We start from the raw sequence: 576,716 nt of genomic DNA on the forward strand, positions 1-576,716 counted from the left end.
ATTGCTGGTAGCGTGCCAGGTGTACTGCTCCTGCAGCAGCACTATACGTTCTCCTCCTCCTAAGGCTCCAGCATGGAGCTGGTTGGAAAATCTCTAGCATCTGGTGGGTCCCAGACAGCACTTCAGCTGCCTGTAGCCACTACAGTCTAAGCCAGACACCCTGCCACTGTGATCCGCTCCCCAAAACCAACCTCCCAGCTGCCCCAGACCCCCCCTTCTCTGGACTTCCTGAGCAGGAGGAAAATCAGCAGCAGCTTCATCAGCCTGCCCTCTGCTAGTCCATCTGAGCTGAGCTATGTTGCATGCAAAGGGCCTGTGCCCTTTGCATGAGTCTCCCCAACACACGTGTAGTGAAAAGGGACTGATTCTGCTTTATTGCAGGGTTTTCCACAGCTGTGGAGGATGAGAGAGATTTTCCCAGTAGTAACTATCTACCTGGCTCATACTTGTCAGTGACCTAGAGGTAAATTGGCATTTTCCTCCTGAGCTGTTCAGTAACCGGTGTTATCCCTGCACCCTGCTGTGTTACATGGGTCTTCTCAGAACAGATACAATTACTACACGACTTCAGACCACTCCTTCCTTTTTTTTTTTTATCCATTAACTATATATCATTTTGAAGGCTAGACCATAGGTATCAAAATATAATTAGCCCAAGGCTGCCCAGCAGAAATCAATGTGCATTTTGCTTTTGTGACTTGCTAGCCTACTGGACTGCCACACATCTAGTCTTTCATCATGATTATTACTGAGTGCCTCAGCTGTGGCCAGGACAAAAGCAGTGGGAGGAAAAGGATGCTGCTGCTCTGGAAGAAATAGAAATGCAGAGGATGCTGTTCTGTTCTTTGAAAGTGGAGTTGTGTGATAGGCAAGTGTTGATGTGAATAAGGAGGTAGGGCCCCATCCTCAAAGTTATTTAGGTAACTAACTCCCATTGATTGTAATGGGAGCTAGGAGATTAAACAGCTCTGTGGATCTGGGCTTAGGTCCATACACTGACCTCTGTTTGTTTTGTTGTGCTTTTATTAATGCAAAACTCCCCGTTGAATTCCATGGGAGGTTCTAAATATAGCTTATTAGCATGCTGCGGCATTTAACGGGTGTAACGGATAAAGGAATGCTTCCAGTTCCAAGGAAATCAGTCAACGTCTTTCCGTTGGCTTCAGTGGGAGTTGGATCAGGCCCTAAATGCAAATGAGACACATGATTGATGGTAATGTAGGAACAATTCCACGCTGGTGATGAGATGTATTTGGTGACCTAAGTGGTTTTTTCCATCTCTAGCTTGTAGGATGAATGGCTGGAGTAAGGCACTCAGACTCTCCTCCTAGGTTAAGAGTGTGATTAACTTCATCGTACTTGCTATATTGATTGACTTTTTCCCTGGCATATCATGAGGTTCTATTACTGAATATTAACACGCTTTTAGAATTACCCATCACGATTTCTTTCTTCATCAGACCATAATGTCAGGTCGGAACAGTAGCTTCATGGCTGCCCCTTAGCAACCCACGAAAGGGAGCCCTTTAGCAGGGATATAAGATCATGAAAAACAGCTAGATACGAGTCCTCGTCCCTGCAAGAATAGGATATAGTTATTGGCTAGAGAAGGGCTTAGATATTAAACTGATACAATTGATCTTAGCCAAGAGGCAGAGAGGAAATGTAAAAGGCTATTGCTCTTCACTATCAATCATCCTACCGCTGCTTTTGTCCTGGCACAGCAGGCTCATGCATCAGAAACCCGCCCGTTCCTTCCAGCCTGGCTCATTTTAAGCTCTATATTTCATCTGAATTCTGCAAATATTACCCCAGTGCACTCTCTCCAACTAGCACAGAGCCAGCCAAGAGGCAGTGTGCTGCTGTTATTCTGTCAGGCATTTACACCCCTATAAAAACTGGATGTAGCAATCTGATCCACCCAGCCAAAGAATTCATCTGCCTGCCCTTGGTGATGTATGGTTATATCGGGGCAATACAGAAGCACTTTAGATGACAGTTCTTCTGCATGTATTGGCTCAGCAGCATTATCTTGGAGGGCAGGAGGAGACCCCAGCAACTTAATAAAGCATCCCCTGGGATATCCCAGGCAGCACACTGCATCAGTGATGATTCTATCATGTGGACTGCTTGATTTCTTTTATACTGTAGGAATATTTGGGGAGGTTGGAATCTTCCCTGCAGAATAGGAGGAAGGGCTTTCCATGCAATAGATTTTTTCACCCACAAGTTTTAAAAGGAGACTCAGGACTTAAATTGTAAGCTCTTTGTGGCAGGGACTGTCTTTTTGTTCTGCGTACAGCGCCTAGTGCAGTGAGTCCTGGTCCGTGACTGGGGCTCCTAGGCGCTACCGCAATACAAATAATAAATGTCATAACAATAAGACTAAAGCATATGTAGATCAGCCCACTCAAACAACCCCTTAACATCTTATTAATAACATCTTAACCTAGCAAAATGAAGATGGAAAGTTGACATCACATTTCCTTTACCATTCCCCACCCTACCTCCAAAGCAAGTGTTTTAGTTTTCACCAACTGAGTTAAGCCCCATTTCAGTAACTGGCGGTAAAGGGAGAAATTTTCAAAGGCACAAAGGAGAATTAGGCCACCGACAGCCAGTAACTTTCCATGTCATTTGGGCACCTAGCCGCTGCGAATTACTACAGTTATACCATGTGTTACGCGTCCAGTGCCCCACTGCAGCACACAGCTACTTAGCACAATGCTAACCTAATGTAAAAAACTTGTTGGCTGTATGGGTTTTTCTTTTAAAACTCTCATTTGTATAGAGCTAATTCTTGACCCTGGCTAGGAACTTAAATGGTTAATTTTCCTTTTAGTAGCTAATTTGCAACGTCACTGTCATCGTCTCTCTGAGACACTTCTTTAATATGTTTATCCTCACAACACCTTTGTGAGGCAGGGCAATCCCCATTTTACACATGAGGAACTGAGACACAAAGAGATTAAGTGAATTCTCAGGATCACAGAGTGGCTGTGATGGAGGAGGGAATTAAGCTCTCCCAAGTCACAGGCTAGTGATCTAACCACTGGACCATCCTTCCTCTCTCATCTTCTTCCTTCTCACTATCTTTGCCAGCTTTCTTCTTACTGGCCTGGGGTCTGATGAGGATTCTGCTCTTGCTTTCTGTTGATCTTTCCTTTTCCTTTGGGAAGGTCCTGCGTGGCAGGTTCAAACCATTCTCAGGCACTTGGCCATCTACAGCTCACTGTGTTCTTATCTGGAGAAAACCATAGCGGTGATTCCTGGGGACTCAAAAGATGTGACTGTAGCTTTTGGTTCTCACTTGGACTTTTTTGTCTGTTGTTGGTAAACCACAGATGTCTAGTAGGAATGGTAGCTGCCCCACTAAAGTTCTCAAGTCTTTTCCATTAATTGTTTTTCAGCTAAGAGATTGAAACCAAGATAGTAGGTTTCCCTTCTTGCTTCTCATTGCACTAGCTGCTGTTTTAGAATTTCCAGCGGCTGGGAAATATATAAAAAGATTCAAACTGGCAGCCGAAATCTGAAAGTCTATGAATCCGATAAACAATCCCTGACCCAGTCAATTCCCCCTGTTTTCATTGATATTAACAGCAGAAGTGTTGTCTAGATCTTTCCCTGGGGGTACTTTTCTCCTAGAAACCAAGTTAGTGAATTTCACCTACTGAGTTAATGAAATTATAAACCTTACTAATAAAGCTTTTAGCTGTCTTGACTCAGTGTAAATGTCCCTCTAGAGAATCAGAGGTTAGAAGGGATAAGGGCAGAGTCGACTGCCATACTTATAAGATTGTTATGGTGCAAGAATCCAGAAAACCGATGCTTATCAGGAACAAATGTGTAGTGCAGATAAGAGAAGGGGGGGGGGCGGGAAACATGTCATTATTTGGAAACCATGGCTAGAATCTGATCACTTAGGCCATTCCCATGAATTAACAAAAGCCCCTTTTTGGAAACAAATTTGGGGAAGTCTTTATAACAACCCTCTCAGTTTGGGATGTAGTCAAGGTTTGAACCCAGTCCCTTCCAAGATAGAATCATGAGACTTTACCCCTGAAGTTAAAATAGTAATTCCCTTGGCTAGAGGTGACTCTTAATTTCTTTCATGGATCAGCCATTGGATGAAGACAAAGACTCATACTCTCCATTTGTGGGCTGGGTCGATTAAAACTACAGTAACTGGCTTATTCTGCATTTCAGCCCAAATGGTTAAAGCTTTGCAAAGGTGTAAGCAACTGAATACAGGGTCTTATAATGGAAAGTGTTGGGCAACCTATAGGCAGCATTAACGGCCTGCCTGAAATAATTATAATTTGGCTTATATAGGCTTTGGCTGAATTATACAGGATTTGGCTTAGTTATGTAGAGCTTTTCTTCAACCATATCATAGTATTTCACAAATGCTGTGGCCAAGATGTTGGCCCCAGCTGCCTGCAGTAGGCTCGTAAATCAATATTAGGTTCTAGATTTTAAAAATAGCTTGATTTTCACCTAATTTGAGAGAGGAGGAGTAATTTAGTCAAGTTTTGTCTTGATACGTGTGTCTCCATTTCCCTCTTGTGAAGGGTGTGGATATTCTAAGCTGGGGTGAATTCCACCCTCCCCTGTTTTAGTAGTTTCTGAGCTCATTCAGCATTATGGGCCTGATCCATCACCCACTGGAGTCACTGGAAAGACTGCCATTTAGTTCAATGGTTGTTAGATCATGCCTCGTCAGAATTGGCCTTTACCATGTTCCATATAGTGGTTCTTATAGTGGACAAAGTTATCTGACCATCCACTGTCCATGGAGGTGAGATGAGAAGGCCTGTTTTGTTTGTTAAAGGACTTTACTGTTTGAGGTTGTTTTGTTTGGCTGTTGGGGGGGAAGTGCCAAGGACCTTTTGAGTGAATTTAGCACTGGTAAAATGGTAACGGATGCATAGTTCTTTCTTTGCTGAGGGAACTTCCTATCCTTCCACCCAAGTGGGTCTTAAAATCCATCCCGTACTATGAAGGGGCCAACATGGCAGAGTTTATGTGAAGGAACATCTGGATTTCATTGGCAATGAACAGTGTGCATTTATTGCTTTGAGGTAAGGAACTCTCCCACTCCATCCTTTTCTTACATCCTTAAAGGCATTTGTGCGCTTTGAGGAATGCTTAACTGCATTCTAGCCATGAAGTGGTAAAATAAAAGGCATCCGCCGTTATTACTGCATAGCCTACAACTGAGTCTACAGAGGCTTACGGATAAAACTGATAAAGCAATTGAAGAAACAATCTCTTATGTGGTTGGCAGGTGAGAAGCAGAGTAAAAGGTGCACTCTGGATAGGCCGGTGAAGTGAAACAAGATTCCTTTCCCTGAGCCGTCAGAGGCCAAAATCTCTGGAGTGCTAGGAGGGAGACGGAATTTTTAGGGTCCACCTACACTGCATGAAAAGACCCGAGTCATGGCTGCAGCCAGCCCGGCTCAGTTGACTCGGGTCACGGGGCTCAAAATTGCAGTGTAGACGCTCAGGCTTGGGCTGGAGCCTGAACCCTGAAACCTAGCAAGGGGGATGGTTCTCAGAGCCCAGGCTCCAGCCTGAGCCCAGAGAGCTACAGTGCTATTTTTAGCCCTCAAGCCTGAACCCCACAAGCCCAAGTCAGCTGACCCATGGCTCTCAGACCCGGAGTTGCAGATTTTTTATTGCAGTGTAGACGCCTCCTTAGTGGTCACACACACACCCAACCCCCCACTCTCCCAAAAGTGAGGGGCCAGCATTGTGCAAACCAGGAGAGTAATCCACCACAGGGACATCTGGGCAATGGAAGTGGTGGATTCATCATCGCTAAGGGGCTTTAGATTAGTTCTCTCTCTCTTAGAGGGGTGGCTAGTTCAGTCCCAAGTTACCGGCAGAGATATCTGTCATAGTCAATAAGCTGGTTGGTGACACAGACATGTGTTGTTTAACCACTGACTATTTCACTCGTGATCTGGGAAGAGAAAGGCTAAGTAAATACAAGTTTGAGTCAACAATGTGATGCAGTTGCAGAAAAGGCCAATATCATTCTGAGGTATATTATCAGGAGTGCCGTATGCAAGACATGGGAGCTAATTGTTTTGCTCTACTTGGCACTTAGCTGGAGTAATATGTCCAATTCTGGGTGTCATGCTTTAGGAAAGATGTGGGCACATTGGAAAGAATCCAGAGGAGAGCAATGAAAATGATAAAAGGTTTAGAAAACCTGACCTATGAGGGAAACTTAAAAAAACTGGGCATGTTTGGTCTTGAGAAAAGAAGACTAAGAGGGGGCCTGATATTCAAATATATTAAGGCTGTTATAAAGAAGAAGGTGATCAGTTGTTTTCCATGTCCACTGAAGGCAGGACAAGAAGTAATGGGCTTAATCTGCAGCAAGGGAGATTTAGATTAGATATTAGAAAAACTTTCTAGTTAACTATAAGGATAGTTAAGCACTGGAATAGACTTCCAAGGGAGATAGGTTGTGGAATCCCCATCGTTGGTGATTTTTAAGTACGGGTTGGACAAACACTTGTCAGGGATGGTCTAGGTTTACTTGGTCTTGCCTCTGTGCAGAGGGTTGGACTTGATGAATTTTCAAGATTCCTTCCATCCTTACACTTCTGTGTTTCTATGAATCTATTACTAGCAGAGTACTATAGCATAGGATGTTAGGATACTATTGCTAATAGGGTCTAGGATTTTTAACGTTCTATTCTAATCTAGGACCGGACTTTAAAGGGCAGATGGCATCTTCCAAAAACATTTTCAATGAGAAACAGTTCTCCTTTTGGACCACATTCTTCCACCCTTCTTCCTGTCAAATAGCACCTTAGTCTGTGAGGGGTTTCGTTGAAATCAGACTATTTACACAGTAAGCCACGGCACTGAGGGTGGCAAGATGTGGCCCTTTGTACATGAGCAATGGGACATTTCTAGATTTGTTTTCTCTTTCTGTGTGGTAAGTGCATTTCTTTCCTAGGAAACTTTTTTAAAGTTTAAGTTGCGTCAGCCGGCTGCTCCCTACCCGAAGGCGTCTTCTGTCCATGCTATCCCATTTTAGATGAGACCGGAAAAAAGGATTATGATATTACAGAGGATTATACCTCGGCGTGAGAATTTCAGTGTTAGTGCTTTCACCGGCCTGTTTTTCCTAGATCACTTGTATCAACATGTCCTCATAAACTTCTAATCTTGGAGGACAGAGAAACAACTTCCTCCATGTTTGTATGCCTTTGCTTTGGTTGGTGCGACATCAGAAAATGAGATCTTTGCTGAGGTTGGAATTTTCCCTGGAGCCTAAAAGAGTTGTCTGCCTAATTCTCATTGACATTAATAAGAGTTGGGCCTGGTCTACACAAACTTGCCCTAGTAGAAGTGAACAGTTGCGGTCAATAAAACTGATGTAGTTTGTACAACTTGTACAACAACTTGTAGAACTTGTACAAGAAGTCCTGTATGGAAGTTTCTTTCAGTTTAGGATTAGTTGATTTTGGTTGAGTTTAAACCTGTTCCTAGTTGACTAAGGGTTCGTCTGCAGGGTACTAGCCAGCCATGCACTAAGTGTCTGTATAGCCAAGCCTTTAGGCAGTCTCTATACTACACAGCCTATGTTAGCACAGCTACGTCAACCTGGCGCCCCAGTGTAGATGCTGCATGTGCCAATAGAAGAAGGAGCACTGCCAGCATAGTAACACCACCTCCACAAGAGACGTTAGCTAGCTAAAGTTCTCCTACTCGCGGCTAGAACCCTGCTCCATCATGGTACATTGCTGAGTGCCCATGCGTGTATACTGTACATTGCTCAGTTCCTCTGCTGTCTAGTCACACAGGGCACACGGCAAGCAGCAGCCTGCAGCGGCAAGTCTCTGAGCCTAGCTCAACGGGCTGTAGCTCGTGGGGGTTGACACAACCATGCTAAAAATAGCGGTGTGGATGTTGAGGATCATGCTGCCAGTCAGGCTCTGAAGCCCACCCCCGTCCCTAGGCATCAGCGCCGGAGCTCCAGTTTGGGCCGCAATGTCTACTCGGTTATTTTTAGTGCAGTAGCATGAGCCTTAGTCTGTTGAGCCGGGCTCTGTACGGACTCCTCACGCAAAGAGACCCCCGCTGTAATTACTGAAGAAAACTCTGTAAGCGTTGAGAAAATGGCTCATTCTTTTCGACACCCTTCATCTGTCTTTGATGCCAGAGGAAGAAATCTTGATTTACATCTCCAGTTCCCTCGGGAGCTATTACCAATCTGGTAATATCTAGAAAAGGGATGGACAGGGATAGTGGAGGCTACTCAATGTTCTCAATGTACTGAGTACATCAGAAAATCTATCTACGACTCCTTAAGCCACGGTAGCCGGATATCCAAAGTGAAGTACATCAGGTTTCGGGTCTTTGGTTTTTTCGATGAAAACTAACCATTTTCAACAGAAAGTAGATACTTTTCATGGGGAAAAAAATGTTTTGTTGAAAACTTAGTTTTCCACCCAAACAAAACAAAGTTTCAGTGGAAAAAAATTGACCAGCCCTAGTCATCTTTGCTGCCAAAGTGGGGGTAATTGGTATCCTGAAGTGACGCATCCATTAGGCTAAGATTTCAGAGAGGCTAGCAAACAGCTTTCAAATGGTAACAGCTTTTACCCACCATAGCCCTGGGCCTGGATTCGAACCAGCATCCATGAAGCACTAGGGTCCATGTCCCTGGGCCTGCCAGCTTCTGGCGGTTGCTCTGTGTTGAATTTTGAGGAAACATCTTGTGCTGGGATGCAGGAAACCCAAAGAGCGGAAATGATTCCTTCAGGTGAAGTGAGCTTGTTCGAATGCTGGTGTCAGTGGAACATGCCACAGGAACCAGAACTATTTGCATAGCAGAGTAGGGACCATGTGCCAAAGTTTCCACCCTTTGGTAAGGTACAGATTTGACCAACCACTTATGCTGTATTTTATGGGTCACTTAGCTTTTATGTAAGCAATTAGCAACCTATTTCCAAAAGTGCCAAATCTTTCAGCATGGCACAAATCTAGCCCTGCAGGCTGCTAATCCTTCTCCCTACCCACCCCCCTGCACTCACATGCCAAGATTCCCTGGCTTGAAATCCAATGTAATAATCATTTCCCACAGGTCTTGGATTTTACTATTCATAGAGCTACGGGAGAGCCATTTCTGATTTCAGGGGAAGGTAAAGCAAACTCCCAGGAGGAGCTGATTGGGGAATTAAGATATGCAAAACTTGTGATGGACTCTGGCAGGGAAACAGAGACGAGTCCTAAATGAGAATGACAGACAGAACTGGAACAGGTCCTTGTCAGTTGCTATCTGGCCCTGCCAGCAGGGAACATGTAGGAAGTGCCTTGGAAGGATACTTTGGTGGTAGCTGGATTTGCCTGAAATCTCAATCTCTCTCTCTCTCTCTCTCTCTCTCTCTCTCTCTCAACACAAGGGCTGAAATCTTGCCCCCATTGAAGTCAAAGGGGGTATTACCATAGATTTCCGTGGAACCAGGGTATCATCCAAAGTCGTCATTTTTTTGGTGACTACGTTCACGTTTAGACACCTTTGGCCATGATCCCCGCTCCTGAGGCGGTGGTGGTAAAGTGGGCCTTTACAGAGAGGGGAGCCTTATTTTTTAGGACGAAAATTAGTGAATGAGAAAATTCATCTGCCACTGACCTGCTATACGGCTGTGGACAAGTCACTTCAGCCCAGCTCAGTGGGAAATCAATGGGAGTTAGGCACCTAAATACCTCTGAGATCTGACCTTTCTGTGTTTCTGTTTCTACTCCCCCAACCTTTGTCTGTCTTGTCTGTTTAGATTGCAAACTCATTGGGGCAGGGGACTGTCTCTCCTCTGTGTCACGACAGCCCCTAGCACAATGGGACAGCAGCTTTGATTGGGGTCTTTAGTCACTACTGTAATATAAATAATAATAATACAGTTTAAAAGTGGAACCTGCCATAAACCTTTTTTCCCATAGGCATAAATGTTACCAATCAGCCACTTGGGTAGCTGCAGTTTTGTTTACATTCCCATCAGAACTGTCAGACCTCAGCAGTTATGTCTACACTGTGATAAAAGACCCACAGCACAGCCATGGCTGGCTCAGGTTAGCTGACTCAGTCTGGGGCTGCAGATCTATAAAACTGCAGTGTAGTTATTCAGGTTTGAGCTAGAAACCCCCCATTGTGGGGTCTCAAAGCCCACGCTCCAGCCTGAGCTTAAATGTCTACACTGCAATTTTGCAGCCCGAGTCAGCTGATCCAGGCTCTGAGACTTGGTGCCATGGATCTTTTGGATCACAGTGTAGACGTACCCAGAGAGTTTGGTTTTTAGGGAACTGAGATGCTTTGGTCAACACAATTCTGACAATCAGCCACTGTCCTTGAGAATGTGTTTGAAGGGCAGGTGAATTTTATTTTGCTGGGAGCGTTATCTTGCATAGGATTGCGATGACCTAGCCACATAAAATAACACCTGAAACCTGCCTGCCTCTTGTTTAGTTTGTCCCTATATATTGTGTTTTACAAGAGTATTCTATCCTCCTGAGAAACTCACTGGCAGATTCCTCTTCTGTTAGCATATTTCTTTGCAAGGTTTTCTATAGAATCCCTCCAACAGCTGCAGTATAACTGTAATACTTGTGTAAGAAGTCTCCCACCACGTTATATTGAATCTCATGTTTCCTGCTGTTTTTGACCTGCAGTACAATCAGAGTTTGCCAGTTTTGCTGCTTAAAACCACTGCAAAGCCATAGATACTTTTGTGGCTGCCCATCTGACATTTTATCTAGTTTTATTGCTGCTGTGGGACCAATAAGGCATCTGCATGTGGTTTTTTGTAATCTGCAGTGTGACTCTAGACAGAGAAGTCTTTAATTTACAAAATAAATGTCCTGAAGGAGATAACTAAGAGTTCAAGAAGCCTAATGTATTCTAATGCAGCCTAACAATCTTGGTGTTCATGGCATTTTTACAAGCCGCAAAATATTCCTTCCCCTCCTGTCTCCGACCTTCAATAAAGTGGCATGGCAGGGAGTGGATTCAGTGCGCTGCCGCAGTTTTGTTATGAAACACTGAGGATGGATTTTTACACTCCGCAAGACACACAGACGTTTCCTGCTCCGAGGAGCTTGCAGTCGGAAATCACAATCCTGCCACTGTTCTCATGGTGTGTAGTACCGTACTCCTCAAGCAGTCCCAGATGTGGCGTGAGGCTTTCCTATTGATCACATTGTTCTTTGCAATCTTTAGATGGACGGCACCATGGAAGTGAGAATATTAACATTCTTGTTAGTGGTTCAACTCTTTGAAGTCACGTGCTGGGAATTATTTATTCGTTATTATAGCTGAAATTACCCAAGTGCCTTAGCCATCTACGTATATCTGGCAGAATCACAAGATACAGCCATACCCTCTGATCATAGAAGCCTGAGCATAGAGGTCCCAGTTATGCAACCTACTCCCATCTCTCACTGTGGCATATGCTTGGCTTTGGTAGGTGACTATGGTGTCGAGGCTTGTTGCATACTGGCTTGAGCAGCTGGGAGCATTCCCTTGCTCCATATTCACCTCTCCATAACAAACCGTACCTAAGTACATTTTGTGACTCCAGCTGCTTACGTGGGTCCCTGGCCGCTCTGAATGGGGCCTTGCTCAGAATGTGTAAGGGTTTTTGATTGGAGAAAATAATTCTTTCCAAGTAAATATTTGAATAGTGATTTCCATCCATCGCCCTTCTCTTTTTTTTATTTGACTGGCTCCAAGGGCAAGCCAGTGCTATCTTTGCTGGGAACTTGGAGACATGGTTATAAAGCAACTATTAAGCCATGGCACTATCTGCAAGAACACAGACTGTTTTTTCCCCTGGCCTTATTCGTGTGTCAACAGTTTGGAAGTTTTGTGCATGTAGAGCCGTGATTTGTTTTTTCTTCCCACTCTGATCTGAGGTTGATCAAAGTTGTCCAGTTACTGAACCAACCCACAACAGCTCCCCCGGGTCCCAAGTTGCCTGATGACTTAGACCCCTCTAACTTCCATTCACTTTGGATCCAGAGGGAATGGAATAAGATTACTGTAAAATTTGTAAGGCCTGCAAGGAAAGGCCCCATCAGTGGCAGCAGCAGCTAGCAGGAACGCCAAGGTATTGCAGCTTAAACATTTAGCCCCGTTGAGTTCGGAAGAATGCTTTGCTTGGCCATCGCTCTGAGCATTTTTGGTCACAGCCAGGGTCTTGCCGTCTGCGGGGCCTCAAGCTGCTGGAAGTGAAGGAGGGCAATGGAGATATCCGACCAGGAGTTGCCTTCCCATCTGGCCACGCTGCTGCAGGGGCTCATGGTGGCTGGTGTGTTCTTCTCGTCTTGCTCCACTGCCAAGTTTGGACCTTCCTTCGGGCTTACCTCCCCCTTACAAAACAGCGGTGTCCCCCAATGTCTGTTTGGCTCCCTTGGGCTGAAGGCTGCCTCAGGTCACAGCTGTTCTTGGGCAGGTGGGTGCAAAGTGCTTCTTGACGTCTGAGAAATTTTATTCCCCGAGAATGCCTGGAGGGCAGCAGTCTGGCCTCCCATTCAGCGCAAAGCCTGCTTAGTCCAGACCCCAGCACTCCCAGAGCCCATACCACTTGTCAGCGGAGTGCATGGTGGGGGCAAGTAGACTGGCCTTTCCTTATACAAAGCCAATTTGTTAAGAGCAAATTGTTATGCCATAGCAGCAGAGGACTGGGCTAAATAACCTCTCGAGGTCCCTTCCCGGTTCTGCGATTCTATGATTCTCCAGCGGGGAGAGCGTCTCCAGATTTAGTGCTGCGTTACTCTGGTACGTACATTACAATCCATCTCAGAGGGCGCTTATGCATTATCACATGTCTCCCTGGCCTTCTCTGCTTTTTTCTTCACCTCTGCATAAGCAGATCCAGGGCTTGGCTTTGAAGCCTGGCAGAACCTCAACAGCCAAGGCCACCCACTTTGTCCCCAAACATTTTGCTTGTTTTTATTTAATTGAAATAAAAGCACTTTGGGATGGCCACTGCTCATAAGGAATCCTGCAGAACAGAGGCACAATCTCTTTCGCATAATTGTGTGGATGAAGCCACAGTCCCACCATACAATTCACTGTGCTTCGGAAACCCTGGTGAAGTCACTGCCCCCTCTGTGGCTGTTAACTAGCTGTAAAGCAGGGGTGGCAAGGGAGCGCACAGTTTTAATGTGAAGCTTTCAGTATTGCACTATAATGAAGCTAGGGTCTTGTGAGCAATTCCTATTTGCTGGCCTAGCAGTAGAACAACTCCCTATGAAAGTCGGCTAGAACGCCCCAAAGATGAAGCTTGCACCAAAACTCTGAGCCTGAAATCACCCAACCATCGGGAAAAGTCAAATTTGCATCCACATTTTTTTCCGCTTGGGAAAAACGGCTGTTTCAGTTCTGACATGCAGCCTGCGATAGAAATAATACACATAAAAGTGGCAGTGTGTGCGTGTGTTTGGAAATGTATTTTGCCCTTCATGAGGGGGCCAGTTTCCAGGCAGACTTTTGTGCTTTTCAGTCTCTTAGATAAGCGAACAGATACTAAAAGCGTCATCCTCCACCCTTCTGCTATTGTAAGTGGAAGTTATTGCTGCATGAGGCATATAGGCCTAGTGGTGTTGTGTTTCTAAAAGACAACGGATAAGCCAAACAAAACAGGAACCAGTTCTTGAGCAGATATAGCATATTTATTTAAGCACGTAAACACCAGGGACTATTCATTTCCCCCCAGCTTTAGATAAGTCTCTTCTATTCAGCACAGCAGGGATGCTGTACCTGGAGGAGAAAAGATACTATATAAAATCTGTTGTGTGCTCTGTGAAGGATGCATTAGCTATTCCCAGTGCAGATTGTCTGTGAAGTTATGTAAAGTATGAGGTGGGTAAATTCCAGTTTGCATCCCTCCAGCACTAGAAGCTGGAGTATTGATAATGGAGCCTGGATGCCTCCTCCCACTTTACAGATGCAGAGATAGAGATGAAAAAGGCAGAGAAACCAGACCAAGAGTTGTTCTGCTGTGAGTTAGGCAGAGCAATGAGAAAGGAAAAGTGTGTGTATATAGAGATGAAGGCAAGGGATCAATGCTACATTCAAAATGTGTTCCTTCTCCGCTCATGAGAGAAGAAATAAGCCTGGAATATTTCAGAGAAGGATATCTCCTCTTTGTCCCAGCACACACAGAGAGGCAGCTCGCTATTCTCAAGGAAGAAAAAGGTAAGGCAGGATAAGCCCCTTAATGCAGTTAGACGGAGGTGAGAATTGTTACCCTTGGCTACCAGAGAATCCTGATTTGTTCGGTAATATTGAGGTGCTTGATCCAATACCTACTAAAGTTAGTGGAAAGACTTATTAGATAGGCCCTACACCTCTTGAGATCTCTCTGTTAGTACAGTATGGGAATTTCCCCCCTTTCCCTTAGTTATTTTTAGTGCTGAGGCTTTTACTTTATTATTACTACTACTATTTGGAAGGGCATATTTTTACATCCCTTATTATCCTTACCACTTTGCGTCAGAAAGATAAATTTATCCTCATCATGCTTCCTATTGTTATGAAATGGCAAAGTTAAAGACAACTCATTCACAGATTGCTCATTCAGTGATTAGCACGTCACATAGAATGAAGTATTAACATCGTGGGATTAGTTTGCTCTTGCTATTTATATAATTCTTTACAGGATCCTTCAATTTTCTTTTGTTTAAAGAAAAAAAAAGTTGCATTACTTTTTTTTCCCATGAAAGAAAAAAAAATCCTCTAAAAATTTCCTTGTTTTTAAAAATATTTCTGAAGATACCTTTATTCTGAAAGTGGCGTGGAGGCTTCTTCACTTGAGTTTCTGAAAACCAGATCAAAGAGAGCCCAGGAGAATATATTGTAGGGAAGAATGTTGCACTAGGTCCCGATGAAATTAGACAAGTGTGATCTAATAGACTCTGAATGAGGAGAAAAACCTATGGTTCTTCCTGGATAGTTTTTCAAATGATTCCAGTGCCTTTGCTAATCAAGTAGATATCTCACAGTGTAAGTGCTTTGTTAATGTTGTAGGAAGTTTTTAGCCTCATTGTTTGGTTTCTTTCCTTAAGTACAGGGTGAATTAAGTCTCATTGGGGCCCCATCTTATTGTCCTTATAAACGCCTATCGCCTTCAAAGTACATCTTTTCTGAGAGAGGCATGCAGGGTCAGACCCATTGGTCTACATTTTCAAAAGTGCCTAGTGAGTTTGGAGACCTTCTTTTCTGGGTGCCCAACTATTTTTTCTGAAGGCCGGTGCTTAGCACTTTGTGAACAGTAAGCCTATTTAAAGTCTCTTGGGCTGGGTACCCAAAAATGAAGACATTCATAATCACTAGCCTCTCTTGCAAATTTAAGCCATAGTTTCTTTCTCTAGATACTCCTATAGCTTCTATTACTATAGCATCTGAGCATTCAGATGTAGAAAGTCCTAAATTAAAACAAACAATTCACTTTGCTTATAAATTAATCCCCAAAATAATTTTCTACTCGAGTCATGCTGAACCACTAGAATCATTCCAGGAAGCGCTGCGGTATCTTAGAAGATTAAACTCGGTTGCACAGGTGTTTGACAGTACAATACCATCCAGCTACATTTCCTGGCACCCGTCCTGTTCTTTGAAGTAAACAACTGATACTTCCAGGACCAGCACCCAATCCAGCAAAGTGCTCTGCACCCTCAACTCTGACTTCAGAGAAGGATGAGCACACTCCTCATTTCACAGAATGGAGAACTTGCCTGCTTACTCCAGACATAGATAAAAGAGTAGGTGGAGCAGTATTTGCCATGCTCTTATAACTCCCCATATCTCTATAATTAGAAGTTAGCCAGATGGCCCCATCTAGTTCCAAACAGACATAAAGCAAACAGGGCCAAAAGGAGCTGGATAACACAGATGGGACAGCAGCAGAAAGCTAGCAACCAACAAGAGATAGATACCTACAACCTGCCAGGGACTAACTGAATCCAAAATCTGAGAGCGTCAGCAGCTCTGCAAAAAATATTGCCTGTGTGGCAAGTTGGCTAAGGCAGCTGTAAACAGAGGTGGACACTAATCAAATGTGTCCCATGTTATGCCACAAACATCAGCTAGGATCCCCCAATATGTGCACAAAAACCCCCTCCATCAGATGCATCTAGGAATCAAAACAATGCATTACTTGTAATTCTGCTTGACTGGTATGTTTTTAAAATATATTCAGTGCATTGTCTTGCATGCAAACTTGTATCCCAAAATACTTTAAAGATCTAAATTCACATACTAAGTGATAGATGAAGGAGAAAAAATTAGAGATGCTAGCAGGAAAAAAAAAAGCCCTGTGTTTTCAGATAAGATTTGAAAACAGACTGGAAAGTCAGTGGAGCGGAGAGAATCCAGAAGGCTATTCTAGATGGCAGCAGCTGCAGAGGAAAAGGCTCTTGCACCAACAGAACTGTGAAGAAACATAGAGAAATTGGAGAGGGGCAAGAGATAACTGTGCGCAGACTTTTACATCTGTACTCACGGAGGGCTAGATCTCAGCTGGTGTAAATCAGCAAAGCTCCGCTGAGGTCACTGGAGCAGTTTTTACTGAGATAAGTGGAGCTATGCTGAGCCACACTATCTTAGAATCTGGTTCAGTATATACAGCTGAAGTGTCAAATTCAGATGTATGGCAAACAGCACAAATGGATCCTATAAATGGAACCGAAATGAACAGCCCGGGAGTCTGTCATTTCCAGTAGGGAAATTGAAGACACTTGCAATTAATTTTGTTCCTTTCGCCTGTCGCACTCTCATTAATAACCCCACCGTTGCCTCAGATTTCCTGGCATGTGAAGCGGGAGCCATTATCAATGTCTGCGGCTGGTTCCTCATTTAGAATACGCCACTCAGGCTAATTACAAGCTAAAATCCTCACACCAAAGTACCAGCCAATGCATTAGCATTTTCAGAAACGGGGGCTCTTTACTTAGCATCTTTATAAACAGTATCAGGACCATACATTAAATTCTCCCCTCCTCACCCACCCGCCCCCTGCAAAAAAAAAAAATAATTCTGAAGCAGTGTGTTCTGGTTTAGAAACAAAGACAATCAGATAAAATTTGAGTCAAAGATGTTGCTCTGTGTTTGGCCTAGCAATGAAACCTAAAAGCAATTTATGATAGTAGCTTCTCTATATACTGCATTAGTGGTGGTTTAATGAAATGGCTTAAGGACACAGTAGCAACCTTATTGTTATTAGCATCCAGCGGCCCCAGTCAGGATCTGATGGTCTTATTGTGCCAGGAGCCATATAAACAGGTTGGAAGAATGGTCTCTACCCCAAGGGGCTTACTATCTAAATAATAATGCTCTCTGCATTTCTTTAGCACCTTTCACCCAGGGTCCTCAGGGCACCATGCAAACTATAATTAATGAAGCTTTACAACCTTCAGCTGTATTTAAGTAGTCCATTTCCCAATTTTACCAGAGGGGAGAGTGAAGTTGTTACTCAGGGCCACAGAGTGAGTGATTGGAAAAGCCAGGAATAGATACCAGGGGTTTGGATTCTTAGACCCGGATTTAACAACTAGAACCCAGCACGTTGGCTTCTTAATGGTGTCATAATTTCTACATCAATTTTTAGTAGTAGCATTAAGGTAACGCCTAGAATCTGAGATGGAGGCTCCCTTGCGCTAGCCACAGAGCAAGAGCCCCTTGCTGCTCTGAAGAGATTACAGTCTAAACCAAGAAAACAGAGGGTGTGAGAAAGGAAGGGTTATTATTATCTCCATTTTACAGTTGAGCAAAGAGGCCCAAGGTAGGTTCAATGACTTGCAGAGTCGGGAATTGAACCTTGATCTCTCCAGGCCCAGTTTCGTGCCTGAGCTGCAAGAGTACAGCTATTCAATGTCATGAAAAGGGGCAGAATAATAATAGCTGTCACTGGAGATCGTTCTGAGCTAGTAATGATTATAGATGGGCCTGGATCCCTTTTTCCAAGCGTCAAGTGGGTTCAGCTTTGATGTGCTCCAATAAAAGCTCCTGTTACAATGTCACTTACCTTTGGCTTTCCAAGTTCAGGTCAACTCAGTCTGTGCCCTTGGCACCAGTGTTCCTCCCACTCATCATCCCACGCATTGGGACTGACTCCGAATCACAGACTCGTAGACTTTAAGGCCAGAAGGGCCCATCATGATCATCTAGTGTGACCTACTGCATGCTGCAGAACTTCTCCCCCACACTCCTGCAATGGACCCACCTAACCTCTAGCTGAGTTACTGAAGTGCTGAAATCTTGATTTAAAGACTACAAGTTACAGAGAATCCACCATTGGCGCTAGGATCAGAGGCTGCTTCTGCTTGCAAAGGGAAGCGGTACCTTCATATGCTACAGCTGCTGTTGTAACTTGCTGCCACTACAATCCCATTGGGGTTGGATACCCACCCGCCTTTTGCATTATTCTGACATTTGCCCCTGCTTGGTTAGGTAATGATGGCACCAGCCTCTTCCTCGCTGTTTGCGCTTCGGGCATGTTTCAGGGCAGATCTGTGGGCGAGCTGGGGGGTTGTTGCTGGTGGAAGAGCCATTCTGTCCCCTTTTCCGTAGGCGCTCGTGCAGTCAGAGCTGTTGCTGCTTGCTGGGCTAGAGAAGACAGTCCACTGTAGCTGAGATTTCCAAAGGGATCTGCATGGAGTGCTTGGCCCTCACTCTTTCCAACTGTTGTAGATTAGCTCAAGTGGAGATGCCAGAGAGCCCTTCCTGCAGTAACTGGGTGTGTGCTTTCCTCTGAGGGCCTTTTTTTTTTTGTACTTGTTCAGGAATATGAAATCATGTAAAGATACTGACTTTTCTATATAGTTAAGTATCCTTTGGACCCTCCCAGCTACCAAATAACACTGAAAGTTTCTTCCACTCTTCCAGTGAAGGGCTCTTCAAATTGGAAGCGGTGTTGAGAACTGCAAATACTAAAGGCCAACCCAGTACCATTAGACCATTTGTCCAAACGGTTTGTGTCTGAATAAGATCAAGGCAAATGGTTTTTCCACTTGTAAATGTTTTTCTACTTTTCAATGTGGATTCCTCCTCCTGATTCCTTGATGGGAGTTATGCAGGTCACCTGGTGTTTCGTAGCCTGTTCTTCTTTCCAAGGGAAGTGTTGCAGCAAATGTAAAAGAGCAAGGTTATGTCCATGTGTGAATGCCCACTAGTCCACCTGCCTGTGGGAATTATGAATGATTGCTGGGTCCAATTTGCAGCAACCCAGTTTCAAGGCGTGAAAACATTTCTGTTGTGAGCCTAAAAAAATGTAAAGTCACTCTGAATTAGCTGTTCCAATCAGCAGTGCTGTTCACTCCCAAAACTCCTTTGTTATACGCGGTGCATTTTCTTAAAGTTGACGTCTGTTTTGCAAATGTCACTGCAACGTATTTTAGGCGCTTCTGTTGTGCGAAAACTGCAGTGGCTTGCCTGGATGGGTCTTTTTGGAAATTGGGTGATATTTACCCAGTGGTCCTCCATTGCACTCTGTGAATTCCTGGGTGTTAAAAATCTAGCCTACAAATACAGTTCTTATGAATCAAGTCAGTAATTCGCCTGAACACAGGAATTTATGCAGCACCAGGGCCCCATCAGGGTAGTTGTCTAGCACATCTCACAGACCTGATGATCTTTGTAAAAGTTGCACGTAAGGCAGCCACTCTTCTGGACGTGATTCACTTCCTTGGTATTGCCATTTTTAATCTCTCCAGATGCCCAAAGGCACTAGAGCACAGGATACACTAAATAGCTATAAAATATCAGTGTGAAGAAATGAGCTGGTGTTGAGTTATTAAAGCATCACAGTGCCTCAGACAGCAAACCGCTCTGTTTACATCCCTGGAACTTGGAATGAAATGGAGGGTTGGCTGGCTCAGGGGGCTGGTAATGCAACACGGAGCCTTCCACACTTGAGCTCCGCTCCCTGATGGCAGCAAGTTTGCCACCCGCTGACCGCTTTTCAGTGGCCTATGTGAAATGGTTACTTGCTCTTAGTCCTGTTCCTGGCAGAAAGGTGTCACAAAACCCATCGCGCAGCTGGGACGGGCTGGCCCTTTGCTAGCGGCCTTGGAAGGAACTGAGGACTTAATGAGCCCGGGAAACATTCTCCGCCTTTCCCAGTGGATCTCTCAGGTCAAGGTTGATTCAACGTGGAGGGAGCTTGAACCACCCCTGCTTATTCCACACCTGGTATGTAGAGGCCTTGAAGCCCCAGGTCTGCCACTTCTTGCATGAGGATGGACTGCTCAATTCAGGATCCAGGATCAGAACAGTCTTTCGGTAAAAGACAACCCCACCCCACCCTGTTTAGAAACTGAATCATTTTATTTTTAGCCGAATTGTGGACCCTTTTCAAAGCGGGGCAGAGAGCACAACGGGAAACCAGACTCTTCTTCAGGAGTGAGAGAGTGCTCTACTAACCAGCGGCCGAAGCCAGCATACTTAAAGGCATAGATCCTGACTCTCAATGGTGCTGAGCGCCCATAATTCCTAACGCAGTCAGCTTTGCAAACAAATCAGGCCCAAGCCACGCAGCCGCTTCAGGACATGCTGCTGAAACTCTCCTGAGTGCAAAGACAAGAATGATTTTTTTTTTTTTTTTTTGCAGTTCTCTTAGCGAGCTGGTTCTGAGGCTCTCCAGATACTTCAGACATGAGGCAAATATTATCTCCCTTTTACAGGTGGATAAGCCAAGGCACTGGGTATTATTATTATTTATTTGTATGACAGTAGCTCCTAGGAACCTTGGTCATGGACAGGATCCATTGGCCTTTACCCCCTTGTGGGACTAGAGCGAGTGATTGTGGCCTGTGGGTAAAGGGAGGCACGTTTCCCCCTATTCCATGGAAACTCTGCTTTTGGATGATAGTATCAAGACCCTCGCCAGGGGAGCACAGGTTAAGACTGGGGCTTGGGTTGCAGGGGGCTTGAGAATGTGGCCCAAATTCAGTCCAGAGATGCAAGGCCAGAAGAAGCTATTTGTACCGGTGTCACACTGTGGGGTCAGCTGGGGCTGAGGTTAATGAGCTGCGCTGGACTTGTGCTAAGTGAGCCAGCCGAAGTAGAGCCAAGTGGAACCGAGGCATCATGAATGGGGCAGAGGACCAGGAACTGAGGCTTGGTGAGGTGTCAGGAGCAGGGCAGGGAACAAGCAACCAAGACCAGAAGTGAGGCCATCCAGCAGGAGCAGGGCTGGGGCCAGGAGCAGGCAAGGTATCGGGAATGCACAGCAGGGTCTGTTTGCAGTGGCGAGCCAGGGAGGGATCTGTCTAGCTGCATAGAAAGCCTCTAGGTGTTTTCCCTAGCCTTAAATAGCATGCCTGGACCAGTCAGGAAACATGGTAGGTTCTACCACTCAGGACCTCTGTGGGTGGGACATCCAGTGGTGCTTGAACCCACAGGACTCCCAGGCTGCTGTTCCCACTTCACCAGAGCTGCTGGGTACAGTGTGGTTGTGGCAGCCTCCCAGGAGCCAGCAGATCTAGATTCCAGACTCCTGGAGCCTTACAAACAGCCCCATATATTATTGTATGTTGTTTGTGTTGTGGGAGTGCCAAGGCCTAGTTATGGATCAGAACCCCATTGTGCTAGGTGCTGTACAAACAAAGAACGATAAGACAGACTTTGCTGGAAAGCGCTTGCAACCTATATATGAAACCAGTGACAACAGATGGGTACAGAGAGAGAGAGAGCTGGGCAGACACAAGGGAACAATGGCAGAACATTGGGTCACCGCAATAGACAGCGGTCTCAGCACGGGTCTTGATGTGACTTGCCCAACATCACACGCACTGTCAATGTGGGGAGTAGAATCGAGGAGTCCTGTTTCTCTGTCCTTTGCTCATGCATCTGCTTAAGTTACAGAGGCCTGGTCTACACTGACCTGGCGATTCAGTGGCCGTCGACGGGAATTACGCAAGCTACACGGAGTAGCTTGCATAACTCCCGTCGACTGCTGTACTTCCCTTCTGCGCGGCATCTTCGCTGCACTGTGCTGATGGGAACTGTGTTCCTGTCGACGCAGCGCTACGCCACTCGAGGGGATGGTTTTACAGCATCGACTTCTGGATCGATTGAGCTGGTCTTCACTGACAGCTCAGTGGATCCAGAAAGGTCGATCTGACGGCGGCGACTTTGCCGCCATCAGTGTAGACATAGTCATACCCTGAGGAGCACAGTAACCTCCTAAAACATCTGTTGTGGATAAGTCCCTGCCTTGAATTTGAATAACACATTCTTAGGTTGAAACAGATTCTGTCATGGACCCATTAGAATTATTCTGTTCAGAAGCCTTCATGCATTTCCAATGTTTCACCCATGAATACCACATATGCATTTCTCAGTCTATAATAGTCTCTGCTAAGGGCATCCTAGAGGAGAATAAGGTATCATATGATTTATTGGTTGCCCTGTGGGGGGCCATTCATTCATTGTGGAGTATGAGATGTGTTTTATAAACAGCTGTGGTATGTTGCCAAAGAATAAGTGTCTAATTTCCACCATGATTGTTGCAGATATGTCCTGTGGTGAAAATCACAACTAGGCAGTAAATTATGCCTTTTACTGGCGTCATTTTCTGGAGGCAAGGTTTTTACAACCTGTTCTATAAAAGCTGTTTCATACACTAAAGTTCAAACACACCAATTTGCTGAGGTTTGTCTTTATTAACCAAGAAATTAGCAATAAGGTAACAAAGTTTAGTTCAAATGTTTTCCCCAGGCTTTGCTGTTCCTAGAGTTCCTCCTTCAGGGCTGCTCAGCCCACACCCTGAATCCTCAATGTCTAGAGAGCCGCTCCCACCTCTCTTATATCAGAAAGAAGTTGCCTCTCTCAGTGAGTCAGCAGGACCCTCTAACCCTTTGGTACTTAGTATCTGATCACCTCACAAAGTTTAATGTATTTATCTGCAAAACATCCCTGTGGGGTAGGGACGTGCTATAAGCCTCATTTTACAGATGGAAAACTGTGATAGAGAGGCTAAGTGACTTGCCTAAGATCACGCAGGGGTCTGTGGCAAAGCAATGAATTGAACCCAGATCTCCTGAGTCTTAAGCTTGTGTTCTAACTACTGAACCATGCTTTCTCTCATCCATCCCCTTTCTCAGCAGGATCAAACTAGCTAGCAGGGTGGAGTGTTTCAAGCACATGCTGCCAGCCCTTTACCCAAGGGTATGTTATTCTGTTTATGGGTAATCAGCTTAATAAATCAGTGTCCTGGAGGGATCTGACTTCTTTACTTGTGCATTAACATCTTGTTGTCTGAGTAAAGGTCTAACTAACAAGCTTGAGTTTACGAGGAGAACTCTGTACCACTTCTTGTCCATCCTGTGAAACTGTTGTTTAAAAGAGGTCAAATATTTTCAGTGTCTGGATTTCCCCTTCATAAGATGCAAAACTCTCTTAATAATTAAACAGGTTTTCCACATGCTTAGCAACACGGACGTGTACAGAGCCAGCCACAAATAACAAACAGTAACATTATACTGCAGGGGACTCCCCCAAGCCATTCAAATTACCGAATCAGTGCAGTCTATCAGCCCACAAACACGCTTTCTGGAGCCTGCCCATAGGCACTGCGGTGTAAATCTTGTGTTGTATTCTTTGGATTGCTGGCTTCATGATGCTGACTTTGCAGGGAATAAAAAGAACAACATGTGGGACCCTGAGAGAGTCTGACAGTGTGATGGGCTAGGGGATGTTTACCCATGTTGTTATGGGGAGGGATTTCAACAGTTTTTTGGAGGGGCTGGTTGAGCAGGGCTTTCTTCTTGTTAGGGTGGGGAGCATGGGTCCAATAGAATGAAGTACTGGTGGAGCTGTACCTTCAAACTCTGGGGCCCTGTGGACCCACACTTCTGGGCATGTATTCAGGACTAGCCCCGGCAGTGGTGCACAGTATGTGACTCTAAAGGTTCAGAAACAAGAAGGCAAATAAAACAGCCCTAATTGACTGAAAAATCATAGGGTTTTTTTTTTAATACACTCATAATTTTGGGGAACTTGGGGTTGGCAATCCTGTATATCACTTACGCCAGGTAAGATATCGAAATGCTCACACCTCAGCCTCAGCATTTTGCAGCCACCACCAATAGTTACCAGGCCCCAAAAGAAAGTCAGCTGGATTCCCTTCACATAACGGGAGCTGGTTGGAAATGGGAATTTGAATTTGGCAGGAAATTCCAGCCTTTTGCAATTTGTTTTCCTTCCCATTCAGAATGAAAAGCCAAAATTTCAGAATTGATCATGGAACCAGAAATTGAGGGGAAAAAAAGGTTGATATGGAAACATTTCAATGTCTCCATTTGAGAACCTTGAGTTGTTTCACTTGGATAATGTTGAAACCTTTTGATTCAATAAGGTCCAAATGTTTCATTTAGATAATGCCGAAACATTGTAATGTAAAATTTAAAAACACAGAAACATATTAAAATTCATATTTTCCTATAAAATGTGAGTCTAAACGAAAAGAAACAAAATGACAAAGTCAAAAATAAATGTTTTATCTTGTTGAAATGAAACCTTTGAACACTGATGTAATGAGAAAGTGGAAACAATTGGCAAGTTCCCGTGAAATGTTTTGATTTTTGACAAAACTGCGTTTTCCCAGCCGAAAATTGTTCCGTTGAAAATTTTTCAGCCAGTGCTACTCAGAATCAAGACACCCAGCTTCCTTAATGTTACTCTGTCTTTGAATCTTCAATGCAATGAAGCAGTATGGGCTGTGCAGGCTCCAGTCTCTTTATACATTTGAAAATCCACCTCAACCTGCCAATTTGGCATCAGTTGTGTGTCAGTTAAAAGGACATGCATCTCAGTGCCCAAATGATTGTGTGACATCCAGGTCCTAGGTCAAAGATGAGACTTTATTACAGGAAAACTTCTTTTCCTTCAATATTTAATGATCTGTGGGGGTGGGGGTCAGTCTTACTATGTATGTATGAAAGGGTGCAATACTAGAGTGGAGGGCAGGGAGAGAAGGATATATTCCCCTCCCAACCTTGCCCTCTCCCTTTCAATATAGCTGAATGACTCACGCATTCGCCTCCCCCACCCTTTTTCAATTTATTACTTATTTGTGTAGTTGTATTTCTGCTGCCGTCGCCAGTCCCAGCAGCAAACGTTTCTGGCTCTCACTCCAATCCCAAAATCCTTTGCAGCTGTAGAGGAAGTGTCTCTTGGAGAAGCACATGTCCAACTTCCCAGGCACAGTAAGCGTGGCATTTTGGAACCATGCTGATTTTTCTTTTCCATCAGTAAGATGTGGATAATACTTCCCCAACAACCACGGGGTGTTGCAAGGCTAAATGAATGTGTCTGATGGATTTTGAGATGCTCAGGTCAAAGGCTATTTTATGCCATATTATTGGAGCTGGTCAGGAAATGAGCTGGGATGCCTGTGTATGAAAATTTCAACTTTCTGTCAAAAATCCAGAAATCTGAAAACTTTTTGATTTTCAGCCAAAAAACTTTCAGTGTTTTGGTTTTCCAATGAAAAATCAAAAAATGTTGAGGTGAGCAGTTGCTTTTCTGCAAACTGTTTTACTCTGTCTAAGACCCAATTTTCTGATGAAAAAGTTTAGATGGAAAATTTCCAAACAGCTCTGTGTATTGTCAGCATAATAGGAGAGCCAAGGACAGCATGTTCCAGTCAGTCAGCTGCTAGACTGGGACCCTGGAGGCCTGGGTTTTAGTCCAGGTTCGGCTGCTGGGTGATGTTGGGCAAGCCATTTTCGCCTCTCTGTGCCTCGGTTTCCCCATCTGGGGTAATGATTCAGACTTTCTTGGTAAAGCACTTGAGATATACTGAGGAAAAGGGCTCTGTTAGTTCCAAGCATTATTATTTATTATAAATTGAGAAGATCTGGCTACCCTATGTGCCCCCATTGATCCATCAAACCAGATGTCCTTCCTTTGGCAGTTGTTAACATATAATCCATAATGTATCTTGCCATCTGTGTAAATATGACTGTGAAAAAATTCCTTTTTGATTCCTGCAGTGGTAAGTTTGTACCCTGAATCAGATTTGATCACCCTTGTCGTCACCTTCATAAATTCCAACAAATTCAACTCCTGACACAAAAGGAGAAAGAGGGCGAGAGAGATGGGTGCTTAAGTATTTGTCACCTGCTTTATTTTTTTAAAGGCAATCACTTCTTTAATTCCATTACCGGTAACCACCAAAATAGCTCTATAGTAGTTCAGCTCCTGAATATAGGAGACTGTCACATAAGGGTATATCTGTGGCTGGATTAATATCCTCACAGCATCCAGGAATATGTGGTCAGTCTCGAATACTCTCTCGCATATTCCTGAGGGGACTTTCAATGAGGGAACCTAATGTTTCTGAGCAGTCTCTTGCTGTACTCAGTTGCCATCAACAGCCTCGATAATTATGTCTCAAGTATCTAGTACTGAATGCAAACTATATTTAAAAAGTGTGTGAGAGGGGGAGATATTGGCTAATAAAGGCTTAGTAAGGCATAAAAAAATACAGAAGAGGAATGAAAGTTCAGGAGAGTTGGAATATGAAATTCTGTTTCATCCAGAGCCATTGTGTCCCTGCTAATTAGGACATGTTAAAAAAAAATTCAGTGAAACATGATATGATACTGATACCAAAAGGTAATTGCATTCAGCCATCCTACTGTTACTTCTGTTGACCTGAGCAGCTAGTCAAATGCAGAGTGTCCCAGAATGCAGTAAGAATCAAAGCGCAGCAGACAATCTCTTTGCTCGCTGTCCATGCCTGCCTTTCCAGCCACCACTCTGTGCCCAAAGAGCTTTCTCTCAGAACTGCATTGCCACTTACCACTGCTACTCTCGCTGTCTCTCTGGCTTTCTGGCTGCTTTTGAGCCTGTGTTGCTCGCTCTTGCTCTCTCTCACACACACACATGCCCAGTCTAGTCCAGCGCATATCCACATAGTTACAATTCCTCAGTGGCCTTGGATGTGCCTTCATTTTGGCTGGCAGCTGTCACACGTGACCATAACAGCAAAGTTTAACCCAAGCCTAGCAGTATCGTAAATCCTTATCAACGTAAAGTGCATCAGGATTGTCACTGGATCTGCATAGGAACTCCCTCAATTTTAGATTCTCAGATGGGGAGATAATGAAATCTGGATCAAGGAAACGGGAAGCTCAGAGCTTGGGAAATGGACATTGATCCTTTATGCACAAGGGTAATCCAATTCGGATCAGTAGCGACCATTGTCAGAGCTATTTGATGATCTACACGAATTAACTTAGTGGTCCCAGCATACCTCCTAGGGGACAGCTGTCCAGATCATAAACCCACCACTCTACCATTGGCGCTCACTGGCCCCGTGGTTGACATTCTCAGGCCTTGGCCCTGTTAGGAATGCACTCTGATTCCAGCACTCAGGGACTGGCCATTTTTTACTGGAATTAGGCCTCAAACATGAAGACTAAACTCCTAGAAGTGGGTTCTCAAGGTTGGAGAACACTTACCCACTACTGCCCCTGGCCATTTTCTATCTATGGATTAGTAGAGGAGTTTATTGTCAGTTTGGCACTAAATTCAGTAAATACGTATCTATTTGTAAAAACGGCTCGATCAAATTTGTTAGACTTAAAATGCTACAGTGGCACAGCTGCAGGGTGCTTCACTGGGGACACTACCTTTACTGATGCGGGGCATTCTCCTGTCAGCATAGGGAATCCACCTCCCTGAGCTGGTAGCTAGGTTGATGAAAGAATTCTTCCGTTGACCTGGCGCTGTCTACGCGGGGATTTAGGTTGGCACAACTATGTTGTTCAGGGGTGTTGATTTTTCACACTTCTGAGTGATGGAGCTGGGTTGATCTAATTTTCTAATCTAGACCGGACCTTTTCGTGCTTCAGGCTTGAGAGGGAATGAACTAAGCCTGTTGGTATCCCCAAATCTGGAATCTGAACAGCTGGGGTGGGCTGTTATGCTGCAGCATATGCGGCCTCCACAAGGTAGTAGCTCTGGGGATGACCCTGCAGTTTGAATTCTCATGGACGAAATGCATTGTTATCAGTCCGTGTCCTTCCGCCATCACGTTTGCTCCAAGCGGTTCTTAGTGATTGTTGCCGAGTTTGCTAGAGGGCGTCGCTTGCTGACAGCCTGCGACACATAATGAGGCCTGTTTGAATTTATGGCTTGCTCTGAGAATTTGTAAGAACTACTCTGCCTTGTCCAGAGCTTCACGTTTTCATAATGCCCTTCATCCCTATAGGTCCTAATACACTGCAGAAACAATGTACAGCATGACAGAAACGCAGCCACCCCCAGAATATGGCCACCGGGTGGGCGACAACAGCAAGACAGGCTGCAAAAAGAGGGGAGCAGGGAAAGAGAAATTTTTGCCAAAGGCCCCTGTGCAAACCACCGCTCTTAGAAAATGTGCCCTGGGCATTGCATCTCCAGGCACAGCAGAGACAGTATTTGCCGTTTTTAAAGTCTCAAGCCCACATGATGAATGCATGTGAGTCGCTGACCCTCTTGCTAACACCAGTGTGCTGTTCTGAACACCAGTGTCATCCTTCTGCTGAGTGGTGGGAGATGTTTGGAGCCTTGCAGGTTGGCTTCCTAGTGGAGGAGAAATCAGTGACATGGGGACTGGGTATATTCTAAGTGTAACCTGCCTTATTTACCCATAAATGCCACTCCTGGAACAGAGGTGGTCAAAGAGCATGCAGGGCCATCCCTTCTTCCCAGAATCTCAGCCCACTGCCAGTGAGCAACTTTGCCCTAAAAATCAACTCTAACCAGCGCACAAAGCAGCGGGCAAATTCTCACACAGCTCCCTCTCCCCAAGCTGCTTCTATGCAAAACCTGGCATAACACAAAATCCTATAAACCACACATCATGTCTTCCCAAGAGCCAAAATTTGCTCACATGCTATAAGAAATTATAAAAGACTGTGTAACAGCACCCCCTGCTGACACCTCCTATAACAGTACGTACCTCCAAAAGGATGGGAGGTGACGTTGGCCCTGACCGTAGGTAGTATTTATCATCCTGAACAGGTTGCCCTATCTGTGCACCACTCCCCTGCAGTGGATAAAAGCAGAATTGTTGAACTCTGTCATAAGCCCTGTACTGCTCACTAGACCTAGAGTGGAAAAAGCATTCACGACATTTGCTGCCTTTATTGACATTTCAAATAAAAAATGGTAATTTTGACCAGCTCTGTTGTTAGCGGAAATTTTGTTTTTTGCTCAAGCCATAGGATCTTGTGTGTCTGGATCATGGGATATGAGTTCTATCTCTGTTGCTATTATGAAATTCCAAGGAGCAGGAAAGTCATGACTGTGAAAGGCCAGAGTCACCCGAGATTAGTTACACAATATTCTTGTGTTGTGTTGGCTTTTTCGGATGTTACCTCCTGTTAAACTGAGATGAGGGCATATCCTGGCATGTGATACCTGGAATAGGCTTAGTTTTTAATCAAGAGCACCATTGTGGAAGTATCAGAAGTGGCTTTGAATAACTTCAGTGCTGAATCAAATGTCACAGCATATTCCTCTCATCTTTTCTTAGCACATTTTGTAATCTCTATTCACTTCTGTGGAGTGAAGCTGGCATGGTAACAGCCAGGCAATCGTGTGTGAGAGAGAATTTAACTTGCCATTTCTAAACTGAATGAATCAAATAGCCATGGATAATCAAGCCTGCTAAAGTTCTTGAATGTTGTCCTAACTTTCTAAGGAATTATGTCGCAGGAGCTTGTTGTTGATTGTTGTTTGTTAGGAGTTCTCAAGGAATTGGCCAAGTCATGCTGTGTACTTGATGTCTGGTGGAGTAAGAATGTTTCAACCTAATGAAGTTGCTCTAGCATCAAATCCTTTGTGAGAACACCCACACCACAAAGGCTTATATCTGATCTCATGGCAGTCAGAAGTGTGAAAGGCAGCCATCTGGCAGCGTAGGAGGAAAGGGTTTTAAAATATTCCTCCCCACTCTATTCCAGAGCTGGATTTGGTCTACCTGACTCTCACTGGGAGGAGGAGGAGGGAAACAAAAAATGTGATGTTAGGTGCTTGATGCTCAAATTAATTAACCTGACAAGTTACTGAAGAGCTCTGTCCTTCAACCCGTGCTCTTGTTAGTCATCCTCATTCATGCGAGCAGCCCAGGCGACTTCAAACGGACTGCCTGCATGAGTCAGGATTACTCAGGTCTGCCAGGGTTGGAAGATCTGCCCTTAAACCTGTACCTAATATAGAATCACAGAATATTTAGTACCACAGCTATAGCACGATGGAGGAGAGAGAGAGTCTAAGAGGAGAAGATTGCTGCTTAATTGTTTTTTACTCTCTCCTTAATTCACCTCTCAATCTATGTGTGAGTGTTTTACTGGCCTTCACGTCCAAGGATTCCCCTTTGCTTTTCTCTGCTGATGTTTTTAGCCTTGAGACCCTATTATTGGGCAGGTATTTTTATTGATTTAGGGTGGGATTTTCAGAGAGCGTTAAGGGAAATAAGTATCCGGCTTCCAAATCCAGTTGCAATGTTTGCCAACACTCCTTTGGCCTGCCTGGCTGCAACGTGGCAAGGAGCAAATGCAGAAATCCCAGCAAAGGAGCTTCTCCGGCCAGTCTTTGTCCGACCTGACTGGTGCCAACAGCTATTAGAAACCTTGCAAGTGAATCTCTTCTTGCCAAATCCTTGTCAGGACCTATTTGCTGACATTACTCTTTTATTTCCTTCTTTGCATTTTTGGAGATGATTCCTCTAGACAGGCCCTATCATTATAAATCACTGATCTGTAGCCAACAGCGTGTCAGTTACACCTGACCCACTGGTATATGGGTGCCTAGATATTGACCTCTGAACTATTATGCTCAACACTAAACCAATTCACTCACACAATCAATGTATCCCATGCCTTGTTCATACCTCAGGTTGGCAACACAAGTCTCAACTGCCAAACGTTCCCGTCACACAGCTTTATGAAAAACAAACCTACAAACCTAGCCCTGAAATTTCCATTTATAGATTGGTAAATTTTAAAGCCAGAATTAATAGCACTTGATATTGGATTAGAGCTGGGTGAAAATTTTTGCATGAAACCTTTTTTTCTGTTTAAAAAAAAAATGCAGCTTCAATGAGGCAAACGTTTCATGAATTGTTTGGAACAACAACAAAAAACCCTATAAAAGTCAGAAAAAATTGAGTTTTTCTCTTTAACATTTTCAAAATGAAACCTTTTGAATTTTTTTGGTTAGAAACAATGTTTGGTTTCAAAATTTCCTTTAATTTTATTTTTTTTAATAAAAAATGTTTTAAAAGAGTCAAACTTGAAACATTTAGCTCGACTCGAAGTCATTTTTTTTAACTGTTTGATTTGCTGAAAATTAAAAAAAAAAAAGATTTTGGTCCTAACTGACATGATTTTTTTTCCCTTTCAGTTTTTTAAAATTATCAGTGAACCAAAAAATCCTTTCTTCTCCCAGGTTAGTTAGGATTCTTAATTCGTCTTTCACTTTTGTTTTTATTCCCTGGTTCACTGTCTTTTTGCATCTGTGATTTATTTGCATTCAAGCCTCGAGCAAGGAGTAATGTGCATTGTAATGAACTGAAATAAATCCTCACAGCATCACTATATAAACTAGCTCAGTCGTCATTGGGGTGGCCTGGTTTAATCTCATCAACCCCACGTTCACCTCTGCTGCAAGCCCAGAGCTACACACAGACAGGGCCTGGGAGCAGGAGAAGTTGCTACATGGTAATGGCCTATGCTCTAGCTACCAGCCATCCAGCTGTGAGACTTCCTAGGAAAAAAGAATGGTTCAGCTAAGCTCCCTGCAGGGAGATGAAGTCCAGGAAACAGCTGCTGCACACACAGCGCGTCCTGTCTCCATTGTGGTACTAAGAGCACTTTAAACGCAGGCTGCTCAATCTGTTCTCAAGCATTTTCCCTGCTGGGGGACTGTCCCCAATGGTGCTGGCCATGCTGCATAGGCTAGGCCCTGGTCTACATTTAGTTGGCGATTCGGCGGCAGTGGCCGGGAGTTACGCAAGCTACTCTGCGTGACTCCTGTCGACTGCTGTGCTTCCCTTCTGCCCGGCGTCTTCACTGCACTGCGCCGACGGGAACCGCGTTCCCATTGACACAGCGCTACGCCACTCAAGGGGGTGGTTTTACATCGTCGACTTCGGGACCGATTGAGCGGGTCTACACTGACTGCTCAATCAATCCAGAAAGGTCGATCGGATGGCAGCGACTTCGCCGCCGTCAGTGTAGATGTACCCTATGACAGGTTCTAGGAGGAGAGCTCAGCTTGAGATTCCTCCTGGGTCTCCACTGTCTCTTTTGCTGTAGATCTGTGGCCAGGCAGCTGTTTCGCACCCCCATCGCCCAGCCATTTGGAAAGAGCTTCCCCCAGTCAGCTCAGGGATGATGTGGTGGGAGGTCAGACTAGATGTTCAGTGAGCTTCTGGCCTTAAAACCTATGAATCCAATTAATGTTCTAGGTCCTGGCATTTAAAGGGTGTGTTTTCCTTCTCCACATTGTAACATGCTAGGGGAAAATATGTTGATGGATGGGAGGAAAGGTGGTCTTATGGCAATGGTGTCAATTGGTGGCTTGGGGCGGACGACACCCCCACATCCAAGGTTTTTACACTTGTTCAAAGCTCCATAGGTCATAGATCCAGGGGGGCTGTGGCCTGACCATTTTTAAGCGATGGTCCCATACTTAATCAAAATAGCTGCTGCCAGAGTGACCCAGAGCACCCCTCCTGCTGCAGTCCCAACGCCATTGAAATTTGACCCAGCTGCCCCTCTGTTCAGATGGACAGGGCCGTGCCAAATGGTGCTGCGACCTGGCCCGTGGGGAGTCAGTTCCTGTATGGCAGAACGCAAGGGAGCCTGCCGAGAACTGGATTCCTGGCAGCTCTGGCTCATGCAGTGTGAAAAAAAGAGGGAGAGGACAGTCCCTAGCTGAGGGAGACCAGGGATCCTGGTGGGGGCTAGAGGAAATTGGACAAGCGGGGACCAGAACGGGGTCCTTGCAGAGAGCGGGGAGTGGACACCAGAATTTGCCCTCCCCCAAGAAATATCTGGGGCCTTGGGTAAATCCTGCAATCTCTGTGGGCCTCACTCAGATCCTCATCTGTACAGCAGATATGAAGGCCAAATTCAGTCATTGACTTCAGTGGAGTTGCACCAGATCTGAAGTTAACCCATAAACCTTCTCATTTTATTGTAATTTACCCACCAAATCTGTTTTTCTGCAGTTCCTTTAGCTGGTGTTCTATTTGTCAGAGCTGGCTATGGAATAATACAGAATAAGGGGCATTTAAGTACCTAAATGGATAGAGAAGAGGGGGCCTCGTGTTATCACAAAGGTCAGAAAAAAAGGCTTATCGGCTGTTAGTATTTTGTGCTCTTGGAATATGATATTCCAGCCCTCCCAACATCCCCATGGAACTCTCCGATCACTGAGATCTTAAGGGGTTGCCCCAGCCTATCTGCTCTCAGTCCTTGCAGAATAGAAAGAGGCTTTTTCTGTATTCTGATCTTCTAGTCCACAATGGGAGATGGTGCTGGGGAAGTATTAACGGCACGACAAAGCAGGGCTGCTACATCAAAGCCCTGCCCTCTGGACACTGTCTGCACATTGTGTCTCGTGCTGTTTCCCAGCTGGATGGAAAGGTCAGCCAGACAATTACACTTCAGAGGGAATGTAGGATGAGTTGGTGATATTTCATCGTTTCCTCCTGTGTCCTGGAAGTTTCTCTCTGGCCAGAAAAACATATCTTCCTTTTATCTATTGGTGTAGTGTTCTGTTCTCAGATCCAGCCAGGACTATGTTTCTTTGGGCATTAATTAGTTATTTTAAAATGTACTCAAAAGATATTTAATAGGAAATGTTAATTAAAAATACATACTATTTATACTGCGTGTGTATAACTATATCTATAGATAATAGCTTTGAGGCAGGGACCATCTTTTGTCAAATATATGTAGAGCACCTAACACAAAGGTCCCAGGAGCTCCTATAATAAGAATATTTGCACATACATTGGTATGTGTGTGATGAGTGTGGAGGGGGGAGGATTGTAGATAAATACAGATCCACATTTCTTAAGTGTGTTCAATCCAAGTCGCTCAAAGTTCTTTATAACTATTAACAAATTTAGCCTCACAACCCCCTGTGAGGCAAGTATCTTTACTTCATTTTTATAGATGAGACCCAGAGAGGTGAAGTGATTTGCCCAAGGACACAGACTAAGTCAGTGGATGAGTACAGACTAGAACTCTAGACCTCCTTGTCTCTATTGAGACTTCCAGGAAGGAGGCTGATTAGTGTTTTAAAATAAGTCTTTAAAAAATATCCCTAGAAGATCACCATGTATAGCGCATCATTAACTTAGAGGAGGATTTTGCTCTTAAGCCAACTTGTAGCAGCACTGACAATTCAGATGGAAAATGGGAATTTTAATAGAGCGTGTGTGAGTAGTTTGAGTCATCTGCGTTTGATAGATAGTAGTTTGAATCATTCTGTCTTTTTTAAGAAAGGTGAATTAGCTCTGATGTCTTTCTTGACAGGTGATCACAGAAATACTGATTAGCCCGCTCTGATTAAACAGGAGGTGAATGGCATGTGATAAATACATGTGATAATCTGCTCTGATTCATAATTTCTGGTCTTGCTTAGAAGCCAGTTCATGCTTGGTTTTAAACCAGATGGGACAATTGGTTTAACAATTTGCAAAGGGTTGCTGGGTTGCTTACCTTTTAGTCTCACTGTCTTTCATCTCTGGCTGTCACCTATAAAGACAAGAAGGCCAAAATCAGACCTAGTCATTGACTTCACTGGAGTTGCACCAGATCTGAAGTTAATCCATAAACTTTCTCATTTTATTGTCATTTACCCACCAAATTTGATGGTCTGCAGTTCCTTTAACTGTTGTTCTATTTGTCAGAGCTGGCTATGGAATAATACAGAGCAAAGAGAGTGGATCCCTGGTAAACCTTTAAGGCCCTGCACAACTCCATCTCCATGGCCTGTGATATACAGTTGGGCAGATGGGGTAATCGGGTAGCCCCTCCTGACCTTAAATTCTATGATTCTGTCTCTGCTTCCATCTTCTCCCTGTGCACCTCCCATTCCTCTCTCCCCATTACTTCCCTGGTCTCCTATCTGGCTTACAATTTTCCATGATAGCTTTCATGTCTGGAACTGCACCCCTCTTGTGTATTTCCATCTATCTATTTTAGGTGCTTGCATGCCCTCCCCGACCACGCTATCTGAGCACATCACAAGTTTCAACGTGCGCGTCCTCACAACACCTCTGTGAAGCAGGGCAGGGCTTTAACCCCATTGTACAGACCAGGGACCAAGGCACACAGAGGTTACGAAGTCATGGGGAATCCATGGCAAAGCAGAGAATGGAGTCCAGGTCTCCCATTGCCTAGCTGTGCCCTAACCACTCAGCCATCCTCCTCTCCTGCGAATCCCTCACGTAAAACCTTTCTTTGCATAATTTTCAAAGATCCATCATACTTCCAGGGCTTCCGAGTGTCAGGCATCCATCGTGACAGCCCCGTCACACCAGCCTGAATCTCCCGCGCGTTTGGCTGAGCAGCAGGCAGGAGTTTCTCTGGGAGAGTTAATGTATTATAAATAAATAAATAAAAGTACGTGATCCCATATAGGAAGCTCATCTGTTTTCGGTGGGCCTCTGAGTGGTTCTAGATGCATGTCCATGGGGACGAGATTCCAGGATCCAGGGTCAAACTTTGCAAATATTTGCCTGAATTTTTCTGTGAGTTTGCTCTGGTCCTTTTGAAGGTCATCTTCCCCAAGTATTCATGCAGTGGCGTTCTACTAGCTCAAAAATTCATGGAAAAGGATTCTTTTGCTTTTACATGCAAATTACTCACAGAAGGTAAATTATTATGTATTATTTAGATGGCGGTAGCACTAGACGTCCCAGTCATAGATCAGGATCCCATTGTGCTAGGACCACCAAGCATTCAAAAATCATGAGTCGGGTCCCAAAAATCATGAAGTTGGTTTGAAAATCATGAGATTTTTTTTTTAAATAAAAAATGCGTAGGGTTCTTTTTATTTTCCTGTTGGTGTCCGAGCCTTTAGGGTTTTCCAGATCATCTGCAATAATAAAAGTCAGTAATTATTTGTTGTATTATATATCTGAGGGAATAACTGATAAATCATGAATCAGATTTCAGCTCTTTTTCTGTTGGAGGAATTTCTGCAATAGGCTGGAGGTTTGTACACATTTTTTGGTGTTTGCAATTATTCAATGAAATTTCACAAACTGTATTAATCCAATGGTTTGCTGAGCCATTGATCCAGTGGTTCAAAATCCATCATTCAAACTGTGCTGCTGAACTATGATCAGTCACATGGTATTGTCCCTGTTCCTTGGTTGGATGAGTGTGACAAATGCTCACAGGAGGCAAATGTAACATTTCCGTAGATTGTGAGCAATTCCAGGGTCTCTTTGTTTGTTGTACAGGGAATTACGCAGCCTCAGGCTGCCTGGAGAAGTGTTGTGTTTTCAGCTGCATGATCTTACAGTAATAAATACACACACAACGCATGATCCATGGGAATGCTTATAGATACTTGGAAGCTGCAAATTACGATAAGTGATAATTATGGCAGAGTGTAGGAAGCAACATCATCATCTAATGGGGAAACTACCTCAACGTTCAGACACACCATTGACTTCCCTTACAAGACATGCTACCTTCAGGCTGGGAGTGCAGCTGGAACATGTCAAACAGATTGTATGGCTGTTTTTATCTGTAGCATTCTATCTCTGCTGTGGGGTAGATACACCAATAATTTTACCCTTCAGGTCCACTAACTCGTCTAATAAATTCATGTCTATCACTGTGACGGCGACATAGGGTAGGGCAAACAGAAGTCCAAACTAGGTGCAGGCATGAAAGAGATCTTAGATAGTACATGATGGTGGTTAGAGGGAAGGACTGGGACGCAGGTCCTCCTGGGTTCTCTTCTGGGCTCTGACGCTCACTCTGGTCAAGTCATTTCACCTCCCCCTGCCTCAAGTTCCTCATTTGTGTAATGGAGAGCATACTTTACCTACCTTATCTTGTAGGGGTATTATAAGACAATGTTTCTGAATTTGATCTTTGCTATATAATATAGTGTACGGTGGCTTTATTTATTGCTGGATTTGTTGCTGTAGCCCCTGTATTGGTTCAAATTTGAGCTTCCACACATGTTTTACAAGGACCCATACACAGGTCCAATTCATCTGTCCTTTCAGTGCCCACACGTTCTGCAAACACTGATCATTTTCACAGTGTTAGGCTTTTGGTAGCACTTGCTACTGAATATTGGCTCCCTGACGACATCAGTCTTATTGAGGGCTAATTGAACCGGGTCTGCAGCTTCCATCTGTGCGCCTGTCCATTGAGGCCTGGGTATAGATGGCATGATGCAAGGTTCAACCTTTTGGTTGTTAACCCTGGATAAATGAAATCTGAGGGTAAGAATTATTTGTCTGGTGACAGAATTGCATCAGATTCACTTTCAGGCCATATATCCTGTGTTACCATGACAGTGTTTCACGGCTGTGATTTTGTCCTGCTGTTGCAACTCCTGACATACCACAGTCAGTCAAATACATGCAAGAAATAAAACCTCAAGAAATTCTTTTTCTAATACCCAACAGAGCCTCAAGCTGCCACCAGCTGATCCTTATTGATTGCATAGCTGAGCTTCATCAGCATTTATCCGGAACATTCCATTTGCATTAACTTGTTCTATGGTGTATTTATTTATCCACTTCCCTGTGCAAGAAGGCTACATGTTATGGATGGGTGTTGACTGCTAGTTGACTCACTGGATGAGGAAAACAATGTTGTTGCCTATTTAGAATGTCATCCAGGTTTTCGCTATTATGTGTCCTGCTCTGCAGTTGAATTTCAACCAGGATCATTTTTTCTTCCAAATGCATCTCTCTACATTTGGGATCCACAGTGATGCTCATTCTACTTACTGAGAGCATCTTTCCTGCAAAAGAGCTCAGCAACTTGAATTCATGGACAATGAATCAGCAAACACACCCCTCTGGCGAGGAGGCAAAGCGAAATCGATAGCATTTCCCTGCTTGTTCATATAAAAATGATGCGCACATCTCTGTCCAGATGCAACACAGTTGGTTGATGCTTGGCCTTTATTCCCAACCTCTGCACAGTGCTCTTGAATGGTGTAAGTCAGATCAGGATTTAGTCTTTTATGCCTCAGCCCCAGAAATTTTCCATTGGCCTCTCGACCATTTCAGAAACTAATAAGAAATCTTCTCTTCTAGTCTTCAGGATCCCGCAAAACTCTCCAGACTTCTTTCATTCTCTACTCTAGACATCCCTTCTGTTTTTCAGTGCTTGCTTCTTTCTTGTCCTTGCTCTGCACAGTAAGTCCCGGCTCTTCCCACTTTGCTTCAAGGGACTGGAACACACCTTCTGCCCCACATCCAGTTGAGACTCTTTGCCATCCATTTCCAGGGTCTGCTGTGATGCGTCACATTTTCTCGAAGGTCTTGTCTACGCTAGGGATTTGCCTCGGTTTACAGCAATGTGTCCTGTTGTAGCTGTGTAATGCCAACCCCCTTATGTAGAGAGGCAAAAGCCACTGTTTGCACCGGTGGAGTGAAACCAGGACCAGCTGCATGGGTGCAAATCACGCGCAATAGTTTGCTGTGTCTGCACTATGGGTTTGCATTGGAGCAGATACACTGATTGCAGGCTGTAACTGGGACAAATCCCCAGTGCAGATATGACCTAATGTATTACAACTTGGTCTTCAAACCCCAGGACGTGGGGATCCTTTCCCTTCCTAATACTTATGAAGCTAGGCTGTGCTCTCAGCCACGCCTATCTAGCCTGGTTGCCTTCAGCATATCCGAAGAGAGAGTCTGCTCCAGTGCATTTGGTGGGGTTCTAAAATAAAGAGAGTTGTGCAGAGTGCAGACATGCAGGAACTAGAGGGGGCTCTCCCAGATCCCTTTTACCCCTATTCAGAGCAGGCTATTTAAGGTGGTTCATTGTGGAAAAGCCCCTTTGCCCTGAACAGGTCGATTCCAGTTGAGTGAGGAAACTGAGGCATAGAGAGAGGAAGTGACTTGCCCAACATCACTCAGCAAGCCAATGGCAGAGGCAAGAATTCAACCCATGTCTCTGGCATCCCCAAAGTGTTCCAGCCACTAGGCCATACTACAAACAAGCAGGAGCTAAGGTCTGACACCAGGAGATTCTACAAGAACATTTAGTTCACAGCAAGCTGGGCTGTAAAGATACCTTGTACTGGCCTGCCGTGCGCTAACTTGGACTCCGCCGGTGGACACTAAGAGTTCTGTAATGCACTTTGATCTACTCTGCCTTGAAACAGGAGTGGATTAAAACACAGTGGGGAACTTCTGAGCACGGCGGTAGAGCCCATATGGATACCTAGTGCGCAGTACATTTACACCCCAATCTCTGTTCATATAGACAGGTCAGGAGCTGCTTTGTCCCTCAGTTTTCCATCTGTAACACAGGGATAATTGCACTTCTTACGTCCCAGGGGTGCTGTGAGGATAAATACATATAAAACTGTGAGACACTCAGACCCTGTGGTGATGAGGGACCCAAGTAAGGACCGGTGATAAACTAGATAGGGTCCATAGTCCAAATTAAGACAAAGAAATTAATCAATCCCAAAACACATTGCTTGTAACTGAGCAGCTAACGCTGCCCGTGAATAGCCCACCTGTTTGGCTTTTTTCAAAGGCCTTAATTTCTATAACCCTGATTGATCTTTTATTTTGCCTGACCTTTGACGTTGCTATTGATTCCAAGTTAATCTTCAAACAGCCATCCAAGTTCATGCGCACGCTGCAGAGAACGATTAACAACATTGGAGCAAAACAGAGAGAGGCTGCCATAAAGACACAAGGTCAACGCGGGGGCATGGTAAATAAGAGGTTGCTGGTTATTAGATGGTCTCCTAGGCAGCAAATTACTATCCTAATGCGATGCAACCCATCTGTGTGTTGTTTTTTTGAAACGGAGAAAATGGTAGGCCAGGACATAATAAATATCAATTGCTGTTTTGTAATAGCTTCTCCAGTGGCTGGAAAGATTTTTCTAAAGGTCATCGAACCTTTTTGATGCAAGAGCTTTTTAGCCACTCGCAGAGGTACCATAAAATAAGCCTGCTGATGTACTCTGAAATTTGTAAGGCTTCAGGCTAAAACATTCAGAGGTACTAGGATGTTACTAGAGAAAAATAGGGGTTCTATAGAAAAATCTAAGGTAGAGAGAGATTTCTTTTGTCATATATGGCATCTGGAGTCTGTTCCTGGCTCTGCCATTGACTCGCTAGGTGTCCTTAACCAAGGCAGTTAGGGACAGCCTTACCAATGTGGTTTCTAATGTTGGATGTCACAATCCTGGGCTGTTCAGCTTTAAACACCTAGGGTTTATTGAAGTCAATGGCGGTTTTGCCATTGGTTTCAGCGGTGCCAAGATTTCATCCGAAGAGCCTGGTTTTCAGTGGTGCTGAGCACCCACAGCTCCAGCTGGTGTCTATGGCAGATGTTGATATTCAACACTCTGAAAATCAGCTCCAAGGTATCTAAAGTTGGATGCTCAGAATTACAAGCCACTTTCAGAAACGTGAACTTTAGCGTCTCCATGCCTCAATTTCCCCATCTGTAAACTGGGGATGATAATCTGTCCTTACTTACCCTTTCGAAAGCTCTTTGAAATCGCTGGGTGAAAAGTCTGTGTGCTAACTCCTATTATTTATTGGCTACCGTATTTGTGGGGCATGCATTGTGATACCAAGTCAGCACATCAGGACTGATCAAAGAGAACTTGCAGACATGTGGGCATGATTAATCTCAGTGCCACGTGAGGGACCTGAATCTTCATAACATTATGCATAATGAGATTTTTACCAGGACATTAAGAGAGCATATTAAATACTTAATATGCATTCGTTTTAGCCAGCATCTTGAAGAAGCTAATGAAAGATAAACTTAAACACCACTTAATGTCAGAACAGCAAACAAGTGGGAACTAATTATCTTGCTCCTAACTTGCAATTTTAGTCAAATTTAATAAACGTAACACCCTTATTGCTCATGTCATTTGAACTGACCATTTGCATATATCAATATGAATGTTAATATATAGTTACAAAGATTGCAATCCTATACCGTACTAATCAGTTTAAAAGATAATTTAGTGCTGGTGGGAGTTGCTGGATTGATTATGCCAGACGTGCTGGAACTATTGGTGTGGCCACACCTCTGGTTTGAAGTGGTTTCCATCATCTGCAAGGTTTGCAAGTTTGGTTGAATGGCTTTCAGCACCACCACTGTACAAATTGTTCCAGCACCCCTGGATTACACTGGAAGACCCACGTCCTCTGTTAATCCAGAGAGCAGATGTAGCATGGCTGGTGGCAGGGCAAGCTTCCTCCACTCTGAGCGGGAGGTTCTGTCTCTGGGAAGAGCCTCCGTGAGTCCTCCAAGAGGGAGGATGGACCGGTGCTGGGCTGAGACTCTGGAGACGTGGGTTCACTTCACTACAGATTCACTGTGTGACCTGGGGCAAGACCCTTCATCTCTTTTTGTATCTCAGTTCCTATTGTGAGGATTGTGATGAAAGACACCCCTGTATTCACCTCCTACTGGGACAGCCTATACCCCTGTGTTCACACCCTACACTCTATTGTGATCATTTTTGTACAAGGCATGTCTTGTATGGTATCACTTGAAAACCTGTAATTTGTATTGTCCTGATAAAATGTGTGTGGCAACATTGTAAAATGTGTAGTTATAATGTTCCAAATCCCACAGCCCTGCCCAAGCAGAAGTTGGGAAACAGGTCTGTTCTAAACAGAGGGTTAGGGTTAGGGTTTTTAAGCAGTAAACAGCCATCAAGCAGGAAGGGAAACATTCCCCCCCCCCCCCCCATTTATCTCTGGCATTGCACCTAAGAAGACAAAGGGAAACAGCTGTTGGGTTCTGTGGTAGGGAGGTCCTGACCTGAAATTGTGGTCAATAGTCTGCTGGAGCTGGAGCATGTGGTGAGAAAGTTTGCTTTGCAACTAAGATAGTTTCTTAAGTAGATATCTCATAAGCATTTCTGACTTTTATGCATTATTACTTGTACTCACGTAAAATTTCTCTTTGTAGTTAATACACTTGTTTTACTGTCTTAAGCTAATCCAGTGTGTTTAAGTTGAAGTGTCTGGGCAACTCTTTAAGATAATAAACTGGCATATTATTCCCTTAAAGGAATAATGAACTTAATATATTTGCAATACAGCACAAACATTTCTGGGGGAAATCCGGGGCTGGGTGTGTGTTGGGGTCACCTGGAGTATAACCAAGGCTGGTGAGAGCCAGGGTGCAGTTACACGCACACACTCAGGGTGTGGCTAGTTTGCTGAAGGCTGGTTGTGAGCAGCCCGGCTGAAAGTTACTAAAGCAAGGCATTCTAAGGAACCCAGAGTTGCAGGGACGAGGGTGACACACCTCTCCGGCCCCCACTAGTCTGGACTGTGCCTCGGTGTGTCACAAGTACCGTCACGGGAAAGATTCTGAGGCTCTCCGGTATGATGGGAGTGGGGTCCTGAGACAGCAAATGCGCAATTGACTCTTTGCTGTTCTGCTGGGTAATTCTGGATGAGCAACTGGTTTATTTCATATTGGTGACTAAATAGCTATCAGGGTGGTAATGATTAAAATTGGACCAGGTTTGCACCAGTAACTCAGTGATGAAAATCTCTGCCTCCCTGATCCATCCAGTCCTTAGAAGCTATTTTATAAAGACGCTATTAAAATCCAGCTCAGCCTGGCCGTGCTGGTGCTTTCAGAGAAATGTGGATACCACTAGCTGTGGGCTGCCTCTTTAGTGACGATGCGATGTTGCTGGTTTATCTGGAAAGTCCTTCTATTAGGGTCAGGTAACTAGAAAATGTGGATCAATATGTGGGAAAGGGCAGGTGTGTGTCATAACTGAAGATGTGTGGGGTCCCTCCAGGACACTCACCTCCTGTGTTGGTCAGTGAACGATGGCATGCTTATGGATCTCTTCTTGTAGCTTAATTTCTGTTCTGATGCAAATGCTGGCCAGCTGTGTGTGTGTCAGCCCTGCCTCTAAGGTCTTCCATGTCGTTTTTAAGATTACAGGCCATTGATATGAGGAGACTTTTCTTCCTGGGGTGATTCGTTTGGAATGAATCATGGTAGAAACCCTTTCCACGCAAAGTCTCCTCGTGCTAGACATGGCATGAAGGTGTTTCTTCAGTTGCACTGGCTCGTCCCTTATTCATTCCGCAGGGACCCTCACAAAAGCCATGCACACCATCGTCTGAGTTCGTACAGCACCTAGCTCAATGGGGTTCCTATGATCCATGACTGGGTCTCCTATGAGCTACTGTAATACAAATAAATAATAATAATTAATATGTCCTGAGGCTCAGATCCTGTAATTCCCCTTTTGGGCATGGGAATCATAGAAATGTAGGGCTGGAAGGGATTTCAAGAGGTCACCTAGCCCATTCCCCTGCACTGAGACAGGATCAAGTGTACCCAGACCGTCCCTGACAGAAGTTTGTCTACCTTGTTCTTTAAAACTTCCAGTGACGGGGATTCCACAACCTTCCGAGGTCACCTGTTCCAGTGCTTAACTATCCTTATAGATAGCAAGTTTCTCCGACTATCTAACCGAAATCTCCCTTGCTGCAGATTAAACTGATTAACTTCTTGCCCTACCCTCGGGGAACATGGCGAATAATTGATCACTCTCCCTTTGAAGATAACATGTCACGTATTTGCGGACTGTTGCCAGATCCCCACTCTGCCTTCTCTTCTCTAGACTAAACAGGTCCAGTTCTTTCAACCTGTCCTCATACGTCCTATATTCTAAACCTCTCGTCATTTTTATTGCTCTCCTCTGGAATCCCTCCAACTTGTGCACAACATTTTTTTAAGTGTGGTGCCCAAAACTGCACACAGGGCACCAATGCTGAGCAGAGCGGGACAATTACACGTGACACTCCCGTTGATATGCTCTAGGAGGACATTTGCCTTTTTCACATCCCATTGTTGTCTCATATTCAGTTTATAATCCACTATAATCCATGCATCTCCATGGTCTTGAGCAACTGTGTGACCATATTTTGCCTGTCTTGTAGTTAGGACCAATCCACTGAGATGTGTGGAAAGATTTCCATTTACTTCAATGGGCTTTGGATCAGGTCCTAATTGCACTGGCTGCATATAAATTGGCAGATTACATTGAAGCTAGCATTGTTTGTCAGTCCTGGCTGTACTCAAGACCTCCTCTTTGTGCCTGGTTTTGGCAGCCATCCTCACAGCTCATATATCACCAGTCTTTTATCCTGCCACTGGAGGGCAAATCCCTGGCATGAGATATGTACGGGCAGCTCCCGTGTGCCAGTGCCGAATCCCACTGAAGTCCGTGGAGCACTGTATGGGTGCAGGGATCCGCCCATGTGCGTCTCATTGTCGATGGCAAGAGATGACGGCACCTTGGAGATGTAGAACTTGGGTATTGTGAATGCATGAATTTTTAAGAGGCCGATTTTCATCCTGCTGCTGTATAGTAATCAAATGTGTATTTCCTTCTATAAGATATGTATGTAAAACAGATGCAGCACAGCAACCTGTATGCATATTTATACACGGAAATAAAGGTGCAAGTACTTTACAGTACTTGAGGTGCCAGTACATTTTAGCTAGCAGGAAATATAGATCTTTGGCATAAATAGATCCAGAATGTTGATCTCCTTCAAAGAAACAGAATTGTGTGGTAAGGTCATTTGATTATGCATTGGAGCTAGTGCTTAACATTGGAGCTTAGTGTACTTAACAGACAGGTATTTAACAATTAACACATGCACACCTTAATTATACACACGTAGAACAACTCCAGTTTTCCTTTAACATCCGCTCTTTCAAAGATCACCCTAAATCTCCCTCTGACCTTTAGAAATATTTTCTGGGTCCCCCTCTCTTTTTTGGCTGGGTTGGATCCCCTCAAATGCACTTTGAATTTGAAAGAGGGCATCCTTTATAATCGATGTATTGTACTGTATAGCAATATTTTAAATACTGCTGCTCGGCGAGGGAGAGAGGTTAGACATAAAGGGAGTTTGTGGCTCGGCCCAAAACCATTGTTATTTTTTTAAACCAACTTCCAGTCTATTCTATGCACCAGCTAATAAGCGGCTTGTGAAAAGGATGTGGTCTGATAGCGTGTAGGAATTAGAACAGCAAAATAAAAGTGTTCTGGAGGAGAGAGCAAATGCCTGTGATATAGGGTATAACAAAAGGAAGAAAAACCATAGCTTGTAATTTCCTAAAGCCATGATATATAAGCTTCAGCATCAGCAAAATCCAGCACTTTAAAGAAGTATGTTTAATTATAAAACAGGAAGGGAATTGTAGCCTGTGGCGCTCTAGATATACATCATAAACTTAAGAATTACTGTGGTTGATGCATCGACCATCTCCATGTTTTGGCAGTTAAAAGTATATGGCCCAATTTCAGGGTATCCCTTCTACTTTTTAATTTTAATGTTTATATTTGGGGAGGGCCAGTGGGGAGATAATTAATTCGGTCGCTGCGGAAGAAGGGGAAACATAATACTTAGCATGTAAATAGTGCTATGAATCTTCAATGCACTGCACAAACATCAGCTTCATCCCACACGCAGGTGTAGGCGACTGGTTTTGTAGTTCATGCCTTCTGTTGCGGGCCTTGATTACAGAGTCACCCAGTTGCCTCAGAGCACCTCTGTGTTTGGAATTAGTCAGGCTTCAGCTGCTTGACAATGAACTAGAGAAGCCAAGTTGGTATCTGAAATTGCATGAAGTCTGAGGGGTTCTAATTACAGCTGGCTGAGAAACTGAATTTTAGTTCCAAGAAAATTTTTGTTTGCGGAAATATTTTTTGTCCCAAATCGGTACAAAAAGCCAAAAAAATCAGAAATGTTCACTGACCGAAAATCCCATAATACTGTGTTTTTGAACACATCGAAATGTTTCCAAAACTCAGTATGTTCCCTGAGATGTCTGACTGCAATCAGTTAGCAATGGTCTGGTCAGTTTCAGAGCTACTATTCAGTGGGAACTATGTCAATTTTCAGACCACAGCTGCCATGTTTTCCAGGGCTCCTAGCTCCATGGCAGCTAGCCAGGTACTAGTTCCTCAGTAGCCTGCCAGATGGGCAGCCTGGGCGTGCTGAGTGCCAGCTCAATGGCCTGCTGATGAGCCAGATGGATGAACTAACAAGAAACCAGGCAGGTGTTTTGGTTTGGACTCAAGAGATGTTAATTGATTCATAGTTTTTGGGTTGTTTTTAAATTCCAGAAGGGACCTTTACATCATCTAGTGCGTCCCTCTGTATAACACGGACCAGAGAATTTCATCTAGTCACTCTTGGAATATGATGTCATTCAACCCAGCATGAAAATAATAAAAAAATGGTCTAACAAGCAGTATAGTCTAGTGGCTAGAGCACTGAACTGGGATCTGGCTTCTCTTGCCAGCTTTGTCACTGGCCTGCTCTGTGACCTTGGACAAGTCATCTCCTTTCTCTCTCTGCTTCTGCATTCCTTCCTTTTGCCTGCTTTGTTTATTTAGACTGTAAGCTCTTAAGGACAAGGTCTGTCTCCTACTATGTGTTTGTACAATAATTAGCAGAATGCCAATCTCCTAGGCACTGCTGTAATACAAATAATAACAGTGAGTACCTTGCAATTCAAGTAATGACCTGAGTCACACTAGTACTCCAGTGCACCCTCCATATTAAAATGAATGGTGTCATCTCCTTTTCAGTCCATGATTACCATGGAACAGTGAGCAAACAATACAAGTGTGTGCACAGAGCAAATAATTCAAGCATCTATTTGTGCGTGTGAGCCGTCCGTGCCTAGGGCAGACCGCCTGCAAATGCCAAGGGCAGGGCAGGCTGCAAAAGGGGAGCAGATTCTCCCAGCACTGGTGAGTGACACTGAAGTCAGACTTCCCAACCAGCCACCAACAGTGCTTCTGATTCCCCACACTGGTTTTCAAGAAGCTAAAACAAAATATACACAGCCCCCTTTACTGCATTTCAGTCTCTGGCTCCCAATCGGCTACTAGGTCCAGTAAAGAAATAAGTTATATGAAACTCTATGCTCTTTACCAAAAAGGTTTTCCTGACCCCAAGGGGTCAGCCACTTCACCAGATCAATATAAGTTTGGATCTTACCCAAAATACCACGCTGCCAGCCAATCCTTTAGTAACTAAAACGAAAGGTTTATTATAAAAGGAAAGAAACTATAAGAGAAATGTTAAATGACTAAAGCAATCAAATACATACAAATGATTGGAAAGTCCTTATGTATCAGGTTTCCACTAGAATTGTGGCATTTGCAGACTTGTATAGTCCCTCTGGTGTACATCCAGTATCTGGATGGATCTCAGTCCTTTGATTCACAGCTTCAGTTGTAGATGAGTTGATCCAAAGATAGGTGAAGTCTGAATGACTGAAGACAGAATAGATGGTATGCAGCTGCCTTTTATGTCCCTTGGCTTTTTCCATGCTGCTTGTGGAAATTTACAGAAATAAGATGGGAGTCTAGGATCACATGAGTAAGTCCTGATGGCTCATGAGGTGTATCCCTGGCTTCTCCCCCTGGGTCCATTGTACCTGTGAGTTTTCTTAATGGGCCATTAAGCAGCTTATTGGTGCTACCATCCTGTCTGGGGAGTCGCCCAGAAACACAGCACAAGTTGAAATACAGATACATCAAACATATCCATAACTTCCAATACACATATAACACATGAACATAAACAATATCATCATACTTAGCAAATGATAACCTTTTTAACGGTATCTGACATGGCCTATCTCATATGAAGTATTGTAATTTTGAAATATTGGTGTTAAATAGTATCATAAATGGTCCCCTAATCCAGCCAGCATCACAGTGTGTACGCCTGAATCTTTCAGCAGAGACATACTTGTCTCCCCAACACCTTTTCTTCCCAGCTTTTTGGATCTGTTCTCTTTTGCTCTCAATTCTTTGGCAGAGCCACAATTGTCCCCTACTCTTAGTTTGGCAGAGCCACAAGACGGTAAGAAAAAGCAGGGCGAGGGGCAGTTTTATTGGGGCCTGTGTGTCTTTCCAGCGGCACAGCTGTGCTGGGATGTGAAAAGGTTGGGTCTGGAAACCAAGTTTGGAGGCTATTCTTTTGTGATTTAGCAGCCTTCCGTCTTGTTCCCGTCTGCCTGTCCGTACTGGGGATCTCCCACTTGAATCCAGCATAGTGGATGTGACATGCTGCTCGCAAATCTATATGCCATGTTCATTAGTTGACTTTGGTTACTAACGGAGCACGAGGAAACTAGCTGGCACCATCTACAGTCCTTGCTTGGTAGCTGCTCAATTTAAATAAACCCAACCAGAGAAATTGCAAGAAAAATGCACGACAGGATTTTGTATGGCAAATGCTTGTGCAGCCCCCTATCCCACTCTGAAATTAAACAGCAGTATTAAATATTAGCCCCATAAGAGAGGAATAATGGCGCAGAGGCAAGGGAGAAGAGATGTTTTAGAAGAGGTATGAAATCCATGTGAGCCAGAGAAATACAGACAGTAGGTGTGCTAATGGAGAAGGCTCTTGCTATGAACAGTGGTGACCTTGTGAGAAGAGAGAGAAAAGAAACCAGCAGTCCCTAAGGATTTTATATAGCGCCATGGTGTCAAAGTGCTATAGATGAGTTCAGGGAACAGCAAGGGGAGAAGAGAGGGCTGTGAATTTGGCTGGAGCAAGTCAACAGAGGCTGATATCCCTGGAGACTGAGTCAGCATGGCAGCAATAGCACAAGCTTTCCCCGCACGTCGCATCAACGTGCTTCACCTCTAGCCATGAAGGCAGTTTGGTCTCTCTGGCCCATTCATTTCTTGGTGCCTGTGCTAAGACTAGCAACTTGTGTCAGTCTGGGAATTGGATGGCTGCTTCCCTAGGAACTGGGTAGATCACTTACCTCAGGAGTTTCCAACCTGGGGGTGGGGTGGGTCACAAACAGGTGTTGGGGGGTTATAACCCTCCTGCTATTCCAATCTCATTTAGGGGGAGGGAAGTGCCAGCTAGATAGGACAAGGGAGATCCCAAGGTGAGCGGTGTCTTAGAATGGAAAAGGTCATGTGCCACTGACTTAATGGCTAACTAGCTGGTGCACAGCTACCTCGACTTGGATGAGTGCTGCCACTGTAGACACAGAAAGCTTCAGCCATCGCTCCAAGGCAGGTGCTAAAGGGGTTTTCATTTTCATAGGAGGAGCTTCTATTTTTTGGCAATTCAGTCCCTGAACTGGCCTTTGGCTTTGGTGAAATTGTGGTCGCCCTGTTTAATTTTTCACTTGTCCCACTCTGGAATGATGGCATGTTTTCTGGGATCCGTACCCGGCTCTCACTTGAACATGAATGGAGATTATGCGTCTGTGTATTGAGAAGACTAGACTCCGTAAGACTCCATATGGCACATGACCCTTCCACTCATGACCATAAAAAGCATAGGAAGGATGGACTTGTGCTCAAGGCACTCAGCTATGACTCAAGAGAGGTGGGTTTGAGTCCCAGCTCTGCTACAAACTCCCTAGATGACCATGGCTAAATCATTTAATCTCTCTGTGCCTCCATTTCTCCTATGTAAAATGGGGATCATTATACTTTTCTCCCACCCTGTGTCAATCTGGTCTGTGCAGATTGTAAGCTTTTCAGGACAGTGACTGTCTCTTATGGGGTGTAGGCACAGCACCTAAGATGAGGAGGTTCATCTTGCTTGGGCCCTCTAGTCACTACTGCACACAAATAATAACCCTGCTCCTATTAAACCTGTTCAGCCAAAAGATGGCTAGTCCGGACAGTCTTGCATTACCGTTTAATCCTCATTTGTAGGCCAAAACGTGGAGAGTTAAGAAGTCTGAGAACTGGCGTTAGTGCATCTCCCTAGTTCCAGGGTAGCCAGGGACGCTCGGTCACATTAAAAGTCCCAGCCAGGGGATCCTGTGTCAACAAAGACCTCTGATGATCATTCACTATGCCATGGCTTGCTGCCTTGGCACCCGCCCTAAGCTTTTGCCCTCGCATAAAGTGGGATGCATATTTTTATGGTGCCCGGAGGACCCAATCATGATTGGAGGCCCATTGTGCTAGCTGCTATACAAGCAGAGTGAAAGACAGCCCCTGCCTCAAAGAATTTAGTCTATTTTAATCAGACACAATAAGTGGGGTGGAACACAGGATGGAGGGGCATGGAGTAGAGAGGATGAGGATACTAGAGACAGGAGCATGAGGTGGTACGGACGAGTTGTGTGCACAGCTAGCGTGTTACAAGTCACTTTATCTGACTCTGTCAATACGAATGATCTTTGGATTGTTACTGGCCTGGTCCCCCATCAGCTGCTAATTTCTGGAGGCATCACTGAAGAAGTAGGTTGGAAGGACGGGTTTAAGGAGGACAGGAGCAGCGGGGTCTTGCAAATCAGCTCCATGCACAAAGTGCACGGCCCCAAGCGGCTTGTGCAAGAAGCAGACCAACAGGCCACAGAAGCAGGAATTCTTGGTAGAGCGGAAGGGACAACATGCTAAGCTGTGAGAACAGGCCGGTAGAGGGGACTTTAAGGAAAGGACCATCATTGTGGCTGCTAATCTAAAGGGAGTTGACATGGCCAGCATCGTGCGGGCCATCTCTAGCACCTTCTGCCCGAAGATGCATAGGCATACCTACTGAGGTTTTCAAAAGCACCGAAGCAGCTTTGGTGCCTAACTCCCATTGATTTCAACATCAATGGAACTTAGGCACCTCAACTTGCTTAGGCACTTGTGAAATCTCATTAGACATCTATGTGCGTCTTTAGGTGCCTCCCTACCTTACAAAATCTGGCCCGAAACGTTTAAAGAGGAGGAGGACCGGCTGCCTTAAGTGACTAATGGTAGAACTGAGGAATGCGTTTGGTCTCGGAAGTGAGTGAGCAGGTGTCCACGTGACAATGGGCAATCTGAGGCTAAGGCCGGGAAACAAGGTCATCCTCTCACCCTTTGTGATGGTACAGCTCCTCCCACTCAGGCTGGAGCCACATTGCTATCACTGGCCACACAGTTCTTCATTTGACTAGAGAGAGCTGCAGTCATTGGGGGTATCAGTCTGGCCTCTCTCACAAGCACTAAATTACATTTCAATCTCTTACATGCAAAAGGGCACTAGAAGGCAAGGCTGACATTCGTGCTGATCTTCTCTATCTTGTGCTGTAACCTGTAGGCAGATGTAGTGGACTGAGGACTCAGTAAAGTCTTACAGGTTTTATAGTGACACTATGATCCATTAGGATGAGGTCTTGCTTTTATGTATTTTATTAGTATCCCGCCTTGCAGGAGATAACCATCCTCTGTAAAATTCCTTTCTGTATTCTCTCAGCTCTATTATTAGAGCACCACAGGTGTGCAATGGTGCTTTACAGACGCAAAATGTCCTTCAGTGTCTAAGCCTACCAAGTACTGAACGGTACTGCTCAGGGCCTTGAAGGATTGGCCCTTAAAGAAAGCATACACTCTTTTTATTCATTCTGACGCAACCAGAACACGTACACTTGTTCAACTCCCTGTGTCAAATCACAGAAGGCAAGCACTAATAATGGCTCGATAGGAAATGGGCAGTCGCTGCTTACTATGTTCACTAACTTTTGGTGCAGGGACAGTTTCTTCTACAAATCATCATTGGACGATAGAGAGAGCTTGTAAAGTGAGTGACTAAACCATAGCACGTTTAGATTTTAAAATGCAGACTTTATTACTTGTTCAGAAAACATTAGCACTGAAGACAGATCCACACTGGTCTGCAACCACTCCTTTCAAAACCACCTTTGTACAGGAAGAACACATATTTTTACACAACATACTATGAATCCTCTTCTGCCTCTCTGCTCCGTCGCTCTAGTTTTCAGGAGGTAAAGGTCTGCACAACTGCTTTACAATAGCTACTATCATAGATACAGTTGGAAAACTGTGAGGGACTGGCCTGGAGGCTTTGTTCGGAAGTTGGAAATGGTTGACCACCCCTGTACACTCACCCTCTTACCCCCTTGCCTTCCCAAATCTGAGCTGGAGAACAGTGCAAGCCAGAGGCTCCAACCAACTGGTAGGCAAGACTCCCCCATCCTTGCTTTAATTTGCAGCCTTTGGTGTGCAAAATGCCTGCCTCAGTCAACTCCCAGAGGCTTCTACACCCTGTGGAGCGTCTCATCTTGGAAGGAAGCCGTCCCAGAGATGAAGTCTTAGTCCATTGAATGGGGTAGCGTTGCCCAAAGAGGTTAGGAACTGATGCGCTAAAGATTTCTCCTTTCTTTGCTGTTAGTGTGTTTCTCTCCATGCAACTCCCATCTATCCCTTCTCTTACCATCTCTGCTGACCTGCTTGCTCCCCTCCTCACCCACTGCTCCTACCATATTTAGTATTTTTAGTTTATGGAGACCAATAGCCAGCAATGCATAGCATTTAGTGAACAAGCTCACCTTGTCAGAACAGCCTTCTCATAAGGACTGATACTTTTTTCTACTTTGATCATCCCTTTACTCCATGCCCTAACTGCAGATCTTTACCTGCATTCTGTGCATTTGCATCACTGGAGGTAATTTGTGAACGGGGCAGAGGACTGAGTTTCAGCTGAAGTCTGTGGGAGCTGCAGCTGTTTAGCATCCCTGTAAAAACCAAGCCCTAGATATCTTAGTTTGTTTTCCTTTAAGGCAGTATAACAGCCAGTTGATTTCTGGGGGGGGGGGGGGGGGGGGGGGGAAAAGAGAGGAGGAGGGGACTTTGCAAATCAATATTTTCACTTCCCCTGTGTATTCTAGAAGTGCTTTTTCAGTAGCCAGCCCTACAACTTACCCCTCTAGGCACTGTGACCCATATGGTGTAGGAGGTGAAAAGGCACGGAGAAGATTCTGCATGATCACAGCAAGATTTTACTTCTCAAATGACGTGTTCTGCTCTCTGCCTATCTTACAACTCCAGCTCATCTTGCTACTGGATGTATTACAGGGAGTTGGAGGCACTAGACAAGACTAAGGCCTCACATGACTTCAGGTGCAATAATTAATGCACTTCACCCACCAAACCCCAATATGCTCCCCCCATTGTGCTCTGCTGCAGAGGGGTAGTGATGAGCAATAGCGTTGGTGCATGCCTGCAACCTCTCACCTCAGGCTAGCTGAAGCTACCTCTAAGAGCTCTATAGCGCAGGCACTGTGCTATTTCTCTCTGAGCAGCATATCAGACTCCTGGCTGAAGCCCCCACAGACCGTGGAGGGGTTCAAGCCCCTGGCAGCACAGCTGGGTAGGTTGTCTTGCTGCAGCTGGCCTGGGGAAGTGCAGAGAGCCTGGGGAGGCTGAAACCTCTGCCACCTAGTTGCTCTCTTCTATTCTTGGCTCCACTGCCAGGAGGGGATGAGACTTAAGTGAGCAGGGTTCAGCCACCATGCGTCTCTTCTACACATTTGATCATGGAAGGGGGAAGCCAGGACTGCAAGTTTCACAGTATTATCCTCCAAAATATAGTAACCATGGACCTGAGGCAACTCTATAGCATTGTTGCCTGGAAGGCTCAGTCTATGCTGCTCCCCCTTCAGACAGTTCCTCTACAACCAAAGCATGCTGGAACTCCAGTGGTGCATGATAGCACCTTCTATTTTATGATTCTAGATGACTCTTGCTTTGTAGCAGGGGAAAAAACCAAACAACTCGTCATCGCTCTCCTTCTGATAGGAAAGTGTGTGTGCAAAGTAAGCTTTATTAGAAGCAATCACGCTTTAAGATCTTGTAAGGAGCTTTTAAAAGAAGCAGTTTCCATAACTTAGTTAAGAAAAACCAACCACCTAACATTTAAACTGTTTGAGAATTGTAAAATGGAACAGATGCTCTTGACCCTGTTTTCAGGAACTATAACAGAGGTTCTAATCAAAACTGATGTGTAGCGTAGTGCATGACAAATATTTTGCTTAGTCAGTCCTCCAAAGTAACCATGTCAAACACTAAGGGGGAGGGAAAAAACAAGTCAAAAGAGCAAACTTCAAATAGAAAGCCAATACAACAAATGGTAACATTCACTTCACAATACAATTTAGGAAAGCTAACAGCAGGCTGTATTTCTCCACCTCTCAGAAAACAGTGGCTACCATTAAGTTCCCCTTCCTTCAAAAAAGGATACAGTATTACCAGAGGATTTCTAGCCACCAACTGATTTCCACAGGAATTAAATATTTGTCAAAAGATTTACAAAAACTAGGCTTGAGAAAAATTTCACAAGGAGAGAATTCCTTATGCTACACGTCTAAAGCTAGAGAAATTACCTTGTTTGTTCTTCCAAGAGGCCTTCAATATTTTACAATCTGAAGTTCCTGGACTTATTTTGTACAATGTCCCTCCACAGGATTTGATTGGGGAAATAAAGATATTGGATTATAATGTAATAGAGCAGTTACTTTTACTTCAGTTGTCTCAAATGCTATTAGCTAACAAGGCTAACACACAAACATGCAAAAAGTTAGGCTGTTATGTTGTTCAAAGGAGGTTCTATTTAACCATTAGAGAAAATAGATGGGAGCTCATTCTTTCAAATTCATTAAGCCCAAGTATAAGGCAATATAAATTTTGGCAGCTCAAAGAAACACATTCTAGTTAACTAAACAATGCATTGATCAAGTCAGACCATTCAACATTTTATTAAAAATAGGTCTGATCTTCCTATTTTAAAATGCACCAAGTTTCTACCAGAACAACATCAGCTCAGTTTTGATTCAGATGGTTTTTACTTTATCCAAAGCTTTAAGTTAACTAGGTAAGTAATTTTGGAAAACGTGTGTCTTTTCATTAAACAGGTATGTCTATGCAGAAATGTGTACTGCCACATTCCACACACAAATCATACCTTAGTCAATACAAGGTAAGGTTTTCCTTGAAAAAAGGAAGAATTTTCCTTTTAAGTACACTCAGCCAACGGTACTGTCAGGAGAACTCTTTGCTATACTCAGAAGCTATCTTGTTACAGCTGTTATGGCAGAATTTACATGCTGACTTAGGCTCTAATGTATTATGCTAGAAAATGCACTCCCAATTTCAATGCACTGACATTTGCATGAAGTGTGGTGGACAACCTTATTATTGCATCAGCATTAGATGTTCCATTGATCTTATGCTTTTCACCCTCACCATAAAAGGTCCCCATTATGGGACTGTATTACATTTCTTAACCCTACTGAGCACCTAAAATGCTTGCATCCCAAGAATGATGTAAAGAAAGCCCTTCCTCTGTTACAAGTAGGTTTTTTCTAAAAAAAGTCAGGGGTTTTTACGATTGGCTTGAGGAGATCTATTTATCCTTTAGACTGTCTTCATTCTCCCATTCTTCGTTCAGATGGCCATTTTTAATACTGGCTAATTCTCCTCTTTTCAGCTTTTTCACATAATCATGTGGCCCTTTCCCTTCAAAGGATGTGGGGCTTTTGTAGGACCCCCCGATTTTATCCCAGAGTGTGAAATACTGACCATAGTTATAATCAAAGTATAAGTGATGATCAGTGTGATGGGCAGAGCCATTGATAATGTGTTTCAAGAAACCTGGGACACGGTAGTCGCCATCATGAATAGAGATGGTCCAGACATTGACAGCAACGTAGAGACCCAAGTAGGTCACCTTGTGCAGAGGAAAGAGGAAAGGGTAGATGTGATATGGAATACTCTGCAGAAAGCCATCCACGGGGTGGAAAGCGTGACTTGCGAAGGGCGTAGCAACCTTCCAGCGATGATGGGGCTTGTGCAGATGCTATGGAAGGAGAGAATAGAGTTAGTGCCTAGATTTCAACAGGGCAAAAAAAAATCTGGGCTTCAGTCTGGCATCTCCGGTCTACACTACCTTCCATAGGACTAGGAAGGTGTCTAACTGCAATGTACCTCAGCTTGTAAACGGACACATGGTAGACAGAGGACACATGCAAGCTCTGCTCCAGCTTGGGTGCTGAAAATGGAGTGTGGCAACAGTTTGGGCTAGTTACCCAAGGATGTAGAGAAAGCCTTAGTGGTTTGTACTCTGACAGCTCACACGAGTTGCTGTGACCCCACTGCTATTTTTAGTGAGCAGAGTCTAGCTGCTGTGCAGATTCCTCCCCCCCACCCCCCAAAAAAGTGCAGTATCTGGAAGCAGGCCCAAAGGGCATAATTACCACCCTGCCATTTGCTGCATTTAAACATCACTCCGGCAAAGATCAATGTAATTTTAATCTGACCTTTTGGATACAGAGTTTGAGACCCAGGGAATTTAAGATTTCCAGTGTTAATGAGTCAGGGTGACTGACTACCACCAGGGCCACAAGAAAAACATCTTATGCTAGACTAAAATAAAATATCTTCATGTTATGCTCTTAGGGCCTGATCTGAAGGCCATGGAGGTCAGTGGAAAGATGTCACTTCAGTCAATGGGGTGTTATCATGACAGTACTTTTCACCCCCCAATAATCTTTACATGCAACCCTAACTATCTCCCTGTGGATTAAGTTAGGATCCATTTACCAATAAGGAAACCGAGGCAGAAAGAGGATGTGATTTAGCCTAGGCCAGAGGGAGAATTCTGAGAGGCTCCTGGCTCCAGTGCCTGAGCTCAGACCACGAGCTGAAACCTAAAACCTTCACTTCCATTGGTCTGCAAGGGATTAAGCACGTGAGGCACCCCTAGTAATCCTCTGACATAACTCATGTGTGTGAACTGATGAATTGAGGCCTACATCCTTTATCGGCATGGAGGATTACAGTTCAGAATGTCAATCTTGAAAGAAAGTGTGCAACCGAAGTAGAGGGGGAGAGCACCTCACCCCCATCCCAGCCCTTCTCTGCTGCCAGAGCAGTGCAAGAGAGCTCTAGAAGTCCTGGTCCAGCCTAGGAAGGATTCCTCCAGCACAGGAGCTATGAAAGACAACCCCATGTCTGGCCTCAGAGGATCCTGCCTTGCGAAGCCCAGCATGAAGGATATCCCTGGGACAGGGCTGGGAAGGGTGCATCAAAGCAGAGCTGCAGCATGTAGATTCTGAGCAGGGTTGCCACAAATAGGGCAGCCTGGGGAGACTGCCCTGTCTTAGACTCATGGTTCCCACCCCTGGAGGAGCCCAGGGCCAGGTAGGCACCAGGGTGGCTTAAAGTCACCTAGCCTCCCAGCCCTCTGAGCTGTTAGTTCTCTTCGAGAACCTTAGTATTTATAGTGAAACCCGACACCCAGTGAAGTCCCATTACATTTTAAAGCAGTCTTGCTCAACTGCCATTAAAATACACCACACTAGACAAAAATCTTCATCTATCCTTTACTCAGACGCTCCTGGCAACTGCCTCCCCTTTTTAAAAAAATTCTGGGGGACTAGTTTTACAAAGTTGTTCTAAACTCTAGCATGCTTGGAAAAAACCCACAAAAGTATCACTGCTCATACCTTGTACACAAGTTTGTAATGCAGGCCCCTGTGAATCCAGTAAATGCACATGTCCGTGAAGAAAAGGAAAGAGAGCATGCTAAGGATTACACCAAACCATCCTAGGAAAAATGAGACTTCATTTAGGATTAAAATATTACAGACAGTTAGATCAGTGTCAAGATTGTGAGAAAAGTGTCTGAGAAGCTACAAGGAACATCTATAAGCACTTTTTGCAGCATTTCTCATTGTTCTGAGGATAAATCATTTAGGTTTTAAAGATCAAGAACCGCCAAACAGGATTTGCACAGTACCGGTGCAGTGATGCTTACCAGTGAAAAGTTGATTGCTTTTAGACTTTAAAATGCTGCACTGAACCTAATGGAGAAGATTTCAGCACTTGCTCATTAACAAAATGAAGCCATCTTATCACCCTCCCCCAAAAACACAGGAGTACCACAGACATGCATATTGCAACAAATAGAAATGTAGGATGTTTTTGAAAAGCATGCAGAGACAGGAAGCAACAAGAGACAGTGTGTTTTGTTCTCACTTTGGAAACAGAACACAGATTACATAAAGGCATCCAAGAGAGACTCCAGTTAGGCTGAGTCTTCTAGTTTGCAGAAGCTCATGATAAATCAGTGCCCTGACACCATCAAACTGAAAGCTACAACTCTTTACTTTGTTGCTGGTTTACATTTTGTATGTGTCACCTGGACAATGAAACCTAGTGAAGTCTCATTGTTTTTGTGCTCCCATCTCTGTTGCAGCCACCTTTTTTCTTTTCTTATACTTAGGTTGTAAGCGTTTCGGGATGGGGCCATCTGTTATGCATTTGTACAGTGCCTACCACAATGGGAACTGGTCCCCAACTGGGGTGTCCAGGCATTTCCATAACATCAATGGTCAATTCCTAGTGCTGCACTCTGTTGCAGCTCTGCAGGGGAGTGTTTATGCAAGTGTTTCCACTGGGGGGAATAACATGCATGAAACTGGTTTTATAAAAAGGAGCTTTTACAAAAATGTAAATTGTGGGCTGCCCTGAAAGCTTTAACTTGCACAGAAAGGCACCATGACTAGCATCTACCCAAGTGTTCTCTCTGACTGGGGTCCCATTTTCTCTACTGCAGTAAATAAAAGCCGTACAGTGTGTTGAACTTAAGGTAACTCTTAATTATGCCCTTAAGTTTGTACAGCACTAACAGAAGAATGTCTACATTATGGGTTTAATTTCAGGGAGGTTTTTTATGAATGTATCTAAAGAAATGAAGATTGCATGAGCCACTAGAGAGCAGAATTAAGATCTATTTGAGAGAATTGTTTAGGCCATCAGTGTCACTAAGAATAGTGATGGGTAAGGTTTAGCTCTCGGATGCGCAAACAGGAGGAATAAGAAATATACATGGCATGTGCAAAGTAGCCATTTGTGCTTGAACATCTAGCGTCTGCATGTGACAAAATAAAGGCAAGCTGCTCTTCAGGGAAGGTTTGAAGAGGGTGTAGACATCGAGGACCCCAATTCTCCTCTCCTTTAGAGTGGTGTAAATCAGGAACAACTTTACTGAAGTCAAAGGAATTGTCAGGATCTAGGTCTACACAGCAAATGAAGGTGAGGTTGCAGCATGGCCAGGCATACCCATGCCAGCTTTAATCTAGCTAGTATGGGGAACAACAGCAGTGAAGACAGTAATAGGTGCCAGTGGAAGCCAGTGACCGGACTATATACTCCTGGTTCCTAGGTAGCTTGCGCTGAGCAGCTAGCCTGCACTGAAGCCTATGTGGCTAACAGTGGTAGTGATGTAGCAGCACTGCCTAGATGTGCAGTGGCCTGCACAGTTTACCTCCACTACCGTCACACCTTCGTTAGTGGTGCAGATATACCCGGATTTAAGGAAAGCCAAGTACGAAGGGGAGAGAAACCTAGTTTGCCCAGAGTCACAATAAGTCTAAGCTAAATAATTTGCACTCCTGATGAATAAGGAAGTTTGAGGCTCTAGAACTGCTGATCCCTCAAGCTTGCACTCTTCCCATCAGTTGTACTTCAGATTAAGGCCCCAGCCCTGCCTAGAACCGCACTGAGCTCAGAGACTGTGCTGCTTGCATGGAGGACAGGCTGGTTTAGGGGACTGGTAACAGAGAGCTCTTCATCTCCAGATTGGCAGCTGAAATTCACACAAGGCTGTACTGCTCTAATATCACGGACTATAGGACGGCTGCTCAGGAAACCAAGGTGGTTTTGGTTTAGTTCTTACTCCACTAGTAACTAGCCCCCCTTTGGTGGCTGTCTCAGCCCAGAGACCAAGGAAGCAAGAGGCCTGGAGCCAGAACTTTCCCAGGACTCCTAAGGATGGCTGAGGGATTGAGACATTAACACGTTGGTAGGAGGAAGGAGAATTTGCACTGCTGCTCTGTTCTGTGACTAGAAGAGTCCAGCCCACTTGGCTGTCTAGCCAGCACCTTCCCCCTGCATTGGACAAAAAAAATATCAGTTCTGCTCTCAAATGACTGACGAAATCTCTAATTTTGCCAGTTATCAAATGCAGGGGAGGTAATAGCTGTAAGAGAATTGCGCTTCTCTAACTTTCCTTGCAACATTTGACACCATGGTGTAATTTGTTATATGCTGCATGAGTTCAAGGTTAATCTTTCGTTTTCTGTTGTTTCTTAATACTGCCTTTTCAAGCATGTGCAACAGGGAGCGCAGTAGATGAATTTGAGCTCATGTCTCACATTACAAGCTAACCTAGAGCTTGTGTACACTGCCTCTGAGTGCATCTCCCAGCCCACACCCAAACCTGAAAATAGCTGTGTAGATGTTGCAGTTCTGGTTGGAGCTTTGCAGGGAGGTGAGGTGGGGGCAGGGCTTGTGGCTTGGGGGGAGTTAAGGCTCTCAACATCTACACAGCTGTTTTAGAGAACTAGTGAGAGCGCCAAGCAGACATGCCCCTAGATACCTGGTTTGGTTTTGTTTAAGTTCTTTGCTATGAAGGAACACTCTTTTTTGGAAAATGTTAAAGCCTCAGATGTGATGGAGAAAGCATGCCATTGTGTTCCTTTGTTCAAGCAACATACAATTCAGCTCAGCTTTGGAAGACAGGTGTAACATACTATGTAAATTGAAAGGCTGCCTAAATGATTCATTAATGTATCCATTAAGCTAAGGCATGTTCTCTCACTAAAAGCAGACAATCAATTGGGCAGGATGTAATTAAGGAAAAAGACGAGACATTACAACCAACTTCCCCCTCACCAGTATGAGCAAGAGGGTAGCAGGAGATTAATCCCTACTGGCCCCTTAGCTTGGACTAGTGGGAAGTTAAGAGGGAAAGATTGAGGGAAGAATGAAATGAGCTAGCAACTGAAAGGACATAACTAGGATGCCAAGTATAATATTTATTTGTATAACTGCAGGGCCTAGGAGCTCTAGTCATGGACTAGACCCCATTGTGCTAGATACTGTGCAAACAAGATGTCCCTGACCCAAGGGGCTTACAGTTTAAGTAATTTCCTTACCATATGGAGAATCTTCAATGTTGTCATAAAGCCTGCTGTAACCTCTGACCTCTGCAAAGAAGAGTGCAACAGTGGGGATGCTGATCCATGGCAGTGACTGGATAGCATACTTTATCTCAAGCTGCACCTGATTCTAAATATAAAAGCAGACAGATTCTAGTTTTTCCAGAGAAAAAAATTTGTGCCTTCATGAAAATACCAGTGACTTTTTTGCAGAACAGGAAGAGCAGAGGCACTGCCAGTTTCATGCCTGATTCTGACCCAGTTCAGTACACCGGTTAAACCCCACTCAATACTGAAGACTAGACCTAGAGTTCCATCCTCCTAACGACCCTCATGAATCGAGTTTCCCCCACCGTGCCCTTTCATAAGAGACATTATCCACTGCCAAGTCAGTCCTGCTGATAAGCTCTCTGCAGAGTCACAATATTGCTCATCAAGGAAGTGGCACTTTGTTCCTTGATCTCTGTTCTTCTCTACCTTTAAATACACAACCTCCCTGCCAATCTATTTTTGGCAGAACTATTGTTTGGCCTCAGAAATGCTGGGCTGGAAGGGACCTGAAGAAGTCAGCTAGTCCACTCCCTGTATGGAGGCAGAAAAAAGTTAATTCATAATCATGAGTCCACCTCTTACCACCCACTCATACTTTTGATCTTAAGGTGAAGTTTCATGTTTGCATAATGTAATAACCAAAAAAGCACCCCCAATTTCAAGGTTCTCTGATAGAAAGGCAGCAGGCTATGGAGGAAATTATCACACAGTTAGGAAGCTGATAGTCCTGAAATCTAATTCTGGGTTCATCCACTGATTTACTATTTAGTCTTGGGCCACTTCATTCTGCCTCAGTTTCTCCAGGTATCAAATGCTGACACCTACCTGTCTCAGGGGTATTGAGAGGGTTAGTTACTGTAGTATGTGCTGTGCTTTTAACACACACTGTAAATTGTTACTTAAGCATCTAGTCCTCTTCTAGGATGGACTGCATGGAATTCCCAAGAGAGTTAGAGTCCATGTGGATCCTCTTAAGATTTATCACAAATCTTTGGAATCCTATCCAAATATTTGAAGGCTTATGAAAGACTATCTAGCCTTAATTCAGCAAGGAATGAATTCTTGAAATAAAGTTCAATCTGTCACAACTGGCAAGTTATTCTTCTAGGATAAAGCGGAAATCCTGCTCACCTCTAGAAACTGGGGGTGTTGCTTCAGAGAGTGATCAAAAACAAAGTAGTAGCTCAATGTTCCAAAGAACAAATAAAGCATCAGTGCCCCAAGATTTGTTACAACAAACAGACTGATGATCTGTCGGAAGGGCTCATCCTCTGGCCATGTGACTGGATACACATATGGTGTAAGAAAGTTGTCATCTACGAAATTCAGGACTAGATCCATTGTTATACCTATAAAACAGAGTGCGTTAAAGAGTTGCATATGTATTTCAACTACATGTCCTTCGAAAGCAAAGAACAATTTCACTTGACTGTTGTAAACAGTGTGTTTTACTATAATTGTATATTGTTTAAGTGTACATCTTAGAACAGTGACTCCTCAACCTTTTAACTAGCAAGTACCCCTTAACTTCTGAAAGTGTTAATAAGTACCCCAACACTCAATTTTCCACAAGATTTTATATTTATAGACTAGTGTGAGCCATATGTTGGAAAAAGGGCTGAGTATAGAGGCTGTGATATGACAGATGTCAGATCTAGTGTGGGTGGGGTTACCACCTTTACATCAGGGGTGCACAACTCAAGCGTGTACCTGGGCTAGAGGTGATGCTGGCCAAAGCTAGGAGGCTTTGAGTGGCATGCCAATGCTGGGGAATATAAAGCGCCACACCAAATTTTTTGCCATAGATTTGAGAGGACAAAGGGGTGAGAGACAGGGAAGGAGGGTAACTGGTGAAATCTGGGGCTGTCAGTTGTCAATTTCACAGTTCAGCAAGAGCAGTGAAATTGACAAGTTTTCTGGGCACTGGCTTTGAGCCAGAGAGGGGGGCTGTCACCTGGGCAAGTTGCAGGTGGCTGCTGCCTGGCTGCCAGCCCAGGAGGTGGGCGACTGCCACCCACTCAGAGCTAGGGCAGAGGCAGCTTCCACACCAGCTGGGAAGCAGGTATGTGGGCAGGCAGCTGCTGCCCCTCTTCATGCCGGAGCCCTGGAGGCTGTCCTTCGGCTCAGAGCTGGGGCACAGGTGGCTGCCACCCAGCTGCGAGCTCATGAGATGCAGGAGGCTGCTACTGGGCTCCCACCTGGAAGCTGGGACCCAGCAGGAAGCAGGGGGTTGTCTCCTGCCTCCCAGCTGGGACTGGGCAGGAAGAGGGTGGCTGCCACCCAGCCTTCCCTTCACTGTTTTTCCCCGGGTACCCCCTGCCTGTGTTGTACTGCCTTGGCACCCCAGTGGTGGACCAGGACCCCGCTGTGTTAGATGCTATACACAAACAGAACAACAAAAAGACAATCCTTGCTGCAAAGATCTTACCATCTGAATAAGCCTGGACTGAGCTCACCAAGTCATTTCACAGCACAGATGAAACCATGCAGAGGGGCCAGACCATGAGCCCCTGACTCTGAAGAGCTCCACTAAGGAGGCAGGACAGGGGGAAAAGCGATCACCCAGGTGAGGAAGGGGTTTGCAGCCGCACCGACGGTAGCTGATTGCTCACGGGTGACCCTCGCCCCATAAGAACCAGTGGGTTTAGCCATGAAAAAATCGCTTTCCCCCTGGTGACAAGACCCCTGCCGGACTCCGCCCGCTCTTTAAAAGGGGGAGGCAATAAAATTGGCCGGTGTCTGCCCCGGCCCACTTCGAAAAGAGAAAAACCAGAAGGTTTTAAAAAAAATCTATTCGTGCAAACAGCGACCGTGCAAACGACGTGTTGGGGGGGGGGGGCTTCTCACAGCAGGGATGCAAAAGGGATACAGGAAAGGGGGGAGGACAGGGTCTGCCCCTATCCGTGCCGCTGCTGTGCATGCAGTGGGGTGACTCCCCCCCACACACACACAGGGGCTGACCTGGGAATGGGGGGTTAGTGCCTGCGCCTGCACCCCCGCTCCCCCCCCCCCCGCACAGTCTCCTACCTGCCCCAGGCCGTGCTCCTCCCCTCCGACGACCCGGGCGCCCCCCTCCCCCGAGTCTGCAGCGGCTCTGTCCGGGCCGGGGTCCGCGCGCGCTGTAGGCTGGGGAGGGGGGGGCGTGGCCGAGCAGTAGCCTGATGAGACGTCAGCGCCCGGCCGGGCTCGCGCGCGCTGGTGGTGGCCAGTTGCGTGACGCAGGCGCGGGGGCGGACGCGCCAGCAGGACCGCCCCACCCCACCCCACCCCGCGAGTCCCGCCTCCTCCCCGCCGCGCCACGCGCCGCCCGCCCAGCCGTGGGCGGGGCCAGGGTGGCGCGCGCGCGCTGGGTGCGCGGGACTCTGCAGGCGCCGCGTGCCGTTTCCAGCTGCGGCAGGGGGAGAAGGTGGGGGGCCGTGCAGGCAGAGCGAGCCGCCCGCTAAGGAGGGACGAGGCTAGGGAAACAGCCCCGTTATCCTGCACCCCGGCGTCCCAGCCACCGTGCTTGAGGAGGGGCAGAGAGCCCTCCCCCTCTGCAGACCAGGAGGGAGGGGTGCTAGAGGGGGTGTCAGCAACAGCCACTTGTAGGGGGGGAAGGGGCTCTGCAGAGGGGCAGCCTAGCCCCGCATGGCCAAGTGAACCTAGCCTGTCCCTGAGGGGGGAACCCCCCTGGGCAGGTTTTGCACAACCGCCCTTGGAAGCCTAGTGCAGAGTTTAATTGCCCTTCTCTGTAGACAGGGCCACGATCAGGGGGTTAGCTCTATGGCCGGAGGGCTTCGGTAACAACCGGCACCTCCGAGCTATAGCTGGGAGGAAAAACCAGTTGGAAAAGAAAAAAAAAAGACTCATTCTGGGGAGTTTAGATTACCGTGCAAATCTAGGCTGTAGAAAAACCCAGACTAGATCTAGTGGGTGTTGTCTGGAGGAGGGGAGGAAAGGAGAACCAGTTCTGGGTCAGCTGGGAAATAATTGCCACCTGACCTTCGGAAATGTTAGCTGGATAGGCCTAAGCACCGAGCATTAACTTGTTAGATGCAGTGTAGTGTGTGTATAGTTAGCTTACCTTAATTACTGGGCCTGTGCCACAGTGTATCTGGTCTGCATTTTAAGCAGCTCACCCCCCCTGGTTTCCCAAAAGGGGTTCTAGGGTGTTTAGTTGGATGGTCCAGTTAGAGTTTGTCTAATGACAACTCGCACCCTGCATAAATGTCCTGGGCCCTGAAAGTTACTTTGCAACATGTGAAACATCTGTTAAGCCATGCTAGGTATGAACACAGGAAATGTAGGATCAGACCAGTGTCCCAGCTAGTAGGATACTGTAGGATGGCCTAGATCAGATACATCAGGAGGAAGGTGTGGCAATGCCCACAGTAGAAAATTGAGTAACCAGGTCACAGGGGAATTCTCTTTATGTTATTAAATAGCCTTGTCTTCCCCCCCTCCAAGCACCTAGAGTCAATAGCTTACTGCCTTGCTGCTCAGGGCATGGCCTACCAGCCATTGTCAGTAGGCTTGCCCTGAGCTGCCACCCAGGGTGGGGGGACCCAGACCCACCCTGCTGCACTAGGAGCCAGCCTAGGTCCCTGGCAGTGACACATGGGCTCATCACTAAATCAGCAAGGGTCCAGCCAAAACACATTAACTGTTGACAGGACTGGCTATTCCTCTCCAGGCTACTTCCTACCATGATTCCTGCAGTCATAGTCCAGGTATCTTCAGGGTCTCCCCAGTCAGACAGCTTCCAGTGGCTCCAAGCTCCCTGGGACATCCTCAAATACATGGTACTGCCAGGGCCTCAACATCTCTGGTTTCCAAAGCCAGGGGACTAGCACCTGCAGCAGACATCCTTCCTCTCCCACAGTCTCTAGAGACTGAGCTGGCCGACCTTACTCCCTTTTATACTCCTGAGGCACCTGAAGCATGCCAAGTAAGGATGAGGGGGCATGGCTTCTGCTGCCCCAAGGCAGAGTTAACCCCTTCCTGTCTAGTGCTGGGTGAGTGCACCCCATCACAACCAAATGTGTGCTAGGCATCGCTCACCAGGAAATAAAGCTACATTACTAATAACAAAAGTCCTGATCCTGAACCATTAAAGTCAACAGGAGTTAAATCTATGACTTCAGTGGGTGCTGGACCAGTCCCAAAGGAAATACTACCCAAACTCAACATGACCAACAACTGCAGGTCACAAATCTACTACAGTAAAAAAGCCCGTTAAAAATGATCTCATCAATAAAACAGGACCTGCAACAACTGGTAAGTGTTTCTGTTTTTCTCTCCAAATGTGTTAATAGCTTTGAAATGTTAGTTGGTATGCAAAATTGCTGATGCTCAGTGTCACTTAGGAAGGATTAAAAGTCCTGCAACTTGTTTTATGAGCGATATATACACATAAATGTGGTTTGAATGCTTGGAAAGTCCGTGCTTTGCAAATCTGAATTGACATCAGCTAGCAACAGGTACCGATAATTACTCCTACAGTGTTCAAATGTTTTGTAAAATCTAGCATTTATTTACTATAAGGAAAAGGAAATGGTTTGTATGTCTCCATAAAGCAAACTTATATTATATTTTTGAAGGACTTGAATAGCTATGCTGCACATGACTTCTTTGTTTTATTAAGGGATAATATGAAATACAGTGTTGTTTGAGAGGTAGAGATTGTTGCTGATGCTGTTAAAACAGTGAAAAGAATGTCATCCCTAGCTGTGACACCACAAGCAATATTGCTACAGCCGTAGGAATAGGAAATGTATAATGTGGAGATCAAGGACCTATATAGGTCTTAGGGCTTGAGTCTTTGTTTCCAGATTCTGGAGCCTAATTCTGTTTTATCTCTGCTGGCAAAGTTTTCACAGACTTCAGGATGTTTATGGATTTACTAATATTAGTTATTTTGGTAGCTCCCACAATATTCATTAACAAGCATAAACCATAGAGTAGTATAGAATTTTAAAGTCAGTTCTAGCTGGGGCTTTTTTTTTCCAATTTTTTTAAATGAACTTCATTTTCTCCCCTTTTTCATGGCAAATTTCCATATGACTTTTTATTCCCCCTGTAAAAATGGTATGAATATGTATAAAGGTACATCTGCCCTTACAGTGGTGTGTAGAGTACAGACACTGCACGTCTAGCTAGCACGGTTATAAATAACAGTGTAGTTGATGAGGTATGGCTTAGGTGAGTAGAGTAGAGTGACCTAAACTCCTGAACCCCCAGGGTGTATATCTTACATGGATCTCTACACATCCAAGCAGTGCCTCCCACATCTACACTGTTACTTTTAGCACGGTAGTGTTCCGTCGTCTCCCAATTGCCAGAGTCTTTCCTCACTGCAGTAAAAGGCTCTGGCAGCAGGGAACTGCTGGATTCCCTGCTGCCTCTCTGCCATACTAGAACCTTTCACTGCCTGGTGTAGCTACACATCACAGTGACAAGTGTGGACGTAGCTTGATTTCACTCTGGTGTGTAGCTACATATGTACTGCCTATACTGTACATGTTACCATAAGTGAAATGGAAAGTGAAACTGACCAGCCTGAGTGGAGTCAAGGGCAAAGATCAAACAAATGGGTCAAATGGTAAATAAATAAATAAATAAATAAAAAGGAAGTATAGCCAAATTTTTCAAACTTGAGTGCTAAATTTAACACCTTGACTTAGTTTTTTTGTCACACAGTTCCATCTAGTAGCCTTACTAAGATTGGGGCCCCAGTGTGCTAAGCACTGTTAGTACATATTGGAAGAGACAGTCCCTGCCTCAAATAGCTTACACTTTAAATAGACAAAGAGTGGAAAGGAAACAGAGGCACAGACAGATGGAGTGACTTTGCCCAAGGCCACACAGCGGGTGAGTGGCAGAGCTGGGAGTAGAATTTTTGTCTCCTGACTCCTCCTCCAGGGCCTTGTCTACTAGACCCTGCTTACTTTCGTAGTTCGGCAACTTAGTACATGTGGACTGCCCTTCAGAGATGCTGAGGTAACTGAAGTGCTTGGAGCCTGTGGATGCTTAGCACATCTGAAAAATCAGGCCATGTTTAGCTAGGTACCGACATATGCATTTAAAGGGCCTACGTGTAGATACCCAAGCTGATTTCAGGGGACGCTGGCATAAAACTGGAGTGATGATGATGATGATGAATCAGACCCAAAATACAAATAGATTTTAATCTTGATCATGTTCCTTTAAGAGGGCAGTGAAGGACATCACACAAAAGGTAGATTACTGAAAATACATTGTACATTTCAAAGTCAATCAACTCCCCTTAAGGCATTTGAAATTCCATTCTCAGTAAGCACGCAAGCTATCACTCCTTGGTTACAGCAAACTGTCAGCATAACAACTGAAAGAAGCACAGACATCGAGCTTCAGGTTTGTACACTCCAAAGAAAATGGTTATTAGACATACGTGAAATGAGGAGCACCGTTTTTCGAGCTGTTCAAAGACGTCAAATGATACAGGTTGTGTTAAGACACTATAGAATCATTCTCATTCTTTTGCTTTTTTCTTACATACTGTCTTCATTTTGTGCTGTAATTTAACATGATGCTGTTTGGAGTATTTCTGTTTTTGCTGCAGCGCAAGGTACAGTGAGCTGGTGACAGTGTTAGTCTAGTAGCTAGAGCAGGAGACATGGATTCTCTTCCCACTACAGCCACTGATTTACTGTGTGACCTGGGCCAAGTCACCTAACCTCTCTGTACCTCAGCTATTCCTATCCACCTATTATCAGTTTAAATCTAATTAGTATATTTTGCTGTTTCAAGTGATTTAACTTTTGAATCCCTAAAGGTTATGCTATGCGAATGCCTCAGACCTTCAGAGCAGGTAAGCAGTATATTGAATATGTTATGTTACATGTTGAATATAGTGCAAACCACAGACAACTATTGTATGTAAAGGAGGGAAATATAAATTAACTGGCCAGGAATTTATCAGATGTTCAAATTCAGAGAATAGTTTATTTTTCAATTGTGATTAGATAAATCATCCAGAGTACTGACTTGAACCTTGCCCATACAGCACAAAAAACTGGTTATTAACATGTAACTCTCCATTTCAGGACAGTTTCAGTCACACCATTATCTAAAAGTCTGCACTAGATGTGCCTGCGTCTGCTTAAATGACCAGACCTGAAGTGCTGTATGATTTAGGGAATCGTCAAATGGGTGTAGAACTTTTCACATCTCTTCTGCATTTCTGGTTTGAATCCAGCCCAGCTCAATAGTGAGCAAAAGCGATTACTATGTGATGGTAGTTCAGTGGCCCCTAGTGAAATGAGTGCAGGGTGCATTAGACAAAGGGCCATACGATGACATCACAACTGGTACTATTTGACAGTCTAAGTACAGAGGTCAAGGAGTGGGTGACCTATGACCAGTAGAACTCATCTCCCATTGATAGACGTGGTCAGGTATCAGAGCAACGTCAGAAAAATGTACACGGCTGCTTCTTGTGTGGTCCCTCTACTATGGGTAAAGGACTCCCAGACTTCTCAGAAGCTTCTATATTCATTTAATATATCACAATTTATATGACAGAAACAGCACCTAGAGTCTCTTTGTAAATATTGATAGTGCAGAACCATGAATGAACCAAATTCAAGAAACTCCCTCCGCTGGGAGAAAGAATATCCCACTCATCCTCTCTCTCAAGTAGAGGGTGGTCACTTCTCTGAGTTATTTCCCCCACAAGGTGATTAAGGAGATAACTACTGTACCGCTGCTATCCGCGACACTGGCTTTTGTGTGTGTGTTTTGCCCAGTGTTAATCATGTGCACCAGCACTTTGGCCACATCCCTTGGCAGGATTGGGATAGCTTGGACATCAAGGATGCTCTTCAAGTAGCACAGCAAAGGAGCAAGCAGAAAGCCTGCTCCTCACGTTGCATAGCAAGGTAGGGCAGACACAGAGCTTTCTCAAAATGATTCAGAGGCTACATTGCAGCCCTGCCTCAAAGGACTGAATGCCGGTCAGCTGGCACAGATGTTTCCATTGTAAAGCAGCAATTCCCCGGCTCTGCCTAAGTGAGAGAGGCTTTGACCACAAGGCAAAATCCCTAGGGTTGTAGAAAATGGAACAGATTACCACTGACTTCATCTTATCTCCAGAGGTATGTGTGCTAGTGTGACGTGTTCCACACAGATGAAAAGAGAGTACAGCATGTGAGGGCCTGCAGTTTTACAGGTTGCTGCTCAAAACAGAGGGGCAACATGGTCCAGTGGAATTGGATTAGGACTTGGAATTGAAATAAGGACTAGGATTCAGGAGATTCCCGTTCATTAATGCATGTGAATTAATTGTCCTGTCAAATGGGGCTAGTGATATACCTACTCAACTGTGTAAAGTATTTTGAAATCCACAAATAGAAAGTGCAATCTAAATGCTAAATCTGTTATCTAAGATGAGGGGGGCTGCAAATCAGTTCGTAGAACTTGAAGGTCAGCAGCTAAACTGCCCTTGCAGTTTGTTGGACCTAAACTCTTGCTGTTTAACTGCATTATATGCAGCAAGGGGCTGGTGTCCACTTTGACTTGGAAGATGCCATATTTGCATTGCTTTGCTGATCGGGAGGCCTTTTCAGGACATTCAGTCGCCAGTTTGATGACATTTGTTGTTCTTGCAGGGGAGACCATGAGCAGGTTGTCGTCTCCTTGTCCAGGAGTAGGTTAGTCAGTAGGACGTGGACTTTTTTGACCTGGTTGGTCTCCTATTTCCCTGGTATCTGTGTAGCTAGCTGTGTTGGGTTTTAAATTCCAAAAAATAAAACAGATTTGGCAAAGATTGCTGCCACGGTGCCTAGATAAAACTGACAATGGTTAGGCTGCTGGTGTATGGAGTCTGTTGCCCATCATGCAGACTAATGTCTCATTTTCTTTCTTGTGCTCTCCGCTAAGTCTATAACGATCTGTTGTCTCTTCTCACAAATTCAGATTATAAGCTTTAGGGGACAAGGGCTGTCATTATGTTCTCTGTTTCTATGGCACCTAAAACAATGGGGTTCTGGGCCAAGATTGGGGATCCTAGGTGCTAACAAACAATCATAATAATTAATAATAAACTATCGCTTTAGCCTTAAATATTTTCAGTGTAATATAAAAAACCTTCCTTGAGATTGGTATCTAGTAAACAGAAAATTAGCCGTGGAATATCGGGGACAAAGCTGGGGTGGCATTTCTTCATTTGTAGCTGGACAATTACCACAACTAGGTGCAAAAGCTAACCACTGAACCACATAGAGGATACGACAACAGGGTATAGGGAGTGCTCGATTACTATTGAACAATTTCCTGTTGAAGGTGCTCTACTTGCATTACGTAGCCATTGGGCCAAAAGCTTGCAGGTAGGTACCCTGTGTGGTCTAGTGGCTTGGGTAATGCCCACCGGTCTAAGAATGGTGGATGGTTGGTCGTTCAAGCCCACTTTATGCTCCCTGAGACGGGGCTTGAACCTTGGTCTTTCGCCTCGCCGGTGACTGGCCTAAGTCCTGGGATAGCCCCTATTCCAATGGCCTGGCTCCCTCCGCCTTTCCTATTGAAGGTGGCCAACCTCATGACATCACTCAATGGGAACCGGGCAGCAGGGCCCACTCAGGTTCCTCTCTAGCCCTGTGGTTGGGCTCCCGGCGTGCGGATGGGGTAGCTGCCGGTTCAAATCTCGTTCCCGGAGTGGGCGTTGGGAGTCTTTTCTTTTGACGCTGCTCCTCTTTCGCTACATATTAACCGGAAGCGGGCTGCCTTACAGAGCGCTCGCTGCCCTGGGGGTTAGAGCGCTCGCCTAGGGCGTGACCGAGCCTGGTTCGAATCCCCCTTCGTCGCCTCGCGGGAGGCAGTCTGGCCTGTGGAATGGGAGCCCTCGTACTGGAGCAAGGGGCGTTTCGCAGGCCCTCTTGCTGCTTTTTACTAAAGCGTTCTTGCGGATTTATGCAAAACGCTCCCTCTCTCTCTCTCTCTCTCTCGTCCCGTGATCAGGATAGGCACCCAGGCAGTGGCAGACCCCAGGGCACGTCCCTTCGACATTGAGGGACGTGAGCTGGGGGCTACCACCTCCTAGGAGAGAGTCAGGGGTGGGCCGCCCTTGTTAAGAGCCCCCTCCCTTTCCCAAGAAGACAACGGCTCTTGAGAAAGAGAGGGGGCTCACCCAAGGACGGAACACCCTAAAGGACAGTCCCCACGGAGGCCGGAAAGCCCGGTGCAAACCCCTGCTGAACAGGCAGACTGGGGATTTGAACCCGGCTCTCCGACAACCCAGGCGAGTATCCTAACCACTGGACTAGAGAGGGAGGCTGGCAGTGGGACTGGCCAAAAGCATCTTTGACTCAAGTGGAAGGCCTTCAAGAGGCAAGAGAGAGGGGAAAGCCCTCCCGTAGGCGGGCTCGAACCGGCAGCCCCCACAGCCCCGGCACGCAGGCTAACCGCTGGACTGCCCAGGAAACGACGACAAAGGCCTTGGCCCAAAGCACCTTTAACTAAAGTGGAAGGGCTTCAATGGGTAAGAATAAAGAAAGGGGGCCTCTACCAGGCCAAGGAGAGCACAGGCACCAAGGCGGGCTTGAACCGGCAGCCCCCACCACCACGGCACGCAGGCTAACCCCTGGACTACCCAGGAAATGACAGCAAACCCTTGGCCCAAAGCACCTTTAACTAAAGTGGAAGGGCTTCAACGGGTAAGAGTAAAGGAAGGGGGCCTCTACCAGACCAAGGAGGGCACCTGCATCAAGGCGGGTTCGAACCAGCAGCCCCCGTAGCCGCAGCACTCAGACACACCACCAGGCTACACAGGAACTCAGGGAGACTGCGTGGCCCAAACCACATTTCATTGATGTAGAACAGCACCAAGTGACAAAAAAGACAGCACCTCTGCCTTCCCCACGCACCAGGAAGAACCACTCGAGGGCCCTGCGCAACAGCCCGAGGCGCGGCTCGAACCCACAACCCCAGCACCCTCAGGCAGCAACTTAACCACTGAGCCACACCTGGGACTGAGTGGTTGGGCTGCCAAGGACCGGTGTTCAGCCGCTACAGGACTACAGCAGACCAGCTTCCACAGGAAGGGAGGGATTCCCTCACCTCACCGCGCTAGCCGCGTAAGCAAGGCACGCTTAGGGGCCGCAGGACAGCCCTCTTCCATCGACCGCCCCCCCCCTCAGCCTGCAGAGAGGGAACTCGACCCACCGGCTCCCACGCCCCACCCGCGCACACCACCCACTGCGCCACAGAGGGAGCCGCGCCCCGCGCCCGCCCCAAAGCGCACTTCAGTGGAACAGCTTCAACAGGCAAGACCGAGGGAGCCTCCCCGGCCCCGTAGCCCACAGCCCGACGAGTGGGGCGCTCACCTCGGCTGCCTGTGAGCCCTCTGCAAATCCCTCCGTCTCATCAGGCGGACGGGGACGTTAAGGGCGCCAGAGTGGCCCCGGACTGCGTCCGAGCGACGATCCGGCAAGCCCGCTCACCTGTCTTGCGCCAGCGCCCAAGGCCAGGCGCTTCAACGGCAACGCACAGAGGAGGGCAAATATCGAGCGCTCCGGCCCCCCCTGCAGCCGCTCCCGCCGTCGGGCAGGCGGAGGCTTAGAGACGCCCCGAGCGCGGGGCTGCGTCCGAAGAGCCTGCCTAAGGGCCGTTGCTGGCCCTGCCTGCCGTGGACGTTCTCGTTCTTCTTTCAACCCACGTCTAGTCTTGGCCCTCGCAACATCAGCTGGCAAGCAGCTCCAAAGGGCGCCTGGGTGTTGCGGGGAAACGCACGGCCCTGTCTTCGGTTGAACGCCCTCGCCTCACCCCCGGGGTCTTGTGTTACGGGCAGGGGGACAATCACACGTCCTCGTTCGCTCTCTGCACCCCGGTCACGACGTTACCCTCCTCTTGCACGGTCCCCCTTCGGCCTGGCTTTTCCCAGCTGAACTGGAAGCAGGCTCCTCCCCACCCCCGGCGGGGCTGGGGGCCCTAAGCCACTGGCTACAGGCTGCCTGCGAAGCCTTCGCCGCCTTTCCCCTCTGCTGGGCTGCCGGGCCCTTCGGTAGGTGCCTAACGAGCTCGCACGAAACGAGTCTGGCGCCTGAGGGGGTCCCTGGCCACCATCGCACGCAGCGGGCGCTCCCTCGGGGGGTGGCAGACTCTGGCTCGGCTTCCCCAACCCACCCTCCCGCCTGCGGCGCAGGAATCGGAACAGGGCTCCGCAATCTCTCACGCGTGTGCCCCGGTCCCTGACGGCGGCGAATAGTCATCGAATCATAGAATAGTAGAGTTGGAAGGGACCTCGGGACCAACCCCCTGCTCAAAGCAGGACTAACTTCAGCTATATCATCCCAGCCAGGGCTCTGTCAAGCCTCAGCTTAAAAACCTCTAAAGATGGAGCTTCCACCACCTCTCCAGGTAACCCATTCCAGTGCTTCACCACCCTCCTAGTGAAACACTTTTTCCTAATGTCCAACCTAGACCTCCCGCCCTGCAACTTGAAACCCTTGCTCCTTGTTCTGTCATCTGCCACCACCGAGAACAGCCTAGCCTAGCCTAGCCTAGCCCCATCCTCCCTGGAACCCCCTTTCAGGTAGTTAAAGGCCGCTATCCAATCCCCCCTCATGCTTCTCTTTTGCAGACTAAAGAAGCCCAGCCTGAGGCGGGCTGCTCCCGCAGCGGCCGGAGGCCGTGCCTCCTTCGTTAAGCAGCCATCGGCGAGGGCGTCGCCCGAGAATCCCTCTGCAGTCCAGTGGTTTGGGTATTTACCCAGTACGTGGGTGAGGCGGGTTCAACTCCTTCCTCGGCTTGCTGAGAAAGGACCTGAACGGCTGTCTCCCAGCTCTCCAGTAAATACCCACTCCTTGGAGTGAGAGGTGTTCTCGTGGGGCCTGGGGGGGCCTCTTGGCCCTTTTGGCTGAAGCTGTGCCGCGCTTTCATTACCTACTCCTTGGGCCCAGGGTGCAAACAGGCAGCCCGGGGTGGTCTAGCGGCTTGGCAGTCTGCCTGGCGTGTGGGTGGCTGGGGTTCGAGCCTCCTTCTTGCCGGGAAGGGATTGGCGCCTTCATCTCTTGCCTCTCAAGTGAGCAGCCTAAGTGCCGGGCTAGGCTGTACCCAGAGGCGTGGGCTCCCTCGCTCTTTTTGCTCCAAGCTGCTCCGCTTGCAGTACGTTGCCATTGGGCTGAAGGCCATCCCCAAAGAGCCCTGGGTAGTCTAGTGGTTTGGGCGCTGCCCTGGCGGGTGCAGGGCGAGGGGTTCGAATCCTCTTTATGCTCCCTGAGACGGGGCTTGAACCTTGGTCTTTCGCCTCGCCGGTGACTGGCCTAAGTCCTGGGATAGCCCCTATTCCAACGGCCTGGCTCCCTCCGCCTTTCCTATTGAAGGTGGCCAACCTCATGACATCACTCAATGGGAACCGGGCAGCAGGGCCCCTCAGGTTCCTCTCTAGCCCTGTGGTTGGGCTCCCGGCGTGCGGATGGGGTAGCTGCCGGTTCAAATCTCGTTCCCGGCGTGGGCGTTGGGAGTCTTTCTTTTGACGCTGCTCCTCTTTCGCTACATATTAACCGGAAGCGGGCTGCCTTACAGAGCGCTCGCTGCCCCGGGGGTTAGAGCGCTCGCCTAGGGCGTGACCGAGCCTGGTTCGAATCCCCCTTCGTCGCCTCGCGGGAGGCAGTCTGGCCTGTGGAATGGGAGCCCTCGTACTGGAGCAAGGGGCGTTTCGCAGGCCCTCTTGCTGCTTTTTACTAAAGCGTTCTTGCGGATTTATGCAAAACGCCCCCTCTCTCTCTCGTCCCGTGATCAGGATAGGCACCCAGGCAGTGGCAGACCCCAGGGCACGTCCCTTCGACATTGAGGGACGTGAGCTGGGGGCTACCACCTCCTAGGAGAGAGTCAGGGGTGGGCCGCCTTGTTAGAGCCCCCTCCCTTTCCCAAGAAGACAACGGCTCTTGAGAAAGAGAGGGGGCTCGCCCAAGGACGGAACACCCTAAAGGACAGTCCCCACGGAGGCCGGAAAGCCCGGTGCAAACCCCTGCTGAACAGGCAGACTGGGGATTTGAACCCGGCTCTCCGACAACCCAGGCGAGTATCCTAACCACTGGACTAGAGAGGGAGGCTGGCAGTGGGACTGGCCAAAAGCATCTTTGACTCAAGTGGAAGGCCTTCAAGAGGCAAGAGAGAGGGGAAAGCCCTCCCGTAGGCGGGCTCGAACCGGCAGCCCCCACAGCCCCGGCACGCAGGCTAACCGCTGGACTGCCCAGGAAACGACGACAAACCCTTGGCCCAAAGCACCTTTAACTAAAGTGGAAGGGCTTCAACGGGTAAGAATAAAGAAAGGGGGCCTCTACCAGGCCAAGGAGAGCACAGGCACCAAGGCGGGCTTGAACCGGCAGCCCCCACCACCACGGCACGCAGGCTAACCCCTGGACTACCCAGGAAATGACAGCAAACCCTTGGCCCAAAGCACCTTTAACTAAAGTGGAAGGGCTTCAACGGGTAAGAGTAAAGGAAGGGGGCCTCTACCAGACCAAGGAGGGCACCTGCATCAAGGCGGGCTCGAACCAGCAGCCCCCGCAGCCGCAGCCCCCAGACACACCACCAGGCTACACAGGAACTCAGGGACACTGCATGGCCCAAACCACATTTCATTGATGTAGAACAGCACCGAGTGACAAAAAAGACAGCACCTGTGCCTTCCCCACGCACCAGGAAGAACCACTCAAGGGCCCTGCGCAACAGCCCGAGGCGCGGCTCGAACCCACAACCCCAGCACCCTCAGGCAGCAACTTAACCACTGAGCCACACCTGGGACTGAGTGGTTGGGCTGCCAAGGACCGGTGTTCAGCCGCTACAGGACTACAGCAGACCAGCTTCCACAGGAAGGGAGGGATTCCCTCACCTCACCGCGCTAGCCGCGTAAGCAAGGCACGCTTAGGGGCCGCAGGACAGCCCTCTTCCATCGACCGCCCCCCCCCCTCAGCCTGCAGAGAGGGAACTCGACCCACCGGCTCCCACGCCCCACCCGCGCACACCACCCACTGCGCCACAGAGGGAGCCGCGCCCCGCGCCCGCCCCAAAGCGCACTTCAGTGGAACAGCTTCAACAGGCAAGACCGAGGGAGCCTCCCCGGCCCCGTAGCCCACAGCCCGACGAGTGGGGCGCTCACCTCGGCTGCCTGTGAGCCCTCTGCAAATCCCTCCGTCTCATCAGGCGGACGGGGACGTTAACGGCGCCAGAGTGGCCCCGGACTGCGTCCGAGCGACGATCCGGCAAGCCCGCTCACCTGTCTTGCGCCAGCGCCCAAGGCCAGGCGCTTCAACGGCAACGCACAGAGGAGGGCAAATATCGAGCGCTCCGGCCCCCCCTGCAGCCGCTCCCGCCGTCGGGCAGGCGGAGGCTTAGAGACGCCCCGAGCGCGGGGCTGCGTCCGAAGAGCCTGCCTAAGGGCCGTTGCTGGCCCTGCCTGCCGTGGACGTTCTCGTTCTTCTTTCAACCCACGTCTAGTCTTGGCCCTCGCAACATCAGCTGGCAAGCAGCTCCAAAGGGCGCCTGGGTGTTGCGGGGAAACGCACGGCCCTGTCTTCGGTTGAACGCCCTCGCCTCACCCCCGGGGTCTTGTGTTACGGGCAGGGGGACAATCACACGTCCTCGTTCGCTCTCTGCACCCCGGTCACGACGTTACCCTCCTCTTGCACGGTCCCCCTTCGGCCTGGCTTTTCCCAGCTGAACTGGAAGCAGGCTCCTCCCCACCGCCCGGCGGGGCTGGGGGCCCTAAGCCACTGGCTACAGGCTGCCTGCGAAGCCTTCGCCGCCTTTCCCCTCTGCTGGGCTGCCGGGCCCTTCGGTAGGTGCCTAACGAGCTCGCACGAAACGAGTCTGGCGCCTGAGGGGGTCCCTGGCCACCATCGCACGCAGCGGGCGCTCCCTCGGGGGGTGGCAGACTCTGGCTCGGCTTCCCCAACCCACCCTCCCGCCTGCGGCGCAGGAATCGGAACAGGGCTCCGCAATCTCTCACGCGTGTGCCCCGGTCCCTGACGGCGGCGAATAGTCATCGAATCATAGAATAGTAGAGTTGGAAGGGACCTCGGGACCAACCCCCTGCTCAAAGCAGGACTAACTTCAGCTATATCATCCCAGCCAGGGCTCTGTCAAGCCTCAGCTTAAAAACCTCTAAAGATGGAGCTTCCACCACCTCTCCAGGTAACCCATTCCAGTGCTTCACCACCCTCCTAGTGAAACACTTTTTCCTAATGTCCAACCTAGACCTCCCGCCCTGCAACTTGAAACCCTTGCTCCTTGTTCTGTCATCTGCCACCACCGAGAACAGCCTAGCCTAGCCTAGCCTAGCCCCATCCTCCCTGGAACCCCCTTTCAGGTAGTTAAAGGCCGCTATCCAATCCCCCCTCATGCTTCTCTTTTGCAGACTAAAGAAGCCCAGCCTGAGGCGGGCTGCTCCCCGCAGCGGCCGGAGGCCGTGCCTCCTTCGTTAAGCAGCCATCGGCGAGGGCGTCGCCCGAGAATCCCTCTGCAGTCCAGTGGTTTGGGTATTTACCCAGTACGTGGGTGAGGCGGGTTCAACTCCTTCCTCGGCTTGCTGAGAAAGGACCTGAACGGCCGTCTCCCAGCTCTCCAGTAAATACCCACTCATTGGAGTGAGAGGTGTTCTCGTGGGGCCTGGGGGGGCCCCTTGGCCCTTTTGGCTGAAGCTGTGCCGCGCTTTCATTACCTACTCCTTGGGCCCAGGGTGCAAACAGACAGCCCGGGGTGGTCTAGCGGCTTGGCAGTCGGCTTGGCAGTCGGCCTGGCGTGTGGGTGGCTGGGGTTCGAGCCTCCTTCTTGCCGGGGAAGGATTGGCGCCTTCATCTCTTGCCTCTCAAGTGAGCAGCCTAAGTGCCGGGCTAGGCTGTACCCAGAGGCGTGGGCTCCCTCGCTCTTTTTGCTCCAAGCTGCTCCGCTTGCAGTACGTTGCCATTGGGCTGAAGGCCATCCCCAAAGAGCCCGGGGTAGTCTAGTGGTTTGGGCGCTGCCCTGGCGGGTGCAGGGCGAGGGGTTCGAATCCTCTTTATGCTCCCTGAGACGGGGCTTGAACCTTGGTCTTTCGCCTCGCCGGTGACTGGCCTAAGTCCTGGGATAGCCCCTATTCCAACGGCCTGGCTCCCTCCGCCTTTCCTATTGAAGGTGGCCAACCTCATGACATCACTCAATGGGAACCGGGCAGCAGGGCCCACTCAGGTTCCTCTCTAGCCCTGTGGTTGGGCTCCCGGCGTGCGGATGGGGTAGCTGCCGGGTTCAAATCTCGTTCCCGGAGTGGGCGTTGGGAGTCTTTTCTTTTGACGCTGCTCCTCTTTCGCTACATATTAACCGGAAGCGGGCTGCCTTACAGAGCGCTCGCTGCCCCGGGGGTTAGAGCGCTCGCCTAGGGCGTGACCGAGCCTGGTTCGAATCCCCCTTCGTCGCCTCGCGGGAGGCAGTCTGGCCTGTGGAATGGGAGCCCTCGTACTGGAGCAAGGGGCGTTTCGCAGGCCCTCTTGCTGCTTTTTACTAAAGCGTTCTTGCGGATTTATGCAAAACGCCCCCTCTCTCTCTCGTCCCGTGATCAGGATAGGCACCCAGGCAGTGGCAGACCCCAGGGCACGTCCCTTCGACATTGAGGGACGTGAGCTGGGGGCTACCACCTCCTAGGAGAGAGTCAGGGGTGGGCCGCCCTTGTTAGAGCCCCCTCCCTTTCCCAAGAAGACAACGGCTCTTGAGAAAGAGAGGGGGCTCGCCCAAGGACGGAACACCCTAAAGGACAGTCCCCACGGAGGCCGGAAAGCCCGGTGCAAACCCCTGCTGAACAGGCAGACTGGGGATTTGAACCCGGCTCTCCGACAACCCAGGCGAGTATCCTAACCACTGGACTAGAGAGGGAGGCTGGCAGTGGGACTGGCCAAAAGCATCTTTGACTCAAGTGGAAGGCCTTCAAGAGGCAAGAGAGAGGGGAAAGCCCTCCCGTAGGCGGGCTCGAACCGGCAGCCCCCACAGCCCCGGCACGCAGGCTAACCGCTGGACTGCCCAGGAAACGACGACAAACCCTTGGCCCAAAGCACCTTTAACTAAAGTGGAAGGGCTTCAATGGGTAAGAATAAAGAAAGGGGGCCTCTACCAGGCCAAGGAGAGCACAGGCACCAAGGCGGGCTTGAACCGGCAGCCCCCACAACCACGGCACGCAGGCTAACCCCTGGACTACCCAGGAAATGACAGCAAACCCTTGGCCCAAAGCACCTTTAACTAAAGTGGAAGGGCTTCAACGGGTAAGAGTAAAGGAAGGGGGCCTCTACCAGACCAAGGAGGGCACCTGCATCAAGGCGGGTTCGAACCAGCAGCCCCCGTAGCCGCAGCACTCAGACACACCACCAGGCTACACAGGAACTCAGGGAGACTGCGTGGCCCAAACCACATTTCATTGATGTAGAACAGCACCAAGTGACAAAAAAGACAGCACCTCTGCCTTCCCCACGCACCAGGAAGAACCACTCGAGGGCCCTGCGCAACAGCCCGAGGCGAGGCTCGAACCCACAACCCCGGCACCCTCAGGCAGCAACTTAACCACTGAGCCACACCTGGACTGAGTGGTTGGGCTTCCAAGGACCGGTGTTCAGCCGCTACAGGACTACAGCAGACCAGCTTCCACAGGAAGGGAGGGATTCCCTCACCTCACCGCGCTAGCCGCGTAAGCAAGGCACGCTTAGGGGCCGCAGGACAGCCCTCTTCCATCGACCGCCCCCCCCCCCTCAGCCTGCAGAGAGGGAACTCGACCCACCAGCTCCCACGCCCCACCCGCGCACACCACCCACTGCGCCACAGAGGGAGCCGCGCCCCGCGCCCGCCCCCAAGCGCACTTCAGTGGAACAGCTTCAACAGGCAAGACCGAGGGAGCCTCCCCGGCCCCGTAGCCCACAGCCCGACGAGTGGGGCGCTCACCTCGGCTGCCTGTGAGCCCTCTGCAAATCCCTCCGTCTCATCAGGCGGACGGGGACGTTAACGGCGCCAGAGTGGCCCCGGACTGCGTCCGAGCGACGATCCGGCAAGCCCGCTCACCTGTCTTGCGCCAGCGCCCAAGGCCAGGCGCTTCAACGGCAACGCACAGAGGAGGGCAAATATCGAGCGCTCCGGCCCCCCTGCAGCCGCTCCCGCCGTCGGGCAGGCGGAGGCTTAGAGACGCCCCGAGCGCGGGGCTGCGTCCGAAGAGCCTGCCTAAGGGCCGTTGCTGGCCCTGCCTGCCGTGGACGTTCTCGTTCTTCTTTCAACCCACGTCTAGTCTTGGCCCTCGCAACATCAGCTGGCAAGCAGCTCCAAAGGGCGCCTGGGTGTTGCGGGGAAACGCACGGCCCTGTCTTCGGTTGAACGCCCTCGCCTCACCCCCGGGGTCTTGTGTTACGGGCAGGGGGACAATCACACGTCCTCGTTCGCTCTCTGCACCCCGGTCACGACGTTACCCTCCTCTTGCACGGTCCCCCTTCGGCCTGGCTTTTCCCAGCTGAACTGGAAGCAGGCTCCTCCCCACCCCCGGCGGGGCTGGGGGCCCTAAGCCACTGGCTACAGGCTGCCTGGGAAGCCTTCGCCGCCTTTCCCCTCTGCTGGGCTGCCGGGCCCTTCGGTAGGTGCCTAACGAGCTCGCACGAAACGAGTCTGGCGCCTGAGGGGGTCCCTGGCCACCATCGCACGCAGCGGGCGCTCCCTCGGGGGGTGGCAGACTCTGGCTCGGCTTCCCCAACCCACCCTCCCGCCTGCGGCGCAGGAATCGGAACAGGGCTCCGCAATCTCTCACGCGTGTGCCCCGGTCCCTGACGGCGGCGAATAGTCATCGAATCATAGAATAGTAGAGTTGGAAGGGACCTCGGGACCAACCCCCTGCTCAAAGCAGGACTAACTTCAGCTATATCATCCCAGCCAGGGCTCTGTCAAGCCTCAGCTTAAAAACCTCTAAAGATGGAGCTTCCACCACCTCTCCAGGTAACCCATTCCAGTGCTTCACCACCCTCCTAGTGAAACACTTTTTCCTAATGTCCAACCTAGACCTCCCGCCCTGCAACTTGAAACCCTTGCTCCTTGTTCTGTCATCTGCCACCACCGAGAACAGCCTAGCCTAGCCTAGCCTAGCCCCATCCTCCCTGGAACCCCCTTTCAGGTAGTTAAAGGCCGCTATCCAATCCCCCCTCATGCTTCTCTTTTGCAGACTAAAGAAGCCCAGCCTGAGGCGGGCTGCTCCTCGCAGCGGCCGGAGGCCGTGCCTCCTTCGTTAAGCAGCCATCGGCGAGGGCGTCGCCCGAGAATCCCTCTGCAGTCCAGTGGTTTGGGTATTTACCCAGTACGTGGGTGAGGCGGGTTCAACTCCTTCCTCGGCTTGCTGAGAAAGGACCTGAACGGCCGTCTCCCAACTCTCCAGTAAATACCCACTCATTGGAGTGAGAGGTGTTCTCGTGGGGCCTGGGGGGGCCCCTTGGCCCTTTTGGCTGAAGCTGTGCCGCGCTTTCATTACCTACTCCTTGGGCCCAGGGTGCAAACAGACAGCCCGGGGTGGTCTAGTCGGCTTGGCAGTCTGCCTGGCGTGTGGGTGGCTGGGGTTCGAGCCTCCTTCTTGCCGGGGAAGGGATTGGCGCCTTCATCTCTTGCCTCTCAAGTGAGCAGCCTAAGTGCCGGGCTAGGCTGTACCCAGAGGCGTGGGCTCCCTCGCTCTTTTTGCTCCAAGCTGCTCCGCTTGCAGTACGTTGCCATTGGGCTGAAGGCCATCCCCAAAGAGCCCGGGGTAGTCTAGTGGTTTGGGCGCTGCCCTGGCGGGTGCAGGGCGAGGGGTTCGAATCCTCTTTATGCTCCCTGAGACGGGGCTTGAACCTTGGTCTTTCGCCTCGCCGGTGACTGGCCTAAGTCCTGGGATAGCCCCTATTCCAACGGCCTGGCTCCCTCCGCCTTTCCTATTGAAGGTGGCCAACCTCATGACATCACTCAATGGGAACCGGGCAGCAGGGCCCCCTCAGGTTCCTCTCTAGCCCTGTGGTTGGGCTCCCGGCGTGCGGATGGGGTAGCTGCGGGTTCAAATCTTGTTCCCGGCGTGGGCGTTGGGAGTCTTTTCTTTTGACGCTGCTCCTCTTTCGCTACATATTAACCGGAAGCGGGCTGCCTTACAGAGCGCTTGCTGCCCCGGGGGTTAGAGCGCTCGCCTAGGGCGTGACTGAGCCTGGTTCGAATCCCCCTTCGTCGCCTCGCGGGAGGCAGTCTGGCCTGTGGAATGGGAGCCCTCGTACTGGAGCAAGGGGCGTTTCGCAGGCCCTCTTGCTGCTTTTTACTAAAGCGTTCTTGCGGATTTATGCAAAACGCCCCCCCCCTCTCTCTCTCTCTCGTCCCGTGATCAGGATAGGCACCCAGGCACTGGCAGACCCCAGGGCACGTCCCTTCGACATTGAGGGACATGAGCTGGGGGCTACCACCTCCTAGGAGAGAGTCAGGGGTGGGCCGCCCTTGTTAGAGCCCCCTCCCTTTCCCAAGAAGACAACGGCTCTTGAGAAAGAGAGGGGGCTCGCCCAAGGACGGAACACCCTAAAGGACAGTCCCCACGGAGGCCGGAAAGCCCGGTGCAAACCCCTGCTGAACAGGCAGACTGGGGATTTGAACCCGGCTCTCCGACAACCCAGGCGAGTATCCTAACCACTGGACTAGAGAGGGAGGCTGGCAGTGGGACTGGCCAAAAGCATCTTTGACTCAAGTGGAAGGCCTTCAAGAGGCAAGAGAGAGGGGAAAGCCCTCCCGTAGGCGGGCTCGAACCGGCAGCCCCCACAGCCCCGGCACGCAGGCTAACCGCTGGACTGCCCAGGAAACGACGACAAAGGCCTGGCCCAAAGCACCTTTAACTAAAGTGGAAGGGCTTCAACGGGTAAGAATAAAGAAAGGGGGCCTCTACCAGGCCAAGGAGAGCACAGGCACCAAGGCGGGCTTGAACCGGCAGCCCCCACCACCACGGCACGCAGGCTAACCCCTGGACTACCCAGGAAATGACAACAAACCCTTGGCCCAAAGCACCTTTAACTAAAGTGGAAGGGCTTCAACGGGTAAGAGTAAAGGAAGGGGGCCTCTACCAGACCAAGGAGGGCACCTGCATCAAGGCGGGCTCGAACCAGCAGCCCCCGTAGCCGCAGCCCAGACACACCACCAGGCTACACAGGAACTCAGGGACACTGCATGGCCCAAACCACATTTCATTGATGTAGAACAGCACCGAGTGACAAAAAAGACAGCACCTCTGCCTTCCCCACGCACCAGGAAGAACCACTCGAGGGCCCTGCGCAACAGCCCGAGGCGCGGCTCGAACCCACAACCCCAGCACCCTCAGGCAGCAACTTAACCACTGAGCCACACCTGGGACTGAGTGGTTGGGCTGCCAAGGACCGGTGTTCAGCCGCTACAGGACTACAGCAGACCAGCTTCCACAGGAAGGGAGGGATTCCCTCACCTCACCGCGCTAGCCGCGTAAGCAAGGCACGCTTAGGGGCCGCAGGACAGCCCTCTTCCATCGACCGCCCCCCCCCCCTCAGCCTGCAGAGAGGGAACTCGACCCACCGGCTCCCACGCCCCACCCGCGCACACCACCCACTGCGCCACAGAGGGAGCCGCGCCCCGCGCCCGCCCCAAAGCGCACTTCAGTGGAACAGCTTCAACAGGCAAGACCGAGGGAGCCTCCCCGGCCCCGTAGCCCACAGCCCGACGAGTGGGGCGCTCACCTCGGCTGCCTGTGAGCCCTCTGCAAATCCCTCCGTCTCATCAGGCGGACGGGGACGTTAAGGGCGCCAGAGTGGCCCCGGACTGCGTCCGAGCGACGATCCGGCAAGCCCGCTCACCTGTCTTGCGCCAGCGCCCAAGGCCAGGCGCTTCAACGGCAACGCACAGAGGAGGGCAATTATCGAGCGCTCCGGCCCCCCTGCAGCCGCTCCCGCCGTCGGGCAGGCGGAGGCTTAGAGACGCCCCGAGCGCGGGGCTGCGTCCGAAGAGCCTGCCTAAGGGCCGTTGCTGGCCCTGCCTGCCGTGGACGTTCTCGTTCTCCTTTCAACCCACGTCTAGTCTTGGCCCTCGCAACATCAGCTGGCAAGCAGCTCCAAAGGGCGCCTGGGTGTTGCGGGGAAACGCACGGCCCTGTCTTCGGTTGAACGCCCTCGCCTCACCCCCGGGGTCTTGTGTTACGGGCAGGGGGACAATCACACGTCCTCGTTCGCTCTCTGCACCCCGGTCACGACGTTACCCTCCTCTTGCACGGTCCCCCTTCGGTCTGGCTTTTCCCAGCTGAACTGGAAGCAGGCTCCTCCCCACTGCCCGGCGGGGCTGGGGGCCCTAAGCCACTGGCTACAGGCTGCCTGCGAAGCCTTCGCCGCCTTTCCCCTCTGCTGGGCTGCCGGGCCCTTCGGTAGGTGCCTAACGAGCTCGCACGAAACGAGTCTGGCGCCTGAGGGGGTCCCTGGCCACCATCGCACGCAGCGGGCGCTCCCTCGGGGGGTGGCAGACTCTGGCTCGGCTTCCCCAACCCACCCTCCCGCCTGCGGCGCAGGAATCGGAACAGGGCTCCGCAATCTCTCACGCGTGTGCCCCGGTCCCTGACGGCGGCGAATAGTCATCGAATCATAGAATAGTAGAGTTGGAAGGGACCTCGGGACCAACCCCCTGCTCAAAGCAGGACTAACTTCAGCTATATCATCCCAGCCAGGGCTCTGTCAAGCCTCAGCTTAAAAACCTCTAAAGATGGAGCTTCCACCACCTCTCCAGGTAACCCATTCCAGTGCTTCACCACCCTCCTAGTGAAACACTTTTTCCTAATGTCCAACCTAGACCTCCCGCCCTGCAACTTGAAACCCTTGCTCCTTGTTCTGTCATCTGCCACCACCGAGAACAGCCTAGCCTAGCCTAGCCTAGCCCCATCCTCCCTGGAACCCCCTTTCAGGTAGTTAAAGGCCGCTATCCAATCCCCCCTCATGCTTCTCTTTTGCAGACTAAAGAAGCCCAGCCTGAGGCGGGCTGCTCCCGCAGCGGCCGGAGGCCGTGCCTCCTTCGTTAAGCAGCCATCGGCGAGGGCGTCGCCCGAGAATCCCTCTGCAGTCCAGTGGTTTGGGTATTTACCCAGTACGTGGGTGAGGCGGGTTCAACTCCTTCCTCGGCTTGCTGAGAAAGGACCTGAACGGCTGTCTCCCAGCTCTCCAGTAAATACCCACTCATTGGAGTGAGAGGTGTTCTCGTGGGGCCTGGGGGGGCCCCTTGGCCCTTTTGGCTGAAGCTGTGCCGCGCTTTCATTACCTACTCCTTGGGCCCAGGGTGCAAACAGACAGCCCGGGGTGGTCTAGCGGCTTGGCAGCTTCTGCCTGGCGTGTGGGTGGCTGGGGTTCGAGCCTCCTTCTTGCCGGGGAAGGATTGGCGCCTTCATCTCTTGCCTCTCAAGTGAGCAGCCTAAGTGCCGGGCTAGGCTGTACCCAGAGGCGTGGGCTCCCTCGCTCTTTTTGCTCCAAGCTGCTCCGCTTGCAGTACGTTGCCATTGGGCTGAAGGCCATCCCCAAAGAGCCCTGGGTAGTCTAGTGGTTTGGGCGCTGCCCTGGCGGGTGCAGGGCGAGGGGTTCGAATCCTCTTTATGCTCCCTGAGACGGGGCTTGAACCTTGGTCTTTCGCCTCGCCGGTGACTGGCCTAAGTCCTGGGATAGCCCCTATTCCAACGGCCTGGCTCCCTCCGCCTTTCCTATTGAAGGTGGCCAACCTCATGACATCACTCAATGGGAACCGGGCAGCAGGGCCCACTCAGGTTCCTCTCTAGCCCTGTGGTTGGGCTCCCGGCGTGCGGATGGGGTAGCTGCCGGTTCAAATCTCGTTCCCGGAGTGGGCGTTGGGAGTCTTTTCTTTTGACGCTGCTCCTCTTTCGCTACATATTAACCGGAAGCGGGCTGCCTTACAGAGCGCTCGCTGCCCCGGGGGTTAGAGCGCTCGCCTAGGGCGTGACCGAGCCTGGTTCGAATCCCCCTTCGTCGCCTCGCGGGAGGCAGTCTGGCCTGTGGAATGGGAGCCCTCGTACTGGAGCAAGGGGCGTTTCGCAGGCCCTCTTGCTGCTTTTTACTAAAGCGTTCTTGCGGATTTATGCAAAACGCCCCCCTCTCTCTCTCGTCCCGTGATCAGGATAGGCACCCAGGCAGTGGCAGACCCCAGGGCACGTCCCTTCGACATTGAGGGACATGAGCTGGGGGCTACCACCTCCTAGGAGAGAGTCAGGGGTGGGCCGCCCTTGTTAGAGCCCCCTCCCTTTCCCAAGAAGACAACGGCTCTTGAGAAAGAGAGGGGGCTCGCCCAAGGACGGAACACCCTAAAGGACAGTCCCCACGGAGGCCGGAAAGCCCGGTGCAAACCCCTGCTGAACAGGCAGACTGGGGATTTGAACCCGGCTCTCCGACAACCCAGGTGAGTATCCTAACCACTGGACTAGAGAGGGAGGCTGGCAGTGGGACTGGCCAAAAGCATCTTTGACTCAAGTGGAAGGCCTTCAAGAGGCAAGAGAGAGGGGAAAGCCCTCCCGTAGGCGGGCTCGAACCGGCAGCCCCCACAGCCCCGGCACGCAGGCTAACCGCTGGACTGCCCAGGAAACGACGACAAAGGCCTGGCCCAAAGCACCTTTAACTAAAGTGGAAGGGCTTCAATGGGTAAGAATAAAGAAAGGGGGCCTCTACCAGGCCAAGGAGAGCACAGGCACCAAGGCGGGCTTGAACCGGCAGCCCCCACAACCACGGCACGCAGGCTAACCCCTGGACTACCCAGGAAATGACAGCAAACCCTTGGCCCAAAGCACCTTTAACTAAAGTGGAAGGGCTTCAACGGGTAAGAGTAAAGGAAGGGGGCCTCTACCAGACCAAGGAGGGCACCTGCATCAAGGCGGGTTCGAACCAGCAGCCCCCGTAGCCGCAGCACTCAGACACACCACCAGGCTACACAGGAACTCAGGGACACTGCATGGCCCAAACCACATTTCATTGATGTAGAACAGCACCAAGTGACAAAAAACACAGCACCTCTGCCTTCCCCACGCACCAGGAAGAACCACTCGAGGGCCCTGCGCAACAGCCCGAGGCGCGGCTCGAACCCACAACCCCGGCACCCTCAGGCAGCAACTTAACCACTGAGCCACACCTGGGACTGAGTGGTTGGGCTGCCAAGGACCGGTGTTCAGCCGCTACAGGACTACAGCAGACCAGCTTCCACAGGAAGGGAGGGATTCCCTCACCTCACCGCGCTAGCCGCGTAAGCAAGGCACGCTTAGGGGCCGCAGGACAGCCCTCTTCCATCGACCGCCCCCCCCCCCCTCAGCCTGCAGAGAGGGAACTCGACCCACCAGCTCCCACGCCCCACCCGCGCACACCACCCACTGCGCCACAGAGGGAGCCGCGCCCCGCGCCCGCCCCCAAGCGCACTTCAGTGGAACAGCTTCAACAGGCAAGACCGAGGGAGCCTCCCCGGCCCCGTAGCCCACAGCCCGACGAGTGGGGCGCTCACCTCGGCTGCCTGTGAGCCCTCTGCAAATCCCTCCGTCTCATCAGGCGGACGGGGACGTTAACGGCGCCAGAGTGGCCCCGGACTGCGTCCGAGCGACGATCCGGCAAGCCCGCTCACCTGTCTTGCGCCAGCGCCCAAGGCCAGGCGCTTCAACGGCAACGCACAGAGGAGGGCAATTATCGAGCGCTCCGGCCCCCCCTGCAGCCGCTCCCGCCGTCGGGCAGGCGGAGGCTTAGAGACGCCCCGAGCGCGGGGCTGCGTCCGAAGAGCCTGCCTAAGGGCCGTTGCTGGCCCTGCCTGCCGTGGACGTTCTCGTTCTCCTTTCAACCCACGTCTAGTCTTGGCCCTCGCAACATCAGCTGGCAAGCAGCTCCAAAGGGCGCCTGGGTGTTGCGGGGAAACGCACGGCCCTGTCTTCGGTTGAACGCCCTCGCCTCACCCCCGGGGTCTTGTGTTACGGGCAGGGGGACAATCACACGTCCTCGTTCGCTCTCTGCACCCCGGTCACGACGTTACCCTCCTCTTGCACGGTCCCCCTTCGGCCTGGCTTTTCCCAGCTGAACTGGAAGCAGGCTCCTCCCCACCCCCCGGCGGGGCTGGGGGCCCTAAGCCACTGGCTACAGGCTGCCCGGGAAGCCTTCGCCGCCTTTCCCCTCTGCTGGGCTGCCGGGCCCTTCGGTAGGTGCCTAACGAGCTCGCACGAAACGAGTCTGGCGCCTGAGGGGGTCCCTGGCCACCATCGCACGCAGCGGGCGCTCCCTCGGGGGGGTGGCAGACTCTGGCTCGGCTTCCCCAACCCACCCTCCCGCCTGCGGCGCAGGAATCGGAACAGGGCTCCGCAATCTCTCACGCGTGTGCCCCGGTCCCTGACGGCGGCGAATAGTCATCGAATCATAGAATAGTAGAGTTGGAAGGGACCTCGGGACCAACCCCCTGCTCAAAGCAGGACTAACTTCAGCTATATCATCCCAGCCAGGGCTCTGTCAAGCCTCAGCTTAAAAACCTCTAAAGATGGAGCTTCCACCACCTCTCCAGGTAACCCATTCCAGTGCTTCACCACCCTCCTAGTGAAACACTTTTTCCTAATGTCCAACCTAGACCTCCCGCCCTGCAACTTGAAACCCTTGCTCCTTGTTCTGTCATCTGCCACCACCGAGAACAGCCTAGCCTAGCCTAGCCTAGCCCCATCCTCCCTGGAACCCCCTTTCAGGTAGTTAAAGGCCGCTATCCAATCCCCCCTCATGCTTCTCTTTTGCAGACTAAAGAAGCCCAGCCTGAGGCGGGCTGCTCCCCGCAGCGGCCGGAGGCCGTGCCTCCTTCGTTAAGCAGCCATCGGCGAGGGCGTCGCCCGAGAATCCCTCTGCAGTCCAGTGGTTTGGGTATTTACCCAGTACGTGGGTGAGGCGGGTTCAACTCCTTCCTCGGCTTGCTGAGAAAGGACCTGAACGGCCGTCTCCCAGCTCTCCAGTAAATACCCACTCATTGGAGTGAGAGGTGTTCTCGTGGGGCCTGGGGGGGCCCCTTGGCCCTTTTGGCTGAAGCTGTGCCGCGCTTTCATTACCTACTCCTTGGGCCCAGGGTGCAACCAGGCAGCCCGGGGTGGTCTAGCGGCTTGGCAGTCTGCCTGGCGTGTGGGTGGCTGGGGTTCGAGCCTCCTTCTTGCCGGGAAGGGATTGGCGCCTTCATCTCTTGCCTCTCAAGTGAGCAGCCTAAGTGCCGGGCTAGGCTGTACCCAGAGGCGTGGGCTCCCTCGCTCTTTTTGCTCCAAGCTGCTCCGCTTGCAGTACGTTGCCATTGGGCTGAAGGCCGTCCCCAAAGAGCCCTGGGTAGTCTAGTGGTTTGGGCGCTGCCCTGGCGGGTGCAGGGCGAGGGGTTCGAATCCTCTTTATGCTCCCTGAGACGGGGCTTGAACCTTGGTCTTTCGCCTCGCCGGTGACTGGCCTAAGTCCTGGGATAGCCCCTATTCCAACGGCCTGGCTCCCTCCGCCTTTCCTATTGAAGGTGGCCAACCTCATGACATCACTCAATGGGAACCGGGCAGCAGGGCCCACTCAGGTTCCTCTCTAGCCCTGTGGTTGGGCTCCCGGCGTGCGGATGGGGTAGCTGCGGGTTCAAATCTCGTTCCCGGCGTGGGCGTTGGGAGTCTTTTCTTTTGACGCTGCTCCTCTTTCGCTACATATTAACCGGAAGCGGGCTGCCTTACAGAGCGCTCGCTGCCCCGGGGGTTAGAGCGCTCGCCTAGGGCGTGACCGAGCCTGGTTCGAATCCCCCTTTGTCGCCTCGCGGGAGGCAGTCTGGCCTGTGGAATGGGAGCCCTTGTACTGGAGCAAGGGGCGTTTCGCAGGCCCTCTTGCTGCTTTTTACTAAAGCGTTATTGCGGATTTATGCAAAACGCCCCCCTCTCTCTCTCGTCCCGTGATCAGGATAGGCACCCAGGCAGTGGCAGACCCCAGGGCACGTCCCTTCGACATTGAGGGACATGAGCTGGGGGCTACCACCTCCTAGGAGAGAGTCAGGGGTGGGCCGCCCTTGTTAGAGCCCCCTCCCTTTCCCAAGAAGACAACGGCTCTTGAGAAAGAGAGGGGGCTCGCCCAAGGACGGAACACCCTAAAGGACAGTCCCCACGGAGGCCGGAAAGCCCGGTGCAAACCCCTGCTGAACAGGCAGACTGGGGATTTGAACCCGGCTCTCCGACAACCCAGGCGAGTATCCTAACCACTGGACTAGAGAGGGAGGCTGGCAGTGGGACTGGCCAAAAGCATCTTTGACTCAAGTGGAAGGCCTTCAAGAGGCAAGAGAGAGGGGAAAGCCCTCCCGTAGGCGGGCTCGAACCGGCAGCCCCCACAGCCGCAGCACCCAGACACACCACCAGGCTACACAGGAACTCAGGGACACTGCATGGCCCAAACCACATTTCATTGATGTAGAACAGCACCGAGTGACAAAAAAGACAGCACCTCTGCCTTCCCCACGCACCAGGAAGAACCACTCGAGGGCCCTGCAGGCTAACCGCTGGACTGCCCAGGAAACGACGACAAAGGCCTGGCCCAAAGCACCTTTAACTAAAGTGGAAGGGCTTCAACGGGTAAGAATAAAGAAAGGGGGCCTCTACCAGGCCAAGGAGAGCACAGGCACCAAGGCGGGCTTGAACCGGCAGCCCCCACCACCACGGCACGCAGGCTAACCCCTGGACTACCCAGGAAATGACAACAAAGCCTTGGCCCAAAGCACCTTTAACTAAAGTGGAAGGGCTTCAACGGGTAAGAGTAAAGGAAGGGGGCCTCTACCAGACCAAGGAGGGCACCTGCATCAAGGCGGGCTCGAACCAGCAGCCCCCGCAGCCGCAGCACCCAGACACACCACCAGGCTACACAGGAACTCAGGGACACTGCATGGCCCAAACCACATTTCATTGATGTAGAACAGCACCGAGTGACAAAAAAGACAGCACCTCTGCCTTCCCCACGCACCAGGAAGAACCACTCGAGGGCCCTGCACAACACTCTGAGGCAAGGCTCGAACCCACAACCCCAGCACCTTCAGGCAGCAACTTAACCACTGAGCCACAACTGGGACAGAGTGGTTAGGCTGCCAAGGACCGGTGTTCAGCCGCTACAGGACTACAGCAGACCAGCTTCCACAGGAAGGGAGGGATTCCTTCACTTCACCGTGCTAGCCGCGTAAGCAAGGCACGCTTAGGGGCCACAGGACAGCCCTCTTCCATCGCCCCCCCTCAGCATTTCCCACCGGTTAGTTTTGTCAGTTCCTTGTCTTGGGTTTTGTCTCTCCCCCTTCATTGAAGATTGAGCTCAAGCACCTAACTCAGGCTTTGGGAATCCTATTGTTCTTCCAACAATTTTCTAGGCATCTAAAAGTTAGGGAGGGCAGTGCTAAGATTGTCACATCTGTGCCTCTTTGTGGATCTTGTCCACAGTGCTGAGCCAGAGGGGATCTGAGCCAGGGTATATTTGGTCCATATTACAGGCAAAGAGCACGGTGATTGTAAGGAAGCTGAGAAGAGGCATATAGCCCTGAGACCAGAGGCTGCTGAGAGTGAACATGCTCAGTTCATACCACAGATATATCAGTAAGACCCGCAGAACTGTGTAGCTAAAAAGCTTCTCTCCTTCACCGAGAGAAGTTGGTCTAATAAAAGATATGACCTTATCCACCTTTTGTGCCAATATGCTGATGTTTTCCACAGTGCTTATTAAAAGATTGCTTGATGGCTATGCCATGCCATACACGTAAATGGTCTGGCAGTGTAATATACTGTACCGGGACTATCAATTAGGGCATGATATATAGGTGGCTTCTTCTCCTCCGGAAGTCTAACTTTTGATACATTTTACACAACCCCATCTAGTATCATTCATATGACTACACTGGAACGCAAGTGGTATCATCTCAGCCAATGTCTCAAGCTACATGAACCTGTTAGCATCTCTCTTGGCTACAGTGTTATCCATCTAATACAAGAGATTTTTCAGCTCCTCCATTCTGTGTGAGGAATACAGCACTAGGAGCACTAGCTCTGCCACCATTAGTTGAAGCAGGAAAAAGATTAAAAAATTAACTTGTTTAATTAATAAAATTGAAGTGGTGACAATGAATTATAATGTTAGGACACACATAACTATGAAATTATTTATAGTTTTATAGGTGTTAATAGCAGTTAATAGAGATAGTCATAAGCAATTACAGCCAGGGGAAAATAAGATGGTGGCCACAAGCAATCACAGCCAGAAAAACTAAAGTGGGGGCCTTAAAACAATTTGGCCACTAGGGATCAGGCAGGCAGAGGTGAAGTAAAGTCACTCCAAAGCCTGAAGGGAGGGGTCAATCAGGCACAAGTGCAGGTTCTCAAAAAGGTCCAGCTTTAATTACAGATTAATGTAGAGGCTTTGATTGGGCCATAAGAATGGACCAATCAGGGAAGGCTTAAAGCTGATTGGTAGATGGGTCTAGGATTGAAAAAGCAACCAATTAGAAAAGGTCAAAAGCTGTATATAAGGCAGAGTGCTGAGCTGCTCGCCTTAGTATGAGTAGAGGGTGATAGAGTATGGGAGTGTGTAAGAAAACACTGGTGGTTAAGGGCTGAAATAGAAGAGAAATACTGCTAAGTTACTAAATAGAAGGACCTGTAAATGACACAAAGGAAAAAGATTATTGCAGAAAAGTAAGTATGTACAACTGATATGGTAACAACTACAATATGTGAATGTATGTAGCTGGGTTAATAAAGCTTGATATTTATATATACTGTTGTAGTGTACAGGTAAAAACTTGCTGTTAGTATCCTACATGAGATGATTATCTCATGTAGAATAAACCACTTAGTTCTATTGTATGGTATTACAATATTGGCTACCCTACTATGTATTTTTACTACATTACCTTGTATGACCTTTGAAATCAATTATATTAAAGGTTTTTTTATAGTTCAAAGAATAGCTAACTTAAAAGACTACTACCTGAGTGTCAGTGCTTCAAGGAGAAGGTTGTCGCCATATCCTCCCAAGGCTTAACAATTAATCTTTTTGGGGAGGTTTCCTAAAAGTTCAAGGGAAACTCTTGGTAAAACCCTAGCAATTCCCTAGGAGACAAGCCTCTCCTGTTACCTACTGAAACCAGATAAATTGATAGCTAGGATGTTGCTACAAATAGATCATTGTAGTGCTCTTGAGCCTAACCCTCAAAGTAAAAAAAACTTGGCGTCCCTGGGTGGGCCCACTGTTTGATACCTTTTTGATGGTATAGCACTTACTAGTAGGTAGGAGGCTGACATCAGTCACTGATTTGGAATCTAGAGAGATTTAGTATCTCCACTAGCCAACCTTAAAGACATCCATAGCAAAAAGGAAGAGTTTTTATTATCAGAGGAACAGATTGGGGCACTGAAAGTAAGAGACCTAACAATTCTGTCCCACAGAAGCACAAATTATTAGAACTCCTGTTTATGTTTAAACCATTGGTCACATGCTGGGATGGTGCTGATACCCCTGTATTAAGAGATCAGTGGATGCAGTAAAAACAGCAACCATAGTCAAAGGAGAAAGGGCTTATAAGTAGTCAACTGGACTACAAAACTAGATTGTAGTTAAACAGACAGTTGTAGCCTGTGAAAGGATCAGGGGTGAAAGAAGCCAAGCAGCTATTTGCTAATGTATTGACCCCTTATCACGAAATAATTGCAGCCGTAAGCGCAGGTTTGCATATTAAAAAGGTGAAGATGAAGTCTAAATTTCTGCCTAGGTGAGTGGTAAAAATACAAGAACTAATATGACAGCAAAAGGAATGACTTCAGAAATAATGTTTGACTTCACTAAGCAAAAGGGACATAAGCCATAGAGAGAATGTATTTGTTGGATTTGGTGCTTACCAGCAACTATGAGCAATAGGCTCAACCTAAGAGAAAAGGTATCCTCTTGGGGAAAACCCAGTAAAGAAGCAAGCTGCTTTACAGGGTTTGCAAATTGTAATAAGTTCCTTAGATTCCAAAGTGAAGAATTTAAGTAGCATTACAAAAATTAAGAAACTGCTGACAGAGAATTTTAACTTACAGAAAAGCTGCCAATTTAAAAGCAAAGGTTGGTATGTTGAGAGCTACTGTTAACTCAGGCTACTCAAATGATAGCTACACACAAGGAGACCAGTAAGGCACAAATGAAACTGCAAGATGTGGCAGAAAAGCCCAAAAATTAAAGGGGCAAGCTGCAGCGGTGGTTTTTCTTTTTTTGGTGAGGACAGAAAATAGTTAGCCACAGGGCCTAACAATGCCAAAAATGTGCTCCAAAAAAGAGATGCAAGTAAGAGAAGGAGCAATAATGGCAGTAAAGGGGCTAGAGAAACTGGGATGGTAACTTCCTTGAACTGTGCAATACAGAGGAAAAGACCAACCTTTGTGGTAAAGGTTCCTCTGGTTTGTACTGAGAGGGACAACCCCCAGGAGTTTTGAGCCCTTACACCATTGAACAAATGGGGGCATTGGGGAAGTCCACAGGTCCTCTAAATAGTACAATAGCCAGTTGGTCAGCTAAAATATCTAGTATGCCTGGGGATAACAGGAACTGATCTCAGCCATGGCTGAAACACAACTAAACACCTCTGTTGGGGTTAGAAGAATCCAAAAGGTTGGATGCCTCAGGCCCGGTTCAGCAGCTGCTCCAGAAGCAACTGGAATTCCATCCTAGGGAGAAGGCTCAACTTGGGCCTGAACTCTACACTCTGAGAGGAGTGCAGTGCACTTGTGATAAGCAATGGCTTAAAATATTAAGGGAGCAAGATTGCTGCTGACGGTAAACTGCCAGACCAGTAGCGATAGATGTGGTTCTGAATTCACAAATCCGGTAGACAGAATAACCATGCATATTGCTAACAGGAAGCAGTATGTGGGTAGCTAATGGCACCACTCCGGGAAGTAATGCTGTGATAAGAATGGAAAAAGATTGTCCTCACAAAATTTGAAGGAAAAGAATAAGGCTAGCCCTGGGATAAATTTGGAAAACTTTTCTAGACTCCCCTGTGGAAGTAATTCTAATTGCCTGAACTGAAAAGAGGTGAAGTCTGCCTTCCTAGGAGGGGACTCTGATGTAATGTCTCTTCCTTAAAAGACACCTAAGTCATACATGACTTGGGAATTAATGCATAAAAAGTTGAGGGAGGTACTGTAAGGTGCAATGTAACATGATCTAAAGTGACTTTAGTGTCAGAAGTTGGTTTAACAATGGTCACATCAGTCACGTTAGTAATTCAGGAGCTGCTTTAAAACATAGGAAAAGTTGTCTGTAAAATACAGGAAGGACGCCTGCCCCTGAGGAAAAAGCTGCATAAGGGATTTAATAATCTTCTCCCATAATGGCCCACAGGAGAAGGGTGATGAATGGACTAAAGGAGGTGTAAAAGCAGCAAGATTGTTAAATGGGGGAGAGAAGCTTAGTTTGTGTACAACTTGTCTTTGAAGAAGGTTATTGCAGTATGAGCCTAGAATCCAATCCATGGGCTACCTACTGAAGAATGGTTTCAAAGGCTAGTAAATCATGAGGAGTACACCTTCCACTCCTCAAGCCTCAACGGATCTAGCATGGGGAGGCCAAGTGCCCCTGAATTTTTTTCCTCCCTCAGTATTGGTAAAACTATGCTAGCTTAGTGCTCCATTGAAAACCATGTGTGCAAGATCCCCAGTAACAGAATAGTCTAGTAAATGTAAGTGCCACCTACCATTGGATTAGACCTTTCCCATAGCTTAGTTGCTTTTCCAGTGGCAATACTAAATTTTATAGAACTTAAAAAGGTAAAATGACTATTGGAGCCACTGGTTTTGGTATTGTAGTGGTTCAATTGTCTATCCCTACAAGAGAGAATTGATCTCACTGAAGGAATTTTATGGGAAATGGAAAAATAGTTAATCTAATCTAATCAGCAACTGCCTGTAAATAGGCAACATTTAATAGAACTTGCTGACAATGAATATAGTCAATAAAATATTGTAAAACACTCCCCAGGGAAAAGGGTCTGGTTATTTTCTTTTCCAGAACTAAGAAGCCAGATGGTGGATAATGCAGTTCTAGTCACCCTGGCTCTTCTAGGTATAGGTTGTTAAATTCTGCAGTGGTGGTGGTGTAATTTTGAAGCCGATAGCAATGGCAGTTGGGTTGGATTTTGTCCAGTGGATCTTTGCTAACAGTAATGTTTGCTGCCTCTTCATGTTTCCAAAACTAAATAATCAAATAAGGATAAAACAGTTAGTTACAATGGGATATGTAAGGATGCAGGACTTAAACAAATGTTTCATTTTATTCACTGTCTCATACTTGGTGCACTGTAAATCCCCATAATGTCCTGTCACCAGGACCAAGAGGGTGTTAATGAATAGCTAGAAAAAGGAAGCCATAATATGGGGCAAGGCAGTTAAGATTGAACCATGGCAGTGTACCCTAGTAAATGGCTCTAAATAGCCATCTGCATGCTCCAATAGCCTCTTGGTAGTCCTAAACAGCCCACACATCACTCCTGTCCTTGTTAGAACTAACATACCCACAAAGAATATTCAGGCAAAAAAAGCAACAAATGGTCCTTAGACATAAACAAGGGAGGAAGTACAGTCCTTAGAAAAGTAGGGTAATAAGTATAAGAGGGACCATATCTGGTGGGTAACTTCACCCAATTCATGAAATGAAGAATAATCTGGATCTCTAAGTTTGAATGGAAAAAAAATCAGTAGATCTGGACAAACAGGAAAAGAACATGGGCCCATGGCACTGATATATCAACTAAGAAAAACATGACCATTATAAATGATCCAGGAAAAAATAAACCTGTTATGATATAAAGGAAAAGGCATTTGTATTTGAAACTGTAAAGAAGTAAATGTATACAACTTTGACATTGGCCTCTAGGAAGCCAGGCTGAGATTGGGATTTTGCCCTATTGAAGCAAAGAAAGGGGCAGGCAGATGCCCAATACTAGTGGCTTTTCTTTCATAAGGGATACCAATCTAGCAACAAACAGCTTCTGATCACCTCACTGGTTTTATTCAGAAGATCAACACAGTTCCCTTAGTCATCCAGCTCTCTGGCTTCTATGCAGACAGCCAAGTCAGGTATGATGGGGGATTCATCAATCATTGCCAATGACGTGTAACAAGTTCTGCCCATCCCAAAGGACTAGACACATTACCAACCAGGTCAACGAATATTTCAAATCTTACCCAAATACATGCTTAAAGCCGATACTTATGAACTAAACTAACAAAAATGGGTTAAATTCATATACATATCTCGGATCAAAGTAGAGATGTTAAACTGAGTTGCAAAGTTCTTAATTGACACAAGTATCTGGAAACAACCTAATCAAGTTGGGGCTCATCAATTCTTGGTTAGAGGTTGTCTTAGAAATCCAGTCCAGAGAAATGCAGCAGGAAATGAAGAATCAGCAGGGTGGACCAGAACAAGCTGAGATCATAGACTTATGACTCAAACCTTCTCTGTCGAGGCTCAAGCCATCCTAAAATTAAAAAGGATTAGGTCCAAGGCTTCTCTTATAGTTTTTTAGCAGGCTGACAGTCACTTGTTAGCAAGTATTTCCCTGAGTGAATGAATGATAGGTAAAATCCCTTGTCTTTGAAGTAACCCCACTCTGTTTCCTGGATATGCATTATTAACTGTTCAATGAATAGTTAGCAGACAGTTTAATTAAACTGCAAAGATACAGAATTATATTACATCAAGGTTCATCTACAGGTTAATATTCCACTTTGGCCTCTGTATCAATAGTAATAGACAGGAAAGCAGTTTGTTTACATTGCTAACCTCTAACAAGATTCAGGTAAACAACATCAAATAACTTCCGACAGTACTTTGCATTTCAAATACTTGGGTTTTACTTAACATGGCTTGGCTAACTATCTACAAGGAATGGCTCCAATTACCACTTTTAAATATGCCCTCAAAGGTTGTGTTTAGGTTTCCAGTCTGCCAGGCTTAATTCTTTCTGGCTCAGTGTCAACACTTTTTAAAGGAAAAGTTCCTCATGTGCTTTCATAGCATGGTGTGCCCCAAATAAATAAAAAGGGCAACTCTGCTGTTAAAATGGGACCATAAAGAGCATTGCGTATATCAGCATTGTTAATACTCCTCCACAAGGAGGCTACAAAAGAATAACAGCTCATTGTGTGCCTCGGGAAAAACTTGTACCAAGAAATCATGGTGGTATTGAATCATCATAATGATACATCATATAGTTGTATAGCATCGTTAAATTAAAAAGGCAGATGTTACCAACTAAGTCTTTAATTTAATGGAGCTGTAATTGTGGGGGTGGAAGAAGGGTAACAAATGTGTATGTATTAGATGGTGTAAATGGCTGAAGTGAGAATTATGAATTATACTAAACTCATAATTAAAACATCTCTAAAATAACTACTGTAGTAGAATGCAACTTTAAGTTCACATTACCTAATGCCAAAAGTAAAAACCAGCTGATTGGTTGCTTTTCAATCCTAGAACTGACATGCTTGAGTTAGTGAGTGGAAGGCAGTGGACTATATGAGCATCAGACATTGGAAGTCATAAGATACGAGCTGAAATCACTGAAGTTGAGGAGAAATGCCACAGCAACAGCCAACTGGCAGAGTAGAAGGACCTATAGACAACAGGGGGGAAAAGAACCTTGCTGAAAAGTGGTCTCTTTTTTAATATAAAGAGAATGTGTATGCCTAGCTTAATAAAACTGGATGTTTCTGTATGTTACCTATACTGTACTAATGTATAGGTAAGAACTTGCTGTCCGCCTCCTACATGAGATTGATCACCTCATGTAGAATGTAACCACTTAATGCTATGTTCCTATTGTATTACAATATTGGTTAAGTATTGATTTGTGCAGCATTGTTACCTTAATATGTGCCTTTTGGAATCTCTTGTATTGAAGATTGGTATATTTTAAAAAATACTTGGTTTTCAGAGGACTGCCTGAGTGTCAATCCTTTTTGAGCAGAAGGCTGTATTTGTGTTCTCCCAAGGGTTAACAGTCTGTTCTGAGGGAGTTTCCCAAAGGTTAAAGGGAATCCCAGGCCATTCCTCTAAGGTGGGGCCACCTCCTGTTACTCCCAAATTCAGGGCACGGTAGCTGCACAATGACTTTTGTATCAATCTTGTAATCAATTGATCTGGTTTTGGTAGGTAACACATCAGTAGTAGAAACCTCCATTAGTTTCCCAAAGCGGAAATGTACCTGAACAGGCTTTTTTCCTTGGGTAACAAGGGTCCATGAGCTGGTGGAGTGACTGGATTCTTTCTTTTCATTAAATCTGCCAGAGCATTCTGTGCTTTCACTGTTTTCTATGTGCCTTCACCACATCTGCAAGTTCAAGGTTTCTTCAAGATATCCTGGAACTGCCAGCGCCATCCACTTCAAGCAATTCATTGGCTCATTCATAAATTGTGGATTCCATTGCCATTATTTGCTTCCCTTCTTAAACATGGCAGATGACTGAAGCACCATAGATGCTCTCTTCCATAAGAGTCTTTGGTATCACCCAGGAAAGTGAGTTTGGTGTGATGCAGGAACTTCATTGCATGATGCACACCTCCCATCCCAGTGTTTATTGTTAAATTTGGTTCAATTCCTTCATTTCATCAACTGTGCTTTGCAGTAGATTGCTTCATCACACGACATAAGTCCGGTCTTAGCCCAGAGTAGAACATGCCCTGAAAATATTTCTTCTTGGTGCATGCTTATTAACATCAATTGCTGATGCAGAAATTGTTGCTTCGTAGTCAATAGGCAGAAATTTCTCCAATTAATTCATCCTACTTAGGACAAATACATTGTAGTATTACATTTTATAAACAAACTCAGACTGTTGTGACTACAACCTTGGTCGTTAACCAAAAACAAAAGTGCAGGAAAATACATCACATAGATCACACAGGGCTAAGTATGTCTGACTTTCATATGCTTCAAGGTCAGAAAGGACCATTATGATCTAGTCTGGCATCCGGAACAAACAAGTATGGTTAGTTACATTGGCAATTGTATTGAAGATTTGTCAATTTTGGTCAAAATTAGACTGACTTATGGTCCTTCTTGTTTAGTTGAACACTACGTGATAGAGAATAACTGCACCACTTCCAGCATCTGCAGCCATCCTAGTGGTGATCACCAGGTAAGTACCTAATGTGTGGTAGCAATGAATTTTTTTCACTGAATGAGGGTTCCCCTAATTCACTAGGATCCTTTTTAAAATCTGGCTCATAGACTAGGGGGGCAGGGGTCTTTGGAATCTATCTCCAATACCCAGCCAAAGTGGGGCAGCAGAGGGGCAAGGTTGGAGCTGGCATTTTTACAGGTTGCTTGTACCACAGTTAATCGTGCTGTGCCATACTCCTCAGCAAGGGCAGTAATAAAAGGTTGAGTAGTAGCATCCTACAGCCCCATGTTGAGTACAGTTAGGCAGTGATAACATTGTCCATTGTTTAAAAACATGGAGGCAGTTGTTTCTAGGTAGCTGAAAATAACAAACAAGGCCCAGATTGCTTTCAGTGATCCAGCTGTGCAGGCTTCAGCTGTATATGTAACATGTTTTTTATCTCTAACCTCTACCATCTCTTGTTTTGACCAAAGCACGAAGGCAGTAAGCTAAAGTGGGGCTTTTCATTGAAGAAAATATTACTTATACCACCTTCTTTCCCCCTCACCTTTTGCTGCTTGATGAGAAGTAGAAGGCCTGAAACTTGGCCTCATGCCATTAGAAATCCCCCCTCCTTTTTCAGTGGTTTAATTTAAAAATAGTCTGTTGCTGGAGATCTCCTTGGAGGAGCAGCAAACTCCCATAAGGATGACTATTTAGAGATCTCTTCTCCCAACTGTTCAAGCAGCATTTTGTAATACGTATTAAACAAAATCCCTTCATTTCTCTTTCCTTGTGTTTCACTTCCCTGGGTGTCTGATGCTATTGTCACAGGAGCCCTCTGATCAACAAAGATTCTTACAGGACAGGAGATCTGTATAATGGATTATAAACACCAGGCACAAACACTAGAAAAACCTATCAGACTGCCTTTACCCAGCAGTCTAAAAGGATATCCCCTTAATAATCTTCCCTTGGGAGCCACCAACTATATACGCCAGTTCTTCAGCGTGTATTGCATTACCACGTCTGTTTGATTTGCATAAAATACAGCAGCCACCCATGTTCCTCAAGTCCTCGGTTACCCATTAGTACTAATCCCCTGAGAGTTTGTGATTAGAAAATTGCACAAAATCCACCCCTCCAAGTCTTCTCATCTGTATCCAGACTGAGTACTACTTAAAGCTAGGTGCATTGAAAGCACCAGCTGCTCTAAGGGGGTGGGGTCATGTTTGATGTAGGCTAATCATAGTTTCAATAATTGCTCTAATTTCAACAGCTATTTGTAGTGTCTGGATGATGAAAGTTAAGTAGTGCTGTTTCATCTCCCCTCCATCCATGCCTCGGATTGTTGGCTGGATTTTGGGTTTTTTCTGGCAGGTTGCAGAAGCACAAACATTTTTTGTAAATGACCAAAACCAGTCAGGACTCCCAGAGCAGCCACGCTTTTCCCCAAGTACAAAGGGCAGTTTAGGCCCCCTACTTCCATTGAAAATCCATCCCCATACCTGATCTACAATACAAGCCCAGCTTATTGTTTCCTCTCAGATAACGTTAGTTGAATAAAGAGAACCATCCCTTCTACAGTAGACTGTAGCAGCAGACACTTCAGGAGGTTCAGATGAGCAGGCTCTCCCACTGGGGTATTTAAGATACTCCAGTCTACTGCAGTGTCTTGTAAATTTACTGGGGAAAAACCCAACTAACTAGAGTAAAAGAAAGGAGTGTCTGCTAGAGTTCCTTTCTCCAGTGCCCCGCCGCAGACGTGAGGGAAGAGTGTGTGGTGGAGAAGATAATGCAAAAACAAACTTTTGAAATACTCAACAGGAAAGAAGAAATTTTGGGAAAGCCCCCATTTCCTGTGGAAGCTGGACTATGCAGTGTGAAGACCCCCATGACCTCTGAGGTAAGGGGAATTGGCTACGAACAGTGGTTCACTTGATGCTGTAACTCTCTGCTTCATGTGGTCATCTCTCAGACCAAGCAGTATACAATCCCAACTGCTCTCTACAGGGGCAGGTTCCTTCATTACGTCTGCCTCCAGTAGATAACTTCTGTTTTAGTTAGAGCGGTGCCCTAGCTGTAGTACTCCTTGCTGGGGAGTTGTGATGAGGAGCACATGCCTTGAAACAGAAGGGGGTCTGTGCTGCTTGCTTCAGGGAGTCCCTTTGAGATTCTCTACATTCAGGCCTATCTCTCTAAGATAAGAAGAGAATGGGAACTAGACAGGCTCTTGGGTAGCTTGAATAGCTACAGAACTGGTCTGTTAGATACACCTGCATCTTAAGAGGCCACAAGCTTTGAACAATCTTTCCTTTTTAAGGAAAGAAATTAGACTTTGTATCATCTCCTCACATGTGCCCCACAGTGGGGACAGAAAAAGAGCACAGACCCATCCTCCTGTGTCAGAACAATAAAGCACTCTTTCCCCCTCCTATCAAACCTGACTTCCACCCCAGTATCTTCCTTCTAAGACCCTCCATTCACCAGCTGAAAAAGATAGTGAAGCCACCTCCCACTCAATCTACCAATCAAAACTAACCTAGTCCAAGTGAAATTGACTGGAAATGCACAGGGACTACTGGCCAGATGTTTAAAGGTATTTAGGTGCCTACAGATGAAAGGTGCTGATGAGGTGCTTAACATCCATTGATTGCAGTTCACTACATGGCTTGAAAGGGAATACTAGTGTTTCCTGCTTTCAAGGCCAGCTTCAGCCCAAGCATTTCTCAGATTAAGAAATGTGATATACCTGTACTAGCGCAAGTCATGTTTTGCACTGGTGCAGTATATTCTACAGTGGGGGTTTGCTACACAAATGGTTGAAACCCCTGTTAGATGAGCCCATTGTTTGCTAATGATCATTCCTGGTTATTTTCAAAACAGAACATTAGAACATGAGAACATTAAACACAGATGCAGGCAAAAAGCTGTGCGCCAAGTTGGATGTAATGCCAGAATTTCCACACCCTGGCCCATCTGTTTACTTTAAAAATCCTCTTTTGCAATCCGTTTCTTGCATTACCTTTCCAGATTAGAGGCTTGTTTGTTCGTTCATCCCTCAGTTTACACCATTAAAACTCAACTAGTTAGTTCAACAGAACCAGAAAGTGGAACCGACACAAGGCTGGATGGAAACGTTACTTGCTAAGATTAGAAACAGTCAAAGTGGCATGAAATAATATGTTAAGGGAGGTTTTTGTAGTGTGCTGCCTAAACAAAACCTTGTAATGAATCCTCCTCTGATCTCTCAAACTGGGGAAAGGGCCAGGCTGTTTGAGATAACAATGGTCAATTATTGTTTCTCTTCTAGTCCCAATTCTGCTACTGACCTTCGGGGACATGACTTGCCTAACATCACCCCTCTGTGCCTCCATGTCCCTGTCTGTAAAAGGGGATGATACTTACTGCTTTGTAAAGCACTTTGAGATCTAAGCATGAAAAGTGCTCTGTAACTAGGTATTATTATTATTACTGGACCAGGAAGGTAGTGGTTAGAATTAGAGGGAAATATAGCAGCAGACCTTTTCTGTTTTGGTTTATTCCCACCACATTAAATAGACTCACTAGCCTGTGACTCAGAAGGTATCATTAACCCCCCAGTAATGTCACTACTTTTTTCCCCATGTGGTAGCTACTTAACTGGAATTAGGACCTGCTATGTTACTTTAGATTCCTAGATTTGAAGGCCAGGGATCATTATTATCCCCTAGCTTGACTCCTGCATGAAACAGCTCAGACAATCTCAGCTGTCAATCCCATAACAGATGTGCTGTGCACCACTGCCTTCTATTAGCTGAACAGTTCTGAGGGCATCAATGTGTCATATGCCCTGTACTGCCAAGAGCAAACAGGTTCCTTTGCTCAGTGAGTGGGGGGCTGTGCTTTGTGGAGAGGTAGATCGGAGCACTCTCTAATATCTGATTGGCCATGATGTATGCTGTAAAGATAACTGAAGTTATTAGATGATTGTGGACTTCTTATAATATTATAAGAGATTCCCTGCTGCTTTCTTTCCAGGATTATAAAGTGTTCATGACATTCTTTGGGGGGGGGGGGAGGTTACCAAATATCTGTGCCAGACATCTATTATTCAGCAGCGAAGACACGGGCATGAATGTCATTTGAAAGTAATGTGTTTTTTAAGTATGGTGTTGCGGAGAAACCCTAATTTACATGTTAAGATTCCTTGACAGACGCAGGGAATATTGCTGCATCCTTTGCTGTGATTAGTGATCTGTGGTCAATCAGCTGACAACTCTGCAATTTCCAGCTTCAGCCTAAACTAAATTTAAAAGCCACCTTTACCTTGAAAATAGGTTTCTAATGGAAATAGCAGCTCAGTCATAGATATGCTGTCTGGAATGAGATGTTCTAGGAGGCACACTGAAAAATAGCTCTCGAGTGGATGCTTCTATTTACACTTTCCACTGTACACTAAGCCAGGTAATCTGCTTTCAGTACAGGGGCTCCCCACCCAGATCCCAGGCATCCATTCTGCATGGTTAGAAATAACCAGAGCAGAGGGAAAATTAGAGGGACCAGTTCTGCTGAGGGAATGGCTAAGTATCTGCTCTCTTTTCAGGACATCTCGCTGCTCATGTCCGTGGCTTCTCTGGGCAAGTGTACTGCCTGGTGCAAGATTCCAGGGGGCACACCCCAATGCTGCACGGAACACTTGAAGAAGGGCTGGAAGGGGGCTGCAGGCTGACACGCATCCTTCCCCTTCTGCTTCCATGGGGAATGGGTGCAAAAGCACAGAACCTAGCTGTGTTCCCTCTTGCACAAAACCTCCTGTCTCTCAGCCCCCTCCCTCAGTGACAGGGGCTTCAGAACCAGTTGCTAGCTCGAGTCCATGCATCATGGTTTCAGTGAGGGGTCTTTAGACACTTCCTTGGTTTTGTTCCTGATGGGATTTTCTGTGCATGCAAAAATACACCTCAATTGTATCCAGTTAGTCTATTTTATAGGATCAGAGGCAGCAGCCACTGAAGTCCCAACGATGGGAAACCATCAAAGGGAGAAAAATCCAAGTAATTGAAATGGTTCCGTGTTTGCTTTGAGGAATTGAGTGACTATTCACACCAAAAGATGATTGAGTCTGTAATTAGACTGCAAACTCTTCTTGGAAAAGTCAGCATTTGCAGTAAAGGTGGTTTTCTTCTGAAAATTAACTGATTTATGTTCCTGGGGCTCTTTTGGGGAGTGAAAATTATGGACACTCACTTTAGAAGGTAGGGTACTAGTCTGGGATTCAGGAGCCTGGGTTCTATTGCTGGCTCTGTCATTGGCCTTCTGGGGGACATGGGCAAGTCACGGTACTTCTCTGTGCCTCTGTTTCCCCATCAGTAAAAATACTGATCTCCTTTGTAAAGCGCTTTGAGATCAGTGGATAAGAGCTGGATGTTCTCACAAGTTACTCTACTCAGTGACACTCACGGTCACTTCCCCTCTCCTCGCTGACTGCCTTGTCCATGTGGAACAGACAGCACATGCTAAACGCGAGCATAAAATGTCATTACCTCCTGAGGTTTCAAAAGGCTGCAGCTAAGCAGACGTGCAAATGGACGCTGCTGCAAGGTGCACGGAAACCCAGCATCCCTCCATGAATTGCGTTTACACTCGTTTTTGGAGGCTGATAACATTTTTGTTTCCTCCCAGGATCAGGGCATGTAGAAACACAGCCATGAGGAAGGCAGCACCAGGTAGCTCGGGGGGCACCGATGCTTTCATGAACATCGCTGGCTCCAGTCCCAACCCAGCTCAATGGCACCTGGAAAGTTCCCATCTGACTATTGAGTGGCTTTGGCATGAGATTGCTATGTTTCAGCCCACTCCCTAGTGGGCTAGACGCTATATCACAAGAGTCCTTAGCACAGTGTGCACAGACTGACTCCCTCATTGGCAAGTCTCAGCAGAGAGGACAAAGACAGAGGATAAGGAGACAGTACTTCCCAAAGGGTGGGGGGAGAAGGGGGTAGGTCTGAAGCATTAGGCACATAAGCCAGGAACAAAACTCAGGGACCATGGCTCCCAGCTCCCTAGAGACTCCTTCCTGTGGGCATAGTTGGAAGAGAATAGAAGCTTCCCTTTGAACAGTGAGCAGTCAACTCAGCGTGTTCAGAAAGACTGAACTTTTGTTTTTCACTCTTGTCCCAGGCTTCGCTTTAGGGGGTCCATGTCAACCCTGAAGCATCTTCCCGACTCGTTACTAGATGCGCTTTCGGTGGAAGTTCTCCAGGATCTGTCTGCTGACGTCTTCCCAAGTGCCATGGAGGACTTTGACTACTTAACCAGGGCTGCCATTTTTGACAGCCTGGATAAAATAGTAACTGAGGAGGTTCAGCCGGTCTTGCCTATGGTTGTGAGTAAAAAATGCATCTTTCTCCATAGGTACGCACAAACATCGGGTTTGAATTTGGAGCTGGTGGATGATGCTGAATTGACAGCCCTGGAATGTGAAGTCCTCCAAGTATCTAAAGAACAGCTATAACACTGCTGGTGGCAGGGCAAAGTTCCTCACTAATGTCTCAGCCCTCCCCTGGAGGGACCATCTCTAATTTTGAGAGAGGCCCATTTGGCCCTATGCCTCTTGACTGAGCCTGCCAATTCGTGTTGTGTGGTGGCGGCGGCTTGTCATGTGAACCATTCCTAATATGACTTGGAACCAATGGCTCATGTCACCTTGTACAGTGGCTCTCGACTTTTCCAGACTACTGAACCCCTTTCAGGAGTCTGATTTGTCTTGGGTACCTCCAAATTTCACCTCACTTAAAAACAACTTGCTTACAAAACCAGACACAAAAATACAAGTGTCACAGCACACTATTACTGAAAAATTGCTGACTCTCTCTTTTACCATATAATTAAATATATAATGGGAATATAAATATTGTATTTCAGTGTGTAATGTATTCAGTAGTATAAACAAGTCATTGTCTGTATGAAATTTCAGTTTGTACTGGCTTTGCTGGTATTTTTTATGTAGCCTGTTGTAAAACTAGGCAAATATCTAGATGAATTGATATACCCCCTAGAAGACCTCTGCATACCCCCAGGGAGGGATACATGTACCCCTGGCTGAGAACCACTGAACAGAAATCAATGACTTTTGGTCAGTATCCAGCTGGGATGGATGCTTTGTGGCATAGTTCTTGTATCATGTCAAGAAAAAGTGCTGTCTACTCACCTCAAATGTAAACAGTGTTTTCTTCTGCATCCGCTCAGCTCCGAGAAGCTCACCAAGAAGAGGAAGATGAGCATGTTCTCGAAGGGATCATTTCACATGTCGTTGAGGAGGACGCCAAAGCTTTAGCTCACTCAGTCCTCAGTCACTACGATGCCGAGACGATGAAGGTGCAGCAAAACCAGGTACTCTTCAAGCATGTGTGGCAGCGTGGATTATTAATTCATGTAAGAAATTAATTCGTGTCCTAGGGAGGAACCGCATAGGCCATCAGTCAGGACAACTAGTTGCCACCTGGTTCAGTTGAAGAACAAAGCCAGCCTACAGTACATCCAGAACAGTTCAATAGGAAGAGAGATTTTCAAATGGACAGCCAGACAGAGACCAACTTCGTAATTGAGAGAATTCAGATTTCTGCAACTAAAGATTGCTGCAACCATGATCATTAAGTGGCATCATCCCAGTTTGGCTTCGTTAAGGTATTGGAATAGGGAACTCTCAAACCATGGCTTTGAGAGGAAACATGCTCACACCCCAACACTTTCAAATCTGGTGCATGAAGTTAGGCTCCTAAATACAAGTGGCCTGACTTCCCCATGGATGTCCTGATGCCTAACCAAGTTCTGGACCCCCACTGTTTAGACAGCTAGCAAAGGAGCACTCTGAAGAGCTTGCAACCTCAGTAGAAAAGATGCACAGTTGGGGAAACCAAAGCAGATTGATTTGCCTTAGGGTCGCATAGGGAGGCAGTGACAGAGTTAGGAACAGAACTCAGCTCCTGACTTGTGGCCCTATTTGTTTAAGTCATGAAACTGATCATGTTTTGTCAGATGTTGTTTTTACATTGAACTTTACAGCCTTTATTCCTCACTACTCTTGTCGGCTGTTACATAACAGGGGTTCTCCCAAAGGGAAGGGGAGGGCAAGAAGTAGAGAAGTTTAGTCTTACACCACTCTGATGCATTTGTCCATCTGGGTGTTGAGTAAGTCTCTCCTCCCTTCCCCCACTAAACCTGTCTTGGACTGGCCAGATGCCAATCAAAAGCCTATTGGTGCAAATACACCACTGGTACAATTATATTGACTTCCATAGGGATGAATGGGTCTGTAGATATCTACAGTAAAGTAGAACCTCAGAGTTACAAACACTTTGGGAATGGAGGTTTTGTAACACTTTCTTTCATTGACTTAGTACAGCTTTGAAACTTTATGCAAAAGAAAAATGTTGCTTTTAACTATCTTAGTTTAAATGAAACAAGCAGAGGAAGTTTCCTTACCTTGTCAAATCTTCTTGTTTAAAATATTCTCAATATTTTAGTTCACATTTAACACAGCACTGTGTTGTATTGGCTTTCTGCTGCTACATGACCATGTACTTTGGGTTCCAAAAGAGGCGTGTGGTTGACCAGTCCATTTGTAGCTCTGGGGTTGTACTGTAGAACAGCAAAGATGTTACAGATTAATGACTACCTGGCACAGTTGAGACCAGAAGGTTTGGATTTGTTTTACCATGTGCAACTCATCTAAGCTGTTTGCTCCCTTCCCTCAGTCTCCATATCTCAGCCTCCTCCCACACCTGCTCCTTTTTTAACCCTCCTGTTCTGCCCTGTCCCCTTTCCTATCCATATCCCCTCTGCCTTCACATTTTTCCACTTAGCTCATCACCGCTGAACTAAACCCTATTGCCCTTACAGAAATCATGTAACTAACATGACATTTGCCACCACTGATCACTGCTTGTGCGTTCTCCCTTTCCTCTACCCTCTTGTCTATTTAGATAGGAAGCCCTTTGGGGCAGGCACCATCTACGACTCTGCCTGTGTACAGTGCCTGGCAGAATGGGGCATGGTTCTTGGATGGGCCTGAGGCTCTACTCTAATAAATGTGCTTAGTAATTAATAATGCACATGAGCTTCCTCAGCAAAGCAGCAGTGAGCAGCAAGGGGACTTGCCTGTTGCCTCCTTCATTTCCTGTATGGGCAGAGCTAAACCAAGTGACTTTCCTCAGTTACACACAACTCAGCCCAACAGCCCTTCAAAAACAAGGCACAGCATGAAAAGCCTTTTAGCTGGGCCCTAAGGTAGAAAGAAGACGAGATGTGGTGAGTCGCTGGCAGGGGAGGTATAGATTACACCCTGTCACACAACAGGCATCTCAGGGTGTATTCTCCTGGATGAGGTGTACATGAATAAAATCACATTACAAGTGTGTGCAATGCACAGGAGGGTTGTCTGGAGATTACACAGGCAGAAAGAAGAGGCTCTCAGAGCCCTGTCGGCTTGGCAAATGCATGAAAGTGGGGGGGGGAGGGTCTGCATAATACTCACCAATAATAGCTTTTTCCAGGTAATTAGAATGGAACACAGTGAAGGATGGAGCCTGGGCTGCAGGCTGGGCTAGGCAAGTGAGCCACATTTCTAAGGAGTGAGGATATGAGCTTGCTCAGCACAGCAAGTGGAGTGGAACAAACACCCCGTATTGCTCTCAAAGGGATTACAAGGAATGATGAGCGTGATGAACACTAATTAATATTCATCTGAATTACAGCTTTAAGACTAAATGTGCGGGGTGGGAAGGAGTCTTTTCTGCAGAGGTGGAATCTCTTTACTGAATTAGCATAGCACTAGACACACACTCCCTGCCCTGAACATCCTAACACTGTCTGGTTTAAATAGACCACCCAGGAAGGGCTGCCCTCTCCATTGTACAGAGGGGAAACAAAGACCCAGAGCCTGAACCCACATTGCTTAACTCCCCTCTCCCACTTGAACCAGTATAGCCTGCCCTTCTGCACTGTCCCAGGTGTCCTGACACCCTGCCCAGCGATCCATTTCTACCAGCACCCCTGTAACCAATCCCAGGCAAAGCACAAAACCAAGAGGTTTTTCTGCAGCAGGAGAGGAAGAGCATGAGACTTCCTCCAGTTCAATCTCCTGAACTGCTGTCTCCTCCAGGCTAGAACTGTCTCAACTCCCAGACTAGTGCGCCCCTTCTACAGCACAACTTCTAAGCCCTAAAATAAACCGGGATTGCAGAGGTTGAGCCATTATCTCTTCCTGCACCCAGGTCAGGGAGCCTCCCCCACTCAGCTCCACCCAGGGGCCATAGGGGATCCTCATGGACTCTAAGGTCAGAAGGGACCCATATGATCATCTAGTCTGATCCCCTGCACAATGCAGGCCACAGAACCTCACCCACCCACTCCTGTAATAAACCTCTAACCTAGGACTGTGTTGTTAAAGCCCTCAAATCATGGTTTGAGGCTACCAAGGAACTGGATGAGAGCGCTGGCAGGAAACCAGGTAGGTTTCTGACAGCAACCTCATCAGTCTGTTTCCCTGAAACATTTTGATTTTGGGTGGGAGGAGGGGGTGAAACAAGTTGGGTTGGAATTTTTCCAACCAGCTCTACAGCCAGATATGTCCACAAGCGTGGCTCCATGGCTCTTAGATAATTGCAGGGGACCGGCCCCAGAATGGGGACCACTGCCCCCGTGGCATTCCGAGTGCATTATCTGCTTGCTGTCATGATCAGCAGCTGAAGGTGGAGGGGGTTTTAAATAAACCGGCTGAGGCTGATGCTTTTGCAAGCAGTCTCGCTCAAGCTCCCGGCAGCCCTTTCAGACCAAGCTATTGCGCCATGACCTTTTCTGTTGACACGCACGTGAGCCCAGCAGGCAGACTGGGCAGCTCTCTGCGTGAGCAGCAAGACAGGGTACACCAGCTGCCGGCAAACTCTGTTCCTCTTGAAAAGTAATTACAGCGTCTCTCCTCTTTCACAGGTTACAGCATTTGCTAGCAAACACCTTATTGACATCTATCTTCTGGAGCACTTGATCCGACTGACGGGTACGGCCGACCCAGGATTTGAGGCGAAAGAGCGCTCAAGTCTGGTTTTAGCAAGTGGGTATTGAACTTCACAGCAGGAGCAACTTCTGCGCCTTCTTTAACAACCACCCTACATGGTGCTTATTTAACACCTTCAATGTGGGCCTCCAACAGGCAGTTTGCAGACTGCAAACCTTGCCCCACCGCAGGGAAGTGGGGAAACTGTTGCTATCTCCTCAAGGGAGGCAGCATGACCTAGTGGGCAGAGCACTGCACTGGCACTCAGGAGCCCTGAGCTCTGCTCTGTGATTGTGGGCAAGTCACCGTGCCACCGTTCCTCCGTAAGTAAAAGAGGGAATGATGACTCCTAAATAGCATTGAGATCTGTGGATGACAAGTGCTATCTAAGAGCTTCTAGTAGCAGAACACCTGGGCCTGACCCTTTTCTAATATATCTGGATGGCAGGGTGCCCAATTAGTAAATTAAGTGATTGGGCCAAAGTCACACTGTAGGTCAGTAGCAGAGTTGGAAACACAATTTTGCAATTCCCAGCTCTACCACAACATGTACTTCCTTCTAGCACTCTAACTGCAGGGGCAGGTCTCTCCTCTTTCACTTCCATTTAATCCTTTGAGCCAAACGTCCCGTTTACTGGTAAGAGACTCTTAAGAAGAACTACACTGGAAAGGGAAACTAGGAGGACGGGTAGGTTAGTGGTTAAAGAATTAGAGGACTCTTAGTTCTATTCCCTGCCGTGGTCACTGGTTCCCTGTGTCACCTCAGCTGTGTGCCTCTGTTTTCCCCATCCATAACATCATTATTTTTATTTGGCACTAGCACACAAGTGGGTGTAGTACAGTAGATAAAACATGCCCCAAAGATCTGCCGGTTGAAGGGCTCAGCCCATCTCCTATCCTGAGGCCAACTGGCATAGAATCAGGCCCTAACAACACACATGGCTATGATGCAGGAGCTACACAAGCGTGGTTTATGATCCATTAACTTGAAATGCTCCCTAGGGTAGATGGGTTTTCAGAAACTGGCACGATCTCTGTACACTATTCTAATCACGGGGACGTTCGAGGCAGAATGGCTCGTAAGGTGCTTTGAGAAGCTCAGAGGAAAGGCCCTATTTAAATTCATTGTGAACAATGAGTGTGAGGCTATTGTAAGCTCCTCGTGGCAGGGACCATCTTTTTGCTCTGTTTGTACAGAGTCCACCACAATGGCATGCTCATCCAAGACTAGAACTCCTAAGCCCTACTAATAATAATTAATAGTAATACCATGGCATAGCCGTCAGCTTTGCTTTGTGGGAGTTTTCAGGGGCCTAACTTGCCCGAGCCCATCAGTCACTGTAAGTAACAATCTCACCAGCCATAAACATCAGCATAACCACTCTATGCAGGTTGCCTTCCTATATCTCATGCAAGAAAGGCAGGCAGAACAGGGCCCCTAAGCGGAAGATGGGAAATGCTGTTTGCATACACAAGTGTAAAAAGCAACAGCTGCTGACTTTTTCCAAGGTGGGGGTCCTCGGCACTGCTGCTCAACGATCTTACCTGAAATCGTTGCGCTCTCTCCCCTCCCAGGTTGGATGTTTGATATTCTCATCAGGCAGTTCTCTAGCCTTCAGGAGCAGCAGCACGCTACCTTCCAAAACGTTCCCCTGGGAGATTTCCATCGGAAAGCTTTTACAGAGGTGGTAAGCAGCCTTGTGTTTTAGACGTGGATGATTTGGGCTGTCTTGTATCTCCCCCTGTACAACAAGGAAAGAAAAGGGGCTGGGGAGTGGGAGAGAGGGGGAGAAACATCCACCAGGCTAGCTGCAGGGCAGATTAAGAAGGAAGGGTCAAATGTACCAGCAGGGGATTCTATAGTGCAGTACTTGTGGTGATTGTTTCCTGGTAATTCTGGCCTGCTCTCTGCCCCATGTTAAGATAGGCCACTTGTATTTTAATTATTTAGGATGCTAAGTGTCTTCTCCTCCCCCAGGCCTCTTCTGTACTAGATTCTTCTCCCTCTCAAGAAGGTGACATTACTCTGCAACTCAGCCCTTTATCCTTTGGAGGCAGAAACGCTGAGTACCACACCGCTAGTGGTGGGGGATGCTAAACACCCTAGATCCCTTTTTCTCTGAACAGGCATGGAAGATCCCACAGCACATATCTCAGTAGACATTTGCCCAGAGTCCCTACAGAATATCTCACTGCCCCACCCCAGGTGGTAAGTGATGGCATGTCAGTACCATGTAAGGTACAGTCCTCAGACCTTAAAATTCCACGGGGCATGCAAGAAGGTAGTCCCTTTACTTGACAGGAACTCAGTGTTATTTCTTGAGTTCACGCCGTAGATCAGGTGGACTTTTAAGGCCCAAGGGCTGCACATAATTTCAGGATGAATTCAGGGTTCGTTCAGGATGAAAACCAGTATCATGTCAATATTACAGCGATCAGTTCTATCTGAAACAACCACTAGATGGCAATACAAAAAGCAATTTTAAACTTATTGCTACAATGCAGGAACAATCGAAGGCACTAAAATCATTAGAATTTGCATATTCTCCATGCCTACAGGTTTTTACTTCTCCAGACTATAGCACCTTTGCAATCTTGAATCTGAAGAGGGTATTGTTTTGTCTTGGATTACTCCAGAGACAGACAATTCTTCTCTTTAAAATCTGAAACAAAAGCTGTAGCCAGAGTCCTATCCCCGAAAATGAGATCCATATTTCTTTAGAGCATGTCAAGTCACCTTTGTTTAGCATCACTCGCTAAAATATCTTGGTTTAAAGAAAGCATTAAGCTCCCTCTTTCTTCCAGATCAGCTCCTGGCCTTGGTGTCTGTTTCATAACAAATCTGGGATTTGTCTTGTGTGTTTCAGGCTTTAGATGTTATCTTGACAGAACTAAATAAACTGGCAGAGGAAGACATGGAAGATCTACTGGAATATGAAAGAGGAGTGAATTTCTGACAAGCTGCTTCTTGCAAAGCCGAACAGTTAATGCACTTGCCTTAAAATATGGATATAAATGGGCCATGAACCAATTCAGGCTGGAAGTCGGAAGGTTTCTAACCAGTGGAGGGGTGAAGTTCTGGAACAGTCTCCCAAAAGGAGTTGTGGTGGGGGGGAAACAATTTAAAGAGACAGTACCTGCTTCCCTGGGCGGTTGTGGCAGAGGCTGGGGTGCGGTGCCATCTCACGACAGGCTGGAGCGAGTGTCCATGCTGGTGCTTCTTGTCTTGGGCTGGGTGTCACAGGCAGGCATCCTCTCTGCGGCTTGTCACGCAGGCCCCCTCCCCTGCCCACTGACACTACGCCCAGCTAGATCACTTCAATCACTACCCAGCCAAATTCAGGCCTTTCCCCCTTGCTATTCCCTTGATCCCTGCCTGAATCACCAGCTGCACTCTGGCTGACTTGACTCTGCCTCTAGTTCCTTTGCTTCTGGGTTTAGCTAGGAGCTGGGTGCTCAGACTTGCCCTGGGACGTTGCCGCTGAGCCAGACTGCCTTCAGCTGGGCTGCTGGCCCAGCCTTGTACCCTAGTTCGCTGAGCCCTGCGTTGGCCTCTCTAGTGGTTGCTGCTCAGAAATCATGCAATCCCCTGACAGGTGGGGCTGTGGGGAGGGGTTCCTCTACTCCTGGGGTGCAGCACAAGCTGTTTCCAAGACACCAACAGCTGCTCACCCCTCCTGCTTTTCTTAAGATCAGGGGAACAACTCCTAGCAGGAGAGGGAGGGCCCCCTGCCTTCCAGCTGTTAAAGATTGTACTCTGTTTTTACAGTAGGTCCCTGTACTGCACAGGTCAGCTAATGCAAAACCAGTTTGCATTTCTGGGTGGAAGGTCCAGTGAGCATGCTCCATTTCTGACATTCTGCCACAGCGACACTGGCAAGGAAACAACACCGCCTTGCACCCAGGTTTCCAAGTTTACATCTCTTTGGGAGGGAGTTAAAGAGTGGTGTGATTTAAGGTTAAAAGGATTTTAAATCCAGCCTCTCAGCCACTTGGGAACGAAAGAGGGGAGCTGAGGCAGTATTCAGATTCTCTTAATTTGTCTACACGTGGAGTTATTCAGCGACTGCACTGTGAATTCACACCCAACTGCAATCCAAATCAGCTTTCAAGTGTAGACAAGCCTTTCAGCTGTAAGCCCTAAGCCTTTGTCCATGCTGAGCATATTCAGAAATTCTCCCACTCTTTGGCATGCTGGTATGGATTAGACATATGCATTTTTACCACTCTATCACCTGGGTATAATGTCTTATTGCACCATCTCAATGATGGGTCCCATCTATAATAGCATGTGGTACTGCAAAAACCCCAGATGGATATGCAGGGAAGTACATCCTGTAAAATGCACAGGGCACATAGCTGCCTCTGACAAAACCCCTTTGTCAAATACTCCCAAGAACTAGGGTTGTTTTCTTTTCTTACTCATGTTGGTACAAAGCAGGTTTGGTCCCTTTATTGTGCTGCTGTTTTATGCATCAGAGAGACTGCAGCATGCAAAATTAAACCATCATTGCTAGAAAAGAGCTATATTAGTCAGAGCACAGCTCCCCATGAGATCACATAAGAAGAATTCACAGGCACTGAAAGAAGGATAGCTAAATATTACATGCTGATTCCATCGGCCTGTTACGCGCCTTTCAACACTTCACTAAGAGGACATCCTCCCAGACTTGTCAACATGTTGGGGAAATAGGTTCTGGCATGTAATACAAGTAGCCTCCATTTCCCTAGATGACCTAGTATTGTGAGGAGGAAGATACAGAAGAGCTATTCCAGTGATTTCCCTTGACTGATTGAGGTGGTGGTGTTTTCTAAAAGCAAGTTGGCTGGGGAGCACTACACTGGAAATTTTTCTTCCTCCAAGGCAGTTGTCATCATTCCCTCCATGAGGCTGCAGTAAAAACAGATTGAGCCAGATCCTGTCTCTCCCGTTCTGCTTGCTTTGCGCAACTCCGGCAGTGTTAGACAGACAGACAATGCAGGCGTAAGGGGCTTAGGATCATAGACTGAACATTGCTGCAATCCTCATGTAGCAGAATGGCCCCTTAGAGAGCTGAGATTAGCCCGGGCGATTTAGAGAAGGCCCCAGGTTTCTCTACATTGTGTCAAGATCCAAAGCCCTGAACTGAGGCAGGACTTGAAGGGGATGCAATGCCACCTTCCCCCCCCACACACACATTCACTAGATACAACTTAGTCACTGCATTCTCTGCAATCTCAAAGTACTGACAATCCCCCTTTTGTAGATGGAGGAAACTGGGGTACAGAGATTAAGTGAGCGGACTAAAGTCACATTGCAAATCAGAAGAAGATCAAAAACAGAACACAAACCTCCTGCTTTCATCACTGGACCAGGCTTCCTCCTTCAAACCATGGTGCAAGCAAGCAGTGCCAGAACCCTAGGAGAGTTACCAAAAATTGAGTTGATTTTAACCTTCTTCAGATCTGGTGGGTGCCTCCATTTAAACCCAGATTAAAGCAAGGAAGGAAATCCTATTTACTATACGGTAGGAGGTGCAGAAGGGCCTTCAGTGACTTCTGAGCTGCACAGAGAACAGAACAGACATGAAAGCCTATATTAGGTGACAAGATTCCAAGGTCAGACAGGACCATTGTGATCATCCAGTCTACATCACAGAGGCCAGAGAACCTCACGCAGCAATTCCTGGGGTTGGAATTAGTGCACATCTTGCAGAAAGGCATCAAGAATCTTAATTTAAACAGTGATGGAAAATGTACCACATCCCTTGGCAATCTGTTCCAATGGTTAATTACCCTCTCGATTAAAAACGTGCATCTTATTTCCAGCTGTTCTTTGACTTGGAATAAAGAAGCAACCCTGTCTTTGCATATGAAGTTCATTGATGTTGTGTCCCCAGCTTTAGATAAGAATGAGCATTCAGTACATCCAGGAAGTGAGAATATTTGAACACCGTGTTTATTTAAGAATAAAACATGTTTAAATTACTCGGCTGATTCATATAATTAAAAAAAAAGAGGGAAGGGGGGCAGGGTAGGTTTGCAGAGGTGCAAACGAGAAAAATAAAACCAGGGGTCAAAAGCTACTTTTTGGGTACAAAGTGATCATCATATGCAGACAGAGGAAACAGCAGCTTGGGCTAAAAAAATTAAGATTTCAAAGCATGTCAAACCTTCCAATCATCTCAGCACTAAATTGCATCAGAGACAATTCATTCCTCGCGGTAGGCACATCGCTACAATCAGTACGATGGAATTTAATGGCTGTTTTGCAATCCAGAAAGCGACCTGAGTACAAGCTGAGCAGCGTTACTTGTGCTTGACTCTGATCAATTGCATTTATTATTGATACTGTGTCATAGCCAGACAGGGTGTTTCCCAGTAAGTAAAAAAGCCCCACCTGGTTAGGAGCAGAAAATGTTCCTGCTGTGACCAGCTCATGATCTCAAGACAGGACTGAGAAGAGAATGAACTGGAGTCATGTGACATCATTAACACACTTAGGGCCAGAGGAGCCGTGTGCATCTCAAATGGATTTGAAAGAGGGGCTGAGAAGGAGTTTGAATGGTGTAAGGAGGCTCTTTGATGTCCAGGGGACCCATGGGAGCAAATGAAGAAAATGAAAGCAGTGACTGCACTAAGGACTGAACCAGTTTTAGTGCAAACAGTTCGTTGCGTCCATACTAGCGATATAGAACTGGTTTATGAACGTTTTCTGGTACGCACCTGCTGTGTCCACACTATTGGTGTTCTAAACCATTTTCTTGCTTCCCATAATTCTTGGCACAGCTCCCAGAATGAGAGGATTCTGGGAGAGTTTGAAATGCATTGTGGACTAGTTGAACCATCTTAGCTTGTCTGTTTGCACAGTGGCATTAAATCAGTTCAGACTGATCTGCTTTTTAGCCTGCTGAAAGCTGAGCCTGCGCCAACCAGTTCTTGCACCCCAGTCAAAATGTATCTCTTGTGGGTGCAGAGTGCCCTAAGGGCTAAACTGGTTCTTACAACGGTACATTTCTCTAGTACCGACAAAGCTAGAGGGAGCAGGCAAAAGAGAAACTTAGCCAGAGCTTCGGGCATGATTCAAAGCCCACTGAAGCGAAGGGAAACACGGCCATTCATATAAGTGGATGTTGAGCTGTAAGGAAAAGGAATGGAGATGCAAGAAGGAATACCGTGAGCAGAGAGGCCAGGGAGTGCTGAAAGGATGTCAAAGAGGTGCCTGAAGTGAATATGAAATCAGCAGAGAAGCCAGTGTGGAGACTTGAGAAAAAGGGAAAGGTCTTAATCAAGTATTTTCCCTTGTGGCTCCATCCCTGAAATTTCAGGTGAGACTGAAGGGCTTTTAATTGCCCATTTTGGCTGCTGTTACCTTCCACTGTAATAAAGTAGCTTATAACTTCATTTAAATTGTTTTACCAGGCAACTGACTTTAGCGTTGCAAGAGTTAAAAGCTTTTGTTGTTGTTTGTGGTACAGGGTGTGAGTTAGGGGCACATGCTTTTATCCTACAGGGGTTTAGAGTAAGTAAATTACAGTACTTTAAATAGAAGCCTTGAATTAATTATGAGGTTGGGTTTGATTTATAGATAAAATGCCACAATGACAGCTGGGTTGCGATGAGAAGAATTAGCCAGGCTTGAGGTTCAGTGGAAGAGCTGGAGGCTAGAGAGAAAGACAGAGAACAACGTTGTAAATCATCAAGTCACAGTTAAAAATAAGCAAAGGCTGTATCATTTAAAGATCAAAACGTGAGTCTACAAGGACAAGCTTCTACACTGTGACAGCAAGAGTCTGCAGATCAGGGGCATGAGTCTTAGTAATATCGCCTTGCAATTGACTAGCCTCCTCCATCCAAAGATCTCATGGTGCTGCACAAGCCCCATAGTGACGAAGGTGATATTATTGTTGTAAACTAATGGGGTAAACCAAGGCACAGAAAGATTAAAGCCCAGCATTTTCAGAAGTGACCACTCGAGTGAGTTTGAGATTCCAGGGATCTGATTTCCAGAGGTTCTGAGCACCAACACCTCCCACTAACTCTAGGATAGTTGTGGGCGTAGCACCTTCAGACATGATTTTTGTAGCACATGTCCGAGGTATCCCCCCCCATTGGGTACCCAAAAATGGAAGCACCCCAATCTAGTTGATGTTTGAGCATGAATGGCTTCCCCCAAAATCAGTGTCAAATCCAGGAACAGAAACTAAGAATTGAGACTTCCCATTCTCCCCACTCCCTACTCAGACGGCACGACAATGCTCACTCCCTCTTTTATTACTTTCATGTTCTGTTCCTCTGAAACACATTGATTTATTTCAGTGGATTCCAAAGTCCACTTCTTTTTCTCCAGCTGTCCCCTTCAATCCCATTCCTCACCACTCTCTCAGTTTTGCAGAGGGTTAGGGATAGAAATGGGTCCCAATCCTAGTTTTTAGCCTGGTGTCTTGGGGACGGGACCATTTTTCTGTTGACGCTCCATACAGATTTAAAGGGGGGTTGCAGGGAAGGATCACTTTTCATCTGCCTCACACTCCTCGGCTGTTCACACTACCCAAAGGTGGCCTTTCAAATAAATAGTCACCTCTGCAGCTCTTGCCGTCTTCTTGCAATGTCCCAGTCACACAGCTGCACAGGGGCCCATCCACCCTGCTCGTGCAGATCTGCTCGCAGCCGCCGTTATCTTCGCACCAGTCTAACCCTGGAAGAGGAGAGATCGGGTGTTTAGGAGAGGGCCGCACACAGTTGATGCACCGGATTGAAGAGAACCCATTCAAGCAGCATAGGAGCAAGGGCATTACAGAGCTTAATATCTAGACAGGACCCTGAAAGCATTCCCTTGATTAAAGCATCTCCCCCACCCCCGTTGCATTTACACCCAGATCTAGGTGCCACTAAACCTCCAGCTAAAGGGCAACGGGACTTTTGAATCAGACCCTCCCACGCCAATTCTTTAGACGGCCCAGTGCTTAATTTAGGACCAGAGAGCCTGTGCCCACTGCAGCCAACGGCAACATCATCCATTCCGAAGGCTCAGACCCCACGTGCACTGATCAGTGCTCATCAGGAGGAGACAGCAGAGCACAAACCAGTGCAATCTCGGTTGGCCATGGGCTGAGTAAAGACCCGTCTATCGATTCTTCCTCCAGATCAGCGCACAGGGATGGGGCTGGGGGAGAAGAAGGAAAGATGACCTTCTGCTGGCCAAGATGGTGGGGAGGTGGAGAGAAGTTGAGGAAGAGGAGTGGGGGAAGAGAAGGAAGGTGTGATGGAGGGAGGGTATGATGAAAAGGAAAACCGAGGAGGCAGCCATTCTCTGGAAATCACCTCCATGGGGGTTGGCAGTGGGTGCTCAGCTCTTCGAATCATGAGACTGTCTCTCTAGTTGAGCACCTAATAACTGAGATGCCTAAAGTTGGTGGATGCTTCTGAGAAGTTGGGTCCAGGGTAGTAGCTGGCTTAGACATACATAGGATAAAGAGAAGGGGAAGGATGGACGGACAGACAGAATAGGTGGGGATGGGCAGACACACAGCATGGGGTTTGGGCAGAGAAAGCAGCTCTACAAGGGACACTCTCTCCCCTGCGAAGTGATGCACAGAACTAAAAAGAGTTGCTCAAATGAATCAGAAAGTGAAACTGTCTAGCTGAGCTTTAGCGCCCTGCTACATAAAACGCACACGTAAATAAATAAAAACAAATGGTGAAAACTGGACAAATGAAAAATTGGATGTTTCCTACTGTAATAATTTAAGATGGGTTTAGTAACACAAGGGAAGGACCTATTTATCAATAGATTTATAATTTATCTTGAGCTTGTCCATTTAATAATCAAAGGTTCAGAAAAGTGTATACGGGAGGGAATGTTTTCCTCCCCGTTCTGAGCTGTGCACACTTACGCTTTCTCCGGATGGGTCCCACTGAGATGATCTGCTCCTTGGGCTCTTTGGTGTATTCGGTGGCGATCCTGGAATTCTGGGGGCAGTTCTGAACAAACAAAACACAAGGGGTGATTACTGCAAGGCGTTGCGATGACCGCGCGCTAGTCTCTGATCTCAAACCCTGGAATTGGCCCTGCTCCGGTTGAGATTGATTGCAACGCTCCCCTGGAGACTTCAGTGGTGGTGGATTAGCCTCATTAAGGGAAAATTCTGGCCCCTCCTCCGTGACACAGCGCTGGATGGGAGTCCATGCAGCCTAATTGCACAGGGGCGAGCCATGTGCCAGGCTCTGGGAGAACAAGGGAGGTGGGGAGGGGAACGTTATGTAGATCCCTGGGTAATTGCACCTTCGGAGCAAAGCACTGCAGTAGCCCCCAGGGAACTGCTCTCCTGCCATACTGTGGCCTTAGGGAAATTATTCTAGCCTGGCACACCTCCACGGCCCAGAGAGCACGCTGGGGCCATGCGCACGTACTATTTTGCAGGAGTACTTTTCCGAGTCACAAAGGGAGACGGCACAGTGGAGATGAACCTCGTCGTAATCCCCGATGAATTTGAAGACGGTGACGTGGAAGCGACAGGTCAGGGATACCCCATTCTCCTCAATCCCAATGGTGTTATCTTTTATGTTTTGGCAACTAGGAGGAAAAAAAGAGTCTCAGCTGGGTCCAGAAACTGTTACAAGCTTCTAAACAATTCTACAGATCCCCACTGCTTGTGGGTTATGTCTGCAGAGAAACTAAATGATCCTTTTCTCTAGATGTTACTTGGAGTTTATGGGAGGGGAGCTTGAATTCCCCCTTATCAGCCCTCTCAACTCTGGAGTGTTCAGAATCTGAGGCCCAGTTTTGCAGCGTGAGCCTATGACTTTATTGTTTGCCACAGTGATGTAAGTAACCTGAAATAATGCCAAACTATTCTGATTAGGAATAAACTTTGAATTTCTACAGCCCTTTCCATCAAAGGCTCTCAGAGCCTTTTACAACAGTAACTAATTACGCCTCTCAACATTCCTGAAGTACTGAGAGATCACCTGACTTGCCTATGGTCATACAAGGAGTCAGTGGTGGAAGCAGATGCACAAGGTATTCCGTTCCCAATCCTGCCGCTATCCTGATGGGATAGAAGTGTCCACAGGCTTCGCGTACCCAATCTGAAACACTCGGGGCTTGATTTTCAGAGGTGGGGAACACTCATGCTCAGGAAGTTCAGTATCAGCTCTGCGAGCTCAACCCTTTCTGAAAAATCACATCCTCTTAGGGATCTTGCGTGGGGCACCTAAATTAGTGGACATGCTTGAACATTTAAGCCCTTCCTTTTTTGTGCACCGATTTCTACATCTACAGGATGAGGATAAGGCCGCCTTGCAAAGCACCTAATCACCCTTCGATGAAAAGTGCAATGCAAGTGCAACGTATTATTGTTATTAACTCCAAATCAGGGTGGCAAAAGATTAAAATTTAGGATTTCTCCCAATAATAATCCACAAACGGGCAAACCTTTAACCAGGTATACTGAAATCTGCAAACATCGACCTGTCTAATGGATAGCATGGAGTCCAAGTTCTCCATTACCAGAGGCAGTGTTAGACATCCAAATGCAACCTTCTTTTAGATTCTTATACTGTGGCACTTGAACACCTCTGGCCTCTCTCTTAGGATGCTAGGAAGAGCCATAGAGGTACAAATCAATGGTCCATCTATTTTGGTATTCGGACAGCAAACCTTGGCACATGCATCAGAGGAAGAAATCACCTTCCTGTAGTGTACATAGGTTCAGATCACCTGGTGCTTTACACCAGCCAATGATTTTTAGATTCCCAAATGAAAGCAAAACAGAGCGAAAAATCTTGCCAGATGACACTGACCCTCCTTCAATGATGAAGTATCTGAGTTTGTCATTGCTGTCCCGAGAAGGGGTTGCGTAACATTTGTTCAGCGTTAGAATCAGATGGGTGGAATCCGCTCCGACAACGAAGACCCCGACATAAAGCACATCCCGGGTGGTTAGAACCACTTCACCCTGCCGGTAGGGGTGCTTATAGGATGAGTTTTTGTACAGTGCCATCTTGGTTGTGAAACTGCCTTCTTGTGTTGGGACTGTCAGGTTAATCACACTAAAGGAGAGAAATAAAGCTCATGAGAAAGCAACAGAAAGACCATCCTTTACAAAGGGGAGGGGCGTGGATAGCGACTTAGGGACAGGGATCAGGATATGGAGCTTTGCATGTCTAGGTTACTGGTTTGAACACTACAAAACTGAAAATCGGTACCATCCCATGGACTGATGTTTGGTGGCTGATGTGATGCCAGTTTGGTGGTCTCAGTCCCACAGCTGCCACCGTAATTATCATCTGTTGGCTGGCTTGTAACAGAGGCCAAAGACTGAATGGACCATGGGAATTCCCTAAAAGTGCCCCCTACCGGTCAAGGAAGAGACACATTGGTGGAGCAGTGCGAGAGAAGCTAGCCCTCCATAGCCCATCCTGTTCTTGTTCTGGGGATACGTAGCCTTCAAAGAGCATCATGAACATCTAGTCTGAGCTCCTTCATAACAGAAGCCAAGGAATTTCACCCGGTAATTCTACATCGTTCTTGTATCTTAGGGTTGAGCTAGAGCACGTTTTTTAGGGGAAAAAAACCCATTCGTTCTTGATTTAAAGACATCAAGTGATGAAAAATGCACCCAACGTCCCTTGTTAGGTAGTTGCTATGGTTAGTTACCCACACGGTTAACATTTCTAGCCTGAATTAAGCTAGCTCCATTTTCCAGGTTAAACAGAGGAGACATTAGCCCCCAGGGCTCTCAGGCCGGTATTAAATTCACAACCCCAACAGGAAAATCTAAAGCACACAAAGGCCAGTCTCACCTCAGCATTGGCCTCACTACGGAATCCAGTGAAATTTTGATATCAAGCTCATACGCGCACGAGAACTCCACATTGATGGTTCGGTCCCGGGTGATTATGTTTCCCGTGTTGTTTGCACTTTCAATCCACACGGTGTTTTTGTACACGATGTGAGTACCATTGGACTGCGGAGGAGAAAAAAAGAAAAAAAAATATTTTCTTTTTAGGGGTTAACACATCCTTCATGATTCCCGTTCACAGCTGTGAAAGGAACACATCAAAGTCACGTGAAAAATAATTGGCAGACAGATTGTGAACTGCTTGGGGCGAGGATGGCTTTTTATTTTATATTTGTGCAACATCTGGCATGATGGGGTCTTGATCCCTGACGGGAGCTTCTGGACATTGCTGTAATACCATCTTGCATCTATCTGCTAGACCAGTGGCCCCCAAACTGGGGGGTGTGGAGGAATGTTTGGGGGCCACAGAGTGGCTGGGGTGGGGAGGGATCATCACCGGCCCCGCTCCTGACCCCAGCCCAGGCTCTCTGGCCCTCGCCCCAACCATGGCCCCCAGCCGTGACTCCCAGCCCTGGGTGCAGCTCTGTTCCCTGCAATGGCTCCCAGCTCCCAGTCCCGGCTCCAGCCGCGGCCCCTGGCCCCAGTCCCGGCCCCCAACCATGGCTCCGCTCCCGGCCACGGCTCCCAGGAGGGTGTGGACCAAGTAAGGGGGGGCACGACAGGCCTAGATTGAAAAGGACTCATAAATGTAATGGCTCTGTACATATTTAAACAGCACCTTTCATCATAACAGATCCCCACGCAACATACACACACTACACCCACCACTAAAATGCAACCACCGCTGGAGCAGAACCCATCATCTGTTTAACAGTCCTCATGATTCCCATGTCCCAGTGAAATATCAAGGGAAATTTTAAGTAGGCAAAATTTAAGCACCTAGTCTGGAATTCGGACAGTTCACCAACATTAACAGCCTGTGTCTTCTGCCATGCACACCAACGTGTTTGGAGCTGCCTTTGAGACCATGAAGATAGAAAGAAATAACCCATGCTGCGAAGAGTGTGTATGTGATCCTCCCCTCATGTAATTTACTGAAGCATTATTCAGTCAGGGTGACATCTGAGCTCAAATAATAAACACTAACTGACACTAAAAGAAATGCATGTTTCTCTCTCTCCTTTCTTTTATGCTCCGGTGGGCTGTTTGGTTCGGTTCCCCGGCATGTGTTTCCACGTATCACCCCAGCAGCATTCGCTTTGTACGAATGCAGCGTTGAACATTCGCCGTCTCCCCCATCCCTCCGTGCACCCAGCTCCAGCTCACCTGCACAATATTTCCACAGTTCTCCTTGGTGTTGTTGATCTGGAAGGAGATGAAGTCTTCTCCTTCGATGCCGGGGCAGTGACGGTCATTAACGCGCACGCCTTCTCTCTCAAAGCCCAGCTGGAAGAGCTTGCACTTGGAGATGGACACTTCCATCTGCGCCGCTTTGCAGGTCACCTCTGCATCGATGATGTCGTGCGTGCCTAGGGGCAACACGGGCGCTGGTTTTAAGAGACGCTAAAAACCGAGTCAGCATTGAGCCGGCTAGTTGGGAGGGGATGTTCTGGGCACATGAGTGTTAGCGATTATAGAACTGCCGGTGATTGTGCCATCAGGAGTTGGAACCAGCCAGGGATGCATAAAATAGAGTTGGAGCTGAACCAGAACACTCGGTCCGACAGTCCCACCAGCCCTCCTGACTCTGGGAAATTCAGATCCAGATCCAGATCTAGATTCACGACTCTGGCCCAACTCGAGAATGTACTAAACTGACCCGCACAATTCAGGCCCATCCCTAGCATAGACTGAATGAAGAAATAAGCCGCAGGACCCACCGCTGTTAGGTGAGATGAGGGTAATCGTTCAGAAGGGCCAACTCCCTTTCGTAGGCTTGATGTGCACCTGCAGTTGAGTTGTGGGCGCCAGGTGGATTAGCTAGAAATGCAAGCGCTCGGCTTTGCACCCGCCGTTCATTTTATGGGTGCAGATTGTACTCATAGACCAGGACCCCACTGCACTAGGCACCATCCAGACACAACAAAAAGACGACCCCAAAGAGCACACTCCCTAAGCATTATCTTCCTTGTTCTACAGATGCGGAAATGTAGGCACAGAGCAGGGAACTGACCTGCCCAAGGTCACGCAATGAGTCTGACGTATAGAACCCTGGAGTCCTGACTCCCCAGGCCCCAGCTGCAACAACCAGGCTGCACTCTCCTAGTCGCCAAATCTTTTCTGGCGTCTTGTTATTTATTTTATATTTTTACTGAATGTTACTTGGGCTCATGAAGTTACACTTCATCTGACCCGCACATTGTGTTTTATGATTTGTGCAAAGTGGTGCAAGTCAGATGAAGTGTAACTTCATTAAGATGGACATGCTCGCTGCTTAGGTGTGCGCGTCTGCAGAAATTACCAGCTCTGCTGGTGCGAAGCAGAGCTGCTGCGATCACCCACGCCCCCATTTGCCGCCTCTTAAGCATGCTACGTGGGTATGAGTCCTCGATCACGACCTGCAGCTTGAGTTGTCTGATTCTTCTTTGCTCTTGTGAGTTGTGACAACAGAGCAGGTCTGAGACTTTAGGACATCTGGGTTCTTTTCTCAACTCTGCCAGTGATTTACTGGGTGACGGAGAACGTCACTTAACCGCTCCGTGCCTCATTTTCCCCATCTCTAAAATGGGGATAGCACTTCCCTATCTCCCAAGTGGGGAATTAAGTCAATTTCTGTAAAATGCTTTGAGATCTTCAGATGGAAGGACTATGGGACGGGCAAAGTGACTTTATTTGGAAGAGCTTTGGACAATGCTTTCATAAAGGTTATTTGCATGGGGGATTGATAGGACACAGCTCAGCCCCCTGTGCTGGCCTAGGCAGTTTTTGCGGAGCAGTGATTTTCTCTAGGATTGTATCTATGAGCAGATCCAGGGGCTGTAGCCCCCCTTGTCACATCTGTTTCCGTGGCTCTCCCCTCAGGGGAGGCTGGCTTGCACTGAGGGCTGGGGTTTTCTTCTCACCAGTTCCTTTCTCTGCATTTGCCCGTTTTAAGTTTGCATTTGTCATGTTCTCTCCTGCATCAGAGCGAGCACGTTTTGCATGTCTCTACCATTGTATCACTGTAGCTTGGCAAAACCCGTGGCCTGTGAACCCTGCTCCCCATCCCTCGTAACTGCAAGGTGAAGAACAAAGCTCTTTTCGTTGTCAGTGAACTTAGACTGCGAGCAATCTATACTCATTAATTGAGGAGGAGAGGACTGGGCAAAATTGATTTTTAACGAACGTACGCAGATTTGTATGGCAATGAGGTGAGGGCCTGGGGCTCCCAGCAAGCTGGAAACAAGTCTGGCCGAAGTAGCAGAAAACACGCCATAGGAAACGCTCCTGCATTGGCCCCTGAGGGATGGACTAGCTGAATTAATAGGACTTTCCAATTTCTAGGACTGAATCCTCACATGGCATAGAGCTGCATAGCTCCACCAAAATCAGAAGAATTATGCCCATTTACATCTGATGAGGATTTGCCCCTGTATTTCCTTGATAGCATGAAAGGCAGGAGTCATCCTTCAGTGCAGGCAATCTGCATGATGTGTCTGGGACTCCTAGTGAATTTCTGGTTTTGGTTCATGTTATATTATGTTGTCCCCCCGACCCCAACATGTTGTCTGTATGTAGTATTGTCTCATTTTGTATTATCTGGTCTTGCAACTTTGACAAGTAACCCTGCATCATTCCATAATTCTATTGGAGATTGGAGCATGCAACATCTGGAAACATATATGAGGTGTAAAGTAATTTACCTTTTTGTTCTTTTTATTGTCTGTTTCTTTATGAAAATCAATAAAAAATTAATCACAACAAAAAAAATCTTCATTTTTACCCGTGGGACCAGATTTTAGATGAGAGCTGATATGCTGGGATTTACAAATTAACCCAACAACACCATGCACATTCCATTAGAAGATCTCAGCGCTTTCAAACATTAGTGACTTTAGCCTCTCCTGTGAAGGAGGTCCCTATTTTACAGATTGGGAAACTGAGGCACGGGGAAGTGATTTGCCCAAGGTCAAAATGCAAGTCAGTGACAGAGCCATGAGTTGAACCAAGGAGCCTTGACAACCAAAACTTGGTACTTGAACCACATAAACACCTTTCTTCCCTGGTGTACTGTAGTTCCAGTGGATTTGAGGTTGGAACTTTATGTGGGTCTAAGAGAGAAGTGGTTGCTGAAGTAGCTGGTTTATCTGAGTCCCATATAAATATATGGGGCCCATTTTTAACTTAAGTTAAAAACACCAAAACCAACATTGCCAATTAATCTCATGAGATGCAGAGCGGATGCAAGTGGGGATACTCACTGTTTCCATAGGGTGGAGGTTCAATACAACCGCACAGCTCCCCTCCATTGTCAAGCTCACAGCTTCTGTTGGGACAGTCGGCCCCCACGCAGGGATCTTCAACCACTCCTGCTAAAAAGAAAAAGACAGACAAAGACAACTTTATTTTCAGACCAGTACCCAGACAATTCTTTATTACACCACCAGACTAGTGTTGTTAACTCGAGCAATTTTATCTCATGCTATTTGATGGGTTTTTTAAAGCCCCAGTTCCTGGAGTCATGTGAATACACGAGAATCTCTTCTTTCAATTTTAAAAAATGTTAAGTTTCTAGCCCTCATGGTTGCAGAGAAAAGCTTGAAAGCATGAAATGAGTCTGACTTAAAAGCTCAGGGAATAGAAGACTAAGAAAAAGAACCTACCATATTATTTTAAAATAAATGTATGTGTGTATATATATTCTTCTCATGATTTTTAAGCCAGTCTCATGATTTCTTAGGGCCAGACTTGGGATTTGATGAATGCACGAGGTTAACAATACTGCCCTCAAAAGTCCTTACTCAGGCAATACCTGAACTGGCATCAAACTCCAACCGAGTCTAGAGAAAGTAAAGTCTCCACAGCATGGACCAATATTTATAAACAATTTATTCAGCCTAAGCTTCTGGGCACTTTACCAACAAAGCATCAACCCAGGCTGGGTGGATCATCCCCCACTTACCCATAAAACACCATTGGGAGAATATCTCCAATGTTCTTCACCTCCCGGCACCACCAAAAACTGTAAACAACCCTGGCGTCAATGGCAGTGCGAGTGCTGCTCAAAATCATCTCCCGGGCCACGTTTGGCACGTGTGCCATAGGTCGCCGACCCCTGGTCTAGGGCAAGCTACCACAGAAATGTCTCCACTGACTCAGCAGCCACTGTAGCACCTAGGGATGGAGATTGCCTCTAAATTAGCCAGCTTCCAAATTATCTAGGGGACATAGAATTAATTGCTCTGCTTCCTATCTCTCTGCATTAGCCTAGTGCTGACTGAGCCCCTAATTCAGCTGGATACAGAGGATGGTGCTCCTAAGCGATATGCGGTCCAGGCCAGGGACCGGAGCGGGGTTAGTATAGCTCTCTTACAGCAATTCTCCTTCTCAATCCACTCGGTGCTGAGGATCCCGAAGGAGCGGCAGGCCTCCCCGTAGGCAGCGAGAGAGCCACAGAGCTGGAACTTCTTCTGGTTGTAGCAGCCGTCGAGGAAGCAGGACTCGTAGAAGGGCAGGGGATCCAGCAGCCCGTAGCAGGGTTGGAAGAAGCCTTTCATGTCCGTCAGCTTGAGGCAATACCCGTCGCTCTGCAGCTTCTGGATCTGCACGTTGTCGCAGGCGGCGGCGTACTGGGAGTACTGGAGCTCGTTACAGCTGTGAGCACGGGATTAAACGAAGGACGTCAGCCTGGAATCATGTGAAACAACCTGTCCCTAAATCCTCTCCTGGGTGAAGCCACAGACAAAGACCACTCAGGTCACCTCCTTGTTTCCCCATTATTACCCCACTTGACCAAAGGTGGGCTGTCCCCACTCATCCATTTCCCAGTGCTGTTCACCTCTCCTCATGAGACGCTCCTGAATCTAGGGTGAAATTCACCCCAGAGCAGAAGGCCACTTTTGTCCCCTCTCAGCCAGAGACTGAAGTGGGGCACAGTCCTTGGGTTGGCCTCTTTGAAGATTAGATTCCCCCCAACTCTTTGGTAAGTGTCTCTTCACATCAGAGGCCAGACTTTTAAAGAGCCGGCCTCTCTTTCCACGTACACGATTTGCACCTTTGTTGCTTGAACCCATAATTACTGATTGGTGGGATTTGCAAAACGTGCTTACGCAATGTAGGAACCCAAGCACCACTGACTGATTTAGGCACTTTTCCCATCTTGCCCTCTTAGGCTAGGCATTTCAAAGGAATCTAAGGGAGTTAGATACCCAAATCCTGTTGAAATTTAGCAGCATTTGAGTGCCTAACTCCCTTAGGCTATTTAGAAAATTCCAGCCTTAATTCCTCCTGCTCACATAGCTAACTCTTTGACTTGCACTAACAATCAGGCACTTAGCCATCACCATCTAAATGGTACAGTTTATGGCTGCCATCAACCACGTGTACAATTATCGCAGGCAGAACTTGGCAGGTGCAGATTACGTAGGCAGAGGGAGCCTTTGAAAATCTGGCCTGTTCCCTGCACACCTAAAACGCCTGCTAAGTTCTGTAGGAGTTCTGAGTGCGCAACCCATGCCCACTCAGCACGGCGGTCTGTCCCCATCTGATGTTGGCTGGGACACACAGAGGGGTGGATGAGCCCGTTCAGCCAGATCTTTTAGTTCAGGCAGTAAAGGCACATGCTCCAAGATCTAGAGATTCCAGGTTCAGTCCCCACTGCCAGTGACCCACACCAGGGGCGCAGCAAAATAAGTGGTGGCCCGTGCTGGGATTTGAGCTGGGGAGATCTCTGAAGCTGGGGACACGCTTTCCTGGCCAGGGGGAATGTATAACCCACACCCGCTCAGTGTAGTGTTCTGGGCCATGTAGAGAGGTTGGCGTGCTGGCTCAGGGCTGCACCACTCCACTAGGAGCGCAGGATAAGGCCCAGGATGGATGCTCAAAGTTGTCGTCCATGTTGGTAAGTTCAACAAGTCTTATCCCATTTACACTAAGGATCCTTAACCCCCGTTTGTCAATGTAAAGGAGCCCTGAAGTGGCTGTATCTATAATTTACCCCGACTTTAAGGCCTCTTTGCCCAACCAGGGTGGTGTAATATGGCCCTAGTGTAAATGATCCTATAGGATTTTTGTCATCTGTTTGTACAGCGCCTAACACACTGGGGCCCTGACTCCTAGGTACTATTGCAATACAAATGAATAACACCAAGGTTAGGGTTCTATAGAAATTACCCTACAAACCAAGAGAACTGAAGAGCAAATGATCTCATTTCTATAGGTGATATGAGCCCTCCTATGGAATTCTATATGGGGATAGAATTGGCTATTCAATTCCATGGCAGGGTTTACACCACTCCAGATTACTGCTCCCTATTAAGTGCTACGGGGATTTTCCTCACGGCTGATTCCCCTGCAGGGAGCTGTGGAAGGGCTCCTGATGCGCAAGATGGTCTCCCACTGGCGTCAATGGCCAAACACCCACTGACCCCAAGAGGAACCTCGGCCGCGTCTACACACGAGGCCCCAGGCTCACCTCTTCTGCATGCCATTGGTTTTCCAGCTCTGGGCCAGCACCACGCTGCTGACGACCGGCTTCCCCCTCAGGGTGACGTAATCGTCCGTCCGGTCCCCGTTGAAGTTGCCGCACAAGCCGCACACTTTGTTCTGCAGCCGCTCACTGATGCTGATTTTGATGATGTTGAAGCCGTTGTACAGGATCTGGATATCCGGGCTGCTGTCGATGACCAGGAAGCCCTCCATGCTGTAGATTTTGGTCGACAGCCCGGTGACGAAGGGGATGGTCACCTGGGTGCCGTTCACCTACTCAAGGGGGGGAGATAATGCTGAGATAACTCACCTCTCACAACAGGCTGCACCAAGGGACAGATTGTACCTGACAGGCACAGGCCCCCGGAGGGGGCAGCTTGAGGAGCATCCCTGCCAGCTGCCTGCCAGCTCTGTAATGGAGGGGGAACAAGGCCAGGATCCTGCTTCCTCCCCTGTTGCCTATGAGGGAGCAGTGCCTGGGATTTGCATCAGAACGACATTCCCAGCACCCCGAGCAGAGCTTCCTAGAACCTAAAAAGGGAGATGAGCCAGAGACTCCCCTCCAGCCTTTGCCATTGCCAGCCTACCCCAGGTGGCAGGTGCTCAGATACTACGGTGATGGGCTGAGTACAATGCCCTAACAGAGACAGGGCAGTCAGGGGGATGTTCCTAGTCGGGGGAGGGGGAGGCAATTGGGGCAGGGGCTTTTCCACTTCGGAGAATCCCAGCCCAGCCCTGCCTCTTGGTGGCCAGATACCTGACCCTCTCCCTGTCCCGGTGAGCTTTAGCACAGCCCGGCCAAAGCCCTGGAAGTCAGCCAGTCCCCAAGGGAATGGCTAGTCCCCTAAGGGGCTCAGTGCTGAGCAGAGGAAGCCCGTGGCCCCGTGTGTTACCTTGATGGTGTTCCGGTCGCTGATGAGAATCTGCTCCTCGTTGATATAGAAATACACCGGGGAGATGACAGTCAGGTTGGGTGACGACCACTTGTCGAAGTTGATGATCAGCTGGAAGGAGAAGTCGGGGAGCTTCTGGCAGATGGTGGAGAGGACAAAGGCGCAGTTGGCCGGGAAGCGGAGGAAGGCCCCGTCGAAGGTCCGGAAGACCCCGCCGCCTGCCGCCATGCAGTAGGAGCTCTTGGTGCTGAAGCAGCCGCGGACGCCGTTGCGCAGGGCGCACTCCTCGTCCGACTTGCACTGACGCGGGTCGCATTGGATCAGATTGCGGCGGAAACAGCGGCAGCGCCGGGTGCAGTCGCTGTTCCAGAACAGCTGCTTGGGCTGAAGAGCGAAGCCAGAGGAAAAGTCATTTTACTGGAGTGGGGGATAAACCTACTGTGCGCAGCTACAAGGCTCAGCTTGCGAGCCCATCACCAGAGACTCTGGGCTCATGGAGAATTGTGGTACTCTCGACTCTTCCAGCACAGTTGCCTACCCACTATCCTGGCCAAAACCTATGGAAAGCAATGGGCCTTATTAGCAATCGTATTGTGCTAGTGCCTATTGGCTCCAGCTACGATTGGGGCCCCATTATAGAATCATAGACCCACAGGGCTAGAAGGGACCACAACAGTCCTCTAGTCTAACCCCCCGCCAAGATGCAGGACTGTGCTAGGCGCTGTACATGCACACAGTAAGAGACAGTGCCCGGAAGAGCTGCCAGTCTAATCAGGTAAGACTGACAAAGGGTGGGAGGGAGAGAGGATTATTATCCCCACTTTGCCCCGGGGAAGCTGAGGCCCAGAGTGATAAGTGACTTGCTCACGGTCATCTGGGGAGTCTGTGGCAGAGCCAAGATGTGAACCCAGATTGCTCTGTAGGTCAACAGCCTGGGCTCTGTCGGACCCAGAGAGAGCGAATTCTGGTCAGAGGAGCTCTCCGCTCCCATCTCCACTGGAGACTGAAATGGTAGCATGTTAATTTGGACAGCTCAGATTCAGATAACCTGAACTGCTGGATAGAATTTATGACACACAGTTGATACGTCAGCCAGTAGAGGGCAGTGGTGGGACACACATGCTCGCTGTAATGATCAGCTCATTGATCTATCCAGTCCAATATCGCACCTTAAGAAGGGGCCAACACCTAATCCTTCAGAGCAAGGTGAAGAAAACAACCCTCTAATGCCAATAGCGCAATATTGTACAGAGGGCAAAGAGTCTTTGCAGAGTCCTGGGAGGTTCAGCTTATGCCCTGAAGCCTGAAATTTAATTAGCCTTTTGCAGAACTACAAAAGAGTGATGAATCATCATAATTTCAGTGAGCCCTTTGAAAAAGTCCAGCTGAAAGATTCGATGCTATGGAGCAGCGTTCAATAGACAAGAGGGTGACCAACAGATTAAAAAAAAAAAAAAACCCAACTTCACTGAAACCTTTGAAAGATGCAGAAGTGAGGAAATTTGAAGTTGCAGTTTCCACAGCAACCTTCCCCTCTTTCACTCAAACTCACAGTGCTATAAATATCCTGTTGACCAACTTTTTATACCATTCCAGCAGAATAAACATTCTCTTCAGCCCCTGTATCAGATTCATGGAATAATTGGACCACGGACTTGCTTTGCTTTTGATAAGAATTTAGGCACTGCAGGTTTTTGAAGGAGAAAAACAACCTCACAGGAGTATGGATGAAGACAACCAGTAAAGAAGCCAGACTTTTTGAGAAGCATCCTGCATTGAGATGATGTTAGCACAACAGACGTGCCGTGCTTTTGCTTTAACGAGAGACGCGTTACATCTTCTCTAGAGACAGATTTTCAAAGGGTGGATTCCTCCCATGAGCCCACAACTTTCACCCACACTCACGTACTTTTGGGCATGATCATCTGTGCATGTGGAGTGTTGCCTTGTGCTAAATTCCATCATCCATGCATGCAAAGGATGGACTCTCTCGCCCTTACATGCAGATAAGCGCGCAAAAAGTGCATGCAAAATTGTGTGATGTACATGTAAGAATTTAGACATAGTTGTGACACTGTTGAAAAGCCAGGACTGAAGAGTCCAGTTTTCAAATGTGAACACTCTAGTCTACAGCAGAAAATGTCAGCTGATATAGTTACAGTGTAAGTCCCTCCTAGTGGAGACAGTGGAACTAGCGCTGGCACCAATGTGATTTACCAGCGTCTACACTAGCTCTTGTGCTGGTATAAAAACTTCAGGGGAAACAAAATCATCCCCCTAACCAACACTACTGTACCGTTAGAGGTTTTTAGAGTAGACCTGGCCTTGGACAGCTGAGTCCATTTGATACCCCTGATCATCAAAATCAGTAAGTTAGTGGCAGTCCGGAATAGAACCCAGGAGTCCTGACCCCTTGTCCCCCTTCCCTCCGCCCCCTGAACATTTCTTCCCTATACTGCTAAATAAGAACACAGACAAGGTGGGTGAGGTAATATCTTTTATGGGACCAGCTTCTGTTGGTGAGGGAGGGACAAGATTTCAAGCTTTCCACGGAACTCTTCTTCTGCATCTGACCTGAAGAAGAACTCTGTGTTAGCTTGGAAGCTTGCCTCCCTCACCAACAGAAGTTGGTTCAATAAAAGATATTACCTCACCCACCTTGTTTCTGTAATATCCTGGGACTGACATGGCTACAGCACCACCTCAAACAAATAGCAACATACGCATATAGCTTAACTCATCTGGTATTTCCCATGGGGGGGAAATTACTTCGGGGCTAATGTCCACCCATCCCAAATGTCCCTCATTTTAGTCCCAAAATTCTGCGTGTTCCGCATAAATTGGGTGCCTTCTCACTCTTACCGCTGAAAACTATTGCCAGCAGAAATGCAGAATCATGGATCTGAAGTGATAGACAGAGTTACTGACATTAATAGAAGGAATCCCACCACATTTTAGCTCATCTGAGGGATTTATATGCCCAGCATTTGGGTCTGAGCATTTTGAGAGATGCTAATGAACTTCTATGCCTAATTTAAGCCTAAAATAAAATAATTATAATAATAATAAAAGATTGGAGTTAGAAGTTACTGAAAAGCAGTATGGGTTAGTAGCAGGACAGCAACTGAATCCTAGCTACATCATGATGGTTCTGCTAGGCACGGCAGCATTAATTTTCAAGAGTACTAACATTACCACTTGATTATTATTTGTATTGTCATGGACCACAACCTCTTTGTGCTAAGTGCTTTACAAACACAGAGCAAAGAGACGTTTTTGCATCTGCAATGAGAACACCAAAGGTTTGTGATCAATGAACTGTTCCATTAAGCTATCTAACAACAGAAAACCCACAACTCTTGGCACAAGATCATTCTCCTCTGCAGCTCCTGTAATCTAGAACAACCTTCTCCTATAACTCCACTTCATCCTTCTCATTCCACATCTCTCTTCTCCACCTTGATTCTTCTCTTTCCTCTGCTGTTTATTGTTTTAACCCTGTAAAATCCAGTTTTAGGTTCGGGGAGCCGGATCCTCTCCTCTCACTTGCACCATTGTAAATTAGGAGTAAATCCACTGAAGTCAGCAGAGTTGCATGGGTTTAAAGAAGGGAAAAATCAGCCACATTGGGTTCATGCAAATGCTGCTATGTGAATTAAAGTTTCATTGTGTTGCATTTTTACAGCATGCAAGACTAAGTTTTAGCCTCATTATTAAAAATTTGTTGTTCCATTGCAAGGATTAAGCTGATTAATATTACATAATCTGAGGACTATATGGCTAAATACATTAAGATTATTAATTATGCTGTGATCAGTCTTTAGATAACAGCAGGGAAACATCCTCTGCATTCCTGCTTCACAGCGGTGCAGCTAACAGAGGAGAGGAACTCTGTTAAATGGACCCAGAAATTATCCTCCAGGAAGATTTCACCGTCCCACAGAGCTGGTGGCAGACAGCAGAATAGAATTCTCATGTTTACATCCAAAGTCTATTGGAGGCTTCTCCAATTAGAAGGCAACAAGGGGCCGAAAAACAAGTGGAGTGTTTCCGTTCTCCAGCTCTGTTTTGTTCTTATTGACAAACCATTTAGTATCTAGTTCCACAGGCAGCTCAGGAAAGAAAAACTGCATCATTTGCATTGTACGCACTCAAATTTTACAGTTCCCCTCCCTTTTTTTTTGCTGCTCGGAGGAATATAGATGAGGAGAGCTCCTTGAAGACATCCTCATTTCGATGCAATACTTCCATCTTCCCAGAAGTTGTTAGCTAAGAACAGTGGAGACAGAGGAAAACCAGAAGGAGCTTATCCAGAAACAAAGGAGGGGAAAGCAGGCCTTATATGCACAGTGGGACTGAGTCTCATTTACACCGTGGCTACTTTACGCCGCTATGGCTGCGTAAAAGGGTCTGGAAGTGAGTGGAAATTACGCTGACGTCCCTTTAATCCTGCAGAAGTGGTGTCAAGTGGCATCAGATCCAATGTTCCCTTTAAGCTGCACGCACATCCAGCCCCGTAGCAAGCTGGAAGCTACTGCACCTCTCATGCGGCCAGGAGCGTGGCTGGCATCCAGGTCCTCAACCTGCCGTAACCCACAGCTGCTCTTCTTGGCACCGGGGACCAGCAGGGAGGAGAGGTAAGGAGAAGGGGGGGGAGGCAAAGGCTCTGCGGGCACCTGAGTCCTGCTCTGCCTGCCAGCCCTTCCTCAAGAAAGCCTCGAGCCAGAGGAACGGGAAGGGAGGAGACAGCGGCTCCTGTGAGGGGATGATGTGGGGTTCCCCCCCAAGGGCTGAGACTCTTGGGGTGTACAGGCAGGGGGTCATTTGAGATCTTGGTGCTTTTTAGAACATCAGGACCTGGTAGCCCCGGTGACTTGGGCCATTTTCAGAAGCGATTTGGACACCACCAACACTACAAGTGAGGGTGTGACAGCATCCCCGCACTAGCTTTAATCTAGCCAGCACCGGTACCAATAACAGCGCAGACGAAGCCGCATGGGCTTCCACACGGCTAGCACGTAAAGTCCGCACTCGGACTCCCTGGCAGGCTTCTCCAGTGGCTGCTAACCCGTCCTGAAGCCTGCACGGCCACATCCCCACAAGCCTTGTTAGCACGCTAAGGCCCCAGTGTAAATAAGAGTCTGGCTGTGGGTTGTTTCTGCACGGGGATAGCTACTCCAGAGTAGCTGCCTGGGTATAAATCCCCCCCGTGTGGATGCGCCGCACTAGTGAAAAAGTGATTTGCACAGGGGTAAGCCACATGGATGCAAGTCACTTTTTCCGTTAGAGCGGCAGCTACATCAGGGGGGATAAATCCCAGCTCAGCACACACCCCGGCGGGCAGGAAAAGGAGGGAAGGAAGAAGGGAAGGTGGAAGGCAAAGGAGGAAGGGGGCGCTCCTACCTCGTAATATTTGCCGTCTAAGTAGCAGCCGCAGTTGTGGGGAAGGATGCAGCTCTTGCCGTTCAGGACGTACCCAGCGTCACACTGGCACCCTTCCACGCAGTAATGGTTGCAGTCGCTTTTCAGGCGGATGGCGGCACAGCGGGGTTGGCACACAGTCACGCAGCTCTCGTAGTGACTGTGGGGGGGACAGCTGACAGCTGGAATGCAAGGGACAGAGCTTAGTGGGCAAGAGCAAAGGGGCAGCCAAGCCCTTTGACTGAATGAAGAGCCACATCCATCCCTCCCCCGCAATAGCACAGTTCAGTAAACTTTATTCTTGGGTCACGACAGAGATATGGCGTGGCACGGCAGGTATTCTCGTGCCCCTTGACGGGGCGGAAGAGCGACTGTCCGGGTTTTCAGAGGTGAAAAGCTGATCTACTGACTGCCTCGGATATCCAGCCCCACAGCCCTACGAGCTAACGAGGAGCAAGACTCAAAAGTCAGCCAACGGGCGCATTCGAGGACTGCAGAGGGCCTTGCGGAGACTGATTAAAATTCATCCCACCAAGTAAGGCACGTTTATCCCAATGTTACTGCTGGGGAAACTGAGGCACAGAGAAGGCAGTTGATCTAGCCAAGGAAGAGAACCCAGGTGGCTAGATACTTTTTAGAGTATCAGTGGGGGGTAGCCCCACTGCCCTGAGCCAGTTTTGCTTCTCTAAATGCCCCAGGCATTGAATTTGGATACAGTATTTCATCCTCACTTGCTAAAACCAAGGGGCTGTGCTGCTCCAGTCTGTTAAGGTGCAACCTATATTCCCCACCCCAGAAAAGGCTGCATTTTACTGGTGGCTGAAGTCATCCTGATATTAGATTAGCGAGTTCATTGTGGGTGGAAGCCGCTGCATGAATGTAAGATGACCGTCATGGTCTTGGGTTATTGTGAGCCACACTTGAAACGCTTCCATTTTAACACCAAATCCGCTCAGGCTTCTATGGCGGGTTTGAAGTTGGAGTGATGTGGTCTGCCCGTGCCTTAGTCTTTCACCTCTGGAAAGCCAAGTTCGAATCTCAGGACAGATGAGCGCAGGCACGGCGGCCTCCCATTTGTGTGCATCACAGACGTCATCTTGAATGGCCGGTGGTCTTTGCCCACGAAAGCCCCATAGCGTGGTAGCTGGCTAGGACTGCAGAACGTTGGCAGAACTACTACACCACTGTATTCTCAGCCAAGCAGCCAGCAAAGCGCACTCACTTTATGTTGTGTCTACCACCTTCTAGCCCTTCTCTAGGCTTTTTCTGGACTTTAGTAGCGTCCAGAAGCCACAACCAAGATCAGGGCTCCATTGGGCAAGGCACAATGCATCCGCTGTGAAGCAGTCCCTGCCCTGAAGGCCTTACAATCTTGAAATACAAGACAGAAGAAGAGGAGGGGAAACGGATGGCCAGAGAGGTAAGGTGAGCAGCCCAAACTCACACAGCAAGCTAGCCCCAGAACCAGGATTAGAACCCGGGACTCCTGAGGGCCAAGTCCAGCATCTTACCACTACTTCACTCCTGTCACCTATCCCCCAGCTCCCTCTCGTGTTCCCGCCCAGGCATTGCGCCTACTGGCTTCTGCTCTGTTCAGTTCACATTAGATACAGAATTCAAGCCATGGAAGCCAGCCCAGCTCGGGCCCACACTGTACCTAGCGCCAGCCACCATGCGCAGGCCCCTCTGACTCGGGAGCAGTACGTTTTAAAGGCATGACTTTGCGACGAGAAAGAAGAATGAACCAAATTTAATTTTAAATCTTGCTAGTGATGACAATTACTTTCTGTCTGATTTGCCAGATAGTCTGTCTGCCGCAGAGGTTTGCAGCTCCATTTCGAGGGAGCGTAAGTGAACAATGCACTGTAATCTTATTGACAATAGCAGGCCGCATCATTAGAACAAACACATAATCTTCCCCTTCTATGTAACTAATCAAATTCTTGCTTAACAAAGGAAGAATAGCTGCTCTCTTTTGGAGTTAACCCTTTCCCTTCCTGGATTTGCTGCGAGGTGCAAGATGCTCTCAACTATATGGCTCCTGACTGTTCAACTGTGCTCTTCCTGGGTTGTCTGCAGGGTTCGAACTGAGGACCTTTAGCAAAGATCTTCTACCACTTGAGCTAAAGGAGTAGCTCCATTAGTAGGCAGCAGTAGTAGGCTGTTATCAATTGGCCCAACCACTAGAGAAAAGAACATGATACACTGTGCCTGTGTGCTACTGCCACATAACAAGTACAGCTCTATAGAGGGAGCCTTCTACAACACAATCGTGCCCTTCGTGCAATAGATGCACCACCTATCTATATAAGCACTTACACCCCCATCCTTTGTGATGGTATCTGAGCTCCTCACAATCATTAATGTATTTTTCCTCACAGTACTCCTGAGGACACTATTATCCCCTTTTTACGCTGGGGAAACTGAGGCACAGAGCGAGTAAGAGACTTGCCCAGGGTCACACAGGACATCAGAGGCAGAGCCAGGAATTGAACCCTCATCTTGTGAGTTCCGAGCCCTGCTTCCTCCACAGATCTGCGGGGTAGAGCAGAGAAGAACTTAACCATGTCCCCAGGCTGTGCTGAAGCCCTTGGGCTATCCAAGATTTTAGCACGGTCCAGAGACGATGTTAAAACTCAGCCAGGTTCCGTTGCTGCTAGATCCAGACTCTGACTTTGTTGGGGTGCAACCATATTGTAAATGGGGTCCCTGGCAGCTGTACTTAAATATGGACAGGACCACCACGCTTACTCCGTTAAACAGTCCCAGCTGGGGGGTGGAGGGATTGGTTTCCAAATGGTGCTGACCTCTGGCAGCTCTCATTGAAGGGCTCACACACCCCATGTGTGTGAGATCCATGCTGTTAAACCATGCTACAAGGCCCATCTGCACTCCGGACCGTTGCAGGTATCACAACGTGGTTATCGCACCACAGGCTGCTGGCACAGCGCACGCCCACACAGAACACGGGGGAAAGATGGTGGTCCCGGAACACGTCCACATGCCGTGCTCTCAGCCGGCTGGGAAGCAGGCCTGGGGCCGGGTTCTAGCACAGTTCCTCTGCCGAGCAGACAGAAACGCAGCCCAACAGTCATGTTGGGGAATCCGGTTACCACTCCCTTGGCTTCTGATCCATTCACAAATATGGTTCCGGTTTGTAGTGCCGACGGGACCTTACCTGTGTTCCGTACCCAGGGGAGGTCCAGCATAAGTCTTCGTTTGACCCAGGCATTGGGTGAAGGTCTAGTGTGCAGTGCAGGTTACAATCACGGCCCCAATGCTGCCATTTGATCCATGCAAGCAGATGCTTGCAACTGTAGCGAACCCCAGGGACTTCATTGGGGCTCTGCAATGGCTAAACTGCAGAATTGGGGCAGTGTTTGAAACCGGATTGGGTATCACTTCTCATGGCTGTATTTGCAGTGTAGACAGGGCTTAATCCAATGGGGGTCAGTCTGTGGCACCGCACAGCTAATTCAGTTCTCAAGGAAATAAAAGCCCTGTTCATCCAGACTGGGGAAACCAAGTTAGAAACCTGCTAGCATCAACCACGGCATGTCACCAGTCCTAGCCCCTAAGTAGATTTGCATACAATACAAACAATAGCTCTCCTGACGGTCACACCACCCTGGCTCAGGATTTTCCAAGAAGCCTGGGAAATACCCAAGACAAACTTGTTTCCTGCCATGTGCTTAGGAAACCATCAACGTTAGTGACTGCCCCAGAATTCATACTCCTGCAGCTCCATTTCCTTTGCGAATCTGTTGACATGAGAGATAATCTCCCGTGACTCTGGTACACATCTCTTTCATGCTGAGTTATTTGTTGAGCTATTTTTCTTCCCTGTCTCTTATCATCAGTATCATTTTTATCTGTTATTTTTGGTTTTGTCATTATTACACAGCCTAATCTTGGTTCTTCTCCTTAGGAATCCCTGGAGTGTCAAGAATTCCTCCCCCTCACCCCCGCAGAAGTCAGACATCACAGTAATCATGCTCATCATCAATAACAAGAGCATCTGCATAGCGCTTTCCTGCCATACATCTCAGAACATTTCAAAACACTAGGCCACCACTGTTCCCATTCTACAGATGAGAAGTTCTACACAAGGAGGTTAAATGACCTGCCCAAGGTCCCACAGCAGGTCAGTGACAGAGCTGGAAACAGAACTCAGGTATCCTGGCTCCCAGTTCTGTGCCCTATCCACTGGACAACACCATCTCATCTTCCCTCCAGAGATGTGTCCAGGATGCTGCCTCCTCTCAGAATTTTGCAGTGCAGCTCCACGTATCTGCTATTGGGGTTACTTATGCTGCTTGCCTGGGACCTGAACTCTGACTCCCTCACCTTGCATGGCCACTAGACTTGGGGTGCTAGTGGGAAGCGCCAGGCTGACAGTTTGGGAGACTGAGATCCTTTAATTATGCCTGGCTTTTATTTAGATTTTTTTTATTGAGATCCTTTAATTACGGCACTGCTGTGCAGGCACCACTGAGACGGGTCAGACTTCCTCAGTCTCCATGACCCATTCAGTGCTTGGTGTCTGCCTGCCACCAAGGTGGCCAGCAGGAGGGCCAATTAGCACCAGCAGCAGTGGTGGTTTTGTGACGCAGACACTTGCCCACTAGGAACTGGGCCAAGCCCACTGAATTCATCTGACCTAGAACAGCTTGCACCAGTTACAGCCACTGGGCTGGATTTGAATCTACTCCTTCTACTCTTCTCGGCCATTTTCTCACCATACTGTCCCCCTCTCTTCGGAGAGGGAAGCCTTAGCTTTTACCCACACAAAGACAGATCCTTTGGTGTAAAGCAGCATCGCTCTATTGAAGTAGCCGGAGCGACACCAGCTGAGGATCTGGCCTGAAAGCAGAGGACCATCCAAGTAACTCATGGGGGCAAAGGTAGGAGGAAAAGGTTCTGCTCACAGCATGACGTGAAGTTCCTCCAGCCGGTGATGGCTATTCCCTGGGTTTGGCAGGTGCTGGCATAATTCTGCAGCCAGCCGCAGGCGGTTTGGACAGCTCCCCCATCGATGCAGGTGTCAAAGAGGCAGTTCTTGTAGAAGAAGCCGGGGTTGACTTTGCTGTGGCACTTGGCGAAGACGCTGCTCTTGCTGGGGATCAAGCTGCACAGCTGCTGGGGTTTCCAGAACCCTTCGACCTTATTGCAGGTGGGGCACCGGTCGCCACAGCCCACCTGGCAAAAGGTGTCCCGCTTCACCCAGCTGTGGCCGAAGTCGTTGACGTTGGAGGCCGCCAGCCCGCTGGAGGTCTGCAGCTCGTCGCCAGGATTGCCGTTGTAGCGGCCGCAGAGGCCGTAGGTGTTGTTCTGGAGGCTTCGCGGGACGGTGACGGAGAGGAAGGTCTTCCAGTCGTACACCACCTTCAGCCCAAAGTCGGTCTCCACCACGATGTGGAAGCCAAAGGCAAAGATGTTCACCTTCCCTTGGCCCAGCTTCAAGGGCAGGTAGAGTCGCTCATTGTTAATCTGCAAGGACACAGGAGGAGGACGGGTAGAGACGGGGGATTATTAATCTGCAAGGACTCGAAGGTAGACACACTATCTGGGAAGCTCAGCCCTTAAAGGCACCCCTTCTAACACGACACCCCAGTTTGTTTAGTCACTAGCTGCCAACTTCTGCTCCAAAAACCAATCTCACCTTGTAGGTCACTTAGAACCTCACCCACTTTGCTTGCAGCACTTAAGAGAGCTCAGAACTATAGTCCCTTTGTTGCCTTGATATGGTTACCCAGTTACCCTGCACGTCCTCCTCATGCAGCTCTCCTGTGGACTTCCCACAAGAGTGTCATAAGCACAGACGGCTGCAGGATTGGACCCTCCAGTGTAGCTTGCTGGGGCTTTATCCTTGCACACAGCACTGATACAAACAAATGTCAATGTTGGGCTCTATCAAATGATGGAGGCAGCACAGGGGAAATCAGAAGGCCCCTCAAGAAAGTGAAATCAGTGGCAGCCTAATGAAACGAGAGATGCGGAGCAGAAGAAAATGCTCCATATAGGAACTATAAGAAATTCTGGAGACAGAATGTGACTGGGACACAAGAGCTAAAGCAGACGAGGGTGCGTAAGACCATCGATCAGGGTCTACCAAAACTTTGCACTGCCTTCCAAAAGCATCAACTCCTGCCCCGTCCCCGATCAGCTGGCAGTGTGTACTGTACCCAACAGAGTCCCACAGCCCCAGCCTGCTGCCTCTTTCTCCCCTCTTTACTTTCAGGGTCATGCTGTGACCAGCCGACTCACCAGCACCGTGTATTTATAGGCCCGGTGAATGACTATGTTGTAATTGAAGACGTCCACCTCAACTTGCTTCACCCACAAGGCCAGAGACGGGTCCCGGTCCTCGTTCTTGGCCGTAACGGTGAATACTGGGAAAGTATCTGACCTCTCCACCCGCTGCCTGGAGATCGTTGTGCAAAGGACCAGTGGGCAGCTGCTCTGGAAGTCGAAGGAGAACCCATCAAAGGTCAAGTAATGGCCATAACCGGAGACGATGCAGGAGGCATCAGTGCGGGACTGGCAGTAATAGAGGCCGTTCTCCTCCAGGCAGTACTCGTCGTCCTTGCAGGCGATGTTCTCGCAGTGCACGCTATTGTCAGACCCATTGCAGTAGCAGAAGAACTGGCAGTCGATGTCCATCCAGAAGGTCTGGTTGGTAGAGAGCTGATGCCCCTCAAAATTGCAGCCACACTCACTCCTGGGGATGCACTGGGACCCTTGGAAGGCAAAGCCTTCGTCGCACTGGCAGCCCTCCATGCAGCTGTCCACGCAGATGGGGCCGATGACCAGGGCTTCACAGGTCTCTGTGCAGGTCACGCACTCCTCAAAGTGGCTGTTCTCAGGGCACTGGAGAGCTGGAGGCAATGAAACATGCATAACGTCAATGGCTTATTGTGGAGAAAGGTTCCACGATCACTGGCAATGGAGATGCAGGTCAGAGAGAAGGAAGATGTGGGATAGCGAGGCAAAAAGCAAGCTGTGGTATTGGGGTATTGGTGCCACGGAAGCTACTGTAAAATAAAGCAGAACCATACCCCCATCTGCCCTCTTGTCCCATTTTCACCTCCCATCTCTTCTATCACCTCCCTCCCCATCCTGCCACCATAACTGGTTGCCTGTTCTTCCCTCTCTGCCACCTGCATCAGCTTCCTCTCCATCTAGTCTCAGGATCCAGTTCAAAATTGCCCTCTTGTTCTTTTGATCATCTCTGAGGATTTTCTCTCCCTGGCCGCTCTCAGAACGTCTTGCCTTCAAGAGTTCCATAACCTTCCAGGCCTCCATCTCTCGGCTTTCACTTCCTCCTAGACTCCTCTCACTTCCTCTGCGTCTCTTGCCTTACCGCTCCCTTCGTCTCTTCCACCCGCTCTCAGCTTCATGCCATGGACCAATGCATCCCCCCTACACCTGGATCAACCTCCCTCTGCGTATCTGCTCCATCTCTCCTCTTCCTTTAGGAATCCTTCCCCCCATCTTCTCCTTGCCCACTCTGCACCCTCCCGTCCTTCATTTATTCTTCCATGTCTCATCTCCTTGATCTCAGGACCACATCCTGGGAGATGCTGAGCGTTCTCCAGCCCCACCAGTCTCAGCAGCAGCTCCGGGGGTGTGTGGGACCTTGCTGGATCACAGTCCCTTAAACCCCCAGTGCTTTGAGCCAGGGAACAGGTGCTACGTGTTATTTACAGAGCTACATCAGTGATCTTTATCAACAAGAACCATGGACCATCTGCGATGTCCTCAACAGCGTGCAGAGGACATTATGCCAAAGCTTGTTCTACTGGGAGGCAGTGCATAGAGCACTAGATTCAGAGTGAGGAGTCCTGGGTTCTTTCCCCAACTCTGCCACTGGTAAAGTCACCTTCCCTTTCTGTGTCTCAGCTTGCCCATCTGTCTTTTGATTCAGCCCTCCTTTGGAGTCCACAGTGCTTGGCGATCTACTGATGAAATGTGCTAGAGAAGAACTAGGGATTATTATGCTATTACTGTATTAAATGTGCATCCGTATTAGTTCACCAGCAGTCCATTCTAAACTGCAGGTGGTTGGCTTTTCCGGAATCTTTGTCCACATCCCGCTTCTCCTCTATCATCATCATGAGTATTTGTATGATAGGATCAATACAGGATGGTCCCTGGTTTACAGGCAAGCTGGACAAAAGTAGAAGGGGAAACTGAGGCATGGAGAAAGGAAGTGACTTGTCCCAGGTCACAAAGCAGGTCAATGGCAGAGCCAGAAATGAAGGAACTCTCAGCCCAGTGCCCTACTCACTAGACCATGTTCCCTCTCCTTCCCCCACCTTCCACAGACTCCCAGAAACCCTCAGTTTGAGAGATGAAGGCTAGTTCATTGCCTGTTATGTACTTCTGCTGCATGGAATTTTTACATTTGCTTTTGAATTATGAATGTTATAACATCAACGGCAAGTTGATAGTGATAGCAAAAAATCATGATTTATTCAAATTACCCTCTGCTGATGGCTTACACTATTATTAGAATCCATCTGCAATTTTGGAACACTCATACACAGTGTAATAAAACTCCTGATGTCTCCTGAAATGCCACCATGAAATTACTTAATTGGGAGACCTGCTTCTGCAGGGGAAAGGAACGGCTTAAAAAATTATCCTGAGCCCAAAAAGCAACAGCTTTGTGTTTTCATGCTCAAACAAGACTGCATTTTTAATTTGTACAAGTTGCCCATTTACTTGCCAGTTCTTCAAGACAAGTACAAATGTTTCTTTCTGCAACACAAGACTGGACTTTGTTACAATGCTACTCCGGCGAGAGCAGGTTCTCATCTGAATAAAGACCTGGTAAACAAGTTAAGAAACTCCTCTACTATTTCCTTTTGTTGACCTCAATACATAGCTTAAAATAATTAGGTAAGAGGCTACTTCTTCTTGCGTCACTGTTATAAAAAACATGTATTGATTGAAGTGGGTTAAACAGCAAGAAAAACAAACAAACAGAAACCCCAAACCCCACCAACCTTTAATTTACAGATATTTTTGTGAATCAGAGCATCGGGTTCAGTTTCGAAAGGTCATACTGGGCTAGATACAGGAATTACTGAGTGAAATTCTCTGGCCCGTGCTATACAGGGTATCAAACAAGATGATCATAATGGTCCCTTTGAACTTAAAATGTACAGGTGAAATCCTGGCTCCATTGACTTCAACAGGGCTAGGTTTTTACCCTATGGATCTATGTTATACCCAGAGACCACAGCGATGGGCAACATTATAAAAACCTAAATAGAGGAAAATAATAGATGATTATTATTATTATTATTATTGTAGAGGTAGCACATAGGACCCCACTGTGCTAGGAGCTGAATAAACACAGAAAAAAAAGATGGCCCCATGACCAAAAGCGCTCACAATTTCACATGAAAATGTTTGGTTTGGTCAAAGTGCCATTTTCCCCCTCCAAAAATGTTGAATAGATTCATCGATTTTAAGGCCAGAAGAGACTATTATGGTCATCTAGTCTGACCTCCTGCACAGCACAGGGTAGACCAAAAAAAAACAAAAACAAAAACGTTTTGACACCTTGAGTCTTGGGATCAACTAAAATATTTTAGTCTATGGTTTTAGATGTGTGGGCTGGGGGTGCAGCTTTGAGGGAATGTCTCTGGGGGTGGAAGGGGAGAAAGGATGGAAAGGGAGGAGGGAAAAAATGAACATACTTGTTCTCTGAAGAAAAATCAGCTGAAATTTGCAAAAAGCCGCTTAAAAAAACCCCAAAAAACATCAAGTGTTCACTCTCCCATCCCCTCCAACTTCAATCAAAGACATTTCCTGACTTACGGCAAAAGTTGAAGCTCCTCCACTGACCGACCTCCACCTCCGCATTCTTACAGGCGCTGGCGTAACGAGCCACCGAGTCGCAGAGCTCCGACTGGTTCCCCCCGCTCTGGCACAAGCGGAAGAGGCATGTTCTGTAGTAGGCCGACACGTTGACCACTCCGTGGCAATCCAGGAAGGAGCTGTTGGTGGGGTCATTGATGATGCCGCACTTGGAGCGGCTCCGGTAGTACTTGAGCAGCTCCGAGTCATTGTTGCAGGCCTTGAGCAGGTCCCCACACTCTCCGTTGCAGATCTCGTCGAAGGTGGTCCAGGTCTGCAGGAAAACCACCAAGTTGTCTGTGCACTTGCCGTTGGGGAAACAGAACTCATCGCTGCTATTCCCGTTGAAGAAGCCGCACAGCCCTCCGGTGCAGTTGAAGTAGAGGGTCGAGAGGCGTATCTGCAGCATGCCCAGGTTGGAGTACTGGATACTCACGAGCCCTTCGGACTCAATAACCGTGCCGTTTTTGCTACGGTAAATTTCCAGTTGGCCGGAGGGGAGGAAAAAGGGCAGTTCCACTTCATAGCCATTCACCTGCAAATGAAAGTGCATTGTGGATGTGACATGCTCGCCACTCTGGAAGTGGCCACTGAAAGCAGAGAGCCTTCTGTCCTACTCCTGCAGCCAGCAGTATGCACCGCTATTGCTCTGCACTAGGGAGATCACAGTGTCATCTGCATCAAATACACAGGGGACAACGAACATTTAAACTGGTGCAAAGTGACAGTGGATTCTCGTTCTGATGCGGCAAACAGCCTATGTGCCACCAGCCAGCCAAGGTCCACAGTCAGAGAACTGCTGATCTACGCTACATCTCCCATTGCCCTTGTGAGATCAGAATGCAAGAGTTAGTGGAAGAAACAGGAAGGTAAGCGAGGACTCTTTGTAGCGAGGAAGGAAGCTGAGCAGGTTGAATGTAAGTTGCAGCTATTTTATAACAAGTCAATGGTCCCTTAAGAACCACACAGCTGTCATTACATTGCACACAGAGCTCCTTTGCAACTTCACAGCAACATCTGGATTGTAACAGTTTTTGTTCAGTGTTTGTGGGGGCTCCTAGGTGCTACCACAATACACAAATAATCTGAGACAGAACCAAAATTCTCCTTCACAAAAAAACACAGGTCTCTTACACATAAGCTACAGGAGAATCCCCATCAGCAGTTTGGAGCCTATGACACACAGCTGAGCAGTTCTGATTGCAACCAGTAGAAGGCAGTGGTGCACGTTCACATTACCCAGTATATCGCGAAGCATGGTAAAGCTGTGCAACTGCACGCCTGGCAGAAGATTATTCCACAGCTTCATGTATCACCGTGACAACCTTTCCATGCTGGCCTTGGCTGCTGGTAAAATCAATTAACTGGGCTATGAATAAATAAGGATTGCTGTCAGCTTGACGCCCCATGTGCCTAGAGCACGTTCAGTTTTAAGCAGCTGTGGCTTAAAGCCGGGTTGCAGGGAGGATAGGTGAGTAACACTGTAGCGGATTCTGGATTTTTTTTCTGTCACGGCTGCTCACGCCAGAAACCAAACAAAGATTTATCTAAGCACCACACCATGGCACAGACTCAAGCTGGGATTCGACCAGTCAAGTTGGGCCCTTGCAACATCTTGCCTCCTCCTTTACCTGTAACAAGCATTCAGCAAGCAGAGCTTAGCTAGGAATTGCAGCAATGCCTTTAGTTAATGATGCATGAGTCAGAAAAGCATCCTCGCTTCTCTCCTGTGACCGTCCGGCTCAGCGGGGCTAAGGAGAGCAAAAGCTCACTGGTGATAATAAAGCAGGCAAAGACTCAAAGCTTCAGAGGCAACAAAACCGGTCAGCAAGAAGGTTCCTTGTTTTCCAGAGTTTTGTTGACTATAACTGCATTGTAAGCCCAGGCTCAGCAGGCTGCAGTGTTTTAATAAAACCCGCCGCCTCGCAGTACAGGAGTTGTTCATTGATTTTCCACCTACGCCCCTTTTGCCTGGGCATCCATTCAGAGTCTCCATGGGCCAGTGACTCCCAGCACCAGCTTTCCCAAGCAGCGTCTGGATCTGGTACAAATTAAATCCTTCACCTTCCATGCTCTGTCTCATTCCAGGATGTCTGTTTTCCTTGTTCAGACTCTATCCTCCCCCCACCCGCTTCAACCCGCTTGGTTGGAAGGACAAAACAATCAGGAGCAATAATACTCCCATGGCCAGCTGGTGTCAGCTGATGGGGGCTCAGGCTGTGGGGCCGTAGAATTACAGTGTAGATGTTCAAGGTTGGGCTGCAGTCTGGATTCTAGGACCCTCTCCACTCATGGGGTTCCAGATCAGGCTCCAGCCTGAGCCCACACATCTACATTGCAAGTGTATAGCCCCCGCAGTCTGAGTCAGCTGACATGGGCCAGCCACGGGAGTTTCGCTGCACACACACAACCCTCAGGGTCTTCAGAGATGACAGAGATTAAGGGCGGGATTTTGGGCCAGCTCTTTAAAAAATCCCACGTTACATTTCCACCAGCACGTGTTGGCATTGGCAGGGTTGTCCAGTGGGAAGAGTCAGGGCTGCTGGATTCGAACCCCAGCTGTGCCATTCTGCCTCAGTTTGCCCCTCTGTAAAACGGGGATAAATACCACCTCTCTCTCAGGGAGAGGAACTGTTGGTTCTCTGTTTGTATCCTGCCTAGGATAACCACAACATTTATTAATGGTGGCCCCAGCAAAGGAGCCTTTTGTTATTCCTCGGACCCTAGAAGTTTGTGCGGGCACTTAAGCAATGGCTACAGCCTAAAGGGACTTGTGCTTGGAGCACCTACAGAGCTTGCCTCTGAGCACGTGGTAGACCCGGCAGGCTACCAAATATCCAGGAGATGGGGGCAGCATGGCACGCATGGTTATTCCCCACAGTGGAGCGGTTACGAATCACAAGGATTTGTTGAGTCACACGTGTGAAGAGTTTGATGATTCTGATGACACATGCCATGGAAGCACAAAGCTCTCTCATTCTCTGTGAGCAACAGAGAGAGATTCCCCTCCCCTCCCCACCCACCTGCCCCCTGATTGAAGACTGTCCTTTGATGGGATTCTTACCTTGATTTCGGATGTGCTGGCACCTCCAATTTTGACCTCCTGGCCGGCTACCTGGATTCTCAGGGGTCGTAGCCAGTGAGGCCTGGATTCGGGTTTCTTTTTGCTGATGTCGACCTCCAGGAAGTGCGGTTTCTCAGAGCAAGTTTTGAGCAGGGTGTAGGAATGCTCCGGGGGGAACATGAATGCCACCCCATCAAAGGTCTGCAGCACCTGGTTCTGGCTCACCAAGCACAGGCTCTCTCGCTTGGGGTAACAGCCCTGGTAGCCGTGCTCTACCGCGCACACCTCCCCTTCCCGGCAGCTGGCGTTCAAGCAGCGGATCTCTGCACCGTCCTCGCACCAGCACTGCGCCGTGCAGTCCGCGGTGGCCCAGAAAGACTCTCCTATGGCATAGTACCTGCCATCGACATCACAGCCGCACTTGTGGACGGGGACACACTGGTCTGTGCTGAGGACGTGGCCTTCATTGCATTCACAGCCCTCGGTACAAGGCGAACTGCAAGCCGATGGAGCTGTTAGATCCGAACACGTGGCTGGGCAGCTGCTGGTGCAAACCGAGTAGTGACTAAACTCCGGACAGTGGACAGCTGTAGCTAGGAAAGGGAAGGCAGAGGAGACGCTGTTACACGGCTACTTGGTATTCGCGGCTGAACTGTTTTCAGCTACAGACCAGATCCTCTGCCGGTGTAAATCAGTACAGCTGCCCCGAAGAGTCTGGGCCATTTTACACCAAGTGAAGGTGGCCTGAAATTTCTGCTGTCACCTAACCCTGATTTCAGTGCTGCTGCTCCTGATCTCTCAGCGGTGTGAATTAGAAGGGGGCCCTCTCAGCAGACCAGCCCATCCGCCTTAACCATCCGTTTTCCGGTTCCCGCCCACAGCATTCCCTGCCCTAGCGCAGGTCGCGCAGCATAGCGAGTTTATCTCCCACCATTCCCAACACAGCTCCTCCTCCATGTTCCCCCTTGGTTTTCTACTTGTGAAATACAAGCTGGTAAGAGTAAGAGATGGAGGGAGGAGAGGAGAAGAGGAGGAGGAGAAGGATTCAAGAAATTAGAGAGAGGAGAGAAGGGAAAGAGGTTAAGGGAAATCAAGCACAGGACTATGGGCTGAGACACAGAATCTCCCAGAGAATTTCATAGACCCAGAAACCATTCAGGGGGTGGTAATCATATTCATTTAGATTCCCTCCTAACCCTGACTGCAATGTGATTGTATTAATTAATACTATCTCCTTATTGCTCTATGGATTATCATCATTGGCCAATCACATACAATAGTGGTAAATGAGATAATGCGTCTACCTATGGTAGACAGACAGATAAGTAAGTATGGTGGTGATAAATAGAAAAACAGACATTAGTATTACATATATTGCTGACACACCACTGTATGTGCATTTATCATTCATCATTCTCTAATTTATTATAAGGCAGTGTTGTTTGCAGTGTTGTTGTAGCTGTGTTGGTCCCGGGATGTTATAGAAACAAGGTGGATCAAGTCGTATCTTTATTGGATCAACTTCTGTAGGTGAAGAAGACAAGCTCTCGAGCTTCGAGGCTGAAGAAGAGCTCTGTGTACGCGTGAAACAGAAGTTGGTCCAACAAAGATATGACCTCACCCACCTTGTCTCTCTTCTCATGAACCCCTCTGATACCACAGTAACGAGCGGGGTATACATTCCTGGGGAGAGAGATGAGATCAGATTGCCATTATTAATGTTGTTCCCTTACTGCTCTGTGGTTGACACTGGCTACATTCGCTGGCCGGCTGAGTTAATTTAGCCACTTGCTTGAACCGGTTACACTTGTGGCAGATGGTAGCCTAGAAAAAGGGAAACCCATTCCACTTCTGCAACTCGGTACTGGGATCTAGGTGTCGCTGGTGCACGCTGGGCACGTGAGATTTAGCATCTCGTTTCCTGGCAGTGGCTGATGGTTCAGAGGGAGGTAGGCGAATGGGCTCCATAACACCCCCTTTGTCTCTAAATTGCCCGCCGGCGCTGAGGAGGTGATATGCACTCAGAGTCAGACAGAGCCACACACAGAAGGAAAAGTCTTTCCTGACACCTCGCAGAGGGAGTCAGCTTACGGTCTGAGACGCGGGGCCCAATTCTCCTCTCACTTGCACCAGTGTAAATCAGGAGTAACCCTGCCAAAATCACCTGAGTTACTCCTGCATGAACGTGGTGCAAGAAAGCAAGCAGAGTGAGAGGCCTCGATGGCAAAGGTCGTTAAATTAGCCAGCCCTGCCGTGAGTCCAGCCACCATACGGGACACAACAGCACTGCGTTCCACAGGGCATTTGCACGCCAAGTGAAATCACGTTTCCTCCCGTTTGTTCAACACTCTAACTGCCCATTACCTACTTCAAGCGTCCCCTTGTCCTTCTCATATTGCATTTCAGGATTGAAAGGGGGGACTGATTGGCTCTCACGGTAACTCTGGCTGCCTCCCCACTGGCTTATCTCCTGGCTTATCTCGTGCAGCGTTTTCACTTCAACAGGCATTTGCTGAAGGTCCCTGCAGCCCCCTCCCCAGGGCAGCCTTTCAGTTTAAGGGACATCACAGACTTACCACATCCTGTCTGGGTTCGCCAGTCTCCCACGGGAATGCCAAGGGCTTGGCACACCAAGGCGTAAGCCTGGATCGCCTGGCAGAGGCCGGTGCCGTTATCTCTGATGCTGCACAGGTCATACACGCAGCTGTGGACAAAGGCCGTGGGGTCCACAATGGCGCCACATTCCCACAAGGGGCCTCTGGTCTTGTTGATGAAGCCGCAGTACTCGGGCGTGAAGTAGAGAGACTCCATTGCAGCGTCACAGAAGCTGCAGTTGTCAAAGCAGCCCGGGGAGCATTTCCACTCAGGGTGGTACACTCGCCAGCTCTCCCCCAGGTCTAGCACCGACACCGCTGGCCTCCCGTCCGAGCGAAGGGTATCATCCTGAGGGTCCTTGTTGTAGTTCCCGCACAGCCCGCAGGTGGCATTGATGTAGGTACCTGGGACGGAGATGGAGGCGTAGTGTTGCCCATCGTAGGTCACTAAGACGCCAAAGTCCGTCTCCACAGCTGTTGACAAGCCACTCTGGTAGATTTTTATCGCCCCCAATTCCAAGGAGAGGGGTAAAGACGTCACCAAATCGTCTACCTGCAGGAGCAAAACAACAGAGTAAAATCATGCAAAGCGCCAGCGTGGGTTGCCGCACTGTTATGAGAACAGGGGTGGTTTCTGCAAGATTTCCACGGCAGCATCTGAACGGGAGCCTGGGAAATGGGCCCGTGGCCCTTTCGGAATCTGATCAAGATGGTGAACTGGGATCCAGCGATTCCAATCAGAAGAGGGGGTTGGATGTTAAGGATCTTGTCTGGGCCTTTCTAGTTTTCAGCCCTACCTATACCAACACCCCTGCCTCCCCCTCAGGAGTCCTACAAGATCTGGATTCCAGACAAAGATGCTGATCCAGATTCTCAGGTGATGTAAATCATCATAGACTCATTGACTTGAGAGCGGCACCAGCTGGGAATCTGACCCAAAGAGTTTTCCTTCTTTGCTGGGCTCTTACCTTCACTTTCCCGAAGCTCCCTTTGGGGATAACAATCTTGTGAGAATAAACCTCCACTGAGATATCCTTCAACCAGGAGACAGAGGAGCCACCCCGATTCTCATTCTTGGCCTCCACGCTGAAGAAGGGCAGGTTAGATTCTGGCCAGCACTGCCTGGTGAGGAGGTAGGAGCAGGAACCCTGGAAGTGAAAGAGGAAGCCATCGAAGGTGTGGTAGTGCGGGTCTCCGAATACCACGCAGGTGCTGCTCTCCATTGGCACACACTGGTAGAACTTGTCCTTCAGCTCGCACACTTCATAGGGGCCACAAGCCATCTCCTGGCAGAAGATCTCATTGTTAAAGTCCAGGCAACGACACTTGGTGGAGCAGTTGGCGTTGTCCCAGAATATCTCCCCTTGATGGAGAAACTGTCCTAAAAGAATCCCACACGGCATTACTGGTCAGAACACAGGACCCTGAACACGACTCAGAAGAACAATCAAAGAGTTCCAAGTCATTTGTTCTTTCCAATCTGGGTCCCACACTTGGGAAAGTTTACGGGCCTTGAAAGCAGGACTATGGCTTGATACCTTTCCAACAGGGCTTCCCATGTGATGTCACTTGCCTCTAGCATAACAACACTTCGCAGCCCAATTCAGCAAGGCAGTGGAAGAATGTGCTTAACTTGAAGCAGGTAAGAAGTCCCATTACGTTTAACATTAAGCATGTGCCTCACTGCTTTGCTGAATCGAGGCCTCTGTTAGTGATGGGCAAAATCAGGTCGATTTTCTAGTTTTGAGTACCGCTCAAACTAGCTTCAGAGGGGTGCACAGAACTAGTTTGGGCTCATGAACCTTTTCTCCCTGGAATTTAAAGTCATTTGTGCTTAATATATTGCAATATATTAAGTCAACCTGTTTGGGTTACCCTTTATAATTGTTACTGGGGATACAGTGTAATTATTCTGTACTTACACGGCAATTAACCTTTTTGATATCCATTCATTACTAATTTCACACAGCTGGAAGGTGACACAGTACTTATGGAACAAACACAACATCATCAATGTACCTGAATTTTAAAAAATACTCGTCCTAATTATGAAACCAATAGGCATATTTATAAGTAATTCCATAACATAGCTGGCTTGGATTATATGAATTAGAAGTTATTAGTTATCAAACAGCATAACAGCAGTGTAACTACACTGTGTTGTAAAATTTATCTCATGTTTTTCTAGCTGAATGGAGATGTGAAAGGAGGGAGGAAGATATAAAAATTCAGACTGGCAAAAACGAGTGTCTTTTTTTCCCACCCCCCTTTAGAATCTCTCTCTCTCTTCCATCTGCTCCCTCTTCACACCCTCGATGTATTTGTTTTTCACTCTGCCCACTCTCTGCTCATCTCTCCCTGGATTTTCATCACTTTCACAATCTCTGTTCTTTTTTTTTTTTTTTCCCACCAGAAAATCTCTCCTAAACATAATGAAACCCCAATTATGTTTGCTTTGGAGCCAACCTTCCAAACTTATGACATTCAAGTGGGTTACAAATTAGGCAAAACAAACTTGCTCAGACCCATTCCCTATCACTGAAAATCTGGGATTCTTCTCTTACAAATGGCATTGAGCTGTCAGCTGTGATTGCCATCGCCATCTGAGGGATTTAAACGCACTGCTTTCATTAACCTGAAGGTGGAACTGTATGTCTAAGTCCCTTTGAAAATTTCAGCCTTCATTCCAAGCATCAGTGGGTCAAGTTTGCTAGACATCAGACCTTGAACTTTTTTAGGAGCTAAACACAGGCCCTTTGATCCAGCAGAGTTTTGTCAGCATTAGTCGAGGACTGTATATAAACTAACTGCAGATCTCAGACCAGTATACATTTTCAATCCTTGACATTTCAGGTTTCCAGCAGTGAGTGAAAATTCTCTCTTGTTCAAAAGATTTCAGGAGCAAAGGAGACAGTTTTATTTGTAAAATGATAATGCAATAATCTCCATGCAGCCAAGTCCCCCTGGTAACACAATGAGCGCTTCTATCCCTTTATACCTATGCACTGCAGTGGCACACAGACATACGCGGCAGATTGTGCAGGGCCATTGAATTTATCCTATGCATAAAAGCTGCAATCCATAATTCAGAAGCAAGGGAAAGGAAATCAGACTACTGTCTTTTTACACTGATGGCATTTCCATCAGTCCAGCCAGACAGGTCTCTTTTGCTGTTGTTACTCTGGCTTATCTGCAATGCCAAAAGCATGGGGATCTCAATCCTTACTGAGAATTTAAATGCCTAGTTTCACAGGTTTATAACTTCAAGGTGGGGGAGATGTAGGCTTTTAATTACAGTCAGATACTAAAATCACAGACGGACGGGAACAAGGCCAGCATATATTATAGTTTCCCATTGATATTAATGACTTACACAGCTCTATGTGAGAGAAAAGAGCAGACTCCCAGCTCTTTATGGGCCCATTCACCCCTTTTAAAATGCTGGGAAGTTAAGCCTTCACATTAGCAAATTGTCCTAACTACAATCACTGGTGCCAATTACAGCCACTGGTATAGCTGCTGCAGTGCAAATGTTTAGTGTAGATAGGGAAAGCTGCGATTTGCACTAGCCCTGCTTGAAACCAGGCTAGGCTGCCCCAGTGAAAATTGTGGCTTATAATGGTTTACCCCATCTACACCACTAAGGGTTTGTTATCCGGGCATGAAATCTTGGCCCCAGTGGCAAAACTCCGATTGACTTCAACAGGGTCAGGATTTCAGAAAACGTAGCTCTAAGTGATTTGCACAAGGTTTTACAATAACTCAGATCTAGAAACCAAGTCGCCTGATGCCCAGTCCTACACTCTAACCACTAGGCCATTCTGCCGGTCTCTACCCCACAGTGTTTACAAGCTACCTATATACACTTTGCAAAGAATATGGGCGATACAAGAGCAAAGCGGCAGCAGCATATTCTGTAATTAACTTTCAGACAGGATCATCTTGTGCTCTATTGCAAACTTTAAAGACACGAAAGAGCAATTTTTACCTCTCAGGCTACAGCCATTGGCCGGGTCAATTTCTCTCCCATCTATTTTGAATATCCAGCGTCCAGGGACATTTACATTGGTTGTATCTTCTATATTGATTATCTCTGGGGTTCTGGAACCAGGAATGCTAAAATAATTGGTGCTGTTTCCACCATTGAATCCTGCCTGAAATAGAGAAAGAGCAAAATTCACCTGAAAACACAGAGACCATCCTTCCCTTAAATCTGTTTTGTCTCACATTTCATTTCCTGCCATCACTGGTGTTAATAATCCTGCTCTGACTGTAATTTTTGCAGTTGATTATCTTGTGTTCACCTCCCCTCTCAATTATGATCAGGTAAGATCCTGATGGCAGCTACAGAACTGTGTACATAGCAAAGTCACATTGGGAAAGTGTTTAATTGGAGCTGATTGAATTTTTTTTTTAACCTAAATCTTTTTTTTTTCCTTCTTCTTCTTCTCATTACTTTAAATACCAAAAAAGGCTTTCTGGCCAAAAGGAAATATTTTGTTTGCAGTTGTTTTATTTGTTTTTGACAAACAAACAAAAATTATTTTTTGTTTTGCTTTTCAAAAACAAACATTTTCGGTCAGAATCCTGTTGTTTACAGGGGTTTCAATTAAAAAAAAAAAAAAAAAAAAAAAAGCAAAACTTTCCTTTTGTTTTTGAATTTCAGTGAGAAGCTAAACAATTTTTTGGAAGGAAGGCAGGAGAAAAAAGGAAAAGGAAAACAAGCATGGTGGATGGATGGAGATGGATGGATGAGGGTTTTTTTTTTTTAAATAAAAAATGGTGCTTTTTCAGGCAGCTCTTAATTTCATGTATTTTTAGCTACCTTTACAATGTTAGCGGTTTGTCTTTTATGAAAAGGAGAAAAGCGCACAGTTTCCTTCTGCTCTTCATTTCATCTCCCTCCTTTTTCCCATTCAGTCGGAAAAGAAGAAAGACAACCAGCACCACATGACCAGCCAGGTCTCCTCCATTCACCAGCAAGTGCCCTATGGACAAAATGGTCTACAGACTCCAGATGGGTCATCTTTGGAGAGTGCACCTGAGACCTCTGAATCTAAAAGCATGAACCTCGACTGTTTAAGCCAAACAACCTGATCCAGCCACTAGAGGATGACAAATACCACATTGTGTTAAGGTGGGTCACGTCTTCACTAGATCATATTTCTCTGCTGACATGGTCAGAACAAGGATAGTTTGGAGGTTAGAGCATAAACAAAGATGGCCATGCAGATGCACAGTAAGGGCCTTACCTGGGCCATCACTCCACCGAGTCCGGTTAAAGGATCTCCCCCACTTGCTGTTCCAGTGGTCCAGGTGATTTCTTCATAATTAAACATGGCAAACGTGGACACACCATCTGAGATCAGGAGAGCTTGGAAGGTGTTTACCTGTTTAAAACAGAGACAGACATATTCACAAAGTGAGATCGTCCCTTTTGCATCCTTTGTACCATTTTTCTGTGCTGCCTTCTTCTGCATCAATTCCATATGAAATGCAATAGGGAAGATTCATAATCAAACAGCAAAAGCTCAGCATGTTATAGGATGCCATCTAACAGCTGATTCAATCACCACTAACTACATCCTTAGCTTTCCAGAGCATATTTCCATCAGACACACCATGGAAGATAGATTAAATCTGTGATCTATTTTAACACCGATAGATGGCAGCATAAGAATAGGCACTGAGAAAGCAATCAGCTGGACTTGGAGTGCTACAACCTGTTATCTTAGCGTTATTCTATCTCAGCTTTATTCATCACAGTGTTATCTTACTAGGTTACCTTCCCTATTCAGATGTTATAATAATATTAACAATGGCTTCTATGACAGTCAAGAGTGTATTGTACCCAAGGAAATCTTGCTTTCCCAAGCTGCAGGAATCCCAGACCAATCTGCAAACATTTATTGACAACATTCACATTGGATTTTTTTAAAATGACTCTCCAATTTTCCGTGATAAATATTTCAGATAAATTCATTCAGCAACAAGCCAGCGCCCCATGCTAAGAGGAGATCTTTAGAAGATGACAAAGTAATACATAAAAATAAGTTCTGGACCATGGAATCCTATAGCACTGTCCAGAAAGCCCTATTTTACCTGGATCCACATGAACTAACTCTGCCTCCCTGGAAATCCAGTGGCAGGATCTAACCCAAGAGCATACTGGCAAATTCCACTTGAAGTAATTCATTCTTACCTATCTAAATTCTGCCTGCATTTCCAATGGGATATGGCATCCTTCACTTCCAATCCTAAACCATTCTGCTCTGGTTACTATATGCTGTTTAACAGTCATGCTTTCCTTCCAAGAGTTGGCTGAATTTCATCGGTGGGTGAAATCAAACACATACGTTCCCTTACTTATTTTACAGGGATATCGTGAGTCTAATTAGTCAAGGTCTGGAAAATGGTTTGAGATCTTGGCATGAAATGTTGCTAGAGAAGTGCAGTGTATTATCATGTACCGTTAAAAAGTCCAGATGACTTATGAAAACATACTGAGTCATCCAGAACCAGAGCGCCACTGAAATCTAGGGTAGCTATGCCAATTTACACTAGCGGAGGATCTGGCCCACTGTAAAATGAACAATGTCAAAGTGATTTTGGTTTTGTATAAACTTCTTATGCCAGTTCACGTTGTTTTTGTTTAAAGTGAATCCATTGTTTTGACCATCATTTTAAAAAAAGCCAGAGGCCCAAATTAATTCCTGGTTTATTATTTGTATGGTGGTAACTTCTAGCAGCCCCAGACATGGACCCCACTGTACAAAGAACACAACGAGGGTCCCTGCCCCAAAGAGTTTACAATCTACCTATAAGACAAGAGGCAACAGATGGTCGCAGACAGACCGATTGGGGAGTAACAAAGCAACAGTGAGGTAGGGTTGGGCAGCATGATCAGCTGTGGTATTAGCACACCAGTTGCCTAAGTACTGTCACGAGTTTTGTAGGCCTCAAAGTAAAGGAGAGTTTGAAGGAGGATAATGAGGTAGCTTTAATAATGGGGAACTCCTCCCAGGTGTGAGAAGCAGCATGGGAGAAAGCATGAAAATTTAACAAGCAGATGATGGAAGCTGGCCTCACCGGCCAATCAGAGGCAGGAGTCGACATTTCGCTAGTAAATGAGAGAGGACAGGTCGGGTGGGGATCAGCCGGGAACGGCCCTGAAGATGAAGACAAGCGGCTTGTGTTTCATGTGATGGAGAAGGTGAAGCCACTGTCTTTAACGGAGTTAGACCAGGGATAAACTGGGCCCAATAAATCTGAAAACCCACACCAGAGTGGGAAAGAAATACTTTTCTAACTTAAACTGACATTTTTACTGATTTTTTTTTTTTTTAAGATACTGACAGTCAATTTTTTTTAACCCAGCCAATATATTTCCTGGTCTTTGCCAACTCAATTTCCAACACTGAAAGGTATGAAACTTAAAAGGCATAAAATCTGTAGCCTGCAGTGCTTTTAAGAATGCAGAACATGACGGAGAAAATACCTTCCCCCTCAGAATGTGATTTCCACTAAGTGCAGCCAGCTCCATAAAGATGATATTCACCCCAGTGAAGAAGGCTTAAGGCACGATCCAAAGCCCACTGTAGTCAATGAAAAGATCCCGTTGACATCAGCGGTATTAGATTGGGCCCTAAAGATATAGCACTGCCTTAAAAGGGCTTACGTAAAAATAGCACCTTTTTACCCAACCAATTTACTCTCACTGGCTCCAATCCGGCTTCCAGTGAAGTCAATGATTCGTGGCAGGTCGTTGTCATGCTGTATTTGACACTGGGGAGGTCTCTGCTGGAGTGCTGGGTGTCACACTTTAAGACAGACATGTATAAATTGGGGGGAACCCAGGGGAGAGCAACACAAATGATAAAAAGGGTTAGAAAACCTGACCTCTGAGGAATGATTAAGAAAGCTGGGCGTATTTAGTCTTAAGAAGAGAAGACAGAGGGGGGAACCTTATAACCGTCTTCAAATATCACAAGGCCTGCTCTAAAGGGAGATTGATTGTTCTCCATGTCTGCTGAAAGTAGGACAAGATGTAATCAGCATAATCTGTAGCAAGGGAGATTTAGGCTAGATATCGGGGTGGGGGGAGGAAATCTACCTGTAAGGATAGTTAAGCACTGGCCCAGGTTACCTAGGAAGGCTGTGAAATCCCAGTCAGTGGAGGTTTTTAAGAACAGATTAGACAAACATTTGTCGGGGGTGACCTAGGTTTACTTGGTCCTGCCTCAGGGCAGAAGGGCTGAACCAGATGATCTCTCTGGGGTCTGTTCAAGTGCTACCTTTCCCTGGTTCAGGATTGGCTCCCTGTGAGAATTCAGAGCCAGATCTGCTGGCTTTAGAGACGAAAAGGAAGCTCCGACCTTGACAGTTGCTCAGTGAGGGTGAAGGGTGCACCTGCCTGGAGCGCCACTGATGTCACTCGGGCAGAGCAGGACAGCAGGAGTCCACCCGGGCAGAGCAGCTTGCAGGATTACAGCCTGAAGGCTTTACTGTCTTTTGCTCCTATGAACCCTGCCAAGCCAACACAGCTAAGAGAGTGTGAGCTGGGTCCCATTCATTTCAGATGTTCTACACAGACGAGGAAGGCTGGTCCTGCGGTAATAGGGTGACCAGATGGCCCGATTTTATAGGGAAAGTCCCGATATCTGGGGCTTCATCTTATGCAGGCGCCCATGACCACCCCACCACCACCCCGTCCCGATTTTTCACACTTGCTAGCTGGTCACCCTATGTGGTAAAGGCACTGGGCTTTGACTCAGAAGATCTGGATTCAATTCTTAGCTGTGCCACAGACTCCCTGTGTGACCTTGAGCACATCACTGCAGAACTTTCCACTTCTGCAAAGGGGAGGAGGAGGGGGGAATAACAATCCTTCCTTTCTGCCACCCCTCGTCTGTGCTGTCTTTATAGATTGCACACTCTGATGCAGAGGCTGATTCTTACGACGTGTACGTACAGCACTTAGCCCGTGGGGCCCTGATCTTGGCCGAAGCCTCCAGGCACTGCCATGCTATTACTAAAATAATCCAACTACGTTCCAGTCAGTTAAACTTGTGCAAACCCACCAAAGATGAGGGCACACAGGTGACATAGAGGGTCCAATCTGAAATGATTGTACCAAGACAGAAAGTTCCCCATCTGAATCTCAGAACCCAAGGTGAGTTTGCAGCATAAGCTGGTAAGAGAAGCATCTTGTCAACTGAACACATTTGATCCAGAATCACAAGAATCACGGAACTTCATATAAAACTGGGTGAAAAACTAATTTTTCAGCTCACTGGCAATGCTGAACACCATCCCCCCCTCCCGAACACACAATTTTTTATTTCAGTTCAATCTGAAACCATGCTTTTTCAAAAACGTTCATGAATCGAAAAGTTGAAAAAAAAATCACCTTTGGCTCGAACAAAACATTGCATTGAAAGGGAACAAAAGTTTTTGTTCTGATTGCAAGATTTTTTTTAACTTTATTTATTTTAAATAAACGGAATGAAATTTCAAAGCAAAACATCATTTTGAACCAAAAAAACCCAAAAGGTTTCATTTAGAAAACGTTGAAATGAAACAATTCAATTTTGGGTAGCGGAAGTGGGGACAACAAGTGTTAACCAAAATAATTCAGCAAAATCAACATGAATTCACAAAGCGTTTCAGTGCCTCCAAATCTGCATTTTTGACTGAAAAAGTTTCCAGCTGAAATTTTTGCCTGTCTCTGATTTTTGCCATTTTTACTGAGTCACTCTTCAAAGTGGGCATTAAAAAGTTTTGGGTGGGTTTTCTGCATCGGGGTGAATTTCACCTTCAAAAGCTGCATATTCTATTTTACATGTAAATCTAAAGCATTCTCTGATGTTGTACAGGAAGGCTGCTATCTACCAAAATAAATGTTATTGTGTGCAATTTTTCTACCAGTACAGGGACCTCAGTACTGCTTCTGCCTCAAAACACTTTGGGACTGTGTGCCAATGAGATTGGAAAAATGCATTACATTTCAAACCACCCTAACAAATAGAAAGAAACAGGGCTCTTTGTCATAGCTGACTTCTTCTGAGATCAGACTTTTTTGTGTTTATGGAATTACAGAGCAGCTAATTCAGCCAAATCACTGGCAAGGCTTTATGACCAATTATGATCAATTTTTTGCTGCGCTGATCGTCATTGTGATAACGCTGTAAGTAATCTTTTTGATTTCTTATTTTTATTTAAGCAGCTATTTGGGATTTCAAAGCACCTGTTCAACTCGTATTCCTGAAACATCCAGACTGCCCACTCAGATTAACACGGCACAGAAATAAATCCAGCTAGGGCCACCATAAAAGTCCATAAAGTTCTAAAATGAGTTAGGCTGTTCGTTCCAAAAAAAAAACCCTCACCATTTTCTGTTCCCAATATCAGGTTTTTAAGAGAACAGATTTCAGCCAAAGGTTAATTTATTACAGCTTCCCGGACATGAGAGTTTTCTTAAGAAGCAGCTTCACTTCTTGAGCCCGTTAGGGAGAACAGAATTTGCTTTGCCTAATTTTGAAGCCATTGTGACCTTGGAAGTTTGAATTGAACTGAACAATTATTGGGCTCACATTTAACTCAGAGTGGCCATGGGTGGGGGAGGAGCAGAGAAAGGGTGAGAGAGATTACAAAATCCAGTGGGCGAAAAAATAGGATAGACGATGGAGCAGTGAGTGGGAGAAAAATTAGAACGAAAAGCTAAAGTCCCCCATCCTTCCTGCCCTCACAAGCCATTTGTTTCTTTCACTCACCTGTTGTACTTTGTCTTTTGCCTACCCTAGAGGATCCACAGTGCTAGGTACTTCACAGTCACTGCGTAAAAGATAGTCCCTACCCAAAAGAATTTACAACCTTATACCCTGATCCTGAAATGCCCTCCATGCATACAGATTTCTCCTCCCACTCAGAGGGCCCCACAAAAGTCAAAGGGGATCCACCAATGCAGATGACAACTTAGAATTAGAATACAAGGTTTTAAATTCTTTGGGGCAGGGTTTATACTAAATGCCTGTACAGCGCCTGACACCACAGGGCCCTTAGACACTACTGTAATACAAACACTCACATTCAAGATGCTGCACAGGACTCTCTTTTGTGTGAGGGCAGCTTTTGGGAGGTGGTTTTATACAGGGCACAGGCTGACTTACTGTTATATCCAGGATGCACACACAGAGAAGTGAGATACAAACAAGTACTACTTTATTTCTTAGACTCCAGAACCTTAACACACGAGAACCCCAAACCAGCAAGAGACAAAGCAGGCTGCTCACTTAAACAAAGATCCACAATTCATCCCACCTTGCTCTAGGTTGCCTGCCTGCTGACTGACTCTGACCACAGGCTTCCCTACCGAGCCCCCTAGCCTGCAAGCAGGATCAGGAAACCCCTCACAAATTAAAATGACATCCAAGAATTCCGATACAGTTTCCAAATATCCCCCACCTACAACTAGAAAGACTCGTCTTTAAACTGAATCATACTTTGGAAAAAATAAAGACCAGGAGATTAGAGGTTTGCAACCTTTGAGAATTTCACACAACCTCAAAGGGAATACAGTTCTCTGGTCCCTATTTAAAGAGGAAGCCCTGAATTGGTGTTCAGTTAATAAATATTGGGCCTTTCTTTGTAAACTGTGGGGAATCCAACCTCTGAAGCCCCTTGTGAAGCAGATAAGCATGATCTCCATTTTAGTCCTACCTCACCTGTCTTCCCTTTAAATGAGGCCCTGTCTACAATTGGAGTGCTTTACCAGTGTAGGAGTGCCAGCAAAGCACACCTCACATGGACACACTGCATCAGCAAGATTTTGTACTGCAAGAGTAAAACCACCCCCGCCGGTAAAAGCACAGTATAACTGCTCCTCCACTAGTGCTTTTTGCAGTCACTGTTCTGTTGGTCAGGATCACACCCCTTCAAACCCCCAACCGACATCGCCATGCTGGCAGGAGTCTGTGGGTGTAGATCAGACCTCAGCCATTCCCACTACAGAAAACCAAACCCTTCCAATATCATCACCCAAGCAAAGAGATTGAAACATTTGCCCTTACTGGGGTGGTGCTGCTGCCTCCATAGAAGGTGACCTCCTCCCAGGTGACGATGAAGAGCCAGACGGCTGAGAAAGATGGCAGGTTTCTGAAGTACTTCCTGATGTCTTTGGAGACTTTCTTCAGCAGGGCAGGGTCCGTGCTCTCCCTGTAGTAGATTTCGCCTCGGATCCCATTGTGGACGTCTGCCCAAAATGGAGCAATAAAGGCCCGGCCATCTGCAAGGGGGAAAGGCTCTGGGGTGAACTGGCTGACCAGCACATTGAAAGAAATCACGCCATTGTTGTTGACCTAGAAAAAGAGGAGAACGTTTTGATTTAAGCCAAGCAAAGCCTTGGCTGCAAGCAGAGAATTGTCAGCTTAAAATTATACCTGTGCTGATGGCGGTTTGGGGGAAAGCTGGGTTATGCAATTATGTGATGTAAATATGCCTTTCCGTCTAGGCACTTGTACATCCCTCATCGCTCTAGTGAGCGAGGCCTGCACTGTGAAAGATTTTACACTAGGGCTAGGAAGACAGAGATCAGGAACTGCAGAGGGGCACAACCCCACACAGATCAAACTACGGAAGGTTACTCAGTCGCAACAGTTCTTTGAGAGGAGCCTCTGCGTATCCACTCTGTAGGAGAATCGTTTACCAGGGACATTTTGTGCCTGACATGACTGGCACCAGGTCACTGGGTGCGTTCAGGTTAATCAAGTCTTTAAGCAAGTAGTTCTGCAGAGTCAATAGAACTAGTCCCTCCGTACCGGACTCCCTTGACCCAAACAATTCCAGGGACCTCAATATCTGTCATGTTAGGCGCAAAGTCAGGCCCTCGGCACCACACTCAGTCAATTGGGGTGGATCCAGGAATGTTGGCATCCCGTATGCACCAGACAATTGTAGCGAGTGGTTCTACTACAAGTGGGAACAGGCAGAGGCCATTTGAAAGAAAAAGAGAGATGATTGTCCTGAGCTTCCGTGGAATGACTGTGTTTTGCACATGCCTAATCTATCTATGCACATGTAGCTGACATTGGGAGAGCATGGGTCTTTATCCCCCTTCCAAAGGCTGGTGCACCAAGGTCCCATGTTCAACTCCCACTGCTGGGCCAACCAGGGTTGGTTACACAAAGCTGGTCTCAGCCCAATGCCTGAATGCAAAATCCTTGGATCGGGACCAAACTTTGCTGACTCAGTCCCATTGGCAACACTCTTTGGAGGCTGCCCGTTCCTTAGGGCAGACTGGACGGTATCATTCTCCCCTGTGATGGCAAAGGAAAGCAGCAACAGTACAGAACTTTCTCAGGCATCCCCACGAGGAGGAAGGAACCCTTTTGCCCCCTGCAGTTCTGTATGTTCCTGTTTCTTGTCATGCAACTGGAATAATGCTCGTGGCGTCAAGGCCTTATCTTTGGTTTGGCATTTAATAGCCTGCAAAGGTAATTTATTGCCTTTTATATTCCTTCCCCATGAACATTAGCCCATTAAATACACCTTTGACTTTTTTAATCATAAAACCTATCAGTTCATGAAATCTAAGAACTTGTCAGGTAGGTACCAATCAATCTTCCACGTCTTCAACACCAGGAGACTGTGCTTCAAATGCAGTCGCTAATGAGGGGGAAACGAATAAAAGGAGCAGTGTCTGCGGCAAAGCTGCTCCTCCACTTACATAAATGCTCCTGTACGGGACTCCAAAGAAGATGAATGGGATGGACAACTTAATCTCAGAGGAGCTTCCATCATCCACTTTGGGGGTTTTTGTATCATTCTGCCAGAACGGATACAGAATCTCCATGGATTGAGCTGGAAGAGGACAGCATGGTTATTATAATGATATAAGGATGGGTCCTGTTCCCGCTGACTGCAGTGGTACAGGATCAGGCCTATAGCATCACACATCCCTGATGGTCTTTACATATTTTGCACTTCACCCACTACTGAAATGCAGCCACCTCTGGGGTGGAGAACGGCAACTGATTAATGACATGATCCAGCTCTATGCAAGAGTTTAGAACAGGGGGTGAAAAGAATAGACTCTACAACTGAAGCTGCAGGAGGGATTTTATATTGGTGGAATGTCACTACCCAAACTGGAATTTGGCCAGGCATAAGATTTGACGTCACTTCCCTTGTATAAAATGCAACAGGTTCCTTTCTGAGCTCAAATGGTGAAGGCCTCTGTTTTATCCAAACTCCAGCATCTTCAGCAGCACCATGGCTGGGGCATTAGTTCAGTACTATCTCAGACGGAAGAGCAGTGGAAAAAGGGAAGGATGGTCCAGTGGTTAGGGTGCTAGCCTTTGACTTGGGAGACCCAGGTCTAATACTCTGCTTCTCCCCAGTCTTCCTTTGTGACCTTGGGCAAGTCATTTAGCCTCTCCACGCCTCAGTTTCTCAAGTGTAAAATGGGGAAAATAGCATTGCTCTGCCTCCCAGGGGTGTGCAAGGATAAACACGTGAAAGACTGTAAGGCACTCTGATGTCACAGTAATAGGGGCCAGATAAACACCTTAGATGGAAAATGACATCTGCAGAATTAACACCCCTTTCCTGCAGCACTCCGCCTTTTTCTTCAAGCTCTTCCATTCACATACCAACCAGGCCCGGGTTTGCTTAGCTCATGAGATGATACTAGCGGAAAGCCTGAGATGCTTTTGCTAGGAGGTTTATCAAAAATTTCCTGTTGAAATTGGGTCTTTTACTAAATTAAACATTTCACAGCAAGTATCTTCTTTTCCCCTACATCTTTTCACAGAGAAATTAAAAAACCGCTTTCAGCCAAAGATTTATGGCAAAAAGTTGAAATTTTCCATTGAAATTTTTGACAAAAACTAAATGTGTTCAGTGAATCTTTCCACGGAGACTAAAACCCCATTTTCCACCAGCTCTCATTGCTAGGTATACAATAGCAGATTATGCCTCTATTGAAAGAGCTGTGCACCCACTACCAGGCCAATTGCAAACATCTGCTATAAAATAATTCTCCATTTATTTAGCTCTTTGAGGATATCTACCACAGAGGGAACACACTTTTCCTTAGATAGAAAAGAAATGCACTGTCCTCATTATATTTAATCAATGCTGACCTGAGGAACTAGACTCAAAACAATTCGATCTCTGTTTAACTTGATTCAGGACATTCTTTTATCTTCTAGGTCCTAACCTGCAATTTTAGAGGCTGTTAGCTGACTGGTGCTTGCTCTGAGCTTTGGTTTTAAAGATGCAGTGGGTTTTCTTCCTATTCCGCGAAGTGTCAACTGTTCGGTTGTTGTAACATTTAAGATGCCCTTCACTAGAATCTGCTTTATATTAGGGACAATGGGAAGTCAGCCCTTTTATGGAGGTTCTAATGTATACATCTTTCTAGCTCAAAAGAAAAATACCTGAACTGAAATGAAAAATGAGCTTTTTTTAAAGAGAGAGAGAGAGAGCGTATGTATATATATTAATTTGCATGCTGGAAAGAGTTTTAAGTGGTGTGTGACAGAGTCCTGAAGGCAAAACTACACTTATATACATATTTTGTAAAGGCTATAGCAAATATCTTGTTGCCAGGTAGTAAAATAAGTCATTTCACAGCTGTTATGTAACCAGCAGGCTATTACATCTGAGGTCACAGCTATAAAATATAGATTTTTTTTAAAAGCGTGATATTCAGCACAAGCTTTTAAGCAATCACTTTTTAAGCACTAACATTGGAGTATAACTCTGCATGTATAGCCTCTCCTATCCAAATATCCCAACAGACTTGGCCAGCAAATGAATCTAGCCTTAATGCTCTGAGCTGCAGACAGCTTATTATCCTCATTTTGCTGGTGGGGAAACTGACGCACAGTGATTAAGTTATTTGCCCATACCCACACTATGAAAGAGCAGGGATCAGTACCAAGATCTCAAGCCACATAGACCTAACCTTAACCACAAGACCAGGATATCTCCCTCAGAGAAATGAAAATATGTTATGTAATACGAATATTCTGAGTTACCAAAAAACCTCTACCCACGTTTGGCCCCATTCCACTGTTCTTGGCCCTCTTGAAATCAAGCTTAAATAAAAAAAACTCCCAAAACTTCCAAATCTTCTAGAGATTTCCTTGTGCCTTTTACAAAACCACACAAGAAAAATAGAAGGATGGAAATTTTGTACAGTGAATGATCTTCATAAATATTTCCTCCAGGCTATATAAACCGGGGGAGAATATCAATGGGGATACACCTAGATTTGGAATTTAGATGACTCCACAAATGAAGCTAGCATCTTACATAGGAGCTCTCACAGAAGTAAATTAGTTGTGTTATAGTGTGACACGTCTGCAGGCTCTTTCTACCCACCTGCCTTTCATTCTACGTAAATTGGTCTGGCCAGTGAACGATCCAAACTCTAGGAATGCTTTATGGTTCTACATTCATGACAATTGTGATATCATCCCAACCTCCTGACTCGTGTAGGAAGAGCTCAGTAAGATGTATAGACTCTTTAGTGTATTTGCTATTTTGGCTCCATAATTGAAATGGGAAGGGCAAGATGTAAATTGCCCTGGCTCCATTGATTTGAGTGGAACTACAAAAAATTGAGGATCTGTCCCATGCTGTAAATTAAGGTCAGCCTTGCAAAATTGACACGTATATTTACCAGGCAAGGCAAAAAATTCTACTTGTTTGCCCTTCAGTATTATGAATTAGAAATAAATTACCCTGCTATAAGGATCTCAGACAAGTGGCTGAGTGGAATTTTGCAAGGCTTTTTATGCTCATGAAGTCTGCATGTAGCAAATTTCTGAGGCCAGCGCTTTCCTATTGTAAATGTAGAGTATCAGTATCCGAGGACCAAGAGTCAGAAATACTAACCTTGCTGCCGTACTATCATGAACACAAAGGCCACCCAGGTTCTAATGAGTGACGGATAATTCATCCTAAAGAAAAAAAGAGAGCAACTAATCATCAATCCAAAATCAGATCTGCTAAGCAAATCTCAAGCTAATGGCTAATAGTGCCTTGCAATTGTGTGATTGCTCCAGACATGCAGAAATTTGGGAAATGCAGGTCCTTACTGATGAACTAGACCAAAAAAACGAGGCGCTAATTAGGTAGTGTAATGAGACCACTGATGATAAAACAAACTGCCCCACAGGTATTTTCAGGGTAAATGTACAACATGATTTCAGAAATCAGAAATGAACCAGTATGTTGGAATTAGTAAATAGCACCCAACTCCCAGTGTGTATTCAATCTCCCTATTAATCCAATACAATTCTTTACTGACCTACTTCATGTGAGGCTATTACTGCTGGCTTTAAGATGAATAGCTTTTCACTGTAAGAAAATGAGAGCCAATTATAAACTGTAGAGTGGTTTAATAGTTAGAAGACTTCAAATGTTGGTTTAACTAATCCTTTGTACTGGGTGGTAATACAATGATCACATTTTTGACTGATGTGAAGGAAGCATAAATATTTACACAGCTGGGCAACTTCCTTGCTATACAGAAATCAACTACATAGAGAAGGGGAGAAATGAATCTGGATAAAATAGAGAGAAATTTGTGTGGTATTTTAATTTCTTTTATGCTTAATATAATTTGTTTAGCATTATTAATCAAATAAGAAATATGACTAACGTAGCTGCTTTGGTTTCATCACCTATCATTTCTATTCATTAAACAGAGGCAAAAGTTTTCTATACATCACTTATATAAAGCTACAGCATACATACAATACACACAGTGTGGGCATGAAATATATATGATCAGATTCAAGTATAAATTACATAGTGATCTATTTATATAGAAACATAATATTTATACCTCTATATTTTATATTAAATAGATATCTATTCATGCATTATATTACATTTATGTCTGTACTCCAACATTATAGACATTACATCTCTATATAACTATAGAACTATTTAGCTAGTGAAGGAGTACACATATATATCTATTTCTAAAATGTATATAGATGTAACATATATCATGTAGGCATATAGCTAGATACATTGTCTATATGCCTACATATTACTTACACACTCGAATCCAATTATAATGATGTTTAGTGAAACACAATGTATAATCAAGTCGAATGACACTTCCACACTCTTCCAATGCTTCTCAACGTGTCAATTGCAATTAGATTGAAAAAATAATCTTGCTTACAGCAAAGTTGTTCTGAGGTGAGAAAAATTAATTTAACTATGAAAGGGTTTTGCTGTATTCCTTACTGTAGAAAAGCAGTAAAGTAGCATGATAGAATTTTATAGAGAACTTAAATCTGAATCACTGTGGATTCATTAACTGAGAACACACACAATGACTAGCAGAGAATATAAATGTATTACATTAAAACCTAGAAGATGTACCTCTGGGGAAATGACAGAAAATAAAGGATACAATGCTTAATTTACTAGATCCCCTGAAAAAAAGCCATTTTTTTTCCAAGTATGAAAAAATCACCAACCTGTTCTGCAGAGAAGGGAAGAAATTAAGTCCAAAATTTTAAACCGAACCTTGGTAAACCAGGGGAGAAATTATGTCAACGAAGAATACATTTCAGTGCTCTTTTGCCAATTATTGCTGATGTCTGAAATGATGTATCAATCCCTTTTGCTCTTTCAACAGAAAATTCAGTTTTTCTCTATGTTGTTTTAGGGCCAGAAGAGTGCTGAATTGCAACCAAAACTTTTTCCTTTCTTAATTAATGGTAAATTAATCTACAGCTCAGATTCTGGGCTGTAAAAGTGGAGAGGTTTCTTTCTGGCAGAATAAAACTAATCCTTCAGGTAGAATTAGATGGAAATGTCAGGAACTTGGAGTTGGATTTGTGGCTGTTCTGATCAGAATCGCTTTTCACTCGGGGGAAAAAAAAAAAACCAAAAACAACCCACAAAAGAAACAAGCCCCTTCCTACTTTGTGCAAGTGAGAGAAAAAAAAAGCTTCTATATAGTGTTACAGAATTAGCATTAAACAGCATAGGGCTTAAAACACTAAAAGTCAGTGCCCTTGAAGTTTCAATGAAGTCAATTTTCCCGCAAAGTCTTGTTTGAATTTTCATAAACCAACTTTGTTCAGCTTTGGCTGAGAGGAAAATAAAAATTATTTAAAGAAAACAAGTTCTTCCCAAACCTTCTCCAGGAGATTTTATTTCTACTCCGGATCCTACCACTCCTAAGAGGGAGTGGGATTGACCTGCTTTTAAAATGAGAGGATTTTAAAATTAGTTAATATTTATATTGCAGTACCATCTAGCAATCAAGTATTTCAGAACCTCATCAGGTTAGGTGCAGTATGTGCACTGTAAGTGAAGGTCCCTGGCCCAAACTGCTTATAATTAAAGACCTGATCCTTGTCTTCAGTTGAAATCAATGATACTAAATGGCAGTTAAAAAACAAAAAACAGCACAGGTGAAAATGTATTGCAGGACTGAGGCCTATAAATCAAACAAGCTGGCTGAGTAGGAGGAGTAAAAGGGGAATTTTTTATTTATTTTTTTAAAGGAAGACAGCTTTCAGTCCCTCAATATTTCCCCATGTGCTTAATTTCATACATGTGCATAGCCCCATTGCTTCAGTGGGGCTACTTGTGTATAAAGCCAAACACACAAGGAAATGTTTGCAGGACCTGGGACTTACAGTATGTTATTGAGTCAAGCCCCCGATTTGTGAACCTGACTCCCAGTCTATTGAAGGGAAGAAAGCCCCCCTGGGGAATCTAGGGATAGATTTTTTTTTTAGCACTACCTGCCACTCAGTGCATTCGGATTCATTCCAAAGGCGAAAACAAAACAAAACAAAAAAGCCTCTCTCTCTCTCTCTCTCTCTGCAGAAGGCTCTTCACAGATTTCCTGCAAAGGGAAAATAAACTGGGCTTGTATTCCTGTGTGCTGCTTTATGATGAATACAGAAAATCTGAACACTTTTTTTTCTCCTCAGATTGTTCCATGTTCATAATTCAGATCCTGTCTGACCTGGGACCTTCCATTTTGACTAGAGTTGCTTTGGTTTTACAGCCTGCCTGACAATTGGGAGTGAACTTTTTATCTTTCAGATTTATTTTTCTTTTGGGGGCAGGGACTATTGTTTTGTTATGCACAGTACATGGCGGAGCACATTGTGGAGAGCCAAATAAGTAACAGTATTTTTACAGTAATAAATTTACTTTCCACACTGAGGCTCCAGCCAAGCAAATAATTTTTAAAAGGTGGGTTAGAGTTCCCAGAGGCTTGTCCTAAATCAAGTGAGCTGAGGTCAAAATAAGCAGATAGATGAGAACTGGGTCAAATAATTTCCCCAAGTAAGGAACTTAGTCCAAAAAGGTTGTCTGAAGCTGATGTTGGAGTCTGGTGGAAAGAAGATTTTTCCAGACAGTATCTTCCTTCAGAGAGAGTGTCAGCCATCCCCCCATTGCACCTCGCTTTATTGCTTAATGCAGGACAGCTGGCCCAGCCCTGCTACCTTACAATCGCTGAATGCACCTGTGGCCATTCCTCTACAGACAGCTTTAATTCTCTGTGCTTCTGGAGAGGTTCCGGACTCTGTTTCAAATCTGGCTTACAATTAAACCTAGAGTTAGATCCAGGAATCATAGAAACTAAGGAATGAAAAACAGCCAGAAAATAGTTTCCTTCATCTCTGCCAGTGCAGGATCGCTCCCTCCTGTGAGAGCATGCCATCTATTCTAATTTGAAATGACATGCAAGGGGGCTCTGGGAGTCTACTCTGCAGGAGAATAGATCTCCCTGTCTGGAAGCATTTGCTGCTATTCAGATTAAATTTTCCTTTTAATTTCATCTCATCACCCCCTCCCTTTGAATGGTTGTTGATGCTTCAGTTGCTGCATGGCGGTTGCTTCCCAAAGGTGTGAAAAAAACAGCCTGCTAAGCAACCCAAGTTTTGCCAGCATAAGTGCGAGTGTAGCTGCGTTACACTCTCTTGCCGACATAATAAACCACCTCAACGAGCGACGGTAGCTATGGTCTCCTGCCAACATAGGGCTCGCAAAACTTAGGTCACTCAGCAGGGTGTTTTTTTCACACCCCAGAGCAACAAAAGTTTTGCCGGTGTAAGTGTGAGTGTAGACAAACCCACAGAGTAAGAGAATACGTAGTTTTCCCCTCATTCCTACAGAAGGCATGTTAGCCATAGAATAATCATAGAATACATGTTGTGTTTAATATGCTCAGATTCTTCAGTACTGGCGAAATATAAGAGTTCTGCATGTTAACCACAATATACAAAGGGGACTAGGGTGACGCATGGGAACTGGTGATGATTAAACCTTAATCTCTTGGTCACCTGTACACACCTAGGGTTAGGTCAGCCTTGATCTAAAGTTGTTAGTTGATTGCTGGTAGCCTGTGTACTAATAATATTTAGCTCTTTTATACAATTTTTATCTGCAGATCTCAAAGCACTTAGAAAAAGGTGATTTACTCCATTTCTATAGATGGGGAAACTGAGGCACAGGGAGGCAAAGTGACTTGTCCAAGGCCATCTAGCGAGCCAGGAACAGAACTCCGACTCTCCCGAGTCCCAGTCCAGTGCTCTATCGACTAGTCCCCACTGTTTCCCGGTGACTAAAATGAGTCAGCAGGTCTCAGCCCAGTCTCTGAAGGACTAGTGTCCACTTCAGAAGAGAAAAACCCCAAACCATCTGCATAACGGTATGAGCCGTCGCATTCTACACGAGAAGTTCTTGTCAGGTGTAGCACTGGATGAAGTTGCTTTGTGTCTGGAACAATGGAACAATTCAAGGACAGCGAGCAAACCCATATATCCTTGAGAAAGGTTCAGTTACAACCAGAACATTAGACTTGCAGTTTATCTGCCATAACACAGTTTTGCCCACATGAATCTCTGGGCGTTGTTACAAGTTAAAGAAACACTATGGGGTTATGTCTCTCTGCGCCACCCCAGCAACACTAACACAAACAGTGTGGCGTTCCAAATAAAGACAGAAGCTGAAGAAACAACTTCATACTTTTAAAATCAATTTCACATGCCATTTTTATTTCAAGTGTTAGCTCCAAGCTATTTACAAATAGCCAAAAAAAAATATGTAATCCAATAGCCTGACCTTAATTTTAGTGGGTCTGTCTTTGTGGATAAAACTAATTTACCTTGAATGGCAGCATGGTGAGTGGGTAGAGGAAGGGGCTGACTCACGGCTCATGGGTTTTATTCCCACTTGTGCCACAACCATAACACGCTAAAGCAATTTTGTTCAGCAGAGAAACAAGTACAGAAGCGTTGAGACGTTGTAAGAATCCGCAATAGAAAATGCTCTATTAGGCTATCGCTATAGTACCCGTTGCTGTGATAGCCATGATTGTATTAATGGTATCATCAGTGGAGTTTAAGTTAACCTACATATACAGGACCAGGTTTTATACTGAAGAGGTCAAAGTAGTAAATTATTTTGCCTAGGTGCTTGCTAGATGCAGTGAGGGAACAGGGATGGAGAGATAAGAGCTTAAGGGTAGATTTTCCAAAGCACTTAGCATTGGCCCAACTCTGCTCTCATTGAAGTATGCAAGTGTCACCATTGACTTTCATGGGAGCAGAATTAGGTCAACACTAAAAGCTTTTCAAAATCCAACTCTAAAGCTGTGGGCTCCTGCTGACTTTATACCTGTGCTTAAGATAATGGCATGGGAACTTTGAGCACTGACAATTCAAAATCACTTTCAACCAGTCTCAACAATAGGAATCTTTCAGGAGCAAGAAAACGTGCATTTGCTTTTGGAGACAAAAGCTGCTTTAACAGATATTTTATTGCACCAAGGAACTGATGTTCTAATTGTCCCAAAAGCAGAGGGGAGAGGATGTGTGGGCTGGGGAGGCAGGAGAAGTTGTTAGTATAAGAAACAAATGCAAAAATTATCAAAAAACCCCCTGGAAACTTATTTTTTTGTGTGCAAAAATTCAAATAAGTTTATTGAAATGATCAAACCAATTACCTAATTGATAGGAGTTCTTCAGGAAACTCTGCCATAGAACCAAATGCAGATTTTTGGAGCAGAAAGCATACTCCCCCTGACTTCAGTACCCGGGAGAGACACCAGAACAGAGGAGAAAAAGCAGGATTGGAGCATATTTTTTCTTGCTAAAGATTACACAGATTTATAACAAGTGCCAAGAATAGACCTTCATGTTTAAAATTATATTAAAAAAAAGAAAAAAAATAAGGAATTTCCATTAACTGCAGGAGACAAATCAGTGAGAAATGGCTGACTACCTTCTCCATATAATGGTACGTCTAACACTACATACATTGGCAGAAGGGGTTTTTCCATCAATGTAGTTAAGCCATCTCTCAGAGAGGCGGTGCTAAGGTTGATGGAAGAATTCTTCTGTCGACCAACCTGTGTCTACACTGGGGGTTAAGGTTGACCTAACTAAGGCATTCACGGTGGGAAATTTTTCACAGCCCTGAGCAATGTAGCTAGGTCAATCTAATTCTTAAGTGTAGACCAGGCCTATGATTAAGTTTGTTAGTAGTTTCCCAAGCTGCTGTGGACTGGGTCTAACTGTCCACCCAGAGTATGTACTTAACTCCCATTAGGGCTCATAGCGGTTTCCAGCACATACACAGAGTGGAGGACACATTCTTTGTTACAACTGTACATCCCATAAATTTGCTGTTTTAAGCAATCCAGTTGTAACAGCTGGTCAAATCATGGATATTCAAGACACAAACAAATCAGAAAGCAAAATGTCATAGCATCTAACCTCACTACACAAAGCTGTTCGAGTTTGTAATTCCATGTAGTTCCCTGTAAACTAGGTAGTTAGAAAATCCACTCTAGGTAAAGTACCCACAGGAGGCTTGTGTGCATGAAGCAACATCAATAACAAAACAATTGCTGACAAAAGTAGCACATGGTTAAAAGACACAGGAGGCGCAGTAGCTAGTAAGATTTTTTTTTTTTTTTTAAATAAAAGAAAACACACTCTGGACCATTCATTGAATTGGGAATGTCTACAAATACAGAGCGTTTTGGCATTCTGGACCATTAGCAGTCAACTGGAATTAGGTGACAATTTCTGCAATTTTAGACTTCCAAAATTCTATGAAATTGCTCAACAGCAACCCCATTTTAAACGGGAACATTTTGCAAAACTAGGACCCAACTTCCAATGGGCAACAACATTGGAAGATGATCCAATTTTGTGCAATTTGCCTCCTTCCCGCCCTCCCTCCCCCCACTCTACCCTCTATTCAAGGGCTGAGCAGCTGGATGTGTAGATCATTCCCTTTTTTGGCGTGGCCTTTTTTTCTGACACAGCTGAAGTCTACTGAAATTATCATACGAAATGCATATTCTGCTGACTGGACAGAATGTAAATGGTTCTATAATACTGGCTAGAGACAATCTGTTCCCTCTGGAATGGCAAAACTGCTGTGTCTGTGCTGTGACTTGTGCAAGCCTGACTGGACCATTGATCTGGTTTACAGGATAGTGCTAAATCTCAGGTATCTGTGCAGAGGGCGTCATCCTTGCTTATTAAAAACGCCTCTATTTTTCTATTCGGTTTTCCCATTCCTACCAGGTCCATCATAAAAATATTTAATTGTAGTTCAGAGCCATCATGGCAACAGCACCCATTTTGTTTCTGGATATAATCAAAACTTTTCATAGGCAAACAAACTTACAAGCACATACTTGGGCTTTTGTAAGATCCCATCAAACGCTTTAATTGACTTTATTTCCTTTGCTAAACCCAAGATATTAAATTGTGCTGAAACTGTTGGTCAATAATTACAGTGTCTTGTTAATACCAGTTACAATGCCATAAATATACCCAAGATAGGTGATTACTGCTCTATAGAATTAGATCTGCTATTCCTTTATATCTGCATCAGTCACATAACCTACACAAGCTTATGACTGATGTACAACATACTCATACGGTAGGTCAACGGCAGAAATAGGCTTCTTCTAATATTAAACAACCATATCTTCATAAAACTGTTTTATAATAAAATATCTTATTAAACACAACTTCCTCTATGTGTATGTATGTATATATCATACATAAAGGTTGGCTTGGCGTTCCATTGCAGGGCAGCAAATGCACTTACTGCCCAAATGGGCAGAAAATACATTCCTAATTATGCTAAAGCTTATAAAGCACATTTTGCAGCAAGAGTCCTTAAAACTTATATTACACTGTCACCATTCCATGGTTCTTTATTCTTATTAGATCAAGTCAGGTAACGGGGATTCCATATTATACATGCAAGCCTTGGTCTGTTTTAGATTGCTCATCTTGATGTTTCCAGGAGAGCAACTCTTACCAGGCACAAATAATTAACCTATCTTGAATCCTCTTATTTCTGTTTACCTTAGATGTGGAACCACTCTCAGCTGAATAGTTCCTAGATACTGAATTTGAAGAGTATAAGATTATTTCCCTCCCCCACCAATCCAGGTCAAGTATGACGAGAATACACAACTCTGAGAATATAAAGGAGTTCAGTAACTCAGACAAAAGTGTCATGAGAAAGAAAGTGGATGGGGCCAGTGGGGATGTTAAAGAACTAAGGTCAGAAGTTCGTACGTAACTAGAGCCCTGACTACACTGCTTGAAAAACATTTTTAAAAAATGTAGTTGCTTAAGTCAGTCTAAAGTCTTCAACTTGTCAAGGTGACAGAGGAACAAGGGAGGGCACTGTAAAGGGAAACAGCTGTGTGATTTACAAGAGGGAGACAAAAAAGAGCTGAGGATCATAAATAAGAGACCCAGCTCTAAAGGAAAAAAGGGCCTATTTAAAATCAGCACACTATGCCCATGGAGAGTTTGGTGGGGGCCAGAGGGGTCTGAATGTGGATAGTGAACATCTGCTTTATGATAAATGTGAATAGTTTCTCATCTACTCACCTTCTACAAACTGATTTAAGTAAAACTGATACCTATCTTAAACAGGGGGGCCACATTAAAATGGCAGGGGGAAGTGCTAGATTAGGTAAGTTCCTGGAGCAAGAGTAAAGAATCGGACTTTATACTAAAGAATAGAACTTTGTCAGGAGAATGATTTTAGTCTTTCTATTCTCAACACAAATTGTCCAAAGGGTAAGTGCTTATTAGTGGATCTTGCAGGCAATAGGGAAAGGACATTTCAAAGCAACTCCACTATACTGTTCAGCATACTGCTGTGCTGCTAATTTGGATTCCCAATTCATGCAAAACCCATCTAAGAATAGCCAGAGTTTTCTGCAAATTAGCGTATAAATATAACTGGCCAAAATACCGTTAACTCTGACCTTCAGTAACAGCAGATGTGTCACTCAACTACACACACTGCTAGAGATCTAGTGAAGTTGAACAGTTTGCATGAGATCAGAGTAGAACTAGCTGCTGCTCTAGATAGTGAGTTTTGCAAGTAATTTTTTTTTTTTTTAAATTTGGAACATTTTCCTTTCTCCCATCTTATTTACTCTTGCAAACCTAGCAGAGTTTAAGATGTTCTGAATACCTGAGTTCTGCATCAGGCTGAATACTACTTAAAATCTTTTCACTAAGCTCAACAACAACTTGGCTGGATAAACAGCAATTCAGCTATTTATAGCCAGAGTCAAATAATTGGGTGGACAAGTGCTGAGTCAAATCTTTAACAGAAGTACTGACCGAATTCTGCAGTGAGCTCTGACTCCCTTATTGATGGACCACAATATCCCTCTTAGCTTGAAGAGCTGACCAGTCATACTAAATTCACGAGTATACCGGAACAGTTATGAGAACATCAAAGTATCAGACATACTGAAACAGACACACTGAAGTCAATTATCTCCTCAAGTTCATACACATCGGATGGTGACATGTGTCTCGCAGATCTGGGCACATTACCTGGACTAAGAAGTCACCTGGTATAAACACAAAATCAAACCTCAACCAACCAAACTAAAAACCCAGCAAAAAGTCTTCAACTTGTGTGTGTGTTTGCGTGAATGCACAAAGCCAGAAAAGGCTATTTAGATTTGGGCTCCACAAAAAGTTTGTCTCCATCCTGAATGCCATAAGAATGTAATGCCCGTGAGTTGTATTTCATCTCCTCAGGACCAAAGGGAGCTTCATGGTCAAAGTAGTACAGCAACATGTTGCTTGTTGACAATTGCACTACAGTTTTTAATTGTTTCTTTAATTCTGCCACCGTCTGATCTAGACGGATGGACATCTCCTCCACCTTATCTTTGAAGTGAACTTCAACCTTCGCGCTGCTCCGGGGCCGAAGATCTACTACTGCCAAGGGTTCCAGCTTCCCATATTTTGTTACTAGTTCATGATACCTAGAAAATGAAAAACAGAAAGCTGTGTCGGAACTGCTCATACAATTGCCACACTGCTCACAAATTACTTTTGCTCTGTAACTATAATATGGACATCTTCCACCTACAGATCTCCATGGGGTCTCTGCAAATAAATTGCAAGGCTTATTTAATACCAGTCAGTTAAGCAAGGCAACCATTTTAGTGATGGATAAACTGAGGCTCAGAGGGGTTAAATGATTTGGCCAAGACACCCACTGATTCAGCAAGAACTAAAAACAGAACCTAGTCATCTTAACTACAAGTCACCCTGCACTTCATTTTAACAACTAGACAACACGGTACTCTTCAGTAAATCTCCAATCAAGTTAAGAGCTAATAAATTAACCTGAGGTGAAATCGCTAGTGAAGAAAATCTTCTCTTGCGTAAAGAACACTGTTTAAGAATTCAGTAATTTAGAAGTAATACAGCTCCCTCCTCATACACCAGCACTGTGCAGGAACAGCAAAAAATGCACCAAGTCTCTTGTGTTACATTTGCCACTAAATCTTAGAGATTAAAGGGAGGTCCTCATTATAACTCATTAATTACATCAATTTCATTCCAGATGAAGGTCAATTGACATAAAAGGATTTCCACAAAGGATGAATCTAGACTGTGATGTTTCAACTCTTGTCATTTTCCATACACGCTTGGGAAAAAGTACACGTTTTTACATGAATTGCCATACTAGGAACAAAAGCAGAAGGCCCATCTAGTCTAATAACCTTGTCTCAGACTATGGCCAAAGCCACAAAGGAGTAAAGATATTAGGACTGAATGGAAGACAGAATATAGTCCTTAGAGAATGTATGTTATTTTAGAAGGCGGCATTATCAGCAGCTCAGGATGTGTAGGGACTACCTGTATACTGCTCTGAAAATACTCCTTTCATCAGTTAACAAAACTGAGAAAAGTTATTCAATAACTGGAAAGAAATTCAAACCACCTATTCTGACTTGGGGAGAATATTGTTCTAACAATAGCTTAACTCTCTTGCCCAAACATGTAGCTAAAAAGTATCAGAATTCAATACCGATACTAATACAAAGCACTTTGGTCAACATTTTCAAACACAACTATGAATTTGGATGACTCAATTTTAAGGTGCCCAACTTCAGACACTTTAAAGGAGCCTGATTTTCAGGAAGTGCTGCACACCCATCAGAAGGCCACTTTGATCTGAAACAACGTTAGACTTTTTTTGCACCCAGCAGGCGTCAGGATGGATCACGGAGCTTTTCCTGGCCAGATGAGGGTGCAGAGAGAAGAACCAGCTTAGTGGTCCTGTGGGTTGATGGAGTTATGAAAACAACTAAGGGCTTGTCTACATGAGAAAACTGACCAGCAGAACTACAGCATTCTAATTATACTGGTATTGCTATGCTGGTCTAACTCCCCAGGGAGACACTCTGTTTCGGAATAAAAATGAATAATTATACCAGAATAATGTCACTTTTATTTCAGAATTGCATCCAACAAGAGTTATAGTGCTACAGTTCTGTCAGCCAATTTCCCCATGCAGACAAGCCCTAAAAATTGTCTTGACAAGGTCCAGTCACACAGAGACGTTCCCTGGAAGAGGTAAGTCTCTCTTCTATTCCCCCAGCAGCTGGTATCTCTCCCATCAGGAAAGAGAAAGTAGCATCTCTCCTGCCGGGCTGGGAAAGTGGCAAAAAGTCAACGCAAAGTACAAGGTAATTGAAATGACAAAGCTCGAGAGCTGCAGACAGGAGGTTACATTTCAGAGTCTCTCCACAGTGGGCTGCACAGAAAGCTCTTTTTGTTTCCCATCTGACTCAGAGCTTAATGTGATCAATGCTGTGTCACTGCCCTAGCCAGGGGATGATGGAGCCTGGCAATATGGAACCCCCAGGGACTCATGTTAAAGGTAGGAATGTTCCTTCATAACAGCAGGCCCTCTGTCTGCACAGAGCATGAGGTAACGGCCACAGCGCACTAGGATTTCCCTATCATCTTGGACAAAATGAGCCTTCAGAGGGGCGGAGTGTCCAAATACAGGCCACTGCCCTGTTCTCACAATAAACAGGGAGATACAATTAGGTCTATGTAGAAAACCAATGGCTCTGAGAGGAGGAAACATTCCCCATATCTTACAAACACTTAAATTAGCATTAACCACCTTGACACCAGGAATGAGGATTTCCCCAGTGCACTTCCTCATGTCTCCAGCGGGAGACAGAGTGAGTGAGACAGAAAATGCACTTCCCCTAGAACCCACATCTCCTGCAAACCGCATGGCTTCACGTTTGCCTTTCGAGTCTCACCAGCTCTCTGCACGCTGCAGGCTCAGCTGCTCTCCCACATGCAAAATGTAAGCAAAGCCATGAATCATGCTGACATTTGCAAAAAAGGAAACAGTTTGCTACGTAGAGAGCGCAGCAGAGTCAGAAGGTCTGCGTGTGCCTGAGAAGCACCGAGCTCCCCCTGCAACACAGCGGCAGACGAAAAGTGGGGATGAATATTGGGACCAATACCCTCAGTCTCTGCCTCCACTGTAAGTGAAAACACACACAGTAAACACGCTGTGTGTTGTGAAACATTAGCCCCATTGCCCCTCTTGGGGAAAGGCAGAAAAATCTCAGAGCCTGTTTCTTGTACCATAATCAAATTCTGCAGTAAAACATTTGTTTTCCCCCAAAATCAATAAAGACTAACACACAGTACTCATGCGGTACTTTGATACCAAGGTAATAGGCACCTCAGAGACTTACATAATCATCCTCCACAGCCTGACAGACACTGACTGCCAGAGAAGTGAACCTGGCTAAAACTGTTCGATGTGCTATGTACAAACAACAGCCCAGACAAGCACATAACTTGTTAAAAACCCTCTGCCAAGAGGAGTCGCTCAAGAAGCCAGACTTCATTCTAACTCAAGCCACTGGAGGATGGAAAGTTATACTGTACATTTCACTCCTTTTCCAGTTCATGTAACATGTAGACTGTGAATATTTACAATGCAACCAGGCTGAAATATAGAGGCATCATGCTGTTTTCTGTATAGATAACAGGACACACCTCTATAGCAGAGGGAGTCATTTCTGTTCGCAAGCTTTTTGTGTACAGGCATGTCCAACTCAGCTGTTTTTGGCAGCTTCCAGGATCCCTCTATGAGTAATGCAGATGCATCCCTGCTGCTTCATCAGCGACACTTGCTTTTGATCTAACTAGGAACAGACTTTACATACAGGTTTGACAGCAGATGCCAGATTTGGGGGGATGAGGGCGAGAGATAAGAAAATTCACTTCAGAAAGAAGGGACACCAGGTGTGTTGTGCGGGGAGGCGGGGGGTACAATGGTTCAGGAAGTGAAACCTGAACTCAGCATTGGAGACACCTCAGCCATCTGTAGCATGGTCTGAAAAGGCAGACAAGCTTTCTGGAGTGGAAAAACAACCTTTAATGGCTGCACAAGTCTCTCAGAGAAGCGGTAGGGATGAAGGCATTCAGACAAAGGGCCCATTGATCAGGAAGATGGACGCAATGGTGTTTAAAGGCCAGGAGCTGGAGGCGACACAAATTTCCTTCATTTCCCTGTTAGCCTTACACAGATAGTGTAAAGAGATAGCAGGTTGCTCAGTAATGCTTTCACTCTAAGTGTAAAGCCTCTCCACAGGATTATTACTATGTCAGACTGTGACAGCATCCAGACTAGAATCAGAATTCCATTGTGCTAGGTGTCGTGCAAATACATAGTCCCTACCACAAAGCTTACAATCTTCATAGACGCTTCATGTATAATTGAGTCTAAACCCAATTCTTCTTCTCTCAGTAATTTATCGTTTAATTACATATTAGGCACCCATCACTGTAGTAGTTAAGCAGAGATCCCTTCCAATAAAGTCATTCAGAGGCTACGTGCATGAAATTGTTTAATTCTTTTAGCAGCATCTCCTGCCCCTCCCCAAACACCTGCGGGGTCATTTGTGAATTGAGCCTTCTGACACTGTGACTGCATAGGTATGCTAAACTGAAGAACTGTTTTAAGGCAGTTTTGCCTATTAGTTAAATAAGGGACCAACTGTCTGGATACCTGGATTCTGGTCTTAGTTATGCAATGGACTCCCTGTGACGCCCACTGTGTCACTTGAGTTCTCCGTACCTCAGTTTACTCATCTACTTCCTTACCGCAGGGAAGGGTTTGTGAGGCTCCATTGTTTTTTACAATGCACTGAGTTTCTGGACAAAACGCTAAATAAACGCAAAGTGCTATGAGCAATGACTTGATGCTTGATCAAACCTGTCTCATTCCACTAAGAATCAGTATAGGTAACAGAATCTATTGACTGCACAGCCTCTGTCAAAGTTCAGTAGTTCACGAAGATCATCAGATAATTGAGCCTATTTTTGGGGACAAAAAAACCCACACAAACTTGTGATCGGAGTTTTTAGAAGAGGGAAAGCTTTTATTGCTATGTACATTCTACCCACCAGATGGCGAGAGGGATGACCCATTTTGTTTTGGCAACAGAGAGAAGCATCAGTATGGGATTCAAGAGACTCCAGGATGCAGGGGGATTAGTGAGACGGCAATAGGGGCTGCCCACAAGAGGTGATGAGGATCATGAACCAAACGGTCTAGCAGCTCCTGGAAGGGACAGGTTAAGGCTAGATCTGAAACAGCAGTGAATCACTAAGATATCAGATACACCCCAGGCAGGAGTTTGATGGGAAGATCAATGAATATGAACTAAGGATGGTGGGAGAACAAGGTGTTACAAGGACCAGCCCTGATTTCCAGTGTCATGTCTAGCCTGCAAGACAGGCTTTCAGCTGAACACTTTCTACCTAATGAACATCATTCTCCTCTTTTATGCTCTTCCTTTTCTCTGAATTTCAGCCCTGAAGTGCGTACCTGCATGGAACTTCCTTCTGCGGGAAGTCCATATAATACCGAATGAAGAATCGCTCAGAGTCCTCTCGCTCCCCATCGGTAATGACACTCCCATTAAGCTTGATGATAGACGGCAATCTGCATGGAGAACATGGAGGAACATTGTTAACGAGGATATGAAAACCTAGCAGTGATGACCAGCAAGACTCTGGAGCCAACAGCAGCACGTGATTTTTATCCTCAGGGCTGCATAGCTTAGACCCCAAAATCTTGCTCTCAAAGGAAGGTAAGTACTATGCAGCGTCACTGCAGCAAGTAGAATTATGCATTATTTAACTACTTTTTTATTTCTGTGCATATATAATAAAGGTTCAGTACTTCTTTAGTGCCTTTCCATCAGAAGATTTCAAAGCCCCTTACAAACATCCTCAAAGTTAAGTACATACTTACTGTGCTCATTGTACTGATGGTTAAACTGAGACACGGAGAACATTAGTGGCTTACCCAAGCACCATGACTCAGTGGCAGAGGCAGGAGTCCCAACTCCCAGGATTAAACGTTAGAGTCACCAGCCTAAATTTCCAAAAGTGACTAGTGATTTTGGGAGCCTCACTTGAAACACTTGAAAGCAGCCTACCCCCCACCCTTTGAAAATAGGGCCCCTTTAAAGTAGCTCAAATGGGCCCCCAAAAGGATTAGTTACTTTTCAAAATTTAAGCCATTGCTTCTAACATCCTAGGGAGATGCTGCATGAGATTTACCTTTCTTCAGTTAAGGTTAATTTTCTGCTCTAATCAGGTTAAAAATTTCCTTGTAATAAAATAATAGAGTATATTAATATGAGTCAGTGTACTGCAGATATAAATTAGAGCTGATCAACACTTTCACTGAAACTTTTTTTTTTGGACAATTTTTGCAAAAATTTTTCATTTTGCTCAAAATGTTCCATACATTTTAAAGAAAAATCAGCTATTGGAAATAAAAAAAAAAAAAATGTACAATTTTCTATTTCTCTCTCCCACCTTTTCCCCCAGTGGGGGAAAAATAGAGGGGGACTGGTTTCCATTTTTTGGAATTTTTTGTTTTTTAACAATCAAAATGAAAACTTTGTTTCATCCAAAATACTCCATGGATATTTATATAGCATTTTTCTACCAGTCCTAATAGGTACACAATAATACGTACTATTCTATAGTATATTATTAGTTTATAGTAATAAAGAATATATAATTACTGCACTTCACTCACACCAAAAGGGGTCGCTACACATTTTAACCCTTTAGAGCCCACCCGAGCAAGAATCTTACACACCTTCCTGAACAGCTAGGTATCCAACCTACTGGAAATGAGGAACACCAGCTCTCATGAGCTTAAGGCTGCTCTTTTATCACATATTAAATGTTCCATTTAAAACATGAGAGACTGGAAACGTGGAAATCTTCTCAAAGCAATATTGATTGTACAAACAGAAAAGTAATAGACTCTGTATTGGGAAACATTATTGTAACTTAGAAATATCCAGTGATGCTGATTCTGTATGTTGAAACAAATATTTAGAATTTCTAATGGACAAATATGACTATTATTCAGAGGTTTAAGATCATCCTAAATAACCTCATTATTTTGAGGCCCATTTTAAAGTCAATAGGCTTTGGACCAGTGCCCATAGTTCCTGACAGTAACTTCTATGACAGGAGCCTTCTATTTAGGCTGTTTCCACTTTCGTGTCCCCTTCTCATTCTGCAGGAATTCCACGTTCCTCTGCAGCTAACATTAATGTGCATCCATACCACATGAATCAGCAGTACCCCCTAAAATACCCTTCATCTCGTTTTCCTGCCCCCAGACATTGATCTTATCATCTCAGGTCATGTGACTGTGCAAGTATGTTTTATCGAGCAGAGCAAATAAACACCAGACCTGGCTATTAACAGATTCCTGCGCTCTTCAGTGGTGTAGGACTGCAGAAGAGGGATTCCTAGCAATCTCACTTCCTCAAGCTTGGGGAAAGAGTTTAGTTTGTCAATGTCTTCCCAGCAGTGCAGACCTGCTTTAAGAAATGAGTTGTTTAAACACACACATGCAGAGCACACAAAATATATATCAAAGAATACCAGATATAGCCAGAGGTCATACAAGACAGGTGTAGTCAATCATTTCATGTTATCATCCATTTATCACTGTGTTATTTAGTGTTAGGGTCAACTCATATGCTATTCATGGATCTCTCAACTCAGGAGAATGACAGTCTGCGTTTGTTTGAAAAATCAGTGCATTGCTGGTGAAATGCTGGAGACTGAATTCCTTTATTCGCGCATGTGAAGGAGCGGCACAAGATCACCTATGCTGTCCTACCAGTCTGGAGGGACAATCTCTAAGGCTGAGGGGGGGAGTTCAGTCTGCATAGTTTACTCAGTCCTTGGCATCTCTGCTGAATGGCAATTAGCATCACTTATGATGGCTGCTTCAATAAAAAGGATTCTGGTTAAGTACTAATGAAGCTGGGCTTGTGTCAATTTAGGGGCCACCAAGCAGCCATCAAATGGCTAATTTCATGGACTACAAAGATAGATCTGGATCTGAACTCGTGACGTGCAGGTATGCCATTGATGAGCCATCCAGCCTTTTAATGAAAATATTTTCATCCAATTTCAACTTTCTGCAGATCTGTGCTGGGTTCTGAGAACTGAAGCAAAGTTGTGAGGAAGGCTGGGGACCAGGTGACAATCTATTTAATTATGTGTCAAGATTAACTCCGGTGCTTATCTTTGCTTCCTCTTGCTGTTGCAGAAGACAGATGCTAACACAGGCTACTTCTTACATGCACGTTCTAGCTGTTAAGTCTAATGTACTAAATGTTACACACTTCTTTTAGAAATTGGTGGGAGATTTTCACCACTATAATAGATAAAAAGGAAATCAGCATCCCTAAAAAATCAGTTCAAATGAAAACTAAAGGTGTGATGTGAGTCAACCCAAGTCAGGAAATTAAGTCAAGTCCAGACACTTCTGCTGTTCTAGAGACTGCAAGGGTCTCAGAAGGTAAGTGATCACTCAGACCAGAATTGCAATTCCTACGTGTAGCAGAGTATCTTGCAGAGACAGATTGTCCCCTTCTTCCATGGCAAGTGTAATATTCTGGTCAAGTCAACCTGTGACTAAAATACATTCCTTGGGTAATGAAGTCAGCTGTGTGTGCATACCATAAGCACTGGGATATAAGTATCAGCTTGTGACAGAGGCTTAAATGCCTTCCCGCTTCTACTTGTGGACCAACCCAGCTAGTGGTGATAGCAGAGAAGAACTGATAGGTAACTGGGTCATATTCATCTTCTAATCAAATTATTGTTGAGAACCCCGCCTTTGCAGGTCAAAAGAGAAAGCACTGTGCCTGGGAGAAAGATAACAGAGGCAATTACATTTGAAAAGGAAACAGCTTATTTATGCTGCTGGAGGTATCCACTCTGACAAGAAAACCTGGTTGAACTCCCATCACCCCACACTGAGATGTTTCATCACAACTCCTCTGAAAACCAATCACCTTCACATCATCTCAGATCTCTGCTAAACCCAGCAGTCAGCAAGACAAGGAGCAAGTTTCAACAGGACCAAGTTCATCAATATTTAATATGCAAAAACTTCAGTTATATCAACTGGCAACAGCAGGTACAAAACTGGGGACATGTAGGAAAAATGCTTTAACAAAAAGATTTAAAGTAGGCAGAGGAATGAGTAATAAACCAGAAGGGTATGGTCTAATGCTTTAATTCACTCACATTAGGGCGTGAATAAGACCACATCACTATCAACTATTCATCCTGCAGAAAATTGAAAGATATGGGATCTTGCAGCAGTGGCCATAATTTTGGTACGTGCACTTGTTATTTCACCAGTGAACCGTAGAGACGTTCTTACAATCTGCAGTCTCCATTCAACGAACGAATTACCAGAGCTATCCAAAATACAGTGGTGCATTTAATCTATCTGACACATTTTTACTCCATGCCATTCCTTTCTTTAGGAAGTTATGTCCTCATTGGGATTTCTATTCTCTGTTCCATTTGGGGCTCCTCATACCACCAATATGGTGCCTAGTATCCAGGAGGGGTTGAACATCTGGTTCCAAAACAGCAAAACTGTCTCCCACAGGATGGGACCTCACAATGACTCAGCATTTTTCTAGTCTGACTTAAAAGGTTTCTTTTCGGTAGTTAGCTGCAGTTTTATTACATGGTATATAGCACTGCTTGGTGTTTACACTGTATTGTGAAAGGGGTTTTATTAATACTTTAAGCCCTCTATGGCTCTGTATAATAGTCAACAACAATAATGCAATAACAGTGTAACATTTTGTAAAAGTTTTGATCCAGATCTAACTTCCCGGGAGCGGAATCCACATTTTGTAAAAGTTTAGATTCAGTTATAACTTCCACAACTTGGACATCTCTCTTGTTCTAGAGAAATAATAGGGTTCTAACGTAGTTTGGGTGTAGAGGGGGGATGATTTTCTCTAGCCCAGTTAGTGACCTAGACACACTAATCAGACAACTTTTATTACAGCCCCATCTGGGCTGTACTTATGAAGTCTTCAGACTTTGCTGAAAGGCCAGGGAAGACAGGACTGAAGACAACTGTAATCTCTGGCACAGATATGTCCAATACATTTATGCTACCCGGAGGTCCTACAGGGATATTCTACTGCACAGGCGTGTGCTTTCCCCACCTTCTCTCATCAACTTAGCATACGAGTAGCCGGCAGGAAGCAATGTTGAGGGCAGAATGCTCATTTTTAGCAAAGATGCAGGAAGCCACTAGCAAAATAACATGCTTCTCCCCACCCTGTCAAAGCATAGGTTTCAATTTGCATCAAAATAAGATTATTCCTCTCCCGTCCCCTCCCCCCAACCAAAGCAAAGGTTTAGATCAATATGAAATATAAAGAACATGCTGCTTTCAATACCTCACCTGATCTATGTAAACTGATGGATCGCAGGTTTGGGAACAGCCTGGCCAAAGAATCATTTGATTCTTCAATGGTTGTTAGGTGATTGTTGGCCAGGACAAGCGTGTCCAGTGATGGAAACATAATTCCTAACTTTCGAATTTCAGTCCAGTCTTGAAGATTATTGTCAGTTATGTGGAGTAATTTAAGAGAGTGACAGCAAACTGGAGAACAAGACACTGTTTCATAGTCGTTAAGGCACAGGAAGAGCTCCTCCAAGCTGCACACAGAAAGAAATACACTCTTACCTCAAAGCTTCATGTTAAAGGGTAATGGTTTTACGTAGAGGCCCCTGTACATGCAGTTTTCAAGCATTACTTAAACATGAAGGGCCCTAGCACTCTCTGAAATCTCAGCATAGATAGGACCTCCTAGAGCACCTTTCAGTTAGATGGCTGTCAAAGCGCTTCAAACTCTGGAGTACATTTTCAGCCAGGCCTCTGCTTAGCCACTATTTGTGAGCATGTAGATTTGGCAGGTGCCAGTACCCGCTAAAAGTTCTGCCAACACTTTGGAACAGTTTTCCAAGTAGCCTTTAAATAGTGAACACATGCACATACAGAAACGTTGGTCCAAAGCCACCAAGTAATGGTTGCAGGTGAAAATACCACACAGATTAACTACCTAAAGGGCTTGAACAAGCATGCTGTTTTTTAGCAAAGTTTGCAGCTACAATTTGGGCACGCTCCTTAATAGTGCACAAGTGGAGGCTGAAAATCTATTCATGTATATTACATTTATGGACGTTCCCAGCACCAAAGTCATGGGAATTGTACAAGAGATTTAAAATGAATATCAGGAACATTACAGACTGTTACTGCACTATAACCCCCAGCTCCTGAATAAAAGTCATCCACCGCTCATGTGGCCACTTTTAGGGTGAGAGGTGGCGTGCATTTGTCAGATGACAGTGATGCTACTCAATTGTTTTAAATAAGGCATGACAAATAATAATAATGGTAATAATGGTAATAATACAGGCAAATCCTTTCAACTGGGAAAAGACAGTCTAACATCCCAAATAAGAGCCCCTCCCCCAAAATAAAACCCCGACTGAAGACATTTACAATGAAATATTGTACTGAATAAAGAAATGGGAATACAAATTATGCTCAGTGGATTTTTCTCTCTTTTAATATTTAGCACCTTCTGTACTGAGACTGGAACTTAGAATTTCACATCTGATTAAATCTCTCTCAGACCACATTGGCAATGGCTTAACATGTCTCTATTAAAGAAAATGTATGCTACCATTGTCCTATTTAAGCAGCAATCATTACTATTGGCTATCCGTAGGCTAAATTGGCTCCCTGGGAATAAAGTGGCAGTCTCAGTTAAGGGTGTACTGGTTAAGCAGTATACCATAATAATAGATTTCTTCACAAATCTGCATGAAGAGCAATCTGGTATCCAACTGAAATTGCAAAGGCAACTCAGGGAGGCAGAATACCACTGCCAAGGTGGAAATTGGGCAGGACTCTGAGATTAACATGTACACTTTTGTGAAAAGTGTGATGAGATCTTTAATGACAATTGACTGGGACCTCAGATTTATGTTCCATCCAAAAGCCATTAACATGGTGCATTGCCATCATTCAGTAGTGGCTCAATGGAAAAGAGTGTCACATACTGAATCATCAAGACCATAATCCATTAATTCAGTGCCAGTATTTAGATTTATTCAATATGTCTATGTACCTATGCAAAGCTCTAGGCAAGTTCAGACACAGAAATGCAAGAAGACATTCAGTTGGTTCAATGGCAGGAGTTAAACCTTCCAAGTCCCAAAGAAACTATATCCCATTCCTCTACTCAGCCCACTCACCCCCACCCAATAGCAGCCTTTCCTGCTATGAGTTTTGCCCGCATGAAATGGGCACATCTCCTGTCATACCATGCTCCCCATGCTTACTCTGGTAATTCCTGCAGTATTGTATGGACTGTTTCCCAGGAAGCTTTGCTGTTGTTTAGCACCAGTTTGCGAACACCAGCGAAAGACCCAGCACATGTTCTCTCTAAAACTGACAAATTCAGAGGGTTGGAACTCAGGTTTAGAAACTCCAAGTGGGGAACATTTGACACAATTTTACTGACCTAGTGGGGGAGAAAAAAAACAAGAGAAAGAAGCGTATCAGGAGGTAATCAGACCTCATTCAATAATATTCCATCTTGCAGAAAGGAATCCTCCAGCAGGACTGTGTGCCAAAGAAATTATATGGATAAAAAAAATAAAGGCTTCTAGATAGCTATCTGTAATTCATACTCAAGTTATTCACTGATCTCAATTGATTGGCTAATTGCACATTCACCTCCACATTTCATTTAATTACACTCTGAAGGCAGCTTGATAAGGGAAAGCAGATCCCCTGGGAGAGATCAGAAAATTCACCTGAACACCAGCCTAAGAAATAGCAAGTCATAAAAGCCAGCATCTTAGAAGGCTGCTGGACCCTTTCTCTAGGCAGAAAGAGGCAAGAGCACGTCCCTCGAGCGTATGATTGTTACACAGATTAGTTGCTCGGTTTTTTCACTGTTCCCCACCGGTTAGAGACCACACAATTTTGCCTAAAATAAAAGGCTGATGGAATTTCATTGTACATGCACAATGGATTCCTTATTAGATTTCATTAATCTGTGAAAGCACCAGCTTTCTTACTCACATTATGCTGAAGTTGAAAGGTTATGAATCCAAACACACATGTAACAGTGCTTGGGGCTAACTGTTGTGTTGGCATATATCAGGTGTGTGCGTGCATAGCATGGAGTTAGGATGAACAATTACAAAAAAGGAGGGCAACCAGGATATATATATCGAAGGTGCAGAATATAATATGGGGCACGTGATTGGGTGCGTAGAAGTGAGTGATGTGAATGACTTGGGGGAACTGTAGCAGAGGAGCAATGTATAAATGGGAAGAGACAGGTGTGGGGAGTACCATCTGAGGGAGGTGATGAATAGGTGTGTATACCTTTCAACTGATTAAGGCTTTTAGAACACGTTACACAACTAAAATGAGCACAACCACAAATAAGCACTAAAACAGACCTGGTTGAGAGCAACTAAGTTACCATCCGATGGACGTTCAGGGGTCAACATAAAATGAGCTGCTGGTGATCTCACTTCTAGTGAGCATGTGTCACCACCATAAGTTCATCATCATCACAGCTAGCACAAACATAGTTGGTGGTCGCCACAGAATCTGAACAAGCCCCCTGCAAACTGACCTCCCATTCTAAACCCACAGAGAGGGCCCCTCTGAGTGAGTGTTGAGCAAAAAGCAGCATGGGGAAGCTTATGCTGTCCATGACCTAGCAGATCTCTTCTGTGGTCAGAAGGCCTACATCAATACCATATCCACGCGTCGTTCAGTGATTAGGAAATAATTTTAAATATTTTTTTTAAAATAACCTTAGTTGTCAGTTCAGCTTTTTTTCATGTCAATTTCCAGTAATTAACAGTGGGATAAAAACAGAGCATGAGCAGGTGAGGACACAAGTCAGTTTAATGTACTATAATTATACTACTATTAATATATTGCAAGTATATAGTGCATTTCATCCAAGCACCTCAAAGACCTTTTACAAGCATTAATTAATTAAATCTCACAAGACCTCAGCAAGGTAGGCGAGTATTATTAACCCTATTTTGAAGAGGAGAAATCTGAAGCCCAGAGAGGATTATTAACTTTCCCAAGTCAAACAGAATCAGTGGCAGAATTGAGAGTAGAACCCAGGATTCTCAGCTGCCAATTCTCTGCTCAAATTCTCTAGATTGCACACCTTGTATTAGTTATCTATATTGTTTATTAACTGCTTGGTGCATGGAATGATTTCTAATGTAAACATACCCTAAATGCGTCACAGCAAACAAGTTTATTTACTTTGACAGCTACAGAGCAAGAACATGATCTTCAAATGTGAACTAGAACATACTAAAGTGGACACATATACCTACTTTGAAATGACTGAGAAGATCCCATATCTAGCAATATAAATATAGCAATAGCAGTAGTTATCGCTATTCAGCGAGGCATGGGCATAATCGCTTTACCTCATGCCAGTTGTCAAGTTTGTTGTCAGAGAGATCCAGCTCAGACACATGAGCGCAGAAGGCAGCGATTTCATTCTCCTCTCCCGCGCAGGTTATTCCACAGCTGTTCAACACCAACACACTTGGAAGGTTGAGGCGATCTGAAATGGGGGAGGAATAAGATGCCTTCCAGTCAGCCTCATTTTTTCCCACCTACATAAGGTCATCCCTGGGTCTCATCAAAGAACACAAACAAGTATGAAATCCAGCAAAAGGAAGGGATTAGTCAATAATTTTGCAGTTATAAAGTGATTTACATGTTCCAAGTGCTGGACACACATTAAGAGGAAGTCAGGTTAAAATCCGCATTTTAAACAGACTGTTCCAGAGGGGTAGCCGTGTTAGTCTGTATACAGCAAAAACAATGAGAGTTCTGTGGCACTTTAAAGACTAACAAATTTAATTTTTGTAGGCATAAGCTTTCATGAGACTCAGCTCACTTCGTCAGATGCAGATGCTACCTAAATCAGAGCTGAAGGCACTTTGTGTGTTACTAGATGGGGCCCAGAAAATACAGAACAGCTGTGCTGGCTGGAATCCAGAGCAATGTTAGGTGTTTGTTAAGACACCTGTGCCAAATGCACATTGCTGCAGCCACTGAAGAATTACTGAAATGGGGACAAGCTGGGTAGAATTTACCTCCCTGAATCTCAGTGCTATCCAGGGCTTTACTTCCATTTTCAACTGGCAGGAGAATCTTGAACCAGGCATCCTTCAAACTGGCAGTGAGTGATGTGGGGAGACAAACTAAATTTTCAGCAACTAACCCCTCACCAGTAATTAATAGCATTAAATAACCTCTCAGCAATTGAAATGAAAAAGAATCTGCATTTCACAGATGAGGAAATAGAGGTGAAGTAATAGTCCCAAGTTTAGAGAGGATGGTCAGTGGCAGAGCCAGGATTACAACTCAGATGTTCTTGGCTCCCAGTTTTGTGCCTAGAAACCTGCCCCAGCACCAGAGTCAATTGTGTAAGCCTGTTCAACTTTAAGTTGCTGCTGTGGGAAAAACCAGGCTAGTAACGTGTCTGTAACGGTGCCCCGATCCTGACAGGGTACTATGAGCCCTACTGTAGTATACATACTAAATAGTGATACAAGCCATACAGCAACACAAGTGTGATTATGTGGTTTGGTAATTCAGTAGAATTCTTCCTCTTGTACGAATAAAAGCTATGGGATGACTGTGATCCCGCCCTCAAGCCCCTGTATGTTCAGATCCAGTAGGAAACCTACCTTTCATAGGTGAACCCTGCGGCGTTGCTGGGACATGCACCCCCATTCCAGGACCTCGACGATATGGGAAGTTCTCGGGGCTGTATTTCTCACAAAGAACTTGCATGAAGCTCCTTCCACTGGGCTGATCCATGTTCCCTTCTTGGAATTCTGTAATCAATGCAGAAAACATCAGGCAATGTACACAATCCACTACTAATCAGCTCATCTCCAGCAGTGGATCTTATTCTACTTCCTTAAGTAACGGACAATTGTTTTTTTAAAGGACCTCTTGGCAGTAATCAGACTACACCACCACATAGTTTACTCCTACAAGCACCCTCAAATACTACCAGGCACTTCCACAAGACAGTGAGCAACAGCAGAAAAGGGCTGCTTACTGATTTTAACATCAACCTTGAACACTTACTAGACTCCCTGGCTCAACCAGTTTGAATCCCAGCAGCATCAACTCAGTCCTTCATCTTTTCAAAGTGGATACACTGAATTCCATGCTGCTTTCTGTGCAGTGGTGTTTTAAACAAGATCATAAAAATTAAAACCCTGCCTGCTCTGCACGGACATTTACAATCCCATGGAACTTAATTTAAAGTTTTGTCTCAGGGTCTTTAGCTAAAATCTCCAGCCCCAGAGTTATGCAGCATGCTGTCTGCCTGGCTGACATGCTCCTACCCAGAAATGGCTGCATTTCAGTGATGCCACATGCATATAGTTCTTGAAATGCATTGGGACATGTCCGAATGAATGGCACTATGTAAATATTATGATCACTAGAACACATAAGATAGTTATTACACACCCAGAGAAGCAACATAGTTATTATTTAAGCACACAAGACACAGTAGTTCAAATCCCAAAGAGATTAATATAACCATGCCCACGACAAAACTATAAAATCCTAAATTACAACTGAACTGCCATTGCCATCATAACAATATCTTCTACTTACATAGCTCCTTTTTTCCACAAGGATGCAGAGTGCTTTACAAACAATGAATCCTCGTAGTCCTCTTGAAAGGCAGATAAGTGTTATCTCCATTCTATAGTTGGGGAAGCTAAGGTAGAGAGATGTGTGACTTGCTCACAGTCACAGGACTCTGGGACAGCCTAGATCAGAACTGTAGGGTATAGGCTCTAACCCAAACTATTTATCTTAGATATGCCCATCATCATAGACAACAGTGCCTTATTCACAGCAAGTTTTAGCCTAGAAAAGAACATCAACCTTTTTCATCTGATCATTTCCAAAGGTGCTAAACTGGGATCGTTACCCAGGCATGGAAGAAGGGTAGAAAGATACAGGCTTTTGATTAGGAGCTTAAGACCACGCCATGGATCAATAGCACAAACACATGATGAAATTGCAAGGCCAGCCTTAAAAAAAAAAATTCTCGCTCGTTCAATTTTGCAGCTCTCTAACGTACTTCAAAGACGCATGTCACTTTGGTATTTATGCACCACATGAAGCAAGGTAACATGGAAAATACAAAGCAAAGGCTCTTTCTATGCCAAATCAAAGGGCTTTGTGTATTGTGATTTGCTGACCTTTACGGAATATCAAGTGTCGGGTGGCAGTTACTCAGCACCTAGATACTATGGTGACTGGCATTCTACACGTGCCCCAGATAGAAGTTAGCTCATCTGTCCTAATTTCCTACCCAGGACTCTGAACTGAACATTTCGTAATATTTATGATAAAAAGAAATCGTGTTTGATAAAGTCAAGGGAACTGCACAGCACAAGGGCTTAATTCAGCCCCCGAGTCCTAAAATGTAGACTGCAAGGTATCTTGGATGAGGCGAAATCCAGGAAGACTAGTGATTCAAACAGCCCAGGGCACAAGTCTACAGTGACATAGCGTTTTGTCATGTTGAACAATACAGAAGTGATAAGAATTACTTTTCCTCTCTAAAGTCTCTGCAGACATATTGTTTGTTTTAGAACTTTGTCTTTTCAAAAGTAACACTGCCATCCCATTCTTTCAAAGAGTCTGCAATTGCTTCTCATAACTGCAGAGTGAGAACAAAGCTGAGCAACCTTAAGTTTTCACCGAGGCTAAAGGTAATCGAAAAAGCCATTAGTCAGCTGTTTTGACTGCTGAATATGGCCAATCATACCATAGGCCCTGAAACCGAAAACTTACATGCACAGTAGTTACACTGATGTCAATTTGACAAATCACATCAAAGCACTGTGGTCTAGTAGTTAGAACATTGGCCTGAAACTCAGAAGATCTGGGTTCTGTTCCTAGCTCTGCCTCTGGAAGACCTTGGGCAAGTCACTATGCCTCACTTTCCCTATTTGTAAAAATGGAGAAATGATACATACCTTCTTGGTAAAGCACTTTGAGAGCTACTAATGAAAAACACTAAGGGCTAGGTATTATTATGTTTGCATGATCAGGGCTATGAAGTGCTGCAAATAAAAAGAAATCATAACATACAAAACCTGCCTAAAATCATTCTGCTAAATTCTGTGAAGTGCAGTTGCACAAGCATAAATGAGGTCAAAATTGTGACACTGGTGTCTGAGTTTTCCAAGGTATAAATAATTAACTGTTTTTCATTACCAACAGAAAGGTCAACTCAAGCTTGTATATTTCTCTTCATCAGTCTGGTGGCTCCAAGAGTCTGTCTTCCCTCTACCTAACCAGAAGACTGTGTTTTTGTCCCCTGCTGCTGCAATTAACTCTTCCTTAGATCCACTATAGGTGCAGATGGATGACAGACTAAAACAAAGAGGAAAACATCTGTTGCACAGATTTCCCTCTGCTGCAAATGAACTGCTTGGAGATCGTTACTTTGCTTTTCCCTGAATGAATTCTCTCAGGTCACAAACAGTTAGAGTACCTCTATCACAAAGGACTTATCATAAGCAGTGAGATGACCCAAACCTGCCACCATTTTATAAAAGATACATTATAATTGGTAGGCAGGGATTCAGAAGCCTTGTGCTACATAACACAACACCACATAACAGGAATAAAAATATCTTCTGCTGAAGTTCTATCTGGGTGGACATTAAAGCCCTTGTGGCATTTTTGTAAGAGTTTGCCACTTTATCCTAGGCCAATTTTTCATTTTAAACACTCTATCGCCACACAAGGCTGATCACCCATTTGGTGCCTCCCCCCGCATCCTCCCAACCATGCAGCTTCATTTCAGTGGTGCAATGCGTGGTGTTTGTGAAGGGCAACACTCAAAGAAGGGTCCCTGTCTTCTGAAACATGCATCTCATCTTGAAATGCACAACATACTGCAGGGATGATTCATGCTAACGATCAAGGCTTGGGCTGAAATGCCCTGATTTTAACTTACACTTGTAGCTCAGTCACACAGAAGAGACAGATGTTTGCTTCCAAACAAGCATTCAGATCTTCTGTACTGGAATTTTTAAAAATTGAAACAAAAGAAACGCATTCACCCATAAAGCTCTCTCCCCTTTACTTTGCTTTTTAGTCAACTCCACTCCAATTCACACACACAGCTAACATTGGTTGGTAAATTCCACATGAGAAAGTCACATCAATACAACCCTGGAAAAGAAAAAGTCAGAAATATCCCACATATATTTCACATTTAATTTTTAGCTTAGCAAACCAATTTTGTCTCCAGAGGACAGCAAACTTAGGGGCTGAGTAATCTTCCCAATTCCCTTCCCGAAGCAGTTAACACTAGTGAATCATCCTAGATGCATTTTGCTTTTCCAAAACTGCACCACTGTATACCATGGTAAGTATGCATACAAACACAGTATTCAGGGAAGAAAGGGTTAACAGAGAATGCAAGGACAGCATATGGTATTTCAAAACATGTGTCACATACAATGGCATGACATGACAATTTGCACAGTGAGCATTTTTACACATTTGATTAAAGGGACATTAACTAGTTTTAGATCCAAAAACTAAGGGTTTTTTTTTTAAAAAGTGTTAATACAGAAATGCTATAAAACCTACTCTGTAAAGGTACCCATGATATTTTAAAAATGTCAATGAAAAGCATTTTTCTGGATTTAAATTTTCCTCTGAAGTGTTGTGAACTCAACCAACAGCTACTATATGCTAAGAAGAACCAGAAAGTGAAACTGATTAGTAACCCGAGTGAAACAGACTCATCCCAGCCATTGACATACAAGAAAGACAAACTGACAGAAGTGAAATGTAAATCCAGAATTTAATGCTTTCAGTTTCAGTGATCTAAAGCACACAGAGACGAACTTTAATGACGTTCCAATAGCACCAAGACTCCCCAAGTGTAGAACCTAACCAGTCTTTCACCTAACAAACAATGCATTTTGACATGCCCAGGGACATAAAAAATACTGTTTAAGGGATGAATGCAGCAGAACATGCTCTTTGCTTAATGAAGTCAGGATATGCATCTCCCATGAAATTCTGGGAAAAGTGATTTCTCAAGCCCTTTAAAATAGTGAATGAACAATAACTCCTACTCATTGTTATGAGCATTTTCTCACTTTCCTTTGAAGTGTCTAGTAGAGATAGAATACCAGACTAGATTGACCAATGATTTGAACTAGTATGGCAAATCATTTCAACAAACAGAAATGAGTTGCTAAAGGACATCTTATCACTGAACCATCTATTGGAAGTGGTCAGTTCTACTAGAAGAAAAGAAAAGAACCACATGACAGATGCTAGTCACTTCACTTAACATGCTTCTGAAAGGGACTCAGACACTATGGTGAGGGACAGGAAACAAGAACCTGAGTGAAATAATGCTTCAGTGGTTGACAGAAAACCATAAGACTGCATGCAGTACCATCTAGATAGATTATTTCTCACTTCCTGTCTTAGACTGTTGTACAGTGTTGCTCTGTGTTGTGAAACAGATACCTAGCTTCACCCTAGATGTGTTTGCATTTCAATGTGGGGGAAAAGGGTACTGAAAGGTTGCTTTAGTTAAAATAAATTTTGAAATCCTTGGATGGAGGGAGCAACAATCAAGCTGTTCAAACCTAGAGGATAACAACATGATAACAACAGCCAACATGGATTTGTCAAGAACAAATCATGTCAAATGAATGTAATTTCCTACTTTGCCACAGTAACCTGCCTTGAGGATGGGGGAAAGCAATAGATGTGATATAGCTGGACTTCAATAAGACTTTCGATGCAGTTCTACATGAAAGTCTCAAACAACCTAGGGAAATAGGGTCTAGATGAAATATTGTAAGATGGGTGCATAACTGGTTGAAAGACCAACAAGTACCTATCAATGGTTTGCTGTAAAACTGTGGAAGTTGTATCAAGTGGGGTTCTTCAGAGGTCCGTCCTGTCTGGTACTATTCAATACTTTCATTAATGAGTTGGATGAATGAGTAGAGAGTATGTTTATAAAATTTGCAGATGACACCAAGCTGGGAGGATTTACAAGCATTTTCAAGGAAAGGATTCAAATTCAAATTTATCTTGATAAATTGGAGAACTGGTCTCAAGTCAAGAAGATGAAATTCAGTAATGACAAGTGCAAAGTATGCACTTCAGATGAAAAATCAAATGCACAAATATAAAATAGGAAATAACTGTGTAGGCAGTAGTACTACGGAAAAGGATCTGGTGGTTATAGTGGATCACAAATTGAATGAGAGTCTACAGTGTGATGCTGTTGCAAAAAAAAAAAAAAAAAAAAAAAAAAAGGCAAATGGGATCTATTAATAAGGGTGTTATATATAAGACATGGTAGATAATTGTTCCACTCTATTCAGCACTGGTGAGGCCCCAGTTGGAGTACAGTGTCCAGTTTGGGGCACCACACTTAAAGAAAAGCGTGGACAAACTGACGACAGTCAAGAAGAGAGCAACAAAAGTGATTAAGAGGTTTAGACGTATGAGGAAAGGTAGAAAGAACTGGGCACGTTTAGTCTAACTTAAGGCTGTCTCTTCAAATATGTAAAAGGTTATTATAAAGAGGATGGTGATCAATTTTTCTCCATGTCCACCCAGGGTAGAACAAATAGTCAACGTAGCTTGCAGCAAGGGAGATGTACGTTGGATATCAGGATTAATTATTCTTGTAATTAGAAAGCTTATCACTGAAAAAGGTTACAGAGGAAGGCTCCATCCTTTTGGAGGTTTTATGAAGAGGTTAAACAAACACCTCTCAAGGATAGTCAAGGTATACTTAATCCTGCCTTAGTGCAGGGTTGCAGGAAACGGACTAGGTGCCTTCCTGCCCTACATGTCTATGATTCTGAGGGGGGAGAAGCGCAGAATATTATAGCAGGTAGCAGATACAGCCCACATCGGTAAGGAACGAGTACACAGCTAAGTTTAACTGAACCTTGGACCTTCTTTTTAATCACCCATCTTACTTCTTCCCCACCACACAGTGAAAACAAGCCCCTATCTACGGCATTCGCGCACTTAACGGGGGGGAAGGGGTAAGACATCTAAATGAAGGGCTCATATTTGAACTCTCAAGGTGCAGCCGGACATTACAGGCCAGTTTCCCCGACCGGCCAAGGAAAAAGCCTTTCCTCCGTTTTCCTCCTGCCTTCACGAGAGGAGGGCTGAGAAATCCAGAGTCACTCCGCTTCCCCCCCCCCCACAGGCCCACAGCACCCGGAGAACGGGGGGCTGCAGCCAGCCCCTTGCGGATGAAGGGGGCAGCGACACGCCTCCCCCAGGGACGTGCCACCAGTGCCCTCGCCCCCGCCCCACCCCGCCCCGCAGGATGTCTGGACCTAGGGGGTACCGGGGGTGCAGCGCCGGGGCCCGGGCAGAGCAGCCCCCCCGCCCGCTGCGAGCAGGCCCGAGGGTCCCCGGACGGCCCGGCCCCGCACAGCCCCACTGCCGCAGGGGGCCCCCCGCCGGGACGCTGGAACCCCCTCGACCCCCGCCGGCACTTGGGACGCGCAGGCCCCAGCTCCCCCCGTCCGGTCCCCGGCGCTCACCCGGCCCCGCTCTTCCCCCGCCCTGCCGCCGCCGCGCGTCCCGCATTGACCCGGAAACAGCTTCCCGGCAACCAAACATCACGTGAGCGCCGGCCGCGCGGGGCACGTGAGCAGCGGAGGGGGGGGGGGGGAGGAAGAGAAGAGAGGGGTGGTTACCATGGAGACGGAGAAGAGGCTTCGCGGCCTAGCTGGCGCCCGTCTGCCTCGAGTCCGGCATGCATTGCGCTCCCGTGTGCAGTGACGTCACCTCTCGTGACGTCACCCAGTCGCAGCAACTGCTGTGTTGCGTCACAGCCTGGCCCACGGTCCCCGTCTTGTTTCCTTTCTGCCCCAGGCGGGGGCGTGGCCGAGTGGCGCACACAGCAGCACGCCAGCCCCGGCTCCCTGCAGGTGAGTACCGCTTCTTGGTCATAACAGCCATGAGCCTGGCAGCTGGCGGGGTGCATGAGGGGCTGGAGAGGGGTGCGCCGCCACCAGGCCTGTGTTTCTGAAATGCAGCGTCGGCCACCCAACGTCGTGCTGCACCAGGGTGACACCACACAGGTAGCCCGTCAGCGCGGGGTGACACCGGGACACCCCCCTTGGATTGCTTCCTCGGGCTGCGAGGCGGAAGCACGAGGCTGGTTTTGCATCCTCACACGCCTTGGAGCAATTCTTGAACAAAGCGCTTTGGACATGCTACAGAACAGAGGCTGGGAGTCTGAACCTCCTTGAGCTTAGCTCCAGACCCAAATTCTGCAACTCAAAACCCGTCTGTAGCGATACAGACATGGCCTGCTGTAAATACAACCCTGCAGAGCTGCTGCTGCCCCACGGAAACAGAAAAAAGTATTGAATGGAGAAAAAGTTGTTGCTATCTCATCTATATTGTATTCCAAGGTTTGAAAAAAAAATACTAGAGGGAGACTATGTAAAGGGGGGAAAAAACTACCGGGATGGATTTTTGTTCCACAAATCTGAAAGCAAATCCACAGGTAGTTTGGATGCAGGTCCTATTTTATGTATCTACCACACTGGCTTTCCACCCCACCTTTCATGATACAGAAGCTTGCAGGAAAGGTCAGCCATCATTTACAAGTTTGTCTGTTTCTGCTGCTTAATCCCTGGGTGATGGCTCTATCATCTGCGTGTGGCTGACTGTGATGTCATAGGAGAGAATGATAAATCACATAGGGATAAAACAGCAGCACTGGATAAATGTGCCTGGCAACAAATCTTCCTGATTTCCCACAAACATCCGCAGTGATACCAGATGATAAGAAACAGAAACGGTCTAAAATGAGCGATTTCACCTCTGCTACAAGTCATCGGTGGAGGAAATTTGTCAGTAGAGTAACGTCACGGATGGTGCAATTAAATGGGTCACACTGTGTCTATGAGGCATCAGCAGCTCTGTAGCATCACCGGTGCAATACTATAGTTACAAATAAGTACCAATCCACAGCCCACCAAGACAATTGAGCACAATAGCATCATTATGGATGCTACCTAGATGGATGGAAGGAAGGCCAGTCCAGTGGCTACAGCACTAACCTGGGCTGCAAGAAACCCACGTTCAGTTTCTTCTCTACCACAGACTTGCTGCGGGGCTTTGAGGAAGTCACTTAGTTTCTCTGTGCCTGTTTCCCTATTAGTAAAGAGAGGATAATACCACTTTCCTACTTCACAAGGGTATTGTGAGGACAAATACTTTAAAGAAGTGAGACATTCAGATATTGCAATGATGGGGGCCAGCTTATTATCTCAGATAGACTGTGATCTCTTTGGGGCAGTAACCTTGTCATCCTACCTATCTAAAGCTCATACCATGCTGTTGGTATACACGTAATAATACAACTGACCAAGCTGAGGGCAAAACTCTTGGGACAGAGCAATACCAGCAGATGCTCCTTGACAGTGAAATTCCACATCAGAAGTCACAAGGAGCCTAAGCCTGACTATTTTCAGAGCACTCTGCTGTAACAGTAGCAGTCAACACCATCTAGGCACCAGTTACAAGGTTAAGAGCTGCATTAAGCTAGTTCAGTAATGGTCCTGTCTGTTGCCGCTCCTTGATTCAGCCTCTTTTTCTGATTCCCCACCTCTGCTCATTGCAGGTCCTTCATTCATGCAGAAGGGCTTTTAAAATTAAATATTGGGTGTGCAGCTGTAATAAAGAAAGGCTGGTAAGAAGCATATTGATTTCCTGGTTCCAGTCACCTGTCCTGATTTAGGTTTCCAAAAGGTTACTACTCGGTCAGTTACCACAGGTGCTGTCACAGTAGGGGCCTGTGCTTTCACATGGTCTGAGTTGTATCCTCAGTGTCACCCTGAAGTTTTTGGTGTGTGTCATATCCATGAAGTCATAGCCACAGATTTGTTACCATGGAAATGTGCAGTGTTAGGAGCTATCAGGACTCCAGAATATACACACAAATTTCACAGGGCTGGTTTTCTCTTTAACAGAGAAAAAACACTTATCCACATTCCTCTGAATGGTTTGTTTGCTTCCTTTTATACATTCCTGAGAGTGCTTTGTCTGTTTGCTTTGCTCATCACCTCCTCAGCTGTTTTAGTAAGATAAAGAACCCCGATGCATTCACAATCTGCATTCGTCTAACAACCCTCAAAATTTTGCACAAGTCACCTAAGCTATTCAATTGCTAGTACATAAAGAGTAAGAATGTACCTTAGCTCAGAACTTGTGCCATCAGATAAAACTTCAATACAAAATTAATTTTAATTGCTTCATTCTATAGTTACAGATTCAACTGGACATAATAGATTTACTTGTTGACCTCTACTGTGTCAATACTGTGAGTGTGAGATTATGACCAATGCATTCCCTGAGCTAAATAAAAGTCTGCTTTAATGAGGACTGCATAACTCAGGGAATTGTTAATGGGATATAGTCTTTCACTTGTAGGTGCCAGTTTGAATTCAGCCCAAGCTGGTGGTGATTGAAAATGCTTATCTGTTGGCTGTCTCATGGTCCATGTGAAAAGAGTTTGGTGGGTTTCGATCTAATCCTTAGTAGACAAGTATCCACATGACAAAACCACACCATAGCTGTCACTAAGTGCTTTGCTGAGAGTTTCAACAGAGACCTCAAGGGTCAAATAGGTTATGGGAACTGAATTCACCTTTAACATTTCCTGTAATGGTTGAGGACCATGTTGGTAGGAAAATATGGAGGAAGCTTGCACTGCAGTTATTCTGTGAATGGATAGTAGGGTTCACTCAATAGGGCATTAGTCCTGCACAATTCATCAGTAATAAATGCATGCTGGGTGAAAGACTAGTTTAATCCTTATTTCATTAAGATGACACATTTTAAAGATGAACCAGTATTCTGGATGCAAACATCCCCAAACCCAGAGAAAGTTTGGCTCAAAATTCATATCGCATGGCTTATGCCCACCTCTATTGTACCATATGTAAGTTTCGCTTAAGAATGGTTGTGACCTAAGGGAATAAGGCACCCAAATGCTGTTGATTTTCAGTAGTGTTTGGATGCCTTAACCCCTTTGCCTCCTTTGAAATTTCCAGCCAATAAAAATAATCATAAACACCCTTAATCTATAGATCCAAAAGCATTTAAAAAGATGGGGAAGTCTCATTATCCCATATTTATAGATGGAGAAACTGAGGCACGGTGAGGTGAGTTGCTCAAGGGTCACAGAGGGGATCAGTGGCAGAACCAGTACAAGTTAAATATTGCCTCCAGATCATCTAAATATTGAAATCTTTCATTTTTAATGTTTTATTTATTTTTGGCAAAAATTTAACCATCAGTGGCTTTTTACTTCTTTTTGTGTAGCCTTTACATCCACTTGCTTCTGCGTTTGGTGACCACATCATCCTTCACCCTGGGGGATTATTCTTCAATTCCTCAGAGAGACTTCAGTTCTTTCATAAATCTCTCTTTCACTTAATTTAAATATTTTTGGCCAATTTCATGATTTAATAATGAGAAATGAAATTGAAGCTTTAATAAGCGTTGAGAGAAGAACTTTCATTTCAGGTGGGGATTAAGAGGGGAGTTAAAGGCACCAATCCTGTTTAGACACACCGTCCAAACTTGAGCTCTAGAGCAGCAGAGGGGCCCAATCCTTAGAGATACTGAAGGCCCTCCACTTCCATTACCATCAAGGTGGGTATGTCTACTTTGCATCTGAGAGTGAATTTCCACAGCCCAAGGCCATTGATTTGTGGTAGTGGGACTCGCACTAGCACAGTAAAAATAGCTGTGTAGATGATGCAGTTCAGGCTGGAGCTTGGGGTCTGAAGTCTTGGGGGTGGGGGGGGGGGGGGGTGGAGGCGGTTTAGAGTCCAAGCCACATCATCAAAGCACCATCTGCACAGCTATTTTTAGAGTGATAGCGGGAGTCCAGCTAGCATAAGTCTGTGGACCCAGGCTGGGGGCTCACTCCCAGATGCTGTGTAGATCTACATGGAGATTTTGAGGGCTCTTGCAGTACAGAGCCTTTTAAAATGTGACGCTATAATATAAATGCACAGTGGTGGTAGCTATAAGATATTTATCTAGTAACTTTAAAATCCGGCTTCATTTACAGCTATCCCCAGCTGATCAGCTCAAAGCAGCCTCTCACTAAACCGTTAAAGTAATAATTCACTATGACCTCAGATTTTACATAAGAGCTTCATCAATCATTTCTTGGGTCTCTGTAAGTTATCTAGGACTAATGCGTCCTCACGTTACTTTTCAAGGAGGCATGACTAGAACATAATCATTTAAAAATAATATCACCAGCCTGCAGATATCACTGATCCAGCAGTTTTGACTTGACTTAAAATCAGATTGCAAAATAAAAAAAACAAATCAATAAATATCAGCACATTTCTGCTAGGTTTCTGAACTCACCTTGAGATGCTCATGGGACAAAATGGACTTTCACCCTTTTAGTTAAGATTTTTCCTGCTTTCCTGGCTAACCATTAACAGGTAAAGGGGGGAGCTTTTCAGGGAACTCTCTGAAACATGCAAAAGTCTTGTGCTGGCTATTTGCATAAGGGATGAATTTCACCCAGTGAATATGCAGTGTAGTTGTAACCATGTTGGTCCCAGGATACTAGAGAGACAAGGTGGATGGGCCAGGAAAGAATTTGCCATCAGCTGCTCCCCACGTCCCAGGGTCTGACAGCCAATAGCACAAGTAGCATGGGAAAGTGTTGGCTTTCTAATTCCTAACCCAAAGCATCTAGGGACCCAGTTAGAGGGGAACAGCTGATGAGGCTCCAGGTACGGAAGTGACTGGGCCTTCCTTTGCCAGCCCTGCTGGAGTGCGGCTACTTTTCGAGTTGGAAGGAAAAATTATGAGCTCTTTAGCACTCCAATCATGGAAAGGGACTAACTTGTCCTGGGAGAGCAGGGCAGATGCAGACTGGAGAGCTGTAACTGAAGATCCTGTTCTTATACAGCTCCAAGCAAGAAGTTCTATATACAGATTGTCCACAGGATCTGGCCTTAAGAAAGGTGCCAGCCTATTTATAGGATGCCAGCTTTTCTTATAATGATCCAAATTTCATCCAAAGCCCGTTGCAAATATGAATGAATTAAACCTCACAATATGCCTCCCCTCGCCCCCGTGTATCAATCTAAGGTACTTATCTGGTCCCCCTCACCTTAGTATCTGAGTGTCTCACAGTCTTTTATGTATTTGTCCTCACAGGCTAGTGCTGTTATCCCTATTGTACAGATGGGGAACTGAGGCACAGAGAGGCTAAAGGATTTGCTCAGGGTCACACAGAGAGTCAGTGGCAGAGCCAGAAGTTCCAGGTTCCAGCAAGTGCCCTAACCACTGCATGATTCTCTTTCTTCATAGTAGCTATAATCTCCATTTTACTTGTAGGAAAATCGAGGCACAGAGAGGTCTCAGGAATTGCTCCAAGTCCCACAGCAAGTCAGCAGGAGTCCCAATCCCCTGCTTTAAACATGAGGCCACTTGGTCCTCTGTAAACACAATGACCATATGCAAAAGCAAGGACAGTCTGAGTGGCCAAGCACACAATACCTCAGTACTGTGGCATGTTATGGCGCTCCAGCAGGCTTCTCTGTAGCTCAAAATAGCTGGATTGTCCCAGATGCTTCCCCTCCTGTCCTATCACACCCCTGGCCACTCCCCCAGACTGGTGGGTGCGGACGTGCTGCAGAAGTTCCCCAAGGGAGCAATCCTTCACCTTTCTGTCTCCAGAGTGACACAAAGGGGCTGCAGTGAGGGAGAGAATCTCACCCAGGGGCTGCCTGTGTGGGTAGTAAGTGAGATTTACAGTTTACAGAACTTGGGAGAGTCACTAGGATCCCGGGCTCAGTCTCCAGAGGCTTTGTGCCCCTATATTGTCTCCTGGCACTGAACCCCCCCTCAGTCCCCTGGCAACAGCTCTAGTAGACTGGGCCACCCAACTGCTGCCCTGTTCCCTTCAGGCAATGGAAGGGAGAAATGGTGGTGGGCAGGAAGGGTGACTGATGGCATGGAGAAGGAAGCCATACACGTTGAAGCTGAGTTAGTATTATCTCATGCTCTTTTACCCCACAAATTTGGGAAATAAGAGAATCCAGCAGAGGGCAGCTAGCCCTCTTCCTTGGCTCCCACCCCACCATCACCAGCAGGTAAAGAAAGCCACTGGGGAGTAATCTCCATTTGGGGTTTAGTTGACAGCCCATAACTAAGGGTTTGTCTACACAGGAAGATTGGTTGAGATAGCTGTAGTAGAATAACTATTGCACTATTAGCTGTTTTAGTACACCTCTCCCATGTGGACACTGTATTCCAGAATACAAGTGACTTTATTCTGGACTAACAACTCCATTTCCAAAGCAGAGTATTTATTCCAGAATAGAGTGTCCACATGGGGGAGTTATAGCGGAATAGGCTAACTCTAGTGCAATAGCTATTCTGCTTCAGCAGTGCTGGTCAATTTCCCCATGTAGCCAAGTCCTAACAAACCTCAGCCTTTACTTTCAATCATAGTTTGGCACAGAAACGTGCATCATGTTTGTATGCATCTGCCCAACTCTATGCCATCTGACATTACCAACAAACAGACCCCCTCAATGCCAGAGGAAGTTGTATTGACACTGGACCTTCAGTACAGAGGCACTTAGCAATGTTACTCTGGATTTCAGGCTCCTTACCACACTCTGATCTCCTTTTAGGCTGCCTATAGCCTAAGCCCGTCATGGCTGATAAATGGCACAGGAATAAAACTGGAGGCTGTGTGTTCATCTAGTCCTGGTTTAATTCTGCAAGCAATAGTCAGAGCATCTCCTGTGATCACCTCTGTAAACGTTCTGGGGCCATTTACTGTAGACTCTGGAAGAACTATAGATTTTTGGCAGACAAATCAGTGATCTTAACGCTCACCTGGGAATAAGAGGTCTTTTTTTTCCCATGCTCATTTGCTTTTGGCTTAGAAATAAATTACATCAAATCTCAGCTCAGCGAGAGCTAAGCCTGGAAAGAGTCAAAGGACTAAACTCATCAACATTACCTGGGAGCTCAGAGAAGGGCTGATGTGATACTGGAAATGTTCTGTCTTTGGGGTCTAAAGCAATACGAGTTGGGGGGCCAGACAGGCCTGCAGAGATATAGGACCAGATCATAAACTGCTTTAAATCAGTGTGCTGTTTACATCAGTGGAGGATCTGGCTCATATTGTGTATTAAACCCTCTCTGTGCTGCACTTCAGTTTGTATGTCTAGTACACAGTTTGGGCTAGATTCCCAGCTGGTGTAAATCAACATAGCTCCATTGAAGTCCATACTGATTTATAGCAACTGAGAATTTGCCCATTTAAGAATACTAGCAGCTACTTAACAAAAACCTAAACCTGCTAGAAAAAATTCCATTGTTATTAACTTTAAATTCCAGTGGGTACATTTAAGAAAACTTTTCACTGCAAACCATTGCAATCCTAGTGCATGAGAAATGAAAAGCAAAACTGTCTAGAAACAAAAGTGAAATCGACTAGCCTATTCTCACTGATCCACCTAAGAAAAATGCTAATGGCAAATAGCATAAATAGTGCAAAAAGTAAATATTAAATCTTTTCAGTTTGAATAATCTAAGCTGTTATTTGTCACAGTGCTAATGATGTTTGTTTTTAAACAAATGGTTCAGTATTTGATGTGTGGTATGAAAATCTATAATCACCAGTGTGACGGTGTTTCTCTTAAAGCTGGCCACTGACATGTGGATCGTAGAGGATTGACAGCCCTGCTGATAACCACAGTGCTGGAATATGAAGAGGAATCTAGAATATTGGGCTAATAAAGTGAGCTTCCTTTCTTTTTTATTACTGATCTCTCTTTAGCAGACCTTTTAGGAAGCTGGTTTTAAGTTGCATTTTACACTGTTAAATGGCTGCCATGTTCCACCTGAGAAGCAGCTGTACATCAGTGGTGTTTCAGCTTATCCCTGCCTATAGTTTGTGAAATACTTTTATCCCAAAAATGCAATATTATTTGCTGTAAAAGGGAGTATTAATTCAGCTGGAATGAAGTGCATTCCTTCCTGAAAAATCTCTCTGAGCATTGTTTCCATTGTACTGATCCAATTGATAAGAGACTGAATTTCTCACCATGGCATCAAGTATCAAAGGAGCCTACTTTTACTGAATTCATCACTGCTGCTTTCAGCTCTGTGTTTTCAATCAGTTTGTGGCCATCAAATCATAATGGGATTTCTGGCACTTTGGGTGCTTTATATTCTACTCAGCAGGCATTTGTGCACATTTTTCCTCTCCTTTACAAATGCTATTCAAGTTCCAGCTTCTTCTTTAATTCAGAAACGATGCCCACCAGCCTTTAGACTTTTCCCAGCATGGCAACAGCATCTTTGAAAGGGATTTTATAAGACACTGGACTTTTTGGTATCATGTTCTCCCCAAATTTTCTTTTAGATCTCTATTTAGAGTCTGGTTTAGAATTTTTCCAGATTTAGGACCCAATTCTGATCTCATTTATGCTATTTATGTTATCAGAATAACTCTGCTTGCTCTATGGAGTTACTCTTGATTTACACCAATGTGAATTTAGAATCTGGCCTTTAAATGTAAGGCCATATCCACAGTTACACTGAAGTCAATAGCACTATGCCAATTTTACAGCTGCTGACAGTCAGGCCCTAAAGTCCTGTTAATGAGAAGGGGTAGAAGGGACAAATGGGACATTATAGGTAATTAGTTAGGGACCAAGGGACCTACATTCAGTTAGCTATGGTTTGTCTCTTTGAACAGGTATTTTTCCTGTTCTCATAGGCAACATAACAAGGTCTTCTTAAATTCAGTGTTGAGCCCTGTCTCTGTTTCTCCTTTCTCACATACACCAGTGGACCAACTCACCAGCCAGCTGCATCAAGGAAGGCAATCTTTTTCTTTTCCTTTTCCCAGGCATATCTGTTTAAACAAACTCAATCCAACACCAGCCAAAACAAGAAAACCAGGCCTGCTGCCTGGCCCCTTGTAAGGTATCTACCTCAGAAGGCTTTAGCTTCCAATACTACTTACACAACAGATATCCCCAACCAAGTCTTTCACCTAGCTGGTCTTATTAGGCCCTTTCCTTGCCCAAGACACCCCCACACTCCCTCTGTAACTCTCAGCCCTGGGCTTGCTTCCTGTCAGACCTTCATCACACCTGCAGGGAGGCAGCTGACTAATCACAGGAGGGAGGACTAAACCCAACTTCCTTAAAGGGCACCACCATTAAAGAACATTCTTGGTTCTGAAGTGGTTAAACAGCCTTCTTTGCTATTACCCAGTCAGCAGAACTGAACTCAAATGAGAGCAGTTCTCCTTTTGTCATCTTCAGCTTGCCATAGCCCTGCTGGCTTGCAAGCTACAAAATGGCCTTCTTATGTTTTAATGATGCCATCAAGTGCAGTAAGGACACCTACTCCACTCTTGCAAATGCTTTAAGTCTACATCAACACCTTCCCATCTCCCTGTTAATCAGAGGCTGGACTTCAGGGGAAAAGTATCCCTTTAGAGTTGAGTGAAAATTAAACAGCCGGGAATTCAAAACCAATGAAACTTTCATCACAAAAGAATCCCAAGAGCTTTAGTTATTCTCATAGTAGAGCCTCTCCTAACCAATAAGACCGGCCAATCTGCAGGATGAGTATTCTCATATGAACCAGGGGAGAAATGTAGCCAAAGGAATTTCAGTAACAGAAACACTCGGTTTACATGCCTCCTGAGTTCTGCAGTGAAGATCTTGTAATGGAAAGGGGAGGCAGGGAGCTCTGGCGAAACAATTACAAGGGATAAAGCCAAGTATTATATTTTAATTGATCTAATCTTCAACTCCCAGTGGAATCTGCAGAGAGATCTTACTAGAATTACCCCCATTTTTATCAAGAGAGGGCTATTCTGGGAAAGTGCAAGTTGGATGGCAAACCACTCCAAATCTTGAACTTCATTAACATGTGAGTGGGTTTGGCCAAAAGAAAAAGGCCATTAAAATGGTTTCCAGGGTGAGAACAAAGAGCTGGGGGTGGATGGGAGAGAATGTCCCACTCCATTTGAGCGCGAGAGAGTGTGTGAGAGTCCCTCCTCCGTTTGTGTACTCATATGGAGGCCATACTTATAGGATACAGGAGTGCTATCCTGGGAAGCAGTGACTCTGAAAAAGCTTTGGGGGGTATCACGGTGGATAATCAGCTGAACCTGAGTTCCCAGGACACTGTGGCTAAAAGTGCTAGTGTAATCTAGGGATGCATAAACAGGGACATAGTGAGGAGGAGAAGCGAGGTTATTTTACCTCTTTATTTGGCACTGGTGCAACCACTGCTGGAATAGCTGGAAATTGAAGCTAGACAAATTTGGACTGGAAATAAGGTGTGCATTTTTAATGATGGGAGTAATTGGACCATTGGCCCACTTTACTAAGGTTTGCGGTGGCTTCTTCATCACTGATAATTTTTAAAGCACAGTGGGACAGTTTTTCTATGAGCTACAGCCTAGGAATTATTTTGGAGAAGCACTTGGACCTGTGTTATACAGGTCAGACTAGGCTGCCCTTTGGCCTTGGAATTTATGAGTACATGTATGTGTGGGCGTGCATGCATGTGTCATGCATGACCCTCTGTGTGTGGCCTGAAAGACACCAGACCAGGCCTTCAAGCCAAAGCAGCTTTTAGCCATCCACTAATATTTCAAGGTTTATTTATATTTTTATTATAAACAATCTGATCAAACCAACCCTCCCCCCCCAATATACATAATCTGATAGAAAATACAGCATGACAAAGGGAAGCTGACAAAAATTAGATAAAAGTGAAGTCAAATCAAGGGCGAACCCAGCTGGTTTATTTTTTCCTGCTGTCCTCAGTCTGAGTGAAGACTGGGAGATCCCTTGGAATAGCAAAAGGAAAAATGTCTGGTACTGTCATGCTCCCTCTTTATTCACTGCGGTGCTGGGGGAAAAAAAAAAATCAGATTTCATAAATGATGTATGGGCGTCTTTTCTTTTGCTAATCTGTAAATACAATTTCAAAAGCAAGTTTCTTTTGATGAATAGTGTCTAGTGCTCGTACGAAAATGTTGGTCTTTAAACAAACATAAGATGTTTTCAGATGTTACCGATGTTGTTGGCGGGAGTACAGGATATGCTAGCGAATTGTAGGATGAGGGCTACGAATAACCACTATTTGCCGTTAAAAATCAAGGGCCCAGATCCCCAAGTGGTAGAAATCCACCCAGTGCAATTGACTATAATGCAGCAGCACTGACTTTCGCCGGTGGAGGAGCTGGTACAAGGAGTCTAGCTAGATGCTAAGACTCAGATCCTCCACAGTATTTAGGCTCCGGCCATCCATTGAAATCAATGGCAGCTAGGGGCCTAAATACCTTTGAGATTCTGGGCCTAAGCCTCCAGGCTGAATCTGGGCTTTACGTTTTTTAAATTCAGCTGGCCCAATTGACATCTGCACTGATTTACACCAGTGGAAGAGCTGGCCCAAAGAAAATGCTAATGGAGTGCCAACCACTTTCAATGTTAGCAGTGGGGATCAAACCTGAGACCTTTTGAGCTAACTGCATAAGCCTCTACTGCATGAGCTGAAAGACACATTTTCAGCAGCTCTTGCCGTAGCAGGCTTATCAATCTCTAGCTGGCATTGCCACCACTGGGGGGGGGGGGGGGCAGAGTGCTACCTTGACCAGATAGGGATTATAGGCCACCTCTGGGCCAAACCCACAGCTCATGGAAGGTGGCCCAGGCTGCACTGACAAAATGCAGCTACCTTAATGTACACTGACTCACTCCGCACACACTGATCAGAATGCTGACTTAGGCCCTGTCCACATTTGGATCAAGAGAAGGCTGGCTGCGCCCGTGTTTAAATACACATTGCTAGCATTGCTTCCCTGACCAAGGGAGGGATTATATTTTCCTCTCCGCCCCACCATGCTAGCTAAATGGTTCCAGAGATTTTTTTAATCAGGTGTCAACCCAAACCAACCTTTCCTTCACCAAACAGGGCATAAGCCACCCATATCGGCTGGGGCTAGGACGACTCGTCCTTTAAGGGCAGGTTACCCCATAACTGGCTGTCTAGTCTCTTTTCCAATCCCTTCTAAACCCCATCCCTGCTGTTCTGCCAGTGATGCTTGCCAACCCAGTTCCTGTTTGTCTGCCTCTCTCCGGTACATGGGACACCTTGTCTGAGCCGCTCCCTCGTCTCCTGCAGACTCACTTCTGTGATGTCAACAAGTAACTAGCTGGCTGACTCTGGCAAGATTTTGGAGCTAGGCATGAACTGATGCTCCCCTCCTGCTTCCCGCCATGAACCCTAAAGGCTTTATGAGCCAGATCCTCAGTAGAAAACTGTGTTGCTCTAGGGAAGTCAATGGAATTATGCTGATTTATAGCAGCTAAGGAGCTGGCCCTGTTACTGGAACACTGTATTATCATAATGTGGCCAATTCTCACATGATCACTCTACGTATACCTTTCATCTTGTCTCTACCCTCCCACCTCTGTTTGTTTAGAACATGAACTCTGTGAAGATTCAGAAATTCTGAGGCCAGAAAGGACCATTATGATCATCTAGTCTGTCTTCCTGCATAACCCAGGCCACAGACTCTCACCCAGAGCAGGGACTGTTCTTCTTTTCATCTTCTGCATTTTGGGTGCTGCCAGAAACAGATACTATTTAATAATCTCCAGTGCCCATCACTGGTATCTGCGTGCTATGTGGTTTTTTTATACCCTGCTGTGAAGTATTTGGCAGGCTACAGGTTATTGGACTGGGTGAACCATTGGTCTGATCTGCTGCTTCAAATCCTGTGTGCAGGGAAACCATGCTAGAACCCTGTTTCCAGCAATCAGGTTTAAAAGAGGCTGGGGCTTGTGGTGGTCTGATTTCACTGCAGGATAGGGCCGAAGGAATTGGGTGGCTGTTTTTTCTAAAGTGATTACGTGTCCTGCCTGACTTTTTGCCTTTGTTTTCTTTGGTAATGATTATAGACAATGACACCAGCGGTGGTTTTAGGTATTATTCAAGTAGCTAGAAATGTGCAGAGGACAAAGCAGCAGCATGCTGTAGTGAAGACCAAGCAGACTGATCTCAGATCTTCCGGGGGCAATGTTGGGCTGCACCCATGAGTGGTGGGACACAAACTGCCTCCAAGCTTTAAAAGTGTGGAGGGGGGAATCGTAAGTGTACAAGGACATCTTTTATTTCAGAGCATTCAAAAAAAAGAAAGAAAAAACAATTCAAGAACAGGATATACCTTTGCTCAAGGTTTGTGTTTATCGCCCCTCCCCTTAATTTTCCCCCTTTTATTTTACAATCAGAAATTGCATAGAATTTTGTTTTTCAATCAGAAAATTAAACTCTTCAATGTAAACCCCACATTTGTACCAAGCAGAGGGCAAGCTGCTGCTGCTGCTGCTGCTGCTATGGAAGGGAGGATTTTCCCACAGAAGAGCCGGAGCGATTCTCCCATTCAACCTGACCTCCCTGCCTGCTGTCCTTCATTCGAGGACATTTGGTAGCAAGGAAACCCTCAGATCCAAGATGGCTCCTTGGTCACACACAGGCCCAGCAATTGAGGCTGAGGGCAGTGCGAAGAGTTCAGAAGATGGGAATGTGCTGTACCTGTGAGCACCTGTTTCTATTATGCAACTGTACTTTCACAAGCAAGTGACAGTGAGTAGTACCACCCTCTGCTGGTGGAAAAAGGCAGCATACGGAGAGTATACGGACTCCAACAGCACCTTCTGCTCTCTCCTGCTCCTTTCACCTTCTTCAGTGCTTCAAACTCCCTGTACACATTAACCCACCCTGACAGAAAAAAAAAAACAACCCCCCCCAAAAAAAGACACAGAACCCCTGAAATTTCAGGTGTTTCAAGGCCTCTTTGAGTTCACGGTGTGTGTTGGTTGGTTTTTGGCATTTTAATTTTAATTTTTAATAACTCCTTGAATGGACTTCCATTTCATCTGCTGCTTCTGTCTGGGAGCCATCTCCTGTGCCTTCCTTCCACACCCCACCTGCCACATTGCTGCAAAGGAAGGAGAGTTCAGCACCTGAAATCTGGTGTGCTGGAGACTCCACGTCCTGACATTCCAAAAATAAAATAAAACATCAGATTATTCTTCCCTTACCACCCCCTCCACCACCTCAAATAAAAATACCTCCCAGAGAAAATCCCTACTGAGTCTGTTGGATCAGGACAGGTGCCACTAGTGTCCTTTTCTCCTGATCTAGGTTGGGGTAGTTCTGACAATGGCCCTTGCCCCTAGCTGGGGCAGTTCTGGTATATGAATTGCCCTGTGTGTGTGTCATCCTCACCCCAAACCCAGATTTTTGAGCTGAGGGAGAGGCTGCTGGAGAAAGGTCGACCAGAGAATCTTCCACCTAGCGGTTCAGAATCCAGGTGGGATGAATGTCCTCTTAGATAGGAGAGGTACCAAAAATCTCTGGCTGGCCCTGGGTCTCAGCCTGAAGATTTGTCTTGCTCTCGAGAAGCTGGATAACTGCTTTTAATTTAAAAACAAGTCTGACATTGTACAAGTCCATGTTCTGTAAAATGGAACATGAGTTTCTTTGCCCATCCCTGCCCCACTCTACTCAGGTTCACTGCTATTGGTGGTTTTCTCCCATTCCAAGCTCTCTTCGCTTCGCGCAGGTGAGCCCAGAGACGGTCGCGCCCGGAGGCCCTGGAACCTCCGACACTCCGGGCACACCCGGATGTGTGTGCAGCCTCGGGCCACGAGGGCGGCTTCTTGTGCAAGTCTTTGCACCAGCGGGTCTGGCTCACTGCCGCCGCACAATTTCCCGTTGCTGAGAGTGGTTGTGCTGCGGGGTCGGCATTCCTCAGCGATAATGGGCCGAGTCCGTATCATCCCCCCTCGCTTTCGCCGAGGGTGGAAACTGTCTTTGCAGAGGATGATACTGCGCAGCTCCGTCACCATCTCCTGGCAGACAGACACCTGGAAGGCACACAGGCAAGAAGTCAATTTTCCAATGTACCTCTCAGATCCCAACATCTGCACCTCTTCTGGATCCTGATGCTCAACTGCTCTGGATGCCAAAGCTAGTGCTTGGAACCTGCAGCTGTTCGGGATCTCATAATCTGCATCTAGCACTGCCACCAGTTCTAGATTCCAGTAACTGGAATTCCCACTTATTCTAGATCCCAGTGTCCACATCAAAGACCCTCATATGTTCTGGATCCTCAAGTCCATGGCCTTACCTGTTCTAGATAGAAATTCATGTGTTCTAGACCCCACCAACTGCACCTGGAATTTCCATATAACCGTGATCTTGCTAACTGCACATGAGATGTTTGTAAGTTCTAGACCTGGCTGAGTGCGCTGGAAATTTTACATGCTCTGTACCCCAACTGTATGTGGAATTCTCATGTGTTTTAGGTCTCATTGCCTGCAATGTTGATACCTAGACCCACGACCCTCATCTATTCCAGACCCATCCAACTCTTTTATAGGCTTCTCTATGGTGCTCATCACTGCAGCATCTGAGGACCTCACAAACAATGTGTATACTCCCTGTAACATCAATGAAAGTTCTGAGCCTACCTCTGTCTGTTCAGAGTGTCGTAGGCTCCACAGAAATTCCAGCACTGCCATAAAAATTGCGATGATTAAGCCACATATGAGAACCACAAAGATTCCACCAATATTTTCCATCCCCAGACCTGAAATAAAGCAAAGGAAAAAGTAAAATGGTGAGGAAGAGTCAACGAATGTTGTGCTCGGAATCACATAGAAACCTTGGCTTTTCTCATCGCCTTTGTGCTCATCCACTCAGGGACCAAAAACAGTATAATGGGCCCTTTGTTATCCAATCAAAATTAACTAGCACAGTTTGATTTGTAAATACCAAATTACTTGCAGTGATCTGCTTGGAAGTGATCGAAAAATAATTCCTAGGAATTATGATTTAGCAAATAATTTCAAACAACAAATACCTCTGAGAAAAATGTAGAGCCGTTTACGGACAAACTGAAAGCAGGAAAAGGATGTGAGATCAATCAGATAAATGATGTCCTACAAATTATTTACTCAGCTCTAGTTGCTATGAAGTAAGTAAATAGAAATGAGAAAGCATCACTGACAAAGCAAAGAGAAGGAAGAAATGGAAACAAGAACATTAAGAGATGTCCGTCTCAAGGGCAATTCCTTCATTCACATGCAATAATGCGGAAGGAAAACTATTACTATTATTTACATCACAGTAGCATCTAGAGGACCCAACTGAGATCAGCGCTCCATTGTGTTAGGCGTTGTACAAACATGTAGTAAGAGACAGTCCCTGCCCCAAACAGCTTAGAATCCAAATAGACAGGACAGACAAGAGGAGAAATAGAGGCACAAGGAAGAGAAGTGACTTCCTCAAGTCACACATTAGGTCATTGGTGGAACCAGAACTCAGGTCCATGCATCTCATAGCACTGAAGCAGCAAACGGGCATTTCCTCATCTGTCTCTGGAACAGCTCTGAGCCCCAGAACTTAGGGGAATCCACACTGCCAACAAAATCGTGCCAAGAAATGGCTGATTGTTCTCTTCCTAAGTAACTAGTATCAAGGGCCATGCTCTATGTATCTCTGTTACAAGGGGGCAAAACTGGAGTAACTCCATTAGCAATGAATTGCTCTGCATTTATACGGATGTGAGCAAGATTGGAATCTGGAATACTGGCTTTCCACTTACAGCAGGGGCAAATTTGGCTCCAAGGGCCAGCCCTCCAGTTGGTGTAAACTGGCTGAGCACCACTGCAGTCAATGGGCCAGATCTCCAATTGGTGTAAATCAGGCTAGCTTCATGGAAGTCAGTGGACCAGATCCCCAGATGATGTGAATTGGCCTAGCTCTACTGAAGTCAATAGGCTGAATTCAGAGCTGAGGTAAATGGATCTAGACCTATTGAAGACAATGGGCCAGCTCCTCAGCTGGTGTAAACTAGTCTAACTCCAGTGGAGTCAGGTCCCCAGCTGATATATATCGACCTAGCTCCACTGAAGTCCAAGAGGGTTATATCAATTTACACCAGTTGTAACTCCTGGGAAGCCACCCAGCTTGTCAGCCTTGAACACACTCTGAGCCCTCCCCCGACAAATCGGACAGAAGCGGCACTCCCTGCCTTCTCTTCTCCCAGTCCTGTTACGTAGCAGCTGCGGAAGGAGGCCAGAGCGAGCTGGGACCCAGATAAAGTTCAGGGAGCTGTGTCCATAGCTCAGCACAGAGTGTCCCAGAAATGATTTTTTACAGCCCCTCTTGTTCTCGGGTCGTGGATGGACTGGACTGTTGATAGAATTGATGACAATGAAGCACACGGCACCTGGCTTTGAGGTGACTGTGTGGCTATTAGTCAACCAGGACACCTGTAAAATCTTCCTCTCCCCCCTGCAACACTGAATCATCGATTCTCTTGCTTTGATTTACAGACCTAATCTCTGCGTGGCTTTTAGACAGAAAAGCCTCTCCTCAGTCCTTGTAAATCGCTGACCTGCTTTGTTTTAAAACTCACAGAGTGACATTCCTCCCTTATTCTCCATCATTCTTTTGGCAGCACCTCTGGGGCTCTCAGCACCTGGTAAATCAGACCTTTGCAGGGAGAGAGGCTTCTGCTAAGACAGCAATTGCAGGGCATAAATTGTATCCCACAATCACAGTTCAGGCTCAGCTCAAACTCTACCTCCCACCCCCCCAAACCCAGCCTCCGCTTCCCACAATCAGCTCAGACTCCCCTCTGCCTCTCATCCCCATGCCCAGTTCAGAGACTTCCTCACCCTCCCACAGGCCTGGCTCAGCCTTCCTCCAAAGACTGGGTTACAATGTAGCTGGGTTTTCATTTAAAGCAATACTCTTCCCAAGCACCTTTCATTAACTTCATGCAGCCCTTGCAAGCTGGTTATTACCGTCCCAAATGGGGAAACTGAGACAGAGACCAAGGATGTGACTTGCCCAATGTCATGCAGTGAGTCAGTGGCAGAGCCAGGAAAGAACCCAGGAGTCCTGGCTCCCAGTACCCCTGCTCCACCTAAACCAGAACTGGCCCCCCTTTCTGGTTTTGCCCTTCAGGGCTTGTCTGGAGTTTGTGCTCTGCAGCGCTTGCTGAGCAAAATGCTCCCGCCGCACCCCTCTCCTCTCCTTGGAAAGGAATGCATTTAATAATTTATCAGTTGATTTTCATCCCTTTGAAGCTTGGTTATGCATTTGGGATGTCAAGATAAAGCAATTAGCGCTCTCCCATGTCACTGGGCGGCTGTTTCTCTCCAACCAGGCACGCAGAGACTCTCCTGTAATCCAATACTCTCAGTGAGAGGGGCCTGGAACTGGCTGGAAATAGAGTTTATTGTGTGATTTTTAAAAGCCACCTGTAGAGAATTTGAGCTACTTGTACTGAGGCCAGTTTAGCTCACAATTAAAGGCCACATGCAATGGAACAGAAGAGCCCATACCAGGAGCAGCATATCTAGACATCCCCACTGCACCCCTACACTTCCTGCTCCTAAAACTTTGGGGGTTTAATAGGCCTGAATGGAAACCCTACTGACAAACCTCCCTGTGCTTTGGGGTGGGCTTGGAATCCAAGGCAGGGTGCACATTGTCCAAATGGCCTCAAGATGATATATCTATAGCATATGTCCACTACTATAGGATCGGAGCACCTTGCACTCTTTATTGTATTGTATTGATCCCCATAACCCCCCCATGAGCTAGAAAGTGCTGTTATCCTCATTTCACAGAAGGGGGACTGAGAGACAGAGACTAAGTGACCTGTCCAAGATCACAGGGTGGAGCGGGGACTTGAAGCCAGGTCTCCCATGTCCCAGGTTAGTGCTCACTGGACCATCTTTCCTCTGGGAAAGATAAGGGGCTGACCTAAAAACCCAGATCCAGAGAGTTTGGAATCCAATTCCAGATATTGAGGCTCTCATCACATCTGTAGTTCCCAACAACCAGCATTCTTTCCTCTGATCTGAAGTACACAGCAGTATTTTCTGGTAGCAAAGCGGCATATGGAGGAAGTTTCCATGCCAGATGAAATCCATGTGTGGTCCATACAGCCTAGCTTATACATTGAAAAAAACCTCACAATTTATCTGTCAGGAAAATGGAACTGCAGTCGCAAGGCTGCTTGGCTTTTTCTCTCTGGGCTTGTAAGGGTCAAAAGTCCGTTCTGTCAGCCAGGGAATCTTTTAGCCTCGCAGAAAAAAAATGCGTAAGTTAGAGTGACTGCCAGAAATGTAGTGACTGCTTTAAGCTGGCAGCTGTTCCAAGTGCTGGAACATTAGCCTTAGGCCATGACTTTTATGGCAATTTGCATCACTTTACCCAGAAGGACTTGCTCTCCCGTTTTAAAGCTTTATTAATGAAGTCCCCGTTCCCCCTTTCCTGTTCTAAAGGAGCTTTAGATTAGACCCATTAACCAAAGGTTCTGTGATGAAGTTCCATTTTCTCTTAAAGGAGCCCAGGATTTGGATGCGATCCTTTCAGCCATCTATTTTCCCACGTAATGCTGAGAACATTTATTAGAAGCTAATTTACCCTCCATATGCCTCCAATATTTGTCATTTGGTTGTTCCTACTATCTTTGCCCCAGGCAAAAACACTGCATGAGGCTCAGCAGAGCTGTTTGGCTTTCTGCTTGCATTGTTAAGGAAGAAATCTCTGGTCGGAAGAAATGAAAAACAAAACAAAGCTGGTATTGTTTGTGTATGGTGCGTGAGCCCATCCTGTTAGCATCTATAATAATGTGACTGCTGTATATCTTTATTAATAGAAATGCAGGTACCTCCTGCACGAGGCAGAGTCTGAGAATTGGGCTTTACCTTTGGCTCTGTGGTCTTCCTCTTTGGGGCATTTGCCTCCTTCCCACCACTTTCGCTTCAAGATTTCCAGACGGTTGTTCTCCTGCAGCTGGAGAATAGCCAGGTCGAACTCATCTCGGAATATGGAGCCTGCAACACCAAGGGGGGAGGATTAAGATACAGTTTAGGCAGCCTTCCCTCCTCCCCCTACACATGCTGCCCTGTCAATGAACTGGAGAGATCCCCCTTCCAAAAGGAGAAGGGAGTTTGGTCCTGATGGCCCATTCAATCCTCATTGTTGAGGTCGCCAACAAATCAGTGCCAGCTGTGGGCGATGCTTTGTTCAGTGTGGACTGGGTGGAGAACAAATGTGTTTCAGACAGGCAGCCCCACTGCCAGCAGAAGGGAAAAATGTTTGGTTGCTGCCATGCTGGGCAGGATTCAAATGGGCAGCTCCACATCTCATTCCCATTCCCCTGAACCATCCAGTTCAATTCCCTCTCAATCTGCCTGTAACTGTAGCTTTGTTCTGGCCATCATTCCCATATGGAGAGAAGGACAAGAAGGGAAACCGCTCCCTGTCCATAACAACGCTCAATCCAACCACCAGGCAAACCCAAACGTTCACTGGAAGGCAGGTTCAAGCTGCCAGCCACAAGCTCTCTCTCTACTCTCCACTATCAGAGATCCAGAAGACAGACCCTGAGACAGAATATGCTGTACAGCAGGGTAAATTCAGAGTAACTCAATGAAATTGCACCAGTGTAACAAGTAGCAGAATGTGCTTTATCTGCTGCAATTCTACTGTTCCACAGGATGCAGCAGCTAGTTTAAGCTTGAAATTTAGATTTAGTAAATGAAATGGTGGTGGTTGTTTTTTTTAAACAAAACCTAATAGAAATGTTAAAACAGTTATTCTGGGATTTAAACCTTTTCCTGCAATAGTAACAATCCAAAGACAACAGCAATATGTATGAGAACCAGAAAGAAAGCTACTGATGTTACAACTTCAATATTGCTAACCCAAAGTATTCAAAAATCATGAAGCAGCCCAACTCCATTCCCAAATCATGAGACTGGCCTAAGATATTTTACAGACAACAAATTTGGGGTCCTTTATATTTGCCAGCTGTAGTTGGAACCTTTAACGTTCACATTTCAGGTTTACGTTTCAGGCTTTTCTCTGCAACCATGAAGGCTAAAGACATTTTTATTTTCCCAAACATGAAAGCTGAGATTCTCAGCTAATGACCCGAGTCCAGAAGCGGAGCTTGAAGGAAAACACCAGACTTGTGATAAAATCACTGGCGTTCTCAACATTGTTATATTTTATAGCTGAACCGTGGGGCTAGAAGCAGGAATTGAAAGTAACAAAATCTAGTTTCACTTTGTGCTGAGGGAAGGGCAAAATAGCTAACGAGCACAAATGCAGCAAAAATAGTGTCAGATTTTAAAAATCTTTCATTTTACATCATTTAAAGGGACACAGATGGATAATTAAAATACATTTGATTTTTCTTCTTGACAGTGTCTCTTTGAAATAAAAGTGACATGGCACATCTGTGAAAAGTGACATTGCTCCTAGAGCCGTTTCAGCCTTTCAAATGCTCCGATCCTCTGCAGAAAGCAGAGAATAGCTATAATGTTTCTTCACTGCCTACCGACTGGCATGCCAATCCCGTAGCCCTTGGTGTCCAGAAGGCCCCCGACCTGCGTGAGGTTGCAATTGTGCTGACGGTAATACTCGTTCATGGTGGACTCCAGCAGGAAAGCATAGTTGGAATTCAGCACTCTCGCGATCCCTTCCTCCGTGCTCTTCACGAATACGCTTGGCTGCTTGGAGTACATGTAATTCCACATCCGCTGGTATGTCTGGTACCGGGAATTCTGCAGGAAAGAGGGGGGAAGAGGAGCTGTTGCAGAGGACATTACCTGATAGGTTAGGTCTCAAATTAAAGTGTATTAAAATCGAAGGCTGAGATTTTGCAAGGAGCTTAAGGGGGTCAGGTGCCCAACTCCCTTAGGCTCCTTTGAAGCTCCCAGCTAAGTACATTTTTAAAATTATAAAACATTAAAAAAAAGTTTCCACAATAACATTTCAAAAACGAAGTCCAGTGGGAAATGTTTTTGTTTGGCTGGCTTGCTTGTAAACCAACCAACATTCCCATGCAGCAATTGCAACCCAAATGTTGCAACACTGAACTAGTACATGAGAATGAGAAAGTGTAAAGGCCCCAAAACTCTAAGCCACATAGTTTGGGTCTGGACCCAAACTTCCTTGGCATCTGAGGATGTTTGGATCTGGGGTTTGGTTCAGCCCATTGACTTCAATAGGCTTTGGATCAGGCCCCATATTGGGACCAGTAATAACATCCAATCTGAATTTCTCTCAAAGTTTATGGCTGTTGGAAATTAGGGCTTTGGTTTCAATTCATCTTTATTTGAAACAAAAGTGCAACTGACTGAGCTAATCTTTACTGCCTGAGCTGAGTGAAGGTTAAAAAGTAAACCAGCAGCATAGATACTGAAATTAAATTACAGTTAAAATGTACCCAGTTTTAATATTTCAAGTTTTTATGATTAATTATTATTATTTAATATATGGTGGGAGTGGCACCCTGCATCTCATGCAATGACTTATACAAATGCAAAGTGATTGCAAAATGGGGGTAAAAATTCTACATTCTGATTTACTTTTTTATTTAGTTTACACTGGTGTAAATGATTGCAATAGGGACTCAAGCCCATGATTTGTAACTTGCAGAGTCCCTGAAGAGAGCAGGACTAAGTAAATGCACTAGTCACAGTCTTTTATTCATTTGTGTTCTGTTCAATTAGTCTTCGACACAGCATTCTGCTTGAGCGGCCCTTTTCCAAACCTCTTGGGTCTGCAAAATTGGGCTGGAAAGATCAGACTGACTCATGAGATTTCGAGGGTTTCCTGCTTCAATTCAAAATCAAAATAAAGTGAGAAAAGCATTGGTATTTCAGCATTTAATAAATAAATAATCCTTGTCCAGCCTTTTGTGTGTTCAAAGCACTGTGCAAAAGATTAACTCATTCATTCCCACTCTGACAGAACATAGAGATGCACAAAAGGCTACAATGGGCTAAATGGTGTGCAAACCTTTCCACGTGCCTGACTTGCATGCGAGCAGACTTTTAACACATGCACCAACCCTGATTTGCACCAGCACACACGTCTGCTGGTGGAAATCAGGGCTGGCCAACACGTATGTGCTGACACAAACTGAAGCTTGCATAGGCAGAAGTTAGGGCCACCTAATAATGCATACACACTTATGAAAATTTGGCTCAAATTACTGAGCTGCAAGTGATGGTATCAAGTGGGTGCAGCATATGGCTATGAACAACTTTACTACCCACTCTCTGGTGTTCTGTGCACAAACTGATCTCCTGAGTACGAGAAGCAAGGCATTTGCCTGGCTGTCCTGCAAAGATATGCCAGGAATCTAGCCATTCAGCTTCCAAGGAGTGTTTCCATTGCTGTGCTATGAAACGCCTCCTTCAGATTCCACCTCTTAGCCTTCCCTGACTTATCTCAGCTCTGGCACGGTCTGGTCCCATCTCTTCTACCTGAGCAACTTGCCCAGATCCTCAAAGGTATTTCGGTGCTTAACTCCCATTGAGGTTCCTGAGGACCGCTTCCCTTAGATTCACTCTGTCACTGAGTGGGAGGTTAGCCTGAGGATACAATCTGAATTAAGGAATTGAGAATTTGGCCCACCGAAAATACAACCAAGAAAAAACAAATTTCTTTGTAGATAACCCTCACAAGGACAGATTCCCCTCTTCCCATGCTGAGCCCAGACTACTGCTATTTCTTGCTATGTTATCAGTCGAACCTCGACTGCACATGTCTATAAGGCACTGTGCACACAAATGGGACCATATAAATAGTCTCATTTTGGTAACAGTGATTATGAAATGAGCCCAGGCTGCCATGAATGCCACTTGGCCTGGGCTCTCCTAGAATTTCCCCCTTAAGTCAGAAACTAGAATGGGAGACACCGAAGACAGGACAAGGCGTGTTACCTGGGAAACATCTGATTCTAACAGAGAGCTCCCCTGCTCCCTGATAGCAAGAGAATGGGGTTTACCTGGAAAAAGGTCATGCTGGAGCCTCCGTGAATGGTGCCGTACTCAATAGCTGTCTGGTCAGCCAGGTCGTCCACCGATTCTATGGGCACATCCATCCGCTGCACGGTGAGGAAGGCTGCCAGGTTGGCTGTGTAGGAGGAGACGATGATCAAGGTGAACGCCCACCTGGGGAAGGGAGGATAAAGAAAAGGTGAACTGAGATTCCCCCTAGGATTCAATCTGATCTCAAACCTCCTACCTCCCTCTGGAGTGATAGGCTTGATGCTCAGAGGTGCTGAGGACCTGCTGCTCCCAGTAAAGACCCAGTGATATGCCAAACATGCGCAGAGTCTCCTGAACACCCAAACCTTCATCAAACCAAAGTGGATTTGGAACCCAACAGATTAGCAGCCCTCTGCTTCGGGTTGGCCATAAATTTCATGTGGAGCATCCTGTTAGCTGCAGGAATGTCCCAATGTGGAGCTCCTTTGGGAGGAGTGTGGGGCTAATAACCTACTACTGGAGACTCATCTGCTGTTGGCCAACACGTGAAAACCCTTATAAAAACAATAAGATGGGTGTTTTACCCTAAATCTCCAAAACACTGCAGCTTACAGCAGCGACACTACAGCATACTGGACCGTGACTGTCGGCCATTTACAGTTCTGATGGGCACGTTTCCTTACCAGACTCCACTGACGCACCGTGTGGACAGAGCTCGAGGAGCAATAGTAGATCCTTGCTGCATGAAACCCCCGACTGGAAACCACAGGCTGTTGCCGAGAGAGTACTGGTTCACGAGGAGATTGCACCTCCCTTGAGAGCAGGGGTGGGGGCTGTACCACTCATACGGCGTCAATCTACAGCGACAAGAAACAACCGGGCCAAATATGTTCACATTACAGGAAACACCAATACAGGAGGGGAAAAAGATAAAAGTGACAAGGTCCCACCTGTCTGGGAGGCAGAATTTCTAAGCAGAAAACTCTTTGCTGGCAACTGGCATCAAGGGCGTCATTTCAGAGTTATGTGAAATGTTTGCAGCAAAACCCAGAAGCTGCCAGTTTGGAGACTTTTGTTACAAAATTTGCAAAAGATTGGTGTAGCTTTTAAGCAAATCTGGGTCTAGTTTCTGGTGAGCCTTGAACCCCTTCATGGTTTCATGTAAAGGGTGTGACATTTGCATGGACCTGACATGCAATCAGGTGAAATCCAGCAGCTTCCACCGTGTTCTCTTTGTTGCGGTAATCAACTCCAAATGGGAAACTCAAAGCAAAAGTCATTAGGCCTGGCACCAAAAGAGAAAGAGCCATGTACAGACCTAGTGCAGGGTCCAGTTCAAACACAAAGTTGGACCCTGGTGTATAGAAAGTGCCAGATTCTCTAAATAGCTCACAGGGGTGAAACTGAAATCCACATGGAACAAACTGTAGAAAGCATAGTGTTTGCAGGATCCTTAGGCTATGGAGTGTCACTGAAATGACTATAGCTCATATCTCCAGAGTAGCACATACTTGGCTTCCCATGTAGGATCAGAGGTAGAGATGGACAGAACTCAGTGGCATCAGAGGTGAGGAGTTATTTGAGCACCTAGCTTGTGAATCAACAAAGAGGCTGTCATCCCCCATCTCAACTTCTCCATCTCAGCTCCCCATGCCTATGTCTCTTTTCTCATCTCCTTTTTCCTGGGAGGATGGAGAAATCCTCTTGTGGCCAGCTTGCTCCCATAGTCAGCATCCTTAGAAATGGGGCCTAGTCACACACAAGTCATCAGGGTGGAGGGTGTCTTGTTCCTGCAGTGACATTCCTCTCTGTGTCAGCGTTCCTCCACCTACAAACTGAGGCATGTGCAGTGGCCCAACGTATAGATAGACAGGTTTGCTGCAAGAGGGAATTGGTGCAAATTGAACCTCTGTCAAGTGTAACAAGGCAGCTGGATTCTCCGGCTGACTCAGCTGTTAAGCAGGGGGTTGGAACTCTGGAGAGAGTTTAAGGTTAATGATTGTTAGGGGTGGTGTGATTCCCTAAACTCCACCCGGAATTGGGAGCAGCCCTCTGGGAGAGGGATCTAGGAACTGGGGCAGATGGGTTCTCAGAGGAAGAACCACAGAAGCAGCCAAACCAGGGGAGAAGCCTGAAGTTGCGTTGTAGTGTTGTTATTAATAAAACCAGACCCCAGGGGGTTGATTTTTTTATGCCATGATTGGAGCTTTCGTTGGGAACTGGGAGGGGACTCCATTGGCTCCCACTGACATTAGCCGAATTATGGTATGTATTATGGCTTCTGAATCTCACTGTGCCTGGTTGTGACTCCAGAGAAGTGGAGTTTATCTCTGGAGACTTTTGTCTCTGGATCTTTGACAGCAAAATGCTGTCCTGAGAGAGGTTCTTCTGCCAAAAGGGCCTGCAGTGAGCTACAAACTCTTGAGTACACTGGGAGAGTATTTTCTAAGAACCTGTCTCCACTGCGATCAGAAACCATGTAAGCACCATTCTAGAGGATCATGTTTAAAACACGCACAGAAGGGCTACCACGGCTCCAAATCTCAGTGCACAGAGGGCCTGACTGCATTGTTAAATGGTTTACAGATCTGGGTTATTGAAGCTGTAACATGATTTTGAAAACCATGAAAGCCCTGTCAACAAATACAACTCCAGCCAGGCCAGGGGACCCAATGACTACACAGTTCCGTTTTGTGATGACGATTGGGTATTAGCCATGCCCTGAAACAGTGTTTAAGCCTAGCGGCATGTCTTTAGCACACTGCCAAGACAGAGTACATTTGAGAAGCCCATCTAGGCTCCCAAACAGATTCTTGTTATTACTGGGCCAGGGGAAAACAGCATTGTAGCACAGTCCCCTGCGACAACTGGAGAAGTACTGCAGATGAGCCTTCAGTAGTATGATTACACCAGGTTTATGCTGGCCACAGGTAACTTGAGTTGACGCCTGTCCAGTAAGATCAGTGCTTAAACTGTGAGTCTCTGGAAAGATGCTAATGCTGTTTCCAATCTCTGTACAGTGCAGGCCAGGGGGAACCATCCTGAGAACACTTGTCAGTTTGTTTTCCGAGGCCGATCTCTACATCCTGCCATCTGTCCGGATCTGCCGGCCTTCACGGTTCCCATTCGAAGCGCTCAGCTGGGCTTCTCCGTGATGAATTTAGCATGCAAACAGAGAAAGGCTCTGTCCATTTGTGCGGCATGAGACCTAATCTCAAACCTCCCCCTCCCAGGCTCTAAGGTGATGCCAATGCAGCCAAACACATGCTAATCTGACTGATCTGCTACGGTGCGATGACTGCAAAGCCAATACTTCTCAGTGGGAGTCAAAGAGCTGCCATTTGCATCAGTGGCATGTGTTTGTGCATGTGTCTGAACAGCAAAGACAGACAGACATGGGGTGGTGGATGCTATGCCACCCCACCCCTTTTACTACTGCTCCCAAACTTTTGTCCAAAGCAGAGACCCCCACTAACCCAACCTCTCCCCGCACCACATCCCCCCATGGAGTTCTCAACTTCTGACACTAGGTGGCACCATGAGGATGGGAAAGGAACTGCAATAAAGTCACAGTACCGAGCAACCAGGAAGAGGACACAGCTGACAGCCAGGTAGGCAAGTAACATGAAGAGCCAGACACCAGGAGAAAAGGGGTCCAGGAAAGAGAAGTAGCCGGGTTTGCGCCCCTAAGATGGAGACAAAAAGAGTCCAGCAGATTTTTGGTTTTTAAATCAAAAAGTCCATTCTGCAAAATAACACAATGAAACACATAGACCCAGCAGTGAAATCACAGGAGCAATACAGGGTTAATGCAGGCAAACAAGAGCGGGGATCAGCAAATGATCTGGGGGAAATGCAGGTGGGGCAGAGGGCAAAAGGAACAAGGCATTAAGCTCTTCAGCAGCTCCCCAGCCAACATCCATTTCCCAGCACGGCCCTTTTCTTTACCCCTTCATTCTGATTATAATAGAAATATAGGAACATGGGAATTGCCAGACTGGATCAGACCAGGGCTCCACTTAGTCCCCTATCGTGTCTCAGACAGTGGCCAGAACCTGCTGCTTCAGAAGAAGGTGCAATAAACTCTGGAGTTGTGGGATAACCTACCCTCAGGGAAAGTTCCTTCCTGACCCTCATTAGTTAGACATTGGTTTATGCCTTGAAGCATGACAGTTTATATGCCTATGGGCCAAAATCACTGCTGACATAACTCAATTGATTTCACTGGAGATACACCAGTGTGGACGCTGACTCAGTATTTTTATCTTACGTTTTTATAGCGAACATGAAGGATCTCAAAAGTGTGGTCCCAATCCTGCAATCCTTACTCACACAAATAATCTTTACACAGCAGCCAGGTTTGTAGGTGAGTAAAGGAGCGTCCGATACCATTGGAGTGAGAAGTGTAGAAAGTGTTTGCACAAAGTCTCACATGAAAAAGAAATGTTTGCCATGCTGTTTCTCCAGCCTTTGAAATGTTTCTTTTCTGCAAAGTTCAGTAAAATGGTGACTTTTATCTCAGGAAATATGTCTGAATGTCCTGTGTTTTCTCTGCAAAGCCACCTTTGCTTGAAAACCGGCCCTCTTCTGCTAGAAAAAACAGGTCATTTTTCTGTGAAAATACTTTAATTTTTGAGCAGAAAAATGTGTGAAAGCGAGTGAAGTTTTCTTATTGGGGTGAATCTCAAATGTTGAGCATGTTCCGTTTTTCTCACTCCTCTCCAACCTACACACATTCAGCACCTCTGAAATGGAGCGGGCTGCAGTCAATCAGCACCACACACGGCGTACCCATGGGGAGAAGGAAAAAATGGGGCAAAGGACACTGGCGTAAAGACTTGCTCTTTCGAAATAAGCTCCATAGGTTCCTTAACATCCACACAGAGAAGAAATCATCCTGTGACATGTTATTCAGATGCCCCTGACATCCACATGGGCATTTTGGTGCTCAGCATTTGTGCATATCAAGCTACTTGTTTTTAAGATCTCAGCAGAAAGACACACATACACAGCAAAAAGCGTGCAACTCAGAGATCCACTTTGGAAGGATGAAGGGCTGAGTTGACCCAGGTAGGATTTGAACCTGTTGCTCATGGGAGTCTACAACTTCTGCATAGACAGATAAGTCACTCAAACTATCACCAAACATCTTAGTGTATGATTGCCTACAGCACTTGTAATCTTGAAGCTAGCTAAGACTTAGATATTCTTATATTAAAGTCAGACTAGAAATGGCCTTTTCCCCACACTCTCTGCATCATTTCCAAGCTCTGAGAGATGGGCTCTGAGACTTGGGTATATGGATCTTTCTATTACATCTCAGCTGAGTTCTCTGTACATTTCGTATTGATGCCACACAAGCATATACTGCCATTTGCTCAATCCGGCTCACATGAGTAGTCATCTCTCAGTGTGTCCCAGAGAGAGAGAACTTCCAGTGAGGCAACTGTTGAATTGTGAAATTGTTTGCTTTACACAGGACTTATCTTCAGTAGAAAGCCACTTCATTTTTCCCTTAGTCCACTGGCCTGCTTTTCCCATGTGTCGCACTAAATAAAGTAACAAAAACAATAAACAACACCTGACCACTATCACCTCTATGACACACACTTCCATCACAAATCAGACTCGAGTTTTTAGCTGTCTTTAAACCCAAAGCAATGATTTTTCCCCCAAAAAAATTCCCCTAGAAATATAGCCACAATATTTCTTTTCCAGGCCAAGAAATGTTAGTGAATGTTAGGTGAAATTGTCCTGAAGAGGCAAGTTTCACAATGAACTATGCCTAATTTGAAGCAAAAATGGACTTTCATAGATTTTTGAACTTTGGGAATTCAAAACCAATTCGGATTTGCTCAAAAATAGCACCAATTTTTCTGTGAAAAAGTCACCTTTGATTATCCTAGTTTTGGATGTTGTTCCAAAATCCCATTTCCACCAGAGTCCATCATAATGACTCAAGAGCCTTATAAAGCAAACCAAGGCCCACGTTCAAGTCAAAATGGACCAAATCTAAATCCCAGATCCAACATGCAAGTGAATGGGATAGGAATGAACTGTGAAACAGACTACATTCATCTTTTGTTCCTCTCTCTTCCTTTCATTAACCATTGTAGCATTCTGTCTTTCTATCTTTCCTAGAAAACGAGGAGGAAGATGAATGTGTGACAGCTGACACTTGGAAATGAACTGGGGACCTCTAGAATTGAATATATTAGCTCAAGCTGTTAGAGACTCGAGAGCCAGGCACTCAGGCATGTAACAGATTCACATCTTCTCTGAAACAGGAACAGTGGGGAGATGTCTAACACACTGGCCAGTGGGTTACATATCTATTCCTGTGCAAAAGCTACCACTGATGGCTGCTAGGCTCCTACCGATTTCCCCACCAGCTGGTCTGTGGGATCCGAAGCAAAGAGCAACACTCAAGTGACACCGGGAATCAGCAGAAAGCCTGTATGTGCAGGCCACCCGAAAAGCCAGCGCCTGATTCAGTGAACAAGGGCCTTGAAGTTGCATTGAAGTGGTCACAACTTGGACTGCACTGGGAATGCAAGGGTAGGGGATACGGCCAGGACAGCTGAAGAACATGCTGACTGCTCCCTTTCACCAGCTGCTGCTGGTGGGGTTCTCATACAGCCCCAACTGTAAACTAAAGCTCCTGCTAGCACATCACACCAAGGCAGGCGGTGGCAGTAACACACCTAGTGATCCACCAGCCGGCCAAGGAGTGCAGTGCAGACCTTCCTGCCCCAGCTTCAGTGCATGTCGTCCCTCCAGTGGGAAAATAAAGAAATTGCCCTGCAGAGGCAAAGTGGTCCAATGGCTAGAACAGTGGACTGAAAATCAGAAGTGAGTTCTAATCCCGCCTCTCCACTATTCTAAAGAGGTTTTCTACCACTTTCATCGCCATGGTGGTCCAAGCACCTTCCAGTAGTGCAGTAAGTAACGGAGCTAACACCTTCCCTTGACCTGCTGTGTGATCTTGGGCAAGTCTCTTCCCTTCTCTTTCCCCTCCCACCCTTTGTCTGGCCTGTCTCTTTAGATTGGACAAGCACTGCCTCTCCCCATGTGACTGTGCGGCACCCAGCACAAGGGGGCCCTGATCTCAGCATGCCCTACTGTACGACAAATAACACAATCCTGCTCCACTGCCCCCAGATACCTAGAGAAAACAGCCCCCTTCCTAGTTCAAACACACTTGCCTAGAGCTCACGTTCATTCTCTGCTTCTCTCCACAGTCTCCCATTGGCCTGGACCAAGCTCAAGAGGAGAATTCTCTCTCAGCAGCCCGTGAACCGGAAAGTCCAGTCGAGTCCCCGTGTCAGAAATCCATACTTGTTTTATCACAACAAGAGAAACTGAGAGAAATGACAGCCCCATTTAAAACTGCCGTATTTGGTTATGTGTGATAAGAAAGGTCCCCGTTGGTTGGACTGGGGGGAGGGAGAAATGATTTAGAACTGAAGTTAAATGGAAAATAAAATAGTGTCATTAAGCTGGGAGGGGACTGAGACGTGAAGACGACTCCTCGGCAGGAAATGTATTTGTAGTTATTTGTTAGGAAACGTCTGATCGGAGCCATGGATTAACATACATCAGCTGCTGTTTTCCGCGTGGGGGTGGGGGACTGGGAAAGGAGGAGAGCAGATGGGGATCTGGAGTTGCATTCATCTGCTCTGCAAGCTGAATCCTTAAAGGAAAACCACAATGATTAGCTGTCATGCCTTCCACTGTTAAATAAATATTTACCGGTTTAATTAGTTAATTGCCACGCTGCTAGTGCAATGAGGGAAAAACCGTACCCACTCTGAGGGCAGGGGACCTGGATGATTCTGCTTCTTGAGCGGGGGTGGTGCGGCGGAGAGGATTTGTGGCTTCCACCACCGTGGACCCCATCCCTGGGGGTTGGGCGTGGTGGTGGTCCCTGCACAGCAGGGTTTGGGAGGATCGCAAGTGGGGGAAGAGGTATGTGGGATCTGCTGCTAAACAGATCTGCCAGTGATTGCTCGCGACTGCCCCTGTGCAGCTGGGGCACAGGAATTACTGCAACCTTAGAGGGTTAAGGATCCTTTGCGCAGCATTTCTGCAGGGTGCCTTGTACCTTGCTGTTGGTGACAGACAGCTGGTCTCATTTAGTTTGGCAATTCCTATGTATGGATGCTGGCTAGTCTATGCACTAATGCTTGATGAGGTATCTGAGGATTTAGCCCTGAGTAACAGACCCATGGCGTAAGAATATTTGCAAAACACTTTCAAATGTTTGTCTAGATTTAGAGGCAGCAACAGCTAACGCCGCACTCTTACAAGGTGTGTTACCTCCCTGAAGCACTGAACTAACTCCTCACATCTTCCCCTTGTGATAAGTAAGGCTTGTAATCACCAGGCTGCAGTGAGGGAAGTTGCCCAGGGTCACAGAGTAAGTCAAAAGCAGAGCATGCTCAATACTCAATTCCCTGCCATTTAAACTTGTGTGAGAAGGGAGGGAGGGAGGGAGGAAGAAAAAAAAGAAGAGAAAGATTGATTCCACCAGAACCCAGCAGGTTGAAATTCTCAGAAACCCGTCTGGGACCTGTAGGGATCTGGGGGGTGGCAGTTGCAGATAGCATGCATTGCAAGGCAGGAATATTTACACACATTTGATCTTGGAAAGCATGAAAGGGTCCGATCCTGTTTGATCAGTTAACTCATTGATCCTTCATTCTGCACGTACCAGAGGAAATGGAATTTTAACTAGATTTTAATTACTTGTTTGTTCTTGGCAGGAGACAACGCGGCACACAGATACGTATGCGTGAGTTTGTTTACGTTCATGTTGGATGCTGCATCTTTAACAGCCTGGTGTATTGAGACAGGGTGGGGGGAGGGATAGAAGAGGCTTTAATTGTTTTATCTTGTTCAGCTGATGAGTAAACAAGACCGTATTTCTTATCACCTACAGAGCCATACAGAGCACATATCAAAACACAGATTGGGTATATTACAGCATCCTGTTATAAATGACCTCAGTGCCACAGTCTGCCCTCGGTTACGTCCAGGAAACTCTACTGACTTCAGCTGGCTCACGGAGGCGTCAGCTGGCAAAATGTGTGGTTCTGTTCCTAGCACTGCTGCTGACTCGCTGCCTGTCCTGTGACAAGTCACTGCATTTGTCTGTGCCTGAGTTTCCTGCCTGTCATATGGCTATATCATCTGCCCACCTTTAGAGAGAGATGAAAAAGCAGGCTACAAATACAAAGTAATATGATTTTGCATCTTGTCCAAAACACAGCCCCACCCAGCACTTGGGTCCCTTGGGGCACTGGATCAGTCCAGGCACAGAGCATTAATACATCCTCTGGCACCCTTGGTATTCCTCTACGGAGGGCCAGATTCAGTCACACAGACTCACATTGAGCTGCACCTTACACTAGGAGAAGTTCCACTGAAATCAGTGCGGCTACTAAAGAAGTAAGATACAATCTTACTCCATGGGTGAGTAAGGGCAACCGGATCAGGCCCTTAGCGAATAGCACCAGTTTATGCTTGAGAGAAGAAAACTCTAGAGGTGTCCCACCCAAGTACTAACCAGGCCCCATCCCGCTTGTCTGCTGAAACATGAAGAAAGGATGCCAGAAAGCAGCCTGGCTGCACGGCAATCAGTGGCTGCATTTTGAATGGTAGCACGCTGGCAGCATTTGAGGCCGGTTCCCAAGCACACTGAACCAAATGGGAGTCTTTCCACCGACTTCATTGGTTTGGGACCAGCCTCTTAGGGTACATCTACATGGCTCTAGAGATCCATAGCATGGCTGCAGCTGGCCGGGGCCAGCTGACCAGAGCTCAGGCTGCGGGGCTAACCAATGCAGGTAGACACTCAAGCTCAGACGAGAACCTGGGCTCTGAACCTCCATGACGGGGACGGGTCTTGGAGCCAGGGCTCCAAATGTCTGCTCGGCTCTTCTTAGCCTCACAGCCCAAGTCAGCTGACCCAGGCTCCAAGACTTGGTGCTGGGGGTTTCTATGGCAGTACCCTTGGAGTTGGGTGGGGGGCCAGATCTGGCAGTACTCTGTGTGCCCAACTCCCCCTGGAACCAATGACAGCTATGTGTGGGATTGGGAGTCTGATGGCAGCATCACTACACTGAACCTACGTAGCTGAAACGGGGGTGTGTGCGCGGGTGTCGGGATGGGGACGGGGGCAGATCCAGCACATTTGCGTTTAAATAAGAAACCAAACTCTTTGTATGAGTCATTCGTCACTCCCCTATACCTGTGTGCGTTTGCATGCAAATAACTGTAACGTTATAAATGGTTATAAAATAAGTCTCTTACCATATGAACTCGGTAGAGAATGCTAATTCCTAAAGTCATGAAAGGTTTAGAGAAATCAATCACCTTCTCCCGCTCAGCCGTGATTGTGAGGCCAGCCACTGCCAAATCGGCTTTCTAAAGAGGAAGGAATGCAGAGAAGATCAACAGCCTGCCCCAAAGGCTGGACGGCTGGGGGGGGGGGGCAGAGAAACCACAGCCCTGGCAGAAGGATCCCCAGCCCGAAAGGACTTGCCCCCACAAAATCGGCAAAACCCATGGCCAGAGACACCAGCCTGTTCACTACCGGGGAAATCCTGGCCCTGTTCCAGGCAGTGGAAGTTCTGCCATTGATGTCAACCAGCCAGGACGTAATTTCACCCTGTGCAGAGGGCTCTGGGTAAAGCCTAAGCCCCACTCAGGCAGTGCCTACGCCTGGAGCAGGGAATTTCAGCCTGCGTGATTGCAGAGTCCATCGCTGTCCAGGAGCATGCAGCGCTCTATCAGCCTCATCACACTTTAGGCCATACTCAGAACAAAGACTCGTTCTCCCTCTTTCAAGATCAGGGGGTCGGACACACCCATCTCCCGGGTTTTCTCCCGCTTCCTGACCATAGGAAGTGGGGGCGAGGGGGAGATCTGAGACTCTCTTCCCCCAGCCTCAAATTATCCGTCTGCAAACTATTATTTTACTCCCAGACTCTATAGACCATGGAGACACTTGGCTGTTCTCACAGTTTCCCCCACTTCCACCTATATGGGCATATTTTTCCCATGGAGGGCCATTCACATTAAGAGCTCTGCGGTCTTGCTCAGTGTTATCGCTCCATCTTCTCTGGGGTCGACCATGAGATCGGACACCATAAGGATGTCTTTCCATGAGACAGCTGGTCTGTTATCCATCATCATAACCACATACCCAGGCCACTGTCATTGGGATTTTACTACATTTACAGTACTTGGTCCTTCATAGACCTCCCACACCTGCAAAACTGTCATCATCATCATTTCTTTGTATTGTGGTAGCACCTAGGAGATCCAACCACAGGTCAGGGACCCATTGCGCTAGGTGCTGTACAAACATAAAGCAAGGAGATGGCCATTGCCCCAAAGAGTTTACAATTACAGGCTTTTTTACAAGAACAATTAGACCCCTCATTAACCTGCCATGGTCCAACTGTCTGTGCGCATCCTGAAGATGCACGGTAACGGTTTATTAGAGTGCTTTGATCTTGTCCTCTTTGAAACGGGACTAGCGTAAAGGGCACTAACACATGTTAACACACATCAGCGGGGTGCACATAGACCGAGTGCGGCAGACTACTGCAGGGTAGATTCACATCTAAGCTTGCTGCAGTTTAATTGTGTAGACAAGCCCTAAGTAATACACCATCTCATTTGGGGATTGTGAAAACCGATTCCTACTTTTAAAATGCTTTGGGATCCTTGGATGAAAGGAGCTATAGAAGCACTGAGTATTGTAAAGGGTTGAAGAGGATACAAACTTGACCCCACCAGGCATGTCCTCCCCCGTCCAAACAGGATTATTGTTAATTACAGAGTGCCAAAGGAGGGAGCTCACAGTTTAAACAAGATCATTAGAGATGCCTCCCAAGCCCCAAAGTCTGCAGCGTTGCCAGCCCCAAGAGTTCAAAAATCATGAGTCGGGCACAAAAAACAAAACACGAAATGGGCTTAAAAATAAGGAGATTAAAAAAATGTAATTGCTTTGTATTGGCCCTCTAGGTTTTTGAACTTTCAGGGTCTGCTCAGGTCACATTTTCAAGCTTTTCTTCACAGCCCTGCAAGCTAGAAATTTACTTAAAAAAAAAGGAAGTTGACTGTCTCACGTAATCACTTGACTTCATGAGATGGAGCTTTTTAAATAAACTCCTAGGACTCCCGATAAAATTGCAATAGTTTGTCCATGCTGAGTTTGGCTCCCTCTCCAAAGAGGTATTTGAATGGAAGGTTTGCATGGGGATGAGAAGCCGGATAACAGATAATATGGAGGAAGCTGACACTGAGATGCAGGAGCTGATGACAATGACACTGATGTGGTTTGTGAACATCTGAGAGACAGATGGCAGTTTAGATGGAAGTCCCAAAACAGCTCCAGTAAATCCTTTTTATACTCTTGGCTACCGCTGACCAGAGGGTCACCCATTCCGTCCAGCCGCAGCTTCTGAGGTTTCCACCTCGGAACAAACCCAAAAGCTTTTGAACGTCTTCACAAAAACAGAATTGTGTTGAAATGTCCATTTGCACAGCAAAACCCGAGCTTTTTAACTTGCAAAGGTGTGAGAATATGGGCTAGTGGTCAGGGTGGGAGACACCAAAACACGGACTGGGACAGCGCAGGGGAGTTTTCCTTACTGCTCTCATGCTGGCTTTGTTCTGTGGGGAGTGAATTTGGGTCTCCAGAGCTGTCACTCCTGCACCTCCCGCTAGCACAGAGCACTCAAAGCTTAAAATAAAGTGAGGGATGCTATGAACCTACCCCCAAACACATTTATTTTTAGGAAGAGGTTTTCTATACATTGATGGGCAATGCCAGCTTCCCGCCCACCTCTACCCCAGCACAGGTGTGGTGATCCCAAGATGCAGGGAAACCAGGATAGTTCTACTATGGGGGGAATGTGGGGTAGGATTTGGGAAGGCCAGAAAAGGGGGCGCACCCCTCCCATGTGGCATGGGCTGTAATTCTGCGAGGAGGCTTTAGGGTGGAGCAGGGCAGTGTGTGGGAGAAGCTCAGAGTTTAAAACCGGAAGGGACCAGCAGATCATCCAGTCTGACCTCCTGCACATCACATGTCCTGCCACACACCCCACCCGGTTACTGCTATACTGAGCCCAATCACCTGGATTAGACTGAAGCAGAACAGCCCTCAGAGACTATTGGGTGCCACAGGCTCCATTAGTAAACAGTAGCCACTGCAGCCTCAATGCTGTAGTTGCAGCTATGGAGCAGCTCCAGAGCAGAGCTGTGGCTTGAGAACCCCAGCGAACAGCAGTGCAGTTGGGCTGTCTGGGCTGTTAGATGCCTAGAAGACAATAGCCTACCACTGCTGGCAGCAAATACATTTGGTTTAATATGTTCAGAAATGTTTGCATGAAATAAATGAACAACAACAATAAACTATCACAACAAAAACATTTTTGCACTGAAGGGACCTGTTGCTAGAAGAGTCCGAAAATGAAATCAATGATAAACCAAATGTGGAAATAATCAGCTTAGTTTCATTATTTAAGCTAAGCAAAATGCAAAAAAGCAAACGAAATAACCCCTCTCAGAGCTCATTACTAGAATCTGAATTGTCAGCACTGCCACACAGACCTCTATCTCTTGAGTTAAAGGAATCTCTCCATCAGCTGGCAGCAGCAGCAGGTTGCTATCCTCTCTGTGGGCCAGCCACTAGAGGGCAACACAACACACACTCTCACAAGGTTGTAATATACCTAAGTGCCATCAATAGGGTAAAAGCAAATTAGATTTTAAAAAAATCCATCCATATTTAATCATCTTCTAATGCAGATAAGTGATTTTAATTTTAAATATGATTTTTATTATTATGGCCCCTTTAATGGCTTCAATTGCTTTAAAAAAAAGAGAGAGAGATCTGCACTGTTCTCTCACATATATATTTTTGTTATTTGCAGGATAAGACGGAGCGGTCACAGTCATGCAGGTGGGAAAAAAAATAGCTTATGTTTTGCATCCCTGAGTTTCACAAGGTTTGTAAGGCAGTCAATGCACCAACAAGCCTTGAAGGCCTGATTAAATATGCGGCATGTTTCTCCCGATCCGTGCCCTAGTTGTAAATGCACCATGAGATGGCAAATTTGCATGTGCGCTTCACTCTGCATGGTGCCTGAACTTTCTGCTGTTGCAGGATTTTCTTAAGAATAACTGGATTAATCATCTTCGAGCAGAAGCGGGCAAATAAATAAATAAAATAAAACCTTCAAAGTCACGGGGCTAAAGGGCTATAAAACGCAGGCGGAGCTGCAAGAGCAAAAACAAAGTATTGGTTTATTGGAGCTCTACTTCATTATCTGCGGGAAGAAAGAAAAAATAAGGGGTAACAGAGCAGCTAAAATCTGCCCATGAGTTAGTAGGGTGCATGGGTCAAGGAGAAGGTGACATTTCACATTCTGAACACAAAAGATTTATTGATGTAACCAGGGCCAGATTTTCCAACTGTCTGGAGGCAGCTATAGACAATACTGACGAAGTTCAGGCTGGAATTAGTCACAAGCCAGGGGGAATTTCTACCTAAACAGCTATTTATCTAAGGTATTTTTAAAAGACACCTATCATCTTGATCTGGCATGGGTGAGTAACTAGATACATGAGTAACTGGCGTTACATAAATACCACCAGAATACAAAGACTGGATCAATTGATCTGTGTGCCAGGGTATCTAAGGAATTCCGGGAAGCCTAAGACAGACCAAATAGGAGATCACTAAAAAGACTGTACATCTGAGGAGCTAACTGGAACAGCATTAGGACTGCTCTCTTCCCACATCAACACCTCCATTTTTGTAATCCCTCCTTTGGCTGCAGAACTTCTGTGCACCTGGTCCTTCCCCGTGTCTTCAAGGGAGGCATCTCCCCTGTTTGAGTTCAGCTGTGGGCAGTGAGTACCTTTGACGTGGTTGTGATCCACCCGCAGCATCTCTTTTCAAAGCACATCTGGAGCCGGTGCACAGGATTCTGGGGCACATCTGGAAACTCAAAAGACACTCAGTGCAGAGGACTGAGCCCAGAACAGGAATCTGCTTTTCCGGGAGAAAGTGACACAAGTTGGGAGGGGAGACGTAGAAGGGAGAAGACAGAGGAGCCGCTGATCGAGCATCATACTGACTCCTCTGTCTGCATATAGGGCTGTGGTGCCTTTAAACCCTCCCTAAGAGATAACCGTGGGCAGATGGGAGTAGGGGGAAGCTACGTGTTTGATACAGTGCCCCTGAGAGAGGGGAAACTAACTCAGACTGTCCTGGCGAGGAGCCAAGCAACCTCTACAATCCTGGAAGACTTAGTTCCAAGGTTACTGAGTCCCCGTGTCACAGTAAATCCTATTTCCTACACTGTGCAGGCTTATACAAATTTACAGAGACTGTTCGCCCGAGACTGTGGAGAGAGGAGAAACTGTCATTTTTAAAATATCCAGGTTCAGGGATGAAGGAAGGCAAACCACACGCACACACAGAGAGCCTATATAAAGAAATCACAAGTGTCCTTTAGTTTGAATATAAGCCCCCTGCACACAGACTCACAGCGTTTTTTTCTCCTGGCCAGGAATGATTTTAAGCACCTAAACTTGCTGACAGAGGTCCAGATCCTCAGCTGGTGTAAATTAGCATAGCTCCATTGATGTTAAAGCAGCAGCACAAACGGGCAGTAAAGCAGCCAGATGATAATTCCCCATCCTCAGGGAATTTTCCTCTGATGCAGAGCAGGCATATCCAGCACCCAGTCACCCTCAGCCCTGGCATAAAGGGCAGGAGGGGATGCTGTCAGATCTTACTGCGCTCTCCATTCAGGACCTTTCCAGCAGGCAGAGGTTAGAGCAGCCCGTTTGCTCTCACCTACACAAGGTCTAGCGCAAATCCATCCCTCTCCGTACAGGGTGAGAGTGCAGACTCTGTGACGCACAGGACTCAGGCCTTCGGTACTTTGTTGTTGCTGTGCATTATCTGAGGCTTTCGCTCTCTCTCTCACCGGGAAATGACACGAGTTTAGAGCTAAATTCTGACGGCTTTAAACTTCGGTCTGTGAGCCATACGCATTCGTATTCTGTCTCTGAATACCACCTGATTAGAGCTTGTGCCTTTTGCCTCAAAATGGTCAAGACAGACGGGTTTCTCCCCCGCCCCCATGACTCACTGAGGTCAACGTGTCTGAGTAACAACAGGAGCTTCGCAAATGTTAAAGCTCTACACCCACGCCCCACTTGAACACAGGCAGAAGTTACCATTTCGATTTCACATCGCTACGTCTTGGGAAGACGTGCGTCTTCCTTCCTTGCTGCTTTTGCACTTTGCAAAAGTTCAAGCTTCGGCTCTCCCCGCTCTCTGCCCCAGCACCGTGGGTGCGTCTAATGCTGCCGTTGTCTGCTGCGTTCCAGCAACAAACGGTAACGTTCAATAAACTAAAAGAAGACAAAGCGCGTTACTGTAGCGCAGCCAGAGGTTTCCAGAGCAGAAGACAGCTGAAATGACAACCAAACACTCGCTGGATCAGAGGATCCCCTGGTGGACTGCTGTCTGAAATGAAATGCATGCCCTGCCTTAACTAAAGCTGCCATTAAGCACGGATGCTGTCTGCGTTCTGAACAGACGCGCTGAAACACACTTGCGCTGTATTAACGATTCAGACTGAGCCTGGATTCTGAGCTATTATGCTATTAAACAGCCTTAAGTAGTAAAATGCCGGGATCTTCTATCCAGAGGATGCAGCTGCCTCCTCGGGTACCACCCTCACTGCAGATGTTGGTGTGACTCATCCTGCCGCGAATGGTGATGGAGGGCGCATGATGTCAGTGGACAATTTGTTAAGAAAGGACCTCATGCAAAAGTTTCCTCTGCCACTTAGGAGCGCCTGGGAGATTATCACTGCTCTGGCCATTAAAAATAGCCAGGCCGGGTTATTATAGAGCGTTTTTCATCAGCAGATCGCAACGCGTTTCGCAACCTTTCAATCTTCATGACACGCCTGTGAGGTGGGGGAACATAATTCTCCTCATTTTATAGATGGGGAACTCAGGCACGGAGCGGCTAAGTGACGTGCAAGGTCCAGTGTCATGCAGGAAGTCCCTGGTGAAGCAGGGACATGAACCCAAGTCTGCCACAGCCTAAGCCAGTGCCCTAACCATTGGACCATCCTCCCTCCCTTCAACGTCTCACATGCTTCCTGCCAAGCGGGTGAAACAAAACTCAGTGAAAACTCCAAAGACTTAGTGGCTTTGGACAAATGATTGTGTGTGAATTCACCCCTGGTGAAACATGCCAGTCTGACGGGCCTGGAAACACCAGGTTTCCCGAAGCACGAGTCTTGGACTTTCCACGAGACCTCTGTTCCGAACGCCCGTAAGTGCTTCTGAAGGATCCAGTCCTGTTTTATCCACAGAACAGGGACAGCCTGCTCAATGGCAGGGTAAGCTTCCTCCTGCAGTGCCCCACTTACGTGCTTTGCCCTGCGACGGGCGGGACCACGTCTGAGGTAGAAAAGCTTCTTCAATCTTTTTGACTCGCAAAACACTTTGCCCAGTCTCCCCACCACGCCCTGTCTCAGCTGCTCCATGTGCAGACTTTTCTTCCTCCAGTTCCCGCCTGAGGCACCCTGCCAGCACCAACAGGCAATCAGCTGGGAAAAACCAGCCGTGCCTTGGTCCTGGGCTTTCTCTGCTCTTATGTCCCAAGGATCCCATCTTTATCCCCCCTGGCCCCAGGCCTTTCTGAAGAGTCTGGAATCTTTGGCTAACATTTCCCCACCTTCCTATGGTTTCTTTGCGTTTTTGATGCCTCTGAACTGCCAGGTCCTGGCTGGAAGGGGGCGGGGAGGGGAAGCTGAAATACCCCAGGACATAACTAATCTGGCAAAACTCCTAGTAGCTGGGCTGGCACCCTGCCTCTTTCACCTATCTGGTGCCATCCAAACTGTTTCCCAAGTCTAGCACTTTTGTGGGACGGTTATTTGGGTGGGAACACGTTGTTACCTTGTCCTGCCTCTCCAGCAGTTTGTTTCATCCACCTGTTGCATCTTATTGTTAACCTAGAATGCAAGTGCTGTGGGGCAGGGACTCTCTGCTACGTGTCATGCTACCCCTAGCTCAGAGAGGCTCTCATCCCTGATTCGAGCCATAACACACATCATAAATAACCAGGGAAGAACACAGGGGTGGAGCTGTAGCAACGCCGCCGCTTAGGTTCCTGCTGATTAAGCTGCATCGTGAACAACGTGCCCCTTAGTTCAGCCTCATTCTTTATGAAAATGAGGGATGAGAGACAGGCGGATTGGAAGCCTTTGGTAGCTCTTCCTTACGAATCCCTCAAAGCAAACCCTGCTCCCCAGCAGTGTAACAGCAAAGAAGTCAGTCCCTGAAGTCTCATCACAAGACGACGCGCAGGCACTGCAAAGACGTATTGAGCGCAGCCAGCCACACGGTACCAAAAAGAAGCCAATATAGTCGTATCCGAATAAGAGGGGAAGCTGTCACAATGCCTTGAAAATACAGTTATTGGCTCGGATCAGGCTAGTGAATGCATTCCAGCTCGAGGATGAGAGAACCATCAGGGACTCAAAGCGAGAGACAATATTGTGAAAGGAAGAAATGAGATGTTCTCTCAGCCCCTCCCTGAAGGCTGGGGTGCTAAATGCTAAACCATGTGTCAGCTCTGTTCTTCTCTCCTGTTTCCTTGTGATAGTCGGTGCTCATACAAGGTGTCAACCTGACAACTGGAGATTGAAGTCTTCAATCCAGCCACAGGGCAAGAATAGCAGAGGAAATTACAACGCCGTTCTGCTTCATTCCTGAGCCCACCTCTAAGGATGAGAAAGGAAGGAGGCCAGTCTTCAGGCCCTTGATTCACAAAGGCACCTACTAGCATGGTGGTTTCTGGGATAGGGACACTTATTAGGAACTGGGTGGAGCCCTCCCAAATTAATTTCACCTCTGCCAAACCATCATCAGATGGTAACAATTTTGTGATCACTGGCCTGCGCCGGGTCCACATTGCTGACCTACATGGGAAAGACAACTGCCCTTTCACTAATCTGCTGCATCGTCCTGTCTGTGTGTTCCTCAGCTCTTAATGAGTTCTGCATGCAGATTGATAGATACGTACTTGTATATTTGGATCAATAACAACTTGTATTTCTATAGCCTCCTTTTCAATTATATCTGAGGGCCCTGCAGAATTAGCCCTAATAGAATTACCCACACTAATGATTCAATCAATGGCTGGTTAATTTAGAGAGCAATAAAATGAAATACTTTTTCCTTCCAGCAAATAGCCATTCTGTGGAGATTCAGTTGCCCCAGGGGCTGAGAGTCATCAAGTCAAATACTGTGGCAGGATATTAAAATAGGGCTGGATAATTTTTTGACCTTCCTAGTTACACTGGCTAAGAGCATGGTAACCAAATCTCATGCTTCTGACCCTTAATGCCAGGGTCAGGAAGGAATCACCCTCTAACAATAGTACATCACTGCATAAGCAGTTAGGTGCATGGCCTTTCTCTGCACCATCAGCGATTGGCCACTGTTGTAGGTATGGTAAAACAGTTGAAGGACAGGTGGTCTGAACCACTAGGGAAAATCCCTGACTGAACAACACAGAACTCACAGCCAAGGGCTGCGAGCCTAGGAGGGGCTACAGTGGCTTTAAAAACATTTGTGCCCAGATTCTGGGCTGTTCTGAGAGCTGGAGTCGGGGGAGGGTCCAGGAATAACTTAGACAGCTCTGGGGGCCTGTCTGGCAGTCTCCTGGGGTGTCCTGGGGACCACAGCTCTGTCGGGAATCTCCACCAGGCTCTGCCCCCAGTTTAATCTCTGCCATGCCCCCTATGCCAGGGCTTGCGAGGGGATCATCAGAGGGCCACCTTGCCTCTGTCATCCACAGGGACCATGCTGTGGAAATCCTCCCCTGGCCAGATATGGAGCATTTAAGGCTCCTTTACGCCACCCTAGCCCTCTTTCCCAGTGTATGGGGGCCAAGAAGGTGCTGACTGACTGACGACCTTACCCCCTGCATTGTTACTGATAATCATTCATGGGTGGGGAAGCTGCTGCTTCATCTAGTCCTGCCAGATCAGCCAGGAAAAGTCACATTCAAAAAGGTTACTTCTTTGGCATTACGGGGCCACGACAGGCAGGTGTACCCTACCACTGAACTTACGTCGCTCAGGCGTGTGAAAAAGACCCTTCCCCACCCAAGTGACACAAGTTATGGCAACCAAAGCGCTGTCCACCCTGGTGCTATTTCGGCGGGAGACATAGCTTCCGCCTCTTGTGGAAGTGGAGTAATTATGCCGACAGGAGAGCGCCGTCCCCTCGGCATACAGGGCCTTCACCAGCCGAGCTACAGTGGGGCAGCGGTGCCGCTGTAGCGCTTCTAGCGTAGACCTGTCCTCAGCCTCAGATCCTACAAAGACTTAGACACAAGCTGAACTCTACACAAGACATGAGTCCTGCTGATGTCTCGGGGCCACTCGAGTGCAGAGAGCGCGCGCCCAGAAACGACTACGTCCAATTTAGTGCAAAACCAGAGCTCAGATTGTGTCCTACGTACAAATGAGACACAAACCCCATTGCTGCTGGGAACCTAATTTCAGTTGGGCTGAGCTGCTCTCCCCATACTGCTTTGAGCTGGGATCCAGGCAGTGGGCTGGGATGCTTCGGACCTTTTGAATGGGAAGGGAGCAGAGCAGCAAAGTTTGGTGGCTTTGACTCAGGCCTGGTCTATATTGGCGTTTCAGCCACTCGTACAGCTGTAGTGTAGGCATGATTTACACTGAAACAGGGTGATTTGTACAGTGCGGTAAGCTCCTGGCAGAAATTGCTAGGGGAATGTTTATGGCCTTTAGTATACAGGAGTTCAGACTACATAATAAATAGTATTAATACCTAGCTCTTATATGGCACTGTTCATCTATAGATCTCAAAGCACTTTACACAGGAGGTCAGTAGCATTATCCTCCTTTTACCCATGGGGAAACTGAGGCACAGAGCGGCAAAGGGACTAACCCAAAGCCACCCAGCAGTCCAATGACAGAGCCAGGAACAGAATCCAGGATTCCTGAGGCCCAGTCCAGTTCGCTAACCTCTGGACCCACGATTCTCCCCAACATTGTATTGGATGACCATAATGGTTCTTCCCAGCCTCAAAAATGGATGAAAAATTGTGTCTGGCTAGGGACGTGCACCAATGCAGGTACACTGAAGTCTGGACTGGGAGTTCTGCCAAGAACTCAGTTTCTCAGGAATTATTATTGTTCTTTCTAGTGAGGTAATGTCTAGGCAGGCCATTGATCTGGTTTTAAACAGGACAGTCCTGTTTTTAATTGGTTTGTCCCCTGTCTGGTACTGAGACAAAACTGGACATGATTTTGGCAGTATCACAGAAGGGGGATGCCAGTTTGAAAAGCACAGGGATCCGCCCGTGCCTGCCGGAGCTTGCTTGCACCAGGGTAGGGCGCTCTTCAAAATGCATTCTCCATGCGGTGTGATCTCGCACATGCTTTGCGTGCAATGTCCTGCTGTCAGGGCTGGGTCACGCCATTCCCGCAAGTACTGAGGATGCACAAGTGGCCATCCTCGTGGTCCTTCAGAGGCCCAGCCACTGACCGTTGTCCCGTAGTGCTAGGTTGTAGCCTGATTTTGGATGTTTTAGTAATTTGCATGGTTATAGGCTCGCCAAGTGATCTGATCAGAAGATAACGAGGTTTCTGTCCCGGAATCAGGCTCCAGAAGAGTTTTATAGGGACCAGAGTTTATAGGGACCAGGCTGCACGACAGGAGTTCTCACACTGATAGCCAAATGTGGATAATTGTATAAGCTTGTATTAAGATAACATAAAATGATAGACAAACGACTGATTAACAGCAATGAGTAATCAAATGGATAATGGATAGGATTGCAGTCAGTTTAGTTCCAGAAGGGGAGCCGTGTTAGTCTGTTTTTAGCAAAACTGCAGGAGTCCTGGGGCACCTTAAAGACTAACAAATGTATTTGGACATAAGCTTTTGTGGGTAGAAACCCACTTTGTCGGATGCATGAAGCGGAAACCAGTATGGGAGGTATGTCTACACATGCAAGGATGGGTGAGTTACACCACAGTGTAACAGGGCAAGCGTTAAGGAGGTAAATTCAATCAGGGTGGATGAGGCCATTCACAACAGTTGATGAGAAGGTGTGAAGGTCAAAAGAGGGAACATTATTTTCGTAGGGGGCCAGCCACTCCCAGGCTCTAGACCTAGTCTGACAGTGTCAAGTTTGCATACAAGTTCCAGCTCTGCAGTTTCGGGCTGGAGTTTGTTTTAGAAGTTTTTTTGTTGAAGTACGGCAACTTTCAAGTCTGTTACTGAGTGTCCAGGGAGATTGAAGTGCTCTCCGACTGGTTTTTGAATGTTACCATTCCTGATGTCTGATTTGTGTCCATTTAATCTTTTGCGTAGAAAAGAGTCTTATTTTAGAGACTCATGTGATATATTTTTATCACATACCTCTACGGTATACTTGGGATGAATATATCCACACCCTTCCCTGATGACCTGGTTGAGAGAGATGCTGGAGAGCTAAGAGCTGTAAGGCTAAGACTAACACTACAAATAATATTAAGTATAAACGAAGGAATCTTAACACACTAACTAAAAGAAGCTTCAAGAAGGAGTAGCTGGCAATCGCCCCAAGTAACATGATTTGCCCCTTCTTGTACCCTGAGCCATATGGGTCCTTCTCCTAAGTCCAAACTTGGATTCTTCACCCCCAAATTCTTCTTCTTCTTCTGTAGGCTGGCAGGTTCGTGCGTACTAATGACATATTCACATCCTTTCCAGACGGTTCGTTTATCTCACCTTTGTTATTTCTGGCCCTTTTGTGGCTTCTGTGGTGTATCTGTGAAGTTTACTTTGGGCATAACCTGAGACAGCCCCCCCCCCCCGCCCCGTTTTGATACCTCCTGACTTATCTGGGGTAAAGGTTCTAACCATATATATCTTATCCTTTAACTCACCATTACTTGTCTGGGCCAAAGGTCCCGAACAGATGTATGCCAACTGCCTTAGCTTTCATACAGGATGTGGCCTGTAAGGTACCTCGCATCACAGCTATAATACTTCAGTATGAATCTATGTCTCTATTATAAAAAACCAACAATACTTAAAGTTATAAGGAAAGATAGATATATATGCAAGCAAGCAGGCTAGTCCTATAGGCTACAAACACATATGCGGCATATGTGCAGTTCAGCACAAGAGCCCATGCGCTGAATAAACCCAGAGGAAGTATCCTGTGTATGACCTTCCTCACATTTCATTGCTAGTGGTGCTGAGGATGGGTTGAGAGGGAATAATGAGATGGAGTTAAGAAGAAAGGTATGTTTGCTTTGAATGTCAGAATAAAAATAAACCTTCCTCTAGCATGAGATCTATCTGGCTGTGGAATCTATCAAGGGAAGAGACATTAGAAGCTGGCCTGGACAAAAACACTAGAAATTATACTCTAGGGAGAACCCTGCACTGGCTGGTAGGGTTGGGAAGACAAGGTATGAACCAAAGCCCACTGAAGGAAACTGAAAGAGTCCAGTGGGCTTTGGCCTAGGAAGAACAAGGCCCAGCATACCTTTCTCTTTCCAATTTGTATTCTGTTTTCTCCAGCTCTATCCTCTTGGAATAGGAACAAAAATCCTCCTGAACTGGGGTTAAATGAGTTATAAATGCTTTGTTTCTGTGTGGAGGCGGAGACAAAGTTAAAACACTTATCTCCCCCAAAATCAGCAGCTACCATTTAACAGGTACCATCAAGGTTAGTAGGTCAAAAATATAATTGGCTTGTTTCTTTCTTCCCTTTGTTTACAGAGATCACACATTGCTTTGTGCGCTTTTCTCTTCAACTTCCAAAAGAAATGCCACAGAGCTGTTTTATATAAGCTAGATATGTATAAAATCTATGCCAACAGCCCAGAGGATTTTGCAAACAATCATACAGAAAGGAGAGAAAAAAACAAACAACCCAAGAGTATGCCAGAATTTGAACTGGGGTCAGTTTCCATATCTCCATGGAGAAGATGGATGGTGTAGGAGTTAGGATGCTAGCTGGTAAGAACTGCCCTGCCCCAGACTTCTAGGGGAAATCATTCAGACTCTGTGCGTCAGGACAATGGTGCTTCCCTACTTCATGGGGATGAGGGTGTTGACAGGATAAATATATAAAGGGCTTGTCTACACAAATGTTCAGTTTGCAGCAAGCTGGTCTAACTGTCCACGTGCACCCTGCTGATGCACACTAACAATTGGTAAGTGTGCTTTGAAAAAGGAGTAGATTAAAGTGCGCTAACGAACCCAGCTTGCCACAAACTAAATGTTCGTGTTGACGAGCTCTAAGGATGGTGAGGCATGCCGCTCCTACAGTGAGGTGGCCAGAGAACTACCTAAGACTGATGTTAGTGTAGCTATGCTGATTTCCACCAGCTGAATTCTGCAGTCTGGTTCTCAGAAGCACCCCTCTAATACCAAGCCAGCAAGGAAACAATACTGGCTTCGATAATGCCGCTCTTAATAATTTGCTCTCATGTACCTAGTTTTACCAAGGACCTCAAAGCATTTTCCAAACCATATCTCTTTTCAGCCTCGGGGTCGAAGAAAGGATAATTATCCCATTTTGCTGATGGGGAAACTGAAGGATGGAGAGGGACACAGACTGTCCGAGCTCCCAGACGCAGAGAGTCACTGGCAAAGCCAGAAACAGAACCCAGCAGGTTTCCTACTCCACCCACTGGACAACACTCCCAGCCACACCAGGAACAGCAGTCATGACTTCCAAGCCTCTTTCTACTAGACCCGCCACCCCTCCCAAAGCAGGGAACAGAGCCCATCAATCTTGACTTCTAGCCTCCTGCTCCAAGCGCCGGATAACGTTCCCTCCCCGAATCTGGGCTGGATCCAAAGAGTGGGGCTCGTTGAAACATTTTTGCTGAAACTGTTTTTTGATGGCTAAATTTGATTGTCAGCCAAAGAAAAGTTTTTGCAGAAAATCTCTGCTTTTTACAGAAAATTTTGTTTTCATAAAAAGCTGTCTGTCCAAAAACCATAAGCTTTCAGGTTTTTTTGGTAAAAAATTTCTCTCCCCTCCCCCCCCTTTTTTTTAAATGAAAAATGACAATTTCCCATGGGGAAATAATTTTCCAACCAGCTCTACTCAGGACTCTTGGACTCCCAGGTCCCTGCCCCAACCACTGAATCACATTCCTTCCCGCAGTCAAGGCCAGGATCATCACTCCTGCTCTAAGCACTAGGAACACTGTCACAGTGAGTTAAAATGCATTTAAAACGATGAAAAGAATACTTTTAATGGAGATCTTCATGTCCGACTCTCATTTACTGAGTAAAACCACAGCCGTCATCATCTTATGATCCCTTATAAGTACTAAAGCCCTGTCCTCCTATTGAGTTATTTAACTCCTATCAAGGTTGAAGATAAATGTTGTCTTACTCACCCGAGCAATGAGCTCCCCAACCATGCCAGTCCAGGTGCCGTTGGCCTCAGGCACGCCGTACACCCCGTCGCCAACCAGGTGGATCTTGTAGTTGAAGTGCAGGATCTCCGCCAGCTCCTTCAACATGTCCATGCAGAAGCCTTCGTAGCGGTCATTCCCGTCCAGCTCCTGGTGGTTCCACTTTAGCTTTAAATAAGGGTTTTCCTGCATGGAAACTGGGCAGCTGTCATTCCCATCTTAGCCATGGGATCACAACAGCGCTGAATCAAAAATCAGGGCTGATGAAGGGGGCTCACTGGAAAGTGCCGTGGGAAACAGGGGCTCTGGCAAAAGAGACCGGCCAGATCTTTAGTCCTGCTCTGTCTCCTTTGACTTCTTCGGGGCAGTGGGAGTGCACAAGGAGACCAAAAGCTGGCTTCGAGCACCAGCTGGGGATTCTGCTTGCCTAGGGAAATGCGAAGGTGGTAGAGAGATAGTGTAGGCAGTTCTGGGCCACTTCCTCTTGGCCCTTCCTGTGGATATGTCTGATCTACCCAGGTGCAGAGGGCACTCCAGGGCATGGCCAGAAAGCCTACAGCAGGGGTCGGCAACCTGCGGCATGCGTGCCAAAAGTGGCACGCGCCGACTTTGAGCAGCACGCGGCGCCCTGGCTGGGGCTGAGCTGCTCACGGCCCCAAGCAGCGCCGCGCACCCCACCCTTCCGCCATCCTGGCCCTGCCCCTTCTCCACATGGGCCAAGCGGCGCCCCTGGCCGAGAACGGAGCAGCCCCTGCAGGAACGGGCCCACAGACCCGTCGCTGCCACTGGGAATGGGCCTGCAGCCCCTCCCGCTCCCTCCACTGCTGCTGGGAAGGAGGCCGCAGTCCCCCCACCGCCTCCGGAACGGGCCTGCAGACACACCCTTCCCCTGTCATGGCTGTGGCACTGGGAGAGGGGCAGGGGTGTGGGGGGGAGATTTGGCACGAGGTTGCCAACCCTTGGCCTAGAGGTCCAGAAATCTTGAGCTAGTGGGAAATAATTTAGAGCAGCCTTAAGGCTGCACTAAATTGTGCTGGGGGTGGGGAGGGGTGTCAAACTGGCTTCCAGCGGCTCGCAGGCTTGGTGGCTGGAGAGTTAGGAGAGGAAAGACCGTATAAGGACACCTCTGCTCCAGTTTGGGATTTGATTCAAGCATAGCTCAGCTGGACCCACAGAACTGGCTCCCAGCCCGTTTCACAGGTGTGTAAATAGGTTAGCAGCAGGGGCACTGGCAAAACCTGAGTGGGGCACTGGAGTCTGAGCAAGATGGGAGGCACTTGGTGAGGTGAGGATGGTGGTGGCTGCACACTCACAGTCTGTTACCATTATATTCACCCTAATCACTTTTCGTTATTTTTTATGGCTAGAACGGACAACTCCCCCTCCCCATCTAACAGCTGTATCCGGAACAAGATCAACACTCGGAGATGAATTTAAAATTGCAGCTTATCCCCATCACAGCCCTCTCCCCAGCTGCTTCTGAACTCATCAAATATCATTTCCATACGAAACATCAACTTGAGTTTAATTACACTGTCGTAAATTGTCCTCAGTTCTGTAATTAGAGTTTTGATCGGCTGTTCCGTATGAAATCAGCGTGCAGTGCTGAATGCAGGGGGCAGAGGGGGGCAGAAGAAGGGAATCATATCCTGGCTGATTGAGAATGACAACTCTAGATGCTTGGCTGGAGAAGAGCTAATGGGAGCGGTCGGTGACCCCCCTCGCTTACCAGGATGGTCGTGACAATGAGCGTGGTGTTGAAGAGAGTATCTGATATGTTGGAGGAGAAGATTCTGTTGTCCATGGTAAGTCCTTCAGAAACATGCCAGCGGCCGATCTGCAGAGGTAAAGAGCAGAAGAATGAAATTTACAGTGCAAATTACAGTACGCGCCCGCCATATGGCTCCTCTGACTGACAACCATCCGGCCAGCCCTGCGCAAGATATTTCTTAATGCTCCATTACCTTGACAGTGCAGCCCACCAACATTATGGCAGAGAGGTTATTCCGCTAGCATGCAGCCTTGGCACACGCTGCTCCGCCACAGCGAGAACCACCACCCACGTTCAAACTGCTAGCTGGCGATCCAGGCGTCTGTACTGTGACCACGGCCAGGCGCCTGATTCGGAGAGGTGCACAGTGGGGGGTGTGGTGCTTACTCCTATTTAACGCACCGGGACTAAAGCTTTCTCTTCACTGGTGTAGATAACCATGCATCTTAGCTATCATACTGTACAATCCTAGTGCAGACAAGGCACTGTGGTTTTAGCACAAGGTAGCTAGGCAGGGTCAATGCTATACCTCCACCCGTGATTTGTCCTCCCCTAGCTACCTTGTGGTAGAAACCACAGTGCCTTCTCCCCCACCAGGGTTTTACGGCAGGAGTTTGGTTCCTGGTTCTGCCACTGACTCACCATGCAACCGTGGGCGAGTGACTTATCCTCCTGCCTATCTGCCCGAAGGGGATCACCATGTTATTGACCTCAAACGGTGCCAGTAGGCTTAAGGAACAATAAAGTACTTTGAGATCCTTGCAGGATAAGCTCTGCAGGAAGCAGTATCACAGCATCCTGGCCTCCATGACCACATATCAGAGCCTACCGGGACAGTGCCGACATGAACGCCTTCTAACCCTACCATGTGGCTTCACTTGAACATGTTTGGAAACTAACCCACTGCCTCAGCAACACCGCACAGTGACTAATCTCTCTAACACCCCCCACCCCAGCATTGCCGCCCGGAGATTAATTAACTCTCAAACTACAGCACTTCGGCTAATCAACCCCAACAATTCTACACAGGGACTAATCCACCCTCTCCAAACCTCTATGTTATTGGATTCAAACTAATTTCCTGTCCAATGCCATGGAGCGGAGACATAAATCCTACCTGACACTGTCAGATGGAGACTAATTCATCCTGCATTCAGGAGAATACCACAAAAATGTAATGTAACAGGCGGCAGATCTCATCCATTCCACCGCTGGTTTTGGCAGAGCCCCTGTCCTGCTGGAGAGACTCTTTGCACTTATAAAGTCCCAGCCCTCGGCATGTTGCAGAGCTGACCGTGGAGTAAATGCTTTGACTTTGCTCAGGCTAGTTGTCTTTCTTGCACTGCTTCCCTAGCAGTGAGGTGGTGGCCCCAAAATACTTGGGGTTCCTCTGTGGCCATGGTACCAAAGGTAATCTCTTCCATGATGCTCTAATACTGACACAAGTGGACGCAGATACTGGAGTTCTAAGGCAGATTACCCGTTTGCTGTGCCGTGGTTGTGAGGGTAATAGGAATAAATCAATTTCCCTTCCCTTCGTAAGTGTAATCTACTGTTAGAAAGCAAGAGGGAGGAAGGTAACATAAGCTGGAGATGGACCTGGCTGGAAAATAGGAATGCCAGTTAGCAAAAAATGTGAGGTTTCAAAATCTGTTTATGTTATGTATCATAATAAGACAGAAACCAGCTCGGGGACACCCCCTCTCCCCCCAAAGAGCTGATAGCCCAGTGCTGAGGGCACTCATCTAGGATGTATGACACGCAGATTTAAGTCCTGGCAGTGATCCAGACAGAGCAGGACTTGACCCCGAGTTCACGGGAAGCTTCCACGCCAGTTTTGGTTTAGACGAATCTGCTTTTTCCGTCACAAAATGTTTTGTCAAAACATTCCCGACCAGCACTAGTTACAGGCCTGATCTTGAACCAGTGTCAGTTGGTGCCTCACCCTTGACATTAATGGGGTGACACCAATCGACCCCCGCTGAGGAACTGGCCCTGCATGCTCTGTTGCTTTTCTTTGCAGTACTTTCCCACCAGTATGACTCATGTCTGAGAACCAGCGTGGCTCCAGAGTAATTTCTCAACTCATTTGCATGATCCAAATGCAATCTGAAATAACAGCAAAACTGCCTTAATAATTAAGGACTGAGCCACTCAGACAGCTGGGGATGGGATGCAACCTCTTCCACTTCACGGATGCTGGTTCAAATCCAGCTCAGAATGCTAACTGATCTCAAGGTGCTGCCCCCAACAGTCTGTGTGCAGCACAGTTGTTGCCTCTGCCTCCAGTCCCTACCTCACAAGGAGGCACAAGCATCTATGGTGCTGGGAAAGTGATGAAGCAGCGCTTGGAAATACTGAGAACCAGGGCACCTCGGTCTGTAGTCTCTGCAGAGAGGCAAGGGACTGGCTGGGCCTATCAAAGGGCTCACCTAACCCTGGTGCCCCGCGGAGCAGATCTGCAGAGAAACAAATAACGCGGAACTTGAAAAAGCCAAGTGAATGTTAAAGTCCATAACATAGACAAGAGTCCTTCCTGGAGACTCGAGTCTCGTGATGTCAGGTTAGGGTAAGGGGTCGTGCTGTATCTTTTCTGCAGATAGTACAGGGAAAGTTCAGCCTCCAGGGCTGTCAATCTGGCACCTTTCACATCATTAATGCTGCTCCAGGAAAACCGCTTGTCACACAAGGATCTCTCACCCATTAACTCATCAAAACTCACAGCCCCTCCATGAGGCGAGGAAGGGCTATTAGCCTTGCCTGACAGATGGGGAGACTGAGGCAAAGTGATTGGCAGGAGGTCACAGAGCACAAGCTGGGAACAGAACCCAGGAATCCTGGCATCTAGCCATCGTTGACCTCTATTAGAAAATTAGCCTCAGTTTAACTCAAAATCAATCTAATTATATCTGCGCAACCCCCCAATATAGATGCTCTGAAACTGCTTCCATTGTGTTTTGGCTGAACACAGTAACCAGTCTGGGGCGGACACTGCGTTGAAGTCCATGGGACTTTTGTCATTTACTTCTACAGATGTGGGCTCAAGCCAAGCCTTTAACCCAATTTAAACTGGGGCTTCACTGGTGTAACACAACGGATTTGAGCTACACTGGACTTTAGCACAAGGTCCCAGTCGCTTGCTTTAACCACTAGACAACACTCCCTCCCCTCATACGTCTCTAAGATAGCTATCAGTTCTCAGTAATGCATTATTGTGTCAGATCTCATAACCAGAGATTAGTGACAGATTAGCTTTAATTTTAACAACCCTGGCTGTTGTCAGAGTCTTTCTTTCCCTGCTGGCATGTCGTAATTGACTGCCTCCTCCTCCCCTGGCATGACAGATGATTTGACCCTTCTTGTAGCATAGCGCTGAGGCTAAATACATCGATATGCCAAGATTAGTCCCACCCCGTGCGGCGCTTGGTTCTGACTCAAAACTGACTCCCTTGATGGTACAGTAATGGCACTAATTGACTCCCCACCACGCTCAGTGTTTCTGAAGTTTAATGTACTGGAAGATTACTAGGATTCTCACATCTTTCCTCTCTCAAATGCAGATGCCAAGGTAATTTTAATCATATCTGTAAGACCTATAAATCTAGTTCTAAAAGATCTATAAATAAAGAACCACCAACAAAATCTCTTCAGTACCCCTCAAATATCCTATCCAGAACTGGGTAAGATGGTCTTGTGGTCAAGATGCTTAGGATAGTCTACGACACAGTCTGTGGCAGTGAGCGTCCCAGCCTGGATTGACTTAGGCCTGTGGGACTTGCACTAGTGTGCTAAAAATAGCTGTTTAGACAGGGTTTTGAAGTTGTGTCTCGGGCTGGAGCTCGGCTCTGAGGCCCACCCTTCTCCTGGGGCTTCACAGCCCATGCTCCAGCCTGAGTTGCAAAGTCTGAACAGCAGTTTTTAGCAGGGTAGAGTGAGTCTGTTGACCCAGGCTGGGAAGCTTACTGCCATGGGCTGTGTAGACATACCCTGAACTCAGGAGACCTGGAAGCAATTCCTGGCTCTGCCACAGACTCCCTGTGTGGCCTGAGGCAAGTCACTTAATCTATGCCTCAGTTTCCCCCTCTGTAAAAAGGAGATAATAGCCCTTCCTTTGTCTGTCTTCTCTATTTAGATTGTAAGCTATTGGGGACAGGGACTGTCTGTTACTAGATGTATGTACAGCACCCAACATAATGAGGACCTGACCTCTGTTAGGGCATCAAGGCATTACTGTGAGACAAAAATTACAATGTGTATCCAGAAAGGGCAGCTGAACCTGTAAATTGCAAGACAGCAACATTGACTGCATCACTTCTTCACCTCCCTGGGCAGACAAGGCCTCTTGAATTAGCTGCCCCAGAAAGGAGTTACCGGAATTGGTGAGATTTATCATCTCCATAGAAAATGGCCTCCAGCTAACATGAGATGAGCATGGCGCTGTGGTCCCAATCCGTTAAACTCTCCTGGCTGACGGGGATCGGCATTAACAACCCTGAGCTTCCCAGCCCCTTAAAGCACAAGGGAACAAAACACCACTCAAACGAAAGGATTTTCATGAAGTGCCTCTTCCGCAGCCTTTTTTAGCAGCGGTTGATGTCAGGGAGATACGACACAGTGAGACCACTCTGTAACCTGCTGGGGCAACAATGCCCCCCTCCCATCTTCACCCCTGCAACTAGAAACCAGGGTAAAGCTGGTCCTGAATGCGGATGCCTTGAAGCAGCTAGGCCCCTGCAGCGCAGTGAAGGTGGATTTCCTCTGGGCTCTCACCAGCCGGCGGTGTCCGGCCAAGCTCATTCATCGCCCCCCTCCCCACTCATCCCTGAGAAGGAGAGAGGAAGCAAGAAACAATTATTTCTCACTGAGTTTGCATTTGAAGATCCTTGTCGATGCTAACAGGAAGGGAACAGTTCCAGGAGGAGATATAATTAGGCACTTGGCAAACGGCTCCTTATCAGCCCAGAGAGAGGGGGATTACAATCTCTCGCATGAAACTTGGTGGTGGCTGCAGAAACCTGCCAGCCGTGCAGCTTTTAAAGGAGCCTGGTAGGGCCCTGTTTGCAGGCCAACGAGCACCAAGCCACTGAAAGTCTGCCATGCTCAGAGGAGCTGGCAGGCAGCACATAGAGTAACAGACGCACATGACAAACCTGTGGGTCTCTGTGGCCGTCCCTCAGCCCAGTCCCCAGCCAATGTGACAATCCCTGGTGCCTCCCTGGCCCGTTCCCCAGCCAGGCCCCCCCATCACCTACTCTCTCCTCGGGGCAACCCCTACCCACTCCTCAGCCAAGGCGACAATCCCCACCCCCCCAGCTCATTCCCCAGGGCCTCTGTGGCCCATTCCTTAGCTGGGGGCAATAACCCCCTCCCTCGGCCCACCCTCCAGCTGGGGAAATAAGGCGTTGTCCACCAAGGGCCTAACCCTTTACTCAGAGCCTCCCCTGGGGTGCTGAGCATCATCAGACCATAAGGAAGGAAGCGCCTGGGAGACGAGGGCACGTATTCCACGCAGGATAAGGCCCAGAATTCTCACCAGAGGTTGTGGGGAGCTAGGGAGAAGCACAGGTCCCCAGGTGGCTGCTTCGCCATTTATATGCTAAAAAGGTTTGATGTGGCAGTAATTGCAGAGGGTCCCTGATCTGTCAGCTGGTAGCTCATCTGTATCTCATCAACACACCAATTAAGCACCCCTGCCATCCCTACCAGGAGGCATGGGAGCCGTTTTTGCACGTAACTGACTTACTGGCCACTGGACGGGGGGCATGTGGTGTCCAGTGGAAGAGAGGCTGTGAAGATTCCTGGGTTCTAATCCCACTCCTGTCGTTAACTCCCTTCTGTCTTCCTTCCTCTCCTAGCAGTCACCTACAACACATATCCTGTCTTCCCCCTTCTAAAGCATCAAACCCCCATCCCCTGGGGTTAATCTAAACCTCAGAGAGATTCTACAATGCTTTTTAATGGGAGGAAGGGGAGAGAAAGCAAAAAAGAAACCTACAAACCCTGCCCCTGCCAGATCTCCAGATCCCAGACACACACTAATGAGTCTGTGCCTTACCAGGCATCTCGCGAACAGAGGGCTCTTGTCTGGCTGGGGAAAAATGTCCACAAGTTAAACTAAATAAGGAAACGCGTTCAGTGCACTGCATAAATATATTAAAAATTAAATATTTAGCACCCTGGCTCTCCTGCCCAAAAGCAACGAGGAGTTTGAAAATCTAAGTGACTCTAATTTGTTTGCTAGCTGAAATCTGGATTGGCTTCGGCTTTTCCGGTGAATTTTCCATCAAAGCTGATGAGCTGGAAGCCCTGTGGCTGAAAGAGACAGACATGGGCAGAGAGCACGAGCCTGCTAAAAAGGCAACAAAGATGCTTCAAACACCACTAGACAGAAGTCAGCTAATTTGACCCTAGGGAGCCGTTTGTCTCCAGGACACAAGTGTTTGCTCCCCAGTGGTGGGTTTAGTTAAACGCTTTCTAACTATTCATTTGTTTTTTTCAGTGCTGTATATAATAATATGGGAATTTCTCCCCCAGTTGGCTGAGAAGGGGAAAATTGGAGAATAATCAGCAGCCCACTAGAACTATTCTAATCCCAAAAGCCTTATACTACTGCTGGGCTTCGAGGGCCCTTGATTCCCTCTTGAAAACACTGGGAATTGAAGGCGTTCTCAGCACCTTGCAGGAGCCAGTACTGGAGTTCAGAAACCTGGACCGGCGCCTCTGACTGGGGTGAGAGGTACCCAGCTGGGCTGGAGCAAGACGGGCACCGGGCTCTACTGTTGGATGGGGTCCAGATGAATTGGTGAGGCTGGGATGTTTCAGTTGGAAGGAAGCTCAAAGATTCGGGAGCGGGAGGAAGAAATGTTTTGGGGGCCTGGAAGGGAGAACCTGAGCATGGGGCAGGCGTGGACAGCTTGTAACTTGGGTGGATCTGGGCCCTGCTTAGCCTTAATACACCTTGAGTGTTGGCCTGACCTCCAAGTAAGAGGTTCAGGTTGCGGCTGCCTCATCCAGTTGAGAGGTAGAGGCCCAGCTGGGGAATTATGCTGCCACTGGAATACAAAAGAGCATTGTGCAGAATAAGGTCACCTTGGCAGGCTTTTGACAGGGAATGGTTTAAGGCCACCAAATATTCTCACCGGGCAGCAGACACCAGCAGGGATTTCCATCGTCCAGATGCCGTGTCAGCATAACCTGTAGGAATCGACCACCTCTCACTGGTGAGCTGTTTGCAAAGCTCAGCTCCCAGGGGAGGTGCTGGATATCTCTGAAATACAGGCCACTCACTTAGCTGCCTATGGTGCATAACCTGCAGTAGAAAAGGTTGCCTTTTTCTCTCTCCACCGATTGCTCCCAGGAGCCTGGGGTTTTCAAGAATGCACTGGTATTTCAAAAGGTCTGATGGGATCTTTCATGAATGACCTTTCACTTTGTGCTCTGTTCTCAGACTCTCCACGCTGGAAATTCCACGTGTGTTGCTTGTTTGGGATTTGACCATGTAAGTCACATGGTGCCATTTCTGTTTCTTGGTGGGTGTACTTAGGAGACAACAGCAGTAAAAAGAAGTAACGAAAGTCAAAATTTGGTCTGTACAATCTTTACTCCGGGTGAGGGTTTGTGAGATAGAAGAACCCAGCATGACTCAGAGCCAGGGGGAGGTTTGCAGGACTGGCGATTAGGGAAAAGCACTTGTGAATCAAGTAAGCTTGAACTGGCTCCACTGAAAGACAAACAGGGAACCCCAGGACGTCTCTTACCCAGTCACTGCTCTTTATGCACAACTGCTTCTTGCACCTTGGTGGTGTACTGCAGAAGCATGTTTAAACACCGTCATTTGCAGGCGGACCCTGGGTGCGTGAAAAAAGCGACTGGACCACTACCTAGGTTTGTTCAACAAATAGAAAGTTCTTGTGCCTCAGTCTGCCTTCAAAGCCTGAGAGAGAGACAAGGCGGATGAGGTAATATCTTTTATTGGACCTACTTGTGCTGGTGACAGAGACAAGCTTTCAAGACATACAGAACACACTAATATCCTGGGACCAACAGGGCTACACCATCACTCCAAACCCTAAAGATGATTGCCCACCATTCTCAAGGAGCTGGAAAACAGCTGTAAGACTAACAGGAATTTCCATGCAATCAAAACTTCACTGCAGAGCTCTCAGCAAAACACAGATTCAAAAGAATCTGCATATTCATGGTAAACTCCCCTTCACATTTAAAATGTATTAAAAAACATAGCAATCATCTTGTTTTTTAAGGCCATTTCTCTCCCCAGCTCCCGCCTAATGGCTACTCTCGTTAGTGCAGATGGGTTTGCATCTGTCATTTTCGTTCATAACAAGCAGGACTAGTTAAAAGGGGCACTGAGGCTAGACGAGACCTCTCTGTGTGGGAAGTGACACCCCATTTCCCTGTTCACTCAGAGGGAGCTGAAGACATTGTCAAAGCAGAGCTGCCACATGCCAGAGGTGGAAATTGACAGGCAACGTTCAAACCAAGGCTAAAAGCAGCTGCTGCAGCAATGCATGAACTTTCCCGAGCCCAGGTCCCAGGCAGAGATGGCTAAAACGTCACTGCTTTTGTTCTGCGATGAGGCGCTTCCAGCTGGGATACCTCTGGACAAGGGGTGGTCTCTGAGACAAGGGTTCTTTCCACTGAGCTGACCTGAAACTTCCCCGTGAGCTGCCCAGGAATATTAAAGACAAGACCCCTGTTCCGCAGCGCCTTAGTCAGTTTCACAAATCGGGTTTGCTCTCTCCTGGAAAACGCAACCTCCACGGCCCTGCTTCATCCAGTCCTACAGAGCCAGGGCCAAGTTCCAAGCAGGTTCAGCTCCCTCAACTTCCACACCATGCCTGAATTTGGCACCTTGCTACTGTCCCTAGCGTTTTCACCACAGGCCTCCTCTGTGCTCCACCTGTCAATCTCGCTGTGGTCACTGTTTCAACGTTATCATTTTGGTTCATTTTATGTAGAAGGCTTTTACATTCCTGTAGAGACCGATTTTTCATTCTGAAAGTTTTAAATCAATAAAATATGGTCAAAGTCAAAACGACACGTTTCGACCGACCCAAACCAAATAAATGTTCAGAGTTTTGATTCACCAACATTTTGGAAACTTATTTTTTGTCCTGATTTGGGATGGGGGAAAATGTTGACATTTTGAAGGTTTTCACAGGATGGGAAAACCATTTCGCACCCTGCTCTAATAAGATGGCCTTTTCTTGGTTTAGCTGATGTCTCTGGACAATGGATTTAAACTAAACCGGAAAAAGAAAAAGCCATTCATATAGGAAAATTAGAGGGTCAACACAGTAGGTAAAGCCAGTATAACTATACCTGTGTAATTGCTAAAACTTTCTCATGTAACTTTCCCTTAAATCATATAGGGATAGGCTTAAGATGAACTGAAATAAACCACTCAATCTGAACTAAGAGTGTCCACACAGCAGGTTGCACCAGTTTAAACCAGTGCAAGTCTGTGTGTAGATACGGCCTGTGTGTGTGTGTGTGTATCCAGGACATGCTTTGTAGGCATTGAATCTTATCCGCTAGGAGAGAGGGCTGCTGTCACTGGGGCTGACCCTGGGTGGCTCTGGTCATGCTGGAGAGATGGACCCTTAAGGCAGTAATTTAAAGTGCTTGAAGATGCTTTGGGGTGGTCTCTTAACAAAGGGGAACACAGGGTTTCACCGTAAGCTTCCTTCCAAGCCATGAACAATGAGAGAGGTGCAGCTAAAAGAGCATTGTGGTTGTTCCTCGCAAGGCAAGGAGAACTCTACTGCCATTGACTTCAGATGGAGTGGAGGTGGGGACGGGCTCTCAGCACCTTCCAGGAGGCACCCAGCACCTGGCAGTTCAGACCCTAGAAAGAGACCTGCAGGGCCAATCTTACCTGTCTGAAGCCATTTCGTGTGTACTGCAGGATTTTCAGGGCATAGTTCGACCGTTGACCTTTGCTGTTGAATTCGATGTGGCCCGTGAGACCTTCCAATTCTACCTGTCCAAGAGAGAGTGAGTTACAGCACCAAAGTGAGATGGTTCCCCCTTATAGCCTGTCATTGTGGGGTTGCAGGGGTTTGTGTGAATATTTTCTGTCTCTTTGACTAGGGATGGGGCAATGAGGCGGTGTTTAAATCAGGAGTAGCTTAAGGTGGGGCTCAGATGTCCAGACCAAAGTCACATTGGTGAGTCGTCTACCATTTTGGGATGAAATCTCATGAGAATAGCTGATCTCATGAGGTTTTTGTTGTACCCAAAGCAGAACCAGAAAACAGGTTTCGTTTGGATACAAACTGGAACCAAAAAACACATATCAAGTTCACTTCTGGGACTTCAAACGGAACCTTTCTAGGAATCTGAGGTGTTCAGATCTGGGGTTCTGTTTTGACCCTCAGCTACTTTTGATCCATATGAGTTCACAACACCCTATGTTCAAACAAGCCCACTGTCCCCACCGGCAGTGAGGAGGGGTGGATACAGATAAATCAGTAAACTTCAGTCACTTCTCACCATTCTCAGGTAGTTCATCAAGCTGGTGCCATGCTGCCAGATCTGTGCGGATCCACAGGACAGGGGTTTCACACCAATCTCCTGGCTCCGGTTTAGCTCCTGCACCGCTGTCACCACAGCATAAACGGCATCAAACAGCAAGGCAGAAGAGAGCTGGGGACAGGGGAGACAGAGTGGGAGCTCAGGGGAGCAGCACCAAAGGTCAGAAAATTAAATAAGACCCAACCTGCATTTAGCGAAGGAACAAGTCCATTGTTTCTGCCATAAGTGAGCATACAATTACACAGACCTTGTAAAATAAATCTTTACACACACATACAGTACACCAGTAGAGAAGCTTACGTCTGCTCTCACATCCTACAGCGACTCCCATTCAACACCGAGGAGCTACCCTGCTATATCTGTCCGACCATATCTCCCCCACCATATCTGTCATGCCGTGATCTACCATGCTGCACATCCCATCCACAGTCTGAGCTGCGGCTAGTGATAAGGGGCTAGGCTAGGCATCTGAGCCAGATTGCCCAGCGTGCCCTGGGCAGCCACTCATACTTGCGCAAAGCGAGTATAAAATGCTACCGTTCTGATCTGGTACGGAATGAGATGAGTTCATGGAGGGTAGGTCCATCGGTCGCTATTAGCCAAGACGGCCAGAGATGCAGCCCCGTGCGCTAGTTGTCCCTAAACCTCCGACTGCCAGAACCTGGGAGTGGACGAGAGAGAATGGATCACTGGATAATTGTCCTGTTCTGTTCATAAGCACTGGGCTCTGGCAGCTATCAGAAGACAGCACAGATGGAGCATTGGTCTGCCCCAGTATAACCTCTCTTCTGCTGTTAGGTGTGAATCATTGCACAACGGCAGGGCAGTGGAGAATGAGACCCACAGACTTCTTTGACCGTCATTCTCTTGGAGTCTCCATGTCCATCACTGTAGCAGGAGTCACTCATGTCGCCATTCCTGATTCAGGACCATTCCTTGGACTTCCTCCTCTTCTCATGCTTATTACTTTACCCTGCACATCTCTGGTACTTTCTTCTTATTGCTCTTTTTATCGTTGCTTTCCTCCCTTCTGCACTTATCCACTTTGTCCTCCAGTTCCCACACTGGCCTCTTAAATCCCTTTACTAGAATTCTCTGGTTCCCTTTTCAACAGCTGCTCTTCCCTTTACAGGAATTACTGCTACAGGAGATTTCAAAATCCGTATCGACTGTCCTGCTTTGACCCATTTGCATCTTATCACTTCTATTTATCATCTAGTCTCATGCAGAGCGTTACTCTCCACAATCATGCACAATCGTTCTGATGTTTTTGATGTCGTTAACAACCAGTCATTTTCTATGTCCTCTTCATCGTTATGACTAAGATTTCATTTTCAATTATCGTCACTTCCTGACTGCATTGGAAGTTAGTTGCCACATCTCATTACCGTCAAGGCTCCATTTTCCTACCTACCCCTTCAAAGAGTCTCCTCTCTACCCCTTCAGCATTCAGCAACATATTTGCTCCTTAGCTAGTTGAGCCTTTTCCGCACCTTATGTGGGCGTTTACAGTTCAAATATATCTACCACTCAGACTCCTTGCAGAGCCTGATCACATTTATTCACTTCCCAGTCACCCCAGGCTGAAGTGAGATGCAGAAAAGGTTGAGTGACTTGCCCAAGGACACATAGGAGGTTTGTGGCAGAGTTGGGAATAGAGCCCAGCCATCCTGAGTCCCAGCCCGCCTGTCTGAACCATCAGGTAACATGCCCTCCCTCTCTGCCTGTCCCTTTCTGTTTGGGGATAAATCCTTTGACTCTCTCCCTAAATACTCACATCTGCTCTTATGAATTCCCCTTCAGGACTGCATTCTCCAGAACTGTTAAAGGAGCTTCCCATGCCTATTTACTCAAGTCATCTCCCTGCGCTCCACAGCTGCTCACTGCAACTAGTTCTCCATCCTCAAGTGGCTGGGCCCCTTGGCCCCAGTTCAGCAAAACACACATGTCCATGCTCAACGTCAGTGGGATTTACACCTGGGGTTTGCAGTCTCAAGGCCTTTATCAGTAGCAAGGGGTCAAATTCTGACCTGGTGTAAGAAAATGCAGCTCCACTGACATCGGTGGAGTTTCCATCCCTTGGCCCCAGCTCTGAAAATGGCCCCACATCTCTAGCTGTCTCCGGTCGGGTTTTCATTTCCCTTCTCTTTCAGCAGCTAATGATCTCTTATTAACTACTGAGCAAGATGCTTGTTGATCTTAGCGAAGCATTTGACATTATTGATTGGGATATTTTACACTTCAGACAATTTACCAGCAATTCTGGCGTTACCCGTCTCTTTTCAAATATGCCCTTTCTGGTTTCGTTTGCTGCCGGGGGTGGCTTCTTCTGCTAAGGGGATCCTCTCCCATCCCCCAAGTCCTGCAACTTCAAGTTATTTAAATTACGTCAAAGTCCTCTCTCTTTTCTCTAGTTACCGCTTTCCTCTGAAGCACCAGATTTCCAATTCTAATGCTGTGTATCATGCCAGCCGTTCCCTACCCACACAGGGGCTCAGAACTACGAGTCTATTCCAATCTCATGACTTTGAGAGACCTAATTCAGGGCTTTTGAACCCTGGGAACAGCAATCCTGCAAGATGCACAAAAAGATCCCAGCACCCCTTCTCAAGCATCTTCACCAGCTCCCCCCTTTATTTCAGGAGCCTGCTTTTAAAGCCCACTACAGACGTGCCCTGCCAAAATTCATGAACGGTATTTTGATCTCATCCTCTCCTTGCTCCTTCTGCTCAGCTAATGTCAGAATCCTCTATGCCAGGGGTTCCCAGCCTTTTTGGCTTGAGGGCCACAGATATTATTGTTACAACCCTGATGGGCCTCCAGTCTCTGCCAGCAGCCCTTCCTCTGCCCTCCCCTCCCACTGCAGGCAGACAGAAGGAGTTCAGCGAGGAGGCTGCCTTCCTCTTCATTGATCTCCCATCCCCCTGGCTGTAGCCCCATGTGCTCCACTTGGTTCCCTTCTGCAGCCAGGGGGATTCTGCAGCCAGTGCTGCCCTCCCTCTGGCTCCAGCAGGGACCCCAGCGCCTAGGGATCCAGGCGGAGCAATTTGCCATGCTCCCTGCTACAGCCAGTGGGAGGGGAGCGCTGATCTCCCATCCCCTGGGCTGCAGCAAAGAGCCTGCACCCGTCTTGTAGCCCTGCAGCAACCTGCTCTGCCTGGGTCCTTAGGCAGCGGCTCCCTTCTGCAGCCAGCGGGAGGGGAGCGACAGGCCACTTTTGGCCCATGGGCACAGGTTGCTCTATGCCACTTCCACTTCTTCCCATCGCTGTTGGTGCAAGAGCCTTCTCCTCTGCTGCTTCTGCCATCTGGAGGAGGCTTTTCTGTGGCTCTCTGCAGCTCCCCAGCTCTGCAGCTTGTTTCAGATCTCAGCCGAACACAATACTGTCTCCCTCGCCTATGCCTCCTAATTGCTGTTTCTGTCTGCCATTATTTATTTGTAAACTCTGTTAACTGTATTTAACTCAGGAAAGCAATGGGGGATACAGTTTGTATGGAAGATGCTTGTATGAAATTAGGTTGCATTTCACCATAGCACAGCTGTCAGCCAATCTTTTGGGCTTTTCCGACCATCCGGTTTAAAACACATTCACTTTGCCTTCCCCGACCCCACTTCCTCTCCTGCCTCTTATCAAATCTCCTCCTCCTTTGATAGTGTCATTTAAAAAAAAACCACACAACACGGCTTTTTTCGCTCTGACATAAAAAAACCCCTGAGAACAACAAACACAATTTGCACATTAACATGCGAGTCTCTTGCTTTGGTGCATTCTTTGATTTGTGCTGATCACTGTCATTTTGTGCCATCTCTGTGCTAAACAGCGCCCAGGATACATTGCATGTGAAAGACACAAGGATTTGGATGGTCCCTACTCACAAGATCGTGGGGGCTTGGGTGGCGGGGAGTAAAGAGTCCCCGTCCCCCCACATCTTGCTGGGACATCACTGCATGGCCGGAATGATAACTCGAGACTGCAAACCAGGAGAGCAACTCCCCAGAAAGGGGGTAGAGGAATGGGGCATAGGTGGAGCCCTGTCCTGAGTCTAGGTGCTAGTCGGCTGCATGAGAAGTAGGGGACACCCTGAAATTAGCATGGGAGGGAGTGGAAGGGATGCAACTATGTTATTAAGCAGTGGGGGCGACTCACTGGCCATGGGGCAAGGAGTAGGCAGGGCCAAGCTCCGTCCCTTCTAAACACAAGCCAGCCGGGCTAGTGGGGCGCTTGCTGCATGTGTCGCACGTTCACGTGTCCAGAACGCGTTTTACTTTTCGTATGCAGGATGCCCTTGATTCTGTCCCCCTGCTGCAGCTCAGGGCTGGGACTAAAATTCACAAATCTACCCCGTGGGTGCTGTCATACTGAACTGGGAGTGAGTCCCTTAGCCTGGGTAAGCAGTGCCAGCGGGGCTCAAGCCAGCGCGCTGAAAATAGCAGTAGGGGTGGTGCGGCCCCGGCGGAGGTGCGGGCTAACCACCTGAGCTCGGATCCAGGAGGTTGGATGGGCCTGAGGGTCAGCGTTGCGGCCCAAGCCACGGCGTCCATACTGCTAGTTTTAGTATGCTGGCTTGAGTCTGTCTGCCTGGGCTGGGACGCTCACTTCCAGCTGCAGTGTACGTATTCATCGAAACACCAAGAGATCTCTCTCAGTTTAGGGAGAAGATTTTGTTTTATTTAACAAAATCTCCCATATAAAGGCCATGTTTAAAGTCAAGCTGTTCTCTGAGGACTACGGGCAGGTTTTTTCGGGGGAGGAAAGGGGGAGGTTTTTCCTGAAACATTGTCATCTGTATATTTGCCCCCAAACATAACACAGAGAATTAAAACCATTAAAATCCGGTGGAATAGACTTTACAATCTGGATTTTATTCAATGAAATAAACACTTAATTACAAACATCTGTTTTAGCCTAAATTCTAATTACCTAATCTAGCCATCTGTAATTTTAATGATTTTCTCTGATTTCCTTTCCTTGCAATGTGATTAATGAGAATGGCATTTGAAGAAGTCGATTCCCCCACCCTTCCGCTGACACTTTCCCATCTCCAGTAAGAAAGCCCTAGGATCGCACCCTCCGGTCGAGTCCAGCTCTTGAACTTCTTTTTTTGTACCATCAGCTCCCCTGCACTACAGGATAAATCTCCAAATCCCTGTGGAGACAGACACTTTCCCCAAAGCAGTCCTGTCAGATGTTAACTCCAGGAGATGTTTCAAATGAAAAAGACAGAAGACAATTCCTTGTGCCATGATAATGCTCCGAGTGGGCAGAAGGGGAGAAAATAAGTGCACTGCTTGTGTGTATGTCATCCTAACAGCTACTCTGCACCTGCCCTGCCAGACGTATGGCAGTGTTTAGTTCTTATCACTGGGGGCTGCATGGCTCTGGAATTGAGAATGGTGCTCAGAGACCATGGTGATGGGGGAACACGCAGATGGAGAACCTCTAGGTCACTAAACAGGTGAGTTAGGGTGCTCTTGTGGTTTAATCTCTGGAGTGGGGCTCAGGAGGCTTGGGTTCTATTCCTGACTCTGCTATGGGCTTGCTAAGTCACCTTGTGCCTCAGTTTCCCCATCTGTAAAATGGGCTTAATGATACGGCCCTCCTTGGTGAACTGCTTTGAGATGAGAAGAGCTAGACATTATTAATTAATCTCTGTGTTTCACTTCCCCATCTGTAAGATAGGAACAATACTCTTTTCTTCCCATCCTTTCTGTTGTCTATTTAGATTGCAAGTTCTTTGGGGCAGAGGCTCTCTCTTGCTATGGGTACGTACAGCGCCTAGCACAATGGGGCTCTGCCCTCAGTTGGGGCCTGTATATGCTACAATAATACAGTGTAATAATAGTAAGGGCGGTAATGGCCAAAATTCATAACCATCCGGTGGGGGCGGGGGATGTGACAAACTGGTGAGTTTTACTCCACTCCCTGCTGGATGGGAGTCCACATGGTGATTAGCTGACATCATGGCGTGTTTTCTCAGCGGAGAGGATTAGGATCGAATGGGCCAGGGCAACTGAGCTCCCTTGCCATGCTTCCCAGAGGTGGCCTCACCAGACCAGGAGTAAGCCTGCCCTGCTCCTGAACCAGTTCTGTGCAGGAATTGAGCATCCAGCTGTCTTAATACGACAGCAATGGGGCTTTAAACAGAAGCTCACAATCCAGCACCATTCACCAGCATGAAATACACTGGTAACAGTAAGGGGGGAGCTCCCTGATCTTTGCATCGAAAGAGCTTTTCTGCTCATTCAAGGCAAACTGGAGGGAAGAGGCCAGGATTCTATTTTTCCCCTTCAGCACTTGGATTTTTTAGGGTTTTTTGTTTTGTTTGACTGTCTCATTTGGACAGCTTTATTTTTAATGCGTCTCAACAGCCTCGCAGCTGGCGCCCAAGCAGGCGGCGCAGAGGGGGAGATTGCATCGAGATTCAGCAAACCAGACAGTGAGTTAGTGGCAGCCACCTGAACGCGAGAGCTGGGGAGAGGAGCCGGTTAGAACACAAGCCTCAGAGAAGCAGCAGCAGGAGCAGCAGCTTGGTACTAGTCAGGTGTGAGCCAGGGCCGGCCCGTCGTGACATTTGCAAGGCGGCGAGAACTCCCTGTTTGCCTGCGTAAGATCAATGTGCAGGGATAACCACCAGACTTTCGGGAATGCGGGGGCTGCCTCAGGAAATCAAGGAGATTTTCTGTTTCCTCTGTCAACGCATGCATCGTTGGGCGGTTGGCTTTTCCTCTCCCCTCCCCAACCGGACAAAGCGGCTCTGCAAACCTTCCAAGCCAGTCGAGGCCTTATGGGGCAGATGTCAGCAGTGATTTCTGGGAAATCTGCAGCCTCATCAGGAGACATTGACACATGCAAGGTAGCACGGCCCGGGCTAACTCAGCCCTTTGGCTTTCAGCTAAGCCCTGGGAGTTTTCCTCCCTGAATTTCCTAGAGATTATCCAAGGTTTCTGTCTCCCAGCCCCTCTCCTAAGGATTTAGCCACAGCTGCCTAACAGAGTCTCCCTCTAGCACGGGCAAGATTGAAGGGTCTTGCCTTACTATTTCCCAGAACTGGAGACTCTCTCATAGCGCACAGTCGGTTACCCCAAATCCTGACCTGCCTCATTGACTCACCGATGACATCCTCCCCATACACTTCTGTTTCTTTCTCCTGCCTCTGTACCCCCACTCTTCTGAGCTCTGCTCCTGTTTCCCCTTCCCCCATCCCAGGGGCACATGCTTTATACAGCCACTGAAAAGGCTTCCTAAACACACACTTCTCTCCTCCCCACTCCAGACACCTGTCAGCACCAGCCTCATGGCTTCTCAGCTAGGGGCTGAGTTCTGCCCTTGGCATAAGCCTGCAACTCCCACTGAAGCCGATGGAGCGATCAGGAGGAGGATTTGATGGTAAGACAGGTGGCTGGTATGAACGTCCAGCAAACTTCTCTGGGCAGCTGCCAGCATGGCCCGTGTTTACAGGGGCAGTCATTCTCCGACCTGAAATACTGACAATTGCAAGAGGCTGCCATGGAAATTCGGCAGAAATAAGCTGCATGAGACAGGGCGGTCCTGAAAAGCCTGGCTTTCTCCTTATCTCCACGACCTGATTGGCTGAGCCATGCCTCTTCCCCCTCCAGGCCTGTCCACATCCACAACCACAACCAAAGTCAGCCCCAGCTGGCTTCTCATCTCCGTTCCTTTGACCTCCTCCCCATGCCTGTGATCTTCCCCCATGTTCAGTTCTCCGGTCGGTTCTATTTGCAGCGGTCCCCCATTCAGCTCTCCCCATAGCTTGTCTCCTTTGCCCCAGCCCTTTGCTGCCCCATTACAGGCTTCGACTACTGTCGTAAATGCAACGGTGAGGATTACTTTACTTACTGCCGGCCCAGTAAAGGGAGCGTGATCACAATTCTCCTGCCACGACTGGTTGAGGCTCTGGACAAACTCTTGGAAGAAAGCATGAGACTGGTTGAAGATAGAAAATCCCAGGATGTTAACCCGGTCGTCCAGAAAGCTGTCCAATTGCTGGAGGGAGAATTCCTAAAGCATCCCAGCAAACAGAAAACAGCATTAGGAGACAGAAGACAGCGGCAGATTCGTCAAAGGCTCCCCATGTGAATGAAGGGAGGGAGGGCTCTCAGAGACGACTGGGACAACTTGCACATGACGTTTCCCACCTCTAGAACGACAGTTCAAATCCACCCAGCCCAGGCTACCGGTAACCGCAAGTCAGTATCATACTAGGATTGTTGACAGGCCATGCGCTGCAGTCAGGTGCATGCCTCTCTCAAGCGCTTAATGAGCACGTGAGTGAAGCCCCCTCCCCCCCCCCCACAACGGGTAAAGAGGCCAAAGACCCCCTGGGTTTTGGAACCTGAGCTCCCTTCTCATTCCCGTGCGGCGGGTGCTCCAGAGCGGAGCTGAAGCATGCTGGGTAGAAGGAAGCTTGTGTAGGAGTGGGGAAGGACGAAGCCCCATTCTCAGCAGCGGCGTTTAAATAGAGCACAGCCGTCTCACGCCCGAGAAGCATGGTTAAAGCAACGTCGAACTGAGTGTTGAAAAGGGACGTGCCGTTCTCAGCTGGGCCCGGGGGATGCTAGTCTGTGCGGCTCCCATCTGGTGCCATGTGAGAGCTAGCGAGGGAGAGACTGGAGTCTTTCAACTGAACGGGCAAACCGTGACGACAGTCAGAGAGAAGCTCAATCCAAAGGGGTTGGCGCTCTGCCTGGGAAGGGGAGCCCGGCTCAAGGAGTCACCAAGTCCTTGCAACAAAATTCTCTCTCCATACCAGCATTTCTGTTCTTGTATATCCCTACCAAGTCCCCAGGGCATCCAGCGTGCAGCTTGTGACCTGCCACCACCCATGCTGGGTCTGTTTGGCAGACAAAGACAAACCCTCAGCACCCAGGGCTATCACTCCGGCACATTTCACTAGTGTTATATCCACTCCAATGCTGGCTCCCCTGGGATTCCTCAAACTGCTTTGATGGAGAGATTCAGCCCTGGACCAGCTCTCCATGCTAAACCCCTATCTTCCCTCCATGGCTTGCTTCTCCAGAAGGACCAAGAGATCTTTACACTTTGAAAACAGAGAGAGCAGCTCAAGCCATAGACCTGGAGAGGTTGGGGATGGTGCTCAGTTTCCAGGCTGCAGCATTAATCTGGGAATCACCATGTTCCCTGCTATGGGTGAGAGCTCCAGACAGGCACAGTGCAAGGTATACCGCCGTCCATCCAAGCTGATGCAGGGTTTCCAGCTCTCCTGGGGTGACAGACCAGGGCAACCCTTGTCTAGATGGGACCTCATGCTCTTTCAATACCTCCCATTTGTAGCCTCTGAAATAACCATTTACTGGGCTCTGGCTGGAGTGCAGATACTGCCAAGTGTATCCCCACAGACCATTGCTGCCACTTTCTAAATAGGCAATTTCAGACGTTTTGCCCGATGTTACAAATGGGACTTGCATTTCAACAGAACAACCCGTTAAAATAGTCCCATGGCACAGAGCCAACCTGGATTGTCTCCACCTGCACTCATCACCCTACTTGTTGAGACACAGGGGAATGGGTTAGGGGTGTGGGTAAGACACCAAGGCCCTTGGCCCTCATGATACTGGGGAGAGGACAAGGTGGGAGCAGGGCAGGTGGTCTTGTGATTAGAGCCCGAGACTGGGAGTCAGAAAGGCTGTGGTCTATTCCCAGTTCTGCTACTGTCTTGCTGGATGACCTTGGTCAAGTCACTTTACTTCTCTCTGTGCCTCAGTTTGCCCATCTGTAAAAGGGGGAAAATACTCTCGGGATTCTCAGATAGAAGTTCCTAGAGAACTTTTTTACTTAGATTGTAAGCTCTTTAGGGGCAGGGAACATCTTTTTGTTCCATGTTTGTACAGCACCTAGCACAACGAGGTCCTGGTCCATGACTGGGGCTCTTAGGTGCTCCAGCTAAACAAACACCACATAATAATAAAGACAAAGGGGTAGAGCTTTATTCCACTGATACCCACAGGGGAAGCAGTGGTACCAGAAAAACCTGTTTACTGGGAGAGTTCCTAGTTCTCCTAGTGGGAGATACAGGTGCCTTCTTTACTAAGTACTTTTTCCTATTTTTTGCTAATTGCTAAAATGTAGACAGAAGGCAGCGATTACAAGTTTGGAAGCCGCCAGATACCCTTTCTCTTCCATCACTAATACGAATTCCCCTCTTGCTTGGTGGAAGAGGCATTTCCAACCAGTCCTGCCATTTTATGCGCATGCACACACATGCGCATGGGAACCGCATGTCATTAAGTCTCAGATGTGGCGTTACAAGGCTCCTTCACCACGGTGAGCTCCTAGGAGATGAGACTCAAAACCCGATTAAATGTATTTTGGGCTCAAATGCAAGAACATTAGGTAAGATGAAATTGCCTGTGAACTATTGATGCTTTTGACTGATATTATGCTCCTGTCTCCCTGACAGGGTATCCATTTACACACTGCACCCCTGTCAACCTGCAGAACAAGGGCAGATGGCTAACGAGAGCCGAGCCTGAGGAGTTTCTGCATGCAGACAGCATAGCAAGCCATATGCCAAATCCCTGCAAAACAACACCCCTATCTGCAGCAGGAGCCGTGGGCAGGAAGGCAAAACGTTTGGGGTGCAATGGTTCGGAAGGAACCTTGAGGTGCACAGGATGCTACTGGTTTGTTGGCCCACCCTGCCCTCCCTTCTCCTCTCTTTTAGTCCCTGGTGCCTTTGTTCTCTCCTGTCTGTGCCGGGGGTCTGAGCTTTTGCAGGTTGGAAGATTGCATGTCATGTAATAGTTCCCAAGAGCAAGCTGCTGCTGGGAGACCTAATTCATACATGTCAGCAAATTCTATTTAGTGGGATACTCCAAACCCGCCATTCCAGCCTTCCCAGCCTCTTCTTCTATGCTGCCTCTCCTTGACTGATCACCTTGGCCAGAGACAGGTCATTTGTCCTTCACTGCAGGCACTGCATTCCCCATACCTCTCTCGGGGCAAGAACTCACACACACAAACGCTTTCATAACCATGTGCACTCATACAAGAACGGGGTGCCTTTGTTTATCTGATGAACCCACAAACAGGTGCAAATCATAGTCAGGTAAACGTACTCTTGCAAGTTATTCACGCACCCACACACTGACTAGGATGTAAACAATATAACCTTTCACAGATAGGTTTCTCCCAATAATCAAATAAAATACAAACCTATCAGTACTTTATGTTTCCAGTGTACCTCCTTTTGCAGGATCTCAAAGGACTATACTACCTCTCCTGCACGGAGCCTCAAAGCAATCCTGGGATATAGGTAAGTATTGTTGTTATTCCCATTTTAGTCTGGGGGAAACTGAGGCACAGAGAAGTCCAGGCCAAAAATGTCAAGTGTCCACTAATTTTTAGGTCCTCAATTCAAAACTCCTTGGTTCAGACTTCCAAAGGTGTTGAGCACCCACAACGGTCACCAACTTCATGGGGCAAGAGGAGAAGGAGGGTGCTGAAGGCCAGAAAATCAGGCCCTGCGTATCTGAAGTTGGGTACCCAACGTTGATTAAACCTTCTGAAAATGTAGGCCTTGCGAGTGACTTGCTCAGTGCATTCGTAGCAAAATCAGGGACTAGAACTTAGATCTCCTGGTTTCCAGTCTGTGGCTTTAACCACAAAATGTGCATGGTTAAATAATAGTTACACTTCGCATTATATGGCACTCTTTATGGTCAAAGTGCTAGGCACCCATTAACTAACTGAATCGCAAGGGGTTCCCTGGGAGGCAGCACTATAGGAGTTATTACAGGCTGAAGTCACGCTTGGGTTTCTGTTGTTCTCCGTGCAATGCTTGACCTGCATTCTCAAGCTTTACAAGCATCCAACAAATGCTTAGAGTAACCCAACCCTTTAGTTCATCCGGAGAAGCTGCCTAATAATAACAGCGCCGCCGGCCTCTGAGAGTCACATCTGCAAAGTGAGGAGCTCGAAGCTGGCGGTATCACTGGCTGTGAATTGCGTGCTTGAGATTTACGGCAGACGCTCTCCATTCCATGGGAATATAAACCCACCCCTTGGGTCGAGCATCTTGCTGAACACAAGTCTCTGACTCATGCGTCATGATTTCACTGATTTCAGCCAACGCTGGGCATGTGGTGACTCTACTACTTCGATTGAAGCCTTGTTTCAAAGTTTGCTCCCAACTTGCTAAGTCCGTCCATTCTCGTTCTATAATAAAACAGCATCAATATGCTGCTCTCATATGGTCTCTTTCAGCATCGTCTCTCAAAGCACTTTGATAACTCGCTAAGCTCCACATTCACCCCTCTCAAGTAGAGGCGGTATTATAACCACATGACAGATGGGTAAATTGAGGCACGGAGTTGCTAAGGGCCCAATCCTGCTTTGACTGAGATCCTGGAAAAACTCCCATTGACTTCAATGTTCTGCAATGCACTTACACAGGTACTTAGTGTTAGGTGTAACGGCCGCCCTCTTGGGACTGAAGTAGGTGCCTTCCAGAGCTAAATCATGAGCTAAAGAGCCCGGCTCTATAGCTGGGCACTGTAACAATCCATATCCCCTGTGGCACGGCAAAGAAGGGGAACTCACTAGTACACCACACAAACACATACTGAAATCAGTGAGACTCAATAACACTAGTCACGCCGATTTCCAGGACCATAATCACATAATCACAGGTCGATCATCACAGCTTGTACTGAAGGGTCTTCGCAGGGCTCCAGAGACCAACCGGCGAAGAACAACCAGGGAAGCCAATGGAGTTACAGGAGCTGTACTTTGTTTCTGTGCCTGGTGCTGTGTTGCCAGCTGCACAAAGGGTTCATTTCAAAGTCACGGACACCCACCCTTGTGGCATGGTGCCACGCAACGTGATCCGTCGCCAGCTGCTGGAAGGTCGAATCGGAAATATTTGTCTTGGTAAGATTTTGTTTCAGACCATCGCTGAAGGGTTTCATCTGCCCTGCCATGCTTAAAGTTGCCAGAGCTTAATTTTGAATGTAGAATTTGTTTTCCTAGATGAGTCTCAGGCATATGAATGTCATGACCAGTCCCTCTCAACTGGACACAAATCAAATAAGCCTCAATACCAACGGAACCATCTTTTGCCAAGACTTCTGTGTTGGACACCTGGTCCTGCCATTTGATGCCCAGCAGTTGTCATAAGTGTCTCTAATGGAAACTGTCAAGCTTTTTAATGTGACACTGGTAAAAAGACCATGTTTTACACCCATAAAGCAATGTCATGAGGACAACTGTATTATACGCTTTGTTTTTTGCCTGTAGACAAACATATTCCATTTTGCTTCCAGATTTGGGGATGGAGGCGACCTTGTGCGGTGCTGGCTTTCTGAATTCACGCATTCACTTTGTGATGGATGGTTGCTTCATTATTTAACACGCTGCTGAGATAAGTGAATGGTTTGACAGCCTGGAGCGTGGTCCCTTCCGAGCTTATTGCCGGATCTTTGTAAAGTTGCTGAGGAACTGCTGGATTCACAGCCTCTATTTTCATTCAGCTGATGGCGAGGCCAAAGTTACGAGCCGCCACAGCAAAGTGGTTTGTGAGAACTTGTAGTGCTGCTACAGAATGTGCCACAAGACACAGTCATGGGCATAAAGCAGTTCCTGGATCAACACTTCAATCACCTTGCTATTCGCGTGTAGCTGAAAGGGATTAAAGAGCTTGACGGTGCAAAAGTGTATAAAGACGGCACTTGAAGAGCTCTTCAATTCACTTTGAATTCACTTTGCTTCACCCCATTCATGATGGGAAACGAGTCCCTTAAATTACCAATGAGGCTTATGCATGTGCTTAAGCACTTTACTGAATCGGAGCTTAAGGTCCAGATCCCCCATGGAATTTAGGCTTCTATCTCTTCCACTGAAATCAAAGAGACTAAATATTTTGGAGATTCTGGGCCTAAATGACTTGTCCATGATCCCAAAGGCAGAGCCAAGGATGAAACAAGAGCGTCAATTCCAGGTCTCCCATAGCCACTAGACACATGGCCTCAGTGGAACACTGATGAAGGTTGATCATGGTTGTGGGATCTTTCTTGGACCAGTTACTTTCTAAGATACTCATGCCCTTTTCCCACAAGTTCCACATACAATGGGTCACCACTAACTCTGAGATGGAGCACTGAGTGGTCCTTAGGTGGGCGGACCAGGAATCAGGACACCTGGCTTCTGTTCCCGGCTTGAGCTGTGACACCTTGGTCAAATCACCTCTACTTTCTCCGTTGCCCAATTTGCCCAATACTCACCCAGCTCACAGGAGAGCTGCGAGACCATTAATATTTACAAAGAGATTCAAGTACCTTGGTTGAAAAGGCATTAGGCAAAAGGAGTATTATTACTATTATAATAACCTGATGATAAGTAAATGTATTTTAAACTCGAGGCTTAGCAGCCTTGTGAATTATCTGCTTTGTCATGCCGCTGATCTCACACCAGTGATTGACTTCTGGTAATTGCTGATCACTTCATGTTGAGAAGGACAGCTTGCTATTGTTAGGTTCTCTGTGTCCGCTATTGAGCTCCTTCCATTTCTGTCCATTTGGCTGGCAATATTGTTTTGCATCCCCTTTGCGTGCACAAAATCTCACTCCTTTACGAGGTTCTTATTGTGCTTTTAATGAACAGCTCACCCGGGGATGCAAAGAAACAGAAATGCCTCCCCCCTGGGAAGAATTGCCAGGATTTGCTCTTTTTTATTTTAGTGACGCCGAGACCTTGACACACAGACGTGTATCTTCTCCTATTGATTACTGTAAGGACTTTATTGGATTTCCAGATTTGCTGATTAGTAGCCTCCAAATGGTCCTCAAATGCTGCTGCTGCTGCCACCTGGATCTGTGATTAGATTGTGGGACAGACCCTCATGTGGCATAAATGAGCCAAACTCCAATGCCTTCAGAGGAATGACTCCGATTTACACCAGCGGCGTATCTGGCTCGTTGACTTCAGAGGAGTTAGGCTGATTTATTCCTGCTGGGGATCTGCCCTGTGGGGCGAGAACACATTGGTCTCTTTTTCTCTCTCTCTCTCTCTCTCTCTCTCTCTGTATGTGGGGTTTTTGTTGTTTGTTTTCTGTGGGAGAAGGAGTGGGGGGCTGGAAAGGTATTTAAATAATGGCTCAGATCCTGATTTCCTCACTCAATCCTCAGAGGCAAAATTCCCATCAATTTCAATAGCAGTTTTGCCCAAGTAAAAGCTGAGTAAAGACCTCACAATTTACCCTCTGAAATTACATAGCAGTTTTTATGCAAGGATCTCACGATACTTTACCACCATGGGGCCAGATCCTCAGCTGGTGTAAGCTGGAATTGCTCTATTGATTTAATTGATGATTCACCTCAACTGAGGTTAACGAAGTAGGGACATTTCCATTATTATTCCAAATTTACTGCAGGGGGACGGACTAGATTATTTCTTGAGGTCCCTTCCAGCCATACATTTCTGGGGCACCTTTCCCAATGAAAGCATATTAGTCCTCTCCTACATTGGCTGTAACACCAGGAGAAGGCCTGCCTTTGGAATCTGATGCTCTCCCTCTGTGGATTTTGTTGCCTTCAGGGTCTATATATACTGAACTGCTGAGTCTGTTAAACATTTCTAACTTGCTCTAAAAACATATTTATTTGTTCACAGTGTACAGGGTTATGCTAAATGCGTTATGGCTTTTTTGAAAGGCTCAGTTTGCTCACAATATATTGACTGAGTCAATAATTGTATAATAAACCACAAGTAAAAATCAATTTCCCGGGCAGAAGAAAGTCCTCTGAATGATAAATTATGGCTTTTTTTTTTTTGGTGTGAGTTCATTCAGATGAATTGGGTTTTTCGAGTATTCTGGGAGTTGTAGATTTAATGACCTTCAAGGGTAGGATTTGCTGTGTTCATCACCTTTATTGACAGGTGGGTCTCAAACATTCCAGAATTTCTAGGCAGTACAGCATTCAAAACTTCCAAACCTTCTCCCAGGTTCATTCAAACACTCCAGACCTCTTGGGACCAAAATCAACCCTCTGGTGTTACTCCACTGAATTTAATTGAGTTAGGTCCTTTTTTGTCTGTAGAATTGGGACTGGAAATAGAAGAGAGACTGAGGTTTTTCAAAGTCACTAAGGGATTTAGAGACATCCCCCATTAAAATGAATGGGAATTGTGTGTATAAATCTCTGAGTCAGCCTGGAAATTCTCAACCAAGATCTTTCAGTCAGGCCCTTCGTCTACTGAGAAGTCTCTCTCTCTTTCTGACAGCACCCCAACATTTCTCCTTTGGACTGGGAACAGGAAGAAGTTCTGATGCCACTACCAAATTAAACAAGCGGGGGAAACAAGTTAAATTCATTTCAAACCTCAGCAAAGTTTAGCTCAGGTTTATTCTTAGTTGTACCAACAAGGGGTACAGAGAGCTTCCTCCACAGACAGACTCTTTTATAACTGCACATTAGAAGCTTTCTTACACTTTGCTTGGAGAATGGACCAGAGGGACCATTGGTATGAATGAGTAGGGCAATCCTCCTGTCCCTATGAATTCTAACTGATGCTTTGGGCCGCTTGTGTTTTAACTGAATTGTCATTCTGAATCAGAATGGATTAAATTCACCCCAGTGAAGAGTGCCTACCCAAGACCCAACACACCATTTAAGCCCCTAACACAGGACCTAAGAAAAGTTTAAAAGAGGTGAAAGGCCTTGTCTGGACCCGTTGCCTGGGAAAGAACTCCATCCAAAGACAGAAATTAGAGATTGCCTCTGTAAAATTCAGAGGCAGAGCTCAAATATCTCAAAATTTGGAGGGATGTTTAGATCAATTTGGTTCAGGCCCATCTCTGTTATCACCTTCATCATCTTTTTTATTAGTTTTATCACAGTAGTGCCAAGTTGCCCCAACAAAGATCAGGGCCCCATCATGCAAGTCACGGACAAATGCATAGTAAGATTCAGTCCTGTCCCCAAGTAGTTAACAGCCTAACTAGACACGGCAGACAAAGAGTGGGAGGGGAAACAGAGGCAGTGAGAGGAGAAATAACTTGCCCAAGGTCACACAACATGTCAGTGGCAGAGCCAGGAAGAAAAACGTAGTCTCTTCATTCCCAGTCCCATATCCTCATTCACTATACCACCTTATGAGCCTTCAGAAGGCAGGATGAGATCAACATAAGTGGAGGTAAAATGATTTACAAACTGAAGCTGAAATTTTTTAAGCTGTCCAGGGGATTTAGACACTTGATTCCCACTAATTTCTGGGCATTCAAACCATTTAGGCAGTTTTGAAAATCTCACCCGCTACATAGAAGAATCTCTCCCCTTCACTGAAAAAACCCCATAGATGTATCTCAGCTCTGGCAACGAAACAAAGCGGCAGTTATCGGTGCAGAGCAACACTACGCAACACTGTCAGAAAACAAAACATACAATGAAGATACTGTTTGACTCCAGGCACTTACTAAAATTCCTTCACACCTTCCCTCTTGTGGTAATAATTTTAACAGTTTCAATTATTTCCATCTAATCTCTCTGAGAAATGTTTTGAAATTTAAATCCAGCCTCAGGTCCATATATTTTTTTTTTTTTTTAAAAAGGGCAAAACAACAACAAGCTACATGGAATTAATGAGCTACAAGGAATTAATTCCATCACAGGGTTTTGGAGACATCCAAAGCCTCTTGTGATCTGCTCTGGTGGTTTCAAATATTTTCAGGGCTAGGACGTGCAATTATTTCCTCGCAGTTCACAGTATCTTATCTGCCATGCTCTAGCTATGCATCACCCTTATTATTATTATTATAAATCAAATGCCAACATGTCTACATTTCCTCCCCGCAAATGGTTATCAAGTCAAGTTTCTCTGCCAAACACATTTTTGTAATTAGAATTTTTAGTCGCTGCGGACCAGGACTGGGACAGCACACCCACAGAGGCACTTAGGAAGGAGTCAGACTCCTTCCTCCCCCCTTCGTGCCCCTGTGAGAGCTACAAGGGTCTGGATGCACACAGATAAATAGGGGCTATGTGCCTGCTTAAGTTCCGCTCCTGGAAGAAGTGGGTAGGGCGTGATAGGAGGAAAGGGGCTGAATTTTATCCCCAGCCAGCCAGCACAACCAGGGAGGAGAATGGTGTCGCCATCTGTTACTGGTATTGGGTCAGCAGCAATTTATGACAAGAGGGACGTCAAGAGGCGGGGGGTCTCTGAGATGCAGTTGCTGTTGTTTGTAACGATGTGAAACTGCCCTGGTTCCGGCGCAGGGCTCTTGATCTAGTTCGTGTTTTTTCTTTTTTTACATTTACACGGTAACTTTTCATCCCAAAACAAATCGAAGCACTCGACAAATTCTACATACGCACAGAGCACCACTGAAATGCAGCCACCTCTGGGTGGATGGTGAAAAAACCAAGCAGTGTACAACACTTCATCAGCTAGTGAGGGGAGGGGACCACCTGGGCAGGGATACAGGAGAGGACTTCTACTTACCAAAAAGAGTGCTTCCTGAGAGCCTTAATGTTCATGGGTCAGACATTATGATGACTTTTAAGGTCCCCCCAGCCCATGAAAAGGTCGCCACAAGCCAATTTAAAATCCTTCCCTCCTTCCCCCCGCCAGGCGGGAGTGAGGGGAGTGTGGTTCAAAAGACAGGAATGGGACCCGCAATCAATCGAGACCTGGTTTCCACTCCTAGCACTGTCACTAAGCTGTTGTGGGGCTTGGGTAACTCATTTCCCTTCTCGGCAGCCTCAGTTTCCCCATCTGGAAAGCAGGGATGATAATGTCCTCCTTAGAGATCTATGGATGAAAAGCCCTGCACATGAAGTTTGTTTTATTAGGTTGATTCTGATTATTGGCCAAGCATGGGGAAAATGTGGCCAAACCCGTCACGAGAGCAAAGAAGATCTCTGTCCTGTGATAGGCTGGAGAAAGCTGATAACAAGTCACAGCTCCCCATAAGTTATTTTGTAGATATTCACTCCAGAGCCCTCGCATCTAGCCCTCAGCCCACATAAAAACCCACACTGGGCTGGGAGATCCCTCGTTTAGCTGCGGCAACGTTCTGCTGGAGGCTGGCATCTGCTTTCCCAGGCCAAGCTTCCTCCCTGCTGAATTGACTAATTAGCAGAGTTTAAGCTCTGTGAATCACCGATCACCCTGTGCAGCAGCCAGCCTCCCCACTCTTGCAGCTCTGTGCGCGAAAGCTGTGAAGTCCCAGCAGCCTGCCCCCAGCCGGAGCTCCGGAGGAGAAAAACAGAGATGCCCTCCAGTTCCTCCTGCCAGTGCTTAACTCAGCCTCGGCACCCCTGTCCCTTCTCTGAGGTCTGATTATTGTCTCCTGCTCCCATTAGTTTCACATCCATGCCTTTAACGAAACCTACTGTTGATCCCTCGTTCGGCAGGTTCCTCCCCCATTTAAACCGTTCTTTCGCCAGCGCTCACAGAGAGCAGTTCACAGTGATTTTCTCTTTTCTATTAGGCAGTGATTGCAAAACCTCAGTGGGTTCATTAGCGGCTTGATAATCCCTCCAGATTTATTAGTTTAAATTGCTCGCTTCCATCGCTCATCTCCATTTAAATATGACTAATTTCCTTAAATCTCTCTTCCATCTGCCCAGGTTTCACCCAGAATCACCCTTCTTCTTAACGATCCCTGTCAAAAATCCAGTTAGCTCTATGGAGAGCTGGTCTTTTAAACAAAGTGGAAAAATAAACTGGAGTAAACAGATACTCTTCCTGATTAATCTCAAGCAAGAATGAATGGCTGTAGGATCCACTTCTCCCTAATATATCACTCTATACTTGGTTAGAGAAACTGGCTTCGGTTGCAGACTTCTAGTTCAGATCAAGAATTAAAACCTGAATTGCCCCTATCCAAATTGAGAGATGTTATTCATATTTTTGTAGCCCACAGGAGCACCAGTCATGGATCAGGACCCCCTCGTGCTAGGTGCTGTACAGACATAGATTTGTATTAAGATAACATCTATAAGCCCCAATCAAGCATCAGGGCCCAGCTGTGCTGGGAGACAAGTAACACAGTCAACAATCTCTGCTCAAGAGAGCTTATGGCCTACACATCACAGGAGGTGATAGGTGAATGAGACAGATACACAGGGTGGGATGATTTTGATTTAGGGCTATCTCTACCGAATACTATCACGCCCATAGCATAAAGCAGCGCTCACATCAAAAACTATTTAACACGCTTTAAGAACGCTAATAAATTAAGCCTCACAACAAACCTGGCATGGCAGAAATTATTCTCCCCATTTACAGATAGGGAAACTGAGGCCCTGAGCTGTTGAACAGTCTTGCCCAAGATTAGACACAAAGTCACTGGAAGAGCTAGGAACAGAAACCCAGTCTTGTGCTCTAACTATTTGGTGACACAGCCTCTGTTAGACAACAGCAAGGATGAGTTTATGTTTAACCTGTTGGCATACTAGGTGTGGGAGAACTAAGCTATCAGGAAATTTGATTCCTTCAGTACAGAATGGGTGCAGTATTAGCTTCTGGAATCAGCCAGCCTAGAATTCAGTAGATTTCACAATGGCCTGAAGAATTAACTCATGAGGTTGGGGAATCAATGGAATCAATTAAGTTGGAGGATGGACTCTGAGGATGAATGGGTATGGTATTAGTGCAGGTAGAGAGAGTGTGTGGAACTTCTCTCTTTTTGACGGCTCCTTTCACACTCCAGCTCTTCACACTACTCTCCCGCCCTTGCTCTCAGCGTTGTCGCCATCCGTTTCATTCTCCCTCTCCTACATTTGAATCACCCTTCCTACACACTTGGCTCCATCTGTTTCCGTCTGTCTCCCACCCAAATACATAGACACACAGCACGCTTCAGCTCTCGGATTTCCTGGCACGCACGCACATGTGCATAAATATTCATAGAAATTATAGAATCAGAGAATCATATGGGTTGGAAGGCAACTCCAGTTAATCATCTAGTCCACCCCCTGCATCAAGCCATGATAGATTTCATTATTCCTAAACCATCCCTACTCGATAGGTGTCTGGTCCCATCTGAGTTATCATCAAAGATGGCAATTCCCCCGCCCTGCTTGGCAGTTTATTTTCAGGACCCACTAGAGTGAGGGACTTTTCCTAAAGTTCATCTTGGCTTTCCCCCAGCTTCTGCTGAAGCCCATTGCCTCTTGTTTAGCACAGTGCGTGGGAATCTAGCCACACGATGCCCAGTAATGATAACAGGTGCTATAAAGCTAACGCCCCTGAGCCACGTCACAAAATAGACCCCTCTCCACCTGTTGCATTCACACTATCACCCTCTCTTTGTCTCACACGTGCACTCAGTGTCTCTCTCTCCCCCTAATGCACACAGCCACTTTCCCCTCTGACACATAGACATATGTTTCAGATCCCTCTCCGCGTGCGACGGCCTCAAACACACTCTGCAACACTCTCTCTGGCTACTGCAACAGCTTGCCCTTTTGCTCAAACTAGATCTTCGCGTGGCAGAAACCGGCATAGCTCTATGAATCTGCGCTGGAGATCCTGCCCACGGCTTTCCTGGGCAGGAGATCAGGTGTCTCTGTTACTGGTTCTAACGAGCCACACATCTCAGTACATGGGATATGAGAACCCCTTCTTGTTTCTGTCTATAGACTTTGCCTTTTTCCCATTCTACAGAATCGCTGCCACTGGTGGATTAAGCCTCTCTCACCACACACATTTCAGAGTGAGGTCTTGTTCTGATCTGAAGTTTGGATGTCCGGAGGGATCCTAAATCTCCCCAGCACCTCTCCCCAACTTTATGAATCTCCCTCCACTCCCCTGAGTTTGTGGTTCTATCAGACGCCACCCGGACACGCAGAGGGTGAGCAGATCAGCTGTGTTTGACATGACACTGCATGCAGGGGAGAGGAGCTGGGAAAACAGTCTTACCAGATTAGTGAAGATATATGTGTAATAGGCTGATGCCATTCCCAGTTCAGCTGCCTGTGAAGGAGAGGAAGAGAGATTAGGTTAGAGAGTGACAATCTTCCATCGCTGCAGCCGCAGTGGGGGAGACTATCAGATTTGCTCGGCGTATCTATCGTTTTGCATGAAGGACTCCGTTGTCCTCTTAAAAGCCATAAAGGGTAGGACCCAACAGCACAGTTTGCCCTATTAAACTAAAGACAAGGGATCTGCTTTCCAGAGGTGCTGAGCAGCTGCAGCGTCCACTGAAGTCAATGGAAGCTGCAGGTTATTATTCATTATGATGATGATAACTTAGTTCTATTGCAGTAGTGCCTATGGACCCAAAGTGGGAATAGGGCCCCATGGTACAAACAAAAACCCCCAAAGATTCATTGATGTTTTTTAATCCCAGATCATTATGATCTAATTATAATCTAATTCATTTAATTCAACCTCGTGCATAATGAAGGGCAGAGGATTCCACCCTGCCTTTTAGCTCTAATCTAGGATTTAGACAATTCATCCCAGGTGAATAAAGACAAAGGGAACCAGGAAGGAAGACATAACAATTGAAACAGGTCCATTTGCATAAATTACTAGTAACGGTAGTTTTAACAGTCCCAGGTTGCCAGATGACATGTTGAAGATCAAACCCAGAGTGTGCTCGTTACAAGATTCACTACTAATGTAAGACCTGGTCTACACACAGATTTGGTGCCGGTGAAACTACGTTGGTTAGGGAGATGATTTTTTTTTAAGTGATATATTTAAACTGGTACAACCCCTAGCATAAACACGGGTATACCAGTATAAAAGATGCCTTATCCCAGTACAGCATATTCCCCTTCCCACGTGCAATAGAATCTTCATATTAGTCTTCCTACATCCACTTGGTGGGATTACATCAGTTTAGCTATACTGGTAGAGTTCCAGTGGTAGAACTTGTGTGCATAGACAATCTCTAAGAGAAGGGAAGGGCAGTAATGTATGTTGGGTAAAGCAAAGAGACACTGGTGGAAAAAAACTTCTGCATGGCAATTTTCATCCTCTCGTATCAAGTGGCTTAGCACCCCTGCCAGTTTCACTCCTCTGCCAGTTTCAGTTAAATCCATTGTTTGGTTTGCACTGGGAAGATGCAACCATCGAATATGCTCAGATTTGCAATGTGCAAATCACCCCAAATCATTTGAGGGAGGGAGTTCCCCCATGTCCCTTCTTTTCTCTGCCCCCCAGCTGGAGGCTGAGGATGTCTGGAAGCAGGTGGATGAAAGGGATAGGAAAGAGAAGGAGCTCCGGGTCTGATGAACCCATACAACCAGTAGGTAAAGAATCAAAGCATGGCAGACACTGCTGCTCCCTGCAAACTTCCTGTCTCCCCATGGAGGAGTCCCCACTGCTTTTCCCACTCCTCTTTCTCAGTCAGATTCCTGTGATCAAACAATCATAGCAATATAGGGTTGAAAGGGACCTCTAGAGGTTATACAATGTACCCCACTGTGCTAAAGCAGGATTAAGGATACCTACACCATTCCTGACAGTTGTTTGTCTAATGGGTACTTTGGATTCTGCAACCTCTCTTGGAAGCCTAGTCCAGAACTTAACCATTCTTAGAGTCTCTCTAACAGCCCTCATCATATTTGAAGACCATGCCCAGTTCTTTTGACCTTTCCTCATAGGTTATGTTTTCTAACCTCCTTATCATTTTTATTGATCTTTATGAACATAGCAAATCTACGGCATCTACTGATGGCTGGCATGGTGCGTTCTCCGCAGGGAAAACGAAAAGGAGACTTTGGACCCTTTGCTGATAAGCGGAAGGCTGGAAAATAAAGTACAAAAAGAAAGGGGGGAAAAAATCAGAGGAACTTTAACATCAACACCACTTAGCACTTATACACAACACTTTAGGGTAAGAGCCTCAGACTGACTCTATCCCACCCCAACGGAGATAATACCATTGACTTCAGTGGGAGCAGAGTTCAGCCAAGGTTTGGTGCTTTAAATATTCCATCCCAAGAATGGAAAAGTGCTTTACAATCACTAAGCAGCTAATCTGCACAGACACCTCTGTGACATAGATCAATAGGACAGCGCTATCGCCTGTCTTTTACAGATGGGGAAAGGCAGACTGTGAGAATCTAACTTGCCCAGGAACACACAGCAAGTCAGTGGCAGAGAGAAAACTAGATCCTCCAGGTCATCAGGAATCCTAGTCCTGTGCTCTGACCACTGCCTCCCACCACTAGACCACACTGCCTGCCATCTGGCAGCTGCACTACACAGTTCTGCACTTGATCGCTATCGGGGGAGATCAGCAATGTCTGCTCTCCTGCTGACCTGCTCTGAAGTCAGCAAGTGTGATTTCAAGGGTAGAAAAATCAAAGAAAGTAACAAGCCATCTCCTTTCTTCCATCGATCCCATCCATTTAACATTCCTATTGACAGATGGAAAGCAACCATGTGTCTCTAGACCATATGTGGAGGGGAAGATATGAAAGGCTGTAGCTTCTGACTCCTTGTCCAAAAGTAGCAGAGGCCAAGAAAGGGCGGGTAATAGCGGGTTTCATCCAAAGACTTTTAAAATTAATGTCAGTCTCTCTGTTTGGATTGAGCCCAAAAGAGGAAACTATTTTATAGTCATTATCTTCACCCTTTGTTCTGCTTGCTCTCCCAGTATACAGAGAAATAACGTCCAGTTTCCCCAGTTGCCAGAAGTTAATAAATCCTAAGTGCGTCATTCATTTCCCTTCCCCCTTGGAATGCTCTGGACAGGGTGACTGCATTAAATGTTATTGAATTGCTGCAAAATCTTCTCAATCTTTGACATCTTCATCGGTCATGGCACGAGAATCCCCCAGAGATGGGAAGGGAGAGTGTGTGTGTGTCTAAAGAGCCACTGTGCTCTGTAGCTGTGGAAAATTACTATGGCAACAAGCTGAGGGGATAGCCCTCAATAGTCAGAGAGCTCATTCAAATCCTTTATTAACTTGGGAACTAAATAAATACATTCAAATCCACCCCAACCTGAACCCTAATCTTTGATTTCCGTCACATCAGAAGCTTCAGAGGGCTTAGTGAAATAAAGAAAATCAAAGAGGAAACTTGTTCCTCTGTGAGAAAATACTATGTTGCATTTAAATGTGCAATTAAATTGACACCGGAATGGATTGATGAGAGATCCAGCTGATGTCACTTGCAACAGAACAGACTGTATTAGCAGCCACAGTCTAACCTCGGCCTCTGGACCAAAGGCTGGCATCTGTACCTGCACGGAATAGCCAGGGGAACGTTTTGAATGGATGCACAGGAGCCGCTGTGGTTCACGTCCCAAGAGTAGCTGTAGACAATTGAAATTCTTCCCTTGTTTCTTCGCATCCCCAATGCAACAGTCGCATTTTTTTTCACCACAGTAGTAAAGCAACCAGAGCTAGAGCTGGTCAGGAATTTTTCAATTAAACCTTTTTCTGCCAGAAGATATCAATTTGTAGAAGCCAAAATATTGTACAGGAAAGGGTCAGTTTTGACGAAATATCCATTTTGGGAAAAAAAAAAGTTTCAAAATAGCAAAATGTCTTGTTTCCACATTTTTTAAATGAAAATTTCCATTTTTCAGTTTGAAACGATTTATTGATTTGAGATGTAAGTGAATTTCTGGAGGGGAGGGAGAGAATGTCAAAATAAAAGTCAAAATCAAAACAAAATGTTGTGATTGGGAAATTGGATTGGGTCAGCCACATTTTTGGTCCACACATTTTTTTTTTTTTTTTTTTTAATATTTTGACTTCTCATCCCAATTCAGGACTGGGATGTTTTCCGAAACGGCAGAAATTTTCATGGGATGGGAAAACCATTTCCTGCCTAGCTCAAAATATAACCCATTGGAGGACGTGTGCGACAGGTGCCCCCCCTGTGCTGACCGACAAAGGATTAGGCATCTGCTACAGCCACAGCTAGGGAGTGTGGGTGCCGAAGGTCAAGTTGTTGCAGCTTGTGCTTGTCGCTCTGGAAAACCCCAGTTCAATGCCTCATGTGCCACCTGTGACGGCGGCTGTCACACGAAGTCTAAGCAAGTCTGGCAGGATGGCACTGTGGTGCACCATTTCCTTGTGGACAAGATTCTTTGTGGAAACTAGCATGCAGCTGCACAGCCATCCTTCAGAGGGATCAACAGTTGTCCAGGACACCACTAGCTTCATATATCAGGCCTAGAAAACACACATTCTATTCTTACTTAGAAGGGTGATGACATGCAGCATCACGGCCCTGATCCAAAGCTTACTGAGATCAACTGAGAGTCCCACTGTCTCCAGTGGGTGTTGGATTAAGTTTCTTAGACTGAAATGCTTGACTCCATAGTACCACACCTTCCACACTGCAAGAAATCCCTAGACTAAGCCCATTGGTATATTGAGAGATGAACCTACGGAGCCAAAACTTATATTTATTTCATTTGTTAGTGTGTAAAAGAGCCTCCCTGTCCGGCACAGGATCTGGGGAACTGTACTAAAGTGGAAGCCCAAACTGGATCCAATGCCCAGATTAAACCAAACTCTCTAAACAAACGTGACAACTGTATGGGAGACAATAAAATAAATAAATTAAAATGAGCTGGTAAAAATAACGCGGCAGAGAACCAAAATAGAGAGATACTCAGAAAAGAGGATCCACACCACCAGCGGATTAATTTTCAAAAGCACTGAGCTGTCCCCGTTTGAAGTCAATAGGAGCGGCAAGGGATTTGGAAAGCAAACCACAGACCTCTCGTGCATGCACCTAGAGCATTTAATCTATTTGTTCTATACCCACAATCCCGGAGGCACAGAGCAAATTGTTTTCCCAAGGAACTCAGTGTCAGTCAGTGGAAATCTCCTTGTAGCGTAGATAATTTTCGGTGGCACAGTAGGAATTTTTAAGCTCTGGAACCGTAAAACACACATGCAAAGAGATCGTTTGGTGGAAGCAAGGTCGTTTATGAAGCTACAATTTCACAATGGCCTACCTTCTGGAGGATGATGTGAGACATGGAGGCATTCGCGTGTACAATGATGGTGGCGGTTTTGTCATCTCTGATCTCTTTTAGGAGGGGGGTAGGGTCCCGGCTGTCATCCAGCATCCGCACCGAGAGGGTGTCCTTTGAGATAAGGAACTGACGAAGCAACTTCTCTAGGTTTAAAAGGCCTTTGAACAAAAGAAACACAAACAGACTTTTTGAACCAAGAATACTCCACCCATGGCAGTAGCTATCCTCCACTTATCCAAGCCTGGTAAAAGAAGTGGTGTAGACACATGCTGCAAAGCAAAGACACCAAGTCTAAGTCTCCCAGGCTCTCTTCTGGCCAGCAGGGGATGGGAAAGGATGGAAGAATTTGTAGTGCTCTGTGGCCATTTGATAAAACAGCCGGCAGGCCTCTTTCAGAGGTAAGATCATCTTGACACGGTTCCTTTCTGAAGGTCATTCTCTATACAGCTTTTAGGGGGATTCATCATTTTGTGTGTGTGGCCCTGCCCAATTGGCCTGGATCCCACACTGGGGCTTTGAATAGCTACCCCAGCACAAATAAATAATAATAATAATAATAATAAAATAACCAAATATATTCTGCAGAAGAGCTGTGTGTGGCTCAAAAGCTTGTCTCTCTCACCGACAGAAGTTCGTCCAATAAAAGATATCATCTCCCCCACATTGTCTCTCTAATAACCAACATGGCCACAGACCAGCATGGCTACAAAGAAATGTATTCTAGGTATTTACAGAGAAATGAGAGGACATGGTAGAATGGCAGTATGGTCCAATGGGTAGGACCTCTGGGCTAGGATTCTGGAGACCTTGATTCTATTCCCATCTCAGATCTCCTCTCGCCTTCCCACTTTTTTGTTTGTTTGTTTTCTCTATTTAGACTGTAAGTTCTTTGGGGCAGGAGCTCTCTCACTCTGCCTCTGAGCTTTTTGACACTAAAGAACAACAACGTCCCTAGTCCAAACACCTTACTATCCAAAGTCCTGATTCTGCAAATCCTTATGTATGCAACGAAACCAAAAAAAAAAAAAAAACCTCCTTGCGTGATGAAAGGTTCTGTAGAATTGGCCCTATCTTGAGTTGGGAAAGGAGGAGTTTCTTTGGTTAGTTCTGGGTGTCAGAGGGGCGCTCAGGGTATGTCTATCCTGCAAGAAACAAACAAACTCATGGCGCTGAGTCTCAGAGCTCGGCTCAACTGACCCGGGCTCGCGCTATGGGGCTAAAAATAGCAGTGTAGATGTTCCCACTCGGGCTGAAACTCAGGCCCTGAGACTGATCTCTCTCCCCGGATTTCAAAGCCCAAGCGGGAATGTCTGCAGTAGGGTGACCAGATAGCCAGTGTGAAAAATCAGGGTGGGGGTAAGAGACACCTATACAAGACAAAGCCCCAAATATCGGGACTGTCCCTATAAAATCAGGACATCTGGCCACCCTCGTCTACACTAATACTTTTAGCACTGTAGCACAAGCCCTGTGACCCCGAGTCCCTTGATCCGGGCTCTGACACTTGCGGCTGCAGGTTTTTTTATTTTTGCAGTGTAGACATACTCTCAGCGGCCCGGAGCTCAACTCCTAAACTCAATGTCATTTTGACTGTACTAAACAGTTTATTCATCCAGAAGGTCAAGGGCCGGGGAAGCAATACAATGCGGTACAATGCAACGCAATCAGCGGTAGCGTGCTGCTCTCAAGAACTCCCAACTCTTCACAAAAGGCAACAAAGCGATGCATTAAACAGATAAAGCCAAGATGAGGAGCCCCATTCAGAGAGAGGTTTTTCAGCAAGCCAGTGTGCAGGCGCGGAGCTCGTTACCATGTGGTGCCCCCTGCCCTTCCTCCTTAATCCATGAGGAACTCAGCTGGGTACTAAAGCAACTGGAGTCAGCAGGATTTCTCTGGGATAGAAGTAACTTCCTAGTCTATTTCTTTATGGAGGGTGAAATTCACTCCTGTGCAAAGAGGTCCTATGTGCCACCTGAGTGTTATATTATGGGTTTAAGTGGGACTTAAGCGTTGTCTAAGTTTTGTGGCCAGAGCTCTGCACAGTTTAATTTCCCCCACACCTGCCATCTGCTTCCCTACCAAGGACCAGAGATGCTTCTAGCAATAACTGTTGGTTATGATGAATCATGTTTATTACAGTAGTGCCTAAAGACCAGCCAAGAGTAGGGCTACATTGTGCTGGCAGAGAGCAGCAGATGGTCCCTGCCCCAAGGAGCTTACAACCTATAGACAAGACAGAGACAGGCTGGGGCCTCAAGGCGCTGTTGTAACCCATAAGAGGGACGACACGCTGCAGGATGCTGGTGCATGAAGAGTAAGAGCCAGCTTCTCCTGTCCGCAGAGACACAGGCCTGAGCTACACATCAGACTAAATCAAATGACTTTTGCTCTCTGTCGCTGTGGACTCCAGGAACACATCAGCCTCGCTCAGGATGCATCTGCCCAGATCAATACCAAGTACAGCAGGACGGCAAGTGCTGTGGGCATGGGGCGGGGGGGGAGTGGGGGAGCAGGAAGCCTGCCTCATTGCAAGCTGGGTGAAGACGTGGAAGGCCAGCTGCGGGGATGCTACTCCGGGGAGCCCCGCGTGTTGCCTGCTGCCTGTCACACTGTCACGCTCAGGCTCCATCTCAAATGATGACGGTGGAGAGGTAGCAGGACTCCTGGCAGGCAGCCGCAGAGCTCACGCTGGGAGTCTCGGCTCCGTGTTCCAAGTGAATTAACACACACGGAGGCGGAGGAGCCAGGGGCAAGCATTGGGAGCAGATCCTCTGTGCACAGAATTGCAGAACAGGATTCTCTCGCACACACAGCTGGACTGTGTACTTTCAATCTGCCCAGAACATGGGGCAGCACCTCCGGCTGCTCCCCGGGAATAAGTCACGCTTTTGGTGGGAGTAATTTACTATTGCTCCATTCTATACTCTGCTTGGCAGCCCACTGGTGGGGAGTAGGAGGGTGGAGCTAAGGGAGTGATTTACACCAGGATCTGCCCCCACAATGAGTAGACATTCACCAGGAGAGAAAGAAAAGCCAGGAGGACATGCTCCAAGGTTCTAGTTTATGTCTCATTTCCACCCTGCAACATAAAATTAGATCCTGCTCCTTAATTCTGCAGGCTGTGTATCTCAGCCATGCATTAATGAGGCGGATTGGAAAGCCTCCCCTATCGCAGCTGCTAAATGGAACTGCAATGCACACCAGACCCTCATTTCTTCTCTCTTGATTAGTGTTTTTATTTTTATCACTCCCCGACCACCTCACCGCCCTCCACTAGCACTCCCCACGTCCTGTCCTATCCTCTCACTGCAGGCAGACAACAGTGGAGATTCTCGGGGTCAAAAGTCACAGCCTTATTCATTAGTTTCTAAACCAAACCGGGCACCATGAGGGGGGTGAGGAGGCTCTGCCGAGGCATTCGATTTCCTCTCCTCTGGCTCAAGAGAAGCATCGTTCCCAGCACATTATATCCTACCCACTGCCCTGTCAGTTTGTGCCTTCCCTCCTCGTCACGTGCCGGGAAGATTCTGTTATCTGAAGGGATTCCCCTTTTGTTCCAATGACATGAGAAAACCGGCAGACACTGACAGACTGACACATCAGAAGGCTGTTTTACAGGCCGGACGTCAGCAAGGGCTTGTAGACCCCTCCCAGCAACTCCGAAGGGCATAAACGAGGCTCACCAAGTGTGGAGAGGCATGAGCAGACCGGGTCTCAATCTGCACCATTTCACCAAGGCTCGTCTGGGAGCTCCAAAGCCGGAACGTTTCCCAAACCAAGCGGGGTACCTGCTCTGAGCTCATGTCTGGGAGGCAGTTTTGTCTAGTGCAGTGATACTCAGATCTCAGCGGTTCAGGAGCCAAATTAGCAATCCACATGACCCAAAAGAGTAGTGTGAATTCATTGTTTCATTTACTATAGTTCTATGTATTGATATTTGAACAGTATGACAGGGGAAATATTTAGTTTTTGTATACAGTATTATTGTTTTATCAACTACAGTTGGTTAACAACATAGTAAAAACATCCTGATTGGTTACTAATTACATCACACAGTGTTTTAACATCATGAGTTGCAAAGAGCCACAGGAGACACGTTGAAGAGCCATTTGCAGCTCCTAGGCCTCAGTCTGAATATCACTGCTCTAGTGGTTACAGCAGGCAGGTGGGACTCAGGAACACAACCGTGAATAATGGAGTTTTCAACCCGGGGGCTGAAACGACCGAGCCAAAAAAATTCTGGTTTCGTTCAAACTGAAAGCTTCCCTGCCCCGTAAGTTTTTGTTTAAATAAAAACTGGAAAACATTTTTGTTTGAAGTTGATTCCAAATGATTTGGGAGGGGGGGGGGAGCTGTTTCAGATGGGCTATTTTTCGCACGCCCCCTTCTTCATTTTGAATTGGCCAAGTGTCCATTTGAAATGAAATGGTCAAAACAAAACATTTCCACTTTGAAACATTTTTTGGTGGGTTTTTTTTTTTTTTTTGGTTCAGCTGCAACCTTCCGCTAAAATTCAGCTAGAAGTCGAAAAATAGGTTTGGGGACCGGAAAAATGTTTTTCTGTGAAAAAACTATTCGTTGAAAAATAGTCACCCAGCTCTACTCCAGAGTCCTGAGCTGTATTGACTCACTTTCCCCATCACACAGCGGAGATAACAGTGCTTCCCCATCTCTGTGCACCAAGGGCTATGGCAGAGAACGGGATCTAGGCAAGCATGTGTCCATGCAGGCCCTTCAGCCCCTGCCCTGTAGTGTTTAGCTACAATCCCTGATCTGAGTAGAGGATGGTGGCACAGGGATGCCTCAGCCCCAGAGGACCACTGGGGAGAGGCAGTCCTCCCTTTGCTGCTCACAGGAGGGGATCAGTTTGGCTGGCACAGAGTGGTCTTGGCTTGAGTATGCAGTGGTGGTAATGAGCACATAGGCCTGGCTAAGAATTGTGCATACGCCAGGATGCGGCTGTGTGTTCACAGGCACAGAGCCTTCTCCTTTGGTTTGAGCCACCCTCGGTGAATTTAGCAGCTTGCCTTGTTTTCCTTCTGACTGCCAGGGTGCAGATCACAGCTTGCACAACACATGGTCGGGATTGTGCTGGTGAGAGCGATCTCTACCCACAACAGATGTGAGCTGGAGCTGTGTCCCATTGTCACAGGTTTTACAGACACACGCAGGGGGAATTATCCCTCACCACCTCTCCCAGATGGGGAAACTGAGTCCTGGGGCCTGATGCTGCTCCCACGTGCACTGGTTTTGCACCGGTTTTGCACCGGCGTAACTCCACGGGCTGCGAGAGAGTTTCTGTCTGTTTAGTCCCGTGTAAGTGACAACTGGCCCACAGATACGACTTTTTCAAGGTCACCGTGTGAGTCAGTGGCAGGAGTAGGAATAGAGCCCAGGAGTCCTATCACACAGTCCAGTGCTTAAATCAAATAGCTAAGACCCACTCCTCCTTGGGCTCTATTTTCTAGCTAGCTCACCAAACATAAACAACGGTGTCCCTCAGAATAGAATTTCCTGATCAATTAACAGCCAGACTGAGTGCAGTCCTTGCTCGGCCAGAAAGGGGTCTGCAGAAAGCCCCACCCCCGCCATGCAGTATCCCCAAGGCAGTGAACCATAGCAGTCTCGGCGCATGGGGGACCGGCTTTTGCTTCCACCAGGGATCAGGACTATGGTCCTTTCCTATCCCCCCAGGCAGGTCTGTGTGTGCTCTGTGCCAGCACAATGACTACTACAAAGAGCAGGGTGGGGGAGTTGTAGCTACAGGAGGAGGCACCTTCTCTCCAGGACTCCTCCGCTACTCATGACTTGTGGCTAAATGTCTCACGAGCACTAAGGGGTAACTTCCTCTAGCCGGCAATTGAGTTCTCCAGCAATACCTGATTAAAGCTAACCAGATTGATTCAATTAAGGGTGGACGTTGAATTATTTAACACAAGCGATTCGGTGCCTGAGATTTTCGATCCGGTTAAACGAAGGATCAAATTAACCAGAGGCTAAATTAAGTGGGAGGCACCTGAGTGTGTCGGCTTGTGGATGGGCAGGTGTAGACCGACACACGGTTATGGTTACATGTGTTCCCGAGTGTGTGTGCGCATCGCACTGTGTGTCGCTGTGGGGGTGTACATAAGTAAAGGGTGCACAGACGGTATAAAAAGGCTTGTATGAAAAATAGCTTCATGGCAATGTTCAAGCTACAGAAGGGAAAATCAGAGTAAAAAATTACCAGAGTTAAGGTTGCAGCAGTAGCATCAATGCAGCATGGATTCAAGGGGATTTTGCTGATTTACACCAACTGAGGATCTGGCCCTCAGAGGGTGCACGATTTGGGAAGAGGGCACAAGGATCCTTTTGCATCTATGCTGGAGCTGGTCAGGACGGAAGCCCCATTGCTTTCCCGAAGGACAGATCCAGGCTGCTAGTTTACATTCTGCAGGCACCAGGCTTCTCCGGCACGGGGCAGGAAGGGTGAGCCCCTTCCCCTGGTGCACCTGGTCAGACCGCACTCCCCTTCTGCTCCCAGAGGCTCTGTGCTAAATCACGCACAGTGCCCCAGCTCCCACGGGGGCAGTGCACCTCTTCACCACCCGCTACAACAGGCTTCTTTGTACCGGGACGCTTTAGCCCTACTGCATCCAACGACAGCCCTGAAAAGAAAATACCACGTGCTAATGGGAACCCTGACCCACAGCATGTCCTGACTTCTGGTGAGGTAGCTGCATTCTTAATGATGTTACCTGGAAAGACACAAGCATCTGAGGGCATGGCCGTATAAGGGCAGAACATGCATACAGGGGTGGTGTATGCATGAGCGCACACACGTCTGAGCCTGTGTGCATTAGAGAAGAGTCAAAGCCACAGAATTTGGATCTGAAGTTCCCCAGTTTATGAGTGGCTGTTTGGATCCAGAGGTCTCGTATGGGCTACTCTGCATTGTCCACAAAAGTCAGATTTATAAGCCTGCACTTGCACATGGCTATAACCCCCCAGATCCACGTGCCCGCAGGCTCACATCGAAACGTGCGGGGCCCGATTCCCCTCTTGCTTATACCGATCTGAATCAGGAGTGAACCTCGGGATGTCAGCGTAGTGACACCAGAGCACAAAACCAACACAGGAGAGAGGAGAAGGAGGCCTAATGCATGTAGAAGTTCTCAGGCAGGCACCCAGCTGTGCAGTTACTGGAGCATGCATGTCTGAGTAAGCCTGGCGGCAGAACTGTGCGTGAGTGTGTAACTCAGCACCCAGGATGGCATAGAACGTGCTGGACATTCATGAAATTCTGCATGCCCTCAATTCGGGTCACAGACTGCATGCAAGTCTCAGAAAGACGCATTTCCAAAGGAGCTTTTGCACTAAAGGTGCTTGATCAGGAACTGGCCTCAGACTTTTTCCATTATGGAAACCCCTCCATCAGATAAACCGTGCTTTTAACTACGAAACCACAAGGCAACTCATGTCCTTCCTCCCAGTTCTCCCCTCAGTTCTCACAACCTGCTGCTGGAAACATCTGGACTCGGTTCCAGGGGTGGAACCCCATCTGCAGGCCTGTCACTCACCCCTGATTTCACCAAGTTCCCCTCTTGCCACCCCGTCACTAGTCATATGGATTATTTTATGCCATTATAATCAAAGAAAAGCACAGGCCTCCAGCAAGCGACACTAGGCTGGTCAGTGGGATTTCACCGCCAGTACTGGAACCTGGAGGCAGTTTTACAGAGCAGTGGGAGGTAACGGATGTGGAAAGGGGATAAAATGAGAAACAAGCGGGAGCAGCTGGGGGTTAACACCAACCGGGGCAACTTACATTCAGCTTTGGCACAGATGAGACAGGCAGTGGTGCAATTAAAGAAATTCAGAATCCCAGCTACGGCCACGCTGATGTCGGTGTTGCTGGGGTGGAGGTTCAGGGTGGTGAATCTCTGGAACTGGAACTTGAGGAATTCCTCTGGGGCCACTTTGAAATGAGGGACCTAGAAAAATGAGAATGAATGATTGAGAGAGAAAGATCGATTAGTTGCAGAAAATGCATTTCTCCAGTAACAAACAGTAAACTCAATGCCACATGGGAAGCAGGTGAGAGAAAAGATACCCCAGTAAAACCACGCAGAATATCCTTACTGGATGGAGGAGACAAGGGATGGAATCCTAAATGGGTTTTTGCTATTGTGGACGCTGAGACGGAGAAAGTCAGAGCAGCAAGGAGAGTCTGACATGGAGCATGGGGGAGAAATGGGCCAGAAAGTCTAGCAGTAAGAGCCTGGCCGAAAGGTTTAGGACAGACTGAAAGAAGAACGAGGTGACCCCATACTGGTGAATCTCGGGAGGAGGAGGAACAGATACAGCAGCCAAAAGCTTTGTGCTGTTTGATCTGTGGAGAAGTAACAGGTTACTAAGGCAGCTAATCCAAAGGGATCAGAGCTACGAGTCCTCATAATATTTCATTTGCCATTAATGAATGGGAGCGGAGGCAGCAGTGAGACGCCGCCTCCCAGGGAGGATGGACAATGTGGGGCCAAAGAGCCCATGGTGCACATCGATCAGCAGGTATGGGAGGCCAGCAAGGATGAGAAGGGTCAGCGGGACAGGGAAAGGATTTCTTTGTTTGTTTTTTTAACAGCATGAGTTATTTGGAAGGAATAGAACACAGCAAAGGGGAACATCTGGCTCTGCTCCATTAGAGCAGTGTCAAGTCCTCTTTGCTTCCATTAGAGGCACTTCCAGAAGCTATCGCCCCACGCCTCTGATCCCTCTCCTCCTGGGAAGGCTGTTAGCGGGGCTGCGATGGCTGCTTTACTGGAGGCATAAGCTGTTTTGTTAGTAATAGGAAAGTTAAAGAGTAATAAGCTGCTATCTGCCTTGATTTCACTCTGCAGCCCTCAGCCTGGGCTCCATTAACAGGGAGAGAAGCAGTCTGTATGCCACAGGCAGATTCCTTTAACTAATGTAGACGGGGCATCCACAGTCTGTGCTTGTTGATCATTCTCTGAAGCCAGATGGAGTCTGAGGCTCGTGGTGATGATGGTTAATGAGGCGGAGAGATGCACAGACAGAGGTGTGCACTAGAACCTGCCACAAACGTCTGCAGGGTGTGATCCCCAAAGACATGGGCCCAAGGCACAAAGCTGAGGGTTGCTCCAATCCACGGCTTTGGTTCAGCCCAGGACAAAAACATGAGGTCTGCTTCTTTTCTTTATGCCCACATACCACCACTGACTTCAATGCGATGGTCTTTAGGTTAAAGCACTGGACTGTGACTCAGAAGATCTAGGCTCGTTTATCTGCCTGCCACAGATGCCTTGTGTGGCCTTGGGCAAGTCACTTCACCGCTGTGTGCATCCATTCCCCATCTGTAAACTAGCACTTCCTTTGTGCGCCTTGTCTGTACACTCTCCAGGACAGAGGCTGTCTTACTATGTATGTGTACAGCACCTAGCACAATGGGGCCCTGGTCTTGGCTGGGGCCACTAGATGCTATTGTAAAACAAATAATGATGAGTCATTCATAATTCATACAAGTGTAAATGATAGCAGACAGGATTAGGTCCAATAACCAGACAGATAAGATTGGATCTGAACTTCCTACAACCCAAGTTTTGATTCAGGGCCACCTCTAAAAAGAGGAAGAGGATTGCTTAGGGTGGAACAAGGAGTGTCTCACTAGAAACAACTGGCTGAGCTCAAAGAGTTAAGATGAATATCAGGAAATACACTCATGATCTGTTATGGCAGATTGGTCTTTGCCTGGGAAGTGGTGGATGCTTGAAGCAGTTAACCCTGAAATGGATCATGCAACTAGAAAAGACACTCAGGGGAACAATCTTGCAGTACTGGAGAGAGTTGGCTCTAGAAAATTGCTTCCTGCTCTAATGCAACTGATTCTAGGGAAATAAAGCATTGCAATTCATTTGCAAATATAAATATTTACCACGTTCTGTTTCAGAAGCTCCCACACCTTGGAGGTAACAAAGACAGAGTCCAGTAAATGTCTGAGATATGTTATCAGGCTATGAAGGGATGAACTATAAGAAGAGAACTCAATTTCTTTTCCCTGGAGCACAGACGGATCAGTGTACACCAGCAGGTGAGGGTTTATAAAATATTAAATCAGGGACATAATCTGGGTGTAGATCAAATAGGTTTGTACTGAAGAAACATTACCAAATGAAAAGGGTATGTAATCTTCCAGCAGGATCACGTACAAACTAATGACTGGGAGCTTCTGTGCTGAATTACATTGGCCAACCAATTGCTTGCTTTTGTAACAGTAACTCACGAGGCAGTTCAGAGGCTTTGCTGGACCCTAGAGAAGCTGAAGTAATGGGCAGTGCAGGAGAAAGTGGGAGAAGGAGCAAGATTGGCAAAGAAGCAGAAGGAGGGTGATGAGAGAGAGAAGGCTATGGAGATTAAGAGAAGGGAACAGGAAAGATGGGACCTATGCACGAAATAATAAATTCAGGTATACCTTGCTGCAGCCCCACAGATGGCTGGAGGAAGGATGGCCTAGTGCAGTGGTTCTCAACCTTTCCAGACTACTGTACCCCTTTCAGGAGTCTGTTTTGCCTTGCGTACCCCCAAGATTCACCTCACTTAAAAACGACTTGCTTACAAAACCAGCCATAAAAATACAAAAGTGTCACAGCGCACTGCTACTGAGAAATCACTTCCTTTCTCGTTTTTACTATATGATTATAAGATAAATCAACTGGAATATAAATATTGCACTTGTATTTCAGTGGACAGTTTATAGAGCAGCATAAACAAGTCATTGTCTGAAATTTTAGTTTGTACTGACTTTGCTAATGCTTTTTATGTAGCCTGTTGCAAATATCTAGATGAGGTGATGTACCCTCTGGAAGACCTCTGCGTACTGCTGGTTGAGAACCACTGCCTACTGAATAAGGCACTAGACTGGAACTCGGGAGATTTGGATTCAAGTCTCAGCTCCATCACAGACATTACAGGGCTACCTTGGGCAAGTCGCTTCATCCGTCCTGTCTCCTGTGTCTCAATTCCCCAGCGGTAAAATGCGGAGAATAGCACTTTCCTACCTCGCAAGGGGTGCTGCGAGGATAAAATCCAATAGTGACTGCGAGGCACTCGGATACTAGAGTGATGAAGAGCCGTATAAGTGCCCAGATGGGTCGAAAGAAACTGAGAGAGCAGTAGTTACACCCAAGTTGGGGTCTGTGTGCGTGGGGATGGGAGGCTGACAGGAAAGCAGCAAGAAGCCTCCAAATTTGCTAGGACTGGCAGAGGCAGAGAAGCAGCAGATCTTGGAGAGGAAGAAGGAGGAGAGCAGCTGGAAGCGGAAATGGGTGGAGGAAGAGGAATAAGACCTTGGCTGACATCTGTGGGGGGAAGAGACTGACAGAAAAGCAGAAGACTCCACCGGGGACCCTTTGAAGGAGAAAGTGACTCAGCAGACAGACACTTTCCCTGCGAGTTCTGATTTCCTAAGGCAGAGAGTCTAACGGGACCATAACTAGGAAGGCGAATAATCATCTCATTTACAGTTAATAAATCAGAGGGGAGATACCGTGTCCTAGGGAATCCAGGCAACTTCCAGCAGGCAGAGCGACGTAAGCACTCCATCCAGAGCCTGACAGAGAGCAGGGGGGTGGGGGGGCAGGGAGGAGGGTTGAACTCTGCCTGAGGGTCTCCAGAGAAGCTTACAGGGCCCTAAGTCGTATGTGTCAAGAGAAGAATTTGCAGTGGACATGAGATTGTGCTAGACTGGGAAAAGGAGGCCAGGGGAACCATTCTGCACCCCTTACACCCCCTCCATCCCCCCGCCACAGTGGGCTTCCTCCCACCCTGGGTCCCTGAGCCCAGACAGACTGAACTGCATCACAGGCGAGGTTTGACTGCTGTATTTGAGGAGAGGGGGACAAAGCGTGCACATTCATGCACCCATGCGCACACTGAAGCCAGTTCTCTTGGCTCATGGGCTCTCCCTCCACCCCCTACCTGGAGTGGCACCTGTGCTGCAAGCGATGGGCCAGCTTAACGGGGAGCCCCAGCTGCTGCTGGCGGCCACTCTGACACCAGCTGCTACCCCCCGCAACCCTGCTGGGGCTGCTGCTGCCAAGGGGACGCCACATGCTGGGGTCCGGCTTCCCCCCACCTCTTCCCGTATCCTCTTCTCTTCCCCACCCTCTCCCCCTTCCTCCCCCCACTGTCCCCTGCCTCATCTCTCTTCCCCTTCACACACACCCCTCACCTCTGTTTGGGGGAGCACCCCCCAAACTATGCCCATGAATTTCATGCCTCTCCGGTATAACCCAGCATCCCAATCCCCTGTGGACATGCAATGCCACCATCGGGCTATGGGAGCTCCGTCAGTCACTCAAAGAGCCCAAGATATTCGCACAGAGGGCATTTCACTCACCTCTTTCTCCCCGCAGATATTGCTGATAATAGAGCTTGAGGCCGGACTCGACGAAGGTCCCAGGACGGCTACCACCCCTTTCGGAAGGATCTGGCACACTGGAGTCACCACAGAGAATTACAGAGCAGGAGAAGAAACATGTTCATCAACAGGGGTTAATCCCACATTCTCATTAAGTATCAATGCCTAAGGGATCTCCCTTCCCATGGCCAGGGAGCTGAGATGATAAATTCATCCACACCCCACACTCTACAGAACCCACAGCCTCTGTACCCCCGACATTATGGAGTCATTGCCACCCTGTTCATCATCATACTTCATAAAGCGTCAAGTCCCTGACCCACAACCCATCTCCTGTTCCTTGGAGCGTCACAGTTCCATTGCCCTATACACCAGACAGTACAGCATCCCAAATCTTGTGAAATCCCCTGCACCACGTGCCTCGAGCCCCATATCACCATGACATGTCTCCTCTCCAAAGCTCCAAAACAGCAAACTTTTGGGCTCTTAATTGTAACATGAGTGAGTTGGATAGGGCTCCAAAGACCATCCTCAATTGGTGTTACCTCCCTGGGGGAATTCAAACCCAACCAGGCCATCCAGTCATTTGTATGAATGAAGGCTCCATAGACTGAAACCAGCAGCTTCGTCATTTCCGAGCCCCAAGGATCCCTTGAAGGATATTCTAAATTTTATGTGGGCGATGAGTTGTTCTGCAAGACATCACAAGCACTGGCTAACTGAAAAAACTGTGAATGATTCACTCCCACCGCTTTCCCACCTCTTTTCCAACCAGACCAAAGAATGCTTGTGAACAAATACGAAATTGTATCTGCTCCACTAGCATAAACGTGAGTTTCTTCCAAGGAAAGAGGACACCAATTGGATCACCATAGTTATTTGCCTTCTCTAAAGGAGCATCTTGTCAAAGAACTCACAACCAAATGTGTGTGAACTTCCTGATCAAAAAGAGGTCATGGGTCTAAGATGTGGTTTCTTAGATATCAAGTGGCTTGTCTGTCTTGGGTTTGATTCTTGCTTTGGGTTCTCCATTCAAATCCCTCACTACAGTTGTGAAAGTGAGTCAAGATTCAGTAGCCGGAAGTTGAAGCTAGAAAAATTCAACAGGGCAGAATGTTGTTTTCTTTTAAAAAGTGAGGGTAATAATTCATTGGAAATGCCTTACCAAGGGGGTATAGTGAATTCTCCCTCACTTAAAGTCTTTACATCCAGACTGGATGTCTTCCAAAAGATATGCCCTCATTCGACAACAAGCTATGGGGTCTCAGTGCAGAAATCAGGTGAATGCTATGTAGGAGGTCAGACCAGAGGCTCAAATGGTCCTTTTAGGTCTTAAAATCTACAAAGTAGATAATCTAGAGCAGGAAGCTCAGAGTCAAGGCTACCAGGTTCTGCTCTAAACCTTGCTGGTGTCTTGGTCACACATCAAAACCAGACATCACTACACTGAAAGCAGCAGGTGTTTGACAGTGCAGAACAACCCTTCAGATTTAAATCAAGAAGTGATGACCGTTTCCCTGAACCAGCAGTAAGGATCACTTAGGACGTGAGGCAACGCCTGTATTGGAATTTGGCTCCCTACATTTCTGAAAGAGGGCAGGTGGCTAGGAATGTCAGTTTAAGAGTCATTTAAGTCTTTGCCCCGCCAAACCAAAGTGCCCCACGGTAGCAGCACAGAAGTTCAGTCTGCTCCCCTAGTAAATTACCAATCCCCTTCCTATGGCTCCTATGTAATTCCACTAAGGACTCCGTCCTTTTGGAGAATCATAGCATCGTAGGACTGGAAGGGACCTGGAAAGGTCTTCTAGTCCAGTCCCCTGCACTCAAGGCAGGACTCAGAAGATACATAAAAAAACTACTTTGAATTGTCTATGCTCCATTGAGTCAATCCTTAACATCACAATCACTTGTTAAGATGGGCACAAGCAAACAATTCACATTTTAATATAATCAAATGTAAATGTCTAAATCTAGGAACAAAGAACACAGGCCATACTTATATGATGGGGGGACTCTATGCTGGGAAGCAGTGGTTGTGAAAAAGATTTGAGGATCCTGGTAGATAACCAGCTGAACATGAGCTCCCAGTGCAACACTGTGGCTAAAAGATCTAATGCGATCCTTGGATGTATAAACAGGAGACTACTGAATAGGCGTAGTGAGGTAGACAGATATTACTTCTGTCTTTGACACCGGTGCGATGGCTACTGAACACTGTGTCCAGTTCCGGTGTCCACAATTCAAGAAGAACATTGACAAATTGGAGATGATTCAGAGAATGATTAAAGGACTGGACAACACACCTTATCATGACAGACTCAATCTAGTTAGCTTAACAAAGAGAAGGGCAAGAGGTGACTTGATCACAGTTTATAAGCGCCTCCAGGGGAAACAAAAATCTGATAATAAAGGACTCTTCAGTTGAGTAGAAAAGGTATAATAAGATCCAATGGCTGGAACGTAAAACTGGACAAATTCAGACTAGAAACGAGGTGCACATTTTTAACCCTAAGGGTAATTAACCATTGGAAGAATTTACCAAGGGTCATGGTGGACTTTCCTTCACTGGCAATTTAAAATCAAGGTTGGATGTTTTTTTAAAAAAATATGCTTTAGTTCAAACAGGAAATTAGTTCAGAGAAGTCCTACGAGCTGTGTTACATGGGAGGTCAGCCGAGATGATCACAGTGGTCCTTTCTGGCCTTAAAATCCAAAAATCTATGTCTGTGACTTCAGGCAACTCATTTTACCTCTCTGTTCATCTGTAAAATAGGGACGATGCTAAATCTCTACCAGGGAGATTACAGGGTTTGCTTAGATCATGTTTGTAAAGTGCTCTGAGTTCCTTGGGTGAAAAATACCTTGTGCATTGCAAAGTAAGTCAGGACATCATCCCAACAGCCCTGAAATTTACAGCATTTCAATCCTAAAATTGGCAAAAACAAGACAACAAAACAAAAGCACACATCCACACCTTAGAAAACCAGGATAAAACAATAGCAGGTGAATTGGGGAAATTTAATCACACGATAATAACTTTCCTCTCTTTGTTTAAAAAAAGGGTGTCAATTTAGCACTGGCAACACATGGCAAATTAATACCACTGAAAGCCTCTGTCCACAATACTACACAAGACAGGACAAGCTTCCCACATACATCTCCTATTTTCCTCCACACTGATCTGAAGGAACCACCTGTAAAGCCTGACTCAATGGTTGGCCTTTCTGCTTTAAAATACTAGGATATAATGGAGGTTTTCGTGACCACGGGGAATTGACTGAGATCAATCACATTCATTTCATGTGGGACACCAAACATCGATCAGGTGGTCACAAATGATCTGGACTGGGATTGCGCTCAATATTCTACTACCAAACTCCTGAGGCCTCTAGTCCCCAGGATACATAGGAAGACTTCTAAGTTCTTATAGGAAGCATATATGCCATGCAAACATCTCCTCTTGGTTTTGTTCCCTCAGTTCAGTCTCGTGTATCAGTGATATTTTCCTCCAGCAGCTTCACATGGATCTGGCACTTGCTCCTCTGTGTTTATAAATTTGCAGACACTTATACCTCTTGAATAGCCCTTTTTGAATAAGAATATCAGCATTTTGCAAACTGTGCATACTGTTTTAGAAACATTCATCAGTCCCCGGTGACAGCTGGGAGCCTTCAATTATTCTGCAGAGTATCAGGCCTCTGCCAGCATCTAGGAGAAAGGTGCGGGCTCTCTCTCCTATTTGTGAATCTTTGAAAAAGTCAAAAGTCCTAGGGGTTTTTTTTGTCATGCATGCCGAAGAAAGTTTGGCGAGCACTTTCTCTTTGTCTCTCGGGTAGCCAAGAACAAAGAGACTGGGAGAATAGGTTAAGTAGTCATAGCAACTGAGTTGCAAAGACAGTCAGAGGAAGAACAGGCGGTTTACCACTCTCAGGGTGAAACACATTATGGAATTAGAAGAAACACACTGAAACAAAGAGGAGGTGCCTGAGGCAAGAGGGGTAGACCATGTAAGGAAAACTCCTTTTGTAACCCAAACACTCTTCCTAGCTCAGGGTACTTTATTTATCCCTGGAGATGAACTGCAGCAGGTCGCTCATGTCTGCACTCTTAGCCCTACTACATTCATGGGTCTTGTGTGCTCAGAGGCCAGCACTCTCAAGGATGTAGGATTGTCCACAGTGCCACATTCATTCCTGGTGTAACTGGACTCACTACCCAGAGAACCACAGATTCCAGTACAGCCACTGGCATAAAAGCCCCATGGAACTTCAACACATGGACATTGTTTAGACACTAAACTCGCCTGGCCAGATGCTCAGCTGACATGAATTGGCATAGCTCTGCTGATAGTCGAAGATCTGGACCAATCTCCACCTGTATTAGGTTTTTATATCACCACCTGTCACGTATCCACAGGATCAGTGCTACGCCCTCAGCTTTGGAACAGTCTCTTGGAAGAGACCCCCTCAATGTGCCAGATCCCCGAGGAATCTCACTCTTCCTTCACGGTAGGCCACGTGGCCTCATCGCCTCCTGAGACTGAACCTCTGGGGCTTCCATACTTTTACTTCATGCCGTGAGACTGCTCAGCCTGTCCAACCGAAATAGGCACCTAGTTAGAGACCTGTGCACGCTTCGGGGACGAATGCACCTCGTCCAATATTTGCAGTGACACTCAGAACAGTAAGGTTTAATAGTCAAGTGGAACACAGCGCCGGAAGTCCTTAGGTTACCACAGTCCTTAGATGGAGACCGTGGCAGCTGAATAGCAACATATAGCAGCCCTGGCACAACAATTTGGGACAGGAAATAAAGAAGAATCTTGACTCCAAATGAAACAACACAGGTGGGTCACAAATGCAATTACCCCAGCTGGAACACGGCCAGGATCTAACGTCCCAGCTGTGGTGAAAAGCAGTTTGGGATCTTTACTGACCACAAAAAGTGACCCCAGCGGCGTAGTAGGATGCTGAGACAGAGTGAGGACACCACTTACTGTAATTGCCAACACTACTTCCTGCAGCATCCTGCATATTCCCACATCCAACTACTGACTTTGTCCAGTTCTGCTTAGCTTGTGAAATCGGATGGGTTCACAGCACAAGGTGGCATGGCTACTGTTATGGAAGCATCAGCCAGGGACTTAGAAATATTATTTTTGTGTGCATATTAAAACCCCATATCCCCCAGTTGCTCAAGTTAGCGGCTGAAATGCCTCCAGGTATTTGGATTAGAAGAAGGAAGGTTCTTAGAAGAGGCATTAAACCACAGGAGACAGATTGATAAGTAGAAAAGCAGTCCCTTCCTGAACCTTAAGAGAAGGTGTTTTAGATAAAGATGCTATTAAAGAGCCCATTTTGGATCTCTGTAAAGAGATTTGAAAAGTCAAACACAGAGAGAAAAGCAGGCTTTACCTGTAATGACAAAACTGCCCCATCCATAACCCTTTTACTGCAGGCTTACTTCAAACCATAGTAATTTACAGATGCTTTCCTTACAAGAACAAGTTGATACATTTGCTTTCCTTTAGATATAGAGTGGCAGTGGCAAACCATGCATGAATTTGATTAAGACCTATTCATTTTCTATCCGTTCTAGGAATGGCACATCTGTAGCCAAATGCATTAAAATACCTCACTCAACCTAAAGAAAAAAGAAAAAAAAAAGAAAAATAGTTTTAAAATAAAATGAAAAGTAGCCCACATAAAACCTTTCTTCTCTCAAAATGTTCACCAAATGTGCTACAAGATGTCATTTTTTTGGATTTAATAGCAACATTCCTAGAATTAGTCAGCTAAATATACAAGCTGTGATATTTAGGAGCAATTCAAAAAGCGTGAAATCTGATAACAATATTCAAGAGGTGTGCAAAAACTTTGCAGTCATAGGTTCAAACATCTAAACCTCTTAATTAATTCCATTAATATTAAATGGAATAACAACATTAGCATCATGTTGAAGTTGAGAAGTCAGGTATTCAAAAAGCCAGGTAATCCTTAACTCTAAAGGTCCTGATTCTCTTCTAACATTGGTGTAAATCAAGAATTACTTTATTGACAGTGCAGGAACTGGATTTTCTGTTTTGCAGGAAATTCCACAATTTTAAAATGCTTTTTAATTCTGAAACAGAAAGAAAACAAAAAATTTGAAATTTCCTGAGAAACAAAATTCTGAACAACAACAATCATTTTGGAATAAATGAAATAAAACTGAAATGTACTGTTCTGATTTCATTTTTTTTCCTTTTATATTCCACTACACGTATCAGAATTTTAAAAATTTGGAATGAAAAGTCATTTCAAAACGGGAATTCAAAGTGTTTTTCTCTGAAAGGATTGAAATGGAATATTGTCACCTCATCAGTATACCCCATTCTGTTTTTTTGTTCCAAAATGAAACGTCATCAAAATTGACATGTTTCCGCAAAACTTTTGGTGAACTGGCATTTTTCAACAGAAACATGTTCCATCGGAAAACTTCCAACCAGCTCTAGTTAAATTTACACTGGCGTAAGGGAGAGGGTAAGCAGCCACAAGATTTTTATCCTGTTAAATTTGGCCACCTTGCAAATCCTGCCTGTTTTATGGCAGAGGTTAAATCACACAAATAGTGATACGTAGAGGAGGTTTGTGTTAAACAAAGAAAAGTGGAATAGAAAATACTACCATTCAATTCAAAGCCGTGACACAATGAGTATGCAGAACAAACAATCGAGGGAAACATTTCCTCTCCTACTAAGGGCTGATGGAAGGATACAGGCTGTAATCTGTGGGATACACTTGCTGGGCAGTGCAAATGGGAAAGGGACCCTGTTAACACCCATACAACCAGCAAGGCTGTTTGCTGAGTGCTCTTCTTTCTGCCCACTATGAATGCATGTGGCAGGTCAGGAAGCATGCTCCTGACCGATGCTCTGTTTGCTCTATCTGGGGATGGGGAAATAAAACAGAATGAGCATTGCACTAATCAAGCCAGAAAAGATTATATGTGGGATCCTAAAGTGTTCAACCGGCAAAGGCAGAGGATCACTGCTTTCAACAGTCTCTGTGACGCCGTATAGGCTGGGCCTTCGCTTAAACATGGGATCGACCTAGCTACGCAGATCAGGTCTGTGAAAAAATTTGCACCCTGAATACCGTATTTAGGTTGACCTAATCCCCAGTGTGGTTGCAGCTAGCTCAACAGAAGAATTCCTCCATCAACCTACCTACCACCTCTTGAGAGGACGGATTGACTGCATAGACGGAAAAACCCCGTCCGTTGACGTAGGAAGCGTCTACACTATGACGCTACAGGGATGCCGCTGCAGTGCCGTAGCTATGCCACTGTGCAGCCGTAACGGAAACATGCCCTGAGGTTTTTAGCCTTTCCTGTCCCATAGGTGACAGGCTCAGATGCCCCAATAGAAATGCAAGTATTTCCTGACCTGCAGAGAAACGGCTCCACAGACAACACAGATGCCTATTTGGGGAATCAAGCAGCAGACTCTTGACCTCACATGTTAATATTGGTGCATGGAGGTCCCTTCTGTGTGTCACCTGCTGTTGTAGCTCCACAACTCGCAATGAACCTAATAGGCATGGAGGGGGCGCCGTACCATGCAGGAATCAATGCCGAAGGCCATGAAAACTAGTTACTGAAGATGTCCAGCCAATGCCCACTTTTAACGTCCTATGGTCTCACCCTTATGGAAAAGCCTTACAAAACTAAACAGAGACGAAACCAGTCGGGTTCTATAGTCATTGAATAGGATTGCACAGAAATTGCTCTAAAAACATATATAGTTTAGCATTTGTAGTGTGTAGCCGTGTTGGTCCCAGAATACTAGAAAGACCAGGCGGGTGAGATAATATCTTTTATTGGATCAATTTCTGTCAGTGAAAGAGACAAGCTTTTGAATTGACACAGACCTGAAGACGAGCTCTGTGTAGATCAAAAGCTTGTCTCTCTCACCAACAGAAGTTGGTCTAATAAAAGATATTATCTCGCCCACCTTGTCTCTATATAATTTAATACCCTTTCTATGGGCTTTTAAAACCAACTGGTAGAAGAGAATTACAGACATGCTATACTGTTCTAGAAAAGAGAACGCTGCGGGATGGGAAGGACATAACACCCTTCAAATAAGTAGAAGGTTGTTTTATAACGAGGATGGTGATCAATTGTTCTCCATGTCCACTGAGAGCTGGACAAGAAGTAATAGGCTTAGTTTGCAGCAAGGGAGCTTTAGGTTAGATATTAGGAAAAACTTTCCATCTCTAAGGATCGAGAAGCACTGGCACCGGTTACCTAGGGAGGCTGTGGAATCCCCGTCATTGGAGGTTCTTAAGAACAGGTTAGACAAACATCTGTCAGGGATGGTCTAGGTATATTTAATTCTGCCCCATTGTTGAGGTCTGCACTAGATGGCTTCTTGATGTCTCTTCCAGCCCTGCATTTCAATGATTCTATGGGTTAAGCTTAAAAAAAAAAAGTCTCTTGGGTGGTAATCATATTCTATTGAATTCTAGAGGACTTTTTTGTCAGGAGCAGCCATGAGAGGTTCGGGGGATTTTGGCAGGGCTGGGAGAAGATGGGAGGACCACAAATACCTGCTTTTAAGTCATGGATGTGGTGACAGCTTTTAAGTCATGGATGTGGATGTGAAGAGCTGGTATCTAAAACCACAAACCTTACGGGCGCATCTAGATTATAGATCAATCTACCTTACGGAAGCTGACAGCAATATAGGGTGTAAATTTCCTCTAGGAAAACAGCTCAAGTGTCTTAACACACAACATACCATGGTTTTAAAACATCCCTTCGCACCTAGTGTAAACAAATACATTGATGTCTTAAAACACTGGACCAGTTACCATGTTTGTCTTTGCCAACACCAAACACTAAGTGGTGTTTAAAAATACGTCAATTCATGAACAGGTTGTAAAACCCTACCTCTTTTCCAAGCCTACACATGCCTTAAATGGGTTCTGGCTACACTCCAAATGCTACAGTGGCATACCTGCAGCGCTCACACTGTGCCACTGCAGAGCTTCAGTGGAGATGCTTCTTCCATCCACCTAGAGCCATCTACAGTGGGGAGTTAGGTTGGCTTCACTATGTCGTGCCGGGGAGCAATGTAGATGGGTCCATCTAATTTTCTAGTGTAGACCAGCCGTTAGGCAGCTCTGCAGTGGAAATTGTGTACACAAGTGAAGTGTATATATGGAGAAGTGTGGCAGGCCACTAAAGTTTAGCAGCAATATGTAGTGTCTGAGAAAAGGGTAATAGCATGTGAGTATCATCAGAGGGCACACAAACTCTTTAAAAGGAAGACTGCCCTGTTCCTGTACTCTGCTTCGCTCGGGAAGCTACGACACATCTGTGTCTTTAAGACACTGTCAAAGCTAGAGAGCCACTCAGTGTGTGAACATGGGTTTTGAGCTTTCCTCATGACGGAGCAGGGCTTACTACAGTGATTATAGTGAGACTAATCTCCAAAGTGAGTGTCACACTCAGTAACAAACATCTGCAGACCCAGCCCACTGGACACACGTGCTGCTGTTGCAGAGAGAGGCATGTGGAGACATAAAGGCAAAGAAAGAAATGGAGACACGGAGCGGCACGTACTAGTTTCAGCGGTCTCATATTCGCTGTCTCTCAGTAGCTCAAATATGTCCACCTCCACTTTGGCTTTCCCCGCTCGCTCTGGCGCACGGTTGATGCGATTCTTCGCTAGCGTGATGGACAGCCTCTCCCCTCTGCTGCACTCCATCGGGTCATCCAAAATGGCAGCTAGGAAACAAGGCGAAAGGTCAGCAACTCGGAAACAGAAATCGGTCCAGAGTAGAGCAGAATCTAACCGTTCTGCCGGGAGAGGCCTGTGATGGGGCAGGCTGCAGAAAGAGAAGAGGCCGTCTGTCCAGGCAAATTTTACTGGCCAGTTTGTAAAGCTGGTTTTCACATGGACCGGCCAAATGATTATATCAAAAAATAAGGCCCTGATCTTGCAACTGAAGCCATGCAAACTGTGCCCAGACACAGTCCCACTAAAGTCTTGTATTGTCATCAGGCATTGGTTAAGCATGTGGTGAGCTAAGCTCTGTTTGTTTTATCATCATCTCACGCACCCTCGAGCTATCTGTCTCTTTTGCCCTGTCTCCCAGGTAGACTGCAAGCACTCCGAAACCGGGGCTGTCCTCTGTAACTTGCCTGTGCAGCGCCTTGACTGGGATTCCTACGCTACTCTAACACAAAGCATGCAATAGCATAGTGCTGTGTCCTTGGATCTGTGGGCAGGATCAGGTCCAGCATTTATATTAATGACCATATATTAATCTCTCACACTCACACTCACACTCACACACAGAAAATACATCACAAAATGCACTTTGTTTGTTCATTTAACAAAGACTTTGTGCTGTACTGACTCCAGCAAATCGGCTTTCACAGTCTGGATATTTCCGGAAGCGAGTGGGCCTGGGTGGCAGTGATGGGAGAAATATTTTTCAACAGAAGGCACTTGATTCTTGATCTCATCTGCTAGGCCCAAATTTGCTGTCCATCAAGGCGCGGTGTAAAACCATCTGCCTACTCAAAGCTGTCTTATGCGGGGGAGATATTATCGGGCACGTTTTGATTGTTTCTAGAAGGTAAAAATAGATTTAGCACCAATCTAAATACTTCAGAATGTGTTAGTAAAATTTCTGCAGCATGGTTTGCTGAGTCTTGTTAACAACAGAGCTCATTGCTGGGCTTAGCTGGGGGGAGAGCATCGTTTTTTGGTGAGTGAGTAATAAAGGGCCTGCTGCTTATCCCCCTCCCGGCTGCTTTATAACAGCTTCGCTTCCATCGAAGCAGAGTTACGTGGGTGTAAATCAAGCCTAAATGACATTAGAATCAGGCCCTGCAGTGCGTAGGTTAGCGAAGTATGGATTTGGGAGGCTCTGCTGTATAATGTACACACACACACACACACACACACACCAGGAAGACACAATACTAGCTACAGCAATTGGGGACCTTGTTAAAGCTTTAAAATGCATCACTTTGCTGCAGAAGCTTTTTTTTTGAGGAAGAACTGACAGCTGAAATAAAGCAAATTGGCTGTAACCTGAAGCAGAGTGCTGCTCTAAGAGCAGAGGGGGGAAACGAGAGGATATACAAGAGGAAGGCATATGGGAAGTTAACGGAGGATGTTGGCTGGACCAGTGGTTTTCAACCTGTGGTCCATGGACCCCTGGGGGTTCAGAGACTATAATCTAGGATTTCCAAAGCGGTCCGCATCTCCATTCAAAAAAATGTAAGGGGTCTGCAAATGAAAAATGGTTGAAAACCAGTGGGCTAGCCAAAAAGAGAAACTCCCAGCTGGGTCCAAAGGACCACAAAGTCATCCCGAGGAGCTGCCATTTGGGCCAGGTGATGGCATCACTGTCTATCTCAGTCATAAGCACTGTGGCCTGCGCTGTGCAGGAGGTCAGACCATATTGGTCCCTTCTGACCTTAGAGTCTATGAGTAACAGTGGATCACACCCGTGGCCCATCTAGTCCACTATTGTGTTTCCAGGGGCTCCTTCAAGGGAAGATGCAAAAACCCAATGGCAGGCAGTTATGAAATAACCTGCCACCAGGGAAAACATCCTCCTGATGCCCCGATAGCCAGAGGTTTCAGGCTGAATCCCTCATGGGGCTGGGAACAGGACATGATTCTGGGATAAGGGCATAAAGACCAAATTATGGTTGCCCTGGGCGTGCAGGCAGACCTGTCTAGGAGGTAGACACGCTTGCACTGGGTTTAGGGAGAGGAAATGGTTCCCGTTGCTGGAGGTACTCATGCTCCCATGATGCACTGTGGGCATGGCTCCCTGGTGATCGGCAGCGGAAAGCTCACCCATTGCATTTTTTTTTTTTAAATACCTCCACCGCGTCTGGGCTCCTCTTGATGCAATTCAATCTACGGGAGGCACAATGCCAGCACTCCTGTGCTCCTCACCTCTACCCCATCCCGCTGAGCCCCCAGAGCCACGAACCAGAGCTAGATCCACTGTAGACCAAGTTCGCGCCAAAGGCTTGGGAAGCTGAGGAAACATTTAGAGCAACCCGACCTGCACTGAGAGTTCATAATGAAACCCCAACTGGAGCCCTGGGATTTGGGATTTCATTTCATGCAGCTACAGCTTCGGACCATGACTCTAGAAGGCAATGAGCCGCCCTCTTCCTCTCCACGAAGGGATAAACACACCGCGGAACTTCCAGGGCAGTGAAATGAGCGCGCGGACGAGAGAAACGAGCTGGATATCGAATCCCGCCCCGCTCGATTCTTCAGGCTCAGCTGGAGAGCCTCAGAACACCGGCCACTGCTGCACTGGGCCAGCGGCTGAGAAATAACGAAATAAAGAAGCGTTCACAGCTATCCGATCGCCTGTAACGAGAAACGCTGCGATCTGGCACATTTGACCCGCAGCGAAAGCTTGTTGTGATTTTAAAACAAGCAAAGCTGCTACATCAACGGGACTATTAAGGATGTGTTTCCGGAGCTTTTGGGCAACTGACAAGCAGAATCATCTGTGCACTAAAAGGTTTTCTCCCCCCACCCTCCACTTCCCCTCCCATTTGGCATTTCCTATAAAACAAGCAGTGCTCAAATGTTGGCTTGGTAACGGGGCTTCTACATGACACCAGGTTGGTGGAAGACAAGTCAGACTTTTGAGTGGCAGCTGTAAAGCTGTCCGTCATTTGGGGCCAGCCCTGAGCTTGAGTTACAAGGAGCAGAGTATAAAAGAGATGTGATACACTGAGATTTCCAGTTGGTCGCATTCGTTTTATTTTTTTACGTCACCCAAGAAATTTGCCTGGTCGTGTTACAGTTTGTACCAGGAATGAATGTGAAAGAGAGAGAGAACATTACAGAGACTGGTTAGAAATTAAATCAATTCATTGACTAGAAAGATGCAGGCATTGACATCTGCACTTTGTATTGTCCATACTATAGGTACTTGGATACTACGGGGACGTGTATCAGTGAAAGAGACAGATGGGTGTGTTTGGGGAAAGATGACAGACAGACAGATGGGCGGGGGTAGGCAGATAGATAGATCCACTAACGGACCTCTCTCTTCCTAGTTTTCAGGGTGTTAAATCCAGCCAGCTTCCAATAAAGAAACACATGGCAGCTATTCTTGTAAGATGTGTCTCCCCACACAGATGTCTTGGCGAGCATTCCCAGTCCTTTAGGCAACACCATATCTTCTGCACGATCATGATCTGCAAATCGTGTGCAGTCAATCTTCATCTTGTCATGCAACTGGAGAAGGTTGCACGTTCTTCTAAGGCCAGGAACTCTGACTGCAGGATTTTTTAAAGTTAACATGCACACTGGCTTTTTTTCCCTTTCTTTTTTTAATTATAAAACAGCCAGGAGAGAAAAAGAGAGAAAAGATCCCAAAAAGCCACCTGTTAACTTACCTTTTCTTGGCTTCCTTTCACTCCCCTTCTTCAGTCACTACAGCATAGAGAAGGCCCAAATCAACTACTCGACGTTCAGATCCAAAGACATCGGAAGCTGGGATCTAAACTTTGCGACTCACCCGTTTCCATAAACTTTCAATCTGAATGCACCTGAACTTTGCAGCTTGTACTGAGAATACGGGTGTAAGAGGAGAGAAAATGGTCCAGCGGCAATAGCAAATTGCAGGAAGACAGAGGCAACCTTAAAAACAGGGAACGTAAGTGCCTTCCTAGGATGCCAGACTGGCACAGACTGACAACGTGGAGACCTGATTATCTTCCTCTGACAGCAGGAAAAGAGAGTGGGTATCAGGTACTTCTTAGATTCCATCATCCCACTGGATCTGGACTAGATGGGAATAAATATCCTAGCTCATTATCTTCCCAGCCACCAGCAGAATGGGATCCCCCATATTTTTAAAGCTGGTAGGCAGAATTGCCTCTTTGTTTAAGGAGTCAAATCAATCCCAATTCCACCTACTGCAGTAACTCTCAGCACCCCATGACTGACACAGCAACCAAAGTAGATACTGGTCTATTTTACTGCCGCAAACGTGGTCAGTCATCTAGGACTTGCACCTGCAACACTATACTGAGCATTCTGGTCTCCTGCAACTTCAGGTTGGTAACAGGAAAATAACGTCGATCATCTCATTTGACAGCTGCCACTATGCTTCAAATTATGCTCCACTTGGAACGTCATTGCATCAGTGGGGGAAAGAACTCAGATCCTCTTTCTCCAAGAGCACAAGAGCTACAGAAAAATCTCCTAGAGTTTTTAGTAGTATAGGAACTAGGACACACAGCTAAGCCGTTCTGATTCCATTCAGTAGGCAGAAGGGGCACCCATACATCCAGTTCCTTCAAATATATATGGCAGATGCCTAATTCCCTGCAGGGCTTGTAATTTTGTAGCTTTAGTTTTTGCACATCTGCACATTTACTGTGAGACTAGTTAATTTTTGCCAAATATTAAACCAGCCCATGAATCTGACTGGGTAATGAGGATGAACTGAGCTTTATTTATCATTCTGTCTAGCAGACCAAAAGATTAATTTAATATTTTAAAAGGTTGATTTTAAAACGTTATGTCTGGGGATACATTGCCAAATCTAGGCTAATAGCAGCATCATTAAGTACAGACTAAAGTCCTTATTTTAAATTCACTTTCATCTAGTCCAGTCTATAAAATATGGGGAGACGTAACAAGCAAATCTCAATCCTGAAAAATTTACAGTAAATCTTTGAGTTTTGTTAGCCACAGTACAGCTTCAAGGCTTTTCTCCCCAGTCAGAATAAATGTCTCCTGCTCAGAAGTTTCTGAGGCTTTTTTGTTATAGAATCGTGGGCAAAAAACTTTCAGAAGTGGCTACTGGTTTGTAGGCATGACTTGGCACCATTTGGGATTTCAGAGGTACTAAGCAGCAACCATTTCTATTGGAGTCCATGGGAGCTGTAGAGGCTTAGTGCTTCTGAAATAAGCCCCAAAGTGTCTCAAGCAGAGCTGGCCAGGGAATATTTTTGGTTCTGATGGGAAACGTTGAAGCTGGATAAAGTTTTAATTTAAACTTTTCCTAAAAAGTTTTCAGGTTTGCATAAAAAATACCCAATTTTGCCCAAAACTGAAAAATTTAATCTGAAACTTATAAAACTGTTGGGTTTAGGCTATCAATGTTCAGATTTTGGTTGCCAAAAACATATTTTGGGCTTTCATTTTTCTCCCCTCCAACAACCTCCTCCCCCCCAAATTCCATTAAAAAAAAGTCTGGCAGAAATTTCTATTCACACACCCACACACACCCACACCAAGAACAACACATTTTCTCTTGAAAAAGTTTTTCAACAGTAAATTTTCAACCATCTCTAATCTTAAATTAGGTACCCAACATTAATGAATACTTGAAAGTAGGGCCATAAACACTTCATCTATTAGTTCACCTGGCGGTTACAGAGATGCCTGATCATACGCAGCTGACTCCTCTTCTTATCCAGCTGCTAAACTTCATTAGAACAACAGCTAAAAACACAGGCAGTACTTTCCTAATATACCTTTCCATGTGCATAATTTGCTCTAATTCTCCTGGGAATGATACAGGATAGTGAATGGGACAGGAGCTGTCCACCAACCAAATGTCTGTATTAAGAGGTGAATGAAAACTGCTATAAAAATGTTTGCACACCCCTGATGTGGGCTCTCCCCTAACAAGGAGTGTTTCTACAGTATATTTTCTAGTGTTTTTAGCAATCTTTCAAGAGATGGTTGCCTCTGCTACGGCCCTTGGGTGATTATTCCAGATTGCCAGGCCCTGATCCCACAAACAAACATAGGATTAGCTTTAAACAGAGGGAAACTGAAAACACTTAGAATATGAGTGTTTTCCTGTAGCATTTTCACACTAACCACAGCACAGGTGCAAGAGCGCAAGCAGCCGCAGTGTGAACCCTCCTCCCACCTCCCTCCCCTACCCTTGAAGAAACTCCTCTTGGAACAAGAGAAGCGTTCATTCTCCTGATCCAGTCACCGCTTGTCCATTCTGTTGACACTGCCAACATGAGAACCAGTTAGCGCCAACCGTCTGAGTCGTTTTACTGACGTGGAGAGCTGTCCTCTTGGAGCTGTGCTGAAACTGACTAACTCGGCCTGTAAAGACCACCAGCCAATTTTCAGAGAGCAATGAGTTAGTTACACCTTCTGCTGCCTTCGGCTGGGACTCAGCCAGTGCTCACCAGGTTAAAAGCTCTGCATTGCATTCCCCTGAGCCATCCACTCCTCTCATGCTCTTACTCTGTGAACAGCATTGTGACATAAGCAAAGAGATTAGACTATTGCACGTTTACTACATAGCACTTCTTAATTCATGATCCCACCAAGATCCAATGAAGTGGCAGTTTTTTACAACAATAATAGGGAACAGATGTTACTGGAAGGTTTATATACTGCTACAACAACAGTGGGTTGGTTTTTTGTTTGTTTCTTTTGCCCTTTCCCAGTTAAGTTTACTAAGTGCCATTAAATCTCTTAAAATGGCTTTCGTACCTTTGGGGATATCCTTCCCTAGCCGACAATCAATCATATTCAACTGTTATTTCCGAGTTAGGGTCCTGAATACAGGATGTTATGGAAGCATGGACTTCAGGAAAGGATTTCACGTCCCAAAGGTCTATCTACCCAAGGTATTCCCAAGGTGTCTATCACCCTGGCATCTCAGGTCATGCATGTCATATTTTTTGTATTTATGTCCTGAATATACTTCCAACCTCCTGTATGTTCCAAAGAGGATTTGTAAGCTCAAAACTGAAGTTGTATCCTGAGTTCAAACCCAGACAATGCAGAAGAGCTAGGGGCACTCTAGCACTTGAACTGAAAGTCAGAATCCTGGGTTTTCAAACCCAGAAGGCCTTACCCGGACAATGCAGCTAGACAATGTTCCAGGTCTCAGAAATGTGAAAGGGGCCCAACTCCGACACCCCAGCAGTAATGCTCTGCCACAGGATATGTCCCTGCAATGGAAATCAACCTTAAGTCCTTCCACACCTCTTCCCTGCACTTTGCACACTGATCATAGTACAGCTGTGCTGCTATTACCCGCTGATTTTACCTGCTCCCAAATCACCATTTAATCGGTTTTGTAACCTAAAACTGTTTGCAGAAAGAGGCAATTCCAATTTTTTTTTCTTTTGGTTAGGTTAAAGATGGTTGCAACGTTTGCTTATTTTGTGAATTTCCCCTCTGCTGGATACAACATCAGCCCTTCAGGCTGTCAATTCAGTAAACTGTGAGGAATTTGCAAACTCCCTCATTATAGGTCTGTCAAGTAGAACTCCAGGGGAGAAACAGGTGGATTTGTGTTTCCATTTTAGTCTCTGAACTGCTGGTTGGGAGGGGAGAGGGGGGAAATAATCTGCTATTACTCCAGAAGGAAAAAGAATCTCATTGAGAAAAAAATAAATAAAATAAACCCAAACTTCAGACTCTCTCCTTCACAAAAAGACTTGATAATGTTAGTCAGATCAGCACAGTGGAGGGCTATTTATTGCTTTCGGCCAACATCTGAAATCTGCATTTAAATGGAGCTTCCCCCTCATTTATGAAATCCAGAGAGAGTGAATTCAGGAGAGAGAGAGTGAGGGAGAGGTGGGGAGAAATGATAACACAGCACAGGGCTTTGTGTTGCCACTGCTTAAAATGCAGCATCTTTTTTCTCTTCCTTAATAATTGTTTTTTTGTGCGTTAAGCAATAAATAAATATCTATGCAACAGCTTCCCCAAATTGGCCCGGGTGGCAAACAATGGGGTGCAGCTCTGTGCTAGGTCCCTGGGGAGCCTGCGAAGAACGCTGACTCCCTGCCAAAGACTATGGATGGGGTATGTTAATAATCAAATGCCACGTGTCTACCAGGCAACCGTGGGAAAGTCTTATCTTTGCATCCAGGTAAACATGGTCCATCTGATACAGCTGAGGAAGAACATTGGAAGGTTACTGGATGCCATTTCCTCCTTTGCACGGTGCTGACTTCTCAGGGAAAGCAGCTCTCCTGGCATGCGGAGCAGCGGGCGGTGGTATCTCTTTTCCAGAAACCCTAACCGCCTGCTGCTGAGGTGAAACATTTAATGAGCCACTGTACCCAGGAGTGGTTGGTTTAATTCGCTCAAAGGTGAACTTCTCAGCAGTACATGAGAGAAGCAGGATCAGCCCCATTCAGACACACCTGGCCCCTGAGAACAACCACCAGGAGAACAACAACAACAACAAAAAAAACCTTTCACCGTCAAAACAGAAAAACATTGAGGCTGTCATTGTGATGGCAGGTGCCTGGAAGATGGGGCCTCGTCTCTCCCTCGCTCGCTCACTCCTCCCCACACTTCGCTTCACATGCGGGAACAAAAACTAATGAGACAAGGTCTTGGTTTTCCGATAGAGATCATCAGTCTTGCAGAATACAGATTTTGGGGGACACAGCAGTGGGCTAGTTGCACTAGCATGAAGCAAAAACAGTCTGTTGGAGCCAGAGATGAGTCTGAGAAATCGAAGCGTTGGATCAGAGTATTCTGTCTCTTGTAGACACCAGACATGAACTCTTGGCCCCACCGAAGTCAATGGCAAAATCCATTGACGTCAAGGCAGACAAATTCCATCCCAGAGTCAAATACTCCCAAGCTGTGGCAAAGCTCCAATTTGGTTTCACGAACATTGTGGCTTGAGTACTGGGAGAGCCTATATGGGCCCCTGAGACATGCGGGGAACAGTCCAAAATCAAGGCAGCAGAGCTGGGAGAAGGATAAGTAAATGACTCAACCTCCCCTTGTGGGTGTAGGATGGTGCGTGGAAATAGAGGGGGCACATTACGGCAAGGGATAAGGTATTGGGGCTGTGTGGGAAAGACCACAAGGCACCATCTAAGACAACCTGATTGTGAGAAGAACAGGTCACGCGATCAGAAAAGTAGGTCCCCTCCATCTATTCTGACCAGTCCCATCCTGGCTAGCACCATGACTCCACATCTGGAGGAATCCACATTAGACTCTGCCATCTACCCTGCTGGTAACTGTTGGTGAGAGACGTCATCCGTCCTGACAGTGAATACCTGCGGGCCCATCCTGTCGTAACAGCCTCTGAGACAGAATCAGAAAGGGGTTGTGAGATCCTGCAAGTTGGATAAGCCACAGAGGAGGGGTCTGCGGAGCAGCCTTTTGCTAGTTAAAGAACAAAGCCATTCGCAATGAATCCACCACGTTCCTTGCTCCTTCCACTGACTCCATCTCAGGTGACTTGCAAACGCTGCCACACAACCACCAGATTTGGAGACTGAAACCTGTTCTCAGCCAAGGTACCCCATGTTGCAAGGGGTTGAATATGGCAACAGCACAATCCAAACCTCTTGGGCCTGCAAAACTGGGCTGAAACCTTTACAAAACGCCAGCCACTTCGGTGCAAGGCAGAAACAGCAGGAGAGCCTGTTTCAGACAGCGTGAAGGATCCCCCTGAGGCCCACTACAGGATAGAAGTGAAATCAATGGACTTGTATCCTGCAGGAAGGAAACCAGGCCCCAGACATACAGAGGTCATTGTGGATTTCAGAACTGTTCCCCAGAAAAATGGGCGAAGTTCTAGGGAGGGAGAGCAGGGTGGTCTTTTGATCTGAATCGGTGGGGCTCATCTCTAGCTCTCATTACAGATAAGCAGGAAATTTTGGATCCATGTGTTGGTGTCTTCTGCTGCCCCAAAGCACAGCGTGGAGGCAGGAGACTCTTCAGCTCTGGGGGTTTGCTTTGGTGCATCATAGATTTAGGAACCAACTAGGAAATCACAGCCAGAACTGGGATCCTCCTCTACCTCTGCCTCCAAAGTCTTGAGGTCTTTGTAGCTGGAATTGTGTTTTCCTGGATCTTTTGTTTCAATATTGTCGAGCTGAGCTGGGCTTTCAGAGGAGGTTTTCCTGCCCATTTCATGGTCTCGGGTGACCACCAGCAGCTGTGGCTGTTACAAGGATAGCTCTAAAAACCCTGATGAGATGAGCTAACTCAGAAAGACCAGGAGATGAACAAGAGCTTAATTAAGTCAATGGAGAATTTGAACATGGGGGGGGTGGCGGGGAAGGGGGCGGAAATAACCAAACAAACCCCAAAGCTCTGTGCCAGACAAAAAACAAGGAAGCGAGAAATAATATTTAAAGATTCTAGGTCTTGTAAAGACAAGCCAGGAGTAGCAGCAATGATGGACTTGGGAGTTACGGTGTGTATTTCAGCTGTTGGATTCTGCATTTGATAGACAGTCGGCAGCAGCCACGGGGTTTTGCAGAGAGATCCCCACACAAGACAATGCAGAAAGAAAGGACCACTCTCATGGCCTGAGTGACCCTAGCATCTGTGATGCCTCAACCTTACAGTCTGCTCAGATTACACTAACTAAGCAGATTCAGCCTGTCAAATCCGTCTTCCAAGGACAGTCCAGATTTCTTTTAGTGGTGCTAGTGGAAGCCCCGGCAGAGAGAACTGTGCTGCTGAAAGGGGCAGTTTTCAGGTAGGTGTTAAAATCAAGGCCCAAGTCACACATGCTCACTGAAAGACTCCACAGCACCTCCCTACAAAAATCAGGAGAAATAAATTTATATGTCCTGGTTTAAATCTAAGATAACTACATTTCTACCTCTCTATCTCCCCCTCTTAGTTCCAATCGGATATAGTATTATTCTACACTACCTTTCGTGATATGGCATATAACATTCCTGAACCACTATGGTGTCTCACCCCAGAAGTGGCTGCATTTTACATGACCTTGGTATGTAGGTAAGTCTGTAAAGTGCTTTGGTATGAAGTGCAAGACACTGTTGGGACAAGATCAATGCTTCTGACATTGACACTGCTCTAACTCTCCCCAGCTGCACCATCCCCTGAACCTTCCTTCAAGATTTAAGAGGTTAGGGGCTTGGGCATCAATGGGCGTCTTTCCATTTACTTCAACAGGCTTCAGATCAGCACCTAAGTGAGCAGGGAGTGGGGCCCATATTCCTTTTAGCACGTACCGCAAGATCTCTGCATCTGGCCTGCAGAGTCATTTTGCTCTTTCTTCAACACCTCCCTCCTTCAAGGGATGTGAGCATTACTACACGGCATCCTTGCTGAACTGTTTCAGGTTGGCACTCACCAACGCATTGCAGAGGCTGCACGGCTTGCATTGAGAGACCGGTGTGCAGAGGTACCAGGCTCATATTTCCAAGCATGCCACAGTTAATTGATTAATTGCATTTATAGGAGAGCAAATAGCCTGGGACAGATCTGCAATATCAGGATGAGAAGGGGAAGAAACAGGAAAGGTTTCATGCTTTCTCAGAGGGGGAGAGTTTACGGATATTCACCACCTAGTCTCTTGTTACAAATAACAACCAACACTATGCAAGGAATTAATGTAACAGCTGGAGGACCCAATGGAGATTGGGGTCTCATTGTGCTAGGTGTTGTACATACACGTTAAAGGCAGTCTCTGTCCTGAAGTAAATAGACAAGGGATCTGTGAAAGGATTTATCATCTCCATATCACAGAGAGGGAACTGCGGCACAAAGAGATTAAGCGATTTGCCCAAGGTCACAAATGATGGGTGTGGCAGAGCCAGTAATTGAAACAACAGGTCTCCTGATCCGCAGTCCAGCTTCTTACCAATAAGACCATCCTTCCTCTTTGTTCATTAACGACACTGCCAGTATTACTTAATACTTATGAAGCCCCTTCCGCCCACAGATCTTAAAGTGCTTTACAAAAAGGGGCTGAACTTTCTCAGCCCCATTTTACAGACGGCAAAACAGAGGGGCAGGGAGGGGAAATGATCATGTTTACAGATGACACCAAAACAAGGGGAGCGGTAAATAATAAAGAGGACAGGTCAACGATTCAGAGCAACCTGGATCGCTTGGAAAACGGGACACAACACATTCCAGTACATCTAAATCTAAACGTGTACTTCTGGGAACAGAGAATGTAGGCCATACTTATGGGATGGGGAGCTGTATCCTGGGAAGCAGTGACTCAGCCAGATTTGGGGGTCATGCCATGATCACTATGGTGGATTATCACAGCTCCTAGTGTGATGCTGTGGCCAAGACAGCTAATGTAATCCTGGGATGCATGAAGAGGGTAATTTCAAGTAGGAGTCAAGAGGTTATTTTACCTCTGTATTTGGCAGAAGTGCAATCACTGCTGGAATATTGTGTTCAATTCCGGTGCCTGCAATTCAAGAAGGATGTTGAGAAATTGGAGAAGGTACCAAGAGGAGCCAGGAGAACGATTAAAGGTTTAGAAAACTTGACTTATAGTGATAGACATTCAAGAAGCTCAACTTATTTAGCTTAACAAAGAGGTTAAGGGGTGACTTGATCACAGTCTATAAGTACCTATATAGGGAACAGATATTTAATATTGGGCTCTTCAATCTAGCAGGAAAAGGTACATCACAATCCAATGGCTGGAAATTGAAGCTAGACACATTCAGACTGGAAATAAGGCATAACATTTTAAGAGTGAGAGTAATTAATCACTGGAACAAGTAGCCAAGGGTCTTGGATTCTCCATCACTAGCAATTTTCAAATCAGGATTGGAAGTTGTTCTACAACATCTGCCCTGAGGATTATTTGGGGGGAATTCTATGGCCTGTGTTGTACAGGAGGGCAAGCGAGATGATCACAATGGGCCCTTCTGGCCTTGGAGTCTATGACTCATCCAAGGTCACAGAGGGAGTCAGTGGCAGAGCAAGGAATAGAATGCACAGATGACCGACCTGAGCACAGATAAACCCGCAGCCCCGGCACCAAGGAATTTATGGTTTAATTCAGACACAGGGAATGCATTTTAGAAACAGGTCAGACTACACAAATGCCCAATCTCTAAGTGGTGAAGATGACTTTGATGGAACATAATGGGAAAGCCTCCAGGAGACAAGGAGTTTTAGGGAGAGAGATGAATGGAGAGAGGCTAACACAGATGCCAGGTGGCTGAGCAAAATACAAATGTCTAGGCAGAGGTTGCCTGGTGCAAGAGAAAAGAGAGGGAGATTTAAGAGTAGGAAGGGATGATGAAAGCCCAGCGTGGGAGAAGGATAACAAGGAGTTCATTTCAGGTTTGCGAGGGGGAGCAGAAGAGCATGAGAGAAGCAGCAGCAGGTAACCCACCGCCTCCCTCACCCACATCACAGAAGCTTCAGACATTAATTGAACTGCACAAAGGGGCTTTACCGAATCAGAAGCAGCGAGACCAGAATGCCGGCTGTTACACCTCAGGATTGCTTTCATCTTCTTGCTTTGCCATTGGAAAAACAACATTCCCCGCTGAGCTACATCAAAATGAGATGCGCAAGTGTTGCCCCACCAGTTGTGGAAGCCCTTCAGACCCAATTTCCCTTAATCTGCGCATCCTTTATTTTTTACCCAGCCCCCAGGGATTTAATAGGCTATTTTAACATCTTCCTGCCTTCTCTCTGATGTGCTGTGTTAATTGAGTTTTTGCTAATTATTCTCTGCCCCCACAGGTGAAACAAGGCGGGGATCTTTTCCTCTAAGCCCTTTTAAAATCGTTTCATTCCCTCGCAAGTGCAATCCTGTTAGTAGCAAAACTGCTAAGTGCACCGGTCCCAGTATCAGCATCAGTTTGCTGCTCACAAAGAGAGTGACCCTGCATTAATGGGGGACAATGAGGCGCTGTTACTTTTGCAAACTTAGGCAAAGAGCAGCTTCCAGTTGACACCAAATTAGCACTTGCTCCTCTTCTTTTTAGCCCCTCTCAGCCACAGGAAGATTGCCCTGAGCTTGCTCCAGAGAGCTACTGCCTTCACGTTACCACCACTGTCTCAGTCTGGGACCAACAGCAGTAATGTGCCCCCACCTCCTTATCTGCGCACCAGTCTGGGGACTGCTCTAATAGGTCCATGTGTCTTCTACAGCGCCTAGGGACAAGGAAATTGAGACTATGGACAGCTTGGAAAATACACAATGCATGGGAAGTGCAGTTAAAAATACAAAGGGGTCGTAAGCGTGTGTGAGAATAGGAGAGAACATGTGCACTCAATTATACAACATCTGGAGATGAGTGATGGTCGGACAGGCAGGCAGAGAAGACTGCACTAATAATCACTTCTAACACAGTCATTTTTATAACACTTGGCATTGTTACAGTGCCTTCCATCCAAGGATCTCACTGCAGCTTACAGACAATGCACGGAGCCTCACAACAACCCCGTGAGAACACAAGACTGGCCAGAGTGGGTCAGATCACGGTTCATCTACCCCGGCATCCTGTCTCACGACAGCAGCCAACAGCATTATCCCTGTTTTAGAGATGGGTTAACAAAGCACATCAAGCTTAAGAGGCTAAAATTGTCAAGAGTGACCACCTGACTTGAGACATCTATGGCCAGTCACACAGGGGCAGACTACCCACGTCTCCAGCTGAAGACAGGGAAGCTGCAGGTGCTCTGGAATCAGGCCCCAAGGGTCTCAGGTGGGTACCCGAAACACAAGGTCGCTTCTAACAATTTGATCCTAAGTGACTCACCCAAGACCACATGGCTGAGATTAGATCCTAAATCTCCTGACACTCAGTCCTGAGCCTTAACCACAAGACATCACAACACATCTCAGGCACTTACCCGGTTCCCATTACTGTGATATCTGAGTAACTCCAACTCTTTAACATATTAGTTCTCATGATATCCCTGTGAGGCAGGGCAGTGCTATTATCCCCTTTGCCCAGGTGAGGAACTGAGACCCAGAGAGATGAAATGATTTACCCAAAATCACACAGAGCAGAGCAGGGAATTGAATCCTAATCTTCCAAGTTGCAAGCTAATACTCTAACCACTGTAAACATCCTTCTTAAACTACCCTGAGGTTCCCAGTACAAAGTTGTTCACCTCGCTACACAAAATTTTTGCTGGCCCCTTGATTCTGCTGTATCTAGATGGGAGAGAAAAAGGGAGCAGGGTGGGAGAAAGGGTTACAGATGATGAGGAAAAAATGGAAAAGAACCCAAGAGGCAGGAAAAATCAATTGTATAAAATAAATTAAAAACCCCGTGGAAAATGTTAGTGAGCAAGATGAAAGAACCACAAAGAAACATAACCCAGGAGACTGAGCAATTCAAGAATTAAGTGCGATGGAGGTAGCAGAAGATAACTGCTCTGTAATGTGGAGCCGAATGGTGGGATTAGACTGGAACTGAGACACACTCCAGTTCATGAATGAGAAACAACAAAACCAGTCAGACTTGTCTTGTAAAGCAGAGGTTGAGTGGAGGCTCTCATAAGTGAATTACATCCTCTGCAGTTTATGATGATGCCTCTTAGAGAAGATATTGAATTAGTTACATTAATCCATCGAGGAACCGGATCAAGTTCACAATGATACATTTAAACAATGGAGTTATCCATAAGCTGCGGGTCCATGTTATAAATAAGCCAGCATTTGTGTTGATTAGTTAAATAAAGTTGTGGTTCAGATAGTTCAATCCTCTTGCTTTTGCCCACCTTAACAAGAGCACCTGAAGCAGTGGGCTGCAGCCACAGCTGCTCAGTGTTTGCAAGCCTGCACCCAAATGAGAAGGGAATCTTGGAAAGGCTCCCTCTCTCCTCGGGAGAAGGATCAGGCTCAGCTTGTGTTTCAGTAGGTGGCACAGGCCTCTCACTGGGGGATCGCTGTTGATGCCGTCGGATAAAAAAAACTCAGTTTGCTGGCAGCTGCTGACGCTGTATTTCACCCGGCTTTCAATATCTAAAGCGACACTGATAATGGCTTTAAGGCCAGTGAGCTACGCCAGCTGCACTTACTGATTCAGCTCATCTGACTACTCCAGCTAGCAAAAATTGTCTGGAAAAATACAGTGCTTTATCATCCTTTCCTCCTCTCCGTAAACCCCACCCTCCACATTTTAACCTAGCACGCCTTCCTTCCTTGCATTCACATCCAGAGCACATCTACACTGCAACCGGGGGTGTAATTTCCAGCTCAGCTCGATGTACAGGCTCCAGCTTCAAATACTAGTGTAGCCACAACAGGGCGGGTTAGGCCTCCCAGGACACACCAAGGGGATACTTAGGGGGGTAGCTTGTGCTGCCACCTGCGACGCAGCAGCCACACTGCTATTTTTAGTGCACTTGCTTGATCGAAGCTAGCGTGGGTACATCTACTTGAGCTGGAAATGACACATCCCACAGGAGACGCACCCACGTTCTCACGGTGAAGTGGAGTCTACTTAAGCAAGCAACCCTGTTCAGGGCAGCATGTCTGCACATGTAGTCAGTGGCTGAAATCCGAGCCCCACTGAAGTCAGTGGCAAATATTTCATACCATGGGACTTAAAACACATGCTTCAACCTGTGCTGTTCTGATTAGAGATGGACTTAGGTACATGCTGAAGTGCTTTCCTGAATCAGAGCCTTTCAAATAACAAAAATCTTATAAAGGACAGAAGCTCTCTTCTCTTTTTGATTTCCCATCTTCTCCCTAGTTTAGAGCTTTTACACAGCTCTGGGTGTTTCCACAATCCAAATACCCCAGCTGAATAACCCACCTGGGGGAGGCCAAAGCTTGTTTAAAACTCATCTATCAGACCTGTTAATTCAAGATCTGTTTACAAACACTATTGTTATTTAGAGCGGGTCAAATTATTTGTTGTGGATCCATTACCTGACATTTTCTTGCCTTTCCCCCCCCATTGTGAACCCTTTGCATTTCTAGCCTGATTCCTGAGAAAGCACTAGTCAAATATTTGGGGAATGCTTTATTCAAACAGGTTTCCACTTCTGGGATACACTTGCAAACTATTCACCTTGGCTATAGGCTACTATATATTGGTGTGATTAAGTCACAGGGTAGAGATTCATCCCCAAGAGATGTGCATTCTAGAAGAGAGTGATCCACTGGGACTGAAAGCTGCTGCTGTAATTCCTCCTCTTTTGTTTTTTATTAGCTCCTCGGGAAGTGAAATAAGGACACCACAGAAGGCAGTGGGAGTTTTGTCTTCAGAGGGAGCAGGATTTGGCCCTGACTCATTACTGAACTCATCAGACTTTCTCAGCAAAAGCTCCTAGAAAGGTTATTGGCTCCTTTTTCATCCTCCTCCATTCTTTCTTTCTTTTTTCCCTTCTTTCTTTCCTTTCTCCGTTCTTTTAACACAATCTTATCAGATTGGGAGCGGAATAATAATAAAAATAATAAACCTTGTTTACGACTGACTGAGGAATCGGGGCAGTTTCCTCCACCCATTCTCCATCCTAGAAATTGCCTTTTAAGTGGATAATGATGATTGTGAGCGTCCAGTTATTACCTTGAAACCTCACATTTTGATATATCCAATAGTGTTCTGTTATATAAATAACAGTTATTACTGTAAAATGAGCTTTTTCCCTTTGCGCTTCCAAAGGGTTCCTGCAGGAGATGGCAAGGAAAATGGATTCCATTAATATTACACGTAGGCCCTGTTGCTTTTACACTTTAACTCCCATCATTAATCTTCTAATGTGTCTTTAAACAAATGTCATTTATTGCACAACTCCTTGCCTGCTATTCTCTCCCCGCTCACAAACCTTCCCGCCCTGCATCCTTTCCTGTGAAGCGGGAGCTCTTTAACTTCTGACTCATCAGCCGATGCTGTGTGCCTGCCAGCCAGGGGAAAAATGCTTCTGGTCTTCTGCAGGCTGTTTGCTGGTAATTAAAAAAACACCCACAAACGGGAAACACATGAGTGGGAGTTGTGAAATCAGTGTTTTCATCCTCTGTGTATCCTTGCAATGGGTGTTGGGGGGAGGAGGACATAGGAAGCCTCTGCTTAGAGAGGTTATTTCATTTTGGTTTAAGGGCCGCAAATATCATTTTTACAACCCTGAAGGGCCATGAGTCTATCAACTCATAAAAAAATGTATTGACGTACACACCATTAAGGACTACAAATCACTACATATAGAAAGGAAACATTTTGATGCTACTCTGCTCGTTTTTACATTCACTATTTTACACTTAGGAATTACTCACAGTAAGTCACAGTGGGAGGCCTGCTAAGTGCCGGCCAAACCGGAAGGCACTGAATTTTACAGTCCTGCCCCTCCTTAAGCATAGTGGGTTCTGGCTGCTCTGCCTGCAGCCACCCAGGGCCCCCACATGGGGAGGGGGAGAAAGGGTACACTTTACCAGGGTCTGGGGGCCCTGGCCCAGGCTGCAACCCCCATTACCATGAGGAAAAAATTTTTTTGTGGCTCATGAGATTGTATGGATGGGACGAGGGATTGTGGTATGTGTGGGTTGGCCCCTCCAGCCTCCCCCCCCCCCCCTGCAGCCAGACAGAAGGAGTCTCCTGTGCTTCTGGCTGCAGCAGGGAAACCGAACGCATCCTGTAGCCCCGTGCGCTCCACCTGGGTCCCTAGGCAGCGGCTCCCTTCTGCAGCCAGCGGGAGGGGAGTCGTGGGGCCACTTGGAAAGACCCTGTGGGCCACTTTTGGCCCCCAGGCCACAGGTTGGGAACCACTGGGTCATCTTCTAATAATCATAGGGTGTAGTTCACTAAAGTGGAGCCCAGACAACCTGCTGGCTTCTCCTCATGGAGTGAATTTCATCTCTAGTGCACAGTGTCTTCCGTCCATGCCACAAACACAACCGCCAGTTCTCTGACTTGGTTACAGCAAACCTGGGGGTGCGTTGTACCCGCAGAGCTGTTCCTTTCACAAGACAGTCTCAGGCCAATGCATTCTAGGAAAACCTGGGCCACTAAGGGGCTTATGTGGACCCTAGCCCCTCACAATCCTTAATGTGTTTATCCTCACGTCACAGCATTTAGTTAGGCTATTACTTCCATTTTACAGAGGGGCAACCGAGTGGGGACTGATCTGCTCAAGGTCACCCAGTAAGTCTGTAAAGGAGCAGAGAACTGAACCCGGGTCTTCTGAATCCCACACTAGTGCCCTAACCACTGGACAATCCTGCCTCTATCCGATAAGTGCCACAACAAGGGATAAGATGCCGGAGCACACAGGGCAATGTACCCTCCAATGTCTTCTTGTACAGAGAGCTGGGAGGACTGGCCAGATCACTTACAGACACACCAACAGATGGTGCCATCTACACTGCAGACTCACCTGCCCAGTCTGCTCAGCCGGTTATAGGACAACACTCTGCAAACCTCAGCTTCTAGCACAGGAAAAAAGCTTAGTTGCCATAGTGACTGAATATTAACCATGTGGCAATTGGACATAAAACACAATTTAAGCCGACCATGCCACTTTCTGCTTACAAGTGCTGTTATGAGGATAGTGTAGACAGGACCATGCATGGGTTGACACTGGGGCTGGCTAGAAAATAATTCCATTTCATGAAAAATGTCAAGGTTTTGATATTTGTTTTTGTTCTGATGTGGAACGAAAACAAGACCTGTCGAACTTTTTGGCACAAAACAAAAACAAAAACAAACAAAAAAACCAGGAGAGAGACCAACTCACCTCAGAAAAGCCAATAACCCAGTGATTAAGGCACTGATCTAACACATGGGAGATGCAGGTTCCAATCCCTACTTCAAATCAGATGCCCAGGTGAGTGTCCTAACTATTATGTTCACAGCATACACACAGAAAGTTAGCAACAAAAACATGAATACTTTTCCTGAAAGGTTGCAACATAACACGACAATATTTCTAAAACTCCAGAACGTAACATACAACAACCAAATACAGAGTGAGACAAAGCAGGCTGCTCCTTAGGTCAAACAGGCACAACTCACCCCACCTCACTCAACACTGGCTCTTTTGCAGCCCAACTACTGATTGCAGGCTTCCCTACAGAACTCTCTAGCCTGCCAGCAGGACCCTTTAAAGCAATTGCTTGTCATTTTCAATATGCCACAGGCTACTCTGGGGTGGGTGAAACTATTTCTCGCCCCTTGGGCCCTGACCAAATTTTGGTGAAATCAGACAAGTTTCTACAAAACATTTTGGTTTTGACAAAATGGCATTTTATGATGGAAAAAAAGTTTCATCGGGAATTTTTCGACCACCTCTACCCAGGAGATCATCTCCTTCAGCTGTCCCAACATACCAACCTGGCAGGCGAGTCCCTCAAGCTAACAGTCCCTCGGTTCTGGGGGCAAGAAGTTTTCGTCATGAGGCCCTTGGCTCTGAAATTCACCAGCATTCTAGCAGGGTGTGAGGGGTCTCTATGTCAGCATGGACCCCGCTCTACCTTCTTTGACACCACGCTGGGTGGAGACCTGGGTCCCACTTGGGCTACATCTTTGGGATGTCAGAGTCATCTGGATCTACCCGTTTTCTCTTCCTTCCCGAAAGGTAAGGATTGTCTCACCTGCCCTAGGATTGTACAACCAGAGCCTCTCCTTCAGCATTAGACGCCTAATCCAAAGTTTGCAAGTGCTAGAGGAGACCTTTAGAAGTCTCATGGTGCGAACCAGCTAAAAGAAGTCCTTAGCTTGTTAGGTAAACTTCACATCTTGCTATTTAAATGACTGTTTCCTCTCCAGAGAGCCTTTTGAGGCAGGGGTGCGAGGAGGAGGAATAAATAAAACCTTGCAGTGATTTCCTAAGTGGCACTGGAGGAAAATTGGCATGGCTCAACGCACAGGACGCCACCGCCGATAAAGTAGACACCGACGCGCATCACACTGAGTCGACTGACTTTCAGGAGAAGGTGGAGGATCCAGCCCTTTCACGGGGGCATTGCTTAAGGAGAAGGTTGAACATGAAAAGGCCCAACCTATCTGGACCCTCTACAAGGTTTTAAGGCGAGAGTCAACCTCTCGCTAATAGGGGCCTGCCACCACGCTGCCTGCAGCCACACCAGGTCGAGGGACCGTTTGCTCTTGGAGAATGTCCATCTCTTATTGCTTTCTAATCAATGAGGCCCATGACCTCTAAGGCTTGTTTACTAGGGCTTTGATTGATCAATCGGCTTTTCAGCAACCCTGTGTCTCATTAGCTGTTGTCCTGGAAGCATCAACATGTTCTTATAATAGTGCCCAAGCGCTTCACTCTGGGTGAAATTCACCCTTGTGCAGAAGGCCAGGTCTCAGCACCGTTTGCACCCTCAAAATAGGTCTTAGTTGAATTAACTTTAGGCGTAGGCCACGGGCTGGGCCCCAGAAATTCGCCTTGTATTCTGACTTTTTTTCCAGTAGAAATAGTCACCCTGATTCTGATCTTACCAGGCGCTGGTGTAAATGAGCTACTCAGTGCAAAAGAGAGCAGGATTTAGCCCCTTATACTCCTGGCAGTTTCTTGTTGTCAGCACAGATGTACCTTCCCTGATCTCAATAAAAGAACTGATTCATGACTGTGTCATGCCGCCAATTAGATGTCGAGCAAAATAAAATATTCAGAGGTTTGGGGGGGTTTTAAAATATGGCTTCAGTGCAGGGTGATTTAGCTCTAAATAAACTCTGTTTACTGCTGTTACATAAACTGCCTATTGCTGGCAATTAAATCTCAGTAACAGCCAGTACCTTTTAATGCTTTCCAAACAGGCACTTCGTTTAACTTTGGGAGAAAGTACAACTGAGGCATCCATCTTAAACTGGCGGCTTGGTCTAGCCTAGGGGCCTGGCACCCGGGACCCCGTGGATTTTATCCCCAGCTCTGTCATTGATTAGCTGCGTTCGGAAAGTCTTTGATGCAGTCTGTGCCTCAGTTTGCCCACTGTATAACTAGTTCTCGATTTCGCTGAGCGACTGGAAGGCTTAATGTTTGTTAAGTGCCGTGTGAGCCTCAGACGGAAGGCTCTATGGAAGGCCTTAGTGTTATGAAATGACAGCAGAAACCTACCTTGAAACAAAATAGCATCCACTAATTCTGAACCGGCCATCGGCACAAAACATCCGGCCAACAGCTGCATCCAATGTGCATCGATGGTCATCATCCAACAAAAACAAGCAGCGGGGAACTGGTGTGAAATGTCAACAGATGCTTAAAGCTGTAAGTATCAAGGACGAGGGCAGACGGCAGCAGGTGCTCACACAAACTGGCAGTGGGTTTTCAGCCGGTTTCCGACGTGAAAAACAGCGTGTTACCGGTCAGAATTGTTCAGACAGTTGCTTTTAAGCATATTTAGTGCTGGTGAAAGATGACAAATCCTCCTCCGGGAGGCTGAATTCCTCTCCTGATCCACTGAGTAGGAGCAGCGGCCGGGCAAGCCTGTCCTGCAACAACGTTCCTGCTCATCTGTCTGAGCCCAGACCTGAAGGGGGCACGAGACCTGAAGAGACTGGATCAGTCAAAGCTGGGATTCCCTGCAAGGCTGATGACGAAAGAGGCCTCTCTAGGCCCTCCGTGATATTTTATGTGGACCCAGTGCACCAGAAACTGGACTGACCATATTTCCTGCCAAACAGCAGCATCTTGCGTAGAGGTGGGCTGTCAGTAAGTTCCTCAGAGGAAAAGGGATTAGGTTCATAAAGCTTCTGGACATCACAGCAGAGGGAGTACACAACAGCGTCTGGAGACTATTCCTCCCCTACTACTATGAGGCAGTCCCCTTTCTTTTGGGGTGAGCCATCGATTCCAGCTTCTGCTTCCTCATGTTTGGTTAGTAGGGAACTCCCATGACTTCTTCACAGATCATTTCCTCCAGGATCTCCCCGCCCTCGCCCCAAAAGCTTATTGCTTTGGAGATGACTACGCAGTACCCACAATGTGCTCGATATTGTAGGAAGACAACCCACGCATTCTCTAACTCTCTGCCATTCCTACAGAATTTCCATCTCTCTCTCTCTCTCTCTCTCTGACTTGGCCACAGACGTCCTGTGACCTGTGGACTTAATCTCTCTGTTCCTCAATTCCGTATCTGTAAAACAGGGATAGTGTTTCTTAGACAATTTGTCTTTTTTTCTTCTTCTATTTAGACTGTAAGTGCTTTGGGTCATTCAATCTCCAATGAGGCCTCTAGCTACACCTCTCTCACACACTCACAGAGAAGCATTTAAAGCAGATGGATAAATTGAGGGGATTATTTATTGAGGGTAATAAATGGTTGAAGGAGGGGACCAGGAGCCAGGATTCTGGGTTCTATTCCCCTACTCTGCCTCTGCACTTGGGCAAGTCAAGTCATTTCTCTGTGCATCTGCCAATTAGGGATAAAAACACTTAACCATTCCCCACCCATCAACATCCTTTGTAAAACACTCTGAGATCCTGCAAAGGATTGCCATCATTATTCTTGGTGTTCACACACAGAGAGTTTAAAGCTTCAAGGGCTGCGAGCCTCAGCATGTGTTTCTCCAGACAGGGGGAGATCATTATTCCTGTGGCTGACTCCCATTAAGATGCTCGGTTTTCCCACGCTAAAGCCAGGAATCAGCTCTCTGATGAGGACATTCTGGGCTTCAATAGCCTTTTCCCCCCCTGGCCAGGAAAGTAGGCAGCCTGCAAGAAGCAAGTGGCTCTTTGCCATTGAGAGTTCTTTAGAAGGATGAGTCACTGATTTATAATCTTCTCCCCAGCTCCTGCTGTTCTGACAGCGGAACGGGTACCATTAGAGATTCTTGGATTAGAAGCAGAGATGATATCTTCCTGCTCTCTTCCCAACTCCCACCCTTGCTTTCCAGAACCTTAACTGGATGCTCCTGGCTACAAATATGCCAGGTCCACTCTTTGCTTTTCTGCAGAGGTCTCCTCTGAGCTGGCCCGCTCCCTCAAAACTCAGCTTGCCTATCCCAAAAGTGCTTGGCCGTGTCTGTCGTGTTCCCAATTAAACATCTAATGAGGAATTTGAATCAATGAGACCAACCAGGGAAAGCAAATCAGTGCCAAATGAGCCCTGATATCTTTCCAACTGACAAAATAAAGCACTTTTGAAGGAGGGTGGGAGCAGGCTGTGTGGGGGCGTTAAAGCCATCACTTAGCCTTGGGAACACACATCACACACACGATACATTGAAACATCCTTAGTGTAGTGAAACCTGCATTAACAATATTCTTCCATGGACAACACCCTCTGTTAAGCAACCACTTGAGAACATCGAAAACTGGTTTGCAGTACAATTGAGTATGACCACCAGCATCACTTCTACTAGGAGTGACTTTTTGCTCATCCCTTAAGTGGTCCAGTTTGCCGAAAGGATCGTTTTTGCGTGAAAAATGTCATTTGAAAAATCGGTTCATTTTGGGCATGAAAGACCCTGGAAGTTTGGAAATGTATTTTGGACCAAAGCCAAAATAAGGTAGCCTCAAAATCATGAAAGATTTTCATATGAAAACAAGCACAATGGGTGGATTAACTCAAAGACATGCAAAAGAATCACATTCAATTGGAAAGAGACACCGTGGCAGTGGAAATGTCTTTTACTGGCCCAACTTCCACCAGTGGCAGAGAGAAACTTTTGAACACCACAGGGCTCTACTTCAGGTTTCTGAGTGGAAGCTGCTTGGGACAGGGATCATCTTTTTGTTCTGTTTGCACAGCGCTGAGCACGCTGGCGTCCTGCTCTCTGACTGGGGCTCCTGGGTGCGACTGTCATGCAAGTAACGATGATTTCACCTCATTCTGCAAGATAGAATTCTTCAGATTTGTAAAATGGGCTGGAATGAAATGCTGACATTTGTGGTCAGCCTGTGGTCTAACAAGAATCCAATCCCCTCATCTCCCTGCTACCACGTATGCACCAGTTTCTCACAAGCAGCAGCGGAATTTTGTCCTGCCTTGCATCCATCCAGCTGATGCTAAAATACATAACAAGCTCCGTGATAACTCTCCCTCCATCTAAGGCTCCAAGTCCAGTGGCCGCTTTGTGTGTGTGGACTTTTACCCACAATGCATGCTGTCCTTTTTCTTATGACATTTTCTATTATTTAAAAGACGAACTGCAAGAATGAATTAAGAAAGCTCCACTGGGTTAAGGCGCAGGTAAAACGTATCCAGGCACCCGTACCAGATCACTCCTCTCCGGCTAGCACTCTTAGAGCATATCTACACTGCAGTTAAACACCTGTGGCTGGCTCATGTCAGCTGACATGGGCTTGGGCTCTTTAACTGAAGTGTAGACATCCCCTGCGAGACCCATTAACGCACACTGGTGACGAGAGCTTGTAAAAGACACCCCCGCTTCCATTCATGGACTCGACTCTCATGAAAAAGACCGTGGCTGCGTGCAATCATAAGTTCCTATAAAGAACCTGCCTCTGCCACAAATCCAGCATCAGACCAGACCATCCGGTCATTCCATTTTACAAGGATACACAGCTTTTCTGACTTGGCAGGGGATACATAGAATACCTGGACTGAAATTGCTGATGCCTATTTGCTTTGTATTTCGGGTCCCAATTAAATCAATTAGTGTACACATATAATGCTAATATTGGAGATGCAGAAGATGATTTATTACGTACAGAGAAAATCAGTCTGTGTGTCCAGATGGTCACTGGAGACACTGTAATTACCACACTGTCACTGTAGCTATGCATGTTTGGGCTAGTTTCAATGGCAACAGCAACGCTTATCTGTTTGGAGCACAGCCGGTGCCATCTGGGCAAGGCTGGGTTCATTGTCTGCCTGGCATTGACGGAATAAACACAGCTCCCCCATTCACACAATTGCCATTTATTGATAGTGACTCTTCTCAAGGATAAAAGGGGACCACAGAGACACAGAAAGACTTACCAGTGAGAGGAGAAGTGCTTAACAGATCTCCCAGGCACAGAACGACCCTCTGACATCGAGAGGAAGGTGAGGGGCTCACATCTGTACCTGGAAAGCCAGCTATTCATTCGGCACTTCAGAGAGCCCTGATCAGCTCTGACTGGATGGACTGATCTAAAGGCCTGGCACAGTACTCCATAAAACTGGCTAGTAACAATTCTATATGTGGGATACGTTCTTTCTCTGGCAGGGGCATGGACTCCGTGAAATAATGGTCCCACCTGCTGAGCTGTGACGGAGCTTTAAGCACCCCCCCACCCTCCTGCAATCCTGGGAACATCCAGCAGCTAGGCAGGGATCTATCGAGCGGCCTCAGGGCTGCTCCATTTCACATTAGCTACTAATGCCTTGAGGGAGACATTTCAGCTGCTGAGTCACCCTGGCTAGGGATGCCTCAGCCATGCCTCCTTCGCCGTGGCCGCACCGGGGGTGGGGAGATGCCATCGTAACCACTAAAGTGGCTCTGTATAAACCAAGATTCCTCCATACGGTAGGAGGACTCCATTGGACTGGCTAAGCTTTCTCTGAGATTGCCTTGCTCCACCCGAGAGGCGCGAAGCAGATTTCACGCACTGGAGGATGCGTCCCTCTGTGTCTTTAACATGTCATACCACGTTGCGTGATCCTTTTCCCATGCCAATTTCCCTCTAATGACCCCTCCCTGTCCCACCCTCCATGCGACCAATAGGTGCCAAGACTATGCAATGTTCTTTTTGCAAGCGAAAGAGTATGAGGGCAGCCAGATGGTGGGTGGACTTGGGAGCAAAGGAACAGCTACATGGGCCCTTGCCAGAAGCACGGCCCCGGCCGTTTAGAACAGCCAAGCACTTTGTTTACATTCCCGGAACTCACCCTGCAGAAGTAGCTGCATCTAAAGAAAGCACAGCTCGTTAATTTACCTTGAAACACTGTCCCCTTAAACTTTGTTAAGGAGAACATAATTATGAAGCAAATCTCATTTGGGGAGATTTCATGCTCTGAGGACATTGGAATAAAGCGGGCAGTGATCCTTCTTTATTAAAAAAAGGACTGAACATAGACTTGTTGGGCCAGATCCTCAGAAGATGTAAATCAGGGCAGCACTGCTGACTGCAGCAGTGTCACGCTGAGTTACACCAGCCGAGAAGCTGGCCCTTTTCCTCTAGCGGTGACTGAAGAATAAGAGCTTCCTGCTGCTCCTACCAAATGGAAAAGCCAAATAAGCTGACTGCAACTCGAGCCTCAGTTTAAGGGAACCCCACACATTCAGAGCCCACGTAGGGGAAGAACCCGATGTTTTCATCTCTCCAACAATTTCTCCTGCCCTTTGTTTTTTAGAACTGGGAAGGAGCATTGTCTAGTTGTTCAGAGGGGACAGGGTACCCGAACTCTTGAATTCCAGTCTCAATTCTGCAACTGGCTCACTGGATGACCTTGGATAGTCATGCAACCGCTCCATGCCTCAGTTTCCCCATCCGTAACACAGGGATAATATTTATCTTTGTAAACAGAGGAAGTGTGTACTGGTGAGCTGAGACCCAGGAGATCTGGGATTAATTCCCTGTTCCAGCAGAGACTCCCTGTATGACCCTGGGTAAATCAGTCCTTCTAGGGATATCTTCACTGCCATCGGCAGTACGACGACAGCACACTTTAATCTAGCTAGCTCGGATGCCAAGCGTGGGTACATACACAGGTGACTCGCTATTGGCAGCTGATCAGCTATTGGTACCGAACACTAGCTAGATTGAAGCTAGCTCACGTATGCTTCTGCATGCTGCAAACACACCTCCCATTACACCGCAGTGTCTCGGCTCCCCATCTGTAATATGGAGATAATCGCTCTTCTTTTCTCCATTCTTTGTCCATTGTGTCCATTGAGACTGTAAAGTCTTCAGAGCAGGGACTCTCTCACTCTGTCCATGTGGCACATAGCACAATGAAACCAGGCCTCCAGGTTCTACCACGAGACACACATTAAACAACATGCACACTAAAAAGCACTTTGAGATCTATGGCTGAGCCATGCAAGATAAAGCTCATCATTAATACAAAGAAAGAAGGGAGAGGAGAATATGAAACTTACCCTAATTCTACTATGATTCTGCTACTATGAAAGAGGCAGAATCTCTCTTTTTGAGACTTGATTCATCCCCTCTCCTGACCCATTGTTGCCTTGATTTATCGAGGCAATCCAGAACCAGCAGAGGTAGGTAACAGATGGAAAGGGCTGCCTGTCAGAGAGGTAATTGCAGGGTTCTCCTTTCTGGAATTATATAAAGCAATTTATTGTTCCTTTTCTTTCTCACACATAATGTTTTTGAGATCAGTGTGGAGGGGAGCAGAGAACTTGCAATTAGATTTGGATTTTTTACATCAGCAGAGAAAGAGTCCAATGAAAAGAACTTGACTAGCACTAACTGGGTAATTGCAAACAGTGGAAAGCAAACTGGCTGGGCTTGTCTTTCTCCACCCGCAAGGTCTATTTTCCTATTTTCTTAAACTGTTGCATAAACTCATTTTCAAGATAAGACAAATTGCTTTTCTACATTTCCAAACTTTTAATAAAATTATCTTAATGTATAAGGGGGAAAAAAGTAGTGAGGGGGAAAAAATGTATGACGAACGTCAAGCCCTTTCGCTCATACCTATGACCCTCTATCAGACTGCATGGGGACATACACCTTTCCCCTTCCTGGAAGCCACAGGTTCAAATCCCAGCAGGTGAAACTCAGTCCTTCGCCCTTCTAGGGAAGATACACTGAGGTCCATGCACTTCATATCTTTGGGTCTTTCAGAAATCTTATCCACTAAGGTTATGATTGGACATTAAAGTATCCATGGGAGATTTTGGGTCCATGTCTGGGTGTTTGGGAAGGAGAATGAAGGATCTATGTCCAAAAGTCCTTGGCCAAAATTGCCCTTCTTCCATTTGGTTGCTGTTCTCCACCCCAGAGGTGGCTGCATTTCAGTGGCTTGAATAAATTCTACAGAGTAGAATAGGAATAAAGTCTACAGAGTATCTAGATGCTTCACATTGGAAGTGGCTTTATAAATGGAGGGAGGGATCTTCAGAAGTGCTCAGCATTGGCTTACGTCCTCTCCCACTGAAGTTTACCTCTGCCTTCAGTGGGAGCATTGAGGCCAGTGCTACACACACCTATAAATATTTGGAGTAGGAAATATTTCATCCTTTTCCCCTCGTATTGCTCGTGTTTGACTAGGAGAACCTCTTTTTCTTCCCTACGGTTTCTCTTTGAAAGGAAAATATTAATATTAGTAGCACAATCAGAAATTATGGGCTCAATGCAGGAATTACTGGGTGCAATTATATGGCTGGGGAATTTAAAATATGAATATGGGTCTGAATTTTGCACTTTGGGACCATTGCTAACTACTACATTATGAAGTTATAAATTATAAAACCTTGTACTGCCAACAAGGCAATTTATCAAATCTAGTCCTCTCTTGTATCACACTGGAGGTTGATTCTGTAACACGGATGGTCTCAGTGTTAAATCTCAGTAGGCAGCAGGTTTAAAACACACATAAGCCAGCACTTCTTCACACAATGCACAGTCAACCTGTAGAACTCATTGCCGGAGGATGTTGTGAAGGCCAAAAATAGAACTGGGTTAAAAAAACAATTAGATAAGTTGATGCAGGATAGGTCCATCAGTGGCTATTAGCCAAGATGATCCAGGATGTAACCCCATGCTGGGGGTGTCCCTAAGCCTCTGACTGCCAGAAGCCAGGACTGGATGACAGAAGATGGATCACTTGCTATTGCCCTGTTCTGTTCACTCCCTCTGAAGCATCTGGCATCGGCCACTGTTGGAAGACAGGATACTGGGCTAGATGGACCATTGGTCTGACCCAGCCTGGCCATTCTTATGTTCTTATTCTTTGTAGTGACAAATCTATTGTATGATCTGAGCATGCATCCAGCTGCTTTTGAATTTTATGACATCCTGTCAGGTGGAGCTGGGTCTAGAAGGGCCAATGCAGAAGTACCTTCATGTTTGCTTTTAATCTCTCTCTCCCTCTGTTACGTGTGTGTGTTGCTGGCAATTCCTTTACAGAGTCTCAGATCCTCTTGTGCTATGATTGGGCCAAGCGTCTCCAGCAGCACCATCAGAGATAGCTTCCCCACTGGGCAGAAGCAACTCCTGCAATTTCATTTCCTGCGTGTACTTAATTTTAGCCTTGAATATATAGTGCTTATTTAAAAACCACAACCCTTCTCCTCACGCATGGAGGACAGCCTCTGTCACACGCACCGGAAAGCTTCAGCCTGATATTGCAGGGAGCTTCTCTCTAAAGATGACAGGCAGGAGCCAGAACAAAAAGTGTTTACGTGGAAGTCTAACATTGGTAGGGGAACATTCAGAGACAGCTATAACATCCCAAAGACTGGAAATACGGCATCTGCCCCTCTGCACCCTCTATGCATGGCTTCCCAGACTCTACGGGTGAAATCCTGACCCCACTGAAGTCAATGGGAAGTCAGTGGGGCTAGGATTTCTCCACTATGGGACATATCCAGAGCCCAATGGAGTCAATTGAAAGATTCCCACTGACAGTTCCTGCCCCAAGAGTTTACAATCTGAGTATATGATGAGACACAACAACTGGATACAACTGATGGTTGGGGGGGAGAGAGAGAGGGCAGGACAAGATAACACAGAATTTATTACTATTAGTGTAAAAAGATTCCCACTTTGACAGGGTTACTGGCCTAGTGGATGGGGGGCAAGCCGAAGACATGATATATCTGGATTTTATTAAGGCATTTGACATCGTCCCAACATGACAGTCTCATAAGTGAACTAGGGAAATGTGGTCTAGATGAAATTACCATAAGGTGGGTACACAACAGGTTGAACTGACCTAAGAGTAGTTATCAATGATTTGCTGTCATATTGGGAAGGCATATCAAGCGGGACCTCTCAGGGGTTAGTCCTGGGTCTGGTACTATTCAATATTTTCATCAGTGACTTAGATAATGGAGCGGAGAATATGCTTATAAAATCTGCAGATGACACCAAGCTGGGAGGGATTAGAAGCACTTTGGAAGACAGGATTAGAATTCAAAATAACCCTGACAAATTGGAGACTTGGTCTGAAATTCACAAGTTTGAAATTCGATAAAGACAAATGCAAAGTACTTCAGTTGGGAAGGAAAGATCAAATGCACAACTACAAAACTGAGGAATAACTGGCTAGATGGGTGGTAGTGCTGTTGAAAAGGCTGTAGGGGTAACAGCTGATCAGAAATTGAATAAGAACAGCAACGTGATGCAGTTGTGAGAAAGCTAATATTTGGGGATGTATTAACAGGAGTGCTGTATGTAAGACATGGGAGGTCATTGTTCCGCTCTAATCAGCACTGGTGAGACCTCAGCTGCAGCAGTGTGTCCAATTCTGGGCACCACACTCTAGGGAAGATGTGGACAAATTGGAGAGAATCCACAGAAAAGCAACAAAAACAACAAAAGGTTTCAGAAACTGGACCTATGTGGAAAGGTTTAAAAACCTGGGCATGTTTAGTCTTGAGAAAAGAAGAATGAGGAGAGACCTGATAATAGTCTTCCAATATGTTAAGGGCTGTTACAATGAGGACATTGATCAGTTGTTCTCCATGTCCACTGAAGGTAGCACAAGAAGTTATGGGCCTAATCTGCAATAAGGGAGATTTAGGTTAGATATTGGAAAAACTTTCTAACTCCAAGGATGGTTAAGCTCTGGAACAAGCTTCCAAGGGAATCTGTGGAATCACCATCACTGGAGTTTTTCAGAACATGTTGGACAAACACCTGTCAGAGATGATCTAGGCTTGTTTGGTCCTCTTTCAGTTTAGGGGACTGGACTTTGTGTCTTCTTGAGGTCCCTTCCAGCCCTCCATGAGGTAGTGATACATTATTCAAGATGGGTAAACCACGGCACAGAGGTTAGGGCTGGGGCTTTCAAAGGTACCCAAGAGAGTCAGGCACCCAACTACAACTGACTTTCGAATAGGAGTGAAAGGGGGAGTGTGTGCGCGTGGGGGGGAGGGGATTTTCTGACCAGAACTATTGAAAACACATAGGAAAAAGCCAGTCTCTGCCCAAGAGAGCTTACAATCAAATTTCTAATAATAATAATACCTAGCTCTCATATAGGCGTAAGTATCTCTCAAACCACTTCACAATCTCTACTGCATTGATCATCATTACCCTGTGCAGTAAGGCAGTGCTATTATCTCCACTGTACAGATGGGAAACTGAGGCACAGAGAGGCTAAGTGACTTGCCCAGAGTCACTCAGGAAATTTGTGAAGGGACTTGAAGCCAGGTCTTCCAAATCCTAGGTTAATGCCCTAACTACTGGGCCACCCTGCCACTTTTCAACAACAGACAACGGTGGATACAGACGGGAGAAGCTTGGCGAGGCAGGGAGACTATTATCACTAGTGTGATAAGCACCAATCACAGCACACCAGCTACCTAGCCATTGTCAAAGTGCTCTGTGTTATAGCGGCCCCCAGTCAATATCAAGGTTAGTTACCTGGGATCTATGGGAAGTGATATTTGCTCTGTTTGATTTGATAAGATTAATTTAAAAACAAACACAAAAAAGCATCCATGTTTCTTATTCCCCTTGTTATCTAATGAAGAGATTCCCATAACAGAAACGCAGCAAGGGGGAGAAAATCCATATTTATTTGCTGCAGACCCCGCAAGAGGAACAACAGAAACCGTTGCAAGAAGGCAATTCATATTAAGCGAGAGCCAAACAAAAATTCATTGTTTATTGATCTCCGCAGCATGGCTGCATTGGCAGAGCGTAATTAGCCAGAACTATGACAAAGGCAATACTTCGAATGGTAACCTTGAGTGCACCTACCATTCATGCCGGAGCTCAGGACAGATTCTGACCTCTGCAGCAACAAGATAATTAAGATAAGGCTCTGGTCCTTTAAATGCACTCCTCTGTTAGGGTACAATTCACACCAGTGCAGAAGAGCAGCCCCAAACCTATGCATGACTTAAGGCTAATAAGAAAGTTAAGCCATTCATTGGGTATATGTTGTCCCTCCTCACAGGGTGAATGTCCTTTTTTCCCCTCCCTCCACCTTCAGGGACTGCTGTATTTGCACTGAAGTCAATTGCAACATTCTCAATGGCTTCCCTAAAAGCAAGATCGGGCCCTTGCAGACCAGCAAGTTGATGACCAGTTCTTTAAAGAGAGGCTGTGGGAGTAGAGCTGAGCAAATAATTGATTTTTTGATTCAGCCCCTGAACCATAAAATTCAGTTCAATTTGAACTGAAACTCAATTTTTTTCTTACCTAAATGAAGAAAAAAGTTGGCTTTTCAATCCGTTTGGGGTCATTTTCAGGCCCTCTTCACCCATTTGTTTTTTGGGTATTTTTAATCAGCTAAAACTTCTGAATGACATGCCGTCTGAAACAAAAAGTCAAAGTCTTTTGCTTCAAAATGAAACCTCTTGACTTTTTGAAACTTTCCCCCTTTTTTTCGGCCAACTGTTCATCAAATTCCTTGTGAATTTGCAAGTAGTTTCAGTGCCCTGAAGAAGGCACGTTGTGGCAAAGATTTCAGGTGGAAGTCCCATCAACTAGTTATTTAAAACTGGAGACGACATTGTGGGGATGACCCTGGATTGGCCATGGTGGGATGGAAACAACGACCCCTTAAGCCTTCTCTGTCTCAAATTCCTATGATTATCAATCAGTGTCTTGATCTTTAATGAGCATTCTGCTTTTAGGCAAAATTCATCCTGGTGCACAGACCCTGCATCACTTGAGTCCAACTAAAATCATAAGTGGAACTTAAATGATGGACATTCTCTGCCTTGGGATGAACTGCATGTGGTGAGTTCCCATTATAGCCAAAGTACCCTCAATCCATTCATTATCCTCCTATTACTTCGGTGCTACCTGCGCTCCCAGAAGCCATCACCCTTCCAATCCAAACTCATGGCTGAAGGAAGACACATATCTGTTACACAATGTCAGGACACAGCAAACGATTATCGAAGGCTGTGATATGAGTAGCATCAACTCAAGTCTCTTTTATTGCCTCATTTTTTATGACAAAGCAGAAAAAAAAATGGAATCGGCTCTTTCATCCCTGGCAGCAGGTATTATATCTAGACAGGTGCTTAAAAAATAAAAAAACCTGCCAAACTTTAATTCCATTCAGAATTTCCCACACAATCCATTGCAACAGCAGAAGGAATCATTTCAGTCTGGGATGGATCCATAAAAGAATTTATTGTACCAGATTACACTTTTTCTTTCTCTGGGGCTGTTTAGTCAAGGATCACAACCCACAATGAATGAAGAATCATGACAACTCCCCACTTCTGAGATATGGCAGGTATTCTTGCCCGCATTTTACAGATTAGGAAACTGAGGCACAGAGTAGTTATATGACATCTGCAAAGTCACAGAGAATCAGTCACAGAGCTGGGAATAGAACCCAGACTTTTTGTCTCCCACAAGACCATCCTTCCTTATGACGGCATCTCTTTTATCAGAAGTCTCCTTCTGCATTGAATCAGCATGGAGTGCTTAAGCCAGACCCTGATCTTTCCAATAGAAGGCAGGTGGAGATGTGCAAATGCAACAGCAATAGCTACCAGTCATGCAATAATAACTGTACTTTGCATTTACAGAGGGCCTTTCACCCAAGGAATCCGAAAGAGCTTTACAAATCAAGGATCAAATTCCACACTCCCCCGCTCCCACAACTCTATTGACTTTGTACACAGAGTGTAAGTCAAGGCAGAACTTGGTCCTTAAATTATACAGAAGGATCACTTCATCTGCTAGGGAAATGCAGTTAGTTAAAGGGTGAAACAGAAGCACTTCACACCAATTTAGGCTATGAAGAGGTATACAGAGTATGCAACTAAACAACCGGGAAAATGCAAGAATGCAGCCTAGTCACCCAAGTGCTGAAATCTAGCCAGTACAGCACAGTTCATCCCCCAAATCTCATCAGAAATGTAAAGGGAACTTTAATGCTCAGGTGTGGTCTAGGCCTCAGCTTTGCATCTCATCTGAAACACGGGACACCATAAGTGTCCCCCACCACCATGCTGGGGCGCTGGGATCAGCACTGACTCGGGATGCAGAGTCCTGCTACTTGGTCACCCGCGTCACTACCTGCAGCAGAGCAGCTTTTAGCACCCGGCTGCAGGGTGAGGGTCAGTGCCCCCTAGGAGGGGCTGCTCAGCTTGTGAGATCTAAACGGTATGACGGCACAAGGCATGGCTGTGAGCAACACCGGAGCCGCTGTGCCCGGAACCCGTGCCACGCATTTAAATATTTAGGTTTTGCTGCTGGACGGTACTCGTCTGCTCCTCCATATGTTCTGGGTCTTTGCATAATTAGCAGTCCATCTGTACGTGACAGTTTGATACTGTTCACTGGTCCCATGCCTATGGAACCTCAGCTGCTTGTTCCATGTCTCCATCTCACTGAAACCCTCATTTAAAACCTGTTTCTCTCATCACACACTCCATGCAGAACACAAACAGCCCACCCTCACTACAATGAGTGTGGGAATGAGAGACATTCAGCTGCCGTGAAGCCAACGCTTGGCGACTCTGCTTGTATTCTTGGCTTCATTACAGGAGAGAAATAGGGATAGAAAAACCCACCCCATGGCCACCAACACATCCACTCTTCTATTCCAGGGTGCACGGGAAGGATGTTAGTTCATGCACTCCTGGAAGGTGCTCAGATATTACAGAGGTGAGGATATGATAAAAAGCTATAGACAACAGATAGACCATAAGCCAATGGGAATTAGGACGAAACTTTCCATGAGGGCAGTTTATCCCATAACTGCCTATACAGGGTTTCTTGTACCTTCCTCTGAAGCAGCTGCCACAGTCCTTAATGGGTTTTTCCTCACAGCACCCCTGTGAGGTAGGACAGTTCTATATCCCCATTTTACAGATAGGAACTGAGTCAAACAGACAGACTGACTTGCCCAGGGTCACACAGGAAGTCGGTGTTAGAGGAGAGAATTGAACGGTGAGACTCCAAAGACTAGCACCCTAGCCACTAGACCAAAAAAAGTCCATTAAAAAAATATTTCTGAACAAAGCAATTGAACTAGTTCCACGTTTAAATGATTCAGAACTAGCAACTGATCCAGCCAGCTTGGAAGACCTAACAGCATCACATCCCAGCATCGAACATCTGCGAGCCTCGGCAATGCAATGGAGGATTCTCAATGGAGATCAAAAAGGGAAAGCATCAGAGATGCAGCAAACTGAAATGTCTCTCCTGCATGCCTGCTTTGTAGCCACTTGGTTCCCCCCCCCCTTTCTCTTTCTTGTTTTCAACTCTTTTCATACAAACTTTATGACACTTTCGAGAAAGCTCCATGACAAGTTATATTTTGCAATAACTAAGACAAACGATAATGCAGTATTTCAGATTCTGGGCATGCCTATTGTTTATGATCTCCTGGTTAGAGTGAATGTGGGAGACTCAGACAATAACTTTTAAAGCTTGTTTTATTGGCTGATGGACTCCTCCCAATTTTGGCCCATGAGAGAGACAAATAGATACACGCGCGCGAGTATGCGCGCAGAGCAAAACACAGTTTTGCTGCCTCAGCTTTCCCCTGGTGCGGATGACTCAGATATGGATCGCTCACAAAAATGTTGAGTTTTTGGTCTCGGATCTAATTCCTCTGACAATTTACTCAGTATAAAAATTCTCACCCTGGGCCATTTCTTCTCAGCTCTCTCAGTAGCCTTTCTCCATTGAGTCCCTGGGGCCGCAAAACATCAATACAAATTGCATGCTCCTTTTATTCAACCGTTTTGTTGCTTCTCTCTTCTCTCCGCAGGAAAGGAAAGGGAGGCTGGTGGCCTCAAGAAGAGATACTGTGTTCCTGGAATAGGCACAGACTACTCTAGTGGATGTGGTTGGTCTCAATGCACTGCCAGTGTGAACACTGTGTTTCTGGCAGCCTGCACAGACTTGGGCTGAGCTAATGGTTTGTGCAGTTCAAAATCCGCAGCGCACTCTCCTGACTCATGAGAGCTGGAATGGCTGGAGTGCAAATATGCAGTTGTCTCTCTTTCCGGTCTTCCTCTTTAAAGTCTTTTTAAAAAAATAAGCGTGCAGGTGTTCTAGCCACGTCTCACCATACTCTAAAGCAGAGTTCTTATTCTTGGGGACACAATCCCACTGGGGGAGGTTGTACATAGATGTCAGGGGGTCATGGCCACCCTGCCCTTCCCTTAGTGCTAAATAGGAGGGGAATCCAAGCTGGTTGGGGAGGGAGTTCTGGTATGGAAACAGGTTGAGGGCTATTCCCGTAAAGAGATGGCTGGTGTGTGCGCACGCATGTGCACGAATTGGTATGTACTGCTGCCCTCTGGTGCTGAAGATCAGAACTCTTCCACAGTGTGTCACAAGCCCACTACTGCTAATGACTAACAAAGTGCTGTACTGCTGGAGGAAGAGGATCTGAGCCCTGGCGGGGAGCTCTGTTCCCAGGAAGTTCGGAGTGGCTGGAATGCATAACCTAGCAACAGCCATGCAGATGACAGGTTTGTTAATATATTCTGTCCTTTCATCAAATGATCTTGAGATGCTTTTTCAAACTCTAAATAACTTAAGCCCCATAACACCAGTGAGGAACTGGGAAATATCTCTATTATATTTTCTGAATACGGCACAGGCCTCTGTGTGTCTATTTATAAGGGGTTACCTGCTACGGCGTTAGATCAACAGAGGTTGTTAAAGGAACTAAGCAGGAAAGGTAAAAGACAAGGACCCAAATAAGAGTCCTGGAGGAAAAAACGAAAAAGCTGTTTATTGGGGGAAATATCCCCAATCTGACTCCAGGCAGGCTGAAAATGATTTAGTCCTCCCATAGCTAAGTCTAGGATCAAAAGAAGGAACCTAAACAGCAGGACTGTCTTATGGTTATTTGTCTGTACAGCACCTTGCATGGCAGGTTCTTGGTTAATGACCATGTGTTTGTTTACCACAAAGCAAACAAACGACAATAACTTACCAACACAAACTAAACCAATCAAAGCAAAGGTTACACTGGTTTCAAATCTATTTAGTTAAATCAGTGCAACTTTTCCGACCGGACAAGGCCTTGGACAACGCTCACTCCAGAAAGATTCCCAGCTCTCTCCCTCTGACCCTACTTTGCTGAAATTGTAATGCTTTCAACCTTCCAATATCCTTTGTCCAATGCCTGTGATGATGCCCAGCTCTGCTCAGCCACACCACCCAAAGATGTGCTGCAAAGAGAGGCAATGATAATGCCTCGTCCTGATGGATTCAACCTGAGCTGTAGCCTGGAGCCCAAACACTTTGATGTATACGTTATCCCCTTCTTAAGATAGCAGGTCTTGGGCAGAGTAAGTATCATGTATGCGATCTGGTGCTTAGTTCAACCCAGGATATCCTTCTCGCATGGGACTAGGAGCAAGGTGTTGTGAATAGGTGACCTCTAGACCTTTCTACTCAGAGGTACCAACAGATAGAGGTTGGTATGTTCCAGCCAAGATCCAACTGTATTCTTCTGCAGCCTTCCAAAAAATATCCTTCAGAGTGACTTCAGGTGATTGCTGCATCGATCTCAATTACCTTTTAAAGTTCCATGGCCATGAATCATGTTAAGACAAACTACGGTGAAGAGCTCAAACCATGAAAGATGGCAAAGGCTTTGTACAATCTGTAATGATCATAGGACAATGAATTAATACCATAAATATAACTGAAGAGGGTGATTTCCTTGGGATACCGTACAATTCCTTAAAGCATTCCTGTTATCACCCTTAATACAGGGCTGCACACACTGGTCGATTCTAACGGAGCAGCCAGGGACCAGGAACGAGATGAGAACAGCGGAAGCAGGGAGGAATGTGTCTAGCAGTGGACTGGGAGTCCACTCCTGGTTCAGTTCCAAACTTTCCCACGTGACTGGTGATTTATAGCTGCATTAGATTAGGTACCAGTGTTCTTAACTCTTTTCCATAGTGTGACCTTTGCTTAAGAAAGAAAAAAGTTTTGTGGCCCCTCAGATAGCCATATAGAAATGGAGGCTTATTCACTCTTGCTCTAAATGTCGTCTCTCCCACCTGCAGAGATTCAGAGTTTTTAGGACCAGAACGGCCTAACAAAAGATGTCAACCAACCTCCTATGTCACACAGAAGGCATGGAATTTCACCAAGTCACCTGGACTCAGTGAAGAGCTTCTGCTTGCTTAAAGCATCTTGTCCAGAAAAGCATTCCAGTCTTGATCTGAAGGCATCAAGACACGGAAAACCCATCACTATCCTGCATAGCTTGCGCCAATGATTAGTTGCCCTCACTGAGAGTTGAGAATCTGCAAGATATATCTATGCTCACATCTGCCACTGTCTCACTGCAAGTCCTTTTTCAGGGTCCAGAAAACTGCCCTTCCCTAGCAGAGTCACTGCGTTACTGCTTCATTTTCCTCTTCGGTAAAATGGGGATGAGCGGTCTTATTTGGCTTTGTACAATGCTTAGGTAACATTCACCCCATGCAGAGAGCAGCCAAAGATGGTCACTGCTTAAGTGACACAACAGGTCAGATCTATGAATGAAGATGCTACATAATGCCCCAATTCTGCAAACGCAGTTAAACGTGCATAACCTCATACATGCGAAAAAACCTCCATCAAATTCCTTGCAAGAATAAAATTACGCAGGTGCTTCAAGGGTCTGCAAGATCAGGCCGTAAGTGTTGTGTGTGTGATCCTGCAAGTCACAACCTGCGTATGACAATGCATCCTTCTGTGAAATGAGAACAATACTGCTCGCCTGCCTCCCAGCAGGGCTGGGAAGCTTAAGGCCACCGACATTTGTGAAGTGCTTGGAGGTTTCTGGATAAATAAAACCACCTAAAAGTGGAAAAGGCAAAGTTCCACTGAGCCATTGGCTCGTCAGGCTAACAGGGCTAAGGCACATCAGTTTCCTAGCCAATGATACACCAGAGAGTGATGCAGCCAGCATCGCTTCTGACCACCTTTGATCAGGTACCCATTCTGCAGCTGTGCGCACTGGAGCGGGCTTTTCATCAAGAGATCGAGGGAGACTTGAACCCACAAGGCCTTACCCTTTCAGCCACTGCACCTCCTTTTAGAGTATATTCAGATATTGGGGTAATAAATGACGAACAGATGATTCGTAGACTAGTTAATCATTTGGTAGAGCATCCAACAGGTTACTCATAGCCGTGGCTCCTAACCATCTATTACTGATGTGCCTAAACCACCTATAACACACACTACTCATGTCTGTAACAGGCTTATTATTAATTTGTATTGCAGCAGGGCCAAGGAGCCCTAGTCATGGACCAGAGCCCCACTGTGCTAGGCGCTGTACAGACAGAGAACAAAATGATGGTGCCTGTCTCAAATAGTATACAATCTTCAATTCATCGTTTAGTAACTCGTTAGAAACTCTCTACAAATGTTACCTTAATATGGATATATTTTTGTCTCCCTGTCATTAACAAAACCTGACATAAATCTCCTCTTGTATATGCAGCAACTTTTTAAACACATTATTGTTATTGTTGTTATTTGTGCATTAACCTTTGGATTCCCAATACGATCCTCCTTGCCGCAAGAATGCGTTATTAAGAAGGGAATTTTAAAGCTCGCCGGTCAGTTTTGGTTTGCAGCGTGAAGCTCATTTTAATGCTATTTTCCCTATTCAGCAGAGGTTGACTCTCTTTTTTTAATTAATTAATTAATTATTTTATTTTTGCTTTGCATTCCAAACAGCTGGGCCACATCGCTGTTCTGCTTCATTGAGTTTTCAGAGTAACATCAAAATGTCATTACCCAAGTGGTGGTGCTACTGCAGCTAATGTATCATCGTCTGCTGTGCAGAGGGTGGATTGTTCACGGCAACCTTCGCTCCCGCAGAAAGATATTTGAACAACAACATTATAAAATCCCTTTCATCCTGGAGATCCTATAACGCACTTTACTGACTCACTGACGGCCCAAAGGTTCAAATAACCCTGAGCTCCAAAACCACAGCCAGATGGTCTGCATTCGACTCCTGTCTCAACAATGCATCGAAGCAAAACGCCAGATGTGAACAGCCTTGAATTCTGAGGGGTGTCTGAATTTTGCAGCTTGGACCCATTTCTACACAAACTCTGTATCTGAGCAACTCTCAACTCATCAGAATGTAGCCACTTCTCATGTGAAATATGGCAGCTGTTCCACTGCAAGAAGGAATTCAGTACAAACTATAGAAGGATTTTATACATGCAAAATGTAATTATTCCAGTCTGACTTTGGTCAGTAAGGTTGTAGGCTTTTTTGCTTCTCATCTAAAAGTCAGGTTTTTAAGGACCAATCAATCTCATTTTCACCAACTTTTGTGATTTTAATTGCAAACATTTGGTGTTTCTCTGAAAGCCCCAGCTCCAGCAGTCATGTGATTGTGCGAGAATTTCAACTTTCGTTTTTTTAAAAGCCCATTTCTAACCCAGGTGGTTGAAAATGTGAGCCTTACAGGTTCCACCACTAAACAGCAAATAAAAAGATTAAAAAAAAGTATCATTAGCTTAAAAAAAAAAACCCTCATGATTTCTAAGCTAATCATGATTTTTGAATAAGCGGGCAACACTGCCATACCTTCTTAGGACCCTGGTTCAATACTAACTCAGAAAGATGAGCGCCTCCTATTGGCTCACCAACACAACTGTCATCAGCACAACATACCCCAGACCATTCTGGAGCACTGGCTGTGCACTACCTCAGAGGGAGGAAGGCCCCTTGTTGAACCATCCACACAATTTACTGCAGCAGTGTACTGTTCTACGCAGGCCCCCCACTCTCCTTGAGCATTTGAAGATCTGACAAGATCAAAGCCCAAACGTTTCTGCTTTAATTTTGAAGGTAACTCTTTGGTTAACTGCGAAATATATCAGGCAACCAGACTAAAGAACTGGCTCCTGGACAAGACACGTATACCCAGGCAGGGAGAAAGACAGAAAAAACCCGCAGATGTCAGCCTCAGGGCAAACTCAGACCAAGTGAAAACATCAATGTTAAATTAAAGTTCTTGCTGCTGTCTAGTTGAGCTTCAGAACCTCCCTCCCCTGGTCAGGGAGGATCTTCTGCAGGGAAGAGCCTCCTGGACATTAAGAAAGTGGAAATCTGGAGTGTTAAGTGCTGCCCCGGCTTTGGCCCCTCTTCTTCAGCCGGCTCCACCACGAGTTTGTCAGAGTTAACACGGATGCCCTCCGAATGAACATTTTATAACTTGTTCTTGTTTATCTGCGTCTCTATTGCTGCTATCAATATTTAATGTCTCCAAAGGAAAGGCTCCTCTCCAGCATAACAAGCCCTGCTGCAGTATTAATCAGAGTATCAGCCGCCTGGAGCTCAGCTCTGCACTCACGGGTTCCTATGACACACACTTAACCTGTGGGCTGCCAAAGGCAGAGAGGGCTGGCATCTAGCCAGAGCCACTGTACTGGAAATGCTGGCCTGCCCAGGCAGGAGAGAGAGATCCTAGGAAACAAGGCACCTGCGTAATCTCTTGCTCGAATGTCAAACATGAGAAGGATAGGAGCATCCTCTCTATATCTAGGTACTCATCTGGCCTCACATCGCCAGCACGTCTGAGCACCTCGCACCCACGCATGGCATTTATCCTCACAAGCAGGGACGTATCAGCCTCATTTTACAGCTGGGAAATGGAGGTACGGGGGAAACTGAGGGCTTAGCTGTATGGCAAGTTAATGGACTGCTAGCCAGGGTGTAAATCTACAGCGCAGCAGCTTGCTGCTCAGTAACACACCAGGGGGGCCCCACTACAGTGCAGTGAAAGCCCCGGAGTGTGGGTTAGGCCACTTTCACTGCACGGCAAGGAAGGGCAGTAACTTGCCATGTAGATGCGCCCTAAGTCACACTGGAAGTCTGTGGCTGACCTGGGAAGTGAACCCAGGACTCCCGAGGTCCAATTCTGTGCCCTACCCACTAGGCTTCCTCCCCTCCAACTGGGGACACACGCAGGGAGAAGCAAGACGGAATCCGTCACTGCTTCCCCTAGAACAGCTCCAAGTAGCTCCAAGGCTATTTGTTATTAAGTAAGAAAGGGCAGTTTATTAGAGCCCCATTCAGCTCTGCTCTGTCTCAGTCAGTTAAGGATTCTGCCCCCTACATCTACACCCACACTGGGGCATCTGGTAATGATCGTGAATGAAAGCTGGAGAGAGTTCACAGCTGCAGAATCAGGGAGTAGAACCTGCCTTTGCGCAGGACTCTGTGCATAGGACACGTAGGAGAGCACCAGCCGAAACCCACTGGTTTTAGCACGTGAAAAAAGTAGCCCCAAAAGAGAGAGCAGTGAAATAATGAGATCGTTTAGGGGAAAAGAAGAGGGATGCATTGGTCTCTCTCTCATTCACACACACACACACACACACACACACACACACACACACACACACACACACACACACACACACACACACACACACACACACACACACACACACACACACACACACACACACACACACACACACACTCTCTCACACACACTCACACCCCTACCTTTCCAACCATTCTTAAAACTTAATAAAGCCTGCAAAGAAGATGCCGCCACGTGGTGGCTGCCCAGAAGACGGGTGTGACATGAACTAGTGGTCTCATCCCAGCTCCTGGAAAAGTAGCCTCATGACAAAGCCGCCACGACCACTGCCCACAGGTGACTGCCCCACATTGGCAGTCACACAAGAGAGGCCAAGGACTGAATTAAGGCATGTCTACATACGGAAATTGTTCCACAATAAGGTCGGGTATGAATGTAAAGTGCTACAACTGAAGAAGAGTGTCCGCATGAGGAGTTATTCCAGAATAGCTATTCTGGACAATTTCCCTTTGTAGACAAGCCCTTGGCGGATGTTTGCACAACACATCGCAGGCACAAGGCGCTCCATGAGAGCCAAAGTATCCGAATGAATGTGCCACAGAGACTGTAGGCCCCTCTCAGTCCTGCAGACCCCTCTCAAAGCCAGAGGTGCCATTGGCAGGCTAGCGTGCCCTGATGTTCTTGCTGTATCTGCTCTATTGAATACAGGGTTTCAGACAGTCCACTGCCTTTCACTGATATTCAATTAACAGCACAATTAGGTTGAAGAATTATTTTTTTTAAAAGCAAGATCCTCTCTATTTAGATTTCAGGTTGCAGGATCTTATCTGAACTTCGGAGCCAGTTCTTCTTTTATTTACTGGAAGCCCATTCTAAACCCTTTCATATCAGAGCTGCGGGTCCATGAATAAGTGCTGCAGTTGTAGCTTCAATACCCACCAGGACCATCATTCAGCTTCCTCCCTTCACCTCCATCTTTATCATCATCTGTAACCTGAAAGGCACATTCTCTGTGCTGCAGAAGAACACGGGCCAGCCCTTCTCTCCCCCACTAGCTTCGGGAATTGCCTGTTTCTATCCATGGCCTCCTGGAATTCATTTCCTGGTCAGATGGCATTGGGTGCCTCATTTCTCAGCCCTCTCTCTACTTGGCTCCAGCCAGCGCTGGTCTCCTGGAGACATTCAAGATTGATAGCATGGCACTGAACTACATGGAGCTACCTGCAGAAAACAAGCAGCACCTGATGGGTTCTGAGGCTGGGGGGCTACTTCTGTGAAGGTGTGGGAGGAATAGCGGGAGGTCTTTCTACACAGATTCACGTCAGATAGCAATTAGATCCAGCGGGAGCTGACGTCTGACCCTGGAGCCCTGTGCTGGCTCTCTACCTCCTCCTGCTGTGAAACAAATTAGGAAGAACTGTGGATGGCTCAGGACATGCAGACTTTCAGCTCTAGGTCACTGGGTTGAAGTCCACCCAGAGGTTTACGCTGGAGATCAGCTGACAAATATTTATTGGCCCCCACACGATGAGTTTATGGGTTTATATCCAATTTTGAGGTGGGGGAGGATGGCTCCATCACACATACAACTGGACATACCCCATGGGACCCACTAGATACACTCTCCCAGTTTAACAGCAAACCACTGATAACTACTCTTGGAGTACAGTCTTTCAACTAGTTATGCATCCACCATATAGTAATTTCATCTAGACACATTCCCCTAGTTGGCCTATGAGAATGTCATGTGGGACCGTGTCAAAAGCCGTACTAAAATCAATATATATTATGTCTACAGCTTCCCCTTATCTGCTAGGCCAGTAACTCTGTCAAAGAATGAAATTAGGTTGATCCGGAATGATTTGTTCTTGACAAATCCATGTTGGCGATTCCTTATAACCCTATTATCCTCTATGTACTTACAAACTGATTGCTTAATGATTTGTTCCAGTATCTTTCCAGGTATCAAAGTTAGGCTGATGGGTCTACAATTTCATGGTGTATTGCCTTATGGTACATCATAACCTGTGTGTCATGGTGCATCAAACCATGCTGCAGCTGTCAGAGAATCACAGAACAAGATATGAGAGATGCCTGCAGACCGTTTGGATTTGGAGTCTATATAGATTTGAGCCTTAAGTCCCTCTCCCGAAGAGCTGCTTGAAATATTTCCATAAAACCCCGTTTTTTTTGTTTTGTCTTTTCAACCACAGTAAAACAATTTGCATGGAAAATTTTCAGTTTGGTCAAAATTTTCTGGGTTTTCAAAAACAAACAAAAAATAACAGTGATTTTCAAAAACATTTTTAATTAAAAGGGTATTTGAAAATAGATTAAAAAAATCAAAACCTGCACATTTTTGCAGAAAACCAATGTTATTTCAGTTTTTCATCAAAAAACAACAAAAGTTCTCATATGGGAATAAGATCAATAAAGGCACATTGATGCAGCACTAGGAGATCATGCTCATTTAACTACAGCTATTTCTAAACTGTCTACAAACTGCGGGTAGATCAGTCCTAAATATTTTGCTACATAAAAATAGACACCTGCAGTATCCCTTTGAAAGCAGCATTCCAGGGTCAATAAAGACACCCCGCTAAGATCTCATTTCCTTCAAGAGATCTGCACAGTTTTTGAGCACTTCAAATTTAGTTTAAACAGAAATTTGCAACATGTGCTTGACAGATACAGCTGCAACTAATAACACTCTAGGGTGCATGGCAGGGTGGGGAAGGAGGAGTGTTGGGACTGAATCTTGTATAAACTGCTGCACAGACGTCTGAATGGTGAACAGGGTCCTGATTTCCCCCACCCCCACTGCGGGGGATTTAATTTTAAGAGAATTTCACCTCCAGAAACATCAGTTTCCAGCAGAACATTAACCAGATGCAATTTATCTTTGGAAGGTTCTGCTGCTTCCTGAACCCACAAGCTACCTTGTCCTCTGGAGCCTTTCAAAGATTTCCCCAGAGGAGCTGGGGCTATCTCCCAGAGAAAGAAAGAAAGAAAAAGCTGGCCCCATTCCAGGCACCACCGGTTTAGAGAAGAGAATGCTGCACTAAGTCAATTTATTTGCTGCCTAGGTGAAAATCTCTGCCAGATTCCTCTGAACTTCTGTGTTTGTTTTCCCAAGCTGATATTTGCAGTAGCATGTGTGTGTCCTTGGTTCCGACATGCATCAGGAACATCTGTAAATGGGGGCAGGGGGTTATTGATGGGTGGAAAAGCCTCCATGTCTGTCTAGTTTTTAAAGGCAATTTAGCGCTGACGGAAGGTACCAGACTGCTAGCCGGAGGGCAGAAGCTCTCAAGCGATCCACAGAATGGGCAGAAGCAGTGGAAGTTTCCTACTGGTTTACCTCAATGCCCCCTCTGTACAAGTCAGGATCCACAGCTCATTCAGCCCTGGCCTCTCTCCTGAGACTGCTAATGAACGGGCCAATCCATACAAGGTCGGAAGTGGCTTTCTGATACGGACACTTGCTCATCAGGAACCAGAGTGAGACCTACTAGCTCAGTTCACATAAGTCACCAAACACCAGTGCCTGTAACTCACTGCGGATGTAGGCTATATCCAACCAGCCAGCTTGTGACAGCAGGTTCCCATAACATCTCGTTACCAATCCCCAAGGCCATCCAGCCCCGCTAAGCACACCGCGTGGCTGAGTCTTGTTCGGTACATGCAGCATCCGGACAACACATGTTCTCCAGGCAATTCATGACATTCATCATACAAAATGCATCCTGACGGCCACGAAGGAACTGCCAGTGGCTCGGACTGGTTGTTGCAGTGTTATGACACTTTACGTTGCGGCGCCTGGTACCGCCTGGGGATTTCACGCTGCCGTTTGTTGCATTGATTCAAACTGTCCAAGGATCTAGCAGCAACTCCTATGGGCCCTAACGTCTTTTCTCCATCCCCATAACTTTCCACCTCTCTGCTAAGTTGCTCAGGTACTCGAATGGTCTTTTATATCCATTTAGAGTTAGATGTGATGACCCCTTTTTACATCGGTTGACTGCCAATACAGAGCCTCCCTCATTCCTACCTTTTCATCTGATATGGGGTTTGAGCACATGAGATGCAGAGCATTTGACAAAGGGCAGCAGAGGAAAAGGAATGTGCACCAAAATGGTTAGAACGTAATACCGGGAGCAAGGAGCAGTGGGTTCAAGTGAGTGGTTGTGTGAGCTTGAACTGGCTGGGTTCCCAGAATGACGACGACAATCTTCACCTACCTCAAAGGGGGAGTTTTAATGTCTGCAGAGCTTTCTTGGGGAGTGACCGAGACTCCCCCAAGAACTAAGGGCCTTCATAAATCTCATCCCCTTTTGCTCCAAGACCTTGATCTTGCCTTCTTTAATATAAAGACAGAGCAACAGGTACATTTATCTTAAAACAAAGCAAAATGCACATTACCAAACCAAGACACTCCACTGCACATGCTTCTCCCTCTGGCCATGTTTGTAATTCAAAAGTACTTGGATCCCAGGAAACCACGTGCGTGGGGAGAGCATACATTGCTGCCCAGGAAGGGTGTAACGCTTTGGAAATGATGGCAGGGTCATTACATGAAGCGTCCAGTCCTGCCCCTAGATAGCAGAACTTGGGATCTTCAATGCAGGAGACAGTTTCATTAGTTCAGTCCATCCCAGACTGACTAGTTTCATTGAGCAGGCAGTGACAACGTAAATGAAGGATCGTAAAGGCTAGTCTCATGACCCTGGTCAAAGGAAGAGCACAGCAGAGATCAGACCAGCAAAGCCGGTGAAATCAGAGGTAATGAAATCAATTTCAGGGAGAAAAATAACCAAGGCTAATGCAACAAAGGATCTGAAATTGACAAGTGCCAGCAAACTCCAACTTAAGGCTCATCATTCAATCTGCAATGCAAACCACATTACACAGAGATTGCAAGAATCTGGGCAAACTGGGAGAGCTCCGTTTCCTTTTGGGAACAGATCTTACTATGCAAACTCCTTTCAAACCTATCTGATCCTGCTCTTTGTCAGCATGATGCCTGGCAGAAGAAGATTATGAAAGTATCTGGCTCGCTTTGCAATGTTGAATGCCTCCTCCTTCTTCAGGCAGAAGACATCAGGGCAAACAAGCAGGGAAAGCAGTAGCAGCATTTTGTTTATGCAAACTAGCAACAGGCCCACATTAGAAGGTCCAAAAGCCCGTTCACAGATCTGAATGAGCTCTGGACCTTAGAGACAGAGTTCTGCTACCCAAGCCTGTCCATCATTCAAACCATCTTGCTTTCATGGGACTAGGACAAAGTTTTGCTCCAGTGGAAATAATTCTCTGTTGACACAGCCACGTAACTCGTCAACTCACTCGTACACAAGGCAGAACCATCCTTCTGTGGTGACAATATGGTGAGTTTCGAGATGCTCACACTTGTCTCTATGCGGGGCACCACTGACATCATCCCTCCATAGAGCAATTGTACACCCAGTTTAGCTCACAACTGTGCACCAGTCTGGAACAGAGTGAGCTGGGCACCCCGGGATCAGTGTGCTTCATTAGCACATCTGTTAGCATCAGCCCTCTGCACCCACACCTCACTGCCTTTTCTCCCAGCTACACACACCAAAACACACTACATGAATTCGTAACCATTTTATACTGACTCACTACAGAGGGCACTGGACCGTCCACAAATGGCTTCACTAAATGGTTCTGGCTGTGCCCACCCTCTTCATTTATTAATCCATCTCCATCCAGCTACAAAAGCAAGCAATAATTTAACTGGCTGTGTGACCAAAATACCCCATGCAAATTCAAAAGGGTTTTGGGTCAGGACCTCACTGCTCCTTCCTATATCCATGCACGAACAACTCATGAACACATCACTGCACAGAGATATAGTGTCACCCTCCCAGCTCCCAGGGTTAATTGGCCCTCAGCATCTCTGGGACTGCTCTCTCTTTTAATAGCCAATTAGATCATGTTAGCCGCATTGTCATTTACAACCTGACTCCCAGCAGCAGCCCTGAAGCTGCAAACTCTCTGCAGTAGCCTTTATGGCCAGACTGCATGATCGTTTGCATTGCAAACAGACCATCAGCCCAGCAGACCAGGGCTTCATAGCCCCAAGACGACCTGCAGTTCACGTGTGTGCTGAAGTTGTCGGTTACCTGCGGGGAGCCCATAGAGGAGACCCAGTGACGGCTTAAGCGGATCAGAGTCCAAACTGTTCTTTGCTGCTCCTAATAGCCCTTAACACCACTGCACACAGACCCATTAGCAGACAGCTAGCTACCCGGAGCCATCTGCCAACCCCGCCAATTAAGAAGATGGCTAATGAGGATGCATTTTACACGCGTGATGAAGTTGTCAGGTCTCTGATTCAGACTCAAACAAAAGCCTACTGTACTGAGCTTTTTTTTTTTAAAGGAACAAATTTGCTAACACCACACAGCCTGGCTCCTTACCATCATCTCTTGGCTTCACACTCCCACTCTCTCTAGCCTCACCGCAGCTGGGACCCAGGGACAGCCAGCTGACCTCCTACTGACATACATAAATGAATGTTCTCACAGTCTCTGTCATGACTGCCCTCAGAAACGAGAAGTCGGCATCTCGGCCTGGCCGCAGAAATCCTCCTAATGAGAGGACGGAGCACGTCTCACTCACTAGCGACTCACGGGGAACTTCTCACCTTGCAAAGCGGTGCGGCAAGACGCAGATGCCTGGCCTCCTGAGGCCTCACTGGAAAGCAGTCAGAAAGCTGGACCTGCACGCCAGCAGATACTTTCTGACACAGAGCAGACACGCCAAGCCTGCCACGCCGTGATGGCGTGTCTCGGCGGCCACAAACAGGCTCTTCGAAGGGTATTCATGGGAGGGAACAAATGGAGAGAAATGTGAGTCTGCGAGGTCCAAGCTCAATTTAACTGTCTTTTCTCTCCTCTTGGAAAGCGCAGAAAGAAGCCAGCTCAGCTCACAGCCTCTCTGTGCTTAGAAATATACATCTCCCTACAATGCCCACCCACACCCTTGCTGCGCACCTTCGCACACACACCTCCTATAACACACAGCTCTAACGACTTCCTTCTGCTTCGGATAACAATAAAGAGCCCACTGTAAAACTAGGTACCCCTGTAGTCACACCCTACACCTACTGTAATCATTTTTGTACAAAATACGCTTTGGGAGGTATCATTTGAAAACGAACAACTCACTGATCATTAATATTCTTTCAGGACAGACGTACACAATGGGTATTAAGTGTTATGAATATATGCTGGAATTCTGACTAAAATGTGTGTCAACCTGGTACATCAGAGGAAGTTCTTAAACAGGTCTCTCCTAAACAAAGGAACATGCGTTTACCTCAATTTACATATAAGCAATAACTAGACTCATCAAGCTAACAAGTGAGGGAGAAGGTACAATAACATCCACACCCAGCAGAAAAGAGAAGCTTGGTTTGCATTGAACTTTTTAAAGAATACATTGTAAAGGCTACAAAGACAGAGCTGAATCTCAAGCGATAAGCAATCAACTGATTCTATCCTGCATTGTGTAGCGTGAGGTCTCTTCTGAAAGCTGCTGACACACTGGTGATTAATATCCATGTGAAAGGTCTGTATTAACGCAACAGGAGGAATTCTGAACACTCATTGAGATTCTGCTTTACAGCGTGTGGCCAAGCAAAGGAAGGAACAGTTCCTGCCCAGATGAGGCGAAGGTGGGGACAGATATTGCCCTATCTCCTGTGTAAATTAAGCAAGGTAGAATCAAAACAATGGAAGCCCTGTTTCAAGACAGGGAAACGAGGAGCCAACAGGAAGGGAAGGACACAGGAGAGCTTCTTGCCTACTGAAACAAGATCATTGAACTATGGGAGATATAAGCAAAGACAGAAGCCGTTTTAGGCATTCATCACCAGACAGACACAAGAGAACAGAGCCCTTAAAAACCAAGAAAGCTGGGTTCTTCGACCAAGAGGACGTTGAAATCTCTGCAACTGAATATAGAGGAGAAACCTGGTTAGGCAAAGATCTTTCACCCAGGAAGACCAGGGAAACCAGCCTCTTGTGCTTTCGTGGAAGGTCCTGACTGAGAGAAATTCAGCCAGAGCTGGAAAGAAAAATGACTGGTGAGAGAAAGGAACAAAGCCTGTATCTTGCTAAATAAAGTTTTAGACTTTCAGATGCATGTTTTCACTTTTATTTGCTTATAGCCTTTTCTAACTTTTTGCCTTTTACTTAGCCCCACTTAACCTATGTCAAATTGGTTTTATTTTCTGATAAACCAACTCAGGGCTGTGTTTAAAGGAAAGGTTATAGTCACCCTAGCTAGCTTGAACTAGAGAGCTCTCTAGTCAGGGCTGTAACAGACTCCTATTCTCTGTGCATCAGGCAGAGAGGGAGACCTGCAACACACAGTAACAGCAGGTTACAACAGCACCCCTTAATGTCATGCTGGGGCATTGTAGACCATGAAATTCCAGCTATGCTGGCCTACTTATAAAATTAAGCTACCAAATATTAATAAGATGCATATTGCAGAGTATGTGAAATGATGGTTGGAGTTCCTTTTGAAAAGGGGTGATTGCTTTTCATTGCAACACACACACGCTGTTTTTCCATTCTCAAAGCATGTCTGGTATTTCATTAAGATAACTGTTTCACCTAGGATTAATCGCCCCTCCAGTCTGGACCAGCTTCCCTAATGAACTTATCCTCTGTGAGTAACTCACCTATGCTGTAAACAGAAATGTGTTACATGCAGGGCATGCTAGACCTCCATGGCTCCAGACCTCTCAAAATACCTTATGATCAAAGCCCATGGCTGGATGCCACCCCAGGTATTGCTCAATTTCATCACAGCAACCCCAATACCCCTTTGTTTGAACGGTGAAACACTGTAACAAACAAGTGATGGATTGTTGACTAGACACCAAATCTAGCTGGCTAGCGCCTTTTAACTAAATAAAACATATGGGGCTCTCTCTTGTATTGTTTTCTGGAATTTCTTTGTTCATTCATGTAAATTACCAAAATGCCTTGAAAAACACTGAACTTAAGAATATAAAATGCAAAGCAATACAGCTAGGGTGCATACTTCAAGAGTGAAGAATCACTCCCTGCAAGAAACGGACAAGAACTGTCATCTTGCCCGGCTTTCTTCTGAGACCACAGATCCAAGCTCTCGGGGGAAGCTGTTAAGAAACCATTGCCACCTCTTGCCTGCATTGGTGAGGAAAATTGCTTCTACAGCTAATCATATACTGGACTTTTGGTTTGGGGGCTCATTTTATATGTTTATAAGTATAGTAATTAAAGCCTTTCTGTCAATCAAACGAGAATCGTGTCAATTCCTGAGCACATTAATAGCAGATCCCAGTAACAGGCATTGGTTCAGTCACTGACTCCCAGGCCAAGGCTGATCAAATCTTCATTCATAACTGCTTCCTTGGGAACTCTTAGGTGTGTCTTGGAGTTCCCCCCTCCAAGTCCTACCTGACCTTACTCAGCATGTGATTGCAGCCTGAGGTGACGTAGCTACAGGTGATACTAAAAGGAGACAGCTGGTTAGAAAAACCAATGTAGAATGAATAAGAGACTGAGAATTAGAGAGGAATTTGCAATGTGGTAAGCGTCACAGAGAGATCAAAGGTGAGAATAAGCTTGTATACAATTCTTTTTAATGTAGTCTCAATCAGGCTACTCTCACAGCGCCGTATACCGGTTTGGTCTCCTCGCTACAGAGAGAGAGAGAGAGAGAGAGAGAGAGGTTAGAAGGAATCCAAAGGAGGATGATAAAAATGATTAAATGAATCAAAGGTCATGATCTACCACGAGAGGCTAAAGGGACAGAATATGTAGCGCTTACAGAAATGGTCACTGAAGGTGAGGGGGCATGTTATCTCTACCATAAATATGTGAGAGGGAGCCACATAAAAAAGGAAAAGTTATTCAGGATGGTATTAAAAGGAGAAATGGCCCCACAGCATAGAGAGTTTAAACTAAAGACATTAGGGCAGGAGACCAGGATGAGTCTCCCACTGATGCTGGGAATGATTCCAGTGGGAACAGAGTTTCCAGCACAGGGAGCTTTGGAAATTCAATCCTGCCTGGAGTGCTTTGCAAGAGGATCATCAATGGAATAAACGGCCTGGAGGGGTCACGGAGGCTCCATTGCAGCTGGTGTCCAAGGATAAAAGGTGTCCCAGCCTCCTAAGGTCTGGCGGAACTGTGTCCCCGTTTAGCCTTGGTGGATATCTCCTCCCATTCGGTTACACTGCTCCAACACTCGGGCAGCTCTTGTGACTGCTGGGGTGGGAGCTCCCTTGCAGTTTAGGGTGTGCACCATTGATTGGTAAGGGGAGGGCAAAGATACCATAAAGGCTCTTCAGGAAAGGCAGTGGAAGACCTGGAGCTGTGGTCTGGAGAGCCTGACCTCCCTGGGAACCACTGAACTAGATAAAACCAGAGGTTTCTAGTGCAGAGAAAAGGAGAAGACCTGGGAAATCCAACCCCAGTCTTGCTGCCTAGTATTCGCCAGACTCATGGAACCTGCCCACTCAGTACTTGGCTTCCACAAATATACACGTCTGGTTCATGTCTGAGTGCATCAGCTTCTGTTTCCTCTTCCTGCTGCTGAATTCCACAGCTCCCTTTTCTGCTCCATTCAGCTCAGTTCACCCAAGGCAGGCTCACTGCTGTGATGCACTCACCATACACGCATGCTACTCATTATCATGCCTAGGCACCAGCACTGCCGTATTGCGTCGCCCACATACTCGTCAGTGCTCCATACCTTGCACGTACACCTTCCCTGCTGTGGACAGGTACTAATGTGCTCAGCGTAAATGTTTAGACATGCGTTGTCGCGTGGAGTATTTTATGCAAACTCATTCACTGCAACAGACGTGTGCTTCCATCCACATGTCCGATCATGACATATACCTGTATTCTTACTGCAGTATTCTATACACCACATGTGCATGCAATCACTATCAGACACCCAGCAAAACTTCAATATAGCACATACGTTCAAACCCATTCACCCTTATCCACACGCACAGACCCTGCTATCTTCCATTTATTACACACAAATACACAGACATCCACTACTATTCACATAGCCTCTTGCTCCTGTAATCGGTGGATATGCATTCCCTTGTCACTACTAGTCACATGTTTTCACTGCTGTGTCCTGGACACCCATTCATCCACACTTGCTGTTCAGGAGGTAGCGTGGGCTTAGTGGATAGTGCACTAGACAGGGACTCAGGAGATCTGGGTGCTGTCTACAGTTCTCCCAAGTGACTTCCGGCAAGTCAAGTCCCCTCTCTGGACCACTGTTTTCCCTCCCACCCTTTGCTTTTTCTTCTCTGTTTAGGCTGTAAGCTCTTTGGGACAGAGACCGTCTCTTGTTACACAGGTTATATACACGATCTCAGTCAGGAGGCTTTAAGCATCACTATAATACAAACACATAATAAAATTAGGCAGTGCCCTCTCGCAGTTTTTGTGGACACATGTTACTTCACTATCACACACCCGACTGTCAGGGATGAATTCCATGCACACGCTTCCGTCCGTAGACTGATGTAGATCAGCCCTGACTGGAATCTCTAGATCCTATTAGAAACAGATGAATTGTTTTCCACTCTTGTGCTCGACTCCATATTGGGTTATCTGAGCGGAAATGTAATTTGTTTGCTGATATCACAATGCTGCTGCCCTCCCTAGGGATTAACACTCTGACAAAATCATTAGAAACCTGATGGAGTATTGGAGGCCTCCAGAGTTTGCCGAATATTCATTCCTCTGCCTTATAAATGCTTTCCTTCCAGGCGAATGCGGCACTGCCATTCATTTCCCAGGTCCCTCCTGACGCTCCATGAACTCAAACTCATTACCTTTGGGATCCAGCTCACCCCTAGACACCCTGCAGGGGCGAACGACTCCTGGAATTCACAACGCGCTCAGAGATGCAGCATGTCTCTGCTGCATGCACGCAGGCAGCGCGGAGGGGAAGCCACAGCGTTCTGTCTCCACACCCAGCAGGAGTCTTGACACTCCCATCCGGGTGGCGCTTTCTCCTTGAAATGACGAGACGTCTGGAAACAGAAGTCACCACCTCCTCTGAACAGCTTCCCAGGGACAACTCCATCTACGGCTGCAACCTTCGCCTCCTGACATGCTGCTATTGGACACGTGCTACAACAATTCTCCTAGCACTCATTGCCCGTCTCAGCTCGCCCAGTGACTCCCAGTTTCCTCCATATTGCCCACACAGCCTCACTCATCTACAGCCTCTCCTGCACCGTCCACCTCTCCCCCAGTCCCCACTCTATCCCCCCCCATAATACCCAAGAACCATCTCTCCCATTATTCACTTCCCCACATTCCCAGCTCCGGCAGCCCTTCACCCTCACAGCCCCCAGCTCCCCAAGGCTCTAGCCTCACATCGCTCATTCAGCCTCCATGCTCTGCTCCTCTACATACCCTATCAAAGGTACTTACCCAGTGTTTTCTATTCCACCACATTAGCCACATCCCAGCTAGCCCATTCACTCTGTCACCAGCATTGTCAGGCCACTGAGCTGTGCGCTCCCTTGATTCCCCATGCTTTGGAGTGTTGAGTCACCCAACAACAGCCCACACTGTTCATCAGGAAGATGCTAGACCCCTCGCTCCCTTCCCACCTATCCACTGCCAGCTCTTCCTTTCTCTCAGCTATTCCCTGTCCCCCAGGCGCATTACACAGCAGACAAAACATGGCTCTGATCCCTCCCCAAGATGCCACCTGTGAATGACTGTACTTCTGCCCCAGGCTACACATTTGTAACCAGTCACTGTCACTCCTGGGGGAAAGGGAAAGAGGGGAGGGGAGGAAAAGCAGCCTTTTTTGCTAATTCACTGCAGAAAACTCCAGTTAACACAGCCACCTGCTCGATGTTAAAACTCCTTCCACAGGTTAATGGCAGAATATTTTCCCATTGCCCTGCCACCAAGGTGACTTGATCATTTTCTTCCAATCAGCGCTATTAGTGACACTGAAATTTGAATTTCAATTTGAATTCATTCCTATGGTTCAAGTGAATCTTCTGAAATACTGTGTTCTCTCTCTCTCTCATATATATATATATATATATATATATATATATATAAAATGTATTTTTAGCAGTGATTGCTACATTAGACAAAAGTTGCCCTTTAAAAGAGCAGTTTTATTGCCAAGCGATATTACCACAAAGAAGAAAATTGCTCCTAATTTTTTTAATAAATTATCTCATCGTCTACAACTAATTAGCAGCTGCCAAAAGCTGGGAAATCACTTGTTCCCCTAGGGAGACTTCAGCTCAGAGCTATGCAGAGCACCCACTGTCTTTTATGGTCCCAGGTGACAGTGTAAGTCTAGCTTGGATCATCGTAGTGGCTCCATTGTCTGTTGCATTATGAGGTCAAATGTTACGCGCACACGCAGGCACTCCCGTAGCTGTGCCACTGCTCTGAATGGTCATGATGTAGCTTAGCTGGAAACTTTATTAAAATCCAATCTAACCAGACTGTTGCCATTCTCCGTTCTCATTACCCTTTCTCTGCACCTGTGTGAATGTGTCTATAAAACTAAATGAGCAAGCAGGCAACAGCTAAATGGCACTTAATCAGAAGAGAATATATGTCCCAGTGGATAGTAAACAGTTATTAGGGCAGGAGGAGAAGGAAGGTATGGAAGAGGGGAAATAATAAGCTCTAAATGGACGACAAAATAAATCCACTGTCATTCCAAGTGAGCGAGCATCTGGTGAGATGCCACCTCCAATGAGTTGTGAGCAAAATATTTATTTGCCACCAAATGCCTGGCAGGAGAGAAGGGAGCTAAATGCAGATTTCACTGACCTCCCATCTCCTCGCCTGCCCTGAGAGGGAATATCAAAGTTGAGTCCCTGGCCTTTTCGGTTGTTACAAAATCCAATCTGAAGCATCTGACATTTAAAGCTGTAGTTTTGACCAGGCCTGTGTGATCCGAGAGGCTCCCTACGACTGCATGTTCTATTCCAGAGGGTGCCACCGTGGGGACATGGGCAGCCCAGGCTCAGGAGTGACTATTTATACTTCTAAAGACTCCCCCGCCCTGCCTCCATTCCCTCTTTGGCTCCTCAGCCCAGTCCCTCCCACATTCCCCCCAGACAGGCTGAGAGGTACAGAGGGGTTGCCGCTTGGCTTCAAGGTATTACCATTGGAAGTGCAGTGATCTTCACATAGGGAACCAGTATCAGAATCAAGAAGAGAACCCAGGGCTTCTGACTACCAGTCCAGTGCCCTAAGTCCATGCTGCCTCTTGACCACCACATAGACTTCTCCCACTCACAGGATCTAAAAACGAAAAACAATTCTCCAAGTGACCTTTGCATGACAGGTTTACAGGCTCCTGCTCTCCACCGTGCCTAGCAAACGCACCAAGTCTGACCCAAAACAACCACTATGGGCCATCAACTCTACAGTCTGCTAAGAAGCAAAAAAAGCTCTGACATGATAAACAGTAACTGCTCCTTGGGAGCCATTCCGGGCTATTGAGCAAATGAGATATGTTATAAGAAAAAAGGGGTCTGTATTTACACAGGAGCCTGTAATGGCTCCATCCATCGTGTCAGCTTCTGGTGCTTCGGCAGGAGAGACTCTCAGGCTAAATTTTATTCTCTTGACTTCATTTTATGTCCTTTTGTAGAAGGAAGCGTGGCAGCCAAGAACAAGCCCCGGATGTGAATTTTTCCTGTGTGCTTTCTGGGCTGACCGTGAGACTCTTACCATCACTCCAACAGAGACGCAAGACTGACGTGTGATTTGCTCTACAAATATCCCAAATACTGGAATGCAACGGTGTGCTCTCACGCAGGTGCTAGGGTTGGCTGAGCCACTCAAGCGTGTCGGTTCTTTAGCTCACACCAAATGTCTCACCTCATTTTCTGAGCCATGTTTTCCCTCACTCTCACTACCCAGCAAAGGTAGAAAGCTAAATAATTGGCAGCAATACTGTTTACGTTTGTTTCGCAGTTGACTGGCCTTTGACCCACTGGGCCTACAGTTTATGATTCACTTTGTATCTACTGTGAATGGCGTGTTATATAATAATGGGCAGAGGCTGATGCCCACGTTCTGACACTCTGCTTTGGTCCTTCAGCACGTCAACTGGAAGCAGAAACGCAGCCAGGGTGGCTCCAACAGGAGGTGTTCGCCGCTCTCTGTCAGTGCTGTGCCACGGCCCCAGAGGGCACCAGGACATGCTATTCTGCTGAAAGGGCATTTCAAGTGCGATGTAAAACCACGGACCTGACCAGGGCGCTATTAAAGATCCTATGGCACTTTTCATAGGATTCTAATGCTACTATTTATACAGCCTCTTGCTGTGAATTTCCCATGTCGTTTCAGTTGGATATGGGGTTCTTCACTTCTGGTCCTAAAGCATCGTGTACAGCCACAGTGCGCTGTTTAGCAGCTCTTATGATCTGCCCCAGAGGTGGCTGCATTTCACTGATGGTAAGAATAAGCCCTGTGTCTAAAGGTTGTAAGGGGAGGAAAGTAATATTATATATATATTACACAAACACACACACAGTTTTTCAAAAAGCATCTGACCTTCCTACATTTTTTTGTTTTGTTTTTTGTGACACTTCATTTATTATTATTTATTATTTTTATTGCACCAGAATCTAGAAGCCCCAGTCCTGGACCAGGACCCAGATGTGTTTGTTCATACAGCATCTAAGACAGTCCCTGCCCCAAAGAGATTATAATCCTCTCTTAGTGTTTTCACCCTTAATTCTTCTATTTATTTTCAGGGGGTAGTTGGGTAAAGTGGGAATTTAAAATGCATAACATTATTATTCCCTTTTCACCAGGAATTCATCCGTCTGTTTCAAATTCCCTCTCTAAATTCACCCCTCAAGTCATTAAGCCACACCCGTGCAAAAAACACTGGCAGCCATCATGACTGCAAGGAAACGTTCCAAGATGGGACCTTCCATGGGGGCTCCCAGAACGTTCTGTGCTTGGTATGAGCTCCTCCAAAGCAGACACTGTGCCTTCTGTGTCCCATCCAGCACAGGTCGCACCATCAGCACTTCATTTCCCCTCCTCTCAGCTCGCATGCCCACATCCTTCTCCTTTGCCCAATTGCATCTATAGCCATGCCATTCATTCATGCCATCAGGATTCTTTCCTGGGCTACGTAGATTAGCCTTACCAGAAAATCCACTATTGTCTTCACATCAGGGAGCTGAGACAATAACCTTGGGAGAGTGCTTCTTTCCTTAAGGAAATTATTTTAACCGCCTCACCACGAAGAGACAACCAAACTGTTTGCACATAAAAGCCTACAGCCTCACAGCAGGTAACACTGACCGCTCTGCATCCTCAGTAAAAAGCTCCTTCCTACACTTCTGCTCGCCTACTCCTTGCTAATGAAACACTGCACAGGGTTTATACACACAAGTAAAACGGGCTTTCCAAACGCAGCCCCTGGAATGAAAGCACCTTGCACTGACACCAAGGCATGGAGATCTTCAAGCCAACAAAGACAGCAGAATACTGCGGGTCACCCAGTCTCGCCTAAGCAGGATGACCAATGCCCGAGCGCATGCACAAAATGCCCTCACCATGAGAGAGACCCAGTTTCAGGCCCTGCTCTGCCTGATTCAGGCACCTCCCAGGTGAATGTCTCAACAAGTGGGCTATCGGTCTCTCTCTTTTTCATTCACTTTTCTGAAAGATTTCATTTTCATTCCGTGAAATTGTGGAACCTTGAACTTGTTCACGAAAGAGAATCCTCACCTTCCAGCCAGCCCAAGCTGCTTGTCTCGCAACGGTTCAGCTAACACTGTTTCTGACAGAACCTTTCTGGTGGGTCAGGCACGCTAGACCTGATGACCGCAATCCATTCCGGGACATCGGAGGCACCTATCCCATAGCGTCACCCAACACTGTTGCTGGGGTCAGGGGCTTTGGGGAAACATCCAAGCCACGCTATGGGACTTCGTTCGGGGGAATGGTGGAGCTTCGTGGCTTTGGGAGAAACCACTGTAGATTGCCTGTTTGGTTGACCCTGACAGGTTGGCTGCCAGGAGCTGCAGTGAATTAGCACAAGACGGGCACGGAGAACACCTGGCCTGGCCTTCACATGGGGAGGCATCATAACTTTGGACAGAAGTTGCAAGCTCTTGCAATGCAACTGCTTCCGCAAATGCAGTTTTGTTTTGTGACCAAGCATATGTTATTTACCTACATGCATAAAACCAGCACTTCCACCCACTTGCACCAGTCCCCCAGAAGAAACAATCTTGCCAAAAACCCAGGTGCAATCAAAGTTAATAGAACGTAACTGAAATTAAATGCCAGAAATCTGCAATTGCCAAAGCATCCTAGAGACGGGGGATATGGTAAGGATTGCTTTAAAATGTAGGAGGCAAATGACAAAATAACTTTATCCTGACTGTTTTCATTCAGAGAGGAGATGGTGCTGGGTGGGTGAAAAACAGTTTGCATAACAAATCTGCAAGGATCACAGAGGTGAGAAGGAGAAGGCCCATGTTGCGATTGTAAAATTAAATTTTTCAGAAGCGGCTTTAGTGCAGACTGGATGCCAACAGAAACATGCTGGGGAAGGGAATGACTGTAGCATGTGCATGCACAAATACCCTACCTCTGCAGGTAGCTGCAGTTTATAAATCACTCTAGTCAACAAGATGAAGCAATAGAAGAATTCCGTCTATTCAGGTCAGCTGATTCACCTTCCCCGGAAAAGGAACCAGACACCAGAGCTGGGAACAGGGGGGAAGGAATATTTGCAATGGACCCTGGGACCCCACAAACACACTCACATTGCTGGCTTTCAGGCTGTGTTACCAACTGGACTCCGCATAAAGTTTGCAAACCTGATGCAGGAGAAAGGGCTTGGGAACAACTGGTCCAGGCAGCACAGAGTATAACTTGGATGTCCCCTTTGGGTCGGTTGCTCTGTTTTGCTTGTCTTGCCACCTAAGGAAGAATTCAGCTCCGGGACACTGGACAATGATGTTTTTAGTTTGAGTCACTCAAAAAACAATAAACACAAGCCGCAGAAAGAGGTGATTTTCCTGCAGCAAAGACCTTTGTGACATGTCTCTCTTTAACAGCATTGCCCAGGGACTGCCACAGAGGCTTATTACGAGTACGCTACAGTAAAAACTAGAGCCCTTGTGTGACAGATATGACAATGTCCTGGATAAACCTAATAGAATTAAGTTTAATGCCTTGGGGGCCCATTGTATTAAAATGCGGTTTTGTGTGTGTGTGGTTATTGTATGGAACATCTCTAGGAAACTGACTAATGCAATCTCTGGGAAGGACTAGGAACTTCAAGGGACTTTTGGAAACAATACATTTGAAGTGAATTTCCTAGGTAACGCTTGGGGTGAGGGGAATACAAAGGACCCACCCCAGAGTTCATTTTTTTGAAGCTGCGCTGGAGAAAACTCCATGGTTTACTAAATACCTGCTCCTAGAAACCCTAGATCAAAGACCCTCAAACAGTATAAAGGAGGGTTTAAACTTGTTATGAGTGCTAGTTCTGAGTTACAGGCATGATGAATTTGCAACCAGAGGAAAACCCCAGGGTGCGGATTTTGAAGGAGGGCTCCTTCCAGAGCCCATCTTGGAAGGGGTGATCTCTGATAAACTTATTAGCATGGGTGTAGGTTATTTTAATGTTTTATATACGTTTTCTCTGTAGTGCTTTTACCTTAAGAGTAGAACATGCTTGCTTAGGGAGAACTGTGTGGTAACATAACTAGCGACAATTACACTGTGTATCATCTCTGAGAGGAGCAGCAAGCAGACCTGTTTAGGCAGACTCTCTTTTGCTGGGAATAACACCAGGAAGGCAGGAAACTGTTGAGCCTGGAAATACCCTGGTCAGGAGGGAGAGAGACATGGGTCACCAGCCAAGAGGGGCAATGTCTGGGGAGCCAGAAGCCTGAGGGTTGGGTGGTCCTTGCTGGACCATTGAGGGGAAACACAGGTGCAGTTGTGATGTATATGGTGGCGATGGTGGGACAGTTCAGGGCTGATTTTCAGAGGGTGGGTGCTCAGAAACATCTAACAAACAAGCCAGAGAGATTGACACGGTCACACAGGGAGTCTGTGGCCAAGACAAGAACTGAAACTCCTCTCCTCTGAGTCCCAGTCCATAGCTTTAGCCACTAGTGCATCCTCCCTCTCATCTTTTGGATGCAGCCTTAAAATCTCAGGTTCTGTTCACTGCGTAAAGATCCCTCGACAGTTTCCCTCAGTGTCCTGGACCAAATTTTCCACACTCTCTTCGCCCCCAATGATGTGCAAACTACTGACTCCATCCTCCCACTTCAGAAGTGGCTGCATATCAATAAAGCTGCTTATGCTAAGGACAGCTTTCCATTGCAGTGTGAGCTGGAGGTAGAAGTTGAGAGGTACCTTTAACCAGACTCCTGTCCACACACAAGAAACTCTAGCTCCAGGGATGCTTTAAACTCAAGGTAGCTGGCCTGTTGGAGAGTGACGGCAGTCTGATGGCTCTCATTCGAGCGAGGTGTCAACTTGACTGTCGCTAACTCTGCAGCCAAGACAAGCGCTATACAGTACTGTGTGAAATCCACAGTACATAACTTAGCCCTGGCAGAGGCGAGGGAAAGGGTTGGACAGTAGTTATTTATAACACAAAGTAGGGCAGAAGTCCATCTATGCTGCATGGGAGCTTTCCATGGATATTCTAGTTTCAATGATGTTGGCTGGGATCTGGAACTAATTTTGGCAGCTGTTTAAGTCTCCAGGGAGGCTGGCATCTATTGCTTTCAGTCACATAAAGGAGCTTTTCTGTTTTTTAACTAATGAAAGAAATGGCAAAAATAGCTTTTACTATGACTGGTTTTCAGGCTATTTAAGAAAAGAGATGAGTTAGAAATGGCTAAAGCCTAGACACGCTGCCGGGTGGCAGTACGGTATGCAGTCACGAGCAGTTTATCAGTGTTGCACTGCTCTCATTTCCTGGTCCCTAGCTCAGAGACAGGCTTGCAGCATATCCAGGAGAAGACAGTCCATCAGGCCCAGAAAATGTATGTGTCTACAGCGGCTGTACTGGACTTGTACCTTTAAGAGATCTGGCATTCAAGTGATAGTTCCCGTTCTCTGGCTCCTGTCCTTCATGTAAAACTTTCCACTTCTTCCTGCTGCATTAGCATCTACAGTAAGTCCTAGCCCAGTTTCATATCACCACAGAAGCACCATGTAGTGCAGCACTTGGTAGCATACTGCCGTTACCAGTCATACCACAGTTTTACTAGGCTTGGCTGAAGCCTAAAACTTGCACTACAAATAACCATCAGCTAACTTGCTATCCGTGTGGTCTGAACATCACCCACAGCCAGGCACTGCTTCCACAGTCAAGACAGTTTGCACGCACATATGAATCAGAACAACGCTTCAGGCCTTTCTGGGCAAATCCACTAATCTCCATACAACATTTATCCATCAGTGCCAGTTTAACATGCCTCTCGGATATTACCAGACACTAACAGATCAGTAAAGATAATTCACTCCAATGGAAGTCGGGGAGGGAACAAACCCAACACAGATGCACAAACAAGGCTCAAAGGGGTCGTTTGTCTCGCTGAATCCAACTCTCTTCTTCCTGTTTTCCAAAAGATCAGTCCTAGCCAGCCTCCATCCCCTGCAAATCGGATATGGTAGGTCTGCTTTTCGAGAGTAAGGAACGTTGACTGTAACTATAGTGGCAGTAAAACTAGCAAGCACTGAGGAAGGAACCAGACTAGATATCTCCCCTCTGCCAGCACACACATTAGAGACATCACTCTGGAACAAATCCACATATACAATAAGACAGCACCTCCTCATTCATTTCAGGGCAGATGCTGCTACCCATGTTCACACTGAATATTCCTTTACTCTGCAAATAGTTCCAACAGTGAGGAAGGGTAGCAGAAGCCAGCCCGTTATTTTTTAAAAGCTGAGAAGATCCACTGGACTTGCCAGCCATGGCTGAGTACATTTAACCAGGGAATCGCCATACGTCCATCACGTGCAGTGTCCAGTCTCTGGAAGGTGATGGCACAGCTTGATGTATCAAAGGAAGGTGAAGCCCCGGACTATTTGTACAGTACTGTACAACCCCCTCGCAATAGGCAATTTACAACCTAAAGCACAAGATGTGATTACACTTATCTTAGCCAGCGTGACTCCAGCGGTGACTAATGGTCATAACATTATCCCAGTGCCTTTTAGAAAATCCAGCCACATCATCTGGATCTATGACCTTTCAGGGCAATGAATTTCACAAGCTGCCTCTAAGGAGAGAATACTGAAGTCAAGGAAACCAAGAACCTGGGCAGTGGTTGGAGAGGGGAAGTCATGCACAAAAAAACCTGCCTTAAGCAATTACTCAAGTGACTACTGACAAATATGAGTTGCTTAATAGAAAGGTCCTCCAAAGAAGCTGGAGTAGAGCGGTACTGGGTGAATTTGGGGTTCCTTTGAAACAGGTTCTTAAGGTGGGAGGTTGCCTATGAAAGGTGAATGGATGGTCTCTTCTGTTGATTTCATATGAATGACTAAGACTAAGACTGGCATCTTTAGAAGTCCCATTAAGGATCTGAAGGCTAGGACTAAGAGAAGTGGCATTGTTATCAGCTGCTCTCTTCCTAGGCAGACAAGATGGGTGAGGTAATATCTTTTATTGGACCAACTTCTGTTGCTGAGACAAGTTCTTGAGCTTACACAGAGCTCTTCTTCAGGTCAAAGACAAACTCAAAAGCTTGTCTCTCTCACCAACAGTGGTCCAATAAAAGATGTTACCTCACCCAACTTGTGTCTCTAATATCCTGGGACCAACACGCTACAACTCTTCCTAGGCGGTCAGCCACTGGGGATACGGATTTGCTGGGGAGAGTCAAAAGAAATCAAAGGGCATTTCCAGAAGATGAATTATTGAAAGGGGCTGACATATTTGTAGGTGGCTTGGGGATTTATGCGCATATCTTGGGGAGCATAAATAAAATATCACTCTACTAGAAGAACTGTAAAAACAATATTAAGAGGCTGAATAGCTAACAAATGAATATTGCACCTTCCGCCACACTTCAGTAGCAAATGAAGAATAACAATGAATCTATTTCACCTTAATGGACTTGACTGGTGTTTCTTTACAGGAAAAAAAATGAAATATTTATAATGTCGCAACCAGACAAATTTAGCAGGACATGCATCAGCAAGGATTTTATTTATGTTATCTGCTGTTATGTCCCCCCGCCTTCCCCTCTTCCCCAATCTAAAGATTCCTTTAAGAATCTGATCGGACAACCTTGAATGAAATATAAAAACAATGACTAAAGAATTCTTCTGTTGACCTAGGTACCGCCTCTCTCGGCAAGGTGGATTACCCACAGTGACACGAAAAACCCCTCTTCTGTCAATGCAGGAAGCCTCTACGCTACAGTGCTACAGCACCAGAGCCATGCCGCCGTAGTGTAGACGTGTGAGACTCACGACTCCTGGGTTCCAGGCCTAGCCCTGCCTCTGATTTGCAGTGTGATGTTGCTCAAACCACTCTCCGCCTCACTTCTTCTGCCTATGAAAAATGGAGATGAAGATACTCCCTAGGCTGCCTCTTACACATTGGAGGAGCGCCGGTAAACTACATCCTCCTTCAGACCTTTCTTTAAGACTCACCTCTGCTGTGATGCTAGGCAGGAGGCATGTTGTAGCTATTCTTTATTACACTGAACAGGATTGTTTCACTGTTTCCATCTGTCAGCTCATTGTCAGCACAGACTGCAAGTTCCTTAGGGCAAGAACTGCCCTCTTGATGATGTATGTGTACAGGGCCTAGCACGGTGAAGCCTGATCCTTAATCAGGCACTTTAGGCACTATTGCAATCCAACCGTAAAGCGCTTGGAGGTCTGTGGATGTAAAGTGATGCCAACCATTATTTGTAGAAATGGTTTGCACCCACATTTCCACTTGTGCATGAAAGTATGTGGTACAGGACAGGGTGTCCACAGCTTTAAAAGTGGTTGATAAAAAAGGATTATTTGTAATCCTTTAACAATTCTCAGACTGCTGTTCAGGTCAGCTAATCACATGGGTGTTTTATTGACCTATTTCTTTTCCAGTTCAGCTGTTCTCCTCTCCGCTTCCCTCCCCTCTGGCTGGGAGTAATTAGTCCCTCTCCCTTCTGAATAGGTGGTACTTAAACCAGTTGTTGCCAGAATAGGTGTGACAAGTGGGCAAGCAGTGTGCTAATTACAACTAGCCAGAGGAGAGCAGTACAGTTAATGCCCCACCGGGAGCTTTTTTCCCTAAATGTTATTCTTATTTATAAGTGGAAAGGTTTCCCAGCAACAGCTCCTCTTCTAGGTGCTCAGAGGGGAGCTCATTTGCTTCTTCCCTGGAGTGTTAACTCAGCTTCAGTCGCCACCCTTAGGTCCCTAGGCAAAACAAGGCCTTGTCTGCACTCAGGAACACCAATTTGCGGCCACAGTTATTGCAGATGCATTGATATTGACTATTAAGGCCTCCATTATGCTGGAAAATTGTATCACGTTAGAAGAGGTAGGAGTACTCTGTCTAACACGATGCTGAACGCTATTTGGAGTAATTGTGGGTAAGGGCAGGTGCATTTAAAGCTCATGTGAGCTGCTGGTAATGACATGGAAGGGATAGTAGTGTTAACCACAAGGCCTTAGTCATGACTGTCCTTGGAAGGGTTATTAGCCAAGATGGTCAGGGATGCAACCCCATGCTCCAGGTGAAAGCTTCACAGTTTTGACTTTTTGTCCATGGTTGCGACAGTTTTTTTAAAAAAAGTGAAATGTTTCACGGGAAGGGATTTCTGTTTTCCAGCAAGCTCTAGTTGGAAGGATTGCGAAACCTACCAGGATCTTCATGAAGAAGATGAGCGATCCCTGGTACGACAGGTCTGACTATAAGGTAGGCCTTTGTTTTTAAGATATGTTTTTCCTGTAATGCTTTTGTTCTAAGTGAGTCTCTTGCTTTCTCAAGGCTGGCTGGTCATTGATTAACCCTGGCGTAACCCCTGGAAGAGGGAGGATGGCCAAGTGCTGAACTAAACTTGCTAAAGTGGTCACACAATGAGGAGCAGGAAGAATTGCAACCTAAATCCTCCCCCATCTGGAGAGAGAGGAACATGATTTCCCATCCTCAGAAAGGTGGGAGTTTAAGGTCTGGCACCTCCGCCCAGAGGCGAAGAAGGGATCAGAGGTGCAGTTATCTCAGGAATGGAGATCCTCACCCCAACCAGCACAGGTCCAGCCCTTGCCTGATGTCTCAGCTCTGCCATGCTCTTCTAGAAAAAGGGGGAGAAGTGGGTTTATTCCAGGTGTCAGCTGCGTATGTCACAAACTGGGAAGGAAAGGATTGGCCTCTTATCCACGACAAGGAGTTAATACAAGCAGCTCGCAGCTCCAGAGACAGCAGGCGGGAAAGCTGTTTCCTTTCTTAACAGCAGAGCGAAGTGTCAATACAAGGCAAGTTTCATTATGGGAGTTTCTGGCTGCATTTCTTTTCTCTAACCCACATGGGCCGCAAATAAATGCCACTGGTCCCTGCTTCTCAAACTCCTTTTAATAAACACTGAGAGGGCTGAATAAACTTGGGCCCCTCATGAATTAAGCATCTTACTGACATGAACGGTTCTATAATGCTGCTTAATTGTATTCAACCTGGGTTTAATTTCTTGCTCTCACCAATGGGAGGAGGGGGGGAAAAAAAGTGCTGTGGAAAGACTTTTTGTTGTTTGTTTGTACAGGAACATTCTGCACGAAAGGCAAGTTATTAGCTCCTCTTCCCCAAGTGGCTTTCACAAAATATTTATATATAAAAAGATTCCCAGAGAGTAACATTAACTTGATGAAAACAATGCAAACGTGAATACGCTCCATAAGCTTCATTTGATGTATGCTCCTGTAGCAACAGCACTATCCTTAGCAGAGAGCTAAATCTGGGCAGCTACAGAGGCCTGGCTAACTAGACTACTGGCTAGATGTGGAGGGTTTGGGTGACTAAATCACAGGCTAAAGCATGAGCCTCCCTTTACTTCCCCACAGAGCCATCCCCTAGGGTAGGGCGAAGCGGGGCAACTGCTCTGGTGGGGCCCCGCACCAGACTGGGCAGGAGGTGGGTGGTTGCAGCCCGTCTCCTGGCTGCGCACCCAGACCAGTTGCATCAGGGTCCCGGCATCGTGATGGTACCGGCCAGGAGCCAGGTGGGGGGCCCACACAATGGGATTTGCCCCGGGCCCCACACCTCTCCCCGCCCCCAGGAACGGCCCTGCTTCCCCATGCATGCATGTGTGGAGTAAGACAAGCGTGAGTGATAGCAGACTCAGGCCTCGTATTTTCATCAGGAGCAACAAGTGCCTCCCCAGGCAAAACCCAGCGTGTGCAGGAGCTTTCTTACTCACCGATCCTCAGGGAATGGGGGCTGGCAGCGATTCTCATTAGCCACGCCAGAAGGAGCACCAGAGGCGCCAAGACCCGGAGCATCTTCTATAAATCCTCATGGAGCCCTGTGGTGGTCTGGGCATGACATAACTCTGCAAAGAAGGAACATTGTGCTGTTAGCAACACCAGCCACGGAACCAACAGCATCCCAATTGCAGGGATGGTTCTTCCCTCCCCCAACCAGACAGAAGCAGGACAGGAGTGACAGCGAGCCAGGTCTACTAACCACACAACCCTAGCCCATTGCTGCTCCCCTGATGGTTCAAGGCCTACGTCCCCTCCTCCAAATTCCAACCCAGTGACCCCATTAAAAGAAGAGAGGTGGAGGGAGCCACTTGGATACACAGACCAAAATATTATGATATAAACTGGCCCATATTGGCACCTACGTAGCAATTTGACCATCCAGTTGTAGGATTAGGATACGTGCGCTGGTGTTTGAAAACAAGAACAAATGGGTATAAATTAGCCAGGAATAAATCAGAAGGTTTCTAACCATCAGAGAAGTAAGTTTCTGGAATAGCCTTCCAAGAGGAATATTGGGGGAGGGGAGTTTGAAGATGGAGCTTGATAAATTTGTGAATGGGATTATACAATGGGATTGCCTGTAATAGCAGGGGACTGGACTTGATGAACCAGGATGCTTCCAGTCTTATGAAAATTGCATATTATGTAAAAATCAAGAGCAAGTCTTTATGCTTTAGAGCATCTCTCCTTGCTTCCATGATTGTGAGATTTTGCCTCCTACTCTAATAACCCTTGAAGCGATCTGTGGGTCTGAAGATACAGATCGCTTCAAGGGTCACTAAAATACAAAGCAAAATCTCACAATCATGGAAGCGAGGAGATACGCCCTCAGGCTCTTGCTGATCATCAAAGCCAGAGGACGTGTTTTAAAAAGCCGTCATTTAGAAAACAGATCTAGCCAAGTGACAACCACGCCACTGCTACAAGCTGTGTCTTGGAAGCACAGCACTGGCTACTCCATTGCCCTTTGCTTGAACGTTGGGTGGTGGGAGGCGTGTTTCTATCATTAAGACTGATGTGCTAATGCTCTGGCCTAATCCGTCATTTTGCTGATCTAGAGCATGGGGCTGTTACACAATTGATAGGGGTTTTCCTTCCATCCAGGGAGGCAGCTGCAGAACTGGATAGAGCAATCAGTGAGCACAGGTGAGAGGAAAGGTGTTTGCCGAGAGGAAGGGAGATAACTGGTTGTTTCCGGTAATGGTTAATATAGCAAGGAGCAGTTATTTACATACAACCCCTGGACACAGGATTTAAATTTTCCTTTGTCCTCTTATTACTATTTATAAACAAATTTAAACAGCGCCAGAAACATATACAGTGCTTTAAACTTGTGGAGTCAGACATGGCCCCAGTCCTAAAGAGCTTTCAGTCTAAATGGGACAAGACCCTGGATAACGAGATTGGGGCAGTGATGGGGAAGAGATCATTAATGATGGGAAAGGCAGGACGGACTACTTGGAAGAAGAGAGATGAGACATTGCATAGGTGAGACCAAGGAGAGAAACAGTATGATAGAAGCAAGAATCCTTTGCTGCTACTTAGCTCTGGGATCCAGGGAGCTGCCAGACAGCCAGAGGGCTGGAGTGGTGCAAAATGACAAATGAGGGACAAGGAAGGAAAATGGGACCAAGGTGGCAGTGATCTTCTATAAGAACCTCCCTCTGAGGACTTCAGCAAAACCCATTCACTGCAGCTGAGCTGACAGCACGTATGCACCCAGGAGAAGTCTGGCAGAAGCTTCCTGGCTTCTCTCTGGGTGGAGACAGGGGACTTTGAGCTTTGAACTCGGGGCAGACCTAAGAAGGTGTCTGCATGCCGAGGGGTGAGCCCTACCAGATAATCCAAGGGTGAGCTGAGCTATTCCAACTCCAGAGATTTAACCGAAGACTGACCCCTGGGAGACATTTCCAAGTATTTCACTAGCAGGCGGGGGATTGTACAGTCGAGGGGACGTGGCGACATTCACCCCAGATCTCAGACTTTAATCCACGTTAGAGGCCACTTGTCTGAACCCACCCCGGGCTGGTAGTGGCTGGAAGTTGTTCCCATATGACGGCAGCTTGGTGGCCTGAGAGAAATGAGCTGGTGGATCTCTCTGGGGAGGGATGGAGAGAAGTCACTGAACACCTGCCCCCTTGCTGGCAGTCCCAGCAGAGCGGCCTAGGACTCTATGGGCCACGAAGGCTGTAATGAACTCCCATTCCAAATGGGAATCCAAGTCCTGACGCACTTTGTGTCAAGGGTGTGCGGGGGAAGCGTGCATTGCTGGTTCCGCCGCAGCATCCGTTGTGCGGCTCAGTAGCAATTCCATCAGTGTGCATCTTGGCATGAACATTATATTCAGTGGGGGCCCTCGTCTATCACAGAGCTTCCAGGAACTACCTCAATACACATAACCAGCAAGGTGGGATTGTCGTAAACTCTCAGCAAATCCCGACCTTGAGAGCCAACGCGAGCGATTTGAGAACTCTCTGCTAACAGGCACATGGAGCACGGCGCTCCGAGCGCTAAGGAGCCACTGCAAATCTCACTCCCTTTCCACACACCTCACCCCAGGGCCACTCTGAGACAGTAACAGCGGGCCCCTGGATGAGATACACTTTGGCCCCGACTCAGCAGAGCACCACACTTACCTTTAAGCACGATTCCGCCCCAGTGAAATCAATGAGAGTTGAACATATGCTCAGATTGAAGCACATGCGTCAAACGCTTTGCTGAAACCAGGCCTTTAGCTACTTCATCGCGAGGCTAAATCCTGCCCTCTGCAGACAGCCTTGCTACAAAGAGGGTCTGCAAGGGCTGGAGTGAATGAATGCTCCCCTGTCCAGGTTACTGAGCAGCAGCAAAGCTGTTCCATGGCCCCTGCTGCTCCTCTAACCAGCTCCATATTGGGTAATCAATGGCAAATCCATGTGTCAATGGATCCACTGACTCTGTGCCACGACTGACTCCCAGACTCCAGAGGGTGGGAATGAATGAGAAACCCCAGCAGAATCATACATGGGCTCCTCCAATCCATGCCCAGCCCTAGGAAGTGGAGCTGCACTTTGTGCTTTCCAGTGTCAGGGAGAAGGGACCAGGATTTTCGCCCGAGGGCAGTGTTTGCAGGACACTTCCTCCCCCTGCTGCTAGACTGTGCTTCTCACCTGCCGTTCTCGCAAGAAATGAAAAGGGGGGGGGGTTAAATACAGCGACGATGGTGCGAAACTAAACATAGATTTATGAAAAGTCTCAGCTCATTCCCAGCCGTCATTAGGAACTGCCCAGCCACATTCCCCGCACAAACAGAACTTTGAAGGGAAAGAAAAAGATAGAAAAAAGGGAAACAATCGACATTTCCAACAACATTTTGCAAAGCAGCCAGTGCTCTTACAGCAAACCCACACGCTGCAGACAGATGCAATTACTGTATCATCTCTAAGACACAAACCTGAGGAAATTATGATGAAGACCCCTGATTCCTCAGCTCCGCGCACACTGATCTCTGTTACTTCAACTAAACGACATCTCTTTCAGTAACACTACTATTAGGTCTCAGCTCAACTCTCCACACACAGCCACTAGACGGCATCATCGCTCATCAGACACAGACTCACTGAGTATCATTTACTGCTGGAGCTGTCCAAATGGAGGAGTCAGAGGAAGGGGCTCATTCTACAGGAACTAAATACATTAAAGATCATGCAGCTCTTTGCGATCTACTGATGAAAAGCACTACATAAGAGATTGGGGGTGGGGAAATATAATACCAACTACCTTGTATCTCACCTTATAACACCGCTGTGAGCTATTATTCCCATTTTAAAGATAGGGGCCTGAGGCAGAAAGAGACAAAGAGACTTGCTCAGGATCACACTGGAATTCTGTGGCAGAGGAGCGAATGTAACCCAGTTATCCAGCTAGTGCCCCTAACCACTCGACCAACCTTCCTCTCATTCCATTCAAAACCACTATTTGAAAACTGGGAGCAAGATTTTTCAGAAGAGACTTAGGTCCGGATCCTCCAAAGTATTCAGGCATCTGACTACCTTTGAGGAACAATCACTGAAGCTCAGATCCTCAGTGTTTGGGTACCCTGTGTGAGACGGTATAAAGGGTCTAAGATTTCCAGAAGGCAGGTGGGCAGCACATTCTGAAACTCGGACCCCTTTAAGGTGCCCCAGTTGGGCTCCCAGAACCCTAGTCCCCGTAAAATTACTGCTCCCCTTCTGAAAATCTTGCCTTAAGGATTTTGTTTGTTTGTTTTGGTAACAGTGGCAAGTAACAGGGATCGGCGAGCCCTAAAGTGTTAAGCGTATGGTAAATCTGTTACTTAGAAATGTTTGCGACAGTGGACTCAGATTGTGGAGCAACATCTCATTGAGCACTTTGAAGCAGTTATTTCAAAACTTTCCAGGTTATTGACAAAACAGCAGGATCAAATCAAATGTACTCACACTGGTATTACAGCCAGACGTGTGGAATTAGCGCTCTCTCTCCAATCTACAGGCACGCATGCACACAGTTTCTCAAACCTATTCTGAAGGAAAATAAAATAAGAGGGACGGATGCTGAAAAACGAGGAGACCCTGTGACTCCCATTGACTCCAAGGGCATCCAGAACCTTGCAGGATTGGATCGAAAGCTGCCTGAGAAGCCCCCTGACTTTTTTTTACAGCACCCTTCTCGCACCACTTCCTCGATTCAGATGCAGCGATGCTGGGAGCCAGCCCCTCATTCCCTGCAAAACAACCGCACCTGCACAACTAAAGTATCCCCCATAGGGTGCCAGAGGTATTTGTCTTCCTCCTCCCCCAGACCACAGCAGCCTAGGAGAGATGCAGAAAGCAAGAGACTCTAAATACCTTTGCTGTCTGAGATGCAATAGAGAAACTTGGCAATTGCTCATCCCTGCTATTTCCCCCACTACATCCCTGCTGCAGTCTCCCAGCTGCTGACACTTCAGCTGCCTGTTTATTCAAAAGAGCAACCAATCACAAGGTATTTGTACCAGAAAAACGAGCAAAAGTATTGGAAGCTCCTTCACTGCACTGTCATCTTTTAACATGTCTCCTGAGTTCCCACCCACTGCCTCCCCCCCCACCAATCTATCCTCTCTCTTTTCTTCAGTGGCCTGCTTCTTGCCTTCATCCCGGTCTGAACGCTGCTGGCGTCAGTGGGGTTTGTGAAGACGACCCCTAGGAAACAGCTGCATGTTGTTGCACGATTCAGTCCCAGGGAAAATCTCAGGCTTGTCAGCATTTGTTAAATGACATGTAAGGGATCAAGAATGCTACAGTGGAGACAAAAGGGGCTTGTCAGTGATGCAACAATAGCCCTGTCACAACAGATGATGAAAAGTGCAAAACCAAATCCCTCTATCAAAGTGCTGGCCCAGTTCCTCTGTTGGAGAAAGCAGCAAGATGGAGTTGCTCGGCCTATGACTATCACCCCATCTATGTACCCCTTTTCCTCCTTAATAACAGCTTACGTTTCCATCACACCTTGCATTCCCAAAGGGATCTCGATAAAGGGTTTTGGCAAACAATCCTAGGTGCCAGCTATTTCAGCTAACACTTTTCATCCACCACAGAAATGCAGCCACCTCTGGAGAAGAATGCAGCAGCACGTTAATGGCGAACAACATTTAGATTAGGTCAGGGTGTGAAAAAGACTGTCATAGCCAATCGGTGCTGCAGGTGGAATTCAGTTACAAATATCCAAATTGGAATTTGGCTGGAATACCTAGCTCCTACATAGTACTTTCCATTAGTAGCTCTCAAAGTGATTTACAAAAGGTGGGCAGTATCATTATCCCCATTTTACAGATGGGAAAACTGAGGCATAGAGCAGTGAAGCAATTTGTCCATGGTCACCCAGCAAGACAGTGCCAGAGCTGGGAATCTAATCTCTTGAGTCCCAGTCCAGTGTTCTATCCACTCAGTTAACATTCCCCCTCTCTTGAAAAATATTTCATAGGATCATTAACCAACAGGTGTGGATCTCATTTTACATCTCCCAAAGAGTGCAGCTGTAGAGGGGTGGCTTCTGGATTTGTGTGCTTGCTATTAAAGAAACAGCAGCAGAGATCTGGATCAGAGTCAGATAATTGGCCATAAGACAGGTGATGCCCAGGCCACCTCCACGGCTTGCAACCAAATGCCATCTGGGTTTGGCAAAAGGGCAGAATGCAGGCGTCACAGGAAAGCTGCTGCCTCAGCGCCACCGGCCTGGAGTTAACAGCAAAGCTAAATGCTAAAAACAAGGCACGTGCTGTGCTTGGTGATGAGACCAGCAGGGTTGTAATTACCTAGAACATGGAGCACAGAGGGATGCTGCGGTCACCTAACACTTTATCCACAGCTCAGAACAACTTCCCAATGCTTTGATTGCGAGCGTGAAACCGAGGAACAGCTGGCAGGGCCAGAAAGATACCTTGGGGTTTACCAAGTGGCAGACACTGAGCAATCACTGCCCCCTCCACACTCTGCGTGCATACACCCCCATCCGGATCATCTGCTTTGAAGAGCCCAGAAAAAGCAATGCAAGAACCTTTCCTTCCTCCTCTCCCTCTCCATGCCCCCCTCATTAGATCCATGCCACTGAATGTCAGGAGCAGACTGAAATGCAGCAAGAACCTTCTACCTAGTCATACAGCACCAGGATGTAGCACTGCCATTTGGGAAGGCAAACAAGAAAGTGGCGAGGCCTCTGCACCAGTTTAGTAGGGGGCTGACTGAGCTGCCCTTTCCTCCCAGCCTTTGGAGCCCATCTCCCTCCCCTGCTCAAAATAATCCAAGCGATCCTCAATGAGTCCTCAACATAAATTCCAAAATCGTAACTCAACAGTTCCTACTTCGCGCCAGTTCTTCACCCACATCCAGGGCTCTCTCTCTTTGTCAGTCTGCTCTGGCTGGAACTCAGCCTTCTGGCTCTGCTTCCTTCCCCCGTCAGTGCATTCTGATTCTTGAATTTCTCTTCCCCGAGCCACACAGCTACTCCCAGCTACCTTTTCATATCTGAAGTATCTGATTCCCCACAGGTGGGGCTCATCTTGTAATCAGCGCTGGCTTAGCCTCAGGCTTTCCAGGCTGCTATACTCTCTCCCATACTCTGTCCTCCCCACCCTGCCCCCATCTCAATGCAGCTGCATTTTAACACCATGATATAAACCTTCCACACAGCTGTAGTTGGCAGAAGGCTTCAGGGCTGGGGTGGGGCATTTGTTAACAAACCACACATTCACCTACTAAAAAGGGCATCCGTCCTAATACAAAGATAAGCTTCCACAGCAAAGGAGAAGGAAAAATAATTTCCCCATCTATGGCAAATGGGGGAAAACGCCTTCAGAATTGTTCTGATCCTCTTTTCTCCATAAGCAAGAGAAAGAAAAGAGAATGCATACTAGAAATGGCTGCACTAATCCTTCTATACATGGAGAACATCACTCGTAAGACCCTGGGCTTCCTAAAAAGAGACAGATGGCCTTTAAGAGACTCCGTTCATGGTCCTGAGGCCTTCCCCCAGCCTGCAGGTTCCTAGGAAAGCCACATGTACCTCCCGCACTAAAGCTTCCACCTGTAGCACTGAAGACATTCCAAGACTACAAACTACCCCAGAAACTAGCTAGCAGTTTGAAGCACAGAGCATCTGCTATTGGTTTAGATCATACTACTCCAACATCCTTAAGAATATGACCCTGCCAGATAGAGATGAGTCAGATGGAATAGCTGTCTCATAGACCACTATAGGGGGCAAATGATCTAAAATCTTTGGCTGTTCTCAGGACAGGAAGGAAGGGTCATTTTTTCTTTAAGCATTCAGAGTTGCAACGCCTGACTGATTTAGGAGCCTAAATCTCTTTCAAAAGTGATTTAGGCCCATAGGAGTCTAAATCCCATTGGCTGACAATGGAGTTCTGGCTCCTAAGGGCCTAAATCCCTCTTCAAAATGAGAGCCAGGATCTTAAATCAATCAGGCATTGCAGCTCTGAGTGCAGCAATGCCCAAATACTGTTACAAAGCTGGGACTTGAGCTATGAAAATTCAGAAGGATGAAATTAATAGACTCCACTGATAGGGTGTTTAGACATTTTTACATAAGATTCACTTTTCAGAGTTAGCAACTGCTCCTGAAACTATTCACACATATTTAATGAGTTCTCATTTATTAGCCAGCAGACTTCCCTGTGTTTGTTGTAGCATCTTTTTGACATGTTGAGATTTTTGTAGGAAATTTGTTACTCATCACAGCAAAAGCCAGAGGGAGAATAAACCATTAAACCATGAAAACCATGTATGTCTTCTCATCGCTGCTTCTGTCTGGTGGTAAAGATATCCCTGAAAAAGCGGGTGCATCTTCCACACAGTTCGTTCTGTCAGTGACGCATTCCTGACAACGGGGATCCCTGCATCACTGTGCACTTCAGCACAACAGGGAACCAAATTTACCTCCTGCATCAATGCTGCTGTCAACCTAGCCTGGTCCACACTGGGAACTTGCATCTACACCCTGGAGAGACGTAGTGATGCCAACCTAACCCCACTGCAGTCAGTGCTAGGTTGACAGCTGAATTCGTCCGTCGACCTAACTACCGCCTCTTAGGAAGGCAGACTACGCCAACAGGAGAACCCCTGCCCGCCAATGTAGTGTCTACACTGAAGCTGTAGCGATTTAAGTGTAGACATCAGGAGCCACTTGTGCCTTCTCCATGAAAGCTTTTGTTCCTCCTGCTGAAAAACAAAATCCCAGCCCACCATCTGCAGACTTCCTTGAAAACTGGCAGTATCTCTTGCACTTGGAGATGGCTTTAATCTTCTTGATGCAACTGGGGAGGCAGCCTCTACCCCAAGTGATGGTTCAGAGGTGGCTTTGGTCTTGATGGCTCTCTCTGTGCGTCGCCAGAGGAAGACTGACAAATAGTAAGGAAGTGCAGTTCAACCAAAGCTACAGTGACTCGCGCAGCTGAAATAACAAATTTAACACCTGCAGAATAAGGAGGAATTCTGAAAAGCTGTCAGGAAAAAATCAGCAAACAATTTAACAGGGTCTTTTTCATTCTTTTGACAGACACAGCGACTGCTTTCCCTTTGCAAATCTGTGAAGAGTTCAGATTTAAGTGGAACTGACAAGAAGAAAAGGATCTGAATTGTATTTCAACAATTGGCTGTAACTGGGTTTTATTGCTGTGGGGTTAGTTTCATATATGCATTTTTTGGAAGAGAATCTAATTACAAGCCACTCAAAGATACATGTTCAAAGAAATGAAAAATTAGTTAATTTAAAACTGATGCAAGGAAATACATTCTCCCTCACCATATACACAAAACACATGATTCACCTGTGGAACTCATTGCCACTAGGTATCATCAGGAGCAAGATTCAAAACAGGATGTGACATATATATGACTAACAAGAATATGCAGAGTTATAATAGGAAGGCTTATAAGAAACCAATAATTTTGAATGGAATGTCAACCCTCATGCTTCAGGGCACACACTAAGATCTATGCAATGGGGGGTCAGGAAGGAACATTCCTAGGAAGCAGGTTATCCCATAAAGAAGGCCTTCTTACATCTTTTTCTGAAGCAGCTGGTATTGAACTAGATGAAGTACTGTGCTGACCCAAGTTGGCAGTGACTCTATTTCTGTAAAAACCTACCCCTTTTTAGATTTTGTCAGCAATGCATCTTCAGAGGAAGACACTGAAGAGCCTACTTTAACCCCTTTGTCAACCTACAGTCGCCCTGTGGTTCCTCTCACTGAATTATCATCACAGCATTTGCACTGTGGCTTGCCAGGAATTAACTCATCTGAGGTGAGAGACAGTTGGGTGGTATCTTGCTTTCCAGATGTCAACAGCATAAAAGCACCTCTCTCTCATACACACACATCACGGTGAAGCCACAGCTGCAGGAAAGGTCTTTCAGTTAGCACATCTCAGCCCTGGAGGAGATGGTAGGCAGAGGAAGGTGATATTAAAGATAAACGCCTGTTGGGCTGAAACATGAAATGGATTTTTTTTTCCTCCCCTATAAGTTTTGTTTTGTTTGTTTTAATCTCCGCAGCCTCCGCCTCCCACCCTCATGCCTTCAAGAGCAAACTGAAAGAAGAAAAGAATCTTGGGGGCATTGGAACTACAAAGACTAATAAACCCTTGAATCTTCTCATTACTATGTGTCTTTTAAACCTTCTCCTCTCAGCCCCATAGACCTAAGGTGTATCTGTGCCTTTCCCTCTCCTTTCTAGTATAACCAAAGCTTGGTTATACTTTCCCTATTCTTTGTTGTCATTGACGTGGGGATAAATATAAAATGGGGACACACAAAGTCATTTCCCAGCTATTTTATCTGGGTTAGTCTGTCCCTGATACAGTCACCCATGTTACACGACAGGAAAGGTTGTGCAGTGGTTAGAGCACTAGCCTGGCCTGTGGAAGACCCACGTTCAATTCCCTGTTTACCAATAGACTTCCTGTGTGACTTCCTGTCAGTGAGCTATTCCCTAGGCTACACTGCCTCCCCTTCTTTAAGAGGTAGCACAAATTACTCCCTGCCACTGCATAGCCACGGAGCCCAGGTTGTGCTTCTGAGGCTCAGTGCCTTTCAGTACCACCTTGTAGCAGGGCAACTACGCACCGCCCTTTATTACAAGCTCTGCTGATCTGGCCCTTACCAACACTTCCCTGCTCCAGTCTGCCCTGCCCCCCGGTGCTGGCACCATCACTCTGCTCTGTAGCTCTCCACCTGTGGCTGGGCCACTTTCAAATTTCTCCTTTAATTTCAAAAAGCTAAAATCCTGGGATTTTATGACTTTTATAAAAATGCTCAGAATTTATCTTTATTAACAAGGAAAGTTTAAAGCCCTGTGGTCTCAAAGGGCTATGAAGAACCAAGGAAGCGCTTCCCACGTCAGACACACATTTGTTTCAAGGTCGTACCTTAAAGTAAAAGTAAAAGGCCAGGAAGCGTCAAGAGGGGAGTGGAGGGGGACAGGCGCAGTGCCTGCACGTCAGCAGAGAGAAGAAAAGAAGGCAGATTCGCTCTGCGCTGAGAAGGGTCTTGAGCTACCATTAAACAGAGGCCAGCGTCACCGTACACTCACTGTTCCTCTGATATATAGAGCTGTAAAATCACACACACATACACCCCTCCCGCCAGTTGTCATCAAGGCTGATGCTTTCATAGCATTACACTCATCTGGAGTGCTAGACCCTAGAGTACTTTGCAGGTCATCACTCCAATGAAGCCACCTATGGAGGGGATTGCAGCAAACGTCCTGCACCTGTCAGGGGTGTGAGGGGTGTGTGTGTGTGTCAAATCTACAAGAAGAAAATATTAGGGGAACACAGTCTGAATCACCCAAAGTGGAATGAAGCCAGGGTACTGGAGCAACCCCACTGTTACCAGAAGAGCCATGGGATCCTTAATCCTTGGACCACAAGCAGTCCAAGTGTTGGTTTTATATCCTGTTCAGAGGATTGCACCTCTGGCCGCACAGACTCCACTCCCGCCAGGCTGAGGCACTGGCTAAGTGCTCAGACAGAAGAACACCCCCCCTTTCATTCAGCTTTCCCTGAAATAATTATGAATATTATATCATGGCAGTGATATTAATTATTAATTCATTATTAATTGTACCATGGTAGTGCCTACAGGCTCCGATCAGGTTGGAGCCCCACCGTACTAGGCGCTGTTCTGACCTACAGAAAGACACAGAGTTGAGAGTCCTAAGGTACGTCTACACTGGACTCAGAGGCACGACTGCAGCACGTGTGACCTCCCAGGGCTAGCTATGATCTAGCTAACTCAAGTAACAATAGCAATGAAGTTGCTACAACACGGGCTGTACAAACGGTCACAGTTCAGGGCATCGGCACTTGTATTTCCCCTCACTGGACAAGCAAGGGCACCCATGCCCAAGACTTCCAGTTCACCAGCGGTTGCCTTTTTGGGTGGAGACCCATGTCTCACTCCCTTCTGACTGGGATATTTCCAGGCTGCCCAGCTCCCTGCTTTCACTGTGTTATTCCCAGCAGAGCAGGCTGCCCGAGTGTACCTGCTTGCTTGTTCTCCAGAGACAGTTAACAGAGTGACTGCTCGTGGTTATTGACACCACACAGGGGAGGACTCGGTATCAGTAATACCAGAGGGAGCATTCTTTGGCGGTTAGAGAACAGGTGTGGGAGTCACGGTGACTCGGTCTCATTTCTGTCTTTGCCACTGACTCACTCTGGGAATTGAGGCAAGTCACCAAACCCCTCTGTCCCTCACAGCCATACCCCGCAGAGAGGGCTGGGAGAGAAGAGTGAGACTTCACTGCTGGAACAAGCAGGGTTGGCTAGGACGCAACAGGCAGCTTCAGAAAGGTCCAAAGCTCTACAGAGTAGTCACTTCTAAAGAACGAGGCGGGAAATTGCTTGAAAACTTTTAAAAAAACACAGCCCAGCTTAATCCACGTTCCTTCCCCCAGCTGGTCATGGAGTCAGGTCTGCAGGATGAGACCAACCACTGTGTGCTCTCTCTCTGAACTACTCTACCTGGAAAATAAATCAGTGGTTGGGAACGTCTGCACTGCAGATCTGTGACCAGTCGAGTGGAGTTTAAAAAAAAAAAAAAAAGCAGCAACAACAAACCACAGCCACATATTTGATAAATGTATCAAAATTTTCTCTGGGCAAGAGAAGGAAGATTGATCTATTTATTTCACTTACCTCTTTAGCAGAGTTAGAAAAGTAAAGTGACTTCTACCAAGGCAACCTAAGAGAGGCAGTTTATGGCCAAAAGCCTGGTTTTGCTCCTTTTGATATCTGCCAAAGCTGGAAGTGAAATAAATAGATTCATCTTCCGTCTCCTGCCCAAAGATTATTTTGATATATTTAAGAGACGCTCAAAGGGTCTTTTGTCTGAGTTGAGGAACAAGCTGTTTAGGAAGCACTCTGCAAGACCCCGGTGGGCGAGGCTGGTTTGTATGTTGTGTTGGAGCAGGAATTTCCATGATACTAAGTGTGCACTTCTAGGAGAGCTGGAGTTTACATGCGAGAGCACACATGAAAGAAGGCAGCATGCCAGACTAAGAACACACACAAGAGAGCATGCGGATAATGCTTTTGAGAGAGCACAGCAGTTAGCATGAGAGCGCGAGAATGTGCTCAAGAAAGCAGGTGGAGCAAGCGGGCTAGTGTGCAAGGGTAAGAACATACACAAGAGAGCAGGTGTGGAAACAGGCAAGAGGGGCCAGGTCTGAGACAGTCCAAGATATTGCGCATGCATGTGCGACAACAGCAATGTGTGTGAGAGCGCACGCGTGTAAGCATGAAATGTGCCAGCGTAGGAACATGCACACGAGCCCACGGGCTTTCCTCCCATGAGAACATGGACTTGGGTGCACAGGAGTTACGAGCACAGAGGTGGAGGTGCACGTGAGCGCACATGGGTTACCGTGCCCTGGTGCGAGTCTATGGAGCAACGGAGAAATCTGGACCAATAAATAAATGCATCTCCCAGAAAAGTAGCTCCAAAGCATGAATCAAGGCCCTGATGTTACATTGCGAAGGGATTTATTTGTACGAGTGAAGGTTTTAATCTTGGTTGTAGCATAGGAGGCACAAAAAGATTTCAAACCAGAAACGCGTGTTTGATGAATGGTTTAGCACCAAGCAGCATCCAATTAGAGGCGTGGTGCTGCAGCGTGGCTAAGATGAAAAGTCACCCTCCTGAGAGGGTGGGAGAGAAGGGGCAGCTCCAGTGCCCGTTTCCCTTGCTCACAGTAAAAGGCCAACTCCGGAGAGACTCAGAGGAGGTGGGTGGAGGGGGAGGGTAAGTAGCCAACAACAAATATCACTGAGACAAATTCCACCGTGCAAGTTTTCTGCCAAAATCTCTAGTCTTCCTAGCTGGGTCAGGGTAGCAGGATATCAGCCCAAGGGATTAATCAAGTAAAACTCCCTTTCCAAGACCCAGCCCAACAGACACAGAACCACCGCATTCACGTGGCTCCCATCCCTGGAGTCAAGTCTTCAAGTGTGGGGACCCCTCGGCTTCCGGGAGAAACATAGCGTCCAGGCCTATGTACGAACACCCCATCAGACAGAGGCTCACAAACAGTTCAGCACCTGGGCTGCACCTATATTCTGAGGGGATGAGAAGAGATCAAAAGCAATCAGCAGGCTTGTCCACACCTCTAACCTAGCAGTGCTCTGGAACTACTCCCGGAAACACCTCTCCTCATCTGGGATGCTTGAATCCAGCTGTGAACTCGGCATGACCCCATCCCGGGGTGGATTTTCAATTGGTCTCTCAGTATTGGCTTAATGATGGTCTCCGCCAAATAAATGGACTTCCCAGGAGCTGAGCTCTGCTCACACTGACGGCCTGTCATCCCGTGCATCACCTCTTCTTCTAGCCACGAGCCCAGTGACACACACCCTACTGCAAATGCCACCTGTCTGCACGGATCATCCCGGTTCACCAGTTCCTGGCCCAGCTACGACGCAGGGCATCCTGATCCATTTCAAACACTCTAAGCCTTGGGGAACATCATCTACCCGCCGAGGTGATTTCACAGCCTCCATAGCACTGTAGTACCTGAGCACCTCACAGACATCATTGAGTACATCCTCACAACGCCTCTCAGAGGTAGGGAAGGACTGTCCCCCTTTTACAGATGGGAGAACTGAAGCTCACCTAGATTAAGGGATGTGTCCAAGGTCAGAGAAGGAGTCTCTGGAAGAGCAGTGAATTCAATCCAGTTCTCCCGAGTCCCAGTCCAGTATCTTAACCACATGAACATCCTCCTGGTGCTACCTGAGTTTACTTTAACCCTATCTCTGGACCACAGCTTTTCCATCTTACCCTGGCCCTGGTTCCTGTAGGATTCGCTCCAGTTCAGATGTGCTCCAGCGTGATGAAGCTCTGTAGAGTTATGTGTCAACGCAACTCATCTCAAACCAGCTCCAATCCCAGCAGGCCTCTGACTATCCCAGATGGCCACCACTCTTGAGCCCAGCTTATTCTGTGTTCCCAGCTGTCAAACAGCAGCACAGCAGATTCTAGATATATACTCCTGCCCCCAAAAGAAAAGTTACAAACTCTCCGTTTACCACCTCACTCCCTGCCACAAGTAGCGTGGCCTTTGCTTGGGAAAACCTGATATAAAGGGGAGGGGGGCACAGAGTAGCTTTTGTGGGTGAATGAAACCAGTTATTCATGTCACCTTCAAGCTGTTTTCTCTCCCATTCCTGCTGTGGGAAAGCAGTTCTCTATGACAACTGATCTCTCATTCTGGTTAATGAAGAATTAAATCCTTAATGTAGCTGTGTTTTTATCCCCCCCTCCCCCTCTTATAACAGTCTGCTTTAAATCCACATCCCAAAGGAGCTGAATAAAGAGGGAAGCGGAAATGCTGAGATGCCTGATTTACAATCTGGGCAAGAGCAGGCCTGTTCTGTGCTAAAAGGACCTTGAATTAAAACCTCAGCTCCTGCCTGGTTCACAATTGCCTTCTGCCCTGAAGACATGTCACTTAGGAAGCTGCCTGTGCTGAATGCCCAGCTGTCTCCACTTAGGAGATGTCTGCACACCTGCTTTCCAGACAAGGCAGAGAGAGCGAAATAGCAGTGTAGCTGTGGGTGGCAGGGGCAGTGGATTGGACTAGCTGCCCCTGTGCACACCCAGGGGCACCAGGCAGGTTTGTGCGCAGGTGGCTAGGCCGTGCGGCTGCCACAGCTCCTCTGCTATCTTTAGCACACTAGCTTGAGTGGAGCTAGCGCGTCTGTCAACCCGCAATGGGATGCACGCTCCCGGCCGCAGCGTGAGGACACCCTTGGACAGCTGCTTCGCCAGAGCCACTCCCCAGCTGAGAAGGATCTTGCTTTCACAAGGCAGTTTCACACCTGAATCTCAAGCGCAGGTTTTGAAAATCATCCACTGGGACCATGTTGTTGATGATCGATCGTTATATTCTGACCGTGACACGCGCGTGTGCGCGCGTAGGCGTGGACTCACACACGTCCACGGGCCTGTAATGTGCAGAGGATGGGGTCTGGGAGGAAGGCGGTTGGATAGCTGACACAGCAAAGAAGAAACAGGGTCACCACAGCCCCAGACCTAATGCAGACCTACAACAGCTTGGCTTACCATCCAAGAGGCTTCTCTCATTCTTTCGAGAGGTAGCTTAGGGAGAAAACTTAGCACAATCAGTGCAAATTGACCAGGCAATAAAACCTTTGACAATTTGGAAGGAAATTTTGGCCCAGGATGCCAGAACAGACTGCTGTTCTTCAGAACAAGATCCTGAGATCCTTGAACCTTGAGATCTTTGGGGGCAGATCTTCAGTTGGTGTAAACAGAGCGATTTCCACCTGAACATTTGCCCACTTGCATTAACACTGCACAGATGAGACTTCAAAAGTTAAGGTTTCATGCCCTTTGTCACAGCCACCCCATGTGCTGCTCAGATTTCTATTTACCTCTTTTAGAAATACAAAGGGTGGAGCTGTTCCTCTGGGGATTTGAACACGTGGCCGCTCTTCACTCAGTGCTTACAATGCTAAGGCCCCCCTTCCTTTCCCTTTCTATTCCTCTCTGCACCCAGCCTGCTGCCGTGCCCCTAACCCACACAGCATCCCAGAGGCATTGTTGGGCCCGTGGTGCTAGGAGAAAATTATCCCTCTGACTCTGGCCCTATCATCTCTGAGAATCCAATAAAGATAAAAATCAACAGCCACTCGCTGTCCCAGACCTAGGAACTCGGAGAGCTCTTCATCCAAAACTCCCTTGGCTGGCTGATAAGGGAAACAGCAGCCCTGAAATCTTTGCTCTATCTCTCCTCCCTCCTTCTCCCCTCCGCCTGCCTCCATGCTCTCATGGCCTCCTCTCAGGAGTCTTTCTGCCATTCAAGTGGAAATTGGTCTCTGGGGAGGAGAGGGGGCAGTGGATTCTCAAACGCCTCTTTCTTGAGCTGACAGCAGCCTTTTCAACCCAAATGTTGCTCAAAAGGCCCATGCAGACAGATATGTATTTTATGAGAGCCCCAGAATGAAATATTCCTAAAAGCTCCTTTTCTTAAGCACTCTGAAATAATTAAAGTCTTCCATCAAATTACACCAAAGATCTGTCTGTGAAAAGCCTTTAATTTCCATGCACTTAATGTAACTTCATCCAACAGATGAACTCTGTGGGCTTTTTTTACATTATTTTTTTTTTCAAAAAAAAATATCATGCCGGTAAAATTTAATTTGATTTTAGCCTGACTAGAATGTTGGAGTATGCAACATCCTGTCAGCAGATCACAGCTGCAGCGGTAAATCACAAACCCACCAGCTTCAACACACCACGTCCAATCAGTTCGGGGCCTGCAGGAGCGAACTCCAAGCATGCACATAAGTCCTGCACCGGGAATGCAAAATCACCGCAAAACTTGAGCGTCGGAGCCTTCCCTTAGACACTCCTCCATCCCAGAGACCGAGGCGGACCAAAAAGAACAAATATCTGGGCAAAAGCTCACTCACGGCGGAAGAGTGAAAGTTTAATATTTATTAAAATAGGTGTGTGGATGGGGGAGCTGCCAGTTTAACCATTGCCTCTTAGGGTTTGTTTACACTGGAGCAGGAGTGGGGGGACATGTCCTAGTTTTGGGACAGGCTAGCGGCCTGTGTACGTACCTAGGGTCTTGGATGGGAGCGTACTCGGGGACGGCTGCAGCCCTGCTACCATTTTTAGCTCACTCAAAACTAGCAGGCATCCATCTGCCCGAGCTGGAAATTACACCTCCAGCTCCAAGTGTAGATGTACCCTCAATGTCACCGTGATTTCTGGCAGATCGAAATAGTTCCTTCGGGCATGGCGGCTCTGGGAACTGATGCACTACGGGAGGAACCAGCTGTTTCCCTGCAGAATACCTGGCCCATTCTGAAGGCTGCCGATTGAGATCTGATACCATCGTGAGATGGTGCAAACTCGGTGAACTTTCTTTTTAGTGCTAAGAGCTGCAACCCCGGGCCCATCGAAGTCAATGAGATCAGGATTTCACCCTGCAAGTGTACATATTAGCAGCAGATTCTTTAGTAATGCTCCACAGCCTGTACTGGCTTTTAGAAAAAGGGCTCTCCGGATTTCATCATCATTACTGACCCTGCACGTTAGTCTCTTAAAGACTATTAAGTGTTGCACAGTCCCCAGACTGTGTGAGGTTTATACATTAGCATCTCAGAAGGGCGAGTTTAAGGAGATTGAAGACTGGGATCCAGAGTGCAGGAGAAGATATCCAGAGGCTTTCCCCTGGGCTCAGTAAGCCATGCCTTTCAATACAGGCAAGAGGGAACCATCCACATGCACCATGCTCCTCACAGATTTAAGTAAACGGGTTGAGAAAATGACACAGCACAAGCAGATCACACTGACTTCGCTACTTCAGCTTCTAAAGCGCTGACGAGGCCCCACCATCCTTCATAGAGCACTTGAGAGCTGCAGTTGCAAAGGGCTACAGAAGAACCAACCATCACCGACAACCAGTACAGTTAATACTAAGATCCTAGGATGAGCTGCTGGGACAGATGTAGTTTCCTGATTCAGTGGGTGCAGGGATGGGAGGCCACGGAGAGGACGGTGGCGTCACAGAGGAGCCAGGCCTGTGGGGTCACTGCCCTTCTCGAGAAGATCAGGGGGGCTCTGCCCTGTATGCATTCCTGACTTACCTCTCCCTGAGTTCCAGCCCCACTGCTGATGGGGGTAGTATCCCTGACCTAGCTCCTATCTCCGGGCTCTTGGCCTGCTGGGTCACCTCCAGTCTGGCGCAACGTTGCAACACCATTCGCTCAAGTTGGCCCATCCACCCCTCTGCCGAACCTGAGACAGGGACCCCGTGCAAGTGCGCCCGCTGCACTTTGGCTAAGCCAGGCTGGATTTCCGTGCCCCCCCAAAGCACTCCGAACATTCGGTTTTGAGGCTGGAAAGCCGTTCTGCTGCAGAATGGATGCCCGGAGGGACCCAGTCCTGCAAGCTGCTGGGCCGTCCAGCTGCAAGTGCAGCACATACTTCGCTTCAAGCACGTGAGCAGGCCCGTCGACTTCAATCAAATTCCTCATGCGTGTAACGCGAAGCATGTCCTGACGTGCTTGGCTGGATCGGAACTGGAGCGCTCAGCAGCTTGCTAGAGGGAGTCCAGACACTGCAGACCATGCAGACCTTGGCTCTGCACCTTTCGTATCGCAGTGAATCGGGAAAGCGGTCAGAGCCCAAACCTATAATTTACTGGCCTCTGTGGATTAATCTCAGACACCCCCCTCATGATTTTATAGCGAGTATTTGTGCTTTAATTTCCTTTTTTACAGCAGTATTAAAAAGGGAAGGTTTTAGAACCCTTCCTCAGTGAAAACACTCCAGGGGCAGAGGCCTATACGGAGGCTGGACAGATTTGCGTAATCTGCTTGTCATTGACAATAGCGGGGGTGCAATGGTTCCTTGGGGGGCAATGGACTAGATTCATCCCAAGCATAACTGCACTGAAGTCAATGGAGTGAAAGCAGCCGTGGACCTGGCTGACGGGTCAGTAGTGGCCTGGCTCCTACCCGGCCTGATCCAAAGCCCACTGAATTGTGTTTCCATCGGCTTCAGTGAACGCTGGATGACGCCTGTCAAATACTATTCATCCATAGCAAACCTTCCTCACCCCACCCACTAACCCTCCCACAATTCCTCCACGTCCTTCCATTCGAAAACCCTGCACCCCTCTCCCGACCATGACATACTGCCCCATTACCACCCTCCCTCCGCACTTTCCCCCTCCTCAGGGTGCTTCCCCAACCCGCACCCCTGCTCCCACTTTAAACCTACTACATTCAGCTTTTCAACAGCGGCATTCAGAGACGGCAGCCAGAAGGACCATCGTCGTGGTGACACACACGCAGGTATAAGAGCTGGCAGCAGGAATATGAATGTGAGTAACTCCTCTGGAATCATTACAACCCATTATTAAGCTGAACCTAGGGGCTCCTTACTGCTTGGGTTACTGACCCAGCAGCAGCCACTGCAATCTGCCAAGTAGGTTGATACATGAGGACTCAACCTGTCGATGATGACAGCTTGGTGTTATTCCAAACCACCACATCAAGGTGGTAATAGAGAAGCGTCTGCATGTGAATCATCATAAAGCACAGGTAGTTATGGCCTCCTTCTTGAGAATGAGGGCGCACTCAGGCGGCTGTGACAGCCCTTGAATCACCCTGGCTGATCCCATCAAGTTAGTTGAGCAAAATCATCCCTAACTTGAAATCCGGACAAAACATTTGACAGAGAGCAATCTCTGCACACATGGCACTGAAATGCAGCTACCTCTGGGGTGTAGGGTAGCAGCCAAGTGGAGCACAGAGCGCAATGGAAGAGGTAACTGTGGCCAAAAACAACTCAGCAAGCTCCTTAGTCTGGTGAAAAGAGTCAGGGGATCTGTAACGTTCACACTGCCCTTATAGAAAATGTCCAGACCGCCCTTATGAGAGAAGGGCCCATAGAATTTATTAGAGAGTGATGAGGTAACCGTAGAATTTTTAAGCCAACCTATAAGATTCTATGCATGCAGTGTTGTAGCCGTGTCAGTCCCAGGACATGAGAGACACAAGGCGGGTGAGGCAATATCTTTTACTGGACCACCTTCTGTTGATCAGAGACACAAGCTTTCAAGCTTACAGAGCTGAAGAAGAGCTTGTCTCCCTCACCAACAGAAGCTGGTCCAATAAATGATATTACCTGATCTCTACAGCAGGCACAAAATTAGCCAGTCAAATTCTATGGGCTAGAGCAAGGAAGTGGCCTTCCCACCCTGCTCCCCAAATGAAGTTTTCACAGGAGGTTGAAGGTCAAACGTACGCCCTTGTTGGGGGGTTGCCTTCACAGGTAACAACCAGCATTGAGCCTCCAAGCTCTCTCTCTAAGTATGGCATTCCCTGCAGAACTCCTCCACCCCTTGTTCTCTCTCATGGGAAAGTCACCACTGTTTTTCTTATGCCTTAGTGGAACTAACTCACCTCCTCTGCCACAAGTCAGCAGAAACTGCTCCTCAGATTTATTATTATTTAGATTGTGGTAGTATAACACACACTCACCAGAGAGTTACAGTAGTATCTGTAGGCCCCGACCCCCTTGTGCTAGGTGCTGTACAAACATACAAGGAAAAGACAGTCCCATGCCCCGAACAGCCTGTAATCTAAGGATACAATGAGAGACAGGCAAACTGGGGGGGATCATAAAGTACCAATGAGACAATTATGCTGAGTGAGAGAGGCAATGGTCACAGATTTATTGCAGGGTTCCAACTCCTGCAGACAAAGCAGGAAAATCCCTGCATCCTTCAGTGGTTTCATAAATCCTGGCACCCTGTTACAGATGCTTCAAAAATTATTAGAGAAACCAGTAAAAATATTCTGTTAAGTTACATGGCTTTCCCGAGTCATTTCCACTGAACACCTTTCATCTCATTCCTATTAAATTCTTTAAGTCTTTTCTGCAAGGGGAATACTGAAATATATATAACTAGAACCAACAAACCAACCATTTAAAAATCAGCCAAACCACAGTGGGGTTAAGATCATACACACAGCCACAGAATACTGCTGCGAGGGCGGGGAGATGGAGCCAAGTGCAACAGGTAGGATGTGCCATCAAACAGCTCTAGGGGCTTCATTTGAGCCTATTATCAGCTCAGACAAAGGAAAGAGAGAGAAAGAGTTGGCACATTGCTGTTGCATGCGAATGAGGCCTAGTGGGAGGATGGGAGTAGGGTTAGTAGGTTGCCAGAATGGGATAAATTCATCAGAGTTCTGACTGGGGAAGGTTGTTCAGATACTGTAAGGAACATGCCCATTCATCAACATTCAAAAAGTCAGTAAATACTAAAAACCTGAAGCACAAATTACTTATGGCTTGTTTGTTTGTTTGTTTGTTTGATCTGGTTTTTTTCCTTTGACAAAGGGGATAGAATGGAGGCTATTTATACCACACCAGTGGAAATAGCAGCACCAGGTGATGTTTATTAATAAGAAGCTGGAAATAACTTGGCCACTCTCTCTGGGATTTCACTCATTTTCAGATTTTCGTTTTCATCAATCAAAAGTTTAAAACATTCAAATATGCAGAGTGGATGGATGCACCGCTGCCCTCCCCCGCCCCTCTTTTTTCCTTCAATGACTTTGCCAAAGGAGAAAAATTCACATGTGGCCAAGGACAGTAAGATTTGTTGTTTTAGCCCGTTGTTATATTTAATTATAGATGTGATATAACTTGTACGATCGCCTTCCATTTCTGGAGTGAATTACACAATCAACTGCCACCACTTGTATCTGCCCACACCAGTTATGTCACAACATAAGGGCCGGATCCTGCTTACAGTCATCGCCCGGTACAGTGCTGACGACCGTGAGTAATCTCAGTCACACCAGTGGACAAAGCTTACTACTCCAAGTGGTCTCAGTGAAGTCACCTTAAAACCTAGTGTTCTGTGTGGTCGAGTCCCACGGACTAGCATGAATGAAAGAGGCTTTTACTTTTTAAAAAATATATTTAAAAAAATATAAAAGCTGAGAGTCTCATAAAATAACATAACTCCAGGGTCTGGGGTTTTTAGGAAAAAAACACTCCCAGTATTGTGAGACTTGCAAATCATGAGACTTGGCAACAAGATCCCATTAGAGGACAGAAATTGTATTGTCGGCCGAGCATAATTTCTTTCCCCATGACTGGATACCAGCCTTGGATTGTCCAAGGATATAACTCGGTTACAAGGACATGGCTAAGTCCTGTCTACACTACATCTTAGCATTGTGTTGAAGCTGAGTTTCCTGGCACTGTGACAGCTATTGCACCGCTACGATTTAAGGCCCAGACTCTGCAATCAGATCTATGTGGCTGGATTCCCTCACCAGCACAGGGTTCTGCTGAAATCACAGAGCTCTGTATTGGCCCAGGAGTAGCACACAGGGGTCAGATTGCAGAAACAGGGTTTCAGTCACTGACCTCCCTTTCATTGAAAGATTTTCACCTGCAGACACTGAAGAGCAGATGGGGTTTCCAAGACACAAGCAAGCAACATGCACGCACATCGAGTGCTATAGAAATTAATATACACAACAGCAGCTCTGAGTTAAATCCATTGTCCTTGTTCAGAAGGGTGCTGACCCCAGCATATCACATGGACATTCACAATACTTCTGACTGTTTTACGGGTTAATCAAAGACTTCAGCTTCCAGCCATTCCAGAGACTTCACAAATGCAATTAATCACAACAATTAATGTTCCATGGATCCTAGAGACAGCTACCAGTCAGGAAGTGAAGAAAGAAGAAAGGTTTCCCAGGCTTCTGATATGTTCCATTTAACTAGCCCTCTTTCCCATAACAGATCATCTCCCACCAATGTCAAAAAAAAAAAAGCAGCAGCAGATGTGGGTTCAAGGACATATCACATCCTTCATCATCTTCCCAGAAGGAGAAGAAAACCTATTGTACATCTCTATTTGCTTTGTGCGTGACATTTCAGTTACCCAAACAAAAAGAAAAAGCGGGGCATGGGGGATAAGGATTAAGACATAAAACTTTACGGATTGATTAAAAATTATGCTTTGAAACAAAATCCTCTGGATTCAAAACCGTGTATTTCAAAATATAAAAAGATGAAAGAACACAAGAAGCACACGGAGGAATAAACAACCTCATCTCAGAGCATATATTTTGTCTTCATTATTCCACGGAGAAGGTGTTAATATACAACATACAGTGTATTAATTTCCCTTCGAACTTCCAAATGTGAAATGTATCATTAACACTCATGTTGTTTTCAATTAGTTTGCTGTACTGGCAGGTTTTCTCACAAAAGTTTGCTGTGTTTTTGAAAGTCTCAGGATCATAAAAACTAGTTTGGGTGAAACTCTGGCCCATCCACCACATACAGAGACCTGCTGCTGCTGAGATGCAGTGGCACTGAATTACCATGGCTATAAGAAATATGTTCTTTGGTGCCAATGATAGACAATGGGTAACTTTTTCAAAAGCACCTAAATGATTTAGGAGTCTTAATCCTATTTTCAAAAGTGACTCTGGCACTTAGAGCCAGATTTCCAGGGGTATTTGTGAACCTAAAGATGTATATGGGACCTAGTTTTCAAAAGCACTGAACAGGTAAGGCACCTGTCTGCAATTTTAGGCATATAAGTACCACTGGAAATCTGGCCTTTTGGAATCTAGGTCTCAATGAAGGTTGATGTGATTTAGGCTCACAAGTGCCCAGAGTGAATAAAAATAAATTCATGTTTTAAATCAGATTTTTAAATTTCAATTAAATATATTTTTGTTTTTAAAAATAAACCAATTTAAAATTAAATTTGAAATTAGGACAAATCTATGTTAATACTTAAAGTCATTTAAATTAAATAAAAACAATAATAAGCAATACTTGCTTGCTACAGTGGTTTTAAAGAAAGTCAAATCACTGAACTGGCAGAAATCACTGGCTAAGCACCTGGAACTAAATTCGCTGAAGTGTTAAACCAGCTTTTGACAGCAGTCACTCTTCTGCAGGTGAAGAGAAAATAACCTCTTCATTTCAGTTCATTCAATTAGTTCAGTTTAATGACTAGTTCCTTCAAAGTTAAGAAGCAATAGAAAGTTGAAAAAGCAGGAAAACTTGTTTTCCTCTTCCAATCTATGAATAAAAACTACATGTGAGAGGATGAGATCTACTAGCTCTAAAATCTTGAAAGACATGGCGACAAGAAACAATCACTCAATCAGTTCAACAATTACAGGCAATACTTCCTTTCTTTAATAACTCAGCTTTAAAAGCAAAACCTGTTTTGATAAGCATTTTTATGTGTCTAGAATGTTTAAGGTAGTTTTATGTAACTAATCAAAACAAATTTTGAAATACTGTTTTTGTGTATTTTAATTGAACTCCAATTTGCATCCAAACAGAGCTTGACACACAATCATAAACATTGATCTTCTAGTAAATTGAAATGCCTCATTCACCGTTTTCTAACATAATTAAAAAAAAGTAAAAATTAAGAATAAATGTATGGTTAAGCTGTATAACCACCTACATAAATGTGTGTAGATATAGAAAATCCTCTCAGTTAGGAAAAAATAGCTAATCTAGTGCAAAGTTTATATTTAGTTGCAAATCAATATGTTTAAATTGTTATTAACCTATGAGAATCAACTCCTCCGCAGGAAAATAACTAAAAAGTACACATGCCAGACAAGATTAAAACAGGATTTAAATCACGGTTTCCTGCTTGCTGATTTAAATCAATCCAACCTCTCAGTGCCTGTAACATCGTAATCAGACTGTCCCACCTTAGAGACCCTGTTGTGACAGGCCTGGCTTCCTACCCTTCACTCTGGGTAGTTCCAGTCATGGTTAGACTGAATCTCTGGCCTACAGCCTCACAACTCCCAACCATGCGCACAGCTCAGTTTGGCACTTGTCAGCCCTTTCGCTCTAGAGACCCATGGCCAGGAAGTTGGCGAAAGTGACTCAAAAACAGCATCTTCAAAACAAAGCCTTATTTATGCATCAACAACAGATGCAAAGCACACAGCACAGAGGGTAAAACGGCAGGCCTAAATGCATGACTTCCTCCTCTAACTTTCCATACCAGCTTTTGTAAGTACTCCTCTGCCCAGCTAACTCCATTTGTGGCAGGGAGAAGAGGACTGCGCTCTTCACACCATCTCTCTCACTGTCCGTGTGCTCCCCACCTCCACGCCTACACATGCCTTTTGCCTGCCCAGGCACATATCGCTAAAGATTTAGTATAACCTCCTAGGTTCAGCCTGGGAAAAGTCAACCTTGCCAGTCCAGCTGGAGCCAGCCAGGGAGCGTTCCCTCATTGAGAACTCCCATTCTGTGTTTCCTCCACAAGTCTCATTTTTGCCATTGTTTCGTTTGCTGTTCATTTCCTTCTTATTTCCTGGTATCCCGGCAGGATAGTCCCACCCAGATAACCCAGGTGCACATGAAATGTATGAATTAATGAATTAATTAATAATACAGATATTTCCCAGTTCTCCACACAAAGGGTCAAGAGAGGAATGAAAGTATCCTATTCAAAGCGGCCCCCGGGATCAAGGGAGAGACAGAGTATGTAGTTTATTTCAGATGGGGGGGCGGTGATTAAATAGATAATATGGGTTCTGGTCTCTGTTTCTCCATCACTGCATTCAGCTGTAACTTACGCTCTGCTTCCTATGACCGCCTATGGAGTGCAACAGCTGCAGTGCAATACACTCTGGTCATGTCGCCAATCTCTCCAGCCTGCCCCCTATTCCAGGAATTAGGAGCAGAGGCTGGCTCCCGACAGTCTGTGTACAGACAGTATTCCTTGGGGGTATTCCTTGGGGGTCCTCTCAGCGTGTTCCCTGTATGGCTCCAGAGCAATGGCCAATTGGGACCCATACTTTACACTTGTATAGATTCAGCACATTTCATCTCACAGCCCTTCATAAAAGGTGGGTGAGTGTTACTATTCCCAAGGAGGAATGGACCTACACAGGAATTTGAAATTATTTGCCCAAGGTTATACAGTACGCCAAGTAACTGAACTGGAAATTCAATCCAAGTGTCCTGAAGTCCAGCCACCTGTTCTAGTTCAGGCTGCCCTCTCCACTGAACTGCAGAGGCTGGAAAACTCTTTGCACTGATGAGCTCACACAGCAGATCAGAAAGCAACAAGATTTAGATGTTTCTCCCCAAAGTGAGAAGCAATAACCAAAAACTCCCACCTAGATCAGGACTGAGACAGATACTGAGCCTTTTCTAATTAACAGGAGTTATATGCATCGCTCCCTAACAGTGGCAGAAAATCCCATCTAATCCTCTCATTATATCACGCGAGCTGTTTAACAAAACAGTCTTATGTTTAAAGATGACACTTTTAGAGACAGACGGGGCTGCCTGCCTTAGCCTAAAAATTACAGCCAAACTTTAGATGGCCCCTTCCCTATCACCACACACCCTTTAGGTGGCTAATACATATCTGGCCCAAATGGTTTAATATATAAGATGACTAAGGCAAAGTGTTCTGACATGATCTCCAGTCCCAAGGCATGAAGCCTCACGCTGGAACAGGTTGCTATGGTTGCCAAGACTTAATGCAAACGGACGTAGGTAAAGAAGAAAGTAGTTTTAAAAAAAAAAAGTAAGACAAATCTGGGCCTTTTGCCATGAAAAATGTGAAGTTGTCCTTGACTCCAGTTGCAAACGAGGCATGAAACATATCAAAATGTGATATTCAATATATGGATGTATTTAATATTTTATGAGACTGGAAATCTTGTTACAAAAGGTTTGGACAATAAATCAAGCAATGAGGCCAATTTTTTATTTTTTTTCCCCCATTGTGAGTTAAGTTTGAGCATCTGTATAGTTTGCAGGAGGAAAAAAGAAAAATCCCTGTGCTCATAAAATCCCACATATGAAAAACAGAGATGACCGCCTTAGCCATCAAGAGTAAAGATCATCACAAATCACACTCTTTGTTCTGTTTAAACACTGATCTTTATATGATTCTTCTTCACTGGGGGGTCCTCAGAATAGGGCTTCAGTAGTTCACAGACCTCATGCTAACCCCCTGCCCAGAGGTGAATTTCACCCTGTAGTGTTACCAGTTAACTCTTTATGGTTTGTGATTTCTAAATTGTGGTGCATGACGGGTCTCATGAGTCACATGCATTGTTTCTGCTCACTGATTGCAGAGCAGACTTTTCAAGCTGCAGAGCACTGAACAATAAGCCGTGCTGCCAACTCTCATGATTTGATCATGAGTTTTGTGATATTTGCTATTTTTCTTACAGCTCCTGCTCCTGGACTCAAATGATTATTTGACTGATCTCTAGCCTTTGTGGTAGTGGAGAAAAGTTTGAAAGCCTAAAGTGAGTGCACCCTGAAGCATCAGAAGTTTCTATTTGTTGCTCTCTGAACTATCATTGTAAAACAGAATCAGTTCCTTTTGAATGTCCGACTCCCTTTGCAATCCTGGGTTCCAATTCTGTAATGAATTTGTGTCACAGTCCCCAGAATTCCTCATGGATCCAATTGTTCAGGACCTTGGTTAGCACAGATTCAAATATCTGGTTCAACTTGCACTATGGCCAATGCCGAGCATTAAAATATCATGAGTCCAGCTCCCAAAAGTGGTGTGATTGGCTTAAAAAGCATGATATTTAACATAAAAATAAAGGAGAGGTTCTTTTTACTTCCTTTTAGTATTGTAGCCTTTTAGGTGCACTCAAGTCACATTTGCAACTTGCTCTCTTTAACAAGGAGGGCTGGAATTTAAGTGATAGCTAAAATTCTTCCCAAATCACAGGATTCCAGGAGCTGGGGATTTAAGAAAGCACACCAAATATTGCAAGACTAGCTACTGTACTTTGATTATTAGGGTTCTTTATTCCCCTCTCCCTCTGGTCATAATTTTTGTAGTTTAGGCCAAATTTTCTGTTTTCCATTTCTGCACAGTCTCTTCCCTTTGCAGAGATTATTGTAATGATCAGATAAGTAGAGATTTGAGATTCTCTTTCTTCCGTAACCGTGATCCTAGCCTGCCTGATACAAAATTTGAATCCAATATAAAAATGGAATAAACAATTTTCATCTTTTATTTAATCCTCAGACTATGGCCTCAAGACATAATCCACAAAGCAAGTAACTCAGTTCTTTGTGACTCAGAAAGAGACAGAATGATCACTGAGCAATCGTCTTATGAGATACATGTCAAATCCAATCCTAGAACTCCAATCATGGCTATTGATTCCTCTATACCTTTCTTCAAAAGACTTTTAAAACCTCCTAGCTCCATGTCACAGCTGATGAAAGCAAAATAATTAAATTTGGGGGGAAAATATACAATCAACTTTTGATCCATCGGGGGAAGTACAATTCCTATATAAAAGGACCCATCAGCACGCCTTCTAGGAGAGAGATCAAACACATTTTCCCCATCCTCTTATTTCCAAATTGCACACACATACATGCTTTAAACTTTATATTACAGCCTCCAGTTAAGCCTTCTTGTGAAAATGAGTAACACTGAAAAGGTCATATCAACCCTTGGAAGGTCGTATCAAGAGTGAGGAAAACAGATCATGTGTTAACTAACAAAACTGTAAATATCATTTGGCATTTAATGCAGATAAAGGCTATGATGTTTAAATTATGTCAGATAATCACAATTAGTCAGCTAGATACAGTTAACCCTGCGAGACTAGCAGATTTGATTTTAAGCAGCACACTACTTGTCTGCACTGAGTATCAAATCATATTTGCCATCATGTTAGTTAACACGTCAGTTAACATATCTTATAGCACAATCCAATTTCAAAGTGAAAATCCATTTCCCAGATTGCTTTGTAGCAGGCTTTTTCCTTCCCTCCGTTTCACAGTATACTAAAATACAAGAGACCAAACTGATCCATTGAATTTCAGTGCGGTTACACCAGGGATAAATCTGGCCTAATAGTTCTTACATACCTCTCGGCCATCTGCTTGCCCCTGAAGTATTGTTCCCTAAATATATTTTTATACTTTCTTTCCAGTCTACATTTAAATGCCCCAAGCAATGGAGTTTCACTTGGAAGTTTAATGCTCTATCTAATAGATTGCACTCTATGATGTTTACATACTAACAGCGGCTGTAGGCTTAACAACACTCAGCAGAGAGACAGAGTCCCTGATCCATTCCCCTGTACACCACGCCAATAAAGTTTAACCTTCTTTCTACACTAGACTGAACTGGGATACCTTCCTTCCTCCCACTCACCCTTCTGCCCTAGCAACAAACAAGAACTCTGAGCACCCAGGTTAGCCTAGCCCAGGCGTGAGCGTCCCCACTGCTACGCTCTACCCGAGTTACTGTGTCCTCACTGCTTCTGCATCTGACTGTGCGTGTCTGGCAGTACATCCACTAATTCTCTGGGCTGCAGCTCTCAGCAACTCTCTCCCGGTCAATTGTGGGAGAACTTGCCTGTCCTTTGGGAGAATAGTGGCCAAGCACTGGAGGACTACCAGCAGTTGAGGGATTTAGCCTGTGTCTTCACTGGCCGGGGGTCAGGTTCCAGCCTGACTTAGAGTGGAGTAAGTAGAGTTCTAATCCATACCCCCAGCAGGGTAAATTTGGCCCAAGATTGAAGCACTTCCAAACCCAGGTAAAAGCTTTGTAGATAGCAGGGGAGGATGGGCTAAAAACTGGGTGAGAGCCCAGGTTAACCGTACATTCAAGACATACCTCAAATCTCTCACCGACCCATCCTAATACTTGAAACTTCTCTTAATTCTTGGTCCAGCAAGTGAACAATATGCTCGGATCCATCCTAACTAACAGCCAGCTCCTCCACTCAGGCGTCCTCTCAGCACCATGCAGACTCCAACAGACCTATTCCACCGCAGATCCTGACTCCAGCACTCCAGGAAGGGTGCACAGGCATAAATTCCCCCCCCCAAACCCAACTGCCTGCATCAGCCTCTGATTCACTTGGTTTTTAATCTCTTGGAAAGGGGAAGGGGGAGAATAGTGGAGGGGAAAAGGAAAAAAAAAAAAGATTATTTCCAACTGACATGCTCTGCCTTAACAACTCCATCAGTAAAATGTACAAAACACAATGTCTTTATTCATTTAATCGAGAAGTAATTAGGAGCCAAGAACAGGAATCTGAAAATGTAGACGTTATCCTTCCTAAGAGGAAGTCAGATTTCTAATTAGTGAAGGAAGCAGCTTTACAGGGATTCTCTCTCCAAACAGCGGTTGCTGTGTAATCGATCATCTGTTTTAACATTTCTCTTTCTTTTCCTCTTCTGCAGTAAAAAGGGCATTTTGAACTACCTCTGTAGTTATATAAAGAAGGCTGTCTTGTGAAATTAAAAAAGGTGGAGCAAGACTACAGTCAAACGAGATGATGGGGGGAAAAATGCTCTATAAATTCTAGAACACCACACTAGCAAAAATACCAAAAAAAACCCCCAAAAGCCCCCAAATCCGGTTTTTAATCTGCTAAAGCAGCCAAGTAAAGCCAAGTGGCAATTTTTTTCTCCGTATCCAAAAGAGATGCTGCAGAAGCTGACCCTCATCACCCAAGCTCAGTATTTCTCCAGCTGTACTTCCCCTTCCCCTTTGCCCACCCAGCACGCACCTCACCATGTCCATTTTCAGACCGGTCACGCCAAAGGACATCAAGTTAATGGAAGGCAGGCAGAGGGAATGAAGACTACCAACTTCATCCAAAGAAACATTACGCAGAGAACCTCACCTCTCGAATGTCCTTCATTTCAAGGGAAGTCATTCATATTAGCCTAAGGTGTCTCAGCCTCGGGTATGCAACTACCCTGATTTTCCCATACTGCTAACAGGGAGGAAGACACTAGCTAGATGTCTCCCACGGACAGTCTAACAGGGTGGCCTGTCCCTTTAAAGGGCTAGACTAGCTAGCCCTAGTCAATCATCAGACACAGCCCGGAAGAGAGTAAGTGATTCTAAAAGGCGGCAAGTGGCTCAAGTGAGGGGGAACAGGGAAGCTGCAAGGATGGACAGTCCCAGGGGAAGGACAGACGGCTCTGGGTGGGAGGCCCTGGGAGCTGTAGCTGAGTAGAAAGTCCCAGCGGGAAGTTTTGTTTTCTTTTTGCAAGTCTGATCATTTGGATGCAGAATGAATCCCAGTCTCAAGGGTCAAAGATTAATTGTGCATGGGCGGATAATTCCCCAGGCTGGTGAGGAAGTTAGTGTATTACAGTGTCCCAGGATGGAAGAAACTGAGAACCACTCTATTAGACCCAAAGTTACCTACATTCCACAAAAATTGTCTCTTACTATACATTCACACAACCCCATACCTAATGAGCCCCAGTCACAGTTGTGGCCTCTTGGCATTACCGTAATACAAACAACAACAACAGTTGTTATGATGATTGTGTTGTGTGGACACCCAAGAACTGCCCGGGCACCTGCCAACTCATTTCACACAGCCATCAAACTTCTGGTCACTATCAACCCCACCTGAATTTGAACCGACTGTGTGCAGTGAAAAAAAAAAAAAAAAAAAAAGACTCCACTGTGCTGACTTTACTGAACCAAATACTGTCCTGGAGGATTGATCACAGCTGCTAAAAAATAAACGAAAATCCAGCTGTCAGATCAAAACAAAATCAGAGCGACTTCAGTTCCAAGGCAAGCATCACACAAGCAAGGCAGGTGGCCACTTTTCATCTCACCTGAAGCATTTGACCATTTTGTTGCTCACGGAAGAAGCTGGAGGGGTCATTTAAAAAACACTAAGATGAAGAAGATTTGCAAAATCAAATACAGGAAGGTAACTTCTTCAGCAAGCTTCAAAAATCCTTTGCATTAAAGCAACTGCAGCTTTAGATACCCAAGCTGGTTCTCTTCCTCCCACCCTTTTAATTCTGGATTTTTACATGAATTACTTATTTCACCCCCCTCCAATACACTAAAGAGGCATGTGCAATCCTCTGCAGTGAAGGAAAGGTCTGCAGTTGGCAAAGGGAAGGGGAAACATGAAAAAAAAGGAAAGGTGCTCCAGGCAAGACAGAGACCATAGCTCTCTGTAGACAGGCAGAAGAAAGGCACCCATGTTTAAAGATCCTGCTGAGCGAACAGAGCAAATCAGGAAAAGGAAGGATATTCCCAAAGCAAATTACTGAGTTTTCTGAGCTATGCTTCTCTGAAACGTATTCAGATCCAAAGAATGGAGTAAGACGCCTCGGTGTGACATCACAGCGCTTCGCCGCGCGGCACCGACAGAAATTACTGCCATGGCCTAGAGGATCGCTCACAGCTCGATGACGGTATCTTCATTATCAAAGTGAAGATACAGAGGCGGGATCAGGTAAGTGGCTGATGTAGCCTTCTGTCCCTAAGGATCACGGATTCCATTTCCTTCCATTTCGGTCCCTACCATTTTCACGATGGCCAAACTGAAGCATCTGCCAGAGGAGACTTATGTTTTGTGCGCGTTTGTAATCTGCCTTCTATTCTTCATAACAGAAGCCAGTGAAGTCTCAGACCAGTTGCCTGCTGCACATTATCACTTCCAGCACCGATTGGTCTTCTGCTGTAGCCATCAACAAGGGGGCTAAGGAGGGAGTGAGTAATGGAGATTGACCTCCCCTCTCGTACCTAGAAGAGGTCCCATCTAGGACAGGGCTGGGGGAACATTAAGTGGACAAGCTTGCTGTGCATTTCCCCATGCCCTGCCTATTCTGTGGACACATGGCATCAGTCTGCAAAATTGCCAAAGAGAAGCACTGTGGCCCAGTGGAGAAAGCACTGGATTGGGAATCAGAAGAGATGGGTTCTAATCCTATTCTGCCACTGTTCTGCTGTGTTAATTTGGCCCCAGTCACTTGTTCTCTCTGCACCTCAGTTTCCTAATCTGTAAAATGATTTGACCTTCTGCACCGGCACTGAATTCTCAGAAAAATAGGAAAGTGAAAAGGATAGCAAGTCAATCAATGTAGAAGGAGATTTAGTCACCATTGTAGATAGGAGGATGAAAAGGGGACAGGAGTTTCTTTCTTTGTTTTTACAAAAATTTCCAACTGGTCCAAAAAAACAAAAACAAAACAAAACAAAACACCAAGCCATTTTTACAGAAAAGTGTCTACTAGCTCTGTCTGGAGAGCTGTAAACAGGGATAACTTTGGAAAGTTTGCAGAGTTCTTTTGATGAAAAGCGCTGCAAGACCGTAAAATGCTCCACGTGGGACCGCCAAGTCAACAACAGGGATTCAGTCCTGCCGTTACGATGCAATCTACCACAGCAATCTCTGACAAAGACCAAACCGTGTCAGATAAGCACACAGGCACCTCAACGCTCACGAGACAGCATGCACACGTGCTGAGAGCAAATCCACGGAGAACCACCCAAATATACACATGGGACATCATATACAGACAAGGCAATCCAGCTACGTTTGTGTAGGAGTTGTATTTACGCGCACGCACACATGCAACTCAGGCAGACGCACCGCTATGCTGACAGAAAGCTAGCAGAGACATAGATAAACTGTGTGCACGAGATACCTTATAAAAAAAATACACCCACAAAGGCAGTTCAAGCTGAATTGGCTTCTCCTCCAATCTGTGCACTGCAGCTCCCAGTTCTGGACACGAAACTGAATGTCATGAATATAGTTTGGCAGGAGTCGGTCCGTCAAGTGACTGAAGAGGGTTTTTATACTAAGCCCTGAAGAACTGGGACAAAAAAAAACCCAGCATCAGAGTTGGGATTAGAATGATCTCTTAATAATTCAGACATATTCATTTACGTCAGGACAAACCGCCTGATGGCAATGGTTTCTTATCACCCTACGTTTGTCTGCCAAGGAAGGTAGGTAAGGGAATTTCCGTCCATGTAACCAAAGGGAAGTGCAGACGCCTGAAGAATCCATGCTACCCCCAGCACACCACAATGCAACTCTGCCAAAGCATCTCTCTCCAGTCCACAGACTGAGAGACACTGAGCAGGGATTTTCACACAGACGCAACAACACTGAGTCAGCTAGGAGGGCTCTCTGAGGAGAGCTCTAGTATTTGACAGCTGGAACGGTTTGTATAAACCACCGCCTCCAAGTGACCCCCCCCGAGGGGTCCCAAATGCACTGAAACACATTCATAAGTACGCCCACTGTCAGAGAGTTGCTTACACACATACAAAGCCACACACAAAATCTACACACGCGAGAACACACACACATGTTCAGAAAGACACTCACAAATACAGAGAACAGACAAAGGCACACCCCTAAGTGAATAGGTCACATATGTGCGTGCATGCATACACACATAATACAAGTGCTAAACCAACTCACTTCCAAGTCCCAAGTCACACGAGATGGAACAGACATGAAGACGAGCAATCACTTATATACAAAGCGGGACAAGTCTGTATAGATATTCAGGACACAAATATCACACAGAGGCAAACCCAACCTGGCGCACAGGTGTGAAAACACAAAGCACCTCCACGCACATGTAAAATGAAGAACAGATGCAGCCCTGGAGTACATCAGTGTGTTCTTCCTGTAAATCCACCAGGAGTACTTCATCCTAGTTCAAAGTGCTGTAAATCTGACTGTTTAAACTATAGAAATGTCTGAGACGTGGAATCGCCCATTCCCTTTGCATAAGGGTCAGGGTGATTTGCAGGCAGTGTGAGGTTTCCAATAGCTGAAATCATGTTTGGGGAAAATGGGGTTAGAAATCGCTAGGGAAAGACTAGAAAGAGGCATGTCTTGGTAGCAGTGCCCACCCCCCCAGATCACGTATTCCCTTCACTAAGCCAAAGCCTGATCTCTCCCTTCTCTTCAATTCCCTCTACTCCAACCCTGGTTTTTCAGAATATTTATATCAGATTTCCTTTGCACTTCCACTCCCCTTATCTCATCTCAATCCAGTGTTGTGAACCAACCCATCGTAAACATCAGCTTGATTACCGAGTGTGTTGCTTCTAATAAATAAAAGTGTATAATGTGTATGTAGTAAGCAAGAGACACCTCTATATTTTTGGTTTTGTAAAGACAAATAGGCTCGATTGTTTAATCAATAAAAATGCCTCTCCAACTCCTACTGTTATTACAAAGCAATTTCAGAGAGAGTGAAAAAGAACCATTGCATCTATATTCCTGTCAAAGGAGACAGTGGCTGATTCGGTCAATGAATGTACTACCTGGACACGTTCTCTGTGCCCGCCTTCGCATGTCTAGTCTTACCCAACACCTCTCCCAGAGCGAAACATACTGGGAACTTGGCTCGCTCTTTCTACTGCTGGATCACCCTCAGCTCCCAAGTGCCTCCTCAGCACCATCATTTCATCAGATTTATTTGAACTGTTCTGTTGATCTAATTGGGGATCCAGGAGCAGATAAAATGCACAAGCAGGAAACACAGGGGGTGACTTGTAAAGTGATCAATTACAGCAGGAGCCGAGGATGCTGGCCTGGAAGGATCAAGTCATGTGGTCATCGATGCTGGGGCAGAGGAAGGTCCAGGAGCACGAAGAAGGGTAGAGCTAAAGCAGTGGGAGGTGATTTTGTTGAAGCAGCCAGAGGTGCAGTTTGAGCAAAACAGCTTTGGAGTGGGTACGGCAATCGCTGATGCTAGAACGGGTGCTGGAGCAGCAGGGAACGCTAGTTCTGCAGCAGAAAGAAGCCGTGATGCAGATTCTGGAATGACTAGAGCAGCAGGAGGTGCTGAAGCTGTTGCTTCTGATCACCATTTTTATTTTCCTGGGTTGGAGCAGAAGGGGCCAACATCGCAGGGCTCAGGTGAAGTGCTGGCACCATGTGCCTCAAACTCATCACTTCCTTGCTCTCTCCTGCACTGCCTGGATTCGCAGTGTCCTGTAGCTACAGTTGCAAGGATGGTGAAATGCCATTCCTTAGTAATTTCTCCCTATTCCCCTTCCTGTGTAGCTGGGTCCCTCCAAGACTCCTTCCCCTAAAATCGTGCAACCTGCATCAGCGTCACTAGGGAAAGGGTGCAAGGTTTTAAATCATTTGGCAGAAAGAGACCTGGACACTGTGCAATGAAGGGAACTCCCCCAGGAACTAAGGACCATCACAAGCCCCACCACCTGCCAGTCTGAGTTCAAGACATATATCTTTGACCTTGTCTTCTCCAGCATAAATGCAGAACCACGTGTATATTACCAAAACAACACACTCCACTGCACATTTTTCTCCCCCTGGTGAGAGGCTGAGAGAACAAACAACTCATGACAGATGTGTAGTCACGTAGTTTAATGCACTACTGGAAGATGCTCTGATATTATGGCGATGAGTGTGGGATAAGAACCCATACAGAATAAAATCCATCCCTCATAACCTTAAGATGATTTGCAGGTTTAAAGTCAAGTTTAGCTCTGGAATGGGGGATGCAACATTTCCCCATCTCACTGCATAAGGCTCCTCTGATTTGCTCCTCCACAAGGTTCATGTCCTTGTGGAGCTGGGAAAACAGTAGATTAAATTCCATGACTAATTTATTAGAAATAACCTTCCTTTAAACAACAGTCAAAGGATTTTTTTCCCCATACCCCTCCTGGAGACTGTAAATTGACTGTCAGTTCCCCAGTCTTTTGTGCACTTCTCTCCCTGGCTCCTTTCCAGATCTCCAGGGTGTTCATTGCTCTTTTCTTCTCCCGATCCTCTCTCTTTTCTTCACCTCTCCTATTCATCTCTCTTCCTCTCCCCGTCCGGCTCCTTTATCTCTGCATCTCCTGGATGGAGGACTGGTCCTCACCTAACTTTCAACGATTCTGATCACAACGATGCAGAATGACAGGTCAGCAAATCCTTATCCCCCGCCCCCACACACACCTTTGAGCCCCAGGAACAGAACTGGCACCTTTTCCTCTTTGGTTACAAATTCTCAGCAAAGTTTCTTCTGCCACACAGGTGAGAAATAAATAAATACACCTCATGACATCCGAAAGACTCACTGCCAATCACAGTCTGAGCAAACCCACCCTTCAGCCCTGTCCAAGCCCAGCAGCTAACAGCAAAAAATGGCAGGCCAGGAAAAGGAAAAACTCATTTTACTTATCAGAAGGAAAGAGAAATGAAAGAAGTTTAGGAGCCCAGAGACAGTCAGTTATGGGGGATACAGGCGGGTGGGGGTGGATTTTCTTGTGCTGCAGATAGCAGCTAAGGTTGGAGAGGAGGGGTGAGAAATGGGTAAGGGGAAAGGAGGAAGTTGAGGCCAGGATACAAGAAGAGGCTAGACTGTAGGGAACAATCCTGCACAGGATCCTCCAACAGGCATTTTCTCCAGCTCTGACTTCTAAAGAATGAGAGGAAACAGAGGAGAAAAACTAGTTTCTTCCTCTTTCCTCCGCCCTTCTTCTTGCTGCCCAGCACAAGGGATTTGTAACGGTTCAAAGTAATAATAAGAAGTAAAAAAGGGATAAAGATCCATAGTCTCTCCTTCCAGTCCCCCCCTTCCTCCCTTTCCACCTCTCAGTCCTCTGGATCTGATTTAGCTTCGGGGGAATTTCCATCTGGTCAAGCAAGCGATAGACACGGTGGGAAAACAGGGCCGCGTCCATCCGACGACGGATCTTGAACATCATCTTCTCTACCCTCTAAAGCCTCCCCTCCATCCTCTTGCTGCTGCTGCTGCTGAGCCCCCGCTGCTCCAGGGCTGCAGTCCAGTTCCCACCCTTCACCACCTCCCCTCCGCCGAACCTCATTCCCACACTCTGAGGAGTAGCCAGCCTCCCTCTTTGCAGGGGAATGCTCCAATGCCTGCTGCAGGGCATCAAGGATCCGGAAAGGCTATCCAGGCTGCAGCTGCAGTGTCTGGAGTGGAGGAAGGTGGCACACACCCCAGCAGAGCTCCGGCTGCTCAGGCCTTGCTCTGGCCCAGTGCTTGCTCATTAAGCTGCCGGCCACGCTGAAATACTGCCCTTTCCTGACGCCTGGCTAAAAGCTCACCTGACGTGCTGCCAGGGTGAGCGTTCTGTAGCAGGTGAGAGCACACCGGCTCTGGGATCAGCCCGGCGGGCCGAGAGGAACTGCTGGGAGATGGGTGGAGCTGGTAGGTGTGTGCGGCGGGGGGGAAAGATGGGGCAAGTGAAGGGAATCGAGAGGAAAATGGGGGCTGGAGGTTACGTGGTGGGGAGGCTTTTCTGCCTGGTCTTCAGTAGATGAAAGGCATGTTCTGTGTCCCACCTAGCACAACAGGGACCTGAGCCATGTCTGGGACTCCTAGGTGCCACGGCATTACACATAATAAACAATCATGATAAAGAGCTACCCAGGAGCTCCCAGAACTATCTGCCGGTCAGACCTTCCCATCCGAAAAGGGACATCGACCAAGCACATTATCCCTGCGACTAGGAAGCACCGACCCCAGAAGAGAGGGGTCCTCAGTTGTAACACGCCCTCTCTCCACGACACCGCGGGAACTAAGACGTCCTAACATCATTTCCAAAGGGCTGCAGCTGCAGAGATGAGTTCTGGGGGGCAAGCAGGGGCGTAGGGCAGGGTTAGGGGGTAAGCAATCCTCCGCACGAGCAGTAGATGTAATGCTTTTTTCTTAATGCAAGCCTTGGTGACAGGAATCTACTTATCTTGGGGTTCTCTCTAGTGCCCGTCAGCTGTAAGAGCTGCTTGGATTTATTTGTGGCACAGTGGAGGGGCAAGGCAGGGAAACGCCACTCTCCCTCCCCGCCCTAAACCCGCTCTAATCCCCGGCTCCAAAAGTCCAATAACTTTCCAGAGAACATGTGCGTTCCCACCCCCGACACACATCCACTCTACACTTCCCCATGGTTTGCATTGTGGTTTTCCAAAGAGGGGCTGGATCCCGCGAGGTGCCAAAAACCTGAGCTGCTGCTCTCCAGTTCCTTTGGAACGCTCCGCACTTTTCAGAATCAGGCCCCAGTGCACGAAACTCTGTTCACCGCAGTCTGTAAGTTTGATATCTTCACATGGGGCTTCCCTCCTTCTAAGAATAGCACAGTTAACCCCCCGCGCAGGAACGAATGGGGAAAGGGATCACTTTGTCAAAGAGGCTGCCCTTAGGTTTATTACCAGCAGCCCTTGTCTACACACACCCCCATGATCCTCGGGCAAGAACCTCCCCCAATTGAGATCAGGATCTCATTATAATAGGTGCTGTACATACACATAGTAAGAGACTATGCCTCCCCAAAGGGCTTGTGATCCACACAGACAAAGCTGACAAAGGGTGGGCAGGGAAACAGAGATGATTTGCCCAAGATTACACAACAGATCAGTAGCAGACCTGGGAATGGAATCCAGATGCCTCCTGACTCCCAGTTCAGTGCCCTAGTCACTAGATCATGCCACCTCCCCAGAAAGAGGCTAGCTTCATGCCTTTAAATGGAAAGCGAGGCATAACACACACAGCCTGTCCAACTTTCCCCCGTCTGGGAAACAGCTCTGGAGCCTGACAATATACGGACACAAAGGGAAGGATGATTTCTGCAGAGCCTGCCATTAGGAAATCATGAGGCCTGCCCTGGCTCAGAAAGATTAGCACTTCAGGTTTGATATCTCCCCTAATGTTTCTTGAGCAAATCCGTTTTGTGATTTTTACTATTGCAAAGCTGTAATATCCCAGCACATTTGCAGTCAGTGACAATAAAAGCCACATCACAATAAAGTGCCCAAAAGATCATTAAATAGAATACATTTTCAATAAAAGAAAACGGAAACACAATAAAACCATCATTTTCATTGTGAAATCTAGATACCTCCAGCCAGTCTCATTCACAGCCACCTTCCTAACTAGTGCAGGTTTCAAGGAACTCCCCTACGTTCCTTTTTTGTGCATGAAGGATTTTATACAGTTGTTATGAACAACTGTTAAGGGATCCACTACTGTTTCGCTCCGACTCTGCGTTCCAGTCCAGTGGGAGCATGGGGATAGGATGATGCCTTCGCTTGAGAATGGGTATCCTTCCTGGACAATCCACACACGTGCACATGGAGAATGGATGTTCTTCTATGGAACAGAGTCCGAAAAAGTCTCAAAAGATGGACAGGGCTGTGATGTTCCCCCCCTCCAATCCTGACTGATGTGTAGCTTTGTCACCCCAATTCTCCACTCCTGGGCCCCGACTTACCCCGCTTTGCTGTGTGAACCACCCACTCCTGGGTCGGCCCACGCCCGATCTCCCGCATGTAATCAGTCCCTCACCTAGTGAAGGAGCGCTCTGGCCAGTCACTCACAGGAAAGATCCCCAGCAAGTAGCTATGTCGGCAAGAGAAGCTCTCCCATCAACATAGCGCTGTCTACACAGGCGGGCTAGGTCAGTATAACTATATTGCTAGGAGGGGTGGATTTTTCACACCCTGAGCGGCATAATTATACCGACATAGGTCTGCAGCGTAGACCCGGCCCCAGGCTGTAACCTAACTCGTCAGCTGCTAACACCATCACTCTGTGCTGTCCATACAATCAGTCTGGGCAGCTCAGTCTTCACTACTGTTTGAACCCGAGTTCATTCTCGGGTTAAAAGCACATCTTTGTTTTGCAGTGTAGACATACCCTGAGTGTTATTTCAGAAGGTGGCTCATTACCACTCCACCTAGGTTAGCTGGAGGGGGGTAAACTCGTGAGTAGGTCTCTTGAGTGAACTCCCCAGTGAAGAAAAATTCCAGCCCCTCCTAGCACTACACAGAGGCACTGAGTGGTCCAGCACTGATTGAGAATCCAACATCCTAACCCACCAGGATTAATTGCAACACCCTCTGTCTTTTTATCAGAGTTCTCCCATCCCGGTACTGATCCAGCCTGACCCTGCTTAGTTTAGGTCTCTGAACACAGAGGGAGAGAGAAAGAAAGGAAGAGCAATGAAGAGAATTGTTGCTGCAATCTGGCAAGCAACAAAACCCATCCACCCCCACTTCTCTCTCTCCACCCTGTAGAATTGCTTTCCTCTGTCATTCTCCATTTCCAGCAACACACTCTCCTGCTGCTGCCACTATTCTATTGCCATTCTAGGCACACTCAGTCACATGGCAGCAAAAGGGACAGTGCTGTTCCATCTCTCCTACAGCCTCACTCTAATGTTCTCCCTAGCAGGGCCAGGAACTTCAATCAAAGCCTTTAATGCTTCTGCAGCGGCTGCTCTCCCAGCACGCGCAATGCACTAGGGAGAAGAGGGTGGGATATTGCCAAACATTGGTGCCTTTCCGAAGCGCTCTGTTATGGCGAGGGGGGGAGGGAATCCATTATGGCCTTTTATTATTCCTTCAATTTTAAAGTTATTGTTGCAAGTTCTTAAGACGTCAACAATGAAGAATCCTATTGTCCTCTTAATTAATTCAGCAATCTTGCTGAAATAATAGGCATCGTGATTGGAATCCCGAGCTCACCCCTGGAACACTGGAATCAACTAATTAAATAACAATCAGCACTGCCATTTGCATTTGGAAGATGGACTATTCCTTTTTATTGCTGCAATTAGAGAACACACTCCATAATCAGAACGAAATACACATTTACCCAGGAGCCCAGTAAATTACGACGAGTCATACTTTGTTTTCGTCACATTCTGGCAAAAAGAGGGCAATTTTCCTTCTCTCCCCCCCCCCCCTCCGCGCCCGCCCCCAAAGAGGCAAACTGAAGGGCATAAGAGGAGTGCTAACTGCAACCATGGCCCTGCTGTGTGTGCGGGGCACGGTCTGTTTTCAGCTGAGTTTGGATAACCTCTGCGCTTTTGATCAAGGTCCCCTGTAATAATCTCAGACTGCATTCTTTATTAAATAAATCAGCGTGAGCTACAGACTTGTCTACACTGACTTTTCAGCCCCTGAGGTAGCTGCACAGATGCAAGCTGTGCTCCACCAATACAAATTGTGCTCATGCGAGGGTCTCACATTGATGCAGCTCCACGGGCTGAAATCCTAGTGGAGACAAGGGTTAGACAAAGGCAGCCCAGCCCAGCGCGGTGAGGACGACCCTGGCAGTCAGGACGCCCAGATTCTAACCCTGGTTCTCCCATCCTGGGTAGGTCACAGCCTTTCAGTGTCTCAGTTTCCTCATCCGTTGATTAAAATTACCCACTCCTCTCTCTCAGGTCTGTTAATGTTCGTTCGGTGCTTTGAAAAGAAAGTGCTTCATGTAAGTGCTAAATTATCATGAAAGGGGAAAAAAAGAGGAGGAAAGCAGGTCTTGAAAGTGACTGTCTGGGATTAGAGGGATAAAATGCCCTTCTTGGAACCAATGCTCTCATTTTAAGACACTTGGGGCCCTGACTGTATAGCGACACTAGGCATTTGCATCTTGAGTTAACCGACGGCCAGTTAACTCGAGCTACCTGGCATGTTTATAAAGGCTAGTATGGACACTCCCCGCATACGGATTCCAGGCCACAAATGTCTGTTCTTCACTCTTGGGACCAGACTTAATCAATTAACCTGCAGTGAAAAAACTCTACTCAAGACAAATCCTTCGGGTACGGCTCCACTGCAGAGTTAACTAGGGTAATCGGCACCTGGGTCAGAGCCCACCAGTTAGCCTAGTTGCTCTGCAAAGCCCTATCCGAGTGCCCGTGTCCTCACTGGTGCCGTGCTCCCCCGAGAGCATCGCTAGGATTTCTGGGGCACGTCCCATGGTTCTTCGCGCTGCACTAGGCAGAGGTGCTCTAGCACTCTTTATTAGCAAATTGTGTCATCCCGTGCCTGTCCTGGGCACACAGAGGAATTGGGGGAAGGCACTGGAGGGCTGTTCGCATTCAAATGACCCAGCCTGCACCTTCACTGCAAAGTGGGTGGGTTATCAACCTGAGTGACAGCAGCACCCAGGCTCCTACCTATACCCTCGGACACAGCTAGCTCAGGTCTAAAGCACCACATAACTCAGGCAGAGGGTCTTGTGCGTGAATAGGAGAGAGGCTGGGGCAACACCCGAGTAAGAGCTCAGAATACCTCTGCAATGAAGACAGATCCTTAGAGCTTTTCTTTCACTGCAAACCTAGATCGAGGCAGTAAAACCTTGCTGATGTGAACACACCCTTAGGCTCACCTGTAGCTACATCCTGTGAGGTACAGAGCATCCCGAACACAGGGAAAAGACCAGTGTGAGCTGCAGTGGTTGCAAGCTGCCTCTGCAGAGCTGGGCTCCAGGTTTTGATTTCATTTTTACAGTCAATTGAAGAAGTTAAAAGCATGAAAACGAACAAACCCAAAACCCAGAACAAACAAAAACTCCCTGAGGGCCCAATCTGCCAGCACAGAACGCAAAGCTTCACTCATAATCCACAGCCTCACTGCACAGACTCCACCTGCCCTACCTCATCTGAAAGGGGGGCACCACTCCGAGAAGAGTCTCTGTACAGACAGCATCATGCGATCCCTTGTTTGTGCGTTCCTCGCCCCAGATCAAATGAACAAGCTTATCCCATTTACAAAAAAGGGCTTTTCCTTCCCTTCCACTGCCAGCCTTGAAGACACCCATTGGGATCTGAGAGTCATGCTGGGTCCTTTCTTTCTCATACATCGTCACCAATCATAAGGAGCCTGCAGGCCAAATGTTGCCTGCTGTCACAGCTGTGCAAGCACAATGGGCCCATGGAGTTGCACCGATTTACACCAGCTGAGAATCTGGCCCATCGTCTTCATGGAGTTGCACACGTGTACAACTGGGACTCAGCACTTCTGTTGATGCACGAGGCAGATAAAACTCCAGCTTCCTCTCCCTGTGCTGCTGCCTCTCCGCAGTGCTAACAGGAGCAAAAAAAAAAAAAGTAGCACAAACTTATTTTTATCATTCGAGCTAGCAGATCTGACTGAATGGACATAGCGTGCAGACACGCTGAGTACAAAGGAGCCATTTTTACACCGTGACTTTCCAGGGTAAAAAGCACACTTTAAAATCACCATTGCCTTACAGAAACATGACACCACTACAGTTGGCAGCCCCGGTGCTTGACATGCACACACATGCTTGATGTGCAGAGGAGATCAAAGAGCACCACGGGAAAAGGAAGCAGAGGCAATAAACAAACAAATCCACTCTCTCAACTGAGTGGAATACGGGGTCAGACTCCAGACTGGAGCATCACATGTTGCTGTTGTCTCAGTAATGACATTATCAGCCAGGGACATCAAAACCAGAGCTGTGCAAAAGTGCGCAGACGATTTGTTGCTTTGTAGAGGCTTATATGTGGAGAGTTCCTTTGGTTTCATCCCATGTGGCACTCCCCAAACCCCTTCCCAATTTTGACGTGGAGTTACAGGTTCAGCTGAAGTCAGTGGACCAAATTCACCCCTGCTGTTACTGAAGTTAACAAACAGGGAAAAACTTGGCTCAAAATCTCAAACCAAAACTCGGAACCAGAATTTCCAATTCTATCCGGCTTGACGAGAGCATTCATGATTTCAGTGCAATACCGGAAGTCATCCTGCCTGTCGCTCCTCATCAGGCCAGATTGGAGCACCAATTCATGGTGAATCTTTCCAAGAGCTTGGTCTCTATATTACAGTTTGCAACTCAGGTGAATCTTGTGTGGCTCTGGCTTTCCTTGTGAACCTTTCATCTAACTCTAGCTACAAACGTTTTACTGAAGATAGATAGAAAGCAAATGGATCATTTTATGTCATGGCAGAACCTCCAAGCCCCAAATGAGATGCGTGCCCCATTTTGCTAGGTACTTTATACACACACAGCGAAAGATGTTCCCTGCTCTGAAGTGCTAACAATCTAAAGCCTGCTTAACACTCAGATTTTGTACCACTATATTGAGTAAGGGTGTGATTTTTTTTTATCATACCAGTACAACCCCTAATATGGACACAATTATACCAGTATAGCTTATTATCCTTCCTCTACAGGGGGGAAAAAGCTATACCTGTATAAGAACCTGTAGATCAATATGACTCTGTCCACACTAGAAGAGTTATGTCACTGTAATGATGCCAGTATAGTTCAAGTGGTATAACTTGTGTTTGTTGACATGGCCTAAGTAGATGAGATAGACAAAGGATGGGAGAAAGGGAGTATTATTATCCCCGTTGTATGGATGGGGAACTGTGGCAGAAAGGCCCTAACTGAAGAAATCACTCAGGCACAGGCTTATCTTCACATCAGTAGGACTTAAGCATATGCTTCAAGTTTAGCATCTGAACTGCATAGCCATCCTGCCTGTCCATTTGAGGAGATCTCCAAGGACCTATCACCTCATCGACTTCACAGGCGCCTAGCTGGTTTGCAATGAAAGAAAGCAGAGTCCTCCTCAGCGCAATAGCTCCAATTACGGGAAAAGCCCAGACATGGGGAGCAAAGGCTCGGAGATAAACCAAAGCTGACAGGCTCCAGGAGAAGCACAGGCTGAGGTGTGAAGATCCAGTCAGGTAAAAGGCAGACGTTGGGAGAGGCCTGGAGAGCGAGGGAGGGAGAAAGAGAGAGGGCAAGCGGCTAAATGGGAAACTATTGGTGTCGTGCTGCTGTCAGAGGTGCTTCCAAAACGCTCTCGAGGAAGCAAGAGCTTTAAACTGCATAACCAAATCATCACCGAGGGTCTAAGGACAGACAGACAGACAGATGAACGCTATTCCTCTGGAGCCACAGAATTAGAAGCCCCTGCACTGCCAAGCCAGAGGTTAGAACAGCAGGAGTCACAGACAGGTTTTGCTCAGTCACTCTCAGGCTGGGGTAAGTTCTTCTGGCTCAGTCTGGGGGACCTGCCCTGGCAGGTGTTTTGGACCAGGCCAACAGAATGGGAGGCGGTGTTTCTGGGGTCTGGTGGCAAAAGATGGGAGCTTTGTCCCCGGCTAGCCCGGTCTGAATTCAAATGAAGACCGGGCATGGCACTGCACCCACTCCCAGGTGTATTCTCTGTGTGACACAGGCACCCGTGCCAGGCACAATATTTTCGGTGAGCGCTAAGGCAACGTCTCCACTACACACACAGACAACTGCTATTAAATAGGTTTGTAGCCAAGACACATAACAACAAGAGCCGGATGGAATTTTTCCAATAGGTTTGTTTGGTTAAAAAAACAGCCTTTTTCGTTTTTTTCAAAATGTTCCATTTTTTGGACAAAAGCCCCAAAGTTACATTGTTGGGTTTTCTCCCCTTTTTCAGGGGCTATGTGGAGGAGAGAGGAAAATAGAGAAAGGAAAAAAGAGGGGAAGGGGGCGGGAGGCAAAAAAATTATACTTATTTTTAATTGATTAAATGAAAAATTGTTCCTTCGCAAAAAAACCTCAGGGATCAAAATTATTTTCTCTATGACAAATCTTTACTATTTTAGGACCAGCTCAAATTATGACATGGTTTATTCTTGGCAACAGAGACAGCTTAAATACCTATGTAAGAGCCATGTCATCAGTATCTACCAGGATGAGACAGGACTCACTAATCTGGTTACAAGATGTTTTCCTGTCCACACAGACAAGATAAAACTGTGTCATAACATGACTGAGGACACAGTGTTTGCATTACAGTAACATCAACCCATCCGAGATCAGGTCCCCATGGTGCAAAGTGCTAGATATAAGCCTAGTGAGAAACTATCCCTGCCCTAAAGAACTTATTTATATAAATAGACAAGATGGACAAAGGAGACACAGAAGGGCCTCGTAGATAGCGCATTGGATTGGAACTCAGGAGATCTGGGTTCAATTCCTGGCACTGCCACTGGCCTGCTGGGTGACCCTGGGCAAGTCACTTCCTTGCCCCGTGCCTCAGTTTCCCCATATGTAAAATGGGGGAAATGATACTGACCTTTTATAAGAGCTAAGAATCATCACCACCACCACACAGCAAGACTCCCAGTCTAGCGTCCCATGCACAAAAACCCACTGCCTCTCTGATGCGGTTATTTTTGTAGCATACAGAGGCAAGTGGTTTACTCAGTAATCTGGCTGGTATTTTAGCCTTCTAAACATAAAATAGCAGCCTATTTGATTATACTATTTTAACATTTTACTGCTTTATAGTGTACTTACTGGCTTGAAGGCTTTTCCTGTAATAACACTATTGCATGCACATTCTGTCTCCTGATTGGCATTCTGGATGACAGAGTATATATTGCCTAGCCTGGCTTTCTTTGTTACCAGGCTAACTATTTATACTCATCTTCATCGCCAACTGCATTTTATCTCCTGATCCAGGTTCTCATTATTTGCTATTATGAGTATCACATGCAAACACAGCAACCTTGGAAACCTCATCATATCTAATATGGGCATTATAAACGTAAAATTCATTGGACCAGACAATTAGGCCCTGTCTTTAGTCAGGAAACGACATGTGATTGACTATCCGCTAGTTTAATCACAGAAATTATAGACAGAAAAAACCCAGTACATTATCTAGCTGTTCCCTGCATTTCACAGTGCTTTATCCAGTCTAGGTCTAAATGTCAAAAATACAGGAGCTCATTTAGACAGAGAGAGGTGCAGCGTGAGCTAGTGGGTAGTGCACTGGATTGGGAGTCAGGTGACCTGCATTCTGTTCCTGGCTCTGGCCTGCTCTGTGCCCTTAACCAAGTCACTTTGGCGCTCTGTGCCTCAGTTTCTCTTCCCGCCCTTTGTCTGTATTTCATTAGCAATAAATGGTGCAGCAAGAAGCAGAGTTGTAGGAAAGAGATATTTACTCAGCATGCACCGAGGTCAGGGTTACATGCTGAACGGTCTAACAGCATGGCCCCAACATGTTGTACTCCTGACCCCAGTCACATAACACTCACCATCCTGACCTGCCACTCACTGCACTACAGTCTGCCTTGCTTTTTTATAGTGTAAGTTCTTTGGGGCAGAGACGGTGTCTTGTCATGCGCAGGTACATCATCTAGCCTAGCGAGGCCCTGATCTTAGTGGAGGCCTTTAGCTCCTACTGTGATAAAAAGAACAACTTTAGAAGACTATCCCAGATGTTCACTTATCTCGTTGTCTGGAAACCTGTCTTGAGAGTCAGTATACATTTTCCTTTCCTTCGTTTCAGCACATTAATTAAACCCCACAAGCACGCTCAATAAGGCCTCTCCCTCCTGCACACTTGACATCGCTTTGGCTCCAACTCTGCGATTCTCACACAGCGAAAACTCCCACCGACTGTGATGCGAGTTCAGCCTGTGTAAGGACTGCAGGATTGGGCCCTTATTCATGTCTGTATTTTATGAACAAAGTAGGCCCTCACTGTTGCTCCCTTTGACACCCAGAGGGCCATGGAAGCCCCCATCCATGACCAGCCTTCGTCTCCTGCTCTCCGACTAGCTTCCCATCCAAGTTCAACTTCTTATTTTCACCTTCCCATTGTCTCTCTCTCTCTCACTCAGCAGGACAAGACAGAAGCAGTTTTCATCTTGCTTTACAGACTTGGGTGTGAACGCTCCACCCACCCCCACCCAGCCATTATTATACCACTTCCCTGAGGACCTGTGAAAAAGGATAGGGGTGGGTTGAGGTTAACTCCTTGTTCACTGGGACCAGATAACGGCACAGTTTGACGCTCTACCTCAGACGTACCTCTCTGCTGCAGGGAACCTTGCCAGCTTTTATACACTGGTGCTCCCTTCACATTCCCTATTACATAGGAGGACTTTCTATTGCTAATTAGCCTATCACTCTGGGCTTAAATAGTATTAAGACTGTCTATTAGTTACCCAACCAGAACAGCTCTGCTTTGGTTTATTATGTCCAAGACTGGAACCTTTCCTACCCTCACGGATCATTGACCTGATTGACTAGAATGGCTTGGTCTAAACCCCAATAATTCAGCACATCAAACATGGGCCCTGCACTCACAGCAAGAACGCCACCTACTGAAGAGCCTTAGGAAAATAAACTGCACTTGTTAGCCTCATCTTGTCTCTAATACGCAGCGATGTGTAGAGTACGGTGACTTCTTTTTTTTTGGCAAATAATATTTTTGACAAAAAATGCATTTCTGGGGGCTCTGAAACTATTTGCAAATTTGGGTTGGATTTGACAGATGGTTTCAGCCAAAACACAATGAAAAAAATAATTGAAAGTGGAAATGTTTTGTTTTGACCACTCTGAACATTTTGTTTCAGTTGAAACGAAAATTCTGTTTTGGAATTTGGCCTATTTAAAAAAAAAAAAAGGCGGTGGAAGACAGCCAAAACAACTGAAACAAACAACTCAGGGAAAAAAAGTCATTTCAAGACTAGTGAAATGTTTCAGTCAATTCAAAACAAAAAACATTTTGAGTTTTTCAGTTGAAAACAATTTAAAAAAAAAATCAGTTTCAGTTCCATCAACCCATTTTTTTTTTAATTATTATTATTTTACAGTTCAGCCCGCAAATTGAAACAAATCAATTATTCGCTCAGCTGTTGTCTAGAGGCTTTTCCATTAAAGGAGAAAAGGCAGTTAGTATAATAATTGCATCACGGATGAACTACTTGCCAAGTTTATTTTTAAAGTCACTTTACAGCTACAAAAAGCATAAGGGGGACCCCTGGGAAGGATTTATAGATTTGGTTTTGTTTGCTGTCTGATTGTGGTTTAGTGGCTCATGTGTGAAATGAGTTTGCTAGGTCTCCAGTTCCTAGAGAGTAAATGTCCACCATCAAGTCTTGGGACAACAGAGATCACCATACAAGATCGGACCAGTAGCCCATCTGGGCCAGGATCCTTTCTCCAACAGGGTCTGCACCAGCTGTTTCCAAGGAAGGTGCAAGAAAGCAGGCGGTTATAGGATAACCTGTCCTCAAAGCAAGTTTCCTGCCCCCCTTAAAAGTTGTTTTGTACCCTGAAACAGGACGGATTATGTCCTTTCTACAACTCTTGATTTTCTTATATTTTTCTTGTTTAGTCCTTGCTATTTTAACTCTGAATGGTCTTGTTATTCATATACGTGGCCAATCCTGCTGCGTTCTTGCCTTCAGCAATACATACGGCAATGAGTTCCGCAGCCAATTGTGCATGGTGTGAAAAAGTACTGACCTACCATTGCTCGCCGATATGCACCAAAGACCAAACACCTCTCTGCTCTCTATAGATGGCCCTACGTGCCCCTCAGGTCAAGGTTGTGCCCATTGGCAGGGCAGAATGGGCAAAGTTTGCACGGCAGCTGCCCACGGTCTCCTGGTTCTGTTGAAAGAGGAAGTCACTCAAGTGCTGTCAGCTCAGCACACTTCTACAGCGCCACGTGCAACTGAACAATGAAAAGGGAAATGGGTTCCTTTCTACGTCCCTGACTGAGACCCCAGGCCATAGTCTTGTCTCATGCTGCTGAGGAGGGGAATTATTCCACTGAAGTGTAAGGAGTGACCCTGATGTCACCTACAGGAAAATCAGCCCCCTCATGGGTCATTGGTAGAGCTGCTCAGAAACCAAAAATGTCCTGTGGAAAATTCAAACACCAAAACATCTGCAGCCCCAAACAGAAAATGTTTTGGTTCCTGGCAGAAGATGGTTCCGTTTGCAGGTGTTCAGGTTTCTGATTTAAAAAATATTCTAAAGTTTCCAAGAGAAGCAGACACGTTCCATGAAAAGTTGTGTCGAAAAAACAATTATCCCTCAAAACAGAAGTTCCTGTGGAAAAACTTTCTACATGCCATAACCATTTCCCCTTCCTGTCAAACTTCATTGACGAATCACCAACTCTCAGAAAGAGCAGTGTTTCTCTACTGGGAACAGGGCAGAGAAAACCTGAAGCAGGAATGGAGTGAAAGGTGCAGTTGTAATTAACGTGTTAAAAATCCAAATCATAACCCTATAAATCGGCTTTAGCCTGATTAACCAGTTTGAGTTGGGTGAGGTTCCTCCTGCTGGTATTCTTTGTTGTTCCTCTTCCAATATTTGATCTGTTAAATGCTTTCTGTTCCGTTTACTAATGAGAGGATAATTCAGATAGAGCTGGAGCTATTACGAATTCAGGAGGCACTGCATACCACTTGCCTGTCCTGTTTCCCTCACCCTCTCTTTCTCACTAATAAAATTTGCCACACTAACACAAAGCCAGCTTTTATCAGGTCCCTCCCACTACCTTGCATCCCGCACTCATGCCGTTGTTACGACTTGTCCTGATTCCTGCTCACTAATTAAAAAGAGAAGAAAATTCTGTAGCTAATCAGGGAGATATTTTTTTTCCTTGGGTTCTTTGTCAATATCTCTGCAGCGACCTAGCACTCACTTTGATGTTGCCGTAACCACCATGCTGTAACCTACATGGTTTCAGTCCTAATGAGGACAGGCATCTATGCAGCTGTAACAGGAGCATCGACTGCTGTCTGAATGTTGGGCATCCCTTTCAGATTCTAGGAAAACTCAGAGACAAGAGCTCCCAGGGCAATGTGACATCAGTTTTGCTTCCCTTCCCACAAATGTCATCATTTATGCAGAGGCAAAAAAAAGTGTGTGACATGGGGTATTAGGATCAGGGTCTGAATAACAAGTGCTGGAGGATGAAAATAAGGAAAAGAAATCCATAGAAACATGGGAGCCCTTCCTCCATCTGTGTGCACAAGGATATTCAATAGGTTTCCCTTGAACAACAGGTTTCTTTAATGATGCTTACAATATTTATTACAAGGACGTCATGCAGATTAGATTCTGAGTGGGGACTTGGCTTCCCACCTCGCTTTGATATACTTAGCATGTTGCTCACGCTATAGAAAAAGAGCAACACAAACAAAATCGCAACACATAATTAACTTGGAGAACTCCTTGCCACAAGAATTCGCTGCAGGCAAGAGGTTAAAAAGATCAGAGGAGAACATCCAGAGTTGCATTAGACAGGATTACAGTTTTTTATCAGGAAAGGTTGGGAGGGATATAAGCCCTCCTCTTCTTGAAATCATAAACCACGCTCCAGCTCAGAGGGGGAGGAAGACAGTTCCACTATGCGTAGGTTATTTCTAAACTGCCAAGTTTAGGGCTCTTGAAACTGCTCCGATAGTGAACAGTGCCAGCATCTAAATACCTGAAGTAAGTGCCATTGTGTAAAACCTCACAGCTGCACGTTTGATGGGCAGTTGCACCACTTGCCCGCAGAAGTAAGGGGCATTTAGCACACACAAACAGATGCTCACGCAAGGCCCTACTTGCAGTGATCATCAGGTATCTACGGCATACGCTGCCATTATGTTTATTCATTTTTTTAAGCCTCATTTGTTTTATCTCCTTCTCTGAAAGGTCGCCCCAACTCGGAGCCCTTTTGCTGACACAAGGCCTTAGGGGGGGGGAAAAAAATAAATAAAGTGCCTTAATGTTGCCGTCAACATTTACAACATTTCCAAATTCTACAAATCCATCTGTCCAGTTAATTACTTTGCGCAATAGCCTGTTAGCTTCATAAAAAAGATGAAAAAAGACCCAATTATCATTCTGGGCAGCTCCCTCAATCCCAGAGAAGCAGCGCATCCCCAGCCTCGGCCTTTGTTGCCATTTTAAGCTGACTAACAGCAAGAGAGAAGTCCTTGGCAAGACTTCCTTTATGCCGGCGTGATGAGGGCAGGTGAATGTCCAGTTCCCACAAACACAGGGATCTCTCTTTTAGTGTCGTCTCGAAATGCTGCGAGAAGCACTGGTCTGGCTCTCTCCACTCTTCCCACTACTTCCTACCCCATCTTCCACCCATTTCTCCTGTCTGTTCTCCCCTCACCCCCTTTCATTATCATCACCACACCCACTGCTCTCTAAAGTTATTTCTATAGATTAGGTCAAGAGCAGCCCCTGGAATCCTCTCCCCACCCAGCCCTTCCACCACCCGTCAGCTTCCCCATGACACCTAAAACCCTAGAGCTGGTCTGCCGTCTTCCCACTGTGTCAGGGTATTCAGGGTGCCCCTGTGGGTACCCGGCAGGCTCCCCGCTGGCAGGAGGAGGAACCCAGCTGCCCTGATTAGCATGCAGTAGCACCCGCCGCCTCCCTTTCATCCACAGCTCGCCTCACCCCTTATCCACGCACACACGAATAAGTGTACAAATGGATGTTGGTGTCATTCAGGGGAATAAAGGCAGGAGGCTTTGCTCAGCCTCTGATTCAATGAGAGCTTTCTCCCCCCGAACAAGGGGCTGAATTCAGCTGCTTGGTGCTGTCTGAACGCAGTTAGTTACCAGAGTAACCAGGACAGGAGAGCCGCCAGGGCCACCCTCCAGGAGAGGGAAAGGGCTGCTGCTGTCAGATCTAGCACTCACCTTAGCTGAGACACTGAACACCAGGAGGGGAAGCCCCACACTTCTGGGGAAACAATGAGGTGAACTGTCCTCTGGAGGCTTTTCCTCCACTGGAGGTGGCTCCCCGCTGCATTTATGTGGAGGGTGCTTCCTCCTCGCAGGAGAGTTTGCATCTCTTGTGTCTAAGGCTCTAGTCTGGGCCTCACAAGATTTAAGTTCAATTCCGGGCTCTGTCACAGCCCCCTGGGTGACCTTGGGCAAGTCGGTTCATCTCGCTGGGCCTCAGTTTTCCCCTCTGGGAGGAAACTGAGGCCCAGATTTTATCCCAAAATGGGGATAAAAATACTCCCTTTCTCCCACTCCTTGTCTGTTTTCTCTAATTAGATTGCCAGCTCTTTGGGGCAGGGACTCTGTGTACAGCGCCTGGCACAGTGGGGACCTGATATCAGTTAAGAAACTCTAGGTGCAACTGCAACAGAACTCATAAAAAACACCATTGCCATAGTTACAATTCGGTGGCAAAATAAAGCCCTGGCAGAATTAAAGCACTGCAGGCTGCATGGAGCGGGACCTGGACTGGTGCATGCAATGTTCCCTGAAAGGTACACACCATAGGCCCGGAGCGATCCTTCTGCACGCTATGTCGGCCTTCAATGGGGAAATGCAAAAGGGACCAGAGAAAGTCTAATCTTTGGTGCTTATCTGGTCCCCATTACAATAGTATTGAAGCACCTCAATCTTTAATGTACCTCACGCACCCAGTGAGGTAGGGCAGGCCAACATTTGAAAAATATTAGACACCTAAATCCAGATTTATGCTACAGCTGGGCAAAAATTTGCAAATGAAGAGTTTAGTAGTCCAAAAATGCAGTTTAGGAGAGACCAAAACTATTTGCAAATTGAGGCCGAATTTGGCAAATAGTTTCAGACAAAAAAATGGATGGCGGGAGGGAAACAAAACAGTCTAAACATTTCCACTTTTTGTTTTGAAACAACATTTCATTTAGAAATTAAGATTTAACAACAAACAGAAAAGGGTAAAAGAAAACCCACCTGAAAGTGAAGCAAAAAGAAAAACCAAAACAAGATAGCTTGGGGTTGAACTAAACATTTTGTTTGACCTGACACTATTTTGTTATTTTGTTTTCCATGTCAGTGAGAAAAAACCAAAACATTTCCATTTTGGGTCAACCCAAACAATTTTTTTCCCCCCCAGAGTCTTCATTTTGGCCAGTGAATGAAAACAATGAAATAAAATAGTTATTTGCTCAGCTCCAGTTGAAGCACCTGAAGAAGTAGCCTGATTTTCAGGGATGCTGAGAACCCAGCAATGCCACTCCTTTCAACAGACCCTCCAACAACCAGGGTGATATTTAAGTGCCTAAAACTAGGGATTTATGGGTCTAGTTTTAGCCTCCAATGTTGAAAATGTTGGCGTGTGGCATTAGGAATGCAGAATGAGAGACGAGTAATGCACAGTGCCAGATATCTGGGACGTAGCAACAGCCAGTCAGTCCTCAGGCAACGTGAGTTTGGTGTATGAGGATATGGGGGAGAGGTTGGAAGATAATATATGAAAGATTTGGAGCATGCCAGAAAAAAAATCAGTAACTGGCTTAGTAATAGCAATGCAAATGAGAGACCGACAAACAAGCTCACACCTGTTGCTGAAGCAGAAGCTCCAAACAGCCTTTATATTCACAGCTCCACTTCTCAGATTCGCTCTTCTCTGTGGGAATTTTCCCAGTTGACTGAGCCCCACTCCCACGGCCTTCAGAGAAAATCCAATTCTCACACTGTTGCCACTTTGCCTCCTTACCTACTCCCTGAAACACACTCCCATCTAATCAACAAAGCAGTGCTACTCCTACTTCAATTGGTCCCAGGGTCCTCTCCTGTGTGGAATGCAGCAGCCTTCTAGCTAATTGGATCCTAAATGTATCTATGGCCCCTGTTTTGCTACCATCCTCAATGACAAATGCTAGATAATACATAAATAAAGGTGAGACTTCGCACCTTACCTCTGAGGATCGCACAGGACTCACCCAATCGCAGTCATTCTTCACCACCCCCACATGAATTAGAGAAGTTTTTTAGAAAGAGAAACTGAGGCACTGGGAAGTTAAGACACTTGCCCAAAACCACATGGCAGGTCAACAGCAGAGTTGGGAAACAGAACCTAGAACAGCTGGATCCCCTTCTGGTGCTCTAAGTACTAGACGGTGCATCCTTCCCAAGCACGGACCAAAATGCTATCCCGTAATGGGCCTCTTCTCTCGGGCCTCACCACCCACCAGAAGCACGTCCACACACAGCCCTACATCTGCTCACCTCCCAAATCCATCAACATACCTAGACTGCCACATGTGGGGCTTGAGGCTGCTCTGTTTCCAGGTCAGTGGCAAACCTCCGATTGTCTCTGGAGGGAGAAAGATCAGCTCCTTGGCACCCATCCTCCGGCATCAGTCGTCATTACGTCAGTAACCAAGCACCTCCCTGTTCCGCTCTCTCAGACTCCTGCTGCTCCCTCAGCCCAAGTAACGGCCTCCATCCACAAGTCTGTTATTGGGACATCTCTCTGAAGCCACGGATCTGCCAGGCCTGCTGCTTCACGGAGTTCTAGCAGCCTCCTGCCGACCGTCCCTCCCCCAGGTCTTGTGCAGCACCCATCTTAAAGGGCCCAGAAGACACCCACAGGCCTTCATTGTCACAGTCAAGACAGTCTGTCTTCTGACATCTTCCTGATTTCCTACCCGTTCCCGTCAGCCCTCGCGCTAACCCCACTACCCACCCAACACCTTACGCAGATCGAAGTGCTTTACCGTCTCTCACTTCAAACAGCCTCTTTTCCAGCAGGTCTCGGACCAGACATGTGAGTTTCCAGGCTACCTAGACACCATGACGAGGTCCTTCCAACACCTCAGGTCCCATTCCTCAGCATGTTTAGCCACCACTCTGCTCTCACGTCCGAGACCTTTATTCTCTTAGTACTATTGGATTTCTTGTACCACCTAGATCAGGGCCCAGTTGTGCTAGGCATTGTGCAGGCACAGAGCAAGGGATGAGAGCTTACAATCTAAATCGACACGGGGTGGGAGAAAGGACTTCCTATCCCTCACTTTATGGGTAGGAAGCTAAGGCACAGAGAAATTCAATGGCTTGCCCAGGGTCACATCATGAGTCTGCAGCAGAGCTGGGAACTGAGCACAGATGTCCTGAGTCCCAGCTCCATAAGGCCATCCTCCTCACCCATTCTGCAACGGCACCTACCTCTGCACCTTCCTCACCAGCAGATCAGCTCACTGCCCACTCTCACCCTGGTTTGATCCAGTAACCTATTTACCACCTGAAATCTTCCCTAGCCTTCTCAGACATATGCTCCCAGGGGAATGGGACGCAAGCCATAAATACTCACCTTAGACATTAACCACTGCATAGAAAATGATTTGCAAACCCACTCCTGCTACTGAATTCTATTTTTTTAAACACTCACCCTTGTACCTCTGTGTATTTTATCCATTTGCTGCTTGCCTTCTGTTCACCATTCCCATAAAGAACTTTTCCTTGTCATCATTAGAGCAGGTGTCTTTTCATATTCATTGACTAACTGCTCCCCACGGCTCCATGTTCCTTCATGTCTTTCAAAATATTCTTTGTTATTTCGCAGTCAAACAAAGTAACAGTACCTCACATATAAAGCAATCCAGGGCGCTGTCACACAATATGCATTTTGACATAGGCAGGATGGAATAACGGGCATGCAAATATACACACATCCTATCACACTACACTGGACCAGACAGGCAATGCACTGCCACACCAGTCAAACATACTCACACTCCTTCCCACCACTCTCATTAAACACACACACAACCGGAAAACACACACACTCACCAGCTGCTTGATGATCTGCTTCCACTCAAGTGCATTTTCTCCCACTCATGAGGGGCTTCTAGCTGCTATAACAAGGCAAACTCCAGTTCCACCCACAGAGCAAAGTTCGGTAACAGAATCTAAACCACATTTCAGTCTACTAAAAGTCAGACTCCGGCACATCAGCTGTCTCGCTGGGGTGCCTGAATAACCAGAATTACACAAGTCAATGGCTTCCTTCAATTAAGAAAATGTCATCTCAGCCATCTTTCAGTGCTAAACATTTTCTCAAGGACAGGAAGTTTGTTTTAAAATTTAAATTAAAAAAATTTAAAAAACAACAGATGTCTGTCAAGAGCAACTATAGATTCATATATTCCAGAACTCAGATACTAGATAACGCAACATTTAAAAGAGGCAAAGTCAGGTCAGATTTGACCCTTAAATTTTAAGCTTTGTAAACATAATCTTTTGCAAATACTTAAATAGTCTCTCTAAAGATCCAACGGAAATTGTTTTTTAAAGCAAATATTCCCCTAGCGTGTTTGCAGTTCAAAACACTGCAGTCTTGAGACATCGAAAGTGATACTGACCAGAAACGTGCTGTAAACAACAGCAAATCTGACTAGTAGTATTATTATAGGCTAGAGCTGGTTGAAATTTTTCGAAAGAGGGATGAATTTTGTTTCCTCAAAAACATGGGTGTTTTTGCTGTTTTCCCAACTATTTCTATTATTTGTGTTGTGGTAGCTCTTAGAGCCCCATTGTGTGAGGCATGGTACGGACATAAAAGATCATTCCTGCCCCCCAAAGATCTTACAGACAAGGCCCCAGTTCAGGAACTCGTCCCCATACTCAGCAAGGGTGGCTGAGCCCTGCTTAGCTGGACGTACATGTGTAAATGCTTTTCTGAATCAGGACTTTGGCCCTTAGCAAATAGGTGTGCAACCCAGTGCTTCTGTTATGGTCCCCCTGTCCCACTCCTTCCGTCGTGTTACAGACCCGTCTCCAGACTGCAAATCTTTTACTCACACAAGCAACTCCACTGACGTCAACGGAAACAAGGGGCTCCCAGTCTGGCCACGTGTATCTAGTCTTGTCTCTCTTGTTCAAGCTGAGAGAAAAGCTGAAGCATTATTGATTGCCCCGGTCTCTACAAGGCCCGCAGCACCATTATGTAAAGCAATTCTGGTCCCCATCCTGCACCTCATCTTCAGCAGATAAACAGGATCAGGCTTTCTAACCTAATTCCGCCCTGGGCCATACAATTGGTTCATTCGGCTACGAGTGAGGTCAGCAGCAAGGGCAGAGCACTGGCGCGTCAGCTATTTACATACCTTTAAAGCGATTAGTGAAACAAACAAGGCGCAGGGAAGGCACCTGTTCTCCCATGTGTCCCTCCTATCCTGGGAGCTGCTTCTGTGAAGTCGCTTCTATGCAGAGACACAGGCTCTCAGCATGGTATCTGGCAGCCCTTCCTGGAGAGGAGCTACCAAGCCTAGGCGTGGCAATACAACTCAGTCCTCTAAAGTCCAAGTTCCTCTGCCTGCACAAAGCTGTCCGCCTGCAATCTTGCATTCAACTTCGCATGTGCCACCACCCCTCGCCCACCAAAGCTCTGCAGCCCCTGCTCTATGAAGCAGGCCTGGCGTGACGCAGCCCTTTAATTAAAAGGAAGTTTAAACCCGCCGAAATGGGGAACAGATGTGCAAAGGGGCCCCTGGGGGGAGCGTGTTATGGATACAGAGCAGTAATCCCACAAGCCCCCAGGCATAGTTTGTCACCTGCACTCACGCCCCATTGGCAATGCACTCAGCTACCCTGTGGGAGACGCACAGACACTAGCGACCCGCCCGGGATCTCCGCTCCCTCATGCGAGTTTCTCCTCTCCATGCCTTCAGTAGGCAGTTAAGTGTTCCTCATTGTTGTTAGTGTCCTTGTGCCTACGGCAGCGCCCTTGTTAGATGGGCTAAATGTAAACAAGGGGCACGAGGGACTGGGAGTCAGGACTCGTGGATTCCATTCCCAGCTCTGTCACTGACTCACTGTGGGACTTTGGCCAAGCCTCATCATTTCTCTGTGGCCCGGTTTCCTCGCCAGTGCAATGGGGATCATACTACCACACAGGAGTATCCTGAGGCTTAGCACATCCCCAGAGATCCTTGCATGAAAGATGCTGCACCAGTGCAAAGTAGAACAATTACGTTTATGATTATGGCAATATGCCTGGACCTAACATTTACAGGGGCCCGCTACCAAGGGAGATTTCCCTCCTTTAAAGGCATATGCCCCATGTTTTCCATCGATAAAGAGAAGAGTCACCTTCACAGGTCACAAAAAGAAAGTTGGATTTCAGTACAGTCTGCAGGGAATTAGCCACTAAACTCACTGTCACATAAGGAGGAGCTGTGCAAACTGAGTGCATTAACACACAGGCAAGGAGACAGACTCCCTTGCTCAGGTGATTTATGGGAAGGATGGTCTTGTCAGTAAGGCACTGGGCAAAGTTTCAAGAGACCCAGGTCCAAGAAAGATATATTAGTATTGGAAAGGTACAGAGAAGGGCAGCAGAAATGATTAGGGGGATGGAACAGCTTCCATATGAGGAGAAATTAGGAAGACTGAGACTTTTCAGCTTGGAAAAGAGACAACAAAGGGGAGATACGACAGAGGTCTATGAAATCACAAATGGTGTGGAGAAGATGAATAGGAATTATTTAACCCTTTCACTTAACACAAGAACCAGGAGTCATCCAATTAAATTAATAGGCAGCAGGTTTATGACAAACAAAAGGAAGGAACACTTCACACAATGCACAGTCAACCTGCAGAACTCATTACCAGGAGATGTTGTGAAGGGCAAAAGCGTACCTGGATTCAAGATAAATTCATGGAGCGAAGGTCCATCAATGGCTATTAGCCAGGATGCAACCCTATGCTCTGGAGTGGCTGCCAGGGGACGGATCACTCGCTAATTGCCCTGTTCTATTTATTCCCTCTGAAGCACCTGGCATTGGCCACTGGACATTGGTCTGACCTAGTGTGGCCGTTCTTTATTCTCAGCTTGGCCAGAGGCTTCCCCTGTGATCTTGTGCAAGTCACTTCATCTCCCTGTGACTCAGCTCCCTATCAGCAAAACTGACCTAATGATGCTTCTTGTGTCCGTTTTGCCTATGCAGACTGCAAATTCCTTGGAGCAGAGCCTGTATCTCACTAAGTGTCTGCACAGTGCCTGGCACAATGGGGCCGGGCCGGGTTGGAGCCTCTCGGCACTGCCATGATACAAATAAAAATTTCAGTTCTATGGCACCCAACGAGGCCCAATTGTGGCTGCTGCAGATGGGGGAGAGGGGTTGGTTAAGGCTGCCCCCTCCTGCTCACCCCTTCCCCACTGCAGAACCAGCCTTCTGGGTCCCATTCACCCCTTGGTCAGCAGCCGCAATTCTGCGCCCCCTGCCAAACCGAAAGGGGTTTCCTGTTGAAGTGATGCCTGGCAGCAGACAGAGCCCATCAGCTGAATTTGGTTGGAGCTCTCCAGATGCAGCAGCTGCGCTCTAGGCAAGGAGAATTATTATTTTCTGAGACAACGTTTACTTCCCATTCCCAGGAGCACACTCGAAGTTGGATGAGCTGTGAAAATAGGCGGCATCAGAGGAGCAGCATCACAACCAGCAAAAGCTGGGGGGCACTGGGATCGGACCAAAATCATCAAGAGCAGATGGTCTAACAGACTCCAGCTCATCTGCTGAGCTTCTTAACATGGAAGGCAAAGCTTTATACAAAAGAGACAGAGAGAGAGAGAGAGAGAGAAAAAATCAGGGCACCAAACAAAAAGTGACAGCTGCCCCCACCGCACATTGGACACATTGCATTCTCCCTCTTCGGTATGCTCCGATCAATGCTCCAGGACCGTTGCCAGCCAGGAGACACCAATGGCCGTCTGCATTAAATAACCATAAAGTTAAGCCATCATGGATCCTGGAGCTAAGGTGAGTGTCACAGGACAGCCTAGATGGGGGCCAAAAGGACTTCACAGTGCGAGAAGTCGGGTGGTCAGATCGTAGAACATCGGGCCACCTATTTACCTTCTTAAATATGAATTTTAGGTGCCTGTGTAAGAGACTCAATTTGAAAAAAATACTGGCCCTATATCTGCAGCCCTGGGACAGTCAGAACGAGATGAAGGACAGTCTTCTGGTCCAGAGGTGATATTGGGACTCGTGAGATCGGCTTCAGCTCTTGGCTCTGCCACAGACTTCTCATGTGACCTCGGGGGAGTCACTTACTCTCTCCAGACCCAAGTTCCCAGTCTGTAGAATAGGTACAATAACCCTTCCTTCCTCCCAACCCTGTGCCTTGTCTGTCTCGATGGCAAGCCCTTCAGGGCAGGAATTGTCTTTCTGAGTCTAGACAGTAGCTACCGCAATGGAGCCTTCAACTTGGCAGGTGCCATCACAATAAAAATCATAAATGAGAAGGGGACATGAGTGTTTTATACTGGGACGTTCCAGGTACACAGACTCTTTGAAGATCAAGGGGCCTATATGGGTGGATGGGAATAGATTTAGGATCCTTGCTTTAGGCACCCAAGTTTGAAAGTAATTAATCACATGCCTACAGACATATGGTGGGGATAAGGGTCCTGTGAGCACACAGAGAGCAGCACGCCCCTGCAGACCTCATGAAGTCGGTAAGGGAGTCTGCCTCCCCTGCCCAGAACTCTCCCATGAATAGTTTTCTCTGCCACTGGTTGAAAATTGTTCCATCAAACCTGTTTGGGCAGAAAACTGGGTTCTCAACGGAACAAAGTTTCTCACCAAAAGCGCCTACATTCTGCAGAAAATTTCAGTTTTTGCAGTAGCTCCCAAAATACTAAAAACTTAAATATTTTGATTCTGCTATCCCATTGCAGTGACTCACAGGGCTTGGAGTTTGGATTTCTCATGTCCCCATTCTCTGCTGTTGGCAAAGCTCTCCTTCCAGGACACATCCCCCAGGATGCACCACAGCCGGGGACTCCCATGATGCAACTGCCGCCCCTCACCAGGAGAGGGACCGGGGAACATCATGGGAGATGTAGTCTGGCCAGGGAACCCAGCCAATGGGCGCATGAGACGCACAAAGCACGGCTCTAATGAGGCACTGACGCAGCATTTCTGAATCGAAACGTTGCTGCTTGCCTTTTTCTCCGAAAAAGTCAAATTTTTCTGTGCAAAATTTCGGAGGAAGAAAAAAAAGCCAGCACTCTCCACCCAGCACTAGTTACCTCACCATAAAAGTCTCACAGCAGAAAAGTCTATTATTCGTGACTGGCAAACTTGAACAGAGGGAGGAAACTAATGACTAATGCAGTGCTATAAAACATAAATCTAAATAATGGAGAAATCAGCAGTCAGTGCAAAATTTCCAGGTAAAGAGAACTATAGAAATAGAAGCACATGCACATAGATTCAGAGACTTTAAGGCCAGAAAGGACCACTACAGTGAGGGAGATAACCTCGTCCTTTGCTGTAGCAAGTGTCTACACTATACCGCTCTGGCTGTGCAACATAGACATAACCTCAGATTCCCAAGTAGGCTTCTGGGGCAACTGTCCACAAAGCCACAATCGAAGCCTTAGGGCTTGTCTACACTTAAAACTCTGCAGCTGTGTCACTGTAGCGCTCCAGTGTAGACACCCCAGTCACGGGAGTGGTTCTCCCACTGGCGTAGTTCATCCACCTTGCTGAGAGGTGGTAGCTAGCTAGATCGATGGAAGAACCAGCCCTTCATTTGCTTTATCATAATCTCCCTTTCAGACGAATGAACTAACTTTTCCTGACTGTCCCCAAGCGCTTAGAAAGACTGGTTCTTGCTGTCCTGTTTTAAGTGTAAACGTAGCCTAAGGCCACTTTACTTCTGAGTGAAAGCATCCACCCCGGGGTTTAATGCACTTTAACTTCACACCTTTACTTAATTGGTCTTAACTTTCCTGAGCATCCCTTACTTTCTCCCTTTGGCTATGCAACTGCAGGTACAAACCAGGAGGGTTATCCTAAGCCACGATAATATTCCAGCAGATCTAGGACAACAGAATGAGTTCTTCTGTAGTATGATAATTGGCTCAGCCTCTGAAGGATAAACATGTTAAGATATGAAAATCATTTCTTCCCTTGCCAATGAAGCAAAGAAATGATTGAAAATGTTGTGCTTTGGATGTGTGAGCAATAGTCTCTTAACTCATCATCCAAAATAAATTCTTCTATCATTTGGACTGTTTAGAAGCTATTCCAAGCCAGGCGAGTTGAAAGCAGAGTTAAACATGCCAAAGTGCAGGGGATCTTAATTTCCCCCCTATATAAATAGTCAACTGTTGTTTCATATGTAGGGTTACTAATCTTTCAAAAGTGACTCAGTACACCAAACGCTCCCTGTAGCTGCACACTGCAGAAAGGGGCTTTAGAGACAGGCTAATGGCGTCAAACAAGCCTGCTGCAAATTTGAAGATTTCCTGTGAAACGAGGCACTGACGTAGTAATCGGACACACAAAATTGCACAGGCATTCCAATCTCATCTCACGAGAGTTATCCTTTGAAAACAATGCAATGACATTGGACATGTTGGGTTGTGCTATGGATATGCAAGAGGAAAAGGATCGTCTAGCGATCAGAGATCAGTGGAGCTGCGAGTCAGGATTTCTGGTTTCTGCTCCCAGTTCTTATGGTCACAGCAGCACCAAAAAGACTCAACTGAGATGAGGGTCCCCTAGTGCTAGGTGCTGTACAAAGATGCTATCCTACCCTCTAGACCACACTGCTGGTCTCAGCTCTGCCACTGACTAACTGTGTGACCTTTGCCAAGACATCTCACCACACTCTTTGCCTTAGTTTACCCATTTGCAAAAGCTGGTTAATAAAGCTCCACCCTACACACATGCCAGAGGGGGCTTGAAAGGCTGAATGGAAATGCTGAAAAGGGCTTTGATAGTATCCGATAAAAGGCATTATACAACTGCCCATTTTTTATTAGTTGGCCGGAATAACTTCCCCCTGATTGCTTCACTGCTTGGTCATTTATATCCAAGACTCTATAAAAGAGCGGTTTGGATTACATTGTTTTTGTCTGTAAAACACAATTCACTTCTATAATTGAACCTGCATCAACAAAGAACCTTTAATGAATGAATCAGTTTCTGGGGAAACACATACCCTAAATCCACACAGACAAGTGATACTGGATCTAGTTCAAATGCATTTCTATGGCCACTTAAAAATCCCTGACGTATCAGACGCATTAAAGATGGCTGTGAGAGAACAAGGACAATGTAAGGGCTGAGATCTCGCCAAAAAAAACTGATGCTAATTTTAAAGTCAGTAGCACTGGGCGGGGAGGGATAATGATCAAAGTCAAGACAAAAAAAAAATGATGCAATGGTAACTGAGCTTCTTAATCAGTGGAAGGCCATCCGCTTGGAAGGAAAGAAATAGATTGCACCAAAGAAGTGACAGATAAATCAATGACCACTCAAATTAACAGTTACAATATTACAAACTTAAATAATATGGGTTTTTTTCAATTGGTGTTCTACCCCTAGCATTGACACAATCCTAATTCAATTCTTACCAATGCTCTGAGAGCATCCAACCTGCAAAAAATCAAACCCCGATTTGACATGCATCACCTACTGACCCAGTAAATAAGGACCAGGCAGAGAGGATAGAAAAAAGAATGGCTAAGGCTTACGGGATGATTGTCAAGTCATCATTTACTAAATACAATTGAGAGGCAGTGTAGTCTGGCGCATAGGGCACTGGACTGGGAGTCAGGAGACCTGCTTTCTTCTGACAGCTTTGCCACTTATCTGCCATGTGATCTTAGGCAAATCATTTCCTCCCTCTGTTTCCTCTCGCAGGTTTTGTCTGTCTTGTCTATTTAGACAGTAAACTCTTAAGGGCAGGGATTATTTCTTACTATGTGTATGTACAGCACCTAGCACAGCTCTGATCTTGACTGGGGACCCTAAGCACTACTGTATTACAAATTAATAATATTACCCTGCTGCATAAAGAAGGGTCCAGGAAGTGTAAGAGTAACACGCATACATTGGGAAAGTGTGTATTGTGTCCCTTCCCCGAGGGGCTGGGCCACTAAAAGTGAATAGCCTACTACCACCAGCAGCAACAGGTAATGAAATTACTCCTTTAGCTCAAGCAGCTGAGATTTCTGTACTGTTGCTGAAAGCTGAAGGTTCAAGTTCTGCTGATTGCCTGTATACAAGGCTGGTCACATAAACACTTAATTTAAGGAGGATGCCTCAGGATAATCTAGCTGGAAGACAGGTGCCAACTGCAGTCAGACAAAGACAAGGGTGAAGGGAGAAGATACTTTCTCAGCTGTTTTTGTATTCCAACCCCAGCTCCTTTACCTGGGGAAGATCATGCTCCCTTGTTATTCCAGATCATCTCACCGAGTGGCTCTTCTATCAGCTCCATCACTTCGGGATGTGCTAGAACATCTCTTTGAGGAAAATATCTAGTCTTGAGTCAAAGATTTCAAATGCTAGAGAATTCATCACGTCCCCAGGTAAGATGTTTCCAATGGTTAATTACCCTCACTGTAAAAAAAATGGGTGCCGTATTATTTCTAGTCTGGCTTCAGCTTTCAGTCACTGGATTGTGTTCCACCATTGTCTGCTAGATCAGAACCCTCTATGATCACAAATATTGCCCCCATGTGGGTACTTACAGACTGCAATCAAGTCACCTCTTAACCTTCTCTTTGATAAGCTAAATAAATGGAACCGTCTCTGTAAGGCAGGCTTTCCAGACCTCAGATCATTCTTGTAGCTCTTCTCTGAGCCATTTCCAAGTTGTCAACATCCTTTATAAAGTATGGACACCAGAAGTAGATTCAATATTCCGGTATTGTCTTACTAATGCTATATGCAGCAATAGTAACACCTCCCTATTTCTAGTCAATATTTCCCTGCTTACGCAGCCAAAACCAGCATTTGCTCTCTTAGCCATCACATCCCACTGAGAGCTCACATTCAGCTGATTACTGGAAAGATAAAGTTCATCTCAAACCTCCCAATCTGGCTTGGCTGCTCCCAGGGTTCCTCTCTGAGCTGCTCAGCCCACACCCCAATCATCTCCCCCCAGAGACTTAGTCCCACTTCACTTACATCCATGAGATAATGAGTCATCTGCCTCAATGAATCAGAAAATTCCACTTTCCCAGCAAGACCTGTAAACAAGGTGGAGAGTTTGAAACAAACAACACCAGCCTTTTACAGGCTCTCACCAGAACTCCTGGAGCTGGCTCCAGATCTGAATTGCAAAGACACTCAGAGTTTGGAGGTATTTAGACCCCTGGGTATGCTCTGGGGGACTTCTCCATCCCTAGTCTTAGCGTTACCAGTGGGAAGCTAATGTATCTGAATTTTTCCATTGGTAGAATAATCTGTCATAGAAAATATGTTGAGTGTTGACATCTTAAAACAGAAAAGATGCAGATTTCTGAACTGTTTGCAACACATTATGGAAATACATTCTGAGGGACTATTAAATATGAGGATTATTGACTGGATAAACAGCAGCTCAATGGACTAGCTTGCAAATATGTCTTTAGACAATTCTTAAAATGCAGATTAATTATCTAACGGACCAGAACAAGATATTTTTTCACTGAGCTTTTAACAATCTGTTACATAAACAAATATCCAGACAGTTTTGTTTACATTTGTATTGGCTGCAATGTTCTTCCATAACCAAACAATGACTGGGAAGATTAAAATCTTGTTTAATGCTCGCCAGGAATCAGAACACACAGGCATGTCAACCCAGTTCATAGAAAACCAGCTCTCTCCAGGGCCCATCGTCAAACTTCTACTGTCACAATATTCTCACCCTAGTCTACGTTTCCCAAACTTGAAATCTGAGCCCTCATCACCTGTTGATAAAGGTCTATCTTTTGATGTTTAATTCCACTGCTAATAATCAAAGTTTCCTGACTGGCATTTCAGTCAGCCCCCATTGAAGTGGACAGGGCATTTCACACCTCAGAGCTAAGGTTTCAGGCTCTCTGCAAACTGAGGCAGACATCACTTACACCTTTGAAGGTTTTCACCGATTTTTAAGGGCAGTAGGGACCATTATGACCATTTGGTCCGACCTTCTGTATAACACAGGCCAGAGAACCTCAGCTAGTGGTTCCTGCAGCAAGCCCATAACTTTTGACTGAATTATAGCATATCTTTTAGTAAGAGATCCACTTTTGATTTAAAGACTGCAGGTGACGGAGAATCTACCACATTCTCTATGTAAGTTGTGCCAATGGATAATTACCTTCACTGTTAACAATTTGTGCCTTATTTCCAGCTTGAATTTGTCTACCTTCAGCTTCCATCTACTGGATCTTTGTATGCCTTTTTTTTTTTTTTTTTTGTGGTAAGGAAGGCACAGCTACAATAAAACATTAACATATTAACTTAGTACTTAGTCAGGATCAAGTTAATATTGAAAAGAATCTGGCTCGCTGGCTGGGGAGCCCTCCTCTTCCAAGCAGACTAAAAGGGGTCACCACATTTCTACATACAGACCCTAGCCTCTTTTTGATGCTTCTCTTGTGTATGTCTCAGTCCACAACAAGGACAGTCCATATTTGTGGGGGGTTTTTTTCCTGCTAGATTAAAAAGCAGTTTACTATCCGTGCAACATGGTAAAATGTTATTATTCTAACCTGGTGGTGTTTCATTCCCGCTTTCCGCTGGTGTAAATGATAATGTAAAGTCCAGAGCAATGATGGATTAGGCCCCGCACACCAGCTATCAGGAACACCACAAGCAACCTACTCATGCTTTGGGAAGCACAGAAATAAGGAGGGAATGCCATAGAAATAAATGGATACACTGTTAAGTGCCAGGACCCAGGAACTGATGAGCTGTAATCTGAGCTCTGCCATCAGCTCAGTGAATTGCTCGAGGCAAGTCACCTAAAGCATTGCTCTGCCATAGACACTAGGATTCCTTCTTAGCCATCTTTGGTGAAATTCATCCCGGTGCAGACAGCCAGCACAAGGCTCGCCGTGTTGGTGTTGGTGACCTGTGATGCACAGGAGACCAGACTGATAATCTGGTGAGCCCTTCTGGCATTAAACTCTATGAGTCTATGTGAATCCTCCTTCATCTCTCAAACCAGAGCATAAGTGGGACATCAGTGATGTTTTCTGAATGGGAGAGTGAGGACTGGCCAAAAATTTTCCATTAGAACTTTTTTTTTGTCGGAGTGTCCACTTTCCTCCATAAATTTAAACTTTTCATTGGAAAACCAAAAACTCTTGGGTTTTCAACAACACGTTAAAATTTTCCATGGAAGGGGAACAAAAATTCTTCAATGAGCTTGTAGAGGGATGAATGTTACCTCCTGCGTGTGCAGAGTCAGAGCTGCTGCCTTCAGTGCTCAGACTGAGTGTTTACCATTACAGAACCAACACAACCCCGGGAGAGAACGCTTTCTGATAATCAATGGTGCTAAAGCCAGAGAGAACCAACTGGACACTCAGAATCCAGGGCGAGTTCTACAGGGCTGTCAAGATTGGAAAAAAGACCAGAAACCCAGCAACATCTTTTTACTTGTAAACGGAGAAAATCTGCTCTGGAGCTATTGAGACACCACACAGCCAGTCTATTTTACACAGTCATTTCCCAGAGCAAGATCATATTTTAACCATTCTGTGCCTCACCTTCCAAGGGGCTAATATCTCTGACCCACCCACCTCACAGGACAGTTGTGAGAACTCTTTAGTGTTTGAACAGGTTCTTTGAAGTTCTACAGCTCTGAATAAGCGACGAGGCCAGCACTTCCTTCGGATGGTAACTGAGTTTGGATGCCTTGGTCCTGAAACTTTACAGACCTTGGGGGCTGATTTTTTCAGAGGTGCTGAGCACCTGCAGCTCCCGCTGAGACAGTTCTCACTGCCGAGTGTCACAGTTCCAAGGGAACTGACCCGTGCCGTGCTCTGCTCAAAGGGTGTCACCTCTTTATGGCCCAGAACCCGCACCTCTCTCCCTCCTGACCTGAGTTTGGGCTGCAGCCTCCAGCACCTAGCTCAGCCCCTGCAGTTTTGCTCTCCCCCTCCCAAGGGCTAAGACAGTGGTACACTGGAGAGCCTTACACAGAGCACAGTATGTTTATTCTAGGACAAAAGCAATCCAGAGAAAACATATCCTAAAAGGTTTAAACGTACACTTAAGCTTACCAGAGGTCCCTCGGTCTTTCCTCTAGGAACCCTGGCAAGTTCCAGGCTTCAAACCCTTCAGCAGGGTCTGCCCCTCTTGGTTAAGGGTTCATGGCAGTTTGCTGGACCAAAATGAGGGCCCCATTAAGCACTTGACACGGGCCCTTTATATCACCTGCTCTTTGCCTCCCGGATCTCTTGACCCTGGTCTGAACCAGTCTATGAAATTCACCCCAGCAAGTGCTGGAGCTGTCCCACAGTGATCAGCGGTAATTATCCACCACTGATTCCAGCTCCTGGATGAAGCTCAGCAATCCTCCTCAACCAGCCAGCATACAGACCCTGGCTCTCAGAGACACAGGCAGCATTTACACAGATAACCTTTATGAAGCAGCTTTGACAGTCTCAGGACATGACAGAGTTCATCACATCCATCACACTGGACACCTCTGAAAACCAGGCCCAGCTAGGGTAGCCACCTATCCCAGTTCTCCCAGGACCATCTTTTTTTTTTTTTTTTCCTTTTTTAAGAGGGCAGTCCCAGAAAATCTGTAAGTGTGCTCAGTACACACTGCCAGCTCTCCAGTTTTATGGACTCAGAATCATCCCAGAGGTCCCGGTTTTTTGGTGCATCAGAACTGGACACCTGGCTTAAGATGGGCATCCCAAAAAATTAGGTGTAGGGGCCAGATGCTCCCCTCTTCTGCCCCAGTGTCAGACAGGAGTGACTTCACAGATAGAAATGGTGTGAGAGATGCATCAATCTGTAAGCATTCCTCACGATGATGAATGGACCGATCCATTTGTCTCCCGTCATTTCTTGATGCCAAATCACACGACAGTGACAGGACGGGAAAGCTGCCTTTTAAAAGCAGTAAAATCCTTACTGAACTGAAGTGAACGCTCAAGCAACTGGGGAGGGGGGGTGTGTGAAATCTGTACTATTATGACTTTCTGCTCCAAGGGGCTAAGACCTCACATGACTCATTTGTGCCCATAGTGAATTTTTGTAGACTTGTTATAAACCCTTAAAAAGCAGGGTATATAAGGTCACAGCAGCATTTCCATTAACTCTAACCCAGCTAGGGACTGCCACTGTGATATATTCTCCCTATTTATGCACAGAGGCATACATATGAAATGAAGGCAAGACAAAGCTCCTTCGCTTTATTTCCATATCGCTGTGCTGGATGCTGAGCTAACCAAATACACTAAAAGGGGTGGGAGGATGGCAGAAAAAAGACCCGGGTATCTGGCTCTTTCCCTCATGAAGGATGCAAATCAATTCTGCAGACATTGAAGCAGCGAGATTTCAGGAGAGATGCAAAGCTCCCCATGCTGGATGGCCCACTGGGTGCTCACTTGAGACTCTGGTTGGAAATTACATTATGCAGCTGATTCCTTGCAGGAGGACAGTCAGAATAAATATTGCGACTCCATCCCATCACCTGGCCGGGGTTTGATACAGGGATTTGGAGCTGAGCAGAAAAAAAAAATGTAAATGCTGTAAAAATCCCTTTTTGGCAATGAAGTGTTATCTTCTGTACCATTTAGGGGAGCAATGCAGTTCCAAGAGTCTCCCCCTAAACTTATAGCCAGTTGTCCTGTTCACAGCTTTGGAGGATCCACCTGTTGGCTCTCTGCACCATTACCTCTCCTCCGCTGAAAGCTTCACACTATGCAGAAGCCAAGGTGAGGAGTACTCCATGTCAGGAGAGAGTGCTGGAAAAGGCATGTGGGATTTGCCATACTAATGACAACACACTAAGTACATACTGCTACCCTAACAGAACACCGAGAGGGGGATACGCTGCTCCATCAAGCAACAGCATCGTGACTCCAGCAGTGGCTAGCCTCTGTTGTGTCAGAGGAACCCCTCTGGTGCTCCTCAGTAATACGTCCACCTATCTGCAACCTTGTAGGTGGTCTTTGGGTGGGGAATTCCTTTCCTAATACCTAGGGCCACCGCACAGAGCTCACAGTTCTTTACTACAGAGAGGTCACATTTTTTGGCTGAAACTTTTTTCTTTTCCCTGGGGAAAAATGCAGGTTCAGCATCCTTGAAAGGTAACAGTGAATTGTTCGTAGATTTATAAAAAGAAACACACAAATTAAAAAATAGTCAAAACGTTGCAACGTTTTTGAAAGGTTTCGATTTTTCCGTGAAAAATGACTGTTTGAAAATTTCCTCCCCTTTGATTTAAAAAAGTAAAAACTATAAAAATACTTGAAATAAAAATGAAACTTTGTCTTACCAATTTCTCTTCAGCTTTTTGGGCTACCAAAAAGTTTCCACTTTTCAACCCACAACTTTTTTTTTTTTTTTTTTTTGGAACTGCCAGCGAACCAAAAACAAAGAACAGCCATTTGCACAGTTCTACTCTTTCGCAAGGAAGAGATGTATTGATGGGGAAACCGAGGCACAGGAAGGAGACGTGACTCACCTTAAGTCACACAGCAGGCCAGTGGTACAGCCAGGAACAAGACTCCTAGTCCGGTGCTCTATCCATTAGATGCCGCTGCCTCCCCCTCTTTACGTCCGTCCGTCCATCCTCCAGGCTTTGTTAATATCGCTCTGCACCTGGTGACCCAGGCTAGACAGCACTTCAAATGAGGCCATCTGCTGCACGGCCAGAATCTCCTTCCATGCTAACTTTTGTTTACAGTGCTCCCACACAGCCAATTTGCCTTTTAAACTACTGCTGCACGCGGAACAGGATATCTTCCCTGAGCTCTCTTGCTGATTGCTCCTATGTATCTTTTCCTTGAAAGATCCCCCAGATTCACAGCTCGTCTGCCTCCCTGAGAGAAGATTCAGGCTGGTTTTGCCAGCGTGCATTACTTTGCACATTTAGTCCAGTTAAATCCCAGCCACCATCTAGCTGACGTGCTTCTTAAATCTCCTCAGCGTTTAGTAACCAAAGCGAGTTCTTTTCAACAGCAAAATTGTGTCCTACCCCTGCGCTGATCCACTTCTGCCTCCAAATCATTAAATATAATAAACAGCTCCAGTCTCTATGCAAGGACTCCAGTCCCTCAATAACCTGTTTGCCCTCGAAGCCTTCCATTACAGCTCTATTTTCTATTATTTACCTAGTTAAGCCACTACCAGGCTCCGCCACTTAACCTTTGGTTATTTATTTGCCTCACTGTGTTATTTCCTTTAATAGTCTTTTATGAATGATCTAATGAAAAGCTTGATGAAAATCCAAATAAATTATATCTGTTGGGTCATCATCAGCTCCTGTTTTACTAACTTGCCCAGTAAGTTCTACCAGGTTAAAGGTGACAGATTTCCACCCATCCTCACATAAGCCATGCTGGTTTGACCGTGCAGATGAAACAGATCCAAGTATTTGAGCCTTAATTAGACTGTCAGTTGCCATGGAACAGAAGTGAGATTCACCGGGCTAATTTCCTGGAACTTCTGTTTTTAATTTTACTTTCTCAAGGCATCACGGGCCAAAATCATCCTGGCTGTAATGCCATTGGCTCCATCGATCCGATCCCCACATTAGTATCTTTCCAGCCTCAGGAAGAGTTGCCACTTTAAAGTTAATACTGCAGAGCCAATGTTAATATCTCTGCTATTTCACACTTTATTTACTCCAGAGCCCTCGGATGAACCATCAGGGTCCTGCTGATTTACAGCACCCAAATTTCTCAAGTCGCTCCATTACGTCCTCTTTAGAGAACTCACTTGCTGTTAATTTCCTGTGAATGGGAATTTCTCCAGCCTCCGGAGGCAAAGAAATCACTGCATTTCCCTTCCACCCACCTCCTCCCTTCACTTTCCTCTTCAGTTGTTCCTTCCACAGCTTTTGGCCCTACGGGGCTATAGCAGTGGCTCTCAACCTATTTACCATTGTGGACCACATATGCCTCTCTCTCTGTGTTGTGAGGGCCGCATCCACACAAGATATAGACTACCTGTCAGGATATCACATGGGCCGCAAGTTGAGAACCACTGGGCTACAGTCACCAAAGCAGCCTTTTAATGTATTTCATTAATTTTGTATTATTCTCCTCAATACCATTGGATACATAGGCCCAGATCGTCAGCTGGTTTCAACCGATGACATCAATTGACACCGATGACATCAATTGACACCACCTGAGGATCTGGTCCATACTTTCTTACCTCTCTTCACTCACCATTGGCATCTTACACCTGATATTGCTCTTGCATTCCAGTCTATTTCTGCTCTTCAGGCAAGCTTTGCACTCTACAAGGACGCTTTTTTTCAGGCCTAATGAACTGGCCCAGTTGAGGCAGAGTGATTAAGGCAGAGGACTGCCAGTCAGGGCTCCTAGGTTCTATCTGTTTTTAGCTCTATCGCTGGCTCGCTTCCCTAGGGCAAGTCACTTCACCTTCTCTGTGCTCCCATTTCACTATGTGTAAAACAGGGAGAAAGACACTTACCCTCTTTTGTAAATTACTTTGAGATGGGCGTCTGAAAAGTACCACGGAGATGCTCGGTATTCTTCATTCAAACTCTGCTGCCTTCCATTTGCCCGTGTTGTTTTCGTACTCGGAGATCTACAGCACCGCTACTGCCACATCCGTAAATGGCCTTGGGGCTGCCGGTGGGGCTTTTAACCTTGGTCTGTTTCTCCATTTTCCCCATCAGCCTCCAGTCAACCAATCCCCTCGTCATTTTAAAACACTCCCTTTTAAAGTTTGCCATCTCTGCGCTATCCTTAAGGGAGTCACGATTACATTAAACGTAATCGTGCCATGATCACACTCGCCAATGGAGCTGCTAAACTTACATTCTTGTCTATTACAGGAAGCTAAAGCAAGAGTTACCATAGGTACCGAAACATACTGCTCTAAAAAACAGTTGTTTATTAATACCATAAATTGTTCCTCCAATCCAGGCCCCACATACCATACAGTACATTAATATTGGGGTAGTTAAAACTGCTCATTAGCTTCCATCAGATTTTGCAACTTCTTTTATCTCTGTTAACACACCAAGTTATTTATTGTTCTGAACTGATGCCCTATGCTGCACTCCTAGAGTTATGATAATATTTCCACTAACAGGGATTTGTAACTGAATTAATTGGATTCTGTGGCCTTCTCTGCACTGGAACAACCTCACAATAGTATCTAGAATCTGTTTTCTGTATACAGTAATTCCCCATTCCGAGAACTGCATTTCCCATTCCCTTCAGCAAGGAATCAGCAATATTCCACAGATTTCTATCAGCCCACTGAGTCGAAGAGATACCAGTTATGTTGTTTAAGGAAGAGGAGAACAAGAATTTCAGTTGCTCTCACTGGAAGCTCTGTGTTAGCACAGAATCTAACCATTTTATGATTGCCTGAGAAGTCCCCAGCATGGAATGGGGGGCACGTCTGAATAGGCTAATGCAGGAGCTTAGCTTATGTCTAGCAGTTTAAGAAAGTTGGGGGTCAGATTTTTACAAGTGCTTGGCACTTCTTGAGAGTCAGCTCTTTAGCTTTCAGGACTTCGTGTCCCCTACCAGGCCAAAATGCATCATAACCACCAGTTCCACAAACACAACCCAGCACTCGCTCTTGCATTTGTGGGAATCAATTGCCAAAGTCAGCTACTCTGTCATGAGTGGATACAAAGAGAGGCGAGGATTTTGGGAAAACAACTTGAGAAGAACAGTCTTTCTGGTCAGGCATGGGCGATGAGGACTTAAGAGACCCGAATTCAATTTGCAGATCTGCCAGATTCACTATGTAACCTCATTCTCTCTTTCTGCCTCGGTTCCCCATCGGTAACCCAGGGATCACCAAACACTCTCACCCCTTGTCTATTTAGAGCAAACGCTCTTTGAGGCAGGAACTATCTTATTCCGTCTACGTACAGAACCTGCACAGTGAGGCCTCTAGGGCTACCGCACTACTAATCAGTAATAACAACAAACCAAGAAGTCCATTCCATGGACATTAGACAGTTAACATCACTTCTCCTCGCACTTCCATAGCTCCATCCACGGTGCCCATTAAACGCAGAATGACTTCCCTTCCAATGGTTAAAGTAGAGTGAAAGCAGAGGGCAAGCCCTGCCCCTCTGAACTGGAGAGATGGACCCAGTCCCCCTTACCTGAAACTCTCCTCCATTCCATCCCACCCTCTCTGCTTCCAAATCCCATCTCAAAATCCACCGCCTTTCACTAAGGTCAATGCATTTACATCTCACGCCTTCTTACTAACGTGCTCATTTAAATACTTTTTTAATGAACTGTTTGCCTTTCAGCTGGCTCCCCCTAAATTTTAACCTGTCTATTTTATCGATTTCTTATCCTAGTAAATTTTCCTCTTTATTTAAGCCCTTAATGCTAACTGATTCTAAACGTGTATTTACTCCTCTTCCGCACTCTCTCATTTCTGTCGCTTTCAGCTCCATCTTGCTCTATTCCTTTCTGCTTTCTCATTTTCTCTCCTCCCATTTCTTCACTGACAGGAGGACCCATCCCCAACTCCGGCCATCTCTTGCCACGCCCCAAGGAGCCAGCGTTCATTGTGGGTCCCTGACAGAAGCATCCAACTTTCCATCAAGCCAGAGGAACTGGATGCCCTTCCTGCTTCCCTTCCGGTCCTTAACGGTTCAGAAAGCAGTTCCCCCCCCCACACACACACACACACCCTGCCCAAGTAAAGACTGTTAAGCAACTGGCCTGAAGCATCCCTTGTGATACAGAAGGAACAAGACTTGGCTGCAATGAACATAAAAGGGAGGCTCTTGGACACAGACAGACTGTGGTTCTTCATCATTCTCTACCTCCCAAACGAACACTGGCTAGAGCCAACAAACAGGATCTCCCCGTAATCCTGGCTGATTTTTAACTCAACAGGTAATTGCTCACCTACGGCTCCATTGTCAGGACTGTGCAGATGGGGTGGGGTTTTTTTTTTTTTTTTTTTTTTTTTTTTGACAACTTTAGCATACAGATAACAAAGCAGTTCAAAGGCAGTAATGCATATACCTGCCTGGATCCTCCTTCCATGAGTTCTCCGAAGACCAACTCCCTTAAATATGCTCCTGCCAGGTCACATGACTATGATCAAGCCCCTCAGCTCCATTTTCCCTCACACAGACACTCTCTCTCAAAGAAAATCTTGAGCAAGAAACCCCCAGTCAATGTCAACACAGTCAACTCCTAGGCACTGCAGTACCCACCCACCCAGCCAGGCTTGATAGGCGGCCTGTCCTCTGGAGGGGAGGAGATTTTGCTGTACAGATCCCCCTGCTTATCTAGATGCACCTCTCTCCCTTCCAGTCCCCAGGTGAGCAGCCTGGAATTGGCCCCGTCTCAGCCCACGGCTCATTATTTTAAAGATTTTCAACCTTTCGTGGAACCTGCCTCTCAGAATGGAAGAGGTTGGGAGGCTGTGTGTTACGAGCTAGTTTGTGACGGGTTAACAGGTTACATTTTAAAACATCTCTCACCAAGGATTTCATGCATTTCATTTTGTGCCGCTGAAAGGTTCCAAACGGACAACCTAAAACCCACTTTATCCCCAGAACAGAGGCACTGACAGTACAATTTTCCTCCACGCCATCTCTAACTTTAGTAGTTCAGTCTCCATGGTCCATTCATCCACTGCTCTCTTCCAGGGGTATTAATTTATGCCCTGGTGCTGTAAAAGTCTGTCCACCAGGAAATGGACTAAGACTAACAATTCTTTTCACACATCACCACCACACAGCACTTTTACAATTTTCAGTCATTATTAATCTGGACTGGATTTGAACTAGCCACCTACAGGTGAAAGGTTCAGTAGCTCATTACCTCTCTCCCCAGCCAGCCAGTTCCCCTAAAATACAGCAGTTACACTAACATGCAGACGTTAAAACAGTCTTATATGAAGAAAGCTTTTAAAACATCCTGCCTTAACACTGCATGAGACTAGCTGCAGATTCATTTAACAAAGCACTTCTCTATTCTTATGTGAAACGTAGCAGAAAAAAGGCTCTGCATAAAAATACCAAGTTTTGTTAACATCAGCCTCCTGCCTTCATGCACATACACACGGGCCTTGGTGTCTAAGGGAACTGGCTCCTGCTAGTGGCTCAAAAGGGAGGATTTTGCAGCAGGCTGTGAACATTAGGCACCAGTGCCTGCTGGAAGCAAGAATAGAAAGGCTCTGCCCTGCTGGCTATCAATGGCAGCATGTAAACACTAGGTACTGGCTCCTGATGCGTTTCAGAAGAGGAGACTCACAGAATCGTAGGACTGGAAGGGACCTGGGGAGGTCATCTAATCCAGTCCTCTGCACTCAAGGTATTATCTAGACCATCCCTGACAGGTGTTTGTCTCACCTGCTCTTAAAAATCTCCAAGGATGGAGATTCCACAGCCTCCCTAGGCAATTTATTCCAGGTCTTATTTACCCTGACAATTAGGAAGTTTTTTTTAATGTCCAACCTAAACCACCCTTGCTGCAATTTAAGCCCATTGCTTCTTGTCCTAACCTCAGAGGTAAAAGAGAACAATTTTTTCCTCCCTCCTCCTTGTAACCATCTTTTATGTACTTGAAAACTGTTATCATGTCTCCCCCTGTCTTCTCTTCTCCAGATTAAAGCAAGGGTTTCCTGCTGGAGGCTAGAAGGGGCAATTCTAGCCTGGATGCTACCGATGCAGGCACTGGCTCCTGATGGAGGCTGGAAAGGGAGATTGCCCTGAATGCTACTGCAGCAAGACATGGGCATCATACACTGCCTCCTGCTAGAGGCAGGACAGGGCTCCTGTATGCCCAGCAGATAGCTCCTCAACAGGAAATGAGCAAAGTGCTGAAAATTAAACAAGCCCCAGCTGAGTAATGTGTGCATATTAGATTAACTCTCCCAAGGGTCACGACCTTGAGGAATGAATCCTGCCAGTTTGGGAAAATAATAAACCTGATTAATGATGAGCCATATGCAGTATCTAGAGCAAACATCCCTCCCACCCACCCCAAAGGCTCCGCTCAGCCTTGCAGGGCCAGCTTGATAGGATGTTTCTTTGTTATGTCGAAATAAAGCTGGGACCAGGGAGGCTTTTGGAATCCAGTTCCCCCCCCGCACCTTTGCAAAGCTACATTTTGTTTATTAACAAGGGTCTGCGCAAGGATTAGACCTGCATTTCCAAGTAACATTCACACACACAGAGAATGAAGTAGCCCAGATGAAAATCACTGGAGGACAAACTCGCCCCTAGTGTAACTCCACTGAATTCAGTGGAGTTACATTACTGATTATTTTGACCCTTTCTTCCTAACCCAAAGACATTGGGGAAATAGCTAACTAAAGGTATTGATGAAAATGCCAGTCACCGCAAACTCAGGGCACTAAAATAGCCACTTCCAAGCATCCATTTCAGCCAGCTCTGCTCCTGTTCTGTGAGATTACCACGTGCTTCCAGGTAACCCATAACACCAGGGAAGTCGCATCCAGGTAACACACAGGAATTGGGTACTGTGCTTTATTCCTGCTCTCCTCAGGTTTTGGCTGGGGTACAGCGCTCAGTTATTTACAACACTTGATATATTTATTACAGTACTGTGGCCACAAATAATCCATCGCAAGGGCTGGTGGGAGAGTCCTTTGCCAGCACTAACATATGATATAATGGATAACAACCATGTAGCTGGGAAGCGTTAATGCAATGGGAGATTTTTGTTGGTTAAATCTTTTTAAAACGGTTTAGACTGTGAACTCGTTACAAGTCCACGTAGGACACCAGAGTCCTGCAGGGGAGGGGAACTCTCCTGGCCAGCTCCGCTCCAGGAAATACAGATTGGGGCATTTTCAGGAGCCCTGCTCTGGAGGGGATCTCAGGAGGTGCCCCCACTGCTCACATCCCGCAGGTCAGCCACAGAGGAAGGGCAGTTGCTTAGAGAAATGGATGCCTTTTGAAAGACTCTTTATAAGTGACCGTGACTTTATAGCCAGCCATGCCATCCCTCCATGTCTCCCCCATCTACCAGCTGCCATTCCTCCATCCACCACTCACTTCTCCAACCACCCCACCTGCCACCACCTCATCTTCTTCTCCTTCCAAAACTCCCTCCCTCCCTCCCTCTTCCACCCATTCATCTCTTCCTCCCCTTACCCCCCCCCCACAATTGCCCCCCCACAATTGCACTTGCCCCCTTCATCCTCCTCCCCCATCCCTCTCCATAGCATCCTCCCAGCCCTGCCTCTTCCCCCATAGCATCACTTCCCAGAAGGGGGGGGGGGGGCGTTATATTGCACAGCATCTATTTTTATGAACAGGTAATTGTTTAAACCATTTTTTTTTGTGTGTAATTCCTATGAAAGATCTGCTGGAAAGGGGAGTCATTTCAGACACGCCACAAGACCCACCCTGGCGAGTTCAGCGCCTGCTTCTCACCTCCCCAGCCCAGCCCAGCCATGGCACAGCCAGCCCCTTCCGAAGAGCTTCAGACAACCGGACCTGCTCCCCCCCGCCGCATCCTTTCCTCCCAGCGAACACAGGGACCCCGGAGTTGCTTCTTCATTTCTTAGCCACCCTCCCTCTTCCTCCCGCAACCCAAAGCCGCGGTGGTTGGGGGTCTGGTGCCCACTGCGCCCTCTCCTCCCCCGGCAGCCCCAAGGCGGAGGGAAGGGGGGATGAAGGGGGCAGCGGGGGGGCCGAGCGGGGCACAGGCTGGATGGGGAGCCAGGAGCCGGGCGGGCAGAGCCCGGTGCCGGGAGCAGGCGGGGACCAAGCGCCGTCTCCCCCCTGCAGGCGGCTACCGACTGCGGACGCCCCGGAGCCGGCGAGGCACTGAGCGGCCGTGCGGGGGGGGCCGGGGCTGCCACAGCCGAGCCGAGCCGCAGCCCGGGGACGAGGCGGCAGCGGCGGCCGGTCTCCGTCCTTACCTGAGCGGCGGCTCCCCGGGGGCTGGGGCGGCGGGCGGCGGCCGGGGCTTCCCCCGCAGACTGGCCGCGGCTCTCACGCCGAGCCGGCAGCAGCAGCGGCGAGAGCGTGTCCGGACCGGCGGCACCGGGCGGGGAGGAGCGGAGCGAACGGGGGGGCCCCCGGTGGAGAGCGCGGGAATTACACGGGGCTGGGGGGGGGGGGGGGGGGCGACACCGGAGGGGGGCGGTACCGGGAGTATGGGGGGGCCGGGCGGGGTGAGGGGACAGGGCGGGGGGTGCAGTACCCGGGGGGGAGGGGTGCAGAGCGGGGGGGTAGTAGCGGGGTGAGGGGGGCAGAGCGGGGGATGCAGTACCGGGGGGGTGAGGGGTGCAGTACCGGGGGGGCGGGGGGCGCAGCACGGAGCGCGCCCGCCCTGCAGCATGTCCCGCGTGCGGGCGCTGCACGGCGCTGCACGGCCCCAGGCACCGCACCCAGACCCGAGGGGTGCGGGGGCCCCCTGCTGGCGCCAGGACGGACGGACGGACGGAGCGAGGCGGGGAAGGGGGATGAGGCTGCAGCCGTGGGTGGGCCGGGGACGCGGAGCCGGGCTGCTCCCCGAAGCGAAGCGGGTGCCAGCCCGGGGGCTCAGTCCGGGTTCAGCAGTGACCCGCGGTTCGGGGGGCCACCCTGGGACCTCGTGCAGGGGCCTGGACGTGCGAGCACCCCTCCTCTGAGAGCCTGCACCCCTGGAGCCGGGCCTGGGGCCGGCCCCCAGCTGACTGACCCGGCCGGTCCAGTGGAAAGGATGGGATGGACAGTGTTTCCTTCAATCCTGCGGGGGGGAGCTCTGTCTCACAGCTCCCAAAATCTTCCAGGGTAACATGGCCCCCTGCCCCCGAACACAAGGCTGGGAAGCCGTGGAGGCATTGCCACCCGAGCCAAAAACTCTGCCCGCAGCAATCGCTTGTCAGTGGCTGGCAAGCCGGCCCGGCCGGCTGTAGTGACAGGGCCGGGAGCAGTCCTGTGGAGCCATGCCACTGGAGCTGTGTCTTATGGGGATTTTTGAATGGTAAGAAACATAAGGCGGCTACACCTTCAATTAACTGGACTTGTGCATTGACAGCAATGAGCTATTATTGAGACATTCATCCGCCCCTCCTGCTGGGAAGAAACAGCATGAGAGAGAGAAGAGAACCCCTGGGGGGTGCCTCCACCCCAGAGACAAATTGCTCACACAATCCCCAGGTAACAACTCCAGGCTGCCTTGAGCTCATCTCTTTTGCACTTCATTTCTCTTCGGACAATAGCTACAAGTCAGTTACTACTTGAATGACCCATGGCCTCTGCACCCATGACCCTGCCCCAGGGGCTAAGGAAAGCGTTTATTATTATCGGAGTGAGAGAGCGTTTCCCTAAGTCCGGGCTGTACTTTGGCTTCAGCGTGGCCCCCAGGCTCCTAGACTCTTGGTGGTCTGGGCAGCAGCATGGAGGAAAATGGGGCATTGCACCTGAATCTGAATACAGGGAAAAGAGGTGACAGGGTGGGGGCTGGACAGAAAAGCAAAGGAGTTTAGATTTAAGTAGAGGCTGGATAATTTTGTGATGAATAAGCTTCTGCACTTAAACAGGCTAAAATAGGGAGGAATGAAAATGGCATGCTTCAGGGCATAAACTGACCATAGCAGCGGTCAGGAGGGAATCCCTTTTTATGCTCATCATAGGCCTGATGGTACATAATAGTAGTTGCAAAAAAAGCCCCCCCCACACATATATTTCTGAGTGGAGACAGCTCAAATAAATTAATCAAACCAATTGTGTAAATAAGGAACATTTTGTGGACAACAAACTGTATTCTTTTATTTGAAAAAGTAAAAGAAAAGATGTTCAAATGTAAGGGCTCTGACCCTAATCTCACAAGTACTTACACACGTAGGTCACTTTACACAGGGGAGTAGCTCTGTTGACGTCACGGGGCTAGATCCTTGGCTGGTGTAAAATGGGATTGCCTCGCTGCAATAAATGGAGCTCTGATGGTTTACAGGCACTGAGGATCTGGCCCATGGGGACTATTCACACTTGTAAGATTAGACAGGTCAGTGTGTGCAGGATCAAGATCTATAAGTGGGAAGCGAAAAAAACCAACCCACACTCAATAACCATTGTAGAGGTCACTAATGCCAATACCTTTTTATGATGGGTTGTGGGAAGCAAATATCTATTTGCCAGGTACTTTGAGGATAAACTGTTTGGGGCAGGAGCGGTCGTTTCATTGCTTGTACGTACAGAGACTTGCACAATGGGGTTTAATCACCACGAGCACCTGTAGGCGCTACGTTCATGCAAATAAAAACGTAGAGAGCGCTCATTCTGGCGTGACAGCTTTCAATCGCCACAGCCTTGGACTACATTCAGATCATGGCCTACACCCCAAAGACTCCATAGCCCATTATCAGTTGCCAGATTGCTCCTCTTCTTTGTGATGGGCCTACTGGCCACAGTCACAGAGCAACCACCAGGGGAGGTAGGTGCCTAAATACTGTTGCGGATCTAGGTTTCCATAACTTGTCCTGGGTCACCCAGGGAGCCTGTGCAGAGCCAGGAACTGAACTCAGATCTCTGAAGGCCCAGTGCAATACATTAACCATAAGATTTTCTTTTTTTTATAATAATAAAACCAACTACCAGACTGCTGTTTGCAAAGTGTTTGATTCAGATCCATCGGATTCTTTATTGTTCTGGTGTTCATTCCCTTGTAATTACTGCCATCAAAAAATAATTTTTTCTCTTCTATATTTCACTCAAGTACCAAAGAAAAATAAAAGTAGTCATTAAAGAAAAACACTCCTCTTTGAAATGTGGTGAAATCAGAAGAATTAAGACTTTAAAAAGAGAAACCATCCAGCAAAAGAACAAACCACGCATGAAGAATGTATGCTTAGTGTGTGTTCTGTTTGGGTAATTGTTAGTAAATAGAGAACAAAGGATATTACCATGTAAGGCTCCTTCACTGGTAAAAGACCCCACAAGCCCACAAAAGATTACACCCGAAGCCCTACGAATTGGGAAAGGGTGGGTACTAAAATTAAGCAGGTTACATCTGGTGCCCTACTGCCTGGGAATGTGTGACCCGGAGACCTAGAGTGTGAATTGGATAAGGGTAGGTGCCTTTCCTCCAGAGCCTTACAAACTGGGATAAAGAGGGGTGGGGGGTACCCTAGTGTGTGGATAACAGATTCAGGGTGGTGATGTAGAGAGGACACTAGGTTGAAAGTCAGGACATGTTTGCACCCTAGCCCCGCTTATGTCATTGACCTACCATATGACCTTAGTAAAAGCATTTCTGCTCTCTGCACCCCTTCCCCCCCTTTTAGTCTAAATAGACAAGACGGACAATTTGTTGAAGCCAAGCTCAGCTCTTGCTATATTTGTTCAGTGGCAGCATCGCAGGGCCCTCCGTCCAGCACTCTAATACAAACACTAAATATCTGCTCAACAGCTCGAGGGCAGAGCGAATACGGACAGCACAGCTATGCCTGTAGAAGAGCACAACAGAGATGGAAGTTGACAGATGATTGGATCTGGCCCAATTGGGCAGAATTTTCCTCTCCCTGCAGTACAAAGCATTTTTAAACCCTTTGTCTGAAGCCAGAGAAGTGAAGAACCCAACCCCAGCAACAGCTTCAGAAAGCTGAAAGAAACTGGGTGGAATTAAAGACCCAACGTTAAGAGCCAGAATTGTTCCTGAAAGGAAAGGTAGGGGAGAGTGGTTTCAACCCAGTCAAACAGCCATAAGGATAGGCTAGTGGTGTAAGCAGAGGAATGGCCTTCCAGAACTCTAGTGTTCTAGTCCCACATTGAGCCATGACTCACGCTAGACCACAGGCAAACAGCTTCAGTCTTCATAGTGAAAAAGAATCCACTAATATAAAATGCCTCACTTTGTGGGCGTCATCTCTTTGAGCTGATTTTCAGAGCTATGGAGCACCTGCATCTCAGTGGTACACCGTGGAAGTGCAGGTACTCCAAACCCATGAAAAATCAGGCCTAACGTATCTCAAAGTGAGATGCCCTACATCAGTGGATGCTTTTGAAAACATATCCTCTCTGCACCTGAGTTTCCTCCGCTGTGAAATATTGGCTGCCTACCCACTTCATGGGGATTTGGAGTACTAAGGTTGATAAAGTGCTTCAAAAAGGAAAATGTTGTGGACGCAGGGCCAGATCCTATGCTGGTATAACTTAGCCTAGTCCACTGACTTCAGGAGAAACACATGGATTGACAACAGCCATGGATCAGGCCCAGGTTAAAACACTTTCTGTGTTATTGCAGTAAGGCCAACCCCCCACGTTCCACGATCATGAGCCCCCTTCAAAATCATGAGTGACTTAAAACTGATTAGATTTTTAAAAATATATATTGTGCTCTCCCCTTCCCCCCCAAATCTTCCAGTTTCTAAGCCTTTAGGTGAATGGAGATTAGAGAGCTTTCCTTTTCATTCTAATTCAAGACTGTTTCAGGCTAGGAAGTGGAACTTGTACTGAAACTTCAGTAGGGGAAGGCAAGGAAAACCCCACACTGATTAATATCTTAGTATAACAATAACCTCACATAATATGCGTTACTGCAAGACCTCCAGAGAGCCAAGAGAAATGTAGATTTACTCCCCCATCCATGGCGCTCCGTTTAACGCAGTTTATTCAAAAGCTTTCAGTAAATATCAACAAGAAGGTTAAAACACTGATCAGGGAAAATGCTTCATGCTGCATAAGCCACAGACATCTGGAAACAAACAAACCAGTTTAAAAAAAGCAGTGGAGAGAGTCAGGGTGTTTTATTTCACTAAAAGCCCAGTTGATGATTTGCAGCTGTAAAATATCAGGGGGGGGGGGGGCGGCGACACAAATAGGTGCTCTCACATTGGAAAGACACTGAGGGAGGCAACTTTCAGTTTGTTGCTTTCCATGGAGCAATACAGTACAGAAGCTCTGCAAATAGTCATGGCCAGCAAGGAACGGGATGGTGCAGGACTGGGTTCAAAATATATTTGCCAAGCTCTCAGCCCTGAAAGGGACTTGCAGAGCACTCCAGGATCATTTGCATGGTCCCAGGGATAGCAGAGGCTCTCACTGCTCCAGCTGATGCATTGTTCCATTTATCCCGTCTCAGAAATCCCCTTAAATTTTCCAGGCTGTGGCACATGGCTCCAGGGTACATAGTCTCTGTTCTCCAGTTCCAGCACAGTAACCAGGGTGCCCTCCTTGCGCCATTATATGGGCTGTGATGGCAACAGGCCAGGAATCCGAGAGCTGCCTGTAAGCACAGAAACAAAACAAAACACCCAAATAGTTTTGCCTGTACTTCAAGATCCTGTGATAAAAATTGATGGAAGTTTGAGCTCACCAGCCATAAAAACCTGCCAGGTAGTTGATCAGCATTCATCTCACCCTGTGGTTACAGAGAGAGAGAGAGACAGATCAGCCATGGGCCCCACGGTATGATACTGCAGCTCTCTTTGCACTTACAACAACCCTGCTAACAAGCTCCTGCAGCCTGAACTTTGCACTGGATGGCTTCATCCTTCGTTAATTTCCTCCCAATCTTCCTGATGCACAGGAAGAGAGAGACTTCCTCAGCTGCATGCACAGTCCTGGCCCTTTAAAATCCCCCCTGTCCTGCAAGGTATCTTCTATTGACTAGCAAAGTTTGTCTTTCCAAAGAATCCCCCTCCCTTCTAGGACAGGACAGGAGAAATCTTAAAGGGCCATGGCTGTCGGTCATTACTAAAGAGACCAGAGGCAAAAGGTCAGCATAAAAGGCCCAGAACCCCCAGCACTTTCCAGTGGGAACGAGAATTTGCCTTCCTCCTATTGAAGGGGGGAAAAAAAAAATCAAAGACGTTTAGAAAGTTTTCAAGCTTGAAATTGCCAACATCAAAATGCAGACACACACCGGATGCCCCTTTGGGCTGTTACAGTCTGTAAATATTTGATCATGCTTAAATTGGAGATATGAGAGCTTCCTACTTCTGTGGGACATGTTCTCCATGGCTGAGCCTGTTTCTCTGATGATGCATTCACTCACACAATCATCAGACCAGCTGGCTGGATCACATGCCAGAGACTAGATAGCTTTCATTTTAGTCCAACCTTCATAAATATTTTAGGAAAAATAACTGCATCCACTAGCTGACGAAAGGAAAAGGTCATCGAGAGCCCAGCTGGGGGAAATGCACAGGCCCTCCACCCCCATGCAAGATCTTCACTGGAACGAGATGGCACAGAAATCCTTCCCTTGCTCCTTGGAAAGCAGCATTTGTCTGCCTGCCAGTTTTCTGAGAACAAGGCAATACTTAAGATGCAAAGAAAGGTAGGGGGAAAAATCCAAGGAAATGAAGGATAATTTTAAGGTCCCATGGAAAGAGCTGGGAGTGGAGCCCATTGCACGTTTATAGCAGAGAATCTCAAAGCATTATGCAAAACTTGAGATTGCAAGGTCTTTGGGACATGGACTGTCTTTTTGTTGTGTGTTTGTACAGCATCCAACCCAGCAGGGTCCTGGTCCATGACTGGGGCTCATAGGCATTACAGCAATACAAATAATAGATATTAACAAAGCCCCAACGAATCCCGGGGGGGGGGGAGGGGGGGTCGGCTACATTGCTGTAACGGTACAAATAGTGCACCACAGAATTTATGCAGACTTGTCCAAAATCCAACAAATCTGTGCCCCATTTCCCCACTCTAATAACTGTGGTGGACAGCAAGCAGCGGGATGAATCCCAGATACTTCATCCTGCAGCTGAAAAAGCTCTGAAAGATACAGCGCCTTCTGATTTTGAGAGTCCTCCTCGCTCCCTAGTTGGACTCAAGGGCACTGACTGCCGGAGAAGTCACAGGAGCAGCACTTGATTTGTTTATTTTGAATAATTTACTTACAATGGTGCAGTGGAGGGAATAGATAAAATAACAGTCAAATAGGCAAAGCACAAACATCATCAGTAGGAAAGCATAACAGAGCTCAGATTACCAATTATAATAAAGCAATTCTCAAGGAGCTTTATATACCCACTGCGGAAGGGGAGAAAGACGACTCCCAAAGTTTGGAAAAAATACCAGAGACTTGGCTTTTACAGATTCGTTATCTGGATTGGTGCAGAACGTCAAAAGCCAGGGAAGCCAAAAGGGGGGAAAGGGACAGCACTAAATAATGGGAATGTATGTAGGTCACCCTCTGCAGATAACACAATAAAAGACAGGCCCTGGCACGACAGTCTTAGCATAGATGTTCACTGCTAAAATCTGCAAGTGCGCTCAATAGCAAGTTCAATTTTGCTTCCCCTTCATCAAATTTCTATTCGATTCTGGTGAGGGAAAAACTCCTACTGAATAAAAGAAAAAAGAAATAAAAATCAGAGCTGAAAACACTCCCACGCATAGATATAAGTCTTCTGTAACGTGGCTTCCACCATGGGAAAGTCACCGTAAGTCTTCAGGCTATGTCTAGCTACAATCCAATGAGCGGTCACAGCCCGGGGAGGGACATACCCATGGGAGCACAGCTCAGAACAGCAGTGTAGATGAGCTTCAGTGCCAGCCATCAGTACAAGCACGCTTATATAGCCTGAGCTGATGCCACGCCACTGCAGCTATGCTGCTATTTTGATCCATGCTAGCACAGGTAAAACGAGCGCTGCTATGGTCACCCAAGCTGCAATCAACCCCTCGGACTGCAGTGTAGATGTACCCTATATTCCCCAACTTGTAAAGAAGAGTTAAGGACAAGCAACCGCAAGGGGAAAAGTTCAGACTCATGGGAAAGAGTCTGGGGAAGGGGAAACAGAGCAGAGCTGGAGAATTAAACACAGGGGCATCTTGTCAACCTCGGTTACTTCTGCACTGCAGCTAGGAGTTAGCCTCCTAACCCAGGCAGACAGACTCACGCTAGTGGGGCCTAACCTAGCCTGCTAAAAATAGCAGCGCGGCCCTTATGGCTTCGTCAGGAGCTCAGGCTCTCAACCCGACCCCCTGGGTCCGAGCTCAGGTGTCTCCACTGGAGCAGTGCCATCCACACGGCTATTTTTAGTGTGCTAGCTCAAGCCCCACTTGCGGTAGTCAATCTACCCAGGCCGGAAGGGACACTCACAGCTGCAGAGTAGACACGCTCAGAGAGAACACAACAGCTCTTTAGATGCCCTGCTGTTTTCGTTAGCACTCCAGAGAGCTCCATTTGAAAGGACTTCTGAACAACACGGCTGACTTCTTCCATGAAGGGCTAAGTTTAAAAGGAACGATCCAACAGATGATGATTCACTTTGGGGGAAGCAAACAAGCAATAACCTAAGACCTAATGGAGTTTTATAGCCACCGGAGAAATGGTTTGACAGACACTTTGTATAAAGCTTTGCCTTTCAGCAAGACAGCTGAAGTGCTCATAGTTATGCATAAGGGGAAAAACAGTCCAAAAGACCTTGATAATGAATATACTGCCAAATCCTTAACTACAACACCTTGGTAAAAGGCCTCTCACGGTCAGAGTATTTTATGCCCAAACATTTCGATTTTGCTTAAAGATATGAGGGAAAAAAGTGTTTAAATAAAACCCCCAAGCATTTAATTGCACAGGGGAATGCGTCTGGCTGGATTTAAACATCCTGCTGCGGTGCTGGAAACCCAAACCTCATGTGTTAAGTGCATGAGTATGGGAAGGTGTGACTAGAAACAGGAAGTGAAATTTCACAGTCAACTCAGAGCAAACTGACCAGAGCCTCCATGTGTCTGAAGTGTTCGTTAAGTTGCTAGTAGTGGAACAGGGAAGGAAATGGTGAAAACCAAAAACTCTCCAGTAAAGCATTACAAGTGGCTACACTCAAACCTAAAATTCTTCACCTTGGGCCCATTAACTCTCGCAAACACAGCCTGATCACGGGTACTTTACAGATGTGTGTAGCAACACCATCGGGACCCTCCTGCAGTATAATTCAGCACTTTACAGCCTGAGGTGCAGCGTTATCATTTTTGTGCCTGAAAGTCCAATGCTTCGACTTCCACAACAAAGAGAATTCCCGCTCTGTGCTGAGCAATAAGCATGCCATGTAGGTATATTCCTTGCCTTAAAACTGAAGAAAGCAAATTGAAAAAGCACTGGCTAGGGAATGATGGTACCAAGGGTAATCCTTTCTAGTCAGGACAGCGCTACTTGTGTGGAAGAGAGTGGTTAATTTCCTATGTCGTATGCTTCCCTTTGCTTAGGCATAAGAGGGCATGTTTTACTACTTCCGACCCTTTAGACCATAACAGCTAGCGTGTGGACTTTGTATTGAGATTGCCATGCTGAGCCCACAGGAGCAAAGAACCACAAACAAATGATGTGACAGGCACATGAACATTAAATACACTTCCCAATCATGGGGTAACCAGCATTGTGGGGGTGTGGGAGTGTGCCACGAAAGGTTTTAGAAAAAGACTGAGCATTCATTCATTACTGCAAACAGAATATTTAAAAAAAAATACAGACTAGACGCCCGTGATATGTATTAAAAAAATGTTTTGGTGGAATCATAGAAAAGAATGGAAAGACCTGACAAATCATCTTGTCCATTCCCCATCTGATAGAGGATTGTTCTCAACGTCAGCTCCATTGCTTTATCAAGATACATTGACAAGCATGTTATACTCACTCAATTAAAGCTTCAGGAAATGTAAATGCTCCGAGACTGGAAATCACTGGAACAGATAGAAATATTTCACTTAACAGCAAGGTGGTGTTTAAGTCTTATCAGGAACTACGTGGAGGTACAGACGTGCCAGTCATAAAAGCCATACAAATTTGGAGTGGGGTAGGAATATCTTCACTGCTAGTAGGGGGTACTTGCATGGGGTTAGGTTCAGGGCCACTAAGTGTCAGGTGAGAAAGGAGTGTTAAGGGTTAGGTAGTGTGGAGAACCAAAAAATGTGTTGCTAGTAAAAGCTGTGGGGCATTCATACCGAACTGAGATTATCTGACAGCAAAGTGGGACACCAGCAAAAAAAACCCAATCTAACCATACGCTCTGAAAATGGGGAGAGAATCAATTGATCTTGCAGGCATTGTGTAATTTTTAGCACCACAGTGGGGAGTGTGCTACAGATTCCACAGGCAGGCAATTGAGAACAGAAAAATTTGTACCTCCATGTATACCACACCCTATTTCCATGGTATCTGAGTCTCAGACAAATCCTAAAAGTTACAGGGCCTGATTCAAAGCCCAGGGGAATCAATGGAAAGATCCCTATACACTTCCAAGGGGTTTGGATCAGGCCTGTGTTAAAAAAGGGTCTTTGACCACAGACATCAGAAGACATACAAATGAACTGCACTGATGGCAGATGTTGGGAAAGGATCTGCTAGGAGAGAGATTTTGGTGTCTGGAAACATGACTTACACTGTATTGCTTACAAGTTTAGGGTGAAGGCCAGATAAATATGGGGTGTGGAGTGAAGGTGAACTTACTGATCACAAGAAAATAATTCACCTAGCCTGAACTCTTATTTCTATGAAACCAGCAGGGGACACTTGCCTGTATGGACCAGACATGCTGGCAGCTCAGTCAGGGAGAGACGGACTCTGTCTGCAACAACAGAGCCAAGTCAGACTTTTTACTTTGACTAGGCTTTGAAAGCATCGTCTCTTACCAGAACAGTGTCATACCCTTCTCCAGATGGCCAGGGTGCACACCACGTCTAGAGATAGGTTAGTTGGAGCAGGATGTCTAAACTGTCACAATACCAACCCGGGACTCTGCAGGGAAGAGCTACTAAATCAATAAAAACAATGGTGTTAACTGTGAGAAAGAATCCACTCCCCGAGCAATTGCATCAATGGACTCGGATAGGTTATTTGTACCAAATAAAAGCTCCCACTGCCCATGAAGCTTTCACTTTGGAACAGTGTGTCCTGCCAAACTGCAGGCAATAGAAAACCCCAAACAAAAAGCAGCCAGTTAAGGACTTGGTTCCTTTAAGCTTATTTAATGATATTCGAATGCTTAAATTTTTTATGTCCCAGCTCCTGAAAACAGAAATATTTTTAAATGACCAATATTTAATTCCAGAAACATACAACCTTATCAGCTAAGTCATAAAAGAGCTATTTTACAAACATACATCTGGATAATTAGAACAATAAAGTCTTTTTTAGACATTCAAACATGATCAGTAAAAATACAGGATTATTAATAAAGATTTTTTTGTATTTTTTTAAAGAATATTTCCAGATTTTTTTCTTCTAAGTAAATCTCTGTTAAGAGTACATGATTGTATGGTGTACCAAGAAAATACAAATATTCTAGTAGGAAGAGAGTTTTGAAAGACTTAATTCAAAATAAAAACAGCAGTGTGTTGGCTGCAGTATCCCTTTTGCAGTACATCTGCTGGTCAGTTGGCACCTGGGAAAGAAAAAGGGATTTCTTGGTGGAGCGGAAGGGGCAAGACACAATGCCAATTACCACTAGCACTGAGACTCTAGTGAGGGATCGCCTGCGTAGGTAACTGAGACACCGCTTCTAGCCAAAGGGGCGCAGTTTCGGTAAGAGTCAGTGAGTAACTATGTTTCTGTGTTTCTGTGGGAAACACTGGAAATAGGCCGTGGGAGATGGAGTAAAAGCTGACCAGGGTGTCTAGATTACTCAGACCCTTGGGTTTTCAGACCTGATCCTCCTTTCTGATCCTGCCCTTGGATGTTTGCATCTCCTCTCCCTACAGAGAAAGCAAGACAGAGAAACCTGAGCAAAATGGCCTAGAGTGTTGCCATCTTTATCGTGCCACTTTTTGTGGGACAAGACACTGTCTGTTACAAACACGCACAACCAAGTCTTTCTAGCCCCTCGAACTAGTTCCCATCACATCAGATGAACACGTTTCTCAGAAGGGACCGCAGGGTGCACCGTAGCAACCTTTCCTCACTCCCAAGACGAGAAGCCCTGGGTTATCTTTTTATTTAGAAAAGCACACAGAATCACATCAGAGATACACAGTGCCCGGCTGTCCAATCTGAACAAGGGAACATACATCAACAGGCCAGGTCACCTCGTGCTGGGCTAGAAACTGGAATTTACAGAAAGGATAACTCATGGCTACTGAAGCAAACAAAAATGAGAAAACTGAAAAGTGCATTTGAACTTCAGCCCCTCCCCTTCAAGATGAACCATGTCTGGGATCTGCAATACAGTAGATGTGCTAGGGAGTGAAATGGAATCCCAAGTACTCTCAGGTAATGGTGCTGGGGAAAGGAAGGATCCCTATCCCTCACCATCTTTTTCTAGAGAAAGGAATAATGCCCTTAACGTGAGATTGATAAATATGGAAAAACAAGGAGGACCAAGCACAGCACAGCACGTCATTTCACTTCCCAAAAAGTGGGGTCTAAGTAGCTCACCCTTCTTTTCTCGGCCAAGAAGATCCCCATTATCTCTTCCATCCCACTCCTTCCACCCAAATCATCCTGAAGATTCATGTGTCACCACTATCACTAGGCCTCATCTTCCCTGGACTTGGACCCTGTATTTGGAAAATGAGTCTTTACTCTGTTTATTAAATGCAGCCCAAGGCAGGGAGGCTTGGACAGCTCTTCCATACATCCGTGTAAGAGACACACACCATGCTGATAAAGAGAAGAGGGGGAGAGGGGAGGAAACAGTAGCTATAAAATGAAAAGAGCATCAAAAACTAAGCTTGGTTATGGACCAAGAGATCTTTGTGGCAGGATTAGGTAAAAGGGAGACTCCACATGGCATCAAGCACCATTTGTTACAACAGTTTAATTTCGGGATTCATTAGAGCAAGTCTAGATGTTTAAATTAGCAGAACCATGTGGCAGGAGCTGGGTGCAGAGCTCCTGCTTGTCTGACACTGGAAACTCTTAACTCATGCTGGTAGGATGTCCATACAGGACTTACAGGGGTCCCTAGGCTGGCACCAGTGTGCTTCTGGCAGTCTAGAAGGTAACATTTTGGCTTGTGTTGGGAACTTGGGGATCCTGTTGGTGAAGAACGGTGCTCTATGCACTTGGCTTCTACAAGAGAATCCTCCCTGCTTTATAATGGCCCCCAACTTTTAAAGTGGGTCCAAAATCCTCTCTGTTGAACTGATAGCAACCTCAATAAACTCTCTTTTCCTTTTTAAGGAAAAAGGACAAGAACTGGCTTTTGCTTCACAGGACTGGAAAAACAATTTTGATTCTCCGTCATTAGCTACAGGGAAAATGGAGCAGGGAGAATGACCTTTCCGCTGACCAAAGATATTCTCAGCACGTCATGATCCATGCAGTAATGCTCACTTTCTTTTAAAGGCTCTAACATGCTAAAAGGATTTACAGGTTTGGCACGTTATTCAGTTCTGGCTGGTAAAATGATCTATATCTTGGGTACCTGGAGCAGAAAGATTGTGTCACACACATTTTAAATGATCAGTTTGTGATTCCAGAAATTTGTGAGGCTAAGATTGGCCTGAACCAACTGTTCCATAGCAGGTAGTGCCCATGTCAGTACCAATTTTGGAGCAAGCACTACCAATAACCAGGCTGGAGTGTCCAGTGCTAGTTCTGTTATCAACTTGCATTTTGCAGGGTCAGTCTTTCGCCTAGTCTGGAATGAATTCCAACAGCAAACTGTTGGAACTGCCTGAAGGAAGTGCTAGAGAACTGTGTCTGGTTCCAGCAGTTCTGCCTTTTCTGCTATGCACCTATCTGTTCCAATCTGAGAGCACTTTGGTACAATCAGTGCAAAAAAACCTGCAAAAAACACCCCTCCCCCCAAAAAAAAAAATCCAAACACCCCCCCCACATTGAAACTCAGCAAGACATACCTCCAGGTACTAACATTTACTGGCCCTATAATCAGCAGTACCAGCGGCTAACTCAAATGGTAGCCAAGGTTCATTCAGTAGTGATTTAGTGAGACACCCGCATCTGCCCCACATCTGTGAAACATTTCTGGATTTGCATTTTTTCCTGTTTGATCTGGTGAACAGTTACACAAGTGCTGGAGCTCCAAATATTGTTTATCACTTTAAATAGGAGACAATTATCAAGGCCAACATAAAGTCAAGAAAAAAATTAAACCCAACTTTCTCCTCTCCCTGTCAGATCCCCCAAATCAATGAAGGAGACCACCAAGGGGGAAAAAAATGGTTTTCCAATTTCAAGTGCCTGGTTATTTAGTGCATGGAGAATTCTTATTGCATATGAGCTACAAAGAACAGGCATTCACTCCAAAGAGCCAGTTCACAGGCTGTTGAATGTAGCCCGTTCCTGCCAAAGGTCATCAGAACACCTTTGTAAGTAACTCTGTGTGTGGCAGCTGGATTGCCAGTTGGGAGCGTGGAGGCCAATCCAGTGAAATCAAGACACAAATACACACCCACCCCCCTTCTCAGATCTGAACTTTGCTTCTGGAATCCAGGGTGTACTAGATTCAAAGGGCTAGAACTGTCACTACCCAATTAAAACAATAAGCAAATAAAAATATTAAAATGTGCTTTTGATACACGGAATGAAGTCAAATAAATACATTGATTTTTTTTTTAAATGTCTAAATACATTTTTATATCCTACACCCAAAGCTCTGTACATTTGGTTTGGTTTTTTCTTTTTTTGTTCTGAATCAAAAACGAATTTCCGGTAGCAAGAGGAGGAGGAGAGAATGGTAGAGACTCCCTCACTGACACACTAGTGCAGATGCCCCACAGGGAAAAGCACCCCATTCCCACTTTGCTGGAGCACGGTTCGCACTTGGATGGTCCACAGACAGAACACTCTCGTCTCAGAGTCCGCATGGAAGCTAGTAGGCGCTGATGCGAAGCTGACACTCTCATCCAACTTTCAGCCACTTCCCGAAAATGTGACTAACTTTTGTCTGAAAAGGAACAAGCCACAAGAGAAGTTAGCACCACCAACACTTGAAAATGCCCAGCCGATTCCGACACCACTGTTTGTGGGGATAACACAGTGCCACAGTTGACTTGGAGAACACAGTTGCAGGCATCACAGGGATCTGCTCAAACCAAATTTAAAGGGAGCTGTGGTGGCTTCTTTATATGGTGTCAGTGGCGTGCATGGTGCTCTACACACAAAATTGAGAGGGGCCAACTCAGAAGATCTCACAATCTGACTCATCTGACTTCAGTCCCTAAATTGATTCAAAGCCTTTTGAAAGACAAGATGAGCACTTTATTAATGGGGACTGTAAGGGGAAAAGGCAAGTAGGAGAGAGAGGTGCCTCCAAGTTCAGACATCCTCAGAGAGGCAAGGTATGGTCAGCAGATCCAAGACTTGATCAGCATAATTTACAATGTTGTCGAACCAGCAGCTTCCAAAAAGCTGAAGCCATAATGAAATCTCTGAAGGCTGCTGTTTGAAAGATTAATAACCAGCTTTGTTCATTGTACTTGGTGCCAGAGTCCAATAATATTTTAACATACATTACCATTTTGAAAGACCCACTGGGAGCAGGGATGATGTGTTGTTCACATACCTGAATGCTCATCTGTGGGGGCTGATCCAGCCAGCCTTTGGCGAAGGAGAGTGGTGTAATTTTCCTCAACTTCCTGAAAGACAAAACCCATGTGGCTCTTTATCTCTGTTCCTAGTGAGCCTCCAGAGAGAGCTTTAGGAATAGGAAATATTTTAGTGGAGCTGAGTCGACTGCAATTACACACAGTGCTAAGTACTTTCCATCGCCAGTTCTCAAACCATCACTAGCACCTGTGAGAAGTTCCTCCACAGGGGAAAAGTCTATGCAATTCCTTATTCCTTTTGGATCTTGGTCACATTAAAACTAAGCAAGAATTGCTGAAGTGGTGACTATGATGGGCTAAGAAAAATCCTTAAGATAGGACACAGAATCCCCAGAATGCAGGGAAAGTGACTTTGAAATAATTACCATTGGTACAATGGGGCTTTTGACACACTTTTTACATTAGCATCAATAAGTAATAATTGGGTAAGCATTTCCAGGCCAGTTATTCATATTCCCTAGGGGGTGGGTCCCACCTCCCCACTCTTGCAGCTTTACTCTAACACCTACTAAATTCATTTCTATTTCTCATAACTTTGGAGAACATCTCCAAATTGTTTGCAACAAAAATATATATGTAACGTCTGCACATATTTTATATTGAGCACCTGGCTTCTCCAGTCCTTGAAATTTAGAGCAAGGGAAACCGTTTCAAACCCTTCCATGGAGACCATTCAAGGACACATATATACACACACATACTCAGGTCTTATCGCACAAGCACTTGTACTCACAATTCTGCATTTTTCCTGGTTTGCTTTCTTCGCCCCAGGTTTGCTCCTTTTGAAAACAGTGAAGGTGAAATGTGAATAATTCAAATAAAATTGTGTTCTACCTTTAAGTGTTCAAGGTCAGCCTCTATCTTCTGAATGTACAGCATCATCTGGGTACGTGACTCTACTGAGAAGTGGGAGCTTGGTGCATCGGAGCACAATTCGTCCACTGGCTCCCAGCGCGAGGCCATAAATTCCTCTACAAACGGGGAGCTGCCTTCATCTGACTGGGCATCTCGTGGAGAAATCGGCTGCTGGTGTGCTGAGTCCAAAGAGGAGTGGCCTGCAGTGCACTGTAGAACGAGTGAGGACACCTCCTCATCTGTAGAGCTCTCCTGCACAGTTCCATATCCATCAAGGATCAAATAATTTCCTGTTAAGAGAACAGTTTTGCAGTAGCACCACCAGGTCAACAATTGCCAAGAGTCACTGAACTAGAGAGACAATTTAATTAGACTTTAAAAAAGATAAGTAGTGAAAGCGTCATCTCTTGTAACCTTTCAAAACGGATTAGATAAAGCATCAGAGAATACCCTGAAAGGACCAGCCCTGAACCGGGTTGGACTAGACTGGTTCTGAATGGGGATTCACAGACCACTAGAGGTGTATGTAGGATCTGTTATTTGAGAACCATAGGATTAGATAGTAAACACACTATTGGGCGCTCTCTTGTTCTGTGTTTCTCTCATAAGAATGCATCTTAACAATATTCATGTACCTGCTATTAATTACAACCATGGAATCCATGCTAGTCAACAATCATACTGCTGGGTGTCTAACTGGAATTCACTATTCGGTTTCAGAGATATTTTCAGCTAGGTGATGCTCAAACTTAGGTTGGTAATAAAAGGTTCTGTAAAATATGCAGTATTATTAATAGAAATAATGTGATGGCAATTTTTTAAAAAGGCTCCAGAGGGGACCCTGGCAATTACAAGTCAGTAAGCCTGACTTTAGTGTCAGGCCAATTTGTTGAAACTATTGTAAAGAACAGAATAATCAGACACAGGGATGTGGCAATGCTAGGACATGAAAACCAGAAGCAGAAACTGACCAGAATGGGTCTATCTAGTTTCAAAGTCCCTGCTTAGTTCAACAAAAAGTCAACAGTACAAGAAGTGAAAAATAAATTAGATTTTTTATGTTGGTTCATTTTTAATATGTTTTAATAACACAGAAAAGAAATATGATTTTCAATATATGACTGAATGACATCATTCAGCCAGTCAAAAACAAGCTTCTCACACAAAGTCCAATTTTTAAATCAAGTATATTTATGGGTAAGGTGTTCCAAGTCCAACAGCTATTTGCAGCGCAACATGCATGTGACAAACTAACTGTATCTTCATTAACTCAGTACAGCACCACCACTTCAGATGTACAGCAGGATCACAGGATCATTCACCACAGAACCTGCAAAGTCCCAGGAAAACACTTGCGGTTGCCATCTTGGACTAGCATTCTACTGAGAAACAAGCTCATACAACCTCTCTGCATGGCTAAAAAAAAATCTGCTTCAAGCTGCTGCTCAGGAAATCATTGAATTTATATCGGTATATAAACAAAAAAGCTTTTAAGAGCTTCAGACATGACTACAGGGAGTCCTTGGAGACTATTACCAAGCAAAGCCAAACTAGAGAGAGCTACTTTATGAAGCTCAGACAAGAGAAACCAAAATGATGACTATAAAGTGGCACGTCTCACACGACTAAAGTCTCCCTGCACAGTTATTCCAAGGAGTCACATATTTAAAAAGTGACAGCACTGTATATGCTGCATTGTTGAGAGAGTCATTGTAGAGCACCAAACCATAATTCCCCTGCTCTTTGGAGAAAAAAATGCCCCCGTTTTGTCTACATATTTTTATATAGCAACAAGAGACACAGATAATGCGACATTCTAGTCCACTGACCATTTCTGTAAGTGATCCAGAAAGCTCTCTGTATACATATAGTCATGCTTCATAGATTACTTCTATAAAACCAGGGGTGCAATTTGCAGCTTGCGTAGACATTCCTGTGATAGCTTTTAGCTAACTCACTACAACGAGCAGTGAGGACACAGCAACATGGGCTTCATCAACGGGTGTACAAGCCCAAGGGTACGTAATCGCTTTTGCTAGTCCACGCTGATGCTTGGACCGCTGTGTCCTCACTGCTATTTTTAGTGTGTTAGCCAGATTAAAGCTAGCGTGGGTATGTCTACATGAGCTACAAATTACATCCCCAGCTGCGGTGTAGAAGGTAGCCAGAGTGAGAACTTCCAGGACAGAGTGGAAAAACATTTCAGGAAGTGATATCATCACATTCAAGGAGAAAGTTATTTTGTAAGTTTGGTTATTCAGTCCAGTCCCCAGGGTGGTTCTGGAGGGAGAGGGAGAGTTGGTAATGGGAAGCAAGGATGTGTTGCCAGGCTTTGGAGAGTGGAGCTGTGCATCACCACTTGATGGGAGCCTACAGTGGAAGACTGGGAGGACACAGCTTTGCGGAAGTCCTTGGTACATGGCTGCTGTATGCAGACTATAATGGAAAGCGCTCCCTTTTGATGCAGATGGGCAAGAGTCAGGAAGTCCCAATTTCTCCAGCAGCAGCATATGGTAAGCCATTAATTTAGCAGTACCTCAGTTTTCCCTTTAATTAGCCACCATTCATCAGGGTGTTGTGGGAATCAATTAGTTCATTTTTGTACAGCGCTTTTAAAGTGTAGAGTACTAGCTATTACGACACATTTAAAGCTAAAAGGGCTTCTAAAGACCAGAAGAGCTATTTTAAAGTGTTCTATATTGAATCAGCAAGGGAGATTCCCTCAGGAAAGCATAATTGTGCTTCTTTTTTATTAACGTATTTCCTATTCATTTCTGGTCTCTGAACACAATCAAGTCTCTGGCAATTACACTGGACTGGCCATAATTCAGTGTACTGTGTAAAGTGGAACATGCTCACCTGAGATCCGTAAGTGCACCTCCTCCTCCTCCTTCCTCTCCAATACTTCACCTTCCGATGGATTCTCATTGCTGTGGGCCTCAGGAGCATCAAAGAAATGCTCTCCATTGTCATCAGCACCCACCCCTCCCAGCTCCGGGATAGGGGACTCCAGGTTCATGCTCACATGGTCCATTACTAAATTGTTACTTGACCTGGCGTCTCTAGATCCCAGCTGCACAGCATCCTGTGGAGCTGGGAATTTGGCTGAAGTCCGGAGGCCATAACAAGCCGCAGATTCACTAGTTCCTGTTCTGGGAGCCATCTGGTCTGTTCCAGGCTGGTGTATCTTGTCGTCAGAATGCTGTAGCCCATCCTGGATTTCGCTCTCTGCCTGGGCCCCCTGGGAAACTGTCCTATACCTAGGGATACACTGCCGCTCTTCGAGGGTCCCCTTCTCAGACATGCCCAGCTGCTGCACCAACAACTGCTTCAGTAAGCCCACTGAAAGGAAAGATGGAACATTCATTAAGCCATCTCCATTGTACACTCAGTTAGATGGATGTTAGGATGCCTCTCTTTGAAAGAGTGCACTATAGGACCAGTTCTCTCACTGTTTTTGTTGCAAAGGTGGGGAGAAGAATACAAAGAAATGGTTGGGACATTGTTATACTACTTTGTGCCTTAAATCACAGGATCTCAAATCATTTCACAAAGGTGAATAAGTACCATAGTATTATCTCCAACTTAATGATGGGGAAACTAAGGCACAGATTGGTCAGTGGTTTAGCTAAATCACCCATCGAGTCAGTGACAGTCATGATGAGAACCCAAATCCCCTGACTTCTAGTTCCCAGTTTTAACTGCTATATAATGCTGGCACTGCTGGGGGAGCCCCCCATCTGAGGGAAATGTATATGAGAAGTGTTCAAGTTATCAGAACATTAACATCACAGAAGCAAAGATCCTACTGCAGATTCAAGGGAAATTACCTTTCTATAGGATCATCTTCTAGTCCTAAATGCTGGGATGCAAACTCTCTCTACAAACATTGGGAATCTCTAAATTATATGGGAGATTAGTAATTGGTCTTTGTCCTATGACCCTTTATTTCTCACTCAAAACACTCAAACAACAACATATAAGAACAAGGAGGCATATTGAGAACAATTATAAATGCAGCGCTATAGTTCACACTCTCAGTTTGAGGAACGCGATCAGTTCCTAAAACAAAGCAACCACTCAGTTGAATGGAAGATACTTGCAGGAACATGAAGTGATCCATTAGTCTAATTGCTAGAGGGCTTCTCCCAAAATCTTAGCCCTCAGGACAGACATTAGATCACTGATGTTATCTTCATCCTCCTCCCCCCCAACAGAATGAGCTTCCTTTAACAACATAGTCAGAGACCAAGCGCTAGAAACACTTGACAGCACCCAGCGCTAAAGCAACCAAGGGCTTGATGTTCTGTATCACTACCACACGCCTCTTTTTTTCCAAATCCCTACTAATTTAAACTCTAGGTGTTCTTATTATCCCAATAAATAATCAATCCCTTTCTGAATACAGTATTGATGAAAACTAGTGACCTCAATAATATCTTGTGGTAAGGAGTCCCACAGGTTAATTGTATGCTGTATAAAAAAATATTTGTGCCTGAAACACCACCACTTAGCCTTTCCTGCATAAAGCACAGTAGTGAACAAGTGCTTCTACTATGATCAGACAAAAGATATTGTTTTAACCTATGGGATCAAATTGTTGACTTGAAAATTCCCAGATCCAAACCAAGACTCACCACGGCCACTTCTGCCTACAGAATCATAGTTACTCACAGTTCCTTAGTGCATCCAATGCCCACTGCTCTTCTGAGATCTGGAAAGGTAGATTTGGGGTTGCCTGTTCGTAGTGTGCAGAGGATTCTTTGAGAGTTAGTTCTGCCCCTGGCGCTTCCTCAAAATGTCTTTCAGTCACAAGAAGATCTTCTACCTCAGACTTCTCAGACATGATTGCTGAAGGAGACTTAGCTTTCAGCATCAAGGGAGATTCAAGTCCCAAATCTTTATCTAGATAACAGAAAAGATATAATTAAGTTGAATATCCCACTATATAGTCTGAACTACCACATGGCACTCTCTTTCACTAAGACAATTTAGGAGAATTTGGGGATAAGTATCCATAGCATGGGCTATTATTTTTAAGTAGCTGAACTTTTGCAGTATCTCCTTTCCTTGCAGTTTAATGGTAGCTAGCAAAGACTAGCAGGTATACCTCAACAGATTGGGTCTCGCTCTCCCACAGGGCATCTAGTGAAGGCTTTTCTGAGCCAAGAAAAATTTTCACTGCAGCAGAAAGATCCCTATAATGTGAAAGACATGGCCAGCATTGTTATACCGCATCTAGCACATTTACTTATGCTGTTACCTGGACTCTGCATACTGCTGGCAGGGATATCTTGTGGTTCTTCTTTCAGCTTCTGCTGCTCCTCTTCCTCACGCTCCTCACTGCAGGAAGGGGAAGAGGACCAAATTCTGTCAATCTCATGCATTTCTACCACTCTAGCAGCAGCATCAGAGTTTTGATTATCCTGTTCAGGAATGGACAAAAGCTACTGGAAAACCAAAACCGAAGGTGATTTTTACTTACTCGTCAGGTCCCGATTGTGGTAATGGAATCAGCCTTCTGGATGCTTTGACTTTTACTGTCCCTGCCATCCGAGTTATCAGGTCCTGCCATCTGCGAGAGGCCAAAAATGAGACACGTAAGCCACTTGAAGCATAAAAGGATGCTCTCTCATGTAACGTTTTTTAATCCAGCTAATGTAATTGTGGATATTCTTAATGAAGGAATAGACATTTCTGGGTTCCTTTTAATCCTGTAGAATTGTTTGCCTCAGCATCTTGTGGCAGCAAGTTGAATTCCACAGGTTAACTATGGCGACTTCACCAGATACAAGACAGATGCTCCAGCCCTGAAGAACGAATGCAACGACCTCAGCAGAAACCATACAAAGGCAGAAGTGGAAGATTCAATCCAGCAACAAATGAAGCCAGAAGTAGAACATTGTATGCAATGGACTGATGCTAACCTATTCCACAGTGAACTGTAAGTGCCTGGGATTTTGTCATTTTACACAGAACATCAGAAAAGCAATTTTAATTTTTTTAAATAAAGTTCTCAAGGTAACAAAATACAATAAGAAAGTCTGGGGGAGGAGGGATTTCTGTAGTCAGGATGTAGTTCCATACTACAGGATTCCTACTGGAATGAAACCAATTATATGAATATAGCCCTAGAAGCATGTTGACTACTTCTTGGCTTTGTGTCCAGATATTTTTAAATGAAAATGCATTGAGCACACAGACATTCCTGAAAAGCAGCTGATTTCTGCACTTCAGAATTTAATATTCCATTTGAGATGCCAACTCAATGAACAAAAAGCTTGGTGACACTGAAGAAGTCTTTATTATCTTAATCGTACCTCGCTCGAAAATGTCTTTGTCCGTACAGCACATTTAAATCTTCTAATTAATGTTTTACCTTTAAAGGAAGTTGCAGGGCTAATTAAGAGTTGCCAGACTGACGATCCTGGGAATGAAAATTCTCTCTCTCTTGCCACAGAGCAAGTACAACACGGACAGCAGCAATGAAAACTACCCCTCTACACACACATTTCTAAACCCAGTTCTGGATGGATTTTCTCTAGGGGGAAGGGGTGAGTTCAGCCCCCTGGCTCAGTCAATCCTCTTGCCTCTGTGCAGAGACAGCCAATAACTGTGGCCGGTTACTGCCAAAATTGCTGGTAGCTCACATGTTGCAACACCTGTCCACAATGAACTTGGGTAAAATCCACCAACTAATCTCACGTAATGCAGACCATTTAGCCACTGTATAATGGCAGAAAGCACTAATCTCATTACCAACCACTAAGCCATCCAATCTCCTAGGATTGTATTTTCCTAAACTACAGTGGTTACAAGACGGGGTACCCGAACGTTATTGATGCAACTAGTTTCATCAAGCTTTCAGGCATGCGAGCAGTTTGTATCACCACCTTCTTTGTACCAAAGATAGCAATCCTGGCTCTTCTCATTGACCATGCATCTTATATTACACACTGCTGATGTACATGGCACTGTACAATAGGTAAAATACCATACAGACAAATCCACACCCTGAGGAGTTCACAGTCTAGAGGCAAAGCACTTCTAACCAAAGACAGAGCATAGAAGAGTTCAGGAAGGGACTGGAATTCATAAATTATAGCACGTGAGAGTTCCCTGCCACTCCAAAACATGTGCCAGAATCCTGCGGGTACCTGGGACAGATGGTATGTTCTAGGACTCTGAAGAGAGATGCAGGGCTATTTCATTGATTCATTTTGACAGTTAAACCATGTGGGTCTCATTATCCTGACTCACAAGGATAAAAAACCACTTGTAAGGCAAGAAAAGGGCTAGGAGTGAAAGACGAGGAATGACAGGGAACATCCATAGAAACAGCTTGAGCTGGCAAAGAGTTATAGTTGTTGTTTTTAAGAATTAAGGAAAACTCCCAATGGGGCAACAGGTGAGAGTCTTGGACACTAGCTCTGTGTGTGAGATGAGCTCAAGATAATTCACAAGTCCCTTTAGAGTGAAACTACTATTCAGGCAGTGGGACTTAAGATTTCTCTCTCTTTAAAAGATGATAAATACTCCACAACAGCAGAGGAAACTGAGTCCATTACTTACACAGTCTTTTCAGAAACAGTCTGTGCCACCAGTTCGTAAATCTGGGCACCGTTTTCTGACATGGAGATGACGAAGAAAGCTTTGTTATCTGGAGAGAGACAGAAAAGAGAGTAATTTAATCGGATGCCTGGTCCTGAACAATTTCATCTGAAATTCACTGCAACCACGCAGATACCCATATTCTTTTATTACCCAATAAGATGTGCTGCAGGAAGATTCGATGAAATAACAGGCAAATTACATAAATGCAAAGGGGTTTTATTCCAAGTGCTTTACTTTACAAATATTAACTAACGCTCACACCACCTCTATACAGACATTACCCCATATTACAGATGGGTAACAGATGCAGGAAGGTTAAGCGGCTCCATCCAAGGTAACGCAGCCAGTCAAGAGGTGCAGCTGAGAATTAAACCCATGAGTCGTGACTCCCAGTTTCCTGCTCCAACTCCTAGACAAAACCTCTTTCCTCAGACTGAATGCAAAGACAAAGCCACTTACTGCTAAGGTTTTGCCTATTGGTTGCACTGACCTGTCGCCACCTGGCGAACCAGCACTGTGTTCAACTTGATGACAGGACTGAATATGTGTTTGCTGTCCGCAGTGGATGCCAGGATCTTACTGTGACACCTCAGCACCAGTTTATCATCTTGCTTTTGCAACAGCACTAGAATATCCTCCAAGAGCAGCGTATAGAGATCTGTAAAGGTGCAAACAGGCCTGGAATGGGTAAATGACTCACTCCCTCACATCACACCTCATGGCACAGAGGGGGAAAAATAGGGGCTGTATCTTCTATCATACATGCAGAGGCAATAATCAGTGCTGTGCCAGGCTACACAAAGCTTCCACATCTTGCTCGTCAGAACCACAGCAGAGGGCTACAGATGGGATTGGATCACCTCCCGACTGACTGCAGTGCCCCTGCGTGATACTCAAGCACATTTCAGATTTGACAGGAATAACTGAATCAGCTTGAGGAGCAGACATGCATTAATATAGGTAGCAGTACAATTTTAATTGGGAATCGCAGATGTGTCATCTTTTTCCCCCCTTGGTCACAAACCCAAGTTTAAGTTGGCTGGTAGAATAGGGCTCACCAATAGTCTTGTCCCGATTAACCTTCCAGGTCAGAGGTCCTTCATGAATCATCTTCCTCTTGGTTAAATCTAAATTCTGTCAATACAAGGGGGGGGGAAAAAGTAGCATTCATAGCGGGTTCGCCGCATGGGAACTTCAGAAGTAAAGGTAAAAGGCACTCCTGTCGGGAGACCAGTAGCTGAATCCAAAGCCAAGTAAAATGAGATTTAGAATCTGTGGTATGTGTGTGAACCCAGAACCTGTGGGTTGTGTCACTCTTCAGCACTCACTGACCTGGTGCAGTAAGAAAGAAACTTCCATTTTCCCTGTTGTGCAAGGATATGATTCTCCCAGCCTCTATTAGGCACAGGGGGGTGTCAGGCCTGTAAAGGATGGGACAATGGAAGCTGTGTGTGTAGGGTAAATGTGGTAACATGGGATCTCCTGCCTGTGGCAAGAGGGTGTTGGGAAGGTGAATGGTGGCCGCAGGCATATTGTGGTAGTGGCCAGTGAAAGATCCTGGATAGTCAAGATAAAGGACAATAGGAGAGAGAGACTGGCAATGCAAGGGTATTTGATGACTGGATTAAGCCTTTTAAGTAGTGGGTGGATTTACAGGATTTTCAGTAGAGGAGACAATTGCTAAGGTCTATGTGGAAAGAATTCTCTGGGATAGTTGGGTTGGATCCTGTGGCCTATAGTTTTAAAAATTAGATTCAGGATGAAAGTAAAAACTTATGAGACTTTCTGACATGTAAGCGTCTTCAAGCGACAACGTTCCCATGAGGTTTTGTTTGGATGAGGTATTTTTATGTACAGCCTTACATAACCTTAGACATTTTGTAGGGGAAGGAATTTCTTTTAAATGAAGTTCTGAGACATTATCATGGCGATGACCATGTTTTCCAGCAGTATTCTGTCAGCAATTTATATTTTAGTTAGTTAGTGCTTCAGAATGTGGGTTGCAAGTTAAGAGCGCCTGCAATAGATACTCTGAAGAATGAACTGTTTCAATGATCTGCTGGAGTTATTAATTTTCACTAGCTGTTCCTCTCAAGTCTCAGAGTTTATAACAAAATGGTAGATTTTATGACTTCCATGAGTCCTTCATTTCATGACTTAAAGAGTTCGCAAGCCTTTTTTTGGTAGGCTGACGGACCGTACAAAAGAGCTTTATAGTGAACTCCATGAGCCTTGAAACAAAAAACTCTTTGGATATTATAACATGTTCATGATCATGTGGAAGTAATAACAACAGTGCAAGAGACAGTAACTATGAAAACATGAATGTAGCATGCATATCCTGACAATTTTTTGTATGTTTATACCAAGAGATGCAGCCTTGTCCCAAGACACCTGTGCCTCCCCCCTTAAACTAAACTATATTAGGAAAGTTACAAGTGCCACTGGTAGGTCTGCTGGAGTTTAAATCGGACATGGAACATAGCTCTTGAACACAGAATTTAGAAGCTCAGCGGACTACACCACTGGATCCGCAATGTCAATCAAGCGTAGCTACAAGTTCCACTTGTGAAGCCAACAGAATTTCTAAGCTTTAGTTCTCTGAAGTAGGAGAAAATGTAGAGCTATCCCATCATGCGGTGCACATGCTCTGCAGAAGGGGATACACACGCTGTGAACCAGTTCTCTCTCATGTGACATACCTGTGAGTAACCTAGTACTCCATAGTTCTTTGTTTCATGACATGTATAAGTTTCATAGACACTCTCTGCTTTGCAAGATTCAAGTTATTAAATTCATGGAGACCTTCCAAGAGCAACCAAAGGTTCAAGTTTTCATATCTAATAAATGTTCCACTTAACCTTTGCATAAAATAAATTCACCTCCCACCAGAGACTCTTCACAAGACAACTCAAGGAGAATGAGTTTTTTTGATTTTACAACAGAAGGTTATAGCAGAAAGCATCACAAACCTAACTACAGGGGGGTCACTATCAATAATCACTTCCGCTCCATCACTCACCCTGAGCTCCTCCAGCATAGGGTACTCTGACTGCTTCAAGTACGACAGGTCAAGGCGACGCTGATAGTCTTCCAAATGCTGAAAGACACATGAAGACAAAGTTATACTAGACTGGGACAACTTGAAAGAGTCAGAAAATAAGTGCAGGTGACCGTCAGAACTTCAGCAAGATCACAGAGGCTTGGCATACCACCTCTAGGAGTAGTATGAGCACACACCACAGTGCGCTTCATTCCTTCAGCTATAGTGCTAGCGATTCTGGAGCGTTTCTCTCGACCTTCCCGTCCTTCACCCTTGCCCAGCCTTCTCATTCCCTCCCCTCCTACCTGCTTATTCTCGGATTCTTTGACAGCCTGGTTCACGTAGTTAAGGATCTGACGGCAATGTTCTGCTGCTTTCTTCACCTTCTCCTTCTCCTCAGGCCATTCTACAACAGGGCAAGGAAATGAAGAGGTGTTCTCCAGGGGAGGGGTAAAGGGGGAATTTATTAAGAACATCAAAACATCAGAATGTGCTGAAACAGGATCAAGTAAACCTAGACCATCCCTGACAGGTGTTTGCTTAACCTGTTCTTAAAAACCTTCAATGACAGGGATTCCACAGCCTCCCTTGGAAGCCTATTCCAGAGCTTAACTATCCTTATAGTTAAAGTATCTCCTTACATCTAACTTGAATCGCCCTTGCAGTATACTAAGCTCCTTACTTTTTGTCCTACCTACTTCCTCTACCTACTGAAACAAAAAGATGTCCCCAATGCATTCCAAGAACTTACTGGACATTTTGCAATATTACTTTTCCAACAATGTCTATGTAAGTTCCCCATTACTACCAGGACTTGTATTTTGAAGATTTATGTTATTTGTTGCAACTTGAAAAAAAATCATTTCAATTTCAGGCATTTTGACAAAAAGCAAAGGAGATCGAGATTGGCAAAATGAGGGAGGAGGCGCTCCCTTACAATCGAACATGTCAATAGTATCAGGGCACTCTCCTGGGATGTGAGTTGACTTTCGTTCTCTGTCTGACGTGGAGAAGGGATCTGAACTTGGGTCTCCCACATCCCAGGAGAGTGCCCTAGCCACTGGGCTATGAATATTCTAGTACGGAACTTTCTTAATTCCTCCCACTGAAGATGTTCTACTTCGTATAAAAGAAAACAATACTCATTGGGGCAGAGACTTGAACCTGGGTCACCCAGTTCCTAGCTGAGTGCTACAATCATCATGCTAGAAAGTCAACTGCCCAAAATTGGAATGACATTTTTCTAATTGGGTAGAAAGGAAATGTTTTTTCAACTTTACCGAAATGTTTATAATTTTCAGTTTGGTCGAAACTATTCAGCAAACTCGACATGCGTTCACAGATAGTTTTGGGTCAATTAAAACTGCATTTGAAAATATTTCACCCAACTATAGTTACACAGTGTGCATTTTAGTGAAGTACAGGTAAGCAAGGTTCTGCTGTGTGTCCATGTTACTACAACCCTTGGAAGATTTAAAGGGTGGTAAGAGAAACAATATTAGATTAAAAGTCGATCAGCATCTAGCGTGAAGGCAGAACCTCTGCATCATTCACACTTTTCCAGAAACTAGATATTAACATGACAAATGCATTAAAAATGCTTAAGACAGAATGTTTAAGCTTTTTGGCATCAATCCTATTTTGAACCTTATTCCCCAAGTGCAAGTGCTTTTCTGATAGGGAGGGGATATTAGAAAAGGTATCAGAACGGGGGGAGGACACATGCTGTGCAGCAGAAGGGAGTCAGGTCATGCTGAGAATAGTCACTGACCCACTAGCCATTATGCTTACATTTTAAGAATCAGATTTGTTTAGCAAAACGGCCAAGATTTGTGCACAAAGATAATGGCTCCCTAGTGGAAATGGTCTACCTGAGTACTTAGCGATATTATCCAGCAGAAGGGGGTACTTAGTCAGCCTCTGCATCTCAGTGGGAATGATATCCTTCAACTGCAACCGGCGACACAGCGGATTGCTCTCAGCATCCTAAAATTAAACAGCGTAATAATAGCATTTGTCATTTTTATTAAGACTATAATTACCTGAACATGTACCATCTATTCATCATATAAATGTCTATTACTTCACATTTCCGGTAATTAAATACAAGACAAGAAATCCCTAGATTTATCACTCAGACAACACAGCCCTGTTCCATTTGCAATTACATATAGGAAAGGCTCATCACAAAAACAGTGGCTTCCTTCCCTCATTACTTCACACGGGCTGGTACCATCCATAATCAATCTCAGTCACTGCCATCTAGGGAAGACATCAGCTTAGTCTTTCACACTTTGGAGAAACTACACTACATTTTTCAAAATTATTTCAGTCCGTTTATTACCAGGGTTCCCATTCAGAGGCAGTACAGGTAATATTCTCCTCTCCAGATGCCACACATGGTGAGGTCCTGCTCAGTGGGGTAGGTGCCCCACATGTCTCTTGTGCTCATGACACACACCCAACTGCTTGCTCTGCCCTGCTGTGCTACACAGAACACCTGTTCTCAATGGGGCACGTGCAGTGTAAGAGGAATCGATATCTAGATCCTGTACCTAAATATGTTCCCTCTCTCAGCACATCGTCTTTAATCCTCAGCTTTAAAGGTTCACCTGTCCAGAAGTGATTAACAGAGACAATGTGGTGTTGGAAATAATCCCAATCCAATGGCAATATTAGACACAATCCTGCTAATTGTGTTAATCTTACTTACAGCCCCCGGTTATCCTTCACTGACCATCAGCCAAATCTGGTGCCAGCTCCAATTGTTGCGTGAAACTCACCTGCACGAAGGTTTGGAAGCGAGGGTCCTTCTTCTGCCGTGATTTGATCACCTCTAGAGCAAAAGGCTGGTTACTACAAAAGGTGGCCGTTGCGGTTTTCAGGCTCTCCTCTCCTTCTCCACTAAACTGTGACAAGAAACCAAAGAAGCCAAATTTAGACAGAGACAAATTGGGCCCATGCCAGCATGAGCTCTGCCACACACTGGAATTACTCTCAGAAATCAAAGAAGTTGCTCAGACCCAAAAAACAGCCATGTTTATACATCCCCGTCTCTAACTGATACAGACAGCCTTTAAGGCTTCTTCACTCCAGCCCTGTGAGGAATGTTTTGCATCTGAGAAGCTCTCCAGTGAGGCCTGCTTTTACACAACTCACTTTTCACAATCACGGTCTTTCTATCAACACCAAAAGGCAGAAAGTACGGCAAGGCACTGAGATCACTGCTGACTCAGATAGAGGCCACAATGACATTGCTTAGTTTATCAAGCCATTGGATTAAAATCAGCTTTGATGTAAGCAGGTACAACTAGACTGGTTTAAAGAATGAGGGATGAATTGGGCCTATGTCACTTGACCATTGGCCTGTATATGCAAGTCCAGGGTTGCCTGTGAAGTCATGTAGTTGGGCTACCTGCTATAAGCCCCCAGGATTCAACAAGTGATCTTATTTCCTGCCCCAAACTTCTATACACATATGGCAGGTGGTGTTGGAAAAAAAAAAAAAAAAAAAGAGCAGGGCAGATGATTGCAAGAGACTACTCTGCAAGTAACTGCAAACCCCTTCATCTGCCCCCTGGCGACAGCCTACAGTTCCCTGAAAATGCCTACTCCTTGGAATGGACTCCTGTTTTTTGGTTTGATCATTCAGCTGAAAAAGCTCAAGGGACTGCAATGGCCTGGTCCACAATGCCCAGCCTGCTGACATCCCAAGCCTTCCATCCACACACTTTAAAAGGTGACCTGCAAAGGAAAAACAAATGTGTGTGCAATTTTTTGCTTCTTTACGATATGCAGAGGAGACCTGAAAGGTTTTGGGATTCCCTCCATCAGATATATCAGGTCTGTGTTGTCTTCTTTTGGCTGGAGGACTAGAGAACTGGTGGGATTAACACACAAGAGACTGAAAACTGAGCAATTGGCAAAGGGAAGTGGAATTAGCCGAGCATGGAAACTCTAAATTAAATCGGTTTAAAAAGGCATCAACAAAAAGTTTGACCCTTGGGGGAGACACTTTTTTGAAGGACTCAAACACTCCCACTCTTTCCATTCGGGTTGAGGAAAACTCCAGTCCTCTAGTTGTTTTAGAAATCCTCCAGCAAAAACATGGGGGAATACAGTACTTTCTATTCCCACATAAAAATTTAAGTAGTCCAACCACCTGGTAAAGTCCATTCCCCTAAACTCTCCCTCCCCCCACACACACCTCATCTCTCTGTCCTTTGCAGATCATAAAGAAGTAAAAAAGGCAGACAAGTTTTCCTCTCTAAGCAGGTCACCTTTAAATGAAATGACTCACATATTTATCTTTAACTGAATAAAGCACTCAGCAAACTTCATGCTGAGCTCCCTCCACCTTCTCTCAAGTCCTGTGTCCCCCACCTCCATGTTAGCTCCACAGAAATCAACAATTTGAGACATTAAATTTGTAGTGAATGTGAGTTACGCTGGTTTCTGTTGGCTCTTTTTACCATTTCATTGGATTCTTGCTTTCAGGAATATTTACACTTCTGAACAGGGAGGAAAAGAAAATCAGTTTACCCAGGTTAGCAAGTCTTCCCCAATCTGATCAATAACAGACGTCTCATTCCTTTTACGGACAGCTTTCATCTGATCATTTAATGCAGCTGGGGGAGGGAAAAAAGCAAAAGGAGGTATAATTAATATTGTCTAAATTGGTCTTTTATTTAAAAATGAGAACCACCCAAAAAGGAGACTGGATTTGAAAAAAACAAGGAAGTGATGGACAGTAAATGAATATTGGTAAACAGGAATGACTAATAAGAATGAACAATAAATAACTACTCCAAGAATTTTTCCAATGTTACTTTGTCTACTTCACAAGGATTAGAGAGTTAATATTATTCTGGACTTTAAAATGTGGGGAAATAGACACAGTAAGGTTACAGGGAGTGGCTTCCTGTAAAGTCACACAGCGATTAGTTAGGGGTACGGCTGGAATCCCTTGCTCAAACCACTAGGAAACCTTGCCTTTCAGAAGTGTCAGCATCCAAATGCACATTGCTGCCTTTAGTGGCTCTCTGCCAATTATCTTCTTGAGCCATACCTGTCTATATTGCTTGGTTTATGAACAAGTGGGTGTACATCATATTAAGACAGCTTGGGGATGTGGATGAGAACAAGAGTGTATCTGGCACGTTGGCAACAGATATGCTTGCAAACCAAGTGTGAAATGATTGGGTGCATGTAATTAAAGTGCTGCGTGTGGATGTCCACTCTCTGTGGATATACTTATACATGCATTCTGATGCAAATATGCGTATCTCTCAGATCTCTCAGATGTGATTGCTGTTGGGAAGCAGAGTTGACCGGTGCCTCATCTGCCCTTACTATGGAGAAGAAGGATATCCTCCAGGTTTGAAAAGATTTTGCGCAGGTCAGAGTGGGTCAGGATGCCTTCACGGAGTACACGCTGGTAGAAGACCTGATGCAGAACCTTCAGTGTGCGGACATGAGCTCGCTCAGTGTAGAACAGCTCTGAAAAGGAGGAAGAGAAATGCAGGATTATTACTGATTTAACACGGTAACACTGGATTCCAACGCAGTTTACAGCAGGAAGCCAGAATCTTCCAGCAATTGAGTTACTTAATAAATTAAGCAGTTTAGAGAGTATATATTAATTCTGTGATCAGGAACATGAAGCTGTAAAAATCTCTTCCCCATCTGTGCCCTCCTTGCTGGCCCAAGTTCTGGTGTACTAAGGAATCAGAAACCATGTTCTGCTACCCTAGACATAGGAACGTGTAGGGAAGTAAATTTGTTACTGAATTACAGTTTACCCCAAGTAGATGGTTAACACCTATCCGCTCACTCAGTCACACACAGTTCCGTAGAGTTGTATGATTTGAGATCAAGGTCAAGTCTCCGTGAGTGTGCTGGGATAGAAACCACTCCTTTAGATCGTGCTTCTTCCAGCAAGCCATATATAGTCCTCCTTGCCTCTTTACATTCTCCCAGCATGCAGTTAGCTGACCCCTTGTTTTGCCATCAAAAATTGCTTGCTCCTGATTTGGGGACTGAGCCATTCTAGCATTTCTGCATGTTATCTACTGTACAAATTCCATACCAGCAGCTTTCACATACTTCAAGTTTGCAGGCCAGAAACTATAGCTTGTTCATAACCGTGAGCAGTTCAGATGAAGAAAGTGCTCATGTTAAGTTCAGGAACCTGTAGGTTCCAGGGGTTAGTGGGTCAGCAAAGAGAAACATGCAAACTCACCATTAATCACTTCCTGGCGTTTGATTTCATAGGGTTTCAACCCCTGCAGCACCTCTCGGCTCACCAGCTGCTGCCAGTTGGGAGGATCAGTCTCCGTGTCAAAATCAAACAGCTCATCCTCACTCTGAATATCCCCAAAGCCCACACTGTCCATCCTGAAGAGAGAGAAAATGGCAGTCAGATGTCTTCGGATTCAGGCAGGGACATGGGGAAGGAAATGGCCAAGTGGAGGCAGAAGGAGAAAAAAAAACATACGTTTGTAAAATGTGATGAAGAAATACTCAGGGAGACTGCCAGATGCAGTTTGGTACTTACCCCTTTTACAGAGACCTTTATCTAAGGCTTAGTGCCCATTCTTACAACACCCTCTGCATTAAGTATTATAATCCCCATTTTACAATAGGGGTAAACAGACACACACAAAGTGAAGTCATTTGCTCACGGTCACGTTAGTAAGTCAATGGAAGGGGGTGGGGGAAAAAAAATCAACTCCTCCCTCTATCTGCAGATACAACAGAACCCAGCATTCTTGACTCCCAATCAAACCATTACAAGCAGTGGTAATAATAATTAGTGCTTTTCATCTGGACATCACACAGCACTTCACAACCTGGGTATTAATATCCCCATTACCCTGCACTATACTATAGCTGAGTGTCATTCATATATGTATTGTCTAAGAACAGGATAATCATCTAGGTCATTGAAACTATTTTGAATAGGGACAGATTACTAACACCACTGAGCTCTACTTTATAAGAGACTGTGGCCTAGTGGACAGCTCATTGGATTGGCACGCAGGAGACCTTGGGTCAATTCCCAGCTCTGGCACTGGCCTGCTGGGTGCTCTTGGTCAAGTCACTTCATTTCTCTGTGCTTCAGTTTCCGCTGTCTGTGAAATGGGAATAATGATGCCGACTTTCTTTGTAAAGCGCCATCTCAGAACTAGGTATTACTATAAAATAATGTCTTTAGTTCCAACTGTTTCATATCTATACTCCCTTGCAGAAAGGTTTTTGTTTTTCTTCCAAAAATCAGGTTTTGTTCCTAAATCAGCTAATCTGGTAAACAAAAACACAACATATTACAAAACTAGCGTGAGTAATGAGATTTCACTCCATTCATCAGAGCTCCAGAATGAAATCTTTGTGACTAGTTTGCATCTCTAGCCAATTTGGCATTCTAGCTCTGATGCTGAAGAGAGTTTTGTAGTATAATTAACAGTGGGAGAAAACTAAAATATCTCAGGGCAGGGTCTCTATTCCCCCACTCCAAGTAAGGTTCAAAACAGGCCATGCTGTGCCAATGCCGTTCTACAAATCCAATGTAACAGCCTTAATTCTTTTTGCTACACCCTGCCCAGCTCCAAATAACCTGTGCCCATAAATACCTATCAAGTTCTCCTTCCTCCTCTTGCAACTGGTCCAGTGGAGGGGATGGGAACTCGAAGCTGGTGTTAGGTGTGCGGGGTGCACCATCCGTAGAGTCGCTAAGAGGTGGAGCTTCTCCAGACTGCTTGGGGCCTGAAAAGAGAATGGTCAACAGTTTCCAGGAGAGATCAACACACAAAACTACCTTTCACAAGAGAAATTCTGACTCTCAGCCTCCTTTTCTCTTGGAGGCTGGGGGGGTGGAAATGTCAACAATTCCTGACCTTAGAAAGAAAGAAGCTTTAATTGAGAAGCATTTGAACATTGCATTCATCTGTTTTTGCAGGGGTGGGTACCTGAGCACTCAAGTTAGGGCTATTTCTTACTCAGGATGAACAAGCAATACACTATTTGGAAGCCAATTTCAAGCCACATTCAAGAACACAGTGACACAAATCAGCACAGATCATTGAACATGGAGAGTCACCATGTCTAAGGGCCTCAATGTTAGTAATGCTCTTGAAATGGGATAGCAATTCGCACATCCTGTCTTCAATACAGCCTTTAACACTCCCCTCTCCAGCATCTACTCACCTGTCTCGCAGTCCTTGCTTCCCTCCGGGGAGGCAAAGGGCCCCATGGCTAAAGGAGACATAGGGTTGGCAGGGGGGCATGCTGTGTCTGTACCATCGCTGGAAGACCCACTCTGGCGCATCTTGACAGAGTCTGGCGGCTCTGGACTAACTGAAGAGGCCGTGGATAAGTGCTTTGGATGGCGCTGCTTCTGCATTTCCATGGCCCTGCCAACTGAACAAAGACAGATTAGACAGACTGCTGGAGGCCTTCCTGTCTCCAGAAACCCAGGGACGGAGCTCCTCAGAAAGATTTCAATGACTAATTTCATTAGCTTGCTTTGTTTTTTCAAGTCACATTTCAAATTGAATGAGTCTCCAGTTAACGAATGGCTACTGAAGCTCTGATACAAAGGTGTTGTTCAGATGCCTTCTTTAGCCAACATCTAAAGTACTCTGTGTACTGTGGAGATCACCTGAACAGATTTTATGTCTCATTGGGATGCAATGGGTGACGATGGGTGCAGAGACCAACAATTAGTAAGCAGAATGCACATTCCAGGGTCCAACATACTTGCACTGCTGTCATGGCGACTCGGTCTCCTTGGTGGTCCCAGGATACTGGGAAAGCCTCTCCTCTTCACTTTTTCCTCCCCTTCTTTCTCTTTCTTTATACTTTGCTGCGGTTAATACAAAACCAAAGAAAAACCCAAATGGGTAACTTATTTCTCCAGGATTAAGTTACAGACATATCCGCTAGAAGTTCAAGATGGGAGAGACCTATTCGCACTAGGTGTCTATCCATATCCCTCTGTCAGTGCAGGACAGTCCACAACGGTATTTAGATTTCAAAGGAGAGAGGAACAGGTTGTAAGAGTCATTTCCTTACCCAGAGATTTTACAGGACTCATAATATGAGAAGTCAAGCAGGCAAATGAAAGAGGAACAAAGCTAACATTTCAAAACCACAGGCTCTTAAATCCATCTTTAGACACCCAGCATTCTACAGTGTTGAACAGCCCCAGTTCCCACTGAAGTCAATGGAAGCTGCAGGCACTCAGCTCCATTGGAAGTGATGGTCACTTATATTTAGGCGCTTAAGCATGGAGTCTTACTTGAGGTCTCATTTTTGAGAAAGTTGGCCAAAGATGCCAATCATGCCACTATTACCTTTATCTTTGGCAGGAACCCAATACGACCACGCTTCTGCTCCAGGCCCCGGGGCTCCTTGACTCTCACACCCAGATATTTCATGTAGGTGAGAATCACATACTGCATGGCTGAACTGTAAGACAAATGAAAGAGAAAGGGGGAAATTTGTAAAAATGGAGTATGGCAAACCTCTTAATTAAGAAATAGGTGTACGGAGGTTAACAACTGATTTTCTAATTAAAATCCTTCTCTGGTATTGGGGCACTAATTCTTTTGATATGACTCAGTCACAAGAAAACCAGAATCTGTCCTCTTGCAAGTGCAAAATAGAGTCCCTGATTTCAGCTGACTGATTACATGCTCTGTAACCTTTAGGCAATTATTATTAAAATGTTCCCAAAGTTCTGGCACAGCAATAATCTATTAAACATAGCTGCATTGTGATGTTAATGATAAGTGTCAGCTGCAGTAAAGCTTGCCCCCATACAGTACGGCTCCACTCAAACTGAACTCTGAAAACAAAATGGTCTATAAAACAAAATTTGCCGCCACAGCCAGCAGAGGGCTATCTTGTCCCGCTCAGCAAAGCCACAGATGCCAAGACAACTATCAGCTCTTTGGCGAGGTCATCTTACTCCACATGCCAACACCACAAACCTGTTACATTACCTCTTGTCCTCTTCCAGAGGCTGAGAAGTCATCCTGAAACCGAGAGCGAGAGAAAGATTAAAAAACAAAAACAAATCCCAAAACACACTCACAGTCAAAACAATCCAGCATGACGGCACCTATCTGTATGGTGTCCCCCATATCAACCAAACTCCATAGGGAGAAGCTAGTAACAGTCTTCTTAAAAATCAGTTTTGAGGCTGCAAGTTTCTTTGAGCCAACAGAAAAAATTCTGGATCTGACATTAGAGATGCCAAGAATGCAAGCCCTCGAGCTGCTATTTAACAAGTATTCCAGGAAAGAGCAATTCCACCATGGACTATCTGGGGATATTCACCCTGGAATCATTTTCTTATGGTCTCTATTCTATTGATGGGAATCCAACAGCTGCCAGAAGCCAACTAGGGAGGAGAGGGAAGGTGATGACCCCCCGTTGTTTTCAGTTCTCAACTCCTTTGCTCTGCTCTGCTCTACTCAAGCCTTGAGCGGGTGGAAGACAATCTGCATGTTAACCCCACATTCAAACACGCTGCTACTTACAACACCTCCTCAATTTTGGTAATTATCTGCTCCGCACATGCTCTTTCCTTCTCCAATGTGATCCGGTCACGGACACGTTCTGCATCCAACTTAGTCAGTTCATTTTCAGCCAGCGTCAATCCCATACTACGTTTCTGTCTAAATAAGGAGAGAAAACAACCGCATGAAAGAACTCACGTGGGTGATCTGATGAACCAGCCTCCCAGCATTCAGAACACACAATCATTCCAGTTCTACCTCTCCTACCAAAATGCTACGTGGCCTTAGGAAAGTCACGTCACCTCTCTGAGAGTCATTGGCCTAGCAGTAAAACAGAACCAATACCACTTCACAGAGAAAGAAGGGTTCACAAACTCTGTAAATACAGCTTCACAAATCTGTAGCCACTTCTGATGTCACGGGAGGCAGCCAAATCATCGTACAATATGCTGTGCCCCATATAGGAAGAGGTGGAGATGGGCAATATTGGCCAAGGAAGAGAGGAAGTCTGATTTGAGCACTGTGCACTCAGTGTCTGTGCCAATAAAGAGGCATTTGAAGAGCCAGAGCAGTCCTTCCAAGCAATCACAGATTGCGGTGCAATTGCTCTGGCCTTCCTAACAAGAAGGATTCATCTATGCCAAAGTCAAATGATCAAGTTCTGGAAGTTTGAACTTCCCTCCATATTCAACACAGAATGTTAACTCCGGCAGAGATGTAATTTAGCTGCAGGAAAGCGCATACATACCTGAAATCTTCCAGATGCCTCTGGACATCTGGATAGACTTTATCTTGCATAGTTTGGATATAATGGCGGTGCAGTTCCTCTGGAATGAGTTCTGGCCTTCTCTTTTCTGCAGGTGATGGGAGGAAGAAGAGGAAGGATTTCATTTTAGAACATAGACAGTCACTTGGTATTAGGATAAAGCCATCCACACAAACACTTCAGTCTACTTAGCAGTGGCCTTTTACCTCTTGCTGTCCAACACGTGAAAAAGTGCATTAAGCACCAGCAGCGTTAGCTATACCCAACATCGCACTAAACAAAGACAAGATGTAGATGCCCATACATCCCATCTATCCACATACCAGAGTGTATAGAATGTTCTTCCCAGTCAAAGGCCAAAATGACCAGCTGTTTGTCTCTTCCAGTTTGACATACAGTACTGTATAGGTTTCAAGCACACACCCACAGACAGTTCTTTAAGAGAGCTGTTAGGATTGTCTCAAACAATAGGATCTATGCCAAGGGATACCCAGTGTAAAAGGACCTTACCTAGATCTATAGACATTTCATCTGGAACTGGAACCTTCAGAGTCTGAAAAAGAAAAGCAAGTGTAAGAGCGGGAGACCCTAAACAATAGGCTCTTCTCTCCCCTTAAACCAGTGGGCTGATCAAATCTAAGCTCTGGCAGGAGTCACAAAGGCAATTCCCGCTGCTCATCCTGTACAGATTTATAGATTCAAAGGACAGAAGTGAGCATTGTGAACACCTCGTCTGAACTTCTGTGTAACAGACCAGAGAATTTTCCCAAAATAATTCCTAGATCAGCTCTTTTAGATGGCATTGCACTGTTACTAAGTGCCTCATGTAGGTATTTCACCTTCCTCCAAGGCATGTGGTACATACCCCTGCTGCAGGCAGAGTATCAGAGGAGACAGTCCATGGGCCTTATCCATTATGGCAAAATAGAGGTTCCTCATTTTTTTGAGCAGACATATGGAACTCCCATAACTGGCAACAGTCACATCAATTTAAGCAGCAGACTCCAACTCAACTGCAATGTACAACTGCCTGAGTTATCTCAGATGTCAGACTCATTCCACTTCCTATCAAGGAACATGCTGCTTGTGAACTGGAGGGTTTCCAGAGCCCTGAGGTTGTGGGCAGCTTTATTCTCTTACATTCAGTGCTAAGAGTTTAACAAGGAAGTACAGTAGTTATAGGAAACAGACAGAAGAAGCACCTCTGCCCTTATGCAGTGTTGGGGGGGGGGGGGGGCGTGGGGATGCTGGGTTAGAGAACCAGCAGTAACTTTCTTTTTTTCAAAATTATGTTTGAAAATTTACTTCAGTTTTCAGATTTCTGAGCATTGGTGGCAATGCTATGACAGCCCAGTCAATTCAGCCATTTATTCATTTCGGTTTTCACATCCATAAACAATGATCATATATTTTAAATCTGCAGAAGTAAATTTCAACCAGATAGACCACAAATGAAAGAGATATAGGGGAGCCATGTATGATGTACAAAAGCAATAGATGAAAAACTGTATAAACCACCAGAAGTTCGAGGCACTGGAGAGAAGGCTTTATCAGCTTTAAACCACAGCAACAAACAGCACATACATTTTACATTTCTTGTAGTGCTTTTCTTTGTGAAGCTCAGCTATGCACACATAGCACCATTGAAATACAGCACCTCTAGGCTGTAAGACGCCAAGTAACTGGAGTGCAGGAGACTTTACAATAAGTGCACAGAGTGGGGATAAAGGGGAGTTCTGGCCTATTCTTATGAAAAGGGTCATGGGATCTTTCATGAAGAGGCAGACAGTATTCAAGACACCCACAGGAAACAGCTTCTACCCCAGAAAACAGACGTCTCAGTCTAACCTGCTTGGATATGAACTAAGGTTCCACCATGTATACAGCATTTCTAAGATCTCTCCAGCACATCAGGGTGAGTAAGGTACAAATCAGGTTATTGCATGGGGTTGTAGGGAGAAAAAAGGGTACACCTGTCCTGGAACCTACCGCAGCTCGGTCCAGGAAGAACTGGTTAAACTCAAGGAAGACCCGACGAGTCTCTTTGGAGTTAGTCTGTTTGTACAAGTCCGTGTAAAGATAGCAGAGCTGGAGGGAAGACAGAGAGAGAATGAGAACTCTACAAAATCTACCTGTGAATTTCCTCCCAAATGTTCAGAGGAGATAAGCCACTCACAATTCCAGGTACCGGTGAAGAGCTTGCAATGTGGCTGTGCTGAAGAGATGAATAAATACTTTTAGAGGCCATTTTATTTATCTGACATTTCCCTTCATTTACTCAAAAGCCTGTGATGCATGCATGAGAGCTGAATCCTCGCCTGAAGAGAGCTGCGTTTTTCTCACTGCCAGAGCAGCCGCACTATCTGGGACTGTGCTACAAGAGAGAGGTGATTCCAGAACACTCAGGCCAACACTGTAAGTCTGACCCAGCAGAACCATTCCAGAGTGACATCTTACCAGCATTGTTGGGTCAAACTGGGACACCACATGATGCAAGAACACGGCCAGGTGAGCCGGGCGAGATTTCAGCAGCTCGATGTTCTGGAAACAGCTGCACTGCCCGTTGATCTGTAAAGACACAGACAGTCCACTTCAACTGCACACAAAGGCCTGTAATCAAACTGGAAGGCTTCATCATAGTTGATTTGTTTCTCATTTCTTTGGTAAGCAATGGAGCAGAATTAGCTTAGCTCCAGGACCCATGGACTGCCTCCAGGAAAAGCTCAGCATTAGCCCACTTCCTGGCCTTTTCCACACAATTCAGTACCTTAAAACACTTTCACACAAGACATAGAATAGAATATAATCCATAGCAGATTATTAAAACCATTCAGTACAGAGGCATTAGAAAGGTAAACTGTAATATTGCTACAGCAGTGATAAAAAGTCAATTAAAGCTAGGCAGTTCCATTAGGCAGATTAATTTCTGGTAAGGTTGAACATTATGGAGGGAAAAGGAAGGGTAACAGAAAGAATCTCAGATTGCATTTTAGCTCAGATTCTGGAAGTGCCATTTGCCAGGGCCAACATGAACCCTCTTTCTTTCTTTCTCTTTCTTTCAAGCTTACTAGACAAGAAGTGTCTGCTAACAACAGGGCATGGTCACGACTTAGGCATGAAGTGTCTAGATGCAGCTGAGCCCTATCCCAAAGAGACGCCTTTGTGACAGAGAATAGTGATACCCACCTGCTCCTGTTCCGGGTCAAAGTCGTCATCCTCTGCTCCAATGATCTGAGGTGCCGTGCGGGAGGAAGGACTCCCAACACTGGATTGAGAATCCTGGAGTGTTGAGAAAAAACAAAACCAGACTGCAGAGAACAATGAATGTCTCAGGGAAGTGCTCTCTTTGGCAACAGTCTATAAGCGTATTATGACAGGTTTTATTTGTAACTGTCACTCTTTTATCCTTCGTAGCTCCTTGTCCCAGATTTCTCCCTCAATGGGGAGGTATAAGACCCGGCTAATGGATGGGCACCTTAATGTGACCGCTATGACAGTATCCTGCAGTATCCTGGACAAACCCTACTGAATTAAGTTCAAGTATTTTAGGAGTTCATTGTATAAAAATGCAAATGGTTATGTGTAAATTAGGGATTGCATGTAATTCCCTGGGGGCAGGGGACCATAGCCCTTCAGGCATTAAGAATAGTAGGAGTGGTTAGGCAAATTCACTCAGGTTGTAACACCTCAGATCTGTCACCACATGGAGAGAGACTCACATATACTGGTTCAAACTGGACTCTCCAGGGACCAACAGAGGGGGAAAAAAGATTTTTGGATAAATAGCCTGAGTTTAAACTGTCCCAGGGCCTTCTTTCTGATGCAGCAAATGGACAGGACTCTGGTCCAAGGAGGGCCCCAATCCTAACAGAAGGGTTGGAAGGACTTGTCCCACGGAAGCCCTGTAAGACTGAAGGTACTTGTTCTGACCTGAAGCTGTGATCAACTTCTGACCACAGAAAAACTCCAGTGTGGAGTTTACAGGGAGTTTACTGGTCAGAGACCTTGTTGGAGTCAAGGGATGACCTCTGGAAAGCTTATTAGCATGTGTGTAGGCTCTTATTGTTTACAACGTTCTAAAGCAAAAGATCAATTTATGTTCAATTTAAACAAGAGGGGGAAAAAAGAAAGATTTGAATGGGCTCATTACAGAAGCAGCAGCTACAGTCACACTTTGTGTTTTGGACTTACAGTATCTTGAATCTCACTCTTCTCTGGACTCTCATCCAGGTAAATCCGTTCCTTCAGGCCACTCCGGGGACTCTGGGAAGGAAGCAAGGGCAGTTCTGGTGAGTGTCAGCAAGTCCAGAAAAATAAGAACTGTGGAGTAAGTTCTTGAGCATCATAGACAAACCTCACATTGCTCACATTCACTGGACTGCTAAATAGCTACCAGAAATAGGTAAGAAAAGTTCAACTCTAAATAGACACAACACCATCTAAACACGGTAACTGGATACCTTCCTAGGACACATGGAAGGAACTGAGTAAAGTAAGCTATTAATATTGGCAGAATTTTTTTCATTACAAAGGTTCCTATCTCAAATGGCAATTTTGCCCTGCCCAGTCCCCTTAAAATGAAAATCTCTCATGTTATATTGCATAAAAACGAGAGGGAGTAAATGGCCAATCTTGGGTCTTTTTTCTGGCCCTCTTCCTTTAATTTCTAATTGCAGGTAGAAGTTCTGCCCAGCTAGACTCATGCATCATCACTATTAATCAAGAAGGGTAAGGGGCCAGCTGAGATTCTCCAAGCATCAAACAATATAATTCCCTCCCCCCTCCGCCCCCCCCAAAAGGAAACCCATGCCACAGTTCCCTTAGTGACAAAGACCTTCCACCTCATAGGTTAAGATTTTTAAGCCTGTGAAAAGAGAAGGCTATAATGGAAACTCTTTTGCTACCTTAACTACAATGGGGGTCACCACTGCTGGCTGTAATAAAAAAAATGGGCCCCCTTCAAAGTCTTGCACTTCCTGGACTGGGCTCCCCTGTGAGGGTGGAAGATCCCCATGGCCTTTCATCCCCCTCTAGAAATCAACTTTCAACTCTGCAAAGATGATCCATTTCAGGAGCTTTCGTGTACAGCTTTTGGAAAGTCTCCTTTCAACTGTATGCTTCAGTGGGGTTTTGTTAATATCAGCCTAGAACTGGAAACACGGATTACATGATTATTTTGCATTGCAGTTTTCATTCAGTGATATCGAAGTATTTACAACACTATCAAACCTCACACAACCCACTAGGAGGTAGGAATTATCTCACCCAACACACACAGATATGAAAACCGGCCCAAAAGCTAAGGGACATGCCCAAGTTCCATAACAAGCCAATGGCAGAGCCCCAGTCCCAATTCCCCTGTACTAACCAGACAACATTAATGCAGGGTTAGGGGCCACGACGCTATAGTGATGGAGCCATATTAGTACCCAGATAGTAAACTGATGGTTTAATAAAAGAAAAGGCTTTTTCTAACTACTGGTTAACGACCGATGCGAGGCTTTTCCTCACACTCATGGCAACTTGCCCTGTGACTCAGTCTGAGTCATTCTAACCACAAATGGAACATTAACGTGTTCTTCAAGATACTGTCGTTTGCCTCTCATTTCTGTAAGATGAGGGCATTCATCTTTCTCTGCCCAGTAACGGAATGTGCCAGGAAAACTCAACCCTGAAAAACATGGGTTTTTTCCTTTCCCAGTATCTCAGTGAAGACTAACTCTGCAAGCTTCTTCACCGCAGTGTCTCTGGTACCTCCCTCAAATCATTGCCCTAGCAGTCAGAGTGAGTGAGTAAGAGAACACATGCATAACACACAGAGGACAAAGGTGTCAACCTCAAACTTACTATGGGAAAACACAAACCCAAAAGGACAAAAGTGGAGCTTCAAAACTTGCCTATACTCACATCAGCAATGTCACTGTTTGGCCGGGAGCCGTCACCACTGCTATAGTCTGCTTTGCTTAGCCCATCTGCACTTTCTGCTTCTACTTCACTGATCTGCAGCGACTCCGTCACAGATCTGGAGGACAAAACTCCATCCTAAGAAAGAGAAAATGCATTGAAAGACAGCCCAAAGCTGGGCAATGAGGTGGAAATGGAATGTTTAAGGTTTACCATTATAGCAGGTTCAAAATTTGACCTGATTGGCCTAACCTATAAAACTCCTAATTTTTAAAGAAGGGGGCGGGAGGGAGAATGCTTTTCTAAAGAAAAGCGTCAGGAGCACAGTGCTCATGTACAACCTTACAACATGTAATGGAAAAAAATTTGCTTCTACGGGTTCATAGGCAATGGGGAAAAAATCCTTCAGTAAAAGACACTTTTTCCATTTTTGAACTTCAAGTTATTCTGAACTGTAAGCATGATTTTACAGATTTCATTTCCTTTTTACTTAAAGATATAGAAAAACAAATAGAGATCAAATCATCATCATACAACTATACCTTATTGCTTTAAGCACAGCCTCTCCCAACCTCCTAGGACACAGAGCAACTGTGCCTTATAACTTCTGATTAAATACTGTAATTTCACCAAATACAGACCCTGTATGTTATCTACTTCTGGGAGCTTCATTACAAATAAAAAAAAATGAATTACTTATGCGTGCATCTTGATAGCTACTTCAGGTAGGCGGTGCAGGTCTGCTTGTGGAAACTGGCAAAACCATGGCAGGAAACACCCTGCTCCCACACACGTATAGCTTTCCCTATAGTATGCCCAGCTGGAGTAGACTGATAGGCTTCTCAACAATGCCATTACCTGAGTAGAGCCTGTGGCTTTGGACAGCTGCTCTTGCAGCTGAGGGATGTGCTTCTTAGTTTCCTGTATCTCCTTGAACAGTCGTGGCGTGGGTGTTCGGCTGTAATCTTCTTGCAAGGACTGAAAAGTTTAATGAGCATTTGATGAACTATTCCCTGCAACACCGAGGCCTAGAACTGCAGTCACTGACTAATCTTCATACCGTCTACACGTCTCTGAAAATACTCATTACAAATGCCATTAAATGGAATTATTTGTACACCTATTGCTGTCACAACTGGGTACTACAGCACCTATATTCATACAGCTCTCCTCTCTTCTCCCCCACCTCACTAGAAGAAAAAATTCCCAGTGACAGGCTTATTCACATAATTGCTCAACCAAAGAGATGCAAGCAAGTTTGGAGCCTAATTCTGAGAGGTACTAAGCAACCACAACTCCTGTTCCCTTCAACAGGACTCACGGATGCTCGCATCTCTCAGGATTAGACCAGAGGGGATGAGATGCACACATAAGCCTCCCAAAGTGAAGACTTCCTCCATTCTTTCAAGCATCCAACTGTCAAGCATGAGCACCTCATCAGGTCTCTGCTGTTGCACTGGTAGAGAGACACTCTCTTGGGCAGTCATGTTACAGACCAGGTGGGAATCGATCAAGACAGTACTAACAAAGGGTTCAAGAGTTGGTCTCTATTTTCAAGTCTTCTCTTTGCAGTCCCCACCCTCCAGTACCTGCAGCCGCTCCTGCTCTTTCTGCAGCATCTTTCTCAGAATCTCCACTTTCTGGTTGTGAACAATGTTGTTCTCCTCCTGGGAAAAATGGAAAGATGTTAAACGTGGAAAGGAAAATATCAAGATGCTCACTTACTCCCTACCTAGGGTTTCTACAAACCCTTTCAACTTGGTTCAGAAGTTTCCTCAATCAATTTCCTACAATGACTGTACCCACCTACCTCTGTATCTAAACATCACTGCCACAATTCTTTTAAAAAATGATTCACCAGACACAGTTACTGCTTCTCTCGTCCCCAAGTGCCGGTGTTTCTTGCAATCTGAATGCTAATAAAAGTTATGGCTAGAGCCAGTCATTGTGCAAATGTCCATCATACGATTCTCTCAGCACATCTCTAAGAGGACCGCAGTGCCCCCCTGCTGCTCCAGCCCTGCTCTCTCCACATAGACCTGATGCTTAGCTGAATGGAGGTTTTGCCATTGGCAAGTGTCCACTATGAACAGAATACAAACTCCATCTGATCAGAAATAGAAAACAGGTCTCTAGAGACTAAACAGTGTATTTTCCCATTGCACAACCAACCCTGCTCCAAAAGGCCCTCTGAATCTTACCCCCATCAACACCGGGCTAGTAATCCTCTCTGTGTTTCCAGATGTGCCAGGCGAATGGGGAGATGTCATGATGGGAGACATATGCCCAAATGCTGCTGGATCCACTTCAGAATCAGCTAATGGAATCTGGGACGACCCTGGTGGGCGCCCCTGCACAGTGAGAGCTACATAGGAACCCGCTGTGCGGAGAAAGAACAATTCACATTTCAGACACATTTACATTTGACTCTTCATGGCCCTTACTGTCGCCATGAACAAGCAGCAGACTATCCAGCATCTGTTAATCTGTCAAATGCTATCTACTCACACCAAAGAGCCTGAAAATGCTGTTAGCTCTGCTGCAAAGATCTCTGTTTAAACTTCAAGTAGCCCAAAATCTATCATCTTCAGTAAAGCAGTGACAAAATACTTTCTAGTCTGCCACACAAATCTACGTTTAGGGTACACGTCTGTAGTCAGCAAAGAATGAAAATGGGCTACATTGAGAGGAACTAGTAACATCTCTTTCCTGCATGAAGGAACCAGCCCAAACTCCACTATTCCTTCCCTTGCACAGGCCCAACTGCCTACAGGCACATTATGAGATACAGCTTGAGTGACAGCTCTCAGTCATGTACAAAGGCACTGAACTTACAGAGGAAAAACAAGGGGAGATCCAGGAGGTAAGTGCAGGTAGGGCAATTTCAGCCATTAGACAATGGCAGAAGAGAGAAAGCAAAATTCCGTATCTGCTGAAGTATGATTAAACCGTCCCCTGCCCCTCCAAGAGATTTCAAACCCCCCTTTACTATCTCTACTTTGAACATACCCCAGTGCTATCAGACAGGTGAAATAATGGTCAATAGCGCAGCTAGCCTCCCTTACTAACTGCCTGATGGATAAACTGGTAGTTTGACCTCTGGAACAGTCATCCGTTAATGGTTTCAAGGAGTGCACTGAAAATAAGCAATAGCCTGCATTTACTTACACTTGATCAGCTTCACCACGTCCCCATGGTTTGAGTTTGTTACAAGAGTTCCATTCACCTGGGGGGAAAAAGGAAGAGCGTTAAACTTTTTGGTCTCTGACCTTGGGAGAAACTGTCTCACCGTGTCTCAACACAAACTCAGAGAGAAGCAACTAGACCCATGTTTGGTCTCACTTTCTTCATGCTCTTTAATGTACTAACAGGATACTCCCACCTTTGGCTGCCACGCTACAGAGAAAATCTGATAAGCCCTCCCTCTCCCTGTAAACATGCTAAAAATGCACAGTGCTGGCTTGAAAGGAGAAATAGGATGCATCCCCTATGCTAATGAATCTCACACACAGGGAGCAGAGGCCCAGTGCACTAGAGCAAATCTGGGTGAAGAAAAACCGCAGGGAAGCAGGGGAAAAATCTAGCCTTGACTCATTTAACTCACTAGTTAATTCACTTGGGTTGAAATTCCAGCTGGATCAGAGTCAGTGGGAGTTTTGCCTTTGATTTCAATGGCGGCAGGATTTTTTGCACTGGTTCCTTGGAGGATTTCACAGCCAAATACCTAGATTTCTTATTTGTTTGTGACCAACAGGGGGCATGGATTTAGGATACTCAGGGAATCAAAGTGTGTTTCAATTTACAGCTAAGTATCATTGGCTCTCCCTCTCCCACTCGCCACATTTACTGGCCTTTTCATGTGTGTGAAATTTGAACCATTTGAGGTACATAAACTTGAAGGGGAGGTTCTGAAATGAGAGAGTCATCTCCATTAGAAAGTTAGCATCTGCTAACAGACATTACTCAGTTACTGGCTAGTCTTGAAATAGGAAAACATGATTTCTCAGCTCTAGCATATAGTAGTAACTCCTATTGACCTTTGACAAATGCAACTTATTAATGGGGACCACTGAACTGCATGTTTCATCAATGCATGTGATCTGTTTCACTGACACTAAGCATCCTTACCTTGATGATTCGATCACCTGTCTGCACTCCAGCCCGCATGGCTGCTCCATCTGGAGAAGGAAGGAGAGAGTCAGTTATTTACGATTATATTCATTTCTGCTTCCAGTCATTTTCCATTTTGGTGGCTAGGGAAATGTCATCCCCTTTCTAACTCTGTGCAGAAGCCACTCCTCTCAGACTTGCCCTAGCCACCCCGCTCCCCTGCAGAACCCAGTATCCATAGATTATACTCTCATGAGTCTCTAGATCCCAGAGTTATGGTTTCACATTGCTGGTGACACATCATGACCGAAATCCCACAGTGTATTTATTTCCTGACCTGCACAGGATGTGAAACTGCTGATTAGTTCAGACACTGGAGAAGGGAGGCCCCAATGCGATGCTATCCTTGTCCTCATGCATCTGATCATCGATCTGTGATGGCTATAGCTCCCTGCTCTGGAGGATTACTATTAGAATCTTCTCCCTTTCCCCTCACCCGCTCACCCTGCCCCAGACAGAAGCCCTCTGGACTGCTGCCTGGTAGCATGTTAGCTTACCTTCTTTGACTGATTGCACAAAGACTGGATTGTCTCCACTGACAGTCAGCCCAAATCCATTTTCATCCCGCTGGATAATAACACAGCGCTGGACGAGACCTGCACAAGAAAGGTGGGGAAAGGGGAGAAGAGAGTGGAGAGGAAAAAAAATACAAAAAAAGACACAACTAGGCATCAGTCCAGAACCTTATCCTGACAGACTACTACAAAGCACTGAATGAAACCTGTACTGGACGACACAGGGAAAAACACAAGACACAGATAGGGCATCAATCCAGAAACAAAACAGATACGAATGTAAAGACAGGTCAAGCTCACTAAATTGGTTACATGACACAGAGCTACATAGCAGAGAGGCAGACGGCTCTGGCACGTCAGACAAGACTGGAGGTAAAAGCAACCTTTAAGGAAAGCAACTATGAACACAAATCATTGTGCGCAATCACCCTCTCCCTACCCCAATAATTCTGTGTACAGCATCTGTATCTGCCATAATACTTTAGGCACCTGACAAACAAACAGTACCAGACAATATGTTTACATAGGACTAAATTAAACAAAAACAAAAAAAACCACAGATAGTTCAAACTATAGTCAGCAGATTGTGTTGTGAACTTTTACAAATCAAAGCAAGTCTTCATAGAATCATAGAAATGTAGAGCACGAAGGACCCTTCAAGAGAACATCTAATCCTTCCCTCCTCCCACCTCATGCTGAGGCAAGACCAAGGAAACCTAGACCATCTCTGAGAGGTGTTTGTCCAACACGTTCTAAAAAAACCTCTCATGAGGGGGATTCCTTGGTAGCCCATTCAGAGTTTAACTATGACGAGAATTAGAATGTTTTTCCTAATATTTAACTTAAACCTCCCTTGCTGAAGACTAAGCGCATTACCTATTGTCCTACCTTCAGTGGACGCGGACAACAATTGATCACTGTCCTCTTTGTATCTGCCCTTAACATTTTTGGAGACTTATCAGGTTACCTGCTTCAGTCTTCTTTTCTCAAGACTAAACATGCCCGTTATTTTAACCTTTCCTCAGGTCAGGTTTTCTAGACCTTTGTCATTTTTGTTGCTCTCCTCTGGACTCGCACCGATTTCTCCACACCCTTCCTGAAGCATGGCACCTGGAATTGGTGGCCTCACCAGTGCCGAGCAGAGTGGGACAATTACCTCCCGTGTCTTACATTCAACACCTCCAGAATATTAGCCTTTTTCTCAACTGCACCACATTGTTGACTCATTCAATTTGTGATCCACTATAACCTCCAGATCCTTTTCAGCAGTGCTGCCACCTGCCCAGCCAGGTATTCCCCATTTTATAGTTGCACATTTGATTTTTCTCTCCTAAGTGAAGTACTTTGCACGTGTCTTTGGGACCTCACACACCCTCCATGAATTTTCAAAGATAATTGTTAACTGTTCTGACATTGCTTCACCTAGTTCCTAGGATGAATTTCATTAAGTCCTGCCACCTTAAATACATCTAAATTATCTAAATATCCTTTATCCTGTGCTTTCCCTGTTTCATGCCTCTCTGCAAACTAACCCACCCCATGGAGTTCTTCAGCTTTAGAGGGAGGGTATTTTTCAAAAAGGCAGAGATAGGGCAGTAGCAGCAAAGATATAAGCCATGTCTATTTTGCCCTGCAAGTGCTCAGAAACTAGTAATATTCCATTTCCTACTGCGTGGCAGAGTGATCACGTGATCAGAGCACAGGGCCAAAACCAAGGAAGTTCTGCATTCTAATATTCAACTTGCAGCGAGATCTAGGGCAAGTCACCTCCTTCCTTTTGCTGTGCCTCAATTTCTAAATCTGCAGAGTAGGGATATAAATACTGTTGCAGAGATTAATTTGTTTATATTTGTACAGCACTTTACCTCCTCAAAGTGCTATAGACATTTAGTGCTCTCTTGGAAATGGAATGAAGAAAAACCAGATACTTCTTTCACAGGTGAGAGGGAAGTGGCCCATTCATTCCTAATTCTCTCTGCTCTGTGTACCAATTCATGCTAATTGTGGTGAGGGGCTCTGATAGGAACACCTGTTCAGCAAGAACCCAAACTCGTTTCATATAATCCATTTAATAACTTTGGATTACCAAAGACACGAGCTTCATCATACTTGACTAGCAGTCACAGGTTCCATATCCCTTAGTCGATCCTCTGAGCAATCCACCACTCTTATTAGTTAATATAGAAATAACAACAACTAGGATCTCCTTCTGTTAAGACTATATATTCTTTGAAGTAAGAAGCGTGTTTCCAAAGTGTTCGTACAATGCATGGCACAATGGGTCCTACTTTGATGGGGGACTTTGGACTCTTAGTACAAATAATACAAAGAAGAAATAATGTTTAAAGCACTTTACACTCTACCAGCTAACAAAACCAAGGGCCATCCTTATCTCCAGTCCTTCATTCTGCTTGATCATTTAGCACCAGGCAAAATTCTTCTTCCACAGGGATCCAGTGGGGGGGATGGGAGTTTCTTTCTCAGCATCATTCAATGACCTAAGCTATGGATATTTCTTGTGGGGAGAGAGAAGGGAAGGAATAAATAAGGTGGTGAAAATATTATCCCAATAAGGCTGTCCCTCTGGAATGTTGTTTGAAAGGATGAATGGTGGTAGGCTGTGAAAGAAACCTTGGGCCTGATCCTGGACTCATCACTTTTACACAAGCGTCGCTATACTGACTTCACTGGAGTTACTCCTAATGTCAATGAGAAGTATAAGTCAGCACACACTCCGCTCTGTGTTGTCAGAGAAGGCTGCACTTCAGCCCCACTGCAGCCTTCCACTCACATCATCATCGAGCAACAAATACTTCCCTCCCACCGTAAAGCTGAAGCAGTTCTGTTTTTCTCAGTGACAAGCAGTAAATTGATGGAATGGAACCAAGAGAGAGGGAGTGAGAAGCGGGACTAAAGAAAAACACTAACCTTTACACCCCTCATTTACTTCAATGAAAGAACATCCCTTTTCTTCCCTCACCTCCAATTTCTCTACATGACCAAACTTCTCTAAGCCTCACTTCACAAGAATGATGCCCCAGGGCAGGGTGTAGGAGAGGGAACATGCGCCATTTCAAACAAACAGCTCTTTTTAAACTCTGCTGCCAGACCTTCAGGTTTCATAAGTGAGATCTCAGGTAGTCTTTCTACTGGTAAGAACCTTCCTAGTTTAAAGGAACAGTACAGTTCTGCCAATGCATCATCCCTTTATTTTCTGCATGGGTTGGTTTTATTTGTAGAATCACAAATACTAGAGATGGTTGTGTTGAGAAGTTCTCTCTCCAACTAAACCTGGTGCCAAATGCAGAGTAATATGTAGGGAGTGTAATACATGTCAGCAAGTGGATCTCAGGTAGCGTCATTTACATCCCAAGATGCCCAAAGGTGGTGAATCAGGTTAGATTCCTTTATTTATCACCTCTGCATTTGACTTGTGGTCTTCTTTGGATTTTACAGATCTAGAACAAGCCAGCAGCTGAATGGCAGAGGAGCCTAATTAGAGCCATATTGGTAAGGATTAGTTAGTCTCCATCTCCTTCCTATAACCATTCATAAACACGTGTGCTCCTCATCCTTTCCCTCACCCTAAGGAAAGCATGGAATTACCAGAACTTGGATCTTCACCTTGAGCACTGGATACACCAGCTACCTGACAAGGGTACCTATACTATGTGCTGGACACAAAGAACTGATTCCACAATCGTTCTTTATGGGATTTTTTTCCACCTTCCTCATACTAGCCACTGTCAGAAAGGATCCTGGACCAGCCTTGTCTAACCCAGTATAGCAATTTCTATGCCAAGAGCAAGGCTCAAGTGCACTGTTTCAATCTGCTCTGACAGGGAGAAAGAATAAACATGCAAAAGTTGGTCATTTGTTCACTTTTATTAATTAAAATACATTAAATTTGAACAGCTGAACCAGGGAGCTCCAAGAAAACACTGCTATTCTGTTCTTGACTCCTGGACCTCTGTTCTTATAAAACCAGGATCTCACAACAATACATGATCTTGCATTTGATACTTAATCCAGTGACATACAACTATGATGAGTTGGAGAACCATGACTAAACTGAGTTATGAAACGCCACACCCGAGATGTGCTACTGGTTGTTTTCAAGGCGCGGTTGCAACCATTGTGACTTGGTATCACAAATCCCTACAATATCATAATGGAAATGTTGCAATGAAATATTAGAGCATCACACACAGATCATGTTGCGTCTGTAGATTTAGTGTGAAACAGAAAGAGCAGCAAGTTAATTATCCCTCACTCAAGTTAATAATGAAGTGGCAGCCTTCAGCCATCTCTCCTGCGTTCATATAATTAATTCCAATCCTTGATGTTTCTATTTCCTGTATCTCAAGACACCTCTCCTTGGAGACCTCCTCTCGCAGCTTCTATCTTTCCAGCCGAGGACCAGGTGGTTCTATAGGTCAATAATTACGTTTATCACTGATAGAATGCCTTGCATCACTTGATAACAGACCTTATTCCCACTTTAAGCCAGCAGGGGCAGGAAGTGAAAATTAGTCTGGTCTGAGGATTGAAGAGTTGTCAATTTAAATGTGATTCCTGCATTTAATTTCATATTATGCAGTGCACATTGGGGATTTAAGTTTTAAGAAAGGACAAAATTAAGAAAAATCCCTTCTGATACCTGTTACAGAGAGAAGCAAAAAAACCTATTGTACTCTTGGCCTGACACCATATCATCTCAAGATGAACATCATATTTTAGTTAAGCAGGTTTGACCTTGGTCAGTATTAGAAAGGGAGAGTTCCAAGGAAAGCCTAGCCCCTAGTCATTCAGTAGGTGGCATTTTCCCCCGATTCATTCCTGAACAAATACCATGATGCTAAGAAGTGCTGTGATTCTGGAGGTGCTGTCTTTTGGATGACAGGAAGGGGAAGGTTCTAACTTTTCATGGTCACTGACATTCCATGATACTTGTAAGGGTGTTTCACCTCTTACAGTTTGGACAATTAAATTCTGACAACCTAAGAGCTTCTCCACAGTTTCAATTGACAAGAGGTTATTCTTCATTCCCCCCCCGCCCCCCCCCCGAACACTATTATGCATGTACAAGACTGGGAGCAGAACAGCTCTCTTCCACCACCAAGGAAGGGTCGGCAGTGAGACAGATCCATTAGAGAAAATCTAAAGTGCTTTGGGATTTTTAGGAGGGTGAAAGTTATTACTAGAACTGGTTGGGAATTTTCTATGTAAATAATTTTCTTATGAAAAATACAGAGGGGTTTGGCAAAAAAAAAAAATCACTATTTTTCCAAAATTTTGAATATTTCAGTTTTAGAATGGACCGAAAAGTTGCATTTTGAATTACTTAGGCAAATACAGTCGAATGTTTTGTCAATCAGCACATTGCATTATGGGAGTTGTAATAGTCCTCCGAGAAGCCCAGCCCACAGGCCAGAGAACGGGTGTCCAAACTACCTCTTCCATAATGCACTGCAGATTTCCTTCACATTGAGTGGTGTTCATGGGAGTCACATGTCTCTTGGGTGTATTATGGAGCTTGACCCTTAAGGGAAAATGGGAGCATCAGGCTTCTGAATTCCAACTCCTATGATGCAATGCACCACAATGGAAGAATGCAGTTTTATATTGAACAGACTTGAAACAAAGTGTTTCAGGTCAGCTCAACAATCCGAAGCCAACCATTTTGATCTCAGTAATGATTAAATGTTTTGTTTCAATCAAAAATGGCAATTTTTTTTCTGAATTTCCTTTCCATGTAAAATTTTGACATTTCAACCTTTTGTCCCAATTCTCAATGAAAACAAATGTTGAAATGTTGGAATTTCCCACAGGATGGAAGTTTCAAATTTCACTCAACTCTAGTTATTACTTAAATTTATGGGTTCTTCACACAAATACCCCGAGATCAGAATTGTTCAGATTCTTCCATTAATATGGAAACAGAAGTCATTCCTCCAACTAGCAGGGCACGGTTAGTGCAATATATAAAGTCTTGATAATACTTGATACCAATGGCATTAAAAACCAATCACAACGTGAGCCTTGATATCCTTACTATAGAGGCAAGGAGCATCTGCTTCCACAGAAACGGTACATTCAGCCCCTGTGGCTGAGTACTCCATTACACTCCAAGCCATTTCTGGCCATTCTAAGTGCAATGATGAGAGGTTCACAAGGGCTTTATGGCTCTCTACACTGGTTTCCCATAGAATCGAATCAAGTTCAAGGTCACAGTCCTTATCTTCCAAAGAGCTCCACGGCCTGGGCTTGGGACAAAGACCATGGTCAACAGCTATGCTCCCCTAGCACAATGGAACCCTTGACAATAAGAGTAAAGCCTGCCCGGGATGGTCTATGACTGTGGAACGAACTCACGTAGGGACCATCACAAATCTCACTGCTTTCCACTCCACATGCAAAATGCATTTCTTTGAGCTTGCCTTCTCTAACAAATACATAGAAACAGGTATAGATGTATAAATACATGTTAAGAAGACACTACCAAAACAAGACACTCCACTGCACACCCTTCTCCCTCAGGGGAGAGGATAAAAGAACAAAACAAGACCTGACAGATGTGTTGTCACATGGCTTAATGCACTACTGGAAGGTGCTCAGATAGCACAGTGATGAGCATGGCATAAAAACCTATACAGAAAAGAACAGAAAGAGTGGGAAGGACTAAAGTGAACAAAACAGGAAGAGAGAAGAAAGGAGAATCTTCTTGGGCTCCATCAGGGAAATAACAAGGATAGAAACTAGATTTTCAAAAGAAAATGAAAATTTTCTTCACAGCCTAAGAATGGGAATGAGGACATTAATACCCATTGCCTTATGGAGCAATGACCTACAAATATGCCATAATATTAAATGTAAAAGGAAAAAGTATTTTATGGAATTAAAATTTAAAGGGTGTCAACAGAATTCCCAAGATCTCAAAAACTATTTGTCACAAACTAACTGAAAAATTGGCTAAGGTAGCTGGCATTTATGCCAACACTCTGACTGGTAAATTTCTATTTAAAAGCAGTTTAAATGACTAAAATTGCACTCCACGAAAGAGACATTCCTAAGAGATACACCAAAAGATTCTACTGCATTATACCACCACCACACAGTACTGCGTTACAGTTCTCAGACCACTTTTACTGTCATGTTCACAACTTCACTGAATATACAGACAGGAAAAAGGTAGTGGCATTTATGAAGGAGAAAGTCAAACATTTTAAGTTAATGCGATCACAATCAATTTCAGGTCATGAGAATGGTGTTGCCTGCCTTATTCCCCAACCTACCCAAAACAGCTGCTCAAGGGTGACCAGATGTCCCAATTTTATAGGGACAGTCCTAATATTCAGGGCTTTGACTTATATAGGTACTTATTACCACCCGCCCACTGTCCCGATTTTTCACATTTGTTATCTGGTCACCCTATCAAGGACGCTTGGCTAAATGCTCTCTCAAATAAGAAAGAGAAGAGTTACAAAGCACACACACATAAAAAACACACCTCATTTTCCTGTTGCCACTCAAGATATTTCTATTACTAAGCACCCAAAGACAAGCCAGAGACAGCATTAATATCCAGTTACTAGCAAGAAAAATATTAGTTCAGTCTTTCTGCTTGTAGGCTCTTAAAAAGTTTGGTCCCATCCAAAGCAAACAGCAGGTTCTCCACAAGTACCACAGGGCTGGGGAAAGTAAAAAGGGGAGAGAGAAGGTAGAGTGAGGTCCAACACAGCAAAAGGCCACTGGAAAGGAAGGAGGACTGGAAACTGTCCCCCTAGCTCTTGGCCACAGACATAGCATCTGCAGGAAATTTTGGCGGAAGTAAAGGCTTAAGTTAGGAAGTCATCTTTCTTTACGAATACATGAAAAGCCAGGACCCTGTACAGAGTGAGCGAGAAGTATAAACATAGAGACATTCCACTAGGCATACCAAACATTTCCTGTAATTAACATGGAACAGTCCGACTACACCTCTCCACTGCGTGACGGTTAAGTAGCTTTAGACAAAAGTTAGTGAAGGCTCAAGGTATTTGGATTTGGCCAGCATGGCTGCTGGGTCACTAATTAGCCAGCGTTCACTGTGGAGAAGCCCTGGACTAGCAGGGAATTGGTAAAGGATTCCACAATATGAGTTTGTTGGCTGCAACATTCTAAAATGTTTATGTGTGGTCTTCAGGCAAGTTGTTTCCTTGTTCCTTCCTTCTGGACATGGCAGATATACATACAGCTACAGGAGGGCAGGCCTCACTCAACATCAGCTTCCAGCTGCACTGAAACGGCTTCAGATCCCTAAGGAAGGTGCTATGGCAAGTTGGGGAATGTTTGTCTCAGCTTACGACTTTTTTGTTTTGTGAAATATCATTTATGATTTTAACTTTTTCAGTGTGTATTAGAACCCCCCATTTTTGCAGCAGAAACAGACTGCCTGGGAAGCTGAAACAGGGCCAGCAACAGTGCACTTCTACCCTGATGGGTGGGACTGCTACCGGCAGAGCACTGACTTAGTGACCTCTGCCTGAAAGCAAATAGAGGGGGGTTGGAACATGGAAAATCCCCAGTGGAAGAACTGAAAAGGTGTCTCTGGCTGCTTTTAAAAGTGATGCACGCTCTACACAAGGGAGTCAGTCCATTTCCAGAAACAGGAGACAGGGAGGATGGAGACAGGAGGGGCACGTCTTTCCTCAAGGACTCTTGGGGCGGGAGGGAGGGAGGGATTGTGTTCTGGCATTTGTGTTGCATAGATCTGTAACTCTTCTGCCAAGACTAAAGTATGCATGTGTTGAAGAAATCCCCGAGCAAAGCCTGTGTTCCTTACTTTGCCTACTACATGTCCCCAAAGAGTTAAACTACAAAACAGAGCAGCAACAGGAGGGGAAACTCTGGAGAGCATGGATAAGCAACTCTGAGATTTGGAAAGTCTTGGCACTGATCTTAGAACCAGGGCAGTTGCACTGCAGAGACCCAAGTCCCAAGGAAGCGTTTCTTCTGGCAGTTCTGTTTCAGCACCAAATGCTCTAGAGTCCAGCCTGACTTAAGCAGGTTGATACACAGCCATGACTATATGGTGCTAGAGAGATTCTCCCAACACATCAGTTCCAGCAAGTTTGCCCAACTGGTAATAGAAGACAGGAGGAGACCAAGGAAAACAGCCTACGCTTCCTACACATGGATTAGTATCTAGCAGTTACACAATTACAAAGCTAAACCACGTGAAAAACCCAGCTTCCCTCGCCCTGCTGCAAAGCGAGCCGTGCAGAGCAGGTAAAAGGTAAAGACAGCATGGAGCAGACAGGAAAGGGGCAAGGCTGCAGTGGCTGCTTTTAGCTTACCATATGTCTCGGATCTACTCTCCTCCGAGCTAGACTTTGTCTTCTTGGAGGAGCTATCTGCACAAGAGCAGGAGAAAAGGAGAAAGAGAGATATAGAAAATATGGAGACCAAACATGAGAAAAAAAACTTCAAGGAAAAAACAGAATGATTTCTATGATCAGGTTAAATCGTGCAAAACACAAATAGGGTACGAACAACACATAGGTGATAACACTTGAAATAAAGTGTGAATAACACAAGTGTGACCAACACAGGTAACCCCACACCATGAGGGTCTATCACAGAAGACAAAACGCAATAAATCAAGTTCTCTCCTATGCCAACAAGTGAATTAGAGAAGTTACTCTGAATAGAAGTGTTGGCGGTGTACAGATGCCAGGGCATTCATCTCTACCATGAAACAGCTTGCATATATGGAAGTGCACAATGCTTTGAATCCATCTTTAGACAGGCATGAGTGTTATGGAGGCTAAAATAAAGAGAGTCTATCTACCAAAGTAGACCACAGATACCTTAATGCTAGGGCAGACCAACAGCCCTCAAAAGCAAAAGAACGGGTACTGGGATAAAAAGGTTCCAGGATCTTCGACACTGCTTTCCAGGCAACAAAATTCTAAATCTGAAGTTCAAGATCCCGTGACCTTCTCCCACTCAAGCAAAATGCAAATATTTTACTTTTGCCTAACCTTAAAGAGAATGGAGATACTCATTAAATTCCCCCTCCTCCCTGGGAAAAGTGCACTTTAAATGTATTTGTTCTGCACACTAAAAAGGAACCATGCAGCTAGTGGTAGAAACATTACAATAGCATGGTTTGCGTACAGTAGCTCGATTCACTCTGTGCAAGAACATGTCCTTCATATCACAGTCTACAAACTTGAAATTCAACTCTCAGCTGTTCCACAGTTCCCAGGGAATATGGAGGACTAGAGTGCACAAACATAAGAAACGCACACTGCATGGGGCCAGCAGGCTCACACGCAAAAGCCTTTCCGTTTTATGAACACACAACAGTCACTGGGTTAGTGGTTTAGAGGGAGAGTAAAGAGTTTTTGCATGCAGTGCAGTGCCCAAGATAGTGTTAGATTCTGAAGCTAACAAAGATGGTCCACATTTTACAGAAGAATATGGGAAGAGGAGGAAAAAGTAACAATGGACATCATGTCCATCAAAATTAAGTTTTATTTAAAAATGTAAGTGCTTGAGAGTGCAGCTTCATCCCTAAGGTTGCAGAGAAGGTTCAAAACCCTCTGGATTTGGAAGTCAGTTGCTGCTGTGACCACAGGACCTTTTACATATCCGCATTTCCTCCACCAAATAAGACCAACAAGCTACAATATTTGCTTCCTGAAAATTTGGGCTATTTTATTTATTTTAAATAGCAAACAATTTAGTTCATTCACTGGTGCTACTGGATTAGATTTATTTTTGCACAGATGAAAGCCACCTTGTACACGGTCATGCAAAATTCAGTTATCCACTTTCGCTGCAATGTCTGGGTATAATGGAAAAGTTTTGCAATCATCAAATACAGAACAAGAGCTCTAAACGTTATGCCTATTAGAGCGCATTTATTGCAACTCCCACTAACTTTTCAATCCTGCACTCTCATCTGAGAAGTTTTGAAGCCTTTACCTGTAGGATCAAAGTCGTGGGCACTACTGCAGCGTTCAACCTTCTGCTTCTTGTCAGCTGGAGTCTCTCTGCTCAGAATGCTGCCATGCCTAGGTCAAAGAAAAGCAACTGATTTCGGCTCACTTCACAATAGGACCGTTGGTGCTAGCTAAAACTTTACAAAGAAAGTGCAGGTAGTCTCAGTAACAAAAAATGAGATCTTGAAATGGCATTAAGCAACATTTAAGTTAATAGTCAAATAAAGACACCAAACTCTGAAGGGGAGAAGACATTTTCTCTCCCTATGATAAACGGTGCATTTAACCTTCTACCTTTCCAAGTGTTAAAAGCAATTAAGCTACTTATTGATGGTGCAATAGGTTGCCAAATTTCATTTTAAAAATGAAGCCCATTTATAATTTACACAAGGGCAAAAGAGCATCCAAAAATCAGCAGCCCCCTCTCCACCCCCGACTAAAACATTTTATTTTAAAATGAGACAACAATTTAAAACAAAGTCTTCATGCAGCAAGAGTTTTTATTTCAGGCACCAAGCTAGAGTCACTTTCTAGGACCATCTCAAATCCCAGATAAGATGAGCTGGTGTACTTCGCAAATATGCTAAAGAAATCGTAACTGGTAACACTAAAACCATGCACTATAAAGGTCATCAACTATATTTTGAGCACTCAGTTCCACAGAGTCACAGATTCCTGAGTCAGACTAGACCATTGTGACCATCTAGTCTGACCTTCTGTGTAACATAGACCAATTTGTGCATTTCATTTACTTAAGTGTGCTATGCACACTGCTTCCAAATATGCTTTTATTGTCTGTTTTTTAAATAATTGTATACTGCAAAAATGCCACTGTGAAGCTTGCAGTACAGGTAGGCATTAGGCAATCAAACCGCATTATCTTACCTTGTAGGTTTTTTGAGAGGAAACCTGAAAAGAAAAAGAAAAAAGAAAGTGTAATGAAATGATTTTGCTTCTTATCATCATTGTTAATGTTAATAAAGACATTTTGCACTTCTGTAGTGCCTTTCATAAGATCCCTAAGTCCTTTACATTCCTAGTTCAACAGTATAACTCCCTCTCTGAGCTATCACAATCCTCATTTTACAGTTGGGTAAACTGAACTAAAGGAAGTCTCTAATTTTCTCTAGGTCTCACAGCTAGCTAATGGCAGATCTGAGGTTATACACCCTGAATCTCATACCCAAATCCCTACTCTTAATAACCACCATACCTCCCAAATCCTCTCTCATGAAGGAGGAAGAAAGGGTGGAAATCAGCTATTTGGACAAGTAGGCAAAGCAATCAGGAAACTTAGATTCTGTTCCTAGCACTGCCACAGGCTTCCCCCGTGTAACCTTTAGCATGTAACTTAACTTCTACGTGCCTCAGCTTCCATATCTGCAAAATGGTAATACTACTTTCTGAGCTCAGAGTTCTCTTAGGAGGCCAAATTCATTTCTGTTTGCCGAGTGCTCTTAGATTCTTGTCTGGAAAGCAATACAGAAGTGAAAAGTAGTATAGTAAAATGGGCAGAGATAATTTAAGTCACATTTTGTCCTAAATTGTTTTTACCTATTGTTACAAGTAACGCTTAAGATTACCATAAACGAAAGATTAGAGGGAAATATTTTCTTCTCTTCCCCCCTTCTGCTCCACTTTGTCTGCTTTGTGCATTTGACAGCACTTAGGGTATAGTTGATTTTTCCTGTTTGTCTCAGTTTTTCAGGCAACAACAGAAGAAAGGAAAAGACGACTAAATTAAAGAAGGAAAATGTAATACAATTAAAACTGGTAGGCACTGAACCTACTTTTAACTGATTTTGTTTTATGTAACAGGTTTTAACTGGACCGTGTTCCTTTAATAACATCTGCTCAGTCTCCCATGGAAAGATTCTATGTTAGAAAAAAGGATAGATATTTTATTTAAGTGGGCCAGTTCTGAGACTAGCATTTTCAACCTCTGATTCAATAATTTAGTTGAACCCTGAGCCCATTAAATTCACTGACTGGATCATATTCAGAATCAACCTCTTCTCCCAAAGTGTTTTTGGGACTAGCAAGAAGTCCCTCACACAAGACTATTTTACCATACACCCTTCATGCTTAAAGTTTTCTATTTCCCAAGGAAAAAGCAGTTGGCACCTTTCTGCCCAGCACCAACCGCATCTCCAGTGGTCCAAAGAGAAGTGGAGCCTTCACACACGTCACATCATCACAATTACTTTAAAATAGTAATTAAATTCAACCTGATCTTATCACCCACCTAATCCCTCTCTTCGGTTAAAGGAACCCACTTAAAGATGTACTCAGACCACCTGTGCCAATCCTCCACTCAATCCCATTACTAAAAACAACTCCATCCCTTCATTCAAAGGGGTCACTATCTTCTGATGACACAGGAGAGGAAACTGAAATGATCTCTCCCTAGCGGAGCATGTTTTCCATTCAAAAAATGTACATACACCAAGCCAAATATGCTGGCTGTAAATATAGCAACAAATCCAAACACGAGGCTGTGAAGTTCCAAACATCGAGGATCTGTTGTTATCCTCTCTGTCCCCCAAAAGTTTGGGAGATCCTTTGCTTAAAATTTACCACTGTGTCCTATCAGAAAGACTCAAATAAGAAACGCTTCCACAGTCCAGCCTCTCCCCATTCTGCTCAACTTGGACAGCCAGTTCAACCTCTCACCCTCAGTCTTTACATCATCCCATTCTTGGTGGTACAGAACTAGCTGTGCATAATAAAGGAGACAGCCTTGACCTCAGAGCAGAGGAAAGGTAAAGGTGTTTAAAGCAGCTAAATCTAATCTAGTCCTAACATTCAGTGATACACTGAGATTCAATAACCAAGGGTCTGACTCAAAAGTAGAATGAGCAGACAGTGGGTCTAGAGGAAGGAGGAGGAGGAGCAAATCATTAACCACCCAAAAAGGCAGAAGCAATAATAATTTCTCTTACAAGAACGTTCAGTGCTTTTCACCTGCAGGGTGATTCACAAATAGTTGAGTGGCATCATATAACAGAGGCTCCCAAATTTACATTTTGTTATAACATGTTTTGCAAAACCTACTATTAAATAGAAACATTGCAATGAAAATAGTTTTCCCCTACAACGTTGCTAAATCAAAATATTGTAACATCTTTATAGCATTGCCAGAAAGTAAAAACAGATTACAAACCAAAATAAAACTAGCTCTTACTTACTGTTTATTTTTTTGCACTTTTTTACCCTCTGCCTAACAGTGTAAGTAGGAAAAGTAAATTAAGGTTTAGTAACTGAAGTGTTAGGCTCCAATTTGTTTGTTTTCCAAAAGAATACATGTTTACAGACTTCAGGGTTTCACTGTAACTAATTAACGCCTTGATTCAGCAAAGCTCTTAAGTGCACGCTTTACTTTAAGCGCACAAATGGTCCCACTGAAGTCAACAGAACAACTGATGTGCTTACAAATTAGGCATGTCAGTAAGCACCTTGCAAAATGAGTGTCCAAACCTCAGAGCATTCCTATATGACCAGCAATTATTATCCACCATTTACAATGGGCCTGCTCACCCTGGCAGAATAGCTGCCAGAAAAGAAAGCAGATTAGCGCTGAAGCCTGTGGAAAAGAAACCACTCCTGGGGTCGCACAAACACAGTGTTTATCACCTTTACCCTCTGCCTTTCCCTCATGAAAACTCCACTCTCCAGAACAATGCCGCATGCCTCAAGGGGTGCACCGTTCCAGAAGGATTCTGGGATAGATTCCCGGAAGCTCCCCAGCCACTGGCTGCAAGCCAATTTCCTGAGTTTCTTTTTTCTCAAAGGGGGGAGGCGGGGGCAGGGGAGGGGAGAGAAGCAGGGCAGGCAGCAGGTCATGACCACACTGAAACCTCTCACAGGTTTATGGGTACCCAGCAAATTCACTAGAAATACAGGGAGTGACTAGGAGACCTCACAGTTGTTTTCTCCAGTGAACAATCACTGCATGTCTGCCTTGAATTACTGAATTTTACTTCAGAAGTGTCTAGTCAAGCCAACAGAATGGGACTGCAGAGGAACTTGGTCTTTGTTTAGCTGCGTGTGTTAGAGCTGAACCAGTGATAATCTCCCTTAAAGAACAATTTTGCATAAGCCCTGAAATAGTTCCAGGCCTGAATTATAAAACCACAGAAATCAAGGGATGGAAGAAATCTGCTGAGTTTGAGACATTCACTCCTAAATGTCCTCACTAATCAGACTGCGGAGCGTTCAGCACAGGTTAAATTTTTCCTCTCCCCACATGTTCCCACTGTGAATAACTCCTAGCATTTCTTGGTTTGCTGAAGATATCCTTCCGTGCTTAAATATCAAGTCACTTCATACTATGGCAATAGACACAGTATGAGAAACTCGACTAAGAAATGATGCATATCCAAAGTACATCACAAGAGATATTCCAGAATGATGCAGACACAGCTGCCATGTGATGCAGTAAGATTTGGAATATCTGCTCTTCGTGCACTCTGAGGTACCTTCAAGCATGCACTAAGTGTCAGAAAGATTTCTCTCTTGGGGAAATAGGGAGGAATGGTGCTGAACTGAGAAAAGATAAAGTACTTTTAAAAGCGATTAGCATAAAACTTTATTTCTCTGCCAGATGCCTACCACAACCTGAGAGTATTCAGCAAGTGGTCACATGCTGAACTCCATTTTTGTGTGATGTTCACACTTAATGTCACAACAGCCAAGCAGTTGTTCAGAGGCAGCGCTGAAAGCTCACCTGTAATTCACCCCCTTGTGTCCCAATAACGCAGTAGATTATACATTTCACCTACCCTTGCAAACCCCCTGCAGGCTGAGGTTAACAGCTGGTGATTCAACTCCAAATCTGACTGGTAAAAACACTTGTGGACATTTTGCCTGATGTGCTGTTGCACATCAGCACATTTTTCAACTAATCGTTCTGTTCTCTCCTCGATTCCAAATGATTTACCAGAAGTGATTAAGAATTATATGAAATTTCATTTTCAAGACATTTAAATCACTTGAATTATTTGACTTAACATATTTATGACTGATAAAGGCATACTTTTAATAGTCTGACACGTTAAGTAAAAAACAAATTGAACAAAAACAACCAACCTGTAACATTAAGGACTGAAAATTACATCGCTCCAAGTATCTCTCTCTCTTATATACATCTCTCCCCCCCCCCCTCCCCCACACACACTCTGCACTGGACCAGTGCCTAAAAAGCACCACTTAAGTCAAGAGAAAAATAATAGTTTTAAGACTGTGTGTGTCAAAACACACCAGGGCTAGGAAGGATTCCCAGCTTTCCAACAGTACAAAGCGTTCCATTCTGGCCCTGAAGGTTGAAAATATATCAGACCATAAATAGCACACTGTTCAGATAACCATGTTAGGTTTTATTCCTGCTTGATTTCTAGTAAGATTTTAGTACCTGCTTTCTCAAAAACTGATCAAAGAACAATATTTTGATTCAAAACTTGAGCCCCAAACTTGGAAACACATATGCATTTGCTTAACTTTAGCCTCACTTATTTCAATAGACCTTCTGACACGCTTAAAGTTAAACTTGTGTGTAAATTATTGTTTGCAGGACTGCGATCAAAAAATATTACAGCTTCTGCTGGTATGAGTAATTTATAACATGAAATCTGCTCAACAGGGATGAGCAAAAAAGGCTCGCCTGACAGGTCATCTTTAATTAGGAAATGAAGAGTTGCATTGGGAGCATTGTGGTTACTTTATAGTAGTCATTTAGAACAAGAGGTTGCTTATTGTACAGCCTGCACATGCAGGAGAGGAAAAATCATAAAACCATCTTACTTTTTCATGAGAGTAAGTGTTGAAAGACAAAAGGGAACAAAAACAGAAAAACCCCTCAAAGTATTATTCTGCTCTAAAAAGAGGCTGTTTAAAATGGCAACCTGCTATTGAGTAACATGTTATCACTGGTATTAGTAGTAGTCAATAATGGTATCTTAGCAGATACTTCGAAGCCGCATCTGCTGACTTTAGTAACAAAACAGTAATTTTTGAGCACATTCTACTCCATTTAGTCCTGCAGAGCAACTACAACTCTGGGCTAGGGAGCTGGATTCTACTCTGGGTCATGCATGCAACAGCAGATCTGTTAACTAAGACTTAACTTGACTAAATTTGACTCTCACTCATACCAGTGCCAGACCTCTGAACAGCCTGCACCATCCTTTATTCCTTGTGTATCTTCATCAGGCAGACCCTTCAAATTTGACTCTCAGACCCCAGCTTGAGTTGACAGTGCTGGTAGTGCAAAAAAGCTTTATTTTACTTGTAAATTGAGCACATTTGAACTGGAGTCTCTGAGCTACAACGAACAAGGAAGACTGTGATGTCATTTCATGGAGATCTGTTCTGAAAAATGAACATTTAAAAAAAACGACAAGATTTGTGCTATTCTCAAATGTTACAGACACACACTTTCTCTCTCTCTTTAAACTGGGGAGGGCATTTGTTTACCGAATTCAAAGCTCTGAGAAGAGGGAACTTGTTCGACAGTGCACACTCAGCCTGAACTACAGCAGCACCATCATGACCTTAACATACAGCTAAAGGCAGTCCTCTGTCACAACAAAGTTGGGTGAATATGTTCTGTACAGAAGGATGGCTGAGTAAGAGGAACTGATGAGATAGCTAATGACAGACGGACAGAGAGAAATGCAGATGTGGCAAGTGGCCAGCTATTAGCAACAAGAGAATGCAGAGAGAAATATGGCATTTCATTGCATTACTCACAAAACCCTGCTGTGACCACGTCAGCTTATCTAGGTTACTTTCATTAGATACCACTGAACTAGTGCAGAAACCAACTATGGCTTAGAATTGACCCATTTAAAGATCAGTTTCCTAGGCGCAGGGTCACCTTTCCCACCATCACCAACAAAATGCTGTGTGCGCTCTGCTTAGAGCTGTGGGAACCATGAAGACTTCTCCCGAACAAAATTTGTTAGCCCTTGAGGACAAAAGGTTTCAAATGCAGGCTGCAGAGAAGAAACTTGAACTAGAAAGGGTGGCCTAGTGGTATACATAGGTGGGACCCCTTGCAGCAAGAGGGAAACTGAACTGGATAATAAAGAAAAACATCCTTGTTATTTTAGTAGAAGTCCAGGGCAGCAACCACAGCTGACAGAATGACTCATGGAAGAATCGTTCATGGCATTATTAGCTTTAGATTACTGGCAGTGCTGCGAAGGGATCTAATCTCCACCTTCAATACAGAACCATAGGAAAATAATGACTGAAGAAGACCGGAAAGCCTGTCTAGTTCTGGCCCCTTGTGCTGACCCCGCACAATACTCTTCCCTCTATATGATCTCTTCAGCTCCAATGGGAGTTTTGCCCAAATAGAAAACCAGTAAGGATCTCAGGATTTGGCTCAGAATATTTTTGGTTTTAGATTCCACTGTGTTTTGCTTTAAGATGCTAACATTTCGGTGGGCTGCTGCTGTGATCTTTTCATGTTGTGCGGCTGGGCGTAGTTTATACATTTTTATTATTTTTAATTTTTTGAAGGTTCGAAATTAAACACCTTGTCATTGTCGCAGGCAAACTATAAAAATCCATCAATACCTTTTCTGAAATGCCCATTATGAGCGAAATTAAAGGGACTCCCCCTCATAGATGCTGGTATTATTTTGGCAGCAAAACAGGGCAGGAATGAAAGAAGCAAACTTAAAAGGTAATAAATATGCCTTCCACTGAGCCTTGAAAGCTACATGACACTGTCTCTGATGGATGATCAAAAGAAAATTCCAAAAGGTGGGCAACTCCCCATGAGAAAACACCAGTACTAGCAAAAGCACCCTTCCACCTCAGGAGGAATAGTCTCTGATAACTAAGCCCAGAACAAAAACAATGCTGCAGGCAGCTTTGGGATAGTGGTTAAACTGGCACAAACTGGGGGGGTGGGAAGAATGCTCATTGCTGCGCAGCAGTGCCATAGACCTTGGCAAGCGTTCTCTCTGCAGCTGCCAGGAGATATAGGGGGCGAGAGGGAAGAACAGAACAGAACAGAAACCAAATTCAACAAGAAAAAAGGATGAAAGAGAACAGAGGGGAGGCTCTTCAAGAACTTTATGTAAAAGGAAAACAACGCCTTGGTTTCCACTCCAGGAATTATATGAAAGACACCAACAGTGCTGGTGGGATGCCTTTTGCCAGCTCTGGGAAATAAGTGTGTAGGTAGATGTAGTCAGCTCTAAAAGAGATGCAAACCAAGTGGAAAAGTAGACAGGGGCTAGTGGAGGAGTGGGGCTCTAGAAAATACTGGTAATTGATTGCAGTTTTGTAACTGTTCTTAGTCTCTTCTCTCTGGCCAGCTTTCTGTGTGGATAAATGTTTCTCACAGAGCAGCATGGGCTAGGGGAGGGGAGTGGAAAAGCATCGCTAGTAAAGTTTCATCCACAGTTCAGCCATTCAGTACCACATCAGCCAAGTGCCTCAACTCTGTTCCATGACACAAGCATTTGGATTTTTCCAAGAGCTGATGTCAGGGCTTTTCACGGAGAAAGAACTGCATTTACAGGGCAGGCAGGGAAGGAGGGTTTCCCCAGCAGCTATTCTCAATGTGGCCTTTGTGCTGTTCTGCTACTGGAGCCAGGACCCTGCAAGAGTTTTAGTTACTGTAGAAATTCTGCTAATGGGCGGGGACATTTTGACCAGACGAACATTTTCAGCACCCAGTCCTGTTCTACACTAATGCCCAACTTCCAAGGTTTAGAAGCATCACAGTTTCCCATCTACAGGACTTTAAGTTACAGTCCTTTTCCAGTACAAGGACTACTATGGTCTAGTATCTGCTTTATTAGGTAGGAACTGTATACAGAACACAAACTATAACTACAAAATACAAGCGATAGTAATGTAACCTACTACTCAGTTTTCCTTCATCCCTGATGCTTTACAAATGATCCTGAAAACAGGAGATTCAAGCAACAGTGTCATATTCATCTAGGGAAACTGATGCACCAGAGACGCACAACGAAATTCCATTCTGATATTCTGAAGCAGAGGTCTCAAATTAGGGTCCATGGTCTACCACCAATCCATGGAGCATGTGCTGGGGGGTAAGCAAAGGAGTGATGGGTTACTGGCTCACCTTTTTCCCGCTGAGAGAACTGATGGGACGGGATGACAAAATGAACTAAAACACACGATCAATTATTTAAAAAAAAAAAAAAAAAAAAAAAAAAAAGGATAAGCACTTTCTTAAAATTATTTTACATGAAAGAAATTGCTGTAGCAGAGAGAGAGAGAGATGCCACGCCACTGTAAACTGCAGGGCAAGCATCCAGAAGACTTGTCCATTTGCTTTCTAAACTGTAGCTAATTACCATTGAAATGAAATGTTTGCTTTGCCTGAAAATAATTGCAATACAAAGCTAGCTCACTGAAAACACTCCTCTGCTCCTGTACTACTCCCCCACCACCATCCCACCTACGATAATACAGCTGGAAAGGGTCTCTCTCTCTCACCCACCCCCTCGCAGAAATCTAAAGCCTACAAACGCTATGGGATTTGCTTTCACCCAACACATACACAAGGGCCTGGAGATCAGTCGTGCCGCCCCAGAGTATCTTGCAGCTTTTGCGTTTCATTAGACACACACAGCCTACTTCTTTATCAATGCTGCATTTTACTTGTGGCAGTGGTGGACTAGCAACAAGTGCGAAGACAGCTCTTAAAACGGCAAAGACATGGGTTGGAAGGGAAGGAGAAAATATGTCACATGTAATACATCGTATTTGGAAAGCCAGATTTCCTACACACAGTCTCCAAATAGCGAATTTTGTTTCTGTGATTGTGTGCACAAAAGGTACAAGCCACACTGAAGCCCCTTTGAAAATCTGTCCCTCAACATGCATCTCATTAGTCAGTTGGTACAGGCAAATATCCATCCCGATGGCAGAGCAAAACCACACACAGTACACTCAGACTTAGTTATCACAACTGTCTTATGCTAAAGTTCTAGGAACTGGGTCTGTTACCCAATAATGAGCACCCTCAGAGAAGCAGCTAATAGACCAGTCTTGTTCCCACTGAAGTCAATGGGAGCTTTGCAATGAATTTCAATGGGAACAGGATTAGGCCTCTGCAGAGGACTTTTCAGCTCAGAAAGCTTGCCAACAGATGAGCCTCAGATCTATTTCCACTTTCCTATAACTATACACTGATTATATAAACAAGCCATTTCTCTCCAGGTTTGCCAAGTTATAGTAATATTTATATACATCCCATTTTGAAGTGTGACTTTATCTTTGTATTTATTGTCTTTCAGATACAGTGTTACCTAACCTACCGTTTGGGGGTAATAACCCTTCAGTCCTATCCACAGCTTCAACTCTACTACTGGGTCTAAGTTACTGATAATTGCAAAAGGCCTCTAATAAAACTTGTTTTGCAGTCCATTCTACTACTGGTGAAACTGCATTGGTGATGAGTTAATGTTACAAAGTTTACTAGCACAGATGCAACCACAGAGGGAGACAGAATAAATGAGAATGTCATTTGTAAGCCACAACATTTAAGACATAAACCAAGAAAAGAAAAAAAAGGTAATTCTTCAGAAGTGAATTACATCTCTCTTTTTTTTTTTTAATCCCACTAACATCTCATCCTATTTGCTTCACGACTCCAGAAAAATTTCTACCCTGGCACAAGATCACATGAGAAGTTTCAGATGGATTCTCTTAGTTCTGGCAAAGTGAGGTGACGTGGAGGGTGAAAAAATAAAAATCAAGTTTATGTTGGAAAACTAGTTAAAATCTTAACTATAAAGACACTAGTGGCACTCTGTGGTAGCTTATATTTTTGTATAATGCCTACCAACCCAAAGAAACCAAAACAAATGTGCGTAACATGCACACCATTGAAATGCAGCCTGAGCTAGAGGTCAGGAATCAAATGACACACAACAGACCGCATGAGTAAAGAGTGCAGATTCTCCAGGTGTATTTAAGCCGGGCTTTGCTCCCTCTCATCTCCCTTCAATTTCTTCCTACTGTGAAGTTGCAATGGTGAATTTATGACAAACTTCTGTCAGAAACTAGATCATCCAACTCAGGGTTACGGCTTCAGGACAGGATTAAGTGCAATCTCTTCTGTTGTGAATAGGGAAAGAAGGGGAAGGGGAGATGTGTGTGCGCACGGGGGGGAGGAAATGGGAAACCAGTCTAGTTCAATAATAAAGCCATGATATTTGTAATGTACTTTGAGATCTTCAAAAAGGCAGGCGACAACAATGTCTCAGCAGACATATAATCATTATACTTCCAAGGACATTTTACATGAATAATAATCTCCTACCCCCACTTAGTTCTCCTGTGAAACCAATTTAAAAGAAAGCCTTATTCCTGAGAAATATACCAGCTGTCGAGAGGTGGGAGCAATTGAATTCCTCAAGACTCATGTCAGCAGGATGGAGATAATCAAACCATTTGAAAATCTCAAGTTGTTTCTGCCCCACCTTGGCAGAGTTAGAGTACATTAGTCCTCAGTGCTTGCTCCTTATTAAAGACCCAGTCTAGTGCAGTGCTGAGAACTGCCACTTTCACAGACTTCAGTGAGAGAACAGAGCTTGCAACAACATTCAGGATCACGCCCCAATAACTCTCAGAGCCGCCTCTTCATGCCAAAGCTACCTAACATATTGCCTTTCTGGAAAATGAGCTTCTGCCAGAAAGGGAAGTGTCTCCTTTAAAGCATAGTCCCTCAAAGGCAACGCAGTGAAGGGTTTTCCACACCATCTTCACCCTTCACATCTAATCCCGACATCTATACATTAACAGCCATGATCACAAATGGATACAATGAACGTCATCAAAAAGCAAGGGAGTAGCTTCTTCATCCACATCACGGTGCTGGCATTACACACTGAATAAATGGTAAAATTATTCAAATTATTGCTGTATGAATTCTGTACCAGCGGCACTGCCCTGAACAGAGACAGTCAGCTCAGGTTTCTCCCATTGCTGCAGTTTTGTTGTCAAAATTTTAACAAGACCCAATACAAAATTGGAAATATTACAGGAAAACATTCATAAGAACACCATAACAATCTCTAAGATGGTCTCTCAAGCACTGAGTGGGAATGGATTCATCACCGTTATCCAAAAGCATCAGATGATCGAATCTCCCTTCAGGTAGATGACAAATGCTGATTAGGAGGGTCCTGCGAGGATGCATAAAGGCTTGCATGCAGTTCAGCACTGAGGACTGACAAGAAGGTAGGGTTGCCTGCATTTTTCTGCAAGACATCTTTCCTAGCTGTCAAAACCTTTGTTCTCCAGCCGAGAGACTGAGGCGTGCATTTTCAAAATTAGTGTATTTAATTGGCAATTTAAAATTAACACATAAAAGGGCAACTGCAGAATCACAACATAACTGTGCATAAAAAGGACCCTTTCCCCCCTTTAATTCTCACAATCAATATTGCAGGCACATTCCTTCCTCCCCCAGCATTCAGAACTGCTATTTTCTAGTATCTCACCATATTCATACAGCACAGAGAGGGAACAAAGGCTGCCAGACATTACCTGGATCACAGGACAAAACAGCAGGCAAAAGGAGATTTCCGAAGGGCCATTTCCATGGCGTGTATCAGGCCCAAGTCCTCCCTCAGGAGCACAAGCGATCCCTAGGTTTTGCTTTTTTTGTTCTCATCTGACATTCCTAGAAAGGCATTTGTCTGATTGTTTTACTGACCACTTGAGGGATGGAAATAAACTCCACCTCTTCTCTCCCATCTCCTCCCAACCATCATCAACTGAGACCCAACACTGCGCTACTAATGGACAGGCAGAGAACAGCATCCCCTCCTGGAGAATGCGTGCTGCAAGGCAGCAAAGGAGAACTGGGGTTTAAAACACAGCATTCCCAAATACCCTGGGACAGAGGGTGGTGTTAAAAAAAAAAAAAAAAAAAAAAAAAGGAAGTGTCCAGTCAGTCACTTTATTGAGCATGGTAACAGAATGAAATATGAAATGATGCACTTGTGCAAGACCCTCAATAGGGCTGGAGGGTCTTGTCATCACAGTCCACCCTCTCTCCTTCCTCCCCACCGCACATCACAGGATTTATTTTGTTTAGAGACATTTTTAAAAGGCACCCACCCACAGTGATACTTGAAAGCACAGAATTCTTCTCCGAAGAATGGACCTTCCCTATTATTTCCAAGAGAAGGAGGAGAACAAAATAGTGTCTCTTTCTCTTCTCTGGGATAAGAGATCAGCAGGTCAACACAGAGGGCAGCAAGCTTACTGCTCTTTTGGCTACGTGACTGGCTCTGCCCTAGGGAAGGTGAGTGGGATGAGGTAGAGGGGTTGTTTTCTTTTTCTGCCCCAATAACCTAATTAGGTTTGCAAGCAGTGCTAGCAGGATGGAAATTTCTTCACGCTACACTGTCTGTTTGTGTTTGATTAATGTAAATCTTCCCAGGGCTCTAACCATGCCCCAGGCAACGTGATGGTCAGCTCTCCATTAACAAGCATCTCGGCCATCGCATGCTGCAAAAGGAGAGAAGGAAAGGGAAACTCTCACTTAAGCCTTTCCCTTGAAACCATCTAATGTCACCGAATAGGTTTGGATCATTTGCTTTGAATGCTGTTCCTATCTGAACTCCACTTATTTCCCGAGTCACTGTGGCTGTCAAAAAGATGGAACTGACTAGAAGAACGGTGAGCAAACTCACACTTCCCTTTCCTTCACAGTCTCCCCCATCTCCTCACAACCATCTACTAAGCCCATTCACCACAACTTCAGTACTCCTCAGCCTGGTTTGTGTCAATACCCAATTGCATTGTCCAATTACAATCTAACAAAACCATGATCTCATCACGGCTACAGAAGTAATTAACGTAGGAGGTGCTGAGCCTAAAGAATCAACTCCTTCCTCTAAATCTATCTGTTCCACAGCTCTAAACATGCAAAAAATTCCCACCCATGCATTCCCAGGGAATGTATTTTCCATGCTTCTATCTTTTTTCTGTGGTTTTCATTATCATTTTCTAAATAGTAGCCACTGTATTTAGCCTGGTCTTCAACTCTGAGACGTGTGTGTCTTCTCATTTTCAAGGGATTTCACAAAAACAAAGAAAGCAAAGGCTCTCACAGAAGGGACTCCAGCTCCAGAGGGAAAACATAAAAGATGGCCAGAAGCTCAGAAATTCACTGGCCAGCGCCTCTCATTGTACACAATCCCAGTTTACCGTAGAGAGCAGAGATGAAAAAGCCAGTAATGTTTCACCTGCACTCTTCAAACACAAATGTCCCAAGACGTAATGAAATGAGAAAAAACTTCAAATCCCAAAGCAGAGCCTGCACATCTACTTCATTCATGCATCATATGCGCCAGAGAGCCACCATTCCCTTCAGAACTGGAGCAGAGCTTCAAAAGACAGGCTATTTTTAAACACTAGTTGTTTATTTGCTTTAAAGTCAAGGATTCCCAAATCTCCCCACTCCCCGCCGCACACACGTGTTGACATTTGGATAAAAACTATACAGTACTAGTAACAGCACATCAAGAGCTAATTTACCAAAACTACTTTTTCTTAAAACATTGATCCTTATATTCAGCATCTTTGACTTCACTAAAGAATGAACCTGTGGAAACAGTCACAGACTACAGTAGCAAAAGCAATGTTGTCTTCTAGTCTTTAGAGCCTTCAACTGCAAGTCAGAACTCAAGATTTCTTCCTGGATTTATTTTACTCTGTGCAACTTTGGCCAAATCATTTCACATCTGAGCACCTCTATTTGCCTAGCTGTAAAATGGGGATATGTGCTTCTGAGGGATATCTGAGGTTCAAGTAACATTTGCAAATGGGGTTGCAAACCTATAAAAGATGCAACAACACTGAAGCATTATTACAACCTTCCAAAGTTCTGCTCACCCATTCAACCAGGGAGAATACTTTTGGTTTTTTAAAGCATTACATAAAATATTTAATTTTACATCATTAATGTAAAAGTCAATGAGCAGATCTGATGTTTGAACTATTAAAATTGTGTAATCTTATTACTACTATAGCTCAGTGCTTACATTTTTAGGCTCCACAAATCAAAAAGCCTATGATAATATCAGGGCCCGGGAAAATATTCAATTGTCTTTTCAGTCTGGACCGTGAATCCTAAATGCTTTGAAACTACACATCACAGTCTGTATGCCATCATCAGTGAAACCCAGAAAGACTGGAGGTGTTTGAGAAAGTTAGATGAAGCTCAGTGCTGTCCCTCTGGAAAAGTGGCAAGTAGCATGGGAGTAGGTCACGGTGCTATACAAGCACACAAGAACGGGTCTATCATGGCAGGAGGTGGAAGCTTCCCAGGGACTTGAAAACAGAATAAAGTGACAGCATGTTGGAGAGTTATTACAAGAAAGAGCAAGACAATAGCTTTAAAGGGAGAGAACACATGAAACTCTTGAACTCAAAATTGAACGTGCCTGACTCCCATTTACACGAAGACCTATTTTACATTACCAGAGTGGTGTAAAGGTCCTTAGCATAAACAAGAATCAGACCAAGGGTGTTCAACACATTCTGAAATACTAGATTCCAAAACGCTGTTGCTACCTAAAGCTACCGTACACTGGACATCTTTTGGTTCCTAGTTCCCACCACATCTGAAACAGCCCAAGTTTGACGACCTTCAAGACATGATTTGCGGTCCCCCATTGTGGAAAAGGGCAAAGCACGAGCTAATTTTTCTGTGGGGAAGGACAGCATTATTCAGCTTGATTTTTACTGTAACTGGTTATTTTCGTTTTAGGGATAGGGAGTAGCTGACGACAGCTTTACTTGTGGCCGACTGTATTTTTAAACATTGGCAAAAGTACCCACAGTTTGTGATGAAAGCTAAAATACTGTTATAAATCAAAAGATCAAGGGAATAAAAGTTTTTGGGGAAGAAAAAGGACCCAGAGTGTTCTTTTCATGTTATTGCTGCTTCAGGGAACTAATGCAGATGCCAGGAGACTGTACAAAATGAGGGGATCCAAGAATGAACATACATCTATCCCTCGTCTTACCCAACAACACCCTCCCCCAATATCTCCTTCCACTGGTGCCCTCTGTGCCAAATTAAACCACCCAATCATGCAAAAATCCGATTCAGCAGCCCATGGTGCCATGAAGCTAAGTGGTTCAGTGAAGCTGGGCGATAACAGAAATTAATGATGGCTGTGATTTATTAGATCATTTAGTCCACGTCTCAACCTATGCAGGGCTGTTCTCTACAATGTATCTCCTAATGGTTTCTAAAACCTTGAGGAAGGGACGGAAAAGAGGGAAAAGGGATGCTGCTCTTTGCTCTATTAAAAATAAGGAACACTCTTCCCCAAACCCCAAAAGTAGACATTGCTTATACGTTAGCCAAATTTTATTTTCCCCTTTCTGGCGGTTATACGTGAATTTTTAAAGACTGGTTCAGTACCCATTTTCCAGAGATCATCCCTCCCTCTTTTATGTTATTCTGTGTTCAGTAATTTTCATTTTAGCCTTCGTTTCTCCCCTCACATCCTTTACTGATGATGAGACCGCTTTCCAGCTCAGGCACACATGAGACACGAACCCTGCAAACAACCAGCAGAACTTTGCTTGTTTTGAAGGGAAAAAAAAAAAAAAAAACAGTGTTAGCAGCTCTCTGCTGGTTAAGATGGGATATGGTAAATATTTATGTGGAATTCACAGACCTTTACCCCAATAAGGAGGCAAGCATGGGAAAAGAGCAGCTTCCCAGAGCTCCACACAGCGGATGTGGAGAGGTCCCCAAGGAATGGACTCCACATCTGAGCAAAAAGCTGCAGGGCAGCAACTGCAAGTTCCAATTCTGATCACTTATGCCTCCAGCTTCCCTTTTACAACTTTCTGCTGGATTTCTACCAATATTACAGCCCGTTAGGCTTGAAGGTGCATGGTGCTGAGCATCTTCAGCTTCCAGGCCACAGCAGAGGGCTCAGCACACATCCTAGAATCAGGCCAGTACAGAAGGAACACCCACAATTCTTTCACAACTGTCTGACCCCCCGAGAACATGTACAAATATAGGAGGTTTCCTCAAGGACTCCACCAGCCACATGCAGTCCATGCCCAATGCCAGACAGTGCTGCTTCAACTAGCTTCACTAGCCCATTTCTCCAGTTTCACAAGGAAAGAGTCAGAGAGGAGAATTACAATCTACACTGCAAAGGTACTGTTAGGAGCAAGAGAAAACAAAACAAACTTAGGGCAGATGCTCATACTTCAAATCACTGCTGCTAACATTTGTAGATGAAACAAAGATTGGCGAAGTACTAAATGAGGAGGATAGGGCAGTCATACAGAGTGATCTGGATCACTTGGGCCCATTCTAACAAAACTGCATTTTAATCCAGCCAATTGCAACGTAATACATCTTGGAACAACTCTGAAAAGCAGAAACTCTGGAAAGGGTTTAGGGGGTCACAGTGGACAAGCAGCTCAATATGAGCTCCCACTGTGACTCTGTATCAAAAAAGGGTTAACATGATCCTTGGATCTATAAACAGGCAAGTAGTAAGCAAGAACAGAGAGGTGATTTTGCCCCTTTATATGGCATTGGTGAGACAGATCCTGGAATACTGCATCCAGTTCTGGTGTCCAGATTTCAAAAAAGATTTTGAAAAATTGGAAAGGGTGCAGAAAACATCACAAAAAGTTATGAGGACTGTAGAAAAAGCCTTACAAGTGAGAGACTTAGAATTCAGTCAGTTTAGCTTCTTAAAAAAAAAAAAAAAAAAAAAAAAAAAAAAAGACAACTGTGAGGTGATGTGAGTACAGTGTATAAGGATCTTCACAGGGAGAAAATACTGGGTAGTAAAAGGCTCTTTAATCTGGCACAGAAAGGCAGAACAAGAACCAATGGCTGGAAGCTGAAGCCAGGTAAATTCAAGTTAGCAACTAGGCACCGATTTTTAACATTGAGGTGGATTAACCACAGGAACAAAACTACCAAGGGAAGTGATGGATCCACCATCTCTCAATGTCTTCAGATCAAGACTGGATGACTTTCTGGAAGATCTGCTTTAGTTAACCCACAAGTTATGTTCCAGTCAAAGACAAGTTATTGGGCTAATTAGAGGAGTAACTGAATGAAATGTAATGGCCTCTGATATACAGGATGTCAGTGTAGATAATCTTGTGGTCTGTTCTGGCCTTAAAATCTATGAATATAGGGGGCCTGCCAATAAGACAACTCTACTTGGTAATAAGTCACCACCACTAGATAATTATCATGGTCATCTTACTAAAAAAAAATTAAAAGAAAAGCATTAATTTGCTCAGCAGTGAGATACTGACCTACAGCTGAAACAGTGTTCCAGAGGGGTAACCCTGTTAGTCTGTATACAGCAAAAACAACGAGAGTTCTGTAGCACTTTAAAGACCAACAAATTTAACAAATTAAATTAAATTTGTTAGTCTTTAAAATGCTACAGAACTCTCATTGTTTTAGCTAAAACAGAGAGTCACGTGTTTGATTTTAAAATGTTATCTCTGTTAATTTATTCGTCTGGAGATTTTCTAAGATTTCAAAATTGCTAAAGTAATACAATTTTTGCAAAAGCCCATCTAAATCCCATTTTCTCTACCACCACTTGGGACTGCAGCTTAAACTTGTATCATTAAAGCTCATTCAAAGCTTTAAAATGATACAAAGCTTGTAGGTTATTATTATTATTACTACACCATGTGCTTTTAGAGATACCAGTATTCAACTAGTCAGCAATTTCTTAAGAAATAAAAATTGAAGTTACAGATGTGGAAGACTGAGAAGTTCAAAGTGATGGCAATGATGAAGAAAAACCTACAAGTAAATAGAGCTGTTTAAAAATTATGAAACTGTGTTAAAAATTATGGAAGGATAGGAAAGAATTTTTTTAAGTCTATAAAAAAGCCTCAAGATTGGAATGTTACTGCATGGTAGTCTCATTTATGTATAAAACATTTACCTTTATGGATTCATCTTCCTTAGTTAGATCACATAGAATTTGGGAATTAGACACCCATGTTTCCTTATCACAGTAGGAATGGAATAAAATTTAGACGATCATAGAGATCAGTCCATGTCTATGCCCTCGCCCCTTTCCCCTATTATATAAGCACTGTGGCTCCACTTAGGATGCTAAAAGCCAGTCTATTAATAGCAACTCTTGCAACAATGATCAACAGATCTGTGTCCTTTATATTCAATATTCTGGGTCCAAGTTATTGACAATGGTAAAATAAACATTGTTTTCATGCCTTTTTAAAAAAAATTAGTAACTTTAACTCAGGCTGCAGATTGATATACTATAAATCTCAGATACAAAAATAATCTCTCTGCAGGATCCTAAGCAACTTCACATAGTCCACAACATCAATTCTTTTTGACATATCTGAGAGCTAGTTTGCTTTTGAAGAGATGGAATAATTACTCAACATTCAAAATGCTACTGATGAGTATCCTCAGTAAATATTAGACACTGATCCTCACTCCTTTTTGTTAAGTACTGTAGGGTTATCAGACAGTACAGAGGAGTTCTTGGTTCACTAAATTTGCATTATTTTCTCTCTCTCTCTCTCACACACAGACACGCACAGGGAGACAGAGTGTTACATAAGATATAGTAGAGTTTTTAAACAAAATAAGTCCACATACTGCATTCAAAACTGTATTTTTCATCTGTTGCAAAAACCATATACAACTGCTTTTTCTCTCTGTGCCAGTGCGGTCCTGTTTGTAACTCATACCTTTATTTTTGCTTCAGATGTGTCTATGCCTTTGTCCCTCCCCACCTGATCTCACCAAAACTAGTTTTCCTCCAAATATGGCTTCTGACCATAAAAACTCTCAAATGCGGCTAGTATTGCAGCTGTCATCCAACACACTTGTTCCACCACTTTTGAGTCACTTCCTTCATGCCATTTGTAGGATTGTGCACATTTTAAGCATAGAGAGTGAAATGTAGGGCTAATGTGTCCTCTGGGCCATGCCCTCTCCCTTCCCCCAAAAGGGCATCTATCACTGTTTTAAAGAAAGCTGCACCCCATTACAGTATCCCAAAATCCACACCATGGGGAAAGCAAACATTTTTTGGCTGTAGAACACTGCGGCTCAGCCACTTTTGCCGTGCTTTTCAAGCATAGCAGCAAATGCCTTGATTAACAAATGAGTGACAGTCAAATATTCTATTCAGGGATTTGAAACATGTTGCATTACATGGTACTAGTCAATCAGTTTGAGGAAGTTCAAGACAAAGACCTCCTCCTAACAGCAACTTCTGCAAGCTTACAGTAAGTAGATAATTTATAGTGGGTCAGGTAGAAACTTTACATTAAAATACTACTACTTAGCACTTACATACCCTTTCATCAAAGACCAACATTTCTAAAAGGCAAGTTTCTAGCTCCATTTTACAGATTGGGAAACTGAGGTACGGAGAGGGAAAGCGATCTGCCCAATATCATAATGCGAGTTAGTGGCTGAAGAGAGCACAGAAGCCAGAGTCTCAGTCCAGTGCTCTAATCACACCCCCACGCTGCTTTGAATCAGTGCTGTAATCTTAGCACCGACTCCTAGGAGAAGACCAGTGCTGTATCTTAGAAAATAATCAAACTCTCAGAATGTTCGGACTGCGGGAGGAAAAACAAAAAGGAGGTCTCAGTTGTCTGCTAGAGATGTGCAGGGTTGTACGTGGAAAGATTTAGAGTCTCCAGGTTTCAGATGTGTCAGATAGAGGAGAGGTATCTAGCTAGTGTTCAGGGTCCCAGCATAGAATTGAGGCCCTTCTAAGAGGGCTCCATCGTGCCCAGGTGTTTTGGTGAGGAGCCAGCTCCAAGACTCAATACGTGCAATGGAGGAGTGAGTCTGCAGAACACAATCTAGGCAAATTACGAACGGCCAAAGAGGCAATGAGAGAAGAGCCATCAGACGCAAGATACGCGCTACACAACTGAAACAACCTCTCACAAGGGAATTAAGTCAGAACCCAAAGGTCAGAAAAGTTAGAAACAGCTGGGTGAGGGAAAAAGCAATGAGGTGGGGGTGGGAGAGAGAGGAGGCAGCGAAACCACATCTCTGAGTTCAGAGCTCACAAAAGGACCCTATTTATCATTCACCTCACCCAGTGATTCACCAGAGACAAATCCACTAGCTCTACTCAGTAAAACCCACCTTCTGGGCTCCATCAAGCGGGCTGAGGAGCACATATCAGCGCAAGTTAGGATCAGACGGACAAACCAGTCTATAGTGCCAGTCACCACAAAACTCAGCTACATCTGTCTCTTTTTTATGCATGTCTGTATTAACACTGAGCAAAACCTGCAGTGCTAAGACATTTCCTTTCATGTAGTGGAAACCTTGAAGCCGGGTCCATGCTGTGGCTGAAACTGTGCTAGCACCAACTGTGCTTAAATTTACTACTAATAGATATTATTTAAATAGAGAATCTGCTGATCTGAGGGAAATAGGGGAAGTGCCCAAAAGCACAAGCCTACGATGTCTAAAGTTATGAGTCACGCCGCAGGCTGCTCTGGGTCAACTCTATGGGGATTTCCTAGGGACAACGATTGAAATCGCCAAGGTTTTGTACAAAAATGGAAGCTTATTAGTCAGTGAAAAGAAAGACTGAAAAATTATACAAAATCAGCAAGAAGCCAATAGAAAACACAAAGCTTGTAGAAGCACAAAGCAAAGGATTTCCCTCCTGCATGAGCGCTCTAATTTCTTCACTTGTCTGGGCTGGCTTCTGATTCAGGACAGAGGGACATGCAGAGCTGCATTTAAAAAGGTCACACTTCCTTCCTTGATCTTTTATCTTGACCAATTTCAAAGAGGTATTTAATATTTTAAAAGTATTATAAAAATTTCTGCTTACTCTGTTTTCCAACTAAGTTTGATTGTTTCCAGCAAGATTGTATTTGTTCTAGGAATTGAAAATTACACCAGACCAAAGGTTGGTACTTGCTAAATTCAAGCCTGGACTAGCGCCAAAGCAGCAATGCTAAGCTAAAGGAACTAATGACTATTTTATAGACTGATCTCTCATGAAACAATCAATCAGAGACTGAAATAAAAGCCAAAATGCCCAGTTACCCCAGTGGTAATATCCCCTTCAGCCAGAGCAACTTATCAAATTGCAGCAAAAATCGTGTCAGAAATCAAGAGAGGGTAGAAAGCAAGACAGACACGAGGGCATGCTTTTAAAGTCCAGTACCTCACCACAGCACCTGCCAAGGTTAGAAGCTCTTCAGCAGACAAATACAAATGCTTTCAAAGCAAATAAACTTGTCCAAGCACTAGTTATGGGCCAATGGTCAGAAAGAAAAAATATTTGATCCTTGCTCTCATAAGATTTTTAAAGGATTTTTTCAACCTATTATGAAACCCCTCATATCCCAGTCTCCACTTCCACAAATAAATCAATACCAGAGAACTTTAGAGGCACCGGAATTTTGACTCCATAAATAAGAGTAAATATTTGCCCTATGTCTTTACAATCCACCTCTTAGGTCACTAAAGCATAGATTCACACTCCCAACTTCAAAATGCAGCAAGATCCACATCCCAAGGCAGCATTATCTGTATCCATGCTCCCAACTGCTGAAAACACAGAGATCCATCTCCCAGGGCACTAGTGGCTGCATTCACCCACTCATCTCCAGGATGTGACAAGAACCCAACACCAGTGCTGACATTTAAAGTCGTGTAATTTAAAATAATTTAAAGACATGTCTCCAGACAATATCGGGTCACAAGAGAGGCACTGTATTATCTCCGCTAGAACTGATTTAATTCTTTTGTCACTCCTGAGGCTGCAATGATTACAATTTTTTTCTGCATTGACATTTCCCCTTTTGCCCCCAAGCCAATAAATAGTCAGTAATCTTTTCCAGGGCTCTCCAGTCCACCCCCGCCACAAGACTGGGAAAGATTAACATGCCTCTAGCACACAAATGAAGCCATAGCAAGTTTCAAGGGGATAGGTAGGGAGAGGAAAGGGGAAAATACGAGGAGTTAGGGTTTGTCTACATAATGAAATTTACTGGCATATTTTACTATGCTGCCTCTATAATTATACTGATATAACTACCTGTGTGGACACAATTATTCCAGAATAAGAGTGCACACGCAGAGAGTTATACCAGTACTGGTAAATTTCCCTGTGTAGACAAGTTTAATAGTTCCTGATAGCTGATTCATCTGTATTTTTAATCTTTGCTCACTGGCTGAGGATTGCATTCCCCCCCGCCCCTTTGCAAGTTATTTCCTATTTTAAGCTTGGGGGGAGGAGGAGCAATCCTCAAACCGCAACCACAGAGCGAAGTCTGAACCAATAACTGAGTTCATCTGTCAGCTAGTATTTAATAATTACATTGATATTGTTAACTATTAGAGTTTTTCCATATACCTCAATTTTAACTTTAGATTTGTGATTGCATCCTGTGTCATGACAGAACACACACTCAGCTTACCTGAAGTAATGCTCTCGAAGGCACTGGCTGCTCCTATCCCATAGGTCTGAGACACCTGTATATTTGCTAGAAGCCACAGCTCTCAGTACACGGGCTGCATTATCTAAATGCCAGCAAATAAACCCCTCTCTCAAATTCCCACTCTGCCCCACGCACCAAATGTATGCGTATACATTATACAACCAAGAGAAGTTGTCCACTGTCAAACCTCTTCAAAGGATGAAGAATGTTGAGTTTCATTTTAATGTGCAAACAGCTGAACACATTGTTCACAGAATAGGTTATTGAGATAATCCAGATTTCCACATATACAGGAGAACAAACAGGTCATAGGCCAGACAAATCAGCTGCTAATTTATAGATAAGGAAGAAAGGAAACATTTATTTAAATTAATTTATAAATAGCCTGCATTAGGGCAATTTCCCTACTTTGTTTCCTGCTCAGACTTCTGAAATGGAATAAATAATGTAATCAGAGTAACTGCAGTATGGAAGTTGGAGCCACTTGGTTATAAGTAAAAGTGCTTTAATCTAAAGCAAGCATCTCCAAACCTAATGGAAGAGAAAGGAGAGCAGTCTAAGAAGATGAAATTCATTTGCCAATAGGAGTTCGTTCCTGCACATCCATCTGAACTGAGCTAATTGTCATTGAGAAACAGATCCTGGGGCCATGGTGGCAGCTGGAGTCCTCGTCACTGAAAGAGGACAGCCCCCAGATTTATGTTATTGCTGTCCCAGATTCACACAGCCACCGAGATTCTGCACACACAGCTGGAGAAAGGACAGAAACAAGGGGAGAATGAAGGAGAAGCCTCAATGATTACATACCTCCAAGTGGTTACTAAAGAATTATAAAGAAATCCACAGAACACACTGCTACCACCACAGGCCCCAGGTATTTGAGCAAATCCCTCTCATAGCTACAGACATCTGTATAGAATGTATCATTGTATTATCTAACCTCTTCTTCGATCTACCTCTAAGGATTTTAAGAGTGCTTCACAAGCACCCTGACGTTCTTGTCAGTGAAGTAAATAAGCAGCCTGGACAAAACAGGCTCCCAGCAGCCATGGAACAATTAGTTGCAAAAATGGGATTCCTTTCAACTGGCTGAATTCCAGACAACAAGATCACTGAGAATTGGAAACTGCCTGCAACATAAACCTGTTGCAAGCTTATTTCCCTCCCCCGCCTCCCTCCAGAGCTTAATTACCTGCTTCTGCTTCAACAAGTACCTAGAACTCTGCAACACTGCTGGGAGAAACAGCCTCCTCCAGAAAAGCTCTTCCTGATGTCAAAATAAACACTCATCAGACACACTGACTATTCACCCTTCTCTTGGGATCTGCCAGCCAGCACTACTACAACACACAACTTCAAAAGGAGTTGTAGCCAATTGCAAAGTATATTTCGGACTCCCAGGGACAGAGTGTTTAGTGCTTAGAACAGAAGGACTGGGAGCCAGGACTACTGGCTTCTGTTCCAAGCTCTGTCGGTTTCTTTCTATAAAATGGGATTGATTGCCTTGCATGAAAGATCCTAGATAAAATTGAAGTATTATTAATATACTTTCACTGAGCCCAAAACCTGATGATAAAGCCTACCACAAAGAAAAAACAGAGGAAAAGGTCAGTCATATAACATACATGGCTGCAACAACGTTGGTGAACGGCCAAAGCAAACAATCCTACCATTTAAAAACAATCACACTGATTTTTCACACCAAGATTCCTGCAACCTTCAATATTTTGAAGGACAGACTGGCACGCTTGCTTTCTCAAGTCAGAAATCAGTGGTTTGCTCACCCAGTAACTTCCATAACAGTGGGCTGACTTCTTCCTGAAAATCAAATGCATAGATTTAACCCATCTGGACACAGATTTTACACAGGGATTAAACAACCACCATGCACTTCTATAGCCTCATTCAGAGGAGCTCAAAGAACTCCACACTATGCTTAGCTCTCCTGTGGGGTACTGGTTACCCCCATTTTAAAGTGGGGTACTGAGGAACAAGAAGGTGAAGCAACCTTTATCACACAGCAAATCAAGGTTAGAACTAGGAACAGAAACTAGGTGTTCCGGTCCCTATCCCCATGTTCTAACTACTATCGGAATACTGCCTCCCACCATGAAGGGGTCTGAAGTTCAGTGGTAGGGAAGAAACCTTCCGAGCTGTTAACATCAAGTCTCTGTGCACTTTGACACCTTCATTGCATCATGGACTGACGGAATTAAAGAAAACCTAATTATAAATTGCTAAGACTCTAAAAGGCTCTTCCAGGAGCATCCCAAGTGCACCTTATTCCACCAGTCAATAAAAATGCAAACAAAACGATAGTTGGGAGTTTGTGCGCTATCTCTAAGATCAGATCATTACCCACAAGAACCACTTCCACTGTGGAAACCACAGAGTCTACACAGGCCAAACCACAACCTATCATCTTCTGTGTCAGCACATTGCAGGAGCAGATCACCAATTTGAGAGTTACAGATCACCATTACAGGACTTCTGAGCAGACGGGGTCTCGCATTATACTCTGCACCTTAACCAGTTCATATGACATCACATCGGTTCCTCCATACGCCTCCTTCAGGTTCCAGTGAAACATATCTTCCCCACACCACTGCTTCCAGAAAGCAGCCCTGAAGGCCCGGTTTATGCAGTAAAATTCCAGATAACATGGCTGCCCAGCCTGGTGCACAAGGGGCAAAAAATGGCTGAAAATGCTTTGAGCTAAGCAACAATTCAGCCCTAGTGTAAGTGGGCGTAAATCTTAAAGAAACCATTGGTGAATCTGTTCTCTGGACTCAATAAAATTTTCAACAACAAGAAGTTTCCCCTTGTCTACACAGGCCAGCAGAACCATGTTACCAAAAGGACTGACCCTGAAAACCGATGTACGACACAGGAAAGTATTTAATAGCAACAGTGTCCAAATGTCCCCATGCACTACTGCAACTGTTTAAACCAACCGTAAACAGAAAAACACACAACAACTGCCAGAAGGGACTGACGGTTTTCAACACCACAATGCAGCCCCTCGGGGCATGAATATCTATCCCCACATTTCACACAGGTATCCATGTACCTCCACGGTATTGCTGAAAAGCAGAGCTGAACGTTGCAGACCTGAAAGGAACGTCATGCTCTTGCAAATTCTCTTACCTTAGATCAACGGTTCCTCACTCTTTTGAGTTCGAGCCTGCTGTTGGGATGGAATGGCAGAAAGGCAGCCCCGCCCATATCCTGTGGTCGCCTCCTGTTCCTTTAAGTTTTCGCTCACTCATTTCCTATCATTTTTCATTCTTATCTCATTCACTCCAGCTTTTTCTCGTTGTTTTGCTCTTTATTTATTTACTTATTTTTTTTACTAACTCTTCTCCTTTCCCGCTCTCTGGTAGCTTCAGTCTCCCTTCACGCATCAGAAGGTTACACGCTGTTGGGCATGGGATAGGACAGCCCTTGGTGCCCTCTGCACTGCAGGAATGCAGAGAAGAGACACTGGGGCTGAGCTTTCATCCCGGAACATGCAGGAGCAGTTGCCAACCAGCTCATTCGGGAGCACAATCGTAGCAGGGAGAGAAGACTTTCATGGAGCCACATGACACTCGATATGGGCCAGCAGGTTGCAGTGTGTGCGCGCAGGTGGGTGCATGGGACTTAAGATCCAACACCTTACCTTGCACTGTGCCCTTCCTGAATCAGTCTAGCGCCTCATCAGTAAAGTCTGGCCACCTTTCTCCAGGCTGGGAAACATTGCCTTAGGTCCAACCCCCTTCCAATACCATGTTTCGAAAATTTCCTGAAAACATACCTAACTCCTCACCGGCTATGGGCTTTTCTCTCTACACTGGAAAGTCACCCGAGTGCTCTGCCTGCAAGATCACAAACTAGGACTCGGAGCCTACAAACAAACTTGAGATCAGTTTCACACATAAACAGGAACTTTGCTGGCTGGACTGGTGCACACAGCTTCAAAGAGGAACGTTACTTGGATAAGAAGAGTCAGATTTCCCCATGCATATTTCTTAAAGTCTGCAGCACACACTTGAAGGGCTGAGGAGCAGATTAAATCAATTCAAGTGTCCAGTTGCAGCAAAACTACACGTCACTCATATGGGTAAAGCAGGCAACCAGGCATCCCACTGTCCTGGGATTCTCCCTTTGGTAGCTAGCACAAATCCTGCAGCCTCATTATCTGCACCAAGGTAGGCCCTTTTGGTTAATTCGTACCTCACACTTCATGCCACAGCTCCTACACTGTCAGTGAGTTCATATCATAAAAGCCATAATTTTGCTGGGCTGTTTAAACAAACATAGCAGCTCAAAGTGCATCTCCTGAGTTAGCACGTCCTGTCGCAATGCAGTGTCTCAGAGTGGACACTGTGTTTCTGACAGACATCATCAGCAGGTCACTTGACAACAGGTAATTGACAAACAAGATAATGACCCTAATAGATGAGATTACCTAGAATCAGGTTAGAACTTGAACCGTCTCTAATGTGTGGGAGCCCTCCTGCTTTTATAACTCAGTGCCTCTTCCAGCTTGGGTATCTGGTCATTCACTGCCCCAGTTTTGTAGAGTGACTTTCATAATTCAGTCTAATTTACACTAAAGAACCCAAAAGTTAAAGGACCCCACAGCAAAGCTCAAAATAGCTCAGTGGACAATTTCTAAGAGTTTGCTAACAAATGGAAGCAGAAACATCACGTACATAGTGTCAAACACTGCTAGATGAGCTGCATAGATATGAAAGACAACCAGGTCCCTGCCAAATGAGCTTATAGACCAAACAGACAAAATACAGACAGACACAGGGTGGGGAAAAGGGATGCAGCACAAAAGGGAGGGATAGAAGTGGGATGTTTGGCATGCATTTTGTTAACTCCACAGTTTGTGTTGAATATGGTTTGTTTTGTTTTTACTATTTATAATTGTGTTTACATTTAAATGTAAACTAAAGACAATGTCTTTTCCTGACACTGTGTTTGTTTTAAAAATATACATGGTTTTATTTCTTTTTGTTTAATACACACACAAAATTAAAAGAAATAAACTCTGTCTCTTCCTGCTTTTTCTTCTTGCTTGTGTTTTAAGCCTGTTTCTTAATTTCTGTACTTCTTGGTGGCCTGTTTTTCATTTTATCCTTTCTTCCCTTTTATTACTTTATCCCTGTCCCCCTCCTTTTATTATTAATCAAATCTTTATGTGCTTTATAAGTCTTTCTTGTTTTACTTATAAACAGCCTTGCATCTCTTCCTTCTCCTCCTCATTATCAGCCCTCTCTTTTTGTGCAGAGACAATATCTGCATTCAGTCTTCTGACCAATTAAGAGCCTTAGTTTTATTAAAGAGAGATTTTAAATTTGATATATGTTTTTAAAGCCTAAGGGTTATTTCCAGTAGCAATACAACAAGCAGAATTGCTGACCTGACTTAGACAAAGGGTTTGTCTCTGAATTCTTACTGGCCTCTCCTACATACATAAACCCAGCCCTTGCAAAATAAATAATGGAGGGTGCTCTGTGGCCTGGTCTATACTCAGGAGTGAGGTCAACATAGCTACAGTGCTCAGAGGTGTGAAATACCCACACCCTGTGCGCCATAGCTATGGCAACCTAGCCCCTGGTGCAGATGCAGCTAGGTCGACAAAAGAACACTACCATCAACCTAGCTACCATTCTTCGGGAGGTGGAATCCCTAGAGCGACAGAAACCCCCCCCCACTGTATGTAGTGTCTGTACTATGGCACTACATTTGTAGTGTAGAACATGTAATACAGCTGTAGTGTAGCCTGGGAGTAAAGCTTCCTAATTTTTAGCGATACTAAGGAGAGGCTGCTAAAGAAACTAACTGATCATGAGAGAATCATAAATGTTAAACTGAGTTACATATCACCATGCAATATATGTCAACTGCACTATGTTCCCCAGTCGAGACGCTCAAGGAGGATACAATCAGGATATACCAGCATGACTCTTATTGATGCTAAGAATTGTAGTGCTGGTGAAAGGGAATGACTTGACAGCCGTAGAGACTGAAGTCTTCTTGTTATGCACAGAGCACTGACACCATTTGCAGCACAAGTCCACACGTGTGCTTCAAACAGCCCTGCCAATATATTTCCCCTCTAACCTGGAAGGACCATACCGTTTGGTGTAACCAGGGACACTGGTCCCTATGACAAGGTAAACCAGGGCCTTTCTCCTGAGGCTATTAGAGTGTCCTGGTTGTGTCAACTGTGCTGATGGTTTTGGTTTCTGTTTTTGTTTTTATTTTTGTGATGTGGGACACGTGTCACAGCTACAGTGATGCTACTACGAACGGCAGACATCAGTGAACCTGTCCAGAATAATGTCAATTCCACTCTGATTTGGGTAGGACCCATAAAAAGTAGGCTGAAAGGGGGGGTAGAGTCGTGGACCCCCACATCCTGAAACATTCAGAAGACTCCAGTGTACAGATGGGCATGAAGCCATCGATCAGCCCTTAGGAAACTCCAGCTAGTAAAGAATACTGCAGCACATCTCCTCAGCAACTTAAGCTACCACAAGCACATCAAAGCTGCCCATCGGTTTCTCCACTGGCTTCCCATAGAACATGGAGACAAGTTCGAGGCCTAGGCCTTACCTTCAAAGTGCTGCCTGGCTTGAGCCCATCATAACGAAAAGATTGCATAACGCTCCGGGATGAAGCCCACGGTCAACAATTCCATTCCCCGGGCATAATGGAACTTTACAGCCTATGGGTAAAGTTGATCTGTGCAGGAGACAGAGCTTCTGCAGACCAGGCCTGGATACAAAGAGGAGATCTAGAAGGGAAACACTTTACAGCACGCTGCTTTGCCAGAGCCATTCAGTGGCCCTTAACCAGCATTAATTTATGCCATAACAGGAATTACACACAGAGAGAATTACACATCTTTGGCTAACGCTCTACATGTTATTCCTGCCTCCACCCAAATAATCATGATAGACTCCCGGCTCTGTTAAAAACTAGAAAAATAAAGCTCACCTCACTTTCAGTCTCTTTAGTGAAAGACGAACTACACACCATGCGTTGGTGGTTCCTGTCCATTTCCTAGCCAACAGTACACATCACATCAAGCCCCCTATCCCAGTCGCTTCAATAAAAGTACAGAATGCAACAAGCAAGCACAGAGACTATATCACCTCATGCTCAAAATGAAAATGGAGGCACAATACTGGACAGTACAAGAAAGTTTGCACTGATGCCTACGTGCAATTGGTCACTCTAAGAAGGAAGGCTTCAATGACATCTATCTTGCATGATTTAAGGCACTACATTGAAAAAAAAGAAATGAAATGAAAACACTGCTCAAATTGTAAGTGTAGCTAGCTATTCAGTAACACTGTTGCAGAGAAGGACCTGAACTTGCTATTTTCCCACCATTCAGCCAAAGGAGATGTCCTAATTACCAAGGGGACATTTAAACCCTCAAAGACTGAGGAAGCACATCTAAGTGGATTTAGAAACAATTAGGGTCTATTTTAGTATCAAGTGAAAGGAAAATTAGCAATTAAAAGCCTCCCAAGGGTAATTATGTGTAAATTTTACACTCCCCCTCTTATTTTCCTATTATAGTAGCAGAGGCTACCGGCTATTATAAATAAAACTCATTTGACAGCAATTGCATAGGAACACAGACAATCACTTCTTTCAAAGTATGTATGTTCTTTGTATTCACATATATACACACACAAACCTGCATGGTCCACGTAACCATGCAATCTCCTTGTTCCGATATGGCTGGAGCAGCTTCAGGAAGAAAAAAATACACTAACTAGGTTACAAAAAAAGGGGAAAACTACTGCATCCAAATGTTTCTGCAATGTTTTAAGAGGATACAACAGGGTTCTGGTCATCAAGTGACCAATCACAGACTGCAAGTTGCTGAATTTCAACTCAGTCCCAGCACGTTCCTGCAAGGAAGAATAAAACCCTTATCTTGCTCAGCCATGTGTTGCCTGCCACAAACTGCAAAAGAGAGCAACGCCCAAAGCCAGCCTGTTTGATTTCAGCCTGGAACAGAGCGACTCTGGAGCGAGTGAGACAGAGAGAAGGCATGCTCATGTGCAGCCCTGATTAAAACAACAGAGGGAAGAAACCCAACACACAGCAAGATCTAAAGCCAGTCTAGCCATCCAATCTGATGGTCTAGGGATAGAACCTGCAGTTGGAAACACTAACAGAATTGCACCAAGCCAAAACCACATTCAGTACCAGAAAAACTTTGAAAGGAATTGAAGAAAAAGTGAAAGAAATGATCCGGGTCTGGAGGTATTCAGAGAGCTAAATATGCATAGCATGGTGAAGAGATTATTAAGTGAAGGGTGCATGATCGTTTCCAAATATGAAGAGTGTGACCACGAAGGATGAAGAGAAATTGTTTCATATAGCCCAACGGGTGACAGGATTAAATCATGGAGAGAGAAAATCTAAGCTGTTTAAAAGTCTCCCAAGAGAAGCAGTGGGAGGGCCATCAGATGTTAGTTAGGGCACAAACATAGGGCACTATCTATCTTAAAACACTCTTTGCATGTCCTCAGTGTCATTAAACCCTGTAAATGCTCTCTCTTCCTAAGCACTGTGTTTGATGGAGGGATTCTTTCAGTTGCCCCCTTTTACGTGTTTCTCCAGTGGCCCAACAGCACGCCTGCCAGGGCAGACGCTCTGACTTCATTCTTAACATGTCCCAGATATTGGATAGCTTTGAAGATAAGCAGTTGTTTAACTCTCGGACCAATACTGGCATTTGTTATAAATTCATTTAATTCCATACCTAGTGTTTTCTCAAGGCATTTATATACTGGGAAAAAAGATGCTAGAAAATATCCTGTAGGAAACACTCCCACTTTGGTGGGCAAGTGGGCTAGATAACAGAGTAGAACTTGGAGATGGAAAATGCCTGTGCTGATAAACACAACTGGACTGACGGCTTGATGCACTTTGAGAGAGACGGATATCCCAAACATGGCAGACGTTAATTGGTTGCAATGCATTCCTAAGCAGACCCAGATGCAGTTGCAGGGATACCTAGAGCCCTGAGAGAGCAAAGGAGAGGATTGTCTGGCTTTTGTGACTTGGCCTGTTGTCACTGGAGCAGCACTGAAACTGACTATTCCTATCTTTGTCCTAACTTGTAAGCTAGTGCCAGTAATTAGATCAATAGCAAGAGCTGGGAGCAGAAGGACAGCAGGTGTACCCCTGGCCAAAAAGAATGTCAATCGGGTATCACAAGTGAAGTTCAAAGTGGTCACTGCTAAATCGGTGGGGGGTGAGGAGGGACTGAAGGAGATTATGCACATGGACACTAGATCTTTTCCCTAATAGGTATTTAAGAAGCAATCATTATGGAAAAGGCCCATAACACAAACTGAGAAGGATGCTGGCCCATACCGCCCTGTTACGTTCATGTTTCTACTTGGCAAACATGGGGCTGTCTTTGAACTTTTTAAAAGACATGCCATGAGAGAGTAAAAAAGCCAGGCTAATAAACACCACTGGCACCCAGAGAGAGTGAAACCAGAAATATGCCTTTATACTCTGTAGGCCTAGCGACGCTACTAAGCTCTGCATTTAGATTGCACCTGCTTTCTGCTCTCACAATTAGGAGAAAGACATAAAAAGGGAATATAAACTTCTTTAGTTTAATGGTTCTTTCACTGCTAGGTGGCCAGGCCAGTGATGACCAAAAAGACACCACTATCTGAGGGCTGTTCGGTGCCATACATGAATGAATGCATGGCCCCATTCCAATTCCTAGTGGGCAGATGTCCACATCACGAGAACACTCCGTCACATTTGGCACTTTGTCAGCTGTCTCGGCCAAGGAACAAATGGGCCGTGAAGACTGAATTACCCTCTTGCCATTAGAGCAGGGGTTCTTCCAGGTCAGAGGTGAGGCACAGTGGCAAGCTTCCCCACACCTGCCATCGCCTATGCTGCCCGCTGTCATGACCGAAAGCTGAAGTCTCCAGGGCTGTCAAGCCAGCATCTTTCCCCAGCATTAATATTTTTATTCAAAGCCTTTAATTAAATAATGCACAGGAACATGCCTGGGACATGACAAAGCAGCAGGAAGTGGAAGTGCTTACGTTTTTGTCCTGACTGTTCTAATACAGTAATGGGAAATATTTTTTGTTTTATTAACAATGAAGTCCACAGCCTTCATGTATCCCCTGCTCATGCAGCAATTCAACATCTCTTTTGGTGTGAAGACCTTACTGTCCCTATGGTGCCTTTCAAGTTGTTTCAGGGCATGCATTTCTTTTAAATAGACGACAGAACTCTCCTTCTGTGCACAAAAATGGCACGTTACAGCACTCAGACAAATATGCAAATTAGTGTTCATGCACATGCTCTGTAAAAGAAAAACAAGTCAGCATTCAGAGTATAGTGGTTACAGTCCCACCTATTACTAGAAAGATGAATGCTGCAAAATTCATTGCAGGATGCTGAAAACAAGAATGATAAATTGACTATAGCAGACCCAATTCTTGTTTACACCAAGGCCCCTTTATGCTACTCTGGTAGTTTAACACCCACTAAGGCCCCTTTACGCTACTAGAATAGTGTAAAAAGGTCTAAGTGTAAATGAGAATCAGGCTCTGTGTCTCTTCTGCCCAACTTTGTAATCTACAAGGCTACTCTCAGGTACTGGAAATAGTGAATCATGCTCCTGTCTTAGCTGCAATACTATTGTTTCAAAACTGTTGTACAGATCCCATAAGGTCCAAGTGGTCCAAACCTCACATAGTTCCACTGTCATTTTATGTCCTCACTTCCAAAAACACACATCTACGCATTAAAATAAATTATCTTCTTGTCTGAAAACCTCAGAGAAGACACTGTTCCTGGTTACCTAGAAATCAAAATACAATTTAAATGCTCTCCTTCCTTCCTACCATCCTACTCTCTCAAAAGCATATGGAAAGTTTGTGTGGAATTATCCGAAGGCTCTTACACCATCCAAATCTCTCCTAGCAGAGAACAACATTACAGCACCTGACCCTGAAGAACCCAATAAAAGCAAAAAGTACAAAAACTGCCAGAGAGTAAAATGGTGGGTTTTACACAGAAGCCAAGAGAAAGAAGGAGTCAGCTGAAGCAGGCAACTGGAAAAAACCACTATGATGCAGTAGAGATGCCTGTGCCGACATACCTGCTTATCGGGTATGGATCCTGTCCTCACCTGAAGTGACCTTTCCCTGAAAGACTGAGTTGCTGACCAAATAAAGAACAACTGTCTATACCATACACACACAAACCTAAGACACAATATATTTGTAACCTAAATTACTTCCCCTTCCCAGGAAGCCCCAACCCTAAATTTTACCTAAAACTAATTTCCTTGGGTACTTCCACCCCCACCAGTCTAGCTTTGAAGCTGAAAAAAGGACAGATATGGACTAGCTGTCTTCAAAGCAGACTGAAACATTTCATGTCAATTTCAAATGTAACCCAGATGAGTTGATTGTCAGTTGCTCCAGGATATTTATGGATTCCAAAATCAATTTAATCTCACTTTCCTGATCCTATCAACCCCTCCCAACCTTTCACGCTGTCACTAAATCCAAAAGGAAGGCAACCAATGTTGAGCAGGGAAATGGCTCTTTTTTTAAAAAAAAAACAAAAACAAAATCCTGTTTCATACTAACCTGTCCGTGACTGTGGACTGTGTGCCACTCATTGGAGCCCTGGGCAAGGGTCTTTTTATCCAATGTGCATTTTACTACTCTTGCACGGATCTTCCCCTTGATACGCTGCCCCCTTACACACCCCCCCCAAGGTTCGGGATCCAGCCTTGCTCCAGAGGAGACATGCCCAGAAGACCAATTCAGTTCCAAAAAATAAACAAAACCTCCTCAGTCCAATCCGAATATCCAGATCCAAGGGACTCTTTAAAAACCAATCAATCCAACACCACACACAAATTCTCCCCAGGGTGAAAATTTCCCCAAAAAGAAGAGAAAAATCTTGAGTGATAAATCCTCCCAGGGTCCAGGCCTGTGAATGCGGGGGGAAGGGGCGGTTCTGGGGAGATGCTGATGTTAGTCCAAGCGGGGGGCTGGGTGAACCCGGCCCTACAGGGGCAGCTGTTCCTCGATTTACCCTCGGGGGGAGGCAGGGCCCCCACTCCCAAACCAGCAGGGTGTCTGGTCCTGTTGGGGGGGGGGTGAACACCCCCTGCTCGCTGGGGACGGCTGCACGACCCCGCTCAGGCGACTCTCGGGGTGCCCCCGCCGGGGTCCCTTATCGGGGGGTGCCGGGGTGCGGCTCGGAGCCCCCCCGCGCCCGCCGCTCCCTCTCCGCCTGGGGCCGCAGAGCCGGGCCCATGTGTCCCCCGAAGGCCCGCGGTGCCGGCGACGCTCAGGGCTCCAGGCCCGGTTCGGTTCGGTTGGCTCCGCTTCCCTTCGCAACTGGGCTCCTCGCCGCTCGCTGGGCTCCCGGCCCGGTTCGGTCCCGGCTGGGTCCCGGCCGCTGGGAGCGGGTGTCTCCGGCGTCCCGGCCCGGTTCGGCCCGTCAGCGTCTCCGCTCCGCCTCCCAGGTCGGTGCCGGCCCGGTTCGGCCCGTCTGCGCGCTCCCGCCGGCCCGGGTGGGGGGGGCGGGGGGGGGGCTGCGGCCGCTCTCGGGAGCCCGCTGCTGGCTCCGGCCGCCTCGCGGCTCGGTCCGGTCCGGTTCGGTCCGGTTCTGCCCGGCTCGCCCCTGGCCCACTTCACCTCTCGGGGCTGCCGGCCCCGCTCAGCGCCCGGCGCGGCCCGGCGGGGGTCTAGAGGAAGGGAGCCGAGCCGGTCCGGTGCTGGTTCCGGTTCCGGTTCCGGTTCCGAGCCCGACCCGGGCCGGCGGCGGCGGCGGCGGATTTTTTTTTTTTTTTTTTTTTTTTTGTGTGTGTGTGTTTACTTCTGGGAGCCGCGTCACACCCCCCTCCAGCGGATCCCTGCGCCGACCGCCTCACCGCCCCTCTGCGGCGCCTCCGCCGGCAGCTGAGCCGGCAAAGGAGTCCCTCGCGCCAGGCCGCCCGAGGGAGGGGGAGAGGGATGCGCGCGAGGGGCGGCGCACTGCGGAGTCGGGGTGGGGGGGGGATCCCCCCTCCCAGCACACCAGCGGGAACCCCCTCCTGCCCCCTGCTCTGCAGAGAAGGGATTCTCCCGAGCCCCACTGCAGGGGATGCCAGCCCCCCTCCCCGCCCAGCACACTGCAGAGGAGGGCTGCCCCAGTGCACCCTATACAAAGGGTCTCCAGCCTTCTTCTGCTCCCCTAGGGCTTGGGTAGGAAGCCAGGATTGCACATTTCGAGCTGGGTTTGCTAGCCAGGACCATGCCGCAGTGAGCCGGTCAATGTCCTGCAGGCCCCCGGTGGAAGAACAAAGGGGACGCTCAGCGACGCTCTGCGCCTTCCTCTGCGCCTCGGTCGCATACAGGTGTTTGCCTCCTTTTCCATTTACAGAGGGTATGGCCGCTCTCCCGACGCCGTTCCATCTGCACCTGTCTTCCCCACATAAATCGCAACCCCTCCGGTTCCGCCACAGGGTCAGCGACCAGCTGTGTGTTTGGACCCTTCCCACCCCTCAGAGAAGGGATTCCCGCTCCCCATGCAATGCAGTAAAGCAGGGGTAGCCGATTATTTTTTGCCAGAGTCCAAATTTCTTGGCCAAGATATTGTCAAGCTCCAGACTCCAGGGGAAAATAATAATAAAATAACAATAATGATGATAAGTAAATAAAAAGATTTTGGCTTTCAGGGTTGGCTCCAAAGCGTCTGGAGGCCCGGATTTGATCCACGGTCCACCTACTGACTACCCCTGGAGTAAAGTACCCCCCTCCCGAATGTACTGAAGACGTGGGATCCCCCACCCCAATGATATGCAGAGACTGAACCCCGCCCCAGAATGCACTGAAGAGAAGACCCCCCACCCCGTGCACTGATGCAAAGAGATTCTCCCAGTACCACTGTAAAGTCGCACTGTAAAAATGGACTCCCCTCAGGATGAACAGCTAGCGAGTGTGAAAAATCAGGGTGTGGGGGAGAATAGGGGCCTATATAAGACAAAGCCCCGAATACCAGGACTGTCCCTATAAATTTGGGACATCTGGTCACCCTATGCCCTCACCCCAAAGAACCCCGCCCCACACACACACAAACTGCAACAAAGGGATTTCCCCATTGATTCATCTGCATTGGGGGAGGAGGGCGTGGCGTGGCATGGTGGAGTGGGAAATGAGAAGCTTTACCACCTTATCCCTAATAAATGCAAAAGGATTGGCTCCCCAGTCATTTTTTTGGGGGGGAGGGGTAGGTGGGAGGGAGCTAGGAAACTCTTTCCCAGCTCACCTGTTGTCAGTCATAGGGGCCTAAAAGTAGGCATTTGATCTCCATATTTGTTGGTGCTCCCATTCACTTAAGTTGGCACTGCGGGGTCTCAAGCACCTCTGAAAATCACACTCCCCCCAAGTTGTCTCACATGTGGGGAGGGAGGATTCCCCAAGACTGGAGCCACCCAGACTCAATGTCCCCTACTGGAAATTGTGGCCTTCATGGCTGCCCAGCCAGGACATGGATTTTCTGCCCTTTTGTAAGAGCGAAGTAGTAATAAATAGCTTTCCTGTGATCGGCATTACTATTTGCTAAACACACGGCTCATTCTGCCTTCAGATCCCTCCCTTAAGCTAGTGCTTCTCTCCATCATGCACCTTCTCTTCCACCCCTTTTCTGTACAGCTCCCCTCTGTTTTGTCTTGTCTTAGGCAGACAAACTGCATTAGCGCGTTGAGACAGGGAGCTGTAGCTAATGCGCTTAAACATGTGAAAGTATGGCCGTGGCGCTCCAGTGTGTGAGACGTAAATAAATAAACTAAAAGAAGAGGGTTCCCAGCGTGCCAAAGTAACAATGGGCTGTGCACTAATAGGATGCCTTCTTTACCAGAGCTTTTTGGGGCATCACATCACATCGCTAACTCCCCTCGTCTATCTCACTTAATCAATGGCCTGTCCCTGCAGGGGCTTTGGTGTCCCCGTGAGCCTGCCTGTTTCCTGCAGATGGCACCTAGTGGTTTTGTCGCCTGAGTGCTGTAATACTTTGGTTTAAGTCTGGATTTGTGGCTTGTTGGGTGCTGGTAGTGGCCTGTGATAAACAGGTCAAACTGGATGAGCTGGTGGTATCTTTTGGTCTTGGATGCTATGCATTTTCCCATCACTTCACTGCAAATTATTCCGGTGAGTTGGGAGCTAACCTACGATTGGCGCGAGACCAAAAGGGAGTCCAGCACCCTGCACCTAAAATATTCCAGGTAAGGGCCTCTCCCTGCTCCATGGACATCAAGCGAGCAGGATCACGCTGTCAATCACCACTAATGCCCATTCTCACATGTACATTGCCATGGACGTGGCTCTCCCTCACTTGTTCCCCAGCACTTCAGTCATATCATTCCCTAAAAAATATACCACTGCCCTGCCCCACCCAAACCGCCCCCCCACACCATTTATGGAATATATGAAGTTTGGGGAGCAGTTTAAAATCTATGCATCAGTCTGCCTGATCCTGTACATGTCCAAACTGTATTGTCACTCTCTGGTAGCACAGACTGTACAGGCAGCACACAATAAATAATAGTGCTAAATTCTGTATTATCTAACCCCATGCATCCATCCCGTCTACTCATCCCCAGCCCTGTTAGGGTCCACCGAACTGCCACATTAGTAAGTGCCAAGGGTTATCACCCCTATGCTAAAGGGTCATGAAATTCCATGGTACCACGTGTCATATTGCCAAGGATTCAAGCTAGTCCCATGTTACCAGGGGCATATACAGGAATCAACATTCCAGCAGTTTTGGAGGGGCATGTTCTGTGCCCCCCTCCCCCGGGAGGAACGCATGCGCTCCCCGCCGAGGCACCGGGGCCAGAGGCGCTCTATGCCTCCCTGCTGATTATTGCTCCCCTCCCTGTGCATGCTCCTGCCTGTTATCATGTGGCAAAGGGTAAGGCAGAGTACCATGGGGGCATGGCCTCACTCCTTTAGCAAAAGTTTGTGGCAGCACCTAATCTCCCGGTGCCAAGAGCTTAGCAGCAAAATTCTATTACCAAGCACTCAGATGCCTTGTCTTACCACATACCACAGGATTGATGTACACACTGCTTTTGCCAAACATCAACAGCTCATGGCAAGGCCAAAGCGACTCAGGCCACTGGTCTGTTACCAGACCAGATTAGTCTGGTCCAGATTAGTCTGCAAAAGAGAAGAATGAGGGGGGGATTTGATAGCAGCCTTTAACTACCTGAAAGGGGGTTCCAGGGAGGATGGGGCTAGGCTGTTCTCGGTGGTGGCAGATGACAGAACAAGGAGCAACAGTCTCAAGTTGCAGGGCGGGAGGTCTAGGTTGGACATTAGGAAAAAGTTTTTCCCTAGGAGGATGGTGAAGCACTGGAATGGGTTACCTAGGGAGGTGATGAAATCTCCATCTTTAGAGGTTTTTAAACTGAGGCTTGACAAAGCCCTGGCTGGGATGATACAGCTGAGGTTAGTCCTGCTTTGAGCAGGGGGTTGGACTAGATACCTCCTGAGGTCCCTTCCAACTCTACTATTCTATGATTCTATGATCACTAGGACTACAGGGCAGCGCACTGCTGTACATAAGTTGCAGTACTGTGTTATCTTGTGGTACATTTTTCACCACGAAGCAGGTTCCCATGAGCCAAGAGACAGTGAGAGTGTCTAATTAACTTCTTGTTTCGAAAAGATTCATAGCATGTGGGGAATGAAATCATTCTCTAGATGATGCATGACATTTCCATAGGCACGTAAAAGATCTCTATTTTTCCTTTGTGGTTTCCTTTTAGTTGATGATGCTTATGTCATGATCTTGGGGAAGGTAGGTTTCTGGGAAACCCTGTGCTTTATGTCAGGGGTAGTAACTGCACATTAGGCTGTGTTATCATTTATTTCCTTAATGTATTTTATTGTGCATGACAAAATAATCACATTACAGTAACATTTAGCAAGAGGAAGACATCATGATGGCAAATCTGAGAGGGAAATAGCTTCCTTGCAGATCAATCACTCGCTTGGTCCATAAGTTGGTCTGGCTGGATTTTCATTTTTTGCCCATCATTGGCCACCACAGATTCTGACAACCATTACATAGTTGCTGGCCGGATAGCAGGATTCCTGGGTGAACATGCTTCATAATTTGCTGGTCTTCCAGCCTAATAATATGTCCATCCCAAGAAAGTGTATATACAAATACAATAAAGAGAGTGGGCCTGATCGTCAGCTGGCATAAATCTACATAGCTCCATCAAAATCTCTGGCGCTACAGTGATTTACACCTGCTGAGGAGGTGGCTCAATGTTTAAAAGAATCATTCTACAAAAACACACCCATGATAAAGCAGACGTACACATTTCCATGTACGACATTGCTGGGAAGATTTAACTCTCTCTCCTACTGGTTCACATAGACATTTTACTTTTTAATTCTTTATCTTTTTAGCAAATGTTGATTCCGTTAGGAACCAATGGTGTGCGCCTTCAAACTTAACATTTATTAATTTAGTATCTGTGTGTATTTATGAGATTTCTGCTGCTTGAGCAGTTTTACAGTACGAGATCCAGCAGCTAAAATCAATAAGCAATTACACTGTGCAGTACCAATTAAAATAGATTTTTGTTGTTGTAAAAACCTCACTTAGCCTGCAATTTACAGTTATAACTTTCATGGAAACATAGATATTGGAAATGGAAAAGGGCTATTATATTACCTAGTCCCTTTCTCCAGGGCACTGCAAGGTTGTCCCCTATAGCATATTCTCCAGAGTCCAGATCAGAAGTAAATGTGTCAAAGTGCTGGGGACTTCTTTCATTGATGTCCCATGGACCATAACTCCTCAGCTGGTGTTGCAATAAAGCAAAATATGGTATAAGAAGGACAGCTCCTCTGAGGTCTCTTATATTGGACTCCTGGAAAGACAAACCCAAGTCAAAATGGTGATACAGTGTTTATTTCTGAAAGGAAAAGAACCAGATCCAATCTACCTCACTCCTATAACTCACGCTAGGACCTGTTGCCATCTGCTGGAACATCCCAGAATCACAATTCCCACCTGACCACCTCCCATCTGGCCAAGGGAACCATTTTACAAGGTTGTCCACACTTTTGAAATGAGTCTTTTAAACAAACTTCAGATTATGGCATTCAGGGAAATCTAGTTGGTGCAGTTTCCTGTCATTCTAGGGTTCAGCTCCTAGGTATGGTTGAAGATGTGCCCAAGGATGAATTCCACACAAAGTCTAGGCTTGAGCAATTAAAGACTACACAGGTTTTGTGGGAAAGTGGGCAAACCATTATGGTACAAAGTCGGTGACAGCAGTTTATTAATTGATTTTTTTTAAAACATACATGTGACTAGGGCACATGTAACATGTAACTCCAGGGACCCCTGTAATTAAGGTTCAGGGCTCCCTGGAGAACTGGGATAAGAAACAGGGAGCTCCAGTTCCTGGAGGACAGAAGAACAAAAGAAACAGCAAGAAAGAAGAAAAGCTGAAATCTCAACTTCTCTCTGTTCACTGTATTACCACTTAGAAATAAGAATGGAACACAAATACATATTGAGCTCTGGATTCATTGGGTCAGATTCTCAGTTGGTGTAAATTGTCATGAGTCCATTGACTTCAATTGAGCAACAGCAATTTATACCAGCTGAGGATCTGGTCCATTATGGTTTGTTTGTTTGTTTGATGTGTGTATACTGCGACTTTTAATCCTAAAAGATGCTATCTGCCCCTACACACAATGATCCAAACCAACCACAAGAGCAACTCTGGGAGAATGAATTGAGCTAGTCCTTTTTACACAAGCAGTGAATCTGGATCAATAAGTTAGAAACTTTTTTTGCAAGTGATAAAAAAAAAAAATCAGAAAAAAATGTTTTGCAAATCTTTCCCCAAAAATTCAAATTTGTACAAAAATTTCATTTTTTGACTTAAAAAAAATAGCTCTATAGCTGATTGAAAAACAGGAAATATGTGCAAAATTTTATTCCTTTTTATTTGCTGTCAAAATTCAAAATTTCAAAGAATTATTTCTCCCTGACATTTCTGACATTGAAAATTTTTGCCCAGTTGTAGTTTCCTTATTTTGGTAGCAAATATCAGCCCCTGTCAATTTAGCTAAGGTATTTATAACATTTCTGGCCACTTCCTTTCCATATGTCATTGAAGATTTAATATAAACATCTCTTTCTTTTGAAGGTCAGTTTGGTTGTTTTTATTTGCATTATTATCAAAAATATTAAGAAAACATTAAATTAAAAAAAAGTTAAAAACCAAAATCAGCATTAGGAAGTATTTCAAGCTTTAAGATTGGCCTAGGTATAAGCAGAAATTTAATTAAAGAGATTCTGTTATAAGGAATTTACACCCCCCCACATTCAGTACATTTTTAACAGAAAGAGTAATTAATCATGAAAACAATTTACCTACAGATAGGACAGTTTCTCCATAGAAACCATTGCAGTCTTTAATTCAAGACCGTGTATCTTTCTAAAATATGTTATAGCTCAAACAGAAGTTCTCATCTTCAAGCAGAAATCATGGGTGAAGTTCCTTTGGCCTGTAATTAAAGAAGATCAGACTTCATGATCATATTGGTCCCTTCTAGCTTTAAACTTAATCCTAATTCCATTTAGGGTAGACACACATGTGAGATTTGGAGAGGAGAGATTTCCCCTACCACCATCCCAAGTAATCTGTGGGATTAAGGCTTCTCTCTCAACCTCAGCCGCCAATAGGTGATGGATTTAGAATTGGTGATAGAATACACTAATGTTTTACATTTCAATTACACTTTTCATTACAAAGCACTTGCAAACTGTGCACTTCACCAGTTCAATGCAGCTGTCTCTGGAAGGCGACAGCTCTTTGGGACACTCCGCAACAGGATGGATAGGGGAAATTCTGTCCATGGACACCGGAGCAAATACCTAACGTTACAAAATGGACCTTAAGCTTTTAACACTCAAGACCAACAGAAAGGACCTCACTTTCTAAGGCCTCATTCTTGACCTTTTTACCAGCTCATGTAAGAGTCTCCCACACACTGACCTTAAATTGCTGAGGAAGGATGAAAAGCTGAGGCAATGCTGCTAGCCATGAAGTTTAGGGAACATGGGCTGGATGCTTAGACCATCCCCAGCCACTTCTCCAGCTACAGAACTGCACCCAAAGGGAACATAGCATGATGATCTGAAGCAGAGCAGCTAGGCGGTGAAGTTAATCCATTTGTTTTAACTTGCAGACAGATCAGCTACCAGCAGCTCTTCAGCTATTTGCATTTTGTAATGCAAGAATCCATCATAGCTGAACCATTTGCTGCCAAGCCAATTGCTTCCCCCAAATCACAACGCTGGGTCCTATCAACCCACTTACTGTGTTTTAAAACACGGACAGCAGTCCCCTAACTGCAAGTGGAAGCTCTCACCACATTGTGGCATAGAACAGTAAGCACTGCCTTTCGCTGGCTCCAAAATGCAATCGGTTCTATTCGTCTCCATGCTGCCTGCTAGTTGCCTGTGTTGGGAATAGGTTAAGGCTGGTTTTGCTCTCATGCTTTGCACAACCTAACCTCAAAAGGGGAGATTCTACAGTCAGGCGTTTGGCTACTACTTCTATCCTCATGTTGACCTAGACAGGATCTGCTTTAGAAGCTGATACGGTGCCTGATCAGTCACTATTAAAGGCCATTTTGATGCAATCAGGAATTTTTTTGTGGGTGGGGTGGGGTGAGGGGGGGGCAGTAGTCTTGCTGTTGTGCATGTACCTCTGTAACAGTGATGCATTTTTTGTATGCTACCCCTTTAAACACCCAATAGCTCTGCTGTCTGCAGAGATGTGCAGCTATTCTGTGTTCATTTCAGCACACACTGCTAGCAGAGACATTCACAGGTTAAACTTTTTATCAGCTGATTATGGTGGTTAGGGGGGTGATTTTTTTCACATACAATTCTGCTGGAAAAAGCTCTAGTATAGAGGCCATTATGGTGATCTAAATGCGGCTTCTAAAATAATAGCTTATTATAGTTCCCAAACTAAAATAAACTATATTGGTTTATGTGCTTTTATACCTGGTATAGCTGTGGCCACACTAGAAGGGTTTTGCTGCTTTAATTGTGCTGTCATAGTTAAAGCAGCAACACATTTTAAGTATAGACAAGTCTATACACATTGTGCTTTCTTTCATGGAGCCTTTCTTTTTGCTGTCTTCTAAGGGCTTGTGGGCACTCAGGAAAATTAATCTGAATTAACTTTTAAAGTGGATTAGTTAAACCACATCCAACCTTTATGTGCACACACTTCATTCGATTTTAACTTCCAGACTTTCCTGAGTGTCTCTACAGACAAGCCCTGAAATCAGCATTCGTCTGGCTAAAAGTGTGAGTTTGCTTGTGTTGTTCCTGCAGAGCTGCAAAATAATACTATTTCCAATCATGTACAAAAATGGTCAGATGTGCTGGAGGGGACAAAATCTTTTGACAGGCATCTCAATTAAAGATAACACTATACTTGCCAGGAAAGTTATCCCAAAAGCTGTACCTTGAGGTATTGGGAATGGCATAAAATCTGACCATTTCTCCACTTCTCCTGAATTAATTCTGATTTAAAAGTTCATCTTTTAATTAAAGCATTTTGTAATCACCTTAAATACAGCCCTGCTCAAGTTGCTTATGAGAAGCTCTTTAACTAAGGCCAATTCTGTTCCCACTAAATCAACCTCAAAACTCTGATTGTAGTATGATGGGAGCAGAGACTGGCTCATGCTCATAAAAAGCAAACCACTCCCAAAACGGGAAGAGGATCAGACCCATAAAAAGCCAATGCCTTCTATGCCAATTCACTAGAACACATGCCCATGATGGTTTGGAAGGAGAACAGTGCTGGTATATGGGATAATCAAGAGTCCCTCCTTGCCCAGAAATTTGTCATGCAACACAAGACCGATGCAGACAATTTCTCTCTCTCTGAAATTTGATTTCTTTGGAAATGGCAGCAGACTTTGCAATTTTATTTCCAGCCAAGCTACACAAAGTCTGGAAAGATCAGAAATGCATTCAGGACTTTCATGAGGCTTAAAACATTCTCTCATCTTTCATATCCAAGAAACAGACCTGCTGACAAGTGCTGGTATTAGTTTAGACTCCAAAGATTTAAAACATTCTGTGTTTTCATCAGTGCCTGGGGCCACGGTTGCAAGGGAAGAAAGCTCCGAATGTTATAAAGTATCAGTCTCTTAAAACATAAATAAGGGGTTCAGTTACAGAAGTATGGCAGAGAGTTGAAAAGGAAGGTTATGCATGTATTCTAAGGCCAACAGTGGTCACTGGGGGGGCGGGGGGAAGCTTTTTAAAGAGACTGGGGAGGTATAAAACAAGATGGGTTTCAGGAGCATTGGAGAACCCACTATGACCCAGGCTTCCCTAAATGCCAACTGGGAAAGGGGTTATAGGAAAATCCTGATTTTGGTATGTACATTCTGGTTCACCAAAGAGTGTCAGGCAAGGTCTTATATGAAAGCCAGGGTCACGCTAATTGTTAACACTACTGTGAAATGTATGGACAGATACCACCGTCAGGAGTTACGTAGTCTGCTGAAAAAGAACTTTAAATTCTGTAGCAAGTCGGAGTTGACAAACAGGCTTCCTGTCAGACAAAAAGTATTTGATGCCCAGTCTCTCTGTCAGCAAGTAAAGGAAGCACTGTGAGCCAGTACAATGGCGAGTTAATTGCATATGAAGTCAACAGGGAGATAGGAAAACAACAGGGTGGCAGCACCGGGGAGGATGAGCCACGAGGCAATTAGCCTGGTAAGTTTAGTCTCTAGAAACTGTGTTATGGTTTTGTTTTATATGTAACCTTTTGCTGCCATTATCCTTATTCACTTTGCTGATAAACTTGTTGTTGTTTTCACTATAACGAAGTGCTGCAATGTTAAGTTAGGGGCCGATCCTGAGCCGAATCACACAAACTGCGGGGAGCACTCTTCCCTCAGTGGAGACAAGCCAACCTGGTATTTCTGTGGGTGCGCAGTGGCTAAGAGTCTGGATGCTTCAGGGGGACACTTCAAAGGGGCTCGGGGACGGGGGTGCACCTATTGTTAACCTGCCCGGCCAAATAAAGGCTGGCAGAGCCCAGGGGCAAGTGCTTGGGTGGCTGACAGGCTGGTGGCTGGGCTGGGGAAATTCTCTCCTCTACATGGCTGGGGCTGCGTGGGGGCCAGAATCCTCCCCTTTATATGCTGTGCTGGAAAACCTCCCAAGCAGGCTCACTTCCCTGTGGGTGGCCTCATGCACTCTAACTGGCTTTGGGACCCTTCTTCTCTAACTGAGATGAACAGTTATCGCTCCTTTTTTCTCTCCACAACACCCCTGCGAGGTAGACTCTAGCCTCATTTTACAGATGGAGACACGAAGACATGGAGATCAAGAGAATTGCTCACGGCCACTTCGCGAGATGCTGGCAGAGGAGGGATCCCATGTCCAAATCCTTTATCCACTGATCGATGGGTACTGATCCCAAACGCTTTACCCATTCATCTAGGCCACGCTGACTCATCTGGTAGCAAGCATTTTACTTTCCAAAGAAGAAACTGCATTAAAGAGAGAGAGGGAGAGAGACTCGGTTCCTTGTATCGTTAAAGAGTCTTTATTTTATAAAATGCAGTACAAAGCTTGTACACCATCCACCGGTGGAACATTAGTAGTTATTACACAGTAATTCAAACACAAGTTAGTATTTCACACTAGTCCCACGGTTTCCCTTTACACATCTGTTCCAGACACCATGGGTTAGCCCTTCTGCTCTGTGTAATTTAGGACATTCTCTCACACCCTGTGCTTCACTCAGATGGCAAGGTATCTTCCCGCTCCCTGGGTCGGTGATTCCATGCCAGCGCCCACTGCAGGTACTACCAGGCCTTAGTTAGAAGCATACTTGCCATCTCTTTTCGGCAAAACCATGGCCAATTTCTCCTCGTTATACCCTTGTATAACATCTAAAGAGTCCTGATATTGATCAGAGACACTACAAGGTTTCCTTTCGACTCTCGGAAGCACAAGTCATTACAGCACACATTTTTCTAACCACACATTGGCTCAAGCAAAGTGCATGTCTAATTTGCATGTGAAATTACTTCCATTGCGCTCACCGCCATGGCTACTCGACCATTTGTGCATGGAACGGCATCAACTGTGAATGTAACTGCGCACCAAACTTCTTGGAAAATCAGGATCTCAATCCAAACTAACAGGTCTGCTCAGGGAACCTTTCCTGACTGGCGTTTAGAAATTGCACTGAGACCATGCCGGGCTCAGCTTTCTCCTAAGCTTACTTGAGACTCCAACCTGCAAGCGTTTCCTGCACATCCCCTCCACTGACTGATGAGAGTTCCACACCGAAATGATGTTCAGGTTCAGGCCCACTGAAGGAAATGGTTGCGACTCTAAACCTACTCTTGTAGTCCCCACTTGAGCAAACAAACCTAACACCCTCTCTTTAATCAAACAGGAACTTTGCCTGAGCATAGATTGCAGGACTGGCTCCTATATATATTTCCAGTTCACAGTATCAACTGGCACCTCTCAGAATCCTGCCTGTAAACACTGGTCAAGAGCATCACATACCTCTGGGCATCTGTGATTTGAGTCAGCCAGGGACTGAGAAGTGCCATCTTTGAGCTGGAAGTTTAGTCCCGGTTACAGTTCATAGTTTATACCATGGTGAAAAGTGCTGAAATCACAGCGGTAACACTCTATATTTATACAGCACTGCTCACCAGAGACCTGAAAGCACTCACCACAGGTGGGTAAAGTGCTTTATTAATGATAAACCTCAAGACGCTCCTGTGAGGTAGGTCAATATTATACCCATTTTATAGATGGACAAACTGAGGCAAAGAGGTTGCATGACATACACAGCAGCAGCAGGGCTGGGAATAGAACCCAGAAGTCTTGATTGCTACTTACCTGTGCTAACCACCTCTCTCTCTTCAAGAGTGAACATTTTTATTGCTGCACCAAGCAAGATAGGTGGCGTTTCCCTTTAAGAACGGGCCTGCTCTTCTGTCAGCTCTGCTTACCTGAAGCTAGCATGTGGCAATTTGCGCCTCAATTCTTTGGTTGCAACAGGCGATGTCTACAGCAGAACTGAAATCTGAACTACAGATTTGTGCGTGGCAGAATCCACATGTAAATGCCCAGGATAAAAATCAAACTGTGCTTAAGAGACTGCAGAGAGATAAACTCAACAGCAGCTGAAAACTGGAATACAGTTTCCCCAACACAACAGAATCTGCACATGGGGCCAGTGTCAGTGACACTGCTTTCCTATCTACAGGTCAGCTCGTTGTCACAAAGGCAACGCTGGGTCAGATTCAGGTGTCAGATACACTGGCTTAAATCCACAGTGACTCTGTTGAAGACAGTGGAAATGCACTGACTTTTCATCAGGTTAACCAAGGTCAAGATCTGGGTGTTACTCTGAAAGCTGCCAGGCCCGTCGTACTTAAGTGATTTCGTTTTTAAATGAATTTACTGCTGGTGAAAGGTGTCAGCTTGACAACTCTGAAGCATGTCACTTGCCCACAAGACAGAACAGGGGAAGCAGCAATGCAAGCTTCTGCCGCGCTATTCCTTGTCCCTAGACTGATGGGAAGCAACACGAAGAGGAATTCAGTCTCCGTGGGCAGATCAGCCCACCTCCTGAGACGGTCAGCAAGGGAGCCAGTTATTGCCACTTGCTGATGTGCCTTTTTTGTGATGGGAGCAGTTAGAGACCTGACCACCAGAAAGGGAACTAAGAACAATATGGGGGGATATTGTTTTTAATGATCAGAGGTGGGAAGGAGTGAACGATGGGGAAAAAGCCATTGTAAGCTCTTTGCATCAAAGTCTGCCTCATTTGAATGTGTTTGTACAGCACCTAGCACACTGAGGCCTCGATTCTGAGTTGGACCTCTGGAGATGCTACCATAACATAAATAAATAAAATAAATAAAAATAATTACAAGCAACCAGAAGAAAAATAATACCGACTTCACCGCTATCTCACCTGGACGTGCATTCTGGCTCAATTACCACGCTTCTCTCTTCCAAAGGAAATGCTGAGACAATAATAAATAATATCACTTTTTGCATGTACAGAATCCCTTTCATCCAAGGATCTGAAAGTGCTTTACACGGGTGGGTCAGCATCATTATCCCCACTTTACAGATGGGGAAATTGAGGCAGTAAGAGAGTTAAGTGACTTGCCCAAGGTCACCTTGCAAGTTGATGGCAGAGCCAGGAATCCTGATTCCCAGTTTCCCCACATCAACCACTAGACCACGCTTCTTCTGAACAGGAAATCAGAGTCACTGCGCAGTACGCTGAACATTAGTGCTATATCTCATCTCCTTCAAGATTATATCAGTGCTGAAGGAGTCAGCCGCTAACATGGCTATTTACCTGTGCTGCTGCACTGGTGACTGCTTTAATTGTGCATTTCCCCACTCACGCAGCTTGCTACATGTCTACATACACACAGCACGCCTCTCATTCAGTCTCTTCCAGGTGACGCACTCCAGACCCAATGCATCTATGGTGTAATTCCATCAGTTTCAATGGCGTTCCACCAGGGATAAATCTGGCTCAGTTCTCTCTAATGTTTAATGGCTCTTCTCCCAAGAATGACCTTTCTGACCAGGGGCTTGATCCCCTTCTTGCAAGATCGTGAACTTGGAGTCCCCACGGTTAATGACTCTTTAGATGGCCCTTTGTTTCCAAGTATAGCTCCTCGCTCCTCCTGTTTCTCCAGGCGTGGTACTTCTTCATGCTTTTCCTCCTAGCGAAACGGCAGATACTGACCATGAAAACCCAGGAGACCGCATACATAATCACACCCCCCACCTTAATGAACCATCTGGGTTTGGGCGACACAAGCTCACAGTACATGAGCCAGGCCCCGACCCCAATCCGCACACCCGTGAAGAGGGCCACAAAGAAGAAATCCACCACGTCCCCCGTGAAGCTGTGGTAGATCCCCGTCTCCCGCAGGAACCAGCGGGCCTGCAGCAGCGGGTTGGTGATCTCGCTGCCGAAGATGACGGCGTTGACTTCGACGGCCGACTCTCCCAGGGCCAGCGACACTGTGATCCCCAAGATGCTCACCATATGATGGGCCAGCATCAGAGCACCTTCCGCCCGGAAGTATACGCACCAGCCTAGGTCGAAGAGGAAGTAACCCAAGCTAAAGCACAGCACCTGCACCTGGAGGGTTGTGTTCGGTGACCCTGGAAAGGAAAGACACCAGCCGCTGCATTAAAGTGAGGAGATGCCAAGCAGGTAGGATCTGAGGAAGGGGGCGAGGTGTTCCCTTCCAGCAGTGACGGCTTCGCCTGGTGACGATCAAGTGAAAGCTGAGGAAGTCACAATAATCCCCTCTATATTTGCACAGGAGCTCCCAGGGAGCATCACAAACACACACCCCCGCCTGCCACGAATCACTTTGCTACCAAAATGTAGCAAGTCCTGGTGTGGAGGGCAGAAGACGGTGACAAAGGGAGCACTAAAAACAGGGCACTAGACTCCCCTGCCCCTTGCACCCACTGCATTTTGACTGGCGATGAAGCCCAAGAAGGAAACAGCCAACAAGATCCATTGTGGAAGCTGGGACGCTCCTGGGGCTCAGAAGACACCACTTTCTGCCACGAGATCAGTAGCCTGGGGGCAAAACTCTCACAACATACCTGGGTGAGTCAAAGGCCAGGGGCCATCAATAAAACCAACGTAAGCAGAGAGGCAGGTGGCGAGGACACCATGGGTCAGAGTGACCAGCCGGCAGCTCCACTCGTAGGTACGGTGTTTATACCGATGGCAGAACCAGGTGTAGAGACACAGCCAAGTGATCAGACTGCAGGTCACCCGCAGGGGCATAGAGGCCATCATCCTATGACAAGGCAGGGAGACAGAAAGATTAGGTAATCGAATCAAATGCAAAGTCAGTTGGCTGCATTACAGCATTTCCAGACTTACCACTAAGTTGTTCCGACTCCTCTGCTGTATACATTAGTATTTTCTGCTGCTGCTGCTGCTTGTTATAACAAATTATTTTGAAGGCATCCACTGTCAAAGCAGCTGAGCATGCAGCAAATCCTCTTAGAGCTGCCACATTCTCTCTTCCCCCGCCTCAGACAGAACCATTTTACTTGGGTAGGGAACCACTGCAGGCAATGGATATACAGCAATATCTAGCAGCCTCCATCACTCTCAGATCGCTTCCCCAAAGAGCGTCAGCATCATTATCTCCCTTCTTCAGATGAGGACCCTGAGCTACGGAGAAGGGACGTGAATTACCTGCGGTCACACACACTGACTCGTCAGCAAGGTTCGGGGTAGAACGTAGGTCTCTGGCCTCTCAATTCTGGAGCCGGCTACCCGCTACGGCCGGGAAATCTTACACGACTCTGTTCGAAGAAGGGCTGTCGGAAAGCAGTGGGTCTGGCAGAGCGCCCTGGCAGTGATGAGCACTGGGCACACGGGGAGTGAATTCCAGTTCTGGGCCCAATACTGA

At 45.9% G+C, this 576,716-nt stretch overlaps 7 protein-coding genes and 3 long non-coding RNA genes across 24 annotated transcripts; 2 read left to right on the forward strand and 8 right to left on the reverse strand.

Moving 5' to 3' along the window:
- Positions 1–51,858: 51,858 nt before the first annotated feature.
- SC5D (sterol-C5-desaturase) lies at positions 51,859–65,959 on the reverse strand. 2 transcript variants are annotated; one of them, XM_067564734.1, is made up of 5 exons: positions 65,791–65,959; positions 62,238–62,455; positions 61,053–61,185; positions 57,558–57,658; positions 51,859–55,909 (listed from the first exon to the last, which is right to left on the reverse strand). In XM_067564734.1, exons 2-5 carry the CDS (start codon positions 62,445–62,447, stop codon positions 55,457–55,459), a joined length of 897 nt encoding a protein of 298 aa, XP_067420835.1. In that variant the 5' UTR covers positions 62,448–62,455; positions 65,791–65,959; the 3' UTR covers positions 51,859–55,456. The 2 variants fall into 2 exon arrangements, with proteins under 2 accessions (XP_067420835.1, XP_067420827.1); XM_067564726.1 differs by lacking the exon at positions 65,791–65,959 and adding an exon at positions 64,134–64,323.
- A 27,663-nt stretch (positions 65,960–93,622) lies between these two features.
- On the forward strand, positions 93,623–115,289 carry LOC137164137 (uncharacterized). Of its 2 annotated transcripts, none has more exons than XM_067564748.1 (8): positions 93,623–93,774; positions 101,192–101,262; positions 103,054–103,132; positions 107,386–107,590; positions 108,454–108,597; positions 112,195–112,315; positions 113,834–113,946; positions 115,126–115,289. In XM_067564748.1, exons 4-8 carry the CDS (start codon positions 107,405–107,407, stop codon positions 115,213–115,215), a joined length of 654 nt encoding a protein of 217 aa, XP_067420849.1. In that variant the 5' UTR covers positions 93,623–93,774; positions 101,192–101,262; positions 103,054–103,132; positions 107,386–107,404; the 3' UTR covers positions 115,216–115,289. The 2 variants fall into 2 exon arrangements, with proteins under 2 accessions (XP_067420849.1, XP_067420857.1); XM_067564756.1 differs by lacking the exon at positions 93,623–93,774 and adding an exon at positions 100,624–100,640.
- Positions 115,290–118,119: 2,830 nt separating this feature from the next.
- On the reverse strand, positions 118,120–171,477 carry TECTA (tectorin alpha). The gene is given in 23 exon segments (XM_067564768.1): positions 118,120–119,901; positions 120,819–120,935; positions 122,134–122,221; positions 122,651–122,813; positions 124,043–124,291; positions 125,045–125,208; positions 126,370–126,572; positions 129,444–129,554; positions 130,556–130,869; positions 132,656–132,942; positions 133,563–133,946; positions 138,966–139,165; positions 143,912–144,473; positions 145,251–145,861; positions 148,815–149,388; positions 151,918–152,510; positions 154,494–155,064; positions 155,480–155,892; positions 158,500–158,665; positions 159,764–159,901; positions 166,580–166,867; positions 168,235–168,368; positions 171,414–171,477. Coding segments are annotated over 23 exon segments (6,495 nt in total). The 3' UTR covers positions 118,120–119,800.
- Positions 171,478–177,459: 5,982 nt separating this feature from the next.
- Positions 177,460–204,031, reverse strand: TBCEL (tubulin folding cofactor E like). Of its 5 annotated transcripts, none has more exons than XM_067564778.1 (8): positions 203,969–204,031; positions 197,054–197,203; positions 195,779–195,918; positions 193,640–193,821; positions 191,691–191,947; positions 188,646–188,772; positions 186,747–186,863; positions 177,460–181,848 (listed from the first exon to the last, which is right to left on the reverse strand). In XM_067564778.1, the coding sequence occupies exons 1-8, from the start codon at positions 204,012–204,014 to the stop codon at positions 181,530–181,532; spliced, it is 1,338 nt and encodes a 445-aa protein (XP_067420879.1). In that variant the 5' UTR covers positions 204,015–204,031; the 3' UTR covers positions 177,460–181,529. The 5 variants fall into 5 exon arrangements, with proteins under 5 accessions (XP_067420879.1, XP_067420892.1, XP_067420908.1 ...); XM_067564791.1 differs by lacking the exon at positions 203,969–204,031 and adding an exon at positions 199,623–202,652 and having other exon boundaries at positions 197,054–198,108; XM_067564807.1 differs by lacking the exon at positions 203,969–204,031 and adding an exon at positions 198,003–202,652.
- Positions 204,032–204,164: 133 nt separating this feature from the next.
- On the forward strand, positions 204,165–236,098 carry LOC137164201 (uncharacterized). The gene is made up of 4 exons (XR_010922968.1): positions 204,165–204,358; positions 212,146–212,241; positions 234,500–235,299; positions 235,600–236,098. It is a non-coding gene; the product is annotated as an uncharacterized lncRNA (long non-coding RNA).
- Positions 205,889–213,587, reverse strand: LOC137164196 (uncharacterized). The gene is made up of 4 exons (XR_010922967.1): positions 213,475–213,587; positions 213,310–213,363; positions 211,103–211,280; positions 205,889–206,114 (listed from the first exon to the last, which is right to left on the reverse strand). It is a non-coding gene; the product is annotated as an uncharacterized lncRNA (long non-coding RNA).
- GRIK4 (glutamate ionotropic receptor kainate type subunit 4) lies at positions 217,484–418,270 on the reverse strand. 4 transcript variants are annotated; one of them, XM_067564827.1, is made up of 20 exons: positions 418,221–418,270; positions 384,098–384,229; positions 315,176–315,340; positions 305,546–305,643; positions 300,962–301,127; positions 293,134–293,312; positions 288,117–288,170; positions 274,074–274,235; positions 266,174–266,326; positions 265,557–265,661; positions 255,617–255,724; positions 253,870–254,073; positions 238,673–238,786; positions 231,935–232,044; positions 229,042–229,215; positions 228,376–228,541; positions 225,916–226,141; positions 224,276–224,404; positions 220,016–220,134; positions 217,484–219,409 (listed from the first exon to the last, which is right to left on the reverse strand). In XM_067564827.1, the coding sequence occupies exons 2-20, from the start codon at positions 384,177–384,179 to the stop codon at positions 219,044–219,046; spliced, it is 2,880 nt and encodes a 959-aa protein (XP_067420928.1). In that variant the 5' UTR covers positions 384,180–384,229; positions 418,221–418,270; the 3' UTR covers positions 217,484–219,043. The 4 variants fall into 4 exon arrangements, 3 of the variants coding, with proteins under 3 accessions (XP_067420928.1, XP_067420937.1, XP_067420921.1); XM_067564836.1 differs by lacking the exon at positions 418,221–418,270 and adding an exon at positions 391,003–391,110 and having other exon boundaries at positions 229,060–229,215; XM_067564820.1 differs by lacking the exon at positions 418,221–418,270 and adding an exon at positions 391,003–391,110.
- Positions 418,271–479,175: 60,905 nt separating this feature from the next.
- ARHGEF12 (Rho guanine nucleotide exchange factor 12) lies at positions 479,176–560,527 on the reverse strand. 5 transcript variants are annotated; one of them, XM_067564869.1, is made up of 41 exons: positions 559,779–560,527; positions 525,499–525,522; positions 524,597–524,685; positions 522,961–523,017; positions 513,605–513,703; positions 513,066–513,115; positions 512,106–512,163; positions 511,139–511,317; positions 510,527–510,604; positions 509,796–509,915; positions 508,941–509,075; positions 507,225–507,296; positions 506,220–506,312; positions 505,491–505,601; positions 505,210–505,248; positions 505,023–505,121; positions 503,544–503,586; positions 503,016–503,121; positions 502,289–502,426; positions 501,749–501,781; positions 501,098–501,212; positions 500,502–500,607; positions 499,950–500,162; positions 499,376–499,508; positions 497,986–498,140; positions 497,097–497,243; positions 496,287–496,372; positions 494,528–494,653; positions 493,616–493,730; positions 492,050–492,150; positions 491,724–491,801; positions 489,760–489,835; positions 489,192–489,359; positions 488,660–488,747; positions 486,573–486,662; positions 486,351–486,430; positions 485,762–485,992; positions 483,947–484,429; positions 481,067–481,377; positions 480,190–480,262; positions 479,176–479,571 (listed from the first exon to the last, which is right to left on the reverse strand). In XM_067564869.1, the coding sequence occupies exons 1-41, from the start codon at positions 559,808–559,810 to the stop codon at positions 479,561–479,563; spliced, it is 4,641 nt and encodes a 1,546-aa protein (XP_067420970.1). In that variant the 5' UTR covers positions 559,811–560,527; the 3' UTR covers positions 479,176–479,560. The 5 variants fall into 5 exon arrangements, with proteins under 5 accessions (XP_067420970.1, XP_067421004.1, XP_067420989.1 ...); XM_067564903.1 differs by lacking the exon at positions 559,779–560,527 and adding an exon at positions 551,263–551,273; XM_067564888.1 differs by lacking the exon at positions 522,961–523,017.
- A 4,536-nt stretch (positions 560,528–565,063) lies between these two features.
- LOC137164248 (uncharacterized) lies at positions 565,064–573,909 on the reverse strand. The gene is made up of 3 exons (XR_010922978.1): positions 571,608–573,909; positions 567,595–567,728; positions 565,064–566,074 (listed from the first exon to the last, which is right to left on the reverse strand). It is a non-coding gene; the product is annotated as an uncharacterized lncRNA (long non-coding RNA).
- Positions 573,910–574,551: 642 nt separating this feature from the next.
- LOC137164240 (TLC domain-containing protein 5-like) lies at positions 574,552–576,368 on the reverse strand. Of its 2 annotated transcripts, XM_067564945.1 has the most exons (3): positions 576,179–576,368; positions 575,893–576,092; positions 574,552–575,436 (listed from the first exon to the last, which is right to left on the reverse strand). In XM_067564945.1, exons 2-3 carry the CDS (start codon positions 576,089–576,091, stop codon positions 574,898–574,900), a joined length of 738 nt encoding a protein of 245 aa, XP_067421046.1. In that variant the 5' UTR covers position 576,092; positions 576,179–576,368; the 3' UTR covers positions 574,552–574,897. The 2 variants fall into 2 exon arrangements, with proteins under 2 accessions (XP_067421046.1, XP_067421053.1); XM_067564952.1 differs by lacking the exon at positions 576,179–576,368 and having other exon boundaries at positions 575,893–576,118.
- Between the last annotated feature and the right edge of the window lie 348 nt (positions 576,369–576,716).

The sequence above is a fragment of the Emydura macquarii genome, unplaced genomic scaffold, assembly GCF_026122565.2.
Source record: "Emydura macquarii macquarii isolate MOO-44397 ecotype Brisbane River unplaced genomic scaffold, CSIRO-AGI_Emac_v2 contig_312, whole genome shotgun sequence".
Lineage (NCBI taxonomy): Eukaryota > Metazoa > Chordata > Testudines > Chelidae > Emydura > Emydura macquarii.

What these genes read in the sequence shown, in the direction of transcription:
- TBCEL (XM_067564778.1), bottom strand. Translation starts at nt 204,014, where the DNA reads ATGCGGGACGCGCGGCGGCGGCAGGGCGGGGGAAGAGCGGGGCCGG. An exon ending in CATCAGTTTACATAGATCAG is followed by an intron (nt 188,773 to 191,690) that starts GTGAGGTATTGA and finishes TTCTTAAAGCAG; the next exon opens with GTCTGCACTGCTGGGAAGAC. An exon ending in AGGAATCTGTTAATAGCCAG is followed by an intron (nt 186,864 to 188,645) that starts GTCTGGTGTTTA and finishes TTCTCCATGCAG; the next exon opens with ATTGCCGTCTATCATCAAGC.
- GRIK4 (XM_067564827.1), bottom strand. Translation starts at nt 384,179, where the DNA reads ATGCTCCGGGTCTTGGCGCCTCTGGTGCTCCTTCTGGCGTGGCTAATG. An exon ending in CTCCCTTTACTGGGCCGGCA is followed by an intron (nt 266,327 to 274,073) that starts GTAAGTAAAGTA and finishes CCCTGTCCCCAG; the next exon opens with CTCTCTTCTGCCTTGCTGTT. An exon ending in TTCTCTACCGAGTTCATATG is followed by an intron (nt 232,045 to 238,672) that starts GTAAGAGACTTA and finishes TCTCCATCTTAG; the next exon opens with GGGCGCAAACCCGGCTACTT.
- SC5D (XM_067564734.1), bottom strand. Translation starts at nt 62,447, where the DNA reads ATGGATCTAGTCCTGAATTTCGTAGATGACAACTTTCTTACACCATAT. An exon ending in CATTGAAGATTCTCCATATG is followed by an intron (nt 57,659 to 61,052) that starts GTAAGGAAATTA and finishes CATTTTTCCTAG; the next exon opens with GATGGTTTGGTGTAATCCTT. An exon ending in ATTACAAACTTGTGTACAAG is followed by an intron (nt 55,910 to 57,557) that starts GTATGAGCAGTG and finishes CTCCTTCCATAG; the next exon opens with CATCTGCACAAGCCCCATCA.
- LOC137164137 (XM_067564748.1), top strand. Translation starts at nt 107,405, where the DNA reads ATGTCAACCCTGAAGCATCTTCCCGACTCGTTACTAGATGCGCTTTCG. An exon ending in TGAAGGTGCAGCAAAACCAG is followed by an intron (nt 108,598 to 112,194) that starts GTACTCTTCAAG and finishes CCTCTTTCACAG; the next exon opens with GTTACAGCATTTGCTAGCAA. An exon ending in GGAAAGCTTTTACAGAGGTG is followed by an intron (nt 113,947 to 115,125) that starts GTAAGCAGCCTT and finishes TGTGTGTTTCAG; the next exon opens with GCTTTAGATGTTATCTTGAC.
- LOC137164240 (XM_067564945.1), bottom strand. Translation starts at nt 576,091, where the DNA reads ATGATGGCCTCTATGCCCCTGCGGGTGACCTGCAGTCTGATCACTTGG. An exon ending in CTGGCCTTTGACTCACCCAG is followed by an intron (nt 575,437 to 575,892) that starts GTATGTTGTGAG and finishes TTTCCTTTCCAG; the next exon opens with GGTCACCGAACACAACCCTC.
- ARHGEF12 (XM_067564869.1), bottom strand. Translation starts at nt 559,810, where the DNA reads ATGAGTGGCACACAGTCCACAGTCACGGACAG. An exon ending in TGAAATGTCTATAGATCTAG is followed by an intron (nt 503,122 to 503,543) that starts GTAAGGTCCTTT and finishes CATCACCTGCAG; the next exon opens with AAAAGAGAAGGCCAGAACTC. An exon ending in AAGAATCCGAGAATAAGCAG is followed by an intron (nt 491,802 to 492,049) that starts GTAGGAGGGGAG and finishes TGTGTCTTTCAG; the next exon opens with CATTTGGAAGACTATCAGCG.